A 443,378-nucleotide genomic window follows, 5' to 3' on the forward strand; every position below is an offset into this window, starting at 1 on the left:
GACTTCAGCTCCAAAAGCAGGATTAAGGAGCAGGACGCCAGAGATCATGCTAACAGGCTTGGTGGGGCGAGAGCACTGCCTAACCCTTTCTGGGTCGCTCTCCGGACAGGCACATTCTGATTTTTCATCCTCTCTGCTCTGCTTCCCTGCCCACAACCTCCATCGGGGCCATTTGGTGATGGACGGGCACAGGGACAGGACTGCGGGGCTTTGGGGAACGGCCGGAAAACCTCCAGAGGCTCAGAGGAGATGGGGAGAGGGGAAGGGTCCCGCATGAGCCATCCCACCCCTGTGCACAGGGAGTGGTGTCCATCCCTGGCGCACGGCTCCATGCCATCATTGATGGTCTCTCGGAGTCCCTCCCGCTGTAAGGGCCGGCAGCGGGGTGTTTCCCCAGGAAGATGAGGTGTCCCAGGCAGCGTGCGGCGCCACGACGTCCTTCCGTCAGGAGCCCCGCTGCCCGCAGGGCTTCCCTTTGAAGGGTAACGCTGGCGAGGTGCCGGCAGGGTGAGTTCATCGCTGGGTGAGTGCCCTGCCAAGCAGCCCGGCCGGTTTGCCAGGCTGCCGGGAGCTAGCAGGCTGACACCAGCCAGGCTCCTGCCGAGGTTTTAGTTGGCATCACGGAAAGGTGACCTCCCCGTGCACACGCGCGTTTCGTTGGTGTGGGTGGGTTTCATAATCCAGAAAGTGCCGCGTCGGAGCCGGCGCCTCGCCCCGTGCCGGCAGCCAGGCCGGCTGCGTGTAGGTAAAGAGATACAGGAACGGGGCGAGGGATGGGCTCAGATGGACCTGGGGCTCAGCCAGGAAGGGATCACAGTAGATTTTGGATGAGCTGGTAGGACCAGCCATCACGGTGCTTGGAGGCGATGCTGGACCCAACACCCCGTGGTGCTGCACCAGAGCCCCTGGTCATCCCCACAGGAGCCGGCTGTGCAGGACTTCTCCCTCCCAGCCTCCAGCACCGAGCTCATTTACCTGTTCAACCGAAACGTCTGTAAGGCTGCAGGTGACTCAGGCACGAAGAGCATCATCCCCAAGCGGCCCTCCTCCTCTCTCAGAGGGGGCAGGAGTGGCGTTGCCTTGCGGCACCTGCGGGAAGTCCTCCCTGTGTGGCTTGGAGCAGGGATCGGGGTGCAACCCAGCTGAAGTCACCCCAAGCAAGCTTGGGAGCTGCCTTGCCCCGAATTGGGGGTGCCTGCTGGGACTCAGAGTCGTGCAGGAAAGGGGGGGGTCTGACAGCACTACCACAAAGGTGGATCTGATGCCGCTTTAATAAGCAGTGGTGTTAGGGCCAGGCTGGGCTGGTTATGTCCTGCTCTGAGCAGAAGGTTGGGCTGGGGCTGTCCCTGCCTGTCCCTTGGCAGTGGTGCTCAGGTGTGCCCAGCTGCAACCTCATACCCAATGCTGGAACAGCACCTGGGGTCAAAATTGAATCATTTAGCTTGGAAAAGACCTTCAAGATCATTAAGTCCAACTCGACCTACCCAGTCCCAGCACATACATGCCAGCTCACTGCGGAAATGACCCCTGTGCACCTCTCTCCTTTGGGGCACACAAAATCCTCGCTCCATCCTTGGACATCACTGAGGCTGAAGACATGGGGGAGCAGCTCCTAGCATCATCCAGGCCCAGCCTGGAGGTGGGAATTTGGTGCTTTGGGTTAAGGATGGCACCAGGGATGGCTCTGGACAGGGTGCAAGTGGTGCAGGCATCTGTGGCAGAGCAGCACCATGCCCATGTCAGATGCAGGAAGGCTTGTTCTCCCATGCCCCAGCATCTCCCACCGCTGTGTCCCTGCAGAGACCTGTTCTTTCCTTCCTACCTGGCTTTAAAAAAAAAAAAAAAAAAAAAAAAAAAAAAAAAAAAAAGGGAGGAGCTGATAAACTCAGTTTACCAACCCAGATAGCATCTGTTGCAAGCCACCGGCTGTGCCGGTGCCGGTGCGTGCCAGGGCTGCCCGGCGCCACGCGGTGACGTCGGGGCCGTGTTAGCCACGATAGCACTCGGCAAACATCCCCTCAACGTCATCTTGGCAGGGTGGCAGTGGTGGAGGCCACGCAGAAATGCTCCCACTGGGGCCAGGGGGTGCCTGTTGGCTCAGATTTTGGCTGAGCCCCATCCACAGGGCTCGGTGGCGGCTGGTGGCTAGGAGGGATGTTCCCCTGTGGTGGGTGAGCGGGGTCCCAAAGGGGGCTGCCGGGCAGGGGTCGAGCTCCGTGGGTCCATCTGGAAGCTGGGGGGACCCTGGGGTTCCTCCCGACCCTTTGGGGTCACTGGAAATGCCTTCCCTCGCCGTGCTGGGTCAGAGGATGCTGCCTGTTGGCACCAGGTGGCAGTCCAGCCCAGCTTATTTTCAGCAGGGAGCTGCCCGGAGCCGTGGGAGGAGAAGCTCGGAGCAAGGAGGGGCAGTGCCGAAAGGGGGAAAGGAGCCAGCACAGACGGCCACGGGGAGCGACGGGCTCTTCCCTGCCCTCCACGGGGAGCAGGGACACGCAGGGGGCTGTGACAGCGTTTTTACAAAGTCACGATGCGGTGGGGGTTCTCCTTTGGTATCAGGTCTCACCTCTCGGGGCTCACCGTATTCCCATGTGGAATAATTCACTGGATCTTCCTGGTGGTGCTTGGCCCAGCCTGCGATTTACCCATGTCCATGGGGCAACCAAAGCTGCTGCCTGTGCCCTTGCTGCTGGATTGATGCCATCCTGATGCGCTCCCTTCCCCTTCTTCCGTTTGCTCATCTCTAGCAGGGACACGTGAGAATGCTGGTGGTGTGTTAGTCCTTAACAGTGGCCTGCACCAACCACTATTTCCTTTGGATTTAAAAGCAGATCTCACGCTGAGCATGCTTACCCCTCATTCTGCTACAGTAATACGAGTTTTGACATCCTAAATCCAGGCATTGGGCAACCCTAACCCTTCCCATCATGGCAGGACCCTGTATTTCAGGCACTGTACCTTTGTCTTAAAACCAAATCTTTGGGGTAGGGACTGCTCCCAGTTTTTGGAGAAAAGCCTCACCGAACAGTTCATCTTATCCTCTCTGCATCTTAAGCACATCTGCATCTACAGAGCAAACAAGGTCGGGAGGAGCCCATGGAGCAGAGGAGCAGATTTGAAGGAGGGGATGTGCTAACTGCTGCCACTAATGGGTTCAGGTCTTGCTGAACATCACAACTTGAAAGTGCCCAGATGTGCAAACACACCCAGATGTGTGGGGATGCCCAAGAAGAAACCACTCTTGCTGAACCCCTTCGGCTCCCGGTGCCTGGCTCTGCCCCTCTCCTGCCAGCCCTTCATTTCAGTGAACACACCCAGTCCCTCATTGGGCTCTCAGGAGGACTGAGACTTAAACATCACAAAAATCCCCACCAGCTGCCTGTACAGGGCTCCTGGTTGAGTCTCACCAGCTTTGGAGCACCAGCAAAGGAGAGCAGTGCCATGGGGGAGGCAGGCCCCTCGCCTGCGGGCTTTGCATGGCACCGGTGGAGGATGCTGCAGCAATGCCTGGAAAGTGGTCTGGGGCTCCCCAGAGCAATTTCTGGCTTTGAGGGCTGCCTTTCACGTTTAGATCTGCATGACAAAGCCCTGTGAGCAGAGCTGGTTTGATTTCATTTCAGAGAGGAAAAAACGCATATTCCCCAAATGACCTAGTGCTGATAAACATCACCTGATGATGCAGCTTATGCTGTTGAGTCCCTTGGCCACCATACCCATGCTGTGGAGGCAAAAGGGCACTGTTGTTGGCACAGCCAGGGTAGGTTTAATCAGCAAAGCTCAGGGATGTGAAAGCCCAAGGGCTGGGTCAAGCAGAGACCATGACAATCTCGTCCTGGGTGCCAGTGGCTGCATGGCGGTGGGAGGCACTAGGCTGCTTTTCGGGTACCTGTCCCCAGGCTGTGCAGCCTAAACATGCTCCATAGGACTGAGCTACTTCCAGCAGCTGGCATCTAGCTCAACATGGCTGGCTCAGGAGCCACCACTTCACCTCCACCAGTGTATTGTGGCAAGGTTTTGGTACAGGGGGTTTGCAGGGGAGGCCTCTGTGAGAAGAGGCAGCAGCTGGAATAAGCACACAGGGAGCACGGGGGTCCCTGTACCTCTAATATACGTGCTGCTCCGCAGCCAGGCATCTACTCTGCTGCTAAGTGGGTGAGGGAAGGAAAGAGGATAACATTCATGAATTAAAGTTGCAGCCCTTTCCTCCTCCACTACTAATCCCCGTTCAGATTTAATCAGGCAAAGAGCGTATTTCAGCCATTGCAGACTGAGTTACTGCAGCAGCTCCACGCTCCCCAGAGGCTGTGTTCCAGCGGCTGCTGTGCAGGCTCACAGCAAAAAGGCAAATCCAGCAGCCTGAGGCCTGGCAGCAGGTAGAGACAATGCCAAAGGAAATGAAATGCCGGGGGAAAATGAAAAGAAGTCGTCCAGCACCATGAGGATCTCAGTGTGCTGGCTGAGCTAAGGAGGCAGCTCAGATTTGGGGATCGTTGCAAGATGGGTGTGGAGGGATGGTGGAGGCTGTGGAGATAAAGAGAAGCAGAGGATGAAGAGCAGGGAGAGCTGGAAGACAAATGCAGCAGCTTTGTGTGCTTTTTCATTAGGACCGTGTCAGCCTGGTTCAGGCATTCAGCTGGGAAAAGGGCCTTTGTAAGGACCCCAGGCTCCCTTTACAGTCAGTGGAGAGAAGTAGGTACTTTCTGGGCACCTAACTTAGTTTGAAAACGTTTTGGATGGTGAAGGCAACTGTTCCTGAGAGGTGTTTGCACTGATTTTGTAGAAGAAGATTAGAAAGAGCCCAGAGACAGACACCCATGCTGCCGACACCTGCATTTGCCCTGCTGAATCCTGACCCAGAGGGGATCTCACAGAAAGCTGAGGGGGTGCCTGCTGTGAAGGACACCGAGGGAACAAACTGGGAGGACACAGAACTGAAGGAAAACATGGTCATTGTCCCTGTGGTGACAAGTGAGGGAGAAAAAAATACCTGCTCGCCCTCTAACTGTGCATTGGGACAGCAAGAGGACCAAGAAGGGGATAGAAAATGTCCTCAGGAGCTTCACAGGAAAGTGGGGCAGTTGTACAGGTTTACACAAATGCAATGTCAAGAAAAAGCGCCTCCTGATTCACTTCACGGTCAAGGCACTGGTACATCCCACCTCTGCAAACAGCTAGGTGGCCATATAAGCATACAAAAATGTAGAAGGGATGAGGCTGAGAGCATTCAGCACTGATGGCAAGGAAGAAGGTGCACGGATGAGTTTTGAGCAAACCCTGAGTGCAAAGAGAAAGTTTCTTTGGCTCAGTTTGCTTCTGCGAGACTGCTGCCTGCTCCCAGCTGTGCTCTCTGCTCTGCTTTTGGCCAGAGACTCCAGTGTGCATCACAACCCAATTTTCCTGCTATTGGGAAAGTCAAAAACATTGACATAAGCACCAGAAAATCTCTGCTCTTTCTTCTTGGAAGCTGAGGTAGGGTAGAGATCCTGGCTCCTCCATCCCTACATGCAGACATAATTAGCACTAAAACTTACTACCTAAGGAGCAGTTAGAGACTTTGAACCACAAATTCACCCTGTCAGCATTAAACTGATGAGGCCACAGGGAGAAACTCTCCCTAAATAGCACCCAAACTGGGCAGCCTTGTGATAAACCCTCAGATTGCAAGCAACCCCCAAGAAACACATTAGGTTAGAGCTTTGGCTCTGGGGCTTTCAACACCAACGCACATCCTGCAGGGAAAGGATGTGCTTTATTGCTGCTGGATGCTGATGGAGCAGATGCTTGCACACAGAAGCAGCACTTAGGCTGCTTGGTAGTATCATGGGAGACTTCTACAGAAACTTGGCTGCCTTAAAGGAAGGTGGATTCAGATAGGGATGGTTTCTTCTGTGTTGTTTCTGCTTTACACATGGGGCCATGGTGCCAGAAAATCTGGCTTTTTGTTGCCAGTCAGGCTTGCTGTGGATGCTGCAGGCTGTAACCAGCCTGTGGATGTGTCAGCCAAGGCTCGTTTTTCAAGTGGCTTCTGAATGTGGAAGACGGCACCGGTGCCACCAGTTGGGAACAGGAGGTGATAGCTGAAAGAGAGCTGCTGGCCAGAGAGGAATTGCTGGGTAGGGTGACAGGCAGATGATGAATGAAACATCCTGGGATGGAAGGAAAACACTGGGTATCTTTGCAAGCAATCAGCAGCTTTGTTTGTGTGTACGCAAATATTGCTTGGAGTATAAACAGCCAGCAATTAAGGATCAAAACACAGGAAAAAAATTATGGCATCTACCTAAAATTTCCTGCATTTCGGATGCTGACTTTTTCTAAACTTGTGCAGTTGCCAGTACTCAGCATTTTTCCAGGCAGAATTTTCCATGTAAATGCATGTAACTCTGAACATGAAAGCAAACAGCATCTGGAAACAAACAAGTTGTAATGAGTGTCGTTAAGAATTTCAATCTGTAAACCACAAAATGATCCCCAGCATGTCTAAGTGGCTCTGCCAATCTGTTTCTTCCCCACCCACTAAGCATAGCAATGACATTGGGTTCATCTTCCCACTTTGGGGTCCTACTGCTCACACCTCAGCTTTATGAGCAGGCTTGCAAAATGAGCATCCTTGCCCAAATGTCAGGAGGATCACTGATTACCATGGGCAATACCCATCCTACCCATGGCAGCCCATGCTCAGTGGAGCCATTCCCCAAGCTCCACCAGCATTTGGTCTCCCATGGGCAAGGGAAACAGCTTTGCTAATGACTAGAAGTCCTGAAAGCATCAAATAATTTAGAGCCAGGCTCCCCAGGGAAGAGGAATGGCATATGCAAACAATTACCTAATCATGATCTAATTACCCAACTGGAATTTGGCCAGGATACTGGGACCCTAAGAAAAAGCTTGTAGGGTCTCTGTTGAGTGCATGCACTTGGGATCTTGACTTTATCGCTTAGCAGGAAGTATAAAGGGCTGGAAAGCAAAGCTGGTACTGTACAAAAATGCTTTGGGCTAAGCAAATGTCGTTTCATGTAGGTTGTTTCCTGGTGGCTTCTTATTTATACACATTGGAGACACACCTCTGCCTCCTGGCAAGCCTTAGACCCCCAGCTGTTAATTTGGCAAGGGCAGGGTTTGGTTCAGATGGGTGGACCATGGCTTCACCTTCTGCTGAGCATCTCTGTCATGACCCTTTCAGCTTGTACTGGTGGATGTCACTCCAGGCTGTGTGGTTTCTCTGCTCAGGTGTGAGAAACTACACAAATGAGGACAGTCATCTCAGCATACTGGGAAAGATACTTCCCTGTAGGTGAAGGAAGACTAGACCTGAGGTGCTCTCCATCCGCTCCTACATCACCCTGCTTTCTGCTGCTCCTCTTGACCTGATCCCAGTGGTGTTACCCTGCTGCTGTCTTTTTCTCTGGGATTATTTTTCTTTTGTGGCCATTTCCGCAGTGAGAATTTCCTCAGTGGTCTGGTAGGCTCTGGGAGATGCTTCAGCTGAGCACCCCTCAGGCAGATGGGCAACAGGCTCTGGGTGTCCCTGCTTGAGCAGGGTTTGGATCAGATGGGCCCAGAGGTCCCTTCCAACCTCAGCCACTTCGGGATTCTGGGATTCTCTGAGATGAGAAGGAAGGGAAGCGAGGGGGGAATGATAGCCCCTGGGTAATGTGGACACTGTTCAGGGTGGAGGTGCGGGGGCTGGAGATATTGGTGGCCTCTGCTCCTTCCCTTTGTGTAGTTTTGGACAAGTCTCCCAGGGGAGCTGTGGGATGGCTTCAAATCATGGTATATCGCAAAGGGCTCGAGGCATTATGGTGAGGTTTGGGGCTGCCCTATGCAGTACCCCACAGAAGGAATCTCTGTGGGGCTGGCAGCTGCAACCCAGCACCCAGGGACTCCTCCGCTTCCACAGCTTGCTGCCAAGGCAAACCTTGACGGTGGCAGGATCCTTGCAGACCCCTTATCTCAGCTCTAATGTTTAAACAACCATATCTGTGCCAGGTTATTTCTCTCCACCTTTTGCTGATTTCCATAAACAATTTTATGTAACCAGCTGGGTTGGACTTCCATTAGCATGGAGCAAGGTCTTTTTAGTCATTTTATAATAGAAAATTAAGTTGAAAGAGCAGTATTTTCCACTTTTAATTTTTATTTATTTTTTTATTATTTTTTTTAATCCTCAGCTATTGGGAGGCTTAAAGAGCTCTTGAAAGGCGGCTGTTCTGGTTGCAATATATCATATGCATATGTGATGTATCACATGGTCTGAATTTTTGGGTAGACTTGTGTGGTGCCAGGAGCTGCACTTGATGATCCTTATGGGTCCCTTCCAGCTCAGGATATTCTATTATTCTATGATATAATATAATATGATGTAATATATCATATAATTATCACATAATGATAATACCCAGACCAAGAAACAGAAAATTTCAGGTTGTTAGTTACAGTTTGAATTCTGCTTTTGCATTTGCTGTTTATCACTATATTTCATTCGAAGATGCAGCCAACAGTATAGAGAAATAGTCCCTAAGTGAAACTCATCTTGTTCAAACAGATGTTATTCAAGTAGCTCCTGGGGAAGATTTTGAGAAGATTTTCTATTTTTATTATTCTTTCAAAACCCATCCTCTTGCACCTACCACCAGGGATACACAGTGAAGTCCAGCAACCTCTGTAATAAAGTGTTACGATCCACAAAAACAGCAGCTTTCAGGCTGTCGTGCTACATCTTCTGTGACTTATCTTCACCTGCAGCTGGCTCTGTTATGAAGGAAAGTGCCCCACAGTTGCCAGCCAGGCAGCATTGTGGACACAGATATGTTAAATCTTGTGTTAACCTGCAACAGTCAGCAGCAGAGTGCTAGGTGGTGCATGGACGTTTAATGAAATAGAAGGGCTTCTCTTATCTTCGCATTTTACTTTATTTGGATATTTTATTTTTTTTTTTAATTTCAAATCCTTTGGAAAAAGGGACAAAAGGAGGAGTCAAAATGTGGTAGTAGTGAGACTCATGGGCAAACCTGGGAGGACAGCGCTGCAAAATGCTTGCTCTCTGCACACCCCTGCAAGGAGACTGGTGGCAGAAGGTGTTCACAAAGGGGCTTTTTTATTATTATTATTTATTTATTTATTCATTTATTTATTTTTATTCTGCTATCGCAGCTCTGAAAGCTGGATGTGTGTGTGCAGGAAGGAGGAGGGTGAGCCTGCCTGCATGGCTGCCTGCACGACTGCTTTCCCCTGTTCTTCGTGTAGCTGGTGGCACACGTGCACGCCGCTTGTACTGCAGCACCTATGGACACCTGCGTGGAGGGTTCACCAGCCTGTTAGCAGAAGAAATGTCAGTCAGCCAGCTACTTCTAGAAGGCTGCTGGTTCTGTTAAGCTGTGGGAGCTTGGCCCTTCCCTGCTATGTACTTTATTGTTCTAGGAAATAATTTTACAAGAGCACCATAAAAATCCTCTGACAAAACCCATATTGTTCATAAATGCAGTCCCATGTGTCTTACAGAGGCATCTTTTGTTTTAGTATGGAAGCCCCTTTCTCTCCCTGCTGCTCTCAGACAACATATATGCTGTGGTATGAAATCACACCAAAGGGAAGAAATTCCAGCTGGTTGACCCCAGCAAAGCAAGAGGGACCCAGTAACCCCAAGGGGTAGCATGGTCTCCTTTACACCTGTGACACTCTGTGCTAGAAGGTGAGCAACTCCACAGCTTTTCACTCTGCTCTTGGGATGGTGAAGCAGGGCAAGCAGACAGAGGAATCCTCTGCAGTCTCGTGGTGCTTCTTCCTCAGAGCCCATCGCTTGGGCTGTATTTGCCAACAATTTTTCCTTTAGCTTTGACAAATAGCTCATCTTTTCTCTCTGCAAATATTCCTCTTCAATGAATAAAAACTACAAAAGCAAGAGGAAAGCTTTCCCTCTAGGCTTTTCTATTGAAGAATAATCTTCTGTATTCCTCAAACTTCTCCTGTTAACATGAACAGAACAAAAACTGAAGGCACAGCTGTAAGGCAGGAAACAAGCCTGTCTGGGGTGAGGGCTTGTGCACCTTTCCAAGATAAAAGCACCTCCTCTTGGAAAAGCAAAATGTGTGATTTCTTTAAAGTGAAATAGTTGTTCTCTCTCCCTTTCTCTCTTTCTCTTTCGTCCTTTATAACAGGGAAGCCACAGCTCCATTTAAATGTGAATCAGATCAAAGAGGAGTGTGAAATAGCACAAAGAGTGTTGCATGTTCCTATTAAATCAAAAGGTGACCATCTCACAAACCACACATTGAATGTGAGACACCAACCTCAGGAAACACTGGTCTGATATCCATGTGGCCTGCTGTGTACAACACATGCCATCCGTATTTGAAAAGAGTTAACTTAGAAAGAAAGAGCTACAAAGCAGAGATCATACAGTCGGAGCCAGTGGAAAAGATGTCTTTTTTTGTCTGGCAAAGGAAAATGGGGAGAGGAGATGGGCTAGTTGCCTACAAATGCACCTAGTAGGTAAATACTAGGAAGGGAGAAACCCTGCTTAAGCTGAAAGGTGAAGTTGGACGGAGGATAAAGAAGAGCATGAATATGTACAGGCTGGAGATGGTAGCTGCTGACTCATTCCTGTATATCACTGGAGCAGACCACCAAAGAGTTTGTGAAAAGGTTGCTCTGTGGCCACAGGGACAGTGCTTCGGACTCCAGAGGTTCCCAGCTCCCCACCACAGATGGCAGATCTGTGCCAAGGAGAGCTACTTAAGGATAAAACTTAGCCAAGAATAAATATGGCTTAAATGGGAGTATTTCTGCTGGTCAGAAAGATCATCTGAGTTTAAGGCAAGGCTTTCAGAGCACCTGAACATCCTTCAGCTCATGGATACGTTAAGGCACCTGTTTTTGGAGGAACAGCAATAGTGGCAGTGTCCGTGTTGGCCAAATGAAGGTTCACTGTCAGAGAGCACCAATCCTAGCACGTATCAAGACCTAAGATGACCAGATAGTGGGAAAATATCCCCTGTCAGGGTTTTTATTTTACAGAAACCCTGTGTTGCTGGCTTAGCTGCTCGCTGCTTGGTCAGATAGAGACATCACGCTGCGCATGACAGCCCACGTGTGCTCAAGGACGAAGAGCCCCAATATGAACAAGAAATGTTGTCTTTGGGATGCTTGGGATCGTTGCCTGAGAAATGAGTTCATTTCTGTTGACTCCTGCATGAGTGTTTGAAAGACTTTTCTGTGAGCAGCTGTAATTGAGAGGTCAGTTCCCATGGAAGCTGCCCTGTTACACAGAGGGTTTTTTCCCTGAGATAAAAGGATGCTTCTTGCTTCTCCAGCCTTTTGAACAGGGATTTGTAATCTAAAAGCTGGCAGATCTCTTTGTGCTATCTGTCTGATATGGTTATGTGGTGAGAGTGTCTGAGCTTCCCATCTTTGCTAATGTATTTATCTTCAGGAAACCCCTCATCTTTAATACCTCCTCCGTTAATAATTGTCACAATCTCCATTTTGTGGATGGAAGATTGAGGCACAAAGACTAAACCCTACCCAAGTGCCCATGCTATGTGGGGAAATGGCTGCAGAGAGTGTTTTGAAGGGCCAAAGTGGGACATTAGGGAGCATGCCAAAAGGAAAGACTCAGGCATGGTGACAGGTTGAACAGTGCGGGGGGAGCCTCTGGTTAAAATTAAGCCAGTGGTTAATGCCTTAAATTGACAGATCACTGTCACTTCCAGATTTATCAAGTCATCTTTAGGAAAAGCCAAGCTGGGGACAAAGGAAAGAAGATACGTGAAGATGCAGCCCAAAGCTTGGCTGGTTGTTTGATGGGGATTGCTGTCTCTCACTGCCCTGTTCACCTCTCTGCCCTGCAGCATGACATGAAGGTGCACTCCTTTGGGTAGAACATGAGGCAGAAGTCCTATCCACTTCCAGGCCTTTAAAATTTCACAGTTATCTTCCAGGTTGAGCATTTCAGAATGTTAAAGGTAACATCTTGGTTTAAATATAATGGAGGTAATTACAGGCTACTTCCAGTGCAAGTATGCGTTGTTCTACTGCTACTGCACTGACTGTCTGCTGTGATCCACTCTATGGAAAGCTGCACTCCAAGATACTATTGAAATGTTTCCCCCCCACAGGTAGGATGCCATGGAGTGTTGTGAAAAAGATCCTGCAATCACTTAGGTGTTCTGCAAATGTTACATTTTATTAGTGAATAAACGGAACAGAAATACCAGTGAAAGCCAGCTTAGTAGCTTGTTGCTTTTACAGCGAAATCTGAGTGGTGCTCCCCAATACTGGAATATCAATCCACTGCTTAGTCTATATTCAGCACTCAGTTCCTGCCAAACGTCATGGGGTAAATTAAAAGCATTTTTATTTCCTTATCTTTAGAGCTTAGCCCCAAAAACCTGGTCTGAGATGATTTTTTTTTTGTCAGTTGCATAACAGAAAAATCGTTTAACAGATCTAAAGCTTTTGATTTAAAATAAAGCCCCTGTGGGTTTGCTACACACCAGGTTTCAGTTTGATCCATTCTAAAGCAGTAGAAATACAAAATTCAAAATAGGCATAAGAGCAAGAAAAGCAGAGGAAAACACAGTTTACTTAGCGTGCAAATATATCTATGGGATTGCTCTTTCAACAGAGAAACTATAACAAATTGGCACGTATAAAACAGCTGGCAAGCTGCAGTAAGTCAGGGACCACCCATTTATAACCTTCCTATCGAACAGCAGGTGATCCTGAACCAATGACTGGAGCTTGAGTAGCCAGAGAAAATTAACTCTTGTTCTGCAGAGAATGAAAATTAGGCATCCTGGGGTACAGTTGCCTGAATTTTCTGACTCGTTTCTGAATTTGCAGAGTACCTCAGTCTTAGTTCAGAAAGATGAATAGTTTCAGGGTGTCAGTGTGCTTGCTGCACCGTATTTCCCCTCTTTATATCAGTAAAATTCTCCATTAAAATAAAATCGCAGTGCTGACAAAGTGTACTGCCTGTGCTAGTCGAGCACACTGTGAGCTGCAGAATTTAGATGTAGTCTGCAATAGGATTTAGGGCTTTGCTTATAATTATTTGTGAACTTTTTATTCCCTTTTGTGGATTTATAGAAACAGACCTGGAAAGATCTTCCATGTCTAAGAGGCTGAGGACAGTACAGGAAGTTTTGTTTTGTTTTTTTTTTCCCTCCTTATATTGCATGTGAATTGTAATACTAAACTATTTCTGTACTAATGACAACAATGTCCAGAGGAAGAGCTAGAAAAAATAACAGAAAAAGATGCATTTGGAGACTATCACTTCATCTGGTAAAACATAGAGAATTTGATTTCACAGAACAACTTTAATTTAGAGGGAGGTAATTTTACCTTGCAAAAGTTTCTCTGCAGTAGCACGGTCCCTCTTCCAGCCTATCTGAAGTGGAAATGAGGGAGGGGATGGACAGGCACAAAAGGAACCACTGTATTTGGGAGTTAGGATCTGGCTGAAGTACTTACACAAGCAATCTATTTGGATCTGACAAAGATCGTTAAAACACTTCCATCAGAACTGCAGGGAATTCATAACACCTGTGATAATGCCAGTGTTCATAGTCCTTGCTGGTAATGACATCTCTCCCAGCAAAGCTCCTAGCTACAAGATGCTTACTTGATTGCCGTGCTTACTAATAACGTTACTATGATTTTAAAAAGTGTGACATCATCTGCTTTCGATGAGGTAATTTCTGTATTATGGTAGCATTTGCAAGCTGTAAGGAAGATGGGGATTTGCTGTACCAGGTTCTGTGTGATGCTGTAGGTGACAATCATACTCCAAAGATTTCAGTCTTTAAATTAGGACAGGCAGAGGAATGGGGAGCAGCAAAAGGAGAACAGTCATGATGGATTTAGAATGATAGAATCACAGAGCAATCTAGGTTGAAAAAGAACTTCAAGATCATCAAGTCCAGCCATCAGCCTGACCCACCGAGTACCACGACTAAAACACATCCCTTGGTGCCATGCCCACATGTCTCTTAAATACCTCCAGGGAGGGGGACTCCAGCACTTCCCTGGGCAGCTCGTTCCAATGCTTGACCACCCTATCTGTGAAGAAATTCTCACATGGCTAGCGCACAGATTAGCTCCTGTGCAGCTAAAGGGTTTTCTTTTGCAACAAGGCTGCAAAGGAAGAAGGACAAGGAGAGGTGTGCGAACAGCTTGGAGACCCCCAAGCTGATCTTTCACTGCCAAAAAGTTCTGAGACTCCACTGAAAGCTGAGGAGTACTGGAGATATGGAAAGGCTGAGGATCTGGCATCCTACCCTCAGGCATGCAGGAACTCAGACGTCCCCTGGAGTTAACTGGGAAGCCAGTGTTGTGCTCCGCTTGCAGCTAGGCAGGCTTTGAGGGTATGCAGCCAAAACACAGATGCCGGTACTACCAGACTTAAATAACATGTAAATAAGCAAACCAGAGCTTCTGTGGAGCATCTCAGCAGCACTGAAGCCAGTTTGGGGCAGCAGGAGGAGATCCCTTCGCTACCTGCCTTGGTGCTGGTCCTTAGAGCTTCCTTGCTGACGATGGCTGCTTGCACTGCTGGGGGAGGAAAGTGTTCCCAGTCCTCTGAGACCGTCTCTGGCAGCAGCTCACAGTCTTCCCGCTTGTCTGCAAGAACAAAATTCAAGGGACCCCCCTTGCTATTTCAGAGAAGCTGTACATGTTTTTGCCACATCTCCACAACTGATACACTTCCGTGCAGCAAATGCAAAGGCAGTAGAACACAGTGCTGCGCAGGACAGAACTCATTGTCTCCTGTCTAGGTCTGAATTTTGGGAAGGCTTCTTTGAAAGACCCAGCCAAGAGACTTGCCCCGTGCCCGTTGCAGGCTTTTGGGATATTCTAAGCATTAATGGCATAGAAATCACATTATATGACACTTTGCTTTCAAGTATCAACTTCAGAAATTATTTGTTACTCGTTGGATCATCTGTAACCAAAAGCACACTGCAGTGTGAGGCTTATTAACAGCTTGGGATGAAGAAGTGTGAGGGTTCTGGGATGAAGCAACGCTAAAAGAATTAGAGGCCACCAGATAAAACTACGAGGACCAGGCTCAAAGGAGCGCAGGAGTGAAACAGTCAGAAAAAAGGAAAAAAGACGAGCAAAGCACCGCGGAGCGGAGGCCCGGCCCGCCCTGCCCTGAGGTGTTTCCCGAGGCGGCGCCCCCTGTCAGCCATGTCGGGATGGCTTCGGGGAGCTCCCGCCCTGCCCTCCCCGCCCCGGCCGCTGCCTCCCCTCGGCGGAGCTCGGCGGCCCGGCTCCTCCTGCGCTCCTCCCCCGTTTCTCCTCCTCCTCGTCCTCCTCCTCCTCGTCGCCCGGCCGACCTGCGGCTGCGGGGCGGCATGAGGAGAGCCGGGGGCGGCTGGTGGGGCCGCAGCTGAGGCGCGGCGGCGGAGGGGGGCCGCCGCCATGTCGCTGCTGTGCGTGCGAGGTGAGTGGGGCAGCGGCGGGCGGGTGCCCGCGGTGGCGGAGCCGGGCTCCCGGTGGGTGCTACCCGTAGGTGGTGGCCACCCCGCACACCCCTCGGGGTGTCCTGCCTCAAACGGGAGGAGGGGAGTGGGGCGAAGCCGTGGGGATCCCCAAAGGGATCCCCAAAGGGACAGGTAAGTCCGCCAGCACCTGCCTCCAAAGTTGGTTTCCACTCTGAGATGCTGCTCACGGTGGGAGCGCAGCTGGAAGGTTTCAAGTCTGTGTGGGGCTTTTATCGTTTTATTTTTAATTGACGGTTTCCATCCCTCTTGGCATCCCAGTTGCCTCTCAGTTGAGCCCATGTTGGGTCGAGAAGCCGTGAAGGTGGCGCTGAGCCTCGCACCTTCAGGTGGAGCCTTCGGCAGGTGGCCGAGTCCCCCCAGGTCTGGCCGAGGGCAAGGACAACTTTTGGGGCGAGGAGAGGCCCCGAGGAAGGCAAGGAAGCAGCAGGTGCGATGCCGAAGAGCGGCAGTCCAGCCTGGTGCCAAAACCTCGGAGCGGGGAGGAGCTGTGTTTGAGTTTCGTAGCTCATTTGTACACCAGTCAAGACGCTGCCGCTGAATGAAACTGCGCTGCTGGCAGAGAGCAGGCTGCTGTCACTAGCTTTAACGTTGTTATTCTCAGTGTCTGTGCTTCTAACGTGCAACATTATTTCAGATACATTACCAATTATCTTCTCCTCCTGCTATCGAGCCTCGTTCGCTTGCTGAACAGGTTACTGAAAAGTTGTGCTTTCTCATGCAGGATGGGTTGCAGTGCTAGTCGCTTGCTCTTTATCTCCAGTTCTCAATTTCTTGCTCTCTTGTGCCAGAAAAAAAAAATAAAATAATTAAATCCCTGAAGGGAACCATCTGCCAGGACTCGTGCTTCTGGGACGTGTCTCCTGTCAGTGTTCTGCGCTGAACGCCGGTCGCAGGGTGTCCCCACAGCTGTGCCCTTCGGCTTAGAAGTATTGTTTTAATGTTCTCAGCTCCTTTGCCAGATATGATAAAAAACTGACACTGGTGTGCTGCTGCCAGTTCAGCTTTTCTTTTGCTCGTCTCTCTTGGTTTGGTAACAGCTCTTCACCCAGCTGTTCATCACCTTTTTGAATCAAAATCAATGTTTTGATGATAGTGTTAGTAAAACGATGCCAGCAGAATAATACCAAAGTGTATTGAGTGTGCAGTGTTTTGGGGAGGGCACTATCCCTGTATGAGAGGGCTTCTTAATTAAGTTTCAACCCTTTTATTTAAAAAAAAAAAAAAAAAAAAAGATCCTGTTTTAAGAGGTAGGAGAGTTTAAAAATGTTCTCTGTAATCTCTAAAGCACTCTGAGCATCTCTGGTGGACTTATAAATTTGGAAAGTTTTGCCAAAATGTCTTAACTGAAACTGATTCTTATTAGCTCAGGGATGCTTACATGTTACGTTTTTTCCCCCCATTCTTTTTAGTGGTTGATCTTCAAGATGCTCTCAGGCTGTCTTATGAAAAAAAATCTGCTTTTGATGCCACATGGCACTTGGCCACTTGTGTTAAAGGTGTATTTATACCCCTTCTACTAGGAGTAGTGAAAGACCATGAACTGGATGTTGCAGTTACGGGGACAGTCTTGCTTTGCCAGGGTGTTCCTTCATGATCCATTGAGCCTTTGGGACAAAAGCATTTCAGTGGTCCAGAATGATGCACTTTTGTGTTTGTCTTATTTTGTCTGGGTGCAAAGATCTAAAGAAGAAACTTGAAGTGATTGGTGACTGTGTGGTGGAAAACAGCTGTGAAAAATATCTTTCATATCCACCTGCTGTGCTACGATGGTAGATAATACTGGCAGTGATTTAGATGATACAGAGCACCTTTATTATAAGAATGCAGAATATAGTCAATTTACTAAATGTGTTTTTTAAAATGGTCATGACTGAAAGAGTGAGCTCGTGAGAACTCACAAGTATGAACCATTAAACATAAAATGGTGTTATACTGGTATAGAGCAGTCTGAAAAACAAAATAGGTACCAGAAGGTGAGGTAAAACAATCACTTTTGGAGCAAGCAGGAGTAAGTTCTGTTGGCTTATGTATTTATTTATAACAAGCTGCTTTTTTCATTAAAAATGATACACATGTAAATTCGCACAGTGACTTGGGGTTGGATGCTGTAGACCTGAGATTAAAAACAGAAAGACAACCAAAAACCTGTGAAAGAGAAATAGGTGGTTAGGACGCTGTTAATCGCCTCTGAATTGCAGTTTAACAGATAAAAGCGAAACATGGAAAAAAAAATCTAAATGGCAGAGTAACATGAGACCTAGCAGCCAGAAAGTGTTGTAATTCACAATTTTTTTTCCACTTGAATTATGTGCATTAATGATATTTTAATGAATGGATAATCTAAAACAGTACACACAAAACAGATCCGAGCTCTGCCTTTGTTCCCCAAAGGGCAGCTGACATTTGTGGCTTGATCTCATTTTTTAGTGGTACGTTTCTTTTTCTTCTCAGAGATCAAATCAGGTATTTTTTTCAGAAGCTTTGTGCCATGTCTGTTGTAGAAGTACCTGGCAGGAAATCTAAACTCAGCAGAAGTCTGAGTCTGGCCTCACCTGCAAGTGTTTGGAGGATGTGGGAAGTGGTTGTAGGAGTGATCTAAGGGACTCTTGGGGAGGAGGAGTCTTGAAAGATGCAGAGGGTGTAAGAGAAGGAGAAAACAAATTCTGAATTTTACACAACCGAGGCCTTTAGAAGAGACTTCTTCATATTTTGATTCTACCGCTTAAGTGCTAAAGAGATTGCATATACTCCAGTTCAGAGCAGCTGTGTCTGGATTATGTCTCATAATCTTCTCTTGGCACAGTTCGCTTTATTAGTTTGCATTTAGGGTTGTGTTTGTGAAAATAGCATGTATTAAATAAAAGTAGTCCCAGGGAAGCAGTCTAGTTTTTCACATCAGTCTTGCATTGTTAATTTTTTTTTTCTTTTTTTTCTTTTGGAAGTCTTGATTTTTACCTTGGATCTTAACTTCATTAAATTTCTTCTGATCTTTCCTGTCTACCAGCTTACAGGCAGAAGTAGCTGCTGTCTCAGAGCAGCTTGCAAGGGTCATACCAAGCGAGGACCACCCCGAGGTTGGATCACCTGGTCACCAGTGTGTTGTCATCGGTTCCTTTGCTCTGTTTGCATTGTTGTCCGAAGATGCACTTCAGACCCTTTCACTTGCTCACATTTATTACATTTTACTTTGCCACCAGCTCTTGGTATCTCAAGATGATGGCATAGCTACTTGCCAAACCCAGTGATGGCTCTATTCTAGTCTTCCTTCTTTATAACAGCTTATGCTGTGTCTTCAGTTCCTTTGTCTCCCTAGCTTCTGGACCTACCTTCTCCATCTGATAATAGTAATAAAAATTGTGTTGCTTTGTCTCATACATCACCTGTCCCGTTCACTGTATCAGTATCTGAAATGCTTTACTTTGCCGTTCCAGGGATATTGGCAGTGGGCATCTTGTGTCATCCCTGCATGTGGTGTGTGGCTTAGTCCCGTGAGGGCATGGTGCTTTTTGTCTTTGGGTCTGGTCTGCAGCGTCTTTGTGAGACTTAGCTGCCTGAGGTATGTGGGACATGGAGTTAGGAGATTTGTTCTGGTTTTGCTCTCTGAAATTTTAAGTTTTTGACTGCTGTGGGAAATGATAACACCTAGAGGCTAGGGACTTTCTTTTCATTGCATGCTGCTTATGTTGCTGCTGCTTTGAAAAGCTGCAAAGCTTGCTTATCTGGTGACTTTTTTTTGGTTTGTCAGAATAGGTGGAGTGGAGCTCAGGGAACTTAACAGCGCTTTCTTGTGTTGGCAGCAAAACTGGGGTTCCTGCCCACCTGGTTAAACTCTGTCATTCAAGAGAAAGAAGCAAGTGGGGAAAATGGAAATGGGTGTTACTAACACTAGAAATAAAACCATGTCCACCTTGTTGAATGTTTAGAAATATCCATAACTAGAAGGCTAGTAATCAATCACAAGGGCTTTTTCTTTGTGTTTAAAGGGTTTTTTTTTTCCTCAATACAATAGCCTCAGCTCACCTCTGTGTTCTTTGTGAGGCTGAATGCAGTGCCTCCAGCTCTTGCTTCTCAGTGGTGAAGGACTCTCTCTTGTAAATAGTACTCTTAGCAATAGGGTGATTGTACTTCTGTGTTGCGACTGCTTTCTGAAATGGTTGCAGAATTGAAAAAAACAAGACGGCAACAAAACCCTACCTGCTTTTGTGTAGATTAAAATGGAAAAGAGCAGAATTAGATTCTGAAGACAGTAGCAGAAGTGCAGGTATTAAGACAAATACATTGATTCATGAAGAAGTTGCTGTATACTATAACAGACTCCTTTTCTCTAGCTGCAATTAATCAGGAAACTACCAGTGTATGTAGCGTTGGAACAAAATAAAATGGGTTACAATTTTGGGTAGTAATGCTAAGATAAAGTGTCTTAGCTTTTAAAGGAGCCTCATTGCATTGAGTTTCAAGATTGGGGTTTGGAAGGTTGACGTTTAATTGGTGGCTTAATCAGCGAGGGAACTGTAAAGCTTTCAAGCTTCTGTCGTTAAGTAGTACGAATGCTTAAAACCTACAGACTGCATTTGTCTTGTGATGCACAGATGTTCGTTCACTTTTCTGTTTCAAACCCTCCTTCAGCTTTGGACACCAGTACTGCAGCGTTTCAACAGTGTGGATTCCTTGTTTTAAGAGCTCGGTCACTAAGAACTGCTGGAAAATCCTCTCTGGTTTTCAGTGGGGTAAAGGAAATGTACGGAGGTGCTTCCTGAATTCGAGCAGCATCTGCTTTTTTTTTTTTTGCTCAGTTGGTGTCCTCTCAGCTGACTCCTTCAGTTTGGGATCTGCCAGGTCAAATGTGTTAAAGTTGTTTTTAACGTAATGTTTTAATATGGAACATACTGATGGATTTAATCCAAGTGCTGTAAGTTCCTCGTTTTGAACTGTAACAGTCTGAGGGCGAGTTACAATTTACATAGTGTCATATAAAGTCCAAGTAATATAACTGCCTTTTTTTTTTTTTTTTTAAATCCTGGACCTTCCCTTAAATATTTGGCTTGGACGCTTGTGAAATGCATACGTCTGGTGGCAAATGATCCTTTTATTACTTTGCCTTGAAACTTTCCTCCCTTGTTTTTTTCCCTCTACCTTGCTAACAATTTTTACACAGTATTTTGGAAACTACTTTAGTCACTCAGTGAAAGCTGTTCTTACTGCTGTTCCTAGAGAGCAGAACCGGAGTGCTATGTCTAACAACACTTCTCTTTTCATACAGGGATTTCATTGTGTGGTCTTGCAAATAGATCAGGAGCTGCTGTGAGGATGTGGTTGGACTTCCCTCAGTCTCTCTTTGGCATTAAAACCTGCTAGTACCTGGCATTTTCTTTGTATTAAAGTGCGTGGAAGCAACTTGCTTTCACTGCTTTATCAGTCATCATTTCTTCAGAACTTTACCTCCTTAAACACTGATTGCTGTATTAGTTTTTACAGACATTTGCCTGGTGTGCTCAGTGATCTGTAAGCACCTGTCCTCCTGTGAGCATGCTGAGTGTCGCCTGGAGTGTGGCACTCTGGTCTCCTTAGGGACTCTTCTATTCTTTCAGCATGTATTTAAAGCAAATGTCACTGGGCTCCAGGCTTCTTCAGATGTCTAGGCTTTCTGATTTTTATTATTTGCATCTTGGATTTTGTCTTCTCTTACTGGTAGACTGCAAAGTACCTGGTCACACAGGTGCCTTGCCTCTCCCCGGGCATGGAGCAAATGTTTATTGTGTGCTTGTCATTTCTTTGCCATTGGCAAATTAATCAGTGACTAAGTTAGGATGGCAATGTACTTGTTAGTGTTTCTTTTTATCCTCTAGGTTAAGATTTTTTTTGTTGTGTTTATTTCATCTCCCCCTACACCTAGGGCCAATTAACATGTATTGATAACTGTTTATTTCTTGTATGTTGTGTAGTGGCTTGTATCTCTTTGCTGCTTTTGGAGTGGGGTGGACTAAAACTGTACTTGCTCGAGGAGTAGTGGCTTTCTGGTTCCCTAGAAAACTCTTCATAAATGGTTTCTGCATCTGATATCACAGTTTCTGTTCAATTTTATTTTTTCTCAATGAAATAACTAATAACTATCCTCAGCTTTGTGAAGTTCTGAACTGTCTCTTGTGTATTGCTAGGTATTTGATTTGATCACAACTACTCTAGGCAATTTTGAAATCATTGTTCTGCAAAAGTAAATTGTGATAGGGATCCAAAGTAGTTCTCCTGCTTAGTGCTGTTAGTTGGAATGCTATCTACAAGTTTTAAAAGAACTGTGGAATTGCCAGTAGGCCTAAGGACTCCCCAGTATTTCTCAACTTGACCAGCTTTATTTGACTAATACTGTCTTCTGTGAGTTCACATTTCAGTTAACTACTACCATACCAAGCACCTTGCTTGTAACATGTTTTCCTGAGTGTCTGTGTTTCTAGTTGAGACAGAAAGAAAGCTTCAATTTTAATCCAGAATAAAAAAAAAAAGTTTGAACACCCCCTAAACTATGATTGGTTGTTCAATGAAAAGATAAAGTGAGGTTTACAGAGTGTATCACAAAAAGCTGAGATGCCCACCTCCTTCACCAGGCTTTCAATATAGACTCCTTAAGTTATTTTTCCAATTATTAGCTTTGAGCTTCAATTGAATTATCACACTTTCACGTAATACAGTGAGTACCTGTTGATGTTAGTGATCTTTCCCTTCTTAAGCAGTGTGGAGTGCAAGAGACCTGCAATGGATATGGGGTCAGGTTAGAGGAAGAGAAGTCCTCAGCTGAAGAATTCTTTTGACTGGTGTTGGTTGAACTCCGTAAGCACCACGTTACTACATGAAATCATACCCTGCTGTTATGGAAGGTGATGAGGAAATGGAGGATGGTGCTGGCAGGTTTGCTGTATCTTTCACAAGTAGGTGAGGGTATCTTAAAAATGAAAATAAATGCTACCAGCTGATGGTTGTGACTCAGCTCAAGTTCTCTCTAGCATGCTGCTCTTGAGTGTTCGTAGGTTCATCCTTTTGTCAGGTGAGTTGGAGGAAGATTTGGAAAGAACCGTGAGGGAGTTGGGTACCTGCATTCAATGGGAAGCCTACGTTCAAAGACCTTCAGCTTAGTGAAATTCTATACTGAGGGTGTTTAAGTACCAGGTCCAACCTTTCCTTAGAGACAGGGTTTAGTGGATGACTTTAGTAGTAGGGTGATGGTTGGACCAGATGATATTGGAGGTCTTTTCCAATCTTTATGATTTTATGATTCTATATTAAACTGGGATGTTGTCAGGTAGATACTACTCCCCCCCACTTTGTTTGCAGGATATACTTTCAATGTCCAGACTTAAAATTTGTAGAGGTTTTATCATTTCTGGGCGTGGTTCCATGGGTTAAAAGCTGTGTTAAGCATTAAAAAAACACCCCTGATTTTGTTCCCTTTTTGCCTGCCTGTAATCTAGGAAAAGGGTCATTTAGAAACAGAAACGTGGCATGATCTTCAAACAACTTTATGCAGGCTTCAGGCCCCTCATCTTTTTCCTTGCACCCAAACATCACTTATGAATGGAAAGTGAATTGAACTAGAAGGGAATGTCTGATGCGGGATAAGAGAAGGTGTCTTCTTTGAGATAATCTCTAGCCTAAAACTGTTGCTGAGTTTTAAAAGAAGTTTGGCTTCCAGCCCTGGCTGTGTCCCTTTAAGGAATACTGGTTTTAACCTTATTACTTAAAGCTCCTGTGACTTAACCCTCTTAATTCTTTACAGCCAAATGCTCTTCTAAGGAAACTCCAGCATTTCCACCATGGAGATGTAATTTATTGATACAAAATAATTGCGGAATTACTCTTCTGAGCATTGGCTCACTCCGTGCTTATTTTCTCAGCCAAGGTCAGTGTAATAATATTCAGCTTAAGGTGCATAATTAAAAAAAAATAATTAAAAGGAGGAGTTTTACAGTAAAGGCTGTATTGGGTCACTCCTCTGTCCATACGAAGTCTGCAACATACAGCCAACCTGGTGCCATCTTTCTTGGCCTCTGCTGAGGAAGGGAGTTTGGGTGTGGAGCTAAACCCATTAAACCCTTCATTCCTTTAAAGCTTTGTGCCAGCACAATGGTAGCTTTTCACTGTGGGTATTTTTCGTATCTTTTTGTACCACTGGGTACCTGATTGAGGCCAGACAGCATTGTAAACTTCAGCGATGGAGAGCTGCGTGCTTTATTCTGCTCTGCACTGAATGTTGGCATCTTGAGTGTTCCAAGAAGGTTTCTTTAAGGCAATTTTTTTCAGCAAATGCTTGACCAAATTATTCAAAGACTGCTATGCAAACTCATCTCTTTCAGATGATTTTTTTTTTTTAATTGCTGAAAAATATTTTTTGAAAGATATTTCAGAACAGTTCTGTATGGTCAGGTAGTGATGGAAAGGCTATATCTGAAGAAACTGTGGGACAAATTTCATTTAAGCCATAATATAGACTGAAATTTTCTGCTTGGCCAACTTCCAGTTTCCAAGGAATTAAAATGTAAATGAATATGGAGTCGTTTACATTTCTGGAAGGAAATCCTTTATGAACACCTGCTTTTCCTGAGGGATTTCACAAACCCCAGAACTTGTTTTCAGGAAATACCCAGGGCCTTCTGACTTCCAGTGCTTGTGATAATTCACATTTAGCCATCACATGGTCTTCTGCAGCAACAGCCACGGTCCTTTGCAACTGGAGTCCCTGTGGGGTGTTACGACTGCAGGTGCACTGGGGATCTGCAAGGTGTTATGCTGGAAACCTTTAATAACTGTTTTTTTCCATCATGCCAGGAGTACCGTGCACTAATTGAGGTGATGCCAAGGTAGCTTATCAGCTTTGGGTGAGGAGGGAATTTGACTGCTGCATTAAGAGCTATGCACATTTTAGAAAATTGTGTGTCATTCTGATTCTGTTCAGCCTCCCAATCTTTTGAGTTCTTCTTCATCATGCTTTCTTTATAAGCAAGTGGGTGGCGTTCTTGAGGAGGTTGCTTGGCCTCTTTGAAAGGTGCATTTCATGTGACTTTTCTTAAGAGCCGGAGGGCCATAAATTACTAAAAAGCTCAGGCTGCCTTCATTTTCGGAGGTGGGAGTTCAAACAGCACCAAAATTATAACGATGTTTCGTAGACTAATAAGTTCTTGTTATTTATGAAATAAATTCTTTCTATTTTTTTAGCTCACACACGCCCCAGACTTGAAATCCTGATTTGAGCTGAAACTTGCAGTATGGAAACTTGGACGTGGCACGTAACATGAATAGGAGTTGGTGGGGAGGCGGAAGTGGATGTGAGACAGTAATTTTGTTTCAGCCTTTCCTGCCTGGTATAACTTGCTGCGTGTGCAAAATTTTATTAGATTTTCACATATCAAATTAAGTAAGTGGAGTCTGCGTATGCTCCATTTTAATAGCAGATTTTTTGAGGAGATTAACTGCTTAGAAACTGTATAGTTATAAGGCCAAAATGGATTGTTGTAGTAATCTAATATGACCCTCTGTAGGACACTGTATTTTTTTTAGTATAACAAGTATTTTTTTAGTATAAGATCTTTTTTAGAAAAAGATCAGGTTCTGAATTAAAATTGATGAAGGATTTGCGGCAGTTCTAGGCAGCAAAGTTGATTATCATCATACACGACAAATTTATGCTTTTCAATCTGAACTGGTTGTGCAGCTTAGCGTCGCAGCAGCAGGTGTGCCTTTACTTAGGTTGGAGAAACTGTTAGTAAATTCTGATCCGCCGCCCTTCCAGTGCTTAAGGACTGGGGAAAAAGGGAATTTGGTAATGCCTGTTACTTAAGTGGAGGTTCTTGGATGTTTTATGGATGATCTGACTGTAATGAGAAACACTTACATATATTTTTTTGGTGGTTGAAAGGAGATCAAGACATGCCGCAACCTGCCAGGCTGGCATGTTAAATCAGTGTTTTGTTACTCTTTGGCTAGGTGGAAAGAGCATGGTTTAGCAGTAGGCTAGCAACAAACCTGTTGTGAATTTGAGTTTGTAGTTACCGTTCTGTAAGTGTCGGACACTTCAGTCAAAGATCTAGAAATGTGTTCAGGCTCTATTGGAGCAGCGCTGCACGTGACTGGAGTGTGAATACACCGGAGTTAACCCTGTGCACGCTTGCTGGGGCTTGCATTCCAGTTTTTCTCTGCAGCAGGAAAGAGCTGGCGATGGAGATGAATTAGGGATTGCATGACTCTAAAAATAACAAGTGAAATATAAAGTTATAGGACGTAAACAGAGTAAAAAGTGAAATGCATTTTATTAGTAGTTTTTCTGAGTCCACTTCCTAAACAGCACGGTGGGAAGCTTGTGACCGAAGTGGTGGTGCTGGGGCTGTTGGTGTAGGACTCGAAGCAGCTATGGCAGGGGTTATGATGGGAATGGAGGTGTTGAAGGAGATGCCCTGCTCTGGCAAGAGAGCAACAAAGGTGACTGGCAATATTCTGCTGCGTTAGGGATGCAGAATTGTAAAGCAGCATTAGGGTGGATAAAAGAGAACCAGCTGGGCTGAAATTACTTTGGGAAGAGCTGATAAGAGATTCTGCTGTGGTAACACTAAGAGATCTGCGTAGTCCAGGATTTAAATGTGGGTAGAAATCTTGTAATGCGGTTAGAGAGAAGTGTTTCTGGGCATTGTCAGTGTGGCAGGCTAACTCCCCGCAGCAGAGGAGTGCTGTTGGTCACGGCTGGGTACAGAGCTGTGTTACCTGGCAGTTTCATCATCACATGGCGCCTGCAACCCTAAGAACAATGCAGATAACTGTAGTTGTGGCTTTAAGCAGTACAGAGGATGCGGAAGAGATGCTGGATGTGGAAGTGAACTTGGTTTGAGTGACCACAACTTAACCTAGGGGAAATTGAAGAGCTAAACCTGTAGACCAGCACCTGCAAAAAGTATATAGAAGTTTTTTGGTGAAGTCAGGAGCTTGGGTATGGAGGGAGACATGGAAGTCTGTGAAGCTACAGGGGCAAATATTAACATCTCACATAACAAGGAAAGGCTCCTCCTAGGAAATAACCCCAGAGCTGATGATTGACCTGAACACTGTGTCAGGATAACGGTGAGCAAACACAGAACCTCTGTGAGGTTTGGGCAGAAAAATCTGTTTGAAAGGAAGGTGTGTCTTGAGGATCGGGAAGTGCAGGGCTAAGGCAGGGGTTTCCAACGCAGCAGAAGAGGTGAGCTCTTGCAAAGGGTGTTAAAACAGATAACGGCAGGTGCTTTGGTCACACGAAAAGGAGAAACAACCCATCTCACAGAGGAAGGAATTGGGCCACAGTGCGTAGGGACAGTGTGTAGAGTAAAGATGAGCTGGGTGTGATCCCTGAGCTGCAGTTGTTGCTTCTTTTGAAGGCTGAAAATGATACACAGATGTAAGGGGTTGGAGCAAATCTTCTACACCTTAATGAACAGAAGTCAGGTAAACTCTAGCCCAGAGTGCTAACATGTACAACACTTGAAATTTGAAGTCTGGTAACTGCTGTAAGCCAGCAGTGGCATCACCTAATTGGAGAAGGAGATTGGTGGTTTCTGTGGGGTGGCAGAAAGATAAGGAGATAAGGGAGAAATGTGGGCAATACGTGCATCTTGACCTCAAAAACAGGGGAGACTGTGATAGCTTGAGGTTTAAAGTGAGAGTAATAAAAGCTTTATAGACAGATGGAAGCTGTGTGGAAGGTAACTGTGTATGAAGGTGGTGTAGGCTTGCGAGAGGCAGACTGTGCCGGGCTAACCTCTTGGCTCTGTATGACAACATGCATCTTGCCAATCGCCACAGCAGATGTTTCTCTTTGAAGGAAGTTGGAACAGGCAGAAGAAACGTAAGGTGGGTAAGGAACTGGCTGTAGCAGAGGCTACTAACATTGAAAAACTGATGGGAAAAGCGGGTAGATGTCTTCCGCTTGTGGTATGGCGAGAAAAGTAGGAATGTGTGTGTCAAACTTGTTTTTAAGCCAAGTCCTAATGGCATAATCGATTTGGAAGTAGAGAAATGTAATGCATGAAGAATTAAGTGACCCTGAGAGCATCCGTAAGGAAAATGAGCTGGTATTAAGTGGAAGAGTTACACGTGTAAAGGCAAATTACAGGAATTTCTGAAAAACAAGGAGCTTCACGAAAGAAGAGAAGAAGAGCCCTTCTGACTCTGCACCGTGTTGTCAAACAGTATGGGAAATTGTGGAAAGAGGAAAAGGTGTAGCAGTGTGTGCTGGGGAGAGTATTCCTGGCACAGGGGGAAGGACAAAGGCATGGGTAAGTTGTCCATGAATGCAGCAGCCTGCACAGGATGAGCCTGTTTGGGGTGGACAAGCTCAGGTAGGACTTAATAGAGAATGTGGAAGTAAATCTGTCTGTCTCTCCCTTCCTTTCAGTCCGTCCAGTGAGAGCACCAGGAGGCTGTGGCTTCTTCCACCTGATAAACAGGCATTGATGGGATCTATGACTTCTGTCCAGAAATAACTTCAGGAAATTAAACACAGGATGGGAAAAGCCACTTAAGTTGGAGGATAACCTTGGCATAAGATGTAGTAGATATAAGTGTATCATGTGTTAAAGCCTGGTCTGGAAATTAGGGTACAGGTCTTTGTGAGAATGGAAGCTAGAGGTGGTGACCACAAAGAGCCCTTCCAGTCTTGTGATGCTCACAGCACTAACTTCATCGGGGTCTGAATTCCTACTCTGACACCTGTTTGTTATAAACAATATGTATTAAGGTAAAGTTTTGATGTAGCGTTTTGCTTAGTTATACATCTTAATAAGAAGAAACCAAACAGCAAGTGGGGAAACTTGCTTATACTAAATTGTTACGGAAGGCTGTTTATTTTAGTTAATGATTTTGATACTAATGGTATTTACCCTGATGGAATTTCAGTGTAATTTTTATGGAGGCTGAAATACAAGCAAACACATGGGTTACAGGAGAACCGTCTTGGGTGTAATCCTTCTCAATAGTAACACCTGGTTGTGATTCAGTTCTGTGTATCTGCTGTGTCAAAACAAAAATATTGGCAGGTGAGTGCTAATGTGTTCAGGAGACACAGCTCCTTCAGATACCAGTACTGCCATGGGGAGCAGTCAGCTGCTGTTCCTAAATGATGCTTGGGTATCAGTCTGTAGCTGGGTTTTGGAAAACACATTCTGTCTTTACAACCTTAACTTAGAAGATCCTTTTCAGCTTCATTCTAGGGAATATCGTAAGTGATCAGTGTCCAAAGACCTTAAGCAAAACAAAAGAAATCCTGAAAGTTGCTGCCAGTCTCACTGTCCTACTTCTAGAATTTGTCTTTGTCCTCCAGGAACCGGTGTTGTCTGAGCAGTTTGTGAATGCCAAGGGTAAAGTCAGGCTTCCAAAGAATTCATTTGCAAGCAATATTCTGTTAGATTCCCAGTTCTTGTGTGGGAATCTCATTCAGTTATACCATAGCTGATATACCGAGTATTTCTTGTACTGTTCCTTAGTGCTTGCAGTCAGCTTAGTTCTGTCTCCTAGATGTTATGCTTGCCTCTGGTTTGTGAACCAAAGCAATTAAATATTTAAGTAACGTAATGTTAACATTTTCACTAAAACTATTTTTGAAATTTAGACCAATTCTGCTTCATTATTTGGTGCAGGAAAATGCAGGTGCTGTCTTTCCTGGGAGCTTCTCTCTTGCTGTAGTATGGTGGGATATATATATATTTAAATATTCCTGAATCCACCACAAATACGCTGTTGCTTTATTTTTGAGTTTCTCTTTTGGCAAGTACGTTAACCTTCTGAAGTTGAACAATGAGATTTGTTTAGCTCAATCCCTCTCAGGGCAAACTTGTGCTCAGTTGAGCTTGACGAGTGGCCATGTTCATTCAGTTGGCTGCTTGCTTGCCATCCTATAACTTCAGTGAAACTACCTGAAGATACCGAGGCTGTGATTAGATGGCGATCACTTCTGGTGTGGTTAGCCAGCAGCTTTTGCTCCAGGGTGCTTCGTGTTGAACCTAAATCTGTCTTGGGAGCATAGAAGCCTTAGTCATTCAAGGGGCTAGACTGATGAGTTCAGTGCTTTTGTTGACTAAAGAGAGAGAAATACATTAAAGTTGTTTTATTTCTATCTGTAATTTCTGCTTTTTATTCCTTGTTTGGTACCAGAGACAGCTTACTATGCCTGAGCAGCTGCTGCATGTGCTTCGTGTGCTGTAAGAAGTTAATTGTGAAGAGGTGGATTTCATTTTCAAATAAAATAAAAATGCTGAGGGAACTCACTTCTGAATTAGGTGTAAGTTTTTCTCTTCTCTTTGGCTTTTTTTACATGCAAGCTTTTCTTGTAAACTAGTTGAACTATCGGTTTGTCAGCCAAGTCAGTTCACCAGCTCAGAGTGTCTTCCAGCAGACAATATGTTGTCTGTCTTCCTGCCTTCTGGTGTTAGGGTACAGCTTACATTATACATACTTCATTAGTCATTGACAGCTATGAGCATATATGAATTTAAGTCTGTCTTCTGTGAAATTAAATGGTGCAGGTTTTGTTCGTGGTATCAATTAAGGCATTTCCACTTACTTAAAGTAATGCATTTCTCATCCTCACAGAGCTTGAAAGAAGGGTAATTTGTGTCACTGAAATTAGAAGCCTCCTTTCTTCTCTGCCCAATAGTATTTATCTTCTGTATCTGCAAATTCTGAAAGATTTTATATTTTTTTTCTCCTAATCAGGCACAGATTCAGGAGTAGGGATGCTGTCTCTTTTGATCATTAAACTGTGAAAAGTTAAGAGAAACCTGTAACCTGCAGGGGACTCCTTTAAGAAAAGGGACTGACGCACAATGTAACAGAATAAATCTGAGAGACAGACACACACACAATAACTCACTCCAGTATTTTATATCCAAGCTGTTTTTGTTTTTTTTTAATATATGTACCAATAAAGTGAAGGCTACAAAGTGAAGGAATATTGGAGAGAAGAGGCAGCTTGGATTGCTGTTTAGTTCACCTCCTGGTTGGGGAACCAGGTCACCTGACAGAGCTGTCTGTGTTGCCAGCGTCAGGAGGATTAACCTCTCCGTAATCTCCGTGATTTGAATAAGAGATTTTGTTCCTGTCCTCACTGCTCAGTACAAAGCAGCTGCTGAGCAAAAACTTCAGGGAATCTTTAGCAACATATCTGTGTTGGTCAGCCAAGAAAGGAAGAAATAGATGTTAGAGGATTTCTCCAAGCTGTGCTATTTATCAGCTGGTTTCCGTGTTTGTATGTTAAGTGTGTATAGGTGGAGCTCTCCTCCAGAATCAGGGAGGTTGGCTACATCCTCCATTGCCTTCTTGTTTAGAAGGAGTTTTCCTTCTTGTTTAAAAGGAGTTTTGTTACACAAATAGGATCAAATACGTTTCTCCATCACCATCCTCTGCTTCCCCCTCCTCTTCCCCTAGTAAACTTTGGACAGAGGCATCACCTCTCGGTTTGTTAATCGCAGCATAACTGAATTTCAGCGTGTGTTTTCCCACCTCTCAAGAAAAATTAAAATGATCCAAATGGTTTGAGATGGGTCCGAATGGTCTGAGGTGATGCTCGCCTGCCTGTGCTGGGTCTGGCCGAAGCTAGGAGGGATTAGATGGCTTGTGTCTGCATCTACCCCAGAGAAACCGTGGTGGTAGTAATAAGGGACTTCACTCCTGAGATTTTGTGGGGCTGTTAGCGGTAGTAAAGCATAATTCTAAATAAGCATCTCAGTATGCTGGCTCCTGTCTTGCCAGAATTAACTTGTCAGCTTGCATTGAGATCATGATTATTGTCAGAGAAGTTGAAGAGGTGAGTAATGAGGTAAAGGGCTCTCTGGAGCGTTTTGACTTGGCGTGTCTTTGAGGCACCGTGTCTGTCACAGGCTGTGGGGCTCCTGAGGGTTGGAGCTAATAGTTTCTGCACAGCCTTTAAGGACGGGTAATTAGATGCCTTGCTAGAGGGAAGATTTTTGTCTGGGCGCTGGGAAGCTGTCATTGCAGCACGTCCCAAAGCTGGCAGAAGATGGCTTCTGATTTCTGCTCCTTACCTGAAAGGTGACGTGAGGCTCAGGTGGTTGATCTGCTTTGTGTTGGCTGGGGAAGTCTCCTGAGACTGACGGTCTGCCAGCTGGACTGTGGGACCACAGGAGAAAGAGGGATAGATAACCCTATGCCTGGGAAGAGCTTCTGCAGTGCTGCATCTGGCTTTGGGAACTCCAACACAATGTGACCACTCCTCCCATTAAGCTTCCACCTCCTTCTTTCTCCTGCACGCCATTTAGCCACACAAGCTGCCTAGGATTGGAGGCTTCTGCATTTTTTTTTGTTTCCAACTGTATTTTATGTAAAAACTGGAAAATACTTTATGGGCTGTTGGTGCTTTGGATTTGCTAGCAGTGCTAATCTGTTACAGGGTGTTGTAAAGTTCAAGGATTGCATGTTCCTACTTTCTTTACTGCTTCCCAGCATCTGTTTCCAGCTTTTCTGGCTGTATGGTTCATGAATATTCTCTTTTTACCTGGACAGAAGGAACAATGTTGTCAAGCTTATTTCAGCTGCTGCTTATCTGAAATCAGTTGAATGCTTCCTACTGACTTTCAGGAAGCTCTTTCTGGGATCAGCTGTAAGTGAACTTAATAAAGCTCCTGCTTTGCAGTAAGAAAGCTTCAAGTGCTAATGCTCAGTGTATAAATGATGTGAGCTGTGGCTTACAAAATAGCTTGTCAATATTTTAAGCATTTTATTGATAAGATCCTGAAGGTTTTGGGGTAAAATGGCGAGCACATTATTAAAATGTGATTCTTTTCACAGTACAACCTTTGTCCTTAGTGGTCATGTTGGTATACTGGTCGTGTTTTGCCATTGTGGATCCTGTTCTGCGCCAGCTTTTTAGTAAAATCACCATTTACTAAAATCACCATATCCCTCTGCAAGTTCAGAGATGAGGGGAGTTCCGGGTCTTGGGATCTGCAGTTTTATGAGTCTCCTCCCTTCCTCTCTGTGAACCTATCCAGTACTAACTGCTCTATTTAAAATTTTGTTTTCAAAACAACAAATAACAGCAAGACCTTGCTGCTCAATACAGATTTTCTGAGAGGTGCTGGTGTCAGGATCCTGGAAGTCTGATGTTTTGCTGTCCCTTCAGGGAAAGAACCAGTTGCAAACCTTTTACTTTTCCTGTTTCGTTTTGTTCCCTGTCACAGTTGCTTTCTCCAAGCTGCATACCTAGTTTCTTTTATTCTTCCTGTCCCTTATCCTTCTAGTAAGATGATTTTGATTTATTTTTTTTTATGAGACACAGGTTTGATTTTTGTTCTAAAAAACTCTTCATCCCCAATTCCCTCAGCACATATTCTGTAGCACTATTTATAATTTTCCGTTTAATTGCTGCTCTTTGAGAAGTTTCTAGACCTGCCTTCAATGTTTCTGCACGGGTGTGCTAACTACCTGATAGCATTTCCTTGACCTGTGAATTTCTGCTGTTGAAGTAGTTCAAGGAATGTTTCAGGCGGGTGAGTTCTTGAGCTAAGCAACAAGCACGAATGCCTATGACACTCTTCAGTTCAGGAGCATGCAAACCTGTGTGATGCTAAGTCAGTGTGTCAAATCAAATCTGGTAACAGATTAACCTGTAAATGAGATCCAGGTGTCTCTCCAACTGTCTGAATCAATTTTGTCATTGAAAGTGTTTAGAGGCCTACATACATTAACTGTCTTCTGCATTTAAACTATTGTAGAAAGTAAATTGAATTGCCACCCCTTCTATTGCGTGACATCTTTTAGAGATGTAGGACCTTTTAAATGAAGGCTTCTTTTGCTAATGAGGGTTGAGTTTTATTTAAAAAAAAAAAAAACCAACCAACCAAAAAAAAACACACAAGAAAAAAAGGAAAAATTGTAAAGCACCCTGTGTTGAAAGTGTCTGCAAAGCTGGACCTTTGTTTCAGGTATACCTTGATAATGGGGTTTTGTCTGGCATGTTTGCAACTCTCAGGGTTTTCTAGCAAGTTTTAAATTTGTTCTGTTTAAGTTTCTAGGTAACTTTTGTGTAAGGATGGAAGAAGTGGAGCACTGTAAAACTCCGGTGCAGGTAGAGCTGTGCTGTGTGTACTTTGCAAGCTTTGTGCAGAAGCTGAGATAAAAAGTGTCAGAATCTGTAGGAGGTGTGAAATTACCTGGTTCACCAAAGCGATCAGACTGTGTGTTGGACAGAATAGGTGCATCTTTGTTCTGATCATCATGCCATCATGCTGTCCTGCCAGCTTTTTTGTTCCTGTGTAGGCTGGCCGTCACGATGCCCTGCCAGCTCTCCACGTTCGTGTGAATGAGACAGAGCAGGGAACGCTCCAGACAGCCTGCCGCTGTGCTGTCGCTCTGATGCCTGTGGGCTATGGCAGTAATAGAGGAGATTTAGGCAAGACGGCGACATATAGCTTCTATATATATAAAAAGCTTGCCTTTTCCTGGATAGATTTCAGTACCTGGCTCGCCAAAGTTCAGCCTGTACAGGCGATGGGATGCCGAGCCCGAGGCTGTGAAACTTCTGGCAAGAAGCAAATGCTGGGGTGAGGTTTAGCGAGCAAAACCAGGCAAGAGGAGGCAGCTGCAGTGTCCCTTCAGGACTGGAAATGTCCCTCGGGTCCTGTGTATGGGGGTGTCTGAGCTGTGGAGGGAGGCAACCAGGGTGCTTTCTACCTGTGGGTTGGGACATTTGTTTGCACGCAAGCTCTAAATACTACACTGCCAGAGGATTTACCAATAAAACAAAGGAATTACTAGTGAAGTTTGGCTGCTGCCAGGTTTACTGGGATGTGCACTTTGGATTTGCTGCCTACGGTGGTCCTGAAGTTAAATGGGGTTAATATTTTCTGTGCACAGGAATCTGGAAAACCCTTCCAAGGAGTCAAATGTTTCCCAGCTGCGGTAAGTCACAGTGCTGTAGGCAGAAGGGATGGAGTGACTTTGAGGAAGCTTCGTTGAAAATTGTGTTGTAAATCAAATAAATTTAGTAGCATTGTGTGTCTCTGGACAGGGTAATGAATTTGCAGATCGTCTGAGCAGGAAGATGCTAATTCACATGAATTAAGAGGGATTGTAATTCATTCTCAAGACATCTGGCAAAAGGGAAATCCCTTGGGTAGATCAATTTGCTACTGCAGGCAACAGAATAGAAGCTCTTCTTTTCTTTTTTCCCCAGGAGAATCTGAGAGTGGTAGTAGATGATTTTTATATGTGGTTGGTTGCTGAAATGAGCACACCTTGCTTTTATTTGGCATTGCTTTGGTTCCCAAGGCCTTGAGAAAGGTGAGACAAGTTGTCCTGTGGGCATTTAGAATGGTCAGATTGAGGAAAGCTCTCTGCTACATGAACACGAAATGCAGTGTGAAAGTGTTTCTTCCTTGATTAACTATTAAAAATTAATAAACCACTATGGTGTCCGTTCCATTTATCCTGGACTACTTACTGAAGCAGCTAGATCTCTCAGTTCAGTTGAGGTAAACATCATGGTACGGGTGCCTTGCTGCTGAGGCCGTCCAGATTCCTCCACAGCTGTTGCAGTCCAACAGGTGATGGATTTTTGGAGGACTATTTCAGGTATTAAGTCAGAAAAATTCTGCCTTTAGAAGCAACCTTATTTCTTCCAGGACTGATGGAAGTCTGTGCTGGGTTCCTTCTCTTCTTTCTGCTGCTGCCAGAGCAGTTTGCTGGTCAGCCCAGCCCTCCGTTCACACCAGGCCATAACAAAACATTATCCTCTGTTTATTGCCAACACAGTCTCAGCTTTTACGTCTGTTGGTCCGTGAAGGTACCCACTGTGTTTCCAACACGTCATTCCTGCAGGGAGCACACAAAGCTCTCCTCACCGGTTCAGCGGAACAATGGCTGTGTGCAAACCCGCGGTTTGTTTTCCCTGGCAGAAAGACAAAGCATAGTGTAAGAGATGTGGCTTAAGTCTCTTACCTGGCCCTGAGGCTGAAGGAATGTCTCGCTGCAATAACTGCCTTAACTCAGCTGTGTGCTGCTGCCAGGGTCGGAGTCCAAGCAGGTGCCGTGCTCGGCTCCTGCAGGGGCTGTCACGGTGCTGCTGAGCCCCATTAGGTTGCAGGGGGGCCTCCTGCACAATTATTCTTGTTCTGTGCTCGTTCAGGAGAGTCCTTTCCGACTGTACCTAGCATAGATCTGAATGGGTGAGAATGCAGTGGAGCATTTCTTTTTAAATCTGTCTTGGGCTGGAAATGCCCAGGTGGCTGCACGATGCCGAATTGCCATAACAGGCTTGGGAAACCATTAAGCTGCTGTTTCACCAAGACCTTCCTTTCTTCCTTTCTTAGAGTTACAGAGGGATGAGAAGATTTTCATGGCACAGTCGGTGTTGCTGTTCTGCTGTTGCATGTGCAGTTCCATTTAATAGCATAGCTCTGATGCTGCTAGGCTTTTATAGGGACCGTATGAAACAGGACTGGGGTCAGGGTCCCTGCACAGCCTCTGCTTCCTCTGGCTTGGAGCACCCTTTTTGGATTCAGGTAGTGGGAAAGGCAAGGATTTCTTGCCCGCAAATGTGAGGTGAGGATGTGGACAGGCTGTGCGTGTAGGATGTTCCTTGTGGGGGAGAGGTACTTGTGGGAGCCCTTGGTGGATGCTCCAGTCTTGCACCACTTGCCAGTCTCGTGGATTTTATGAGTAGCTTTCAAGAAGTGAGTAGGAGGTGCTGACTTTCTGCCTCTGTGATGAGTACGTGTGCTAGAGCAGTTGCTCCAGGGTTCAGACAGCGAAGCAGCTACTGAAGACTCAGTAGCTTGTGGAAGATGTAACAGACCTGAAGGGCTAGAGCACCGCACGCCAGCCTCTCCCTTCCCAAAGGGGTCCCCTCCGTTCCGTGTGCGTGCTGCAAGGGCGCGCGGGCAGCAAGTTTGGTGCGCTGCCTTAGTCTTGGCTAGTACCTTTTGCTCTTTGACTAGAGCCTTTTGCTGTGGGCTCTCGTTCCTGCTGCTTGAGCAACCTTTGCACTTCGTGCTGTGTATCTGTGCGCTGAGGCCTGAGCACCTGCGGGAGGGGAGGAAAGCGCAGAGCGAAATGGAAATAGGAATCGATTCTGCTGTCTGACTGTAGAAGTTAGATTACGTGGCCTGCGCTCAGAAACACATTAAGGCTGCATTCATGTTTCACAGGGAAGAGGAAACTATTTGTCAATTTGCTGATCACGAAAACGCACTTTGAATGCTCTGCTTTCTGCATTGATTTTCTTTTTAAGAGCACTAGTCAAGCTTCATCCTCTCCTCCTTCCCTCTTCTCCCACAGCCCATCCACAGTGCTTGGCTGGCCTCTGGAAGGATGTAGATTTTGTCGTAGTGTGGTGAGTGACCAGCTCGGAAGTCATGTGCTGGGTTTAGTGAGGATGTAATCTTTTGGCCATCTGCTCAGGCACTCCCCATGTCCACATCCCCCTGAAGTGCAAGCAAATGTTAAAGGTGAGATTGAATCTACGGGTGCTCAGAGCAGCCGTGCTCCCTTTAACTGAGTACAAGTCTGTTCCTGATCAGGTTGTCGTCTAAACCTCCTAATAATTTGGCATGCTTGATTTTAATCCACTGGCTGGTGTATGGTGCACCTAGTCAGAAAAATGTCCATCGGATGGAAAAGTGAGAATATTTGTGTAAAATTGAGATTATCTCTGACATTTGTCCTGCTGTTGGTTTTCCACCTTCCCACAATGATTGTAGACTTCCGTTGTGACGTCTGGCTTGTATTTTATCGTTCCTAGTCTTTAAGGGTCTGTTTCATTCTGCAGATCTTTGTAACTGATAACCATAGAGCCTCTGAAAAGCTAGTTTGTTTACTTATTTATTTATTTTTTTAGTTTTAATACAGCATCACAGGCAGGACTTCAACCTAAACGTTTTCTTGTGTATTTATAATGTTAAGGGTTCCCCAAGGAAAATTGTCTGGATGAATTGAATGCTTGCATCAATTTTCATCACTTTTTTTTTTCTGTCTAGTTTGCATCCAGTTATTTCAGTGCAGTCTGTCTGCTTTATAATAGCTGTTACCAGTGGTCCTTGAATTGAAGTGCAGTACGTGTCTCTCTGATATGCCAGTCTTTTTCTTTTCCCCTTGCAATTAAATCATTCTTTGCTTGCACAGCGGGAGCAGGTGCACCTCTGCGTCTGTGTAAAGCAGTGCTTGCACATGGCAGTGCAAAGCTATAGGCCTCCTTCCTCTCTGATTTTCTAACATTTTCTTTCCTCCTCTGCCATCCTTCCTCTACAGCGTTGCAGCGGTGTTGGAGGATTATGGCTCAGCCCAATTTTATGTTGGCCTCTGGATGCCTGGGCTTTCTGCACTGCCCTCTTTGCTGAGAGCAGCCATTGAAACCAAACAGGATTTAATGTTTCCAGTTTGCTTAGAAATGCAGCTTCCCCGGAGCTCAGAAGTGCCCATGGGATAAGTGGGTGTAAGTCAGGAAACCTCTCATCTGGATCTTTGCTTCTTGTCTTCAGCTTTTTACGTTGTGGCAGTACAGAAACAACTGTATCTGTAAAACTTGGCGTTGCTAGTGCTCTGGAGGATGGTTTTCTTTTTTATGTTTTCTTTTATACAAGGCAGTATTTCACATAGCTTGATTTCAGTCTGCCCTCCTCCTACTGTGAGCCACCAGCAGCAATTTTTCGGTCTTTGTTGCAACACTGAGTAAATAAGTTTTAGTGCTTTGGGTTTCTTCACATCTTCATTGCTGCTCTGCGTCGTTTCTTGGGCACTTGGCATATTGGAGCTCAATAAGAGCTGTAAGACAGAATTAGCAGGTGAGGGTACACAATGTGCCCTCAGGGAAGTGACCCTATTGTATTTTGGGAGCTGCACCTTTGCCGTGGCTTTTGCACACCTGTAGGAAGTGCTTTCAATAGGGCTAACAAAATAAAAACGTGTCCAAATCGCTCTTCCTGAGAACCTTTTGGATGTGCTATGTAAACTGGCAGAAAGCAAAAGTTACCCATGCAGATGAGACTGCCAGGCGTGTGATCCAGCTCTTCTTTATAAGCCCTGCTGCTGAGCTGAAGGTGCAGCGTGTTATGTGCAGGTTGCAGCAGACTTGTGGTCTTCGTTTGCCCTTGCCTTGGGACATCCCTGCTGCCGTGAGCCCTGAGGCAGCGCAGGGCTTTGCTGTGTTTCACCAAGGGAACCTCTTAAATATTAAGAGCTGAGGCCGTTGTGTGCACACAGCATCTGCCTCTCAGCTTGTGTATTGCTTGCTGCAGAGGCTGTGTCCATCTCTGTGTCTAGGGAGATTTACCCACTCTGGCTGTTTGTTTTTTTTTTTTTTGACAAATAATATGGGATTTCTGTGCTGGGAGTGCCTCCGCTTCTCTGTGAACAGCACTGGAGCTTGTTGCAGCCAGGTAGAGACCAGCTGAAGATTAATGCACATCCCCTGCCCTCTCTTTCTCCCTTTTCCTTTCCCTTGAGCAGATGCACTTGTTTCTGTGTCCCCTTCATTTTGTAAAGGGGAAGGAGAGGGGAGGACCTGAGGTGAGCTGGTGTATGCCCCCTTCAGGGCAGCGTTTGCTCATTAAATGTCTGTTTTTGTGGTATCCAGAGGCACCTAGAAAGTGGGTAAATTGCCCTCCCCATTGCTCAGCGGTTAAATAGGTTTATTTGGAGATTAAAAAGGAATCTGTGTCTTCAGTCAGCCCCAACCATTGTGTCTTTTCCTTGCACCATTAGGTTTAGCATAAGGAATGCTTCAGCCTCTGAAACTGGAAGAGAGTGAGCCTCCTTATTTTGGACCTAGGGCTTGCAGGCCATGGCAGTCTAGCAAAAAGCTACAGCTCTTTACACTTTAATGTAAAATATCTGTCTTGTACTGTAACTGGTACAGCATTCCCTTCATGCAAGCACCTACCCGAACGGCAGACGTTTGCAAAGCAGAATTTATCAAATAGCAAGGGTGTTCTTCAGCATCAGACCCCACTGCAGCTCTGTGCGTGTAACCACGTAAGGGCCTTTTTCTTTTTCTTTCTACTGTTACTATCTAGAATTTTTATCTTGGAAGTTAGACCCTGCAAGCATTTAGTAAGTATCGGGTGCTTTGTTTATTGAAAGGAAATTTACTACATCGGTTCTTAAGCCTTTCTTTTGCTCTCAGGTGTATCTTGCTTCCTCGCTTGTTAAATATGTTTTCTTCTGAGCGTTTGTTTTCTGCTGGGAAAACTACCTGGAGCCTGGAGATGTCTCATCTTAGTGCTTACACTTAGCAATACCAGTGAGGATGTGAGCTTGCAAAAGAGAACTGTAAACAAAATCTCCCCTAGGTGGACAGAGCCCTTCTCCATCCAGTGAGATAAGAGCCAGTGCTGTTTTATGTTCTAACCGTTGTTTTCGATAAATACTGTCCTGGAATTGAATTAACAGAGGAGAGCTCTGAAAAGTGACATTTGAATGCAGACTACTCTTTGTTTGGCGTATTGGGTTAATTTGGTTTACAGATGTCATACCAGGGCTACTATTCAGGCTTGGTTGTTTTTGAGTTGTGGTTGAGAGTCTGCTCAGCGCTGCTGAGGAGAGATCCTTGGCTTATAAAGAAATCTCAATTTCTTCTGGGTGTCTGTAACCATGTAAGTGAGGGGGGTATGAAACGACATCTTGCTAAGACCAGAAATAACCTGGTTTGCAGAGGACTGATTTTGCAATTGCTTTGCATTAGTCATATCATATTGCTTTCCAAACTGTAATCCTGCGATTCCCTTTTAATTGCATCATTTCAGAGAGGTGAAATGGGGTATAGAAGAGCCTCTGTCACCAGAACTGTTAAACTGTGAAAATAAGTACAGATTTCCAGCTTCCAGGCTTCTACTGGGGGATGTTCTCCAATTAATATGACGTCCTGTGACACTGTCACTTGAATGAAACTTTAGCAGGACAAAATCACTAACAGCCTCTTTTTTTTCTTCTCTTTACAGTAAAAAAAGCTAAACTCCAAGGACCACCAGGTAAGCGGTGCTCTGCTGGTTGTTCTAGTCAGTCCTGTTTGTAGTGATGGAGACTTTTGAAGGCTCCCTCTAGGTTTCCTATACTCCTCTCTGCTCCTTCATGTTGTCTTTATGAGGGACAAAAGCCACCCCAAGAGTCCAGGCAGCCTGAGGGTGTGACCTGGTGTCGTGGTACTGAGAAATGTCTACCTGTTCACCTCATCTGCACAGGTGATGGCTGAGGAAATACTTCCTCTACTGTCACCACTTCCCATCCCACCCTGCCCTTCCCTCTCATCCTTCCATCATTCCTGTTTAAAACAAGATCTGAAGATGTCCACCAGGCAGAACTGCCGTGTGCCTGCTTGGATCAGTGCCTCTTCGATCCCGATTGGGACTGCTGGATGGTACCACAGAATTGGTTCATTCACTTAGGTGGCAGTCTGCAGTGACTGTGATTGGGAATGAAATCCCATCTGCAAGGTTTTGTATTCACGTAGTAAAAGAAAAACAGCTGGTGGCACCAAGGGCTTACAGTCTAAGCAAATATTTTACTGTGCTAGACAAGGAATCCCGCAGCTGGTGAATACGCTTATTGAATGAAATTCTATTTATTTGTTTATTTTACAAAAAGAATAAGCAGTCTGCTTTTTTTTTTTCCCCCCTCCTTGGAGCTTGGTTTCAGGAGGTCTGTAAATAAAATACTTGTTTGAAATATTGTTACTGGAACTTTTTAAGGAAAGAATGAAGTGTGGCCTCTGGGACAACACCTAGTAAGGTGTTTAGATCCAAAACAACAGCACAGCTTTATTCATGATGTATTTGTTCAGCTCTGTTCTCTTTGTATGGTGGTCCTCGGGTTATATAGCTGAAAGCTTCCCAGGTCTCTTGTTTGTGCATTTTTTGCCGTCATCTTTTCCATACTCCACTCGAGGTCAGGAGCTGTGCGTGCACCAACCTTGCTTTTTTTCCAGGGTAAGAAAACTGAATGCACAGACTAGAAGGGGGCAGTGTGTACTTCATCCTTTTTCCATGTAAGAACCCTTCTCAGGGCTGCATTTGTCCTGTAGTCTAGATATAGCTCAACTGAAGTGTGTGGCTTCACCAGCAAGCCCAGGATTCCAGGACAACGCAAATCAATGTAGCTATACATGAGGGAATCCAACTTTACACTGCAGAAAACATTTTGATGCCATTACATACATGGCAGTGCCATAGGTCTTCCGTCAAACTGTGCTCATTTCATTTCATTTGTTTTGTGAATAGAGCAACTGCATGTGGAGGTGACAAGAATAATTACAGTCTCCATAAAATCCTAGTCTATGGAGAGAGTGGAAAGGCTAGAGCATATTAATTCACAGAAAAGAAAAATACAAGGAAACAGGGAAAATATATACAAAATAAAAGACAAACGAAAGTGGATAGGAAGGGATTTTTTTCCTGTAGAAAAAGAAACTTGTGATGGTAAAAGGTGGTAAATAAAAAGAGAAAACATTTCCACAAAAATAATTATCCCTTGAGGCGTATTGTCAAAAATAGACTTGTAGCCATGATTTTAGAAACACTTAAGAACAGGCAAAGAAAAATCGTAAGACAGAAACTGCTTTAAAATAAGTGAGAGAGATGTAAAGTGAGATGTAAAGTGGGAGATGTCACTCCTACTTGAGTTTCTGGATCATGAAGTTCCCCTTTCCTGCATGTCCATTTAGGATACTTGAAGCTGGATGCTGGGACATGCTAAAGTAGCTCACAGCAATGTGAATTTTGGCAGTATTAAAATGGACTGTGATCTGACGTAAACTGAGAATAGGTACAGCAGAACATCAAAGTATTAAAATTTGTACACTGCTTTCTAGCTACTTAGTAGATGTCTTGTTCTGAGTTTGATGAAACTGATAGGTCTGAGTTGGTAACTCATCTTAAAAGGGAGTTTTTGTTCTTAGATGCTGATATTCAGACTTCATGTATGTCTATGCTTGACTGCTTTTGGTTTTATTAGCAAAGAGTTAGTAGCAACTAGGAAAAAAAGTTGTTCTGGGCTTTTTCTTCAGATTTAAGAGGAAAAGCAAAACGTGAACAAACCCTGTCTTGTCAAAATGTGAGCATAACACAATTTGTCTAGGTCAGCTGGTTTAACCAATACAGATCAGTTTTAGCACACTCAGCATAAATCACTTTTTTCTTTCTGCCTGAGTAAAGTGTTTTTTTTTTTTTCTTTTTTGTGGACTCATAGATAGAAAATCAGATGGGAACTAGAAAAGTAGTTAGGTCAGAAGGGAAGAGATAGTATGATCAGCCCAACAGCTTCTGGCTTTTGTCTTTTGCAAGTTTTATTTTTAGCTGTGCACAGTCCATGTGATGGGCCCTGTTCCTTTGGAGTGTCTCTTACTTTCATCTGCATTTCAGGAAGCAGTCACTCAAAGCGGCAATGTTCTTCAGGATTTTATACTTTTTCCTTTGTCCCTGACTTACTGCAAGAGCTTAGCTATCTATTTTTATTATTATTATTTTTAAAAAAGTGGTTGAAACTTTGTTAGAAGATGAAAGGCATCTTGAACTTTTGGGTCTTTAACCCACTGATGTCCTTCCACCTGGGCTTTTGGTTTTGGTCCCCCTGGGATGCAGTGTACAGACTGAAAACCTTGAAATGTTGTGCTTATGTGATGAAATGGTATACTGAAGAAGAAAACTTTTTGTCTCTTATTCCCCAGATAAATTCAATACATATGTGACCCTGAAAGTGCAAAACGTGAAGAGCACGACGGTAGCAGTGCGAGGCGACCAACCATGCTGGGAACAGGACTTCATGTTGTAAGTGTGGTGCTGTGCAGTGGTGAGGTGCTTGTGGGATTTGCATTGCTATTTACATGAAGTTGCTGAGAGACTGGTCATCAGACAAGCCCGTAGTAATGACACAGCTCCGAGGTCAAGCAGGGAGTTGAATTTAGCTGGCCAGGCTCAGGATTATGTCTAGTAATGGTCGAGGTAGCCCTGCAATTGCCAGTCAGGTCCTTAGTGGCAAGGCTGAGGTGGAGCTGGAAAGTCTGAGGGTTGGGTCTGGGGTCCATGGGCAGATGCGGGTGCAGCTGTGGCTCAGCTGGAGATGAGCACATCTGCAAGACAGCTGAGGTGAGGACTGAAGGGCTGTAGCTGGGCTTAACTGGAGATCCTGGGCCATGGGAAGAAGGTGTGGGTGGAGGCCCCCGAAGAGGCTGGTCAGGGTAATTAAGACCTGTTAGTGCACTCAGGGCTTCAGTGCTGTGATCCTGGTTACCTGTGTGCAGGAGCTATTCTTGATCAGACTTCAGACTTTCCAAGGCTTGCATGTTTTCTGCCATTGGCCTGGTGCCCATGAATGTGTTTTCCAGCTCCCCTACTGCAGCTGAGGGGGCTGTCAGTCCCTGCCACGAGCAGCAGAACTAGTTCCAGCTCTCCCAGGACTTCAGGTGCAGCTGGCACCTGTGATTTGCTCTGGTTCTCATAGTCCTGACACACAGCCAGAGATTTCCCATTATCTTTTAGAATGGTGGCTTTTTTTTTTGTTTGACTCGAGTGAATGAATGGATCATTGATAGTGCATCTGGTTTTGTTTCTGTAGCTTTGTAAGGCAAAGTGAACGAAGTTTACTAAATCCTCGACACCCAAGTTCTTTTATCTGAACTTGACTTGGACACTGCTGTTAGGTGGGGGAATCATGTTGGTCTTGTGGAATGCAAAGCTGGTGCTGCTGTTTTTGAGTGGAACTAAGGTGTTCATACAGTGTCTGTAGCAAGAGATGCACATGGGGCCTAGTGAGCACGTTATCCAATCCAGCAGCAGTTGGTTCACCTCTGCCAGAAGTGGGAAACTTTTGCCTCTGAGCAAGGAGTTCACCTGGGTCAGTACAGCGTTAACATCAGAGCAGTGCTCCCGTCTCTCTTCTTTTATGGCCGTTGTTTGTTTTTGGAACAGCACCTGAGGTGTGTGCTTCAGGAGGGAGAGTTTGGAGCCTGTCCTTCAGTGTCTGGTGAAACACATGCTCCTGAACTCCATCTGCTCAGCTTTGCAGTTTCTTTTTGCACAGAGGCTGTGACTGCCGCTAACATAAAGCATGCAGGACTGGGGAAAGGTCGGGGCAGGGAATTATACCTGTCTGCCAAGTCCTATACCAGTACCGGAGTTACTAACTCATTCTTCTGTGATTTGTGCCTGAACCATGGGCAGAAAATAGCTTTAAACATGGCCTGGTACCGAGGAGGCTAGTCAGCAGTGATTTAAGCATGGCACTTGTTTGTGTTGGGTGACTGCTCTAGGCTGCTCCTCCTTCTCCCTCTGACAGCTCTTGGAACTGCTCTCTGATTGCAGATAGGAGTTCAGCTAGCATGCTGTCAGGTCACTCTGCTACTCCGTAATTAGTTGCTAGGGGATAGGAAAGCAGAATATTAGCTGAACCACCTCAACATTATCTCCTCTGCTTTAGCCAGGCAACAGTGCAGTTGGGAGGCTTCTTTATAACAAAACCATTTTTTTTCTCCAAACACAGGAGTTTTTCCCTGAAGGAAGGGTGCTTTTACTGTCTGTTTACCATTTTATAAGGTGTAGTAGAACACAGTGTATCCGAGGAAAGACTTTCTATCCCTGTATGTAGTTTTTGCTTCCTCTTTGTGAGAAATGCTCTTTGTGAGAAGTAACAGTTCAGTGTTTGACACTCTGGGAATGTTTGAGATTTGCTTTTTACCAGATCAGCAAAGCACTTCAGTGTTGTCTTTGGGGACATCTTCTAATTTTGAAGCAGCTTTAAACGGGCTGCATACTTGCAACAAGCACCTCTGAAGTGAAAGTGCAAACTGTGATGTTAGAACATGATGATTTAATGAGTGTTAAAGTTGTTAGAAATGTCTTTCCTTTAAATTCTGTGTGCGTGTGAGAAGGGAGGGACACCAAGTTAAAATCTCTTTTGTTCTTTGAAGCTATTCTGCGTCTAACCAGAAGGTGGAGAAATGGAGACAGTCAAAGGCAAACAAAGCCGTTGCACTGAAAATCCTTTTATTTTTTTAAATCTGGTGACCTGTCCTGTGGAATTCTGTACAGGAACCTGTCAGATGTCTTAAGGTCTTATTATGTCAGTGTATATTGAATCAAAGAATGTAGTTTTACAGTATATCTTTCCTTCTATTCCATTTGTGGCCTCCCACTTGTCCAGCCAACAGAAAATCAGACATTTTTGTTATTTCAGGTTTGTCTGTTCAATCAGATAAAAGTCAGGCTCTCAAGAGGCAAGCAGTGGGAAGGCAGAGCAGTGACAGCACAGGTGGACAGTTCTTAGCTTGGCTGTATGGAGTAGCAACATCCAAAAATAGAGTCACAGAATCATTTAGGTTGGAAAAAACCTTCAAGATCATCAAGTCCAACCATCAGGCTGACCTACTGAGTCCCACCACTAAACCACATCCCTTAGTGCCATGTCCACACATCTCTTAAGTATCTCCAGGGACAGGGACTCCAGCAGTTCCATGGGCAGCCCATTCCAATGCTTGACCGTTTTCTCTGTGAAGAAATTCTGCCTGATATCCAATCTAAACCCCCCTGAAGCAACTTGAGGCCATTTTCTCACCTCCTATTACTTGTCACCTGAGAAAAGGGACCTCCTTGCTGCAGCCTCCTTTCAGGTAGTTGTAGAGTGATGCGGTCTCCCCTCAGCCTCCTCTTATCCAGCCTAAAAAATTTGATGTCAGTGTGCTTTGCTCTGGCTGTAGGATTTGTTTTGAGCCTTATAGACAAAACATTCTCTTATGAAGTTGTAAGGAATCTCTGGGACAAAGCTTAAATATATGCTGGGATTTGCAGTGGTTCTTTTTTGGCCAAGATGACATTCTACAGAAATTAGTGATTAGCTAATTTCTTTTTTAAACTTAGCATGGATGCATTTGACTGCACAGAAGGACAGCAAACAGCAGCACTCTGTGCCCAAGATACTTTTGGGGATTAGCAGTTGCACAAGGAAAAGTCCTGAGCTCAAAAAAGTGGGAGCTACAGCCTTTGCCTATAGATGGGACAACGTTGTATCAATGGACAGATCAGGATTCTTCTGTACTCCATTGCTTTTACCAACATTCAGGCTGTGCACCTGTTTATGCTGTTCTTATGCTGAATTTGTGATGTATTCTTCACTCACTGAGAGGGAAAACAATTATTATGTCCAAGAATTTTGCACTCAGTGGTCATGTGGCCAGAGCGGTCGTGCTGCCAGAGACTTGCGTGGCTCAAGGCCTTGCAGTGCCCTGCAGAGGAACAAGCCAGCACTGGAACAGAAGCAGCGAAGTGTGGCCCTGTGCAATAGGTAGTGCTGCTACTGCAGCATAGCTGTGTTTGGGACTTACTCTTGGCATGTGGCAGCTCTGGAATATGTATTAGCATGTTTGGACCTGACAGAATATGCTTGTGTTGCTGAGGGTGAGGATACACCTGCTTTGTTAGAAATGGGGTAGCTGATGACAAAGAATTGCTCACCCCTATATTTCAGCCCAAGATATATTTCATCTTCCTGTGCACATAGCCATTGAGATAATTTTCCAACAGGCAGTCCATGCATGAGATAGTTCACGGTTTTATTTTATAGTCTTTTTGTAGTTGGTGTTAAATTATAAGAAAATGCTCATTAGGAATTTCCTATGAGCACAAGCTGCCTTGGCCACACACTTCTGGAAGCTGTCTGCAGCTTGACATAGCTGTGTGGAAAGAGTTCACTGGGATAATCATGTTGGTAGTGCAGAATGTAAAGTGGAATGGTTTTGTGTTCTTCTTTTTCCTCACCTGTGCTGCCTTTTCCTTTCTTGCAGTGAGATCAGTCGGCTGGACCTGGGCCTAATTGTTGAAGTATGGAACAAAGGACTTATCTGGGACACCCTGGTTGGGACCGTGTGGATTGCTTTGAAAGCCATTCGTCAATCTGATGAGGTTAAGCTGACACAAACTTTATTTTTACAACTCCAATGTTGATAGTTAGTGTTACAAATCTAGTCTGGTGCAGCTCAGGACTGTGCTTCTCAGCAGAACTTCCACTTGCAAAGTCAAGAAGGTTGTCTGAGGGAAGAGGGCTGTGTGAGCATGACTGTGTGTGGGGTATGTTTTTTTTTTTTTTTTTTTGGACAAGGTTCCCAACAGTGAGATCAAAACTGAACTTAAGTAGTTGTCTCTGGTCTTATATGTTAACTCAGAAAATAGGGCTTAATCTGTTAAGGAACATGTATATTTGACATGTGTCTGAGGTTTTGAGGACCCTTTAGTCTGATGCTCAAATTTCTGTAAGTTCCTGCTGAAGGGGGTGTTATAATTATTATGATAACAGACAAGCTGACTCTCAAGGCAGGCCCAGAACGTTGTCCTTTTTTTTTTTTTTAAATTAAGGGTGCAGTGTTAAGATGTTTTCTAGTGGTGCTGATATGTACTGAAAAAAAAGTAGGAAATAAGATGCACTGATATCTATAACTCCTCTATCTACCAAAATTGGTAGTTCTGTGTTTCTTGCAGCTAAGTGGGATGGTTTTTTTTAAACCTCAAATTTCAGGTCATTTAATTAAAAAATTACTGAATTTGAGCAGGGAGAGGGAGTTTATATTGTCCATAAAAAGAAAAGGGTGTGGATGCCCACTAGTGTGGCCAAAAGGCATAGCTGATGCTCGATTCCTCTGGCTGCCCAGGTACTCCCTGCTGACTGCCTTTGAGTACTTCTTACCTTTGCAGTTCTACTTAAAACATTAGTAGGTCTGTTGTGAGGTGTTTGCTTCTCATCTTTATAAAGGCCTTTAGGACTTGGAAGCCAAAACTGCCAGCACATGCTGTATGGATGTCATTAGGTGTTAAAAGCAGGTACTATGTCTTGATAATACTGTGCGGAGGCTCTTCCTGGAGTTTTTTATCTTAACAAATGTGTGACAGGTTGCTCCAAAAGGACCTGTCAGACTTTAAACTTCATCTGTGGCTTGTGATTCACAGGAAGGTCCTGGGGAGTGGTCTACGCTAGAGGCAGAAGTTGTAATGAAACACGATGAAATCTGTGGAACCAAAAATCCGACTCCTCACAGAATTTTGCTGGACACGAGATTTGAATTACCTTTTGGTGAGTGCATTTCAGTAACTTACCTAGGGCACTGACAGCGGAGATAAAGTGTCTGGGAGCAACCTGAGTCATAAAATCAAGTTGTATGTATTTGCAGTTCTGTCAAAATAGTTCAGTACAGATCAAATTGCTGCTGTTCATTTCATGTTTGGCTACTTTCTAACTTACAAGATAAGAATCAAGAGGGAAGATTTGAAGGTCTCAGAGTGCTGGAATGTTTAGACTAGCAGCAGTTTAAGAAACCACTAGTAATATTTCAGGATTGTGCAGTCAGACATTTTGTTCCTGAGTGGGGAACATTCGCTTCTTTGAATCTAGACACATGTGGCTCTGGAAGAGGTCAAGTTTGTTGTTAGAGCTGTTTAGAATGAGCTGTATGTGCTAGCTGCACTTATACCCTGCTAAAAGCATGCAGTTTAGTTAGTGGAACATTAATGTTTAGAGCCCCTGAACGTTATCATTAACAGGGTATGTAAATAACTTGGTGTCATAAGAATTACTGCCTTTTGGGAAGTTACTTGTTGTTGAAAAGTACAGAATGTGGAAAAACAGCTATCTGGAGCAAACCCATCTTAAGTAAAGGTGTGTGGGTTTTTTTGTTGTTTGTTTTTTATTTTATTTTTTCTGAATGAGGAGGTGGGAGAACCAAAAGGAAGGGCTTAGCCTAGACTGCATCCAAGGCATTTATAGAGCTCTTCCCAGCTCTTCCCAGACCATTAGAACAGAGATGATGTTCTGGGGGCTTGTGTGTGTGCGTTTTATTTGTTTTTCCCTTTCCTTTCCTGCTTTAGGCCCTTTAGTGTTTTTTAAATGCCTGTCATTGCTGGCCTCATCTCTTTTTTTTTTTTTTTAACTAAGCCCTTGGCAGAGTTGAACAATTTGATTTGCTCTAAGGACTGGTGGAGCATTTGTACACCCCTTGGCATTTGGCCAGCAACTGCCAGGATCGGCCATCTGTTGTGGAAAGAAGTTAGGTCATCTACTAGTCTCATAAACCTCCCTTCCTGGTGCAAGGGAGGATGTGGGCTTTGGTCCTGTGGCACTAAAATCGATATAAATTGCATCTTGTGCTCTGAGAGCTATGCTGAGTGTACTGTTTCAAGTGCACAACTGGCTGGATGGTGCAATTAAGGTGAGTGTAGTGTACTGTAAAGGTAGCAGGCACTGCTCTTTACAGCCCAGTGTGTAAAGGGGAGAAGGTGTCTGACATCCTAAGCTGTCTGATGCTGGTGTGGAGACATCCCTATTCCTCATAAAAACTCTGCTGGTGATTCACTGCTGTCACACTGTCAGTAGGAAGTTCATTGACTAGGGGGATTGGACCTTCTTTTGGAACAATCCCTTAATGCATTAACTTGGAGAAGGACAAGTGCAGGCTTGTACAGATAAGTTTTTGTTACTGGGCTGAACAAACATAAAATTACGTATAAGGAAAAATTCCCTAGGGAAGAACTCTGATATGTTGTCAGCGTGTTCTCTTTGACAGCACACTTTAACTTTTTGTTGCTAACTTTTCAAGATGCAGTAAGTCTTGATATCCTCAAACAGGAAAGTTTCATTTCTGCTGAGGTCAGCTCTAAAATGGTACCTGAGGATGTTGCCGTGGATCCCCATGGATTAGTGCTTTCTAGTGATCCATACTGGACCTTGCAGTCAGGAACTGTGCTGTGGTTTTCTTTGTTGGTGGTTTGTTTGGATTTTGGTGTTTTTTGTTTTAATTTTTTTGTTTTTAAAGAGGCAAAATTAACTTTTTTTTTCTAAAAATATCAGAATTATGGAGCTTTTTTCCCCAATTTACTTCAGCAGCATGTAAGCTTTATTCTGAGTGTGGCCAGGTGACACTGAATGAAGCACCGTCTGTCACTCTGCCACTTTTAGCTGCAGTGCAGGGTAGATCCTGGGTAGGTTTTCTACGCAGAGCTTACAGATATAGCTCAAAACTGTTGCATTCAGCACAATTTCACAGTGTCCCCAGCTAACCCTGATTCATTGCTTATGCTGACGCCCACTGCTCTGTCCTACGCATTAAACTCCTGTGGATATTTGCATAACCCTACGCAGGTTGAAGAACTACTCTCTCCGTGAGATTTCCATTTGTAAAGTTTTGACAGATGTAGGCATTGTCACTGTTGTGCTTTACATGGTACAACAAGGTACAACAGTTGCTGCTGTCCCACCATGTCCACATCAGGGATTTATTTTTTGAGATGCTGTAAATCAGAGACTAAGTTCTTTTTTGTTTGTTTGCTTGTTTTTTCATTCAGTTGGGGATTTAATGACATATAAAATCCATTCTCTGAAAACAATAGGCAATGGTGATCTCTTACAAGTGCTGGAAAAATGTGCTTAAAAGGTGGGCGTGTGTATGATTGTGTGTAAAATTTCTATGGATTTCACTCATGCTTTTTGAATTCTTCTTCACTTTGATTCTTATTTAAAAAGGGAAGGGGCAGAATGCAAAAGAAGGAGCTGGAAAGATTTTAGCATCTCCTGACCGCACATTCCCTTTCTCAGGAGGTGATGTGGTAGTGTCAGGAACTTTCTCAGAGCTGAGTGTTACTGTAGTTCAGTGACCTTCCTATACTAGGAAGCGTCTCTCATTGTAAACATGGTCAGTTGTGGGCCACAGGCTATGACTTTAATGCAAAATAATGGCAAACTGATTTCCAACTGCAGAGGGACTTTTGTGGATAGCTGCTGTAGCTAGTCCTCATAGTGGATTGCTTGGGATTGGCTGTGATGCTCAAATTTAGGGGTCTTGGCTTCTCCAGCTGTATTTGCAAAAGTACTGGCTCATCAAGAAGGTAATGCCAGGTCTGCTTCCTCCTCAACCCTTATTTTATTCACCATCCCACTTTGCTTTATCTATCTAACTCTAATCTCTGTATCCATTATATACCTAAGAATAGGGGAGCACAGCTGAAAAATAACAGGAATGTGAGGTTAAATTTAAACTTTCATAATTTTCCTGTGTTATGACAAGAGGAACAATGGCATTAACTTGTGCTGTGGGAGGTTTAGGTTGGCTATTAGGAAAAAATTCTTCACTGAAAGGGTTGTGAAGCATTGGAACAGGCTGCCTGCTCAACTGTAGTTGAGTCACCATCCCTGGAGGTCTTCAGAAAACGTGTAGATGTGGTGTCTGGGGACATGGTTTAATGGTGGACTTGGCAGTGCTAGGTTAAAGGTTGGACTAGACGATCTTAGAGGTCTTTTCCAACCTAAAAGATTCTGTGATACCATGATTTATTTTATTTTATTTTTATTTTTTAATGTGAGGAGAGGAGCAATTGACCATTTTGATGTGGGGTGAAATATTGGTTCTTTGGGGCAAATGTTTAGCCTTCTGACAGGGAGAGAACACAGCAAGGGTAGCTAAAGGCAAGGCTGGCAGCTGCTACCTTCTCATCTAAGTTCATTCTGATGGTACTTGTAAATGATCTCTGTTTTAAAAGAATGTGAATTTCTGATGGCTTTTTATGTTCAGACGGTATCAAAAAGTGAACTTTACTCTGCAATTCGTGTTTTGGAATGTGTTACATTTTGTGATTTTTTTCAAGTATAGGAAAAACAGACTTCCTGTAAACTGTTATGTGGTACAGAACCTGGATTTAACAAATGATGAATATTAAATGTAATAGAGTGTTTTCTCCCTGCTAATCCACTCAACACAGGACTCTTGTTTTTGCTGTTTTGTTTTTGTTTTTAAACAGTATTTTAAAATTATGTTCTACAGAACCAAAAAATCTAATTCTGAAAAGTGGGATTTCATGAAGAAAATTAAGAATGTTAAATAAGTAACAAGAATTTAGTGACTTTTCTCTTTCTGATATAAGACAAGTGATCATTTGTAATGCATCTATTATTTGTTCCCTTGCTTTCTACGCCAAATGCTGAAATAACAGGAACTTGACACAGCTATATTGAAAGGCTTTTATTATGGAGTGTGAAAAGTTGTCAGCTTGTGCCGTGTTTTGTAATGTCCAGCAAAGGATGGGAGCATCAGCTAGCTGTGTGAAGGCTTCTGCTGCTCTTCCCTGGAAGAATGCCGCTGCCTTTCTTAGAACTTCGTTTTCAGTTTGTCCTTCGAGACAAGGGCAGAGGCTGGTTGAACAGCTGGAGGTACTGAGCGTGTGGGATCTTCCTCTTGGGAAGACAGTGTCTGCCTGTATCATCTCCTCCAGCAGTGCTTCCCTTCTCACGCTGACTGCACGTCTGCTGCCATTGCCTGTGGGGTAGAGAAAGAAGAACTATGAGGTGGTTTAGGCTCTTTTTTCCTGCCCTCTGAGACTTGGAATCGTGAAGGGAGGTAGCTCAGCTCACAGCCTCTGCATCGCTCCTGGTGGATTTGCTGAGGAGCCCTCCTGTAGCTGGGGGGCTAGCAGGGGGGACTCTTCATGCCTGCATGTTTATACTGTCTTGTTTTTATCAGCTGGAAACTGCTGCTTTAAGTCCACACGGGGAACTAAATAGATCGTTGATCTGCCGTGAAAGTTCTTAAGTCAGCAGCTCTGTCACTGTAGAGGTAATGTTTTAATAAGTGTGTTTGCAGTGACACTTGGGAACATTGTGTATCACATTTTGTTTCCCGGGTGAAGTCCTTCTGGCTGTTACAGATGCAGGAGAACCTGAGCAACGTGTGTGCACACGTGCAGCTTGTGCTGCTTTCCAGGCCTGCTAAAATGCAGCTGTAACAAAACGGTGTTCTTCCCTTTGGCTGTGCTTTTGTACTTTTTCCATCACTTCTGGCTACTCTGTTTCATTTAGGTTAGGTGATGCACAGAAATAACGTACCCCAGGCTACTCATATCTACTTATTTAAAGTATTTCAATATGTTTAGCTGGAGCTTGAAAAGTTTGCAAGGGATTATAAGAGAGGAAAAAGAAAAAGAACAAATACAAAACACCAAAAAGGTAAAGTCCTTGGTGTAAAACATGATTGCATATACAGTGAGGTTAGTACAAAAAAGCCAGTCTTTCTATTTCCTGGATTAAATTGCTCTTTTTGGTTCCACCTGGTATGTTTGGGATTCTTCCCTGGTGTATTTTCTCCTGGTACTCTGGAGATGGGTGACAGCTAAAAGCAGAAAGGAGTGCAAGAGTGTGCTGATGCTGCTAGTGGTAGTACCTGATGCAGACAGCCAAGAGATTTTTTTTCCCGTTTTCAAGTGAACATATTTTTAAGTGTTTACCAGGCTTGGGGTTGGGAAGCAATCATCTCCTAAAAAGGGCTGGTGAGACTTGTTGTAGTCTCTGTTGCTCCTGGTGATATAAAATGACCTTTCTTTGGGTCATCCAGAAATTAAACTTTGTTAATGCCCAGTTCTGTAGTGGAACAACAATATAACTTGTTAGAACTTCCACATAACCCATTGCAGGTTCCAGATGCAGCTCTTGCCGTATGTTTGGTAGTGTTATTATGGTGCTAGCTTGTGGTGTATGGGGGAAGGAGCAGACCTGAAGCCCTGTCTGCAGTGAGCATCTGTGTGTGGTGGGCTGCGGTGCCGGGCACTGGACTGTCAACTAAATGTCCCCTGCCAGCCTTATGTTATGAAATGTTTGATCTTGGAGAAACAGGATGACTGAAAGTCATCTTCTGTAAGAACGCACCAAAGTGTGAGTATTTGAAATACCAACTCAGTAATGATTCACGTTAATCCCTATAGTACAAAGCATTTTTGTGCTCTTTTAAAAATAACAAACTGCCTTCTTGATGGGAGGAAACAGTTGTACACTAAGACAGGTTGGAGCAGCTTTCTCCACTGATCAAATCTGATCCTTCTCAGGAATGAGATAGACATATCAAGGTAAGGAGGCAGCTTTTTTTTTTTTTTAGAAACTTTGCTGGTGTGGAGAAGTCTCCTCAGATGTAGTGAGTGTGTGCTGCCACAGACTTTTCGAGATGCTGCTTTTCAAGTGTGAAATTGTGCTGTTTAGAGGCAATTTTACCCTGTTCCCCTATTTAGAAGCTCAGTGGCTATGTGTGAGTTGCACAGGATAGAGTACTTAAAATGCATTTGGCTCCTGAACTATAGCAGTTTGGGTCTGTGCCAGGCTGTTTCTAGTAAGATAATTGGAGTAAAAATGCTTTTAGTATTCACATCACTCCCAGCATGGGAGCATGCTGATCTGCATCTACCCATCAGGTGGAGTAGATATTCTTTGTTGCTTTATTGGGAACTGTACAGAAAGAGAAATGCTTAGGTCTACAAAGGCTTTTTAGTGAGAGCTTGTGAAGACTCTCATTCCTCCGGAAAGGTGAGGAACTGGGGCTGGGAAGAGAGGAAGCCAGGCGAAGGCTTGTATGAAATGTGTCGGGGGGGAGATGTGTTTATTTTACTTACAGCACTTATTCTCCTGGCACATGCCCCAGCCCTGGGCTTGCTACTTGAGGAAGAGCTCAGTTGGCACAAGGTGATGTTCAAGGAGCAGAGCAAGGAGCTCTGGACCAAGGCCTCCCAGAGTAGAAAGAAGCTTTTGTGCTGAAACTCCTGGTTATTGCAAGTTAGAGATCTCTAAGCAGGAATCTTCCTGGCTTGACCTCAGATACACCTCGTCAGCACCATGTATGTGCCTGGTGAATGAATTCTCGCTTGAACCTGGCCATGGTCTCCGAACCTGCCTGGCTCACATTGCTTGGGAGCTGTAGGACAGGGCCCTGGCTGGCAAGTCCCTGCCCTGCTGGCCGTGGGATCCCCCTCGCCTCCCCTCCCGTAGGGAGCATCCAGCCCTTGGTGCTCCCTGACACCAGGAGCCCAGAGAGACAGGGATTTCAGCTTTCAGCAAATGATGGCAGTAGGAGCAAGGGCAATAAAGCTTGCGACCTTTCTGTGTTGATGTCACAGTAAGAGGCCTCAGGACGCTAGGGTACAGGTCTTCCCATCCCCTCTTTGTTCTTGTTCAGCAGTTTTGTTTCTCTGCCGTATGGCCTTGCTCCTCCTGTTTACTGAGCACGTTGTCAGTGGAGTGCTTGGCTGGCATCAGATGGCCTCTTTTTGGACTAGTTCAGCTTCTTATCTTGTAAGCTAAAGTTAATGTAGCAGAGTAACTTGGGCTTGTAGTCGAAGCTGGGTAGTGATGTAGGAGCTGGCTAGTGGATGTAGGCTTGTAAGCATCATCGTCTGTGAGCTCTGCATTAGGGATCTCCATTCTCTGCATTCCAAAGAACCAGCTTCAACAAAACAGGTGATTAAGGCCAGACACAAATGGATGGGGAAACTAAAAATAGCAATAAACTTACTTCTCAACTTTTTTTTATTTAAAAAAATCAGTAATTCTGTCTCATTGAGTGTTTATTCTTCTGAGCAGGTAACTTGACTGAAATTTATTGTTTCATGTTTAAAATTTGCTGTGAAGTAGCTGTATGGCCATTAGTATTAATGACAAGAGGGTCCCTAAGGTCAAAAAGACATCCTTAAAACAGCCATTAGCTAGACCATGGCAGACGTTATTGCTGACTTGTGTAAGAAGCTGTTTTGCTAGAACAGCAGCAAACCTGTGCTAAAAATCTGTTAGCTCTGTTTGTAAAACAGGCATCTTGGATACAAGATAGGAACAACAAATACAAGAGGCATACGGTGCTCCTTGTTGCCTGGGTGTGCAGCTAAACTGATGTCTATAAGAAAGCATAGAAGCCTACCCTGAGACCAATGCAGTTTCTGCTGTGTTGATATTAATCCATTGCTTCGTTCCTCCTATGTCTCCTTGGTCTAGATTTCACGTTTCTGGATTTCTAGATTTTATTTTAATTGTTTTGGCTGTAATCTTTAGTCCTCAGTTTGAGGTTTTTCTTCATCTTTTACAGATGTGATGACTTTTGAGTACAAAACTCCATATTTTTTTGTAACATTTGGATTGCTTCAAGTCCTTGTTGGAGTTTCTTGTCTTCCTAAATCTCTTTGGGTCCAATGCTCAGTGCAGTTAATTGATGTCCTCATTCTAGATGTATTCTGTTCAGATAACCTTTGAATGTCATCCCTAATTTGCGTGGAGCTCAAGGTTTTTGTGCAACTGTGATCCACAGCTCTGAGGATCAAAAGCATCTATGTTTTTCTATAATTCCCATAATTATTGAAGACCCTCTCATGTTTCTCCTACTTTGTTTTCTAAGAGCATATAACAACAAAGCAATGTAGTATGCATCAGAAAGAGCAACTGACTCTGTGTATTATAATTAAAATAAATTACTTTGATCTCCCTGCAAGAAAAGAGAAACAAATTTTCTCTTTTCTGCTTAATGCAGGTTTTCTTGACTCAGGTACTGGGTTTCTAGTGCCCTAAAACTTTCTCAGGTGGGGACTCTTTTTATTCTTCTTGCCTGGGTGAGACTCATTTCATAAAAACAGTTGTGTTTTTTTTTTTTTAAAGTGTAGGCGTTTGTTCATAGTCCAAGGAAATACCTACTTCTGAAACTTTAAATTCTGTGAAATCTGGAAATGTTCTTTTTTCTTGTTGAAAGATGTTTATGTTTCAGTACAGTGGCTGCTATTTTCTCCAGATATTTTGGGGTCATCCTCTTTATAAGAGGGTAGTTTGTGTGGTGGAGGGGACACATCTAACCCTTTGAGTCTAAGAAGCAATAGATACCTGGTCCTTTCTGAAATCATTGTTTTTGTTGCCTTTTTTCTTTTTAATTTCCCATCCCAGTGAAATGTTCATCTGCCAATAAAACTTTTTCTTGTTTCTCTGAGGAGCAAGAGTGGATGTAACTCCCAGAACTACCTTTTTATCAGGAGACCCTCCCAGCCTACCTCTCTATGGGTTCTTGTCTATGCATATTGTTGAGGCCATATTCATGGGGTACAGTTTGTTTCAGGAAAGTGAACTTGTTTTGCAGCTAAGATGTTTACACCTAACTAGGTACAAGAAAGTGTGAAGGTTACAAGAGACTGGAAAACTAGCCTAAATGGTATTATGCTCCTCTTCACTTGTCAGTGTTTGGGATGGTGAGGCTTATACAGTTGGTGGTGTCTAGCTGGAGCCATCCCTACCTCTGCCACGACCATCCCATATGAGCTCTGAAGTTTTCTACATTTGTGCAGTATTGTCCTGAATAACCACGTTTCAGAAATCATTGAACTCTCATGGAGGTATGGTCAACTGACCACTCTACATGCGGGGTGATGCTGAGCGTGGTTTAAAAAAAGTTGTGGTTTCTTTCCTTCTCTTTTTCCAGTGATTTTACACCCTTCTTCCCCTATCCCTAAATAATTTATCTAATTCTCCTGGATGGGGAGCCTGACTGATGCTTTTCTTTCAGTGGGTTATTTCCCTTGGTGCAGTGCCCTTCTTGCTCTATTCCTTAGTCACAGTTTGTACCTGACTTGCCTTGGGTTAAGCTCTCCTCAGCACTTCGTCTGCATCTCCAGGGGTGCCCTCTGAGAGATGAAGTCTTGAGTGGCAGAATTTTGTGTTCTCTTCAAACCGTTAGGACGCTGCATTACTTCAAAGTGTGAAATGAAAAATAGTTCCCAAAACAAAGGTGGTAATGCCTGCTACGTTCTGTCAGTCATTAACTTGGTAAACCTCCTGGAAGGTAAAAGGGTTGTTGCGGTTCATTTCCCAATGAAGTTGCATTGTGCTGTAGAAACAGGAGTGTGCTTCCATATGAATATAACTGTCTGTAGCACTGTTCATTTCCTCACAAGATCTGGCTTACTACCTGCAAAGAAAAACAAGAGATTGTTTCCTTTTTTTTTTTGCTACATTTGTGTCATACCAAGTTTTTGTGTAAGATGTGCTATCCAAAAGGACGTCTTGTTCTTTTGAGGTTATAAAAGCCTCCAGAAGAGGCTCTTGATCTTGCTATGTATTATTAAGTATCTAGCAAGTGCATTATTATGAAGTGGCTCTTCATACAACTAATACTTGAATTAAATATCATATGAACCAGTCTTATTCTTTCTGACCTTTGTGCAGTGTACATTTGGTTAATTGGCTTTAAACAAGAAAGTAATGTAAGTGCTGAACTGTGTATTTAGAACATTTATTTTCTGAGTGCTAGTACAGGCCAATCTTGTTGCTTCAAAATTGTGTGGTATGTTTTTTTTTCTCTTGTGGTATGCTCTTGGAATACCCTCCCTGTTTTATTGCTTCTGGTGGTAAATGCAGACTTGACTGGCTAATAAGATGGTGTGGCTTGTTCTTCTGTTACAGATATCCCAGAGGAAGAAGCCAGATACTGGACCAGAAAATTAGAACAAATAAATTCTCTGGGAGATGATGAGGTAAATATCTGAATTAAAAGATGAAGGTAGTCCTGAATCCCTTATATCTTACTTTCAGTCTTTGTATTAGATCTCTGTGATTGCTAAGGTAACTACTAAGTGTTCATTGTTTACAAGTTTTCTGTGGACTACTTGCAGAATGGTTTTCCCAAGTGTACTGTTATTGTTAAGCAGAGAAATGTTTTTCCCTGCATTGGGGAAATGCTCACATAGTGAGAACTGCTCAGTTGTTGCACATACACTCAAAAGAAAGTTAACATCATGCTTTAACTCACAAGTGAGTGAAACATTTTTGACAGGCTATGATAGGTTCTCTTCATTTGTGAAATCAAATCAAAAAGGATTTTTTATTGCAGTTAGCTTCTTCTGGGAAGAAGACAAAACAAGATACTGAATCTTTCTTGGATCAGAGAGTGCTGGAGGGAAAACTTTTGTCCAAATCCAGTTGTTTGTGGCTCAGTTTATGAATCTTGTACTGTAATACCTGCTAGCTATGATTTTGATTTTCTGGGTTTTCTTAGTATGTACTTGGCTAAGCCACTACAAAATGAAAAGTTGTGATTTTTATTAGAGAACCTGGAACGTTTATATTAATAAAACCTTTATTTACACTTCATACTATGGTACTGTCTGCAAAGCAGGACTTGACATAATTATGTCTGTACCAGAAGTTTAGCGTTTCTTACCTCTCATGTGTTGATGCCAACACCAGTGAGTAGAAGTGTGGGGCTTGCTTAAACTCTTAGTAAGTCTCATTCCTTAGCAAGATATCTTGCAAAATGTTCTGTCAGTGACTTTAGGAAATTTTTGTTCTTGGATTTTTCATCTCCTCTTCTCCACTCCATGTTTGAGTCATTGGGTTTACTGTGTAGATGGAGAAAAACAAGGTGGGTTTTCTTTTTGACTGAGAACAGACCAGTATTTGGGTCAATAAAAACATAATTGCTTGAAGGCAACCTCTCCTGCCTTCCTATAAGTTTGAGAACCTCTTGGAGCTGATGAGAAACTAAATGTATGATTTTGTGTGTCAGTGATACTGCTGTGGTGCCTCCCTGCTCCTGTGGACTGTAAGCAGAAGCCTGTGCCAGGTACTTCAGTGAAGCATAGATGCCCTCTAGTGTTTCACTGAACCTGAATTTGCTGAACGATGTCCCGAGCTTTGTGAGACTCTCCTTCCCTTGGAGTGCTGCCCATCTGCATGTGAAGTGCATGCTTTCACCACATATTAGTAACAAAATCATGCCTCTGTATTTGTGACATAACAATCACAAATTTATTATGAATGTTTCCTTTCACCAGTGAGAACGTGAAAAATGTAAGAACGCTTCTCCCATGTCTGAAGGTGACCCAGAACTGGGATACCTTCCTTGTGGATTCCCCTAATTTGCAGTGACTTGTAGCTCTGGAACTTCCAAGGCCAGAGGCAGTATCGTTGTGTTTAAAAATGCTTGATTGATTTTTTTTCTGTAGATGCCAGTTGCTATTTGAACTCACCGAGGTCAGTTACACAGCAAGGAATTCAGTAACTTAATTGTGCATAGCCTGAAGAAATACCTTGTTTGCTCTGAGCAAATAAACCCTTTGTTGTGAAACCAGGTGGGAGCAGGTTTTTTTTGGAGAAGCTGAATGACTGATCCTCATTCATTCACCCTGTGCCACTCAGCTCCACAAACCTCTCCTTCTGCATGGCTTTTGGGCTGCAGAGTCCCAGTTCTACAGTGGTATTTCATGCAGGAATGTGTCTTTATCTTTTCTGTGCATTAAGGTTAGCTATCTTTGCTTGAGACAATGGATGAGCAGACTAAAGTCACACAAAAATATTTGAGATGCAGGTTCATTTGTAGTTTGCACTTGGTGTTATGAAGTGCTTTCTGGTTGCTACTCCTGCAAACACTTAATGTTCAGTTTGCATTTTGGGTCTGCTGATAGCCGTTGGGTTAATGCCTTAGAAAGGACAAACTACTGCTATTTTTGGATCCAAGTACGATCATTCAGGACCGTTGCTGTCCTGTGCCACTGAAATTGCTCATTGTCAGACTTCCTTTCATCATTTTGTCAAACAGTCAGCGCTATGAGATCCAGTAGTTCTTGTTTTCACAATCCTGGATAACTCATTGAGGTGGCAGTTTATTGATGATAGGACTAACTGCCTCTTGGGATCACTTGCGCATTTTAAATAACACAGATTTGAAGATAACCACAGCAAAAATCTACAGATTGCTGCCCTCCATGTAATGGACTGGTCATTAATCCCTACCAAATCCATGGAGAGGCTGTCTGGCAGTTCTGTTTTGCTCAGATTGCAGCACCAGGTCACTGAGGTTGCCACTTCCTTTGTCTTTAGACCCTTTATACTTAACAAAGACTGTTATTGTTTTGCCCAATTGTCCTAATTTTCCTTGTATCTCTGTATAATGCAACACAGAGGAAAATAACAAAATATGACCACTGGCATTCCCTTAGGGAACACTTTGATGCTGTACCAAACAGCTTTGTAAAAAGTCAGAGTTGGTTAACTGAAATATGTTACTGTTTCTAATTTAGAATTAAATGAGACGTTAAAATTCTTCGCTTTGGACATACAAACTCTTCAGTGATCCACTGTATGCGTTGGATAGGAAAACATTGTGTTACTGCCCTGCTGGGCACACTAATTATCCAGCCACTTCAGTCTCCTGGTGTAATGTTGCTGTGAGCCCACACTTTGTTTTTGAACTGTTGAAATCGTACTAGAGTGTATAAAACATAATGGACTCGTGCTTGGTTTTGAGCTCCTCATAATAGTAACATTATGAGAATCAAATCTTTTATATGTCTAATTTGAGCTCTCCGAACTCAGAATAGGCCCAGTGCTTGCAGTAAAGCAAACATTACCTTAACCAGATGTGCAGTTTTTAACACCTGGTTTTGGCATGAAAAGGGAGAAGGCATCTGGGAGTATATTTGAATATGGATATTAAGGTAAATACTTAGCACTTTGATGCCACCACAGCTGTTTTCTCTGAAGTGTGGCATGTCATACTCCAAAATCTGTTTCATGAAGTTACCATGTGCTTCCTTAATGGGGTTTCTTCTTTTTTTTTTTTCTTCAGTATTCCTTTCAGGAGGAAGTCCAGAAGAAACCATTGCCCAGTGCTGCCTCCCAGTGTTGTAAGTTAGGCTTTATTTTTTTCCCTCATTCTGAGTGCTCAATTTCCTTCTCTGTTTAGTTATAAAATGATGGTACATCTGAACAATAATTTCTTGTTTGAAATGCTTAAATGTCTCTGTAGCAAATAAATTTTGTTGGCTATGAAAAGATCTGCCCCCAGAAATTGTTGGTGTAAAGCTTCTGATGCTAGAAAGTGAAAACAGGCATTGAGTCACTAATATGTTTGTATGTCCTCGTGTTAGGAACACAACGTGTTCAAAGTCACCTAGATTGTCAGACTCCTTCAATACCAATGCAAATAAGAAAATTGATTGCTGAATTTCCTTTATATAGCCGAGTCAGGTTGTGTTCTGTTTAAACATCATGTGTTGAAAATTATTTTTGACTTTGAAGTCTTAAGAGGAGAAGAATAGATGGAGTTGGAAGCCCTGCCAGTAGCCTGTTAAAATGCATCTGAGGTTTGTGTACTTGATATTACTTCTAAATGCAGTGATGATGAATGATAAATATTTTACTAATTTCTGCTTATCTCATCTTGCATTTTTTATGCTTCTGAAAACATGGATGGGAAAATAGCATAGTACAAACTGTATCTGATGGTCCGCAAAATTAGATTTCTGAAGCACTGCTTTTAACATATAGTAGATGAAAGCTCAGTGATGTCTCTTATGAATGTCTTATCTACTTTTGATAGCAACATTAATAAAATTCAAGGTTCATAATTTAAACAAATCTTTTATCCTCTACTTAAAATCTTATAAGACTTGCATATTATACTTTGCAGGCTGTTTGTCCATTAGGCTGATGGTAGGATATCTACGAAGCTGTTAACATTAGGAAATGTTAATTACTTTTTTTTTCATGAGTAAAACTAATTTATCTGTGTGCTTTTATTATGTTACCTAAAAAATATCTTGAAGAAAACATGGATGTTATCAATTGCCTAGGAATTCTGAAGGTGTTCTGTAGCTGGAAAATGTACAAGGCTATATGAAAGTATTCCAGCGTTGATAGGCTAGGTAACACCAAATGTATTTTTTTTTAAAGAGTGTAAATACAGAATAAAACACTTGTTAGATAAATTCATATGTGGGAGGGTACAATTGTTTTGTAAGGCCTACAAATAAGAAATATTGGAGAAAGTGTAATACTTGACAAAATCATATTAGCATAGTATACAGAACTCTTAAGTGTCAGAAGGTCAAAGAAAAACAGTCTGATATGAAGTGTCCAAGTAATGAATGTATTATTTGCTGAAATGACTTTCCTGGCTGTGTGCCTTGGACTTTGTTTTTGTTTGAGAGAGGCTGGTCTGATTGACTGTTCTAAATATTGTGAAGCCTAGGTAAATTGGGAGGAATGCTTCCGTGTAGGGAAAGTAGCTGCACCTATTCCCACAGCATGGTGCTTTTACATCCTTAAGCTCTCAAAGCTGGTGTCTTCCCCGGAGGACCAGCTCTCCTCTTGCAAACAGACATAATAGTGAAGAACTACAGATGACCTTTCTGTGTTGCCTGTTAACAGCCTGTGTCTTGCTAAAAAGTGACCTTTTACAACAATTAATTGATTAGAACAATGAATTTCACATAAGAATTAATTTAATCATTCATGGGATTAAAACAGTCATTAGAATTCCAATATTAAATATTTAATAGCAGCATGTGGCTAATGTATTAAAGAATTTTCTAGTAATTCAATAAAGCCTGTGGCACTGCATGTACTTCTGCTTATCTACTGCCTCTGTGAATCCGGCATCTCTGAGTATCTAATTGTTTACATGGCCAAATATGAAATAGTCATCTTGATGTAGAGGTACTTTGGGAAAATGAACTTTCCATTAATTATTCTCTGCATAAGAACTGTAAGCTTGCCTGAATGTTGCACAGTCCTTTGGAACTCAAGAATTCAACCAAGAAGATGCATTGACTATGCCTCTGTATTGAAAACTGACCCGACCTTTGCATATGACGCAGGCGCTCAACCCCCTTTTACATAGGAACAGAGTGGGTGTCCTTCCTGAACCTAAAACACATTGAGCACAGAATGTTCTTTCTTAACATGTGGGTAAATAATTGATAGATATATTTTTAGATATAATAAAAATATGCTCAGGAACATTTGTAAGACTCATCTGATTTTCCATCATGAGGTGCTAGCTGAGATCAGATTGCTGCTGGGAACAGGACACGATCATCTGGACAACAGAACTAGGTATCTAGAAGGTGCAAAAAGCTGAGTATAAGTAATTTTTGCCGTGTGAGACTTTGCCTCATCTTTCCAAATACTGAAACAAATAAACAAAACAACCAAACAAAAAACCAACACAACAAAAACCACGACCACAACCCCACTTACGCACCAGAGAGCGATAGCATAGCTTGCATTTCAAGAGGTAACTTTATATCTGGTCTAATTTGGCAGAAGTGTGGGTCAGTCTTGGCCTGACTTGTTGGAAATGGGACCTAGAATGCTCTTCTCTATCCCAGTTAACCTGTATTCCTTGGTGGAACTGCATTATTGTTCAGGGAGAGCACCTGCATGTGCCACAGGTGTTATTTGCCTTCCTGTAGTTGTCAGAAGGCTCTTCTGGCTTCTTTGTTCTGGCTAGAGAAAATCCTACTCTAGCAGGAAGGGTTATCAGGTTCATTAGATGTGGAAATACTTGCCCCTACATGTTAGGTATTAGATTACAGTTCTGCCCTGTTCTGTGCCTGTGCTCTCCATACATATCTGTCCACTTCTCAAACCACCTTCTCTCATGGTTATTTCCTTATCTTCTGCCTTGGCACAACATCTTGTGTTGCATCGGCAGTACAGAGGGGGAGACGGACGGGGCAGTTTGAGAGAGAAAATAGGGAGGCCATGTCTAAAACCCAACTACTGATCTGTGGCGATGGGTTCTCACTTCTGCTCATTCATGGGCTGCTGCCTTGGCGTCGTGCCATAGGAAATCTCAGTCCAGATTAAGTGCTCTAATTTTTCCAGAGATAATGGAGCTGCCAGTTTCATTCTTGAATGCTGCTTTGTCCCTGGAAAAGTCAAACTCATCATTACTGTTGTAAGAAGCCCAATCCTGCATTACCTATTCTTAAAAGAAGCAGGCAGCTCTGTTGTTGTACACGTCTCTCTAACTGGTCCAGGCACTTCCTGCCTCTTTCTTCATTATACTTGGCCATTTTCTTTTTACTTCTCAACTTCTGTGCTCCTCTATATATTTATTCTGACCCAGCAAGATCACATGCAACCAATTGATTTAAATTTAGTGCTCTCAAGCAATAAGCAAGGCACTATAGTGCCAGTGGATTTTGTAATTCCAGAACCATAATTCTTAATTTCCTGATACCTCCTTGCTGGATAACTGCAGCATCCTCATATTGGATTTTACCCACAAGCTGAAATTGAATGTGAATTAAAAAGAAAGCAAATTTTTACTGTCTGGAATTTCACTGTAAATAAAGCATTGAAAAAAATGTTATTTGATTACTTAGAGCTTATTGACTCAAGTTATTTACTGTTGTAGGTATAGATCTATTTTCCTTGAATGCTCAAGATCATTTCTGGCAATGTAAAAGGCTATTATAATTCATAAGTGAGTTACTCTGTCAGTATTTTAAGTGCATCTCTGATTTGGAGCAGACGGCAGTGCAAATGAGGATGAGAAAGGTACTCAATAATATTGGGGAGAATATCTGACTGTCTTGGTTAATATCAGTTATTGGAAATACTGCCCTTTACCTTTTTTTGGGGGAGTTTAGAAGTCTGGTGGAGAGCTGGTTTGTTCAGTATGATTCTGAGAGAAGATAATCTAACTGCTCCTGAATGAACCAGTTATGCCTGTCCTGTTATCTTCGTCTGATAATCTTTCTGAGAATGCAGAGAAGGGAGGATAAAGCGTATACTTTTCTTCTGTTTCCTGGAGCCTGTGCTGTTGCTCTTTTCACAGTTAGGCCCTGATAGACCATAGCACATTGTAGTTCTGTCTTGTGTGTCTTTTGCTCTGTAAAATGCCCATCTACCATGGCTGTGGTTTTTATTTTCTCTTTTTTTTTTTTCAGAAGAGGTAAATTTGTTCTCTGTCTCTGGATTGTGAGTTGATGCAACAAGGAAAGAAGTAACTGCTCTGATTCACAGTCATGTCAGCAAAAACAGCCAGACCTAGCCTGTCCTTGATCTGCCAGCAGATCAGAGAGAAAGGAACAACACAGCATCTAGTCCAGGAGAATAAAAAGGAACCCTAAATACAATCTGGAATGAGTGTGTGCATGCAAAATCCTACAGCTTTGTTGTTGATGCATAAGCAGCTTTTTAACGACTAAATAGCTGACAAAATGTTTTATACACAGTATAGGGTGTCGTTTGAGACCAAATCAATGTGCTGTTGACTCTTCTTTCCCACTAATTTTAAAAGAAGTCTACTGCAAAATGTGTGAGGCAAATTTCTGTTAGTGTCTTCATAATTAATTCTGTTTTAAAGGCACTGAAGGTTCACTTTGAGAGTTTTTGTAGCTGATGTCCACTAGTTCTCTTTTTAGGAGCTCAGATTCCACTGATGCATCAGGAAGGCTTATATATTCCTCCGCATGAACCGGCTCCAATGCTGAGATTACAGTGCTTTCCATAGCACTGATGAGGATCTCTTGTCTGCTAAAAAATGTTTTAATACAAACAAACAAACAAACTCTTCTCTCTTCTCTCTGCCTTGCCCCTGCTCCTCAGCCAGCCTGATACACCTGCACTGATTTTTTACCTTGTGTTTAGGGTGCTGTACTGTGGTTGCTAACATCTTTTGCCATCAGTAGCAATTAAAGTGCCATTGAGTTAGAGCTATCAAAACCTCCTGCTAGGATTTCAGCAGCACTGGTGGTACAGTTATGGCAGAGGTGGTGGCACTGAGTTCACAGACTGGGGCAGGCTGTGGATCCAAGACAGCTGGGTAGAGCTCTTGCTTAAAGAGCTGTGTTGGCAGGATATGCGTTGCAGCTTGTTTTCACAGAGTGAAATCAATAGCCATCCAAGCTTACATGTGCACTCATTCAAGCATATCGTCTTGAGCTGGCGTTGAATGCTATGGTTTATTCTAATCAGAGCATACATTGGCTGCTATCCACCAGTGTTCAACTGGTCAAACTGACCCTGTGGCAGTGAATGTGATGAATTGACGTTCTGGTAAGAGATTTTTTCCTAACAAGTAACAATATAATTTAAAAAAAAAAAATCTATACCAGGCTATCAAGGCTAGGCAGTATCAAAATGCTTTTAAACAAGGCATGCCTTAACCATTTAAGTTCACAGAGGTGCATGATCTGTAGTGTTATAGTGGCAGGCAGCATAGTGTGCTGCAGTTGCTGGGAAATACTGCTCTCCTTGTTGTAGATATATATGCTGCACATCTATATTTTTGCAAGGTTGTTTTTTTTTTTTTTTTTTTCTGAAGTTACTAGCCTGCTTCTGCATTTAAAAACAACGGAGGTCTGCAGCTACCCATGGCGTCTCTAGACAAGGCTCGTTTGGGAAGAGTACTGAAGAGGTCAGCGACCATTTTAGTCTTCTCAAGGGCGGGTGACACTGAAGATCCTGCTGCAGTCATTGAAAAGGTGTTATGGATAGCTAGTAAAACCACTGGCTGCAGTGCAAACAGTAAGCCTTATAACAATCCTCAAAAAATGGTCAGTAAAATTCAAAACAGGACACATCAATGACTTTTCAAATTAAGCTAGGCAAAGAAAAACTTCTCTAGTCTGTACAAGTGAAACCATTGTATGAGCTGTGGTGTGATTTAGCTGATGGGCTGGGAAAACAGCATTCCTTGGGCTCTCTGCTTCTGGGTGACTGACAACTCCTGTTTCTCATTGTTTAGGATAAATCCCATCTGGGAGACTAATTTTCTTGTGGCTTTGCAGTTCTCAGTGCCTGTTCTGGCTGCGGAACGGTGATAGGTGTGCTGAAGGAAAGCAGATTCGAGGTCTTGCTCTAAAATGTCTGCCTGCATATTTAGGCTAAAGCTGCTACTTCAGGATTGAATGTGTCTAAGGAAAAGTATTCAGCAAATGAAGGTTAAAAATACTGGCTGTATTAGAAGACTGTACAGTAACAAAGTTTGACCTACTTCTGAACTCTGGAGGAGAGCAGCTCTGTGGCTTTGCTGCTGATCCTGCAGATATACTTAGGTAGTTGTTTTCCTAGAGTACGTGCTGTGTTCTGAAAGGTTTTGACAAGGAAATGAAGCTTTGACTTTTAAATAAGCCCCAACTCTTCCTGAAATGCTGGAACATTTAAATAAGCCTCAAACCTCTTCCTGAAATGGTGAACACTAACAGTGACATGTTTCTGTATAAGCAGTGATCAAAAAAGTAAATGCTCAGTTAATCACATAGGTTTCATAATTTGTTTAGTGCTTTTCATGGATGCTTCTTTTTTTTCCTGCTGGGATTTTTTAATGGATTCTGAAATGTCGTTAGTCATCCTTTAGTGTCATAGCAATAACAGAAAATTAATCTGAAATTTATAACCACTTGTTTTCTAAATTTAATAATACTAAACTGATACAAAATTATTGCTCTGCTTTATACGGAAGCCATAAATGTGTCCTTGAATGTGTCCTTGAGCAATGAGTCTTGAGATTGAAAATCATAAGGAAAAAGGCACCAAATCTTCTATCTCTGCTGCTGTGTAACATTCTATTAGTCTTTGCTTTATGTACGTAGGTATTGCTAGATAATCAACTGTAGTCTAAACTTGTATCTCAAGGAGGATACAAACCCTTTGTTGGTTCTTTTGCTTACTACATCTCAGCCAAATAACCTGTGTGACTCGGTAGCCCAGAAACTTGAAAGACATGGCAGGTCTGTTAGGTATTTGTGCAGTGGCAGAAATGTTACAGGTTTTCCACTGTAGCTGAAATTGACGGTCACTCTTTGTGATTCTTTTGTCTGTATTTCTTAATGAGTTGCACAAGCTTGTAATAACTTCGTGGATACCCTTGATGATGTGATCGTTATCTAAGCCCTGCTTAAATTCTCATCTCTGTCTGATTTTGTTTAGCTATGGTAAAGCCGGCCATAAGGGCCATTTAATTTAGTGAAATTAAAGTACTCCAAAATTTCAGCATAAACTTGAGTGCTGAACTGCAGTAAAGTGTGGTCGAAAGCATGGAGTACTGAGCAGGGAGGAGAAGCTGTAGTACTGTAGTGCTTGTCCTTGTCCCTGTCAACTGCTAGCTCATCTTCCTCCTGTGCTTTTTCATCTCCTGTTGTGCAAAGGTCTTCTCCCTCATTTGTGGTGTTCCAAAACTGAACTGGAAAAGGTGATGATTGGTATGAAACCCTCTCAGTTATTCTGCTTACTGAAAACCTGACCTGGCTCTAACATGCTGTTTAATGGTTACTTTCTATTTTAGACCCTTATTCATTAAAATGGTATGTGTGTAACTTGGGATGTGTATCAAATACTGGAATTAAGTACATTTCTATAGACTCTGAAATCTGCGTATATTGTGTGGAGGGCCTTAGTGAAGGGGAAGGGGATATATTAAATCTAGAAGAAAGATCTGCCCAGTACCTGCCCAGCTCTGTTTGTATTCTATAAACAGTGTTTTATCAGCACCAAGGATATTGTAATTTCCTGAGCTCATTTTGCTTTTATGAACATGTTTAGATGCTCTCTTTTCTTCACTCAGCATGGAATAAAAGAGGAGAATTAAGTAATTTATCAGCGTGTAAGAAGTGGACAGCAGTAAACAATAATGTTCTGATGGGTGTAGTACAGCCCAGCCACTCTTGGAGACTTGTAAACAGCAGTGAAACAAAATGGCATGCAGGAAATCAAATTAGACTGCATTAAAAACTTGGAATATTCTGCTTTTCTACAGTGTCCCTGCTGATCCAGGCTTGACAGTGTGAAGTAGGGAGGAGGAGTTCCTCCTTGAATAGTTGCATAATTGAGGCACAGAGTGAGCATATGTTATGTTCAGCTAACTGTGGGAACTTAAATGTATTTTATAAAATGTGTTAATGACAGGAATGTTGTAGCATCCAAGGCACCAGGCTGCTGGCATCGCTTAGTCCTTAATTGGAGGTTTATATGAAACCTCATCTTTGAATACTGAAGCTTGTGAATGCAAAATAATGTGATAACTGAGACATGCAGTGTTGGTGTTTAAGAGCACACAAAGTAACTAGTCTGCTTTGTCTGTATTGTGTATACCAGTGTTAATATATTTTGTTGCTGTATGTTTTTAGAATTGCAGCTTTCCATTTTCTATCTGTCTAGACTTCTTGGTGTTTTCAATTCAGATTTGGACAGGCTTAAATTTGTTCCCAAAGGTGATCTGGAAGGTCCTTTTTTCTTCACAAAATGAGGTTATTCATATATTTTTTCTACGAAGCATGAAAACAACTTGAAAAGGCTAAAAAGAAATTCTGTTTTCATTAACCTTCAAAATATCAAGACTGTCAACCCAGGTCTTCTGTGATTATACTGAGGGACTGAGATATATACTGTTAGCTCCTGAATCTTAAATGAAGCGGCATATGTGTTGAATCTTTAATAAACTCATCTTTTATCCAAAATGTTAGATGCTGAAGTGAAGTGGGTGTTAGTAAAAACAAACAAAAGTGGAGTTTTGAGATTCTGGCTGGGAAAATCCCCTGGCCTCTCTTGGTGCATCTCTTTTTCCTTGCTCCTGCAGCGTTGTCTTTCTAGGTAGTTTCTAGCTGTAGCATGACCCAGCTTCTCAACATGAGAACACTTGGGAGGTAAGGAGCTGGTTTCTAAACGAAGCTGCTCTTCCCTCTCTGCTACCCCACTTGCCATCAGCTGCTATGTCTTGCACATTGAAATAATAGTCTCTAATCTGCTTTTGTCTGGGGGATGTTTGTATTGTACGGGAGGAACTTGGTAAGGTAGAGAGGTAAGTAGCTGACTCAGGGACGTCACTGTCAGTTTGAGGACTTTCTTCTATGGCAGATGGTAATATTTCTCCTCCAAGGACAGACCTCATCTCTGGGGCATGTTTTCAGTTCTTAGTGGTTTTCTCCTTGCTGCATTTTGAAACTGTGAATAGTGTTGTGCCAGCCACCTAGACAGTAGCTGTTAATGAAACAAGGACAAGGAATGGTCGGAGCTGGTTTCAGGAATCAGTATTTGTGTTACCAGAAACTTGTTCATTCTGTGCAGGTTAGTATTTTGTCCTGAGGGAGTGAGGCTGTCAGTCTAGGATTTTTATCTTTGGGAAAAGCTGCAGGACAGGTAAGCTCCACTTCTGCTGTAGTATTCCAGTCTGCATAACTGGTTTTGGAAATGTTTAGTATCTTCTTTTTTTTTTTTTTTTCCTCCAGTTGCTTTGGGATGTTTCATGTGCATTTATTTGTGCATTATGAAATGGTTTTTGGTAGCGTGTAGTCTGAGTGCAATAATGTTGTGCTTCTGCAGAGTTTTGCTGGATCTTTTAAAGTAATCTAGGCTGCAAATGTTTGAACACTGGCTTCCTTTGACTCCTGCTGTTTACCTGAGATAGGAACTTTTTGATGGCAGAAGATGCTGAGGTTGTTCTCCTGTGTGCTAGTGGCTTCAGCTAGCTGTTCAGGAATGAGAAAGAGATACACCATTATCTGACTTACATATTAATACGAAGTCATCGTCCTTTACATGAACTATTTGTGACAGCAAATTAAAGCTCAGTGCAGAGCTCTATCTACTACTTGTTCTTTCTCATCAGCCCTCTCCCCATGCCTTCTCTGATGCTTCTGCCCTTGCTGCCTCTTGCTTCTGTACCCTTTCTTCTGGTTGCCTCCCCATCCCATCTCTTCTTGCTTCATGTGCTTTGGAATCACAGAAACACAAGGTTGGAAAGGACCTACAAGATCATCTAGGCCAACAGTCCTCCTATCACCAATACTACCCACTAAGCTACTAAATTATATCTCTTTACTTCTTTTCTTTGCCAGCTTGGCTGTGTGTTCTTTCTCCTCTTATTTTTCCCCTGGAAAAGACTCAGGCCTCTGTCAAAACTGATCATTAGGCAATCTGTGGATTTCTGTTGCTGTAAAAACCAGTCTGAGATGATAGCTGTGTGGTCAGGGTCATGTAAACACTGTCTGGTGGATCCTGGCAGGCTTTTGATGTGTCTGGGTACATCTCCATGTTGTCAGCGTGTGACAGGCTCAGAAGAGTTGTCCGAGTGGTGGCTTGTTGCACTTGTTGCTTCTCTGGTCCACAGCAGCATTTGTGATGCCTCAGATTATAGTCTGCTAGTGCTCTGCTCTATAGACTTTGTTTTTTCTCCCTTGTTTAGAGAGCTTCATTTAGAGAGCAATTTCAGCAAAAAGCAAGAAATAACCCACTCGAACTTTGTGCTGCCTGCATGTGAAGGATTTGTATTTATTTATTACTGTACTTACATATCAACACTCCTGCAAACATTCCTTTTTACACTCTATCTCCCAGAAATGTTTGTTCTGAGACTTTTCTTTAGAGTTGCAAGTTGCATGCATACTGCCAAATTGCTTTGAGGGGTCAGTATACATAATAGTTTGTTGGATTACCACCATCGTTCTGAGGTGTCACCCTGCGATGACCACATGGATATTGAAAAGCTATAACTTGGTTGTCTTACCAACTTATGTTAAGCTTTAGCGTGAATTTGTTGTCACCTTTGATTTTAACGTGGAGAGATCTGCTGACTGTTGTAAAATTTGTGTGATTTTTTGCATCCATAAGGTGCTGTGAGGGCTGTAAGTTCTGCAAGGTCGTTCATGCTAGTATTACTGGTGTGGTGCTTTCAGTGCTATGTTACCTTTGTTCTGGAAAAGGGACACAAGCTGAAACATGAAACAACTTTTGCCACTTGACTTGCACTGTTAAAACTAGAATTCAGGTATGGCTCTTACCTGGACTCTGCTTTCTGGGACGTTCTGTCTGTAATCATGATAATTTGTGTACTAGGAAAGACAGTGTTTAACTGCTTATGCTGAATAGTGTGTTGATAAATGTTTTGTCTATTTGTGTTACTAAATGCATGTTTTCTTAGTAAGCCATACGGTTTACAGTGGTCTTAATTTTTACTTACTTTTTACTCAGTTTTTAGTCTTAAACACACTGGACAGTGAACAGTAAATCCCAGAATGAACTTCATGTTGTATTTATAAATAAAAAAATATTGGTTTCAAGCTCACAATCTATAAAGCATTTTAAATACTTGAAAAGTATGCTTGTGGTTTGCTTTTCTAAGCTTTCTTTTTCCATTCCTATTCTTTGCTGCCATTTGTGTTACATGCAGGCAACTGGAGTTATTTCGGATGGGGAGAGCAGCTGAGTACGTAACGGTTTAACTTATTGCAAGTTTCCTGATCCTATAATGATGCAGCATGCTCCAGTATGAGGAAACTGGGAATATTCATGCATATAGAAAATCTATTCCGTTGTATTTTCTTTCACTGAATCATCATGTTTGTGTGGATGGCTGTCCATTCTTTTTTTTCCCCCCACTGTTTAGTTTTGTTTTGGCTGAACTGCTTGTGCTTTTACTGGGATTTGAGGAGAAGACAGCAGAATTGGAATATTCCCCTTTTCCTGTGAAAATGATTCTGGTTTCTGCTTGTACACATTCTTGTGTTGGTCTTCATACTCGTGGAGCCTAAGTCCATGTTTGAAGTAACTGAAAAACACAAGGGAATCAGAAGTGACTGTTTTAGTAAAATGTGAAGAAACGTTGGAAGTGATCACAGAAATTCCAAAGACTGCAGATAGGAGCAAATCTGAAAGTGGAAACGGCTGGCAGGCACTAGTGAGGCAGGAGGGCAGCACCTACTGTAGCATGTTCGAGCTCAGTGAGACAATGTCATGGCAAAAGTGGTATGGGTTTTCTTTAACAAGTGCTCACCAGCCTTGGAAAGGTAAAACTTAGATACCGCAGCTGTCAGTGATCTGTAAAACTGATTCATCACACCAGTGAGTCTTCAGGTGCAGAAGTTTTGCAGAGGCCCCACAACCCAAGGTTTTTGTTAATTTGCCCAGAAAACATGTATGAAGCATGTTTACTTTCTGGAATTCCCACAGGTTGCAACAGGCAAAGCTTCTGCTTAAGCTACAGTGCATGGCTTCTGCTGCCTGTAGGACCTGCAAGGATTGGTATTTCAATCTTAAAATGAAGGTGTCTGCTCCCGGTGTCAAAACAAAGAGTGAGTCTGTTGCTGAGGGGAGCATGCAAAGAGCGATGACTGCAGCTGCTGCCAGCCGGGAGGTGATTCTGCCTGATGCTTTTCTGCTTTAGACATAATGGAATTTGGAAAGGGCAATCTAATACAGGCAAATAATTTAAATAAGGTGTCCAGCTAATGTTACAGTGTATTTCACTAATTATTTTTTTCGCTTTAACCTGTAAACAGCTAAATAAGGTAAAATCATGGATCTGTTCTGAATTTTAAAGTCTTCCTTCCACCAGTGACTTTCCTCTTTCCTCTCCCACACGTCTTGTCCTCCTTGTTCTCTTGTCTGTGATCAAACCAGAAATTCTTTAGGCATCAACAATGTTGAATGACTTCCTAATGCTGTCAGTGTTGGATGTCTCAATTGTGTGGGGTTATTCTCAGAAGTGTGATAAGTGAGCATTAGCTAAACTTCTGTCACCAATTTTGTGCTTGGGGGAAATGAGGATGCTTAGATGCTGGTCTTTCAGAGATTTAGGGGAGTTGTGTACAGAGTATGTCACCTGTTTCTCTGGGGTGCTGGTGTGTGTTTTATTATTATATTTTTTCTTTTAAAGAGCCTTGTACTTCTTCCATCTCTGTTCCTTCTTCCCCCTCATCCTTGCTGTGCTGTCCTCCTTGAAATCATGTTAGCATCCTTTTAGGGAGGCTTGGGTGAGCATTGATGATGCTTCCAAGCCAAATCCATTAGCTTGGCACTGTCATGAAAAATACAGCTGTCAATTTGCAACAGCAACTGGAAAGGAACTGGCAGAAACAGCATGATGGTACCAGGAAGACTTTCTCCTATCAGGAACTTCTTGCAAGAAAAGTGCTGCAGTCCAGAGCCAGGCTGGTTGGACAGAGGGCATTTTGGCAAAGGGACGTCTTGTGCTGCTGACCTGGTTTAATTTTAAGAAAAGCATAGACATAAAGAAGTAGGGTAAATATTCAAGACATGCTTTGCACTTCAAACTGTCAGTCCAGTTCTTGACTATTGACTGTTTCAGCAGCAGAAACTGTTTTTAAGTGGGAAAAACAAGGTTATGAAAGCCCTCAGTGTGAAGTCTGAATATAGCAAACTAGCTGTCTTAAAATTATCTAGATTTGAAATTTATTTTAAGTGTTGAAGGCAATAGGATGAACTAATAACCTGTAAAGTTGCACTGAAATCATTACTGAAAATCTGTTTGTGTTTTCAGTATGGAGAGCTATAGACGAGTCTCAGAAAAATGCCTTAGTGTCCTTTTGTTACAACCCCCTCACTCTCCCTATTTACTTCAGCAGTCCTCTTTAACCTTCCATGCATTTTAATTATAAGATTTCAGAAAGGCTGCACGGTTGTCAGAAGTGACTGATGGTTCAGTAGACAATGGAGTATCAGGTTCTGAGACTTGATTAAGGAAAGAAGTTGTAAGAAGCTTTTATAAAACCAATTTAAATGGATGCAGAGTGGGGAAGGTGAGTTGCAAATGCCCTGGTGTGGAGCTGACAGATCTGTTCTGGACTTGGAACAAGTCATGTATTCAGTTAGTATGCTGTCTTCTCTTTTACCTTGTTCTTATAAAAATACACAAAAGTTGGGAGAAGCTTAGTGGCTTATTTTGGAGAAAAAGTGGGGTTTTGGGATACAGAACCTGGCATGAACATCCTTCTTCCTGAGTACCTGAGCGTGGTGCATTTACTGCTTTTATTCAAGTTTTTACTCAAGCTTGTGAAGCATTTCTAAGTTTGGGAATTGGACCCCTGCTCTCAGTGGCTGTTGACACATAATTGCTAGAAATTTCAGCTGAATGCAGCCCTTTGAGAGGAACTTGGGCTGCACATTGGGACCTTAAGAAACTGTGAAAGTGCATCCCTCCAGCCACCTGTGATAATTTTACTGTTAACTTTCTTTCCTGTCTTGAAGCTTGATGTAAAGAAAGTTGTGAGGTTAAATGTGACTAGTAGACCTGGCATGACACGACTGCTCAAAGTGGTTTTGATATCAATATATTAAAGCTATACGCATTCCGCCCTGCACCAGTGGAATAATAACTTCTGGAGGCAGGAGAGGAATAAGAAGGTTTCCAGGAAGCAGCTTGTGTTGGAGAAGAGGATTCCCTGAACACATCTCCTTTCCGTGTTTTCCCCAATCTTTGTAAAATCCTACTTTGTGATGTGACTGTGCAATAGGTTTTCTTATGCTGCCTATATGCATGAATATTCAGTTACTTACCATAAACAGCATGCTCCTTGCCCTGCCATTCAGCCTTACTCCCCACTCTCTAGACAGTGGGTCCAGTGATGAAGAATCTGTTTTCATCCCTTGGAAGCTTTTCCATATGTGTGAAATTTCTCAAAGTGGGACAAAACAATTACTAACTTTGTGGTGTTTGTTGTTATGTGTCTTGTTATGAATTAACTGATCTTCAGAGACTGAGGTCAAGTTACAACTGTCCTTTTGGCTTGGTGTACCATCTATGTGAAGAAGACAGTATCACACCATGTGTGTTGTGATGGATATTTTGCTGAAGTGTGGGTTGTAAGGCCCAATTTTCCTTCCCTCGCCTCCTCCTTTTGAAGGGATATGGTATACACAAAGCTGCTTCTGCAAGTTCTTGTCAGGCTCTTGTTTAATAAAATTGAAGTGTCAAGTATGTTAATGAATGGGATTGGCACCGTATACAGACACTTTGCAACACACTTTCTTGCAGGGATAATGTGTGTTGTACGCCACATATGGGCCAGGTTTTGGTGCTCTTAATCAGGCTAAGCAATGCCTTCATTTGTGAACATTTCCGTTAAATAAAGTGAGATTGCTCATAAGGTAGGTGCAGTTCAGTGTGACTAAGTTTCTGGTGTTGGCCCTTATTTATGAATCAGTTCCTGCTGAGGATTTCTGCCTGGTACTAACAGCTATAGATACTGCAGGTGCATGGGACGTACATAGGAGAAACCATGTGTTCCTGCCTCATTGATGGTATGGTAGCTGGAGCCTTTCATCCTTTAAACTTGTCTTCAGGGAGACATTTTGTGTGATGACCTGAATGAGACTTCCTTGTGCTATACACCAGTAAGAAATTCTGGTGCCAACTTTAATAATCATACATGCTGCAAATGTTTGATTAACATTCGACATCTATTTTTAGATGTTGCTTAGAGATACTGTAGTTGATAGGGAAAATCTTCTGAGACACGATGTATATTACCTTTCCTATAAAAAAGAGCAGAAAGAAGATCAGCCAGAGACAGTGTCCCAGTGGAGTGGAGAATTTTACCTGCCGTGACGTTCTTGTCGTGTTTAGGTGGGTAGTAGAAGGTTAGCTGGTGCTCAGCTGGTTGTTGGCAGCCACTGAAGTGCATTAAGCAGGTCTGAAACTGTGGCCTTACAGTCACTTCAAAGTGTTGTAAGCATTGGCTCCTGCAGAAAGTGGTCATCCAGCTGCCAAATGGTCATCCGATGGGATACCCTGCCACTTTCCTTGTGCTGTCCCTGTGAGAACTGGGTCAAGAACCTATCTTAGGCTGGAAAAAAAAAACCCTTCCACAATCCAGAAGGGTTTTGGTGTAGGGTGCTGCTCACTGCTTAGGGACAAGATGCTAGAGCCAGCACAAAACAGGCAGGAACGTGAGGCCATGGGTTAGGGTTAGGGGATTGCCTCCTGCAGCAGCTGTCTACATTTATTGGAGCTGTGGGCTTCTACTGACTGTTTCCAAGCTCCGTGGAGAAAACTGGTGAGACAATTGGTTAATGGGGCCCAGTAGTACGGAGGTGGGATGTGATGACTGGATAATAAGTCCAGATAGTGCTTCTGCTACTGTCTGGTCGGGGAATTTGGAAATCCTTGAGCCAACAGCTGGTCTGAGTTACTCATCCAGAGAAGCTGTGCTTTGCTTCCTGCTGGTCTGCATGACGACCGTGATCATGCAAGTCTTACCACATCTTGGTAGTAAGTTTGGCCCAGTAGTAGTGAATTTCTGGATTTACTACTGTTTTGATGCAGATAATAGTACTGTGGATTTGTATTTGCTACAAGAATAATTATTTTTTGTATAATTTGTAATTACTTTACAAAAGTAATTATTGTACATTAGACAGTGATGGCTCAAGTGTTCAACAACGAGACTGCTCATCTAAGTAATAGCTCATTATCCTTCAGAGGGTGGTGTGTGCCTTGTGGTCTACCAGTACATCACTTCTTGCTCCACAAAGTGGACATGTTATGCTTTACAAAGGGGTCTGGCATTTCAAATCCTTTTTGCGCACCATTTCTTCAACATTTTTTCTAAACACTGAACTGTATTAAAATTGATGGACGTTGCACTTTTAATAAAGCTGAATAAAGCAGTATATGATTGCTCTTCATTTTTATTCAATTGACTAGAGACTGACAAGAACTACGCAGAATTTAGGCTACTAAAAAGCAGGAGGCTTATCTCTGTTTTTAGTGTGGACAATCAAATTGAATTGACTGTAGTTAAGAGGGTACAGCCAGGCTTATTCAAGCAGCTCGTAGATTGCAGGCATGTTTTCTATTGGGGTTGTTTTCTACTTTTCCATCCACTTTAGGACATTGAAGTAACCTGTGGGTGGGAAGGAACAGAAAATTTAGCTAAGAATGCACTTTACCTCAGATGAAACAAAATGGGAATTGAATTAGCGGGGTGGAAATCACCGCTGGAAGAAAAAAGGCATTCCCTGACTGTGCATCCTATTTGCAGCAGTGTAAACTTTTTTAGAGGATCTGGCATGAAAACAGCACTCTCACTCCATTGCTTAGCCTCAGGGTGAATGGCTGTGTAGGCCACAGACCGTTGAGTAACTTACCACAGGGGGGCATGAATTTGATTGTCCTTTTTAAACAGGCTGGTGGTGGCGGATAGAGTGAATAATGGCTATTTTTTGTTTTCCTTTGTTTCAAGCATGTTAATGGTGCACTCCACTGATGTACAGGGATGTGTGTGCGAATTTCATTTTGAGCTTGCAAAGATAACCTTGCATTCTGCACAGCCAAACACAGCTGTAGACCAGTGTCGCGTTTTTGAAACCTTTCCTCTGTTCTCTTTTTCTGAAGGGTTAGCAAGCAAAGTGCCTCTCCAGAGAGAGGGATCCATGGGAAGGGAGCTTTTTCCTTTGTGAAGGTTATCATTAGTGTTCGCTACTAAATTTAACAGGCTAATGTACCTGGGTGTGTTAAATGCAGCATTTTTCCCCTGTAAGAGCTAGTAATTGTATATAGGCAGGGCTGCTCTCCCAGTCCTGATTTCCATGCTGACTGCCTTGAATTTCTTAGTTTTTCATTAGTTTCTCTTAACTTAAGCTATGACCTTTACCAAAAAAACATGTTTTAAATGAAAAATCCAAAGTTCTAGAACAGTGGTTAAGGCTGCTGAGAGGAGAGAAAGCATTACAGCTAAAAGGAATAAAAGTTTCCAAGAAAGAGCTCCTTTCCATAAGGAAATATTTTTCCCCAGCATCTAAAAGTTCATTTTGGCAGTAGCAAAGAACCTGTAAGTTTTGATGTTGAGTTGTTTTTGATTTGTTTATTTTGTTCTGCTCTGTTTTTTATAAAAAATGTTTTAATCTGCCTGTTAGCAAAGACTAAAGAGAAAAATCCTATGATAGGAAGAGTGAAAGGAAGGTGAGGAGGCAATTGCTGGAGTTCCTTGGTGCATACTGAGGGAACCAGAGTTTATAACCAGCTACCAGGTGGATGACCATCCTTTGCAGACATAGCCTTTTGTTGTAGGTTTTTAAAAACTAAATCAGCTTCACTGTCCCAGCGAAGCAACTTTAAAGAGCCATGCCCTTAACTACTTCTGTTTCTTAGCCTTTGAAGATGCTGACAGTGCTGTGGATGATCGAGACAGTGACTATCGCAGCGAGACCAGTAACAGCATTCCTCCTCCGTACCACACCACTGCGCAGCCCAATGCCTCTGTGCACCAGTTCACTGTACCATCACGCCTGCAGCAACAAGGAGTCTTGCGGGAATCCTGTGCTGACTCCCTACAAAATTATGACCTGGATTATCGTGAGCATGTGGCCATCAGGTGAGTGAGGCCTTCTGGGCAGCTTTTCTTTTCCCATTACTCTTCCACAGCAGAACCTGAAGGTGCTGTGCTAGCAGAGGAGGGCAGCAGAATGGCTCTGAAAGGCTTTTGCTGGGAAGGTATGATATGTTTTGCTAACACTGGGACTTAATGTTAACCAGCAAAAACCTGTAAGACTCCTTAAGATTCCTTAACTTTTGAAGGCCAGGACACTTACTAATAGGTTGTTCTGGTGCCAGCGCTTGAGTGTGCTCACAAAGCCCTGTCTGGCACAGTTTATCCTATTAGGATATGCCCCTCTTTCTTGGGGCAGATGTGTTTTCTGTTTCAGATTAGCTCCCCTTCTTCTATTAGCTCTGCCAAAGCAGCATATTTAAGGAGAAAGTCTTAAACAGATTATTTTCCGTTATCATGCAACACTGTTGAATAGCGTGTTTTCCTTTGGGCTGCCTGAAAGATAAGTTTACTGGCTCTAAATTAGCTTTTTGACCCTAAATCAGTAGTTTCACAATTGTTCCAAAGTATTAAGCATAACAGAGTTAACTTACTAGGATCAACGGTTGTGAACTAAAGCTGGGAGCTATAAAAATGTAACAAAAACACTGTTTCAAAGAAAAGATGAGTTAAACGTAAGGGGAAAGCAGAAGAACTTGGATAGGGCTAGTAAACTCGATAAGAGTGGGGTTATGGAACAGGGCATGTTGCTGCCTCTGCCTCAGGTGTGGAAGAAAGGCAGCTTCTTAAATACTGCCAGAGCTGGAGGTGTAGGGCTTTATATGCATTGTAACTGATTTGTTCTAACTCATCACTCTTGGTAAGAATGTTCTTGTTTCCTCAAGCCTGAACCTGAACTCAGTTGCCTGAATATGGCTGAGGCTAAATTTAGACTTTTTTTTTCTTTAATGGTAAAAGCTGAAGTTTAATGGTAACACTTAAAGTTGTCACTGTTACTGGGATTTCATGCAAGTGAGCCAACAAAATGCATTTACTGCAGTATGACCTCATTCTTGGTGCTTTTTTCCTAGTCTGTTAAATACCTAATGTAAGCAAGGTAGTCCTTTTTCCATGCTATTGTATACCATTAGTTTATAGTAATAAAATTGTTGAAGATCTTGCTGACAGTCTGTGAAGATGAATTGAAGCTATTTTTTGTGGAAGAGCCAAGCGGAACAGTGGGTTGTGAACTTCTAGCCATATCTAGTGAATAAATGTGTTTGTAACATGACATTCCACGGAAAAGACTTCTGGTTTGAACTGTTGAAGAATACTAAGATGGAGTATGATTTTTTAATTTTTATTTCTTTAACGTATGGATATGAAAGAATCTAGACTGATAAAGTTTACTTAAAAACTAAGGGCTTTGTAGCCTGCTCCCTTTGAGGATTCCTGTTCCCCTGTGCATTTCCTACATGACTAGCAAGACTTTACTACATATTTAATCTTAAAAATAGGAAATGCAAATAAGCTTTCCAAAGAAGCTACATGGGATTCTCTTTTCTTATCAGAGAGGTGTTTCTAAGTAGAACTGGCTGGAAAAAAAAACACACACATTGGGCAATCTTAAATATTTTCAAAACTCAGTTGTATAGAGTATTGCAAAAACAAAATGTATTTATCTTTTGCTCTTAGCAACTTTGTGTGCCATGGACCAGGCAGATGCTTGAAGTTCCTGGCAGACTGCAGTTCATAATTGCTGAGGAAATGACAGCTTGTAGGAGGCTGTATAGGGCAGACCCAGAGGAACCAGACAAAGTTCAGCTAGAACCTGTCTTGAATTAGGTGAAATGCCAAAATGCTTCAACTGGAACTGGCTGTACTATCATCTGGTTTTTTTTTTTCCTAACAGCATTTGGGTTTGGCTGGAAGAATTTTGATCCTCTTTATCGGCTGTTAAGCATAATTGCATTCCCTTAATAGAAGGACGTGTTTCATTCCCCTCTCTCCAAAGGATAACAAATACTATTCTTTGCTCTGGGAGAGTGTTTTGCTCCCAACAGCCAGTCTGACTTCAAAATAGCAGTTTTCTTCTGCACAGATTTATTTATTTTTTAATTCAAGCACTAATTTTTCCTTGCAATGTTCATTTTGTGTAACCATGTGTCCTCCATGTCTCCCTGCTCTCGCCCTGTTTACTCCCAAGGCGATATGATAGCATAGATTCCACTGTGAGTGGCCGAACTGACCTAGAGTCCACATCTGAGTCTAGTCAAATGACAAGCCGCCAGTGCTCGCTAGAGAGCAGGCACTCTCTAGATCTGTCTGATAGGTGGGTTAACCTCTGTGCAGCCTGTGTGCTTGTCTCCTTGCTCTTGCTGCTGTGAAGTCGTCTTGTGGCACAGTTCAGCTGATTTTTGCTGTTTGCCTTGGCTGTGTTTCAGATCTGTGGTGGTCTAGTGCCGGGCTGATCTTGACATCCTTTTCCTCTCCTGGGTGTTGGACTTCTTGTCATTGGTCTCTTTCTAATAAAACAAATGTTTTGTAGAGTAGTAGAGGAACCTCTCCTGGGGGAAGGAGCTCATTTAGAAACAAAAATCATTTCTTGCCTAAATTAGTCAATTGTTGGTTCAGCATTTACAGGTAATGGCTCTTCATGCATTCACGTAGCTTCCGTTGCTTTCAGCTCAGACTTGGAAGGGCTTGATCCAGTAACTGTGGTGGCCCTGTGAGTCTTTTCAATTTCATTAGTTTTTTTAAGATAGTCATTCCCATTGTGAACTTAAAATTGCAAGCAAGAAGTGTAGGAAGTGTTCTAAACCGTGTGCAACAGGACTCATTTGAGGTAATGAGTATCTTTCCAATTAGTGCAAGTTAGCTAATACTGATGGAAATGAAGCAGTAAACCAGCAATAGTGAAAATGCAATGACCTGTTTTTCTTTCAGTGCTATCCCACCAGCATCCTACATTGGGGTGCCCAGGCAGCTCAGCCTGTGAAGGTGAAGACTTGGTGTATTAGCAGTATCCATACAAAGCCCATGTACCCTTTGCCCTTTCTCTTCTCTTGATCTGCTCTTAGAGTATCAGGTTGGGTGCACCTCCATGCTGCCTAGTTCCTGACAACTAATGACATGAGACAAAGTTGCTGTGCACCTTTTAGATGAGCATTTTGATTTTTTTGTACAGGAACTCTAGGAAGATTTAGACAAACACGAAGCTTTCTTGCTACTAGGTTTTGGGTTGGTGATCAACTGATATTTAATCCTTTTGATCCTGGGCTAGGAATTAATCCTGAAATCCCAAAGATCATGTATTTGGGTTTCTGGGAAGCTTCAGCTGGTTTGACAGCAAAACTAGATCCTTAAATCTGTTCTCTCACAATGAACAAAGTGGGTTGCTGGATCTGTTCAGATGCATTGCAAATGGGGCAGTACAGATCCTGAAAAGCTTCTCAGGCTGGCAGTGGGCTAGTATCGATCACCAATGGGTTGTTTTGCCTTCTGACTCAGTGGCATCCCCAGAGATCTTCATTTTGCTTTCGGAGGAGCCCCTTGAGGGGAGAAGATTGCTGTCAGTGCACATGTAGGCAGCAGGCTTGAGGGTAAGTTTCCTTGGTGGAGGACAGAAGATAATCAGCCTGTCTTCTACTTGTCCCAGGTTTCAGGGCTCAGATACCCAAAGAAATGGTCCATCCTTGCTCTGCACAGACTTCTGTCCACTTCTCCACCAGACCTCATGGCATCACAACCAGAGTAACTACAGCCGTGAGCTCAGTTGTCCCTAGCTGAGGTCAGGGGTCTGGTGCTGCGTCTGCCCACGCTGCAGGGCATCTGCAGAGGGAGTGCGTTACCTGCGGTGAGAGCACTCACAGCAAACAGGAGCGGTGGCATAACTTGAGCTCCTCATGTTGATGGTGTGTACAGTTCGTATTTTGTTCTGTCTCTTCTTCCTTGGAGTCCAGTCATTGCTGAGTCCCTGCACACATTCACTGCCCTTTAGCCACCCTTGGGAGAAACAAAGTGTCCTGTGGGCTTTATGAATACTGCTAATACTGCTAAATTGAAGTCTGCTGCCTAGAGTAACCGAAATGCATGCATAGCATAGTGGAATGGTGTGCGTGGGTGCAGTATCTTAAAGTAGTCCTGTTACTGTAATAACTGACTTTTTTAAAGCATGCCTAAAAAAGTAGCAGCAGAGTATTGGTACAGCTAAGGCCGCGTGCCCTCACTTGATCACAAAAAGCTGTTCTCTCTCAAACAGGCATTTCCAAATTCTGTGCAACTGTAACCGGTGGAATATCATAACCCATACTGCTTTTTTTTGACGGTTTGATTGAAGTTTAATGGTGGTAGATTGACAGGTTTTCAGTTTTGTAATGTCTGGATGTTTCTCATTTTAATTTTCTTTTATTTAATGCATGTTTTTCATTACTGTTTTTTTTCTGTCCTTTCTAAAGCTTTTTTTAAAAAAACTGTTGTTTTCCCCTTTCCTTTTTTTTTCTGTCTCTTGTCTTTTCCCTCCCACCCCTTTTATTTTTCATCTTAGACAAGGATCTCTAGCTAGGAATGACAGAGTCAGGATTATTCCATTTAATTCTGAAGATGGAGAAGAAGAACAAGAGAGTAACTATGAAGAGCTAGGAAAACTGCTAATAGAGGAGTTCTTAGAAAAGAGCCATAAGAATAGAAGTTGGCAGGAAGCAAACATAAAAAATATGCAAACTCTCTCAAAAAGGGAAAATTTCAATCACTGTGAAAGGTCAAGATGCTGCCAAAATGTGTGTGTGGAGTCAGGATCTGTAGATGTCCCTAGGTATCCTCAGGAGTATGATACAATAGATAGGAGAAGGAAAAAGAAACTGCGATACAGCAGTCTTGAAGAGAGTGAACAAATGAGCCTGCAAAGTAACGGAGGTCTGCACTTTCCAAGGGAGAAAAAAAATTATTTCAATGGTGTGGCAACTATTTCTGAACCTAATGATGATTTCCCAGTATATGGTAGGACTGGAAAATATACCAGCAGATCTGAAGATAAGGAAGGTTTGTCTGCTTATCCCATCCTGCGTCCATACAAAAATGGCTTAATGGTTAAAAGTGGTAAGTTGCCCAACAAACAGACAGTGAACCATGAGGGTTCACTTCACCTCAGTAATGGTGAAGAAATGAAACACATAGGGCTGCCAGATAATACTTTTGTGCCCCTGGATATCCTAGAGGAATTTGACAGCAGTGCTTCTGATGAGTTTCAGTACTCGCCCGTTTCAGATGAGGAAATGGAGGAACTCGCAATGCTTTCACAAACATGGTGTGATTCTGACATCAGCCATTTGAGAGACTTCACTGTTAATTACCCTGCAAATTCAGGGTCCCAGTTAAAGGCTAGCTGTAATAAAAAACACAGGACTAAAGGGAGCAAGCATGGTCATCCTATGCAAGACTTGACACTGTCTCCTGTTGAAGAACCCAGCGAGGAGTATGTAGACACGATGGATGAACTTCAGTGTCTGGTAGAAACAGTTTCAGAATACTTGGCTGAAAAGGAGGAAGAAATCAGCAAATTTGCTACATTGCCAGAGACAAGAAAAAATGCTGAGCGCATGTTACTGAAGCAGGATAATGCTGATAATTCAGTAGAAGCCAGGAAGTCTGCACAGACCAAACATCCTGCTGCGGAGGAGAGTACCAAGGGCAAATCTGAATCTCTTCCAGACTTGTCAGGTGTGAAGAATACTGTGAATTCCCTGTTCAGCTCTTTGACTGAAAAGGTGGGGTCAAGCACAAAGCAGCTCACAGCCTCTGTTGAAAAGCTTGTTTCTTCCACTCCAGAGAAGACAGAAACCAGAACCTCATCAGAAGGTGGAGTCTCAAATGTACTTCCTAGCAAGCCCAAAAGCGAGAGTTCATCTTCTGGAATGGCGGCAGATAGTAAAGCTGACACAAAGTTCTCCATTCACTCTTTGCTACCATCCCAGGTGAGTGGTGATAAAAGAGCCCCGAATGTAAACTCCAGCAAGCAAGAAACCACTCAGGTGGACAGTAAGTCTTCCACACCGCATCATCTCCAGCAATCACAGGAAACCACCACCAGCAGCCAGCAGAACCAGCATTCAGTTATGAATTCTGTTCTAGGCATGTTTAATCCTTTAAAGATCTTCTCTGAGAAGGAAGTGCCAAAACAAGAAGTCGTAAAAGAGGAGCACACTGAGGAGAAGAGCCATGCTGTGAAAGCCGATGAGGCAAACAGAAGTGAGAGATCGTCTGGACAGACGGCAGACAAGATCAGCGGTATGGTTCCCGAGGCACAGCTGAGTAAGACTAAAAGTGAGGCAGAGGTAAACACAAATAGCACTTCTGTGTCTTCAATCTTTGGCAGGCTCACAAACTCTGTCAGTTCCTTCAGTCTGAAAGCCAATTTAGATGGTCTCTTGGCTCCAAAGCAGCAGGATGTGCCACAGAAGCAGTCAGATTTGCATCATGTTACAGATCAGCCAGATGCCACCATAAAAGAGGGCACACATGCTGCCAGGGAGCAGCCTCCTGCAAATCACTTACGGGATCAGCATACTGCAGGTCATGGACTGGGAAAGAAGCAAAATAGAGCTAATGGGGAATTTCATTCAGAGCCTCAGGATCAGGGTACAGCACCTGAAAGCTTTTTCAGTCCACTCAAAAAGTCTTTCAGTCAGTTGTTACTTCCTTCTGCTGAACCAGGGCAGAAAGAAAATATGCCTGGGCTTTTTAAAGGCCATAAGTCTGAGGAAGATGTAAGACAAAACAGTTCATCAAGTGAAGAACGCTCATTTCCTTTTACCAGGAAACTTCCTTTTTTCAGTGCATTGGGTTTTTCAGACAAGGAAGAAAATACAAAGGAGAAAGGTGGCTTTATTCCTTCATTATTTAAATTTTCCTCTGCAGAAAATCTAGCAAATTCTAAGGACCAAACAAGTCATCAGAGTTCTAGTGACATTTCTTTGCCTGAAAACAGAAGCAGGAATTTAGAAAATGCCATTTCATTAAAATCTAGCTCTGTTCCAGATTTATCAGACCACAAGGAAGAACTTAAACAAACCAAAAACATGAATGAAGAAAAGTTATCTACTGCCCAGGAAAGCAGAAACAAACACCAGGAGAGCACCTCTATTACCTTTATGGTTGCAGGAGAGCAGCAGAGAACTAAGAATGCTCAGGAAGAACCTAGAAATTTAAAAGGAGGATTACCAAAAGGACTAAATGCGAACTTAAATGACAGTGTAGTTGAATCCATCCCTTCAGACAGAGGGCCAGAAGCTGCAAGTGCAGATGATACGCAGAAGAAGCACATGCCAGGTTTTCTTTCTGGATTTCTTCACATTTCTTCCAACGAAAACACTGCCAATAACCGTGAGTTGACTGTTAAGAATGAGAGTGATAGCCAGAAAAGCAGTTCTTCTGGTTTATTTTCTGGTTTATTTAAATTTGCTTCAAATGAAAATGTGGCTGAATGTAAGCAGGAGAAGGTGAAATCAAACTCTCTTGGCTTCATGAAGCTTTTTGATAGAAGTGAGGATTCTAACTTGGAGAGAAAATCCAGTGACTCAGGAATGACTTCTGATACCCAAAGCAGCACTGCAGAGAAGCAGGAAACTTCCAGCTTCTTTAAAAATCTGCTGCCCAAACCAAAGGAGAAACTGGATAATGTGAAAATGGTGGAATCTTCCAAAACTACTGACCACCTGCCCAGCACAAGAGTAAATAAGCCAGCTGAGCATTCTGTGCCCCCTGATGCTCTAAATCCTCAAGCCAAGGTACACGACTTATCTGGAAAGTCTGTAAAGAGTAGGCAAGTTGCTTATCAGGATGCAGAATCTAGAAGTTTTCCAACCTTTTTAAAGAAAGAGTCAAATGAATTTCTTAATTTGACTAATAAAAACCATAACCTTACAGAGCAATACTCAGCTTATCAGGAAACAAGAAGTCATTCTAGCTTTGAATGGGAATATGAAGTGGGGGAACTTGTTGACGCTCGAGAAATAGCCCTGCCAGTTTACTACGTATTAAACCAGAACTCTGTTCTGCCGCCTCAGTTAATGGACTGGCCTGAAAATGACATGGTAGTGAATCTCTGTAAAAAGGATGGAAATGCAAATGTGATGGATTGGCAGACTAATGCCAATTTTGATGGACAAAGTTTGGATTTAAGTGTGATGTCATATGAGTCATTTGACCAATTAACGTTTCAAGATTTTTGTTCAGAAGAAAATGACGCGTGGACTGCTAATTCTCTCAATGAAAGTTACAGTAACTTTCCGCCTTTTGAGAGAGATGGCAGTTACTCGTTAGAAGAGCTGCCAATGGATTTAAGCTACTCCTCTGGCTGTGATGGAACTATGTGGACCCTAATTGACCAAGAGACTTTAAGTATGGATGAGAACTTTATGTACTCATCCTATAGCCAGGACTATCAGGAGTGGCTGATGCTGCTTGAGCAGGGTGTATGGTGGCCATCAGAAGATGGAGATTGTGGATACTACATGTACAGTGACAGCCAGTATGTGTATTCATTGCTCACTGATCCCACTGGGCAGTACGTTTATGTGTGTGCTCCGGAGACTTATTCCTACCCAGAGTGCTGGGATTATAATGTTCAGATGGGTTCCATTCCAAGAGCTGTGCTGGAAGACAACACAATTGCTGTTTGTGGTTTTAAGGTCCCTCTTGGCAATGAAGATGAGCTATTTTGGTTTGCTGAAGAGGAGTGTTTAGATGATTATTCAACAAATAAACCTCTGGATTTGTCAGTAGCTTTGCAGAGGAGTGATCAGTTAATGAACATGAATTTGGAGACATTTTCACAGATGTTTGAAGAGTCCATTTATTATCAGAGAGAGCAGCCACTAGACTTCTCGGGTTATAAACTTCAAAAACTCAAAGTCGATTTTAGACCTGAAAAGGAAACCCAGAACTATTCCGAGGAATCTTCGGTAACCCTTGATCTTAGAATACATTCCAGAGGGGCTCATGATAAATCGCTGAGTAAGGAAGCCCACACCAAGGAACTGGATAAGGCTGTCCCTGTGACAACTGCTGGGGGCGGATCATCAGGATTCTTTGGTTTCCATCTGTTTCAATCTACTCCTAAAGCTGAAGAAACTGTGGCAACTACTGAACGAGTAACAGAAGTAAAAAAGACTGAAGAAGATAAGAAAATGCCAGTGAACAAAGTTACCTCTCTATTTTCTGCGTTGGGTGGATTGATTGGAAAGTCTTCAGGTCCTGACTCGGAGACATCAGAAGATTCTTCCTTGAAGAGAGCAGACAAGTGGTCAAAATCATCGGAAGATAAAACTGATGTTTTATCACTTGTACCAAATAAAAAATTAGATGAGGCACAGGCAGGGCAAAAGTTTCCTGTTACATCACAACTGAGAAGAAATACTTCGTCAGATCTTAGTTTGGAGGCTGCTAGAAATGAAAAGCTGGAATTAAACCAGAATGAAAACATCCGTGTTAAAAAAGCAGGATTAACAAAATCTCCTCCTCAACTGAGCCAAACTGCTCCAGATGGCAGGCCCGTAAGAGCAGAGGGACCTGCTAAAGCAATGCCAGCTTCCAGGCATCTCGAACGACATGTGAGTATTAATGAACCCAGTCAGCCACAGCCAAATCAGAGCCACCCAGCCCCTGAGCCCGAGGAAACATTATTTAAAAGTGCTCTGAAACTGTTCAGCCTTGGGGAAGATTCTTCTGGAAGTTCAAATGCTAACAAAACCCAAACTTCTGGATTTTTTGACTTCTTCAAAACACAAGTAAGTAAAGCACCACAGCCATCACCAGATCTGGAAAAATGTCAAAATGATAAACCAGAAAAGGTGATACATCCAGAACACAAGGAAGCCTCCAGCATCTCATCCTTGTTTGGATCCATTGGAGATCTCTTCAAAGTGGAAGCTGTGTCTTCTCAGCCAACACCAAGCGCTGCAACTCTGCCAAAAACCAGTAGTAGAACTGTGGCTGAATCAAGACAAAAAACTGGAAAGTCTGGTGGTCCTCAGAGTGTTAGTATGCCATGTCTGTCCTCCACTCCTAAGGAAGGGGTGAGAACGGAAGGCACAGACAGGCAGATCTCTCCTAGCCCTGGGGTGCAAAAGGAACATCTGAGCAGAAAAGCTGAGGAGGAGTCTTCTGAGGGTAAGAAAGTGCCTTCTGGAATTGCTTCACAGAAGCCACTGCTTGTAGGTCCCAATATAAGCCAGTCGAATCAGTCAGCTGTGCAACAGAGCAGTGTACCCACAGACAGACCAAAGCAACAAGGAGGAAATCGTTCAGGTGGCACAACTAATCAGACAAAACCAAGGCCAGATCAAATCCCTAAAGAATCAGGTTTCAGTTTCCCATTCAGCTTTTCTGATATCACTGCTCCAAAGCCACAGCCAGCCGGTAGGAGCATATTCTCCTTCTTCACTGGATCAGACGAACCAAAGCCTTCAGCACCCGCTCCTGCTCCTGCTAGCGCAAAGCAGCAAGAAACAGAGGGGCTGTTTCATCTGCCCTCCTTCTTTTCCAGCGGTCCAACTGCTGACAAGAACGTACCTCAAAAAAGTACTAGCTTTAGCTTCTTCAATTTGACATCCTTTTTGGATGAAAAGCCACAAACTACTCCAGGACAGGAGGTTAATACAAAACCAGCTAAACCAGTGAACTCTAAGCCATATATGACCCAAAGTATTTCCAATGATTCTGGTATCAAAGTTTCCAGTTGTGCCAGCCAGCAAGATGCAGACAATAAAAAAGAAGTTGATGATATTATTGCAGTAGTGACTGGCAAACAAACGTTTAATAAAGTCACCATGAGAGAAAACAAGTCAGAAATGCTGGCAGTGAAAAATGCAGAAAGTGTTGCCGAGGTAGTTGAAGAGAGTGACTTAAAAAAGCCTCCTCAGACTGATGACACCACTGGAATCAGTTTGGATGCTTCTGGTCCTTGCCCTCAGACTCCCAATGTGCAGGAGCATTTTCAGGATGAGCAGACTGTTTCCTTAGGGGCAGAAGATGATGCTCTGGGTAGCACAGGGAAGACGGACAGTGAATTTCCTATTGATAAAGAAGAGCCATATTCTTCAAAAGAACAAGCTTCTGAAAATAAAGATTATAGTACAGACTTAGATGGTAAAATGGATTCAATGATTACAAATGACTCAAATATTGCAAGTGACATAAAAAATGAAGTAGCCTCTGAAGAAGTATGTGCACAACATGAGTTGCCGGAACATAAATTACCCAGACAAACTCCTGGTGACAGGTTACAACAGGCACAAGAGTTACACTTTATTTCTAAAACGCCCGAGCCATCTAATTTGCAAAACAAACCTAAAGAATCTGAGGGTGATAAATCGGTACTGGATTCTTCAGTTGAAATGTTTTCAAGCTTCATGACAAAAATGAAACCTCCTAAAACGTTGTCTGGTTTCTTTTCTCAACCGCAAGCTCCTGCACCTCCTACTGCACAGAAGAAAAGCTCCTCTTTCTTTGGTTTCTCATCCCTCCCAAGTGGCCCAGCACCAGCTTTCACAAACGATCTCTTTGGCATCTTCAAAGGTCCAAAAGAATCTCCAAAAGAGATGCCTCCACAATCCACCCCTAAACCTCAAAGCAGCAAAATGAAAGATGTCATTGGGTCTGTTCCAGCAAAAGACTCTAGGAAGACAGAAGATAGTGTTGCAACCAGGGAGTCTGAAATAGATATGTCAAGCTCTCTGAAGCAGGACATATTGCCTGTCTCAGTAGAAGAGAACTTCACAAAAGAATCTCCCACGAAAACAGAAAATGATGAAAACAGGAACTCAGAAACCTGTAAAGAGGAACCTCTGAAGATCACTCCAGAAGCAGTGGTCTCTGGTGAAAGTCAAGTCCCGGAGGCTCTGCAGCTGGTTAGTGATGCACAGCCCTCTGAGATGATAGATGTTAAACCATGCCAGTCTGATTTCAGTAGTGCAGTCAGTACAGAGCAGGCTGAGGCCACTGACCAGACCAAGGTAAGTCCATGCCAGCTAGACATGTCTTCACATGTAACAGAGGAACAAGATGCTTCTACAGACAAAGCAGCTGTTGACTCCCTTCAGACTGGCTCTAGTGGTGGGCTTGAACTGGAAATTGAAGCCCCAGTTAATGGGACAGACACAGACCTTTCCCAATCAAATAAGAGTGCTGCACTTGAATCAGAGCCTGCTGTTCCAGGGGATCAGGCTAATGCTGGCATTGACCAGCCAGACATGATCAGTAGTGATGGCAGAGAACCCATGGCTCCTGTTGATGAGCCCAGTGTTCAACACCTTCAGCTGGATGAACAAGAAAAAGGTGAGGTAGAACTGCAAATTGCTGGACAAGAAAAGAATCTGTCAATTAATGAGATACCTGAGGAAGGGATTTCTTCTGAATGTGAGTTGAAGAAACAGGGTAAGCCTAATAACGCTCCTACAGATGCAAACAGCAGTAAAACGGTCTTCGAAATACCAAGCATGCCCAGTTTGCCAAAATTCAGCTTTATGTCATCTGCTGATACTGGAAGGCCATTTGGGTCTTTCTTCTCTCAGCAGCCGCCTTCTGTTAATAAAGCAGGGACAGATCAGGGCCTCATGTCCAGCTTTAAGAAACTTTCTTCAAGTCTCTTTGAAGGAGGCAGTGAAGAAAAGGTGAGTAAACCAGAGAGTGCCCAAGGAGCAGTGTTTGGGAAAAAGCTAGATTTCTCCTTTCCCTGGCAAAAAGATAACAAGGAGACCTTTGCCAAAAGGGAACCACATGTACCACCGCAGGCTTTGTCAAAACCAGATGACAAGGTGTTAAGAACAGTCAGTTCAGATGAAAACTCAAAATCTGCAGTCTCAGATCAACTGACTGATGCAAATATAGAAGTAAACTTGTCTTCAAAGCAGCCTGACATTGTAGACAATGAACTTTCTGAAGAACCATCTGGTGCAAGCACTGTTGATGATGCATCCAACAAAGAGCTGGGAGAGAAGTTTGATAAAGAGCCCGAAGATCAGCAGAACGTGATTTCCAGTGAATTGCAGAAAGATCAGGCAGATGAGTATGCACCAGAGCAGCCTGAACTGAAAGAAACTGAGCTTGATTCAGCTCCTAATGGAGCCGTGCTTCTTCCTAGCACGCAGCCTGCAGATCTGAATAGCGTGGAACAACTGAAGGAGAAAAGGCTAGTTACAAATCAGGCATAATAAATGGTTTCAACTGATTGACCATTTATAATGCAATACTGCAGCAGTAGATGTTAGCCTTGGTGTCTGATGTTAGTAGCTCAGTCCCCTCTGTATTTGTTAAGTGTTTTTGGTATCACTGATAGCTGTCACAGGGGATGTGGTAAACCGCGATCACTAGTAATGCACAAACCCTTATACTATTTTCTTGACTTTCTCCTCTCTTTTTTCTGTAAGTGTTGATTGGATTTCCCATGCTCTTGCACTGTGTCCTGCTGAATGAAATGCTTTTAGTGCTAATTTCATTAGCCTTTCAGAAATTTAGTTCTTTGTGTGTTAATTCTGCTGCATACAATTCACTTTGCTTTCTTGTTTAGTGATAATTATGTTGTGTGTGTTAAGAAAAATCAACAGTAGATAAGGTACTGAAAGGAATAACCCTGTTGTTTTCAAACTGCAAAGTAAAAACTTAATTTTAGAGAAAAACTTTACTTACTGCTAACATATTGTAGAACTAAATAGGTTCATTTCACGTTACTGATGCTTGTAAAACATTTTCAGAGATATCAGTGAAGGTATTCTAAGGCTTGCTCTTCCTAAAATCTCTGCAAAAGGTATTTCATGCAGTTAGGGAAGCTACTAAAGGAAAGTATCAGTATTTCATGAGGCTGTATTCAGACCTGTGCATGTGTCAAGTTAAAATTGCCATCAAAATTTGAACTGGAGACTTGAATCACCCACAGATATGCATTTAGTAAGTGGAAGCGGTTCTGTCTCTGATCTGACAGTTGCTGCACTGCACTCCCCAAACTTCCTGTCTGGCTTCAAATTCTCCTTACTGTACAAGTGAGAGAAACATTAGTGCTGCTTAATTCTTGGATTGAAATATTTACCGTGGCTGAGCCACAGTTTTCCTGACTGCATGAGAAATTTAGAAATTTCCATTCACTGTAATTTGTGTGAGGATTCTGGGGATTCAGTTCTGGAAGTGGTGTCTTGAATCATAGAGATCACGCCCTTGGAGTGGTGGTATGTTTTTTTGTTTTGTTTTGTTTTTTGCATAAATGAAATTGTTGAGAGGGCTTTATTGGAGTGAGATATGCAGCATCGCTTTGTGAACAATTGCTCTGCTTTTGTAACAGGTTTTAAGTTTGGTGGTCTTAACCTTGATCTTGATTTCAGGATATTTTATTATAATCATATTATATAAATATAAACAAACTTAACTTCTTATTAACAGCCTAAATGGTCATGGTTAAGCTGCAGTGAAACTGTAGAAGTCAAACACTTCCACTCTGAATTCCCATGTTTCCATTTTTATTCCTCTCTGGCTATTAGAATATCTTCACTGGCAGTGTCTAGATGATGTAGGGTGGGGAAGTGAACAATTGGTGCCCGGCAGATTTTTGTGACTCCGTATCATACATAATCTATGTAGTGGTAGGCTGTGTATTTCTATTGCCTACCCAAGTTTTGAAGTTCAGAAGTCTAGACCTAGTTCAGGAGGCATAATTGCTAGGTATGACTTCATAACATATCTTTTTAGTATATTTAGTGTCCCATGCAGGGTTTTAGATGTGTAAATTGCTTTTCATTTTTCAAAGTGATTGCTTTATCTGACGGACTTTCTTATTCTCTCATAGTCCTGCTGGCAGTAGTAGATATGGCTCCTCTTGTAATGTCAGCCAGGGAAGCTCTCACCTGAGTGAGCTGGACCATTCCCATGAAAGTGCCCATGGCTCTGAGCAAGATGACGATCACCAGGAAAGGGAGTCAAATCATTCCTACCGCAGTTCGGGCAGCTACCAGAAGGATGGCCAGACATGGCTCAGGGAGCAAGAGGAGCCTCGCAGCAAAGGAGGGGAGGAGAAGGTCTGCGAGACAGAGGAGAAGCATACAGATCACTCTGCAGCTAAGTTACCCCTGGCACTTGACAAGCCCAAGGATGTTGATGCAAGAGCCCAAGTGAGGTAGGTGAAGTGCCCTATTCCTGAGATCTTTTCAACTCATTCAAAGAGGATTCGTCCCTGTTGTTTCCTGGTGGAAATTTATGTATATTGTTTTTGCAGTTGTCTTTTACAACAAGCTTGGTGTTGCTGATCTGTGAAACATTTTTATGTGTAGAAACAGTTATTTATGAGACTTTGACTAAACTTAAACTGTATTTTCTATGTACCTGTTAATCCCTTAAAATTTAACTGCTGCATTTTCTGTTTCTTGTTTGATAAATGTAGTTTAGTCCAAAGATAGCTGCTTTTATTGCTCATGTGTGATCAGGCTTATGCATGAGCAGCCATCTAGTGATGGTTGGAGCTGCATTCGTTCTTTTCTTGTATAGTAAGCTACCACAGCTAGAGTTACTGTTTATGTAGTTGCAGGTTGTAGACTTACCATGTGAATTGATGTGTTGCTCTAACTCATGATGGCAGCTTTTCTTATCCTTGCACTTGGGCTTTACAAGCTGTTGACAGTATTGAAGACAGTCCTCAAAAGTTTGCAAGCAAAGTTTGGAGGAGTAATGCTCTGGATTATGTATAGGTTTTACAGGAATTTCAAATTCCACCACTTAGGTTTGAGAGTATCTATCTTTTCCTGAGGTAGTTAAATCATTGCAGCCCTTAGTGTGGACACGGTTATATTTTCATAAGCATGAGGGATTATTTTCTTCTGGTTAAGATGGATGGATCAGTTAGATTCATGGAAAGATGTCTGCCTGTCTGTAGTCTTTGGGGGTTACAGTATGGATTGTACAGTTACACTGGTGTCATTGTGCTTATGTGAAAGAATTAACGACAGCAGTTCATGTGTAGGCAACTCTTACACTAAAGATATAAAAAAGGAAAACAAGACTAGCAAGAGTGTTAATCTGTTCTTAAACTCTGACTCACTTTCCTCTTCTCATTACAGAGTCTTGTCCCAGAATGGCTGGCCTATATTTGCTTACATGGAGGGTTATTCACGTAGTCTATTCCAAGCTAATTTAGGCATCTAGTTTATTACTGCATCACTGGCTCCCATTCTCTCCACTGTGGTAACACTTGCCAGTCTCCATAGAATACACAGGGAACTTAGCTCTGAACTTTGGTCTCTGGATTTGCACCTGAGCTAGATGTGTAGCATGGATGCTTGTTGCTATCAGCTATTTTAAATACTGTGCCTTCTGCATCTCAGGGTGATTGACACCTCAACAGCATACAAAGGAAGGGATACAATCAAAGGCCCAATGTATCATGAGGACGGAGTATAAAATGTGTTGTGGGGTGCAGAGGTGAAGCTTTGCTGCCAAATACTTGTGCCCTCTTGAAAAGCTGTAGGAAAAAGTAGAGTGAGACAGGTGCAGGGATTAGGAAAAACATACCTGAGCCCTGTTGCCAGCCTTTCCACTGAAAAGAGGCTGTAAATTCTTAGCAGTAGGAGTGGAAAGAGGCAGTGGTTAGAAGAGACCTGCAACAGGTATGAGGATGGAAAGTCTTCTGTCTGCTTCTTTGTATGCAATTATGATACCACTGTGCTGAATTGGCTTGATCAGGAATCTTGGACAGCGTTTCTGATGATCTGACTGATGACTTCTTTCTCCTGGAGCTATTTTTAATAATGAAAATATTTTGAACTAAGCTTTTATCTATGTGGATTTTCCACCAAAAGACTAGGATTGTACCCTAGTTTATATTTTTCAGCTCATCAGTTTCCAAGATAGTTCTTGTACATGAGAAAATCTCTACTTCAGTTTCTCACTTAACATAATGTGTGCATGGCTATGTTTGCGAGGAGTTTGTTGGTTGCTTCAGCTTCCAGAGCTGAAGCTGTGATTGCACTATGTAATGCTGAATCTTTATGTTACATATGAACATTTGCCATATAGGGATTTTCTGTTTCTTGTTCTTAAGCTACCACGGTGACAACGAACCACCACCATTTTCTCCAGCAAGAGCCCATTGGATTCGAGCCATTAGCAAAGTTCGACTGCAGCTTCAAGAGGTAGGATGGAGAATTGCTTCCCTCCTTCTCTGTGTTTCCTGAGTTTTAGATCTGTGGCTGAAGGTTTAATTTCTTTTTCCTGTTACAGTTTTGATGTTTTGCAGACAAAAAACCATCTAAAATACTGTGTAGGACTGCAGCATGTTTTGATGGTCTTAGAGCTATCTAATTCTACCAAACATTTTGGACACTGTTTTTTGGAACTAGAGATGAATTATGAGAAAAGATGCAGAAGCAGGAACTTAGCTAAAAATTTGTATATGGTAATCAAAAAAGGTTTGGTACTAAACGGTTTGTGTTGAACTGTTAAAAATGAAGACTTCAAGAGAATGAAGACCTCAAGGCAACTTGAGGATAGCTTGTTAGCTTAGTAGGAGTTATCTGTATTATTTGTCGTGTGAAAATGTTCCTTGGGAAGTTTTACATCAAATATTTTTATATATACTAATTGAAAGTGGGTGTATAATAAGTCTCTTGGTATTTCCAGCTCATGAAAGTAAGATTTAAAAATAAATAATCTTGATTTGGGAAGTCAAAAGGAAAAGGTTGCGACATTTTCTTCAACAGTATAAACAGTGTTGTTTTTAGAAAACAGCAATTAATCCCCCCCAAAGGTTTTTTTTTAATTACAAATCTTTTGCTTTTATGTGTCTGTAGGCCCACAGAAAGAAACCATATGTTGTGTTCATGTTCTATAGATGATAAAATATTGCCTATTACCAATATAGGTACAAAGTGCAGAGTTAATATATTTCATTTAGAAGTAAGTACTTTCTTATATAGCTTTTTTTTCTTAATAAGAAATAATTTTACAGGATCTATTGATCATCAGCAGAACTTTTCTTTCTCTGCTGGATCTGTTGCAAATATTTGTGAAGACAAGGCTTTTGTCTGGGAAGGCATCCGAAGTGCCATAGGAGAAATGGCTTTTCCCTTGGCTTATCTGGATTGTAAATTATTTCCCAGCTAACAAATACTGTGTTACTTCACTTTTGAGCAGAATGAATTTAGGTCAAAACTATCAGTGTGACATGGAAATTGAAGGCTACCATTAGCATCCAATAAGATAGGGAACTTCCATTGTTGTTTTGTAGCATGTGCAAGCAAAAGAGTTTAGTTCTGTGCATACGGAAAACGTGTGCACAAGCATACTAGAAAGGACAAGAGGTTCACTGATGCCTCTCCCTAGATATCTTTCAGTCTAAGAGAGTACAAGGTCCATGTGGTGATTCAGTGTTAATCAAAACTTCTGATTAATGTATTCTGATTTAGTATTTCTGCTGAATTTTTAAAGTAAGACATGCTTTGAAATGATTGTTAGCAGAAACACCCCTTTAGTGTTTCTAAACTGGTGGTTTTGTGACACCAAAATGTCACAATTCACTTTGTGTTAACCACTGCTAGCTTTTGATTCAAACTTTCCTTAAAACAAAAATCTTAAGTGTTGGAGTATTCCAGCAGGCTGTTAAGGCTTTAGCTGTCTTTATCGTGCTTTTCCTAACCTTTGCTGTAGATCTCTCTTGCTCCATATAAATCCATTTCTCTTGTGTAGGACAAGCAGTAAAGGTGCAGAACTGATTCCCTTCCTCCACTGGAGGGCTGCTGCTAAGAGAGAACCAAGCCCCGCTCACTCTTCTCATATTTGCGAATGGACCCTTTTAGCCTTTTCTTTGTCAATTTTTATACGCACTCTTTAATCAGCCCTTGTCTTTTTTCATTCTTTTTTTCTTTCTGAAGTACAGTGTCCAAAGCTGAATGTGGAAACCCAGCCGAGAGCCTGCTCATGTGCACTACAGAGCACACACGACTTTGTTCTCCGAGGCTGTGATCCTGATATCCCAAGATATCAGGTGTCTTGCTGTGGTGATACCTTTTTGTCTCAGGCTAGCAATCCTGATGCATGGTTATCCTTTTATTCTTTCCAGAGCTGAGATCCCTTCTGATGAAGGGTTTTGTCAATCATTCCCTGGCCTATATTTGTGTTGGATTAGATCTGTATATGGATTTGCACTTGTTCTTACAGAATTGTTTTTTTTCACTCATTAAACACATTTCTGTCTGTCTCTTTGTAATCTGTTATGCCTACAAATCCTTCAAGTCATATGTGAGAAGTTATGTAGTACTCAAGCTGCCAGGCTGTGCGCTACTAGAACTGCCGGAGAGTCCCTACTTGATGCATTCTTTGAGTTTGCCTACCCTGAATATAATTTTTCCAGTGTGTTTCAATCTATTTTAGCAGTTTCATTAAGACCTCAGGGTATAAAACTTTCTCTTCTGTTCTCATACCCCTAAGACTAATTTACCTTGTTGTAGAAGGAAGTTAAATGCATTTGACACAGTTCTACTTTTGATGAAACCATGCTCCCTGTTATTTCTCTCCTTTTTATGTTATAGATGATTTGCAGATAATTTGATTATTTGTTCCAGTCTTTAATTCCCAGGAGGAAAAGAAGAAGTTATGTAATTATAATTTCTTCATAATTACGTAGGTCACCCTCTTCCTATTTCTTAAGCATAAATGCTTGGTGTGCCCTTTTCCCATCTTTAGGTGCACTGCCTGTTTTTCAAGTTCTTAGTGCTGTATGGATTGGCAGTGTTGCACCTTAGTATCTGAGGATGAAGATTTATCAGGGCCAGCTGACTCAGAAATAATTACCTGCATTTGTTTTTCTTTACAGCAGCATCTTTCCTAACTTGCTAAACTAACTAAACTTATTTTAAAAACACAAACAAAAGCCAACAACATTTAATTTTGTTAGCTACCTGACTGCAGTTGTCCCTGTCAGTGAAAACCAGAAGCAATTAAGGCATCAAATGTTCCAGGCATCTTAATGCCACCTGATGATAGCTCTCCTTTCCTGTGAGTAGTAGGCATTGTTTTTTTGGTCATACTGTGTGTTCACTGCTAGGTTTTTAATTTTGTGCTTTGGGCTTCTGATTTCTTCCCTCTGTATTCATGCTCATCCTTAAAAACTCCATCAGGAAGATATCTGTAGTTCAAGGTCCAAGCCCTCTGAAGAGCTTGCGATGTGTTTGAACTGGTTTCTCAATGCACCTCCTTTTCTGCTTCTTCACTTGAGACGGCTGGTGATTTATGCTTGTTAATGCTGTTTTGTTAACTGCTAAAACAGCTTCCTGATCTCATTGCCCTTCAAGCCTGTTTCTCATGAGTTCTAGCTACTGATTTTCTGAATTTTTTTAGTTTGTGGTTTTGAGCTACATAGTGGTTATCTAGTGTGCCTCACTCCTTTCTTTCCACAGCATCAGGAAAACTGTCACAGTTTTCTCAGATACATTTGCATCCTCAACTCCTTTCTCTGTCATTTCTCTCAAACCTAGAAGAGCTTCTCTGCTAGTTGCTTTCTGCACTTTCTGCATCATCAGCTTATTTCTATACCTTGTTTGAAAGTCAGTGTTACCAATACAGACTATCCAGATGGGTATCAGGATTTTAAAGGTCCCAGAGATAGTAGTCTAATGTCTCAGGTGATTCTGTTGGTTGTTTGGAAAGGTCTTGCCTCATTTATCTGAGCACCATATTAACATTTTTCAATCTTTTGTCATTACCTAGAAGCTTTCAAGAGGACTATCTTCCTCTTTTGTTTCAGCCCTTACAGCTGCTGCTTAAGTCCTTCATGCTCAAAGCAGTGCCTCCAGCTCTTTTCCATGTTCTCTTTCCTCAGTCTGTGATATTATTTCATATTAGTACTTGTGGAGCTCCAGGTCACTGATCTGAGCTGTTGGATTCCTCTAGCACAGGCTACTGAAACGGTTCTTAATGCTCTTAATTGTTAATTATCTGGCTGAAATTTGAAAAAAAGACACCCAATAAGTTTCCATATGTGATGTGATTATAAATCTCCTGAGCAATTGAGCCTCCTACCTGAGAAGAGATTAATATTCATGTGAATAATATGCATACATCCCACAGCACCATGAGTCAGAGAAATGTAGTATTTTAATTAAGACTTGACAGCTAAAAAGTGGCTCAGAAATTTGTAACTATGCTTATTAAAAAAGCTTTGTGGTAGCATGCATAGTTTCTTTTTCTTATTTTCTGCTGCTCTTTCTGTGTTTGTGAAGAGGAAAATTAATTATGCCAAAATCAACCTAGAATATTCAGCCCTGAGAGGAATGACTCAATAATTCTCACCTTCACACTTAGAACTTTGTCTACAAAGAGGGATTAATTGATAGCTCGTCTGCTGCAGTCCTTCTGTGGGAGCTTTTTTTCCAGAAGAACAACAAACACATGGCTATTGCATTTTCAATTTGCAGCTCTCCTTAACTGAAATAGCCCTCAGCTAGGGATGTGGCTGTGTGACTTTTAAACAAATTTGACTCTGAGTTTTGTATAATACTGAAGAATTGGCTCACTGTAGAAGAGGAGAAATTCAGAGAAATTATCATATTGCATCTTAAGAAAATCTTTCAGCATTTAAAGGTATTACAAGAGTGTGTGGGGCCTGGAATTTTATGCACTTAAACAGATTCTATGTATTGGGGGAAAAAGTATTCTGTATCACTTTTCTCTTTTATGTCTGAAGATTAAATACCTCAATATACTGTTTTTTTTTTTGTTGTTTCAAAACCAATGTCATTGTAGCAGTGTTCACTCTTCGGCTTTTCTTCTTATAGATGCCATTTTATACCAATTATTTTGATTTTAATCTCAGATGTTGACTGTTAAATGTCAATAGTCTGTTCTTGATGATGGCTGTGTAACTAGATCACGTACCGAGGTGGCAGATGTAGTTCATGACATCGTTCTGGAATATGATAAGCACCCAGAGCATGGGATTAAATGACTGTTCTCTAGTCTTACAGGTACCCAGTCTTATCCCCAGTCTTATTTTCCCATGCCCTACATTTATACAGTCAGCACTTCTGATCAAGCACCTGTAACTACGTTAACAACCATCAGGCTCTCACTTTTAAAAGCCCTGGTCCAGGGGCGATGTTGTATCGCTGATTTTGGAGTGTGAAGCTCTATTTTTATTTTGACAAAGAAAAGTTTTGTTGCAAACTACTGTCATCTTATGTGAGGTGCCTTGAAGAGTCCCTTCTAGACTACACTGCCTACATATGAATGCGAGCCCTCTGAGCAGTACAACTGGTACTGCGTGGTGGCTAATGGAGGATGTACTTGCCTTGAGCCAGAAACCCTTTGTGCCTCTCAGGAACGGTGCAGTCCATGCAATAGTTTACTTTCGACATTTCACTTCCCTTAAGCTTTGTTGCCAAGGTGTCTTTTCATCAGTCCCGTGAAGATGAGTAAGCTCTGCATTTTGAAAGCCTCCCACACAGTGACAAAGAAGCAAACCGAAGCACTATGTACTCTTTCAGAAAGTTACCAGAAACTTCTCTTTATGCAGAGAAACGACATCTCCACTTAGACGTCTTCCTTTTTTACCTGTGGTATTTATAAAGGTTATCTTTAGCTTTCAGCTATATCAACGTTGCTGATCAAATGTCTCAGGGATCAGAGCTGGTGGGGGTCTGGAGAGCACCCTCGTGCTTAGGAAATCTCTGTTCCTGCTCCAGAGAGCAGGTGGTAAGGCATGAGTGCAAGGGTCGCTGCCAGCTGTAGTGCAGGCTGATGTTGGGTGGCAGTGCTTGCAGTGACAAATGCTTTCTGCGTACTTCATCTATAAAATGCATATGTGGCTTTCGTGCTTCTTAGGGAACGTGCAACAATAATTATTTATAAAGCAGTTAAATACAAAAGTAGTGGAGACCTCCTAGCATCTTCCCTTGTCATGATTTTACTTCCCTGCGTGGCTTCTGACTTTGCGGATTGGCAAGTCTTGTGGGATTCGCCAAAGCCCCCCATTGGCGTTTCCGAGGCAGGTTTTAGTGTGAGGCAATTCCCTGGTACTTGAACAACCTGTGTCTGCTGTCTCTTGATGCATCTCTTTGAGGGAAGGTTTGGCTGACATGCTCTGCTCGGAGGAGGGAAGCGTTCTTTCATCTCCAAGCATCTCAAATAAGATATCTGCATATCCATCTGTTTGGAATAAAATGTTTGTTTATCATTACCAAGATTCTCTGAAACCTACTAGCATTTTTACATGCTTTACATCAAATGTTACGTTATAGCAAACGTAATTATTTGTGTACACACACAAGGAAATAGTCTTGTACCATCGTTAATGCAGCTGTTGTGATTTTCAGCAGATTTTCAATAACCTTATCTCCAGTGGGAAAAATCAGAAGGCTTTCCCCTTTTTACAGTACCTACGCTAAAACTAAGAGGAATGCATGTCTTGTGCAGCAGCATGCTGGTCAGAAATGCTTTTCATGATGACCAGAGCAGCTAGAAGCCTATTTGATGGCTAACCAGATTTTCTGTGAGTTTCTTTAAGCATATCGGTGCAGTAATACTCCAATTCCATTCACTTCTGCTAAAAAAACAATTTCAGTGTTGAAGGCCTGAATTCCCTGGCACACAGGATATCTTTCCCCTTTGGTGAAAACCAAGTTCCCATTTGCTGACTAGAGGGAGAAAAAAACCACAAACTTGGGAAGACTTGGGAAGCTTTCTTAAAGCTATAACAGACGTTTGCAGAGTGGATAGGAGTGCACAGTTAACTTTTCCTGGCACTATTTTACTTTTTCCGTTGCAAGGCTCCTGTGGGCTTGTGAGACCTGGGGATAGCCTCCATGAGAAGGACAAAAAACAAACAAACAAAAACCAAAAAATTCAGACATTATTTCTTTTCCTAATCTGTAGTACTATTCAGGACTACAGCTTCACTTTTCTAGTTTTATATTGTAAACTCTACACATCTACAGCTCAAAATAATTATGAAGCCTTTAAATGAGAATCGAAGTGCATTTTACTTCCTTTCCAATGTTTATTCCATTGATTTCCTTAACAAGAAAGGGAAGGCTGTCTGTGCAGCATCTAGGATATAGATTACAAGCACAGGATGTTCCACAGCCAGGCACATCCTGCTTTGTTCCAGCACTGCACGTTGAGCTTGAGTAACCAGGTGTGGTTGAACTGTGTGGTCCTGTTCTGTGACTTGTAAGGTCACACTGACACATGCCAGTACTGGGATGTGTATGAATAGTTTGCTGTTAGATCTCATTTTTTGATTTGAAATACTTCATGAGTGACTGACTTCTGGAGTGAAGCTGGAGGGAAGTGGCTGGGTCTTTTGTATGGTATAGTTCTGTGTTGTTTTTTTTGTTTGTTTGTTTTGTTTTTTCATTTTTAGGAGCTAGATTTTTTGATTCTGGCTTTTTTGAGATTGACTGGGATGTGATCTGGGAAGGGAAACCCCTCTGCAGAGGAGCCATCAGCTTAAGTTAGAATATATCTGGAATAAAGGGATGGGGGGAACAACTGGTTGCTGGCCTAAACTGGGCAGTACAGAGACTTTAACATAGATTTTCTCCATTTTACAAAGTGCACTGACTGCTAAGCTGCAGCTCTTGTCTAGGTAATGCCTCTTCCCTGCAATCCCTTCCCTGTTTAGATATCTCAGACCTGAGAGATATGCCCTTTGACATTCATCACGATCCTGTGAAACAGGGCTGGATTCTGACAAGCTGGTGTTTTCTGAAGGAAAAGATTCCGTATTCACCTTCCTTCCCACTGGAATTGTGCTGCTGCTGATCAGAGAGCGAGATGTGGGTGGCAGCAGTGAGATGGCAATGTGGGTATATGACCTTATGTCTCACACTGTTCCTAGGTTCCCAATTAACACTGTGCGCAGAAATGCTGCCTTTTTGTCTTTATCGTTTCTCTCAATCTGGTCACAGCAATTTCTGTGTTTGTCTGCAGAAGTGGCTTGTGCGTTGTAGACTGAAGAAACTATCCAATATGCACAAAGCACCTCAGAACTGGGATGAAGTACAGTAAATGTTTTTCCCCTCCCTGCTGCTGTCCAGCTTTCGTTCATGCTTGTATCAATACTTCTTCAAATACTTTGTCCATATACTTTCCCAGGACTTGCTGAAGAAGTTGTTTGAAGCTGTTAAGAATAAATGGAACCCCAATCTTTTTGGAGAACAGACCAAGTCCTATTAACAGTATATCATCATCAATAGAAGAGTACTAAAAGTGTTAGAGCTGAGGCAGCCATTGCCATTTTATGCAAAATCCCCCTTTGTGCTTTGGTTTGAACATGTAATGGCAGAAGGAATTGAACCAGCATGCTGTTGACAAAGGTTTGTATCTGATGTGGAGTGTGGCACAGAAACCTACTGTGTCCTGGCCACCTCCATGTGCACTTGCACGTGGTGCTAAGTGGAAATTGAGATTGATCTAGCACTGGAGTAAGTCAGTTCCTCCTGCTCAGAATAGGGGTGCAATGGGAGAGGTGGGTGGGGAGACTCCTACCTGCCACATACGCAGCTCTTAAAAATAGCATTGGCTGTTGGGAGAGCCAGACTTCACACACTTATTTTTAAGGCTCTGCGTGGGCAGAGGGGATATTTCCCTGTGTTGCGTATTACTGAGACAATCTGTACAAGAAATGCTGCTCTGGAGAAATAGCAGTGTGCTTTGGCTTACAAAGCACAGGGCTTGGGGAGGGGATGAGCTGAACAGCACTGGCTGAGCACATCATAAGTGAAACAATATCAGTGCAATATTAGCAAATGTTTTGAATAGTATCATAACTCCATAGAAAAAGGAAGTAAATGATTGCGTTCCATTGGAAAGTAGTTCTCCAGATGATACGAGAACTTTCTTTGTGTCCAGGACTCTTAGCATGCAAAAAGGAGTTTTAGGCTGTGTCACGGCCACCAGCAAAGTGTCTACTGTCTGCTTATTGTTCAGAGTCTGAACAAATTATGACACTGTGGAGGATGGGACTTCCACATCCCTGGCAGTGCTCAAGGCCAGGCTGGATGGGTTTTGGGCAACCTGGTCTGGTGGGAGGTGTCCATGCCCATGGCAGGGGGTTGGAATTAAGTGGTCTTTTTGGTCCCTTCCAACCCAAACCATTCTGTGATTCTATTTCCATGCTATTTCTAAGATGATGCCACACAGGAAACCAGCAAATGATTTGGATAAGCTGTGAGAGAGGGGACACTGGGGCAGTCCTGGGAGGGGAGATGCTGAAGGTGTGAGCTGAGGCCAGGCAAGTATGGCTCAGTTAGCTGAGCAGACTGGAAGCTTAGAGCAGATGTTGCTGCCATGTACTAATAGAGCAGGGGAGTAAATATTGGCAAGTTTTGCAGCTATTTAAGCTAAAGGTTAATGTTAGTGCAAGAACAGAAGGGTATAAGCTGGTTATGAACAAACCCAGGCTAGAAATCAGAAAGTGATATTTCTAATTGTTAGTGAACAGCTTCCAAATGGGTTTCTTTGCCCTTTCTGTTTCTAATTAATCTAAAATTGGGTCTGTTTATGAAAGCTATTATATGACAGTCGCCTGTGGGAGCGAAGAACGGGACTTCATCATCTAGGAAGCCTCTAAGTAGGCTGTGAGAAATGTCCGTGGAACCACAGCCTCCGTAACTGTTTTTTGTAGCGTAACCTCCCCATGTTCACACTGCCCACCTGCCTGCCTTTACTGCCGAGCTCTGCTGTTTTGCAGGACCCTGTGGGCTTCAGAGCACAACCAGAGGTGTGTGGGAGAGGTATTTGCCACGTAGATACTGAAATAAAATTGTCAAAATCATATCGCAGTCCCTCTTGGATGATGACTTCTCGATACACTTGTGCAGAAAATACTAAGGATCCAAGACAGTCTGAGGGGTTTCTTGAAGAACGGTGTGTATCAGTGATTCATGCTTGGTAATGAACCTGTCAGAGCTATAATTTTGTTTTCTGACAAATGATCAAGTTGTAACAGTTTCAGAAAATATGGTGTAGGATATAAACAGTTTTGTTCTTAAAGAGATTTTAAAAATTTCCCATGAGATTTCTGTTGCTTATTTAGAGGGTAAATTGCAATTGAACACATACTCATTAAAAGTTTCTGAAAGCTAGCACTAGGAAATTATCTTTTTAGGAGAGCCTGAAAAGCAGCAGAGAATATTAAAGGAACATTAAATCGGTGATATGTACTAAAAAGGAAATAATAGAGCTATCCAGCTAGAAGGAAATTTAGATTTAACCTTGAACTGATTTGTGTATTTAGCCCCACCTTGGCTGTTGCTCTAAGTATAATTCACTTATTCTTGTGTGTAACCAAAATAGAGATTACTTTATGTAAAAGATCAGTTTTATTTTAGCCATGTTTCCATCTGTTTTTTTTATTTTTGTTAATGAGTCAATATTCACCTTGTCTTTTAAGATAGCACACACATTTTTGAGAAACTGTTGTTGAGAAACTGAGAATGCTAAATTTTGCTGCAAATTATTTAAATTTTTTCTATTTTTATTCAGCATATCGTGTTAGTACAGCAGGTTGAAATGCATGCATGTGTTTTCATGATATCTCAAAAACAGGGTACTTGAAGGATCCAGTTTTGTCTACACACATCTATAGATTGTCTGGCGTATTCACTCTGAATTTTGTTACGCCTTGTTTTAGGAAACTTAATTTAAAGCAAGTACAGCGTCTTTATATTTGTGTGACATGGATACATGTTACTCATTCTAATCAAGTCTCTCTATTTTTAGCTGACAGTAGTAATAGCTAGTTAACGTACAACTATGTGCAGCTGCTGGAATCATCCTTTTCTCATCCTGTATTTGAATCTGCTCCTCTTCAGCTCCAGTGGAGGTGGCGTGGCTTCGGTGATCTGAGACAGAGCAGAATCAGCTACAGGAATGCTCCCCCTGACCCCTCTGCTCAGGATTTGGGTGTGTTTTGGTCAAAATGTGGTTGTCCTTCCCATCACAGGCTTGACAAAGGGGTTAATTGGTCACTCAGTTGTTTAACTTTGCTTTACATAGCTGAGCTGAGCCTGGCTTGTGGTGCAGTTTTTATCCCCTTGCAGAGGCTTGCTAAATCCAGTTATTTTCACTTTTTTGCATTGAATTTCCTCCCCTTTCTCATGACTGGGTTCCTAGACCAACATTCAGGCCCGTTTTGTAGAACCTGTCAAATGCCTTTACTGGAGGTGTGAAAGCTGTGTCAGGGCTTATTAATACCGGTGTGATTGCTGGGGTCAGCTTTTTCAGAGCTAGTGTGACAGTGTCCCTTTTTCTTGTTCACTGCACACGCTAACAGTGTCCTTAGAGACTGACTGAGGCATATATGTGGTTCATAACAAGTATTTATGGAACATTTTGGTTCATTAATCAAGTGCTGTCTTCTGCGGGGAATATAAATGTACAAAATTATTCCTACCTACAGAGAAAGGAATATTATTTTAGCCAGCAGTCATTAAGGCGAAGGTGGTGTAGTGCAAAGCTTTTTTCCATGCTCACTGAAAGTTGGTACATCTGTAGCAAATGAGGGAGAAAGTGCAGGTAGAGAAAGCAATCTGTGTCAGCAGAGGTAGCTGGTTATTTCTCCACGTTGTTACTAGTTATTATTTGTCTTCCACACCGTTGTTATGTGATGCTGGACAAGCCATGTTATGGTGGCCTTGGAGGAGTGTTTTTCCATTGCTTCTCCCAGTGACCCACTGCTTGATTTCTGATTATTTGACTTAAGATGCTGGAAATGAGCCATCACAGCAATAACTGAAGCTGTAAGCCAGGCTTCGTAGTATTTGAGGTGCTCCAAATTTAAGTAATCTGAAAAATCTGGCTTTGCTTATCTTGAGATGGCTGTCCAAATGGCACAGGTCTTGACCTGATTATGCCCTCATTCTTCACTGCAATGGGGACTTGTAAACTTTACAGAAATTATATGAAAACACCAGATGTTTAAATTACTTGAATAATATGGTGATGTGTGCAGTGAACACTCCTTAACCCACTGCATATAACAGTGATTGTTATTGTAGGGTATGGCTACAATGCAACAAATAATACATATGGTCATGCACTGAGCAATGCAAAGGAAACAAAGAGGTTCCTGCTCAGAGAGCAGTAGGACTCCCTCTCTTCTTGCTGAGAAAGGGGTTTACCTCCAACCGGAGAAGGAATAAACTAAATTCACAGAAAGTGCTACCCTGTAGGGTAAAGTTGTGTATAGCAAAATAAAATAATAATAAAAATCTGGATCCTGAAATAATGTGGGAAGAAAAAAAAAGTGCTTTTTTCAGCCCTTTTTAACAATGGAACCTTTATCCAGAGCAAGAAAATCAGCCCTGAGAAATCTGAGGGATACACAGCTACTTTGTGCTGAAGGCATGCAGGAGGAGATGAGCAGAGTATCATGTCCTGACAGTGCTGATTTAGGCTGGACGAAAAGAGGATGGGTGGATCCTGAAACAGAAATGGGTGCTGGAGATGTCTTCAATGTTTGCTGCAGAATTAGGATCAGAATTCCAGTAGCCAAATCCTTATGTTTTGGACCTACATTTTGCAGAATGCACAAGCGGTTTTATCAGAGGCCATTTCCCTATTCTCACTGTCAAGCTCAGGTAGGGTTTTGCAGGGCTCTTCAGTGTTTGAACTGAGCTGCAATGCGGTGGACAGCTGGGCTGTAACACAGACCATCTGTGGGGAATAACACAGCTTTGTCTTCTATCACTAGTGCAATGGTCCCAAAAGGGTGACAGTGCTCAGCTGACACCGGAGTCTTTAAATAGCCTGCCAAGGTGACACGCAAAGTTAGGACGCAGGTGCCTGTTAGCTGGTATGTGTATTACCATGTAATTTTCTACCTGAGACAAGTTGTGGAATGATATAAGTAAGGAGCAATAAACATCAGACCTGGTCAGTACGTGAGGAGATTAATTAGACCATCCATTTTCCGCCAAAGCATCCTTGAAAAGTGCATGTGCTCCTGCTTATTAAAAACTTCTGGGTTGGAGATTTTGTAGCTTCCCTAGACGACCTCTGCTTGCTTATGATTAAAAGCTTTTCCAGATGTCTAACCTAGCTTTCCGCTGTTGCACGTTAAACCTGTTATGTCTTTATCTGCATTTACGATATAAATGTTGACTGGTTTACGTCTCTTGTGTGTGCCCCAGCTGGTTCATGTCTGAAGGCTGTTACGTTTACCTGAGGTCTGTATTTCAAATCATCTGCAACTTTTGCTTCCCAGGTTTGTTGATCAAAAAAGCAATTACAGCTCAGAGTATAATTCCAGGTTTTTCCACCTCCAGCATGTCTGTGCTCAGATGCCTGTGCGTTTTAGTGATGTTGATTATTTAATTAGGTGTGCAATTAAGGCATTGATTGTAATTTTCCAATTTCATGAATATCAAGTCCTTATGTTATGGATGCCATTAGGAGGGAGAGAGATGTAATTTGAAGGAGGAAGCAGCAGAGGGAGAGTTTTCTCTGCTATAAATGCGTCCTCACTGCCTGTTGACCTGAGATACTCAGGCTGACTCTGATTTAAAAGCCAGTTTAATAGCTGCTTCTGGAATGGGAGCAGCCAGTTGGTGAAATTTTTGAGTTAGCTGAGTTGTAGAGGGCAATGTGGAAGATTTGCTGAAAATCCATCTTCTGCTTCTACATTTTGATTAAAAATGGAGAGTGACAATTCAGCTCGAGAAAAGCTTCATCACTTATGGGTGGGCAGCCAAAACCCGGAACAAGAGCCCTGGAGGCATTTGCTTGTTTTCAGGAGAACATTTAAGAAAGGTTTTGGTATCTGTCATTGCTGGGGCATGAGGAGACAGGATGTTAACCTGAGCCTGCCACCTGAATCAGCTCTGCTTTTATAATGTGACTCTGAAGGCTGGTGTGGGCTGTGATGAGTGGGGTGCTAGTGTCTGAGCAGCAGCTTCTGCAAGGAGCGTGGTGTCTGGGAAATAAGGCTGGCTTGTGTCCTGGGGTGACTGGAACCTATTGGATGAGAATAAAGCAGCCTTTTTTTTTTTTTTTTTTTGTGAAGCACTGGGTTTCAGAGCTGATAGCTTTTGGCTTTGTCTCCCAAAAGCCAAGTGTGTGTAAACTCTCAGAGGAGTTTTTGGTGTGGCAGCAGCAGCCTCAGAGGAAGGAGGTGGGAGGACTCCTTGCAGACAGCTCTGAGGTCTCCCCTCAATCCCTGCCTGGTAAAAATTGGCCTAGAGAAGCATGAGGATTCATCACCCTGCAAAAGCATTAGTGCTATTTTAACTCCAGGTTTTTCATTTACCTAACAGAAGTCTCACTCCTTGAATCTTGCTCTGTGCTTAGCCTTGGAAATATCCTTCATTCCCAGGGTTCAGCAGACATCCTTACATTCAAATAAATGTTAACGCATGGAGTGTTATCTTCTCTAGTACAAAGATAACAAGTCAGTTGGTGGTTTGGGCTCACCTGTTTACAGCAGATGGACTTGCGTTGCCTGTCCTTGGAAGGTAGACAGTCCCGGTACATCTGATCTTCAGCAGTTTTTTAATGTACCAGTGCTAATTGTTTTGTCTTTCTGTAAACCAAATAATTCAACGTTTCTTATGTAAAGAAAAACCCTTTTTAAAGAAGGGGGATTCTGGGGGCTTTGAGGAAGATTACATGCCCTTCCTTTTCCTTCAGGTGTTTGAAGGCTAATCTCTGGCCAGTAACAGTTTCTGGGGTGTTCTGGGTGCTATAGGAGGGACCTGTGCCTTTGTTTCCTCCCAAGCTTGAAGATTGCTTTTGCACCTTGCCTCCCACCTATCCTAAGGGGAAAAGAAAGAATCTGTGCTTTGTGTGACACCTTACTTGAAGAAACTTGTTCTTTTGTCTGAAGGCAACGTCCTAAATGTAGTGTTTGATGAATGTGGTCTAGAGCCGTTGGGTGGCTGTAATGAGAGAAATGGCATTGACACGATAGCTTTAAATGCCTTGGAATATACCATCTCCAGCTTACTGTCTGAGCAGCACTGCTTATGTTGTGGTGATGCACAGCTCCTCAAAGCACGGTATTCACTGGGGATGGCTGTCAAACAGCAGAAAGTCGCTGCTTTTTCATTAGCACTTCAGTCTTTAGACTGTAGATTGATTTTGATCTTTGTGTGGCTTTGAAGAAGATAATAAATAGCATGTTTTCATTGCAGAATCAATTGATGATAGATATTACGCTGTGTATTTGAACTTCTAAGGGCCAGTGCAGCTCTGAACCCAAACTACCTTACTGAAAACTCTGTCTTCAGGGAGATGCAAGAGGCAGTTTCATTTGGGACAGATGGTTCTTTTTGTTTGCTTCAATGGGAGGAAAATAATTTATTTTAGAGAGCTCTTGGGTCAGAGATGTCTGAGTCCATTTGTGAGATGAATTAAACCTGAGTATGAGTTGGGCAGAATTTATCCCCGCTGTTCCATTCAGGTTGTCTCCATTGATTTTTCATTCTTCTCTGTTTCTTCTCTTTATGTAATATCGGTTAATTTACTTTTTCCCCCCAGTTTTGTATTTCCTTAGGAGCCAGGGCACTCCAAGTGTTCTTGCTTGTTTTCCTACAGGGAGAAAGGAGTGTGAGTGTGTAGGAGAGGGAGGAGCAGGACCTGTGCTTGAAGTGTCCTCTTTTTTCTTTGGTTAATCCACTCGTGCTCGTGGAGGAATTGCTTACTTACACAATTTTATCGGTAATTCAGTACTTTACAGGAAGTTAGAATCAAATAGGAAGATAATGAGGATTAAAAAAGAAGAAAGGGTAATGTATACCTCGCAGACATCAAAGCGTTTGGCCTATATAGCTGAGCCTGGTTTTATCAGTTTTAATAACTCCCTGCTGGCTCAACCTAAAATTAAAATCTGTTGGCAAATTAAAAAAAAATTACAGTACAAAGTATTTAAATTTTTAAGTGGAAGTTTATTTCTCTCGTAGAAGGCAAATAACTCAGTGCTCTGAGCCTTAAGGTAAAGCACACTTTCTCATAGGCTTTTCATTAGACGTGAATTGTGTCCTAATTTCAGATTATCTTCACTATTTCCATAAATGAAGCATTCCTGAAAAACAGCGCCTGTGTCAATCTCCTTTGTGTTAGCTAAGAGATTTTAAGTGTTTGAAAGGTGCAATCTGCCTAGCTGCTGAGAGCTCACCTGTATTTTCTCTGTTCATAACCATATTTTCCTCCTCTCTAGCTCCTTGTGAGCCATGGAGAGGACCATGACGCTTTCCAGCACTTCTTTGCTCTTGACCTCTATTAATGATGTTTCCTGTCTCTTTGTCTACTGAATCTTGCTCACTCTTTTCATGTTACTTTTCTGTTCCTGTTCTTACAAGGCATTCATGGGAGTATTGGGGTTTTATGTGGTAGTGCTTGGAAATCTGCACAGGCTGTCAGGGTCTCGAGCCGTGGGTGGAGGTTTGTGTTTGTCCCCAGTGCATTTTTGACTTGGCTGTGCTAGTACATTGATGACTGCGGGGACAGGCAAAGACCATGGAAAGAAGAGATGTGAAGAGCGACGGCAATATGACAATGGCTCTGCTTGTACTCAGATCATTGGAAAAAGTAGGGCAAACAAAAGCCTACAATGCTGTGCAATGGGTAATCCAAGTGCTAAAGACAGTTAACACTAACGTTAAATGAGTATTGTCTGGCTGGTGCTTTTTCTTTTTTAAACTATTACTGCAAATGATACCCCGACAAAGTCTTCTTTTGTCTTATATGCAGCGGTTTGGATTGCATTTTTATTTTCTCACTTGGGCAGTCTTCATCATTATGTGGATGCATTTGATATGGGGCTTCAGCTCTGAGCTGAAGTGCTGTAATTGGTGTGTTTAGTAGCAATCATTTCTTTTGCAGTGGAACTTGGTGCCCTTGGTTGGGTATGAGCCTTCTCCTAGAGAGGTGCAAACATATAATGAGAACCTCGGGGTCAGGCTCCTAAAGGCATTTAAAGCTAAAGCACCTCTGAAAGTCCAACCTATGGTCCCTGGCCTTGCAGCAAGGGAAAGAGCAAAAAAAAGGAGGGTTCTCTGGGGGATGGAGGGTGTCACTGAACTCCAGCCTCACACAGGGTCTGGAACGAGGTCGGTGGCTTGGTGTCTGTGCAAGGGGCAGTGCTGTGTCTGCACCTGCGTTCACTGCTGTTGCTGTTCAGACCAAGTATTGTGCACCGTGGCATTAGTCTGCCTGTGTGCAAAACTTGTGCTTGTGTCCATCAGATAAATAAGCAGATGGAGACACCAGCCTGGCTGTTGTCAGCTGATGCTTCCAGATGCCACGGGAATATCCCATGCAGTGAGGGCAAGCCTAGGAACACAGCGATGCTTGTAAGAGGAAATGGTGAATGAAAGTTGGTATTGGCATAGGTAAGAGATTTGATGCATGATGGAGGGGAACAAATCTCATTTTAAGCACGGCTGGCTCACAAGGAGGTGGGAGGTATTTGAGCAGATGGGAGGATAGTGGCATTTCCACAGCTAAGTCATAGAGGCCTCTTCAGAATCCTACCCCACACTGCAAAAAGACTTTGTTTTGAAAGATGCAGTGATTTGTCCTTGAGCAAAGCAGGAAACACACGCAGCTCCCTTATAGTGCCTTCGGTGTGAAAGGCACAGGAGAGAAACAGCATTTGGGAAGGAGGTGCTTGTGTTGGGTACACGAGGGGGGACCTACCGACAGGATGCAGGGAGCATTTGTGGAAAGGGGGATGTGATGTGAGTGTGGACCAACTGGCCAAAAAGATTTTTTTAGCAGCGGTGTGTTGGATGTCTTTGGGACAGCTTGTGGGGCAAATAAGAAGCACTTCTTAATTAAGCACTTCCTATGGGATCACTGCCTGCTGCTGCTCACTTCCTAGGGAAGAAGTGTCAGTACAACGTGAGTGGATCCGATTCTGTGCACAGCATTTCGGCAGTCATTCTTTATGTAACAATGTGACTTACATTTTTGGGAAATGCAAGATCACCGGGTGTTCAATCCCCCACGCTGGTGGCAGAGCTGGCACTAGTCTTCCTTGGAAACGAGATAGGATCCGTCTGAGTGAGGGCATTGCTGAACCTTGTGAGTTAGTCTGGGATGAACAGGAGATACAAATATAGACATACATATCTGCATCGGGCAAAGAATCTTCTTGGAACTGGTTAATTATGTTGTCCTGGGCTTTTCTGCCAGCCCCCTGCTCCGCAGTCCTGCAGGATGCCAGGATTCAGACAGAGCGCTTTTCCAGCACAGATCGCCTCGCTGTGCTCTGTTGCCTGCTCTCGTAATGCCAAAGGAGCGCGCTTTGTCTTTAGTCAGATTGGCTCTATCAGTTCGTGTTTCCTTCTGAATGGATAATAAAGTGGAGAATCATTTCAAGGCGAGGAGTGTTGGTGTGTGAGCGAAGCGGGGAGGCTGCGTGTGAGGAGCTAGGCAGTAAGCAGCTGACGAGGAGGAGTAAAGTAGCAATAGCTGCACAGCTTTCTCTCTGCCTCTGAAGTACAATATTTTCTGTTGAGTCACAACTGAAGACAGAGATGAAGTTTTTACTGTACTTGGTACTGCCTGGGAAAGGGAAAAGATGCATTGTGTTGGTGAATTAAAGAATTTCTGTTGAGGGATACTCCTTGAAGCTGACAGGATTTCTGCATTTTTGGCTTTTATATTCACTGGCTTCTACTGGTTTTTGCTTTTTGGATTTTTAGAAACTGTTTGCTTTTTTTTCCTTTTTTTTTTTTTCTTCGAAACATGCCTTCTACTTTGCATGGTTTCTCATCGTAGTGCTTCTGTGGAACAGGATACTCTCGGTGCCTTTTTACGTTGCTTTCCCCGATACCTGAGATGGGACACAAACAATGTGTTGATAATCTCCACAGTGAAAGTTCATTATCGGGTGAACCTTTAACAAGATTAGGAATCCTTCGGGACTTGTCTTTTCTATGAGACCAACCTATTGTATTCTGTAGTTTCTATTCTATATATTTCCTTTACATTTAAACCTTTTATTTTGAAGCAGAAAGGTAAGTGGATGACTGGAACAAATGAAGTGGCTGGGTATAAACTGCAAGTAGGCAGTAAACAAGCAGAATTGTTCTTTATTTTGAGTGGGCTGTGTGCGTGTGTTTACTTTGGTAATACAATAGCTCCATTTGAAGCTTACTGGATTTAAACACATGCCTTGAAAAGACAATCAACTCTTAGTAAGTTCATTTGTGTGCTCTATTTCTTAGTTTTTGTATTCACCCATTAGACAGTAATTGTAGATGTCCTATTGCTGGTACAATTGAGGTTGTCTGTTTACTTCTCACACTTCTCTGTTAGGAGGGTTTGTATCTCAGCTGGAATTTGACATCAAAATCACTGTGTGAAGAGGAGTTAAAGGGAAGGGAATTTTGGGATAATATAAGTATGATCACTTGGAGAGCAAATAGCTTCAGAGTAATTAAATTACTGGTTTGATTCTGCCTTAAATGTCACTTAAAACAGGCTTGTTTTTAACCCAGAGTATTTGTCATTGGCTTGATTTCCTGTGCTGAGAAGGTTGCGAGCTGATGAGACGAAATGACTGGCATGAAGGAGCAATGAGGATGCTGTACAAGCTCATGAATCAGAGCAGATGGCGTGGCTGTTTCAGATATCTTTTCAGTTTTCATTCCTTTTATGCAGGCAGCTTTCTTTTGCTAATGGAGAGAGCCTTTGGGGGATAAACATCAAGACCTAATACAGAATGCTAAGGTCTTCTGCCCTCAAGATGAAAAGGAGAAAGCTTGTAGAAGTAAAGCTTCAGTTTTAGCCCAGGAGAATTTTAGTTGAAGAGCACTGCAGTTTAGCAGCATGAGCTGGAAAAGCCTAATTGTTCTATCAGCTGCCTGTGTTACCTCTTCCCAGCCTGTCTGGAAGCTGCCGAGTGTCTGCTCTAAAGAAGTGCAGGAAAGGTCAGAAACAGTGAGCAAGATCACATAGCACCAGTCTGTACTACAGCTATGTTAGCTCTGCCCTAACAAGAGAAGTTGCATCTCTTAATTCATCACCTTGGGTTGGTGAGTGCTGCCTGTCACTCCCCTACCTGGCTGGCCCTGTTGACTGAGGCACCATTCCCTGGAAAACCAGCTCCAGACCTCTGCAGTGAGTAACCAGAGTTTTGAGAAAAATCCAAGGGACAAGTGTTTCCCGGTTGCTCTTGTCAGAAATGGCAGCACTTGGGGAGTTCAAACTATTGCTTCAGCACTGGGTTGTAAATTGGATTATAAGTAGAGGAAAGGTACAGCATGTTCTGTTTCTGCTGGTCTAGGCAGAGCTCTTAGCATCCTTCAGTGCTTTCATAATGGTGCACACAAAACTCATTTAAAGCAGAAGTACTGGGTTTGGACTGACAGTGCTCTGTCTCTCTCTGTTCTCGTAGGGGTAGCTGAACATTCAGCAACTTTGCTCCAAAACCTAGCAGACGCTTGTACAGTCCTGATCCCAAGGCCAGCCAACTTGTCCGCACGCTGCAGTACTTGTGTTTGTTCGCAGTGCTGTTTCCTTTAAACAAAAAGTTGCTTCTTGCTCGTGGCTCATCTGTTCAATATAGTACTTGGTCCTTAGGATCCTGACTTGGAAGAAATTTGTTTTAAGGAACAGCTGTCAGAGCTGGTTATATCACAGTGCTTTAGGTTGTCATGGGTAAATCATTTACTGGAGATACCTGATTGATTCAGCTGTGTACAAACCCCCCCTGCCCTTATCACCTGAGCAGTGCTCTGGAAACTGAGGCTACTGAACTTAATTCCTTCTCGGTTTGCTCTTAAATTGCTGCTGATAGCTGGCTGCTTAGCTTTTATATTTGCTGCCAGGCAGCAAAATAACTTTACTTAATAACAACAGAAGAAGCTGTGATTTCTTCTCTCTCTCTATTATTCTTTTTTAGCTGTGCGTTATCCTTTTTGCCTTTTTCTCAGCACAGGATGGTTTCAGGACATTGGGTAGGTGCCTTAGACGTAGCTTTCTGCTGGCTGTGCGTGAGATATGAGTTCCTGTGGTCGGCAGCCTCCAGCCTGTGCCTCTCTCAGCACTTGGAGACAACCCCTCTTTCTTTGACTCTGTCTCTGGATGCCTTCCTTTCTTGGCCACCAAGTAATGATAGACCCCTTTTGTTACTGCAACTGCCACTGTTAGCTTGCAGAAAAAGCTGTGCTAAAAGGATGTGGCTGCACAGGGAATGAGCACGTCTCGAGGAAAGGCAGGACTGCCTGGTGCCTAGGAGCTCTCCGGGGGGCTCCAAAGGCAGCTTCACTTAAAAGGCTCGAACATCTCAATCCCTCTCCATCCGCGCTCACAGAAGTGATGCCAGTGGAGGGAGACCAACATTAGCCCCATTTTACAGAAAGCTGAGGCCCTTAACTGTTTTTTTTTGGTGTCTCCTGTGTTTGTCGCGGTTATTAAGGAGTTAAGGCAGGGCGTGCAATCTATTTACTCCCCTACACAGCGACACTCTTTAATTACATGAATTTAATTTCATGCTGTTTCTCAACAAAATTTTTTATGCTGGTGAACATGCTCGCAACACTTTAGTGAGTTTTTACCCTCATACTTAGTGATTTGTACAGTTCCTTCACTTTGTAGCTACATCAATAACATGCTGGTACAGCAAAATATTATTCAGAGGTGTTTTTGCCACAGTTTAATGGCTTTGCATAAAAAGTAAGGAATAACTGATGGGAGAGGTGCAGACCTGTGTAATTCATTCAGCCAATATGCTGTGTTCCCCAGATCATTTTTTCCACCATGAGGGTTACTGACTTGCCAAATCTGACCTTTTGTCCGCTTCCCTTTTCTCATCTATCAAGCTGTTCTGGAAATGATTCAAGTGTGTTTTTCTAAAATGTGATAGACAGGAAGGCTGGCTCTCATGGATGTCTGCATTGAAGTGTTTTGACACAATTTTTGCTCAGTTTTATTGAAACAAATCTGTTTGGAGGTACAGATGAAACCTGGAACACGTCAGTGGAAGTGCTTGAACGTTTCAGAAAGTCCTACGGGCAGGGCTGGGATGCAGTTAGGCAGTTCTGCAGCTTGTGCTGTAGCATCTGAACAAGAACGCAGACTGAGATTTGGCAGGCAATGGGGCTCTGAAGGGACTGTGAAAGGATTGCTAAGGGAGTGTGAAGTAGTTTTTTTGCTCACATTGTTTTGTTTAAAAAAAAAAAATCACCCTTTTATAACTACAATCTTTTCAATAGTATGGATATATTTCCTCCATAGTCCACTGTGAAGTGCCATGTGTGCCTTGTGCACCTTCCATTTACAGAAATGCCCTGAGGTGAGCACATTTTTCGGAGTACATTTTGTTCTCCAATCCTGCTGTTCCTTGCACAGGATTGCTCAGCCCTGTAACTTCTTATTCCAATAATCAATGCCAGGACTCAAAAGTTAGTTTCTTTTAATTATCAAAAGGTTTGAAAAGAGATGCTTTCTCAGAAGCAAGCAATGAATTTCATGTTTAGCTATGATCTATCCCAAAATTAAATCGTGTTAATTAGGAAATTGCATGCTCACCTCCAGAAGTCATAATGTCAGCAAAGTTGGCTGTAACCGTTCGTGTCTCTGTCAAGCCTTGCTGTTAGGATTCTTTCAGCAATTAAAGTGTTTAAAAATGCTGTAATATTCCCAGGAAGAGTTGATGTTTCAGCATGCGGAGTGCTGGGGCGATGTTGCTATGGCAGCCTTAGCCATGAATTTTTTCTTGCTGATGCCAAAACCTCTTTTCCCAGAACGTCCTGCATTTTGGTTCGTGTTATTCTACATGTTTAAATGGTTCTTTATAAAGTAACAAGACCATTTATCAGTCACTTTATTGCTTTTTCTATAGTAATTGCTTGCACAGGTAACACGATACCACTGTGTGTGGAAGATACTCTAAATATAATCTAGTCCAAAAGATTTCACTCAGTGCTGTGGTGGTGTGAGTTGATGGCCACAGAAGGTGCTGTGAAATACTTTTTGGTCATGGTTAATTGTTTTTATACCTCTTTGAGTATGAACATCGTATCTACCCTTTTGTACCAGCGCTTTCTAACATGATAGTCTGGGGTAAAGGTGTCTCACTATTTCCCTTACTGTGATGAAGACCAGAGAGCTGATAGAGAGATTTTAGCAGAGCTTCGGTGGACACAAAGAAGCTGTGATCTCACACCCTGTTCTTCCACTTAACTGCCAGCTTTTTGCTGCTTGGGGCAGTGCTACAGGCACTGCAAAGCTGCCTTTGCTTTGAACCACGTTTGCCCAGTGTGTTATGGAAGCAAGTGTGCTGTTCAGAGTGGCTTGCAGCTTCTGGTGGAGACTGACCTTCTGGAGAGTGCTGTAAGTGTGAAGTGTGACTGATCCCCAGTTGTCGAGCAGAGATCTCCTAGCTGCAGTTTGTTCCTTCATGGGATTTCTCATGTTCTTGTTTCTCACTCACTGATGATGACGTGCCATGCTTTTGCTCCTGTTGTGATCACAAACCAATATATCAGGAGGAGATGTAATTATTGTTCCTGTGTTACAAAGATACTCCAGAAATGCCACCTGTGGCCAGGTCATAAGTTGTGCAGCGTTTGGTTCATCGTTCCTCCCCGCAGATTTTAAAATCTTAAGATGCCAATTTTGTCCTTGTGGAAATTACAAGACAACACAAACATCCCCAAAGAAAGCCAGTGATATCTTACTCCTACTTAGCTTGGGCTTGGCTTCCATTTGGGTAGTTGTAGGCTGGAGAAATGGTGGAACCTGTGCATGCTGCTCTTCAGTCTGCACACCCAGAGACAACTGGGCGAAGCTGTAAGTTCTGGAGAGAAATGGCTGCTAAAAATGCAATCAGAACAAAGTTTGTGTGAGGGTTTCCAGTATCTGGCAGGATATCAGGATGCAAATATTCTTTATTTAAACATGTGATTTCTTGTTATATGTTAGTATGACTTCTGAAGTGATTGTGGAAGAGAAAAAGACTTCAGTGAGGATTTGCATCAAAATTAGATATTTTTTTGGCTGAACCTTTATTAAGGTTTCAGTGTCACTTTACTGTCTGTGCTACAAGGGAGCATGACCCTAACACAACCAACATTAAAGAAATAAGGAACATTTATAGGAAACAGGTAACTGCACAATGCCTGCTTTGGGTCAGCAGGAAGGGAACAGGGAAAGGCACCCAAGGTGGGGAGGAAGAGGGAAGCAGGCGATTCTGTTACCTGCTTGTTGGCTTGTTTCTTATAAGTGGCAGAGTTTTGCTCTTTGATGGAAGCAGAGAGATTTCTGTTCACTTCCACCCAGTGTACGCAGAGGTGGAGAGGCCTTGCCAGCGTCCTCATGCTCTGTTCTGGTCTTGTTCCCAGACTTGAGGGGAGCAGTTTCTGTCCCTCTTGGGACAAGCTGGAAAGGTATTGCTGGTATTTGTAATCAAAGTTGTTGTTTTTTGGAAGTCTCTAGTGAAATAGGTGTGTGTGCATATGTGTATATGTGTGTTTGTGCACAAATGAAAGCTTTGTAGTGTTTGCATTGAGCTGCCTGCTTTGCAAAGGCTGCAGTCCTGAGTGTGTTCAACAGGAAAAAACATCCTCTGTAACAAACTGCTGCTATCAAGCATTTGAGCAGACAAAAGAACCGAGAGTGAACTTTAGCTTTGTTTCTTTTTTTGAACTAAAATAATCACTAAGCCCCTCTGGTGCATTGAAAGCTGCATGCAGAAGGAAGCGTGACAAACGCTGAGCTTTCCAAGGGAGTCCTTGCACAAGCATGTGTAGGCTTTTCTCCTCGCACTGAGGGTTTTATATGCTGGAAAATGTTTGCAATGAGCATCTCTGCTAGCTACCCTCAAGCAACACATGCAGGGAGCCACCGCTGTAGATCTCTTCTTCCAGGGTGCCACTGAATTCAGGTGCTTGCTCTCTGAGGGCTCACTTCTTAATATTGACACAGAACTGTTTTTCTGGCATTAATTACCAGTTAGCCTATCAAGTGCAAAAGTAAATTGTTTAAGTAGTGGAAGAAGATAGCCTGAGCAAATATGTCTTAGGTCAACCCTGTTCTGTGGGGGATTAGTTAGATAGGAGATACTAAAAATGAAGCAAAACCAAACCAAAGCAACAAAAAAAATCGTGGATCTTTACAGACTAATGACCTGAAAATTTGTATAAAATCAAAACTTGATTTATTTAAGAAGCTTACAAATTTAATGGGGAATTTGTTTAACTTAGATAAGGACAGGTATGGAAGTTCATTTGAGATGCTGGATTACGGGGCTTAAGCCTGAAGCACAGATGCAGCCTCTGTTATAGCGTGTTAATTAGCTCTGATTATAGAGATTGGTATTTGCAAGTCCTGTCTCCTCCAGATCAAAAACCTTTCTCTTCTTCCCAGCCCTCAAAGAGAAACAACAACTTTGAAAACAAAATTTTCACTGGGATGAAAATGCTCACTAGCAGCAAAATGCTGGTGATACTGCAAATGGCTGTCAGGCAGAACTGGAAGTATTAGAGAAAGGGCTTCTGTTCTTCAGCAGCTTGCGGTCAGTGCAGGTGTACAAGCTTTGAATTAATTTTCTGAAATGGGGATTGCTGTTTCACCTTTGAAAGAGGCACCTGGTGAATGCTTCTGTGAACTCTGGAGCTGGTCCTTGGGCAGTGAAAAGGCTCGGAGGGAGCTTGTTGGTCTTTAGGCAAAGGCATAATTCAGTGCAGACAGACTTTTGGTGGTGTTCAGTCCTCTGCTTAGCATGAGAATGTGAAACACTTGGGCTCAGCACCTGGTCCAGCCCTTGCCAGAGGGTGCTGCTGGGACAACACAGGACCATCTCTGCAGAAGATTTTGGGGTTGCAAAGACCACGCTGTGGAAACCAAAGTTACCAGGCCTCAAAGGAGGGTGAGAATGGAGCAGGAGGAAAGCATGTCGACATGAACCTTATTCTTGGTCTAGCTGTTTTAAGACTAGAAACCGTGTTTCTGTTCCTTTCAACGTGGCAGTAAGCCTTCCTCCATAAAGCTGCACTCAGCGAAATTTAACTTAGGCTGAACATTGCGTGTGATGTTGTTTGTAATTGTGAATTTAAAAGAAAGTCATTTTTAAGAACTGGATAATTACAAAAATGAAAAATTAAACACATCTACTGTGGATCTTCCATGAAACAAGAACATGAGAAAGAATGTGTGCTTCGGCAGCGAGTCCAAACTGGCATGTCAACGGCACTGGCGTCCTCCAGTCACCTTGACTCAAGGAGGATGTGTGTCTGGGTCTCTGCCTGACATTTGGGACAAAAAAGATGTTTGTGTGTTTCTTAGTATGTACAGCAGTGAAGACACACAAAAAGTTTTAATTAGGTAGCATAGTATTTTTTTTCTTTGCTCTTTGCAGAGGCGATTTAAATTGGGAAAATGATCCACTGCAAAATCTCGAGGGTTGGAGTAGAAGTGACGTGCAGAATCTTCATGCTGTCAGCTCAGCCTGTTCGTACATATGCTGAGTGTGGCATATTTAACTGCAGGTTAGCTTGGGAGCCAGTAAGCTTTGAGATTTTATTTTTATTTTTTTAGTGTTTAATAGCAAAATATTAAGATTAAAATATTAAAATAGCAAAAAGGTTTTACACTCAAAATCTGTCATCCAGTCTTCCTGTCACTTTGCATGGCTTTGTACAGTTCTTGTGGGATACCTGGTACTGAGCCAAGTAAAATTTGATTTCTGCTTTGGTTTGAATCAAGAAAGGATGAAGACTGTGGATGGACTGAAAGGAAATGTGCAGGGATAAAAACCCTTAATAATTGTCAGAATCCTGTATTCGGGGGGTAATTCCATCACAAAGCACACCATCATGGGGATCTCAGTTTAGAGGAACTTGCAAACATGGTTCTGTAAGGGAATGGCCACAGAATTGCTCTTTGTTCTCTTTAAATTTCCTGGGAAGGAGGAGGAGTGAGAAACAGTTCTTTCTGCAAAGAAGGGTCTGATCTGGGGAGGTGGCCAAAACCAAGGTGATGGCTGTACGCTTTAAATAGTACATCCTCTTTCTGCCTGCTTTGATGTGGATGCTTTTTTTTAAAAAAAAAAAAAATCTGCTTAAGTTACTTTGGCTATTTCTATCTGAACCAAACTGTAATCTTTCTTCCCCTCTTTTGGTAGCTGCTTCGTGACAGAATAAAAACTGCATGTGAGTAGTGCATTGGGAAGTGATTGATGTGTGCTTGTGCAGCTTGTAGCACTATGAAAAACTCAGGTGCAGCTGCTGATGATGTTTGCTAGAAGTAGATTGAAAAAGCAAGAAAATGAAATTGCGCTTCTGCACAGAAAACCTGTTGTAAAATTGTGGGCCAGGAAGCAATTCCGGAAGCAAAGACTCCATCTGTTCCTGCGGGACAAAATGAAGAGGCTTCTTCAAGGCCAGGTAGATGAGAATCCGAACCACGCTCATCACTGCCAGCTCTCCCCAGTAGAGATCGAAACGGACATGTTTGTTTGCGGAATTAAAAGGAGCTCCGCCAGCACCGAATTTTCCACTGCTGGAGGGGACTTCCATCAGGATGGTGAACACGATTCCAAGGGCACGAGTGAAGTTTGTGTTGGTGAGGTGGAACTGAACTGGGATGGCTATGTGAAAATACCGTGCTCGGTTCAACAGAGCAAGAAGGACTCGGAAGGAAATGCTTCTGATGGTACGATGCAGACCTCTTCTGAACGAAAGGGTAGAGTATCTGAGGGGCAGGACCTTTCTTCCCTCAGCATCACAATGAGCTGGAGGGAGATAGCTGAAAGGCAAGGGTGCTTGCCTCAGGAAAAGCCTGCTGCATACAAGAGTCGTAGACGGCAATCAAGAGATCGCTCAGCTGATGTGGTTGATTACATTGTTAAAGAGCTTCAGGGGATAAGTCGCATCCAGACAGAGATTGCAGAGCTCCGGCAGCACCTCACCTTGATAAAAGGCTCTGTGGATGAAGTCTCTAGCTGTGTGGATACGGTCTTGAGTGAGATAGAAGGCCTGCAAAGTGGTTCCACTGCCAAAACCTCGAGTGCACACACTCAGGAGCCAAATAGGGAGGTACGCAAGGAAGAACCAGTATTATATTTTTATGGCATTCCAGAAAAAGATGGTGAAAACACAGTAGAGCTTATCTGCAGCTTCTTGTCTGAATATCACTGTTTCAATGGTATCCAATGCAGTAAGTATATAAAAGATGCTTATAGGTCAGATATTGGTACAGGCAAGCCTTTAACACCAAGACCGGCGGTTGTGAAACTCGTCAATTGTGAACAGAGAGACTTTATTTTACAGAAATCTGTTCTTCTGCAAAGCTCAGGGGTCCGGATTGCTACCAGCGACGAGCAAAAGCGGCAAAATGGCCAGAGGGCCCGCAAAGCAGAGTCCGTCTCTTCTCAATCTGGCTTGAAGAAAAATCATCGCAACTCGTTGAATCTTGATGCATCTCAGAGAACTGATGGAGCTGGGCACCTTCGAACTGACTCGTGCCAGGTTAAGTATAAAAGCACGAGCAGAAAAACACAGAGCACAGAGGAGAGATGTGATTCTGTGCAGAAGTCAACCTTGACTAAGAAAAGCAACTTGGTGCCTGAAACTGGGAAGGAAGCACAAACAGTAAGTTGCAGTGGGCAGCCTTCACGTGAGAGTGACTTTCACAAGGCACTTTGTGAGCCTCCACAAAATCCACAGGTGACTGGTTTGGCCAAACCAAGTGATGAAAATGATTGCCATTCATCAGAGTCTTTGGGTCGTGCAAGCCAGATGTGTGTTTCAGGCACTGAAAGTGAACACAGGCATGGTACTGAGAGTGGCACTGAGAATGGCTCTTCTCTTCTAGATAAAGATGAGAGGATAACTGCAGAAGGAATTGAAAGAGACTGTGATACCCCATGCAAATTCACCAATGTGGAGAAAGCTGATAATCAAAGGGAAGATGTTTCTAGTGGGGTGACAACCATTAGCTATGATCACACAACAGATGAAATGGCTGATAGTAGCGACAGCTTGAAAGATATGATCCAAATGGACCTGAATGATCAAGATCCAACTGATCAGGTCTTTAGGGATGTCCTGGAAAATTCCCAGTATTTCCTTGACCATTCCCGGGATAACATTGATCTTGTAGACATGAAGTTTTACACTAATAAGCTTGGGAAAGCCATTCATCACTTCAGGTCTGCTCTGCAAGTGGTGTTCAACAAACTGGAGACAAGCGATTCTGAAATGCTTTTGGAAAATGACAGTGGCTTACAGATGGATGATGACAACACACTCATGCTGACCAGTTCAGGTATGTGTGGCAGCTCCGACAACTTTGCAGAAACCCCTCCTAGTCAGTCCTCTGAGAGCCAGGCCAACACAACTGCAAATAGTGACGCGTCTGCTCAAATGCAGTTCATTCCTTCCAGTCTTTCCTCAGTTCCGTGTGAGTCTCCTGTTTCATGTTTGATGCCGTCATCGGACTGTGAAATTCCTGCTGGGCAGCACTCACCTCCTGATGAGATTGGAGTAGATGCGAGCTCTCTGCCTGAGCAAGGAAAGGAGTGCAGACCCATGAGCCTTGAAAAGGTGTGCGCTGAGACCATCTACCTGAACAAATGCATCAACAATTTCAAAAATGTGCTAAGAGAAAAGAGACAAATGCGTAGGAGACTCTTAAAAGAATTAGCACAGGAAGGAAACTGGATTTCTGCTGAGGAGACAAATTCAGGTAAACAAAAATAAATGTTTTTAAAGAGATATCAAAATCAGGTATTTTGTGCAGCCAGTAGCCAACATCTCATTCTGTGGGTGAACAGTTTATTAGAACTATCTTAGAAATTCAGAGATGATTATGAGAGCAATTGCATGCACCGTACAACAGTACTGACCAAAAAAAAGCCCTAAAATTTGTTGTCCAACACACTGGAATGCAAATTAGTAAGTTTCACTTTTTGAGAGAGAGGGGGAGGGAGGGAGATTTGCAATGCATCTTCAAAATAGCAGGTGTTAGGGTTTTTCATCATAATTCGTGACTTGGTTCCTTGTTAAATATAATAGTTAAGATGTGATAACTAAGTGTGCATTTGAGCTATAAGTAGCTGGATTTGCAGTTTTAGGAGTTGAGTGGTTCCAGACTTCAAGTGGCTCCATCACAAAGTGGGAGTTCTTGGTGTTAATCGCTGCTAGATGTTATCCTAGTAGAGACCTTAAAAACAAAAATAAAAAATAATTATATAAAAAAAAGAGTTGAGACCTGTGTTTTCATATTATTTCTGTAACTTGTCCATGAGATAATATTCCATTTCTGTGGAGCTACATTCCTCATTACCAGTACAGATAAAGAGGTGTTTGACCACAACAGATGAGAGCTGATGCAGCGGTGGAGCAGTGCTGATTAACCCCTTCCTGAGGACGTGGAAGATGAAAATGACCAACCTGCTTTGAGGGGCAGTGTTTTGGTAGGCCTTGATTTGGTAAAACCAAATCTAGCATTGAAATCTAGGTCCATCTGCCTGCTCCCTCTCCAGGCAGTAAGAGGACTCTCAGTGGCATCTCTGTCCAAATCACTACAGAGTTAAGGGAAGAGGCTTGATGGTTTCAGGAGCGGTGGAAGCTGGAACTACAGTTTGCAATCTTCATTTCCTTATTTCAAGCCTCAAATATTTGCATCAAATCTTTTGTTCACTTTTCTCATTGCAATTATGAAAGTTAGAATAACCAGTGCTCTTTTTCCTATTGTAAAAGTTGTCTTGCTCTGAGTGTTTTTTCTAGTGACTGTGCTTTTACTGAGGAAACAATCCATATTTGACTTCTGTACTAGTGACCTCAGTTATGCAGATCATAAAGCGTGTCATCATCTCTTCACTTTCTCATTTTATGTGAGGTCCTTATTGCAGAGTTAATTGGAACAATAGGTTTTTAATGAGTCGAGCATTAGGATATCTTTCAGGCTTGGCACAGGTATATACCTATTTTTATTTTTCAAGGGAATGTTCAAATCACTCAGTTATGGATAGTAAAGATCAAACTGACCTATTTTTTTGTTCAGAAATCTTAGTCTTGTCCTGCCCTAATTTTAGGACCTAGGGAGGAGGCAGTGGCTTTTCCCACAGAGCAACAAAATAGCGAAATAACCTTATTTCTGAGGCTTCACCAACTGTGAGAGGAGGCTGCTTGTGTCAGTGGATTTTGAGCAGTACAGGCATGTTCACAGGGCAAGAAGTAGCCAAAACAGTGAGGAAGATAATGATTACAGCTGGACTTGGGTGTCTTAAATATGGTTCCGGTGTGGATTGGCATCCTGAGCCTTCCTTGTTCAGTTTTCCTATGTGAAGAGCTGATGTTTGTGTGATTCTCATGTAAAGGCATATCTATATGATTGATGTGACAACTGAGGTTACACCAATAAGCACGGGATGAAATCACGGTGTAGGAAGTGTGCTTTGAGAGACTGGGGGAGTCCAAAAGAGTCAAAGGTATTGGAAAAAAATGACTGAGGGATGAAAAAAGGGGGAGAGCTTGGGGAAAAAAAAATGGAAGAGAGGTTAGGTAGCAAAGCAGCCAGACCATCGGGGCAAGGCAGGGAAGCTGGGAAGGAAGAGCAGCCCCGTCTGGAGCAGGAGGTATAGGCGCATCACCAAAACAGCAGTGCTAACAGAGGATGGAGCAAGCAGGCAGAGAAAGGCAGTGGGTAAGTAACCTCTTGGCAGTAGCTAGAACAAGAGGAGGGGATGGCAGCCTTGGCAAGGGCTGTAGAGCAGGACAAAATTAATCATACAATCATTCCGTTTGAAATAGGGTTGTTTTGGCATGCGTTTTCTGAGAAAGTGAAGCAACAATTTTGTTTGAATTGTGCCCAACCTAAAATAAGTTTGGGCCAAGCTCTTGTTTTCTTCCTTTGGAAAAAGCATCAAACTGTGAGTGCAACAAAAGGATGGTGGAAGTATTGTTTTTCCCAGCTGCAGATGCCTGCATATGTCCTACTTTAAAGATATTAATTTGTTCTTAATGTGCTTTTAAGTCCTGGGGTCAGGTCCACTGAAAACTCTGAAAAAAATCTGCCTGCGGGCTTTTTGGTTCTGAGCCTGAACCACTGTCTTACTTATGCCTGATTGAAAGTTCAAGTTCAGGGTATTTTATTAAATGTGCTTGGCAGCAGGCTGTGGCAAAGGAATAGATGATAACTTTGAAGGTGTTAGTAAGTCTGTGTGTTTTGGTGAATCAGAGATGATGCACTGGCATAAAGGTTTAAATTATTTATAGTTGTACACAGATGCAAATTACCAGAACAATTTAGAAGTTAGCAGATGTATGTAAATAGTTGTGTTTAATTTGAACTCAAAAAAGAAACTAAAATATCCCCTGAAAATATGAGCAAGCTTTTAAAGTTTTAATTTGGAAGAGGAAAAAAAGCAAATTAGGTAAAGATGGTTTGATTATCTGTGTTCTTAAAAAAAAAAACAAAACACATCAACAACAAAACCCACCATCCTGAAATGACAGATTTTTTGTAGATGTAAATTAAATGTTCAGAAGTGGAATGGTGAAAGAATTCTATTATTGGGGGTTAACCAGGTTAGTCACAGTTGATGATGCTGTGAGCACACCTCCTGTAAGGGAGTGTTATCGGAAGATTTTCAATCTTTGCCTGAAGAGGCTCTGAGCTTTGCCAAATGTTATTTAGCATGAAACCATTCCTATTAGCTTTAAACCGAAGGGGCTCAGAAGTCAAAGATATATAGGGAATTTAAGCCATGCTAATCCAGTATTTCCCAAAACGAGTCTAATGCAAGTTTCATTGCTCTGCTTGTATCAAAATTAGCTTGACTTGTATTTAAGAAGCTCTAGTGCCCTCTGACCTTAAAATTTGGCAGTGGTAGATCTTTGTCAAGGGTTTATTTGTGGAAGACCATCCCCAAATAAATGAAGTGAATAAGCCTTTGAAAAATGTGTAGTTTGCGTATGCTTGCTGGTAACTTGCTGCAGTTAAGCTGTTGCACTCCATCTGTCCCCAGTGTTTTCCAGCCAGGGACTAAAATTGGGTTTTCCCTGCTCAGCACGACGGAGCCATGGCAGACCTGAGAGTGGCAGTTAGTCCAGGTCTTCTCCATCCTCTGCACTCAGAGACTTCACAGGCTCAGGAGGTACCGGGAAGGAATCTGGTTCAAAAGGAGATGAAACCCAAGGATGAGGGAAGCCTGGATCTGCCTGGGATACATGGAGACAACCAAAGGGACCAAGTCAGGAGAGGATGGGCTTGGGATTGTTGAAGAGAGGGACAAAAAGGACTTGAAGTGGAATGGGGCTGCCTAGCTGAGAAGGTTTTGCTTAATAGAAAGACACAGGCAAGAGGATGGTGTAGAAAGTTATTTTAGAGGGGAACACTCAGAGATGTCTGTGTCCAAAAACGCACGTTCCTGGCTGAGTCTGGGATGGACCCCAAGTTTCCTCAGCTTCTCCAGGCCTGCAGGTTTGCGTGGAGCTGACTGGCAAAACGTGGCTGTTACACAGAAGACAGCAGCATGCTGCTGCTTGTGTTTTCACCTCCATTGGCTCACAAACAAGAGGCCAGCAGGGTGGTCCAGGGGCTTTCATAGAATCACAGAATAGCTGAGGTTAGCAGGAGCTCTCGGTCCATCTGGTCCAACCCCTGCCCAAGCAGGGACACCCAGAGCAGGTTGCCCAGGCCCAGTCCAGGTGGCTTTTGAAGATCTCCAAGGAGGGAGGCCCCACAGCCTCTCTGGGCCACCTCTGCCAGTGCGTTGTTACCCACACAGCACAGAAGTGCTTCCTGATGCTCAGAGGGAAACCTCCTGTGCTCCAGTTTGTGCCCATGGCCTCTTGTTCTGTCACCGGGCACCACTGAGAGGTGGTGCTCCTGCTGAGGATCCATGCAGGCATGTCTTAAGGTGGAAAGTAGGACTTTTATTTTAGCTACAATCCCCCACTTCATTTGCTGATGTAATTTGACTTCTCCTTAGTGATTGAGTTAAAATAGCTTCTCTGTTTTCCTGTCTTAGTGATTGCATGTGTGTAATTACACCCGTACAGGGAGCAACTTTGAAAACTTATTTTAGCTTTTAAACCCGTCTGAGTGGCCCCCGTTGCCATGAAGACATTCCTTCTCCTCCATCTTTCATTAGCAAATGAGTAATATGACTCTTCTGTGCGAATACAGAATTATCTGATTGGAAGTCTTACAAGATACCACGTCTCTACCGGAAGTTTTAGTATGACTCCCATATAACTTTACTAGCCTTGAAATTGCCTATCCATAAACATGAGATTTAGTGTAGGAGGCTTCTGGATTTTTTCTCAGAGGAGAATTGCCTAGATTTATAAAGCCAGAAAATATCTCCTTGCATTATGGTACTTGCAAAAGCAAAATGTGTTCCGTGGGAGCTACCAGTTTCCTCGTCACGGGCAAAATGTACGGGGGGCGAGGAGGGAAGGAAGGGGGATGCTTCAAATGGAAATAGTAGATGTACTCTGGGGGGAAAGGGGGAACAAATCTGTTCCTCTTTGTATTAAATACAGGTTCTCTCTCAAGCGTGATAAATCCTCCTCTAATGCTGTATTAAGATTACTTAAAATTCTTGAGTAAATAAAAAAAAAAAACCTCTGTAAAAATCAGCTTTCAAAACCATATGTTCTAATGCATGTGCAGTTATGGGTGAAATTTGATCAGAGTTTAACTTGAGATTAATTCATAGAGATTAACTGGTGTATGTCCCAGGAAGCACATGGAGAACTTGGTGCTGCACAAATGTTTTATCAACTCGCAGCAAATGTTTACCCCACTTTCTGAAATCACTTTACAGAGCTCATGGCAGAAATCCGGTCTATTAACTTTTGTTCCTCTCCTTCTTCTCTCTTTTTTCTTCACAGAAGGAGGTAGAGGAGAGCTCCAGGTTGTACATGTTGTCCCTTCTAACCAGCATCTCTTTCTGAAACTGCTGTGTGTGCATGCCTTGTCTTCATGTAACCAATTGCTCCAGCTGCGGCACTGAGATTCAGTTTAGCATGTTATGGTTGTCAGAGGAAATGTTAACACTGTATGAGTTAAGAGTCTGTTCAGTGCGTAGTACCTCGTACAAAGAGAAAACATGAATGCTTTGGGTGGTCTCCGCTCTTCAATGCTCTGTGGCGTGCACATAGTGTGCAGAGGCACCATGTGCAGAGTACAAATGGTTTGTTTTGTCTTTTCCAGTCTTCCTCTTTATGAATCTTGCCTAAACCAAGCATTTCCTCGTTTTGCATTATTCCTAAGTTGCGTTATTTCATTCCATCACTAATTGTTCTGTATGCTTACAGTAATCAAAGTCAAAAGTACCATTATGTGCTGTAATACTGAGATTAAGTGAGACTATGGGTGCTGGGAGGTGTCTGCTGCAGCTGCCATGCCATTCTAGCTCCGGGCTGCACTTTGCTTTGAGCAGGGCAGTGCTGGAAGGTAGGTATTAGCTGTATTATCAGCTAATATCAGATAATTAGCTAACTAGCTAATAGATACTTAGCTAACTAGCTAATTATCAGCTGTAGGTATTAATTGCCTCTCCAGTATTGGACCTGTTGCCTCACTGCTTGTGGTGCTCAGTTGTGTGGGCAGCCTGAGGGCAACATATAACTCTTTCCTTCTAAGAGGATCCACATAATTTTTTTGTTGGCTGCTGTGTAACATCTTAATTTGTGTTTGTGACTGTGTCTCATGTAGAGAAAGTTCTGGCTGTTAAATTCTGAGTTTACTTTTTTTATTTTCTTGAACTTATGCTGCATGGATTAGGTGCCCGCTGCGCGTCTGTCTCTCCCTTAGCTGTATGGATCCGACTAAATTACCTTCCTGGAGCAGACTGAACACTGTGTGGCTTTTTGGCTTCCATGTAGATCCTATCCATTGAGTTTGATGATTTCTCATTTCTAAGCTTTATTGGTCTGTGTATCAAGAGGTTTGTATCATTCTTACTGGCAAATGTCCATCCATTAGCACTTTATTGGAAGTGCAGACATATCTGGGACTGGTGACAAATTCTGTCCTCTTCTGGCTTTGGTGCAGAAACACTGCAGTCCCCTGAGGCAACTCATCTGTCAGGTGGAAAACTAGTACTGGAAGATTCATCAGGTGGAAGGAGCTTCCTGTGTAGCTTTTCAGTTGTTTTTTAAATTGATGCTGTTGCTGAACGCACTGTTGTTGAAATAATCCTTCTGCTTGTTGCAGCTTTGGATCCATGTAAAATGCATCAAGCTTGAATCAATGAAGATACTGAACCACAAGACCAACTAGTTTAATTGGGATGATTTAGCTTAGTCTGATTCTGCTAATACCCTCGAAGAAAGGATCTAATTAGGCGTGACTAGAAGTTTAATTTAGGTGGTGAAACAGTTGCTTTTGCCTGATTCAGATTCATCTATAGCTAATTTAGGTATCAGAGGTTTAATAACCAAGCATGGTATTTGAAAACAAGTTACAGTGATTTTCAAAACAAATAAAAAGTCACTGATTTGTTTTCCTTATCTGTTGAAATAATGCAGCTTTCCATGCTTTCCATCTCTTTTTCTGGAAGAGGACAACATGCTAGACACAATACTTAAATGTGATGGAAAGTTAGGTGTTTAGACTTTTATGCGGTCCTGAAGTTGGCTAACAGATCTGGGGATGTTCTTCCAAAAGAAAGACTTGGTGATTATTTTTTGGCTGCGCCTCTGTTTTATGGACTTTCTTTTCTACATAAATATTTGTTTATTCTCTCAATTGAAACATCTTCCTGTGTATGAGATAAATTGCAAAATTTGCAAATTGGAGCTTTAAATAACTTCTCAAATTACTTGTAATCTTGGCTGCTGCTTTTCCTGAATAAGCAAAACTCCTACTAGATGCCTTCTTAGGCTTCAGTAAACATTGTCTTCCCTATGACTGAATACTGTGCCTTAGATGCTCTTTTTAATCCATTTCAATTTATGCTGCTGTCACTGACATGATTTGGCTAAGCAGCTCTTGGTTGGTAAGGAACTGTAATTACTTGGAGACAACTTTTCAGCATCCTTTCCTGCGAGTTAACGTGCTGCATTACTAGGGGTGACAGGCACTTCCCTGGCCGAAGACATTTGTTGAAAGTGGGTGTCAAACTGTCATCCATCAACATCAGAAATACAAAAACTGAATAGAGAGGTGATGGTCAGTTTTGTTTATGTTTGCTGCTCCATCTCTTTAGTGCTTACTGGAGATCAGGGGAAAAAAAAATCCTGATTCAGACTGGTCTGGCTGCTTACAAAGAGAGATCCAGTGACACAACAGTTCAGAGAAGTGAAGTAGAAGCCAGACATAAAATTACTTTCTCTGTAGCATGTGCATGTCTAGGTGTTAAATGTGTCAACATTGCCATTCCATTTGTTTTGGGAAGAACAGTGTTAAAAAAGCAAATCAACAAACTCATAGATGTTCCAGATCTTCTTTGCATCCAAATGTTCTTTGCATCTTTCCCAACATTTTCTCTGCTTGCCCAGGCTCAAAGTGAGCCTGGCTGTTGTCTTGGGCTAGACTTGGGCAGATCTGTGGCTGGTGACAAGACCCAGAGCAGCTCCTGGAGCCCTCCTGTGTCCTGCAGCAACTGCTGTCTTCAGATGTGGGAAACTCCCCAGCTACAGCAATTCCACCTAAAACATTGCCATTGCCATTTGCCTTCAAGCAAAGAGGAATGTCTACAGTGTTCCTGCATATAACAGGGATGTAAACTATGGATTGATTTGTTTAACTGGCACTCCTGGAAGTGCCCTGTTAATCTCTGGCAACACTTGTAGGTAACATGGCCTCTGGTTCTTTAACTGTATGCATCAGTGCCACAAGGGACTACAGAGGGCTTCTTGGTGCCCGGTAGCCCTTTGGCAATGTGTCATATCGTCATTATCTCCTATACAAACTGCCCGTCTTCCTTCTTCGAAACTGGTTAGATTTGGTGTCTGTGTTTCCTTTTGAAAGGTTACTGCATGACTGTCATGGTTAGACACCTAATTTTCATCCCCCATTTTTATTTAGCCTAATTTCTTCTATGCTGTATGTTCTCTCCTCCACTGAATAAACACAGAAAAAGGTTGATTTTGTAAGTGGTTTGTCTCATTCTCTTCTTACAGTATTGTCTTTGTATCCTCACACTGGTTTTGCCATTTTTGTGTAAATTCTTTTTACTTTGACGTAGAATAAGATTGTACATGCCTTTATGAAGGAGTCTTGCCAGCACTGTACAGTGTTACTTATGCTTTTATTTCTATGAAGATGCTTCAGCGGATATCCTCTATAGATGATATTCTCTCCTTACATGACTGTATCATAGTGGCTCATGGCCACAGTGCGATGACTAGAACTCATCTGCTTTCACCTGCTGTTCTTCCACCGAGGAACCCCTTGTGTGCAGCAGAACTCACGTCAGGTTTTGGTGTTCTGACCTTTCTATTTCTACTATATTTAATCTGTTGTTGCAATCTTCAGTGTCATCAATTTTTTCCATCAAGGTCTGAGTTCTGTTCTGTATTGATGATTCTCCCATATTTGTCATCAGCAGATTTTATCAGCAGGTCCTTACTCCCACTAGCTTCCTTATTGCGTTGTCCATGGCTCAGCTAGTAATTTGTTTACCTGCCATAAAGCTCCCCTACTCCTTCTTAGCTTATCCAGCCTGATTAATGTCACATGGCGTTTCATCAAAGCTTTTTTTGTTGAAATGAAAATTCAGTTGATAAGTCTTCTTATGCTCTAAAGAAAAACGGTTGCTTTGTCAAACCCAAATTGATGCGTTCAAAAACTCGTGTTCCATATATGGTAATTTTTTTTCTATTTTCCTTATTTCCTATTTTCCTTACCTCCATGTTAATTCTTTTCTTTGTGTTTGCTATGAAGTATTTCAAGCTGTTGAAGCCAATAATGGGCCTGTGCCAGGCTGGATCACATTTCCTTCCTCCTCTCCCAGTGCCTTAGCTCTGGGTACTGCATTGGCTCTTCCCCAGTCTTAAGGCATCAGCCCTTGTTTGATGGATGTCAGACACTGGTTCCCTCAGCGTTTCCCCAGGGAGAAGGCTGCCTGGAGCAAATTAACCTCTTTTACTTTTGTTCGTCTGGTCATAACTCCTGTTTCCACACAGCCATCACCTGCTTTGGCCCCACATCAATATTGTCACTTACGGAAAGCTCTTTCTGTTGTTTTTTTTGCTGTTTTACCTTGATGATTTTTAATCTCGTCACTACAGAAGTTCTTCCTCTTCTCTTGTTTTCTCTTTATTTACATGTCTGAAATGCCTGGCAAAAGTAATGAAGATAAATGAGCAGAAGTGCAGTTTATCTGGACTCCCAGCATTTTAACTTTGCATTTGTCAAAATCTGAGTGATGGAAGTTCATTTCCCAATCGCACCTTCCCCACATCAGTGTTCTCTACCATTCTCTGTTGACTCTCAGTTGCCTTAGGAGATGGTTATTGCTCAAATAACAGAGCTCAATCTTTTTTCCTCGAAAATAGTTCTTGATAACCTAGTGAGCTCAGAGCTGCAGTATTGCCCTTGCTATTTGTGATCTGTCGAGCTCAGGCCAGTGTAAAGCGTTGCTCCATTTGATGATCACTTTCTTGTTGCAGCTCTTCCAAGTGTTCAAAGGCAAAGTTAGGGATGTCCTTCCTTCTGTGCTCTGAAGGATCTGGTTGCATTTGCTTCACAAAATCTGCTCTGTTGACCTGCAGTTGAGCCAAGTCCCTGTGGAGGAAATTCAGGTTTCAGGCTGAGGGGTTTGGGGAGTGCAGCTTGGAATGAAGGTGTGTGTACATCGATCATCTAGGTAAAAGAGCTTGGAACCTGGCGTGCAGCTCTGGGTACACAGCAAACGTGCACAAGTGCTGGACCGTGGGTCCAGGCTGCAGCTACCTGGTCTGCAGGCCTTTGAGGTCCCATAGAAAACCTGGGGAGCACATTCAGTTATGGATAGGTCATGTTTCTCACACCTATTTAAAATAAATAAAAATAATGTAGTTTTCAGATCTGTCTGGCTATGGAGTTCTAGAAATAATGAATAGGAAGTTTGGGCTTTTGATTTTGAGACCTCAAACAGAAACTTGTTCTTGTTTTTTTCTGCTTTTCTTGGGAGACCTTGTCTGACACATGTGAACAACCTGAGGTTGCACAGCTCATCCAAAGCACAGGACCAAAAAAATGAACCTTTTGGGGCTGTCTGCTCTTATCTTGCATATAAATTGAGCTTAATTCCTGATATTCCTTTACATTGTGATGATTCTCGGGTTGTATGTCCCATGGCTGGAACTACTTAGTTTTCCACTGTGTGCAAGTTACAGCCTCTTGGCAGATGTGATTATCTGAGGTTGGAATATTAGATATTAGCCATGTGTCTTCCTTAATCATATTTTACTGCTGGAAACCAGCTTTTCTGTCAAGGTGTGCAGGAGAATATATGAGCTGTAAACTGGAACAAAGATGCTTCCAGCTACAGATAGACCATTTTCCCCTTATGCAGTAAACTCTCTTTCCTCCGGTTGTAAATGTTGGAACACTTCTCATCTCTAATTGATCTACTGAAGATTTTCAAAGAAACAAAATCTCTCCATAAATACACTCCTATGAGAACATCAGAACATGGTTTGAATTCATGAAAACGAATCCTCATATTGCTGCCTGTGGTGGCTTCCATCCTTCTTGCAAGTGATGGCCCTTACCTCTTGGAAGTTAAATAGTTGCATTTGAATGGATGGAGCTGCACTGGGACTGTCCAGCTTTTGGAGGGCTGGAGGGTCTTTACATTTGAGAGTGAACAAAGTTCATAAGTGCTTGTACAAAGTATCATGCTGATCAATCATTTGTGCATTTCACACAGGTGCTTTTAATTTATAGTGTCCTCGTTGTGACCATGTTCATGTCAGTGGTGACCTGTAGTAACAGGAGTGCTACCATACCTCATGCTTTTGTTGGGCTGAAAAAAAACAAAAAACAAAAAACAAGAAGGAAGAGGTCATAGAGTGATCTTTAAGACTTCCTTTTGAAAGAGGAGGTGCACTGAACAGGCTCTTCTGGTCCCGGTTCTAGGTGTTCAGTGACATCACATAGCCTGTGTGTCCATAAGACCTGTCCTCATATGCTGGCCTTTGGAGGTGCTTGAGTGACTGTCTGTATGCATTTGCCTGCATGCAGTGTGGTCTGTTATCCTTTACTCAGCATATAAGCTAAATATTTTTTTCTGGTGTTTTCAGAAGCTAATTTCATATTCTTCTTTTGCCTTCCCCCATTTAAGGGTCAAGATGAGGCTGATCCATCAAAACCACCCTGGCTCAAAGGAGGGTAAGTACTATCCTGAGACCTCATTTTGCTGTGTTTATAGTTAGAATATAGTTTGAGGTCTCCAGTTCAACTTAAGTAGAAGTGGCACTACTGATGCTCTTAATGTCTGGTTTCGGGAATAATCAGGTAGCCATGCCTCGCTTAGAGCCAGGCTGCTGCTACATTTTATGGTCTCCTTTTAAACAGCTAGAGGTGGGCTGTGCAGCTCTTCTGGAGATCTGTGGTTAAGGACAAGGGTTTAGTTGCAATGTATAATCTCTAATATAATACCTCTTAGAAATAAAGGTGGCTTTGGGGAAGCCTTCTGTCTTTGTAATGATGCCTGTGGTTAATGTAGAAGGCAAACCTGGAGTAGCTCTGGAAATCATTGCAGTTTTTCACTCAAACAGTGGTCATCATACCTCTTTTATGCAGGTGAGAATGACAGACTGTTCTTTCCGTAACACACTAGTTTCAGCAAATGAAGCAGACAAGTTCTGATTGTGTGTAATTTCAGCATGCTACTCAGCATAATAGGTGCCAGCATGGTAGCTTCCCTAGAATCCTCTATGGAAAAAAAGAAACGACGCATTTTCCAAGCTGCTAGGTTATGTGCCTCATTCGTGATTAGAGCGATACGGTTTGGTAGTGGTGCACTCATTAGGAGCTGATGTAGCAGCAGATTTGTCCTGGTATCTCAGCAAGAGGTTGGCTTGCTGCACGTACAAGTTAATTCTCATAGTACTGAAGTAAGCTTTCCTAATAAAATGCAAAGTTAAATCAGAGGCTTCATTATACGATTTTCTGCTTTGGGAGTCATTGTTCTGTAATGCTGGTATTCCCACAAAGCTTCCTCCACACCTGCAGATGCCTGGAGCTGCCTAGCAACCCCGTGCTTTCTTAAGGAGTCTAAGACTTTTCTGGAAAAGTGGCAATTAGCAGGAGCAGAAGACAGTGATTTATTCGAACTATAAACAGCACCTTCTCCTGCTTTAACAAGGAGTCGATGCACTGAGTTTACTGGTGCAGACTCACGAAATGATTTCCTAGCCTGAAAGATGAATACAACTGCAGTCCTGAAATAGTTAAAATTTATTTTGTCCATTCAAGGCCATGTTTGCTCTAGTCTGTAAGTTCTTCCTCTTATATGGGAGATAAAACAAATTAAGTAATGCAGTTTTGATGAAAGTTTGACTTATTTACTATATCCCTGGATGCAAGAGATTTCCAGAAAAAGTGGTGGTGGATTGTGAACCTTTAATTCCACTATTAGCCACATTGTGGCTTAATTAGCCACAACATATATTAAAGCACTTAGGTTTGGAGTTCTTTCATGTGAAGATTAGAGAAGTGGTGTCCTTTGAGGGCACTAATCATCTTCTGTCATCACAAACGATCTTTGCTTCCTTAAATTTTCAAGATTTAATGTAAGATTCTTTGTGATAAATGTCATATTAAAACACGAATTGAATAGCTTCAAGCTATTTGCACTTTTAGCATAATGCCATAGTATCTTCCTGTCCGTAACCACAGGTTTTGGAAAGCTAGCATAGAAAAAAAAAAAACAACAATTGTTATTACGGATCAGTTTCTGGGTGTAATATCTCATATCTGTGTATTTTATTTATTAGTGCAAATCATATTCTCACACAGAGATGCTATTCACTTCCCAATATAGCACTCCATAATAATGCTATAAATATTGCAGGCATTGCAGAGGAGAGTTACCCTATTGTATATGAAGTCATGGTGTACATAATTTGAAGCAGCGTTAGTACTTCTGTCTGTACAAACTCCATGTAAAGCAAAGTAGAGATTGTGCTAGAATAGAGATTGAGGTAGCTGAAAGCACAGGCTAAATAATTTTGAAAATTAAGAATCACTTTTATTATTAATAAGCTAATAGCAGGTTATCTGAGTATATAGCTATGTAAGTATTAAGACACCTCTCTTAGAGGAAAATGCAAGCACCTTTCAAATATTGCTATTCTCTGTCAGTCTGGCTTAGAAGCAGTTCTCTTATTTTACAGGTGCAAAAACCTTAGTCTAACATAAATATTTTGCAAGAAACCAGGCTGTAACTAGACATGTTTCTCAAGTACAATATCTTGTTTAGGCTTGGCTTGAATTATAAAACGTACAATTCTAGTATGTTGTGTTGTTTTTTTTTTCCCTTGGAAACATCAGTGTCACAGTTTCCTTTCAGATGAATTAGAGAAAAAAAAAAAAAAAACACTTTGAAAATTCTGTAGAAAAGAAGTGTTATTTCCCAGCTGTGCTGTTAACTTTAACAGGGGCATTGACTCTAGATTTTTACTTGTGACTATTTTATTGAATCTTTTCTTCTTATAGATGCTCCCTTTATATTTTGCATATGCTTTCATAATGATTTGACCCAAATTTTTGACCCAAAACTTAGCAATAAATTAAACTCTATTGTGATTTAAATAATACTGGAATTCTTGACATCATCTAAATAGTATTCTGTGAAACCTATTTTACCCCAAAATAGTATTGCTAATATCAGGCAGCATTTTGTAGCTTTAGGACAGCAGAAAAAAATCCTGTTTGATCCCAGCAAGACTGTGCTGAGTTCTTATGCTTATATTTATTATTTGCTGATTTGGGCCAGATCTTTCTGTTACAAGCAAGAAGGGATTATTGCAGTGTAACTCAGGCAAAAATATTTTCTGGAGCTGTGTTGGAAATGAGGATAGCCTTTAGTAGAAATACCACGTAGACTTGCTGTAAGGATTTCCTGTACTAGAAAACACTTACTCTTTGCCAGAGACTCCAGCAGTTTAAACTAACTGAACTGCTGTAAAGTAAACCTGCATCTTTTTCATGCCTGAGTTGGTCTCCTGTTCCCAGCTGCAGGATCTAGTGCTCACTTTTTGCTGGCAGAGCAGTGTAGCAGACTGTGAATGGGGTTTGTTCATTATGTAGGAGCACAAAGAACTGTGCACAGCTCTGTAATGCAAATATGCCTAATGCTGCATGTGGAGGCAAGGGTAGTTCATGTGGTCACACTTGGCTGCTCACCTTCCCACCAGACTTGTTCAGCCAGCAGCATCTGTCAATTCAGGCACGGATTGGATGTGTCACCCTCCTATGCCCAGTCAAAAAAGTCAATTTTACCATTGCAGCACTATGGCATGTTTATATATATAATAGACACCTGCCCTTTTTTGACACAGCCTTGTGCTAGGTTGTGCAGTGACATCTTTCTCCATCCTAGCGTGGTCTGCTGTAGTGCAGGTGGTTGGTCATGATTTGTTTTTTTCCTAGAGTTACTCATTTTTTTTTTGACTTTTGGCTATATTAAGTGTAAATTTGAGTAGGCCCTGCTTGCCAAGGAAAGCAGGCTGCCTGTAGTCGCTTACCAGCCTACCAATTTCCATGGCATGTGTGAATTTGGTTCTCTAGATCATTTAAAAGTGTAGCTCCATGTGCATCTTTTATATGTAGAATATTAGTAAGAGTGGTTTGTCCCATGCTACCTATTCTAGTAGCTGTAGTGTCTTAAATCATTTTGTCTGTCCATATATATATATACATATTATATATATGTGTATATATATATTATATATATGCATTATACATATATATATATATATATATATGTATATGTATACCAAATCAGCAAAATATACAGGTTACCAGTGCCTACCCTCTTACCTTTACGGAAACTGCTGCAGATCTCTGGTTCTACTCTTAGGTGAGGATTTTTGCCAAATCCATGCCACAAGGAAGCTGTGGGGATAAGCCCACCTTCACTTGCCAGTGGCAGTGACTGGATGCTCTGCAGGCATGTGCACAGTCTGCTCTGAGGTAGCTCAGATGCTCAGCCTTGAGATGGGGAAAATGCCTTTTTTTTAAAGTGGTTAAACAAGTTCGGTTTATCATTAAGTTGCGTTTGCAGTGTACTGATTCTTCATGTTCTTACTGAATGTGATAACAGCAAAGAGAATGGTGTTCTAAGGAGGCTTTCTGTTCCTGTTTACTTTCTGTCATTGCTGGTGAGATTTTTTAATCCTTTTTCCTCTTGATTTTCCAGGCCAGCAGGTGGTCTCTATGGTATTGATAGCATGCCTGATCTCCGCAAAAAAAAGCCAATTCCACTTGTCAGTGATCTGGTAAGAGATTTTTCTTCTGCTACACAGTCACTGGTGCAAGTGGCTTTATTTTTTGACATATGGTAATGTTCATTGTCACTTCAAAGAGTTGTAAGTTTCCTACTTAGTTAAATTAAGTCTTACAAAAAAGGTTTAAGGAGCTGTGCTTGGAAAAATCACTGAGAACAAGGTATGGTTTCATACAGTGTTGCATTCATTTGGCAGAATTAAGATATTCTTCATGTTCATCTTCCTTCTTTTTCTACACAGAATATTTGATTATTTTGGGGCCTGCATTATTTTTAAATATTTTCCTAAAAATCACATACTTTGTGGAAAGTTATGATGTCCATGTGAGACTTGGCAACTTTACAGAAGGTTGGAATTTGAGAGGATAGATAAACGAACATATGTGCTTGGATTTTTTTAAAGTAATTTGAAATATTGCCAGTGGGCTCCTGTGCTGGGGAAGCAAAAGAACCAAGAAAGTAACGAAGACAAGTTTCTTATGGTTGTGTGATATGGTGAAATAAGTCTTCTCTGGGACAAATGGTTTTCTGTTGTCTGTGTGATCAGTACACGGAGCACACTCATAGTTGGGAGAGATGCTGTAACATCTGAAAGACCAAAGTTTCTGTATCCTGCAATTCCTGTGAAAAGATGCATACAATTCTCTCTGCCAGCTTATGCATGGGAGGCCTAATGTGTCTTATCTGCTTGTGTCTTCTAAACCTGTGCAATGATGGCATTAACTTGTGTTGCTTCCTTTGTATGCTTTCATTCTCTCTCTCCACAGGCCATGGTAAGTGGTGCTAAAGACAATCTAACAAGCCTTTACCAAAACCAAAAATTGTTATACCTTATTTTCCCTCTGCTCTTATGCTTTTTATTTTGAACCTGCAGTATTGCAGTGCATGCATATTCAACACTCTGTCCTGGTACATCACTGATGGAATGAACGTTTTGGTCTGTCTTCAAATAGCATAAATCAGCATAACTGAGTCTCTGATGGGATTTGATGATTTCAAAATAGATATTGCTGGCTTTAATTTCTTTCTCAGCCTTCATCTTTGTATAGCAGTGTTAGGTGATGCAAAGGCAGGTCCTGTGCTGCTCAATGGTGCAGAACGGCGTGGGTGTGATGTGAAAGGGTCAGTTTTCAGGGAAATATGCTGTTCATTGCATTCAGTGATGGCCAATGAATGTGACTTACCAGCACATTCAAACCTGCTCCCAACCCACCCTTTGTCCTGTTTGTATCCTTTCACTGTCGCATTTGGGAGTGTTGTGTATGTTTTTAAACTGACAAAATAATCTCCTTTTGTTTATGAATAAAGTTAAATATAGAAGATTGAGTCCCACGTAATTATCTTAGGCAATACCAGTGTTACCATTGCTACCAGAACACAGAAGTGAACCCAGTTATCATTATTACCAGAGAAACAAATAAAAATTTGAGACTGCCTGTGGGCAGATGAAAACTAGTTGGAGACCTCCCAGAGTATGCATTCGACTCTTTTGAGATGTGAGCTATCATTTAAGAAAGTAACTTCAGTGTAGTAGGCTTGGTATCTGGCATGACAGAGTGCCTTTGCTCACATCTTTGGGGATGTAGTACCAGTGCATTTCTGAACGTTGGTAGTGAATAACAAATTTTCTTCCTTTTAGTCACTGGTTCAGTCCCGGAAAGCTGGAATTACCTCAGCAATGGCCACTAGAACATCTCTCAAAGATGAAGAGCTGGTAAGTGGGAGGGTTGCTTGGCTCATGTTAACTTTCAGTAAGCAAATTAGGGGAGTTTGGCTCTCTGGGATGCAGAGCCAGCTTCACAGATGTCTAGAAATAAAGATGCAAAGCTGCTTGTATCATTTGTTTACAGAAACTAAACATGTAAAAAGTAACATTTTATATGTTAGATATGAACCTAAAAAATACAAACTTACTTCCTTCTGTGTTATCTACTATGGGAGACAGTGTGCAAAACTTGCTTTATGTAAAGTATTCCTCATCCACAAACTTTAATTTCTTCCATCTCTTCCACTTTCTTTTAAATGTCTGGAAAAACATTTTTGAAAGTATGTTCTCTACTGTCACTAGTAGAATTTGGATAAATTTGGCTGCTTCAAATGTGTAGATAAACTGCACTGTTCATGCCTTTTCCCTAAAAGCCATGTGTTAACTAGCAAAAACAGGTTCAGTCACCTTCCTGGATGTTGGTTTATGTGTGTTCTTGTATTTCAGAAATCTCATGTCTATAAGAAGACCTTGCAAGCCTTAATTTACCCTATCTCTTGTACAACCCCACACAACTTTGAGGTGTGGACAGCCACAACTCCTACCTACTGCTATGAATGTGAGGGGCTGTTATGGGGTATTGCACGGCAGGGAATGCGCTGCGCTGAATGTGGAGTCAAATGCCATGAGAAGTGCCAAGACTTGCTCAACGCTGACTGCTTACAGAGTGAGTAGCAGTTTTGCTGCTTTCTGTCCCAAGAGGTACAGCGGAGCGTGGCTGTTCAAGAAGTGTTACAAGAGCTTTCCTAAATATAAAGGTGATACCTGAGTGATTAGTGAAGATGTATTTGTTAAAATGACTGTTTTTTCAGAAAAGGTACCATTAGTCTAAACCTGCGCCCATCACTCTGTGGATGCAGCTCCAGTGATGCAGGAGAACTTCTTTGCAATGTTGTACTTTGTGTGCTTTAAAGGAAGGCTTAGTTATTGACTCTTTCACATATATATATTTTTTTGTTTTATCCTGTGTAATGTGTTTAATCTCTCTCTGTGTCAGCTCAGGTGGTGTGTTTGCTAGCATTTCCTGCACAGAAGAGAGGCAGGAGGTCTGGTGAATAGGCTACTAAGCTGGATATTCTGACTTTTGTTCTGTCCATCGCGCCCTGGTATCCTAGTCAAGTTTTATTTAAATGTTCAGTCTGTGTTACTGGATTTTAAGCAGTGGGTTCCTGCTTAACGGATACTGCCCATGGACTTAGCCAGGATTCTCTATGCCAAGTGTGGATTGTCAAGGCATGTTGCCATTTGAATAGGAGAGCCCTGTGGTCGAGTCGCTATAGAGACCTGAATCTGAATGAGTACGGATGATGGGTCAGATAGGAAGGTATTATTTAAGCGTATGGGCAGTATCTCATCTTACTACTAGTAGTTCTGTTTATTTTGTTTTTCTGCACGTTTATTTTGTTTTTCTGCAGCGTTCAAAACCTGAGCCCTCTCTTCAAAGAAAGCAAAGAGCTAATAATTTGCATAGTAAAAGAGACCTTGCACATACAATGGAGAAGTTTAAAAGGATTTGATTTTTCTCTTTTTTTTTTTTTCTAAAAAAGAGAGAAAAAGTATGATTTTAGGCATCTGGTTTAGTCAGATTATTTTTATTTGCTCCTAAAACAGTTTCTTGATTTGGTCTCAAATTTATATTCCTGCTTGAGAGCAAAATATCTTAGCCTAAATGGAATAGAAGTTTCCACTGTGTAAGTGTTAAATCTTGAGTAGGAAGGTGGGGCTGCTTCTGTTCACTCTTGATTTTTTTGGTGTTCCAGCTTGAAGTCAGAAAGAATCAGAAGTTTGCGATGTAAAAAACAGCTTATTGAAAATCCGTGTCAGCAACTATAGGAGTATAGGGAGTCAAATCCCGTACCTATCTCAGACTCTAGTTATTTGGAAAATCCAGAATGGATGATCCAGCAAGGGATACTAAAGAATCATAGGTCACTCGTTTTTCTTAAAGCTTATCGTGACACCTTACATAGACATTGTTGCTGCTTGTATTTTTGATGTGTGCAGAGTTTTAAATAAGTCATAGTTAGGACTGATGATCTATGATAAGTTTGTAGAGCTCACCAGAACCATATGCTAACTTGTGATTTTCAGTATTTGAGATGAAAAGCTGTTGATATGTGTATCCGGGCTTAATTCAGATGCACACCCAAGATGTTGCAGTGTCATGATGGAGTCATGATATCTCAGTATGGGAAAATGCTATTGACAGCAGAGGAAAATTAGTCTTGCATGAGCAGCAGTGATGAAACAGGCACAAAGCTGTATGGAGGAGAAGCAATGAAGTCAAAAACAATAGAAGGAAAACTAAGTTTAACTAATGACAAAGAGGAAAAAAGTATTCCTGCAGAGGGCAGCTGTGGCAATACATGTGCAAGAAGGAGGACTTCAGACTGGGATGGGTACTGGGCAGAGGTCAATTGTAATGGAGAAATTGTGTGAGATATGAGTTTGCTTGTTCATCTTTCAAAAGCGAGGCTTGGCAGTGTGGAACACGAGGACAGGAATGATGCTGTTTCAGGAACCTAAGAATAGCCAAACTGGGACTGTCCCGATATCATCTTTCTAAAGGGATGTGACGGAGCACAAGGCAGAGGTGTAAGACATGCAGTGAAGAGCTGCTGTGATGCTATGTTTAATAGCAGACAGTGATGGCTTTGTAAATTTGTCTAATCCTTCTTTGAACCTTTTTATACCTGGAGTATGGTGGGGAAGAGGGAGATGTACAGCAGTGAGGAAAATGGTCTGTTTAAGCTTACCATTTACAAAATTAAACATGGAATAAATTCGCTTCAAGAAAATTAAAGGTGGAAGCTACAAGACAACTTCAGTGATGAGAACAGGGAGTCTCTGGAACAGCCTCTGAAAAATAACGGTGGGGGCAGCTTATCTAATCTCTGGTTGGAGTTAAATAAGTTTGTGCAATGGGCTGTGGGATGTGATGATGGCAAAAGACTGCACTTCTGTGTAGAACAGAGGTAGCAACTGGAACCAACTCTGCTTTTCAGATACAGTGAAGTATCAGATAATATCTTGTTGTTTTATTCACTGGATTGCAGATGTTTGCTTTTCACATTTTCTTTCAAATTGTAAAGACAAGATACTCCAGCATGGAGAGTTAAAAAAACAAACAAAAAAAAACAGGGGAAGAAAATGAGAGTGTGCTGGGCTCAAAACAGGTGAAGAACACATAGAAAGGTAAAAGCAATAACAAACCAAACGAATGCAGCCCCACGAAACTTCACAGACTCACTTATTTGAAAACTGCCCAGCATCAGAACAGGGGAGTTGCAGAGACCATGAGCTGGAGCTATGAAGCTACCAATGTGAGAGTAATAGGTATCATTGTCTGGGGTGGAGACAGAAGGGAAATTGAAGACGTCAATTGTATAATTAAAAAGCAGAGAAGACAGAGGAAAGACGGTGCTGGGAAATTAAGATAATACTACAGCCAATATGTGGATGTGCTGCTGGGCTGGGAAAGCAAATGTTATTGATACTAGAAATCTAGTATAAGGCTTTTTCAGGAAACTGTGTTCTTTCTTTTGGCATGTTCATGCTAAAATTCTTCTAACTGGAACCCACAAGGCCAGAAGAAGATGGGAAAAAAATGAATTATTTTTTTTATATGCTTGACAGAGCATAGACTGTGCTTGAGGAATGAGAAATGGGTGCTTCTGGAGCCCAAGCAATAGTGTAGAGATCCAATAAGTCTGAATCTGAAGTTTCTCATATAGTGAACTTGAGGGGTTTCTTCCTAAAAGAAGTTTTACTATTGCTGGTGGGGATTTTTTTTTCTTTTTTTTTTTTTTCAATAAAAAAAATCCATGTTTTCAAAATGTATCATCACCTGAGCATCTAATAAAGGCTTCCAGGAAACGTTGCATTGGAAGAGTAAAATGAGTTTTCAGGCTGGTAACAAGTACAGTTCTATTGATTGGGTCTTAATGCCTCAGGATGTATCTTCATTCAAGTCTGTGCAAGTCTTCCTGAAAATGTTGCATTGGAGTAAATTGAATTTTCAGGCTGCTCACAAATTCTGTTGTCTATATTTTGAATTTTGGTGTAGATGCTTTGGGACCTTAGAATCAGGATGTGATGTTTATCCATCTGCTATGCTTCAGTGCTTTTCTGTGGGAAATAAATGGCTCTCTCTCCCCAAGTCTATGAGAATTCAGTTTGGTTACTTCTTCTAAGGGCTTTTTACTTACCGTCTATATTTTAAGAAACTGAGTATCTGATACAGTGAACAAATGTGTGAGACTGTAGTGATAAGATACTCAAATTCAGCAGTGCTTTGTTGGAGTTTGAAACAAAATCCACTTGTGTAAAATTGGGTGCTGCTTCTCTATTGAAGCTAATTTGCTCATCATGTCTATGGAAATGCCTCAATACCTTTGTCTGGGAGGCAAATGAGAATGTGTTTAGAATGTATTTCCAGGAAACATTGCATCCAAGGAATGACACCCAACAGAGATGAAAGGTATCAATCTTTTATCTGAATTTTCTTTAAGAACAAAAAAGCAAAAGCTGCAACTTTCAGCCTCCCAGCTCTTAGGGTTCAGCATTTTTGTTTTGTTTTGTTTCAAGTATTGTGTGATGGGACATGCCTTGCAGATCAGTTCAACAAGGCTGTTCCATGGATTGGCAGTGTTTGAAATGCAGTAAGGATAGAATTATCTGTGGCATGTGTACTGCAGCCATCTGGTTAATGGCTCTGTTGGCACCAAGCTGTTATTCTGAGAGCATTAAAATACTAAGTTTCTGTATTCTAGGTACTTTCAGGATACTATTCTGATGATCGAGAACTTTACCTTTTCTTTATAAGATCGTAAATACTTGCTCTAGGGAAGATGCTCTCTCTTTATCTTTCACCTGGTCTTGGAGTTACTGGAGGTCTCCGCTGTTTGGGTACAATTCCTTTCTTGCTTGGCTGGAAATGGATGGAGAGGTTTCTTTGGTTGGTTGGTTTTTATCTATCCTCATAGCATATAAAGCTTTTGAAAAACGGGGGCTTTGTCTCTTGCCCTGGGCACCAGTGTAGTACTAACTGAAATACAGACAGTTGGGAATTGTTGATATCAAAGGAAGCCTTATGATGGCTGAGGATGGATGTGTAGGATGCAGATAAGTAGGCAGAATAAGGAAGAGGATGGAAGGGAAGGACATTACACTAGTGAGATACTGACAAAAGGGAGTTGGACGGTTCTGGACTAGCATTTGGAAAGCCTTAGTATTCTGCTTCTGCAAGTATATGTCTTGTTTCCCAGCAGTGATGCTAATCTAAGTCCTCAATAGACTACAGTTAAACCTAAGGAAAGAACTTACCCTGGGATATCAAAATCCGGTTCTCTGGAGATCTGAAAAATGAGGAATTGAGATCTCAAGCTTCAAACTTCTGTTGAACATGAGATCTGTGTTGTATGATTAGTTATATTAGTGCTGGTTTATGGTGTACTGGAGCAACAAACCTGGTGAACCTTCCATGAGCTATGAGGACTGCGGTGCTGAATGCCCCGCTTGGTACTGTTTTGTCTCCTGGGGCTTTGGTTCACCGCTGGAACTGTTCAGCACTTTTTTACTCAGAACTGGAAGTCTGGCATGTTTGTTGGGTTTTGGATGAGAAAGCTCTGTATTGCACTCTGAACAGATTGCATTCCAGAGACTGGCTCTGTGAGTGGACTGTTAGGGAGACCAATAAGTCACTCTTGTGATAATCATCTTGGCTTCGGCGTTGAATGATGATTAGGCACCATGGTGATGAATGCTTGTTTGCTTCCAGAATCCTGTGCAGGAAAATATTTGCACAGAAGGAAGAAGGATACCTTTATTTGAAACCCGAATATCTATTTTAAGTTTCATGAATATATAATTTCTAAGCATTATCCGCCTACTGAACAGCTGTCTTCTATCCTGCTAGTGTTGCTTTCTTGACTTTTTCCTCTTAAAGCATGAGATAACAGCACTGGCAGTTTACTAATAGCTGTATCAATACCATTCCCATTATAGTCGTACTTGCTTTCTGTTTCCAGTTATAAATTGACTCGTGATTCATTCCTAGGGAGGAAGAGATAAGGAAAGCCCAGTACCATTTATACAGTACTATACATGTCTATACACAGTACTTGTATAGTCCCTTGCCTTTTTATTGCCATTTACAGAACTACTTGAAAAGCTGCACCACTGGCCTGCACTTTTTTTGCAGCTGAATGAATATGATCCAAGTTCAGCTGCAGGAGAAGCACCTGTGACCTTCCAGTGCAGTGACATACATTGGGTTTATATGACATATGTTTTGTGTAATTAATCCTCTGATAGTTATTGTGGAAACCATGGTGGTTTTGTACCAACAAGCAGATGTCAAAATTAAGAACAGGTATGTTGTTGTGACAGAGGGTTTGTCTGTTCTTTACTCTGGTAGTCTGTGTAGTTAAACACAGTGTCTGATCCTGGTTTTTGCACTGCAGTTCATGTGTAACTCCTGCAGGGAGACAAATATCTCTCCTGTGAAGGAGTAGTGGAACCTTTTTTCCTGATAAATCATCTGGGCAGAGTGGGGGAGCAGCATGGATGGAGATGGGCAGTTACCTCTGAAAGTCATGAAACAGAGCCAAGCCTTAGAGGTGATGAAAGAGGGATGTCTAGAGGTCTGTGCGGCATGGCTTGCATCTCTTGTAATTCAGGATGCCACGGGCAACTGCTAGACCTGAAGCAAGTCATGGTGAATGGCTCCACTATGCAAGGTCTCTGGAGGTAGTGGAGATGTGAAATATGTTTTTAGATTATAAACAATTATTCCATTTATCTATGTTTGCTGTCAAAAGCCTATTTGATGCTTCTGGAGTGCTTGCCATTAAGGCAATGATGCAGACCACAACGCTCCAAAATTGTGTTACCTCTGGTCCCATCTGTGTGACCAGCAGTGAAACATTTATGTTTGCAAGCTGCCTGGCTAATAATTTCTTTAGAAAATGTTTCTGAAATAAGAGTACTCACTCATTTATGACACTAGCCCTTAATGTTTGAGTTTGGTTCTTCATTACCGTAAGGTCGGGTCAGAAACAAACCCTGTCCTGCCCTTTCTTGGTATTGTTACAGATTTCAGAATTCCTCATAGGAAAAGCTACTTTTTCAACTTGGCCTCTTACAGTTTCTGTAGCTCTGTGTATACTGTACAGAGTCCACCTCCATCCCTGAAAGACCTAGTTCTGTTAACGCTGAATAGCATTTCTTATCTGAAGTTCAAAGTATAGCCCCTGGTATCATTTCAATTTCATATTCCTTTAATAAGTGTTGGGTCTACAGCTGGATGATTGTCTGATACAAGCATCACTTTGGGTAGTGGTAGTTCTTCATCAACGGTGAGTGAAGACAGCAGGGACTATATAATTAATTCCAGTATTTTGATTTCATTTCATCTTAAGCCAACAATAGGAAACTCTGGGGCCTTTTCTCAGATAAATTTTATTGTACTAAATGGAATACTGAACATCAAGCCTCTAGCAAATAGAATAAAAAAAATAATTATCAGGTAATGCAAAGTTATGGCTTGTTTTATACCCAGGTCTTTAATAGCTTACCTTCGTATGCAGTGTTCTTAATGAACTTCTGAAACTTCAGTGGTCACAGTCTGTTCCAAACTGTGTTTTTATTCTTTTCAGTTTGGATGGTGGAAGTTATAATTGAGTTTTGTTTCTTTATTGAAGTGAATTTAGTAACGGTGAAAGGTATTAGATTGAAGGTCCTAGAAATAGATGTCTTTAGGCAATGTTAGTCACTGGGCACGCTGTTGAGCCTGCTAATGAGGTTCCCTGTTATGATGTACTGCTGGGGGTCCTTTATGAGGGTGCATTCACAGAAGTTTGTCCCTGTTTGGTCACTAACTGCTGAAACTCTCTTTGTGTGCAAAATAGTAAAGACTTGTGTTAAGGTGCTCCAAATATCATATTTGTGCACTTATTCTAGAGGAAAACAATTTTTGGGTGTCTTTGTGACTGATGGCTGCCTTTACACAGACTTGCTCCTGCTTTAACACATTTTTAAAGTAATTCATTCAGTATTTGGTGAACAGCTGGTGAAGGTCATTTTTCTAGGACAAGGCTTAATATAAGGTATCTGAGAAAAAACAAGCATGCAAAAGCATATTAAACTAAACTGAAATAATGTCTGAATGTGTTCACAGGACTTTTGTCTTGGTTTAACCGTATCTGATTTAAGGTCATAACTTGAAATCCCTTAAATGCAGACTGCGTGTAGAAAGATGGTGTGTAGTCTGAGTCCTGTATTTCATTTCACACCCTTTCATTTCTGCCCTGTTAGCTCACATCAGTGGTTTTATTAACTCATTCCTCACATCTGACACAACAGTCTGTGGTTGAGTTCTGACAGCAAACACGGCTGTCAGAATTGAATAGGGAATAGTTGATTGTGGGAGCATTCTTATCTTGTAATCAACTTTTAAAATTTGTAAGAGGTATGCAAGTGATCAGAGGCCTCTGTTAAAGCAAAATGATGAGAAGAGGGGGCATGCTGATGTCTGCTGTTACAGTGAACTTCATTTCTGGATCTTTCTCAACTGCAATGGTGTTTGACTTGAGCCTGTTTTCAGGAGAGCGATCTCATCCTAGATTGTAGAAGAATATGGACATTCCCCTTCCATTATCTCCTCCCAGCTGTATGTGGTCCAAGTTTTCTTTCATGTATGTTGAAATGGAGGGTCTGACTGTAAACGTCGATAGTAAGAGGCATCATGTGGAGGGTAACTCATGGCTTTGATCCTGCCATCTATTCAGTGAAGCATGACTTGGTGTGTTTGCCTGTTTCTGATGAGCGTTGTTTACTTCCTGATGCACAGGAGCAGCAGAGAAGAGCTCAAAGCATGGAGCTGAAGACAGAACCCAGAATTTCATCATGGCCATGAAAGATCGTATGAAAATCCGTGAGCGAAACAAGCCAGAGATCTTTGACTTGATTAGAGATGTGTTCTGTGAGAGCAAATTGACACATGCCCAGCAGATGAAGACGGTGAAGCAGAGCGTTCTTGATGGCACCTCAAAATGGTCAGCAAAGATCACGATCACAGGTGAGTGAAGGGAGGCACAGGTTCCATCATTCTTGCTTGGGGCCATAAGGTAAGGAAGAGTTGGTGTGAAGCTAGAAAGAGCAGACTTCCCCTTCTCTTCTTGGAGTACAGGTAGCAAGTGGAGATGCTCCTGCCCCAGGTGTTGTAATGTACCGTGAGATGAGGCTCATCAGAAAAACTCTGAGTGATATTCCTCTTTCTTTGGCCAGGCTGATTTGCCAGGCTGATTTGCTGCTTCATGTGGTGTGTGGACACAGTATTATTGGCAAATGGTGATAACCCTTCTTTTTTGTTTCCAGTGATGTGTGCTCAGGGTCTGCAAGCCAAAGACAAGACTGGTTCCAGCGATCCATATGTAACTGTTCAAGTTGGTAAAACAAAGAAGAGGACAAAAACAATTTTTGGGAATCTTAACCCTGTTTGGGAAGAGAAGTTTTATTTGTAAGTACTCTTACAAGGACTCTAACCCCTGTTTTGCCTGTTTATATGATCTTTACTTTGACAGTTATGCCGTCTTTGTCACTATGCATTCCCACACTGCCTGTAATGTATGAAGGTTTCATTTCTGCTTGGCGTTGTGTTCTGGAGGGTTGATGTCTGTAATAATGTACATAGTGCACACTTGTCCGCTTCATCTTTCTTGCTTTTGTATAGATAAATTGTCTGCTCTGTGAGCATTCTTACATTAATGTTTCTAGAGAAAGATAAAGAAAGGAACATCTTTAATTTGGTGACTTTTGTTCCTGTATAATAGAAGTAGTTTCAAAATTCTTTGGAATATAAAAGAGTGAAGTTTGTATAAAAGGCTGAGCAAACTTTCTGTGACCTGCTGCTGTGACTTACTATTGGTGTTTGACCAACAAAGGTTAAAGGTAGCTATTTGTTTGTCACTTGTCTGCAACACTACCATCTCTCCCTTTAGTTCAGGAAAATCAGTGTAACAATAACTTGAGGGATTATCTGCTTTCAAGATGAGCGATGTATCCATGTCTGAATTGAAAAGAAAGGCTGGAGGCACATTTTTTTTTAAAGTATCAAATATGCTCAAAAGACTGAAGAATGTATTATTCCATCCTGCTTTTATTGAATAAGTAAACACTATCCTCAGTTTATCATTGAACACAATACAACAGAAAAGGGAGATGTGAAATCTACTGGGTAAGTAGTTTCTGAAGATTCTGGATGATCTCTTTCAACCCCAGACATCTTTATTTCTTCTCTTTTTTTCCCCCTCCTTGTTTTTCCCTAAACTGCTTGAAGTGAGCTCTCTGCAAGCTGAAATTATATATTAAAATCAAGCTTATATCAATCTAACTTTGTCTTTAAAATGCACAGTCCAAACAAAATTATTTTAAAGTAGTTTTGAGATCCTCATTAACATCAGAAATATCTCAGTGCTATTTTGAGAGAGTAAGCTCTTGGGCTTTTATTTATTTATTAAGTTTATTCTTACTTTAATGCAAAGTAATGGAACTTCTTGGTAAGTAGTAAGTATGGTTAGATGCCATTTGGTTAACTCTAGTCACAATAGCAGCAAGTCTGTGGGAGCCTTAAGGACCTTGATTTACCATGCCAAGTAGTTACCATGGTATTTGCAGTGTGTTCCCTTCTAATTTTAGGAGCTTCAACAAATACTATGTTTAAAGATAGATAGCACAACGTGATAAATGTCACAGTTTTAACAGCGCTGCTGTTTAGATTTTATCTGTGTCTATGATTCAGCAGATAATATGCTGCTGGGCATTCGAGTTGATGCTACTTTGAATCTTATCTGTGTCTAGGTGGTTGCTTTAATTGCCTTGGAATAGCAGGAAGAGGTAAATGAAATGAGGACTGTATCCAGATCAAATGCGGGAGATCACTCAGTACTGGCATCCATGTGTTGTTTTATTGGTTGATGTCAAAGCTCAACATATGCTGGATGAGGAGAGTCATTTAGAAGTGTGTGCAGTGCCAGTCTTTTTACGTGCCTTTTTTTTGTTTTTTCTCCCCGTGTATGGGTCATTTTCTTAGAGCTTATTACTCTTAAAATTGCTGAAATCTTCTACCCTCCATAATCCAATGGAAAGTTAAATCCACATATGCGTGACAGCAATACCCATTACTTACCAAGCTTTTTTACAAGAGATTGCCAGGACAACTGAGGTGCTCAGTTTTGAGGGTTGAGGGTGCATGTGTTTATTATTTAAAGTTAACTTGTTACAGTGGGAGAAGGATGTGCTGGTAGTTATTAAAAGCCTACCTAACAGCAGACACATGAAAAATCTGATGTTCAGAACACTAAAATATTTCAGTGGGTGTAAGATACACAAGTAGAGAGAGGTCAGGTCAGTAATGTATAGGTTAGTAATTGCTGTTCCTCTACTGCTTGTCTTGTTGGACAGATTTGTTTGCAGCTGGTGTTCATTAGGTCCCCAGTGTCTTTTATGGGATCACAATTCCACCATCTTTTCAAAAGTTGGTTATGGAATCAAAAACCTGTGTGTATCAGTTGTCGTAGTGCTATTGTAATCCATGACATAAGCTGAGGCAGATTGCATACAGCTGAGCAATACAATAATTTCCACAGACTCAGTAAAGTTTATTAAAAGCAGCTTAAACAAGTTTTAAAAATTTTAAGGCTGCAATAACTATTTGAAATAGCTTCTTTGTGCTTATTTACAGTGGTGGAAGGAAAAGTACATTAACTTAAAGCCATATTTAAGGAGATGTTGTGGTAGTTTTGACCCCATTTGGAAGTCTAAATTTAGAACTGTATTTTAGAAAAGACAAGGTTGAAAAGACTTTGGGTTTTCATTATAAGCACTATTTAGGTCATTAGTAGGCTATGTCCCTTGGGCTTCTGCTTAGATTAATGACCAGTTCTTGGAGCATGTTTATCACCAAGCAGGTGTCTTGTTTCTTTCTGAAAATCATCTTTTTGTATATTTTCATCCTTACCTTTAGGAAATATGTTACAGAGAATTTGTCTTTCGTTGAAGTTTGAAGACCTATGAAAATACAAGGAGCTGATCTTTCTGCTCAGTTCGAAGTGTTGCAGGCTTGATGCAAAGACTCCCCATATATGGTGCCTGGCAGGATGAAGCTTGATAGGGGACTCCAGACATTGCTGAAATAAAAAATAAAAATAAAAACAAATGTGTCAGCAAGCACTAATGAATTGTGCTTCCCTTGGCTTTACATTCCATTCCTGTTTTGTTATAATCCCAGATCCCTTTCCTTATAGCTATATTGAGCAGGCTAATAGGTATCCTTCTTCATTTGCCCTGTAGACTTATCTTCTGTGCCCTCAGCCTCTCTTGCCCTCAGCTCTGGACAGAAAGCAATGTGTGTCCTATCTTCAATTGGTTCTGCGTTGTCTGGGTCAATGGGTACATAAGAGACAGGTGGCTGCCGACTTTCCAAGGATGGTAGCTAGTTTGGAGATCTCTTCTCCATCTAGCTGGTAATTTTTCACAAAGTGCGTTGAAATGCAGAACCTTTGAAAAGAAATTTCCTATGCACTCATTTCCCTAGGAAACAGCCCAGTAATGTGAGAGGGAAGATATTTTTGCAATCTTCAGTGCAATTAAGACAAGGTTTTAATTCTCCATTTAGACATAATTTAGACAATAGGTAGAAAATAGTGGCTTTCTAGTAATCTCTCTTTTTTTGTAAAGGCTGAAGCTGAGCATCCATTTGAACAAGTTACAATGGTAGACAGGTTTTAAGAGTTCCATTTTAATAGAAGAATTCTGGGCTCAGCTAGAGATTTGTTGTCCATACCAGCTTTTTTTTAGGAAGGACTGCAGTCTTAAATGACGAGCACTAGAAGCTACTGGATGCAAACAGGGTTTTGCTAGGTTTCTTGGCTTAGGCACAAAATGACTCCCTCATTTTAAAGTAAAATCCCCTTAAAGTTGTATTGTCTGAATAATCTGTGCACATTAATGGTGGGTGTGAAATCATTGCCTGGAACAGATTGCACTGTCAGTGGGCAGTTTGCAAGAGGCACGTTTGTTCTCTTACTACAGAAGACTAACTCAGTTAAAGTAATGCGGTGCCTCCTGCTAGCAGATAACCAATATTTTACTAGGACGTGCAGAGCCACAGATGATATACATTCCTGTTAATCCATTGGGAATGGTGCAATTGCATAGCTAACCACTGCGTTGTCACCCAAAAGGTTCCATTTGGTTGCTCAATTTTCCTTTCACCTGCTGAGCTTGTTATCAAGCTCAGCATCTTTCAGTAATCTCTGTGGTTATATGAGATTGTTTCAGTGTTGTTTTTTAGTCTTTACCTTTGGAGACCACCATGTTTATAAATGTTACTGGAACTCTGAAACCTCAGCCTCCTCTGTTCATTGCATGGCAGGGACCATTTGCTTGTCTTGCTTTCTTTATTCTCTAGGTACTGCAGATGCTCAAAATGGCACTCTGATGAAATCCTGCTTGTTTCCCTGCTCAGTGACCAGTGTGGAATTTATATTTGAATTAAAGTTGATGCCTCGTGGCAAGCATCTTTTGGGAAGCTGAGTTAATACAGCTAAGGATGTAACGCTCAGAATCACTTTATCTGCTCTTTGTAGTTAGGAGAGCCGCATGATTAATTTGTGCAGTCAGTGTTGTAGCATTGGGTAACGGCAAAATGATTGTACTTGTTCCCCTAAGAAACGAGCTTCATGCAACTAAGAACAGAAAATTCATTTCTTTGTTCTTAGACAGCAACAGCTGGATCTCAAGGCATATTCTTGTGCTGTTGCGCTTAACTTATAAACTGCTAAGGATTTTAGCCTTGTTCTCTTACCACTCTGACTTTGCTTTCAGTGTATTTTTTTGCTGTCTTTTTTTTTTTATTCCCTAACTGAAGAGCCTTGGTATCGTTTAAAAATTCATCTGTCCTGCAAAGTTTTGTCATCTATTCCCATTGAGGCTGGCCACAGCAGACCTCCCAGTTGGATGCTGCCATTTCTAGACACTTTCATTTGAACCACACCCAAATCTTCCTGCTTTTTCAGCCAGACCATTTCCTGAAGTGTATTTCCTGAAGTGTATATAGTTACAACTATTTGTTGGGCTTCTCATACTCGTTACTGTAACTACTCTTTCTGATTTTCCAGAAAACCATTTTTTTTTTTTTTGGCACTTTGCTCCTCAGAAGCTAAAATGTTCTCAGGTCCTGAAGTCCTGCTGATCTGTTCTTCTGTCCTGTGCATTTTCCCACCTCCTGCACTCTCATCCCCTACTTCTGCAAGCTGCTCTGCCCTTTTAGTCTGTCCTCTACCACTGTATAAAATATTCTCTGCACAAGACTGTGAAACTTTACAGGCCCTTCTTGAGGGCTGCATCTGCAATTGTGCAGAAGGGAAACTGCTCATAGAACATGGCTATATAAATATTCACTAGACTCTTTGAACCATAAATATTTTTTTAATATCAAAGCACAACGAAACTACTTAAATCTGGGCTTGACTTGACCTACTTTTAAATCTGCAAAATGTTGTTGATACCTCTGCTCCCTCACTTAAGTCGTTTGTTCTTGCTATGTCTGCTTCTTGCTTTTTGTCTTTATTAACCTGTCAGCTCTACAAAGCAGGGGCTGTCTTCCTCTCTGTAAGTTGCCAAGCACACAGTAGAGTCATGATTGCACTGGGGCCTCTGGGCTCTCCTGTTCTTCAGGCAGAAGATATGAGAAAACAACATAGTTTAAGAAAACATCCTCATGTGAAATGGGCGTGTTGGATGATAGGGTTGTGTTGGCTTCTTACCTCTCTAATCTATGCAGTGCATTTTAGAGATGGACAATCTAAGTCTGAAGGTAGTATTAACGGAGTGAAACTGAGGTCTGGGTGTATCCTGCAGGGTTAACGTGCTGATAACACCTTTCTTGAGATGAGAAGTTGATTGGAAAGAAATATCCATGCGGATGTGTGTGGTGGTTTTACTGAGATGGGCAGCCAAGCTCCACCACAACGGCTCTCTCACTCCCCCTCCTCACAGGAAAAGGGGGAAGAAAATATGATGGAAAGGGCTCAGGGGTTGAGATAAGGGCAGGGAGATCACTCACCAATTATCCTGATGGGCAAAACAGACTCAGTGTAAGGAGATTAGTAAAATTTATTGTCTGTTACTAACAAGCTAGAGAAGTGAGAAACAAAAGAAACTAAAAACACCTTCCCCCCTTCCACCCTCTTCCACCTCCTCCCCCCAAGCAATGCAGGGGGCAATGGGGGCTGTGGTCTCCGCCGCTCCTTCCCGGTCCCTCTCTGCCCCTGCTCCCTGTGGGGTCCCTCCCACGGGATGCCGTCCTTCCCGAACTGAGCCTGCGGGGGCTGCCCACAGGCAGCAGCTCTTCCAGAACTGCTCCCACACGGCTCCGTACCACGGGGTCCATCCCCCAGGAGCAAACTGCTCCAGCACGGGTCCCCCACAGGCGGCAGCTCCCCCCAGACCCCCTGCTCCTGCGTGGGCTCCTCTCCACGGGCTGCAGCTCCGGCCCGGGGCCTGCTCCTGCGGGGGCTCTCCATGGGCCGCAGCCTCCTCCAGGCCACATCCACCTGCTCCACCGGGGGCTCCTCCACGGGCTGCAGCGTGGAGATCTGCTCCGTGTGGGACCCGTGGGCTGCAGGGGGACAGCCTGCTGCACCAGGGGCCTCTCCACAGGCCGCAGGGGAACTGCTGCTGCCTGCCTGGAGCACCTCCTGCCCTCCTGCTGCACTCACCTGGGGGGCTGCAGGGCTGGTTCTCGCTCCTCACTTTCCCAGCTGCTGTTGCACAGCAGGTTTTTTTTTTTCTCTTTCTTAAATCTGCTCACCCAGAGGCACAAAAAAACATTGCTTATTGGCTTGGCTCTGGGCAGCGGCCAGGTCTCTTTGGAGCCTGCTGAAACAGGCCCTTATCTGACATGGATAAGAAGAATCATCTGGATTCTTCTCACAGAAGCCACCTCTGCAGCCCCCTGCTACCAAACCCTTGCCACATAAATCCACTATGATGTGACACAAATGGGCATTAAAAAACCCTTATGGGTATTTACCAGACTCTCTCTCTTCATGACTGTAGATTCTCCAATACGAACTAGTGGTGTCAGAAGGATACAGCTTTTTATTTTGGCACTCACTGTGCTCTAAACTTATTATCCTTATTTTTTTATTTTTTGTTTGTTTGTTTTGTAAACTGCTGGACAGAGTTTTATGGGTGTAAACTTTGCATGTCTTCTGATAGAACCTTGCAAACCTTCGAGGTTGCTGTACCCTCATGAGGGTTGCCATGTCCCTTTAGCATTCCAGCAGTGGGAGGTTAAGTAAGAATCCTGCAACAACTGATTAACCAATTCAGCACAAATGTCTGGTTTTTTTTCTCCACATCAGAGTACAATTCACTGACTTGAAAATATTAGGATCATTTTTAGATGTTTCTTTTACTTTCTGCCTGCTTTTTTGGAGGACAGGATGCACATGCCTTACTCTGTCCCAGACCTCTGACAGCTTCTTAGCGAGTTTGGGCCAACATTCATAGACAGGCAGAGGTCTCAAAGCTGTTAAAAAACATAGAAAGTGATTGTTAGAAGTTTCAGCTAGATTAGAGGGATACAAATTATTAACTTCATTGTGGTAGACTATAATGTACATTCTGGAGTTGCCTTTTATGTTTAGCCACCAATATACTGATTAGTGTGCATGTATCAGCATGGCACTGTGCACAGGCATCAGAAGTAACAGCAACTTTGTGTTGTTTCCCCTCAGCCTAGTTGATAGCTGGGCATGGGAAGATGTCAGAGCACTGACAGCACAGGGGGGATATGTTTGAGGCTGGGGAAGGCCAAGGGGGAATGTGGTAGAAGAGCTGGAGATAGAGTGTGGGATAGGGAGCAAGTCAGTAGAACCAGACTCTGCTGGTTCCACTGCTCCTGCAACCACTGGCTTTAGGTAGGAAAACTTAATGGAAATAAATTCACAATTTTAATTTTTTCTTGCAGATTTAGTGTGCTGTTTCCTGAAAATGTTTCTTTGATACCATGAAGTATCAAAGTAACTTTTTTTAACATAAAATGGCACGACTGCAAACATCAGAAGAACGTAGATACAAAAGAAAAAGTCATTTTCTGAGTCATGCAACAAAGAGAACCTGGTTTCCAGCTCCTCACACTATGAAATGGGCATGAACACGTTTGATAGTTTCTTCCCTATGACAAGGTCTCAAAGAGTTTCTTCTTTGCGTCCTCTTGGGAAAGCTGTGGGAGCTCAGCTGTGTGGCAGACTGGGCAGACACATGTATGCACACATTGTTAGGAAACCACTCTTCACAAAAATGTAGCAAGAAGTAGGGCAGGCATCTTTAGAAACTTGCCAGCTCCTATAGTAATGAAGGGGAAAGTTTCTAGCAGCAGAATGTGTAGCCACAGTCTTATGGAGCCAGGATGCTGTCACTAATCAGATGCTATTTTTATTAGCTAGAAAGCCTGTTAGCAGTTAAGCTCAAGTAGGCCAATATTTGTGGTTCTGTTTTGAGGTGTGCTCTAGAAGGTGAACTGTTGTTGACTCAACTGTCTTCTTTCACTGAAAGCAAGGACTGTGGTTCCCACAGACTTAGATGGAGATGTTTTATAGGTAAGCCACCAGCCCAAGTCTTTCAGTTGCTGTAAGCGAGTGATAAGGCGCTCTCTCTGGCATGGGAGCAGCATGAGGAATACGAATTGACTGGTCTCTTAAAAACAACAGAGAGAAATGTGGTAAAGTAGAAGTTCCAGTAGCTCAGCAAATGCTACTGCAAAGTTTTCTGTGGCACATAGCAGTGAGTTATGCTGCTGCAGCCCAAGTGAAGGATGATAGCCACTTGGGGAGTGTGGGACAATGCATGTGGAACCTAAAGTAGATTTAGGTCTAAACAGTAAATGTTTTCCTAAAGGAAAGAGCAAGTTTTTGAACATTGGTAGCAAAGAAAAGTAAGATCAAAGCTGTCTTAACAAAGAACTGCAGTGCCAGAAGGTGAGGTCTGAAGAAGTCAGGGGTTAACTTGTTGGTGCTTTGTAAATGCCACTGTGTACTGATCTGTGTTTTTAGGCACATGTGTCCTTCTGAACCTCTATGGTACTGCCAGGATGTACATTAGTGTACTGTGTCAGGAACAGAGGATTTCTTTCATGTGCTTATGCTGTGTTGCCGGTATGCACTCAGATAAACTAGAGAGCTACAGAAAGCAGAAATCCAAGCATTCCCTGCTTGTGAACACTTGCTGCATTTTTTTTTTTTTTCAAAGGAGAACATCCTTGAAGTTGAGGAGGAAGAAAGGGAGAAACATTGAACCTTCTTTCTTCTGATCTCTAAATACAGCTTTGATTGCACAGAGAAGGAAGGAAACAAGGATGCTTTCTGTCAGTGATCAAAACTGCCAAAATTGATCAAAACTGATCAAAATTACTCCTAGCTTTCACAATAGTAATTCCCAGATATCCCTCTTCGCTAGAAAAATCACTAGAAGCTGCAGGGTTGTCTGTTAGGCAGTCCTGGATCACAATAGTGGCAATAAGACCTCAAATGATTTCTTGGTAAGGAGCATGCAAATACCAGTCACTGCCATATCCTATTGACCGGGCTTAACAGATCTCTTCTGACCCATTTCTTCCTTCTCCCTGTTGCTTAGCAACAGATGCAGCATGTTAATGTTTAAAAGGCTGGAAAACAGGCCTTCAGCAGAAGTTGCCTGTTTTCATAGGTTTTATTTCCTTGAGGGCAGACATTTGTAGTGGTTGTGGTGAGTAAATCACCCTTGTCATGGTCTCATGTGAGCATTCAAATTGCTTTATTGTATTGCATGCCCTGTAAATGAGCAGAGTTTTTATTATAAGGTCTTTTTACCCACTTCTGATGTCCAGGAGCCTGTTTGTGTCCACAAAAGGTGTATGAGCACCTACAAAGAGAGGGGGCTGCAAATTCTGCCTGTGCATTAGGCTGAATGGTGCAGGTTCAGCAAACTGTAAAATGCTTGTTTTAATGGAAATGTCTTTACTGATCTGCCTAAGACATGGGGAAAGTATCAGTCTCAGCTGTGAATAATAGGCAAAATCAATTCCAGTAATTAAATACCAACTTTGCAACTAATGTATCCCACCCGTTCATCCCACGCACAGGTAATGTTTGTATCATCTGAATATAGTGTAGTGTACATTAACACACTACTGCTTTGTGACTGTTCTGAAGTAAGAGAACTACCTTCACCTGGGCTATTTATCTTTTTTATTAAAAAAGAGCATGAAAAGTATTTGTCATCGGTGTTGACCATGCTGTCCTAGATACTGCACGTGTAAAGAGAAGTAGCCTTCAACACATACAGCCCAATGTGAGATCATGTATGGGGAGGGCTATCAGAAAACAATGTGATGCTTATCAGTGTTTCTTTGGGGGTGTGCAGGCTGAGTTTACCAGCCTAGCTATCATCCAGCTTTTGCAAGCTTCACAGGAAAAACAGCAACAGTGAAAAAAATCCCCCAGTTCGGGGAGCTGCTCCTGAGAGTGAGGAAGAGCAGAGGAGTCACAGCCACGTAGCAAGTCTGAAGTTGGCGGCTGCGGTCAGCGCGCTCTCCTTCAGTGTGCATCTGAAGTGCAGTATCTAACACGTCACAGGAGCATTTAGAGTTCACCAAAAAAATGTTGTATGGTTCCTATCAGATTCTATGCTTTTAAATAAAATAATTGTTTGTTTATATCTTGTTTATGCATTGCTCTGTTGTTAGGCAGGCAGGTCAAAGGGAATGTAAAGCGTTTAGTGTAGAAATGTCAGCTACATTATGAGCTCTTCAGTATTATATTTGTCTTGTTCTCAGTGAGTGCCATAATTCCTCTGACCGGATCAAGGTGCGAGTGTGGGATGAAGACGACGACATCAAGTCTCGTGTCAAACAGAGGCTGAAGCGTGAGTCGGATGATTTCCTGGGACAGACAATCATTGAAGTCCGTACGCTGAGTGGTGAAATGGATGTGTGGTACAACCTTGGTGAGTGGTGCTTTGGGACTGAAAACATGTCATGTATTAGTTTGGGAACATGTGAGAACTATCTGGGCAGTTTGCAAGAAAGGACAAAAAAAAAAGCCTGCTTGACTAGGTGATTTTAAGGGGCATGATGATGCTGCAGAGCAGCTGCAAGGCTTTTGTCCCAGTTAAAATGAAGTTCAGTAGTATAGCCTGTCAGAACAGTGATGTTTTTTTCTGTTGTTAGGCACTGGAAAGTAGAATGGGTAAATGCTTGGAGCAGGGCTGGAAGTAAGGAACAAATTTCACATCAGTCAGCTGTATCGCTAGAAAACGGATCTGAGCAACATCTTCCTGACATACTGGCATTTTCTAAGTGGCCTTGGTAAAACCTTGTCTTGGCTGTGCGTGTGATATACTGAACTCCCTCGCTTGCTGTCATTTGAGTCTTTGTCTAGAGAGGTTTGCAGTACATTCCTTGGTGGTTCTAGTTCAGCTGACTGGATCGAAGCTCAGGGACCCTGTAGCACGTGCTCTCAGAAGGGCTGGCTTATTTGTAAAGAAGTGTATGTAGTTCTAGCTAGATGTGTCATATCTAGAGTGTATGTCAGTGATTTGCTGATATCTACTTAGTTTTTAATGTTTTGAAAGAAAAAAGTTAGAAAGTTTTCTCCACAGTAATATTAACCATAAATTCAGCCTGAGCTTCCAGCAGTTTCTGTTATAGAGTTGCCACACCAAAGATGACTGTGCTCTGAATGTGAAAAATGCATGTAATTGTTGATGGTTTTTCCTTCTAGAGAAAAGAACAGATAAGTCTGCGGTGTCTGGAGCTATCCGTCTGCAAATTAATGTGGAGATCAAAGGCGAGGAGAAAGTGGCTCCATATCACATTCAGTACACTTGCCTTCATGAGGTAAGGAGCAGTTCAGCTCATTCATTGTGATGTTCCTCATTTCTGTCAAAGCAGCAATTTTCTGACCTCTGTTTCCTTAGAATGTTCCTTCTTGCCTTAGGTGAGCCTTCTTTTCCCTGCTCCACAGGCCTGGAAAGTCACTGAATCATCAGACCTGCGTTTGTACAGAAGGCCAGGAAGGCTTTAGGCACCCCGCTATGCTGAATGCTGGCTGGCTCAGTCTGTCCCACTGCCACAGCTGTGCTGCTGTCAGGCAGTGATCAGACAGTGGTCCAACTCATAGCCCCCACTAGTATAACATGAAGAAACTTCGGAATTTCCTTAGCTGATGTGTTCAGTATGTACTATACCTGTGTCTTTCTTTAGGGAAAGCCTTTTAAATGTCAAACTCCAGCCCAGATCTGGTTCAGAATTAAACATTGCACATTCCTTTTGGGATCCCAGATATGCAGCATTTCCATGGGAGATGCTGTATTTTTTCCTGCTACTTGTCTTTGAACATTGTGAACAGAACTGCTTGTGTATTGCTTGCAGGAAGAGGCAGTTATATCATTGCAGTTTCCACCTGGACAGTTGGTCTGTGATGCATGGTGGGCTATAATATGAAAAGTTACATTTTCTACCTTAGCTGCTTTTTGAGTAAATTCTGTTTGGGATAGGGTTTTGAATCTGGCCTTTGAGCAGTGCAGATATTGTTGGTATAAATTCCTAGTACCACTGGTGTGTAACTATGAACAATTATTAGGGAACGGAAGATAAGCTGTGGTTGCTGGGTACTGATCTATCTCAAGATGGACTAAGATGGGCAGGCAGAACTGTAGAAGTTGGGAGAAATTCAGAGAAGACTTATGAAAATGTCTGAGTGATTCGTGGTGCCCAGTCTATTTTATCAAGCAGAAGGCATGTGACAGGATTAGTCTCTAAGTGCCTGAATAAGGAAGAGTAGCAATAGCCTCTTTCACCTTATAAATAAGAATATCACAAGGTCCAGTGAAGTTTAAGCAAATTCAGATTAGAAAAGGACAGATGTGTCACAGGGACGAATGTTCAGCTACAGGAACAACATTTTTTTCCAGACAATGGGTTTGATGATCCCTGCAGTGTCTTTTGGCCTTACCAGGAAAGAGACAGACTAAGCTTAAGTGATCAGTTTCTTTTAGTAGGCTGTGTTGTGTTCTTCAATATATAGTTTTTGCTGTTTTTCAATTCAGTGACTGCTTCTGCTTGGTAATCCATTTCATTTTTATCCTTCTGATGCGTGATCACTTGCTTCCCCTCATTTTTGCAAGTATGTCTCTTATAAAGTATCACCTTCTTTCATTTGTACATCGTAAAATGAAGATGATTTACAGCTAGAATAATTTAATGAGGAAAAATAGTAGTGTAAAGCAGTGTCTCCTAGCTCCTAATTAGATCATTAGACTTTTGCATCCCTTACTACCAGGAGCCAGCTGTCTGAAAAGCTGATGAAATCTGTAAGTGACATAAATTTGAGGACTACTGAGAAACCCACTGAACTGAATTGCAATTTCTGCACAGCAATAATAGCTTGAAAGGCTTTCCAGTGTTAGATAAAGCAAAAGGTTATGATGAACAATAATGCAAGTGTCCAGTTGTTAATGGTGATTTTAAGGATGTCCTTTAAAAAAAAAAAAAAAAAGATTTGGACTGTTCCACTGTATAATAATAATTACAAAGCTGATACAGGGCTGTTACCTCAGCTGGCTTAAATAGCTTGTCCATGTTAAGTCAATCCTTTGAGGACAGAAGTGTGTAGGTTTCAGGAAACTAATTAGTCTGACTTCACTGCATTGAAGCACTCCTCTGCATCATTCACAATGTTGGGTGGTTAAAATTGTAGGTATGTGTGTGGAAAAATTCAGCTGGGAGCATGCGAGAAGAAAAGCAAGTCAAAGCACAAAAATACATACTGGGTAGGGAGAAGGCAAGAGGGAGGAGAGCAAAGAAATGTGTGTTAGTGCCGCCTCCTTGGCAATTCCAAGCTGGTCATGAAACTCACTTGGCAGCTTCAGCAGCTTTGCATATAATTTCTTTCCTGTTTTGTATTTCAGAACCTCTTTCACCATCTCACAGATGTGCAAGGGAGTGGAGTGGTGAAGATCCCTGATGCCAAAGGAGATGATGCCTGGAAGGTGTATTTTGATGAGACAGCTCAAGAGATTGTGGATGAATTTGCAATGCGTTACGGCATTGAATCAATATACCAGGCCATGACGTAAGATGCATTTGGTGTTGTCTTTAGTGCAGATATTCATTGTATCTAATTGATGTGACTGTTAAGATGAAATGTCTTGGTAATGGAATACTATTGACATGAACAGCTACTCCTTAAGGGGCTTACTGTGAGCAGAAAGTGACTGCATGTCTCAGTCACTGATTCCTCAAAGTCAAGAAGTTATTGTCTGACAAAGTGCCGGACTTTAGGCTCCATCTGGGCAGTTTGCCTTTACCTTTAAAACTAATTCTAAAGAATTACACCAACTTTGTGAGTGTAAATGACCGTACTTTATTGTTGATAGCTTATTCTTGTTTTAAGAGTCTAAAATCTCTATTTGAAAAATCTGTTATTAAAAAGGATCCCACTGAAGTTTTTTGATGACGTGAGAAGGGAAGAGATTTTGTGAAACTGTTTGTCCTACAGGTTTGTTGTGGCAATTGATACAGTCCTGAGAAATCACTGTTTTCCCAGGTACTGATGGAGGGATTTACAGGAAGCTTGAGTAACGGAGCACTAATTTGTCCTGTTTGGATCTAGGCTCATGCATTTCTTGATCGTCAAGAGCATTTTTCTTGTCACTGTACTTTTAGTTGGATTTGGGATTAGCCATTCTGCTTAAGGACTAGTAATGCTGTGCTTAGCTCATTTCTTATTTTAAACACAGTATTAAATACAGCAAACTAACATGAAAAAGTTCACTACTGAATCTGAAAGCTTTGGGTGTTTGGGTCCTCGGATGAGTTATGATGTGTAATTATGGCATCTTGCAAACACTTTTTTCTGCCTGCTAATTTAAGCCGAGATGGAAAGCAATTGGAAAGTACTTCTGGAGGTATAGTCCTGGCTCACAGCAAGGCTAATTTGGAAGTTGGACGAGACTGCTAAGAGCCTCTTTCAGTTCCTTGAAATTCTCTGAGGAGGGAGATCCACCATTACTCTGGGCTCCTCCTCTTGGCTTGTATTATTTTGGAGGAGAAATTCCAAGTTGAAAACCAAGTTAGAAAATCTTGTGTGGAATTTCCTATACCGTAACTGCTACATATTGTTGCTTCTTTTTTTCATCCCTCTGAAAGGATTTTTGCCTGGCTCAATCCTCTTGCTGACCCCCCCCTATTTAAGTAGTACAGACATTGATTAGATCCTCACACCTTACACTTTCTCTTCTTCAAGCTAGACAAACCCATTTTATGTGTCTTTCATTTACAGTGAGTGCCTAAAAGAGCAATTGGTATCATGTAGCCAGCAAGTTAACATTGTGGCATAGTTATCATGTTTATCTGAAATACTGATTTGTGTGTTTCTCTGAAATTGTCTCACTGTGGCTTTTTTGGTTATGATTATTTGTAGGTTAATGAACACAGAAGCTAATGTCTGATGAGTCCCTTGGGGAGAAAACTACATTTAGAAGATAGTTCCCAAGTTTAGTTTGGGAGTTCAGTGAGGGTTCTTGCATGAAAGAACTGCTTAAAAATTGCCAAATTCTCCTCTCTGTTGGAATGAACTTGACTTGCCAGGTCTTGTAATATCAGACCTCTCAAGCTCTGATTATTTTTTCCCCTTATGTCTAACAGATTTTCTTTGATTGTTTAATCATTTCACAAGTCTGAATGCTTCTGGCATAATTTTGAGATTTCCTGCAGGATGGTTTCTTGCACTTTAATGAGAGCAGTTAAATGGGAAAAAGCAAATGAGCATGCATGCTTCCTGCAGGCTGGAAGGGTTAGCCCTAAGGAGTCACTTATCAGTGCAGCACAGAAATAATAGTGTGTGATCTCGCTGTGCTTGAATGCTTTGCAATCCCTGCTGCCTTATGTCACCTCAGAACCTGTGGCTGCCTCAAGTAGCAGTAAATTATATAGATTTCTGTGTGCCAGGCTTGGCTCTTGGAATTGGCATCAGGACCCGGAGTATTACCTAAGTCACAAGCTATTGGCAACAGATTGTTGGGTTGACAAGCTCTTTTATGCCGTGGAAAGAAATGTAGAAAAAGGTTTTTTCTTTCTTTCTTTTTTTTTTCCCTATCATATGTATTGTTTAGATGTCATCTTTTGTGAAAAGCTGGAAGCAAAATGCTGGAGATTTACTAAAAGGGAGAAGACAAAACTTGCACCTGTTGAGGGTGCTACCTAGAGCAGGATGGCTATTAAAGGGGTAGGAAACTTGGCTGCGTTGTGTTGTGGAAACCATAGGCATGTCAGGAAACACTACATGGAAGAGTCCAAAATGACTTACTGTACTGTCCTTTTGCAGGCATTTCGCATGTCTCTCCTCCAAATACATGTGCCCAGGTGTGCCAGCTGTGATGAGCACCTTACTTGCTAATATCAATGCTTACTATGCGCACACAACTGCCTCCACAAATGTGTCTGCTTCAGACCGCTTTGCAGCCTCCAATTTTGGGGTATGTTTGGTGATACAACTGGATTTCTCTATTTTGCCTATGGTATTTCTGCCTGTGAATAAATAAGTTGTTCTGTTTAAGGAACATTATATCCATGAGAAGTTGGAAGCCATCAAGCCCTTTTAGACTAGACAAAGCAGAGCATGGTTTATTGTCATCATCACACATTTTAGATATTAATCAGTGTGATGCATTGTGATGTTTAGTCTTCATGTTCAAATTGCACTGGAGCACAGATGGTATGGAAATGAGCGAATTGTATTACATTCTGCGTGGTGATGCTGTTGATAAAATATACCGTGTAATCTGATGGTTTCAGAACTTTGTTTTTAAAAACAGCAACTGCTTAAAGGGAAATAAAAAGTCTGTCCCACAAATGGTTCAATTGTTTTCCATAAAATGTGTTGGAGTTGAGCATTCTGGAAAAGTATCTAGAATAGCTCAAGCTCCTTTGCTAGACTGAGAAATATGTACATTGAGGGAGGAGTCTTTTCACAAAGTCAAGCCAGAATCTAGCTGAGAGACCTGACCTCAAGAAAATGGCAACAAGAACCCTACAATGCTTGTTATTGAATTGATACATAAGATCTTTGAGCTGTATCATTGCTCCAAATTCAACTCTTTTCTGACTGTTCCCTTACTCATTTCTGAATAAATATTTTCTCTTAAACATACGGCTGGTACAAACTGTTAGCAGAAATCAGAGGGGTTTTGTTCTACCTCTGCTTCAAAGTGATAAAGGAATGTTTTTCTTCTAATGTTACACAAACTTCAGAAGTAATTACAGTATAAGAATAAATACACAAAACAATGCATCAGTATTGCTTCCTCCCACTCTCCTGAGATCTGTCACTAGTTCTCTGATATTCTGCATCTTACTGTGAACACGGATGGGACAGTGATGATATGTGGTATGTTTTTTGCTCAATAGAAAGAACGATTTGTGAAGCTTCTGGACCAGCTTCATAATTCACTTCGGATTGATCTCTCAATGTACAGGGTGAGTGGGAATAAACAAAATCTTTTCAGGCATTGTGATAGGCAGAGGGGAAACACTGGTTGGATTTTCATTATGTCTCTGAGCATTTGGTTAGTTTGTCTCTTATGGAACTATATTTTGGTTTTCCTCATGGGTGGAATTTAAACCCTGTTCTTTCTTCCAATATAACTTCCTCAAGGCTTCTAAAATAATCTGAGGATTGTGAACTATGCTTATCTCAGATATTCTCCCAGGAATGCAAGCTGATTGGATTAATTTATTTGAATTATTATCTGCTACTTCAGGTATCATCTACAAAGGGGAAACAGACTTGTTCTTCTCTGTGAGAGAAATCTTTGAGAGGACCCCCAGCCATGTTGTCATTTATTTTAGGTCTGACAGACTCGAATCCCTGTCCCTGACTTTGTATCTGTACTTTGTATCTGTAGGATGTGCTTTCAGGTTGAAGACCCCCCCCCGCCCCAGGCACACACAGACACACACACACACATACACACACACACTTCACCACATTGGGGAAGGGATAGGTTTCAGATGTTGGCATTAGTCCTCCAGGCTTCTTAGGCCCTCTAGTTCCTTTCTTTGCTACTCCAGAGTCAACATAATCTTAATAACAAGTCTGTTACTGGGCTTTTTTTTTTTTCAGTTCCTTCATTTTAAGTAGTGACTAATTCATTGAAAAATTGAAATATGGTGGCAAAATGTGAGCTTTGATTTTTATTTATATATTAAAAAGTAGATCCTATCCTGGGTGGTACATTTATCTGAAAGACAGTAAAGCATACAGAAAAGGGGAATGTGAGTAGACTAATAAGAGAAGTGCATTAGGAAGACAAGCAAAAGGACATAAAGTGCAAGGTGCAGAAGATAAAAGGAATGTTGTGTAATGAGCGATCCTAAAAGAGAAGGTGCAAAGAGAGCACTGAGTAGCAGAGGGAAAATTATCAGGGCATGGCAACAGGAAGCTATACTGGTGATGCCTTTTATTTGTTTGGTCTTCAATAAAAGCTGCTTTCAGGTGGCTAATGCAAGTAAGCCTTGGACAAACAAGTAAGATCTTTGGTAGAAGACCAGGAAAGTTTTGTACACTTTCAATAATTTTGATGTTTTCTAATTGACAGTGTAGTTAGACAGCAACTGTCTGGAGCGGTCTGAGTCCTCTTAGTGATTATTTTAAGACCCTGGGAGGACAGGTTAAGTTCTGGAAGGAAAAGGTATTTCAGTTTCCAACTTTCAAGAGAGGATATGACAATTTGCAGTTTAAATTATCCAGATTAAGTCCCTCACCCCTGTGTTGATTCAAGCTATTTGGAAGCACTTAAAAGAAAACAATGAATAAACAATGAAAATCCACACCATATTTGTAAAAAAGATAGTGTCGAACCAGTGTTTTCTCCCCAGGGCAGGGTGATGGGCCTTTGGGAGAAGAGGTAGAAACATCTCAAGAGTAGCTTGAAGTCACACTCTGCATAATTATTTTGAAAAGTGTTTTGTGAACAAGTGAAGTTATTCTGTATGCACGTCAGTAGTTCTTTTCTGTTGGTTCATTCCTGGCTGACATAAACATAGATAGATAATATTATAGGTATTCAATATAGATAATATTATATTTTCCTGATTATTATCGGGATTATTCAGTATTATGATTATTATCATCAGGGTTATATAAGGATAATAATCTTGATTATTGTCCTTATCAAGAACATGCATTCATTCCCCAACATTCATCTAACATTTTGTGTTTAAATCTTGATTTTTGGTAAATACCCTCAGTGCCAGAAGGAGACAGAGGCAAAGACACTCACTCACTCACTTGCTCACACTTTTGTATCACCATCTGGAAAGAACAATCAGACTTTAATTTCAGTGGAACCCAGAGAGTGGAAGGGGAAACAATGGTTACAGACAGCAAAGTGCTGGGGATGGTATGTAAAATAAGTGCATTAGAGTGAAAGAGGCACTGGAGGATAAATGCTTATCTTGGTGGATTGAATCTGAGAGGGGACTGAGTGGTTATGATGAATTCTGACAGTGAAAAAGTGTTCATTTTCTCTTCTTAATGCAGTTTGTTTCTCTGCAGAGGTTTCAAGTACAGCACACCTTTTGGTGTCTCAGAAAAGACAAAAAGCAAGCAGTGAGTGCAGAAAGGGAAGGACCTGTGCACACAACCTCAGGCAGCAGTTCAGGGCTGATGATGGTGAGGCTGTTGCTCATTGCCAGCTCCTTCTACAGCCAAGGAGAGATCTCCTGCTGCTGGGGGTTGTCCGTGGCCTGGCATCCACAGACTTCATGTTCATATGAGAAACTATTTAATTAAGCAAACATATGAGCTTCTTCAGCAAAAAGGCCATATTTACTGAGCATTGTTTTGACTGGTATAAGCTTCTCGAGCAGGAAATGTTTCCAAGACACTTTCCTTATTTAGAACGTGCTTGAAGCTTTGCATGGATCTGACTGTGCTTTCCAACAGGATTTCCATTTTTTGTCAACAGAATAACTTCCCAGCCAGCAGTCGTGAACGGCTGCAGGACCTGAAGTCTACAGTGGATTTGCTGACCAGCATTACTTTTTTCAGGATGAAGGTAGTGTAATGGATGGGGATGGCAATGGGACGTCTTCAGTTCCTGCTCCAGGATTTTTTTTTTTCCAATTTTTAAACTACTTTATGCCAGCGTGCTTTAGATATGTAAGGAAAATGAAGGTTGTCTGCTGACCATGCATGATACTTCACTGTATTTTGTTTCATGAATACGAAAGCAGTTTTTCCCCTGGGGTTCTTCAGTCATAAATACGGCATGCATGCGCGCGCACGCACACAAAAATTGGAAGGGGGCAGGAAGAAGTTTTTCCTATAAAACTGTCTACAGCATTTATCAGTCATGACCATCTCTTCACCATCTTTTATCTAGTAAATATTTTAAAATGTCTTTCTTGCAGGGTAAGATACAGAAATTGGATATTATCTATAAGTAGAGATCCAGGAGAGTTGTTCTGCCTGTTGTTATGCCAGTTCTATCATTACATTTATTGTTCTGGCAACATGTAATGAGATTATTTTTAACGCTTGATTTTTAACCCTTTGTTTTAACTAGTGTTGTAGGTTAGCACATGTCACTTAGCAATTTTTAATCTTACCAAAAACAAAGAAAGATTTTCATTAAAGCTATTTGAGGAAGAGCTTAAAATTCCAATCGTAAGCCCTTTAGTAAATAATGTTTTAGAACATTCAAAATGCAGTCTTCATTCAGACGGTATGCCTGCATTAAAAGTTTGGTTTATAGAAATACTCTGAAAATTCTAGAGTAGTGATAATATCAAAATTGTCTCAGAGTATGGTTTCATGGAGTGATGTCTGGTTATCTGTTGTGGTAACCTGTGGTATTTTTCTAAACCAATGTAACAATGAAATAATTAAAAGAACTGTTTTTACAAGAGGGGAAGGCCTATCAACTGGCATGTTGCTATGAATTCTGATGTGATTTATATTCAGTAATGCTGGTGAAGAAAGATGTCCTTAAACTTCCTGTATTTAAAAGCACACAAGTGTCTGGTCTTCAGCAAGACTGCAGATTAGATATAATGTCCTCTGATAGCCTGTTGCGTGTTCTTCCAGTGATTAAAAAGATTATTCAGTGGCTTTATAGCAAAGTCCTATAAATTTAGCAGAAATTGCATGGGCTTGGCTCAGATTATGCACATTAATCTGTGTGATTTATTTATTTGGAAGAATCTTCCTTGACATGTCAAGATCTCTCTTATGTTCTAAGTGATCCTGCAGGGACATGAGTGTTGTCACTCCTGTTTTATACCTGGAGAGGCAAGCCACAGAGACTGAGCGGAGATGTTCATGTTTCGGGTCACAGACAGCACAAGTTGCTGAAAACAGATTTGCTTGTTCCTGGGTGGTTCCAGACAGGTGACTTGTTCTTTCCTGGTTTGGTTTATGAACAGTACTTGAACAATTCTTCCTGTCTCTGTGCAGGTTCAAGAGCTGCAGAGTCCACCTCGAGCCAGCCAGGTAGTGAAGGACTGTGTAAAAGCTTGCCTCAACTCCACCTATGAGTACATTTTCAACAACTGTCATGAGCTGTACAGTCGCGAGTACCAGACAGATCCCGTGAGTAGCTAATAAGTAGGCAAAAATGAAAGTTTATGATTTTCCTAAGATAATCACGCCAATACTAATTGACGTAAAAAGCCAACATAAATAAAATTTTGACTTGTTCTCTTCTGAACACACAAAACTTGTAATCAATTAATGAGCACTAATGAGTAAGTAGGAGATGATAATTGTTTTACAGTAATCACACTACAGTTTGTTTTCCCAGTCTCAGCTGCTTTATTTCCTGAGCAGATATTTCTGAATGGAAACTTTGATGCAACTTTGAGCAAGCAAAAACTAAGTAGGCTGATCAAGGAGACTATCTTTAGCTTTGATAAACCTCAAGCAGTGAGTTTTTGTCTTCAGTTCTGGCACCTGGTATACTGCACTGGGCTGAGGATCTATCTTCAGACACAAACTGTTTTCAAATCCATGAGAGCTCCCACTCTGTGGTAATGCATACAGAATGTGTCAACATGGATATAGTCATCAACTCAAGTGCCTAAAGTGCAAGTATTTGGAACAAGCTTAGAGCAAATGATGTCTCAGCAGGTCTCCTGAAGCCTGACCTCCTATTGGCATGGTAACTGCCAATAAAGGGGGATTAGCCGCCAGTAAACAGCATGGTTTGGCATGTTACCATGGTTCATATTAGATGAAGCAAGTTGCCAGCAGACATAATATAAATGCTTCAGAAGAAAGTGCTCTCAGGTAATTACTGTTTGGAGTTTGTAAGGAGCATCATGATCTCCGTTTGTCGGCTTCTTCTTTGCCCTTTAAATTTACACTGGTTTTCCAATGGCTTCTTTCACAGAACAAAAACCAGGATCTTCCTCCTGAGGAACAGGGTCCCAGTATCAGAAACTTGGATTTTTGGCCCAAACTCATCACTTTAATAGTTTCCATCATAGAAGAGGACAAGAATTCTTATTCCCCAGTACTGAATCAGTAAGAGTCTTCCATGTCCTTTATGGCTAATGCTTGTCTCTCTGTGTGCCTCTGCTTTATTTGTTAAACTGCTTTCTATCTCTTCTGTCATTTGTGTATTTATAGAAGTACTTATCTTGTCTGTCTGTCTTTGTCTTATTTGTCTCTGTCTATATAAATAACTCTTTTTGATTGGGATGGAAGAGTTTCAAAAGGTTCAGTTACGATGGCGTTCGAGCACAAACACCCTGATTATTACAATCCTGAACTCAGGGAGGCACCTGAAAATGGGGTGAGAGTTCTTCTGTTATTTTTTTTTTTTTGGATGCACAGTAATGCACACAATGGTGCCATGGTGATAGTACCTTACTTTGTTATTTAGGAACATGGTGTTCTGTGCTGCACTGGGAAATTGCATTGGGTGGGGTTGGCTCAACACTGCAAAGAAAGCTGAAACTGGGCTGTTTAACTTCCAACACTCTTCCAACAATCCAACAGGGCAGGAGAGAGGGAGGTAGCTGTGAAGGTATTTATACCCAAAGGGTTAGATTATGCCCTAGAGATCACTGATCTAACATGACATTAACACCTGATTACTGTTCACCCAGCAGCCTAGTAATTGTAGAGAAAAAAAAAAAGCTGAAATAGAATAACAAAGTGAAAAAGATACAAGGTGCATTGAGATCACATTCCTAAAACTACTGTATATGCCTGTACTATGGGAGATATCCAGGGCGGACTTGAGTTAAAATGAATCTCAACAGCAATGCTGTTTTCAGGCTGCTTAATCTTTGCCACACATTTGAGGCCATGATCTCCAAAATCTAGCTGGTCATTTCTCTGTGTGAAGGAAGTATCTGTAATGTTGAGATTTTCAGCTTGTAGTTTAGCTGAGTACTGGGTATAGAGGGACCCTTTGCTTGGATACATGCCAAAGCCTCTCCCAAATGTCCCCTCAGGTTTCCTCAGGAGCTTGCTGTTGGTAAGATCAGCGCAGAGGTGATGTGGAGTCTTTTTGCCCAGGATATGAAATATGCCATGGAAGGTAAGAGAATTTCTTGCTGCTGCCAGCTGACTTGCCGCTGACCTCTAGGTCTCGATCCATTCGGGGTAGCTGAGGCTTAAGCACATTAGTAGAACCACTGTTTGGAGCAGGGATTTCTAATGTTTTGTTCGTGGACAGATGCTTTGTGGGTGAGAATTGAGACTGAAAACTGCATGACATGGTCTCTAGACCTTTTGTCAGGCTGCGTTGCAAGCTATTTATTGTTGTCCCAGCTGCTTTGAAATCAGAATTTCACTTTGGTCTGAGGCTATGATGGCTAAGATCAGCAGCATCTTCGTTCTGCAGTGTACAATGGTGGAAAAGCCTAGAGAAGCAGGTGGACTCTCATGTCTCTGGATGATACAGTGTAAACTGTTTATGCTGTTAGTGGAAATGTGGTGCTAGAACAAATCCTGCTGCAGACATTTTCATTTTAAGTGAGTCCTGGCATAATTCCACCAGACTCACAGTAAAAGAGGAATTTTACTGTTTCTGAACACGGGTTAGGCATGTGTAGAGCCCAACAAACTCCCAGAAGGAAATTCTGCCACTCTTCTAATAGTATATTACAACTTCTGAATTTGTTTTTTGACCTATAAATTTATTTGCAGAGTGCAGACTGCTTCTTAGAAGGTTCAGAAAGTATCCAGTTCCCACTCTCTCTGCAACTGTGGTAGCAGTTTTTTTCTCAATATTTTGACCGACTGTTTATAATCATCTGTAAGGTGACAGTCTAAGAAAACAAAAGTGCTTGGTGATGCTTACAGCATGCTAGCTGTAGTTCGTATTCCAAAACCTGGTCAAGTTAGACTCTTATTTCAGACTGCTAAAAAAACCCACAAACAACAACAAAAAACCTCTGCCAGCTAAGAGATTTTCTTTAATTTTGTTCTTCAGGAACAGTCTGTGGAGTTTCTCTGTAGGTAAAGGAGATTGACTCCATCTATTTCTTAGTCTCTGTCAACGCAGCGGGGTAGATGCTGTGCTGTGAGGACACCCTTTGCAAGCTCTAGGCTTGAATTTAGCAGATCTAGATGAAAAGTACTCTTTTCGGTGTTAGGAACTTCTGATATATGCTTGTACCCCCACAGTGTCTTCCTTTTGTGAGATCATGTTGACGTAAGAACAAGACATTAGAAAGAAAGGGGCCAAGACCTACTGCATTAAAGTGTCTCTTTTGTAGTGTCTGGCACTGCTGGCTCGTGTTAAAGAGAAGGCAACTGTGCTTACTTCATGTTTACTTTCTCTAGAAACCGTTTGTTCCTGCAAGCCCTTTAGGCTCCCCTTTCCATTTTGTTCTTATTTAGCCCTGTACACTCACCCGCAGGAATTCATTTTGCACTTCTACATGTTGAAAGTGCCCTACTTAACTCCTTTCCTACTAGCCACAAGAACTCCAGTTCTCCAGATCTAGTTGCTGGCTTCTTTGCCTAAGACTCCCTTACCCCATTGCATCTAAAATGCATCTGCAAAAGAATACTGGTTGTGTGAACCTGACAGATTTTTTCCCCTTTTGAATGGCTTTATTTGATTGCCAGTGCCAAGGTTAACTCTGCCTCCCAGGTTTTCTCTGCTCACATCTTGCACCTTATGCCCTTTTGACCTTCCCAGTGATTTTGTCCTCCCTTGTACATCTGGGCTTATTTTATCTTTTTCTGATATCTTCTGGTCAGTTGTGAGCTTCTTAAGCCAAGGATTGACATAATGTTTCCACCTGTGAGTTCATTGGTGCATAGCAAATAGTTGTTAAAAGAGCGTCCCTCTTCAGAGTATTTTTGGTGAAAAGGGTGGACACAAAGACATCTGATTGGATGGGAAAGGGTTTCCATTTTGAACAAAAGCTGAGAAACTGTGTGGGGTGCATGTGTATGTTTCTACTGTAGCAGTGCAAGTCCTGCAGGAGAATTGAACAATGATAGAGTCTGCTGAGGTGTGCGTCTCTTCCAGATATATATTCAAGAAAATCCTCAGGGTGCAGAATTCCATTTGAGTTGAGCATATTTTCTCACTGCTTTGCTCTCCAGAAACTTATGAACATAACCTTTAGAACAAGCTCTACAATAATTCAGTTATGGACCTTACCACATGTATTTTAAATACATGATTGGATTAGCTCACTGCTTTTTTTTTTAAAAAAAAAGGAGAAAAAGGGATTAAAGGAAACAGATTAAGTGATGTGAAGGATGATGATTAGATTTGCTGTCATCAACTCTTGTCTCTGTCATTTTTCAGTCTGAGTCACTAATTTCTCTACCAGTTTAACTGCGTCAAGAGTTTTAAATTTCTGTCTTTGCCAGTTTGTGGAGTAGTCCCTGGGCACACTTCTGGTGTGTTCTGACATCTGCATGCATCAGGTGCTTTCTGCAACAAAAACTGATCTGTTTTGTGGAGATACATGCACATGAACCCAGAGTATAATACCTGCTCCTAACTTTATTCATGGTGTTTTCCCTTGTGTTCTGTTCCTAAGTTCTGGATAACATGAGCTCATTCACCTCACCAAGTGGTAAGTTTGTGCTTTTTAGTAGAGTATATAGTTTTGAGTAGGCAAAGACTTTCAGCACCTGTAGTTTTAGTATTTTGGATGTAGTTGCTAACGTTAGCGTTAGTGTCCTGTAGTTTTATGCCAGTGATGAGCAGGTCAGCAAAGAAGACTCAGAAGACTGTACTACTGCTGCAGAAATGGAGGGTATGTGCTGCTTAGGAGACTCCTGTTCTGACTAGCCAATCTAATTGTTTTTTGATGGTACCCAATATGCTGAGCAGCTCTGGGTGAGAGCCCCTTTGTTGGGTCCCAGGCATTAAGCTGCAGATAACATCCAAGAGACTAACTGCCAAGGTCAAAACCCCAAGTTCCTGTGTGGCATTATTCTGTCCCTCCTGGCTGGGGTGACACTGAGGATCTGTGGCCCTTTTATTCTGCAGTGTCAGTAAATTTGCTTCCACATTACTACACATTATATACATTCCATTTTTCCATCGATAGATTCCACATTTGCTACACATTACTAATGTGTAAAATGTCATAAGTCACAACAACGAAATACCTATTTTCTTTTTAAAATATATTCTGGAATCAGTAGCACTGGTCGTGACAGCAATGTTTGACTATTGGAAGGCAAGTGCACTGCAGACCTATCTTTTGCCTTCATCTCCCCTAAGGAGACTCACATGCTGAGACACAGCAGCTCTAACATCTACCAGGTTTGTTTTGTTTTTCCTCTCCCCAAAAGTAGTGACAGCTCAGGGCACTGTGAACAGCAGACCTGGCCCTTCCATCCTCACTGGAGAAGGCAGTACAGAGGGAGGCATTCATGAGTATCCCTTGTTCCCCATCAGCCCAAGGGTAAAACAGATCAGACAGAGATGTTGTGTGGCCCAGATTTGGCTGTAGTAGGGTAGAGTATGTTTTTTCCAAGCCTTGCAGTTAGCTCCACATCTGGGATGCTGACTTGTGCTCAACAGCTGGATAGCCTCCATGTGAACCCACTTCGGGCTGGCAGATGAAACTAAACTGGAGTTAACTAGTTTTCTCACCATCCTCTGTGAAGCCTCTGTGACCCAGAAAGCACCAATTTCCCAAGCAAAGAGGGATTCTGCTCTTCCTCTATGAGGAAGCCATTAAATGACAGTAATAGAAAATTGATATCATCCCTACCAACACCATTTCATCTTATTTTGAACACATTGGTGTTAATAAGGTTGTAAATTGAAAGCATCTCTGATAGGAAGAGAGACTGAGTAGCCTTGGCAGGCAGGATTGAAATAAATCATGCTGCCACAATCTCACTTATAATGAGGGGAGGGGGATTAAACGCACACACAGATGCCAGCTGTCTAAAAGTATTAACACTTCAACAGACTCAGTACCTATTAGAGTTTCTTTGCAGGAATTCATCATTATTTGCTAGAAATTATCACAGGGAAAGTAGGTTGATGATCAGGAAGAAAAATCCACAGAGGGCAGTCTGCTGGCCTGTGGGTTAAGGATGTGGTGGAAGTCCTGTTCTCTGATTCAAAAATAGAACTGGCCATGACACTGAAAAGCATGCTGCTAGGAAGCAGTTCCCTATTAATACCTTAATAATATGGCCTCAGTGACCCTAAAAGCCCTTCTCCAGAGAAGAGTGTTTGGAGATGAAATCTGCTGAGGAAATGTGAGAGAATTATAGAACTCTGTGGTCTTTAGAGGGTAAAACACCAGCAGGTCCTGCAAAATATCTGTGCACTCTTTCACTGTTGCTGCCACTTAGCTCTTTAAAAGCTAGCAGAAATGTGTTAAGAGTGATGGCTCCTATGCTCCTCACTTTATTTTTTTCTAAAATGTGTTTCAATCTGAGCATCTGAAACGCAGGTTGCACTGGGTGAAAGGTGTAAGTGTAATTTTACAAAGTATATCTCTGGCTGACATGTTTCCATGTTGTCTTCAAGTGCTCTTAAACTTTCCCTTAACAGAGAGAGAGGTGATCAAAACCATACAGGGTCCATAGAAGAGGGGAAGACATATATTGTAAGCTGTTGGGGTTGAGTGGGTTTTGGGATTTGTCAGCTTTCTTTGTGCTCCAGCATGTTTGAGATGTTATAGTTCACTTTTGTCTTTTCTGTCACAAGCCCCACCGTTCTTTCGCATACGTAAAGTTCTCTTTTATGGTGGTAAGAGCTCCCTTTTCTTTTACTTTTTTTCTGTAGTTTTGGCCCCTTGGTGTCAAGCCTCTCCGTTACTGCATAGGTGGCTAGGTAGCAGCAGTTCATGGGCTTTTGCTTCTGTGGTTGCTTTGCATCTTCCTTCTCTGCACCTTAGTAGTGTTTTGAATGTCCTACCTCAGAAAAAAGGTTGAATTGTTTCTAGTGCACTGCTTAATTTTGTTGAAATAACTGTGAGTTTTAACTTCTTTTTAACTTCTTTTTTACCTACAACCTTTATACTTTGCTGCTGTTACATCCACCACGGTTACATACGCATGGTCATGTTTTGACAGCTAACATCATGGCTAGGAGAATTTCAGAAAAGAATTACTGATGGCCAACTTCACTTGTTGTGTGCATGATGTTAAAAAAAAAAAAAAAAAAGAAAACAGGGCTCAAAGACTCCCTACGAGATTCTGACCTAAGTGCACATCACAGTGAATCTATTATTTTGGCTTGAGTGGTTAAAGGTATGTATCCACCTTTTCATGCAGTGGTGATGTAATTTATACTTCAATCACAGGAGCTGCTGGCTTCAGCGTAAGTGGCACGTAGGAAGGTGGTAGTTCCCTTGTTTTTGGGGGAGACTGACTTTTGGATGAAGCCACGCCTTCGTCATGGTGTGCAGCCAGCCTCTGCGTCAGACCTTCCCTCTGCAGGAGCAGTTCTTCCCCCATGCAGGAACAGACCTTGCACATATCAAAGTTAATGAAGTTTTAATTGTGCATTGATTTCCTCACCCTTGCAGAGGGAGTTAAGCGTGGGTATGGTTATTGCTTTGCTTGTTTCCAGTTTTACATCTGCAGAGAGGACTTAGCATTTTCTATTGCAGTTGCTCTACAGGGAGATCAGCAGTTCAGACACCAAATTAGGGGCATACTTCCTTAGTGCTCAAAAAGAATGTTAGATTTTTTGAGGAGAAACATGAATGTACTTTCCTCAGCTTCCAATAAAAGCAAATTCACTGTGGAGAGTAATAGATCACAGTATGTGTGAAGTAGTAGCACATGTAAAACACTTTGTCAATTGAATCATCTTCCCTGGGGTTTATGCATCTCAGATATTGCATGTTTTAATTTCTTTTGAACAAAGGGTAGATATATTTTTTCCCTTTTTCTTGGAGATTTTATCTGTATGGATCTGCTAAAAGTGAATCAGAAGAATTAGAAAGAAATCTGTGTTATGCTGTTAAAGGGGTTTGCAGTCGACTCACTGGAGTGTTCCATTGCTTCGGGAGTTGACAAGGCTCATAGAGTAATTATGCATGAGAAGTTCATTTTTTTTTTGTATTTTCAGTTGGATAATTCATAATTTATTTGGCCTTTCTTCTTGTGCGTATTACTGAAGCTTCAAAAGAAATGTGAAAGTTTTTTTTAATGTTTTGAAATAGCTGCAAGAATTCACATTTACATGAAAATCTTGTAAGGTAAGTTTGTCTGTCAGGTAGCTGTTTAGGAAGCTGTGACCACGATATATCATTAAAGCATGTGTTCTGATGATAAATGTCTTTAGCATGTATTGTTCACATATTCTTACCCACTTACTGGATACTTGCACCAAGGTACTAGATTAAAGCCATTAGAAGTTGAGAGACTTACACTTTTTAACATAGTTAGATCCTGTTTGCACATATTAGCAGTGATGTCCTTGAAGAGTTTTATTGGGTACCCACACAAAAAGCTGCCTGTAAGTACATTAGGGATGACATGGAGGAAGCCTGGGGGTGCTTTTGGGAAACTTAACAAGTAGGTTAAAAATGGGAATTGTGGGCTGATCAGGGGTGGGAGTCAACAGCTGAAAGATGGTAGTGTGGATATAGGCTGTGAAGGTCCTTGAGAGCAAAGATGCGGAGCATATGTTCTTTCCTGTGAGAGAGAAAGGAGAGTGGTAGTCCAAGCAGATGATTTCTGCAAAATGTAGGTCTGAATATGGCAAGTGCTTTAGCAGTGAAGGTATGAGCAAAAAAGGTTGCTTTGTGGAGGTATGTGCATTACCCAGTGAAGAACTGCATTGTCCAGACATAACCTGGGTACAAAGACAGCATGAACTGGCGAGAGGAAGAGGCTCAGCTCACCTAGGTATATATGGGTTGCTTCAGTGGACTGCATACAGGAAGACAGTAAGTATTAGCAAGGCACTTCTCTTTCAGAAGGGAACTGATGTAATTTCTCCAAACTGGGGTCAGAGAAGGCTCCAGCTTGTGTAGTTTCTCGTGTGCTAAAGGCCTTAGCAGATGACTTGCTAACCCGCCATACACATAGTGATGATGTTTTTCATGCACAGTAATGTGCACGTGCAGGCAGTCCATGTGCTGCTTAAGAGTAAATAAAGTCTTCTGGGTCATGTAGACAGGATTCAAATGCGTTTGTTGCGGGAAGGTAACCTGTATGTGAAGTGTAAGGTAAAATTATGGTAACTACTTGAGACCAAGCTGGTGGTGAGAAGCTGTCTGTACAAGCTCTCAGTGGGATGTATGGAAATGAAATAACAAGCTATGGCCATACTGGGAGCTTTTTATGATACCAGAGAACAATTTGTTGCCCTATTTGGGATGTGAAATGGAATATATCTGGCTACGTGTTTCCTTTTTTGTGGCACCGGAAAGGAAAAGGCTATTCCTACAACTCTACTTGCATCATTGAGAATTTGGTTATAGGTAAAGCTGATATCGAAGTTGTTCCAGTGACCACTGATGTCAAATCTACTGTTTCTCAGTCTTCACATTGCAGGTTAAAGTTGGGCAGGGTGGGTGTTTCAGTGCTTTAGTGAAAATACTTGGAGAGAGGACTTGTGTAAAACTTCACAACTGGTCTAAACTTGCTTGTGATTGACATGTTCAAACTATAAAGAACTTGATTTTTTCTACTATTGTCTCTTAGGGAATGTGGTGTAATATATTTGTATTGCCTTTGTTTATATCCAAGAATGAACGGTTTCACTTTTCTGGATTTATTTACTGCAGTAGATGAAATCTGGACTGTCATATGTTAAATGGAAGGGCTGTAAAAGACTGCTCTTTTTATTTCCTTGACAACCAAAAAGTATTCAACAATTGGAAGTAAGATTTGGAACCACAAAAATGGACTCCAGAGCCCCACCTGTCAACCACTGAGAACCTCTGCTTACTGCCAAAATCCCGTGTTAATGCTGCTGACGTGCTTTATAAGGCTTTCCTCTGCCTGATGCATTGGTGGTTGGTAAATTCAGACCTAACTGATTTTTTCCTTCCTTGCAGAGCATGAGAAACACAGACTGTGTAAAAGTGCAGACTATATGAATTTACACTTCAAAGTGAAGTGGCTGTACAACGAATATGTTCGTGATCTGCCTGCCTTCAAGGGAAAAGTGCCTGAATATCCAGCGTGAGTGTGTTGTGTCTCCTGTAGTAAATCCTCACTATCCATCTCCTTTGGGTTGTTTTGAGGGTATTCAGTTGGTTCTCCTGTGGCTGCCTTTATATAAATACAACATTTCTTTGCTGCTTATTCTCTACGTTTATGTGCATCTTTGTTCCCTGTGGTGTTCTGTGCCCCTGTACCTGACACAATTCAATCCCTTATTGTACAGTGTCATCCAAAGATCTCAAAATTTAGCAGTGGCATAGGCAGTCTTTTAAACCATGTGTTTTTTGTGCTTGCAGTGTGGGCTTTGGTAGATTCTTGAACAGCAGAATTCTAGATGGGTGCTTATGTTCTTGTGTTAGTAAATATAACTGTATCTGTATGAATGTCTATGTATCTGTGTATGAACATGTCGTGCGTGCACACACACACCAGAGTTTGTAAGTAAAGATAATGTTTTTGGTTTCTGACAGGACCAGGTGAGTTAGTTAGAAATGTCAAATAAGCTCTTGCTCTTAAGCTCTAAGCAATTGTTTGCAAATTTGCAAAAAAAAACCAAAAACAGTAGGTTTCAGACCTAAAGAAAATTTGAGCCTGAAAAGTTGTCTGATCAACCTGGTGAGAATACTGTCCTGGTGAGAATACAAAGTCCTTCCCTGGCCTAAGGCAGAAGCAGATAGGTTGTTTCTGACCGGTGTTTGTCTAACTGGTTTTCAGAAGCTTGGTCGCTCCACATCACTGTTACGCCTCCACTGGGATTTGGGGGTTTAACACACTCGACCTTCTTCCCTTCTATATCTTCCTTGCTTCAGTTGGAGCTTATTATATCCTGTCCTACTAGCCTGGGCACGGAGAAGAAATTGTTCCTGTTTTACAAGAGGCTTCTGTTCTTCTCATGTCGCTTCCCAGTCTGTTGCCTGTTCCCATTTGTTCCTACCTTTCCTTCTAAGTAAGGTTTACTCACATCTCTCCAGCTGGTCTGTGTCTGGACATAAAACACCTAGACTTAGACATTGATATTTCATCTAGGCCTTGCCTTGCAGACAGTGCTCTGCTCTAGCACACTGGGATGATAGCAGCTTCTTTCTTTCTTCAGTGATATTGTCAACCAGTGATGTTTCCAGTGGGTCACAAGCCAGCCCCCAGGCACCCTTGACAGTGTCCTACCTACCTGTTCTTGCCATCTAGCATATGTCTGTTTATTGCTGTCCAAATACAGCACTTTGCATTTGCCCCTCTTGGAAAAATATCTTGCTTGGACTGTGTTTCCAGTCTGACATTTTGAATACTCTTCCCGTCCTCCACTGCGCACAAGCCTTGTGTTATCTGCATGCTAATAAGAATTGAGACAGTTGGTGTAATTGCTCAGCTTGGACCATGGGCCTTGCTTAACAAATCAGGTCAGTGAGAGGCATTCATTCAGTGAATAGGGTGCAGGAGCGACAATCTCAGAAGCCTGGTTCTCTTTGTGCCTCTGAATCAGTGCAGTGTTAGGCAAACCATTACATACTCTTAATCCCTTTTTGCTCCTGTGTAATCAGAATAATGATGTTCAGTTTCATTTTGCTGTCTTTTGCAAACTGTTCTGCTCTGCTGGCTTTTGTGTGTATGAGCACTGGAGCTCATGTACAGCCACTGGCTTTCCTTGTTACTTCACACTTACATCTTAGTACATCTCACTACATCTTAGTAAAATAGACATGTTATCAGGCACAAATGATGTTTATTTCAACCATGGCCTTCACCTATTTCTACATACGCCCTTCATATCAATTACAGCAACACTTTAATTTGCTTCGTCCAAATATTTTTGGTCTTCACAGACTCACAGAATGGCTGAGGTGGGAAGGGACCTCTGGGTCCATCTGGTCCAACCCCTGCTCAAGCAGGGACACCCAGAGCAGGTTGCCCAGGACCAGTCCAGGTGGCTTTTGAAGATCACCAAGGAAGGAGACTCCACAGCCTCTCTGGGCAAAATGTGCCAGTGCTCCATCACCTGCGCAACAAAAAAGGGCTTCCTTAAGCTTACTTAAACAGTCTTGAAACTTCCTTAAACAAAGGAGTCCGTGCATCAAGTTTGCCCATCAGTAAACTCAGATGAAAATAAATTGCCTCTGTCCAGAAAATAGGAGAGATGTTTATCTTATAAACAGGCAAGAGGCTATCCACAAACTTGCATTTCTTGTTGGAACTACACAAAACCATATTTCTCATAGTCTTGGGATACGATTGAATAAGGTGAAGGCTCCAAAGTATTGAAGCTTTTATGTTCCCTTTATTTTCTGAAATTCAGCAGCAGTTTCTGAAAATGAAGTAGCAACACAGCTGAGAGTGGATCTTCAAAACTTCCTGTTTTTAGCTGCCAGATAAAAGCTGTAAAGCGTCAGTTTCTGTAAAAATTAAAAATAAAATCACTAGCCTTTTAGGTATGTAAAGAAGTGGGGAAAGCATTCTTGCCTTTGAAATTCTGTTTTACTCTTCTGGCTCACTTTATTAAACAGTATTTTCTTCTCCAACTCTGCATGCCTGCCTACCTTCTTGCCTCTGTGCTTGCCAAAGCCCACTGAATTTTCATTGGGTACCCACATACATTAGCACAACAAATGAACAAGATTAATTCACCTGTGAAGCCTAATACCACAGGAGCCAGGCTCAAGGCCAAGCTGAAATTGGAGCCTTTTGTATTATGTTTCTATCGTGCAACCTACAGGCAAACTTTCATTTAGTCGCAAAGCACCTCTGCCTTTCCCTGCAGGCAGCAGTGAGGGGTTTTCTGTGCTAACATCGTTTGGAGATGTTGGCTGTGCCAACGCAAGCCATGCTGTGCTGACCCCTGCAAGCACAGAATGTCTCTGAAACAGCACCACAAGCCTCTGCCTTGTGTGCTGGTGTGTGACTCATTACAACGTTTGCTTCTAGATCAATAATTGAAGCAGACAAGAGGAAGATATGTGCCGTGTGACAACATTTTGAAGCTATTTCTGCATGAAATCAAATTACTTTTATTAGTTTCTGTGGTAGATTATTTTGAATATCATTTTGGATATGTTGTCCTCATAGTCCCCAAAGTCCCTCACTTGCTTAACAGCCTAAGAACAGTAAATAGTTTTTAATAGTAAAACACTGTAAGGGATGTTTGACCTAAGATAACTCTAGGTTTGTGTTACAGCTCAGAGCACATTTTTGTCCTGAATGTGCCCAGAGACTAGAAGTATTTATTAGTTGATGTATATCTTTTTGTGCTTTACTGCTAGCCAACAAATGACAAAGTTGAGGCTGGCTAGTTACAGATTTCCTAACCTGAGCTGAGTGATTCACTTTGCAGTTTAACATTCATATTAAACCTCTTTCTGGAGTTAATGATTTTTTTTTTTAAGTGTAAAAAACCACCCCAATGAACAGTACCTTTTTCCTTACCATCTTTGTCTAGACAATTTGGTGAGACAGTAAAATACCTATGCAATTCATGCAATTATATATCAACATATGGTAGCCATAAAAATGTGCAATGACTGTTTTCAACACTGAATGGCCATTTCTTATAGATTTGGTGCAATAACCAAGGATGAATGATAGGAAGTAGTTCTGCTTCTCAGAGCCAAAATTGTGGCTTCTGGCACAAACAAGTAATTTTCTGTACGTTGATCGACGATGTGTGAAGCAGCGACTTGCAGTCTCAGAGCTCTGAAAGAGGTGGAAGATGGGTTGTTGCTTCCTTGTAAACTGCCCGAGTTCTTTTTTAAGGATTAATCTGTAGTTTCAAAATATACTGTTGTAATTAAAAGTGAAATGTAGAAAGTGCAAGAAAATTGCAGCAAAATTCCAAATATACTGATTTTTAGAAGCTTGAACTTCCATTTAAATGGAAGTTTTCAAGAACATGGGAAGTGCATATGTCAATGACAGTGTTCCACTTTCACTGTCTACAATAAATAAGTCTGCACGGACAGGTTGCTGTTGGCATTTAACACTGTCTGTTACAGTTTCCAATATTAGCATTGATGTGCTTTATATTTCAAAGTGTAGAGAGCATTTAAGGCTATCTAGTATGCTCTGTCTGTGAATTTGCTCTTGATCTCCCTCTCATGTCTGGCACATGCTTTCATGTTCTTTGGAAACTCAGCCCATAATTATCACAATCTGCATGAACACAGCTGCTTGTTAAGAGGAGGTTATTTTCTGTGAAGCTCATATAAAAACCGTTTGTGTGGACTGAAATCACGCATGGGCATTTTTTCCCTTATTTGTGAATGCTGTTTAGTAATATTTGAAATTAAGATTTGCTTCAGCTGTAGTTGCACACATCGAATCCTAGACAGACATTTAAATAAAGTCATAGGTGTTATGTTGTTGCTTAAACATGGACAGGAAAATAACATCTCACTTGTGCTACGTGGTTATGTCCCACAGAGCAGAGAACAGAGGCGTGACCAGCTCTAAGATCCCATTGCTGAAGCTACTTCTCACCTTGCCTGTTTATTTTAGCCAAGGTGGAATTGCATAGAAGCCTTTTGTTCAGTGTACATTGTACTTCCAGATGCCATTTCATTTAAGGCATCTCCCTAAGACACAGCAGTGGCTGTTTCTTGAAATGTGGTCTACCATTTAGCTTATCCTCCCAAGTAAGGAGAGGGAGGAGAGACAAACTTTGCTGTCCTACTTCCAGAACTTGCATGCTTTGAGGACTCTACGCTGCTCCAAGGCTGTTGGTCTAGCACTTTTAGCATGAACTAAGTTTGTACTTCTTTAAAATAAAAACAGCAAAAAGCTGCTTACAGGGCTGGCTGGCTTCCTGCAAAAGACCTGGAGGATGTGATGTGCTATCACCTGAAGATAATCTTAAACATTCTCACAGTGCAGTCAGCAGGCCAAGGAAATGGGAGGGTGCTCTAGAGAAGGAGTGGGGAGGGGGAGAGCAGCACTAAGGTGGAGAAAACTTCTCCCTTGTGGCAGCCCAGAAGTATGTCTGTATCTAGGGATAAAATAGCTGAAGGGCCCTGGAAGACAGACTCTTTTCCTCTCTTTATAGTCCTTCACATATCTCCTGTGAAAGATGGCAGACCTGAATGGGCAGCAGGACAGTGTGCTGTCTCTTTTGGCACACACAGACAGGGGCATAGAGATCTCCCTTGTCCTGTCTGGCACCTGGGTGAAAGGGAAAAAATACAATAGAAGTACTATGAGGTGATGAAATGTTAAAGGAGGAACTAAGGGGGAAGATGAAGGGAAGGTAGCAAGAAAGAAGGAAGGGGAGAAAGGCAAAAACAGCACAGGACAAGTATTCTGCAGAGGCTGGGTTATCTTTCTGCTGGTCCAGCCCAAGTGATGGTACAGGCCCTGCTCATGGGTAGTTTGTGTGCAGATCTGTGGGGGAACTTTGGCTGTACACATAGATAACAGTATTCAGACAACTAGCAGCAGCAAGCTTTCACAAGGGTTGCTGAAACAGCACTGCTGTGTGACAGTAACATTGGAGGATGAGGAAGGGCAAATGTTATTCTGAGGGCATTTAGTTTACCTAAACATCTGCTGGGTGCTGCAGGGATGGGCCTGTCGCTGGGGTGAGGTCTGTTTGGAAAGCTGTGTTTCTTGCTGTAACTTTCTGTCTTTCCTGTTCCTCATACAGGTGGTTTGAGCAGTTTGTGATGCAGTGGCTGGATGAAAATGAAGATGTTTCTTTAGAATTCCTGCATGGTGCTCTGGAGAGAGATAAAAAAGATGGGGTATGTAGGTGTCTCTGAGTGGAGGACTTCGTGCTGCGTGCTTCAGTGCCCAGAACCAAATAGCAACACAGTAAATTCAGCTGTCACACAAATGGATGACACAGCCCTTTTTGCATGCTGAACATTTGGGAACACTTGTTTATTTTAGAACGTTCCTATATGGGTTAGAGTGTTGTTGTGTAAGGTGCATATCATTTATGTATGTCTGTTCTGTTCTGCTGCTGTTAATTTGTCAACCATTGGCTTGGTGTTCTCTCTTCTCCATGTGTTTGTGAGATATGCAATGGAAATGTAAGGCACTTTGCATGTACTTAGCCATGCAGTGAGAATGTGACCTTAATCCTTAGATAGAGTAATCTTATTCTTAGTTTGCTGAGTGTTCCCAATGGAAAGTAAGAGCCTTCCAGTTTTAGTGACTGTTGGCACTGTAGACTGTGATGTTAATAATATAAGCATTCTCTTTAATGTCTCAATTTTAAGACAGTCTTAAAAAGTTCTTCACTCCCCTTTCCTTGTTAACTGACAGGCAAGCCAGGTATCTCAATAATGTTTCCAGCATCATGCTACATTTCCTTAATGCTTGTCATGTTGTAGTTGGTGAAGGATGGTGAACTGTAGCCACAACAGAGTTGGCTATTTAGTTCCTTCGGAGAGCTTTTGCCTAATTCTGAGGAAGGAGTGGGTTTTGGTATAGTTGTCCCGTCTCCAGCTCTAAAGATGACTGAGACCTGCATGAAAGGTGTGCATTTCAGATCTTCCCATTTGAGAATGACTCTGTACTTCTGTTTTAGTTCCAGCAAACATCCGAGCACGCTCTGTTCTCTTGCTCAGTGGTGGATGTCTTCACCCAACTCAATCAGAGCTTTGAGATCATTAAGAAGCTGGAGTGCCCAGATCCTGTCATTGTTGCTCATTATAACAGGAGGTTTGCCAAGGTAATACCCTCATCATCCAGCTGTTTGTCTGCATGTAGTGGAATGCAAAACAGTATGATGTTTAGAAGAACTGTGGTCTTTGGCTTTGGTGTTATTTCCTGGAGATTTTCTGTTTTGCTAGAGGACAAGTAACAGTACTCACATGTTGTCTTTGCAGACTATTGGGAAAGTGCTGATGCAGTATGCTGACATCCTGTCCAAGAGCTTCCAGTCCTATTGTTCCAAGGAGAAACTGGTGAGTCCAGCTGAATTTCACTTTCATTCTGGGGATTCACATAATTATCACAATTAAAAAAATAAAAGAAAAAAAGGTTACTTTTCTTGCATCGTACCTGACTGTGTTTACAGTGTAAATATTTTCAGTATTGATTTTTATCATCATTTCTAGGCATTTGTGGATTGAGTTCTGGCTTGGCCATAAAATAAAACTAGGTTGTGAAGGTGATTTGCAGGGCTTGGAGGCTGTCAGGTCCAAATGAAATTAACTTCTTGTCTGTCTGTCTGGGTCATACATCACAGAGGTGATTTAGGAAGAAAAGGGGGGGGAGAAAAAGGCACAAGGACACGGGTTGCCCTCTAGGTCTGTTACACAGCAGCACTCTTGGTTTACTGATGTATCCATGAAATTATCTTACTGTTTAATCCTAAAATAAGTAAAATTCAGGATATTAAGTTTTAAAATGGTCTGAATTTTTGGGTAGACCTGTGTGGTACCAGGAGTTGGACTCAATGATCCTTATGGGTCCCTTCCAACTTGGGATATTCTATGATTCTACGAAAAAAAGTTTGTGGTAAAACTGTGGAGAAGGGTACAATTGTGAAGAGCTCCCTGATCTGGTGGTTTTTTTTGTTTCTTTTTTTTTTTTTTTTCTGGAACTGGCCATCTGATTTCAAGCTGGAAAAAGGAGGGCTTAATTTTTTTTAGGTTTGAGTGCTGAAATTTTTGCTTGCCCTACCTCCTGTTTGACTCTGAGAATCTGTGAGATCTGGTGGTACTTGAGGGAGGGTGTTGAGACACAGACTGTACCACCCATGAAAATGTGTTGCCATCCTGAGCAGTAACAGGCACCTGCTTTTGTCCCGTCAGCCCTGCATCCTGATGAATAACATCCAGCAACTGAGAGTGCAGCTAGAGAAGATGTTTGAAGCTATGGGTGGTAAAGAGGTAAGAGCGCTCAGAGACCGAGCATTACTCATTCCTACTGCACTGTTAGTAGCTAATTTGCGTCATACCCGTACTTGCAGGCTGTAGTCACAGGGAGAGCCCTGTGACACTTGGCACTTACACAGGCGTGAGGGGGCAGCCATGTCTGAAGACTTTTCAACTAAATTTATCACAAGATGCAGGAGCATGTGTTTCGAAGTAAGGAATAGTATAGAGGAGGGAAAAAAAAAGGATATGTACTGTGCTCATGTGGGCTGGATGTAGGCACGGCTGGTGGTTTCTCAATTCTGAAGGAAGACGCACAGGTCTGAGAACTGTTGACATTAAGACCTTTTACATGGCATATAAAAGTGGGACAGTGCCTTTTGCATTAAATGTCCAATATCTAATATATTGCAGACATGCAAATATATGAGCTCTACTCACGCTTTGCTGGATACTTGGATGTGTCCATGAATACAGATACAGTTCTTAGTTTTTGTTCTTTGTTCTGAGATAGCCATTTTTACAGAAATAAGGATTTTCTCCCCCAAGTCACTGTTTCTGTTTTGATATAATCTGTGTATTTTTTTTTCTTTTTCATTGCTTTTCAAGACTCAGGAAGATGAAGAAAAGGCTGCTGATACTGATGTTAGGAAAAATTAGTTTTCTAAGACTAAGTGCATTTTCTTTTGTTGTGTTGTGGTAGAACCTGTGCTATGATCTGTATGCCAGGAGAAAAATCCACTTTGATGGGCAGTTTAGTTTTTGTTTGTACAGCTGTTACAAATCTTTCTTGTGCTTAGTGGCAGAATTCTATGAAGTGGCAAAATAAAGATCTACCCCATGATGCAAAGGAAACTGCAAGGTTCTCAACAATCCTAATTTCTTAGCATTACATCAAGAAATAAAATGTTATGCTCCCAACTGTAATAGCAGTGGTAGATAAAGGCTTTTTTCTTTGTCCCAGGAAAAAATAAATTTGTGATTTCATGTTTATGAAGTGGTTTATAAAGTGCACTTAATTTCCCTTAAGAAATCAATTTGCTACTTTTTTCTATAGTGCTGGCTATTAAGTAGGGTTTCCTTATAATTCAGATTGAAAATACCACCCGATACTCTGTCAAATAGTATCTGTGTGGGGGAGAGGGCAGTATTTAATGAGACTGTTGGCTTCTGTTCCTAGCCTAAACCTCTTCTCTGCATTCTGCCGTTTAAAAACTTCCTCGTGAGGTAGGTAAGGTGAAACAGAGGAATCAGAGCGGAAAAAAAAAAAGGTGTGTAAGGGGGAGAGGAATACAGACTGTGAGCAGTAAAACACGTAGGAAGAAACTTGGCAAATGTGCTAGGAAGCTGTTTTTTGGAAAGAATTTTTCTTTTCAAATGCTGCTTGTCCACTTCATTAGGCTGCCACTGATCACCAGAAATAAATTGTGTTGTGTTAGATGCCTGAATTGTTTGCTCTTCCCAGGGGTTTTACTCTTGGAGACTAAGTAGTACTTTGCTTCTTGACTTAAAATCTGCCAGATCCTTTGTTTTGCTAGAGTAAACAAGGTCTCCCTAGTTTGAGTAGTCCTTTTGCTGATGCAGATTGATCCTGTCCTAGTGAGTGTCAACTGGTGAGACAACTGCTTCGAAAATGGAATGCTTAAAAAATGCACTGCTGGAAATGCATCTGAGTTATATCTTTTCCTTCAAGAGGGGCAGTTTACTTTCTGTGACAGATTTGATATTTATCTATATATCACACAGCTTGTGCAAATATAAACATTGTCCTCGACTGCTCGAACCAAAAAGGAACTGCTTCCTTGGGGGATTAAGAAAATAGCGTAATGTTATGCCCTGGTTGTCTTGAATTGTTCACCTTTTTGTGTTCTCAGAGGTGTTGTTGAGAAGTAGGTACCAAATATTCTGTTGTTCCTACAAACGGGTATGTGAGATGTAGTGTGGGAAGCCAAAACTTGGGGATTGCTGTCAGTTATTGCTGCTTGTGGCTTCATCTGCTTCTGATTCACAGATACATCTTCTACAGGACGCTAGCACTGCACACCTTTGGAAAGCTTTTAAATACCTCTGCTACCTAGGAGCTTTTGGCCAGTGAATCCAAAATACTCTCATTTTCTTGCTTCTACAGCGAGGGCTCACCCACAGTCACCCTGCAGTGTAATGTTGTAACACGAAACAGAAGTGCTTGCCCAATACTATTTTCAGGTAGTTTGGCTCCTAGATATAGTGATATAGTGCCTTCCTTCTGCGCCCCAAATGAGGAGCGTTACTTCTGCCCCACTCCCCTCATTCTTTTTTAAGCTGTAGTATGCACAAGGTAAAAAAAAAAAAAATAAAAAATTATACAGTATATCTGGGTTTAATGTGTGACGTCTTGTGGTCCATGAACATTACTAGTCAGAAAGGTCAGGACATCAGGGCCCTAGCGCTCTGCAGAGTGATTCTCTTGGCTCTGTACTTGAGATCCCAAGGAGTATATACCTTTATTTTTAGTTCATAGGAAGAAACAGATGACTTTTAGGATTTATAATTAATACTTTCATTTCCTATCTGACATATGTTGATCTCACAGGATCAAAACAGCTTCAGTGTGGCTCAGAAGCATTCTCATATGTTCCTGAAGCTGGTTTTGGAAAGGCAGAATCTATGGAGCGATAATTGGCTTTAAAAGCATAACGGGCAGCGGAGTCGGGGATGAGTGCTGGACAGAATCTGGGTTGGTTTTTGCTAAAATGGGCTATATAGATTAATCGCTATTATTTGCTTGACCGTGGTCCCATTTATTTATTCATATATTACTTACTGAAATCTAATGTCGCCTGCATTTTCTACCCACCTTTGCAGTTTTCCTGCGGACTTGTATGCTCTGTGTGCTGTCCCTGACACCAGAATAAGCCTTTCTCATTTTGCTTGTGAGAAACTGCTTGCTGTAGCCCATTATTTTGCTCAGTTTTTTTGAGAGTTATGAACTCATAACAGTGAAATTAAAAGCAGTTGTGCGGTGGAAGCCTAGTTTAAAAACATTTCTGCACTTTTTTGCCTTGAAGTCAAGGGTACAGGGTGAATATTGGAGAGAAGCGCTGCCTAGGGAACCCAGAGAATTAGCTACTGAGTAGTGGCAGATTGTCATCATACAATTTTCGTGCCTTCAGTTACAAGCTAAGCTGTACAATTAATGCTTTGGGAAACTCTCTTCTTAATGCTTAGCCAGGGTTAGCCCACATTTTAAATCCAAAGTTAGCTAACTGAATAATAAATTACAGGAGAACTTAAAAACAGCCAAGACTTGATAAGAATGTTCTCAAAGGATTTGTGGCATCTGCTGATTGCTCCTCATTAGCCTCACATATGCCATAGCTAAGGCCACTCTAGTGTTTGAAAAGCTTGCCTGGATTCAGCTCTCCAGGTTTCTTACTCTTGAGCACTGCAGGAAGGTGGAAAGATACATGAAAATTTGGTGCAGCAAGTCCCCTTAGTATAGTCTGAGCTCACTGCCCTACAGTTACCTCTGCAGAAAGGAGCTCCCACTTGCTGGTTAGAGAGGCAGAACAAGAAACAGCAACCTCAAACAGAAGCCAGATGAACCCAATAACTTGCATAAAGCTTCTCTGTTTTATACAAGAGCATGGGGCAAGGTTCTCTGGTTGTTGATATCAGCAACCTGATGATTCACAGGTTCTCTGACTTTAAGATGTGAATTAATTAACTTCTTGAACCTTCTGGAATGAGAGAGATGTGTTTCTTCAGCTACTTAAGAGCCTTCCAATTCAGGTTGCTCATGTTTCATCACTGTGTAGAAACCAAGAAAGAACAAATGACGTCTCTTGGAGAACCTGGAAACCCATCACAGCAAATTCTGAGGCTCATGGGTTCCATTTCATCCATGAGATGAGGATCAGCCTAAAATGAAGTTCATAACAGTGTAAATGCCGCATTTCAAACTAGCAGAGAACATGATGTTCCAGCTTTGAATGTGCTTGGATGAGACTTTGAGGCCCAGTTTCTGTGAAGTACCAAGTCCCAAATTGTCACAGGAAACCAAAAGGCCCTGCTTTGTTCCTTGAAAAGTAGATATAATTACTGCTTCCCTGTTTTATGTGCACCTCAGTCTTCTGTACCATACATTTAGTCTCAAACACAGAATTATGTAAGTGTCAGCCTTTATTTCCACTGGAATTGGAACATTTACTCAAATATCAGAAGCCACCTCACTGTCGGTGTTGTCCCGTGCTTCGCACAGGGAACTTTTCATTAGCTTTCTTCCCCTGAATCATCTCCAATACACCCACGGAACGGAGATCATAAGCCTGCTGAGCTCTAGCACCCAATGAGAATGGTCTGGCCATGACGCATGTCAGTGACCCAGCTGCATAATACTGCTTTATGCTACCTGTCAGCTTTATCATGCAGTCCAAGTAGCATTTCCTGCTATCAGTGGTAGCTGATAGACTAGGAATTCATTGGCTAAGCAGCAAAATAGACACTGTTTCATTTAAGCGCTGTTATCAGTGCTTCACCATATTGGCAAAGAACAGCTTGAAGTCATACAGGGTGTTACAGGGACTCTGTAATTTATGTATGTGAGATAGTGATACACACCTACTTGCCCCTTCGTAGTGGACTTAAATCATGCTCAGTTAATTCTCTGCGGTTTGCTTTCATGTCAAAGCATGTTAATACCTAAGCATTAGCAATCAGGAGCATACTTTGCAGTTCCTTTCTCGTTTTGTGGTAGCAGTTGCTCAGAAGAAAACAACCATTCTAGAATGGCAGAGAACTTGGTGATTACTGAACCAGAATGTTTACCAGCAGGACTTTGCTTCATGAGGGTAAGGCTGGGCACGTTGAAGTTAAACCTGTGCGACTGTCTTGCCAGTTGCACTCAGAGAGCTATGGGTTGATGTGCTGGAGGAGGGACAGCTCCTAGCCACAGATGATGGGGCTCATCCTCTTGGCAAAGCATTGCTCCAGCTGTCCCTTCTTGCAGTCCCAGCCCTGGCAATCAGCCTTTCTTCTGTTCCCAAGAAGATGAGATTGCAATCAACAAGTATAATAGCAAGGAGAAGCTATGGTTGATGAGCTGTCCACATCACCTCGTGGTAGAACAAGTCATTAATTGCATGGTTCATGAACCAGAGCGATCAGCTGTTGCTTCTGACCTCAGACATCCAAACCTTGTTACACATGCCTCTGGTAGCTTATAAAGAAGCAAACAGAGAGGAATAGGTGTCTCATGCCAGTTTCTTTTTGTTGTTGTTGTTTTGTTCCATTTTGTTCTGTTTTCTCTTCAACTGGAAAAGCAGTTCCTTGAAATGTTTGGATGGATCCTGAACTGGTTCTGTCTCAAACCTACCAGAAATGACCAAAACCAGAAGACTGTTCAACACTTTTAATTACAGATAGCGAACCAGGCAACTTGTGACTCATACTTTCACATAGTACGAGAAGGGAAGGAAAATGTAAGGGCAAGACAAACCACCACCAACAGATGCTGTTTTTGTTTTTTGTTACCTACAAGTTTGGCTAGAAAGACTGCTGATTGGCATTATGTTAGCTTTACTCTGTTTTTGTAGTGAGTTCTAAAGGTAATAGGAATATGAATTCACTTTAATAAAGGAAAAATAGCTGCAGCTAGCAATGCCCAAAGTTATAAGGCTTAACTAATAATTGTTTGCTTATTTTCCCCCTATTCTTTAAATGATCCAGGAGTTTCATTAGCACAGTTTCATGTGCCTAATAGCAAGTCAGTTTTCCACACTAGCTTCCAAAGGAAAGTGAACAGATCAAATTCCAAATCCCTTTAAGTCTCAGCTTTCTCTAACAGATGGTGAGGAATGTAAAGAGGTCTTCAGCGCTGAGTACAGTAGTGGGTGCTCCTGTCATGGTTAAATCCTGTATAGGTGTATGTGTAGACAAAATGTAAAAATCTGAACTGTTTGTTAACCATCTAGCCCATTACATTGGTAAATAGGTACTCTGCCTTAGAGGTAAGGCTGAAATTCTGAATGCCAAATGCAAACATTTCTGGAATGCAAACATTGTCTTCTTTACAAGAAGCTTGCCTACAAAGAAACATGTCTTCCAAGTTACTTTTTCAAAGAAAACGATCCCTAAGCATTCAACATGTGGTGTTATGTGTACACAGAGGTGGGTTCCTCACAATTGACTCCTTTGAGGCTGGAATGATGGCTACAATGGGAACGAAGGGCACTGCTGAATGCAAAAACAGATGGCTTTGGGCTGCTAATACTGGAGCAAGCACTTTTCTTACAGCATATACCAACATGTCAGCTGCATCCATTTAGTGCTTGGGGCACTTTTTAATTTTTTCTTGTCAAGTCTTCTCTGAATAGGTGCATTGAAAAAGCTGTGCAGATCAGTGTGAGAATAGAGCTGTTTGTGCTCAATACTCAAAGCTGAGACGATGCTTTCCAAAAGTGATCAGTGCACAACAGTTCTTGCTGTTATATTGTGTACACGTTTTCAGAATAGCTGGGGTCCAGTCTTCTGAGAGCAGTGGCTGGGTCAATCATACTTTTGAATACTGACAGCAGGGTAAAAGGTGAAATAGCATCTTTCAAGACCATGCACAGAGAAGTGCAAAAGTAAATAACATCCAGTCTAAAAAGTCAGTCATATCTCCTTCTAGACTTAGCAATGAAATGACCCATGAGCCCAAGGTAACACACAGTATTTGCTAATTTCTCAGCCTGCTTATGCTGTTGGCCATGGGGAGTTCACATTCACTTTCCTTCTTAACTCTGCAAATATCAGTAAGAGGACTGTGAGGGTATTGGAGCCTGGGGCAACCCCTTGGTGCTGTTTGGGCAAATATCTTTTGATGATTTCACAGCTTCTGTAACAGCAGGAGACAGTGGTGGAGAGGATTCCAGCTGACAAAGTCCATTGTTGATGGTTCACCTGCTCTTTTTAAGAGTGGCCTCAACAGTGAACAAGAGCAGTGTGAAGGAGACCAGACTGCCCTCTGGGTTCAAGCTAAGTGCTCTTCTTTCATCCACAGTTGGATGCAGAAGCAAGTGACCATCTCAAAGAGCTGCAGGTGAAGTTGAACAATGTTTTGGATGAGCTGAGCGCAGTGTTTGGTAACAGGTGAGTATAATGAGGTCCCTGTTTTTGAAGCATTCCTTTCTTTTGTCTAGTCTCATTCAGTCAGATCAAAAAGAGAAAAGAAACTTGTAACAACTGCATTGCATTTTTCTTTTTGTCCTAAATTCATGGTCTTTCAAATACTGAGACCATATAAAGAAGTGAGGAATGTTTTTAGAAGTCTCTCTTTTCTGTATTGCTCTGCTTAGAAATGTAACAAGGAGATCCCTCAACTGTAAAATGTATTTGAATTACATGGAATTATTTTTTTTCCTGTAAGTAGCGCTTGTCAGTAACAGAATTGCCTGCTCCTTTATTGCTTGGAAAGCAGTTTCCAGCTTAGCGTTTATGAAGTAACGTTTGTGTTTAAATGTTCTACTCTAAATGTATGAAACAGTTGACTGATTTCTGATTGTTAAATGAGTATTGGAATACAAAGGAAATGGGTTTAGAATTTGAGATTGACTTGTTCTGATGTTGCAGTGGATCGCGTTTTCTAGTGTTGTGAGGGAGGAGCTCTTTAAACAATTGCCAGGCACAGATGGCAATTAAATTTTATTTTCAATCATGATAAAATTTACCTGAGTATAAAAATGTGCTTGACTTTATGGTTCACTACAAAATTATTATAAAAGATGTTAATTAAACAAAATCTAGAAATACAGGGTTCCAAACTGATCTCCAAAACCAACCACTTCTCATGATAAACCCCATTCATTTCATGTTGTGCTTTATAACAAGATTAATGCAGGCATGTAGTTGAAGCATGGGTGAGGAGAATAAAGCAAATTGTACCAACTTGGCCTCTTACAGTGCACAGATTTGCAGTACTTAAGACCAAAAATCCTGGTGGGATTTGTCATCATTTATCTGGATTTCAGCACACAGAGCTAGTGGGGAGTTCCCATTGCCAGTGGATGGTATAGCAAGAAATGGAGAAATTCCAACTGTAACTGAGCTGAATTGATAAAATTCATAATTAGATGGGGAATAAGTGAGAAATCATAATTAGGGAGTGAGTTTTATCTGAAACCTGTCTCCGTGGTGTCACTGCTACAAGACAATTAGGATACAATCTTGACATTTGCAAGTATGATTTAAAGAGATTATTCAGTATTGGCATACATACCAGGGAGCATTTCAGAGAAATGCGCCAGTGAGAGATCTAACCAGTCAGACAGCTCAGATGCTTTGCTTATTCCTTAACAGTAATAGGGGATGGAAAGCAGAGCTGCAGTTTACTGTATAAGCTGTATATATGATCTTCTGAAGGATGTAAATGTGGGAGGTAAGACAGATATCCACAATATTCCGTACAGAGTCTGTAAACAGTGCTCCTACAACACTGTGCACACCTGACACTGCAGATCTTACTCTGTTTCATCTGTGAGATAATTGCATCAGCTGGGAAAAAACAGCGCGTATCTGGAGAGCCTTACAACCTTTGTGCTGAGAGGCTTGTGTTTGGACACAGAAGCATTTTCTTCTTTAAAGGATTTCAGCAGAGACAGGGAAACTTGAATGGCTTTATGCTTCATGCAAGGCTAGCTGGTGTTTTGTTCTTGGAGGCTGTAGGAGTGAAGGAAGGAATTTCCTGCAGGAGTTGTGGAGCAAGGTGCCCTGTTCGTCAGCATAAGCGAGGCTGTCTTTTAACTTGCTGCTGCCAAGAGCACCTGTCAAGCTGTACGTCTACATTAGCCTCGCTTTTAGGTGAACCTGTTGCCACAGTAACTGATTTACCATTTTTCATAATTGGTGACAATTTTATCTTGCATTAATTTTAACCTTTGAAGATAATATTATCTTTTATCCCCTGGCTGGGTGTTTACAGCGTCTTGAAGCAGGGTCCCAAAACTGATGCAGTATTTGGAAGAACTGTGGGGTGAGATTAGCCTGTAGCAGAATAGGGACTGTCAGCAGTACAGGAGATTGCTGGTACTATTTTCCTTGTGGCTTATGTCTTTGGTTAAGCTGCTGTTGTTGTAGCCACAACTGATTGTTGCAAACTCCTCTCTGCTAGAAATGGGGAAAGTGGAAACGGAGGCTGCATGCAGAGAACCCTCCATTGTCTGTCTGGAATTGCTCTGGTGAGATGCAGGTTAGAAGTGAACCAGAGAGACTATGAGGCTAGAGGTGGCACTGCAGGAAAGGGAAGATGTGATGGGGTGGGAAAGGAAGGTGGGAGCCATAGGAGAGGAGGAGCTGTGTGCTGGGACCCAGTACGTGGATGTCCTAGTGACTCAAGCAAAAGTCTATGCCTGTTACACAGATACAAAGCTGGTTTCCAAACCTGTGTCCCTGCTCTTAAATCTTTACCTGAGCTACTAGCACTGGTTTCTCTTCCTGGTTTCAAACTTATGTGCTGTTAGTGGATAGCTAAATGTCACTTGTAAAGCCTATTTTTAGTAATTGTTCTTTTAAATGTCAAAGCATTTCCATTTATTCGCTGAATTTGATATGTTGACAATTCCGCTGTGCTATTCATCATATTTAACCATTGTATTATTTCATTTTGAACCTCTTCTTAGCAGTAAAAGATGGAAAGGTAACTGTGCGTTAATGGCTTGCATGCCACTTGCATGTCAATGAGCACAGTGTGCTCATTGCATAGCTGAGCCCCACATCCGTATTTGGCATTTCAGTATAGCATGGAGTGTATGGCAGTGGACTGGTTTCAGTCAGTTCCTGCTTTCACACCGTTTCTGTGATCTTCAAGACTTGGCTTATGATGGGTCATAACCAGATTGTTGCCGATTGACTCTTAGGTGCTCAGAGTTGTGTGCGTGCTGGGCCATCACTCCATACTATATCCCAATCTTTGTGGTGTAACACCCTATACGGAAAGCAAAACCACATCAGAGTGGCTTCAGCTAAGAATAATGGAATTTCTCAAAATCTGGAAAGGATCATTTCTTTTTGCAAGCTGAATGAACAAATTACTCTCAAGTGTGATGTATCTTTTGTTCAGAGGTGGTAGGCTGTCTGTGAATGATGTGCATAAGGAACCGGACAGCATGCCTCTTGGTAGCAAATACGGTAAGTAAGCAGAAAACTTCAGGGAGGAAGAGTGTGTAATTGAGTGCATAGTTTATGGACTTGCAGTATTCTTACCTTATGTAAGAGAGCTGATAGCTCTGCCACTGATAATCTTGTTTTTGCTTCTCTTACCTGCCCAGCTTTCAGACTCGTATTGATGAATGTGTCAAGCAGATGTCTGATATCCTCTGCCAAGTGAAAGGGACAGGAAATGTTGCCGCTAATGCCAGAAACACAGTTGCACAAGATGCAGATAATGTCCTGAGGCCGTTGATGGATTTCCTGGATGGAAAGTAAGCAAGTACTCAGATACACATTACACATACAGCACGTCAGATTGGGAATGGTGGGAAAGGAAAAATAGCTCTATGTTCTTGGGTAGTTCTTGAGATGTCCAGCCTGTGAATTCTCATGGCTTTTCTTCCAATATCTGCATTTTTCTCAAGGCATGTATCTCTTCATGCAGTGCCAGAACTCACTCTGTTCCCTTTCTCCCTCTGGCAGCTATAGCAATCAGCAAACACACTGCTGATCAGGTAGTGGAAAAGGCTGAGGCATACGGTAAACTCTAAATATTCAATTTGTGGTTTTCTCCTATACATATTGTACTGTAGCCAGTTAGCAAACATACTGCAAAACATACTTGCAAACTTGATACATACAGTGCTCAGTATCACAGTCATATCAAGAGTGTGTGTTCTAGCCATACCTAGTGTTATTCTGACTAGAAAACGAACATCTGAATTAGGTGATGTACATGAGTTTTCTGCAAGTCGAGCATGGCTTAGGTGAACTGCAGATCCATTGCTTTAATTAACTGTTGCCATTAACACATGATTCAGCTGTTCAGGGACTTTCTGTTGCTAATTGCACATAATTCTTTTCAGCTAAGCCTTGGCCTGCTAAGAGAAATAGTTTTTAATCTCTGTAGGAGTTAAAATTCTCATTGATGGACAGCAGTTCTTTATTTTGAAAGGTGTGGCCAAAGATTTTCTTAATAAAAAAATGCTGTGAGAGATGTGAAGGCTTAAAAGCTTAAAAATAAATTTCTTCTGTTGTTTTTTATTGATCATCCCATCTTTCTCTTCAGTCACTATGTAGTAAGTGACTCTTTGCAGCAATCATTACATCTAGGAGCCCTCTCATTTGAGCATTTTCCATGCATGCCTTCACTAATCCTCAGAAGCCACCTTCCTTTGTATCAGTAGGAACCTGGGACGCTACAGGCTTTTCATACAACCATGGAGCAAGTCATTTTGATAATAATCCAAGCCTGGGGTATTTTCTTTCCTCCTCTACAGAAGGAAATTCATTTTTGTTGCCTCCTGCATCCTAGCCATATCAGTCTTGCCCCTGTTGAATTTTGCTCATTTACTAACTGTAGGAAATCTAGGAGAAGATGTTACACAGCGTAGAAAAGCTGGCTATCATCTGTGCACTGCTACTGGCTGCCGAGTTCCTGTTTTATAGCTCTCCCAGTGTGGTTAGTAAATGCCATTGGAAACACTTGTTGGGATTTGAAGAAGAATCTTATGTTTCTTGGCCTTTTTGGTAGCCTGCACAATAATAAAGGAGGAACAAATAGGGAGATAAAGTATTTTGCTTTATGTAAGAGGGAATAAACATGTGGCACATGATGGGTGGTGAATGCCATTGCAACAAGATATAGATGAGTCCAAGAAATGCTTTGAGGTGGTTCTGTAGGTGGAGCATGTAGGGACTTCTGCAGCTATCGGAGGCTGTGCATTTGCAGGAACTTCTGCATAATAGTCTGGGAAGTATTCATTTAGGTATTCAACAAAGGTTATTATAATGAACCCTTAAAGGTATGAAACCATTATTCTGTATTTGTAATTTTTCCTATATATTGTGTAAGCCCCGTACAGTGGGAAGTATCTTAAATGGAACCAGCTGAGTGGTATCTGTTCTTATCTGAAATATTCCCAACCACCATAACCTAGTGATATCTTCCGTAATCCCCAGGTCAGTAGAACTAACTGAGATCAGAAATGTCAATAATCCAAAGGTCTTCAGCACTAGAACTCCAAGGAGGTAGGGAGACTGTACTATATGAAAAAGGAAGATTTCTTTTTACCCTTAAAGCAATCATTATGAGAAACTGCTTTGGGTGGGGCATTGATTCTGCCATACACATCTCCTTTTTCCTTGCAAATTGCATTCTTTGAATTTGCTCAGTTCTTATTCCTCTCTCCCTACAGCCTGACACTGTTTGCGACTGTGTGTGAAAAGACAGTGTTGAAACGGGTGCTGAAAGAGCTCTGGAGGGTGGTAATGAATACCATGGAGAAGCTGATTGTGCTGCCTCCTCTAACAGACCATACGGTAAAGCATTTTCTCCTTCCTGACTCATAGCAGAAAGTGTTGCCATTCCCTGTGTAACTCAGCTCTTTGGCCTAATGAGTCATCTGTCCAGGTAAATTTGTCTGCATGTAGCCTGCTCTAGGATGGAAAAATATATCCAGTAAAGTAAGACAGCAGCTCTATTTATAGTGGGGTTGCAAGACACAAAGCACACTCTTTTTAGAAAAAAGAAAAAAAGAGAAAAAAAAAAAAAAGAGAACGAAAATCCATGATCTAAAAGGAGCTGTCATCAGGTATATCAAATCACATTGATTAGGGATTTGCAGTCCCTTAGAGAAAGCTGTATTTAAGGGCTTATTTGGTAGTTAGTGATGGCTTCTTGGCATTAGATCAATGCCTGTAAATACTTTTGCCTAATTATTGTCATGTGTTGGTCAGGTGTTCCTCTGTATAGATGTGGTTAATTTGGACTTCCTTTTTAATGACATCTTCCATGAGGTTTTAACATCAATATGGGTTGGCATGCTTTCTGTGTGTCTGGTGTTGGGGAGTTGGAAGCATGTCCAGATAGTTTGCCTTCAAAGGCAGTCTTTTATATAATTGTTCAGCTGTGTGGATGTGCTGGATGAATGTGTGTCATGAATGTAGTGACATTTTTAACAATGAAAGATTAACCTCTTTCCTACTTTTGAGAAACCACAGAAACTGATTAAATGTCAGTCATGCACGCCCAGCTGCTCTGGGGGATGACACTCAGTTGTAGGCAGCGTGAAGTTTGGACTACAACCTCATTATTTGGAGATGATCCAGAACTTCTTTTCATCTATGTTGGAGTGAACCTGTGGTCTGTGGTTAATTTATGCTGATTTATTTCATCCCAGTTGTGGGTAGGACAATAGTAGTTTTCACTATTCAGCACTTGCCTACGTAATTTGAGTGGACTTCTTGGGTTGCAGCATATAGAGAAGTGATGCTAACCTGCAATTTGCACTAGGTATTTCTTGCTCTGAGAGAGGGAAGGCCTTTGCCTCTGGCCTTGATGATGACAAACTAAACAGAACCACTGAGACAGTGTGCAGTCATGCCTCGTAAGCACCAAATTAGCATGAGGTTTAAATTTGCTAAAGACTGCTTGCTCTGAGCTCAGATTTTCAGTGATCATTTCTATTTCCCCTTTTAATTCAGAAGGGAGGAAAAAAATTGAATTGATTTCCCTTTGTTGAACTGCTGTAAAAAGTAATTTTTGATGGGGTCAGGTGCTAAAATGCATCATGTAAGAGCAGCATTATTATGACCCTTCAGAAACAGAAGCATTTAGATCAAGGGCCTCAGAGAACCAGGGGGGAGCTGCTTGAGCATTATTCTGGCTAGTTTTGAGTTTTAAAGGCAGAGTGTGATTCAGTGTTTGTGTCATGAAGAAGGCAATAACTGTGATCAGGCAATTCTTCCAACCTGTAGGATGTTGCTATAAGCAACTTTTTTTTTTTTTTAACAAATAGTTTCTTGTTGCCAGCACTTCAGCTTCAAATTGAGAAGCTCTTTTTATGTAATGATGCGCACCCTCAGTTTTCTGAGATAATATAAAATGTTCATGGCCAGATTTTTAGCTGTATGATCAATTATATCATAGTGAGAAGGCTTTCCTCCCTGTTCTCAGCAAGAGAAAGCCAGTGCTACCTCTGAGTGTTCAATGGACCACAGTGGGACAGTGTCCCTCTTAAAAATTCTCTGCAGTCTTTAAGATGCAGGGGATATTGATGGTAGAAAAGAGTCTCTTTTCTGGAATGTTTAATTTCTCTCCTTTGTGTAAACTTGCTGGAGATGTGGAAGTGTTTCTGATGGTGTTCATGGAATGCGTACTCTGGTAGAATCATAGAATGATAGAATCAGTAGGGTTGGAAAAGACTTCCAAGATCATCTGGCCCAACCATCCCCCTACCCCCAATACCACCCACTAAGCCCTGTCCCTAAGCACCACATCCACCCTTTCCTTGAACAGCCCCAGGGACAGTAACTCCACCACCGCCCAGGGCAACCCGTTCCAGTGCCTGACCACTCTTTCTGAGAAGAAATGCCTCCTCATTTCCAACCTGACCCTCCCCTGGTGCAACTTGAGGCCATTCCCTCTAGTCCTATCGCTAGTTACCTGCGAGAAGAGGCCAACCCCCAGCTCCCCACACCTTCCTTTCAGGCAGTTGCAGAGAGCAATAAGGTCTCCCCTGAGCCTTCTCTTCTTCAGACTAAACAACCCCAGTTCTCTCAGTCGCTCCTCATAGGACTTGTGTTCCAGGCCCTTCACCAGCTTCGTAGCCATCATCGCCTTTGTAGAATGCTCTCTACACACTGCACTAAGTCTAACTTTGCTTGACTCAGTCATTGCACAGTGCTTTAATGTCAGATTTTCTCCAGTACAGTCAATTCCACATGAATTAGTTCAGCCAGCATTACACAAGGAAGAAAAACCTGAGCTTTCCCCTTCCGTTCTCTGCTGCTTCTGGAAGATTTTGTGTAGGGTGGGGCTCAGATGAGACAGCAGTTAGGTACTTCCAGTGAACGATGCATTGGGGTTTGGGCAGTTTTATGGCCTGACACTGATGACATGAGACACAGGTGCCTTAATAACTTTCAGATGACTGGCTGCTACCTGTCTGAGTATTGACTGGCTGTGTGTTGTGAGATTAGTAGCAACATGATCTCCAGTAATTCACAGAGCAGTTCATGCTTCACTTGTTTTAAGTAAAGATCAACATTTAATTGAACACACTCTGCCTTGGATGAGTGGATATGCAAACATAGCTGTCTGAGAATCCATATTTTGGGGTTCAGTGCACAGCACTCGGGGATATTAATGGGTTAGATATATATTTCTTTCTCCCTCCCTGCTTAACATGGGACTATAACATTTCATCAGTGGCTGCTCAGGTCAGTGAAGAGTTGATTAATTCTCACACAGCTGGTTCTTCCACAGCCTCTCCTTTATTTACTTCACACGGCACACTGCAGCCATTCATGTGAGGCTCCATTTGTGCTAGCTCCTGCTGTGCTTTTTTCTCCTCATCAGACTTTTCTTCACTAAATGAGAACATGGTCCAGAATAAGAACAAATTTGGTTTAAGCTGCAGACAGATTTTACACATGACTTCCAAACTGGCTGTTCATTAGGCTTTTCTCCGAGCAACGCTAATCCGGAGCAATACTCCAGTGGAGAGTGTATCTGTGAGAGGTTTTCTGAAACCTTTCTTAACTTGTGTTAGTTTAAATCTCTCCCTTTTGCTAGCTGGGGGCAAAAAGAAGTCCAAGACTACCTCTGTGATGAGTAGAGAGTTTTCTTAGTCTTCACTGAAACAATGGTTTGTGAACTGTACATATGCCCAGATCTCTGTACCTAGAGGAAATTATTGTCCCTTTTTCATTCCCACTTTTAAACCTATTTTCTCAGTGTTTAATATACCATGACACGTTAAAAAGTCTGATTTTTAATGGATAGTAGCAAATGATGGTGACGTTTTTTAAAATTAACGTAAATGCTGCTAATAAAGGATCAGATTTCATTGTTGTTGAATGTATGAATTCAAAAGATTTGAGAAAGGAATGTACAATACCACATAAAACTTCCTTGCACTTTTATGTCTCAGAAAATAAGTCTGAGTAATAATACGTTTTCCAAAATAGGACTGGAATTCAAAAGATCTGCAGTAGGCTTTTGTTTCTTAACTTTGTCAACTAAGCAGTAGAACAGTTAAACTGTAAGAGTTTGAGTCTCTTGGAATATCAGTCAGTACATTTCTGGCTTCTAGCAATTATACTTGAGTCAGCCGATGGTCCTTCTCCAAATGCTTTTGCTGGGGAAAAACAAATTCATACCCTTAATACAGAATTTAAAATCTCCATATTGCAGACTACAGATGTTTTCCAGGTTTCCAGAAAGTTTAGGAAGGTGTAGTTAAAGTCATGGAAAGAACCAGGCAAACCAGCACTGTCCAATGTCTGTCCCCTTTTCAGCTGTGTTTGCCACAGACCTTGGTAGAAACAGTTCATAGGAAGGTCTTAGTTTTCCTTCATCTTCAATCCTTGAAATTTTAATTCTGTTCTGGGCAGTTTTTCTCAAAATGACACAATAAGTGAGTGTAGTTGTTTTAATTCCCCAGAGCTGCCCTGGAATAAATGCTGTCTGTAAATCTTTGTAATGTTTTCCATGAATAAATAACTTTTTGAGAATCTTGTTTACAAGGATGCTGCTTGGCAGAGAAAGGAGCTGTCCAGATTTTCATTAGGCGTTACCAACATCGATGACAAACTCCATATAACAGTAAAAGAACTTCTCCTTGCAGACACAGTGACAGAGATTGGCACTGATTGATGAGGATTAGAAAAATGGGCAAGAAGAACTGAAGAGCAGTTATCAGCTTTGTTCCTTGAAGCGTATCACATCACTGGGTATTGCTCAGTGTTACTGACCTGCCCTCCTTTGAAGCCTGCAGCAGGGAGACTACGTGCATAGGCTAGTTAATGTTGTTCAAATGTGTGTATGTATATATAGGGAAAAAAAAAGTCCAATGAAGGCTGAAGATCCTGGATCAAGAAATGTTAATGTTACTGTGTTTTGAGGATGCTCACTTGATTTTTTCAAAGTCCAGTTTGTAAAAAAAAAAAAAAAAAAAAAAAAAGAAAGAAAGAAAAAAAAAAAAGGTATTTTTTTTCTGCTTGGTCAACAGGCTTGAAAACCATGTTTTAAGACCTGTAAGTTGAACAAGCTGTATGATCAATCGCACAGAACATCAGGCGCATCTGACAGCATTCACTGTTGGGTACCAAAACATTGGCTGAATCCATGTCCCTTGGATTATTTGGTGTGGCCCACAGTGAAATCTCTCTTCATTGCTCCTAGAATGCAATCATTGTCCTACCTTGCTTGCTGGAAATACAGAAGATTTTATACACTTTCAGTTTTTAGGGAGTTGTACTATTTTATATTGTCCACTAGGTACTGGCAGCAAGTGAAGCACCCAGTCTAATTTTAAAAGCTCCTGTTTTTGAGTGCATTATCCTTACCTGCATTTTTTTTCATTAAGAGTTGTGAATTTAATCAGTTATCAAGAGCTTTTGCTTATCTATGAAGTCAATAATGTTCATTCTGTATTGATTTCTATTCAGACACAGAAGGTTGAGGAACAATGAGGGCTAGGTAATGGTTATAGATAGAGCAAATCAAGATGTTGTCTGATTTCAGGTCACAGAGTCTTTCAGTTTGAGCAATTTCAGAAGCTAAAGTATCTCATCTAGGAATTCACTTCTGGATTGCTGTTGTAATGGGAAGAGGGTGTCCAGTGTCCCTAGGGCAGCTCAGTCTTCCCAGTGTTACTGTAACAAGCTGTAAACTGTCTTTGCTTTTCTTCTGTACAATGATAGATGCAACTTCTAGTGACAGGTATAAAGATGCTTTTCTGCTCGGGGAAGTGCATCAGTGGGGCTGATCTTAACTTTTAATCCAACAAAAAAATATAAAAATACTCTTAACAATGATTTCTGCAGTAGAACCTAGTTCACGGGCTTCTCTCTGCAAATACATTGTTCCTTCTCCACAGAGTGCTGAGTTAAAAGGCAACAAATGAGTAAATATTGAAGAATGCAGCAAAGAAAACAAGCTAAGTGGCATAGGCAGGGGCAAAAGACAATATAATAATTCTGGTCTTGCATCTTACCATGTTACCATTTCAGGGATTTGGGGATGAGCAATGTTGATAGGCAGTTGTGGTTAAGTAGGAGGATGAAAGAGTATTGAGATAAGGAAGGATAGTAGAGGAAAGCGAAGGAAGACTGTAGAAACTGCATTTATTGGAGACCTTTGGGGAAATGTGGTCCTTATGGAGCCAGCAAGCAGTCCCTAAAGATGACGATCTGTATCTTCTCCCAGGTGTTTTCCTGAGCAGAAAGACCCTGCTGGGTGGAAAGTGCCACCCACCAGTGTGTCTGATTGTCCCTGAAATCTTTTTTCAGGCGTTCAGCTGGGACATCCCCCAGGCCTTTTGTAAGTGATACCTGTGGTGACATTTACACCTACTTCTACTGCTAGCCCCTAATGACTGGTTGCAAGTGAGGAGAGCCAAAGATCATCTTTGAGAGAACATCTCTCCTGACATACCTAAAGCTTTCCTGAGACAGATAATGGAAGTGACATTTAAGTAGGGAAGAGCCCATAGCTTTTTGTATAGAGGGCTGAAGCAGAGAGCAAAGTTTCATGATATGATGGATGAACGATTCGTAGCCAGAATTACAGTAGACTGGGGTTTTATTCCGAGTGGAGTAATAGGCAGTTGTGACTTTTTGAAGAAAAAGTCAAGTGTAGATCAATGAAAGAGAGCAAAGTGGAGGAAAATAAATTCCAGTGCGCCCCATAAAATGTCTCTGGGAGGAGAGGCAAGAGAATTAGATTGGTTGCTTTTTTCTTCTCACTTAATTTTGGGCTTAAGTCCCCAGGCAAAAGGAGTATTACACGAGAGAGAAATGCTGTGCTGGGAAAAAGGAAAAATATTTTTGCTGTAACCATTGCAGGGAAATTATTTTTAAAAATATGTTGTAGTAAGAAGAATCCCTTTTTCTAGTGTGTAAGTGGCTTGAAGCAAAATTTTCTGTCATTGGGATTTATTGTCCCTTTTTGTTTCTTCATTGGTCATACAGCATCAATAAGCCACAGTGGGGGAAGAAGAGCCATGGCCAAGCTCTTGATGTGTAAAAGAGATGCTGTAATATATACTGGATTTCATTTGCCATTGTCTCACCTGAAAACTGCTCAGATCCAATTGTTTATGACCTGGGTTGTGCTTACCCCTACCCTATTGATTGTTCTTTACTTCCTCAGAGAGATTGTCATCAGTTGTGTGTTCTTTGCGTTGGACAGTCTTACCCAGTATTTATTCATGTGTATTTAGACTTGAAATCTAGAGGAGCACCTGGCGATGAAGCCAGTACGCTGCCTTCACCCCCAGCCTGTGCAAGCTGTTTGAGGGTGCATCCTCTCTGGAGGATAGGTGGCCACTGCAAGCAAGAGTAAGAAAGCTAGCAGGATATTGTGCTCTGAAATAGCTCTGGATTTGGCATATACAGAAATGTCACGTTTTACACTAGGTAATAATTTGGCGAGGAGACAAGTTGTTGTGACTGGCCTTGCAGTGGTTATGTAAAGTTCTGTCTGTGAACTGACTTGACTTGCTGAAAGGAAAAATATGCAAAGGTTGTGTATAATGTTTTTTCCCTCCATTCTTCTCTAACTTTTTACAATCATAGGGCACACAGTTGATTTTCAGTGCTGCTAAGGAACTGGGACACTTGTCAAAGTTGAAGGTATTGTTGTGCATGGCTTGTGTTTGTGTCCTTGTGTTTAACCGTAGAAGTGTAGTAGTGCATAGCATGGCTTGTGCTTCCTGTGGTCTGTGGCTGAATGCAGTTATAAAGAATAGCTTTTAAATGCATTAAATGTGCTTTTAAATGCATCCTGCTAATGTTAGTATTGTGTTGAAATGAAGTGCTAAATTTTATTGTGGGTTTAATCATCAAAGTAGTTTATTTCTTCCATAGATAAAGTGATCAGTTTGGTATATCTATTAAAAATGAAAAAAGTACAGATACTGATATCTGGCCAGTTCCTCTGTATCCCCTTTTATAAAAGGGAGTCCCTTATGTGATCCTGGTAACGAGATATCGGTAGCAAAGATGCTTGTGCTAGCTATTGATGAATTATAAGAACTGTTACAAAAATAACTGTTGCTTATGGAACAGAGCCTGTGTCTGTAAATTCCTTCTGCGTGGGCTCTCTTTACAGGCAAGCTGGCATTTAGCATGAAGGCTATGTTGATGTGTTTTGACACTGCATGACGTGACAGTGCATGACACGAGCATTACTAAGTGCACGCCACCTCATCATAAGTCAATCAAGCATTAATTCACTGGTCACGACAGGAATGGTATGAAAATAGTGATGCTTTACAACATTCAAATTGCAAACCGTGGTTTGACTTGTGCTGCAAAGGAGATGTTGTGCAAGAAAAGGTCTAAATCTGAAGCGTCACAGTGCACAAATTGTGCAGCAAGGAAGATGGCGACAGATGTGAACTCTGTCTTGGAGGATGATCAGGGAAAACTTCTCATGTCCAAGGGTGTTCTTCTAAGTGATCAGTGCAATTTCAGAAGACGTTCATCTCTTCCCATGATATTTTCTGTCTTGTGCACTTATTGCAGTTGTCCTTACATAGCTATCTATTTCCCTTGCCCAGCAGACACGTTTTACATACAAAGTTATGATTCAGGGCAGTACACGATTCATTTAAGGTAGTGCTTATTAGAAGTCCTTGTAGGGATCTGGACATGTCTCGTTAGATGCACGTGCTTTTTTCCAGCTACATTTTGAGGCTGCAACACAACAGTTAACAGTGGCATAACGTAAACCGTTCAAGTGGGGCTCCCAAGGGGAATAGCTGTCATCTGTCACCAGTGCTGGTGATGGCCCTGTGCACTCCCACAGCCAGGTTGTCCTCCCTGGTGACATGGTGACTCTTGAGGATTGCACCACTTCCTCTGTTTCCTGTGCTTACAATGCTTCTTGTCACTTCCATGGTAGAAAAGGGGAGAGAGGAACTTTGTAACCAGACTGGAAGAGTTGGAGCTGGACCACAGACTCCAACTATGACTCTCTCTTTCTGTGAGTGTCCCCTTCCCTTGGAAAAACAGCAGAGGGTACCTGACATTTGGAGGAGAAGCCATCCCTGCCCTCTTTGTGCACATCTGTATTCAAAGGATGAGCTCTGAATTTTCCCTGTTACCCCTCCCAGGTCATGAGGTCAAGTTTATGCAGACAACTAAGAGTTCCTGTGAATTTCTTGTGTTCTCGGACTTACTCAGTGACATTCACTGTTATCTTTTACTTCCTCCTTATTCTCTCTTTACTGGAATTTCTTAAAATATACAATTCCTGGCCTTTTGCCAGGAATGAGTTGGAAGCTTTGCCTTTTTCCATTTGCAGTGGTCAGATCAAGGCCAACCCCAGCAGCAGCTTGTCTTCAGTTCAGTTACTGTAAAGCTTAACCTTGCTAACTCTGGACTGCATTTTTAGAAGTGCATGTACACATGGAACTCAGGCAAGCCTTGGTGTATTTTCAAACTTTATTTGCATATCCACATATAGGACTAAAGCAGCACAGGTGCACAAGATTTTATATGTGGCAACAAAGCTCTATCCAAGTGTGAAAGTACTCTACTACCTGAATTCTGGGGACCGTTAGTTCAAACAGATGGTGTGAACTGACACTGTCCAAAAATTTCCAGGAGAGTAAGGGTGTTACAAGAGTGTAAATTGTTTGGGTTTGTGTAAGCATCAAGAGTGGGTTTTTTTGGTCCTTTTGTTTTTACAGGCATGTACGAGCTAATGGGGAAAGCATGAATAAGTAGCTCTTCAGAGCCCCTCTCCTGTGCATTTCAATAAAAGCCTGGGAAAATTACAACATGGATTTGAAGCCTTTATTTGTCTTAAATAGAACGGTAGGAAAAGAGCACTAGTGAATCAGATAACTCAGCTGAAAACTGAACCTGACAGACCTGATGAGCACAGGCTCTTGTCCTGATGACAAATCAATTTCCCAGTGCATTTTAAAACGCTTGGAAAACCAACCATAAAACTAGCACCTTGGTGCCAGATATCTGCCTCCCATTTATTATCAAGCTCCTTCTGCTTGGTTTGCTTTAGTGCAAACAGTCTGCTCCTGCTGCCTGCCCTGCAGAGCCAGAAGCTGGAGCAGGGAGCAGCAGCCTCTTCTCCTTTGCGCTGCCCCGAGGGTAACCAGCCGAGCTCCAACTGTGCAGGTTTTTCTGAGAGTACCTGTGTAGAATACAAAGATGGATGTGAGAGACCAGGAAAAGATTTTGACGACTTCCACTTACAGTTACGTAATGATTTGATGTAAATATTTGAGGCTTGCAATCTGGAAAGTGCAGGGTAGCACACTGTACAGTCCTTTATAGGAACAGTGTGGGATGAGCAGAGGGCACGTACACAGGGGAATGACAGTCGTGGGCTCCTCTATGTGTAGGTGCAAGTATTACCAGTCCAATCTCGGGGGTATTTTTACATAATGTGTTGAAGTAAATGGCACTGGGAAACTCTCTGGAAAGCAATGGTATCTTGCTGTGCAGCAACAGCATGGACACAGTCTGAGTGACCACTCAGAGCAGGAGTGAGTGAGCTCTTTAGATTTTTAAGAGAAATATGCTGACCACCTGGTTTCTGTTGCAGAATGGGTAATCTGGCATGCAGACCTAGAAACTTACTGCAACAGACATGAAAGTCTCTCTGCATTGGGGGCACAGCTACCCTGACAAAATAGGCCTCTCCCATGAAGTGGCCTTGGGCGCTGGCTGATTATGTGCTTAATCTGACTGTCAGACAGACAAAGAATGTTTTACCCTCTGTGTACTGAAGTGTGAAGCCACATCATCTCCAATTGAATTACTCCCAGTTCATGATGAAGAGGGAGGAGAGCTATTGCTCCCCGAAGGACGGCTTGTTGCAACAGAAGATGCTTTGTAGCTTACTGAATGTGCTGCTGCTGTATGTAGCTTCCCAGGCCAGGATCAGCCTGAGAGGGAGAAAGAGGCGTGTTGAGGCATCTCTGCTTCTCAAGAAAGCAAACTTGTCTGAAGTACTGCTGACTTGAGCAGCATCTTCTGTTTAGTTTAATGCAGCCCCGTGCAAAAGTGCTAGATTGATATCTGAAAAGCACTGCGCATGCCTATCACTGCTCCTAGACTGCAGTAAGCCCCATCTCCGTCAGGCTACAGGGGACAGAGCATGGTGGGAATGAATGGGAACACCACCATGCGATGTGAGGAATCACTAGGCTGCAAGATGGCCAGCAGGCTTATCAGTGTGAAACACACGATACCTCACACTGGGCTTGCTGTGCTCAAAGACTATTCAGTGGACATATCTCCTGGGAAGTATCTCATATCAAAGCAGGGATAAGAAGCCTTTGCCTGATTTGCCTGTGCATTTTTCAAGAATGCCTCAGCATCCAGGCTGCAGCCAGCTGATCTGATCCTCCAGCAGGTCAAATAGTTAGAATTTGGGCTTGTGCAAAGCTTTCATTTCCTAAAATGTGCAGGATTTCTCTCAGGCTAAGTGTCAAAGAAGATCTTAGTGAAATACCAAACTATGACAGCCAGGTAGGAACCTAACAGGGATATACTACTGCAGGGAATGGAATTCCTTCCCAAAGAGACAACTTTTTCTTTTAGCAAAGGTATTTTCTAGAACATATTGCTTGTTTGTTTTTCTTCCTTTACACTAGTGATATGATAAGGTAGTGACCTTTGTAGATGGAAGAAATAAAATCCACAGAAAGCATCTAACAACTTTGCCTAATATCCAGTTCTCAAAATTACTTAATTCGGGTGGTGTTTTGAGAGTTTTATTGTGGGTGCTGTAAAACGGCAGGGGTAGCAAGCAGACTGCTGTTTGGATTTTCTTGGAGACAAACTGAATTTTAAATCATCTCTTATCTTTATCCATTCCTTTCCTTATTTTTCTCTGCCTACAAGAAACAGAGGAAGTGTGTTTATTTTCAAGTTAAGCTGTAATGAATGATTCTGAGACTCCATTAAGTAGCCACAGCATGAATCCAGAGAAAGAGGTGATACTGGGAACTCCTTTTCCTTTAGTGTCTGATGGAATATTAATACCAATTATAATGATTGTTTGCAGGATCATATGGTGAGAGAAGAAACTAGGAGTCTCACTCCAAAGCAGTGTGCAGTTTTGGATCTAGCACTGGATACTATCAAAGTAAGTGATCCCACTTCTTTCTCTGTCATTCCCTTGCTCCATCCCCAGTGCTATTTGGGAGGATAGTGCCTGTCCCAGTTGAGGAGATAGCAGGAGTCTGCTGCTGTTGTTACAGATAGTAAGACACTGAGTGCTACTTCTACATTCCTGTGAATCTGAATAAGCTTGGGCGATTGGCATGTGCTGGTAGTCAGCATACTTAAACTTAAGAGTTTTGGAATAGAAAAGCCACAAGCAGTTGGGATTAGCTGGGCTTCCAGTGTGAATTTTACCCTTCCCAGTCCATGCATACAGTAGATTGTAAATACTGGTTGCTCATTACGATTCTTCCTCGTTATTTTTCCTGTTTCTTTTACTTTTAGCAATATTTCCATGCTGGTGGGAATGGTCTGAAGAAAACTTTCTTGGAGAAGAGTCCGGACCTGCAATCACTTCGTTATGCTCTCTCTCTCTACACTCAGACCACAGACACTCTAATCAAAACCTTTGTCCAGACTCAGACAGCTCAGGGTGAGACTTCTGTGTTGTTGACAAAGTTAAATGAAGCTATCTGCTCTGTTTGCCTGTGCTCTGTCTTGTGCTGCCAGTTTGTAGAGTGCTTTTGGCAGTAAGATTTCTGGAAATGTGACAGCTCAGAGCTTTTGAAACTGGTAAGGAGGGAAAATGGGTTATTTCCTCCTCAACATCTACATTTTGAGAGAACAGAAATATGTGAAACAAGTCCTGAGGGGGTTTGTGGTCTTTTTTTCTGCAGTTCTCATGTTAACAGTCACGTTTTGTGAATTAATGTGAGTGGGTGGCTTAGACAAAGTGAAATGTGAAGTTACTGTACTGAGACTTAGGCGGTGGTGTGAGAGACCATCTCAGCAAGACATCACTGCAGAAACTATTTGGTGCCTATGTCACAAGCCAGTTGCCAGTGGCACATGTGGTTTTGACTAATGCTGATTGACAGCAATGTGATGAGTCAGAGCTACATGCTGCCTGTAAAGGGAAAAGTCTCTTACAGAAGTAAGGACAGCACTGGCTTTTTGTTTGCAGACAGTACAGGATGTATACTAGCTGGTTGATTGCAAGTCACCACAACATTTTAGTAAGCTGCTGGGATGGGTCACTGGAGTTCTTTGTTTTTCTCTGAGAAGTCACAATAATGGTGCTATTTCATTGATTGAGAAGTGGTAAATAGTTAATTGCCTCCATCTTCCATTGCTTTCACAGAAGTGTCTCCAGACCATTGTATAGAATAATTTAACCTATAGTCAGGGTCCTTCACTGGCTGACTGTGAATCTTGTTAATTTCGGGGAGAAGGGGACAGATACTAATATAGGTTAGGTCAAAACTGAAACTGATGTTCTAAGTTTTCAGGCTGTTTAGATAGAAGCGTTGGGCTATTACATCTCAGCAACAAAAATAAAACTCCATGGAGGGTGTCTTTCTGTAATCTTTTTGCTTGGGGGATAGTGTTTCCTTCAATCCTCCCAAGCCTATGCGAGCTGATGACCCCGCAGACCATATGAACTCTGCCAGGGTACTGATGCACTAAGCCCTGAAATCAAGGGGAAAGCACTCCCTAGCCAACACATGCTTCCCTGGTGCGTGAATGAGACTGCTTGGTATTGCTATTCCTCAACCAGTGGAGAAAGTACTGTGAATTCTTAGATACAACAAGGCTTGTTTTAAAGTGAAAAGTTGTTGAGTGTAGTCTTTGGGAACTGAGTCATCCTTGCCTTCATCAGCACAAATATATACTTGCTTAGGTTGAAGCATACTGCATTAAACTGCCGAAGTTAACTTACAAGTCAGTATTGCATTTGAAAGAAATGTCCTATAACCGCGTCCCAGCAGAGCAATGATGACATCCAGTGGCCAAATAGGTCAAAGACTACTTACTACACCAACAAGGGACTCCAGGATCTTCCTGTTGCTGTTAGAGTTATACAAAATACTTCTTAACTGGGAGCTTGTGTACACAACACATTTTCAATCTTTTCTATTATACGTCAAACACTTCCCATAATATGCCCAGACCACGAATTGAAGCTAGTTTTTTAACTAGGTCATATTACGTTGTCATGATGAGATGGAATGTAAGGATATGTGCATCACTGCTGTTCTATGCTCCATGCTAGAGTTATGGGTGTTTAAAGTTAGAGGAAGAAGATGCTCTGTTGAAGTCAGAAAGTGGCAAATTTAAAACTAGTATGAGGAAGCAGTTTCATGTAGTACATGACTTGACGGTAAAACTGCAGTAAGGGCAAGTGTTTAGCAGCTATACGAAGAGAAATGAGTGTAATCTGAGAGCAGTAGGAGTGTACAGAGTTGCTACAGAAGAGTATGTATTTGTTTTATTTTTTTAAAGAATCTTAGAAAGAATAAACTCTTGTTTTGGTATATAAGATGCATGCATTACAAAGCTACCAGTTATGTCACACAGCTGACTGATGACCTTTGTGGCTTGTCTGATCTATTTTGAGGGACAGGTAGTGGGCATGGTGAGCCAGTGAGCTGGTCCAAATCAGCATCATGTACATTACTATGCTTGAGAGTTTGGGGCCCTGTTTGGGGAACAAAAGACTGGAGCTATACTACCTAATATCTGTAATATCAGTGATGAGGTATCTCTGAGAAAAACGTGATTTGCTCCTGAGATTGGGGCTAGAAAAGGATGTTGCTTGCATACACTTCTGAGTAACCACGGTTGGTAGAGCAGTTTGGAGATCTGCATATGCATTGGAGGGACGGAATAGACAGCACGAGTATTTTCAGCTGACATTTGCTTTATAGAGCTCTTTCTGACTGATGTTTTCCCTTTGCCTAAGTCAAGCTTCCCGCAAGCCTACGGGAGGAAATAGCTGCATGCAAAGCTGTTTAAATGCTGAATGTTTGCTTCTCCTACTTCATCGCTCAATAGTCGCACCTTCCAGTTTTTGAGTTATCTATTGCCCTCATTTTCTTACTGAGCAGGCATCTGTGGCACAATGCTGTTAAACATTTGTTCTGCAAAGTTGGATCAGAGCTTGCAGTTGAGTTACTCCAGCACAGATTCTGTTATTGTTTTATCCCAGACAATCCCGTACTTGCAGACTTGGGGCTGGTACAGGAGATCTAAGAGGATATTTTGTCTGTTAAGAGCTAGAATATTTGTCTTGCATTTGTTTAAGTGACGCCACTAATTGCATTGTAATTCACACTCTTCTCTCTCTGTCCTGCTTGCTTCTTGCCTTTTGAATTCATGTCTTAGTGCATGATGGGAAAGGTATTAGGTTTACCGCTAATGAGGACGTTCTTCCTGATAAGGGTATGTTCGAGACTAATGTTGTTACCATAACAACATTAGCCAACTGCCTTGCTTTTGAAGTCATCTTGCCCGTGCTCAGAAACCTTTTCCAGAGACCCATTCCCTGTATCTCCCTGTAGAAGTGAACTTTCACAGAATGCTTGCATCCCACAGACAGAGCCATGGGTTGCACGGTGTGGGAGTCTGTACCCTGCCTGAGAGCCTGTCCTGAAGCTTGAGATTTATTTATGGGATGTGAAAGCTGTCTTGAAAATGGATTGTATTTTGAGAGATGCTATGGACTTGTTTCCCTACCCTTTATTGCTGTGAATTGCTATTTCAAGTCTTAGACTTGCATGCTTATAGTCTGCAGAGCTGGGCTACTGTAATACATGGTAATATACGATATGCATTCAAACCTGGGGCCGAGCTTGAACCATCTGTCTTGAAGAGTAGCCAAAAGTCTGGGTGTTTAGAAGAACCCTAAATTAAGTCTTGTTGCGTTTCATCTCTCAATTTATTTTCTGCTGTCTGAAGTCTTTTTGTTGTCTTAGGTGAAATATGTTTGTAAGACATTGCACGAGCTCAGTTCTGCAGTTTCACCTTCCAGTATCACAACACCAACGAAGCTTTCACGTCTAGATTTAAATCTGCTTGCCACTAAATGTGCAAGCATGTGTATGTATACAGTTGTACGTGATCAGAATATTTTCACTGGCTGTTTACAGATATTTATTAAGTAGCTTTTTTGTCTCTGTAAACATATCAGTTAATAGAACAAGTTCGTGGTGTAAAAAAATGAGAGTGAAGGTAGAAGAAAAAAAAAACAATCTAAATTTTGTCTCCCTCAAGGGTAATGGGATGGTTCTGCTGAGACTCCTCTGAAGCATCAGTCTCATTCATAACCCATTCATTCCACTAAAGATCAGTAAAATGAAAACCTATGTGTTTGGCAGCTGATGTTTATTAGATTGTTCAACCTGATAAAGTTGTTATGCATATATATACTATCGGTAACCTTGTCTGTTCCCACAGAAGATGCTGACAGCAGGAGTGATAGGCCTGCACCATCAGATGGGTCAGGTCAATAATTAAACCTACCGATTTTAAAGCTCTATACTTACATACAGAAAAGAGGGAACACATCCCTACTGAGTGAGGATAAAACAGTACATTCAAGATGATGTACAAATGTTGCAGCCTACAGGCTGTCTATTGTGCTCAGGTCAGGAATGAAAACCTACCCCTAAGATGATGAATTGAGATTGTTATGTTTGCACAGATACTTTTACTCCTATTTTAATGTGACTTTCACTGCCTACAGTTCTTCTGTGCCAAGTAATTCTCCTCAGAGAATTGCACAGATTAGCTCTCAACCTCCTGTTTTCTTAAATGAATGTTTTTGCTGCCTGCAGACTGTTCTTGTAAAAGTTGACATGTTAGATCTATCTAATCAAAATGTTTGTTTAATGATATCCTTCAAGCTCCTTATCTTGAATTTCAATCAACACACCCATTCTTTCACTTCATAATGCATCTTAGCCTCAAAATTAACAAAATAACACTGCTCTTCTTAGGTATCCAATTACCCTGTAGGTATCCCAATTACAACCGCATTGCTAATTGTCAACCTCAGATCAGACAGTTATCAAAGAGAAAGTAAAATCAATCTCACTATCTTATCAAAGAACTTAATTTTCATTTTGCAAAGCAGTCTTCTTCTGTAATTTACATGACATCTTGATTTTGCTACCCAGATAAATGTCATTTCCCCACATTGCATGATAATTATGATTAAAAGTGAAAATGTTGAAAACATCATCATACAAGAATTGTAAGGTTCATGTGGTGTTCTCCTGCTGTTATAATGTTACATTTTCCTCTGTGAAAACTACATTTTGTTTTCTCCCTGCCTATCTGATGAAGAGAAATGAGTATGCTAGTTGACTGCTTCTTTCTTATCCTCTTTGGAGTACAACAGTTAAGGGATTCTCGTTATATTCTGAAGGGAAACAGGTGGGGGCAGTCAGGATGACAGCTTTGATATGATGTACAGCATGGAGACATTATTGGACGGTGAGACTGCACTATGGCTCAGTGCAAATCACTAACATCTCTTTTTTTTTTTTCCCTAAACTACTTCTGTGTTGTTTTTTTTTGTTGTTGTTGTTGTGGTTTATATTTTTTAATTTGTGACCTTACTTCCATGAGCTGGTGGGAATGCTGATGCACACCACTGGAATGCCTGCATGCATTTATAATTGCTTGGAAGGAACCTCTGGAAAAATCCTTTTTCTCTGAGGGTCCATTGTCGAGTTTTAGGTAGCTTAAATTCTTTTAAAATTCTTACTGGTATTCTCAATAGGATGTCATTCTCACGGTGGAGTGCAAAAAAAAAAAGTGTTTATGCTTGTTGGGCATGCAAGCCTGTTGTTAATTACATTAATGTTATATTATCAGTGCTGACTGAAAAGCCAGCTATGGAAGGTGTCCTGTGAAAATGCTATTGTCTGCTGAGGCCATATGGCAAAGATGGATGCCAATAAGCAATAATCTGTGTGTGCACGGGGGGGTGTCAATTTTCTTCCAACAGGCTCTGGTGTAGATGATCCTGTGGGAGAAGTGTCCATACAGATTGACTTGTACACCCATCCAGGAACTGGTGAACACAAGGTCACAGTGAAAGGTAGGACAAAGCATGTGTAGTGCTCAGGCTTTGTGATTGGACCAAGGCAAATTTCCAGTTGGAAGTCATTATATTTCTGTGCGAATTTGCGGGATGTGAATCCAAAATTGTTTTTCTGTTTCACATCAGGAACATGTAGAGGAACAGTAAATGAGCTTGTCCAGGCCAGTGAATGACATGGCAATGTACAGTCCTGTTGTTTATTGGCAACAATATATGAAGTAAACAAAAATCAGATGATGGCTCTCACCAGACCCCACAGTTTAGCTTGTGCTGCAGAGAACACAGCAGCATGACAGAGTGATGTTGCAAAATTGCTCAGTGTAAACCAAGAAATCTCAGAGCCAGGAAGAGTTCAGTGTCTCCTCTCCTCCATCCTGAAGGCCAAATTGATCCCCAAAGAGCTGCTCTGAAAATAACCAAAGCAATGATTCATCCCAGGCTTCCTCTTCCTCCTTTGTCTCCTTTGCTTGAATACAGCATATTTAACTACTTTAATTTCCTCTAAAGATATATATAAACAGCTCTTCAGGCCTCTCTTCTCATGGATAAATCTATACTGCAATGCAAAAGCTGACTTTTACAGCTATTTTCTATGCTTCAGTCTGTTTTCCTGCAATGACCTGAGAGAGGATGAGAATTAAAGAGCTAATAATTGTGGTTTCTGAAACCACCCACAGCTCATATGCTTTGTTTGTCTTACCTGCAGTCTCATTTTTCTTTTCAACAGACTTCAAAATCAGCATCCAAAATGCCTTTTTTTTCTCACTTCGCAGCTGATCTAGAATTAAGCACTAAACTGGCAGAGCTGCATGAATACTGTTTTTCTAGACTCTGCATATGGCAAGAGCAAAGTGATGTCCTAAGCATTAGATTCCCTTTACAGAACTTAAACAGGAGCAAAAAACAAACGAGAAAAATAACAGAAAAAAAAAAAAAACAACAACAAAAAAACTCATGTTTGTACTACAAAATAATCCCGCCCATAATGTGTCGGGAGGCTTGCGTGTTTTGGGTTGGACTTGGTCCTCTGAAACAAAGAACTGAAAGGACATCAGCGCGGAAAGGTGTCCAGAGCAATGGGAACAAATGAGCTTGTATTGTAAAGCAGGTTGTAACTCTCTTTTCCAGTTGTGGCAGCCAACGAACTGAAGTGGCAAACATCTGGCATGTTCCGTCCGTTCGTGGAAATCACCATGATTGGGCCCCATCAAAGTGACAAGAAGAGGAAGTTCACAACAAAGTCAAAGAGCAACAACTGGGCTCCCAAATACAATGAAACATTTCACTTGTAAGTGTGAAAAATAGCCTGAGGATCTGATCTGGCAAGTTTAGATGCAGAGGACGGTTATTTTTTTCCAGTGTCCACAAACAGTCTGCTCAGGACCCAAAGGAGTATTTGAACCAGCAGCTTGGCCCAGTGTTTGGTGTCTTGGCAGGAAAAGATAGATTATGGGAGTTTTTGCTGTGGGTGGGATGCTGATATTTGTTCTTTACAAGCAGTCTTCTGGCCACTTTCAGAAAAGCGTTGTGTGCTGTCAGCATATTTTACCATGCTACATTATTTTAATGAGCTTTGTATCTGTTGTTGATAAGAGTTAAGCTAAAAGTTCATTATGCATTTGGTTTTTTTTTCCTCTGTATGTGTTTCTTATCCCAACTTGACTTGTGGGACATGCTCTGTGAACTTGTGCATCTTTGTTTCCAAGGTTGCAGCCCTTGGATCTGGTAGCAGTTGCAGTCTTTCTCAATACTGAGTATTGATCTCTTATTTGGCTTTCATTATTACAAAGACATCTTCCTTCTTGGAAGGCTCAACAAAAGGAGCTACAAACTAGTCTTCACCCAGCTGTACAGTAAAAGTGAGTAAGTCTAGGGGGCCCTGCTTGAGCAGGGGAATTGGACCAGCTGATCTCCAGAGGTCCCTTCAACCCTCAACCATTCTGTGAGTCTCTGAGTAAGAGAAGAGGTGACCAGCAAAAAGACTAAATTTCTCAGGGGAGGGGGACCGGCCACATCATTTTTCTTTGATGTGGAAAAAGGCAGACTTCCTCTAAATGAAGAGATCTTTGTGCCTTTTTTCTTTGTCTTTTAGCTTTAGAAACATCAAAAAGGTTGGGGATGTATTTTCATTAGCTGCTGCTTTAATGGAAGGTTTTGAATCTTTAACAAAGACTTCATATAATTAAAATATTAATTACTGAAATGAAGCAATACTTAGCAGAAGCAGGAATGTTTAAAGTTGTCATAGTTGAAAATCTATTAGCATGGCTTTAATGTTCTCTGCTCTGTTCATTTCACAGTTTAGCACACACACGCATGCAAAGGCAAGTTGGAAAGGGTCGTTTCTTTTCTCTTTTTAAATAGCCAGCTTGTCTTTATCAACTGTGAAACAGCAAAAATGTGCATACACCGTATGTTTTACTTCTCCGTCTGGAGTTTTGTAGAACTCATCTAACACTCTACTCAGCTGCTGACACTTCTTGTTTGTTTGTTTGTTTTAAAGGTATTGATATATTCTGAGAAGCTATAAGTAAACTCATGTATGTTTTTCAGCATACTGGGGAATGAAGATGGCCCTGACGCTTACGAGCTCCAAGTTTGTGTGAAGGACTACTGCTTTGCTCGAGAGGATCGGGTACTGGGGATAGCAGTGATGCAGCTCAGAGACATAGTGGACAAAGGAAGCTGTGCTTGCTGGTGCCCTCTTGGGCGCAGGATTCACATGGATGAGACTGGACTTACTGTCCTGAGGATTCTCTCTCAAAGAACCAATGATGAGGTTGCAAGGGAATTTGTGAAGTTGAAATCTGAGTCCCGTTCCACAGAGGAAGGCACCTGAGCTCAGCTGTGTAATGTTCCCTTTTCTCTTCTGCCTTGTGCCAATATGTGCAAGTGTTCAACAATTCTCTTTTACTAATTACAAAAGGTTTTTCCATGTTGTCTTTGTCAGCTCTGATAGCGCACGTGTGCTGTACAGGAAACAATCCATCAATCTGATGTGAATTATTTATTTTTTAGTAGCTGGGTAAAACACCATAGAGAATGAGACAATCTCTTCTTATTTAAGATGCAAGTTTTGCTTTGTGTATATAAATTATTTTATATTGCAGGCTGGGTATGCTGGGTTTTGTTGATATGCAGCACTGTGATTTTATCCTCTGAAGCTGGCAGATGTTAAAAAGGCTCTACATAATCACACTATGAAACAAACCAACTGTATGGAAATTGGGAGAAGAAGAATGATTTGGGGTTTTGGCAAAGCATTGAATTTATGCACTGTGGAGCTGCCAAAAGATGTTCTTGTACAGAGATTACACCAGTGTCTCAATGTGACACCTCAGTGTCTGCTTAAAACAGCAGCAGCAAATTGCTCTGAAGATGTACCCCAAATAAATGTATGACCACAGATGTGCTGCTGTGAGCACAGGCATCACCAGTGAAACAAGTGCAGAGAGGCTTAAGATCTTACAGCAAAAAGCTGCTAAGACAACACACGAGGAGCAGACTGCAGCTGCCCTGCCATTGAATCTAGATGGTGTGTCTCGGAGAATATAAATCCCTGTGTGCTGCTGGGAATCCTGCATCACCATGGGGGTGCTGTAAGCTGCTGAACTCCACAAGTCACACTTTGACTACTGTGACCGACGTGGTAAGGAAGGGAACAACACCAGAGCCATGACAAATAATATGGCTGCTGTATTCTTTTTCCACTTCAATATTCTTTTGTTAGTTGTGTGTGTGTGGTTTTTTTTTAATAATTTAATACTTGCAATTTTCCTGTAGCATTTTGTTACCTTAAGTAGCTGAGACCATTCCTCACTATGAAACCAGACATGATGGCTTGTTTGGGAGAGAACAATACATTCTCCCTCTGCAAGCACTCACTCTCGAGTGCTGGTGAAGGGGCAGCAGGTCCATTTGGTTCTGATCTTGAAGCTGCTGTTGGCCATGCCACGGTTGATCCACATTGATTGTCATTAATCTGTGACCTAATGATACCATTGAAAATATTTTTGCACTATCTTGAAGAAGCATCCTGGTTTTGTTTTCTTGAAAAATGAAACACTTCTGATTATGGGGATGTCAGAATTTCTGACCAAAATTTCATAAACAGGAAGGTTCAGAGTAGTGATTGTAACTGAAGTATGTTTTTTTATTATTTTTTTCCTTGTTATGGGGCTTTTTGCTATTTCCAGCTGCCCTTGTTCTCTGGAAAGTGCAGCTGGAATGAGCCAGTCCTTGCCCGTAAAGTACTGTAAACTCTCAATAAATTCAAGGACTGCGTATTGAATGACTTTTTTTGTATTTTATTTTCTATTTTCTCTGACACTTGTACAGCTGTATGATATGACTACTGTATTTCATGGGCCTGCTCATAGAGTTCAGAGACTGCACATCTGCTTTGTTCTTGTCCATGGTGTATTTATAATAATGCTCTTCAAAACTTCACGCTATTTGTCATGATTTTGAATCGCTGTACGTGCCATTGTTACAAGAACTGTTAGTACAGTCTTTAATAAACTCTTTTAGCAGCATTTGGAGTTGTCTATTGAAGTGTAAATGTAATTGGATTTGCTAAATCATGTAGGTTAGAATCGCTACTGCATCTTTGCAAATTACTCTCATTTAGTGTGTAGTTTTTTCTTTAGTACTGCAGATGCCCAGCATGGGGTATGAGTCAGACAATTCCCTCTTTCTCCATGGTGGAGTGCCTCTGTCTTTGACATCTTTTCCTCAAGTTCTTGGCTTCTGATAGAGCACTGAGAAATCGCAGGAAAGCATAGAGAATAACTTACTTCCTTTTGTTTTCCTTTCTTGCCTTTAAGTCAAGTTTCCTTTGTACTCAGGTAGCCTCCTGACGGTGCTAAATGGAAAGACTCAGGCAGGCAGTACGGTATTTTACAGATAACACGTGAAGAAAAACAATGTATACCGAATTTGCTTCGTAGCTTTCAGTCTGATATGAGCATTAATACTGTGTAGATGATGTTGATGAGATGAAAGAATAAACCTTCTTGTTGTCAAGTAAATTACTCCCTCTCATTTTTTGGGGATGCTGCCTGTTTCAAGCAGACAAGCTCAGATAACTCAGAGATTCATATTTCAGATGATGCAGGCCTCAATTTTTGTGTTCTGAGGTATTTTCCTTGGGTAACACGCTTAGCAATGTGACTACATGTAACTCAGCTACCTAATGGTCCAGCATGTAGCTGTGTTTCTGTTTCTAGCTTCATCATGGGGGGAAGTTATTGAGTTTGATGGTATAGCACGTGACATGCTGTTTAAAGCACAGCTTCAAAGCCCTACTTCAATACAGTTAGATGGACACAAATTTCCAACTCATTGGTATGTTCACCAGTCACTGCTTCAGGGAGCACTGCCGTGGAGAGAAATCAATAGAGTTATTCAAAGGAAAAGCGCTACCTGTATCCAGGGGGAAGAGGCCTGAGCAGGGCAAGAGGTTTGGCTGGTTTTAGCAGAGCTGGGAATCAAGGCTCCTGAATATATCGCTTATCCACCAGTCCGGCACTTGTCCTGCAAACCAAGTTTGTGAACTTCTTAATCGCAGAGTCAGGTTCCGTAAGTCTTGCTTTTGTAACATGTTTGTCTGAGACTGCCCATCTTGGATCGTTTCTTGGATCTACGTTCATTCCTGACACTTTCAGACTTTGTTTCCTGCCTGAAAAATCATGCAGATTTGAGCTGCAACCACTCAGGCTTTTCTCTTGTACTCGTGGCAATAATAGGGTGTTGTGAACATGACTCTCTTGACTCTGTCTGAATTCTCCCCAAAATGACAGTTGGATGTAGACTATACATTGTGTGTAAAAAAATTACATATAATAAAAATATTAAATGGATACATGTAATGTATATAAATATACAGGATAATTATATTTACATAATATTCATATAACATTATGTAAATGTGTATATAAATTAAACAGTATGTTTATATAAAAAAAAAAAATTGCGGGTGTACCTGGGTTGGAAACATCGTGACAAAGATGATAAGCACGAGTAGTGGTAACTTGCCACAGATTGCAGCAGGAGTCCCTGGAGTGTCGCAATACTAACTTCAAAAGGCACAGGAGAGAGGTGAGAGATGAGCTGGATGCTGAGGGCACGTGGGTGAATTCTGCTGCTGGTCTGACTGTGCTTACCCTCGGGCTTTCTGCTGAATCTATAGAAACAGCAGTTTGATTTCAGACCAAGTCCATCTCGTGCAAATTGTGCCTCCAAGAGGGGTTACAAGCAGCTAGCCAGAGAAGAGTAAGAACAAGGGAAACCAATTATGCACTTTAAGGTGCTGGCAGCGTTTAGCTTGTGATGTTTCTGAGTCTGTGACTCCTCTTTAGTAAGTCCTAAGCTATCCTTTTCCTGTTCCCATCTTTTAAGTCCTGAAAAGGAGTTCCATGGATTTACAAGTTGTTTTGTGAAGACCTACCTTTTGTTTTGAAATGGTTCCAACTAATTTAATCTGATGCCCGCTATTCTTTTGTCCAAAAAGATGCTTCAGTGTTGGTCCTACCCACCTATACTGGGGCAACCTTACTGTGGATGTGTATCACACCCCACCCCCCTAGTCATTGCTTTTGGAGGCTGCAGTGTCCCAGTTTATTCATCTATCCCAAACCTCTGATAATCCTTGCTGCCCTTCTTTGAATCTTTTTCTGTTTACATGGGCCATTTCTGAGCTGTGAGGCTCAGGAACGTGAGGACCAGAACAGCATCCAGCATTCAAAATGCAGACCAGGTGCTCCAGAAGGAAGCATTTTGAAGGTAGCAGTTTGCTCCTAATCTTAAGCGCTATAAAGTCAGTAGTCCAAAAAAGCCTCCAGGCTGCCAGCAGAGGATCCTGGCAGGCTGCTGGGAGGAGCAGGGAGCAGACACACAGCCAGACATCCCAGGTGACAGGGACACATTTCATAGGAACCTGAATGGAAAGTTCAAGAGGTTGCTGCAGCTCGGTAAGTCAGAGCTAGAACAAACCTGAGAGAAAGGAGCCACCCTGCAGAGTTTCAGTGGATGGCAGAGAACTATTAAAAATGTTTTTATTCCCAGCCATTATTTGAAAAGATGAGATCATTTTCCATGAATAGAAAGAAAGCAAGCCTGGCTTTTGGATTTAACAGACTTTTTGATCTTCAGGGAAGTGCCTTGTAAAGCTGTGACCAATTCAGGACTGTGACACGCAGTCATAAAAATAGTTGGAGGTGTAACGTAGTAGGACTCAAAGGGATTGGTGCATGCTTGTGACACATGATGGGGATAGAATGGCCTTACAGGAAAGGACATTGTGTTTCTGGGTGAGTGATGTGAGAGTGGAGACCTACGGGCAGAGGTGGGGAAGGCATTTTATCAGTCTTCCTGGAAGAGATTAGCAAGTTGATGGATGAAGGCAAGGAGGTGGGAGGAGAATGGGAGGCTCTGGAGAGAAACTAGGACATACCAAGCACACTGTGGGCATTTCAGGGACAGCATTCGGTTTTCCAGTTCTGGGTAGCAGCAGGGAGGGAAGAGGCAACATAGTGGCACTGGAGGAAGTTAAGACTCTGGTTCCATACAAGTAACACCTGTGAACGTGTTCAGTACAGCTAATGAGGCTGGTGGTAGTCCCTAGTATTTGGTTGAACATACACTGAGGGCCTGAGCCCTTCCCCGGTGGTTGTGGCATAACCCCACAAAATCCTTTTTCAAACCAGGAATGGGGACAAGGATTCAGCTATGTCTGGAGGATCCTTCAGAACCTCAGTTCTCTGATATCTGGAAATCTTCACAGTTGCTGTCTTAGTGATTTAGGGGCGATCCAGAAATACTTGTTCTTGCACCACAGCGTGGTTTAGTGTAAGTTTCTTTCCTAGCTCCCGATGCTTTGATAACATAGCTTTTGTCTAGCTTAGCAGAGATGGCAAAGTTTCTGCTCATAAGAAGTGCTCTCCATTTTGCAGTCATCTGTGCATAATTTGTTTGCATCTGCTGTAATATACAGCCTTTCTAAGCATCACTTTTTTTCCCTAGCTTTAAAAACAACTCATTATCCCTCCCTGCCTTCATGGGCTTCTCATATTGCTCAGCCTGTTTCCTTTATGTCACATATGAGTTCTTTCACTAACTCCAGCCTCTCTGGAGTAAGACCTGCAAACAGGTCCCAAGACATTTCAGAATCAATGAAGCCAGCTTACAGAAATGCACACCTTTGGCAGGTTAGAGCTAGGAAATCATATATCAGAGAAAAGGTCAAGTCAGATCTGCGTGTTCTACTTTTGTCAAACCCACGTTGCCTTTTGTCTCACTTCCCGTATTGCCTTTTTTATTCTTTCCTTCAAGACTTTTCCTAAAGCACTGTGCATTTGTTCAGATCAACTTACGAAGCTGGAAGTCGCTTGAACTGTTTCCCCACTAAGATGCACTATACACTTTACGTGTTATTCTCCCACACAGAACCTCCACCTTCACTGATGAAAAGACCCTGGAGGCTGTCAGACCTCCAGTTCCACATTTTGGTGTTCTCAGAAGAATCTCCTGGAAATGATGCATCCAGAAGAACTGGAGGTGCTTAAACCCTCTTGAGCTTTTGACTACCATAACGCAGTATTTTCTATTTCCTTGCTCTGTTTCAGGCAGTTTCTTTCTGATGGGCAGTCCCTCTGAGGCCAAGTTCTTCTTTTGTGGGATTTTTTTTTCATCTGACTGTTCTTGACCTTCCCCTTCCTGAAAAAGAGCATGTGACAGAAGGGACTACAGGGTTCATTTGCAGCCTGTCCCTCAGTCAACCAAGACCACGAAACAGGCCTTTAGACTCAGAAGAGGAACAGGAACATCCACGCTGCTCCCCCTTGGACCAGAACAACACAGGGATCCTCCATCAACCTCAAAATCTCAAGGAACCAAAGTGAAGCTACAAGGAGAGAGCAAGACAGAGCCACAGCACCACAACCACCTTAGCAAGTTCCTCACTCCTAAATGTGTCCAAGTCAGATATGAGCAGTGCCTAATCCCAGGCCGTGGTATCAGTCTGACCTGGGGAAGTCCATGCCATCCATCCTGCCTGTCACTGAGCAAAGGCAAGGTCGTGAGACACTGGAGATGACTCCTTAGCACCCTTTGTGCATTGCAGAATACACTGAATGAAAAGGAAAAACCAGAGGACTTTTGCATCCAGAAGGAAGAATGATTGTTTCTGGCAGCCTATAGATGACAAGCAGAAGTCTGGAAGCATAGCATTATTTATTTTAGTACAATACAACACAATGTGATAATTAATGTAAACATATTGACATTTCAAGGGCTATCAGATAAGATTCAGAATACTCAGAGACCCAAGCTTTTATCTGGAGATGCTCATCTCACCCTCGAGCACTCGGGGTGATGGCAGCCCTGCAGCGCTCCGTACAAACTGTCAAAGACTTCTTCCAGCCCAGTAATGATTTCCCTTTGAGACCAAAGCTCCAGCTTCAATTTCTGCCATGAAAAAGTACATAGCACCTCTTCCTTCCTCTGTTATCTCAATCTCCGTGCCTCAAAGAACCTTTATAGTTTCTCTGCTCCCTTGGCAAGATTAGTTCAGATGGAATTTAACCAGTTCTTATTGATAATCTACTCGATTTTAAATACCTGTGTAGTGTTTTTTTTTCTTTTTTCTTTTTTTTTTTCCATAAATTTAAACCCTTACAAACCATTATTTTTCCCTGCATTTATGGTTTAAATAACTATTCTGTGGGCTTATAGTGCTTCCTTGATTTGCTCTTTTTAGCGTTTTCACTGCTTATTGGAAGCAAACCCAGAATAACACCTCCTTTTATCATCATCGTGATTTTGTGGTGACAAAAATCTCTCAGTTGTTGCATCTGGTAATGTCATTATTAATAGCAGCTGTTCATCAGTCGCTGAGCTGCTGGTCTCCTGTAATGACAACTGTCAGCCAAAAAGATTTCCATCTATTGGCTGTAATTCAGATAAGTGAGAATATCAACCCTGTGCACCAACCTAAGGGGATGTACATTTGAATAAATTTTGTAAACAAAGCAGCAGTCGCAGTGGCCACTGTGCATCCTTCTTTTTCCTGAGATGCTCTTGCCTAAGACCCATTTTGTTATACTGTGGTGTTTATCAAGCCTACCAAAGTAAGCCTTTTCTGTCTGCATCTTCAGAAGCAGAAGAAATTTGTTTGCTAAGATTTACCTCCCTCCTAGTCACTGCTAGAGACTCGCAGAGGCGTATCACAGTGGTAGCTGCAAGAGGTGATGAAGTCAGAAAGCTGCCTTTAATTTAAGTTGCTGCTAAACATGGTCAGTTTATCCTGCTCTCAAGCACGGCATTTTGTCAGGCTGCAGAGCCTTATTTGGAATTATTTTCATGTTCCTGCCTGGAGTCAAGCCTAGGTCAGGTCATCTGTTTCATTAGAGGAGGAAGTTTCAGAGGATGACCATCATGGATGCAATAAACACGCACAATGGTGACCGAGGTTTTTTCAAAGCTTGGCAGCAACAGCAGCATATTCCCTTGTGGCGTGGGGGGAGCAAGATTGAAGAAAGAAACTGTTTCAGGAACATTAGGTTTTTAAACCTAAAACAGTTTTAAACTTATTTTTTTAACCTAAAACAATTTAAAAACAAACAAAAAAACAAAAACAAAAAAACACCACACCCTCACACATAGATGCCCTCACACCACCTCCCTCACATGAGCATTTTTTTTCTTACCCCTTTTCACCCCCATTGGAAGAAGCAAAACCTTCATCTGCAGAAGCCTGAGACCACAGTTGGTGCTGGATGTGAAACTATTGTACAAGAGCTGTAGAAGCCACTCCATGTGCTTCCTCCAAACTACTTTTTTTTTCTTCTTCTTCTTCTTTTTTTCTTTTTGAGCTGACCATAACACTGCATGAGCAATCCCTCTGTGTTTTTCTGCAGGGGGAGCTTGTAGTTCAGTCTAGAAACTGGAATGAGGAAAAACAGCTGGAGAATGTCTAGTTCATTTAGCTGGAGTCCAGACTAACAAAACCCTTGCCATTACTCCCTGAATGAACCGAGTACAAAGGCTTCAGTCACCTGGTTAGTGCTGCAACCTATGAAATTAATTCTCCAAAAATGACAAGTTTAGTAGGAAAAGAAAGTAAAAGCTCTGTTGGGGGAAGTTTTGCTTTACAGATCTGTAGGACATTGACTTTGACAGTGACATTCCTTTCCTTGCCTTGCCTTGCCTTGCCTTGCCTTGCCTTCCCTTACTTCCTTTCCCTTCCCTTCCCTTCCCTTCCCTTCCCTTCCTGTTTTTTTTTTTTTTTCTTTTTCTTTTCTTATCTGGGAGCAGTCCTGAAAAATGAGAAATGTAAAAAATCTTTCACACCCCCGGGATGATCTAGCAAACCTCTTTCACTTATAAGCTCAAGTGTTAAACACCTTTTCAATGTTTCTGTGATGTCACATCAGCAGAAACACAGATCTCCATGCTCGTAAGGCATGCTTCCCAAAAGTCTCCTGATAACTGTCATTGTGGCACTCAGTGACCACCCCTTCCTCTTAATCCATTTCCAGCCTTTCCACAATAAAAAAGACACCTCAATAGCCAATAAACCACCCTTAAAATCCTTAGTTGTAGTGATGCCAGCAAATGCCCTTTTTCACTAAAAATAGCATCAAACAAGATGAAGGCTGAGGAACTTTGGGTGGGAGGAATCTTTCTTCTTCTCTGTCCTTGAAAAGTCATTTACTGTTTTTCTCTTGCATTTCATAACTTACCACTCCTTGTCCGGGCAGTCAAGGCGAGTTGCGCCTCTGTTCATGTTGAATCTTTCATTTCTGCTTTTGAGAAAGTCTTTAGGCTTTGCCTGTGCTACCTGGAGTAGCTGTAGCAGTCGGAGAAAAAGAGTAGGGGGATGAGAGGAATGTGGCTTGAGAATATCCCACTTGAAATTTTCTCTGAGTGATGTGGGCTGGTGAGATGGGAGAGAAAGAAACGTGTTTTGCTTCTTGACAGTTCTCGTGTTCAGTCTCTAGTGCCTGTCTGGGGCCATGCCCAAACCAGTGTAGCTCTCATCTGTTCTGGAAAACACCATTCTCCCAATATGATGTAAACTAAGTGCCAATGCTGTAGCCAATTTTGTACATACTGCAGGTTTCATCTGAGTCACGCAATTTGGTTTCAAAAGATTGACAGAAGAACATGATTCAGCGGAAAACATCACGAGCATCTGTTTAAAAAGCAATTCTCTCAAGCAATGAAATGCCATCTACTTCAGTGGCAGAGGATTCATAGTTTGCAAGCCCACCATCTGCCCTATTTGCTACAGACTGTTACAGATTTTCCTGTACTTCACCAAAGCAATAATGACTGCAATATGCTTAACATCTCTAGCGTTAGAGCCAGGGAAGAGCCAGTAGGTCGGTCACTTGGTCTCACCTACTGCATTGCACAGGCCATAGTGCATCACCCAGTAAACTCTGCTTTGGGTTCAATAGCATTGGAGATGTCTGTTGCCTCCCCCAGAGAAATATGCCCTTTCTTTCTGGTAAAACACTAAAAAAAAGGAGAGCAACCTTTTTTTTTTTTGCTCTATTGGTTAACAGTTTGGACATTTTCAGCTTTCTGATGTCAGCTTGGTGGGTTTGAGGCTTCCAGCCCCTGGTTCTTACTTAAATGCAGACTAATGACAGGAGGTACAGTGGTCACAGCAGAAGCTGAGAGATTTGACTGGGTTGTCTAGCTCTAGATTTACCAGAAAAATATTAGTTGCTGCAATGAACCCACACGGACCCAGACAGTCATCTTGGAATTGGGTCCAAAACCAAAGAAGGAAGAAATGCCAGATTCACAAACCATCACCAATTCCTGTGCTTCCTTGTTTCAGGACTCTCCTGGAAGGACCAGGCAGAGTTCTCCCCTCTCCATCCCACTGAACAGCTGCTTAGAGATAAGCTAAACCAAAATGTATCTGTTTCCTTCTCCCACCTTTCCTGTGAAGAACCAGAGATGGATTAACAATTAATAGTCCACCCTCCATGGGCTGTGGGTAGCACAAAGTTTCCCTTTTAAATGTCTGTTTGCTACAGCTTTCTCAAATACACAAGATTATTCTTTTTGCTGAAACAGCCTTGCCTGTTGGAGTCTCAATCAATCCTGTTACCTGTTTGTGGTAAGTAATGGGCCATCCCTCTGAAGACAGAGATATTTTCATCTCTTAAAGGTAAGGGACCTTACCACCTTCTCTTTCATACCCAGCTAGTTCCTCATATCATCTAATTGGAGTATAGCACAATCCTATAAATATATTTCCCCCTACTAAACATAGTACCTCTGAATCTTCAGGGATTTCTTTCCCTGTTACTAACGTAGTAAATAATGAAGAAAATGCATTATCTAGTTCCAGAACATTAAAAAAAAAAAAAAAAAAAAAACAAGTTTACCTCTGCAGCAGAAACAATGCTGGAGGACTTGTGTAGCATTTTTGGTGAGCTTGCTTAGCCAGAATACAGGGTCTGGTTCTGCAGCCCCCTCGTGCTTTTCACATGAGTGAAGCAGGAGTGAAGCAACTCTGTAATGGACTGTTTAGCAGAACTGAATGTTGTAAAATTCTGACATAAAGTATTTAGTGAGGACAAAATTTTCTTGTCAAACAGCGTGGGAGCAATCCTCCTTTTATCTACAACGCAGCAGCATGAGCAGATTTCCCACGTGCTTGCTATACCAACACGCCTGGGTTCTGGTCTGCGTGTGGGACCTTAGCCAGGAGAAATGCGTTCTTTGCCACTTGTGTAAGTGCTTACCTCTGTTACGGGCCCTACTTTGGGCAGAGTGATGCTGTGCAATTGGCTGCCGTGCAGAAATACAAGGATGAGATTCTGCAAGCGTAGCTCTGCTGGCCCAGAGCCACCCCAGCCAACCGCAGGGCTCTCTGTGCCAGGTTAATCGTATTATTTTTGTTAGGAGCTGGGTCTGGCACAGCTACTGCTCAAATACAGCACAAAGAATTCTTTATAGAGGCCTTGGAACAAAGGCTCGTGAGACATGACAAAAATCAGGAGAAATGATCATCTGGGAAAAAAGCCTCCGGTCCCTTTTCAGCTCGAGGACAACTGGCAGGTGAGCCACAGAGCTGTACCAGTCAGGTATTATCCATGCTGAATGCTGTTTCCTGTTAAGTTCCAAACTAAATGTATTTTACAGAGAAGATTTTAATGGAAAATATCTTAAACAGGATGGTGGAGCCTTACCGCATATAGCAGGTTATTGTTAAAACAGCATTAACATTGGAAAGCAACCCAGACTGGTTAATTTTCATGCTATGGGGCAAGCTGACTTTCCTGCCTCTTCAGGAAAGCAGCGGTGGTGTGGGCTGTGCAGGCACAGCACGTATCCCCGTGTTGATTCTTAGGCATTAAATCAACCACTCGGACTGAAGGCATAACTGGAAGCACAGCTCTGTCCATGTGGCAGTCCGGCTGTCCTGGGTGCGTGGTGGCACCCACAAAGGGCTTCGTCATCCTCCTGTTGCCCAGACCGTGCCTTGGTCTAAGTGGACACCTGGAGCATCCCCACGGAGAAACAGCGTTTAGTCAAGTTTCCTCCCAGTAGGAGTCACGGCATGACACCTGGTGGGGAGAGATTATGTATTAGGCAAGACCCAGCAGGGCAGGGATTGGAGCGCAGCCGTGGTTTATGCTGGAGATTTGGAAACGCTCCCAAGTGCCCAGTTTTGGTGTCTGTCACCTTGTGAAGTGGACACGGCAGTTACATGTGGATGGTGTGTGTGGGGGAAGTACAAACCCTCAAAATATTGTGTATGGCCAAGGGCTGGTGACAGCAAGCAAAGTCCCTCCGTTAGGGCACGGTGGGCACAAACCGTCCCCTGCGTCACACCAGCCTGCTCCTGCTGCGGGGGGGCTGCAGGTGGGGCTGGGACAGGAGGAGGCTGCTGCCCTGGCTTGTCTTTGGCGCTGCAAAGAAAACCAAAGCCTTTTCTGAGTGTATTTCCCTCCCTGGATATGGTTCAGAGAAGTTCAGTGTGGGGCCTGTCCTGAGAAACATCGCAGGTGCCACGGCTGACGGCGTCCAGAGGCAGCGGAGAGGGAAAATGGAGTGGTACAGGGAAAACGGCTCCCCTCTTTCCTTTGAAGTGACGCAGTGCTAAAGCCAGCCCTCTTGGAAAGCGAAGTAACTCTCTGGGTTGTGAATTCACACGTGCTGAGGCTCTTTCAGAAATCATTTCCAACTTCTGTTAGCGGAGAGTTGCAAGAGATCAAAGCCTTAGGTAAGTAGGGCACCTATTAAGTCGAGCCTTTATCTTTTATTGAGAGGAGATGGGAGAGAGCAGGAAGCTTGATTTTGCAAAACTAAACCAAAGGTTTATTTTGGTAGCTAGGGGATATCACAGGAGTCGTCACATTGGTTTTGAATTTGCATCTTTCAACAGCGTCCCCGGCGTGCAAGGAACATACTCAGGAACACCAAAAACCTGTAGGGAAATGAGGAAACAATGCTAACAAAATATTCTTTTAAATTTTTTTAACTCACTCTACTGTGTATTTAAACTGTCCTTGGGTGTGTCATTGTTAAAATTATTCCTCCTTTTCTTATTTGTCAGATGCCTCTTTTCAAAAACCTAAATATTGTTGCTGAGGAGAACAGAGGCTTTCAGGTATGTCTGTGACATTGGCTTAACTCATAGTGTCCCCAGAGAAGAGGGGAAACTATTCAGCTGCTCAGAAAAACAAGGGAATGTGTGAAAAATCCCAAAAAAACATAATTCCTGCTTAATTTGCCCTCTCAAAACCTCTTTCAGAATCTCGGCAGCCTCAGTACAAAGGCCCCTGTAGTATCACTGGCAGTAACCAAGAGCCTAAACCTTTATGAAACAACCAGCAACCAGTAGGTTTCTGGAAGTCCTTTGCCAAAATTTCTCCTCTGCTAGCATGGATGTCACTGTGTGTGAGCCTGTTCTCATCAGCAAAACCCCTTCAAGGTGGAGCTGACCCCTTGAGAGCGAGGGAGTCAGATCTGTGCACCTCTTACCCTTCCTGAGCAGCCTCCATGCTCTCACATTCCTGCCATCCCCAGAATTACACCAGAGCTGTACATTTTGGGGGATAAGAATTTTCATCGCTTATGCACTACGTTGCTTTTAATTAACCCTATTGTAATTGATGTGACATTAGAGTATTTTTTAACATTTTAAAGCTCTAATTCAGGATGGACAATGCTAGACAGAAGTCAGCGATCACTTATAATAATGTTTTAAATGTTTCTAGTTGTAGGAGTGCCTGTGTATTTAAGTTTAATGCACATTTTGTGATCTTTTACTTGCTTCCACAAAGCTAGGTGCTTGGGGTGAAAGTCCAATTTATTATCCTGTTGTAAGTTCAAAGTCCTGTAACGTTAGTGATTTTAAGTATCGATCGTGTTAATGATGGCAATTTCAGTCACAGGAAAAGTGAAGGTGAACCTGATCATAAAGCTTGCACAAGCCTTGGCACACCTCTAATGATATGACCTGAGCTTCACCCCTATTGAGAACAGGGCTTTTTTCTGTTACTATTCCTTAGCTGATATTTTATAAATATGTCTCTCTTGCCTTTTAATGTTCTTTTCTTGTAATGTTCTCTACTTTTTACTGCTAATAGGATAGTTCAGAGCACTGGAAGGTTTCTCTGTGGGTACTTAGCCATGATCGAAACTTCCCATTTCTCCAGAAGGCTCAGGAATTATCACTTTGAAGGTCTCGTCATTGGTATTCTAACAAATTGCTGGGAAACTGAGATTTTTCGCAACAGCCAAAGGGAAGTAGGCGCATAAATCTTCCTGAAATTCACTGGAAGGTGACAACCACACTATTGCAAAAGTGAAAATGGAAGCTATGGTCAGAAGCTCTCATGACAGCAGTGGGCTGTAACGATTACATGGACATGTGCTTCTTTTAGACTCAGATTGTGACACTTTCTTTAATTGCGTGTCTTATTCTTATTTTTGATCGTGGTGCAAGCACCAGGGAGTCTGTTTGTACAACAAACATCTGACACATGCCTTAGAACAAATCAAGCCGGAATTAACAATGCCGGAGAGGCCTCCCTGAATCCTAATCAGGAACAATAGCTGCATTTCTACAGAGCTCTCCCTCCCTGGGGTCTTGTGCTACTCCTTCATATGTTTTGGAGTGAAGGGCTGTTTATAGCCTCATTAGAGAGTGTTTAGCATTAAATGTCAGGAAGCATCTGCTGGCACATTTCTTTGTAGGAGACTTTCAAATTCTGCGAGTGAGTTTGGGTAGCTGTCTTGAATATACATGGGAGTTCCCTCCAGAGACTTGGATCATGTCTTTGAAGACAAGTTAAAGCTGCCTTGTTGCAACTACACTTCACAAAATTGGGTTTCCAGTAAACAGTCAAGCTGAATATTCAACAGCAAAAGTTCCCATCTTCCCTCATTTCTGTAACATCCACCCTCTGGCCCATATTTTAGGCACTCACGGGTGACTTTTTAGCTGATATTATTGCCATATGGCTTCAAACATGGCCTCTACATGCTTCCAAGAGACACAGGCTGCAGCCATAAAAGTGGCTAACTAAGAAGTTGACCTCACCTAGACCCTTGCATTCACTATCCCATGGGTTGTGCCAACACAAGTCTTTGTGCGACCAAGTTTTGAACTCAGCTGCTGAAAAGCTCTGTTGTCACTGTTTGTATTGTGCTGACATTGTCTTAATGCCTGCGGCAGGGAGGCAGATAAGGCAAACAACCCGACTGAAAATGCAAACATGTACTTTTTTTTCCTTTTTTTTTTTTTTCTTTCCTCTAAATCAGCTCCCAGTCTGAGGATGTGGACAAACGGGAGCTTCTGGAGGTGGTTTTCGTGTCAAAGGCAACGTCTCATGAAACTGCGCTAGTGGTTTGTGGCATAACCACATTGTTAGCAGGGAGATTTGTACCCAACAGCTCTGAACTAAGGCGTCCTTAACTCAAAGTGCCCATTTCTCTTCACACTCAACCGGTACATGTTCTTAGGCATTCAGTTATATATTACTGACAAACTGCACTGTCTTTGCGGCCTGCATGGCAGGCCCTAGAGAATGAAGGGCTGGCCCTTGTCCAAAATGTTGGGTGAAATCACACGGCTGATGGATGCATCTGTGTTTTAGGACAGTCATCAGTTAGAGTGGTTTTGTCCTTCTTGCTTGGATCTGCAGGAGCACCAAACCTCGTTTTCTTCTGCTTCATCTACCAGTGCTACGCTGAACTTTCTCATTCCGGGAAGGTTGGTGCCCCCACTGCTGGAACCGCCGTGAGAAATCACTAGAGGTCTGTCCTTTGCCACATCCCTTTCCCAGCACACTACAGCCATAGGAGGAAGCCACAACACAGCAGGAGGTTTCTAAAGCAGAACTTCAGCATGGAGAAATACTTTCAGTAGGTCTCTACAAACAGACTGTATTCACAAAGGACAAGGGAGATAGGTTAGCAATCTCACCTATGGTTTAGAACCTGGAAGGAGACAGGCAGAAGATGGGGAACGCTCCCTGCTATGTTGTATTTTGTGAAGGGAAAAAACAACTTTTGGAAGCATTTCTCTGCAAGAAAGCTTTGGGGAAGAGTGAGGGAAGTTAAGGGAGGAGCAAATTGTGTATGTGCTTCTTGCAAAATGATTTTCCATTAGGCAGCAGCACGTCTTTCTTTCCCCCTGAAATATTGCATCATTCTTAAACAGTAGCTCTTTAACTCCAAACAAAAGGAGTTCTCATGCAGTGAAAGCTTTAATCTCAAGCTGTACTTTTAGTTCTAAATTATTAGCCATTGTTAATTTGAAGTTATTTTTACTTTAGTGACCAAAACAGCACAGACAGGAAAGAATTGTAATTTTGCGTATCCTCCAAGACTGACTGTGAACGCTGTGTAAAAGTCTTCCTACCAGCATGCAGACTCAGAGGCACACTGCTTGGTGGCAAAATGCTAGCAGGAGAGGATGGCATGTTAGTATTGATATTAACTGAATCCTGCTGTATTGTGGCATCTCTCTCTCTCTCTCTCTTTTTTTATTCCCTTTAGAAACCATTTTTCTGTTTTAAAAATAGTGTGATGTACCAGTGCTAGAACCTGAAAGTGAGCAGAGAAAAGCTTATTCACTTCTACCTCCTAGAGAGGGTGAAGAGTCCCTTTTTTAAAACTGTTCTTACCAGGACTTTGAGATAACTTATGCTCTTTTTACCTCTGAGAGGATTAACACTTCTCACGCACTGAGATGTCATCAATGTGTTTCTAAATGCCTCGTAGTCCTCGATGCCTCCTACTTGATCTCTTGAGGAAGTAAAGAATTATTATTCCCTTTTATGAATAAGAAAACAGAAGTTAAAGCAGTAACAAGTGACTTGCCCAGAATCTGTCACAGGTGCGAGGATGGATTTGAGCCTCATTTCACTGTTTGCTCAGTTTGCTGTCCTTCCTTCTTTCAATGCTTGCATGAACCTATTAGTCATAACCACGGCCCATTATCTGCTGGGAGAACGTTAAATAAAGCAGTAAGCTTTCACTGCCATGTTTGTAATCCTATCTGCTGCACTGAAAACCAAAGAATTTAATTTGAAAAAAGCTACAAAGAGTAGTGGTACAGACAAGTCTCTTCATTAGCTGGGAACAAACCACATACAAAAAAATCCCAACCAAACAGACAAGATGGTTAAGGAGATGTGAAGTACCTTTTAAAAAGCCTTCTATGTTAATAATTTAGCATGTTGCAAGGTACGTAAACATTAAATATATATGTATTTTTTAATGTATTTAAACCTGACACTAATTCTGAATTTTTCAGACAGAAGATGTCATCAGCCCTAAAAGTAGGTGGAAAAACAGCCCACAGGAGCAAATCAAAGCTTGTGAGTTAGCAACGGGGGTTTGTATTGCAGGAAATTGCAGGAAAATCTGCAATGCTGGTATGGTTTGATAAATGTCACTTAGATATTTTTTTTTTTAAATCTTAAGTGTTCATATTACATACTACCCCATTTGTGCTTAAGTGATTTTTTTAGACCAGCTCTGTCTCTTCTCTACTTCAGAATTATTTTTGTTGCTTTTTTTTTTTTTTTAAAGAATAAATAGGGCACTGAAGTAAATAATTGTGTGTCAGAAGTTGAACCTCTGTGCTTTGTTAGCATAAGCATGGCAGCCAGAAGCCTGCATCAGGATCCTGTCATACTCAGGGCTATAAACCCCTCAAATACTTGATTATGCCACTGAAGTTGCATACATTTTGTAAGTCCGTATGGGAGGTAGTGAAATGTCTAGTCTTTGAGAAAAAACATGTTTTATGTTTGAAATACTCAACCTGTGAAAAGAAAATAGGTCTGCTGGCTGCACAAAGTTGAGCACAATGTCTTGTTTGCGTCTCTGGCTACTGCTTTGGCTGCAGCAATGAGCACAAGCAGGGTTTTAAGGTCGCATTACTCTCAGATGAAATATAGAGTCCTGCCTATGGTATAAACCTTTTTTAATACCTGATGTCATACCCAAGTCCAAGGATCAATTGCTTTTTATTTACTCAGTGCAACGCAGTGCCATGTTCCACCCACGGCTTCGGGAACTTTGCCTTTTCTCTTGCAGCCATTCCTGAGTACACGAAGCACACCGAGACATCCTGCAGCTCCTGGATCACATTCAGCCTGTCCCTGCGCGGGTTTACCTCCAGATCCTGGAAAGCGTGGTGCTCCCTAGCGAGCTTCGCAGCTCCGCTGGGGAGAAGCCTGGCATGCTCTGCTGAATAATCCTCTAGGGTTTTTAAAAGAAGCCGCAGCTTTTTGTGTGGTGCTGAAAACAATCCTTCTGCTTGTCTTGGCAAACAGCTTCAGATAGAAAAGACGACAGAGAACAGCCAGGTAGGCCAATTTCTTCTTCTGGAAGAGAAGTAAAGCCTTGAATAGGTGTCTGTATTTCAGGTATTTTTGCTGTGTGTTTGTTTTTTTCTTCTTTTGCATACTGGATTTTTCTGCACCTGTAAATGCTGGGTCTGGAGAAGAACAGGTCGTGTGCCTAAGTTTTCTTTATGCAGTGCCAGCTTTACTGTGTGAGTGACAAACAGAAGTAGAGGGAGTTTGGACCACAGAAGCGAGACTTTAACAAAGTTTTCCAATGGCGGTGGGAAAGCACATGTTCGTTTCGCTGGCTTTGGATCTAGGCCCCTCTTCTGCCTCCCTGAAGGGAGATCCAGACCTCTTCTCCTCTGTGTGCCTACACCTAAAATGTTCTCAGTGTTGTCGTTGCTGATGGCAACTGCATTCTAGTTTAACAGCGAAGACATGAAAAATGGGAACATCTTACCTCCATCAGGAGAGGTTTTGCATTGTAACTGGCTCCAGAGAAGACGTGCTCTAGCTCAGAGTGGGAGATGAGTCAATTAATGAGTGTTGTTTGCTGGCCTGTTGTACAGTAAGTGATAAATGGTCTCCTGACTTTAAAACTGGAGGGTGTAAGCCTAGAAGGCCAACTGGTGGACACCCAAAGACTATGAATGTGAAGAACTGGTTAGATGAAACACATCCAAAGTTTCTTCTGCACTACAGAGAAAAATGGCCACTTCTCCCCCAGAATCCTGTCTTATCTGACATAGGATATCTTCTGCCTTTCCCTCGTATTTAATACTATTTTGACTTTTAGCCCAGAAGTAAGACACTCTACACATGACAATTTGGGTATCCTGACACAAGCAAAAGTCCAACAGAAGCCTGCATGAGATTTGCTAAATGAGTTCACAAGGGAGAGGACTTTTTATATGCTAAAATTAACTTTCTGCACTAACCTTTATGTATATCTCTGCAAATTATAATTTATTTCAAAAATAGTATTAAAAGGAAAGGTTAAGGCCATACTATCAGTGATAGAGGTACTCTTTATATCTTTGTTACTCAGCTGCAAACCATCAGAGCAAAATATCCTGTGGTTCACGTTACAGGAGAGGCTGTTTACTTCCTTTTGAGTGAATTCCTTGTTTTTCTTAGTGATAAAAGCTCTCTGCGGCTCTCTCTTTAGTCAAATGTGTGACTTGCTGCACTTTAGCTTTGGTTCTAATTCTTAGGATATTCACAACCTACTATGTTTTAGCGTTACTGAAAGTCACTATTCCAGGCTTAAGCAAAAAAGTTACTGAAAGGAAAGGAGCACGCTAATTTGCTGATATCAAAGTAGAGCATTTTTGCTGGGAGAGTAACTCACTTCAAGTCAGGCTGGAAATCTGCTTCCAGCATCATTGGAAGGTCCATCACTGCATTGGAGAGACTGCTGTGTGCTTGTTGGAGGCACACTTGCCATGCACTTGGTGTAACAGTGCTTAATCTGGAGATCTGTCTGATCCTTTACACTTGTGGGTCCAGCCTAGGACCCCTTAATGTTTGCATGTGCTCAGCGTTGGCTCCAGGAGGAGCAGGACTAGATTCTTCTATGTGTGTAGGGTGATATGATGGTGATATTTTTAGATATGAAAATGATTTTTCCATCTCAAAAGTTGAATTGTGTAGTTTGCCAGTGCTTCCAAAGCTGTATCCCAAGCAGGACCATTGTTAGGAGGAAATGCAAGGAGATCACGGTCTTTGCTTTTCCTTGTATGGAGAACAGCAGTGTGAGAGTCTTCCACCAAGGCTGGGAAACACAACAGTGAATCCAAGGTCAAGACCGGGCACATGCCCTATGGACAAAGCCAATTACTGCAGCCTGTAGATGAACAAGGCTCCTTTTCACTTTCCCTGATACAACCCAGGGGCCTCTGTGCCCTGCCCCCATCTGTAGGTAATTCAGCGTTATGCTTTCATCCATTGCTTCCTACCTGCTCCATTGTTCATTATCCTGAGTTTACTGGGACTTGTAGCTACTACAGGTTGTGGTTTCAGTGACCACCTGGATTACCCACTAGTTAAACATCGAGACCGTCACTTTCTTTTCCCTGCCCTTTGATAAGAGTTGTTGTTTTGTGCAATTTATACTGCTGTTGTTGTAAGGAATGTTGCCAACACTTTCTCCACTGGCCATTTCACTTCTTGGACAAATAAGATTCAGTTTACTTTTCCATCTTAAATCTGTACTGGTGGCTTTATAACAGTACAAAAGATATGGATACAGCCATGAGGGGAGTGAGAACAATTATTTTGCTTAACTTATGGTTTGTTTCAACAGACTGCTGTGTTGTAGCCTGATTAGGATTGCTCTCCCTGCTATTATCTTCTAGACCCTTCTGTCAGTGGTGCAGTGCCCTTGTAGACGTGGAGGCACTCTCTGTCTCTGAGTGTTTCTTCCCAAAGGCTCCAGCTCCGCACCGGGGTGGGATGGCTGATGTGCTTCCTACTTCCCACATCTCCTGAAGGCTGCTCTCCCATAACCAAGTCATCCAGACAGGCGTGCATCTCCTCCTGAGTAGTTGTAACTTCTAGGAGCTGTCATCCAAACAGAAATTGATGATTCATGTTTATTTGCAAGTCTGTAAGCCATGGCCACCCTGATTAACACCCTCTTAAGTTGTATCCTCTTACTTTTGCTAGCTTGCCTTCACTGCTCCCTTTGGTTAGCCCTGAAGTGGTTGGGCAGTTGGACTTGGCCTTTTTAGGTCCCTTCCAATGGAACTGTTCTGTTCTGTTCTGTTCTGTTCTGTTCTGTTCTGTTCTGTTCTGTTCTGTTCTGTTCTCTTCTCTTCTCTTCTCTTCTCTTCTCTTCTCTTCTCTTCTCTTCTCTTCTCTTTTCTTCTACTCTACTCTACTCTACTCTACTCTACTCTACTCTACTCTACTCTACTCTACTCTACGCTACTCTACTCTACTCTACCCTACTCTCCCTAAGTGCCTTCCTTAATTTTATTTTTATTTTTTTGTATTTGTATTTGTATTTGTATTTGTATTTTTCCTTTGGATGCTTGTAAGAGGCTCTAGGGAGGCCCCTTCTTGTTTCAGTAACAAACAAGACTAGAAACATGTACCAAAAATGGACAGACCTGATCATAGTTGTAGGACACTTATAAGATGAGCTGCAGACTGAAGCCAGCCTCCAAGAAACTGCTCATTCAAATCTTTCCACCACTAATGAATGGTAAATGCTGGAGGCAGCCTGTGGATTTTGAAATGCAGCAGCAGCAACCACAACTATAAAGGGGTCAGTAGACATCACACAGATCCAACGCAGAATATCTTTCTTCTGTGCCTGCTTTCCAGCCTTTGAACACTGGGGTCTGTTGTGGAGCTGTTCTGAGCAACAGATGCATTGTGTAAATATTTCAGACTTATAAAACTTTTGAAATAATATTTAATATATAATTGGGATCAACGCTAGAGTGCCATTCCAGATGTTGATTAATGAAGCAATATACACCTTGGTGTATTTAAATTTCATGCCTCCCTGGCACGGTTGCCTCACATCACACACATTTTTGGCAGTCTCAACATATAGACAACCTACCCACTACTTTGCCACATAACAGAGAGGTTTCCCAGGTACAGCTGGCGGCCAGACACTACTTCTGACTCTGTCTGTTTGCCAGAGATCGTCATTCTCTGGAACCTTTCTGGTTAGCCCTAGCTGTAAAGCTGTGCTACAAGAGGGCTGGGCAGGCTAATATGTGCTGCTTTTTTTTTTTTTTTTTTTTGCTTTACAGAGTTCCTTTTTTTTTCCTGGAGTGGTGTAACTCTTTTCCCAGATATGATCCAAAAATTTGTTTGGGAAACTGCTTTTGTCTGGCCTCTTTGTGTTTTATGCTACATTTCCTCCCATGGCCAAAATAGCAGACTGACTGTAGGAGAAAATTAATGTCAGTGCCTTTCTGGGCAGACACTCCCTGATCAGCAGATGACATCCAAAGAAACACTCAGACCTTTGTCTGAGCTATTTGCATCTCTGTACCGCTCTCTCCCCCAAAGCTAATCCAATCTTGATATTTCTAAGAGAAATTACAACCCGCGCTTACCCACACAGGGCATTAATTCTGTTCTGATTACACCATTGTTACAAAGGTCTTTAGGGATTACATGTGTTTTCTAGCACTTTGCTTCATGCCAGGGAATGTGTCCAGATATTACCAGTCCTTAGAAGATGCTTCTTCACACAAGCCTTGCAATAGCAGATGTCGAACCAGCCTAAGCAGTATGCTGAGGGTACCGGTACCCTTATCCGGAGCTGGGCGATGGGCAGGGCACCGCAGTGCTCAGCTCTTGGGATCTGCCACGTCCCGCATGGATGAGGAGTGCTTTGTCGCTTGCCAGAAGTCAAGGTTGTGAGGAAGTTAAAAAACAAAACAAAAAAAAACCTGAATTGGAAATGTTGGAGCATGGCACAAAAAGAGGCTAAAATAACAAAACACACCCTGAAGATTGTGCATAGGAGTACTGCTTCTCATCAGCTGCACTGACCTAAACACAGCTTCCACCCCTATTATTTTAAGTTGGGATGTCCTGTCAGGGTAATCCGAAGATTATCCCCCTCCCTGGGGAGAGGAGGCACAGAGCAAAGGCTGAGCTTTTCTTTCTGTGTCACACCAAGCCAGAGGACTGTGTTTTTTTCTGTTCTTCTTGTTTTTTGTTGTTGTTGTTTTTGTTGTTTTGTTTTGTTTTGTTTTGGGTTTGTTTTTTGTTGTTGCTGTTTATTTCTGTGTTAAGAAAACTCCTTTTATTTCCCCTGACTAGACATTCATTTCTGCACCGTACTGCTGATACCTTACTTAATTCCCTTTCGTCTCTCCGAGTCTTTGATTAAGTTTTCTGCTGTATGCCTTCATTAGCACATTCCTAGCTTCAGGCTGCACATTGTTTGCCTTCTGGAGACATACTGGTACAGCCTTGATCACTATCAGAAGCAGCAAATGCCCCTCTTCTTATGGGGTCCACAACTAGTTTTATTCTGTGAGCAGCATGTGAAAAAAAAACATGGTGTGAAAAATCATAACCCTGGCAATAAGGGGGTTAATTTAAATACCTGCCTCTCTTAATAATAAATACCTCTCTTAAATACCTCCTTTTCCATATATCCCCTTTAAAATAACGGTCTTCTGTGATGCTGCATCACACCCCAACAGGAGCAATGGACACAATTAACCTTAAGCAAGAGCTGTACCCCAGCACCCATGGGTGTGCACCCCAGTCCCTGAATTGTTTTGCTGTGTTGTCCCCATCCAAGGTTTTGTAAATTGCTGTAGAGTTTTTGGGAGAATAATTAACTCTGCAATCACACCCTGAAGGCCCTGCGCACCCATCAGATTATTCCTCTCTTTCTTTCATATGGCTGCAGAGGGATTTACATGCATAACTTCCATTCAAGTTAGCGGGAATTCACTGCTTAAACACGGAGGTGAGAATAATGCAGGCCTTTGTTCTCAGCCGTCTGAGTGCCGAGGAACATGTGTTTCTATTAAACACCTGGAGAGCACAGGAGGGAACAATATAACATGAAAAAAGCTGCACTGAATAAAAGCAAAGGCTGCCTGTGCCAGGCCCTGGCATGCCTGTGCAGTGGCCATGCTGGCAGAGCCATGGTTGTGTGCTGCTTATTTACTGCAAAGGTGGTGTTGCATTTTATCAAGCTGTTGATAAAAATACCGTACAGTTTCCTTGGGGAAATCTCCAGGGAAATCAATGTGGTGGTTTATTTATTCATTTATTTAATTTATGCTAGCATAATATATGAGAGCAGCCATTTTAGATCTTTGGATAATTAGCTAAAATTTGATGTTTCAGAGGGGCGCCAATTCTTGTTTAATAAGATTTTTATTTTTTTTCTGACATGGTCCTGACCACAAGGCAGGGGTTTCCTTGTTCTTCTCAGAGCTCACAGAATTTGAGGTAGGATAGGACAAGAAGTCACCCAGTCTCAGTTTTCAGTGCTAGCATAACAAAGATGTAATGTTGAAAATGATAATATAAAATATATAAAAGATCGTTGATGCTAGGGAGAATTTCATGCAAGGCAGCAGGTTGCCTCAGTGTTTTTCTTGGCAAGATGTATGTGATTGTAACCTGGAAAAGAGACAGTGCAGATGTACATACACATGGTACATTTAATTGGGAACTATTGATAGTGCTTATGAACATAGTGAATGCAACATGATATTTAAAGGAATCCTCCCGCAGTGCCACCTGAGTTTTCCATGTGAAGGATGATTGGTTGTCAGAGCAATACACAAAAATAACCGTGAGGGGTTAAGCAAATAACTCCCAGGTCCCTGGGTGATGCTGTAGGGCATACAGAAGCTATCTGTCCCCTGAAGATCCAGGAACCTCCCATCCCCTTCACGCACACTTAGTACAGAAACCCAGCGAGGTGGCAGTGGGGGATGGAGCTGCCCTGCAGCACGGAACAGCCTGAGCAGAGCAGTGGATGTGTCCCCTGTGATTACCGGCTGGAAAACCGAAGTGCAGAGCCACTGCAGCCCTTGCCTCCCTCTTGCCGATCCCTCTTAGCACATTTTAGGCACCAGTGCTCACTGTCCCACTGCAGCAGAGGTTATAGACAGTACCTGGTATGAGTTCAACGAGGGCTAGAGCATCTCTGGGAGACCAGAGGAGATTAAATGTTTCACAGCCGTTATGTAGCCCTTGGGGTCATGTCACACCGTACCAAAAGTGCTGCTTCTCCCCAGAGTGCAACCCATTTTTCCCCTAAGCACAGCTCATGGGAAGACTCCAAAATACCCAGGCTTTTTGCTCGCCCTGCATGAGTTGGATTCCCTCTGTGTGATCAAGCACAGAGTCCCATCGGGGGGTATCCTAATTCCTCAGTGGTATGAGCTGTGTTTTTTTTTGATGTGTCTGAGGAGCGTGCATGTGACAGTCTTTGAAGTGCCACCAGATACAGGATGTGTGTTTGTGGCATCTACTGCCTTGCAAGTAACAGCGGGAGGTCTTGTGTAATACCCATGTTACAAAGGGCACTTTAATCTGAGGCTCTAACAGGCTGGGCTGTTGCTTTGCCCTCAGCTATTGATTTTTCTATTCATGTAGGCATGATTAGCTTTTAACAAGACCTCCCAATCTCCCCCCTCCTCCCCCTTCCCCCGGGATTCCACTTAGTTCACTGAAGGTGATTAGGAAATATGTGCTAAAAGCAGCGTGGACACATCTGGGGCTGCTGCTAATTAATCCCCGTGCTCTCCCCATGCAATTGGGCATGTGCTGTGTCACCAGCAAATAAAGAGACGCAGATTTATAGCCCAAGAATACAATCCTGTGCCAGGTGTATCTCCGTCAGCTCCTACTGATTTCAGTGTGCTTCGAATCCCTTAACAGGATCACTGCAGGTGTTTCAGGTCCCTGCAAGACTTCCACTCTTGCAACAGCCCCTTCCCAACCAGGGCAATGAAACTGTTGGCCAGGAGGAGTTTGTAAGTGCAAGATACCAAATCTGGTAGGAACTGGACCTCAGGGACAGGTTGATCTTGGGCCTCATTCCCTGAATGCAAATTTTATCTCCTCTTCAATGCAATATGAACAGCTGAACCCATATAAACACTCTTTGGCTAGAAGTTTTTCACCTCTGCTCTGTCTCTTTTAGGCTGTGAAAGGGAAGAAAGACAGAAACTATTTTAATTTCAGTTTTAAAATATCAAGAAGGTATCATGTTAGCTGGTGTTAGTGCCAGGAAGATGAGATCAATAGTCATCAGAGCAAGCTGCTGCTCTCCCTTCATATGCAAGAGGCTCCACCTTTGTGGATTTCTCATGAATTTCCCCAGAGGATCGTTGTTTGTTAAAGGCGAAGAGTACTGGGACAGGGGTCTGATGGAGAAGGGGAATTTCTACCTGCTGCAGATAAGTGGCCCTCCACTGCATCCTGACCAGTACGAGTCATGTTATCCTGCACACACCCACTGAAACTATTTTTTGACCATTTCCATTGGGCATGTACCTTACAACACCCAAGTGCTGGAATAATCAGTGAGGTATGGGAATATTGCTGCGTGAACCTGCTGTACTGAGGCTGCGCCCCAGATTTCAGATCCCACCCAAGGACTGTGTGTGTGCATAGGAATCCAGAGGATCCCTTCAAACAGAGTTATGCTGAATTTCTGCCAGTTTATCAGAACTTTCATCAGTTCATTGGCAGAGCAGTTAAATGAATGTGGTTGGGTAGGTCCCAACAGGCAAGGAGAGTTGTGCAGTAATTGGTCACTTTGTGAGATTGCCTTCCTGAGCCCATTTCATTTTCCTCCCACAGTCTGGTCATGAAAGCAGGAACATTTAGGATTTTATGCTGTCCAATCTGGACAGTTTTAACCTGCTACTTCCTCTGTAGGGACCAAGGACATTGTCACTACACTACACCTTTCCTTACCTGTGACAACATATTTTGGGTGCTTTGGTCTTTCATTCTTCACTTTATCATTGCCTTGGTGTTTTCTGTCCTCTAGCAATTTGCAAATTGCATGTTACAGGTTCTTTCTACACTGTATTTTTAATTCAAGGGGTGGACATTAATGTCCCAAAATGTTCCTATCAGTACTATGTTTCTTAAGTATCCTACACCCAACTTTCAATAGGAACAAGATGGTAAGTCTTTCAGTGAGGCTGTCTGGGACAAGATGCCCATCTTAACGCTTGCAGCCTTTGTAGGTGCTCATGACAACAAATAGGACAGTGGGCCCCAAAGTGAGGTTTACTCCTTATTCCTCCACTACACAAGGACCTCCTTGTTGGCCAGGATTGGTCAGGAATGGGAAGGAAAGCACAAGCTGTGGGAGGACAGTCAGTCATCCAGGGCTGACCCTTGGGGGTTTGTGAGGAAACCCTTTGGCACCACGTAGAAAGGCTTTTCTGGAGTTGTGACTCCCACACTTAGTATGGGCAAAGCTTGTGTTGTTTTGGGAGCTGGAGATGATAGGGCTGGGTGGAAATGGTCCCTGGACATTTCCGTGGTTTGGGGTGTGGGGGGAGCCCAGCTTGGCTCTGCGGCAAGAGATACCAACCATGGTAGAGCAGGTCAAGCTTCACACCTTGCAGTTTGGGCAAGACTGGAGTTACAAGACAGTAACAGAAAAAAAAGCTCATCAGTGCCCATTTTGAACTATATTGGATGGTCGGAAATGTAGACAGGTTGAAAGTAGTCTTAAATATTGCATTGCATAGGGAGGGCTTCTCCCAGGGCCTAGCATTTAGTTTGTCTGCTCTGTAAGGTGTTCCAGGGTGTGTTTCCCTCCTGGTTCTCTCTCCTCCAGTTATCCTCTCTGGTTGCTCAGGGGCATAGATAGCCATTCAAAACCTTTCCAACTCAACAGGCATGTCTGAGTCCAGTGTTTTCCAGGTAAGGTCAACTGCTCTCTCAGCTTTGCTTTTTGGTGGAACATAGGATCTGGCCAAGAAGGAGGCATGCCTTAAATGCCAATGTCACTAAGTCCTGAGCTTTGCCCCTTGATTGTAGCTGAAATCCAGAACAGGCTGAGTGACTGGAAATCTTTCTCCCTGCTGTGGTGCCGAAATAAGTTCTTCATGGCATGAATGTAAATCCATCCTGCTCTACGCCAGCCATCTGTGACTAGTGGCCAGCTTGGAAAGTGGAGGACTCAAAGATGAAGAACCATGGTTTGGAGCCACTTGCTCTCCTTTCCTGGAAAGGCAGCAGAGTGAGCTCCTCCTTCCCACGTCAGTGGCTCACAGCAAACTTGCTGCTGCCTTGCTGCAGCTGGCCAGCTGAACTTCTGCCCAAACCACACTGACTGCAATGGGAGCTCAAACACCTGGAGTGCGTATACATAGGCACTGAAATCCAGACAACTTACTTTGCAGGCTGCATCCCTCCGTGATGAGTTCAGAAATTGGCAAAGGAGGAAGTGATGTGGTTGTTGGGAAGATGTTTCCCAGGGACCAAAGTGTAGGGCAAGGACAAGGTATCTCAGAGATGGGTCAGTACAGAGTGACTCCTGTTTTTCTGAGTGCTTATGCATGTGCTGAACTTGCCTTACATGAGTAGGCCCATTGAAACGCATGGGGAGCATATAGCAGAGGGGAAAAAGTCATTGCCGATGTGAATGGAGTGGATTTCAGTGCCAAGAAAAATCATGAAGAACAAAACATCCTACCTAATTTTTTAGCTATTCTAAAGTCTAAACAACAAGCCTGAAGGCCAGCTGGTTTTATGGTTGAGTCCACCCTCATGTTAAAGGAAGGAGATGAACCTATCTCTAGAAAGGATGCAACGACTGTGTCCAAGGTCAATGTGGTAACAAGATCCTATAAAGAGAGCAGCAAAGAAATAAGTTCTGAATCTAGGCAGGAAGAAAACTACAGAATGAAGCAAGAACAAGGGGTTCTCCAAATATATAGGAAAGCCAAATTAATCTAGATCCTTGTTCTTTTCATTGCAGGAAAAAACGTGATACTTGTGTCTGTTGCTGTTGAAATGGGTTGTGGGTGGTGAGAACATGAGAAATGGCTAGTGTAAGGGAAATTCCTCTTTGAGTTAGATGATTTTCAATTCAAAATCATCTGAAAATGTCCTGAGTCTAGAGGAGATCAGTCCTGTACACCACATCCCACACTGGCTCTTTGTGTAGATCCTTTTTGTTGGAATTAGGAATTTCATTAAATGAACATTGTCTGAAATAGGTGTAACTTGGAAGAATAACCCTGGAGTCAATGCCGGAGGAGATGGGATAACCCCCCAGTGCAGAGGGGTACAGGCTCTTGCTTTTCCTTCAGAAATTGCTAATTCTGTTCATTGCCACTCTGCGCTTATCATTCTGTGACCACTGAAGTACTGCTGGTGCAGCATCCCGGGCCTTCCAATGCTTTTCTTCATGGCAGGACTTCAGAAAATTTCACCTTCCAGAAAATACTGTTTGTCAAACCTTTGACTATCATGTTATTATAATTAATTGGCTGATCAATGTATTCAAGTATTTGTGGGTAGGCTTGAAATTAATTCTAGCAGTATTTACATAAATCCAGTGGGAAAACACATTAGATGAAGGAAGAAATTGAGAGAGAGAGACATGTAGAAATCTTTTAAGTTAAACTTTCTCTTGCTGTCTGCAGTGAACTGGCATGTTTCTGGCAGACACTACTGTTGACATATCTTAGGGTGATCGCAGAATAATTACAGTCCACAGTTGTAGAGAAGCATGAAGACGGATTAACGTTGCTGTTGGCCTGGTTTTGGTCTTTGCAGTGAACCTGGTTGGTACTGGCATCTAGGGGGGCACTCTCTTGTGAGCGGCCCTATAACTGGGGGAAAAACACTGAGGTTTTTCATGGTGAGAGGGGAACAAGCAGGAAGGTCTGAAGGCTGCTGAGGGCAAGGAGGGTCCCCAGACAGTGATGAGGCCATGCACGTGTCCCAGCAGCCACGGGGAGGTCACACTGCCAGGGATGAGCAAACCCTGATGTTTCGGCGCCAAGGCGATCCTCCGACGGGCTGGAGGAAGCCCTGTGGTTGAGTTATGCAATCGTGCTTTATGAGGTTTTCTCCCTGCAGAGTTTTTGCTGCTCACAGCTGTTGGAAAGTGGACGAGGTGGAGCCTTGGGATCGGCTTGTAGGACGGTTTCTCTGGGTGTAAGGAACCCTGACTGGCTTCGGTGTTACAGAGAGGGGCTGCTGCTGGGAGATGGATCCCTTACCAACCTCATCCTTTTTTAAGGCAATTTGATACGCTGGACCCTTTTACCCCCGTGGTTTGAAGGTTTCTGCGCTGACAGGAGGTAGGTGAGGAGATCAGCGGTCATCTCTGGTGTCACACAGGGAGCCCCATCCCTCTGTGCTCCGCACTTCTGCTGTGGTCTTTCACAGCACATTGTGCTGGGCATTTTATTTTAAAGGGAGCCGCTACACTCTGCCTATCTACAGGAAACAGAATTAAAAAAAAAAAAAAAAAAAAAAAAGGAAGGATTTGGCAAGGCGCCAAGCCCAGTGACTGAAGTAAGAAGTAGGGAACTTGGAGTAAGTTTTAGTTACCGGGACTTTGCATGGCAGAGCGGATCTGCTCCAGGTTGTGTGGGGCAGGAGGCGAGCCAGCAATGCCTGGCAGCGTCAGGACGCTTTTGCTTGCTTAGATGAACGTCCTCACCGCGACTATGAGCCGAGCTGCTGATCCCGGGAGGGGACAGAGCTGCGTGTGAATGAGACCAGAGGAGCGTGTGCGAGTGCTATGGAAGGCAGCAACTTTGTTGGTGTGACTTTTGCAAGCCTTCAAGGGTAAGGTCGAGCGCTTCCCTTCATCTCGCCCGTTCCCCCTGTCAGCTTTCAGGGCAGAAAGCTTGCGTTTTTGCCACCCGGGGAGCTTCGCAAAGCTTAATCGGAGTGCTTTGGGCTGAGGTTTTTCACCCAGATGATCAACTTCTGGGTGGAGCGAGCGGAGCCGTGTGGCAGCGGCTGTGCGGGGAAGCTGCTTTGTTCGGGCGGCTGCGGGGGGAGAAGGGCTGCCTCTGCCCCCAGCCCTCCGCTCGGCTGCCCACCGTAACCCGAGCGCTGCACCCGGAGGACCAGAAAGCAGGTTTTGGCTGCTCGGGTGTCAGTGTAAGGAGTGTTTTAATGAAGACAGATGGAGGATATTGGATCGTCGCTTTAAAACGTGGCAGATAACAGACCGAGCCTGCTTCCTGGCAATTACAGCTAATTGCGTTGGCGCATTTGAGCAGAGGGGGTAGTAGCATTCTGGTCTGTGCACAGTTTTGTGGGTTTCTGTATGTATGGCTGGGAACAGAACCCAAATATAGCCAGCTCACCTCATCCCAGACACCCCTTCAGGTGTTTAATGAGCCGATGAGTTTTCAGGGGTCCTTTCAAAGTCCTTGCAGTAAGTGAGTAGATTTAAACCCTAGCCACTGTTTCTGTTGTCAACCCTGAGGGCAAGAGTGACCATTTTTAGTTTCTTAAACTTATTCATGGTTGAATTCAGGCCAGTCCCATTTCAGCCCTAAAAGAGCGCTATTCTGGGATTAAAAACAAACATTTCAGTTGCCTGCTCTCCAACTCGCCCTCGGCATTTCCCACCGGCAGAGCCAGGAGCAGTATGAGACAGGGTGCTCCCTGTTTTGTTTTTGTGATGGTCAAACACGAGGGGATGTAAGGAGAGGTATAGAAATATAAATGCTAACGTGCATTGATGTTAAAGAGGATTAGTGCTGATGATTTCTAAAAGCTGAAATTTAATGTTCCTTTTAGAAACGGGAAAGCGAACGCTCTTTGGAACTCTTTGGAACCAAAATTTGAGCAATTTGGCTGAAAGGGTTAACACAGCAAGCCTTTAAAGGAGGCCCTTTACAAACATGGCTTTACGTGGCACATTACGAGGCCGGTCCATGCCAAGCGTGCCAGGCCTCTGCGTTGCTCTTGCCAGAGCATTAGCAAGCGTTGCACCAACCCTGTGTCCCTCTCTGTGATACCCGGCAGCGAAGGTGACCTCCTGGTTTACTGCCTGATGCTGTGCATCCCCTTAGCAGGTACACAACTCGGGCATGGAAAAAAAAAATACAGGGGGTTTGGGGACCTAATGTATTTTAAACCTTTTGTATTTTCCCAGTTGTGCCTCCAAATCCGGTTTACAGTGATGTGTATTCAAAACCTGGCGACTTGGATTTGGTTCATCTTGTGGCATTTAACAGCACTGCTCCACCAAGAGCACTTTGCAGCATGGGTGGTCTTGAACCCTGCCTGTCACAAAGCCCTGTGCTTGGGATGTACCCTCTCATATACTGAGCTATTGGATTTTTTGTGTGATAGTCAATACTTTAGCATAAGGAAAAAAAAAAACTAAGAACTGTGGATATTTGTGGTTGTTAGATCAGCTAAATACAGATAAAAACAAACAACAAAAACAAAAACTTACAAACCATGCCCAAGTGCAAAACCTGACCTGACATGGAAAATTGGTGACTGAAGGCATGGCATGCATTCTAAATTTTTACCTGGATGGGGCTATTTCAGTTATTTAGATTGTATACATACCACACAATGCATAGTGGCAAAACTGATTGGAAAAATCTTGCTCTCCTGCCTACCTTCCCTGGACTCTGGGTACATTCTAGTACTAGTGCACAATTTATTGCCCCCTCAGATCTGCTAAAGCCACTGCTTGGGCAGGAATTTCAGCCCGTACTCAACCACACCCCCTGATCTGGATTAAAATAACCCTTCCAAAAATGATTGTATTTAGCGTGGATCATTTCACAGACTCTGGAAGCAAGGTGCTGGGAACACAAGCACCATGTATTTCATAGTTCATAATTATCATTGAATCTGATGTATTGTGTAGCCACACCCGGAGAAATGGAGCCAATAAACCAGCCATATTTTCCATCTGGAACATCTGTTCTCCATTCATCACAGTTGTGCCATGTCTTTCCTTATTTTTCCACTCCTTGCTGTGGATGCAGGAGGTGCCTCCTTCCACTCCCAGACTGCATGCACCGCCTTTGCTCTGCTGTTAAATCCCCTTCAGAGATCCATGGTTTACGATAAGGTTGTGGTCCCTTCAAATCCTACATGTCCACCTGCCTCTTATGCAGGAGGAGCACCACAGCTGCATTTGTGAGCCAAGTCTGGATTCTGGCTCTCGTATCCCAGGCGTAAAATAGGCTGAGCTTGGTTTGCGAGAGAGCGTCCCCTCCCTGCTCAAGCCCCATCCAAGTAGCTTCTCTCACCGTGGATGTTAAAGTGTTCAGAGCCCTGCAGCTGAGCTGTCAGCAGCCAAAAAGCAGGTGGATTGTCTTTGCAGAAGTGTAAGCCATAGCTAGTTGGTTTGCAGAGCACTGCAGGTACAAAAGCCTTCTGTAGTGAGAAGGGGTAATTTACTTGTAGCTTATGAATCTCTATAAATCAGGAAGTGGGAATCGGAGTTTTAAATGTCCTTTTACTTATTTTTTTTTTTTTTTTTTGCTATAAGGTTAGAGGTTCTAGGCTTTCTATAATAAAGCCTATTTCTATTTCTGTTAGAAGTTCTAGGCTTTTTATAGTTTGCTATAAACACAGGGAAGTAACACGTGTCCTGCTAGGCAGAGGAGCTGGAACTGCATGATTAATAAAGATCTCTCTCAAATAATGTGGGCCGCAGTTCATCACTGAGCATGGGGTACCTGGAGTAAACAGAAGTGAAAGAAAATAATCAAATAGAAAATGGAGCAGCAAAAAAGCCAGCCAGATCCGACACAGCCAGTGGAAGAAAACTTGAGGAGGTTTAAGGACTATTTCACTTTGCATCTGAAAACAGCTGGTGCCAGGCAAAATGAAGGCAAGCAGAAAATTGTCTTTCTTCTGACTAAAGAAGGTTTTCATATGCTTTATGGGTTTTTGGTTAACTCAGGAATAGGAGGCTGTGAAAGTGCCTCACCAAAATTTGAGAAGTACTTTGCGCCACATAAAAATGAAACATAAGAGAGACATCATTTTTCCAGAAAGCAAGAAGGGAAATTAAAACAAAGCAATTCACATGAGCGGTAAGAGTCTGAAGAGCCATTGTTACAATTTTGAAAGGGAAACTGAATGTCAAATTTGGAAAAAAAAAATAGAAACATAAAGAAAAGTGAACAGGGATGTGAATTACGATTACAATTAGAACCTGGCAAAAATATATATATATATTTAAAATATATATATATATTTATAGCCTGGGGGAGAATGTTGATAGATACAGGTAGGAAGTTATTGGAGCTTGAAGGTTGGATTGGGAGCCCCAAGAAAAAGACCTGGGACTAAAAGATACGCAGAGCTAGGGTCAGGCGAGATAATCCATCTTGCTGCACAAGTAGTGCCAACTAACACCACCAGGAGCAGGACCTGGAGCACTACCACAAGGGATAACACCACGGGCATTTGCTTAGGTTTGTTTTCACGCTCGCAGCAGAAGTCCAGTGACCTCTGGGACTGCCAACAGGCACCTGCAAGTGTTGAGGAGTGCCGGCACAAAGCAGGCTGTTAGCAGACAGGCACGCTACAGCCAGTGTGTGGTTTGCTACCTGAAGGAGCATGGGGATTAGATGTGTGAGTCAGTAACAAAGAAGCAAAGTAAGATTATTTGTAATAGAATGAAAATAAAGGGTGCACCTTCGCACAATAGGGGTGTGTCGTGCCCTCAGTGTCATTGCGTGTGTGCCCATTGTATACTGACACATTCTCAAGTGGCATTGTGGTTAGGGCAAGCCAGGAACTGAGTTTTGCCCAGAGGATCAGGTCAGCTTGAGTTCATAACTCCTGGGCTTTAGCTAAACAAGCAGTTGTAATAAATCTGTGTGATGGAAACAACACAAGGGAAATGTAATTGGTACAGATGGATAGAGCAAAATTACCACTGTGTTGGCCCTAAAAGATGAAATTTCATGGGAATGGTGAGCCTGTAGGGATATTTGTGCTGTATCAATCTGTCCATGATGGTAACTTAAATTTCCTGCTGAGCAAAGATGTTCTATGAATGCAATCGTAATCAAATGCACCGAGAAACTGAAGGAATTAAAGATGCACTCTGTGACAAATTAATGTATTGTTGCAGTCTTGTTGTCACACTGAGGTCATGCCTGAAACTGGTGACTTAAAAATCACAGTAATTAACAAAACCCATGTGTCAGAGCTGAAGGAAGCTTCAGGTGTTTGTTTATGAGATGCAGATCTGAACTCCATTAGCTGTTTCATGCTATTTCTGCTGCAAGAGGACTGATAGCCTCTTTCTCTTCTCTGCTCCCCATGTATATAAACATCCTTCTTTTTTTTTTTTTTTTTTCCTCTGCTGAAATTATATCCCTTGTCAATTGAGCACACAGGTGGGGTACTTGCGGATAGTCCTTCTGTCATGCTTGGCATGACAGATACAGTGAAGTCAGAGTTCAGCAGTGTACCTGTAGAGGTGGGGGTTGGCCTATTCTCCCATGTGCCTGGTGACAGGACGAGGGGGAATGGGCTAAAGTTGTGCCAGGGGAGGTTTAGGTTGGATGTTAGGAAGAACTTCTTTACCGAAAGGGTTGTTAGGCATTGGAATGGGCTGCCCAGGGAAGTGGTTGAGTCACCGTCCCTGGAGGTCTTTAAAAGACGTTTAGATGTAGCCCTTGGTGATATGGTTTAGTGGAGGGCTTGTTAGTGTTAGGTCAGAGGTTGGCCTAGGTGATCTTGGAGGTCTCTTCCAACCTAGATGATTCTGTGATTCTGTGAAATACTCACAGCCAGACAACCCTTTGCAGCCTCATGAGGAGGCCATTGACTATCAGCTCTGCAGCTCACGGTGCTCTAGGAAGCCCCGGTTTGTGGGGTAGCAAGGGAACTTCAAGATCACCCAGTTGCACCCCTCCCTGACCAGGGCAGGGACACCTCCCACTAGATCAGGTTGCCCAAAGCCCCCTCCACAGAATCATTGAATGGTTTTATCCACACAGAAATCAAAGGCTGGAATATCTGCTCAGAGCGGCAGGTGCAATGACTGTAGGGTTTTCCTTAACATCCTTTCTATCACAGTCCAATGATGTATCAGGAGTGCATTTAGGCAGTGGCATGGGCTGCGTTCACAACTGTGTGTTTCCAAAATATGGCATGTTATCTGTTATACTTGTCTCCTTGCTCTGGCACAGATAGGATAGGATTTTAAATAAGTGCTGCTTTAAAATTAGACAGGAGTAGTTAGCGTGTTTTGTCTCTGTTGGCGTGACGTGTTTGCAAGTCCTTGGGAACTCTTTTTTTTTTTCGGTGTTCTTTATCCAGAACTTTAATTTTTTCTTCATGAAACATGAGCAGTGTCAAAGTGGAAAAAAATCATTCTGTCACCTAGAAAACTTGCTTCAGATAAATCATGATTCCCTCAGATGTCTCACTGTGGCCCCACTGTGCTGTTGAGCAATGATACAGCGTTCATGTTGATTCAGGCATGCTGAGCAGTGCTGGCTTTTCCCATGCTCATGGGTCTTTTATGTTGTTAACACCAACATAACCATTAAACTCCTTCAAACAGTCTGATACTTGGAACACCAACAGTTTCATTACCAACAGACTTTGATGTAACTTTTTGAAGGCTCAATTCCTCTGCATGTGCCTTAAAAGCATTCCTGGTGCCTGTTTTGGGGGCCAGGAAGCTTGCAGCGAGCAGGGGAGAAGTTTTGTTCAGAGCCATACAGCCCGGTCCACCCCAAACACAAGGGTGACCAGCCACGGACAGCAGCGTGAGCCAGCACACGTTGAGCACCAGCAGATGTACAGGAAACCAGTGCTTCCCACTGCTTCCTCCTCCTCAGGGAGGCTGGTCTTGCTGGGTAGCCACCCAGTTCCTCTGTACCGAAGGTGCAAGCCCAGTGTGGGTATTTCTCCTTTTCATATGGGACCGAAGTAGCAGGAATGTTCCTTTTAGACTCTCCATCCCTGGCCCTTTCTCTGTGCCATGACAGGAGATGAACAGATCAAAATGCCCAAGGTAAGGTAGCACACTGATTCAGTGCAACTTGCAGACCTGAGATGGTTTATGATTTAAAACACACCAGAGTTACATGTATGAGTTGCATTGTGTTGTGCTGAAGGGCTAGAAATCCACATTGTGAACCGCCTTCTCTTTTGTCTTTCAGAAATTCCATGGAGTTGGACTAAAATAAAGCTTGGGGATGTCTCTATTTGGATTAAAATTTGGAAAGAAGAAATTGAAAGGTAAGTGAGGTCTGGTAATACCATTGGCACTGGTGGAAACATAAGGAATGTAAATTCAAAACAAGCGCAAGCCCTTGTGAGCATGCTTGGGAGCGTGTCCTACACCTACAGAGCAGGCAGAGGAAGACACACTTTGTTTGCTTTTCCTGCATTTCATACTGCCTTGGGGAAGTGCTGCAGACCTTGTGCCAGTGAACAGGAGGACATCTGAAACAGAACAAGCTGAAAATTTTGTATGCTCTGATGGTCTGGCTTTTGGTGTCCTTTCTAGGTGGATCTCCAACAGGGAGTGCGGAGGAACAATGCATAGCAAGCAGTTTATAAAATGCATCCCAAGCAGTTTATAAAATAAGCTAGAAGAAAGTTATGTGGTGGTCTGATGCAGTCTTTTGGTGATGAAATGTGTTAATTGCAATGGCCCAGGTATTCCCTTTAATGAGGGGTAGGAAGAAGGGCAAAGCACAGAGATGCAGGCTGAGAGCAGCCCAGGAGCCACAGGGGGAACACCAACCCTGGAATAGAAACCAGAGCCTGTGCAACTCCCTCCCTGTGAGCTCCACTTGGCGACCCCAAGACAGACCCTGAACCAAAGGGGTGTGGAGACAGGGAGCAGCTGCCCTGCACAGCACAGTCCTCACCAAGCTTTCCAGCAGAAAACTGTCTAGAGATGTGTGCTAGGAAGAAGGCCCAAAGGAGGGCTACTCATGCATCCCTGCAGTGGGCCAGGTCCCTGCAGCCCCTAAACATGCATCTCCATCAGCACCAGGGCTTTGCAGCAGGGGTAACTGAATCAAACCTTGTGATTTATCACTCCATCCCTGGGATGAGGATGTGATCTCTGGTCAGGGACCCATGTCAGCAGATGCTGTGAAGAGGGAAACTTTTTATCTTGCCTTTCCAGGGCATTCCTCCTTCTACCAGATGAATGCAGAGATTAGTGCCATACTCATATTTTGACATGAAAAATATTTTTTTCCCCAGCCTCTCTGAGCTCAGGAGACTCAATAGCATTTTCCCAGGGGTTTATTTTTGCAGCTGTGCTGCTGTTCTCCCTCCCTGGCACAGGGCTGTCTGTGAGCCCTGGGGTTAAGATAGGGCCAGCAACTTGCTGCTCTGATAGTCCTATAAGAGGAGGTGGTGACTACTCCCAGGGAGGGCTCTCTGCCTGGTCTCTGCCAGACTTGAGGTCTTTCTCCTTCTTGGCTTTGGAGATGAGGTAGCACAGGCTTGTCTGTTAGCCTCTGTCCACCCAGGGCATCTGCAGTTGTGGGGGGGTAATTCTGATTATCAAAAACATTATGTTGCTGTATCAGGAAAAATCTGTGATTTTCTTGGCCTTGTGTCTGGGTTTTAGCAGAGCAGTGTTTGGTCCATCTTCAACCAAGCGTCTAAGAGACTTATTTCTTCCTAGATATAAAGGAACATACTTTATAGGGAAAGATCATTTACACTCACATTTTATGTGCTTTAGATCACCAGTTCAAAACCAATGAAGTCAGACTGGAAGAAGTTCAGAGGAGGATAAGGGAGACTGGGGAGATCAGGAAACGAGGAGCTTCCATAACAGGGAACTAAAAGAGCTCTTTCCTCCCTTGTATTTTTTAATTCTTTTGCCTTGCAGCCTCAAAAATGAAGGGGCTATGATTACTATTTGAGAACGTGTCATTGTAGTTAATGCCAGAGTTGAAGTGCTATTTTAATGCAACCATTTAGTATTTGGAGACTTTGCATTTGGAGGAGTCCTTAGGACCATGCTGCCTGAAAGCAGGTGAGGCTCTCAGGACAGATTTGCTCACGGAGAGGCCTATTTTCCATCCCCAAACTAACGCCAGGTGACAACCAACCTTACACCCCTAGCGCAGGTCTCCGGTGACTTTCACAGGACGGAATGGATTACCTCAGGCGTCACCTGCTGAAATTCAGGGTTCCTCCCATGGGAAGCACTGATATCCTGCTGCTTCTCCTTGGCAAGACATGGCTGTTTCCATGTACAAATAAAATTAGGAGAGTGTTTTCAGGAGAAGTCCAGTTTAACTAGGCAAGTTACACGGTCTAAATTCCTTTTGTGGTGCACACCAAGCAGTGCTTCTCAATTTGAAGGCAAGAGCAGTCATTTCTGCAGCTTTGCCTCCATAAGCCCAGCCTAGGGGCACAGTGAGAGGAAGAGGAAGGGCATAAATCAAGGCAGGGCTTTTGGAAAGCTGCACTGGGCTTTCCTTCTTGCTGCTGGGGACAGCCTGCTCTTCAGCACGGGTTCACCAGGTTTTGAGCACCAGGCTCTGGGCAGAGCTCAGCAGGGGCAAGAAGCTCCCTACAGAGAAGGCAGCCCAAGACTGGCTCCATGGACCTGAAGCTTGGCTGGCCTTTGGGACTCCCATTCAGCTCCAGTAGGAAACACCTCACCGCAGCAGGCGCTGAGTATGGAAAATATATTTATTTTGACTTAATTTCCCATTAGGAAAATAACTGTGAATTGTAAAACTTCCCAAAGTTCGTTTCAGATCTGTATTTATTTTTATGAATTTACATCACTTCCTATCAACTGTGTGTCGCTGTTATTAACAGCATGTGCAATTGTATCAAGCTGTGGTGTTACCAGCACGTCTAGGAGATACTGTTTTCTAGTAAAGGATATAATATGTGCCAGCCAGTCACTGGTAGACTACTTTTTCAAAATAAAAATAAATGACTAATTCATCTGCTTTATTTGGTATGCTGATATTGGTCAAATTATTTTGAACTAGTATTACAAAAAAAAATCTAAACCAAATTAAGAAATATATATATATACAAAATTAAAGCTTTTCAAAATGAAGAAGACAGAATTCCCACTGCAGAAATATTTTAAAATGGTTATTTATCCTTCTGAAGTAGGCTGAAAACAAATGTGAAATGATGCAGATGCTTCTTGAGAAATAACCTGTTGCAAGGCATTCCCGAGAGCTGGTGAGCCCCAGCCCTTGCCCAGAGCCAAGGCAAGTGGGTGAGACATTGCGGGGAGGAGGAAGGGAAGGATGAAACAGAGCTGGTATTCTCATGGGAGATGGAGGAAGGGAGAGGCGAGGCAGCCTCTGTCCCATCCCAGAAAAACCCAAGAAGGAGAACTTTCTGGTGTAAGGTTATCCAGCACCTCTTCCAGGCCTGTGTCCCACAAGTCCTGTTTGGCCACAAGTGTGGTACATGCTGGGCAAACCGAGGCATCTTTTTGGAGTCCTTTCTTCTTGTTTTCTCTCTCCTTATGGTGATAATATCAAATACTGTTTCTAAAAAAGGCCAGGATCTAATATTGAACTTTAGCATCATGTTAAACATTTACTGGACTTGAGGCGGAAATAATTCCAGTTCACCATCAAAATTTTTACTTTCAGACCTTGCATCTGCCATATGAAAATAGAGATATCTCAGCACAGCTCTTAAGTGGGCCCTATGTTAGCAAAGCCAGTAAAAATTTCATCTTGCATTAATACCTGGTCCAGGAGCATATGAAATATTTTACCTGTGCTGGCAAAACTGTATAGTGTTTGCTTAGTGCTGGCAGCAGGCTGAACTCAGTTCAGACCAGGCACAAAAACAGAGTCCATGAACACAAAAATGTGTTTCTTGCATTTAATTTCCTCAGGAGGAAGGAGGATTCTAGTTCTTCTGAGGCAAAAAAGATACGATAAAGAAGATCTTCATTTAATAATGGAGGAGCAGGCAGGAGGGAATAGGCTAAATCCGTTTATGGTGGTATATCTGAATGGTCTTGCCGCAGGATTTTTAAATTAAATCCCTCACATTCAGTACAAGCTAGCCCATTTCAGAGACGAAAATGCATGGGATTGCCAGCATATACCATCTCCAGCCACAGGGGCTCCGCAGGGGAAGGGACATCTGCACTTCAAAAACATGCATTTTTACAACACGGAGTCCTTGAGAGCCCCTCCTTTGAGTCAATAATAAAAAATACCTTTGTTTGCCGTGCAGCTGGGCTTGTGCCTGCTCTGGGCAGGGCTGGGCTGTAATCCTCACCTTTCCCACTTCCGTCCCACCTGGTTCTCACCTCTCCTCCAGCCACACGCATGCTGGCTGTGCCGTGGCTGACTCTGGCTGCATTTCCAGCCAGGGATGGGCTTTGGTTTTGTGCCACCAGGTAGCTCAGAGCATCAGACTGACTTTCAGGTAATGAGGGTTCAGTTTTTCCCTGTGTCCCAGGCCAGCTGAATGAGTTAGACATTGTAGGCTGTGAGGCTCAGACCCATCACCTTGCTCTTCCCCTCACCCATGTCCTCTCTGATCACTATTAAAGCACTGGGCTTGCTGAGTAAAGATTGCTGGCTTTGTTCTCGTGTAGAGCTCACTCGGTGCAGCTCTGATCCCAGCGAGGCACGTCTGTGTTATGAATTTGAAATTTTATTATGTATACTGTGCAAAATAAGCCTGCTGTCTTTAACCCAGCTGTGGGGACTGTGCCCTGGTACAGTGCCTGCAAATTAGGAACCTTCCTGTGTGCGTCCTTTCTCAAAAAGGAGCAATTATTGCTTCAAGGTGAAAGGAGTATTTGGCTAATAGCTTGCCTAGTAACCTCTCCAGAAGCAGCAATTTGAGTTGCTTAATACTAATGTAATGATTTGCCCTCTCCCATGGAGTTGTTTTTTAATGGCCACAGTACTTTTCTTTTTTTTTTTGAGGGGGAGGACAGAGGTGTCAACACAACATGGCAGGTTTCAGTTAATTGTGCACGTGGAGTAACAGTCCGGCAAAGACCAGAAATAAGGGCTAGGGATGCTCTGCCTGTAAGAGACAGGTCATCTCCTGGGTGCTGCATGCCAGGTGGCACTTGTGCCATCGCTGAGAGGTGACACTGAAAGCTGGATCACGCCAGGAAAAAAGAGGTGCCGCACAATAGAGCCCACAACAGTGTAGGGGAGAGGAGATATGGTGGAAGAAAGGCCGTCATGAGACCTGAAATAAAAAATGTGCTGCAGCTGGTGGAGGTATTCCGAGACTGCTTATACCCTGTTGTGGGGAGGCCTGAATTACTGCTGCCTGAAGGACCATCTCAGGAAGGTCAGATGTGTGCCTTAGGGCACAGCATAACAGTGCTAAAGCTTTTATAGCTTGGCACTGGTAAGGTTAACTGCTTTGCTAAAAGCCCTCTGCAAGGCAAGCCGAGGGCAAGAGCCCAGCTCCAGGATGCCAGTCTATGCAGCTGATCCAGCACAGTATTCATGCTTTTGAAGCCACTTGTTTAAAGGGTGGAGCAGAGATTTTTTATTTATTTTTTTTTTACAGAGTTTGTGTTGTTTCAGCTCTGTTGTCAGGCTCAGTTACCCCGGCACTCCCCTAGCTGGGCTGTGTTTTTTTCATGCATGAGATATCAGGCCCTAGTTTGTATATGACTTGGCAAAACCAGGCAGATCTTAACCTCCTGCTCCTCGGAGCCACAAGACCTGATCTCTACAAACCTTTTCCAATGGCCTGTTTAAAGCATTGCTTTTGGCACATGCTCCTTAGCATAAACCAGCAGAAAATTTCCAGGCTCTCTGACCAGATCTTGAATCTAACCTTTTGCAGGACTTTTCCGTGCAACAGGCTGAAATGGAGGAGGCTGGTGGGCTGGCCAGTTACATTTATAGATGATTTTTGGCATGGGTTTAATGTTATTAAATCCAGATGTTATTCTGTGGTTTAGATCCTAAATCTGTCTGCCTGAGAAAACAGCCACTTTCCCAGTGACTTGGGCTCAGTGGTTAGACCAAGAACTGGGCACGAAGCCATACTTATGTATACTGAGTTTCCACTGATGAATAATTTAAAATAGTTTTCAGTGGCAGTGAAATGATAACTTGGAGCACAAATCCCATTCCTTCTTTCCAGTGATTTGTGACTGCATTTTGCAGAAGCAGAAAGTTTAATACAAGTTGGTTAGAGATAAGATTTAAAAAAAAAAAGTTTCAAGAAATGAAAAACTTTTCTTCTGATAGCTTTTCAGTTTTCCCCTCCCTTTTTCCTCAATGCTTCTTGAATTAACAGCACATGATAAGACATGCATGCTTGCATCTAAAGCCAAAATACTCTGAGCTGCAGTTTCCAGGAATAGCTGGGGCAATTATAGAGTTTCTCTACCTTTTTATTTACAATGATCATCCAAGAGACTTCATTTCTGCCCAGACAGTTTCAGAAAAATAAGATAAATGGGTGGTTTAGGAGATAGCAGCAGGGCCCCTCTGTTGGCACAAAATAAAACCACAGAGGCAGCGTTGTCCTGTGCCTGTGGTCAGTGGTGGTTCTCCTTCAGGGCAGATACAGGGGAGAAAGTTCTGCTTCTGGTGTTGTTGGACGAGGCACCCTTTGCAACTTCTTCTTGCTTTAGCAAAAGTGTTGGCTGTTATCCAGAAACGAAGATAAACATCTTGCTGCTAGAAGCTGGCCTTCTATCTTAGCCTTTGGGGACACTGCCTTTGAGAGGGCTGGTGGCTGCTGAGAGCCATGGTCTCCAGAAAGTGAGGGGTCCTGGTATTCAAGGTGGATGTGCTATAGCCAGCCGGAGGCTTTCCAGTCACTTGAACTAGGCTTATGGCTATCTGAGGCCTTCGGAAATGGGTTGGTCCCAGAAAACCTGCCCTGAGGCACTGTCCTACCAGGAGAGCAGTGCCCTGAGCAAGTTTCATGTGCTGCTGTGTTTCCCAGTCCCACTGCTGTGCATTTCTGTGCCATCCCTAAGCTGTTGGCAGCTGTCTGTCTGGCATAGAAGCCATTCCTTTTGGGGAGGGCATCAATCAACTTGGTGAGAAGCCAGGCTTCTTTCTGGGAGTGCCCCAAATCCATCAGGTGCCTCTTCCCTGGCTGTACGGAGGGGACTGCCCTGCCTACGAAAAAGAGATGGTCATTGGGAACAGAAGAGCCTCTCAGAACCTTCTGGGGGACCCCAAGGCTCTGCCACGTGCCATCACTTTTGTTCTGGGATGGGAGTAAATACCCACAGGGCTCCAGCACAGAGGAGCAGTTCTGGATGTCTTTGTGCCTCTGTCCATCATGGGTTTCTGTAGATCTGTCTGGGGCAGCAGCTGGGCAGACCTGGTTTTAACAAGGACCTTTATCTGTCATCTATGTTGATAACAGCAGTTACTCTGAAGAAAATTCCTGAAAGGGGACGTAATAAGTGAAGCCATGCCAGCATGGACCACTGGAGTACTACTTCTGCTTTCCTCTGGGACTCTGGACAAGTTACTCTGATCTCTCTGCACATTGCTTTTCCTGTTGTAAAAGCAGAGGAATGGGTCCGAGGAAAGCAGTTGAAGATTAAGCATTTTCAGGATCTCAAATGAAGCCTCTGTGTTGATCTGAATCACACAGTCAGGGCAGATGGGAAATGTTTTGAAAATGTTTTACATAGCTAGATGCTCCTGAAGAAAATGAAAAGCACATTTACCTGCTAAAGTAGTAAAGAGGCCTTAAATTAGTAATTAGAGGGCTTGATGAAAACAGCCCACAGGCAGAGACAAACACTGGTGATCTGTAAAAGGGCTTAAAAATTAGGGAAACAGTGTTATTTATAGGGTTACTGGAGGGAAAGGAGGAAGGATAGCAGCAGTTCAATGCCCTGAATAGCTTAGGCACTTGTTAATGCAAGACTGAATAAACAGGAAGAACTAGATGTCTTAATACATCATTTAATAGGTATAATAGACACGTGCTGGAACTCATGAGGCTGGAATATTAATAGAAAAGAATAAAGCTTATTCTGGAAGGGTAACAGAGGTGGCAGGGGAAGAGATGTTTTCCATGTATGTTCATGTGCTCTGAGATCCAGTGTGGAGAAAGAGATGAGCAAATCGCAGATATCTGAGTAATGATATGCATGGGTAAGGAACACAGACGTAGCACACCAAGAAGGGCAGTCCTTTTGAGAAGTTAATCTAACTTCCTGAAAGATAGGACAATGTGGTAAATGAGGAATTACAATTATGCAGACTCAGAGCTGGGAAGGAGCAGAGGAAGGAGCAAGCCAAACACAACATATTTGGCTTGCTCTGGGAGTGAGCTGGCATGATATTTTGGTGCAGAGGTGGAAAACTTTTTGGAGGTAGAGAGAAGGTTGTTCCAGAAATGATTCCTTTCAACAGTGAGGAGCTGGCTGGGCATGTAAGAGCAGAAGACAGCGTAAATGGGAATGATGCTAAAATGATAGCGTGATGCTTGGGAAAAAGTGACAAGAGCAACTTATTTAAATGATCTTCAGGAATGGAGTCTTTGGTAAATATGAAGAACTAGTAACTCATATCTCATGGGAAGGAAATCTGGGATGGGGGAAAATTAAACAGAACTGTCATTTCCTTAAATATTTGATATTAAGGTCAGGAGTGTAAGCTATCATGTTTCAGAGAAGCTCAGAAGGGTGAATGAAGTGGAATCACAAGCTCTTCAATCACCTCGGACAGAAGCAGGATGCCTCTAGAAGGAGCACAACAGGTTGTTTTATCCAGCACAAACTCTGTGGCAAAGGCTCAAAGTGAGAAAGAGCTAGCAAGGATGTAAAGGACAATACAATTTGTTCTGTAAAGATTGGTTTCTCTGTGTTTCAGTAACCCTTCTAGTAGGTGGAAGATTAAAGAAGGTTTATGTCTGCTATACAGTAAAAAAGTTCAGCAAATCACACTAAGAAATCTGATATATATGTATATATATATTCTTTTATCAGGCATCTCACACATTAGTTGCCATCAACAGAGGAGAAAGGGAGAGGTTTGGGGCTGGAATAGAGAAGGTCAGTGGAGTAAGGTAGAAACTGGTCTGGAGCAATGCTGACTTTGGGAGTTTCTGGAGCACAGACGGGCAAAGTTCATAAGACTGGGAAAAGAGCAAGCATAGCACCTACCTTGAAACAAGGGAAGAAGAAAAGCTGTGTGATTTATAGATATATAGGCTTCACTTGTTGGGTAAAGGTTGAAAGAGTCAAACAAACCACTTCAAAGTAACAAGAAGTGTGTGGGGGAAGAGATAATTAACAGCCAGCAGTCCAGAAAAACTACATCAAGCCCAAATTAATTCTGTGTTAGTGGTAGCCCGAGGGCTAGTGAAAAAGCTTTAGATAGCTGTTATGTGTCCTGGCTGTCACTTTAGTGCTTTTACAAGTAAACTGGAGAGAAATGCTCAAGATAAAATCACTGTAGGGTGAGTGCCAAACGTTTTTTTTTTTTCAGAACAAAATACACTGAGAGTAGTTATCAATGACTGGTAATCAAACTCGAGAGAGTCATCATGGATGTATCCTGGATCTCGTATTCAGTGTTGTATTTTCCATCTTGTCTGGCAGAATAAAGCACACACTTAGTAAATCTGCATATGGCACCACCCTGGCAGGAGCTACAAGCACACCAAAAGATAGGATTAGAATTGACTAGCTGGAGACATAGTCTGAAAAAAATTGGATGCAGTTCAATAAGGACAAATGAAAGATTTGTATTGCCTGATGATGCATCAGCTCTGCCAGAAAGGATCTGCCAAAATGGATTTTATTCTGGCACACTGTCATCCAAGTGCTGGTGGTGCAAAAGGATATTATTTTAAATTACTTCTAGGAGATTTTCCATTTAAATATTTGTTGTCACTAAGATAGCTGGATTGTTCCTTGTACTCCTGTCAGCTTTGGTAAGCCCCAGCTGCACACTAAGGCTCTTTTTGGGTGCTGTGCTTCCACAATGAGGTGAACGAGCTGGGAAGCCCATCGGACAGCATCAAGAATGAAGCCACTTCTGAGAGATCAACATGTTAAGAAGTGACTAAAGAAATGAGTTGCCTTTTCTTCCCAAAAGTAAACTACAGCAAGGCTTAGCAGCCTGCACTACGTAATGAAGTCATCTGGGCTCTGTGTCCTTGGCAAGTAGCACAAGGAAATGACGGGAAGCAGAAAGAGCACCTTTGATCATCCCAGGACAAGATACAATTTGTTTAAATTGAAATAATGAGTTTTATGTTAGTGGGAAAAAACTTTCCCCCCTGGGAAGGACACTGCAGTCCTGGAAGAGGCAGTCAAAACAACAGCCATCACTTCAGCGTTTCAGTGCACCTATTAAAAGTGACAGCCATGACCATCTCTTGAGGTAGAGGGTAGATTTGGTGACCTCTTGAAACCCCTTCCAGTATTTTTTTATTTCAGGATAGCTGTGGTGGGATGATGCTAGGATGTGCATTTGTACTGGGGGAAGGGTGCTAATGGTAGGTTCATGGCAACAGCTCCAGAGGCTTCAAGGGGAGGAGATGAAGCAGGGCAGGGATATTGATCAGCACTAGTTGAACGGTGATTCCTGCCCAAGAGAAGGTGAACAACCTGTTAAACCACTGCTTTATCAGTGCCACCAGCATCTTCAATTCCCTGACATGGGACATTCATCACAGAGAACAGATTCCCAGTGACATTACCTTTCAGCAGCTCTGCTTGCTTTTTCTGTTGCTTCCTTCATGCCTGTATTGATTCTGCCTACCTTCAAACATGTCTGATGTGTTTCTTCTTCTTTGCAGAGGAAGAGAGACACCTTCAAGCAAACAAACGGGATTTTAACCTGCAGTTTGAATATGCTGTAAGTAACCAGCATATGTTGCTCCGTGCAGATGCAGCGACAGATGCTGCTGCATTTGTTTCATGTCTTCACACTACAAGGCGCTCTCCCTTTGTGTTCATTCTGATGTTTCAAGGGCATGACATGAGCGAATTCTAGCTGTGACTCTGCAAGCAATGGGTTTGAGCCTACACTTAGGGAAGAGGATTAATTCCCTCGGCTTTCCAGAAAGACTTGGGCAATGATTTTTGCTGTGCCTTGTGGTTAGATGGGGGGACAGATGTGCCAGGGAGCACGTCAGAAAGATGGTTCGTTGCTGAGTCACCCACAGGCAGCTCTGTCTTTGGAGTCAGCCCTTAGAATGGGCAATCAAAGGAGGTCTAATACTGGAGGAGCACAATGCAGTGGCTTTTTACACTTCCAGAAAGTTATTTGTGAGCCAAGTGTTTGCAGGATCAGGCTCCAAGGTCTATCAATAACGGAACCTGGGGGGAGATTTCTGTTGGAAATGTGGCTTCATTTAAAGTAAAACATGAAAGGAAATGTGTCAGTTCCTCAGCTCTCACAGCGAAATCCTCTCTGTCAGGAAGGTTTTGAGTCTGGCCTTCGTGGCTTCCTGCCAGCTTTTATTTCCAGCTCCTTAGCAGTCTTGTTGGGCTAACATTGTGCCATGAAATCTGTGCCTCCAAGGAGCACCATGGCGTGGGCTGGCTGTCACCCAGGTCTGACAGGCTCTGGTTTTCTCAGCTTGATTTCCAGAGACGGGGGCCATTTGCTGTCCCTTTGTGCAGAGGAGGGCTGGCCCAGCCAGTAGATCTGTACTGCCTGGCTGCAGGGTCACCTCGTTCTTTGGGCAATCAACACATTTGCAGCTGCCAACTGATACTGAAATGAATTTTGTGAATTTTTGTCCTCTGCGTATCTGAATTCCAGAGGTGAAATTCATCCTTCAGTTTTACTCAGGAGCTCCTTTGAATCGTGTTTTGTTTTAGGAACATTCCGGATATTTGCTTGGTAATTTCGTAACTGGAAAAACTCAACATTTCAGAATAGTGTGATTCCTTGTGAGATAGAAATTTTGACTTGCCACAGGTTTGACTTAAGATCTCTAATGTAGCTGATCTGTTGCAACAAGAGCTGGATGGTCTTCATCACCTCTCATCCATGAACTACACAGGTTAGAGACTTCCAGGGCACAGAGCTGCTGCATGTATCCTGAATATGAAATGTGTTGTAGTTAGTTTATGTAAAGCAGAAATGCTTTATGAAGCCTGGTGATTTAGGACTGGGAAAGTGCATTTGATTTGCACAGAACCTGCTGTTACAGTGCTGGGGTGGGCATTGCCTCAATGTGTGGATTTCGGATCTTTCATGGGATGATTGCAACGTGGATTATGGGCAGCAGTGGGGCAGGGAGGTGAGAGGGAGATGAACAATGGTGTCAGGGCAGAGAGAGCAAGCAACTCTTCTGGTGCTGAGTCAATTTTTGTGAAAGGCCATTCATAATGCTAACTGCATGTCACTGCTTCCCAGCTGATTGCTTACATGCCCAAGGATTTGCAAATAACCAAAATCAAGGTGAGGACTGTGAAAGCTCTGGAGAGTTTCCATAAGAGTCTATTAATTAGGTGTGAAAGCACAGGCAGCCAAAAAGCCAGCTCAATATAATCTGTTAAACCTTGGCTGTAAATTTCAGTAATCCTACCCCTCATTTTAGTCAGCTATGGCTCATGATTTCTGGAGTCCAGTGTAGACTGAAGCTTAGAAATTTTAGAAAACTGTCCAGAAAGAGCCAAATCCTGAGTAGGTAGGTGGGTGGGTGGTGAGGTGATGAAGCTTTGTGATGATGCAAGCGCTGCCGATACTGCACAAGGCTGAACATCATGTCCTGGGCTGCTTATTTCCAATAAGTCTTGACAAAAGTTCCATTTATTAAAGTCACATTGCCACGGTGCATGACAGTTACTAACCGTGCTCAGAAGTTCCTTTAGGTCCCATGCTGAAAATTGCTGGTTACATCTGGAAATGCCAAAAAGAGAGAGAAGCTCCCCTTGCTTTGGCATATGCATGGTGCTCTACCAGTGCTGTAGTCCATCGGAAGGGTCAAATCCGGGCTCCTTCCAGATTCAGATTGCAGTGGGGTCGCACTGCTGAGCACTAGGTTGTGGTCCAGCAGGAAGGACCAAGATCATCTGGACTCCAGACCCTGCACTGGGGTGCTCAGGTCCAGCAGATGTTAGTCTCAATTGGCTCTCAGCGTTCTGGCATTTCGTGGATGGAGTAATTTCCATCTCCTGCAGCTCAGATCCTCCCTCCTCAAGATGTGTTCGCACTTGTATGTGTTTAGTCTGACCTGTGTACACACGAACCACAGAAGTGTTTGCGCTCTCCTTGTTTCGTGGTGGTGCTCAGCTCTTTAGGCCAGGAGAATCCGCACACATGGGCAGGATGATCAGAGAGGCCAGGAGGGGAAGAGCAGCCTGCCCGCTCTCAGTCCCACAGTGAGGACCCTTGTCCTTGTGCCCAGGAGCCTTGTCTTCTCTCAAGACAGAAGGAAGGCTGTGCTGAGTTATTGCACTTGAATATAAGGGATATTGGGCAGAAACTAGAAGGAAACAGAAATACAACAAGGTTTAGAAAGTGTTTTATACAGCGAAAGCCACAGGGATGGGGTTTATTTTACTTGGTAACATAAAGCCATGTAAGCCATAAAAGCTATAGAACAGGTTCTTGTAACAAAGCTAGGTGAGGCAGTAAATGTTTCTTCAGGGTGAGGCAGCTGCTGAGAAAGGTCAGTGAGGAGAAGAAAGGGAAATGCAAACAGAGGTGTAGTGTATTGCCGTGCTGCTGCAGCCAGGCTGTATGTCACAGCTGGCACACAGGTTTGGGCCTTTCACTAAAAAGAGAGTTTCTTTTGTGTAGGCATGGATCAAAGCTACAGAGCTGCTTTGTCTCCTCGGTGAGAACAGGGAAGTGGTCATGTGCAGCTGGAGGTGGTGTGCTGGCCCCGAGTCGGTTGTGGTTATCTTACCTGCACGGTGCAAAGTCTATGGGATATCTGTGAAGGAAGAAATGGGTAGAAAAAAAAATAGGAAAAAAAATAATCTACTGTGTATGGAGGGTGACATCAGCTCTGGAGGCTGGGCCTCCTGATGTGAAGCAAGACTCCTGAATACTCTCAAACCAGCTCTGCAGGAATGCGATGCTGCACTGCAGAAAGCAGCGCTTGCCAATTCATGCAAGGGCATGTCCAGATCACACATGGACCTGCAGGAGGATCCAGAGGGCAAGCTTCGCTCCCTCAGCTCATCAGAAAACAACATGAGGGGTTGGGCAGTGCGGGAAGCTGATGGCTAAAGAAGAGGATAGGAGCTACATGTGGTAGAGATCCCATTAACACAGAGGCAGAGGGACAGTTTCAGAGGAGGACATGAAGGCCTGTCCCTGCAGAGTGCTATGAAGCATGTTCTACAGTGGGATGGAAGACTGGTGGAGTCTCATTGATCTGTGTGAATGGAGACTGAGAGAGGGGTGAGGGAAGTGTCTCTTATCTGGTGATGCCTCTTATGTGCCTTCTGATGAGTTTTGCTGTGATTAAGGGCAGCAGCTTCTAGCAGTGGCTCTGGTAGTACTTGGGTAGTTCAGGATTTATTTGCACTTAGTGTGAAGACCTGAAGCTGAAACTCGAGCTCTCAGACTGACGCAGCCCCATCCTTGGCCTTATCCTGCACAGCAAGAACACAGTCGCTTAAAAAAATAAACCAAACTTTAGAACAAAGTGCGGTGCAGTTAACTGGAAGGGCTGAGTGTGAAGGTACGTACTGCCCACCAGTTCACAAAATTAGTTTGGAATGAGTCAGAAACGAAGCGTGAACAAGTGACATGCAAAGGCACTTAGTGCGGCACAGAAATGGACTCAATATGGGTCTGCAAAATCGAAAAGTCAAGTCTTAATCCTGTGTTTATTCACACCTTAGACAGACAGATCCTTCCTGGCTTCTGTAGGAGATTTGCCTGTGTAATGACCAAAATGAAGTGAAAAGCAGGGTGCCAGGTGTGTTCCAGTGAGGTTTAAGTGGATTTATCACGATTCCTGTCTGAGGTGATTCAGCCTGGCTGCACTGTCCCCAGCATCACCACTGTGGGGAACGCATCAGCGTAGACCCACCACAGTGGGCCAGCCCTGCACCTCTCTGTCCATGGAAACTCTGGAGAGCAAAATCTCTTCTGAAGGATTTTAATGTTTGCTTTGATTCCAACTCCCTTTTATTTCTTCGCTTTCACATTGGAATTCAGCACAGCTGCACTGGGACGTCATGAAGGGCTGCGAAAACAACTTTGAAATTGGCTTGCAGACAATAGGAGAGGAAATGCGAGGCCCATGAGTCAATGACAAGTTTCATCTTGGTTCACGATCTAGGGTCAAACCAGCATCCTTTCTGCAGGGCCAGCAGCGAGGGGGAGCCTTGCACTCTTTTTGTTTTCCCTGGTCACCTAATGAATTCTCCAGTGAAATAGGGGGGATGTATATAACTTCCTATGGCCAATACACATTACCCAGGGCTGGAGTGGCAGCTGGGTTATTTCTTTGAAATTTCATGGGAGAGGAAGGAGCTGGGGCAGTGGGCTCAGACTGCTCCAACTCCTGCACTTGCATGCTTCAGTCTGAGAAGGATGCCCAGAAGGTTATCTGCAGGGACCTGGTATGTGGTCAGGAAGGCAGCAACGTCTGCCTCTGATCCCATCCCGAACCTGCAAACGTTTCCCACCTTCGTCATGCCTGAGGTCGAAGGGAGTGTTTTCTGATCATGTGCAAAGCGGTCTCAGCAGCTCCTGAAGGAGCAGCAGTAACCAGCTCTTTTTGCATTTAGGAAGGCATTGGCTGGATCCATCCAAAGAGCCTCTGAGGCACTGTCCTAGAGCAGCCCCATAAGAGGGGACGAGCTGGGAGCTGGGGTGACCCCAGTGCAGGCAGTGTCCTCCCTGACCAGGGCACAGACCTGCAGCACCTGCTAGTGAGGTCCATAATGCAGTCCCAATCAAGGTGAAGTAATGATCCAGGTCCGTTTTAGGAAGCCCAGTCATGAGCAGTGGGAGACGATACAGAGACAGGGTTGACAACAAGACCACACCATAAGTCCAAGGTCCATCTGGGAGGCAGGGATCAATAGGTCTGGCAAGCCTTGCCACCTCCACCTGCCCCCATGCATACTCACCGCAGCGATGCGACTGACTAACAGCTCTGTAATGGGGTGGCTGCAGGCAGAAGGAAGGAAAACACAGCCCAGTGAGTGCATTTTCCTAGAGATTTTCCTGAAATATTGAATGCGTGATTGGATACTGGAACTCTATTATTAGCTGCAAGGGGCAAAGGGGGTCAAGGGGTTGCATATGTAAGAAATTTCCAAAGCTGTTAAAAAGAATAATAATTAAAAAAAAAAAAAAGGAGGAGTAGAAGGGGTGTGGGTTGGATATGGATCTTTCCATTTCTGATGTTAGGCCAATGTTTTTCTTCTGAGAGTCAAGATGAGATCTTTTCAGGCACCAGGTAAACCCCATCACCTTCCAGTGGGCCTTTCTCAGTCATGTTGAGCTGTGGCTGCTGCCCACTTTTGGGAATGAGGCAGTGAACTTTCTAGGCTTGAAACAGATCTCATATGGCTATCCTGTACTGCCTGTGAAAACAAAGCCTCAGTGGCACCACGTGCCCTCTTCCACGGGTTTATTAAACAAGTCCTTGAGCACATTCACAGTACTATGGGCATGTCTCTGCATATGACAGTTGCATGCTTCCAAACTGCAGGTTTGGAAGCTTCCAAACTGCAGGTTTCTGCAGGTATTACTGCAGGTGGACAAAATGCCGCTGAATTGCCCCCCTGCCACCTCCTTGCAAGGCTTTATCAGAGCACCTGGGAAGGCTGTTTGTGTTTCTCAGCTGCTTTGCCAGTCTGTACCCTGTGCTACACGGGTGCCAGCGAATTACCAGGTGTTGTGGCACACATTCCTGATGGACAGCCAAGTTTTCTGTAAGATTTGCCTTGGGCCGTGTTGTCCAGCTGCTAGAAACTCATGTAGGACTGAGTTAGGGGTACAAATTCAGATGGACAATGCCCTGTCATACCCTGTGTTTTCTGGGCATCCCCCTTTAGCGGCTGCAATACGACCACAAATCCGCAGTGTCTCTTATTTCAAGGAGACGACTTTGTGTTTGCTCTGCGAACACAGGTAGGAGCCATCTGCCAAGCGTTTGCCCGTGGCCTGACGTCAGAGGCAGGCTTCTGAAAACACCCCCGAAGTAACAGCTCATCCGCCAGATCTGGACTCATGTAACCGTGATGCTGTGAGCACTATTCTTAGGGAAAACGTTGCTGTGGAGTCGCACCTCCAGGAGGTGCAAATGTAGCCCCTGAAAAGAGCAGATGAGACTAATCCCTCACCCACAGGTCAATGCTGCTGTCATGTCAAGCTTCACATCCTGAGAGCCTGGGGCTGGGTAACCAGGGGCGTGCTGGTCCTTGGGGACACAGGTCCATGGCTGTCGGAGGTAAACCACGAAGTCTAGGGCAGAATGGGGGACTTTGTGCTGGGCCCATGGAGCTGCTTGTCTTGGATGTTCAAATTTTGTGATTCTGCTGTGGAACGAGGAGTTCCTGAAAGGCCTCTTCACACTTAATTGTCGCTTCAAAGGTTTTCCCTCTCCATCGCTTGTCCCACATGGGAGTCTCCCTCACTGAGGGCAAAGCATGGGGGGGTACGGAGGATGATGTGCTAGTGGCATTTCTCTTAAAATGATGGCAGTGTATGGACTGTTTAACTCAGTGTGGTGCCCCTGGTGCCTGTAGCTCCCATCCCAGAGTCAGGAACAGCTGTGAGTGAGTGGTATTATGCATCATGGAACAGGATAAGATGTGGAGTCGAGCCCAGCCAAGGCTTCCCTGTAACAGAGACCCCAAGCTGTCAAAGCACACAGCCCTGGAGTACTGTATGAAAACGTGAACGATCTCTCACATGGAACTTCAGCTCTATCCTTGGATGGGAATGCAGAGCCTTCAGCTGGAAAGGCTGACGTTTCTCCTAGTTTGTTTCTACCATTTAATAGTTACATTCCCTTAGCCCCCGAAGGCCATGAACAAGTTAATTGTTAAATTAGAAATCTTTATAATGATTATGGAGAATTCTTCCAGTCTTGGGTTTTATTTATAGATTTTGAAGTAGTGAGCAACTCCACTGCGATATTACCTGTCCTCATCCTGAGGTCTGCAGTGTCCCAAAGTCCCCAAAACAGCACACAACAAACATTATCCCTATCTTCAACTGCTGTGAAGAAAACACTGGATGTTCAGATCCGTGTAGTTAAGCATGTGGAAGCTGTTATGTTCGGGGATTTTAACATGCCTAATGGCAATAGGAAACAAACTGAATGTCTCTGGTTCATTTGGTGGTTTTCTTGACGTAATTAATGGACAGAAATAGAAGGCAGGAATTGAAATAAACCACTCCCATTCTTTTCCTACCCACCTCTGCGATTTTTGCAGGCAAAGTCCTTTAAACTTTGTGTTTACAGATTAGTTTTTCCCATGTATACGACCCTCTGAAATCTGGTGACGCATGAAGGTCAAGTCCTCTGTCCGTACTTTTTCCTGTAGCTACTGTCTTCTCTTTTTTAAGTAAGTAGCAGTGATTTTTATATTTTTTATAGGGTTTTTGGACATCTTTAGATCCAGATTTTGGTAAATATAATCTGCCAGACTCTGCTGGACGCAGACTTGTCAACAGAGTCATTTAATTCTCTGAATTTTGTGTTTGCAGAGGATGCTGCTATTCTGTTGCTTCTGTTTTAGCAGCGTCCATAGAGCCTGCATGCTCAGTACATATCCTATGCTGAGGAATTCTGAAATTAAATGAATTTAACAAGGTGTCATGATATTTAGATCACAGGCAAAGTTAGCCACACCCAGCGATGGCTACACGGTGCCAGGAGACAGGCAATATTTTTTCATATGATGATCACTGATAATCATCTCTTCTTGCCACCAACTGGAGGATTTGGCTAGCTCTTCCATGAAGGGCGTTTCCACCTCTGGTCTTTTAGAGAATTATTCATTGGCTTGTACAAAAGGATTAAAACATGAAGTTGGCACCAAAGAGTGTTGCTGTACTTTGTGTCTTGATGTAGCCAGAAATCTAATAACTGCGTAAAATCGAATTGCTTCCCCCTTACACACTTGATGCTGCTGATGATAAATAGCTGGTTTAATAGTGGAAACATGCTGATGTGAGTCAGTTTAGAAGTAGAGGTCCTAGATTAATGTACGTATTAATGTCACCATTATAGCTGCCAGTATGGTTGCCATTTGCTCTTCAACTGAACCAACAAATCTACCCTTGGATGAACATGCACTGTGCAATATAAACCTCCTTGTGTGCTGTCACACTAGGTTTCCTTGGAGGGGGTTAATAGGCTTTTTTCTAGAGAGCTTCTCTGAGAGAAATTTTAGATATGCTGGCAACAGATGGCATACATGCTTCCAGGACTAACCTTGGATGAATGAGTAATAAATTTCATATAAAAGGAAAGCACAGCACACCTCAATACCAAGGGGAGGAAAGTGTCTGCCATTTCCCTACAGTGCTGGGAAAAATAGTTGTCAAAATTCTTGTCAAGCCAAAGAACAAACCTGTGGGTCACACTTACCTGCCCAGATGTGCATAGCTCTTTCTGTCCTTGGTGTTGAGACCCTGGGCTCATGCTGTGCCTCCTTCTATGCTCAGTGTGACCCTTTGTACTTTGTTGTGCCCTCGGGAGCTTGCATTTGGCCTGTTGATACTCCAACAGAGCGTTAGGCTTGAAAAGAGTAAACCTCTGGGTTGATGCTGGGCACTCAGCCCAGGATCTCACATTGCTACCACAGCCCTGAGCACCGCATACTGTGCACTCCATCAGGATAGGGGTGTGTAAATAGCTGAGAGGCATGGAAAGGTGTTGCTCTGGAAGCTGGTGTGTTGGGCAGCTCCAAAGAGCACTATAAAGCACAGGCAGACCTGAGCTAAAAGCTCTAGGAATTTGGGACAGCCCTAGCTGGTGAGCTCAATACAATGGATAGAGCCATGGTGGCAAGAAAGAGACCAGAGAGGAGAGCTCTGATCTTCAGGGAAGAAAATACCCCATGCTGTAATACTGGGCTGGTGTCTTTCTCTGTTTTGAAGAAGACAGATGGGGGACCAGCCATTGCTTGTGGCTGGAGGGGCTGTCTGTAATTAGAAAAAGAAACTGGAAATAGGGAACAAAGCTGCAGCTTGCTTAGTGAAATGGTGATTTCCTGCATTAGTGGCTGTTTGCACAAAGCCACATTCAAGTGATCCCTATGGAATAGAAACCAGTCACCTCTCCAGGCTGCTGAATCAGCTACAGGCCATAATGCCAGGCTCTCCCCCTGGGCAGACCTATAGCTCCAGCAACTGCTGCTGTGAAGTCTCAGGTCAAGTTATAGATAAGTGGCGTTGCATGTGTTTACTAACTATTTTGTAGATTCTACCAACAAAATGTCTGGCTTGTGCTCCAGTTTTTTTTTTTTTTTTTCAATTCTGTTTGTGCATCTTGTAAGTGGAAAGAATAATAAAAGGACAATGTGTCTCTGAGTGACTACACCTACCTGCATCCACCTGCGACTGCACTGGCATAAGCTGAGCATCATGTTTTCATCGATTCCGTGAGGAATTCTCTGTTTACCCAGACTCGACATGACTGTATGGGGAAAAGGAAATGATTTTTGAGCTGCTGCTGAAAACAATGCTATTGCTAAATATAAGCAAGTAAAAACACAGTTGAAATGGGTTGTGCTGTAATTTCGTTTCCTGTTTTACCAATCCTATTTATTTGCCTTTTTTTTTTCCCTACAGAACAATTCAATTAAAACATCGAAATACAACTTCTTCACTTTCCTGCCTCTCAACCTGTTTGAACAGTTCCAGCGAATAGCCAACGCTTACTTTCTTTTCTTGCTGATTTTGCAGGTATGAACTCACTGTGCTGTGCTCTTTCTAACAGATTGCGTTGTCTGTTATCAAAGCCTGGCTATGTGTTGATAGTTGTAATAAAGTGCAAGCTATTTCCCTGTTACGAATTATCGTCTTAGTAAAACCTTAAAGTAGATAGAAAGTAGAGGAGAAAAAAAGCAATTTCCTCTCTTACCTTTGGGTGAGGGTTTGAAATAAATGAAGAAAAATATTAATTGAACTTTTCAGCAAATTGTATAAATTTTTCATGCCCTGCCCTCTTACTCCTTTGTGTCTAAATCTGAGTGCTCCTGCCTGTCCTTGGATTTACATTGCTTATTCCTTTGGTAGTATAAAAGGTTTAAAGGCAAATTTTATACTGCGTTGACTGCTTCAAAGGAAACAGCATGAAAAAGGACAAATTTGTAAACAGTACAGTTTCCCTGGGAAAGAAGGAGTTAACATCAGGAAGGCTGAGGGTTGTAGCTCGTTTGCATAAAGCTGAATATTGCTGCTCCCTGCCCAGCAGGGTGAGGAAGGAGCCTAACATGGATCATGCCAGACAGTGGCAACACCACCGAACCCTGTGGCTCCTAGTGGCATCAAGCTGCACTTTGCTCATAGCCGATGATGAAGCTGTTACCATATCTGAAAGCTGGACACGCCAGAGAAATCGGTTATCAGGAGTTCTGCCCCTTTGCCCTTTGCTAGAATATGGAAAAAAAGCTGTGTAGTCTGTCATTACTGAGTCATACTGGAATACGTATTATCCAAAATAAATAAATTAATAAATACAAAAACAACTGGTACAATTTTGATTGTGCCAGTAATTATATTTTAAATCTAATCATTTCAGTGCACACGAGTTTTCAAAATTGCCTTTTTCAAATGATCTTTTACAGTCTCTCAACTCAAGACTTCCTAGGCATAATTTTGCTCAGCCTGCACCAAATTATATATAATCTTCTGTGCTTATTTACAGGGAATGAATTTGGGAAATTTCAGTTCACATATATTTTCCAAGAAACTAGCTTATAGTAAAAGTGCCTTTTCAGCTAAGCTGACAGCACTGTTCCTGTGTTGTTGTACTGCACTCTAGCTGTTTGCCTATCATATTTACAGTATTTCAAGCTATTTGCCTTAAATTATTCAGCTGTGTCTTTTGCTGAGCCACCTAGGAGTGACTGTTTATAAAAGCATAGTGCTTTTTCTGCTGCTTTCATCCAATTAGGCTAAAGAAGGCAATGATTAGTCTTTTATATCTCCCTATGCCCCCATTTTTTATTTTTTTTTTTTGCCTCTTCTGCTGGCTCACTCCATCCCTGTAGCACTAGAAGGAGAGGCTGTGATGGGCAGGCTGTGGGGACTCTGCCTCCCCGTGCCATGGGCACAGCCCAGTGCATCTTCCCAGTTAGGTGAGAAGGAAACAGTTAACGTGGCTCTGCAGCCTCCACAGATGTGCGGGGCTCTGCTGGTCCCTAAACATCATTCCTTCTGGCTGGATTTGGTGATGCATGTAGGATCTGGGTTGTGACAGTGCAGTGGAAGGAGCAATCCCAAAGAGCACCTCTCCATAAGCACTGGTTTGGTGGCATAAATGTCAATTTAACCATGCCCGTGGAGTTAACACTGCCCAGATCCACTCTGATGGATGCAGTGAGAGGGATGTGGTTCAGTGGTAGACTTTGCATTGCTAGGTTAATGGTTGGACTTGGTGATCTTAGAGGTCTTTTCCAACCTAAATGATCCTATGATTCTTTTGAAGCATTTGAAACTTCGAAGGCTCTGCACAGCAGGCCTTGATCAGATAACTCTGGGTCCCTCACATCAGGCTTGCCTATGTCAGTGCCTCCAGAAAAATCCACTGGGGACTTTGCGATCCCAAAGTTACAAATAAAGAGCAACCCATTGCATTTCCTGATAACACCAGTTTATATCCTAAATTATAGCTTGGTTTGTGAGCAAAGCTTGGCTTCCCTGGCTCTCCTATATTTGTGTGGTCACATGTAAGTGACAGAGCTGCATTTCTGTCTTTATTCTGTATTCAGATATTGTAGAAAAATGTTGTCTGCAGCTTCCACAGAAAACAGTGTTTTGTTTCCAGCTGATGAAAAGACAAAAAAAAAAATCTCATCTGAGATCTCTTCTTCCTACAGCTGATTCCTCAAATTTCCTCACTGGCCTGGTTTACAACAGTGGTGCCCCTCGTGCTGGTGCTGGCCGTATCAGGAGTCAAGGATGCCATCGATGATTTTGTAAGATCTGTATTGCTGTTGTGTACTTTGGAGCTTGCTCATCATTCTTCAGCACAGTGACTAAAGCTAACCGTTTCAAATAAATACAGTCAGCGGAGGGCAGTTGGAGAACTGATCTCCGGCCAAGATGAGGTCTGAGATTAGATCCCCAAATTTATAGCTCATTATCTAAAAGGGAGACAGGATTTCCTAATTGCTGAACAGCTCAGCAGCTCCATCGACTTTATCTGGAACTGTTCAGCATGTTGGAAAATGTGGTAACCAATGGATATGCCTGGATGCATGCACAGAGGTCTGATTTTAGGCTTTCGCTTCAGACAACTCATCCTCTGACATATAGCCCCAACGTAGGAGGGTCTTCTAGGAAAGTAAGCATACAACCTGTGTGTTATTTTTCATGCTTGCCCAACTTTGCCCCAAATCTGCTCCCATCAGAGCTAATAGCCAAAGCTCCATCAACTTCACGGAGAGAGACTAGGCCAGAGCTGAGTTTAACATCTGATTTTCTTCCTTCAGTAAAATAAGTCTGGAGCTCAGTGGAGACACAGTACAGCTTTGCATGTGGACAGGCCAGAGACGGTGAGGTGCTTCCCCAGGCAGCATCTCTGTTCATCTAGAACATCTCTGGCCAGTTCCCATACCAGAGCAGAAGGTTGGGTTTCTCTGGGTGCCTAGTTTATGAAACTGCAATGGGCAGGACCAATGGCACTTGAATCAGGACTGTGCTAAGAGCACATAAGGCCCTGCCCTCTCTTTTCCCTCTGAGAGCAAGCCCTGTGTTGCCTGCTGCTCTCTGCAGTCCTGTCTTACTAGCTGAACATGAGCTCAACTATGACTCAGTTGTGAGTCTAATCTGCCATACCCATTCAGCCAGCTGGGTGAAAACCTAAAATGTTAATGAACTGCCTACAGCTATTGTATGCTTGGTTTCCTGGAAATGCCCTTTAACGTGATGATCAAATTTTCAGAATCGACACAAAAGCGACAAACACGTCAACAACCGCCCAGTCCAGGTCCTGATCAATGGCATGTAAGTCCTTTTTCTTTTGCTGTAATTTTGACTGAACATACTGAACCACTGGGAAGAGCATTTAGTTTTTTCCCCTTTGTGATTCCCAAAGATCACTAAACAATTTAAAATGGAATTGTCTTTCAACATGTTAAATCGCAGTGTGGTTCTGGATTATGTGGCTGCTTAAAGAACCCAATATACAATCAGTGCAGACATTATGTCTGTGACCCTGCACAGGCAGAAAGTAAACTATTTCTTTTCCTGGATGGATATATACATATGTTTAAATAAGTGCTACTTTGGGAGTATTATAATATTTTACTCCTTAGCCTGGAAACGACAGTCAAGGATATCTCCCTGTCTATACTTGTAACATGTATTTCTACATTAGGCAACACTAGACATTAGCAACAAGTGATTTTAAATCAAGAAGTACAGCTAGCTTCCTCATCCATGTTGTAATACTTCGAGTGTGTTTACTTATGTGCATAATGCCTCAGACTTAAATGTGCTCAAAACATTTCAAATGTGTCTTGGATATTGTACTGCTTAGCACTGTTCTTTGTCTTCAGAAGTAATAGCAGGGGCTTTGGCTGTTGTAGCAGACAGATGTGCTGTTTGCTTGCAGCTCCATGGAGTCCAGCAGCCTTAGGACACAGCTGTAGACAGCTGTGAAGTTTCTGGTGATTTTTTTTTGTTTCTGTACTATAGATAGTAGTATATTGTGTAAACTCCAGCAGATGATTGAACAGTTAAAAATATAACTGGAAACTGAAGAATAGGAACATACTTTTTGTGCTTTCTCCTAAGTAAACCAGTTTCTTAGTTTACTGTCTATTAGTTACTGTGTCTAGTAAACACGTATTAAAATAGAAATGTGTTAACGTTCTGCATTAAATAAAAAAAAAAAAAAAGGAAAACACAGGTCCTGCCCCAACTCTGACTGACGTTGATGGCTGAGGTGAACTCCAGCTTGAATATGCAGTCCTGTTTTTATATATCATGATAGTTTTACCCTCTAGGATTTTCATGCACACCTATCATGACTTATGCTGGTGCTTGCAGTTTAGCTGGGTGCCTGTACATCTTCGTGCTGTGAAGGCCATTGAAGATGGGGAGAGTTTCTTTCTGAGACACCGTGGCTGTTTAGGAGAAGGAAGGAAGAACCTGGACAGGACAGTGCTTTTTGTGTTGTCCCTTAGCCTTCCACAGACCAGGCCACACAGTGGCAGCCGCTGCTCCGTTTTACCATCAGCCCAAGTCCTGATGAGACATACAGCCTGGAGTAGAGCAGAGTACCCTACGTTCATAAGTGGTGTTTGCTCTATGTGCCTACTTACTGGGGGTTCTCTTGCAGGTTGAAGGATGAAAAATGGATGAATGTCCAAGTTGGGGATATAATAAAACTAGAAAACAACAACTTTGTGACGGTGAGTACAGTTTCTCTCCATTCTGCTCCCAGTTATTCTCCGTAATTGCTCTTATTGCCTGTCACTCACAAGCAGACTAGTCAGCAGGGGTGACAACAACCCCAGAGAGCTGCAGTGCTCAGAAACCACAGGCAGCATAGCGGTGCCACTGCCCATAACTCATGCCCAGTCTGTTTGTTTGTGTTCAGGCCGATCTGCTGTTACTGTCGAGCAGCGAGCCGCACAGCCTGACCTACATCGAAACGGCCGAACTGGACGGGTAAGCAAGCCATCCTGCTCCTGGGGGACAGTCACTGCTGCCAGAGCAAGGCCAAATCTTGTAGGGTGGCCCTGGATGCCGCAATGGTCTATTCGGTCCAAATTTTGCTTACTCCAGGGCACAACTAGCCACAAGTCAGAGGGTTACAGCTTATTTGTATTAGTTAGCATAAACTGGAGCTGGTCTCATCGTTATGACCCAATTTGCATTGCTACATTGCCCAGAGTTAGCGTCAGCTGTGGACTTTGGTGTTGTTCTGGTGACCAAGTAAGACCAGAGAGGTTAGGTGACCTGGTCTGCTCAGACCCTACATGCAGTCCTTTGGATTTTCTCCTTCTGCTTCCTCCTGAAAATGAGCCCACAGTTCTGGTACATGCAAGTGCCAGGGAAAACTTTTAGGAGGCCTAGGACAAATGAAATGCTTCTTGATGTTGCATTTCAACTCGCCTCCCCAGCTAGCTAGTCCCAGGACTTCAGTGCACTTCAGGACAGGAATACTATGGGAGAAGATCCAAAGCTCTCCTATATGCTCAAGTACCTGGGGATTCTGTGGTATGAGTGGCAGGATAGACAGCAAGCTGCTCAGGGAGATGGGATGCTTGGTCCTACACTTTGTGGTGACAGTGGCAGAGCCACCTTGCCCTCTTTGGTCCCATGTCCTGAATTCCTCTGGACTGCATGTCTTTGCAGCTGAAAAAGACAACTACATTCCTTTGGCGAGGTAGAAAAGGCCCATGATAGCACGGTCCATCAGGTGTCTAGGGAAGAATACAGTTCTCAAGAATAGAAGGAAGGTTTTCAGGGAGTGCTGGACTCAGTTTTTTATGCCTTATAAAATTTATTACAGTGAAACAAACCTCAAGGTGAAGCAGGCACTGACAGTCACTGCTGAGCTTGGAGAAGACCTTCAGAAACTGACAGATTTCAATGGTGAGTCTACATAGAAAATTCACTTATATCAATTTCTCTCCTCTATTAGTGCCCCCAAAAGACTGCATTTTAAGATATTTATGGACCAGCAGCTCAGATGTGGTTAACAGTCAAGGCGTCCTTTCTTCACACTGTCTTGCATCTCAAATATGTAACAGCACATATATAGGAAAAAGGAGCCAGACCTACTGCAAACAGAATACCCCATGCTCACACGTCATCCCTCTGCAGAGAGAGGATGGGGGAACAGACCAAGGGGTGTCTGTCAAGCTTCACAGAGCCCTGTTGGCTTCGACAGGAGGGCAGGGTTGTGGGAAGAGTCAGTATGGAAGGGGGTGGAGTGAGTGCTGCTGTCCTTGGAACTTCTCAAGGACTGCAGGCTCTCAGGAAGTGCTTTTAAATAAAGAGGAATAATAATAATAAGAAGAAGAAGAATAAAACACTCTTTGAAATAATGATTCCAGGAAAAATGGTGGTGATGTGGCAGAGAGTTAGTGTAGCTTAAACAGTCTCTGGTGGTACCATCCAAGGGCATGGGCTTTTCTTTTGCTTTCAACATTGAGGTTTTGTGAAATATTGTGTATGGTCTCAGCTCAGCAGTGGCTCAGTACGTTGGGACTTCTCCAAAGTGAAGGCTGTGGTTCTGAGTGCTTTAGGTCTTGAGAAATATGCTTTTGCGGCTGCAGCTAGGTGTTCTAAGTTAATAGTCAAGGTTGCATGTCTTAACTGTCTTCCTGAGGAGGCTGCAGTGTGTATCAATTTGTAAGCAAAACCTTAATCTTAAAACATATTTCAAGCATTTTCTGTATAATGCTTATTTAAAGATACTGCATTCTTGATACTGCATAATCAAAAACACAATGTTTCAAAATCATTTGGAAATTAAATTTCCTCTATCAAATATTTATTTGTCCTTTATATCTCTATTTTGGTTATACTGCAAATAAAAGTGGCCTCCTTGCAATACTAAATAAAATGTTTCCCAGGACGATTTATATTTGGAAGAATACTGGGAAGAGTGCCTGGAATCAGACCCAACCTTGCATTTCCCTAGCTTATCTCTGTGAAAGTATTTAAATATTTATGTAATTCTTTATCTAATTATTTCTTAGGAGAGGAAGAGAGGGAAGGGTTGAGCAGCTAATACAGGCACTCAGTGGAATGCTTACAGTGAGTTATGATGTTTGTTGTTGTTGCGATGGTTCAGATAAGGAAGATGCTTGCAAAATGATGAACTTGATTTGATGTGAGGGACTGGGAGACAAGTAAGGAAACAATATTTTTCTCTTACATACTACTTATCACATGTAGGCTTTGCAGTATTTAACTCTTTCAGGTGAAATGCATTCAGATTAACCTGCTGTTAACGGAAGAAGGAGACAGTAGGCACAGCTTCTTTCAGAGTCATTGGGGCAGGTGCACTGGGTGAATTTCTCAAGCTTCTCACTTTTTTGTGGTCAGACTAATTTGAGTGGATACGTTCTGATGTCAAAATCTCAGACCCACCCACCTACTAGAAAGCAGATTCAGATGCTAACGCACGAGGTACTCAAGGCATGTCCCAACGGTAGCGTGAGAGGCACAGTCTTCCTAGTGATAGATCGTGTGCCCTGGTTTTGGTTCACCAGTCTCACTGTGCTGTGTTTCAGCTTACACTGCAAAGCCTCTCTTTTCATTATGCTTTTTGGGGGTTGCAAGGGCTGTCATGAGACAGGTGTGGTTACTGTAGCCTTTTACAAATTAAAGAGGACAGGTCTGATTGTTCTTGGATCAACTAGATGATAAAACACAAGAACAGCATCATCAGCTATGATGTCACATGTATCATTGAATTTCCTAATTGCTTCATCTTTCAAATTTGATGATTTATCTGCACTACAGTAGAGCTACTTTTCTCTGAAAAGAACATCCATTCCTGAATTTAAATTTTCAGTGGTGGAGATTACCATGATACTTAAAGCTGTACTTTTTTTCTGCACTTCTCTGGATTTTGCTTCCAACCTCTTGAGCTGAGTGTGTTTGTGTCTGAGAACAGCTGGGAGAGTTGTATTCTCTGCAAATGTTGGTCCTTATGTAGATATTTGCAGATTGTGATCAAAATAACTTTAATGTTCCTACTGATTAACTGAACAGACTGAAATCTTGGAATCCCTTTCAGTAAGGTGTATTTGTATTTTCCAGTTCTTTCCATTACACCCACAGGACTCTGCTTTGAATCTTCAGATGTTGGGTGCAAATGTTGACTTAAATAATTTTTATACTGATGTATGTGTATTTACAGTTTTATGTGAACGTGTTTTGTTATAAGAAATAAATAAGTGTGGAAATGGAAACAGGTTCTCCAATCACTTAGAGTGTCAGCTACATGGACAAAGACAGTAGCATCTTTTTTCAAGTGCCAGTGGGACTTTAAGGTATAATGTAGATGAAATTAAAAACAGTGAACAAAGACACTCCAATTAATTACTCTCTTGCAGCCTTCAGGCACTGATTTTCTCACTTGGGTTCATGCAGTTTTAAAGCAAATGGAATAGGAATTATGTGAGGTCAGCACTGCTATCCAAAATTATCCAGTGACATCCTACCATGACGAACTTGCTGTAAAAGGATTAAAAGTATGTTGCTTGTTCAGTATTTCTTCTCATGCACATAAAAGGAGTGGAAACTTTATTTTGGACTCTACTAGTAAAAAATTGCCATTTCCAAAAATCTAAGATAAATCCAAATTTGTTGTGGCCCATTGGATTATGACAAGATATGGGGTAAGAGCAATACCTCAAAACATCAGTAAATGTAGGATAAAGGATGGGCATGACAGGGTCAGCAGGGAACTGCAGTTACAATGTATTATTACTATATAGTATTCCCTGTCTGGGGATAACATGAGAATGCAGTATTAATCGACATATTTCTAGGTTACAAAGATTTTTACCAGCTTTTTTTTTTTTTTTTTCTTTTCTTAAACAGGTGAAGTCAGATGTGAGGCACCAAATAACAAGCTGGATAAGTTCACAGGAACTCTTACTCTTCGAGGAGAGAAGTATGCCCTGGACAATGAGAAGATGTTGCTGAGGGGCTGTACTATTAGGAACACAGAGTGGTGCTTTGGTCTCGTTATTTATGCTGGTGGGTAGAAAAACTGACGTGAATTGCAGAGCACAAAAGCTTTAGCACAGGAGCACATCACACTAGTAAGGGCAAATGAACCAAATATTTTCCTCTTTGGAAAATATGTTTCTAACTGCTAAAACCAAAAAAAAAAAAAAAAGGCAAAACAATGCATGCAATCCCTTAATTTAAATCTAGGCTAGGAATTTTGCATACTGTAGGGGATTTTAACCTGAAATTTTTAACATTAGGCTATAAGAGAAAACTGGGTTGCAAATGATATATTATAACATCCCATTCGATCTTACTTAAATGTTTTTGTTAGCAGAAGTAGGCTCTTATTTCTGAAAAACATGCAGCAAAGTATATGAGAAAAGTCTTGGTCACTCAATATGAAAGCACTTAAGAATTAAATCTGAATTAAATCTGCCATCAGTGATCCATGCTGGGTCAATAGGAGTGTCTCTCCCCAGACTTGTTCAAAATTTCCCACTCTTAAGTATATCCAGTTAAAAATTCCACAGCATTTCTATATGACTTCAATCCATATTGGAATATCAGGGTCATCAATGATATTATTGTAGACTATTACTATATTGCTTTTTACAAGCATAGACCTTCTATTGTTTCTATAGTGCTGTAGACATATGAGACAATGTATAACATGTCACTAATAACAGAGCAGTATCAGGTATTCTGTGAAAAGTAATTCAACCTGAAAGGGAGGATTGACTGCTGAAAAAAGAGAATGGATCAAAATACAGAATTAATGGCTTTATGTGACCCTTTCCATATAATCTAAGGGAAGAGACTTAACCTTTTTCTGCCTAAATTTCCTACTAGCACTGTATACTGTATGTACCTACCTTCAAGAAAGCTGTGATGGGTATTTATGCTGTATAGCACAGTGAGGCTTCAGAGGGAACTGGTTTTAGAACTGATAAACTTTATTTCTAAAATTCATGAACTCGTTTCATCCCCAGGGCCAGACACCAAACTCATGCAGAACAGTGGAAAAACAACTTTTAAGAGGACAAGCATTGATCGGCTCATGAACGTCCTTGTGTTGATGGTAAGTCTGATTAGTTTAGCTTAATTTCTTCAGCTGTGTTCGTTTCCAGATGCTCCACCTCTTTGTCCACACAAATGAGGGAGTATCAGAAGTGACTCATGATAAAAAGAAAAATTCTGTAGAAATGTATTAGCAGACTGAGTCCTGTAGTGCCTCTGCGAACCCATCTTGCAAAGCAAGGCCATTACATTGACAATGTTAAGTACCTTTCTTATGAGCTTTTCATTTGCTGTGCTCTTGCTTGCTTTACTTTTTTTTTTTTTTTGTGAGAATCACTTTGAAGCCCACAAATGCCTTTTTCCCTAGTAATTTTGTCATTCTCTATTTATATAAACATTAGCAGTTCTCCCTCTTCTTCCTGATTTCTTGGCAGCTTTGATATCTGCATAGGACTTGGTAATTGAGTTTGTTAATTTACATGATGCGAACTTTTGTCTTGTCACATTAGGGTAAAAAGTTAGACATGGTCCTGTTAATACCCAGAAAGTGATGTTTTTAGCAGCTGGCAGATTTGAGAACACTAATCTTATATTGCAGGCACTCTCCACAGATGATAAAGTAGACCTAAGCTGAGGTTTACACTAGCCAGTGGTTGTAACAAATGGCAAACACTTCCAGGCAGAGGTAGTGATTCTTTTGCAGACTCCCCGCAGATTTTACCTCTTGAGTTCAAAGCTGCTCAGGGAAGGGACCGTTCTGGTTGTTACTGCTGTTCTTCAGAGACATGCATTCTGATGGTGCTTTACTCAATGCTGTTTGAAGAAAAGCTATTTAGTTTCAAGGTTATATTTTCCTTCAGATTCAATCATGTTGAGCTTTTTCATGCATACTGCACTGCCTTCAGTTTGTGACACTGGGAAGGTCTGGCTGTTCCTGTGGTCACACATCAGTGCCATCTGTTTCCTTGTCTTCTCTCCTGCCCTTGCTCTCCATCCCACCCGTCAGCCAGGCTGGGGGCCGGATCCATCCCGTGGTACTGCAGCATGCCATGGGGAAGACAGAGCTTGAGGTGTCCAACAGCATCCTGCCTACCACAGCCCAGGGCAAAGCCTGTGCAGGGCTGTTCTGAGCTCTCCCTGCCCTCTGTGACTGTATGTCTCATAGCACAGACATCTCTAATCTCCGTCCTGGCCAATTTGTCCCAGACCCTGTCCTTTTGTTTTTCTCTCAGAATCCCAAAAGCTCTTTAGTTGAGTCCCGGGATGGGAGATGTTGTTCGGCAGAGCAGGTTGTGCCTATGAGACTGAAATTGCACCAGAGGAATGGTGGTTAGACTGCCAGAGCTGTGAAGTAGTGTCCTGCACATGTGCACGTGCATATTTGCTGTAAAGCAATGCCACAGCACAGACAGCCACTCCAGGGTCGTCTTCAGGCCCTCTGGAGTCCTTGCTCAGTGTACAGTGAGGATACTCCCTTTAGTAACACCAATCTCTGCCAAGTGAAATTCTTGCCTGTTATCATCAGCTTGTTTTCTTCCCTTGAACTTAAGGGGACAGCAACACCAAGCAAGATTTGGGCATCTAACATTCAGAATTTTGCAGGTTTCTGAAAAACTTCATGTTTTTAAAGGTGCTCTGCTACATCTGGAAAGCAGCAGGGAACAGAGGTGTAGGGGATCCAAAGAGCAAAGATATGGAGCAGAGAAAAACTGTGCAGCGAACTCAGAATTTAGCTTTCAGTGAAGGTTTGCCAAAAGTTCTTTCACAAGTCAAGGGTCCCACCCAGAGCTTTCAGTCTGTTTGGCCTCTCTTCATCAATGCGAGCAAGATGGATTTACTTCTTGGCTCCATTTAAAAAAAAAAAAAAAAGAGAGAGAGAGAAAGTTGCAGTGGATTGCATCAGCCTCTGCCTGGGTTCTTGGGCACTGTTGGAGCCAAACATGTGTTTTTCTCCTTTATGCATTTTTAAGGCACCTAACATTTTGGTGTCTAAGTACAGCTCTGCCCTAACGCAAGCAACAGGCTCTTGGCACACCGAAGGGGATGTGGCATCGGGTCCTTCCAACAATTTGGGTGGTCAATGGTTGCGAAGCGCAGTAATGAAAGGAGGCACTATATTGCTCTCTTGAGTTTGGAAATACAAGCAGCCACAGCTTGCTATAAATAGCTTATTTTAGCTTAATGAAACTTGTTCAATGTTAACACTGGCAAAGCTATTTTGTGTTTAATTGCCCATAAAACTTCAGGAACAAATCAGTTTTTGGCAGGGCATGCCAAGGGAGACCTGGTTCAGCATTGATCCTGGTCTGTCCCTACAGGGGTTAACTGGGAATAAACCTTTCCAGATGGAAACCATCACTGTTTGTTCATGTTAGGGAGCATTTCTCACTGCAAGGCCCTTTGGCAGCACAGGGCAGAAAACAGCAGGAGAGGAACACAGCTTTTCTTGGGGAAAAAAGTGAATATTCCTCAGCCAGGGCCACTACTGCTAGAGCCAGGAATGTTTTTTCCTCCAATACCTACTTTTTTTGCAGGTTTGAGGGGGGCGCATTTTCAGATAATATAGCTGTCTCCTTCATCACTAAATGCCTTATTGCTTAAAATCCTGGAACAGAACTCAAAGTGCCAGCAAAGAAACCGAGACTGTTTTAATTGTCAATCTGAAAGGAAATGTCTATCTGAAGTCAGCTCCTCCTTCCAAAAGTCTGACTCAGTCCTGCAGAGGATCCATCTCTGCACAGGCAGGTCCCTGAGAGGGAGGCTGCTGATGGTGGGAAGTGTCACCGGTCTGTGATCAGGTTTATTCACATCCTTCTCTTGCAGAGCTGCGGCAATGATTACAACATCCTGCACGCAGTTGTTTCTCTGTAGAGAAATTAATCTCCGGGGCCACTGTTAACGGCTCAGTCTTTCACATTTGTCTGAAAGTAAAGAGCATGTTAGTGGTCTTTGTGTAAGTGTGAGGACTGCACGCCAATCGAGCTGTTAGGGACAAGAGCATTGTCATGCAAAATGGACATAAAGCAAAATAAAGCCATAAAGCATATGCAGTAGTAAGTAGACACAAGCTGCAGTATTAGAGTTCAGCTGTCTTGCCCCACATGTATGGTTGTTGCTAAATCGTCCACTGAATTTCCTAGATAGATTTATGTTGACAAACTGACAAATTTTAACCTCTGAGGCAATGAGGAATCATTTAGGGTACAGTGATAGGATAAAAGAGCCAGGTGCCTTTTCTAATTAATTTCTTTTATAACAGACAAGGTCTGCAGAGAGAAGTCAAATCTTTTTCTTGACCAACTGAAATACCTCTAAAAATGGATGGGCTCATCTGTTTTCTCCATCTATTGGTTTAATAAAGGACATAACCTGTTCCTGGGTCATGCCTCTCACATATCCTTAGATCATCCTGATTACAACAGCTCAAAAAGAAGTCTGTTTTTAGTGCTGGCCACAGAGGTTTATAAACACCACACCACATTCCTTACTAGCAAGCAATATTGTCTGCATTTCACCAGTGGGGTAATTTATTGGGCTTCCCACAATTGCTCAGAAAAACTACTATGGTTGTGGGAAATAAACGTGCCTCCTGAAACTCAGCCCAATACGTCTATTTACGGAAGTCCCCATTTACCATCTTCTAGGTGTTAAAACTCAAGTTGGTTGGACATGAACTTTTAACCAAGTGATTCAAATCATACCATAAAGTATCACTCTCCCCCTCATAGGTTACTTCAGCAATGCAAACATCTGCTATACCAGCAATGTTTCTACATTTGTACCACACTTATTTTTTCAAAAATAGTTGGTTACTGTTGTATCGTGGTTATTGCTGAGTGGCCTTATACATAATGGCCCAGTGCACTGATATTTCCTCTAATGACTAATTATTATAATTTCTAATAATGAACTAATGACCATAGTTGAGATTTTTAATTGTGCTGTTGCGCAGCCTGTTGATTCCATATCTTCACATTTCTATTAGGATGGTAGATTTTTAAGGCAAATATTTGGAGAAGTTGATATCAACAGAATTTTTTTTTATTATCATTTGTCCAGGAATGATGTCATGCTAGCTTCTGTTTATCTTTCCCACAGTCACCATTTCAACCTTTGAAATATTGCAATTATGTTAACAGATTTTCAGTATGGTGGAGCTTCACAGTTTTAAAGCATTGTTAAAAATTAACTTGATTTGTTAAGAAAATTTCTCAGTCCCTTAAAGCTTTCAGCTTTAAATTACCTGGACCCACTGTTTTGAAAATGCTTATTATTAGCAGACAGAGACACATATTGTTCCTTGTCACAGTAGGTGTACTGTCTTTTCCACCTGCTACATCATATGGGATAGATACATCCTTCTGCTTCATTCCTCCACCATTCATGGAGGAACGTCTGTCGAATGTCTGCGTTTTCCACAACTCTATTAGTGAGTTTACTGTTTTCTTGGTATTTGCATCACCATTAGATAGTCACAAGGTCTGTAATTCATTGCGGTTCATATTAATTTCTACTAGCTTTCCTTCTTCCCCTTCTCTTTTTATCCTTTCCCAAGTACTTGTATTGCTGTTATTATCTTGTTTAACAACAATAACAACAACAAAAAACTTTTATGACCTATGTAATGCTTTTGTGTCTATGAAATTGTGTTCCTGAGCAAGTCCCCATTTTCATTAAGGTGTTCTGCTTTGGAATTTTCTTCCCAGTTGCTGTTCCCCTGGTTGCTTTAGGCTTCGTGAAATAGGCCTCCCTAAAGTCCAAGGATACACCTCACTGGCTTCTGTTGCTTTCTGTTTGCTCAAATGAAATGTAATCAGATTGTGATGGTAGGTACCAAGGCAACCATTAGTTCTAAGTCAGTGATTAACTCTCCTTTAACCATCAGAAGGGTATCCAGTGCTGAATTCCAACCTGCACAGTGCTGGATTTCCTGCATTACAAATTATCTTTACTAATTTTTCGGAAATGGTGAGGAAACTATGGCACATCAGGCTAACAGTCAGAAGAAGTCCTCCACAGAGTTTCTATTCCCAAACATGCAGCCAGATATTTGAAGAGCAGCAGCTCAACTCACCTCTAATGAGATCTGATGTTCTGCAGCCAGCTGCCCATGAGCACCCGATTTTAGATCTCTACTTAAAATTAGTCTACTCTCTACTTAAAGCCCCAAATCACTAAAGACTGCACAGTGTAGTGGCATCTTTGAGACAAAGTGTCATATTTTTGCCTGTTTTCCTCCTTCACTCCTAGGAGCCTTCCTCAGTGATTCAAGCTGTTCAACCCCTTTTGGTTAGGGTCATCCAATTAACCTGTAAATAACAATTTCAGTTTCTAATATGCAGTTTCTTTTTTTTTCTTTTTTTTTTTCTTTTTTTTTTTTCCAGATCTTTGGATTTTTAGCACTGATGTGTCTTATCCTAGCCATTGGCAATGGCATCTGGGAGTCTGATAAGGGCTACAACTTCCAAGTCTATCTGCCGTGGGCAGAGGGTGTCAACTCTGCCTCCTACTCCGGCTTCCTCATGTTCTGGTCATATGTGATCATTCTAAACACAGTGGTGCCAATTTCACTCTACGTCAGGTACGTGCCAGAACCTCCTTTCATGTTTCACCTAGGAGAGTTTTAGCTTTTGCTTTATCTGGGAGCAGAATTTTTCCTGGATGTGAATGCAACCCCATTGTGGATGATCCCACACAGCCAAGGCCAGCTCTATGCTGTTGACATCTAGTGAAGACACCTCATAGCCACCGTTTTTTTTTTTCATGGGTCTTAACAAGACCCGTGTCATTTTAAAAGGACAGGGGGGTAAAAACATGTCTTTTTCAGTGAGACCCTTTCTTCTCCACCCCATGACCATACATTATTTGACAAGGCCTAAAAACATTTGAAGTGTAACTCTAAAACACAGTGGTGCTTTGCTTTTCTGCTTTCTGCTGGCTTCAGAGGTCTTTGTCAGGGCTGGAGCTGAGACAGCAGTGAGCCCTGGAGCAGGAGAGGATGACTTTACATTTGAAGGAGAGGTGTAAGGGCAGGATGCTTTGGGAGTGAGACTGGAAGCCTGCTATCGGTAAGCTTCTTGCTCTCTCACATTTGCACTGCCCACCAAACAAAGCGAATAGCCCATTCTTCGAGGTGGCTTCAAGGCTCAGGTGAGGTGTGGATTGCCAGGTAAGTAGGTGTAATCAGGCTGAGGATCTCTCGTACTTGTTGCTTCATGAACACAGTCAGCTCCATCACTTCCCAGAGAACACAGTGCTGTGTTGGTTGTTGCAGATAGTCAAGCAGGGTTAAAGGGTAGGAATCATGGATGAATTGCCTCCAAAACCTTGAGGTTGCAGTGTAGACTGACTAGGTTGGTGTAATTTATCACTGAACCCAGATCTTCAGGGAGAATTGCTACTGCCTGCAGAGCAAACCCTTGCTGTTTCATTCACAGAGAATGTTTGTGAAAAGTTTGCGATGTCAAACCGCAAAGGACAGCCCTTAGCTGCTGCTGCTGCCCTTTTCCTGGAGCTGCTGAGAGGGTGAGGAGTTACACTCAGAGCTGCAGGGTCGGAAGTTACATTCTAAGACTCTTTTGTGTTGGTAAATACGAGGAACTCATCCCGTTCCTCCCCAGTGTGTTAAACCAGCAGCAAAGTGGAAATTCATGCTGTCTGTGAGCTGATACTGCTCCATGATTGTATTGAGTTACACAGTGACTCACCTGTTCTGATGGTCTGGGTTGCTTGCACTCACCCCCAGGCACCACAGAGCAGATCAGCCCCGAATCTCATTGAAAACATTCCCTAAACTGCACAAAATGAAACACCCTGCTGCTGCCGCCTCACTTTTCAGTCCAGTAATATTTGTCTGACCTGCGTGAATGACTGTCACTTGTTCACAGCAGGGTTAATGTCGCACTCGGGTAGTCTGGGTGAAAGTGATGTATTGGTGGTGTTCTTAATTCATTGCCCAGCCTAAGAACTTCTGTCACAAAAAGATAGCCTCAACTGAAGCAAGTGCAGGCTGAAAGAAAGCATCAGATTTGTGAAATTTCCTGTGTACTGTTGAAAATTCTCAAATATATTTATGAGAAGTTGTTCCATAAATAAAGGAGATGAATTTACTAAATTACTAACATATATATATTATATATACTAATATTATTATAGTATTAAATACTAATATTACTATATTACTAATATGAATTTACTATCAGATCATTTCAGTGACGCTTGCTTCAGCTTTGCTTACAACAAGCCACTTAAGGACAACCTGATGAGTATGCCCTGTCATTGCCTTCAAAGTTGTCTTCTAGCTGCAGTTGCTAATGGTAGCAGAAGATAAAGATCTTGTCCTTTAAACTAATAAATATTCCATTGCCTTCTCTTTTGGGTTTACCAGCGTAGAGATTATACGCTTGGGTAACAGTTTCTACATTGACTGGGACCGCAAAATGTATTACCCACTGAACGACACGCCAGCCCAGGCCCGTACCACTACACTCAATGAAGAGCTGGGGCAGATCAAGTACATCTTCTCGGACAAAACAGGAACCCTCACTCAGAACATCATGTGTTTCAACAAGTGCTCCATCAACGGCAAATCCTACGGTATTTTATCCATTTGTCTTATTCTCTGGGTTTTACACCTCTCAGTCAAGAGAAAACAAGTACGATATACAGAAGAGAGTGTTTTATAAGAAGCCGCGGCATCAGATACAGGGCTATCTGTCAAATATACCTGGACAGCTCAGATATTATGTTATTTAAATATCTTAATATTGTTTTCCTGTCCTTTGCTTCCCCTTTTTGCTACCCCTTTATCTCCCTTTTCCTGCCCCAGTATCCACACAACTAAAGAACCTGCACCTTATTACTTTTTCCCTCATTGATCCCAGTTTTACTACATCTGTACCCAAATATGTTATTTTTTCTGATATCACTACCTAGGTGATTTCAGTCTTTCATATTATTATTGATAGGGTTACCCAGCTATTACTAACCCTGCAAAACTCTACTCCCCCAAACATCCCCAGTCCTCCCTTCCAGCTATATGCAGGGTTCAGGTGTTTCTCACAATTCCCTCTTATCTGCTTGTGAAATCAGCCACTCCTCACAGTGCTGTCTGTAACTTTTGTCAGCTACTTACACTGCTACCTCTTGCATTCAGTCATTTCTCCCATCATGAGCAGTGGCTTTCCACACCTTTCCAGGCTGCTTAACCTTCAGTCAGTGTCTAGTCAGTGGTGCGGTCATTCATCTGCAGTCCTAGCTTACTTGACCTACTAGAAGAAAGAAAAGTTTGTAGGGAGTTGGAAAAAGTGTTAAGCAGAAGTTGGTAGCTTTGTTAGATCCTAATAGCCATTGATGTAACAGGCTCCTTCATTGTACAGCCCCTGGCAATTTTCTTCACCCTCCTCAAGAGGTGCTAACCATTCACAAACTGACTAATTGATTAACATCATTACATTCCCCCAGAGAAATTAGTCACATCCTATTTGGAGATGGATGTTGTTTTGCCTGTATCAGACCTGCTGATGGACTGATGTGCCAGAAAGCTTGTCTTTTTTTCTCAGTGCAGCCTTTTGGTCCAATTAAAGGAGTTACTTCTTCCTATAAATCTTGCTTTGTCTGTATTTGGGCAACACAGCGTGTGTAACATTACTTTTATGCTGACCAGAGCTGGTGCTGCTAAACCGTTTGAAAAATTTCAGTCTGTTTATTCATATATCCTCTAGTTTATTTTTCTAAAGTGGATGTCACCAATGTTAACATAGACATTGGATGTGTGTTCAAGAATGGAACGGGAAATAAGTGGAAAGAATGCAGACAGTCTACTACCTATTTTTTTTCTAAATGCTTAGCTGATACTCCAGAACACTTTGGATTTTACACTCGCAGCATTTTTGAAAGTCATGCCAGAAGAAAGAATGAATTGGTTCTGCTGCCAGGAAGGAGGCTATGGAGGCTTAGGCACCGACTTGAGGAGGTGTCTAATAGCCATTTGGTTACAGTTCCCAGCGGGATCGACTGATGTGCAGTTCTCAGGAAAGATTGCTTCTGAGTTTCTTTCTACAACTTCAGGGCTTTTATGAGGGAGTACTAGTAATTAGACCTGACTGTACTCGTCACAGTTGAGGTTGCTGGTACAGGTATGGATTGGTCATTCATGTAACTTGCAGTATTTCAATCTTATTTCAATGAAGTATTGATTCTGGCTGGCCTGGGCACAGTCAAGGGCTTCCTAGTGAAATTTTTGTCCAGGCTTCAGTAGTGAAACTCCATTCACTGGGGACGAGACGTCATTCATTTCTGTGACTAGATTATCAGTTCAGGGAAAATGAATGCAGCAGCCTTGCTACCTAAGCATGGGAAGAAGGTGCTTCGACAGCTTCTCTTTGGTTGTCCAGGAACTGCTACAAACTCAATATAATCCTGGAGCTGGATTTTGTCTCCCATTCTGAAAGAAAGGCGCAAGAGAAGTCATACCCTGAAAACACTCTCCTAGCACTATGTCCCTTCTGGGCAGAAGCCAATTCTTTACCCAAATGCCAGTCATCTTTATGGCAACTGCCTTTTGTTTTCAGCATCTGTCAGTCCTTGGATTTTATCATAGATTGGCATAGGATCTGATTGATATGAATCATCAGTTCCCAGTCCCCATGTCAAGATGTTTGTATTACTCACACTTTTTAATTTAATACTAGCTTCAAAACACTTTATTTCTTCATCCATTCATTCATTCATTCGTGTTTTTTTTTTTGGTAGAGAAGCTCAGAGAACTCTTATCTGAAGCTTATGGCTATAACTTCAGTCTTTCTTGCTTGCAGGTGATGTGTATGACATGTCTGGGCAAAGGATAGAAATAACTGAGGTAAGTGCTCAAGTGCTAGCAGAATCTCTGCTTTCTGTGAACCTGCCTGCATAGGTGCCAGTAGACAAATCCCACCCAGACATACTCACGTTCATGTTCCTCTTGATCCTGACAGCAGGGAGGTGTTCTCTTGTGGGCATCAGAGGCTTGTCAGAGTTGCATTCCCTTCCAGTAAGGCTGCTTTGAATTTGCAGGTTGGGCAGCCTGAGTATCTACTGCTCCTTCAGCTTCAAATGACATCCTACTGCATGCACAATTCCTCTGAACACTTGGCCATTGATATTGGTTGGAAACTTGGACACTGATGAATTTTATTATCCTTGGCAGTGAATTAAAGTTCTGGCTGGGAATCAGTGAGTTCAGTTCATATGCATAACAAGGTCACTGTCAAATTCCTCTATGTCTGGACACTGGAAAGTGTGAAAATGAGTGACTTCTCCATTTCTATCCAGCCTCTGCTTGTTGGCACAAACCCACATCTTGGATTTCACTGCTTAAAATGTCTGAAAACTGCAAGCAGTGATCCAAATAACAAATGGCAAAATGATGACGAAAATCCCACTCCTCATTACAGTGATTCTCTTCGAGGCACTTTAAAGCTACGCACTGAAACTGGCTGCTTGTACTGAGCACTGTCCCACCAGGCTGCCCTTGCGCAAGCAGCAAAATGCAAAGGGCTGGCTTGCCGGGGGAGAGATGCTGGTCTCCTGCCAATTCACCGCCCAGCAGCTCCTCCTGCCCCTGATACAAGATAGAGCAGAGTCCTGCAGGTTAAAAGGATGCTGCCCACATATTCAAGGAGTTGGAGTGTCCAGGCCTTGTTGCGCAAATCAGTGTAGGTGGGGGGGCTGTGCTCTTGTGGCAAGTGCTGAATGTCAGCTGGAGCAGGTCAGAAGGATGGATGACTCCCATCCTGGAAACTCTGAGCTCACTGGGATGGGGCGGGAGTCAGGATCATCCCGGGCAGGCTCTGCAGTGCATTCTTCCGTGACACTTCATGCTTTGAGCTTCTGGCTGTTTCTCCGCTATGTTCCCCTCTGCTTGGGACTCCTTGTTTTCGGACAATAAGGGCGGTGCCTGTGGAGCTGAACCTTTACATCACTTGTCTGTCATCTTTTTCCATATCAGGGCTTTTTCTTGCTTTGGGAGAATAGGGTGGGGAACACAGCCTTTTGAATTCGGCCTCCACACACCCCTGTCCTGGACAACCATTGAAATCAGGAGGATGATGCCCCCAAGCAGCCGTGTTTTGAAGGCAGGCATTTCTTTCGTAGGGATCCTGTAGGAACATTTGCTTTGGTACAGCGAGGCATCTTTTTGGATAATCAGACTATCAGCCTGAGTGCTGCTCTGAAAGGCGCCTCAAGTGCCTGCCCTCTGCTTTGACTCAGTAGCTTTTGAGACTTCCCACTTACTCAGATTGATCAGTCTCTGTCATGAACAGCCCTGCGGGAGAGGGACCTCTGCAAACGTAAGGAAGAGAGGGGGGCTGTCGTGGGCAGGCATCAGTGAGAGCTCTACAAATAACACAAAGCCATGTTTTTGCAGAACACAGAGAAGGTTGATTTCTCATACAACCCGTTAGCTGACCCAAAGTTCGCCTTCTATGACCACAGCCTGGTCGAAGCTGTGAAGCTGAGTGATGTCCCAACCCACAGGTTCTTCCGACTGCTCTCACTTTGTCACACAGTGATGCCAGAAGAGAAGAAAGAAGGTGAGGACTGTTAAAGGTACCAGACTGAGTGCTTCTGTTCACCTTGCACCACCACAGTGTGTCTGCTCTTCGCAGAAGCTGTTACTGGTCCTTTCGGTTCCCTGGTGATTTTCTGTAGTATGGCAACACGTAAATTAGCGTTTTTGGAGTTGCCACATGGGAGCAGAAAGGATCAGAGCCTCTACTCCCCGTGTGTTTCAGTGGTGGAGATGACATTACTGCCACCACTGCAGCTCATGTGCAGAAACTGCAAGTGCCACAGATTTCCTGTGGTGGCAGACGGCTTGTCCAGCTCCTTCTCTATTCCACACATAGATAACTGCTACCAAAAATATTTGATTTTATATTTGTTAATCTCAGAAACAAAGTAGAAGCCACATAACTTCTTTTTCTTGCACGTCAGGTAACTTGGTGTATCAGGCCCAATCTCCTGATGAGGGAGCTCTTGTCACTGCTGCCAGAAACTTCGGATTTGTGTTCCGGGCTCGCACACCAGAGACCATCACTGTTGTGGAAATGGGAGAAACGAAAATCTACAAACTGCTGGCTATTCTCGATTTCAACAATGTCCGCAAGCGAATGTCAGTTATCGGTATGTTCCTTTTCCTCCCTTCTTCATGGCTTTTCAGGCTTTTAAGCGCCTTTACTGGCAGCAGGACCAGTACCCTAAGAACAAATTGTTCTTGACTTTTTGAATACAGATGTCCTGCCTGAAGATCTGCTTGTAGGAACCACAGAGTCTAACAGAGCATCTTCTCAGACCAATGCAATCTGGGTGTAGTTGCCTGTGGTGCTACCACTAAGGCTGACGGGAGTTGCACTACCTTCTGTTCTAAGCAAAGCTCATCTTGATTCCTGGGAGTCTGCCGTTACTTGTTAGAGTTTGGATATGTCTGAAAACCTTTGTTTTGATGCAATCCTGAGTTCTTCATTCTGGTATCTGTAGAATTTCTCTCTTCTTCCTTATAGTGCGGAGTCCAGAAGGGGACTTGACTTTATACTGCAAGGGGGCTGACACCATTCTTTATGAACTGCTTCATCCATCCTGTGATTCTCTCAAGGAGGAGACCACTGAACATCTGAATGTAAGTGTTTTCTTCTCCACTGCAAATCTGCCTTTTCTCCAGGCATGGAAACATAATTGAGACAAAAAACAGATTTCAGAAGCTGCACCCAAACATCAAATATACGTTTATGTATATGTATATGTATATTTCATGGGGGATTAAGAGGGAAATTAATTTCAAAAGCTTTAGGTATCAAATCAGCTATCACCAGTACCATTTGAACTGCACTAGGTTACCCAGAACATCTGGATGTGAATGTCAAATACAATGCAGGACATTCAGAAGAGCTGCATTACTATGGAGTAGGAAGTGGAAGCCAGGCAGGACAGGGAAAACACCTGAAACAGCACTATATATGTGTTTTGGCAGCTAAATTCCATCCAATTCTGCTGTTATTGTACAAAGCAAGTGCCCAGCATATTCAGGCATGCCTTGATTGGAATAATTCAAGTTATCAGTAAAAGGGCCCCAGAGCTTTTTACCTCCTTGATACAATCCAAATCTGCAGTGACTGTGGTCTGAGAGGCCTCAGTCAGAAGAGACTGAGCAAGGCTGGGGCATAGTTGTGGAATCCCCATCCCTGGAAGTGTTCAAGGCCAGGTTGGATGGGACTTTGAACAACCTGACCTGGTAGGAGGTGTCCCTGCCCATGGCAGAGGGTTGGAACTGGATGGTCTTTAAGGCCCTTTCCAACGCAAACCATTCTGTGATTCTATGAGAGTCTCACTTCCCTTCCCTTCCTCTAGATCATATATGGGCTTATTGCCTGGGCAGCATGGAAAATGCACTCAAACCTCGTGGCTGTCTATATTGTTGGTGTAGAGTAAAATGTGGTGAGAGGTGGATGTCCTGGCCAACATTTACTCCCTCTTTTGTTGCCAGCTCCTGCTGGTACGGAGCAGAGCATGAGATAACAGAAAGATTTGCCAGGGAGGTTGAGCAATAGTACAAACATCCCTGCTCACTGCCTGGGGGAGCTGGAGAACATTTTGAGTGAAGAAGAGGTCAGAGCATAGGGAGATGAGCTGTGGATGTGGCCTGTCCCTGATGCACCTTTACTTCAGATCTGTTCTTTTGGAATCCCAAAGGAGAAAGAAAGTGGATGTCCTATTATGGGGGGAAGCCTCAGTTTGCAGAGAGCGGTCTCAGTTATTCCACCAAACACAGAATTGTACTGTCAAACACTGAGAAATGTACTGTCAGTTGCACATCTACAGAAAGCACACTTACAAGGACTTGGAGAGATGTCATGAGTGATTGTGCTCATCCTGAGCATTTAGGTCAGCCCCTCAGCAAGTTGAGTGCAGCTCTGAAACTCAAGGCAGAGTTCGGTGTGTTTTATTTAGGTCTTACTATTCTGAACCTCATGTTGAGAAATGTGAACCTGGCAAACAACTGACTGATTGATGTAAAGTTTTAGACCCAGAATGTAAGAGAGGCCTTTTGAATTTGTTCTTTGTAAGGAAGTAAAAGTGACCTGGAACTAGTATTTTAAAAGTGCCCTGAGGTTTGTGGTCTAAGGTGTGTTTTTTTTCACCTTTCCTCTGCAGACATTAGGTAACAAGTTTTCACAAATAGCTGTCTGCTTTCAGAGAGTCTTTTGAAAACCAGAGCAAGGAGTCTGTTCTCCTTTGACTTATACTGCCTCACCACTGTCTCGCAGGAATTTGCTGGGGAAGGTTTGAGGACACTGGTCGTGGCCTATAAAAACTTGGACGAAGAATACTTTCAGGACTGGATCGGGCGTCACCATGAAGCGAGCACTGCCTTGGAAGGACGGGAAGATAAATTGTCTGAGATATATGAAGAGATCGAAAAAGATCTAATGGTTGGTATTTCACAGAATCTGGGCCAAGCTCTGAGGGAGGCAGCCAGGATAGTGCTTTGTGAACAAACAGCTCAGTGTGACTTCAGTAAACACTGTGCTGCAAACAGCTTGGTGGGTTGTGTGACGGGAGCGGTTTGAAATATGGCAGTGCTGGGCTTTCGCTGGCACCCCCGTGAGGAGCCAGTAACTGGGGTGTCAGCCACCAGCGCCTGGGAATGGTGTTATTTTAACTCACGTGGGTGTCAGAGTAGCTTTCTCATGATGAAGTGACACAGCAGAGCTTAAGGGAGATGACAGGGACACAAATATTTCATAGCCATCCTTTGTGTGTGCAAATGGCTGATCTATTTATTTTCCTCCCTTTGAAATGGCAGGCAGTGAATAATCCCCAGGTCCCCCTCCATTTCAGAGAGCATCGTTTTTGTTCTTGCAGCCCTGGGCAGGATGGGGGGATGATGTCCATGAAGATGTTTGTGTCACTCTGAAATAGAGCTAAACTTGTGATCTGCAAGTCATTCTTTTCTCCATGAGTGTTACAGCCCTGGGGTTTGCCTGTGTTTTACAGCCATGAATAATGAATGAAAAGGATGTGTGGGATCTGAGAGGAAGCAATTCAGCTTTTGCACTCACAGCAATGCTTTCCTGAGATCTTGGAAAGCTGGGGAGCTGCACTGTTGCTCCTTCCATTAGCTGTATGCTCAGGATGCCAGCAGGGCCTGGGAAGAACTATGTGTGAGCCTAGAAGCAGCTGACCTCTGGAAGTTGCATAGTCCATGGAGCTGCCCTCCCGGTCTCAACAGTGGGAAATGCTAGTCCTGCAGTCCAGAGATTACATCGTGCAAACGCTGTGTGGGTCATGTCCAAAGCAGGAAAGACATGGAGGTCACGGAGACAGCTGCTTTACACGTAAGGGTTATGAAGCTCATGGCCTGAGTGGAGACAAGGTCACTGGCTTACAGGAGGAAGAAGCATGGTTTGGAAGGAAACACAGTTTACACCAGACCCTTCTCTGCACCCTGTATGGGAATGATTTTACTTCCAGAAGGTGCTGCAGGGAAGGACAGAGAGTGGGTGTAGGAGTCCCCGGCTTGTGACAGAGAATGGATGCAAGGGCCAGAGTCAGCACAGGAGTCTTGTGTAGGCATAGAAGGCTGCCAAGGATCACAGTCTGGTTGATGTCAAGAGTAGAAGTCCCTGTGTGTAGTAGACCCCTGCCAAGGGTCCTTAGAGTGAGTAAGGATATAAGGACAGCAAGGGGGAATAGGGAGGGAACATGGTTATATTCAGGGAATAGTAGTAAAAATACTATTTAGCGTTGATCAACCTAAAAATTAAGGACAATAGTTGTGGGAATGCAAGCTCTTAGTCTGTGTTCCTGGGTACATCTGACATCAGTGTTCATCTCTGGGCTTCTAAGTCAGACTCGGGCTGCCAAGGATGAGCAGGTACTCCAGGAGGTGGCCTAGTATACTTACAAGCATTTAAGCTCTCACTAGGAGGACCAAGGACTACTGCTGCAAAACATGGATCGTACAGTTTTCAAAAGCCTATGGAAAATTTACTTAGAGTTGTTTTGTGCATTAATAACACTCATAGCTGAGGATGATGAACATTCCAGGAAACCAAAATGGATCTTGTTCTTAAAGCCAGCCCTTGAATTTAGTCTCCCAACAGCAGGAGGTACGTAGTAGCAGATGCTGCCTAAACCTGACCTAGCAGTGAAACCTTCATGTGTCTTTGACAACAGGTTAAAGCCACCAAGTATCTCCAAAATGCAGAGAAAGCAGTAACTTTGAAATTACAAAGGTTTGTGTCCTGAGCAGCCTGTGGTTTAGTGTTGTGTGGTGATGTGGAGTAGGGGTGGGTATGGGTGTATTGTGGGCTCGAGAAAATGCAGCCAGTTGCAGTATATGGCTGGGAGCAAGCTCCATGTTAGAGGATGCATATGGAGGTTTGGGGACAGGAATCCCCATCTGTCTTCATCCCTGTGTTAAATCTCCATCTGCTGTGAAGGTGACATGTGGAAGAACGTGGACTTGTAGGTGTGCAAACATGTGGCAATTAATTTCAGGCATGTTCATGATCCAGCTGAGTGTGGGGGATTACAAAATAAAACATTTGCAGGATCAGGGCTCTACTCCGTACAGCAAATTTCCTGAGGAATAATGAAAGTCAATGCAACCTTATTCCTGGATTTCATTTGTGCTTGCTTGAGTAACTACTTAGAGGTCTAATTCATTCTCCTTTACTCACAATGGAAATACTTAGCAGTTCCTTGTTGTTTTCTGTTAAGCTGCTAGGTGCCACAGCAATTGAGGACAAGTTACAAGATGGGGTCCCGCAGACAATCGAGACTCTTGCCAAAGCCCACATTAAGATATGGGTTCTCACTGGAGACAAGCAAGGTAAAGGGGCTACGGTTCTGGATGTTTCCCTTCTCTTTCACTGGTGGGATGATTCTGCTAGGACCTGTGTTCTCATTGTCTCTCCTTTGAAAAACTGCACAGATGATAAACTTACAGGGCTTTGCTTCATTGCCAGCTAGACAAAACTCCAGCTAACTGGAATTAGACCAGATAACTGTAGCTGGTGCCTGTTCCTAATTCCTGTCCTGAGGCTGGAAGCAGTATGACAATAGCATCCTTTGCCATTGGAGAGGTGACAATGAGGATCCTGTAGTCTCTGTCTTATGCTGTGAAAAGACGTCACTTTAGTACAGTCAACCGTCCTGGTGAAGAAGGCTTGAAAAAATTTGGCCCCAGTTTCCAGGAACTTTAGGGCTAATGTTGATCTTATATCTGTTTCAATGTGGTCCTGGCATTCATATTCCAGAATGGAAATGGAGAAAACATAAGCTTCTGGAAAAGGCATTAAGTTGGTAAGAACTGTGAATAGAATCCAGTGATAGTTTTTTTTCTTTCAGAAATAGCAACCTTCCTGAAACAATGGTGCTTCCAGGAGACCAAAAGTAATTGTAAATCATTTCATCCAAAAAACAAGCAGACAACTTTTGAGAAAAATGAAGTGTCTCATTATTTCATGTTCAGAATGAAATAGTTTTGCTTATAAAATACCAAAATACTTCCCCCCTCTTCCCCCCCCCCCCCCCCCCCCAGAATATTCTAAACAAAATGTCTTGATATTCTTCTTCAGAGCTATGGTTTGAGGATTTTTTGGGGGAGGGGAGGGGAAGGAAAGCTAAGTATCCTGAAATTTTTTTTTTGGAATCAACATGAAACATCTTGGTAGCTCCAAGTATGCAGACTGAAGGGTCTTTTGAGCTTTTTTATTTTAGTAGAATTATTTTTTTCTGTGGCCTTGTGAAGCCTGATTAGGGGAGATTTGCTGCTACGTCCATCAGGGTGACTTGTCTGGCTGTCTTAAAATGTTGGCTCTGAAAGACTGCAAGCCCTTTTGAGTGAGAATGTGAGCTCTTGTCATGGGTGTAAAAAGTCCGCAGAGACTGTTGGTGGATTTGGGGTACTAAGATGTGTCATCTTCCTGGTTTATCTTTCTCAGAGACGGCAATGAATATTGGTTACTCCTGCAACTTGCTGAATGATGACATGGCAGATGTTTTTGTTATTGAAGGCAGCACATCTGATGATGTACTTAATGAACTCAGGTAAATGGCTGAAATATACAGCTTCATTACTCTGCACTTACAGTGGAATGGGGCAGTATGTTGTGTTATTTTAAATTATTTTATTTTATTTTATTTTATTTATTTGTTTATTTATTGTATGTTTACGTTGTATAGCTCATTTCAGGGACTCTAGATAAGGGCTGACCGACTTGGTCAAAGACCTAGCAGCTAAACATAGTGTAGAAATCTCCTGTGAAGATAAACTCCGAAACTTCTTGTTCCAAGAGGCCAAATCTATATAAATGAATAAGACAGCAGACTCAGGCAGGCAATGTCAATTGGCAATGGACAAATGATCTTGATCCACAAAACCTTTGGATCCAGGCTTGACCTATGCTGTTGCTCTACTGTTCATCCACGTTACAATTCTTTGCCTGGATATGTTCCTTTTCTAGCATTATCTGGGAACCTGATTTCTTCCATAGCCTCCTCAGAAGACACAAGTTCTTAGGTATAGGTGGAAAAATGGGAAGTTTTTCAGTCCTTTTCTGTTGAAGGAGGTGGTTGTCTGACAACATGCATGGAAAATCGGGATCCCTTTGGGATACTGTCCTTTGTGACATTCTGATGAGTTGTTTGACCTGTGGCAGCACAAGTTTAGCAAACACTTGTTAGAGTTTCAGAAGCATGTGGCTGATATGCACAAACAGCTGCAGCTAAACCATTCATGTTGTGGGGGATACAGGGAAAATGGAACTAATTTAACAAAGGGATGCAAAAAATTTCTATTTTTATAAAGTTGATTTAGTAAAGCATACATTTTTACAAGATTTTAATTATTATCTGGATACTTTTATTATTTTTTTAGGAATGCAAGGAAAAAGATGAAGCCAGACTCCTTTCTGGACAGCGATGAAATCAACATTCAGTTTGAAAAATCTTCCAAAAAAACAAAGCTCCTACCTGATGAGCAAGCAAATGGGGTGTATGGTCTGGTCATCAACGGTCACAGCCTGGTAAGGAAGGTTCAGAGTCATGATGGGACTGAGTTTTCTTAGAAACTTAATATGTTAGAATATGTTGGAAGTCTGAAAATGCTTTAAAAATTTAGCCAGAGAGGGCTGCTCCCCCCTCCCTCCCACCCACACTCCACTTGAAGGTTAGCTCTAGTTGTTATCTGAGACATCAAAGATGATGGGCAAGGTTTCAGAAGACTGGAACAGGGAAAAGCTAGTCCTGATGTTCAGTGAACAGAAGCAATAAAGATTATCCTTTCCAGAAATGTACTGGAAGAATAATCAGACACTCTGTGAATGCCCCAAGAAGATAACATCAAACATGGATTTTGAGTATGCCAAGAACATATTCTACTAAATATATCTGATAACAGATAGAGTGTACATCATATAACTTGACTAATAAATTGTTTGATGCTCTGTCCCATGATGTTGTTCCAAGCAAACTGAAGTAATATGGCCCAGATGAAATTTTTATGTGACAAATGCAAGACTGTTTGGCAGTATGGCTCATAAGGGTCTACTGTGGATCTGAAACAACAGCTAAGTGGTGTCTACAGGGGGCAATCTCACATCTATTCAATATTTAGTGTTTTAATTAACTGCCTACAAAGACAGCAAGCTTCTTAAATCTGTAGATAACACCAGGCTGGGAGGAACTGCAGGGGTGAGAAAGAGTTTAAAATTAGATTTGAAAACAATTATGAAATATTGGAGAAATACTTTGAAAAAATGGAAAATGTAGTTCCAGAGAGAACAAATGCATTGTCCTCCAATTTAACATAACCAACTGAACACAGAGAAATGTATGTATGTATGATCCTAAGACTTGTAAGACTTGTGAAGAAATCCTCCTGCTCCATTTGGCATCAGTAAAATCTTAGCTGAAATAATTCAAATTACTTGGGCCCTTTATTTTGAGAAAAATGTAGGCCAGCTAGAGAGAGTACAAAAAAACCTGTAAGATCATGTATGATCTGGAAAACATGGGGGAAAACAGAGCATTAAGTTTCTGAGCCTAGAGAATACTGGAACTGTGTACACGTGGTCTTGCTGAAACAGAGAGAAAGAGCAGAGCACAGCAGCGTCTGCAATGGCATCATCGTACAGCTAGTTGATCTGCATGCCATATCATTAATACGGTTTCTATGTGGTGATATTTTGCTGGTGCCGTGCAGTCAGGATGCTGTGTCCCTAGCTGCAGTGACTGGCATGTGCCCTAAAACCAAGTTGAGAAAGGTCTCTTGTTCCCTGCCCACCACTAATGGGAGGGAAGCAGAGGCACTGGTGACTCATAGCTTTTGGCTTTAAGAAAAAAAGACATCAGGCCAAAAGATGGTCTGCCTTACACTGAAAGGGCAGTGGGCCTGCTGTGATGGCTCTGAGGAAGAGAAAGTTGTGTAGATTCCTTCCATGAATGTCTACTGAGAAGAGACATAAACAAAGAATGGAGCCAAAAGCCACAATTTGAAAGAACTACAAAAAAATAAGACTGCTCCTTCTCATGAAGAGCCGGAGGGGTGACCAGACATCCAATTAGCTGTATGTTTCCTGAATAGATATAATGTGGCTGACTGATTTAAAAGGTCAGCACTCAGAGCAAAGTTGCATTTGCTCTGGTATTTTGTTTTGCTTTCTTATGCTCACCTGAGCTAAAGCTGCTCTGTGTGCGTTTTTCTTTCCTTTAAGTAATCCCAAATTGAAATCTGTTCCATTTATATAACAGATGTGGCAGAGCTTAAAAAATAAACCAAGAAGGATGAGCAAAGGCATGGAGATGGGCAGGGCTAGCTCAGGCCCTGTAGCAGCCGCATGAATAAAGTGCTCCCTCTTCTGCTGTACTGCCAGGATTTCAGCCAGAATGGCTGTTGTGCTGTTGTGTGATGGTTCCAAGGTCCACGCTCATAGGTGTATCAGGATTACTTACAGCAGTGAGATGCAATGGGCATTTTGATGAGAAAAACACCTACTGCATCAGCCTGACCTGGAAGAACTTTCAGGTGTCTCATACCTTCCTTGTGCTGAAAGCAAAACCAACTTCAGCTCTCATTTTCCTCCCACTGCATCCTCTTTGCCAGGCCACAGGCTGCTGCCAGTGTGTCACAACCTGCTAGGCACCGTCTTTGTCCTTTCTTCTCAGGCCTACGCGCTGGAAGGGAACCTGGAGCTGGAACTGGTGCGAACCGCCTGCATGTGCAAAGTGGTGATCTGCTGCCGGGTGACTCCGCTGCAGAAGGCCCAGGTGGTGGAACTGGTGAAGAAGTACAAGAAAGCGGTGACCCTGGCCATCGGAGATGGTGCCAACGACGTTAGCATGATCAAAAGTGAGTAATGGCTGACCGATAGCATGCCCCAGCAAACTGACTCAATGTCGTATTTGCTAACTGGCTTGGCACCAGCAGTGCATCTCTGAGGGGCCTCTGTATGATCCTGTCGTGGCATCAAGAGGTCATGTCCCAGGTTTCTTGTTTTTTGCCTTCAGAATAGACAAAAGCCCACTGGGGTGCAACAAGCCCACCCATAGGTCTGTATGGCCATCATCACAGTGGTAATAAAAAGAACGAACAAGCTTGTTTTAGACGGGGCCTAACTGCCAGGCAGAAAGAAAATTGTCATGCCTGTAAATGGTCTGTATAAAGATCCAGGATTTTTTTAACATTTCCATGTGGCAAGGAAAGAAAATCATCATACTTGTAAATAGTCTGTATAATGATCCAGGATTTTTTTAACATTTCCATGTGGTGAGGCCCTTTGTCAGTTATCTCCCTTGTGCTGTAAAACACAGGCCCCTAGGCCCCTTCACGTCTGATCATCATTTGATGCTGCATTACCTCAGTGATTTTATGAAAGAGATCCCCTAACTATGTATAATTAAATTAAGATTATTCAGAAGGGCCTATTGCTAATCTTCCTTGTGTTAATTTGCAAGAATTGATTAACTGGAGCCATTTAATTAAGAAAGAAAAGGCTAAGTAGGGAGCTTCAAGGGAGATAAGTCAGGCAGACAGTGAAGAAAGGATAAGAAAAGCAAGTTAAAATGTACGGGATAATTAGAAACTAACCCTACCACTACAAGAGGGTTGGGACTTTGGGATTTTATCAACTCACTGTTCCATGGAAAACTCTGAATCTCACCAACCTTCAGCCATCAAGATTGTCCTCATTAGTTAAAGCTGTATAATTAGCTGTCACATTAAACTTATGTCCGTGTTTAATAAACCCAAGTTGCTATTAAAAGAGACATGACTTTTCTATCTAATTATTTGATTGAACTAATAAAGCCCAAGAAATGTAAAAAGGCTACAGTCTGCCTTGTTCCACTGTGTCTGAGAAATCTATAAGGGGTTTGACAACTTAAAGGTTTTGCTTGTCTGGAATGATGTTTTAAGGTTGTTGGAAGGATATGCTTGCATGTAAATACAATTCATATGACAATATGAAAAAACACTCTTAACTTCTAACAGCAGCAATGATTCGTGCTGTTGGAAAACATGAATTGCCATTGAGCGTGTCATTCCATTCAGATACTACAAGCCAGTTATGGAAAATGTATCAACACAGATAAAATCATAATGCGGCTGAAAAAATTAGTGCCCCCCAATTATTTTTTTCTTGAATATCTTTACATATGATTTTTTTCTTTTATGCAGGCTGGGAGGGAATTAACACAGTGTCTCAATGAGGGGAATTCTTTTAAGTAGTGGGATTACCCAAACCTTCACTGTACTGACATGACCAATAACCTTCTTGTTGCAGCTGCCCACATTGGGGTTGGTATCAGTGGCCAGGAGGGGATGCAGGCGGTCTTGTCCAGTGACTTCTCGTTCGCACAGTTCCGCTACCTGCAGCGCCTGCTCTTAGTCCACGGCCGCTGGTCCTACATCCGCATGTGCAAGTTCCTCAAATACTTCTTCTATAAGAATTTTGCCTTCACGTTAGTGCATTTCTGGTATGGATTCTTCTCTGGCTTCTCAGCACAGGTAGGTTAGCTTCTGTTTTCTTATGGTTATGTCTAGCATTTTTAAGCAAAGTATCTGAAAATACTTTAAATGGAAATAAAACTTTTTGGATGTGTTCAAACTGACCACAGACATCAAACAATGATGCAGATTACTCAGAGCCTGACCAGTTTGGTGCAGATCTGTGTAAGACCCATGATTGCCTTATTATCACATTTAAAGTAATCAGTTTAACCCCAGATCACCTGCATGCTTCAGTAGCTTATAAGAAAAGCAAATCTCATGCAGAGAAAAATCTTGTGTCAGTTCAAGACAAACCTATTTCCAACACAAAGAAGTACCGAGGAAGCACAGACATGAAAATACCAGTCTTGGGGCTGAGTGTATACCAGCAGGGATGCCCTGCTGCTGCCTGTCTGCAGCCCACAGCCCAACACTGCTCCACCAGGTGGATGCTGCTGTGCAGGCATTTTGGCTCCTTTTTTAAAGTGAGCAGTGACTTCTGCAAATGCAGGCATGCAGGAATGCCTTTCCATGAGCACACAAGAAGAGCCTTACTGGGCCAGGTCAAGGGGCACTTTGGCCCAGTATCCTGTCTGTGGCCAGTAGTGGATACTTAGCAAACAGGACTAGCATAAAGTTATTTGTCCTGTGTGTATTCCCCCATCTTCTGGTAATGAGCAGTTTAGGGCTGCTGAGCTGAAGTCATTTTATACTTTGGGTCTTGATAGTATCTTCAGTCAAGATGTTCCAGAATGGCTGAGCTTGGCAGGACCTCTGGAGGGCATCTGGTCCAATCCCCCTGGTCAAGCAGGACAACCTACAGCAGGTTGTCCAGGACCATGTCCAGGCAGTTTTTGAAGATCTCATAGGAGGGAGATTCCTTTTATAATTGTGTATTCTTTTGAAGAGAAGGAAAAGGCAGCCTTCTGCTAACCCCACGCTCTGTATCTTCTCTTTAGACTGTCTATGATGAGTGGTTCATTACGCTTTACAATTTGGTTTACACCTCCCTCCCGGTGCTAGGAATGAGCCTCTTCGATCAGGTACTGTTTTAATCACTGCTTGTCTCTGGGTACTTTGAGTTGGTTCCATGAAGCAAAAGCAGCTGACTTTTTGGCTAGTTATTGTGATAGCCCCTCAAATAGTTTATTGCCAGTGAGAACTGAGAGCACATAAAAGGATACATAAGGGAGGAGACTGTATATTATCCTGATCTGGCCCGAGGGTTTCAGTGCATGGTGACATTTTTGGGTTAGGCTGTTGACTACAATAAAAGCTGGCATTGCAACACTCCCCTGGAGTAGTCATATCTTACCAGGTCTTTTCCTGAAGCCAGACAAGTGGCTTTTTAATCACCACACAGAATAACAAATGATGCAAAACTCTGTAGATCTCCTCAGCCAGGTGTTCCAGGCTCAGCCTTTCTAGTGGAGGTCTTCCTGCAGTAATTTCACATACATATTGTTACCTCAATAGAAATACAGCAATAAAGGAATTTTCTAGCCCTTAGCTTCCAGAAAACTCTTAGGAGAACAGGTCATGCAGTCTGATTAAGGTGAAACGTACCTTCAATTTTTCAAATGCTTACACTAGTCAAATTTCTCAGCACAAGAAAGGTGAAATTCAGTATGGAAAATGTGTCCAGGTGACCTTGGGATGCAGCATGCTAGTCAGCACAACTGAATGAATTGTGTGCAAAGCCTTTTCTCATGGAAATGCACATCACAAGGACATGACAGCCTTAAGTGGTCTTGTGTGGTCTGTCGGGTGGGTGCCAGCAAATCTGATCGTCTCCTCTCTACTTTCAGGATGTGGATGATCGTTGGAGTTTGCTGTTTCCTCAGCTATATGTGCCTGGCCAGCAGAACCTCTATTTTAACAAAATAGTGTTTGTCAAGTGCATGTTGCAAGGGATCTACAGTTCCCTCATTCTGTTCTTTATCCCCTATGGGGCCATGTACAATACAATGAGAAGTGATGGGAAAGCCATTGCTGACTACCAGTCCTTTGCACTGATGGCCCAGACTTGCTTACTGATCGTGGTGTCTGTACAGGTAAGGCATCCTTGGTGAAGTTTTTAGGAATCAGTTACTATTTTATGAAGGCAGCATCTGGAGAGACACTTGGGATTCTGACAGCATAGTGCTTGCTGCTGCATCTTGAATTTCTGCAAAAATAAGTCTTGACACTTGATTATTCTCCTTGGTTCAACAGAACAGCAGCTTTGTCTGTTATGAAAGATCACCGTCACAGGAAGACAGTCCTTGCCTTGGGAAGCTTCATGTCACAGCAGACAAAACAGTTAAGGCTAGGAGTAGAAAAGGACTTATTCCATTTTTTGGGATCGGTTTGAAGTATAGGAGTGTCTGTCTGCTATCAGGCATGTACTTGTAGGGCCTTCATCATGGTGAGACCCCATGCATGGTGCAGATGCTAGAACTACACCTGCTGGAAGAAATAAGTAAGACTTGGAAGGAGGTACAAATTTCAGATGGTACTGACAGGATGAGTGAAATTTCTCAAAACAAAAGCAGATTTATCACACTTCCCTAGCTAATAGTTTCTGCTGTCTGAGGTCATGTAGGCTCCTTCTGCCAACTTTCAGTGCAAGGTCACAGCTTGGGGTGGGAACATAAGCATGGCTCCATTGATGAGAGTATCCTGTCTCCAGTACTGGTCACCAGTCAGTCCTTGAGAAGAGGGCAAGAACAGGGCAAATGTAGTAATTCTTGCCTGGAATGCTCTTCCAGCATCCTGTGATCTGTGGTTTGGTATTTCTTGAGTCTTGAATGAATAACACTCTTGGGGGCAGCAGTACAAAGTGAAGGACAAGATCTCTGGTGGTGTTCAAAATAAATCTGCTAAATAATTAAGGCACTGAAAACTTCTGTGTTGCTCTCTTTCAGATTGGCTTGGACACCTCGTACTGGACAGTTGTGAACCAGTTCTTCATCTGGGGCAGCCTTTCTGTTTACTTTGCTATCACCTTCACTATGTATAGTGACGGCATGTACCTGATCTTCACAGCCTCGTTTCCTTTTGTTGGTAAGCTCTTGGACAAAACTGGATTGCACTCGGCTTAACTCTGTCAAGTATTTCTAGTACGTTTTACTGCCTCTCTGAAGGCAATAACATGCTACAGAATATATCGATTTCCTTTCCTACAAGAAATGCCAGGCTATTTCCAAAGGCTGATGGGAATGCTTATTTTGAATCCCATCCATCCATGTGAACATGTGCCATGTTCACTTCCTCGCATAAGAATGCACATTCACACATAGCCAGAGGCCTGATACTTTAAATAAATTTGCTGAGCTGGCTGGAGTATTTTCGGCTACACTTTTACAGTGTTTCCAGATGTCCAATTCTTATGGATATCTGGAAGCATTTTGTTTGCAGAAGGATGTGTGTTCTTCTGTAAATAAGTTGACATGTTGGTATAGTACAGGAGGGCATAGAAATACAACATTCATTTAAACATGAGAAAAATACATGTGGCTGTAGTGAGCCTTCATCCAAGTTGAATGACAAATGTCCAAGAAAAAGGAAATAAGAGGGATGACCAGCCCTTTGGAGTACTGCGTATGAGGTTTCTAAACGTGTGCAAAAAGTGAAAGATACCATAAAAAAATCTTGGATTGGTGTAGTAATCAATACTTTTATTTCTGGATGAGTTGTAAGCCAAAACCTGTTCTGCCCATCCTTACTGCAATATCAAGGTGCTTGTTCATTTTAGAAATATCTGAGGTTGCAATGTTGCATCAGTTGTTGCAATGTATTTTCCAAGCAGATGGTCATATCCACTGTAAGATGGCTTTTAGTATCAAAAGTGCTGAGTGAGAGAAGGCAGAGTGGCTGTTCAGTTTCCAAAGACAGCTGGTAACTCACTTGCTAGGGATATCTCTACCTGCTGCTCTGTTGGCACTACCGAGGTCAAATTAGCCATAATGCTGAGTGCTACTTAATAAGGTCTCAGTCTGAAGCCGTGTCTAAGGAAACTGTTTCTAGTCTAGACTCAGTCAACTTGTTTACTTTAATTTCAGTGGAGTTGTAATACAGCAGAGTTTGGCCAAGTGAAAAGAAAACACTCAGCAACTTTACTGCCAACAGCATCATTAAACCTGGTAATGAGGGTTTTGCAGACTGTTTGCTCTATCCTACGTTCCTTCAGTTTTTGGAGAAGCCAGAAGCCAGCACTCTGGTTTCAAAGAACATGGCAGTATCACGCCACCACATGGCAGATGCTCTGCACACAGAGCCTTTAGGCCACGCTGCCTGTGCACACCCAGAGCAATGCACACTGCTCTCATAAAGGGCTGTGACCCCATCAGCTACTGGGAAGAGTCCATGGGCTTTAGGAAATGCTGCTGGAAAGTAAAAAAAGAGTATTCTTCCTTTGGCACTGGCATCCTAGCAAAAGGTGAGAGGGCTGGACTGCTGCTGAAGGTCTCTTGAATGTTTACATCGGACTTTTGCAGTGATTCGACTCTTTGTAAAGTGATAAAGCACACATTCTGATATCTTGTCTCTCTGAGTAGCTGCCGCAGTTGAGTCTGAACATTGCATTCCTGTTTCAGACAGTGATAATGGTATTGCTGTCCTCTCTGCAGCAAGTTGATATCACTGTTGGAGAAGATGTCTACTTTATATTTTGGTCCGTTTGCCAAGTACTTTGGAGTCATAGTGATTGAATTATGATGTTAAAAAGAATGATGGTGAGAGGCACTACTCCTACGTTTTTAATCGTGTGTTTGTTTTTCAGGTACAGCTCGAAACACCCTCAGCCAACCCAACGTGTGGCTAGCAATCTTCCTCAGCATCGCCCTCTGTGTGCTGCCTGTGGTTGGCTTTCGATTCCTGAAAGCTCAGCTAAAGCCAACTGCCAGTGACAAAGTAAGGAGATGTTTCAGTAAACCAGAAGCCCTCTTACTACCAGCTAGGCTTACTGCGGAGCCATACTGCAGGGGCCTTGCATTGCTCAGAGTGTATGTTCCTGCAGGTGCAAGTGCTGCCGTCCGTCTGGCTTCTAGTCCCTTGAGAAGGAGGACTGAATTTGGGTTTTGGCATAGCTGAAACCATCTGCAGCTGGTACTGAAGCAGAGATTATTTAGATGTGGATTGGGTTGCACTGGAGCAAGGAAGCAGCACTATTTTTAGGTGCAGGGTTTAAGTGGTGGGGCTTGGTGGCAAAGGAGCAGTGTATTTCAGTCCTGCCGCACAATTTTTAGCCTGGCAGACCGCAGCCTTTGCCCTCCACCCAGGCATTCATGTTTGCTGTTTATTTTTATTTTTATTTTTTGACTTCAGAATTTACTTCATTTGTAGCCAGTGGTTATTTGCCCCCTCTGAATCCAGCTGCCCTCCCATGCCCCAGAATTTAACGGTGAGGCCAACAGGGCAAGGAGAGGCTGGGAGAGATGGACAGGGCAGAGAGCGCCGCTCACTACAGCGAATGACCCCCTGCACAAGACTAGCATCACCACAGCTCCCCAGGCTTCCCCTCAAACACGAGCATCTCCTAAATGCTGCTGCCACCTCGTGCTTCCTTCCTCTTCCTGCACTTAGCTGCGAGGCATGAGTGTCTCTGAGCAGAGCCTCAAAGGCGTGCTCCTCAGAGGTCGCCTTGGTCATCCCTGGGATGTCTGCACAACTCCCCAGGTGCTCCAGGGCTCTTGGAGAAGGAGTGAAGGGGAATGTTTGGCCCTTGCAGAGGGGTAGGGGGTTGCTAGAGAAGATCGCTAGGTAGGAAAGTCCTCAGGGCACAGAGGAAGTTCAGATGTGCAAAAATGGGCTGAATTTACTCTTCAGCTGAGTAGAAGCTTGACGTAGCTATGGCCCAGATTGCCATCTTTCATGCATTGGGTGAGCACCTCTAGTGCAAAATCACTTTTTTTTTTTTTTTCCTCCAGGAAATGAACTGTCACAGGAGAGGGTTTTTTTGGGTTTCCTACTGTATAGAGATCCCCAGCTGGCAGCATAAGAGGAACTTAAATAGAGGCTTGACAATTAGAGAGCCAAGTGCCTACAGCATTGTCCCAGGCACGATGGACAGAGGCTGGGCAGCTGGGGATTATCCTGAGCCACTGGCACTTAGCGTTGTCCTTCTGCCTCTGACAGCCCAGTTCTGAATAGATGCCTGTCAGCAGAAGATCTTGGTGGCCATGTGGGAACAGAGAGCCTTCTACCTGCAAATAAAGTGCATCATATTTCTCCCTTCTGCCAAGGGATAAGAGAGTCCATCGATCATCATTCTCATCATAAAAAGATTTTATTTATTAGAGTTCCCCTGTAGTAGTCTATTTTCTGGATTAAGTAAGCCAATGTTTTGACATTTTCTTATAAATCATGTTTTCTGGACTTTTGGCTATCATTGTGATGACTTTCACATTTTGGATTACTTGACTGAAGCGTTTAAAAGAGCTGCAGCAAAACCCCAGCTGAGGCCTCACAGGGCTGTAAGGAACAATATGCTGAAATCATCTCCACCCATGTCTTACAGATGACACTCCCAGCAACGCTTTTCAGAATAAGATTTGTTTTTCCTTTTACCAGGCTGCCACCCTGTGCTGCAAGTTCGGTTTCTGCTCTGCAACCCATCCTGCCATCCTCCTGCTTTGTCAATCATTTTTTGGCTTTGAACCCCTGCATTTTTCCCCCTTTCTTTGCTCCTCTTTTGCTGTGCTTCTGAACAATGATGCATTTGTTCCATCTTATTTTCTGATTTCAGGTCCTACTCAAGATCAAAGAAGCCAAAAAGAGGCCGCCTCCACCCTCACCCAAGAGACGCCTGCGTCGGACCAGCACGCGCCGCTCCGGCTATGCCTTCTCTCACCAGCACGGCTTCGGGGCGCTCATTATGTCGGGGAGAAACATGCGGCCAAAATCACCTTTTGCTACAACGGGAACATTTTCACCCAATAGTGACAAACATAAACACAAGGGACTGTAAGAACCCAAACCAACCAAACCGAACCAAAAAGGGCTGTTGGGAGAGGAGGCTGTGCTCCCTGCAAAGCACCGAGCCCGTGGCTGCCCAGAGCTCTGTCCTCTGAGCTACCAAAGCAAGGGCCTGGGCCTTTCCTTTCTCCCACATGCACTCTCTGGACTCAGCTCCTCTTCCAAAGACGTGTCCTGCTCCTGGGGAAGGAGGGGCAGGGGGAAGCAAAGACACCGTGTGGTATCTCAGAGGGCCTCCCTGGTGTGAGATTATGCTGTGGGAGGCTCCCTGAGTTTGTTTGTAACGCTACTTTTTTCTCCCCTTACATACCTCAGAGCAAAGTGAAGTCCAGGCTGCGGAAAAGGCTGAATTGGCAATGTCCTTCTCAATCATGTGCCTTTGGGTCTATCATGAATCCACTGTGGGCCTTATTACTGGGGTGACAGCATTGACCCCAGGTGTGCCTTAGGTCCAGCCACACAACCCCCAAATCAACAGTCTCTGTAATACGTGCAATTCTGTAGCCTTTTAACTATTTTGTACAGAAGCACTTTGGAAGGGATGAGTTTGAAGTAACCTCCTTCCAATCCAACAGTTAATTCTGTTTCTCAAAAGGAGGCCAGTGCCCCAAACCATCCTCTTCCTGCATATGCAGCCAAGAGTGCAAGCTCAGAGACATTCCTAGTTGGTTGAGGGACAAGGACTCGGCATTCATCAGTTTGCCCTGTCTTGTCTGCAATGCAAATCCGCTCTTGTTGCAAAAGACCTTTGTCCTCACAGCCATCTCAGGTTTTGTAGCTGGGCACTAGCCATTTCATTTAGACTTAAAATAGAAGGGCAAAAGGAGTTCAGGCACCCACATAGATCAAGCCATAAAATCCAGCACGGAGAAGCCCGTATCATGGCTAGGGCTCATGTGAGCCTCCAGCACCAGGTGAACTTCCCACCATAACAGACTGAGGCACATGCAGTGTTTGACTGGATGGAAATCATGCAAGAAATATCAGAGGCTAAGATGCTATTTCACTGCTGGCATGGGTTGTCCTGCCCTTTATTCTGCTGGTGCTGTGAGTAACAGATGAAGCGTGACCTGGTTGTCCTCTCACCCACCCTGCTGCCTGATGTGGTCAAGTTTCAGAGGATCTTAGTGAGGGCTCAGGGGCCTCTGCTGAGTTTCTCTGTGCTGGCTGGTATTTTGTTTGGGAAAGGTTCATCCGTCAATCACAAGTTCTAGAGAGCAGAAGGCTCCACCAAATCCTATCAACCTGACTGCCAGCAGAGGGACCTGGTGAATTGGTGGTGATCTCTAGATGCTGGGATTTTCTCATGGGTTTGTAACACCAGTACCATAACCAGCAGGGTTACTGGGTGGAAGGCCAGTGTGGCAGCATGAGGATCCGTCCCTCAGTGCTGCTGAGCTGTCTAAATGGGGATTTTTTTTTTTGTGCAGAGGACTAAGCAGCTTTGGCTGTTACATTTTCTCATCTCCTTTATACAAATTTAGACTCTTCCCTAGTATGGAATTAGAATTTTTGCACACTAACCATCTGGTATTTAGTGGGAGCACTCTGCCTTGAGTCTCTGAGCTATCAGTGGAGGCAATCTATGATGGCAAGAGGCCAGCAATGTCCCCACTTCATCAGGTCTGCATACAACACCTTGCTGCCTGTGGTCCCAGTTTCAGCAGTTACAGTACAACAGTATGAAATTGTTTCAGCGCTAATAGAAGGTTTCATCTCCCTGTGTTTAACTCAGCACAGATAAAAAAAACAGTCTGTTGCACCTGCTGCTCTGGGAGGCTCCTTGCAAACTGCGGTATTGAATTTCAGCATAGGCAGTGCAAACTAGAGCTGGGACTGGATCCAGACTTCATCAGGCAGGAGCTGCTTGCGAGGGAAGGAGCAAATTCTAATCCAGTTATCTCCCCTGCAAGGGGATATCTAAATAAAGTGAGAGCCTGAGGAAACTGCTGTGATAGTTGGTGCTTCACCTTTCCCTTTGCAGAAGCAATCATGGCTTTCTGGTTAGGATGATGTCTTTCACAGTCAGCATCTCCAGTGTGAGAGGAAAAAGGAGAGTGAGGAGAGTGTGTGCAGGTAAGCAGACATCCCTGCAACACCCAGCCTGGCGTGTGGACTGAGAGCCCTATCAAAGCTGTTCCCAGCATGTCATGCAGCAGCTTTTAATGCTGATCAGCAGAGGCAGAGCTTTTGTTGAGAGCGAGGAAACTCTGAGACTGTGTCACTCTTGTCACAAGGTTTACATACAAAGCACCTTCTGGCTAAAGGGGATTTGCAAAGGCTGCAGAGGACGTGCAGGGGCTGATGGATCTGTTGGGGAACTTGTTCCAGCTACAACTATTTCAGTGGCTTTGACCAGATCGACATTTGAGACATATCAGCTGGCAGTGATGTTTGTCCTACATCACTCCTGATTTTGTAAAATATTTTTTTTTAAATAAAAAGAGAATATTGGGATGATTGATTTGTTGCCAGCCTGCTAATTGATCAGAAGTGTTTATAACCATCCAGTTAGGTTGTTCCTGGGTCTGCTAAGTGGCGGGATGGGCTCTGGGAGGACGGATCTGAGATAACAGTGCTTTTAATGTGGTGTCCTGACTCGGGGAACAATCGGGAAAGCAAGGAAGCTGCAGGGGACTACTAAGAGCAGCAAGACGCTAGGAAAAGCCCTGCGGGCGGTGGTCGTGCTGGAGCTGCTCTTCCCGAACTTCTCTGCTATCCTGCAAGGGTGCTCTTATCAGAGGTCTTATCGTAGATGTTTTTCTGAGCTTCTGCTGCCACTGCGGCCGCACAGGCCAGATTCGATCTCCTTCTGCAGCCGGATTTTCTCCGAGCAGGACGCTCTCGCAATTTTGCACTCTTACAAATAACCAAAGCAGCTGAACGCGATCGCAGGGGAGGGGGGGAGGGGGGTCTCTTTCTGCCGCTTGCTTCACCCTGCGGCAGCCCCAACCTTTCGGGCAAGGATCCCCGGGACGGAGCCTCCCCCCGGAGCTGCCCCGGGGGCGGTCACGGCTGGGGGGGCCGAGGGGGGCGGACAGCAGCGAGGCCCCGCCTCGGCGCCCGGCTGCAAACAGCGGAGCGGCACCGGCTGGGTGAGCGGGGCTGGGGCCGGGGGGGAGGTCGTGGGGGGGCCCCGGGGGGCTGGGGATGCTCGCAGGGGATGCGAGCTGTTGTGTAATGGTTAAAGGAGAGCTTGAGGACGGCCGTTTGGTCTTTTTTGGAGGTCTTCTGTTTGAGAGAGAGATCCTCCCCCCACCCCTTCCAAAAAAAAAAATCCCCGTTTCATTTATTTATTTATTTGTTTGTTTGTTTATTTTTTCTATGCATTATTCTGTAACACAGAGGTTTGTGCACAGCTTCTGCTGTAGCACCTACATTCTCACTGCCCCACGGTTTTGGGGTCAGGAAAGACAATGCTTTAATGCTGACCAGTGAGTGATACGGTTACTTCTTGTATACAGCAGCAGAGAGGGGGAGGGCACAGCAGAGCATCTCCTCCCCCCTCTGCTCCCCCAGAATGTGACAGTGGAATATCACAGTGAAATATCGGTGAAACACCTAGAGGGTTCTCTAGGTAGCTCCTGCTGGGCTCCTGGCAGCTCTCACCTCGTCCGTGTGCATCCACACAAGGCTCTTGCACTGACCTGTAGCCTGGAAGTCACTAATCATAAGCAGCTCCTATGGCACGGGAGGGTGAGGGAGTGCCACGTGCTGGCCCCAAGATCTCTAGGGGGTGTGATTCTCAGCAAGGACTGTCGCAAGAAGGGAGCCCTCTGAATAGTGACCCCTGCTAATTCCCAGCTGGGACCAAGGGTGGGCACTTAATGGACCTCGTGGGTACCTTTGGGCAGAGGTGCTGTGTGCTGTAACCCCTTCAGAGCACTGACAAAACTCATCCTAAAACCAGCTGTGCCAGCTGGAAGCTGGAAGGCTTCCTCTTCAGATGCTTGATTTTTTTTCCCCTCTCATTTTCAGCCTAAATGTGTTCACAGCACATTCACTCTCTCGTTGTGCCAGCATTATCCTTTTGCTTCAGCAGTTTTGTTTGTCTCCTGTGATATATTTAGAGAGCAATCCTATACGCTCTCTGCCTACATTTGGCTAGGCTAAACAAGCCAGGCTCTTAAGTTTCTTCTTGTTTGATAGGTTTTCTGTTTCCCTGAGGCCCTTTATGCACCTGTTCATTTGAGTTTATCATTTTTAAATGCAGATGACCAGATTTGTTTTGTATGGTGCTCCTGTCACCAGTGCCTGTACAATTGTGCTGATGGTTCGCTGCCTTGTCTAGCCTAGATTTGCTTTTCTTATGTCCACATCATCTCTGCAATCCCCCGGGCAGTTCGTGGTTATTATTCTGAGCTTTGCTGTCAATACGCACAGTTGTCCAGCTCTGTACTTGCAGCAAAGCTCTCACTCAGGCAAACTAATACCACAGGACATGGGGAGAATGAAGCTTGAAAATGCACCTTTCCTTCAACACATACTTTTTGAGTAGATATAAATCTTCTTGTTCTGACTTTGTAAGCATGTTGTTTATTGCAATGGGAAGAACGCTGGCGCCAGTCCATGCTGGTGCCTCTCTGGGGAGACTTAACCCGGAATTTAGTGGCAGAGGGTTGCCCATTTCAGACAGCCTCAGGACTGGGTGCTTTGGACAGAGGCCCCCGGTCAGGCCACGTTCCTGTGCATCCATCCATCTAGGGTACCCAGCACCCAGAGTTCCTGTGTGCCTGGATGAAGTCGAGGTATTAGGTAAATAAATACTTCTTGTCTCTTGCTGCCTCATGTCTGATGATGTGGGAAGGAGCTGCAGTCATCATAGCATAAGTCTGTGCATGCTTTAAACTGATGCCCTCAGGGGCTTCTCCATGAGCCTGGTAAGGGCTTTATCTGCACCTGCTGATATTTTGGCCACTGTGAATGTGCTGGGGTGAGGGAGCTGTCATTTCTCCCAGCGAAGGCGAGTTTCTAGCCTCAGCCCCCTGCCCAGGAGCAGGTTTCGGTGCTCTGGACTGGGTTCCTGAAGTGGCTATGCTACCAGGCTCAGAAGAAGTGCACGGAGCCGTTCTGACCAGGCTTGATCGAAGAACACCGTTGGCCATAGCTGCAGCTCAGCTGCAGTTTGGTTTTCCCAAAACTAGCCTGCTGCTGTCCTACTTTTTATAATTCACCCAGAAGTAGATTTTTTTTTTCTCCTGCTGGTGCTGTGAAGGAGCATCCTCTCTCCTGTGGCTCCCAGCGTGAAGGGGAGTGGGTCTCGTCCCCCCCATCTCCCTGCTCGTGCTGGATGGAGCTGCTGCGCCGAGCCTTTCTGCGCAGAGCCAAGCCCTCTGCCAGACCCCAGGGCTATAAATGGACCTGGCCTCTTCCACGCCCTCCCAGCAGCACGAGATGCTGCGGGAAATCGGAGCGAGGCCAGGATTCCTCTGAATTAGGAAAACAAACCTTCCTACCGCTGCCTCATGGCAGGACCTCTGTCAGTTTTGGCTTCGGGGGCAGCTATCTGTGCCCCCAGGAAGGCAGTGCTGCAGAGCTGGAGGTCTGCACTATGAGGGCAGGTGGTCCCCGACCTGCATGCCACGCTGGGGCAGACCTGGAGGTGCTGTCACCCCTGGCCACCCCACGCACGGCACCGCAGATGTCTGTCTGATCCCAGTGCTGTGTCCCGAGGGAAGACCAATGGTACTGCTGCTGGCTGCATCCTGCTTCCACATCGTATTAGGTACTTAATAAAAGAAGCCTGGCTTCTTGCACAAACCCCTATTTGCCTCCCTTAGCTTTGGGATTTATGACAGAGATCCTGGGATCTTTGAGCCTTACGTCTCTCCTGCGAGGCGGGGAGGATCAGCGCCGTCTTGTTCCGCAAGCGCTGGGACCAGGAGCGTGCAGAGCAAGGTGACTCAGGGAGACAGTAGCTGCCCTGAATCTTAAACTGAAGTCTTTGTGTCAGCTTGAGCAGAGTGCTACCCCCCATCAGGCCATTCATTCCATGCACAGTGCAGGTCTGTATTTAGAAAACTAATTTGTACTCTCCTGTTTAAGAAACAGAGTCTGACAGTCTCCTGGTTGATGTGCTTCAGAGATGCTGCTGGGCCAGGTCCCTGCCTGCTGGCCTTTCACTGAGTGGTGGTTTTGCATCCTTGGGGCTTGGCAGCACCTAGAGGCCTCGTTACCTGCTGGCTAATGAGCCCTCAACAACCTGCAGGCTGTGGTTAAGGGAACATTTAATATTCAGAAGGTGTGAGCCTGGTTTGTTGCTGCCAGCGCCTGCAGTTCTGCTTCTGGTTCAGTTTTTGCTGGGGCAGCAGATGCTGTCTGACACCTTTGGCTGCGCAGGGTGCCTGGCTCCTTGTGTTTTTTTGCTCTGCAGTGGCTGGGTTGTGCTGCAGATCGAGTGGGCTGGCAGAGCAGGTGTGCAGCGAGCAGTACGTCTGCTCTCTTTTCAAGTGAGCTGCACAGTGTCATACCCCAGCCCGCTCACAGGGCTTATGGTTTGCTAAAACCTCCTTTCTGTCTCTCTGCTGGGACTGCAGACAAAATTTTGCAGGGATGGGGGGTAGATGAGGTGCTTCCTCCAGCTTTTCCCCACTCCGTCAAGCTGCTGTGGCAAGGGTATCTCTGTGGAATTAATGAAATTAAGTTATCATGTGTAGATGTAGCTGCCTGATGTTGTTTCCTGCGGTTAGCTCTGCTGAAGCCAGGCCAGGCATCAGATCCTGTGGGTTTGCCAGCTCGACTTGGAGCACTTCAGGGGAAGCTTGTCTGGGAGGAGTTTTAATGCTTGCTCTGTCCCTGCCAGATGTTCAGGGAGGCTGCTTCCCCCAGCTCTGCTTGGCCTCATGCAACCTGCCTTCTGCTGAACACTTAATTCGCAGTTCTTCACCGAAGGATACGTGCAAGGGTGTTTCCTGAGCGTAGGTCTGTGATGCGGAGTGTGACCATCCTGCTGCTGTCACGGTTGTGCTCCCACACCCACGGCTTTGAGACTCTGCCTGGCAAAGCCTGTGGTGTGTCCGTCAGGTGTCTGCGACGGGGTGAGGGACTGGGAGGGCCGGAGCAGAGCATGAAGCAGCAGTTACCATCAGGGCTGTCCCATGCAAAGCTGCACAGCTCCCCGCATCAGGCCACAGTGGGGGATCCCACTGAGATGGGGCAGCACAGGCTGTTAGAAACGCCTTCCTGGTGATGTGCCACCTGCTGCAGTCCTCTGCTGTCTCCCTCTGTCAGGCTGGGAGCCAGTCTGCCCCACTCCACCATGGTCTCCAGTTTATCAGAGGAAGGGCAAGGCCTGTCTGTGCCTTTTCCTGTCACTCCTTTCCTCCGTCACTGCTCTGCAGGGAAGGCAGAGGCGGAGGAGCAATTTCTGGCTGGGGTGGTGGGAGTCCTGGTGCCTTTGGCTGGAGGGAGTGATGGCAGCAACACCCGCAGCCTTTTGCGTGGGGGGGCCACATAGGTCTCAGTTCGCCCTGCAGCACAGCAGTGCTTTTGCTACGGAAGGGGCTGGGATGGATGTGGTAATGCTTGCGTCTCAGCCAAGCCGAGCTGATGTCCCCGGAGCGATGCTTCTCCCAGAGGATGCCACAATGAGTTATGTCCAAGCACGGGGTTTGATACTCCATCATTGCACTGTGCCTGCTGAGTCCCAGCCTTGGTTCCTTCCCTCCTCCTGGAGGAGGGACCTCACACTGCAAATTTTCTAACTTTTTTTTTTTTTGATAGCAAATCTGAAAGCACTTGCAGGTGGAAGAGACTGGTGCAGGCACAGCAGTGTGCCAGGCATGGCAGTGGCTGTTGCAGAGAGCACACCAGCTCAGCCAGCCACTGCTGCCCAGCCAGGAGAGGAGCGAGGTGTTGGCTCCTATCTCTGCTCCTCTGGGCTTCTGGTTAGGATCCAATTTATGTCCTGATGGAACAAAATCTGGATTCTTTGAGCTTCTTCATATAGTGCTGGGTGTTTGTTCTAACCATCCAAATGTCTAGCTCTACAGAAAGGGCAAGGAGCAGGCTTGCTCCATCTTTTCCAAGTTCCGTGTTGTAATTTCCTCCACAATCTCAGTAGTAAATATCTCCAGCCTCCCTCCACTGAGAACTGGGAAGGGCTGGAAATGCACTGCCTTGCTGATGGCAGAATGCCTGAGATGCTCCTTTTAGGAGCAGTAGCAGGAGCTGCTGTTACTTGCTGCTCACCCCACTGAAATTTTACCAAACCAGTGTTTTGTTTCTGTGGAAGCTGGCTGAGGCTGTAACAAAAGCAACCAGACAGTAATGGTCATGCAATTTTTGTCTGCCATTCAGCTTGTTGCAGGTGGATTCTTAACTGCTGGGGCCTGAGTCTGGCATCACAGCAAGACGGAGATTTGGGGAATGCTGGACGTGGAACTGAGTAATAATTTTACTTCTGCCTTATTCTTGTAAAGAGCTGAATGCAAATCTGTGCACTCCAACATTTGTGCCTCTTTCAGTGGGCCAGATAAAGAGTTTAAAGTCCCTGTAGCGTTGCCCAGCTCCCTGCTCCCTGCAGAGAGAGAAAAAAAAAAAAAAAAGCCTCTTGGCAGCCTCAAGCTGTTTTTAAACGAGACAAATGCCTGAGGTGCCTGTCTGCCAGAGCCTCCAGCCTGTACATCGAGTCCCTTTTTAGCATGCTTCTCCCTGCCTCTATATCTGGCTCTCGTTCCTTGCTCGGGGAACGTGACCTCATCATTGTTTTGGTATTTCCAGTGATTCAGCCTGGTCTGGGGCAGGGAGGAGTCGTTCCTGGGGCGGACGGGCGGGTGTTTGTGCGTTGCTGGAATTCCAGCATGGTGCAGCCCCAGCCCTTCCGCTGCCTTGACAGCTCTCCTCCAGCCCTCAGCTGATGCGCTGCATTCCTGCCTGGCAGATGGCCTGGGCACAGCTGGGAGAGGCACCCCAGCTCCTGCTTTCGGGGCCGATGGGGATCTTTGCTGCCTACATGCCTTGGTGAGGGCGAAGGAAGCTGAGAGCAGTGGTGTGCGTGCCTGGGACAGCCACAAGGAGCCTGCTTTAGGGGTGGAAAATGAGCTTTGCAGAATGCTTGTAACTATTTCCAGGCTGCAAGCGTCCCGTAATGAACTTAACTTCACAACAGCTGCAGAAGCTTGGTAAGTGTTATGGTGCTTGTTTCACAGGTGGGGAAACTGAGGTATGGGACAGGGTAGTGGTCTGCTTGAGGTCTTACGCAGCTGGAGCTGGGAAAGTAAACTCCCACGGAGCGATGCTGACCGTGCCTGTCCTCTCCAGTACTGTCTGGATTCCTCCAGCGACTGCGGGCAGCGGGTCAGACCAAGGTGGAGCAGTGCTCGTAGGGAGGAGCAGCTTCTAAAGCAAGATGAGGCCAGGCTGTGCAGATGCCTAAACCACATCTTCCATGGGTATCACTTCCCTGAAGGCAAAGGGGAGAGCTTGCTGCCAGCGTTCCCCAGCCAAGGTCAGTGCTCGTGGCAGGCTGTGGATGCCGCAGGGCTCTCACTTGTGCCTCAGCAGGACTGTAGTTGCTGCCGATGCCGTAAGCCTTATTCCAGCTTTGATCTAAACACTCTCAGCTGCTTTATTTGAGCTTGGGTTGTTGTGAATGGTTTTAAAACTGTTTGGGACTATCCAGAGGTTAGCCATTCCCTGGCTGAGACCAATTTGGCTGCAGATGCTGCTTGGTTGAAGACATGGCTTCAGTGTTGTCTTGCTTAGCAGTGAACCAGTCTGTCACTGTGCAGGAATAAATCATGAAGGCTCATCATGTTTGGAGAGGCAGCCTCTCTGTGGAGCCCCTGTTGATGAACAGGTCCTTGGAAACGCGGTCCTGTCTTCATTTTGTTTCAGACAGACTTGGGGATTGGCACCTGGCACCAGATTTACTGTTGTTACACTGTGAAGTTTTCCCTTTATTTTTGTGCAAGAGCATCCCAGAGCTAGGAGAGCATCCCATCCCAAGCATAGCTGGGCTGTGCCGTGGTGGAGACTGCACCATGGAGGGGAAAAGCACAAAGCACCTTGCTCACTGTAGCCTGGAGAAGGGATATCAGCAGGTGCAGAGCAAGGAGTTTTAACCCCAACAACTGTCCTTCCCTTGTTTTCTGGGGACAGGAGACAACAGGTGATGCAGCCATGCTGCTCTCATCAATAGGGAGCATTTCGGGCTGGCTTAATGCCTGGCTAGCTGCGCCATGCTTGTAGGCATCACCAGGACATAGACCTGTTACACTGGGGTCCCTGTGCCCTCCTTAAAGCTAGGTTAACAGTATTCACCGATGTGATTGACCTAAGTCAGCCGTTTTCAATCTTTCTCTTTTGAGGCTAGATGGTATTTTTTCAGAGGAGATCTCCCCAGCTTCTACAGTATACACATCAGTTGCTACCAAACTCTATGGGCTCCCTGTTCTTTGTCACTGGTGGCTCCCAGAGGTCGCTGATGGGAGCTGTATGCCTGTCTGGCATCAGGCATAGTGAAAATAGGCTGTGCCCGCTGTGGTATGCACCCTGAAACAGTTCCTTCTCAGCCTCTTGCGGAGGTCTTTTAGTGGGTGGTAGCTGAAACCTGCTAAACCTCTCTACTGCTGGTTCCAGCTGTGGGGGCAAAAAGCAAAGCCCCCAAACCCCTTGACACACTGCTTCTTTGCTGAGCTGGTCCCTATCCTCCCCATCTTCCTTATCTGGTCCAAGCTGCAATCCAGTTGATAAATTACCCTGAAGTGGGAGAGAAAAGAAGAATCCTAACAGGAGGTGCCAGAGGCAGTGAACTGGGGAGAGATGGTAAATCCCAGTGACCTGATGGTAAATCCCTGTGCATGGGGAGATGGACGGTGAGGGCGGACTGCTGCCCCACGAGCTGGTCTCACACACACACGGATGGAGCAATGTTTTTCTTCCCAGCCGTGATGAGACGCAGGAGCAGCGTGTGCCAGAGGAGGTGTGGGGCTGGAGTATCTCCTGTTGGGTGTAGGGTGGAAAACTGCACGGGTCTGCATTACTGCTAGTGGTTGCTGTGCCTGGATTTGTAGGAGCATGGAGCTGGGCGTCCCCACGTCCAACAGCTGCCCTCCCACCCCGCTGCAGGAGCAGGCAGGCGGTGGAGTCGGCGGCACAGTCCCATCACACCGCCTTCTTTCTGAGCTTGCTCTAAATGGCTCTCTGTAACACGAGCCGCATTGCAGCCATAGTCCTCTCCAGAGGGCATCTGTATTTACACTGGGGCTTTCATTAGCAATCCGGCTCTTGCATGGCCAGCAGCCCGCAGCCCTCACTCATCTCTCCTGCCCACACGCTCAGGGAGCGAGACGAGCACCCTGGCACCGCTGTCCCCTAGGAGAGGCAGGTGACTGGGGGCTGGAGGAATCCCTGAGCCTGCTCCCCTCTGGAAGAAGCGCCCTGTCATCTTTCCCCGCCATCCTGCAGCAACAGGGGGGGCTGCCTGCGGAGTTTCCCCCCAGCCAGGCTCACTGATCCCCAAGACAGCGCGGGGACAAGCTGGGTTCGCTTTGGATGATCGCTGGCTCTGCGGGCTGTGTTCCTCCTGCTGCTCTCATGCAGTTGCTGCTGTGCCCGACTCCCAGCCACAGCAAGCTGAGCCCGCCATCTGGGGAGATTGTATCTGGCAAGGTAGGAGCTGATCCCTTCCAGTTGTTCTGCTAAAAGGGGTGTGATCAGTCCTGTCCCACCTGGAGAGAGTGCTTCAAGGAGTAGTGCGTATCTGGTTTGATGCTGCATTCTGCTGTGGCTCCGATGACCAGGCAGTATGCTGCTTCACGGGAACAAAATGCATACATCCATCTTGTTTTTACCTATACACTGGAAAATCAAACCCTGTCTCCCTTTCTGCTCCATCATAGTGCTCTGATACCCCAGAGCCTGTCTCTCTTCCCTGTTCATGTGCAGCACCCTGTGCATTTTCTACAAGTCGTGTCACCTGCTTCTCCGGGTGACAGTAGGGTCTCTTTGGAAGCAGGGAGCAGTCTGGATGTGTCCTGGCAGAAGGGCAGAGGGAGAAGAGACTCACGGAAGGCAAAAAACAAGGAATTTCAGTAGGCATGGAAATGGCATGAGAGAAGTTATTCTTCTAGAATAACCCCATCAAATTAGACAAGGGAAGAGACTCCTTTCTCTGAATAGTCTCAAAAGAGTATCTTCTTTTTCCTTCAGTCCCCAAGGGTGACATGCTTTGCTATGGAAAGGCCTGAGGCTGCTGTTGTCCCTGGGGGCCTTCTGCAGGTGATGCTTCCCTTCTGAGGACTGACCCAAGTAACAAAACCTGTTTTAGGGCCCCCTGCATCCCCAGTTCCTAAGCATTGAGGAGGGAAGTGTGTGTGTGTGGGGGGGTCTTCCAGCCTTCCCTCCTTAGCGCACCCTGCTGTGCTGCCAGTGGGTGTATAAATAGTGCCCACAGCATACTATTTTGGTGACAAGCTTTTCCCAGGATTCATCCAAAGAGGTATGTGCACAAGTGTTAAAAATAACGCTAAGCCCTGCCCAAACACTGGCGTCGGTTCAGGGATGGTGTTTTGGGGCTCTTCATAGAGAGCCCTGGCTCCTGGGTGGGTGCAGCAGAGGGGGTCTTGCTGCTTCCCTGACCTCACTGCCCCACTGACCAGAGAGGATGCTGACCTTCAGCAGATCTGCTGTTCCCCAAGAGGATGTGAGACTTGCACTTCTAATTAGGCTATTTGCTACTGGGCTTTCCCTGCATGTCCTGTGCATTATCTCTGGGTCTAATGGGAGGGACAATGCCAGGAAATGCCAGGAGGGGTTAACCTGGGCTTTAACCTGCTGCCAGCTCCCTGCCACTGGCCAGATCTAGCTGCTCCTCCAATGTCTTGTGCCACAGCAATGGCATATGTAGACGTTCTGGACCTACGTTAGGTTTATCCTGAGCTGGAGATTGGTATAGTTGTGGAAGGCATATTAAATTATGTTGAATTATGTCTGTATGTTGAATTAACGTCTATAGCTCTGGACATCCTTGTTATCCATATAACCACAAAAAATAATTGCAAAATTTTGCCCTTTTGATGGGCTGGTTGGTGCCTGTAACTGGAAACCAGACCCCCCTGCAGAGACTGCAGGGATGCTGGGGAGCTGTGCTCCTGGGGCTGTGTAACCTGTGCAGGCTGCCTTGTCCCACTGGGGAGATGAGAGCTGCAGTTTGTTACCCTCGGGCTGGGTTTTGCCTGTTGATGCTCAAATCCTGTGCTAGGTATGTAATTCTCCCACTCTCAGGCTGCTGGAGCATCAGTTCCTTTCTTGTTTTCAGGCCACGTGGGCCAGAGCAGCAGACCCCACTGCATCCTTGTGTATGGAGTCTGGAGCTCATAGAAATGCATCTTGGAGGGCTCGTGCTCCAGGGAGCCCCATCAGAAGACAGAGATGCTCGGTCTTGTAGACAGGTGTTGTAGCTCTGCTGGTCTAATAATAATGATGTGATGTGGCTTAATATGTGGAGCCTTCTGCATGGGAGAAGAGGAAAAGAGCTGAAACATCGCCTGGCTGCAGGCCTGGGGCAGTGCTTGGTCTCACCTATCTGCTCTGATTTGAAGGCAGTGGTGTCATGGGCAGGGAGACCACACTTCTGTTTCGGTGTCTGAAACAGAACTATGGCATTAATCCCTCCCGATAGCTCTTTGGCCTCCGTATTTGTATCTCCAGATACATCTGTGCTAGTTTTGACTTTGAAGAGGAAGAGCCAGATACTTCTGCAATCTCTAAATACATTACTTTCTGAAGGACTGGATTTATTTTAAGCCAATATGGAAAATTGCTGTGAAAGCAGCGGGCGTGCAAAAACTGCTGAAAAGGTCACAACTGCTGCTTGTCACTCCATGCTTCACCTCTTCTGATGTGGGAATACTAATCCTGGCAGGTGTCCCCAGGGATGGAGGAAGGGTCCTGCCAGAACATGGTGGCCAGGAGTTTTCTCCAGCCGTTGCACTGAGAATTAGTGAGAGCACAGCAGCTGCTTGTGGTTTGGCTTTGGCTGTCTTATCTACTGTGCCCAGCTCTCACCTGCTCTCCTCCCCTTCTGGCTATTTAGCTGGGCTTCTCTTTTCCTTGCTATGTGTTGAAAGGCTCTTGATGAAGTTGTGCACTGGTTGGAATGCTTTCTTAAGTGTTGCATTCAATGGAGTGCACTGAAAGTACAGACTTCAGAATTGTCCAGAGGTGGAAAAATATTACAGAGATGAAAAGCATCTGCCTCTTTTTTTTCTTTCTGTTTTTTTTTTTTCCAGGTATTGTGAGGCAGAATAACCTGCTCACCTTCAATCTGCAAACCTTCAATCAGGGGCATCCTTCTCTTCTATTCCTCTGCTCCTTCCTGCTCCTCTCCCATGTCCAGCCAACATATGAGGTCTCTGAGTCATCATCATTGCTGTTTATTATTAGGTCTGAGCCAAGGCACCGTGTATTATCATTATGGAGCTCCTGAGGGCACTTTCAGCGCTCTTTCCACCCTGGTATGCTATTGTTCCCATGGCTGGAATGTGTCTGGGGACACAAGACCTTGTTTGCCATCTTGAAGCACCTCTTTGCTGGCTGTTTGCTGATGTGTTTCTGTGCGGTGCCAGAGCACCACACGACAGTTTCCAGCAGTTCCTGAAGCGCTTAGATATCTCCGCAGGGAGCATCACAGAGCATCATGCGCCGTCTCTTTAGTCTACCTCACCTGAGGGTAGAGCCCTATTTCAGTCTGTCCACTGCAGTCTAAACTCGATGAGTTTGTCAGGAGTCTCCTGTGACCTGCTTTGTCACTGGCACCAGGTTACGGGCACTGTGTGAGCCCAGGCTTTGCCCCTACCAGCTTTTGCTTTCTATTTTAAAGAGCACGTCAGGATTTCCTCCCACGCATGAATCCCCTTTATCTCTATAGCATTTCCTTCACCGTGGGTCTTTTTCCATCCTGAGCAAAACTGCTGCGCACAGTGCATGGACACATACTTCCCAGGTCTGGCTCTGTGCGCTCGTGTGCCTGTCTGCACAAGGATGGCTGCCTGCTGGGTGGAGCGTGCCTGCAGAGGAGGCAGACCTTGCACAACTGGCCACACTGCAGCTAGATGCTGCAGATTAGACTTTGTCCTGATTAAGCATACACCTGTAAGCACTTAAAGCCAAAGGGTTGTTTAATCATGGTCTGACCTGACACGGAGACCTACAGTGCAGCTGAGTGACAGTCCGGTACAGCCTGCCCTATTAGATGGGAAGAAGTCATAATCACCAAAGAGAAAGTTAGGAGGGTTATCAGCTGTGGCCAAGGGTCACCTTCAACAAGACCAAATTTATGAGCAATGTCTCTTCACTGTGGTGGGTGAAACAAGGATGAATCCACTGGCTGAAAGCTGTTATTGAACATATTCCATTTAGAAAAAACAAACTCGAGTATGTTTTTAATAGATATTGGATCAGCTGGCATGGGATGCTTCTCCACTCTCAGTCTTCACCTGTAGGCTTGCTGTATCTTTCCTGAAGCATATTTCTCTTTCTCCAAGTATTCTACCTGAATAAACCGCTCTAGGCTTTTAATCCTGCATTAGAGGCTGCCTGGTCCTCTGAGTCAAACAGAAATCATATGAGAATAAGACCTCCAGAAGTCATGCAATTACATCTTTCTAACCCAGGCATAGTTTACTCAGACTATGCCATTCCTCATGTTTCTTCATTTCATCTCTCTCGAGAAACTCCCAGGGACTGGGACATCATTGCTGCATCCCATGTCTTTACAGTCCAGCCCCTTCCCTTCTTCAGTTTCCCCTGATGCTGTGGCACACAAAGTTGGCCAGGATCCTGAGCTGGGCATTTCTTTGTCAGCAAACCCAGACCAAAAAAAACCCTTTGCAATTTCTCACACTAAGGGCTTCTGAAAACCAACATGAATGCCTACCTCTAAATAAGTAAAGCAAAGATCTTCTGAGACAGACAGAACCATGCATAGTATGAAGAAAACCAGTCTTATCTCCTGAGTGCTGTGTTTTTTTGGTGGAATAATGAATGTTTTATGTGTCATACCTGATGCTTAACCTAAACTTCCCTTGCTGCCTGTCAGGCAGCCTATTCCTGTTGCCCTGGGATGTGGAGAATGGCTTATTAACTTGTTTTTGGCAGCAGCCTTTTATGCATTTCAGAACTGCTTTAATGTACCCCCTGGTTTTCTACAGACAGCTAACCCAATTGCTTTGTAATTTATTCCTTTCTGTTTTTTGTTGCTGTCTTTGAACTGTCACCAGTTTGTCTATATTTTTGCCAGGCTGGTGGAAAGCTGGGGCACGTACCAATGTTGGGTAGAGAGGAAGAATTACTCCATGTCTTGCGTATGGCATGCCTGTTCACACAGCCGGACTTATTGTTTGTCTGCTTCAAAGAAAAATGCCACTATTACTCAAGTTTAGCCTGTGATCTATGGTAACCACAAATCCCTTCTGAATGAGCAGGTCATGCATGATGATCATGGGTGAGGATGTGCAGTCTGTGCAATGTGAGGTGTCATAGTAATGATTATAATTTATGTCCATTTGCTGTTTATGTACAGACCTTTTCCCTTCAGCTAACAGATGGTACAGATGAAGATTAAGAGACGACCACTCCATTTCAGAGCCAGCAGGTTAAATGCCCAAGAGGTGGACTGAGTCTCCAGGATTTAGATACAAGCCTGCAACACATGGGCTTTTTAGCAGACGTTTTCAATGGCTCTTCCTTAACTGTTTTGTTTCCTCTCCTCTTTGCAGCTTTTCTAAGCGCCTACTGGGATGCGGGTGTCCATGAACACATGCAGTCTTCTGTGTGGCACTGGTGTCTTATTATCTGCCACTCATGTGCTGCTGTGTTGCTGCTGAGGGATGGTTTTTGAGTGTACCTTCAATGGTCTCTTCTAATCAGAGCGCTTTGCAGAAGTACCAGTTATCTAAGGATTGCTTTACTTGGCACTAAAACGTAGCAAGCTGGGGCAAGTATCACTTCAGAGCTTGTTCAGTTTGGGTGATAAATGTACAACCTTGGGAAAAAAAGCAGTATAAACAAAATTAATAGCATGCATCTCTAATAAATCAGCTGGTAGCTGTGTGCTGCCTGGGTTTCATGGTGAAGGTGGGAGTGTTTGAGAGCGGGGAGGTCTGCTGGAACACTTCGTGGTGAGCTGACAGCTCTCTGTGCTTGGCTTTTGTTGTTGTTCTGAGCAGCGATGGCAGAGAAGTGCGCAGGCATGCGCAGAGGGAGGCGAGTGTGGGTTTTCTGCGTGAAATCCAGAGCAATCTTCATACTTGCTGTTGCCTTGGAAAACTGGAATATTTATGACTCAGTACTAAAACAGGAGGCTTTTTCCATTCTTGGATGTGGCCTCTCTTGTGTCCAAGAGTGACGTTTTTCTCCTTTCCTGTTTGACCCTTTCCTGTTTGCTGTGCTATGTCCCACCCATTTACAGCCTCTGAGCAGAGGCTTGTTTGCAGCACAGCCACCCTCACTTGGAGTCAGCCGGGTGATTCCCCTGCAGAGGGAAGGAAATGTCACTTCGGTGTACACCATGGGAACCAGAAGCAGCCACCTTTCTTGAGCAACGCTTGCTGCGTACCCAGCGGTCTCTGGTTGTGCTTAGTGTGCAGACAGTGAACCATCTCAGGGCTGCACAGATTCAGCTCAGCCCTGCAGTTTCTCAGCTGCTTAGCTGGAAGTACACAGTTTTTATTTGCGGTCAGAATATGAAGCAATGAATACAGCAGAACTGTGGCTGCCAACCAGCTTCAACATATAACATGGGAAATTAGGACTTTCTTCATGGCAGTGGGGAACTCATAGTTTATGGTGAAAATGTATTAGTTTAAATGCTTTAGGTAAACTGTGCTGTAGGGACAGGATTGTTCCCATTTTTGAAAATTGATTTTAACAGAAGTGAAACCAGTAACACCTTCATATCTGTTGTTAACATGGGCTGCTCAGATCAAGTGGTTGATTGCCAGATTAGGTGCATCTTTTTTTGGTAACAATACCCCTTCTATTTTTCTTTTGCCAATGTTTTGATTGGTGAAAGAGTTTTTATTCCCAGTCAGTGTATCATCAATATTTGAGTGAGTGCTTGAAGAAACAGGGTTGCTGTTACAGCTCAGCTCCTGCTTCAGGCACTTTGAAATCTCAGGCTGCATCAGTTACATCCAGGTTTTGCTTTAATTTAAAGTATACTGTACAGCTTTTTGAGCTTTGTTTATCAGATTGAAGCTGAGACTACAGACAGCAATTCAGGAATTGTTCTGCTGTTTCTGTCCTGATTTCCCTCTGTCTAAAAATGTTCAGCTATTTCTTTGTGCTTCTGCATGGGGAGAGCTGAGTATTAGGGCTGAAAGATGGGCACTGGCATTCTTGGATCAATTCTTCCTTTCCCACAGCTTTCCAAGGATTCATATCTCCTTCTTGCCCCAGTCTCCCGCACGTAAAATGTTGATAGTATCTTTTTCCTGGACGAGCATACTGGGATCCTGGGCTGCAAGGGACTGGAGACAGACAAGCTGGTTGTGGGCTGGATTTGGATATCCCGTAGCCATCTCAGTATTGTTGAGATATGTGGAACTCAGCCCAGCCCAGTGGGAGCCATGCCAGAGCTAGTCCTATCTGTTAGTTGTGACTTTTTATGGAGCTTGTAACTGTCTCCGTTCCTGGGCAGTAAGGCAGCAGCCACTAACATTAAGAAGAATTTGACCTTAGTACAAGGAAGAAGGAAATCACTATAGTGATTCGGATGAAGAATCCACCTAGCCCAGTATTTATTTCCCAAAAGAGGTTGCAGGTGGTCAGCTAGGGATGAGTGAGAGCAAGGCAAGCAGATAACGGTATCTCAATATTTTTTTTTTCAGGGATTTGCCAAGTCTGTTGTATTTTATTTGTTTAGTAACCTGAAATGGATCTCTCAAGTGCTTGTCCTGATTCCCATTGAACCCATGTGGACTTCTGACTTTTTTAGTCCATAATGCCCTTTGCTGAGAGGTAACAAGCAGCAAACAGGCTAAAGGAAGAGTAACCAGAATGTTGAAAGAGGAACTACTGGTCTGAAGGGAAGTTGTTGATACAGAATAGCCTTGAAATGAAAGCTATTTAATGTGTGAGTTAATGCTCTGAGCAGTGAAAAGTAATATTGCTGATTATGTTTCCTAAACACAGAGTCAAGAAACCTCATCAATTCAGAGGCAGTTCATGGTTATTCAGCAGGAAGAGCTGGGTTGTCCTTAAGGAATAATACAAATGGGAACTGGATAGTTCAAAATTGCATTGTTGTGTGCATGAGAAATGAGCAAAAAGTTCAGCTCCAGCTAGGAGCTCATGGGGAAAGTGAGAGAGATGGAGAAAAACCCAGGGTCTATCAGTGACCTTCAGGATAACTGTGAGCAGCCATGAAAAGATAAATGTCATCCACTGTGACATATTAGAAAATTATTTGTACCAGAGAATAGGGACATTTTTGTATTTTAAGGCATGGTGAGATCTGGCTTGGAAGATTGTCAGCATTTCCCATCACACTCTGAAGGCTGTATTTAAACTAGGTCATGTCCAGAGAAGGGTTACTTATGATCAAAGCATGGAGAGCCTATCTAATGCAAAGTGATTAAAAAAATGGGATGATGTAACTTTAAACACAGTCTGGATAAATGCTGACATTAAAGATCATTTTTGGAACAGGAGTGAATAGGGGTGAGCGACACATGCGTAAAGATAAGCCAGAAATTTAGAGAAGGTTCTTAAACATCAGAGGAATGAATTTGGGAATTAATTCTGTTAGACAATGGTTAGCAAACAACAAGAAATGTTCATCTGGGGGGGAGGGGGATGGAAGGAGGTAAAAAGCAGCAACAATCTTCTCATTTCAAGCCAATTTTTTATTTGGAGGTGTGACTCTGCCTGGGGTTGCTAGCCCTGAAGAAATCACTACTGCTGTTCTGGGCCATAGGCAGGTCTTGCTGGGGCAAGACCACCATGGGGTGGGTGCCTGGTGAATACTGCTGTTACAGATGTGACTGCAACCTGCACAGCCCCACAAGCTCCTGTGCCTCTGTCCTGAGACCTGTTCCGAAAGGGATACCCCATTGCTCTCTACAACGACCTGAGAGGAGGTTGTGGGGAGATGGGGGTCGGCCTCTTCTCTCAGATAACCAGTGATAGGACTAGAGGGAAAGGCCTCAAGTTGCGCCAGAGGAGGTTCAGGTTGGAAATGAGGAGACATTTCTTCTCAGAAAGAGCGGCCAGGCACTGAAACGGGTTGCCTGTGGAGGTGGTGGTGTCACCATCCCTGGGGGTGTTCAAGGAAAGGTTGGACGTGATGCTTAGGGACAGGGCTTAGCGGGTGACATTGGTGGTAGGGGGATGGTTGGACCAGATGTCTTGGAGGTCTTTTCCAATCTTAATGATTCTATGATTCTATGATTCTGTGATTCTATGAAGGCAGGCTCAGCACGGATCTATAGGTGACCCTCTGGGGAGTGGGGACTGAGAGGTCAGGCATTGGCATGATACTACCGTGTGCTTTCCTCAGTCTGGTTGGATTTTTGACCTGTCGTTCAAGAACTCCCGTATTTGTTCCCACTTCACAACGAACAGAAAAATTGTCAAGTGCACATTGGTAACAATTAGCCTGTATTGATCTCTGTGTTTGAGAGAGAAATGTTCTTTGACCTCAAAGAGGAGGGATTGCAAGGGTGAGGAATGGGGAATGATTTTTTTTTTCTTTTTGAGGATTTTTATAAAGTTTGCAGCACCCCCTGCTTTCCTGATGGCCTGTGTGCTCTGTTGCTCCTTGCTCCAGGTGAGAAGGACCATACTGTTGGTTCAGCTGTGACCAGCATCCCTCTCTCTGGCATTCCTGAAACGTCTGGGATGGTGGTGGATGGGGTTGCATTGTCTCAGGGATTCAAATTTCTGCCACAAACGTTGAGCAAGGTGGAAAGGCAGTGAGCTGCTCATGGATGCTCATGGATGGTCCAACACCTGGGAAAGAGCAGTAATGTCTTTCCCTTCTGTGGCTGTGCTACACATGAGGTCACGATGAGCCAAAAGCTGTGACCTGGGCATGTCCTTGCAGCTTTTGCTGTGAAATTGCAATGAAAGTGGGAATGCTTCTTCCTGTTAGTACATGGGGGTGTGCCGACCTTAGTGGCTGATTGCTGCGTGGTACTTGAAGGCAGAAGAAGGTACTCCTGCCAAGGCAGAATTTAGTTGGGCTTTATTTTTCCCATAGCGCTCTGTTCATTTCCTGGTTGCTGTCAGGAGCACAAAGTGCTGCAGGTACATGTGGGTCATACCTAGCATGAGTGCAGCACACGGGGCTCCCCTTGAAAGGCGCTCTGCCGCAGCACAGCACTGGGAAGGGAATGTGTCTCCTCATTTGGAGTTTGTGGGTGGGAGGAGGCGTCGTGCATTCACTTCTCATCCCTTTGGAGCAAGGGGGAATGAGGTGAGATGGCAAAACCACTGCCCCACACCTGGGGTGTGTATAGGTAATAAGACTAATGTTTCTTGATAAGCCAGAAGCCTATCTGAGGCCACACGAGCATGGGGAAAGTGCTGAACTGAATAACCGTGATGGGGAGGAAGGCACACTTGTTTACGTTCGGGAACAGTTGAAAAGTTATTTTTCCGAGGGAGCCCCTTGCTTGCTGCATTACTGCCTCTGTTTTTTTAACAAAACGGCCCCAAACTCCATCAGCCTTGGCGTGCAGATCTGCCCCTCAAGGGAGGCATTCGCGCTGGTCAGTCGGTCAATGCTGGTGTCCGTGGTGGGGACAGGGAGGCGGGCAAGTGCTCAGCCTGCCAGCATTTCTTCTGCCTCCCTCAGTGCTGGCAAGGCCCGCGGAGGACTGGGGAGGGCACCAACATAGTTTCCATTCTCCTCTCTGCTGTGGGAATGAGTCTCCTGGGTAACAAACGTGCCTTGTTTTGCTCCGAGCTCGCGGCTGGGCCTGGCCACCTCCTTCCTCCCTGTCCCAGCCGAGCGGGCCCGCGGCGCCTGCTGGAGCCTGCCTTGGTTGGCGCTGACAGCACAGCAGGACGGGTCTCAATGGGTCTTTCTGGCGTAGCTTTTTACATACACCTCTCCAGGGGCAGAAGCTTCTGCGAAGTACTGTGTTGCCTTGTTTTATTTGGTTGTCATTTTGAGTGCATCATGGCATAGAGCGAAAAGTACTCAGGCCCGTGACGGTTCTTCCTTTCTTTGTCCTGTGCATCTGTGTGACATTTTTACCTGTTCTCTGACTTGTCTGTCCCCTCTGTTTTGGAGGTGGGTTTTGGCTTGTGGACGTGGAGCTTCTTCCTCCACAGATGCTCAGCTTTGCGAGCTCTGCGGAGCACAGGGCAGCGGCTCTGGGAGCGGCGATGGTGGTGGTGATGTCCCTCCAGGATGGCTCCCTCAGGGGAGCTGCTCCAGTGCTGGGATTACCTCCCCTGAAACAGCCTAGAGCACATCTGGGTTTGTGGTTACGCACAGATGAGACCAAAAAAAAAATAAAAATACTGCACTGGGGAGGAAGGAGAGGGCTTCAGGTTCTATCCAAAAGAGAAACCCTAAAGGAGCCATGTGTGTCCCTCCTGTGCCTCATAAGGAGCTGCACTGACTTGAATATGGAGCAGGTTGTGGCTGCCTTTGGTGAAAGGAAGGGGGTGAAAAAATCCTTTCATGTAGTCCTGTGATAACAGGAGAGCCTAGCCTCTTGCTGGTGGAAATGCTTTGTTTCAGGAAGGAGGGTCTTACGTGGATTGCTTTGTGTACATGCCAGGATTTAGCCCAGGTTGTGGGCAGCACTGTAATCACAAGCTCTGCTTAATAGTTGCTGGGATCTTGGCTTGATATTCCTTGTGACAGCTTGGACTTCAGAGATCCTGTCACTGCGAGGTATTTGACACTGGTCAAGGTGCTTGTGGCTGCATCTCACTCTGGGGGTGACTGCGTTTCAGGGACACTGTGTAGGTGCTGTTGATGAAGCTCTCTAAGACAATGCACTACAGAAATGTAAAAGAAGCTTCAAGAAGCTTCTTGTAGTTTTTCTGATCCTTCAGTTTTAAGTCCTCCCATCCTCCTCCTCCTGTGCGTTACTTTGCAGACGAGCATTTTATCGCCAAGGGCTCTGGCTGCCATTATCAATTGTAGAAACACAGCAGTCTGGTTCCTTTTGCTTTCATTTACAAAGCCAGAAGAGATAAGACAGCTTACAGTCACGCAGCATCTGAAACCCAAGCTCATCACCTAATAAGATGCTTCAGCTCTGTCCTATGGCATAGGCTTTGATTTTATTCTTCTCCTCATGCTACCTTCTTTATTTCCCAGTTCCTGTAAGAATCAATCCTCCATCTTCCAGCCTGATTTGTTCTCTCCCTTCCTCTCTTTCTCTGCTCCCTCCCATGCCCTCCCTTGTCTGAGGTCCCACAGGGACTAATTGCAAGCCGGAGTGGCAGTGCTGTGGGCATGCTTGCTCCTTCACACGCAGCAACGTCACAGCAGCAGCAGCAGGAGCATTGGAGATGTGATTGCGCAGACCCTCTGCATTGCCAGGGATGCAGCTGTAACAAAAAAAAATAATTGACTCTGTGTTTCCCACAGCATCCTGGTGAGAGAGCACGGAGCCCACTGGAATCAGAGTGCTCAGCACTGCCAGAGCGGAGCGTGTGCAGGGAGAGGAGACGGGAAGCAGAGGATCTGTGGAAAGGTGAGATGGAGAAATGAGCGGGGTGGGAGTTTGCCTTACTGATGGTTTTCAGACCGTTCATTGTCCTGTGAAGCGGCTGGCTTGCTTGTTTCTGCAGAGATTGCCAGCTACCCAATGAAGCTTAAAGATTTTAGGATCGCTTTGTCTGTTCGGAGGCTGTGTTGCTTTGGAGCTGTCGTGATTATAATTATGCAAGGGAGTGAAGAGGCTGGTATTGCTGTGCAGAATGTGTGTTTGTCCATTGTGGCTATGAAATAGCGGTTGTCACGTCCGGGGCTGGTTGTGCAGAGGCGATCCGCATTTCTCCCCAACAGTGCGCTCTTGGTGCAGTCGCACAGCTCTCCATTGTGTCTGCCATGACAGCCGAGCCCACACGGATTGTTGTGGTCCCACGAGCTGTCACGCTCTCTGTGCATCCCCGGCGGTGATGCTGCTGTGCAGCTCAAAAGCTGTTTTGACAGACAGCACTTCCATGAAAAGACAGAAACAAAGGACGCGAGCGCAGGAAGGGCTGCTGTCATTATGGCTTTTGGCTTTAAAAAAAAAATTCTTTCTTTCTTTCTTTTTTTCAACTGGTAAATCAATTGCTCAAGGGGTATTAGGGTAAAATAGTGTGGCAGGTTAAACCTTGCTCTTCTAAAAAATGATACACTGGGATCTGTGCAGGCTGGAATCCTTTGTGTTGCCCAGGGTGTGTCTGTGCCGGCTGTGTAAATGAATGCTTTCTCCCTGCCTCTTTTCGCCGATCAGATGAGAAAGGTTATCTCAGAATGGAGGAATTGCTATTTTTAATTACTGAGATAAGTGGTCTGGGCTGGGTACCAGTTACTAGAGCTTAATTACATGGACCTTTTATAACCAAATCCATCTTTACCCTCCTCCCTGCCTTCCTCCTTCTTTTCCCTCCCCCACCCCCTGCACAAATCCTTCCATCAAATTGCTGCTACACATTCAAAAGGAGAAGATCTTGAACAAAGAGAAGGATCTATGTGGGAAAGGGATATGGATTGATCAGGATGACAGTTAGTGAGAACAATAAGGCAAAGGTACGGAGGAATGATTTGGTATCTGTGATGCAGTGACATGGCTGTAGGGGAATGTATACACGGGAATGTAGTAATGTCAGTAAATAAGCAAACAGAAGATGCAATCTTTTGGGGTTATAGAAAATGCTGAACACGTGGGGTTGCAATTGTAGGTGTTTGGGAGGAATGTGATGTTAATGGAAGTTACATTAACATTGGCTATTGAGAAACAGATGAAACAGAGACTGGATTGAGGGGTGTTGTAAGGGTGTGTGGAGTATGGGGGAGTATAGAGATCTTCTGCATTTATTTTTTTTTAACCTCCAAACACCTAGAGCCTTGTCTACCTAATCAGTGCTGCTAATGAGGGAGCTTGGCAGGTCTAACCTCTTCACAAAACCCTTCTGTAGTGTGCCAGCTTGGCAGAGTGCTTGGAGCAGCTTAGCATTGAAATGACCCGAGAATAGTTCAGATAAAGCATCTTTAGGCCTGTCAAGAGCCACGGGATGGTAGGGATCATATAGATAAAGTGGTGAGTGTTTGGCAGAGCTATAGAGGAACGTTGAAGCAGAAAAGGCAGGTGTGAGGAGCATTGCAGAGCTAGAGGAACAGAAAGTTGTGGGTCAGAGACACACAGGGCACAGGGGAGGAAATATGGGTTCACGGTCAGGGAATGTAAATATGTTGCTTGTAGTATCATTCTCCAGCCTCTCTCACTGCGTTCCCTGTGTGCATCCCCACCTGGTTTGTCTATATAGGCACAGCCTTTTCTGCAGCAGTTGTCTGAAGGAACCATTTCGCTGCTGCGGATTCTCAGACAGTCGCTCCCTCTCCGTCCCCCTCCGTCCCCCTCTCTTTGTCCCCAGGCCTCCATCCCCTTCAGCCTGATGGGAGTGGGTAATGGGATGTGCTCCTGGTGCTGTGAGAAGAGGGAGACATGCTCCTGAACCGTGTTTGTGCTAAGGAGAGGTGGTGCTGCAGAGCAGCCTCTTGCAGGAGGGTGCTGGGGGCGAGAACAGCACATGTGCATCCATAGGTGCATCGTGGGTCAGAGGATAGATCACTGCAGGTACACACACGCATCGTGCTGTGAAAGAAAATTTGTGTACGGTCTGTTTACCACATTTGCGTAACAGAATAAAAAGAAGGTGGTGCAGCCTGCTTTGCTGCATGGGAGGGAACACTCCTCAGGACGTGCAGGCAGTGCCTAGCTGGTAGGTGCCACTCTTACAGGAACATCTGTTAAGCCGTGAGAGTGCACAGATAATCTCTGCCCTGAGATGCTTGAGCCTAAAAGATGGACAAGAGCTTCTGATGACTGGAGCTGGCTGAACTGATTCATAGCAGGGAGATAAAATCACAGCTGTGTGTCTTCTTCACTGCCTTGATGAAAAATGGAGGGATGAAGTGCAGCTGGCTCCCGGGGTCCAAGGGCCTGCACCTGCATTGCACAGAGTGCAGATGCCTAGGAGAGTATGCAGTGCACTCAGAAATGGCCTGCCCATGGCTCCATTGCTGCCTGTCAGGGTGTCTGATGCTCTGATAGCAAGCAAGGAACAATTTCTCTGTCCCAGAGGTGTTAATTTTCTTGCAGTCTGATGCTCCTGGTGAGACAAGGTCTCACTCTGGTGTTATTCCTGGTAGCCAGACAGTAACCCACCTTTAGCAACCCCATGTTGCGTTTTGCCCCATTTTTCATTTATTTCCCAGTCTCATTATTCTTTGCCAATGTTTTCTGAAAGCCTTATGTAGTGTTAAGGCCAGGTTGATAGATCTAACGTGGGTCACTTCCCTTCCTGTTTCAGAGCAGGTACAGGCTTTGCCTTTATTATTTGCCAGCCACCTGGCTTCAGCTCCTTTCTCTCTTTCTTTTTCCTCATGGGTGTTTTTATTGAAAGCTCTGTTGTTAGCTGTGATCATGCAATGGTTTTTTCATTGTTCTGGGATCAAAAATATCTTGTCCTTTCTGACTGGAGTGCATTAATCTCCTTGGATTTGTTTCCACTTCAAATGCTCATTTCCTTCTCTGCACCCTCTTTTCCCTGTATTGTCTAACCTGTCATTGACGCAGCTTCCATGTTCTTCTTCATGCCAAAACAGTATCAAAGATGAAGTCTCTGCTTGACTGTAATATCCTTCTCGGTGTGGTTATTCATTCAGTTTGGTCAGGAGCCCTGTTCTTCTAATTTCCTCACCTTGCTCAGTGATTCCAGATGTTTTTTTGCATATGATGTACATTCAAAGTCTTTTCTGAAGTTATTCCCTGAGCTCTTTGTTCTTGTTGGCTTTATAACTGTTTTGCCTGGTATGCCAAAGATCTGCTCTTTAAAAACTAAAAAGGTTTCATTATAGAGCTGCTTGCTTTTTACTGTTCTGTTTAATGTAAACTGGATCAGCTTGAGATACTCAGTCCAAAGTCATTTCTATATCATAGACTCTGGGCAATAACTCATCTCAATAGGCAAGGTCCTCATGCACCTGAGTACTGATTAAACACAAGAAATGCAAAGAAAAAGTGAGAGAGGTAGAGATCTGTGCGTGTGGGTAAGACACTGAGGATCTGAGATGCAGATGCCTCTCTGTCAGCTCTGGAATCACATTTGAACGAGAAAAAATTGTCCCCGTATTTGTGGTAGCTATTAAAATCCCATCGGAGGTGGGAAAGCTCACTTGTCTGCTACCTTTGCTGCTTTGTGCAAAGAATCCTGATGTGGATAAAGTGCTTCTGGCAGTCTGGTTTGTAGGTCCAAAAGAGCCAGAAGGCTACCTGGTCCCAGAACCATGCAAAAGGCTGCAGGATAAGGCTTGGAGGAGCTGAGGGAGCTTGGCTGGCAGGGGGTGGAATCCATAGCAATGATCAATGACAGCTGTGTCGGTAACCAGCCTTAGCAGGGATTTGTTGTGTTATCTGCTGAGCAGGCTCCCTGCATGCCGCAGCATTCATCTGGAAGTTGGTTAGTCTCCAAAGAGAAAGTAATGGGCTGTCAAAATGGCTCTAGTCCCTGATTCTGCTCCAGTTTTCTCTCTTGACGAAAATTATTTTAGCATTCATTTTCTGAAAGAAGTGGGTCAAAGCAGGGACACACCTGTTAAGATGAGAGCAAGAGCAGGCTTGTCCGCGAACTCTCCCTCTCCCCACCACAGTTGTGTTGTAACCTCAGGAATGTGCAGATAATGTTTTTTCTCTATCCATCAGGCACATGCAAGTATTTCTCACTGGGCAAGGCTGCTGGTGGTTTGGTGGCAGTGGTTTTCGTGCCATGGGCAGTTTTGTTCACGATGTATCCCCATCAAGAATTTGCAGTGTGGAGGTCAGGGCTCAGTGCTCCAGGTGCCACACAGAGAGCAGCGTAAGAAAGAGCCTTTGTTCCCAAAAGCTCTTTAAATTGATAAACAGACCAATAGGTAGAGCTGCCAGGTGGGGGGAGCTTAAAGAAACACAGAGATGAAGATTGAGATGATGATGATTCAGAAGAAGAGAAGAGATGATTCAGGTGGTCATCTAGATAGGAAAAGAAAAAAGAACTGCAGTTGTTAACTCTTGGAAAAAAGCTTCTCTGAGCTGCAGTGTGGGTAGGAGACCCAGACTAGAGTATGCTGTGTTCTTGGGAAGGGGTGGGACATGTGGACAAGGGATGGGTACTGGACTGGGAAAGTCTGCCTTCCCGCTGGTTCCCAGATGCACAAGAGACTCACCTGTGCATCTGTGGCTCTCTTTGCTCAGGAACATTCCTGCATCCTAGTGCAAGGAAATTAAAAAGCATACTTTTTTCAGGATTTTTGTTTTGGGGGTGTGAGAACTCAAGTTATCTGTGTGATGTTTGAACCAAGGAGTTGCTTAACCATGATACAGTCAACTCTGGGAAAATCTTGTGCTCCTGAGCGTTGCCTAACACAGACTTGATGTGACGCCAATTAGATCATCGCTCAGCTCCTTCTGGCCCCCAGGGAATGGGCTCTTCAGGTGCTGCCCTTGAAGGGAGCAGGGAGTCCATGTTCCCTACATCGTTAGGCTAATCTCACTGGTTTGTTTTAATTCCAGAGCCACACCTGATTAGGGGTGAGCTGGCACCAACTGCAATTACTTCTGGAGAAGTGTGACCTAAATGCTTTCAGTGGGCAGGTTTTTCTCCATCCTGCTCTGTACACATTGGTGAAGGAGCAACCACATGCCTACTTAGCCTCCTTTTACCTGGTACTTCCAATTCACTTAAATTGCTTATTAAGGCACCTTCTTTTGGTCCCACTCTAAGGCTCCCATGGCAAAGAGCAGGAACACAGGCATTGTGCTGTCTTGCCTCGTGTGTTCTCTGTAGCTCAGATAGCATAGCTGTCCTCACAGATGTCCTTCTCGGCAGGGAAAATGACCCATCTGGACCATTGTGCTAGGGAAATTTGTTATTCTTTGTAGTGAGGCTATTTCCAGTGCCTGCTTGCACTGTATTTTTCCCCCTGTGGACCAGCATTCAGACCTTTCCCAGTAACTCAGCTGATAAAGTCATAAACCCACGTACAGGAAGATCCAGTGGAGGTGTAAATAATCCGTATTTCTGGTCCCAAGATATTGCTGGCCCACACTGAGTATCTTCCCTGGCTTTGCCTCGTTCCTTGTGATCCATGGCAGGAGCGACACATCTGCCCTGAGGTCTGGCTTGCTGTGGCTGCCCTCTCCATCTCCACTTGTTAGCACGTGAACCGTTGTAGTCACTCTTAAGGGATTTCTTGCCTGAATATGGCTTATCATGAGCAGTGATTGTAGCTCGACCCTTCAGAAGAACAGCAAGTGGATTTCAGCAGGCATCTGCACTTAGTCATTTTCTATTGCCAACAAAATGTTCTCTTTAATCCATATTCAGTGGCATCTTACTTAATCTACTGGTAAGAGTTATCCTCCAACCGCAGGTCATAGTGCTTGAAATGGCCATTGAGGGGAGCATCTTCCTTACTCAGATGTCCTGCCTCAGCTCCATGTCATATGCCTCATTTTCATTTCTGCAGACACTTGCTATTTATAATTATTGGATGTATAACGCACTCTGAAGGTGGTGACTACTCCTCATGTCTGTAAGCCTGACAGCCTTCTTGTTCCCACTTGCTTTCCTTCTCTGTTTCCTCTTTTCCCTGCCTTTCAGGGGGAACTTGGGAGAGGGAAGGTGAGGCTGCAGCAAGCACAGAGAGACCTCAGACATTCCTAGAGGTCTCTATCCCCCAGGTCAGTAGGGTTGGTCTGTTCATGGCACAATCAAAAGGGAGGAGAGAAGAAACTGTCAGAAACAGGTATGTCCCAGCACTGACAAGCAGTGGGCATGATGGTGGTTATCACACAAATGTGGCAACACTCCTATCGCAGGTCGTTCAACATACTTTTGACCATATCTTGCTGAGACACCGATAGCAGTCATTGATCTATTCTATTCCCTGTGCTTCTGCTGGTGACTGCACAAGCTTTACAGACCCCCAGAAAAGCCTCCATCTCTGTAACTGACCCCTCCCAGGCTTTGTGCTGCTGACATGGTTTGGTTTTGCAGGGTGTAGAAATACTTTTAACTGAAGCAACTTGTTTGTATTTGTCCTGGAGGTGCAGAGGGGTGATTCCTCTCTTTAACAGAGGATGTTCCACAGGCAGTATTTTGGTCTCCTATCTTGTTGCCTGCTTTCCCCTTGGCACAAGTTGAGGTTAAAAGACAAAAACCACAAAAACCTCTTGGCCTGCTGATAAAAGCAAAAGGAGAATCTTCTTTCATGGAGGCAGGCCACCAGACCTCACTGATTAAATAAGCAAATTTCACCAGACAAAATTTCTTTCAGTCCAGACCTTAGTCAGCCATTGAGGACCCTGTTATCTCTTGAGGGCCCAGAAAGAGAATTTGCATGAAAACAGGTAAAACTCCCCACATACCTACCCTAAGTATTTGTGGAAGTTGAAGGTGCAAAACCCCCACAAATCACACTCCAGAGGCAGTGAAAACAAACTCCTTTCCTCAGAGAATGTGTATTTGTAAAAAAAAAATCCCTTGGTTTCTTCTATGCTAGTCTTTTTGTAAGCATGGAGTTTCTGAGCGTGATGCTGACTTAAGTAAATGGTAGAAGAGTTTAACAAGGAAATCTACAACAGTATACTTTGCAAGGTTCCAAATTATCTGGCTTTGAACTACCAAAAGCCATGCTTTTGATGTCATGCTGGCCATGAGGAACTTTACTAATGAACATCTATATTTAAATGTTAAGGTACATAAGAAAAGGAATGGAAAATTATCGTCTTTTAATGTTGATACATAAAGCAGAGGGCATCCCACCACTGATTGGGAAAGTGTGTGCAATGAATTAGTCACCCCAGCTCAGAAGGATGACTACAGACTTGGTGGGAACTGAGAAAAAGTCCTGAATCTGAACAAAGTCCTGGAAAACTTTCAGAAGTGGAGAGACTGAAGAAACTAGAACTATTTGTGTGAGATGGGAAACTGTAGGGTTCATAATATGAAATAATGAATGGTTTAGAGAAAGAAGATAGTGATTGATGTGCTGCCCAGCTTGTAATGTCAAAGTATTCCAGAGAATTAAGGAGGATTATTTGAAACTAATAATAGGAATAGTTTTCACATACTGTGATTAATTAGTCCATGAATCTTGCTGTTAAACTCAAAGCCCAGCAATATTCCCAAACAGCTTGGCATTTGTGTGAATAACAAAGACTACCCAGTGTATTTATAGCACATGTTCAGAACAGAAGTTGTAGAGTTTTGAAACCTCCTGGTTGAGCTGAGCCCTATCTCAGTGTAAGGGCTTAGGAGGGACAAATTCTTCCTCACCACGTGATGTAGATACGTGATGTAGTCTTCTTTGAGACTTCTGGTACAGAGAAGACACAGCAGCTTCAAGAAAGAAGATTTCCAAATGTGGGCATGTCCTATAATGGAAGGCCTGGGAGCCTCCTGTCTTGAGGGGTCTCCTCTACCCTCTTGAACGTGCTTGAAGTGAGTTAAAGCAGAGTGGTCATCCCTCTGGTGCATCCCCAGGAACGTTGACCTGCTCATCCAGTACAGAGCCAAGGATCATCTCTGTTTGCTCTCCCTTTTTCTCCAGTACTATAGGTCTGTGCATCCTCTGCAGCCCAGCAAGACTTTCCTTAGCAGAAGACCTTGGTTAATCCAGGGTTATCAGATTTAGTTAGTTAGACCCTTAATGCTCTGTTGAGCCCAGTCATTCCGAGCCTAATTAGCACATGAGCTGTCTTCTGGAGCATTATCCTAAAATAAATGTCTCACTCAGGGCAGCTGATCACTGTCCCAGCCGGAGCTTTACAAGCTGAGTTTGGTTTGAGTCGCCAGCCCCTGCTGAGGGATAAGTTTCTCCTCTCAGAAGAAAAGTATTTGTAATCATTAGTAGAGCCTGGTCTGCTTCATAAGTATTTTATTAAGGTTCTGGCTTGCCTTTTGTTAGTTCTGTTGCATGGAAAATATTCTGTAATGTAAATTAATGCTGCAGTTTCATCCAGATCCTCTGAGCTCTGCCTCGCCGCCGTGCAAACACATACACAAGTGGAGAGAGACGGGTGTCGGGATGGGGACAGCTCTTGTATGTGAGCAGGATAAAAAGCTTGGGACTGCTCAGAGGGGTGGTAAACGCAGTAGGAGATAAAATGCTCTCCCTGCCCTAACACAAGGACAAGTAATGAAGGTAAATGTTGGTACATTCAAAAGGACTGACTGACAGCTACTACTGTGGCATGTAATTACCTATGGAGCTCAATGATTCAGGATGTTACAGGGTCCAAAGAATCAGAAAAAAACCTGGGCACTACCAGGGATGTCAAGAATATGTAGCACTATGATTTTAAGGGCACCTAGCTGTTTATGGAGGGGTTATGAAACCTGCTTCTGGCATAAAGCATTCTCAAGTAGAGGCTGCCTGTGTTGAGAGGGGGAAAATGGAATAGCCAGTCTCTTGTTTGTACACTTTGGGGTTATTACACCTCATGCTGAGCCTCTGAACTCCGCTGCCAAAGGCGAAGGACTGGGCTGTACTGGCCATCTGATTCAGTCCACAGACTTCTGTGCTCCCATGCTGAAATTAAAAATTCCCTGAGGCTGTTGATCCATGAAGGCTAAATATGTTCATCTGTCCATGGCTTCTTTCTCCTCCCTCTGTTTCTGAGCTAGTGGCAACAGTCGCCCTAGATTTTTTAATTCTTGGAAAAAAACAGCATTCTTGGTAGACTTGTTTTGGGCAGGGAGGTCACATCAAGACCTGCTGTGTAGGGCAAAGAGCAGTTTCTAATCTTGCACGGTCTCAATATGTGCTGAGAGCTGGGAAGGGTTAAAGTTTTCTGCAGTCTTGGCAGGAGTCAGCTGTTGGACATAGCTGCTGTTTGAAAAACCATTTAGATTTGCAGTGCGTGGAGGACCATCTAATAAAACCAGCCTGCTGCTGGGATGTTTTTCTGTTTGTGTTTGCTTTTGGGGCTTCTGATCCAGTTGCACACAGTATGTACTAAATTCCTTGTACAATTGCATAATTTAAAAATAATAAAGCTCTGCAAATGTAGGTATTCTGGATAGCTGGCAGAACTGATGCCCATCACTGCGAGGTAACGCCATACCTGCATTGCTTCTATTCACACAGCTGCTGTAACAAACCATTATACCACCACTGTGTTCAAGTCTGAAAATTATCCTGTAAGGGCTTTTTGACACCTCTAGCAGTTTTATTTGTGGTGGATTGGGGGGTGGGTAATAATGTAGTTGTTTCAAGAACTTTTTCCTCATTTTTTTTTCTTCAATTTCAACTGAATACCATATCCACGTTTGCTCCCCATTCTGCTTTTGCTATGTTGTTAGATCTATAACTTAATGTTATACATCTAGGTTGTACACCTATAATCTGCTGTCCCAGAAATGGTTGTTTTTCACTTGATACTGAGTGCTTTGTATATACGTGGAGCTCTGGGCTAAGCAGACAGTGAACATAATTTCACAGCCTCTTTACCTGAGCTGTCTTACGACTGAGCTCCTTATTTCTCGCATTTTCATCTGTGGTCGCTGATACTTTTGCCTTGCAGTAAGGGTTCGGGCTTGCTTTGCAGCTGTGATTCCTGCCAGGCATGGTCTTGATAGAAAAACGTTGCCATCTCAATCTGGATAGAGAGCAAGTAATAATGAAGTCATGCAGCCATGGAGTGGCTTGTGAGCATGTATGTGCCGACCTGCGCTGCAGTAAGATCTTATTTCCTGTGAAGACAGGCCTTCTTTGTCCCTTTTTGGGCTTAGCTCATCTCTTTTCCCCACGTCACGAAGGTGACAGGGGATCTAGAGATCCATCCTGAGATGGAACTGTACTCATTTGCTTTCTTTGTGCAGACGAAACTTCTGAAATTATCCTCCCATAACCTTTGGATAAGCAGGACCTCTCTTTTGTCACAGTCTGAGCAAAGCCGAGCTGTCTGAAGCCATCTTCCAGGAAATGTTAGGAAAGTCCTGAGGGCCCAGTGGGAGAGATTTGTGACCTATTAATTCTAGGGATGCTTCACATCCCCAGCAACCCCTGAAATTTCCAATGCTGAGAACATTCCCACCCATATGAAGCATCTGTGCCCTCTCTGCCTCTTGCTGTGATCTCAGCAGCCTTCACCCCTGCAACACACACCTGAGCAAGGACGGCTGCTTGCTCACAGTTGCATGTAGCCATATAACAGAGAGGCTGGGAACAGCCTTGCCGTCTTGTGTGCCTCCAGGCACAAGTCAGGGAACCAGCTTTGATCCGTGAAGCCACAGACATGGTCCTCAGTTGGTCATGTCTGTAGAAAGAGCATATTCATGAAGTAGCCACCTGATAGTCACTGCCCTGCTTCGTGGCTAAGCCCTGGAGAAACTGCAGCCAAGGAGGAGTTCAGCCTGACATCTGAGCTACTGAGTCTGCCCAGTAATTTCATTTGCTTGTAGGATTCTTTTTCTTTTCAGCATGGGTTCTCAAGGACTTTGGGAATCTCGTAGCAGCCAGGCGCCAGAACCCAGCTGGATCCGTGGTTCAGGAAGGAACTGTGTAATTTCTGCTCTTGCACAATCTTAGATGTGCTTTCAGAGTGCTCAGGCTGAAAGATGCTATGGAAATGTGGTCCCTCCTCCTGCTGCTGCCACTACAGTGTCTGCGATAAGAAAGGATTTACTGTGCTTGGAGTTTAATTCAGCAGCAATTTCAGAGAGATATTAACATCAGAGTCTCTTTCTCCTCTGCAGATTTGCATATGGTAATTAGGAGCATATGTGGTGGGGGCTGGGTCAGAGGACGGCTGGAGGAGGAGGAGGAGCAGATTCCAGCCCAGATCACCCAGGCCACGTCCCTGAGTCACGGCCTGCAAGCGGCTCCTGCTGAGTGCCACATGCCAGCTGGTGAGTCAGGGAGCAAGGGAGCACAGACACGGGAGAAACTGGTTCGGTCACTGTCCAGTGGTGGCTGGTATGGAGGTGCTGCTTGAGCTATTGTTAACGCCTTCTGTAACTCAAAATGCCCCAAACAGCTGGGACTTCTTTTCCTCTGACTAGGAGGCAGTACCTGCTCATCCTAGTTGTGTCATCGTTAGGCACGCACGCACTACCTATTATTACTTTCATCTCACTCGCCCTGTCATCTCTGCTGGCAAGCTTCTCTTCCCTGACCTGAGCAGCTCCTTGCTGTCACGTGCACAAGGCTGTGATTGACCGGCACATGCTGCAGTTTCCATTTTGAACACATCATAATCCTATGTAGCGCTGGGATGTAATGATACATTAATAATGGACTTAGTCAGGCTGTCCTGGAAACCTCTGCAAAAATCTCTGGCCCAGGCAGCACCTTGCTGTGGAAAAGAAAGTGGTCTTTTCAGGAACTTGCTCAAGACCACAAGAGGAACCAGCCTGACCTGAGGCAGAAATTTAAGAAGCATCTAGTCCTTCGATCTTGCGGCAGTCCCCTGTAAACACTGGGTGCTGGAATATTCACCCTGGAACCAGGCAGACCACCCTCACTCTGCTCCCTGTTCCCTGAGGGAGGGAAGGGCAGCAGAAAGCTTAGGATGAGTCGAACAACTGCTATTTCCTCTTGCACCTTTTCTTTCATTAAACAAGCTGGATGATTTATTAAATCATTTAATGAAGGCGTGAGTTTGTAGTATTAACTGGCAATAAATGAGCAGATGTCCAAACACATACCATTAGCTAGTCCCACCCTACTACAGCTTACGGGCTTCCCGAGTCCTCAAATCCCTTCTCTTTTTACTCACTTGGATAGTTCAGTTCTGTCCCCAGGCCATTCACCCTGTGCCCCTTGCTCCATCTTCATCATGCTGTTCTCTGAATGCCCTCCAGCTCGCTGGAATTTTCCTATTGAGTTGTTTTGTTTTGTTTTTTAACCATTCAGTGCTTTCAAACAGTGTTTTCTGGCAGCTTTTGGCTTGACAAAGCTGGGACAGGGGTGAGCAGCATTACTGGAATCCTGGAGGCACAGCCAGTGAGCCACTGCCCCAAGCCCTGAGAACCTCCACGGTGCCTGTCCTGCGGAGTGGCTGGAGGGTGACTTTTGGTTTGAGCTCTTCTCCCAGCCCTTTCACCCAGAGGTAAACCTACAGGGAGTGAACTGGAGCCCTCTTTCTGCATGGAGCAACGAGCAGATGTCTGTATTGTGCCCATGGCTGCAAGCTTACACAAAGTGCTGCTTTTTGCAGCATTTCTGCTCATGCTTGTTGTGTAGAACAGTATGGCTTCTTCAGCTGTGTTAGTGCAAATGTTCTGCAGGAGTCAGGGATTCACATGGAACGATGCCTAAATAACAAGCAGCTCCAATACAAAAGGATTTTTGCCAGTTCATCTATGGAACTATATGCCCAGCTTTTAACCCCGTTTTTCCATCTTTCACCCTTGAGTCACTTGCTTGATCTTGGTTCATGTGAGGAAGATGATGATGACTGAAACCATCAGCCTCAGAAAGAGGCACCAAGAACTATCACAGGTAAAAGGTTTATATAGGGCATTTGATTTCGTAGATGAAGTGGCTGAGATTTGTAGAAACAGTAATCTGTTCAGAAAAGCCAGCCTCCAAAAAGCCAGCACCTCCTCCAGCTGACAGGTCTGATGATCTTGCTCCTGCCTCTTCTTCCTCCATTCTCTATGCACAGTCTTTTTGCATTTAAATCACATTTATTTCTTAAATCTCTGCATGCCTCCCTTGCTATTGCTTTATATTTTGTGAGAAAAGCTGGGTCACTGTCTTCTGGACCCAGCCACGCTTTGCGTGCAGCTGCCAGCGTTGAGCAGAGCAGGCTATCAAGCAATCGGTGGTGGAACCCCTGAAGTGTTGGGTAGACAAGTGGTAACGGATAGCAGGATAAGCCTGGAGGTCTGTGACCACCACACCTCACCGTCAGCACTTGGAGGCAAGGCCCGGATGGCTCCTGCACCTTCCCAGCAGTGATACAGTGAAGCTGTGCTTCAGAGGCCAAGGAGCTGCACTGACAACCCTCAAATTAGCGCAGCATCCTCAGCCTTTGAGGGTGGAGGAGAGGAGAGAGGTGGAGGCCTCTGTGTAGTGCTCAGACCTTGACTGGCCCAAAGCATCCCCAGGTAATGAGGTGTCTGGCCCTCGCCTTCCCCAGGTAACCAGTAAGCACCTCAAGAGAGAGCTGACTGTATAAACCAACCCATCTTTCCCCCTTTAGCAGCAGATGGTGTCAGTATGGAGCAGGTAAAGAATTTTGATGTTTGCAATCAAAATGGCTGTTGCGCTGATGCGTCTAGAGTCACGGTGCTCCTTGCTTGCCTCCCAGACTTGTGCTGCTGTGACACACTTTTCCATTTTCCATTGCTGGGTGATGCTGTGTTTGCTGTTGTGTGTATAGGACTGAGAAAGCTTCATCACTCTGTGGGCTTGTGCTATTGCAAGTGATAAATAAGAAGAACTAACCTATTTGGCTAAAAGTGTCTGGGTACAGACTGCCTATCCCTACTTCTGGAAATCTCTCCTTGCAAAGGGGTGTGATGGCTTTACAGAGAGCTGGTCAAAGCCAGCAGAATCTGAAATTGCTCTTCTTGCTGGATTTTACACCCTAGTGTAGATCTCAACCTACCATACCCTAAACAGAAGAGGGAGGATCCTTCTGCAGTCTTCCAGAATCAGGGAGGAAGAGCCAAGAGATGGTACGGCCAGGGAGAATGGGTTGGGAAATGAGCAATCCTTGAGCTGGCAGTGCCACTGCCTAACCTCCCTGCATCCCTGGGACAGGAGGATGCACAGACAAAAATCACGCGTATCCCTAGGGAAGGTGTCAGAAGAATGGCTCCTGGCAGGAGCTGGCAGCATGCCCCCTTTGATACTGGACCTCAGAGCCTCGTGCTGGGAGCAGGCTGTAGGTGCAGGCAGAGATGCTGCAGCATCTGTGACAGTGGATCACAGCTGCCGCCGACACCAAATAGCCGGGCAGCGCTGCGTGCTGCAGCCAGAGCTGCAGAGGGACAGCCGGGAGTGCGCGAGCTCCCTTGACATTTTGCTGTGAAATGTCAAAGTGTGCCTCTGCAATCCCTGTCCTCCCACAGCAGCATCTGCGCTTGGCAGGGCTTGTCAGCAGATGGGTGCCGGTGCTCCAGGCAGCCATCTCCCAGAAGCAGCAGAGGTCCCGTGCTTCGGCAGTGAGGCAGTTTGGTTGTCACGGTCTGGATCCTCAAAACGATGCCTTTCAAGCTGTCACATAGTGGCAACACCCAAAATACAGCAAAGCCTTACGGAGAGATGCCATCTAAGTGTTAAAACCAGCTACAAGGGTAGTTAATGAGGGAAGGGGAGGTCTGAATGAGCAAGAGGGCACTGGGAGAGCAGGGCTGGCTTTTTCCCACAGTGCTGGGGGAAAGACAGGACAAACAGGGACTCCTGCTGCTACAAGTACCATCAACAGTGCACAAGGATCAAAACAGGGCGCGAACACTGCCCAAGCTGTTGAACACCACTTTCAGCGTGTGTGTGCCAGGCACAGAGCCAGGAGCTGCTGTGGCTGATGGTGGTTCTTGAACAATGTGGTCGTGGGAATCCGCGAGGTACACGATCTCCTCCCAGGAACCGGACTGAGAAGGGACTCATGCCTTTCAGCTACTGCAGGGCCGTGGGAAAGGAGCCAGAGGAGTGGCTGAAAGGGCAGTGAAGGGTGGTATAAGCACGAGGAGACTACAGGTGCGGGGAATTTAGGGTCTCACGACAAGCCACTGGATGTGGTCCAGGTGACCTCTCTACTTCAGAACCTAATCCTGGCTGAAACATACCAGCAGAAGCAGGTGTGAGGGTGTGTGTGTCCCTCTTCTGGGTCTCTGGTAGAGTCTAGCCTGATCCACAAGGCTTGTCAGCTTGCTAACACTAGTGTTAGTATTAGCTTTTACATCATTGGGTTTTTACTGTAAACACCAGGTCTGTTTCCATCTTTCTATTTTTTTTTTCTGCCAACACTTCCTGTCTCTGTAAGAATCTGTACTATGCGTGGGAGGAAAGTACTTCTTTTGATCAGCTTTATTTTAGCATTTTTTAATTGCTATTCTTATGCTGTGCAGCTGGAAGAACTGAAGCTCCTGATCTTCCTGTAAAGCTGTCTCATTGCTTACACTGTTGCTCTGACTTCACTTATCCTACATTTCTCAATTTCTTTTCTAGGCTCCCATGTGCCTTTGAGGCTCTAGTCCAAATCCATTATCAGCTCATAGTCACACACACTGGGTTGATGTAGATAAAGACTTAGATACTGTAAAAGTCACTTTTTTAGTGTCTGAAGATCACTGGTGGCAGCAGACCCAGGGTCCTGGTGTCCAGAGATCACAGTATGTGGTGACAGGGTGCTGTGAGCACTGGGGATGCCTGGATGGGATGTGGGATGTGGATTGCTGATCGACGGTGTTTGGGCTGGGGATTTCAGAACTGATATTTGAGAGCCCTAATTCCCCTCAGCATCACCCTGGCTCAACGTTTTTTTCTGGTTTCTCCACCTCCTTGGTGCCCCAGCTGCTCCCCCCCCACCCCCCCCCCCCCAGCTTCTCTGCATTGGTTTCCCTGAAATGCAGAAGGAAATGCCAAAGGGCTGTTGAAGCAGTACTGTTGTAAAATACAGTAAATACTCAGATAAGCAGGTAAGCGTCACACATAGAGTGACAGAGCAGTAGGGGACTGTGAACCAAGCACCCAGGACCATAAGAGGAACCAGCCTGAGGTGAGGCTTAGCCATCAGCAAAAGGTTTGCAGAAGGCAGCGTGCTGCATGGCACCTATTTAACCATCAGCAGCTGCTCCCCATGGCCTCTCTGACAGAATCATCTACTCCTTTTCACAGGAGAGGCCCTCGTGTGCTTAAGTAGTTGCATACTTTGGCTCTCTCCCTGGGCACCATTAAAAGAGTTCAGGACCTCATGGGGCCTCCTGGGTTTTGGAGAAGAATGGTTGTTGCTGCTTTCCCGTTCCAGTCTGTTCCTGCTTTCCAGTTTGTGCCCTGACCTCTGTCTCTGTAGTGCTGCAGTGCAGCGAGGGGTCTTGCTTGTAAAGGAAAGTTGAGGATACCTAAAGGCAGGTAAAGACATTGAATCCAATGTGAGAAGATGGATTGCCCTCATCAGAGTGCAGCTCCTCATTTCAGACCCTGTGCTCTCTGCCTGCTTTCCTGTGAGTCTGCAATGCTGTCAGCAGTGAGGTTTTCATTTGACACAAAGCCTGTGATCTCCTTTGATCACTTGAGTGAAATCAGTTACCCCGGGTAAGTTTGAGAGGGGTCATCTAGAAGCACAAGCATTGTCCCTGGAGTCCAGAGAGAGAGGGACATGTTTGTCTTCCGTTGTAATGCTTTCCCTGAAGAAGATTGCTCAGGTACTTGTGCTGACAAGGACCACTCTGTTTAGGTCGTGAAGTCTTCAGTCAAACCAACGATGCTTTAAATATGCACTGCCTTTCCTGAGAAGTGACTTTCTCTGTGTTTTTGTCTCTCTCTAGGTATCTGAATTCCCCCATGAGAAGTGTCCTACCAGCCTCTCATGCACAGCCCTACCTGCCCATGGGTAGCACCAACTTAACTGATGTCCTGAAGAGCATTCCTCACCATGGATAGTCCACCAAAGCTGACTGGCGAGACGCTGATTGTCCATCACATTCCCCTGGTGCATTGCCAGGTCCCAGATAGACAGTGCTGCTCCGTGAACAAAAGGACCAACCCCTTCTGTCAGCCAGATCTGAGCGTTACACGGACCTCTGCCCTTCCAGAGAGAGACCTCTCACAGACCGACTCCTTGGTGTACAGCAGCTTTCTCCAGGCCTCCGAAAGCTCAGCAGAGGCCTCAGAAAACAGAGAAGGCAAAGCGAGGGACTTGATTGTCCCTAGTGCCAGCAAGCGACACAACCCTTTCTTACTGAACGAGGGAGAAGACCTCAGCATCTTTGGGGATGACTTGGGTCAGAAATCTTTCCACCTTCACAACTCCCTTGTGGCTGGCAAACCTCCTTTTCACCTGCATGAGCTAGCTTTGCCTCCTTTCCACCTCCACGACTCCAACCAAATTGTGAAATCCTGGAACATGGCCAGCCGGTCCGGTGTGGTAGATGGGCAGGAGGACAAAATCAGCAGTGACGACATCCAGAAGAGGAACAATGCGAACCGCTGCCACCAGGCCACCGAACGCATGGATCTGGATGAATGCAGCTGCCATCGTGGCAGCTCCTCCAGCTTCTCCTTTGACGGTGGCGACCAGGAGTGGAACCAAAACACGGGCGAATCACTGAGGAATCAGGATGCCCTGCACAGCCGGACGTGCAGCTGTTCCAGCTCCGAGCTCCATCGCTGTCGCTGCTACAGTTCGTCAAGTCAGTCTGAAGTGATTGACCAGCAGATGGGCTACATCAGCGACTCTTCCTGCAACAGCTCCGATGGGGTGCTGGTGAACTTCAGTGCTCTCTACAACAAAATGAACGGCCATTCTCGATCTAACCTGAATTCAGCCAACCTGTCCTGTGACTCTTCTTTCTGCAGCCACTCAGACACGGGAGCTTTTTACCTGGATTTGCATTCATCACCCACAGACTCCAAGATGTCATGTGAGTCGCATCACCCAGAGAGTTCAGGGAAGGCGTGTGAGTGTCACCACTCCTCCTCACCTGTCCTTGATGCTAACTGCAACTCCTACCACCTCCACTGTGAGCCTTGCACTTCAGAGAGCTCAGACCTCACTGCCTGCTTCCAGAGCCAAGCACGGCTTGTTGTGGCTACTCAGAATTATTATAAGTTAGTCACGTGTGACTTGTCTTCCCAATCATCCCCCAGCCCGGCAGGATCGTCCATAACTAGCTGCTCGGAAGACCACACCAAAGGTAGCCCAGCCCAGCCCACTGAATACTATCTTTTTAGAAGGCCTGACCTGAGACAAGAAGAAAGCAACGTGGAGTGCAGTGAAGAGGAGACAAAGGGAGAAACCACGCAGAACATGATTGAGGGCCAGGTCTATGTGAACGTGTCGCCACCTAACCTCAACACAAGCCGGCAGCGCTCCAGGAGCTATGATCAGAACCTCGACAGGAGCCCTAGCAGCAGGCTGGGCTCTCTGGAGCGCATGGTGAGCTGTCCGGTCAAGCTGAGTGAAAGCCCAGCGATACCCATCCAGAGTTCTCCCCCGAAGCGAGTGACATCTTTTGCCGAACTTGCTAAAGGCAGGAAAAAGAACGGCACCTCCCCACCGCTCCGGTCCAGTGGCGATTCCTCCTTGGAGTTCTCCCCTATCCCTGAGACACAGCGGGATTGCCCAACCTTTCTTGAAGAAAGAGCTCGCCGCAGCCAGAGTCTTCCACCCATGCCCTTCGTCCACGGCCTGAACCGGAGCTGCGAGGGCTTCTGTTTGAATCACCCTTTTGGGGACAGACAGGCTTTGTGCTCCACCAAAGACTCGGGCTCCACTGAGACCGTCCCCAGTGGGCACGGGGCAGGTGAGCAAGCCTCTCTCTCCCTGCTGACGGAGGCAGATGCCAGCTTCTCAGGTAGCTCTGCCAGTGGCCACGGACAAAGAGATGTTAGAGCCCGAGCAGACGGTAAGGAGCCAAACTAGGCAGAGCGGAGAAGTAACAAGAAAAGCTTTTTGGGATTAGAGGGGAGCAGCAGAGGAATGTGCATGGCAATGAGACCGCAGCCTGTACAGTTGCCTGGTCTACTGGTCTCTGGGACAAAGCCCTGCTGTGCTTATTGCAGACCCAGATCAGTGCAAGTGGCTTGTCCTTCTATTTCTTTAGAGAACTGAGGTTTTGTGCAAACCTCCCATATCGTGTAAGGGAGGATAAGCACTCAGGGTCTATGCAGCTTGGAGGACTGTCTCATTCTGACTCCCTTTCAGGGTGCTGTACTCCCCCAGCCCATGACCTGCCCTTAGCTCCCAAGACAGATTTACAGATGCTCCATAGAGCCATGTTCCCAGCAGACAAAGGGAAGGGAACTGCTGGGCAGTTTTTAGCCTTTCTGTTTTGGATCCATATGGGGCAGAGGCAGGGAGGGAAGCGGCATAGCCAACAGTCCCCTCTTGATGCAGGGCTCACGGAGATCTGTCTCTGCCAGCACTTACACTATGAGCCCTACAGAGGTTAGAGGAGCCCTGTGTGTTTGCTGTAGCATCCTGGCCATTTCTTCTACAGTGCATAGGCCTGCAGCAGAGGCCCCTCTGGAGGAGCACATGGCCATTACCAGGGTAATTGTCCCAGCTGCCTCGGTGGGAAAGCCTGTAGCACCTGAATTGCTTTCCACACTGACATTGGCATTGCATGTCTCCAACCGAGAGCAACATGCAAGCGTAGAGGGTCTGATAAGAGACCAGAGGGAAAGCAACCCCTGCTAAAGGCAAGCTATAGGGAAAGAGGGCTGGCATACCCCTTGGGGAGCAGGTAACATTGAGGGTCTGCTTGTGAGAGGTCCTACAGGCCCTCAGCATCTTTGTCCCAGGATTTGCTGTGGGCTGGAGGAGTGGCAGGGATCTAAGCCAGGACCTGCCCGGCCATGCTGGGGTGCGGTGTGGATGGTGATCAAGGAACCTGGTCAGCCTGGTCAGGCGTGTTGTGCGCTGTGCACACAGTGGATCACCTTTAATTTGTGTCCTTGGGATGTGGCCCCATCAGGAACAGCAGCCATTCATGCATAGGAGATCAGCCTGGTGCACACCCTTAGGAAATCCTTGTCCATCATTTGCTGGGGCAGACTAACTTTTCCCAGGGTTGGAAGCTTCTAACTCTGCTGTGGGCCTGATTTCACTGAGAACGGTAGGGGCTGGTACAGGGAGAGGGAGGAAGGGAGCTGTGTCCTTGGGGGAGAACAGGTACAGGAGTTACATGTCCTTACCCTGCCAGCTCATGTGTGTAACTGGTTCAGACTTGAACCACTCTGCTTTTGTCACTGGTGTCTAGCTCATCCTCTTCCTCCCACAGCTGAGAGCATGTTCCCTTTTGCCTGTGACCCACCGAGCTCACGATGATTGTCCCTTTGCCCATCCTCACGTGCTGTCCCCCTTTCTCTCCCCGAAGGTGGCGGCACAGACAGCAAGCCTGTGGTGCGCTACAGCAAGGACCAGCGTCCCACGACTCTGCCCATCCAGCCCTTTGTTTTCCAGCACCACTTCAGCAAGCCGCCCAAGGCCCGTGCTCTGCACAGCCACTTTGCCTCCAGCCTTTCACAACTCTACAGCTTGTCCAGCAACCGGCCTGCCAGCCAGCAGATCTCCTCCAATTCCCAGGCCTCTGCCACCTTGGCGGAGCAGGCAGCGGGGAGCCAAGCCCACAGCACGCTGCTGACCCAGCGCTCAGCGGATGGAGCTGCCTCCCTCAACGACGGCTGCATCAAGAAGCCAGCCCCGGAGACAACCCGGCCGTCCCCCCTGGGCAGTTATTCTCCCGTGCGATGCAACGTGCCTTTCTTTCAGAGCGTGGACTCCTCTTCCTCACCCACCGCGGAGAGAGCTGGAGAGAGCCAGCCTCCCAGGAGCAGGTCCTGCCCCATCTCTGCCAACCTGCTTCCTACCAGGTCTTCCCCTGCTGTCAGTGCCATGCAACCCTCCCAAGTCACCAAAGCCGATGCCCTGAGGCAAAAGGAGAACCCCAGGCTCGTTCCCAAGAAGGAGGCACCGCTGGAGCCAAGCCCACCGCTCTCTGAGTACCGACTCCACAGTGGGTCCTTCCTGCCCCTTTCCCTGGGCGGTGTGCCCGTGAGCCGAGGTGGAGCCCGTGCAGATCCCCACTGGAGGAGTGGCAGTGAGACCAGCAGCTCTGGTCCCCTGAGCAGCATGGGAGTGCGGCCCCTCAATGGTAGGTACCCATCCACCAGGACGTGCTGGTGGGGAACATCTCCAGCTCCCTGGCTGTGGCTGCCCTCTATAGCACCTCCCTTCCCACAGCAGCAACCTGAGCCAAAATGGCACCTGGGTGCTGCAGCATCCAGCAGCTCTTGTGATCACTGCCTGCAAAAGAAAGTCGTGTGCTAAGAGCATGTCCCTTCAGTCCTGGCTCCTACACAGTGTCTCCTGGGAGGGATGCTGATCCTACAGCTCCCCATGCTGGGTGCTGGCACCCTGAACCCGCTCCCCCTGTGCCTGCAGCCACCAGGCCATTGGGCTCCTGCCCTGCTGTGCCATGCTGTGGCCTCCACCTCCCCCTGTGTATATGTGCTAATGGCCTGAAATGCTGCCGGACTTCAACTAACTTGCTGTCTCTCTTTCTCTGTTCTTCCCCCTTCTCATCCTTCTCTCCCCGTCTGCCCTCCACGTCCTCCTGTCTGCTCGCGTCCTCTCATCGGGTGCACGCTGCCTGCGGCGTTGCAGCGAACCACCTCTCCCCTCAAGCGCTGAAGTGGCGAGAGTACAGGCGGAGGAACCCCCTGGGCCTGGACCGCGTTTCGGGGCTGCCCGGCTTAGCCAGCAGCCTCGACAGGAGGCAGCAGGAGCCCCGGCTGAACCGGGGGAACCCCATCTTTGAGTTCCCCGGCACCCTCAACACCAACAATTTCCACTGCAAGCTGAACGGTGCGCACCGCCCTTCTGCTGGGGGTCTGGGGGTGGCCTCGGGGCTCAGGTACAATGTCCCAGCTATGCCTGGCCTCATCACTGCTCTGCCAGCTCTGAGCAGGAGGGTCGAGGCATCTGCTCACAGTGGGGCTGAGGGGTGCAAGAGGAAGGTGAAAGTTGCCTTACTGGTCGGTACAACACGTGGAGCCTCTTTGCTTCCCCATGAGCTGAGAACAGTCAGGTCTGGCTCTGGGCCAGATTGAAAGGCCAGCTCAGACCTCAGCAAGTGCTCCAGGCCTGTGTCCAGTTTGTAGTTCATGTCTTATATGGGGGTTATACCCCTTGGAGATCTCACGTCTGTGTCCCAGTGGCTGCCCATCTGCCCCAGCATCTCTCCCATGCTAGATGTTGGGCTGTAGCTCAGGACTCCTGCAGAGGTCTCCCCTTGGAAACAGAGCCCATCCCAGGGGCCAGGCAGAAGGCATGTTGCTTATTGCCTGTCCATGCCTGTGAGTGACAAATAGGGATTCTCAGTCTGCTCTTCTTCTGACCCACTTGCATCCCTGCTGGGGCTACCTGCACAGCAGCCCTGAGAATCCGCTGCAGTGAGTTTTTCTTTAGCACCAGCCCATGCAGGTGAGCCTCCCACAGCATCTTCCAGTGCCCGTGGGTACCCAGCCAAGCTGGAGCTGGGTGTTGGGTGAGCTGCAGGGTAGAACATGTTGCAAAACATTTCTGGGAGGGTAGCAAGCCTTTAGCCTTGCTGTCCCAGTCTTGGACAGAGAGACGGGAAGAATCCTGCTGGTGCAGCCTGCTTCTGGGAAAAACAATGTGGGAAAGGCTTTGGGGCTGAGCCATCTCTCTCCTGTCTTGACCCTGCAGGACAGTCCATGAGGCAACTCCAGCTTACCTACACTGACTTCTTCCCTGACTACTTCTCACTAGCTGAGAAGCCCCCAGCTGAATTCTGCCTCTCCCCGGATGGCAACACGGAGTCCATCTCTATCGACTTGCTGCAGAAGAAGGGTGAGTCCATGTGTCTCTTGTGGCAGTGGAGGAGAATGCGGCATAGCACAGCATAAGGCAAACGGTGCTTCTCTGTCTCACCTCATCTCTGTAGACATAATGGTTTCTTTGCCTGCTCTTCTCTGCTGTAACATCATAACTAGATGTCCCCCCTGGACTGCCAGCTGTTTCCATGACATGCTCATGTGTTCTCTGCAGCTTGCCACATGCTACAGAGTATATACGAGCTGCTTGTCCCAGGAAGTGTGATGAGAAAATGCCTTAAGTCCACAAGAATGTGCGAAGAGAGCAGGCAGGCGTGGGAACATGACCCTAAGACAGGGCATGCAGCCACCCCGTCTCAATATAAAGGGTAGACCTTGGAATCTGTGTGGTGCTGCAGGTGTTAGCCTGAGTGTGTGATGTAGTTAAAAGGTCTGTTGGGTCCTGTGTGGTGAAGCCTTTATATCAAAGGGTGGGAGAAAGGATTCCCTCACCCTTTATATCAAAGGGTTAGAGAAAGTGATTGGATCCATACTGGATGCAGACTTGGGGACAGGGTTGTGGCAGCTGCCTCTGTGTCATGTCGGAAGCGAGTGATGTGCAGAAAGGTCCCCATGCCCTTACCAGTTGTGTGATGGTGATTCCCAGAGGGCAGCCTTCCCCTCTGTTCCACTTGTGTTCTTGCATTGTGCTGGAGCAGATGTCAGATTACCCACCACTGGACTGTTAGCCCCTGCCAAATGCATGGTTTCTGCCCTGTCATTGCCTCAGGCCCCATTTCTGCTCCCACAGGGGATGGTGCAATGGAGGTGATATTCCATGTCCCTTGGGAATATTTGACAGGATGTCTAATCAGCCACTTATGTCTTCAGCCACTTCTAGAGCTTGTCTTACTGCCAGGCTGATGTGTGAGTGCTGGAACCAGGAGGGATAGATTTGCTGAGGAGTTAGGACAGACTTTACATGCTTGTGGCAGAGATGAGGCATGAGCTGATCATGTCCCCAGAGAGACTACGTGTGCTGACACGGCCTGGAAATACCCCTGCCTGATTTCTTCATGAAGCATTTGGTCTGGGTTTGTCCTAGAAGCCCCTCGGGCAGCTCTGATTCTCTTTCCCTCTAGCTCTGGTGAAGGCAATCAACACTGCTGTCGACCTGATTGTGGCTCACTTTGGAACCAGCAGGGATCCAGGGGTGAAGGTAAGTCTTGCTTTCAGTTCAGTATGGCTGCTCAACATCATGAGAAACATAGAGAGGATGGAGAAATATTGCCTTTCCATTATTTCCAGTTCAAAAACTAAGAGGCATCAAGTGAAGCTAGTAGTACCAAGAGCAAAACAAAGAGACATGATTGTTCCTCGTGCAGCAGACAGTAAATGTGTGACAGTTCTTGCTGCATGATATTGGGGATGCCAAAAGGTTACGTGGGTTTAAGGGAAGATTGGAAAAATACAGGGAAGGGAAATTCATTGATGTCTACTACACACAAAGGAATTGTGTCCACCTTAGGTAGTCCTAGTTGTAGGCTGGGACAGCATTGTTAAATTGAAGTATTATATGTTTTTGCTCCGGTTTCTTATGTACTTTCATGATATACTCTACCAGGTAGAGAATACCAGGCCAGCTGGACCTCTGGTCTGATGTGGTACAATGGCTCTTTTTTCTCATATAGTGGAGAGTTATGTCTCCTTTCTCCATCTGTCTCATGATTGTCTTCTGGCACTGGTGGCAGAGCACAGTGCAGTTCCTTGATGTATGACAGGACTCCATAATGATAAAAAAATGTGTTAGTCATTGCCCATCTTGGGCGGGTGGTCTTTCCCTATGGCCCTTACCATGTACCCACAGGCTTCAGAGTGCATCTTGATTGCCAATGGCCGTGTTTGGCTTGTGTTCCCCTCATTGCTCATTTCTGGACTAACACAAGCAGAGCAAGCTCGCTTGTTTAACCCAGACAGTGTTTTCAGTCCTGTGATGCTCAGCATGCTTGTGGTGCCTCCTCTCAAACCAGAACAGCATCCTTCAGCTGCAGAGACTCTGTGGCAGCACTGTAACACTGTTTGAAGATGACAACTTCCCCTGGAGTGCCATCCCTAAGGAGAAACTTGACTAGGACAGATTCCAAGCCAATTCAGTCTTACCTCACAGCCCAGAGTAATTTGCCACTGATTACAATTGTTGCTGAGGCAGAGATTGCTGTGCAGTGTAACTTGAGCTGTTTGGATTTCCACAGCTTTTTGAAAAGTTCACTGTGAATTTCCTGTGCTTGTTGTCTTGGTTTGGGGAATAATTGCAACATTCGCCCATTACTTTACTTGCCAGACAATGCTATGGTTTTGATCTGGGGTTTCTTTATGTGTCAGAGTGCTAAGGGCTGAGCATTCACCTGTCAAAAGGCAGCACCTGTACATGATGCTCCCACGCTTGATGGATCTGGCAGGATTATTCCTGACCCAGAAGTTCAGTCTGAGTTCAGGACTTTGTGGACCCATGCCAACTGGCCAGTGTAATTCCAGCTCAGCTGGTAAAATCTGTGCCCCAAATGCAGCTGCCTTGGACTACCAACATGATGTGTAAGGTCCAGGGCTGACCCCTCTGGATTGACCCTTGGCATCTCAAGGACTGCATGCAGCAGGATGTGTCCCTCCCTGCTTGATGCTGGGCTCTTACATGCCTCCTCACTTCAGCCTGGGCTCTGTCCAGCCATTTTCCCCTCATCCTGTTTATTTATAGTAATCCCCAGGAATTATAGCTCAGCTCGTCACTGAGTTAAGTGTTCTTTAACCCCTCTGTGCTGGAAGTTCCTAGGTCATTTGCTGCTTCCTGCTTCTAAAATAGCAACATGAAAATCTTCTATGGCAGCAGAGGAAGTCCCATCTCTTTTCTTCCTCCAGCAAGACAGCCTTGGTATACCCGTGAGGAGAACTGGGTATCCCTTCTAACTGGAATATCCTCTTTCCAAGCTGGGATATTCTCTTCACAAGCTGTTGCCTTATCTCAGCCTGGGCCAGACCTTGCACGAAGCAACCCAGAATTGTTTTGTGAGGCAGCAGGGGTGAAGAGGAAGAGTCTGCCTGTTCCAGGAGCTGCTGAGCTTCATCATAGCCCGAGTATTGCCAGCTAGGTGACTGTAGTAGGCAAGTGGGCCTGGGATGTTTGCATGTGTTTGTACCATGTAGAGCAATTACCAACCCTCTCCCTGTTCCCTCTTCTCCCTTAGGCCAAACTTGGGAACAGCTCCGTGAGCCCCAATGTGGGACATCTCATCCTGAAATACCTGTGCCCAGCTGTCCGGGACGTCCTGAGTGATGGGCTCAAGGCCTACGTCCTAGACATGATCATTGGCCAGAGGAGAAACATCCCCTGGAGCGTGGTGGAGGCATCCACCCAACTAGGTATGGAGGATGTGTGGTGATGCCTGGCACTCTGTGGTACTGCTGTGCTGTGGCTGGGAGGTGCTGGGGAAGGTCCAAATTCTGCTATAACAGGCCCTAGCAATGAAAAAAAGCCCAGACAAAAAAAAAAAAAATCTCTTCCCCTGCCACCCCGAGTTTCTGGGTTGTCTCTAAACCTTCATCTTTAGCCTTGCACAGCTGCAGTGTAAGGCAGAGCTGTGCTCCAGCCTGATCTATAAGAAAATTTGCACAGAAAGCTTGCTGCTTTCAAGCATGCCCATGTCACCTGCACCCTCTGCTAGTACCAGTCTGCACCCCGGGTCATGGCAGTGGCTACCATCCAGCAGAACTCCTTTCTGAGGTTACAGATGGCAGGCCCACACTGATTTCTGCATCATGAAGAGCTTACAGCCAGGGCTGGGAAGCCTTCTAGCCTGTTTGTGGCACATCTCCAGCTCTGGGGTTCTCTCTGTGATTACAAACACCTCAAATTATAACCAACAACTGCAATGTTATTTTTGCCTGGTGATTCTGAGCCGAGGGCCATGACTGTCTCTGAACTGGGGGAAGCAGGTCCCTGGGGCACCTTCATGCATTGAAACTCTCCCAAAGTTTTGGACTGACAGCCTGAGAAAGACTGCAACCCATCTCCTCTGTGGAATCTCACTGTTGGAATGGAGTGAACTCATCTTGGTGACCGGTGGAGGGTCATGTAGGCATGGGAGCTGGGCACATTGTAGGCATGGGAGCTCAGACACCTTCTGGCTATGCCTGAAGGCTGCTTCCTGCGGTGCTGTTTTGACTTTGCTGACCACAACTAATCCCAGCATTTTGATTCTCTCGACAGGCCCCTCTACCAAGCTGCTGCACAGCCTCTATAGCAAGATCAGCCAGTACACGGAGCTCACCAACCACAACATGAGGTTCAACGCATTCATCTTCGGCCTCCTCAAGTAAGCAGGCTCCCTGGGCTGACTGCATGCCATTGTCCGGGGCTGGCAGAAGGTGCTGCTCCTTGAACAGAAGCAGGCACAGTGGCCAATGAAAAGATTTAAGAAAGCTGGGAAGCAGCTTCCCAGCTGTAGGTGAGGGAAGGAAGAAGCTGTGAGTTTCAGGGAACACCAGAGGGATCAAAACCTACTCCTACCCGGCCAGGACTGAGAAGGGCTGGCTGTAGCCCACTGAAGAACTTTTTCTGGCCCCAAAATGCTAGGTGGGAAGAGTCTGTCTGTCAGGACTCATATAGGGATTGACATAACATATGCATATATTACTCCTGAAAATCCCTGTGACACTGCTTCCTATGACTGCAGTAAATGCAATGGAGTCCCCAAGACCTCCAAATATTGTGGGACCCCTAGGAGCAAGCTATGCCCTGCTCTCCCGACCCAGGCTGGCCCAGCGCTCTTCTGCTGGCACAGGATGCCAGCATATTTTGGGCCAAGCTTGATGCAGTGATTTCATGTTTGTAGTTGATTTGCCACTTCCATGTAAGCACTTCTCAGCAAAGCTAAGCTCTTTATATAGGAGCTAAGCGGTGTGGAAACTTGCTGGGAGCATGGCTGTTGGGGGTTACAGTTGCACAATGCCACATTGCAAAGCAAACAGGTTTGCTCCTTCACAGGCTGGGTGGCTGTGCTCAGTGCGTGCTGATGGGAGTGATGAAGGGGACAAATTGATTTTTGCTTTTTCTCTTCTTCCCTGCCCGTAATCCCTTCCTATAGTATCCGGTCCTTGGAGTTCTGGTTCAACCACCTCTACAACCATGAAGGTAAGAGGCTGTGGGCTGCAGAGAGGACCAAATTCTGCACATTGTGCAGCACAGGTCTAAGCTCTGGGCCCTGTTTGTCTCTTGGCGGTCTCTCACTGCTGCTCCTCTCTGCTAGACTTTATTGCATTCCTGGTGTAAATGTTGCTGGATGGCTGCTCAGCTAAAGGAAGGGAGGTGGAAGTCAAAGCTCCATGCCGCTCCCTCCACCTGACCTGTATAGGGCCTGCCCACCTGTGTCCTTCCCAGCTGCAGCTGGTAGCCAAGGCTATATCCTACAGTACAAATACCTCAGTCTACCCTCAGGAGACCAGATCTAACCCTCTCCAAATGTCTGTGTCCCCTGCCCAGTGCCTGAGAACTTTGTAGAACTGGAAGTGTGAACACTTACATGAAATCCTTGAGGCATGTGAAATAGAAAGGAAAGCCTTAAGGCAAACAAACAGCAGATTTTCCTGGATGTATCTGTTGTTTTTCTTTTCAGCCAGAAGTGTTTCTGGAGTGTGTAGATAACCTAGCAGCAACAACCAAGCTGCCTGATGCCTGGAAGCAGCATGACTAAGTGCTAAGTGCACCGTGAGGCAGACACCCTCGACCTACTGGGTTCCCTGAGAGTGCTGCTGGCTCAGTGCATGCTCAGCCCAGGGCCCCATGCACTGCAAGAAGTCCAGCCCGGTATCTTCTAGCAGGTTTGGGGGCTGACAGCAGACATTGCTTTGGTCCATATGTTCTGTCAGCACTTTGGAGCAGATTGCCTTTGTAGTGACCGGTGTAACGAGAGGAAGCACCCTGTTTTTCTGGAGCAGAAGACAACCGTTGCGAATCTTCTGTTTCAAGCCATCATTAAGAACTGAAAGTCTGAGGTGGGGCTGCCAAGTGGCTGAAGGCTAGGCATAGGGTTTGCAGATGAAGTGCAAATCCTCTCTGTGGTGTAAGTTGGTTAACTCACTGCAAACAGGCACAAAGCCTATGCCAAACTCTGTCCTGTTAGTGACACCTGACAGCAAAGCTAGTGGTGGGGCAGTCCAGAAGTGTCCAAAGGAAGTGTAGGATGAATGCTGCAGGTAGAAATACTGTTTTATTTTCTGTTAGGATCCGTGGTCCAGCCCAGCCAGATCCCTGGAAAGGCTGCGTTCAGCTGTCCCTGACACCTCTCCCTGTAGGGCACTGGTACTGGCCCAGATCTGCAGATCCTTGTTCATATCCAGGGTGCTGGAAAAGAGAATCTTAATGTGTGACAACCACCTCTGATGCTTTTCGTTTGCACCCTGCTCCTCTGGCATTTGTGACAGAGGTTGCTTGCTCCAGTGGGTAATCTGACAGGCAGGTGGTGGCTGCAGGAAGCAGGATCTGCGCCAGTTTGCCCAGTGCTCCCTGCCCCAGTGTTGAGCCTCACACTGCAGCCACAGCTGTGACCAGAAACCAGTGCTCAGTTCCTTTCCCCAGTAGCTTCTTGGTGGCTTGGCAAAGGTGGCAGGAGCCTCTCATCTAACCACTGCCTCTTGCCCTACAGATATCATCCTGGCACACTACCAGCCGGTGGGCTTCTTGTGCCTGTCTCATAGCGTGTGCCAGCCTCTGTTCGAGGAGCTCCTGCTCCTTCTCCAGCCTCTCTCCCTGCTGCCCTTCAACCTAGACCTCCTTTTTGAGCACCACCTGATGCAGATGGGCAAAGAGCAGCAGCAGCAGAAGGAGCTGCTGCGTGTGAAGCAGGACCTGCTGCTTTCCGCACACTCCACACTGCAGCTGATGCGGACGCGGGGCAGCAGCGAGGATCCCGATGGCTGCAGCACTGCCCCTGAAGCATGCAAAGTGGGTGGCAGAGACGGTGGCGTGTCACCAGGCCACAGCCCTGAACAAGCTGCAAGTGAGAGGGTCAAAGGAGTGGGGGCCTCCTCCGGAGATGGGGACAGGGAGGAAGAGCAGAGGAAGGTGCAAGAGAGCACGTGGGAAGGGAAGAAAGACAAGCAGGCGGGCTGGTGGTACCAGCTCATGCAGAGCTCTCAGATTTACATCGAGGGCTCGACTGAAGGCTCGAAGCTCATCCGTTATGAAAAGAAGAAGAAGGCATCGAGTGGTGTCCCCAGGCCAGCTGAGAACCACAGGGCACCACCTCCACGTGAAGGCGTGGTGGAGGGTGCAGAAGCCTGCCCCATCGCTGAAGGAATCTTGGAGGAGAAGCCCAAGGCCACCAGCAGGCCAAGTCCTGGAGCTGTGGAAGAGCCCCTGGAAAAGCCCCAGCAGGTACCAGCCGGTGAAGAGGTCAAGGAGCGGAGCTGGCCCTTCTGGATGGGCAGCCCCCCAGACTCAGTGGTTACAGAGCTGAAGCGCAGCAAGGAGAAGGAGACTGGGACTCAGCAAAGTTTGGGAGCAGCAGCAGCCCCCCAAGAGGAGAGCAGCAGCAGTGCGTCAGAGAGCAGCCAGCCCGTCAAGTGGGGACACTTGTTTGGGTCCAGGAAGGTGCAGAAAGAGCCCAGGCAACCTAACAGGTAGGGACATGGGTGGCTTAGGGCTGGAGGGGCTGGTTAAGCTGGGCTCTGGGCTACACTGTGGTGGTACATCAGAGGTGAATAGGAAGGTCTTCCACACCTGGTGTGTCTGGGGGATGCTGGGTCTCTTGGGAAGGAAACAGTCTGGGGGCTGCAGTGCATGTTGTGCATGATCCAGACCTCTAAGGCATGACCTTGCCATGAGAGGTTGCCTTCCCCACCACGACCTACTTCTGTCTCCTTCTTGCAGGTTGCCCTCCGGCTGGCTGAGCCTGGACAAGTCTGTGTTCCAGCTGGTGGCCCAGACGGTTGGGGCAAGCATGTGGCGAGAAGCAGCCCCTGAGCCAGAGCCCCCCCGGACAGAGCCACCTGAAGTGTCACCCGTGCCACGGCCAGCCCGGGGGCTGTGTCCCAACCCTCCCTGGTGAGCAGTGGCATGTGGCTGTCCCACAGGGACTGGGGACACGGTGGGATGGAGTTCACATGGGTCTGGATGTAGCAGCAGGAGGGAGTTCTGCCCCCCTGTTGGTCCCTGGGCTTCAGCGGCGTGAGCATCCTGCGGTGATCTAACCCTTTCTCCCCTCTTTCTGCCCGCAGCGAGGTGAAAGCTCTTTGCCATCACATCGCCACCGAGGCAGGACAGCTGAGCTTCAACAAAGGGGACATCCTGCAGGTCATCTCCAAGGTGGATGGTGACTGGCTGCAGTGCAGCCTCGGCTCCGAGAAGGGACTGGTGCCCATCATGTACGTCACCCACCCGGAGGACGAGGATTACTGACGTGGCTGGGAGGCCAAGCACAGTACCGTGGGCTGCTGAGGATCCTCTGGGGATGCCCACCCTGCCAGAGGAACAGACACAGCTTCTTGCTAGTTTCTTACCTTTCTTGCCATTACAGAATACAGTAACCGTAGGTGGTTCCTTCTTGCTCCTCCTCGTGCAGCTGCCAAAGGCCAAACCGGCCACGGGGCCTTCCGCAAGCTGCACCTCGTATTGCCAGGCATCGCCGTGCATGCAGCCACACCGGGCACCGTCTGAGCCCCCTCCACCCCACGCCACCTCCAGCACCCGCAGGTGGTGGGTTTGTACGTAGCAGGGATCCGAGCAGTCCCTGCCAGCGTGGCACTGGCTCAGTTTCACTCTGGAGGGTGCAGGATGCTGGCAGTGCGTCATCGCCACGGGGTGGGAGCACCGTGCACTGCCACGCTGCCCGGCCACGGCCACGGGAGGGGAAATGAGGTGTGTGTGTGTGCAGAGCGAGGGTGTTTGGGTCGTGAGGAAGGCGCGTGGATGTTCGGTGTGATGTAGGTCCGGGTTGGGTAGTGCCACCCTGTGCGGAGCCGGGTGCCGCGGGGTGCCCCCGCGCCCTCCACGCTGAGCAGGGAGCCAGTGCCTCGGATGCCCTGGGATGCTCGGTGGAGGGGGGCGGGAGGGGAAGGGGTGAGGGCAGGGTCCCCGACAGGGCTGGGGGTGGGATGCTGTTTGGAAACGGGGGCCGTGCTCCTGGCAGGGAGAGCAGGGGATGCTCCCAGAGGGAGCAGGGAGATGGGGATGGAGGGTTGGGCTGGGAGGGGATGCTCCCCATGGCGTGCGGTCAGGGGCAAGTGTCATGCACAAGGGGCTGCTGGGGGTCCTGGGCTCCCCGGCAGAGGCAATGCCAGCCCAGCCCTGCCTTGCCATGTTCTTGGGGTGGGGTGGGCGTCCTTGCCTGCCCAGTGGGTGGGGGACAGTGTTAATGAAAGGCCGTGCCAGTATTTGGTGCCTTGGCCGGGTGGGTGCTGCTCACGGCGTTGTGCCTGAGCTGGCTTCCCCGTGGCGAGGGGCCCTGGTCTTGCAAGGTTACCTCCTGCTTGTACATCGCTTAGCGGACGTCGCACCGTATTTAATTTGTATTTCCCCATTAGAACGAGGTGTCTCGCCTTTATTTATTTCTTTATTTATGATGCATATTAATAAAAAAGGTGCTGATTGAGGTCCCTTGCTCTGCAGCCTTTTGATTTCAGCCTGTCCCTGAGAAGGGCCTGGGAGATACCTGGGCTTTTTCCTGCCTCCAGCAGCAGACCTTCAGAGCAAGATAGGTTGTCCCCTGCTGTCCTTGGCTCATGGCAGACCATGGGAGAGGGAAGAGATGGTTGCCACCTGCCCAAGAGTGCTAGATCCAGTCCCTGTATCACCCAGAGGTCCTTTCTGCACCCCTCCAGAGAATCCCCAGACCCAGGCTGGATGTGGCTGCCCCTGCCTGGTGTTTCCTTTCCCCGCTGTCCTGGCTGAGCCCATGTTCTTTCGTCCCTTTCCAGCTGTGGCAGTGCCAGAGTGCCCCGTCTTTATTCCCCGTGCGTGCTTGCAGGGACCAAGCAGGTTTCGGACAGCAGTTCACACCAGTTCAGTCTGGGATCTTCTTCTCCAGGGTGCTCAGGCCCAGGGCGTTGTGAGTCAGGTGTCCGTAGGTACGGCCAAACTGGAACTTGTAACCTGCGGGCAGCGGGAGGAGGTCCTGAGCAGCGCAGGGAGGAGGCGGTGAGGGATGGGTTGTGGGGCTGGGACCCAGGGCCTGGCACAACCTGTCCGCAAGGCTCAGTGGCTGTGGGTCACCTCACAGGGAACGGCCCTGGGGCACTGGCACTTAGGCTGGCATGAGCATTGGAGCCAAACCCTGCGGGAGCAAGCCCCCAGAGCCCATCCCTTCCCCTTACACCTTGGCAGCTCCTGGGAGAAGGGAAAAGCTATGCCTGGAGCACCTTTGCAGCACCTTTTTGCACCCCAAAACTAGGTTTAGTGGAGCACACTGACTCGTGCACGAGGGAGGTGTGTGTTGGGGTGCTCACCTGGGACGTAGCCCGTGTAACGAGGCAGCAGACCCCCGTCCGCAGGGTAGGTCTTTCCCAGGGATGAGAGAACAGCGCCGCCCTTCTCGGTCCCGCTTCTGCCGCCTTTCCTCAGGGTCATTTGGCTGAACTCGAGCAGGGCCCGGTTGGTGGTGATCGGGTAGCCTGTCCCGATCAGGAACCGGGCACGGGGCACAAAGCCCGTGAAGCCTGCGTGGGTCAGAGCTGTCTGTAACAAGGGCTGCAAGCAGCCTGTAGTAGTCCTGGCACCCCCCAACTCCCCCAGGGGACACCCCATGCCCACCACCCCCTCCAAACCTCCTGCCTCAAAGGGCGTGCAGAGAAACCATCAGGACAGTGCCCCCAAACAGGGCAAGGGGCAAATGTGTGCGTGTGTGGGTCTATCCTTGCCCTTGAAGGATGACCCTAAATGTTGCTGAAGCTGCCAGGAAGATCCTTGTTTGGGGATACAGGCAGACCCCAGTGGAGCTCTGCAAGATGTGGCTATTAATGGAGTGCTTAGGGACCATGCTTGTCCCCTCTCATCCCAGCCCTATCCCCCTCCTTGCATCCTCACCTGAGATGAAATATTTTCGGGGATCATCATCCTCCATGGAGTAGGGGGATCCTTGTGCCCAGAATGCACACGGCAATGCACACGGGGCAGTGGCGGCTGCTGCTGCTCCTGTGGCTGGGTGGCCCTGGTGGTTACCTGGCTCAGGAGGGTCCTGGTGAGGATATTTGAGGTGTGAGTACTGCCGGGGGCAGGCTGAGCAGGGAGAGGAGCCTCTGGTGCTGCTGTGCCCTGGAGCTGGTCCCTGTCTGGGGAGGGAGACTCAGCCAGCCCTCAGCACAGGGGACGTGGTGGCAGAAAGGTGGAAGCGGTGGGGTGCTGGTGGTGATGGAGGGAGGGGTGGGTGCTGGCTGCTGGCCCACAGCCTTGTGAGCACCTCCAGAGAAGACAGGAGCCAAGACAGTAATGTCACATACATGGATGCCTTCCCGAGCCCAAACCCAGTAAGCCTCCACTGTAGCAAACAGTGCAGGACCCTTGCCACCAAACAAAGTCCTTCTCAACCTCCTGGTGACTGACTCCCCACAACAGCCAGCCCCATGTCCCCCTGCCCTCCATGGTGGGGGTGCCCCAAGTCCCCCTGCCCACCGGGGACAGCCCTGGTCCCACAACGCGATGCACACTGGGTCCTGCCCATCTCACGTCACGGTCCTGCGCGGGGTCCTGGCACAGCAGCCGCGTCCTCCGCTCCTGCTCCTCGTGGGCAGATCCCAGCCGCTGCTGGGCGAAGCTGCTCCTGGCCTCCTTGCAGATCTCGGAGTAAGTCTTGGCAAAGAAGTGCTGGGCTCTGGGGATGAACCCTGGGAGCAGAGCATCCACCAGGTGGGAAGCAAGGGGGAGCCCAGCTTCACGGCACGGTTCTGCTCTGAAGCAGTGATGGGGCTCTGAGGCCCAGCTTTAGGAGAGGTAAAGGCATGGGGGGGTGGGGGAATGGGAGGTGCAGTGGGAGCAGAGATGCTTTGTAAGGGCTAAGAGCAGGGAGGGGGCAGCAGCACTGGGTGCTGGCACAGGCAGGTCACCACGCCAGGCGGGATGGCCTCCTCCTACCTGTATACCCAGGGATGGCCACGCAGCTCGGGGGCTGAGCGCCTGCCCCCCTGCAAGCTCCCAGCCGTGGGGGCGCAGCTCCCCAGCAGGACCCGTGGGTCGGCTGCAGCACCGTCCGGTGGGAGCTTTGGACCTTGGGGCTGTGCAGGGGTGGGGACTTCAGCTCCACGTACGGTTTCCTCCCGCTCAACCCGCAGTGTGCACGGTGACCGGCGTAGCTGCAAGAGCAAAGCGAGGGCAGGTGGGGGACGGCCCGTGGCCACCAGCGTGTCCCAGCCCTGTGGCACCGCCATGCCTGCCTTGGCTGCTAACAGAAACACGCATGCTGGCTCCCCAGCCCCAGAGCCTGCCTCCCTCAGGCTGTTTGGGGTCCCTCAGTGCTCGGGACTGGGGGGGGCCCCGTGGCTGTGCCACCTTGCTCCAGGCTGCTGCTGCCTCCCTGGCACGGCCGTGGCCATACAGGGTTGCTATGGATGCCCTGTACACAGCGTCCTGAGAGCTGTTGGCTCCCTCCCTCCCCAACACGGGGGGAAAAATACACCCTGGGTGGTGGGGCAGGGACTGGAAGTGCCCAGGGAGCTGGGGACCAGCAGCAGTGCCCGGTGGGGCTGGGGGAGCCTGGAGGGGGGGAGAAAAGGGGCACAGCCTGCACAGGGAGCAGTGCACAAGGACGCTGCTGCTCCTGGAGACTGGTCCCCTGCAGCTGGTGCTTACCCAGGGATGGAGCTGGGGTCTGGAGGAGTCAGGACCTGGCTCATCTGTGGGGCAGAGGCTGTGGCCGTGGATGGGTCCTCGGCTGGATCCTCGGCTGCCTGGCAGGGCTGGAGCAGCGCAGACACCTCTCTGTGATGGCTGCAGGAGGCTGGGAAGGGAGGAGCCACCTGAGCACCAGGAACCTGCCCTGGGGACAGGCACGGAGAGGTGGGAAGGGATGCTCACAGGGCAGGACAGGCAGCCCAGTGTTAAGCACAAGGCCTGGGGACACGCTGAGACCCACACAGTGGCTGGCCCAGCCCAGGCTCACAGGATCCAGTTCCTGGGCCCCTGCTGGTGTGACCCCGCTGGTGGCAGCACCCTGGGGTGCTGAAGCAGGAGCCTGCAGCCCGGCACAGGATCCAGGGAGGAAGATCCAGATCCAGGGGAAACTGAGCTCTGTGCAGGGCTGGGCTGAGCCTGGTGTCAGCCAAGAGCTGCCCACCATGGTTTTCTTTCCATGACCCTAAATAACCACCAGAAAAAAAGCTTGGAAAGTCCAGTGGCATCTTGCTCAGCTTCAGAAAGGGGAAATGCATGAAAAGCGGAAACTTGAGTAAGATGTACCCAAAGGAAGCAGCACTGTCCAGTAGCCTGTGACAGGATTTAAGGCAGCCTTTCAGAGCTCCTGGTATCAAAAGGCAGCGGGGAATCAGCAGGGCTAAATACTAGGGCCAGAGGTTATTTGGAACAGAGAGGTGCTCTTCAAAGAGCTGAAGTCATGGCAAGATGACACAAAACAGCATCAGGCAGGTGAGATGTAAAGATTTTATCAGTAAGATAAAAATAAAGAGCAAAGAGCCTGTAGAAGCAGACAACAGTCCTTTTTTTTTTTTTTTTTTTTTTTTTTGCAAAAACACTTCATGAACTGCACATCTGCCCCCGAAAATCTGTGGTGTTGGTAGGTCGGAGCATGAAGAACTGAGAGGAGACAGATCCTTCTCACAAAGCTAGGGGGGTGTTTGGGTTCGCCTCACCTGGCAGAGCTCTGGTGCCAGGCCGCGAGTGCTGAGCTGCTTACTGTCACCTCTGAGGGTGGCCCCGCGGCAGGATGTGGTCCTCACCGCGGGAAGGTGACGAGACGCACGCTGCTCACCCTCCCAGCTGTGCCACGGATGCCACGCGGTGACAGCGGGGTGGCCGTGACACTTGCCAACCCGACAAGCCCAGGGTCACCTGTGGTGTCCTAGGCGCTGAAACGAGGCCAGATGCTGCCTCTGCAGTTTTGGCTTGGCCTTGCGTAACCGGAGCACGCCTGGCGTGCCGCGGGAGGCAGCGGCGGCTTGCGACACCCCCTTGTCCTCTGCGCGGAGCCCAGTTGTGCTCAAGTCCGGATTTTTCCGACGCGGAGCAAGGGGAAGTGTGAAGAGCGAGAGAATGAGCAAGTACACAGGGCTTCCTGGCAGCACGGGGGCCACGCTTCCCCTTCGGGCACTTGAGGTTTTTATATGGGGTAATGTAGGACTCTTGGAGAGGTCAGGCTGTTAGCACTGGGAGCACTGCAACGGAGGCCCCGGAGATGTGGGTTTTTTTTTAGGGGATTTTTTTTTTTTTTTTGACATATGGAATTTTCCTAGTTATTTTCCAAAGATTCCCCCAAAAGGGGAACTTAATTCCTACTGATGTGGTTTGCTTTCGCAGCTCCATAAATATTTTTTGAGCCTCTACACTGGAAGACTCCGAAGTCTCCATTAGAGAAAACAAAACACCTCAAGGCTCCTACCACCGGACAGGCTCTCAGGGCCTGGGATCACTGCCATGGCACCCACGCTGCGGGTCCCCGTGGTTGTCACCAGCGTGTCACCCAGCATCTGCTCTCAGCCTATGCTCAAGCACCCAGCCAGCACCTTGGCTTTCCTGCCCAAGCGTGCACCACCAGGTCGCAAAGACCATTTATGCCCTTCTGGTGGCCTTTTTCCACAATTCTTTCTATCAGACATTAACGGGGGAGAGAGCTGTGCTGACGTAGTCTCTGCATGACTTTACTGAGTGTGGAAGCTCCATCTTCCTGCAGAAACGCGGTCCCGGAGAGCCAGGCTGCTCACACATCCTTCTGGGAACGCTGCTGCCCATCCCGAGGGGGCAGCTCAGGCATTGTGTCGAGTGGCTGCTCCCATCGAAGAGCCCAAAAACGGCCTCCCAGACCAGAACTCAGAGAGCTGCGAGGTTGTGAAACGGGTGTGAAGCTGCCCCGGTGCTCCGAAGAACGAAAGCAGTGCTGACACCCGCAGAGGTTCCCTCTCCAATGAGGAAGCCTCTCGTACCGCATGCAGCTGCTCTGCCTGCCTGCTTCCTTTCGGTGCTTGCACATCTCGCAGTCGGGCGGGCGCTCTGAGCGGCGGCCAGCGGGACGAGCCCTTGGTCCTGCCAGGGGAGAGAAGGGAGCATGGCCCTGAGATGGAGCCTTCTCCTGGCCCTCATGCCTCTGCTGGCAGCAGAAGAGATGGAAAAGTATGTGACCGGTGACGAAGAAAATCTCCAAGAGACAGGTAAGAGGTGGTCGCTCTTCTCCCTGCAAGTGAAAGTGTTGCTGCTCCCTTGCTGCACGTTCGCTGTGTACCGTCACCGCCGGCAGCACACAGCAGCTCTGTCAGAGGCTGGAGGCGATGTCCGTGCCAGGGACCGAGACATGAGGGCATCGGTTGGGGAGTGGTGGGGTGAGGCCCCCCAGCACCAGGCAACCCCCAGCTCCCCCTGTACAGCAGCAGGCTCTGCAGCCCAGGACGGGGTGAGACGACGGAGTGCGAAGCCCACAGGGGTACCTCGCAGCAAGGCTTGCTTTCTAAGAGCGGATCGAGGTTGTTTTGCTATTTCCAGCATCCGTCAGCAAAACTGAGAAGTGGGACTGACATTTTAATCTCAGCAGAGCCGTTTAATTGCATGTCTGGAGGGCCAGATGCTATCTGAGCTTCCAGGAGATGGTGAACCCATCCGGGGCAGCACCGCCTGGGGCCTGAGTCCAGGTCTGGGGACCATCACCCTGCCTTGTTCTGCATCCATCTGACCGGGAGTCTGTCTCTAAACTAACCTTGCTGCATCTGGGTGGCAACAAACGTTCAATTAGCACGTGCTCACGTTGTACGGACCTGCTGTATGTATGTCCCTGGGCTGGCACAGGCTGGAGGAGCCCGCGAGTCGAGGACCCTGGCTGTCACCAGGGCCCAAAAATGGGACTGGGTTTTTCAGGTGCTGATTTGAACTCAAGCCAATTGGGGGACGGCAGGGTCTGTGCTGCATGGCACAGGCCAGGGGAGCTGTGCCCCTGTAGGTACAGGGAGTGTGAGCACAGCACGCCGTCACTGGAAAACCAAGGGCAAAGCCTGCAGCAGAAGACATCCTGCCCCTTTCCCAAATCCTCCACCAAAGCTGTCCGGCTGGGCCAGTGCGTGCAGCCGTGGCTCTCCAGCTTGTTTGCACGATGCACAAGAGCAGATGAAGGCCAGGACTCAGCTGCAGGATACAGCGAGCACACGGTGGCTGGCAAGCCCTCTGTATACTCTGCACGTCTCGGTCACCTGTCCATCCTAGGAGAACTCCGGGGTTGCCTGCAGCGGAGACGGTATTGCTGAGTTTGCACCTTGGTGTTTGTGAAAAAGAGGAATCGAAACACAAACACTTGTTGGCCACACCCAGAGGCACGGGCAGCCCTGCCAGCATGTGGGCACATGCAGGGTACAATCAGGGAGAGGGGAACATGCCAGGGGAGAGTGGATGAGCTGCGGCACACTGCTGTGCCTGTCTGAATGCCAAAAAAAGTCCCCTCAAGCCATGGCACAGGCAGCATGGGGCTGTCCCCGTTCAGCAGGGCTCCCGCGTGCCAAATCCTCCGGGCCAGCCTCACCCGTGCCCCAGCTCTGAGCACCGCTACCTGAAAAGCTGCAGGCAAGGCGATGTGCCTGGGAGCGAAGGAGTGGGGGTGGCGGGCAGGGTTCTGGGGACGCGCTGAGGAAACAAGATGACAAATCTGCGTCCCAGCACTGGGGAGGAGGCAGCGCTGCGTGCGTGGTGCCAACGCTGCCGGCAGAGGATGTGGTCGGGGCGTGTGGCGCAGCGCTGCTCTGTGCGCTGAGCAGGCTGCATTGTCCCTTTGTCCTATTGTCCCCTGGCCGTCTTTCTGCACGGCTCTCTCAGAGCTTTCCTCAACACCTGGACAAAAGCCTCGTGCCCTTACAGTCCCCTTGCGCCCAGGAAGGAGGCGGAGAAGCTTGCAGGGGATGTTTTCCTGCAGGGCTGGCTCTGTTTGGCAGGCTGGCCCTGGCCCCTTCCCGTCACCCCAGCCTGCCACTGCACAGTGATTTATTAGCAGACGCCCAGGAGCCGTAGCAGAAATGCCCAGCACTAGGTAAAATGAGGCTCTGTTCAAACTGAAAGTCCTTGTGTTAGTGGAATTGAACTGCCAGCAGCTCTTGTCCTCGTGGGGGACTCCAACTTCCCAGACATATCCTGGAAATGCAATACAGCTCAGAGGAAGCAGTCTAGGAGGTTTCTGGAGAGCGTGGAAGATAGTTCCCTGATGCAGCTGGTTAGTGAGCCTACCAGGGGAGGTGCCCCACTAGACCTTCTGCTCACAAACAGAGAAAGACAGGTGGGAGATGTGGTGGTTGGGAGCTGTCTTGGGCAGATTGACCACGAAACGGTACAGTTCTCTATTCTTGGCACAGTCAGGAGGGGGACCAGTAAAACTGCTGTCTTGGACTTCTGGAGGGCAGCCTTTGAGCCGTTCAGGACACTGGTTGGCAGAGTCCCTTGGGAGGCAGTTCTGAAGGGCAGAGGAGTCCAGGAAGGCTGGGCACTCCTCAGGAAGGAAATCTTAATGGCTCAGGAGCAGTCTGTCCCCACGTGCCCAAAGACGAGCCGGCATGGAAGAAGACCAGCCTGTCTGAACAGAGAGGTGTGGCTAGAGCTTAAGGAAAAAAAGAGGGTTTATGATCTTTGGAAAAGAGGGTGGGCCACTCAGAAGGATTATAAGGATGTTGTAAGGATGTGCAGGGGCAAAATTAGAAAGGCCAAAGCTCATCCGGAGCTCAATCTGGCTACTGCTGTTAAAGATAACAGAAAATGTTTTTAGAAGTACATTAACACAAAAAGGAGGACTAAGGAGAATCTCCATCCCTTACTGCATGCGGGGGGAAATTTAGTGGCGAGAGATGAGGAAAAGGCTGAGGTGTTTAATGCCTTCTTTGCCTCAGCCTTTAGCGGCAAGACCAGTTGTTCTCTAGATACCCGGTACCCTGAGCTGGAGGAAGGGGACGGGGAGCAGAACGTGGCCCTCACAACCCACGAGGAAATGGTTGGCGACCTGCTACAGCACTTAGATGTACGCAAGTCAATGGGGCCAGATGGGATCCACCCGAGGGTACTGAGAGAACTGGCTCAAGAGCTGGCCAAGTCGCTTTGCATCATTTATCAGCAGCCCTGGCTATCAGGGGAGGTCCCAGTCAACTGGCGGCTAGCAAACATGACACCCATCTACAAGAAGGGCTGGAGGGTAGACCTGGGAAACTATAGGCCTGTTAGTTTGACCTCAGTGCCAGGGAAGCTCATGGAGCAGATTATTTCGAGTGCCATCACGCGGCACTTGCAGGGCAAGCAGGCGATCAGGCCCAGTCAGCATGGGTTTATGAAAGACAGGTCCTGCTTGACGAACCTGATCTCCTTCTATGACAGAGTGACGCGCTTAGTGGATGAGGAAAAGGCTGTGGATGTGGTCTACCTTGACTTCAGTAAGGCTTTTGACACCGTTTCCCACAGCATTCTCCTCAAGAAACTGGCTGCTCTTGGCTTGGACTGGCGTACGCTTTGTTGGGTTAGAAACTGCCGGGGTAGCCGGGCCCGAAGAGTCGTGGTGAAAGGAGTTAAATCCAGTTGGAGGCCGGTCACTAGTGGAGTCCCCCAGGGCTCAGTACTAGGGCCAGTTCTCTTTAATATCTTTACCGATGATCTGGACGAGGGGATCGAGTGCACCCTCAGTAAGTTTGCAGACGACACCAAGTTAGGTGCGTGTGTCGATCTGCTCGAGGGCAGGAAGGCTCTGCAGGAGGATCTGGACAGGCTGGACCGATGGGCTGAGGCCAACTGTATGAAGTTCAACAAGGCCAAGTGCCGGGTCCTGCACCTGGGGCGCAACAACCCCAAGCAGCGCTACAGGCTGGGAGACGAGTGGTTAGAAAGATGCCTGGCTGAGAAGGACCTGGGAGTACTGGTTGATAGTCGGCTGAATATGAGCCAGCAGTGTGCCCAGGTGGCCAAGAAGGCCAACAGCATCCTGGCCTGTATAAGAAGCAGTGTGGCCAGCAGGGCTAGGGAAGTGATTGTCCCCCTGTACTCGGCTCTGGTGAGGCCGCACCTTGAGTACTGTGTCCAGTTTTGGGCCCCTCGCTACAAGAAGGACATGGAGGTGCTCGAGCGAGTCCAGAGAAGGGCAACGAAGCTGGTGAGGGGTCTGGAGAACAAGTCTTATGAGGAGCAGCTGAGGGAGCTGGGGTTGTTTAGCCTCGAGAAGAGGAGGCTCAGGGGAGACCTCATTGCTCTCTATAGGTACCTTAAAGGAGGCTGTAGCGAGGTGGGGGTTGGTCTATTCTCCCACGTGCCTGGTGACAGGACGAGGGGAATGGGCTAAACTTGTGCCAGGGGAGGTTTAGGTTGGATGTTAGGAAGAACTTCTTTACTGAAAGGGTTGTTAGGCATTGGAATGGGCTGCCCAGGGAGGTGGTTGAGTCACCATCCCTGGAGGTCTTTAAAAGACGTTTAGATGTAGCCCTTAGTGATATGGTTTAGTGGAGGACTTGTTAGTGTTAGGTCAGAGGTTGGACTAGGTGATCTTGGAGGTCTCTTCCAACCTAGATGATTCTGTGATTCTGTGAAATCCTGAGGGCAGCGAAAGCCCAATGGAGGCTGCGGAGGAGCTCCCTGTGGCTGCACACCCCGGCTGTGCATGAGGCTCTGTTCAAACAAAAGGCGTTGTGTTAATGGAAATGAGCTGCCAGCACGGGCTCGAGGAAATCCTGGGGGCAGCGAAAGCCCAAGGGAGGCTGCGGAGGAAAGCCAAAGGAGGCCCTGGGGCCGCACACCCCGGCTGTGAGCTGCATGCTGCCCCGTGCTGCCACTTCCCGCTCCACAGCAGAGCTTCCCAAAACATGAATCTCACCTCCTGCTGTTCAAAGCCTGCCAGCTGCCCTTCTGCACCGTGTTGGCCTCGCTGAAGCTTCACCCGACCCCTTTCCTGTGTTTGGGGCCTGTGGGCGGCCGTCTGCACAGCTCCAGTGTGAAGAGCAACGTGGGCTGAGTGTCTCCCTGCTCACGGGATGCCGCGAATCCCTACAGGGCTGGAAGCCCCGTGCTCCTTTCCCTGCTCTCTCTGAGCGCTCCCGGAGCTCCAGACTGGTGGAAGGAGCCAGCCCCATGCGCTGTGCAGCGTTACCCCTGCCTCTGCCGGGATGTGCCCTGCGAGGTGAGGCAGAAACCCCTGGAGATGTCCGTCAGAGGCCGCAGCAGCAGCATGCGCCGCAGCGCACGGAGGCACTGGGAGTCCTGCCCACGTTTGGCTCTTCCCATCCCACCGACGCGCTCTCCGTCTTCTCTGTGCAGGATGCCCCAAGCCCCGGTGGGACCCAAGCCTCCGCTTTGTCCCAGAGAGGATGATTTATGGGGACAAGGAGGAGCTGACACTGAGCTGCCTCACTGGGGAAGATCCTCCTCTTGCTGTGATCAGATGTGCTGCATGGACAGGCTGGGAATATGTTTGGGAGGTGAAGGACATGCAGGGAATGTGGCATCGCATGGAAATGCGCCTGACCTGCACAGGTAAGTCGGGGGGCAGCAGCTCTCCCCTGCTGCGGGCTCGTCTCCATCAGCAGGGCTTCTCACAGGGATGTCTTGGCCTCGGCTCTGGGATGGCCCCGGCCGGGAGCAGCCTCCGAGCTGGGCCAGGACAGAAGCCCCCAGCGGGCCCCGGCCTTGCCTCTGTCCTGCCTCTGCGGCCTGTCTGCCTGAGCCACGGGGACGCTGGCGGCGGCCAGATCCTGCCCTCAGCCCTGCTCGCTCTGAGCACCTCACAGCCCCGCTGGGCTCCTGTCCCGCACCCAGGGGCCGCAGCGTCTCCTCGCCGTGCCGACGGCCGACCCCACCAACCCCGCAGTCCGTCACGGACCAGCCTCGTCCCCCTCCTGCCCGAGCACTCCCGTCCCCAAGGAGGACTGTCACGCATTCTCCCCAACAGGAACATGCCAGAAACCCCTGTGGGACAAAAGGGTCACGCTTGTCCCAAGGAAAGGCAACTACACACTGAACGAGGAACTGAGGCTGTCTTGCCCTGGAGCTGTCAAGCCCTCCTTCACCAAGGCCAAATGCGCGAGGGAATTCCTAGGAGTAACTTCTGGAAAACCTGTCTTTGGGGTCGGCTGGTGGGGGAGGAACGGCACAGGCACCTGGACCCGCATTGAGGAGCCCGTAGCGTGCGTGGGTAAGTGGGGCAGCTCTCCCCATCCCCTCTCTGCCCTCACGCTCCCGAACCAGCCACGACACTGCCTGCCCCAGCCCTTGCTTGGCGCTGCGGTGACCTGCCAGATGCTGAGGGGCTGCGGGGCCAGGAGAGCAGCACGCCGCGGGCAGGGCGCGAGCCTGGGTATGTCCGCGGTGCGCAGGGCTCGTGGGGAGGGCGCAGGGCACGAGGCAGTAGCCCGGAGGCCAAATTCTGCCCTGTCCTCCCCCCTCGGAGCGCCCTCCCCCGCCACTGTGCCCAGGCAGACGCTGCTGTCCTGTGCTCAGCACCCCTCGAGTTTCCTCACGGCCTTGGTTCTGGCCTCCTTGTCCCCTGCTCTCACACAAATTTGCCTTTGACAGTGAAATGCTCGAGGCCCCAGTGGGACCCTGACCTTCGTCTGATACCAGAGCAGGACGTCTATGAGGAGGAAGAAGAAGTGAAGCTGAGCTGTCCTGAGGGTTCCCAGCTCCCCTTCCAGCAGGCTAAATGTGTATGGAGAGCTCAGCCTGTGGCTACAGGGGAACACAAGGGTACCTGGACACAGAGAAACAACTTGGGACGCTGGGTCCGCATTGCGCGCCCCATAAAGTGCATCAGTAAGTGTGGCGACAGGAGGTGCCTCGCCTGGAGCCCCGTGGCTCGGTGGCTCCTCTGGGGCCATGGCACGGCGAGGTGAAGGGCAGCCTGAGCTGGGCTTGGGGTCAGGTCCAAAGAGCGGCTGGAGGGGTCTCCTGCTGCAGGGGGGATTGTCCTGGGAAGCTGCCAGCCGTGGGATGTGGTGGGGGGCAAAGAGTGAGCATGGAAAGGAGGGTGGAGAAGGGATTTCATGGGCAAGTGACAAGGGGAGCCCTCTCCCTCCCAACAAGGCTTCCTGGGGGGCACGTCATGGCAGCTGGACGGCTCGCCTTCCATCTCCCTTGGGTGGCTGGAGGGATTGCTGGTGGTTGCCAACAGCTGGCGGTACCCTGCCCCACCTCATCACCCACACCCCAACTAAACCCTGCCTCACCTCATCACCCACACCCCAAGTAAACCCACTTTTGCCTTGGACAGAAACATGCCAAAGGCCCTTGTGGGACTCAGCACTCCGTCTAGCACCACACCAGGAGGTGTACACGGAGAACGAAGAAGTGATGCTGAGCTGCCCTGAGGGTTTCAAGCTGTCCTTCACCCACGTCAGATGTGCAGGGGGAGTGCAGGCATTAGGATATTCTGGATTTGCAGACAGAACTACATGGCTGGGGAAGAACAGCACAGGTGCCTGGATCCACATTGAGGAGCCTGTGCTGTGCCTTGGTACGTGGGGTGGCAGGAATTACCTTCTCTGCAGCCCTGTCCTCCAGTCCTACCCCTCCATGCCTCTCTGCATTTCCCACATCCCCACTGTGTCCTGGCCCATGCTCCCCATGCCTGAGCGCATCCCTCGGTCTCCCTGGGTTTGATGCCTGAGACCACTGCCCAAGCAAACGGTGGCCCAGCCTCACCCACCCCTCCCTGGGCAGCCCCAGCCCCAGCTGCTGCTCACCTGCTTTTGCCTCTGCCAGAAATGTGCCAAAAGCCCTCGTGGGACACAAGGCTCCGTCTGGCACCAGACCAGGAGGAGTACAGCAGGAACGAAGAAGTGATGCTGAGCTGCCCCAAGGGTTTCGAGCCATCTTTCACCCACATCAAATGTTCAAGAGAAGTCCAGTCCATCAGCACTGGGAAACCTGTGTACAGAGGAGTTTGGATGGGAAAGGGCACAGGAGGTGCCTGGACCCGCATTCATTCCATGGTGGAGTGCGTGGGTAAGGGAGGTGCCAGGAGCTCTCCTGGGGCCCCTGTGTGCCGGGGGATGTAGGGGGTGATGCCAAAGGCAGTGGGAGGCAGCTCCTGCACCTGCCCAGGGCTCGCCCGGGGTCCCCAGGGGTGCCTGGGCAGGGAGGGGTCTGGTGGCAGCCTCTGTGCCCGAGGGTCCCGGCAGGAGGGGGCTGCGGCAGCCGGCTGGGGGCGGCAGCTGGAGCTGCGCCCAGGGGCCAGGTTGGAGCGCCCGGCATGTGGGACGAGGGCGCCCAGAGCCCCTGGAGCTCCTGCTCCTCCTGGGCCTTCTCGGGAGGGCTGGGGAAGCAGCGTGGGGCCCTTCCTGCTCCCATCCCCTTCCTGGGGCCATGGTGCAGGAAGGTGCTCCACATCGTGTCCCACAGCTCCATCCCTCACCGTAGTGTGCCAGGACAGGGATCTCCTGCCACGTCCCCTGCCTTGCCCTGCATGGCCAGCCTCTGCCCTGCTAGCACCTTCCCTTCTTGTTGGTGCAGGAAAATGCCAGAAGCCCCAGTGGGACCCCAGATTAATCTTTGACCCAGAACGGGCATCCTACATCCTCAATGACATGGTGACGGTGAGGTGCCCTGAAGGGTACTGGCCTCCTCCCACGAAGATCACCTGTGTACAACCTACCCCAAGCCAAGGCTCCCCAACTCCTCAGAGGTTCTGGTATGTGAGGAGAAGCACTGGCCACTGGGAGCCTCTGGATCAGTGGCAGACCCTGACGTGTGTGGGTGAGTGAGGGACTTGAGAGGGAAGGGTGGGCCCGATGGCGGTGTCCTGCCTTCGCGCTGGCCCTGTTCCAGAGGCACGCACGGATGTTCCCGGCCGGGTGCAGGTGCGCTCTGTGGCGAGAGGGCCAGCGCCTGCGGGAGCATTTCCCTCCCGAGGGGCTGCGCCCGCTGCCAGGGAGCAAGGGGAGGGAGCCAGGGGTCTGCTCCCAATAGAAGTTGCCTCAAGCAGTGAGAAGTGATGCAAAGCTCACGTCCAGCTTCCGAGCACACCGTGATCCAGACACCTCCAGCTCTGCAGCTGGAGACCTGGTGTGGGCAGTGTCACCTCCGGCTTCCTCTCCCTGCAGCTGGGGGGGAGCAGGGCTGTCAGACCGCAGCACCCTTGCAAGGGTGCCAGGGGGAGGGAAGGCAAGGCAGTGACTCTTGTGCAATGCTTCCTTCACAGAGGCCTTCCAGGTTGTGCCTGGGACCTTGGAGGTTTCCACCACCAGCATCAAACTGAACTGGACCTGCAGTCTGCCTGATGCCTGCCAGCGCATGCAGGCCACGTGCAGGCTGGCAGGGCCTTCCTCCCCTCCCTGTGAGGCTGAGGAGGTCACAGGACAGGAGATTCTGCACGGCCAAAATGGAACATTTACCTGCAACCACCTGCAGCCCTTCACTGACTACAGTGTCACCATCTCAGTGCCCCCCAGCACAATCCTGTTCACACGGCTCCTGAGGACAAAGGCAACAGGTAAGTGTCCCCTGCCTGTAATGTCAAGGTACCCTTTGCTTTTCTCCCAAAAATTTCAGCCCCTGGTGGGTGTCCCCGTGTGTGACCCCGTCTCGCTGTGCTTCCAGTGCCCGAGAAGCCGGAGCGGCTGTGGCTGGATGCCAGCACGGGGACGCTGCGGTGGCAGGCGCTGCCCTCCTGCAAAGGGGAGATCCTTGGATACCAGGTACCAGGGGAGCGGGGGCTGCCCGTGGGCCCCGTGCCTCGCCGGGTGCCTCGGGCTGGGTGCTGGGCACAGGCAGGTGGGCAGACCGTGGGAAATCCTTGAGGACCTTGAGATCCACCCTCCTGGCTGATTTTCTAGCTGCTGTGATACGTTTGAGCATTTCTGCCTCCCTCTCATGTTTCCCCTGCTGCCGTGCTGCCTGCAGGGGTTGCGGGTGCTCTGTGCCTGGGGGTTTCCTCCCCAGCACTGCACAGCCTGTGGTTTGGCACATGCTGGGGCTCTGTGCGCAGCACTTTGTGACGTGTTTGGCGGCACAGCCTCACGGGCTTTCCTGTGCTTCCTGGGGCCTTATTTCTGGTTTCTGGAACAGGAAAGGCTGTGGTTTGCAGTGCTGGGGGCAGGAGTAAGGGCGCCAGTGCAGCACCCAACTTGTAGCCCTGTGGAGATTAGATGTGACTCATGCCTCACTGAGGATGCCTTGGAAATCCAACCAGCCTGGAGAGCAGAAGTGTGCTCTGAGCAGCTCCATCTGCTGCTGCTGCTGCGGTGGTATCTTTGGTGCAGCAGATTGCTCTTGTTTTGAGTGCTGGCTCCAAATTCCCTCCTCTCCTCCTCTGGTGTGTGTTGAGGTCCACGCGTGGGGCCCAGGCTCCCGCTGGCGTCCCTCCGGGAGTTTCCCAGCACTGCGATGGGTGCAGACGTGGGGAGCACCGCAGCGCTGCTGGGCTCTGTCTGGCTGTGCGGTGGGCACGTTTCCCTCCAGCTCCGTGTCCTGTCCCCAGCTGAACGTCACCACCAGGGGCCCGCAGGACGGCGGCTTCCTCCAGGTCGAGCGGCTGATGCTGAGCAGCTCCGTCACGGAGCAGCCGCTGCCTGCGCACGGCCCTGGCACCAGCTACACGGTGGCCGTGCGGGGCCTGACGGCTGCCGGGGCAGGGGCAGCACTGCTGGAGGAGTTTCAGACCAACAGCTCGGGTAAGGGTCTGTGTGCGCTGCCCCTGCTCCTGCCCTGCCTCGCCGTGCCTCCTGCTGATGCTCGTCCCCTGGGTCTTCCTCCACAGAGACCCCGGACCCCCCTGATGTCAGCTCCCGCCTTGTGCGCGACATCTCCCCATCCCGAGGCACGGCCGTGCTTCCCCTCCGCCCCATCACCTGGGTCCCCGAGGCGGGCAGGTGAGTGCAGCCCCGGCTGCTCTGCTCTGCACAGCCCCGAGCAGCGCTGTCACCTGCAGCTGCCTCCGTCCAGCTCTTCCCTTCCCCATCCCCGTCCCCATTCCCATCCCCGTCCCCATCCCCATCCCCATCCCATCCCCGTCCCATCCCCATCCCCGTCCCCGTCTCACAGCCCTGCCTTGCAGCGAGCACCAGCTCCTCGTGGCTGCGACGCAAAATGGCACGGCGCTGGAAGGCGCCTGCTCGGGGGAGCTGCAGCCCTTCAACGCCAGCCGCCCGCCCGACGCCTACGTGGCCGCCGTGCTCAACCTCACCGCCCCCACGGCCTTCGTGCTGGGCGACGGGACCCACGGGCACGGCTTCCACAACGCTCCCCTGCGCCCGGGCTGGGACTACACCGCCCTCCTCCGCCTCGTGCGGCGCTCCCAGCAGGTAGCCGTGGCGGGAGGCTGCAGCTCCCTGGGGACGCTGCCAGCCAGGGATGGGGCAGGGCAGCGTCCCCCGCATCCTCGGTCACGGCCGGGGTGTTTGGTGGCCTGGGTGGCCGCCCTCTGCTCTGAACTCTCCTTCCTGTTTCTCCCAAAAGGAGGAGACGTTCACCTGCGTGTGCTACAGCTTCTCTGTGGGTAAGTGGGGTCCTCTGCTGAGGGGCTGGCTCACCCCGCTCCCTGTGCCCAAGGCTCTCTCCCACGTCCTCCCTTTTCCCAGCCTGGCAACTTGCTGTGGAGAGGAGCTGGCGAGTGCAGGAACTCCTTGTGGGGGCACAGCAAACCTCTCATTTCCCATACCCTGGGGTAATGCTATAGCCAGATGCTACCTTCATCCTCTTGGATGTTCCCTGGATCTTGAGGCCACTTGGGCACTCGTGGCACAGCTGGAGCCTGCACAGCTTCCATGTCATCATCTCATATTGCATCTCAGTCCTAATGCTGCCCTAGTACAAGTGCAAACCCCAAAAAACTCAAACCATTCACCTGGCTCTGGCCATGCCTGGGGACAGTCATAGAGGCACGCTGACACGCTATGAGCCCATCCTGAAGGGCTTCACACCAAGCAAACACCCACTCCCGCACAACCCTAACTTTTCCACAGCACAGAGCCTGCGGTGGGTGATGAGGGAAGCTGCTTTTCTCCCCACAACCCTGTGAGGTCTCTGGATTTGGTCTCTGCAGAGGCCTGATCTTGAGCTGTGCTGTTTGCAGGGCAGGAGCCGGCGCCTCTGCTGAAGACGTCTGTGCTGACGGCACTTGTGGTGACAATGGTAGTTCTGGCACTGGGGATTCTGCTGCTCTTCCTGCTCTTCAGGTTAGTATGTGCCTCTTCTCTTCTGCTCTCTGTGCTGCCATGGGACATTCAGGGCCTCGGGCAAGCCAGGGTGAACCCTGATATAAAGCAGGGCTGCCACACTGGCAACCTCCTCTCCTCTCCATCTTCTGCGTGTCCAAGGGCCTCTCTTGGTGTTTTGCAGGCGAAAGCACAACGGTTCAAAAGCGTCTGAAGGCAACAGCACTATCCCCCTGAGAAAATGTCGAGGAGGTGCAGTATCAGCAGAGGCCCCATCTGCACAGGCTGCCTATTAAAAGTGCAGGCAGGGTGCTTCCAGTCACTGTGAGGTCCTTACAGGGCCAAGGGAGGTCAGAATTGGCTGGTATGGGGAAAGGAACACATCCCCAAATAGGGGGACCTGGATGGGGAGGGACAGCCTGGGCTTTGGTGGGGTCCTACTCCCAGCTGTCAGGTCACCTTCTCTCCTGGTGGTCCCCATAGGTGTGAACAAGCTGACCACACAGATCCCAGTGGAGGAACTGCTGGAGGCTCTGAAGAAGCTTAAGAGGGCAGAAATAGAGGCAGAGCGAACAGAGGATGAATCAGCCAGCAGTCACGGTGCCGGGCGGATGGCAGAGTATCAGGTCTGGTTTAGCTTTGCTTTCCCATCTGGCTGCACTGCCTGTGCAGTCCCGGCTCCCCGTGGGGCACGCGATGCAGGCAGCCTCAGCCAGCCCCAGAACTTGGGCTAATCCGGAGCTCGTCTTCCTCCTCCGCAGCAACTGACCTCCACGTTGTTGCATCCCTGCGATGCTGGGAAGGAGCCATGTAACCAGGGCAAGAACCGCTACAAGTGCATCATTCCCTGTAAGCTCTCTGGGGGCTGGCACAGGCATTTGGAGGTGGCTGGGCAGTGCAGGTCCTGAGGCCTGGAAATCTGCTGAGAAAGGAGCAGGGAGCCCTGGGTCTTCCTGAATTACACCTTCTTCCTGAAACAGTCATTTCACTGCTGCCCCAAAGTAACAGCCCACTGACTCCCACCTCCCTTCTCTTCCAGATGACCACTGCCGTGTGGTGCTGCAACCCTCTGCAGACACGGGGAACGACTACATCAACGCCAGCTACGTGGATGTAGGTAGCGAGGACTCGCTACCCTGGGCAGGGTAGGAGAGGTGCCAGCTTTCTAGAGGGCAGCCCTGCTTACACGGGTGTCCCCAAGGACTGGCACTTGCTGTCCTCACATGCTGGCGGATCTGGGGGTGTTGCTCTCCCTGGTCCCCTCTGAGCTGCCTGCAGCACTCTGGGTTTGTGCACCATCCTCATCCCCAATAAAAAGTGACCTGCTCACAGTAGGAAAGGGACAGGGATGGAGAGGCAGCCCCTGGGCACCTGCTCTCCATGCTGGCCAGGACTGGTGCTGTGGGACATATTGTGCTGAGGGCTCTGGTACCTGTGGGGATGGACCTTGTGTTTCTTGTATTTCTTGTTAAATGTTTAACCTGGGTGATTGGAGCTGTTTGAACCTCTCCCTCACAGAGCTACCGGAGTCCACGCTTCTTCATTGCAGCTCAAGGTGAGTGCTTCCAGCCCTGGAAACTCCCCAGAGCTGGCACAGGGCCCTGCTCATGCCCAGGAGATGGCAGTCCGTGCTCTGAACCCCCTGGGGTGTGGGGAGCTGGGACAGCTGCCCAGGAGCTGCTAAGGACTCCGTCCAGGGCCCTCTATCTCTTGTGCTTTTGTTATCTATGGTGGTCACAGCTGCTGCAGGGCATGCGTGGTCTTAGTCTGACCACAGGAGGAGGCTGTGAGCCAGCTCCTGCGCTGCCCAAGCTAAGGACACGGGCCCCACAAGCCTGGTTTGTTCCCCTTTGGAGGCTGGCGTGGCAGGGACAAACCTGCAAATGTCTGACAGTGCTGTCCTCAGTGTCAGGCTCCTTCCAACGGCACAGAGCTGCAGCGGGTCGGTCTGCTCCATGCAGCATGCAGTGAGGGGGTCTCAGGCTCCTTGCAAAGCTGCTGAAATGCTCTTCAGGAAATAGGACCCTAAACGTGGGAGGAACTCTTGGTCATCTTCAGGCTCTGGGTAGGGAAACTCCTGCAGCAGCTGTGAATCCCTGGCATACCCCAGGCTTGTTTGCCCTCCCTCTTTCCTGTCCCGCTTTCTAACAGAGGTGCTGAAGCTGGGGTGCCCAGTACTCTGTAATGCCCAGGCTGCACAGCATCAGTCCTGAGCAGAGGGAAACACGAGTCTACCCCTAGCCCAGGAGCCTGGGAGCATCTCCACGGCTTGGGCTCTGACACCAGGCTCTCCTCTTTCTCTTCTAGGCCCCTTGCCCGGGACGGTGGTGGATTTCTGGCAGATGGTCTGGCAGGAGAAGACCTCGGTCATTGTGATGCTGACGGGCTTAGTGGAGCAGAACAAGGTACAGAAACCATCTCCACCTCTGCTCACCTTAGGTCTCCCCGGTGCCCAGGTTTCCTTGCCTGCTTTGCTTTGCTCTCAGTGCAGCCCTCGATGAGGGCAGGGAGCAGCTCCGCACCAGTGCTGGCTTGTAACGCTCCCCGAATGAGCTTCCTGGTGCTCAGCAGTCTCGCTGCTGTTGACAGACCAAGTGTGAGCAGTACTGGCCAGAGCAGGAGCAAGTCTACGGGGACTTCACCGTGACGCTCAACAACACTAGGACCACCACGGGCCTTGTCACACGCATCTTCTGCCTGCAGAAGGTAAGACTGGCATGTAGCTGTGATGGAGATGCAGGGTGCTTCTGGGGTTCAGCAGCTGGTGGTCAGCCCTGCCTGGTCTCCAGCAGTAGCAGGTCAGCTTTGCTGTCGCTGGTCTCTGTCCCAGGGCACCAGCCCCAGGCTTTTTGGGATGATGAGACAGGTACCTGTCACCTGGGGCAGTCTGCAGACAGTCCCCATTGAAGCACCATGGTGCCTTGCAGCTCCTAAACCTGAACAGAGAGATTATGGTTTAAGGTAACTTACATGAGAACACTTCTCAAGACGGGTATTTCTGCTGAAGTTATACCTAAGATAATAAACAGGAACAAAAGAAGATGCAAGGAGGGGAAAACATACAAAATAGAGATGTTGCAGCTGGACATATTCTTGCCTTACCTAGAACAAAGTCCAGCTGAAAGCTAAAGCTCCAAGAGCACCTGATGGGGGACATAACAGTTTATTAGCTCTGGCCAAGTGAATGTGATGCTCAGGAAAAAAAAATCAGGATGGGCTGGTACAAATGTGACTATATTCATATCAGTGCAGTATCAGCCTTAGGAAGTGTCTGATCTGGGGAAGCAGGGGCTTTTCAATGACTCTGGAAAGACTCCACATTGTAATTTTTTTTTTCTCTGGGACACACACTGCATTTACTCCTCTGAGTTCACTGCTCTCAGCAGGGGGAAGCAGAGAATAAAGCAAATCTTGTGGCTTGGTGAATTTGCTCAAAGTCTTCAGCATACCCTTTGCTGTCTGATGAGCTCTGGTGAAGCAGTCATTGTGGTGGGGTGCTGGGGGGAGGCTGGGTGTTGGTGCAACCCTGCCGTGCCTTCTCTCTGTTTGTCAACATGCAGTTGCTTCACACAACTTTCCAGGCTGGCTCCTGCTCCCAGCCATGTCTCCCTCTTTTCAGGCAGGCTGTCCTCTCCCACGAGTGGTGGAACAATTTCACTACCAGCAGTGGCCAGACCACGGGGTGCCCAGAAACCCTGCCCAGCTCCTCTACCTAGTGGAGAAAGTGAACAACAGGGAGTCAGAAGCCCCTGCTGGCCCTGTGCTGGTGCACTGCAGGTACTGGGACTGGAATGCTTGGGTATTGGAGCAAAGCTGGCCAGGGCAGCACCAACCTCTCTTTTTCTGTGTCCTCAGCGCAGGGATCGGGCGGACAGGTACCTTCATCGCCATGGACTTCCTCCTGAAGATGGCGAAGGCCGAGGGGAAGGTGGATGTTTTTCACTGTGTGCAGAAGCTGCGGGAGCAGCGGGTCAGCATGGTGCAGACCAAGGTGAGGAGAGTCGCCTGCTCCCTGCACGCTGCCAGGCTGCAGACGTGCTTCCCACCCTTCCCAGGGATGTGGTGAACCAAGCCACAGTGGACACGCTCTGCATGGTTCAGCCACAGGCACTGGAGCTGCCAGGTGATGGACACTGTGTGTTCTTGTATTCAGCATGGTGTCCAAACCTAGGCAGGAGCCACATTCCTCTGAGACTCTCTGAAGTGGCAGCAGCAGCAGCATTCACATGCACCAGTAGTCTGGCATGGAAGGGCTGTCTTATAGGCAAGGAGCATGCATCTGTGGCTTTCAGGATGTGTTGTTCAGGCTTTTGGGATATTTGCCTGGCATCTTCTGGGCAGCAATGTCTTGGGCAAGGGGCTATGTCCTCACAATCTGTTCAGTGCTGTGACCCTATGGTGGAACCTGTAAGTTGGGCAGGACCATCCAGCTACTTGCAGGAGGACTAGTGCAATGGTTTTCTGAGCTTTCTTCCTCTGAGCAGGAGTCTGGTGTCTGAGAGAAAGCACTAAACCACAGAAAGATGCTCCTGTCTGGGTTTTTGCATTTGCTGGTTGCTCCTTAGAGCAGGGCTGCATGCACTGAGAGGTGTCCAGCAGGGAGGCGAAGGATGGAGCTGGCACATTCCAGGTGCAGGTCGATGTCAGTGCAGAGCAGTCTCAGTGCCTGTGTTCTGGAGTCCCAGGGCTGTCCGTGGAGCTGCTCCAGACGGTGCACTGACCCGTGTCCCCACGCAGGAGCAGTATGCCTTCCTGTACGAGGTGCTGCTCGAAGGCCTGCTCTGCGGCAGCACTGGGGTCCCAGTGGAGAGCGTCGCCAGCCACATCCGCTGCCTCCAAGGAGCTGAGACCCAGAGCCAGAGCAACGTCCTTGAGAAGGAGTTCAAGGTACCACCAAGACCTGGCGCGCTGGGTCTGGGGCCTCCTGCCACAGCCCTCACCCAGCTGCGGTCTGGAGATGTTGGTAGTACTTCTCTGGGGTGGCTGAGGGTGGAAAGGGAGATGAGAGGCCGGACTTGCTAAGCTGAATCTTCCCTTACAGGCAGTGCAGAACTTCTCCGAGTTGTTCCAGCTCCTGCCATGCAGAGAAGCAGAGAAACCCAGCAACCAGCCCAAGAACCGCAAACCAGGGATCCTGCCAGGTACTGCAGGGCTGGGCAGCCCCTCTCTCCAAGACCCAGCTCCTGAGAGCAGCAAGGGGGATGATGCTGCTTGCCTCCCCAGCACCATGCTACCACCAGGGGATGGAGCGTTCTGCCCAGGGTACCAAGCATCACTTTTTGTTGGCGATACTTAGTACCATCGAATCATCTAGGCTGCAAAAGATCTTCAGGGTCATCAAGTCCAACCATCACCGTGGCCTACTGAGTCGGGAGGGTGGATTTACTGCTGCTTCAGGACTTTCCCCACCTAGATCCCCCTCTGTGCGGGCAGAGGATGGCTCATCTCTTCTCTCTCTGCCCCTTGCCTCCGCAGCGGATTCCTGCCGGCCCATCCTGATGTCCTCGCTGAATGCTGACGGCTCTCCGGGCTACATCAACGCGGTGTTTGCCAACGTAAGGCTCCAGCTTCAGCAGGGCTTGGAGCTGCTGGGGGCAGCAGAGGCTCCACGGGCACCACTTCTTCACAGTGGCTGTCTCGCAGCGGCTGGGGCCCTGCTGCCAGGAGATGGCTCCCATGATCAGCCTAAAAATCCACTGCCTTTCACCTGCTGGGTGCTCTGCATCTCCTCGGGCTCTGCCCCTGGGTCTGCAGAGCCGCCCAGCCCAGCCCTCGGCATCGTGGAGGCTGCCTAATGTGGTTATTGCAGGCACTGCTGTGTCTGTGGATTGCATGACCTCTAAATCGACACGCACACCCCAACCGGTGTGTTTTGCAGACGTACACCAAGGAGGACAGACTGATCATCACCCAGCTGCCCTTCTCCAGCACGCTGGTGGATTTCTGGGCTCTGGTCTGGGATTACACCTGCACAGCGGTGGTTGTGCTGAACCAGCTCCAGGAGCTGGACAAGGTCAGCTGCCCTCCCCTCTCCCAGCAGCACGCTTTCTGCCTTCGCCCCCCCATGCAGCTTTCCTTGCCGGGGTCCTGCTTGCCATGGGGACCAGCTGCAAGCCTGTGGGCTCCACGTGGCTGCGCCCTGAGAACGGTCCCAGCCCAGTGGTATAACTGGTATAACAGTGGTGGGGCGTCCCCATGGGCACAGGAAGAAGTAACAGGGGCAGCCCTTTGGTTTTGCTTCCCCTGACGAGGTATCATCTCTGCAGGGGTGTTATTTTTCTGGCTGCAACCTCACAGATTTGTCCCAAGCACAAAGCAGGCAGAGCACCCACGTGTAGGCAAGGGGCTGGCCCAAGTGCACCCACACGAGCTGCTGAACTCCGTGTGTGGGTCAGTTGGGGCATTGTGTGACCATGCATATATCTCCCCCAAGACGTACGTGGAGGTCTGGCCCACCCAGGGCGAAGCCATCTACGGCCGTTTCCATGTCCAGCTGCTGTCAGAGGAGCCTGGAGCTGGTTTCACAGTCTGGACACTTGCCCTCACCAACAGGCAGCAGGTAGGCTCTTTGCGCAGAGATGGCCCTGTGTTCAAGGCTGAATGAGGCCCACGCTGTCCTGCCTCTCCTCAGTGAAGCCAGTGGGCTTCTTCTCTACCCGACTCACTGTCTTTTTTCCCTACTAGCCCAAGAAGGCTGCGGTGGAAGTCCGGTTCTGGCAACTGGAGGACTGGCCCATGAAGCAGCGTCTTCCCCCGCACCCTGCCACCATCATCAGCCTGCTGGGGAAGGTGGAGACGCACCAGCGGCAGAGCCAGGATGGGCACATCCTCGTCACTTGCTGGTGAGCAATGTCTTTTGGAGCAGCAGTCATGGCACAGAGTGCAGGCTGTATCCTTCAAAGCAAGTCACATCTTTCTCAGCTCAGGTGAAGGGTGGACATGTGGACATGAGTTCAGCTGTGTTCAGGAAGGAAGGCTTCCCCATGGAGGCCTCCTTGGTGCAGGACCATCCCGAGAGCCTCAGGCCTGCATGGCTAGTGGGACAGCAGGAAATCTAGGGGAAGTGACTTCCCTTGCTCTCCCCTGCAGGGATGGTGCCAGCCGGAGCGGGATCTTCTGTGCTGCCAGTTTCCTGTGTGAGCAGATCCAAAGCGAGGGGCTGGTTGATGTATCCCAGGCTGTGAGGATGCTGAAGAGGCACCGCAGACAGCTGATTAAAGACGTGGTAGGTGCTGACCAAACTCAGATGGGGACGGCAACACCAGAGCAAGAACTGGTCTGTGCCTAGGTGCCTGTCCTGCACCCACCACACCATCCAGGTCCTCAAGGACCATCATGGTCTACATGGACCATTGAGGTCCTCGAGGCCATCACGGTATACACACCCTGGATGGGAGTGAGCAGCAGACACCTGGTGGTGCTGGTTCTTCTAAGATCAGCTGGCTACAGCCCAGTCCTCATCCACAGAAGCCTACATTTGTGATTCCTCACTGGGGGAAGGTGGGCTGTGACTGGGAGGAGGAGAGGGGGCTGTACCTCTGCCTGGCTTGCTCGGGGGGCTGTTGGCAGCTAGGCTGGCCTTCCATGACAGGCACTTGGGCACCACATACTCATGCGCATCCTTCTGTCCACAGGAGCAGTACAGGCTCTGCTATGAACTAGCCCTCAGTTACTTGAACTCATTTGAAACGTACGGCAATTTCAAGTAGAGTCATGGTCACAGCCCATCTCTGGCCAGGACTTCAGCTTTCTTGAGGAAACAGTGGAAACCAGAGGAGACAAGGAGGGTGTGCACAGCCCCAAGATGCTTTACTCTTCCGATGAGCCACTCCAAGAGTTCTCTGCAGCTGCACAGCACAGGCTGGACCATCTCCAAATTGTGGTCAGACTTTGAAGCAGGAACCAGAGTTTGGGCAGGAATTTACTTAGCACCACAGCCCGAGCAGGCAGGTCAGAGGAAAGGCACCAGTACTTGACACGTCCACGCTAGGGATGAAGAGAACCAGCTGCCCCACCCAGGCTCCCCTATCCCTTCAGGGTAGCTCCACCAACACCCCAACCGTGTTCAGCCAGGTGAGCCCCAAACCACTGTGAGATCCACAGGGCTGAGGAGCACAGGCCACCTGTCCTGCTTTGGGAGAAGCATGATGCCCAAGGCTATGAAGAGCCAGGAGAGCGACAATCCACCACCCCAGAAGGCTATCCTTGTCCTTTACACCCCCCCACAGCCCCCTTTCTGAAGCTCAGTCTTCCTGACGTTGATCCAGGTGCCACAGCCCTACCAGCTCCAGAGAGGCTCCCTCACCAGCCTGTCTGGCTCCACCGTGGCAGTCCCAGATTGCAGCACCAACCCAGATCCCTGGACGTTGTTCCTGCAGGTTACTGCCCAGGAGAGGCTGCTGCACAACAGAGACTGCCTCTCCCTTTGCTGCTCAAGAGCCAAGGTTGACTCCATACTCTATTCCGTGTCTCACCAATAAAGGCTCTGTGCTGGCCATGGTGGTGATGAGCTCTGATCTTCACTTTTCTTCCAGGTTCGATCTGACATGGGGGCTGCAAAGGAGCTAAGAGCACATGGGTCCCCCAGCTCTGGCCAAGGCATGGGCACAGGACCATGCCTGTGTGGTAGGGGGCTTCTCAACGAGGCGCAGTTAGTTCAGCACCCTACAGGGAGCATGACTCTAAGGGCAAGGAGACAACAAGGCAGGAGCTGTAGTGGGGCAGGCAGTCCCCTCCAAACCACATTTATTGGTTGTCTGGACAGAGCAGGCAGAGTGGCAAAGGCAGTGCAGTCACACCAAGCTCGAGCAGAGCCCTGGGTTTGGCTGGATTTCAGCATACGGAGGCGGAGAGGGGTGGGGAACCCAGGACATGGCAGGAGCTCAGCCTCAGTTTCTCTCTGAGTCAAAGAACGTGTCCAGTTCCTGCTTCCAGGAAAGCAAAATCAAAGCCTAGAAAAAGGAACTACAGAAAGCCTCATTAAAGAGTGCCGGGCCTTTCAACAGTAAGCAAAAGCTGGGGAGTGGAGGGGGTCAGGGAAGAAAAAGCTGGTGACCCTCCTTGGCTTCCTGCTTTCCTCCTGCTTTGCTGAACCGGATGGGACCCCCGGTGCTGGTGATGGTCACAGGAGAGCCGGGTGCCCAGCTGCTGACAGCACTGATCCAGGGACGACCACCCCATCTTCGTGACCATCGCCGAGTACTCTGGGACAGGCAGGGGCTGGGACGACGGCTCTCCAGCCTGGCCACGGTGGGGCTGGGGCAAATGGGGTAGGTGTCAGAGAACGGGATGAGCACGTGTTCCTCCTGAAGGTCAGCCCCCCCAGGAGAGCTCTGCTTTGTGACGATGTGATGACAGCCCAGGGAACGGCATTTTTCTACCTTTTTAATTGTTCTCCTTAGCTTTGATGGGTACAGCCTTCCTTCTCCTGCAAAGACAAAGGGCAGTCCTGAGTGACAGGCTGGTGTCACCCAGGGTCCTACTAAACCAAAGTCCCCAAGCTACTCACCTGGACAGCACGAACCACACAATGCCTGCAAACAGGAGAAGCAGCAATAACAGCACAACCACACCGGTCACAATCCCGGTCCAGGAGCCAGGGGGCTGCCCTGCAACTAACACACAGCCAGCAGTCGGTGCCACAGCCCAGGCCACGCGTCTGTAGTGGTCCCAACCATGGCAACGAGTCTGTGCAATTCTATAGAGACCCCACAAGGAGCTCCTGCACTCGCCAGCTCCTGTCCACAGCAAGTTGCCAGGCTGGGAAAAGGGAGGACGTGGGAGAGAGCTTCGGGCACAGGGCGCGGGGTGAGCCAGCCCCTCAGCAGAGGAGCCCACTTACCCACAGAGAAGCGGTAGCACACGCAGGTGAACGTCTCCTCCTGTTGGGAGAAACAGGAAGGAGAGTTCAGATGGTGGCCACCCAGGCCACCAAACACCCCGGCCGTGACCGAGGACGCGGGGGACGCTGCCCTGCCCCGTCCCTGGCCGGCAGCGTCCCCAGGGAGCTGCAGCCTCCCGCCACGGCTACCTGCTGGGAGCGCCGCACGAGGCGGAGGAGGGCGGTGTAGTCCCAGCCCGGGCGCAGGGGAGCGTTGTGGAAGCCGTGCCCGTGGGTCCCGTCGCCCAGCACGAAGGCCGTGGGGGCGGTGAGGTTGAGCACGGCGGCCACGTAGGTGTCGGGCGGGCGGCTGGCGTTGAAGGGCTGCAGCTCCCCCGAGCAGGCGCCTTCCAGCGCCGTGCCGTTGTGCGTCGCAGCCATGAGGAGCTGGTGCTCGCTGCAAGGCAGGGCTGTGAGACGGGGACGGGGACGGGGACGGGAATGGGGACGGGGATGGGGAAGGGAAGAGCTGGACGGAGGCAGCTGCAGGTGACAGCGCTGCTCGGGGCTGTGCAGAGCAGAGCAGCCGGGGCTGCACTCACCTGCCCGCCTCGGGGACCCAGGTGATGGGGCGGAGGGGAAGCACGGCCGTGCCTCGGGATGGGGAGATGTCGCGCACAAGGCGGGAGCTGACATCAGGGGGGTCCGGGGTCTCTGTGGAGGAAGACCCAGGGGACGAGCATCAGCAGGAGGCACGGCGAGGCAGGGCAGGAGCAGGGGCAGCGCACACAGACCCTTACCCGAGCTGTTGGTCTGAAACTCCTCCAGCAGTGCTGCCCCGGCCCCGGCAGCCGTCAGGCCCCGCACGGCCACCGTGTAGCTGGTGCCAGGGCTGTGCACAGGCAGCGGGTGCTCCGTGACGGAGCTGCTCAGCATCAGCCGCTCGACCTGGAGGAAGCCGCCGTCCTGCGGGCCCCTGGTGGTGACGTTCAGCTGGGGACAGGACACGGAGCTGGAGGGGAACGTGCCCACCGCACAGCCAGACAGAGCCCAGCAGCGCTGCGGTGCTCCCCACGTCTGCACCCATCGCAGTGTTGGGAAACTCCCGGAGGGACGCCAGCGGGAGCCTGGGCCCCACGCGTGGACCTCAACGCACACCAGAGGAGGAGAGGAGGGAATTTGGAGCCAGCACTCAAAACAAGAGCAATCTGCTGCACCAAAGATACCACCGCAGCAGCAGCAGCAGATGGAGCTGCTCAGAGCACACTTCTGCTCTCCAGGCTGGTTGGATTTCCAAGGCATCCTCAGTGAGGCATGAGTCACATCTAATCTCCACAGGGCTACAAGTTGGGTGCTGCACTGGCCCCCTTACTCCTGCCCCCAGCACTGCAAACCACAGCCTTTCCTGTTCCAGAAACCAGAAATAAGGCCCCAGGAAGCACAGGAAAGCCCGTGAGGCTGTGCCGCCAAACACGTCACAAAGTGCTGCGCACAGAGCCCCAGCATGTGCCAAACCACAGGCTGTGAAGTGCTGGGGAGGAAACCCCCAGGCACAGAGCACCCGCAACCCCTGCAGGCAGCACGGCAGCAGGGGAAACATGAGAGGGAGGCAGAAATGCTCAAACGTATCACAGCAGCTAGAAAATCAGCCAGGAGGGTGGATCTCAAGGTCCTCAAGGATTTCCCACGGTCTGCCCACCTGCCTGTGCCCAGCACCCAGCCCGAGGCACCCGGCGAGGCGCGGGGCCCACGGGCAGCCCCCGCTCCCCTGGTACCTGGTATCCAAGGATCTCCCCTTTGCAGGAGGGCAGCGCCTGCCACCGCAGCGTCCCCGTGCTGGCATCCAGCCACAGCCGCTCCGGCTTCTCGGGCACTGGAAGCACAGCGAGATGGGGTCACGCATGGGGACACCCACCTGGGGGCTGAGCCTTCAGCTGGGTGCCTGCGGCTCCTGGTGCCAGTGGGGAGAGGGTGCTCAGGATCAGCTGCTGGGTGAAGAAGACATTTATCTGCCTCCTCCACCTGTGAAACAGTCCAGAAATGTCCTTTCTCTCTTGTACTCCCCTGTGGACACCTACCTGTTTCTTCTGTCCTGATCACCCATGTGAATAGGATCGTGCTGGGGGGCACTGAGATGGTGACACTGTAGTCAGTGAAGGGCTGCAGGTGGTTGCAGGTAAATGTTCCATTTTGGCCGTGCAGCATCTCCTGTCCTGTGACCTCCTCAGCCTCACAGGGAGGGGAGGAAGGCCCTGCCAGCCTGCACGTGGCCTGCATGCGCTCACAAGCATCAGGCAGACTGCAGGTCCAGTTCAGTTTGATGCTGGTGGTGGAAGCATCCAAGGTCCCAGGCACAACCTGGAAGGCTTCTGTGAAGGAAGCATTGCACAAGAGTCACTGCCTTGCCTTCCCTCCCCTGGCACTCCTGCAAGGGTGCAGTGGTCTGACAGCCCTGCTCCCCCCCAGCTGCAGGGAGAGGAAGCCGGAGGTGACACTGCCCACACCAGGTCTCCAGCTGCAGAGCTGGAGGTGTTCGAACAGGAACAAATGCGGTTGAGTGTGTGGGCTACCATTGCTCAAGGCAATTTTCCCCATTGTGTCATAACCCAGTGGTGTCAGTGCCTCCCAGCAACGCTGTGTTCAAACAGACTCCGCTCCTAGACCCAGCCCTTCCTGGCTGTGCCCAGGCCTCAGAAGAAAGGTTCCCTGGCACACTAAGGTGAGGGATGGAGCTGCAGGACACGATCTGGAGCACCTTCCTGCACCACAGCCCCAGGAAGGGGATGAGGGCAGGAAGGGTCAGCTCCAGCTGCCGCCCCCAGCCGGCTGCCGCAGCCCCCTCCTGCCGGGACCCTCGGGCACAGAGGCTGCCACCAGACCCCTCCCTGCCCAGGCACCCCTGGGGACCCCGGGCGAGCCTTGGGCAGGTGCAGGGGCTGCCTCCCACTGCTTTTGGCATCACCCCCTAAATCCCCCGGCACGCAGGGGCCCCAGGAGAGCTTCTGGCACGTCCCTTACCCACGCACTCCACCATGGAGCGAATGCGGGTCCAGGCACCTCCCGTGCCCTTTCCCATCCAAACTTCTCTGTACACAGGTTTCCCAGTGCTGATGGACTGGACTTCTCTTGAACATTTGATGTTGATGAAAGATGGATGTAAACCCTCAGGGCAGCTCAGCATCACTTCTTCGTTCCTGCTGTACTCCTCCTGGTCTGGTGCCAGACGGAGCCTTGTGTCCCACGAGGGCTTTTGGCACATTTCTGGCAGAGGCAAAAGCAGGTGAGCCACCCCCAGCTCCCAGGGACACTGCCCCCTCCATGGAGCACGACAGCCCCGGTGCTCACAGAGGCTTTCCCAGCACACTGAGCCTTGCTGCCCTCCATCCCCAAACCCAGCTTCACCCCACCCTGCTACAGACATCGCCTCCAGCCCCCTGCGATACAGCTGCCGTGTGCTGCCTGTGGTAAAGATGCACATCGGACTTGCAGGTGAAAGAGCAGAAAAAGCTTCTCTTGCAGACAGAGGAGCGGGCACTTCTTACCTGTTTCCCGGGGTACTCCTTGGGTCTTGGGACCAGTATCTTCTTGTGCCTGTGCTCCCAGCAGAGGGACGAGGACCAGGAGAAAGTTCAGAGCCAGCAACTGCAGGGCCATGCTAGCATCCAGTCCCCGGGCACAACTCAGACCTCAGCCCCACTTGCTGCCTCCAAGCACTGGCATCCGTGTTTGCAAGAATTGCAACCAGAGGAAGGAAGCAGCCTCATGAGCAAGTCGTATGTGGTGAAAGAGCCTTCCTCTTTGAGGAGGGAACCTCCCATCAGTGTCAGCACTGCTGCCTTTTGCTGGTTTCTTTCCCCAGGGACATCCTGGCACTGGCACTCCCCAGAGCCCCTGGCACCAGGATCACAGAGCTTCATCCCACAGAGCTCCTTGCTACCAGAGCGCGTTCACCAAACACCGCTCACGTTTCTAAGACTTCTGCCACACACTTCCCAAAGCCTCTTCTTGCACACGTGGCTTCTGGAGATGTCACGGGTCACTGCACTTCCCCTCAGTAATCACAACAGTTTGACGTCTTCCAAGACACTATTAGGAGAGCTGGCAGGAGCCAGGGGTAGGAAAGAGAGGGGAACTGCAAGGAGTCCCTCAAAACTCTCATACCAAGGCCCTTCAAAAAGACATGGTCAACAAACACCGCATGTTGTCCTTCCCCTCAGCTCTGTTCCCAGCTTCCGCCTCCTCCTCCCCCTCAGCAGGGAGCAGGTCTGTCCTCAACGAACCAACCACCCTGCCCTCCAGTGCCAGCTGAATGCCTCAGGAAACCCTCAGAGCTGCTGAATCATCCCTCCCACTCCTAAGCAGCTACTGTTTTTCTCTTCCTCCAGAAACAGACAAGGGCCCACAGTCAAGTCCTGGGGATCACTTGGATGTTGTCTGTGGAAGATAGTCAGCTCTGCTGGTTCTTCAAACGGCCTGTGCACTGCAGGGGGCCTGCAGAAAGGCCCCACAGAACGGAGTGGCTGGCAGCTTCAGCAGGTAAATGCCAGTCAAGTATCTAAGTATCTAATTCCTCAGAATTGGCCCTTTCCTCTCAGCAAAGCAGTCTTTGAGCCAGTGACTTCAAAGGACCGGCACTGGAGACACCTTGAGCAGAACATGCCAGCCAGATGTCGCCCCATTCACCACGAAACTTTGAGCCCTGCTGTTCAGCCCGCTCATCACCCAGTGTGGTGTGAACCTGTTCGTCTCACAGCTGGACGTTTTGTCCAGAAGGATACTGTGTGGAAAGAGAGAGGGAGAGGAGTGGGTACCCCTCCCGAGCCTGGGGGTGGGAGGCACGATGGAGAGCTACAGATACCTCAAGATGGAAGGGTAGGTGTGGAAAAACTGTTCAACAGGCTCTGCAGGTCTAAAACTAAAAAGGTTCACCAAAGGAGGGAGAAGGCACAATGTTCACAGTGACAGGGTGCAAAAAGCACATCCCTCCATCAGCTTGTCATAGCCCTTTGCAAGGAGCTCAGGATAGCTCGTGTCCCCGAGGACAGGAGGAGATACAGACATCTCAGGCTGCTCACAGAGCTGAAGAAGACAATGGTGTCCCACCTTCCAGCAGTGTGCTGCTCAACGAGGAGAGCCTTTGGGCTGACCTTCAATGTGTGGGATGCACCAGGCACTGGTGTCCAGGGAGAGAACAGGGAGGACAGAAAGTAGCACCTCATAACACAGCCGGAGCACTGAAGATCCTCAGGCATGCTGTTGAGGGGTCTCAGAGGAGCTGGAGACCATGAAGGACAGCTCTGAGCTCATTTCCCGTGTCCTGATGGAGATGACTAGACCCAAAGGGGAAACGAGTTGGGCCTCCATCACCACGCAGGCAGACAGCCCGGGACTGCCCACTCACACAGACCCTCCAGCTGGACAAACGCTGCTTATTCCCTTCCAGCTCACCAGCCCAGCCACAACCTGCTGCTGGGCCCTTCCAGCTGCTACCTGCACGATCCATCTCACTTCCATCCTTGCAGGCTCCTTGCATGCACCAGCAGCAGGACAAGGCTGCCAGGTGCAAGGACCCCTTGCTGGTCTGCCAGACAGACCAGGCTTGGGGACAGCCACGCAAAAGGGCATCTCTGTGCAGAGCCAGCAGCACAGACTGGTGAGTAAGAGTGCAGGGAGCAGGAATAGGGCTGGGTGATCAGTCATGGGGGCTGTGGAGGAGCAAAGAACATTCCTGGCCTTCCACTTGGCCCAGTTAGCTCAGCACCCACAGGGCACATGAGCCCATAAGGGCAAGGAGGGGACCAGGTTGGAGATGTAACAGAGTGGCAGCCTTCTCCAAACCACAGGCCTTTATTGGTTGTCCGAACAGAGCAGGCAGAGTGGTGAAGGCAGGGGAGTGGAAAGAAGGTAGGAACCCAGGAGGTGGAAGGAGCACAAACCGACCCTCAGTTTCCCCATCTCACAAACCCCCTCATTCCCCTTTCTCAGCCGTCACTGGCTTGAGCCCACCCTTTCCCTCTCTGCCCGATATCCACTGGGAGCAGCTCCATCAGAGCAAGCAGGTCACACCAACAGGTGTGCTCCTGTTTGATCCCAGAGGCCGGACACAGGCCCTAGGATGAGGGGCAGATGGCTTATCCAGAGCACTGGACAGCCAAAACTTGCCTTCGCTGGCACAGGCAGGTCGGACCAGGCATTGGGCAGCTCCTGCTCTGTAGCAGAGTGTGCTGGTGACAGATGAGAGATGGGAGGGGAAACAATAACCCAGCACAAGCTGTAAGAGGTCCTTGCTTACAGCTGTGGAGCACCAAAACTCGAGAAAGGGCCATGAGGAGGCCTCCAAAGACGCCAGGCCCCATAGGGTAGAAGGCCCAGGGGCACCCAGTGCCTCTTCCCACAGTCAGACTGGGAAGCCTCTCACCACTGTCTCTGCCTGCAAGGCCAGGAGGGCTGAAGAGGACAGTGGCTTTGTGCCCTGAAAGAAACAGCTGCAGTCCTCATGTTTTTGTTGCCTGGACGAGACCCCCAGTGCTGGTCACAGTCACATGAGAGACGGGGTCCTGGTAGCCATCAGTACTAAGCTGGGGTCGTCCTCCCCGCGATCTCTGCTCTCTTACACCCACAGTGGTCTCTCAAGGTCTGGTTCCCGAGGACTCCAGGACGGGCAGGGGCAGCGGCAGGGACAGGGACGGTCGCTCTCCAGCCCAGCCACCTCTACCTGCGGAGACCAACAGCACGCAGGGCAGAGGCTGCTGCGAGCCCTCAGCAGCGCGGGGAGCTCACGCTGCCACAGCCGCCTGCACACGCGAGGGGCTCAGACAGGCCGGAGCACTGGGCACTGCCTGACACTGCCACGGCCCTTTCCTCGGGTCCCCGGCACGTGGGGGAGCCATCTCCTACCTGCATCTTCTTCAGCCAGAAATCTCTCCTTGATCACACAGTAATGGTCCGAGTTCTCATAGGGCTGGAGCTCTGCAGGGGACAGACACAGCCTGAGGGACCCAGGTCTGCAGGAGAAGGAGCAGCGCAGACCCAGGCAGGCAGCGGCACAGGGGGCCACAGGGCTCTCCTGGCAATGACCTGCTCTCCTTACCCCCCGGTCCCACTGCCGTGGCCCTACCTGTGTAATGGTCCTCCTCGGCTTTCCTGGGCAAGGCCTTCCTCCTCCTGGGAAGGCAAAGGGGTGCCCTGAGGCTGGGGAGAGGCTGATGTGGCCCAGGGCCCTGCTGGCCTGGAGACCCGGCCAGGAGCCCACCAGCCAAGCCACGGTAGGACCAGCTGCCGCCCCCATGGCACCCAGAAAAGGGTGAGAGCAGTGCAGAAAGCCCCTTCTGTCACCTGCCGCCCCCATAGCACCCAGAAAAGGGTGAGAGCAGTGCAGAAAGCCCCCTCTGTCACCAGCCACCCCATTAGCCCAGCATGGCCTGAGGCAGAGCAGCGACTCCCAGTTCCCTGCCTACTTACCTAGACAGTGCAAACCACAGGATCCCAGCAGACAGCATGACCATCGCTGACAGCACAGCCACCACAGTGACCGCAGTCCATGGCCAGGGGCATGAAAACAGCCCTGAAACTAAGCACACAGCCAGCAGTGGGTGCCACAGCTTGGGCCCTGCACCCAAACCCTGGCATCAGGTGTCAGTCTGGAAGAACATCCAAGCCAGTCTGGACTGTAAGACTGGGCTCCACAGCCAAGATCAACAGCCTTAGTGTTCAGTTGTGAGCCCCAAGGGTACCTTTAGGCAGGGTAGGGCACCATCTTCTGTAGTGACAGAGACAGGCCATCTCTGCTCGTGCAGACCTGAGCAGGGGCTGAAGCAATGCCACAATTCTGGGGCCAAGCCACTATCTTGTATGGCACAGGGTGCACAGACACACACCAGCCTAACAGGCCCTTGATACAGAAACCTTTACCCGAGACGTAGGCTTGAAATTCCAGGTGGGATGCATCCCCGGCACCAGCGGCCGTCAGGCCCTGGACTGTCACCGTGTATTTGCTCCCCGGCATCTGACGAGGTGGCGTGTACTGGGTGACAGAGCTGTTCACTGTCACCTGCTGGAATTCAAGGAAGCTGCCGTCCTGCGCGCTCCTGGCCATGACGTTCAGCTGCAGGAAGGACAGGAGCTGCTGGGGACAAGCACCCGGCTCCCACCAGTCCCGAGCGGCCGCTGCTGCTGCCCGGGGACAGCAGGGTCCTGCCCTCACCACAAACACCCCGCGGCCACCTGGAGCTGCTGGGCCCGGGCAGAGGAGGGCTCACCCCTCTCCCTGCTGCCTGTGCCCAGCCCGAGGCACCCGGCGAGGCGCGGGGCCCACGGGCAGCCCCCGCTCCCCTGGTACCTGGTATCCAAGGATCTCCCCTTTGCAGGAGGGCAGCGCCTGCCACCGCAGCGTCCCCGTGCTGGCATCCAGCCACAGCCGCTCCGGCTTCTCGGGCACTGGAGGCACAGTGAGACGGGGTCACATACAGAGCACATAAATCTTCCTTTCTAATCTCTTCAAAAACTTTGTTGCTCTTCTCTGAACATGTTCCAGCAGCTCAATATCCTTCTTACAGTGATGTGCCCAAAAATGAACACGGTATTCAAGGTGCTTTCTCACCAGTGCCGTGTACAAGGAGACAATAACTCCATAGTCACAGAATCACAGAATCATCTAGGTTGGAAGAGACCTCCAAGATCACCTAGTCCAACCTCTGACCTAACACTAACAAGCCCTCCACTAAACCATATCACCAAGCTCTACATCTAAACGTCTTTTAAAGACCTCCAGGGATGGCGACTCAACCACTTCCCTGGGCAGCCCATTCCAATGCCTAACAACCCTTTCAGTAAAGAAGTTCTTCCTAATATCCAACCTAATATAATATCAAACCTAAACCTCCCCTCGTCCTGTCACCAGGCACGTGGGAGAATAGACCAACCCCCACCTCTCTACAGCCTCCTTTAAGGTACCTGTAGAGAGCGATGAGGTCTCCCCTGAGCCTCCTCTTCTCGAGGCTGAACAACCTCAGCTCCCTCAGCCGCTCCTCGTAAGACTTGTTCTCCAGACCCCTCACCAGCTTCGTTGCCCTTCTCTGGACTCGCTGGAGCACCTCCATGTCCTTCCTATAGCAAGGGGCCCAAAACTGAACACAGTACTCGAGGTGCGGCCTCACCAAAGCCGAGTACAGGGGGACAATCACTTCCCTAGCCCTGCTGGCCACACTCTTTCTTATGCAGGCCAGGATGCTGTTGGCCTTCTTGGCCACCTGAGCACACTGCTGGCTCATATTCAGCCGACTATCAACCAATACTCCCAGGTCCTTCTCAGCCAGGCAGCTTTCCAACCACTCATCTCCCAGCCTGTAGCGCTGCTTGGGGTTGTTGCGCCCCAGGTGCAGGACCCGGCACTTGGCCTTGCTGAACTTCATACAGTTGGCCTCAGCCCATCGCTCCAGCCTATCCAGATCCTCCTGCAGAGCCTTCCTGCCCTCGAGCAGATCGATACACGCACCTAACTTGGTGTCGTCTGCAAACTTACTGAGGGTGCACTCGATCCCCTCGTCCAGATCATCGGTAAAGATATTAAAGAGAACTGGCCCTAGTACTGAGCCCTGGGGGACTCCACTAGTGACCGGCCTCCAACTGGATTTAACTCCTTTCACCACGACTCTTCGGGCCCGGCTACCCCGGCAGTTTCTAACCCAACAAAGCGTACGCCAGTCCAAGCCAAGAGCAGCCAGTTTCTTGAGGAGAATGCTGTGGGAAACGGTGTCAAAAGCCTTACTGAAGTCAAGGTAGACCACATCCACAGCCTTTTCCTCATCCACCAAGTGCATCACTCTGTCATAGAAGGAGATCAGGTTCGTCAAGCAGGACCTGCCTTTCATAAACCCATGCTGACTGGGCCTGATCGCCTGCTTGCCCTGCAAGTGTCGTGTGATGGCACTCGAAATAATCTGCTGCATGAGCTTCCCTGGCACTGAGGTCAAACTAACAGGCCTATAGTTTCCTGGGTCTACCCTCTGGCCCTTCTTGTAGATGGGCGTCACGTTTGCTAGCCACCAGTCAACTGGGACCTCTCCTGACAGCCAGGACTGCTGATAAATGATGGAAGGCGGCTTGGCCAGATCCTCTGCCAGCTCTCTCTGTACCCTTGGGTGGATCCCATCTAGCCCCATTGATTTGTGCACATCTAAGTGCTGTAGCAGGTCACCAATCATTTCCTCGTGGGTTGCGAGGGCCACGTTCTGCTCCCCATCCCCTTCCACCAGCTCAGGGTACCGGGTATCTAGAGAACAACTGGTCTTGCCGCTAAAGGCTGAGGCAAAGAAGGCGTTAAGCACCTCAGCCTTTTCCCCATCTCTCGCCACTAAGTTTCCCCCCGCATCCAGTAAAGGATGGAGATTCTCCTTAGTCCTCCTTTTCGTGTTAATGTATTTATAAAAACATTTCCTGTTATCTTTAACATCAGTAGCCACATTGAGCTCCTGATGAGCCCTGCTGGCCACTCCATTTCTGGTGCAGGCCAGGATGCCGTTGGCCTTCTTGGCCATCTGGGCACACTGCTGGCTCATGTTCAGCCAGCTGTCAACCAGCACCTCCTGGTCCTTCTGTGCTGGGCAGATTTCCAGCCACTCTTCTCCAAGCATAGACCACTGCAAGGGGTTGTTGGGACCCAAGTGCAGCACCCAGCACTTAGCCATGTGGAATACCAGACGACTGGACTCAGCCCATCGGCCTAGCCTATCCAGATCCACCTGTAGAGCCCTCCTACCCTCAAGCAGATCAACACTCCCACGCAACTTGGTGTTGCCTGAAAAATGTCTGAGGGTGCACTCGAACCCTAAAACTGGGTCATTGACAAAAGCATTAAACAAAACCAGCCCCAGCTCTGAGCCCTGGGGAACACCACTTGTGACCAGCTGCCAGCGGAGCTGAACTCCATTCACACTGACTATAGGAGCCCAGACATCCCGCCAGTTCTTCACCCAGCAAACAGTACATCCATCCAAGCCACGAGCAGACAGTTTCTCGAGGAGGATATTGTGGGAGATGGTGTCAAACACTTCAGTAAAACACAAGTAAACTACATCCACAAGCTTTCCTGTATCTACTGAATGGGTCATCTTTTCTACACAGATGATTCTTATCTCCGTACAAGGCTCCCATCTTGCCTCCACAGAGGATCAGGTTAGTCAGGCAGGCCTTGCCCTTCATAAAGCCATGCTGGTTGCTTCTGATCACTCGATTGTCCCGTATGTGCTGTGTGATGGTACTCAAGATGACCTGCTTCATGACCTTCCCTGGGACTGAGGTCTGACTGACAGTCCTGCAATTCCCTACATCCTCCTTCCTGCCCTTCTTGTAGAATGGGGTCACATATGCTGACCTGCAGTCAACCTCCAGATCTCCCTGGTTAGCCAGAGCTGATGGTATATGATTGGAAGTGGCTCGGTGAGCACTTCTGACAGCTTCTTCAGTACCCTTGGATGAATCCTGCACAGCCCCATACACTTAGGAACATTCAAAACATGGAGGAGGTCACCAACAGTTGCCCATTGTATTACAGGGGTTTCATCTTGCTCCCTGTTACCACCTTCCAACTCAGGGGGGCTGGGTACCCTGAGAACGATTGGCCTTGCTGATAAGGAGTGATGAAAAAAAGGCATTAAGTACCTCAGTCTTATCCTCATCTTTTCTCACTAGGATGGAGATTCCACTTAGTCTTCCATTTGCCATTTTCCTGCTGAGGTATTTATGAAAGTATTAATTCTCGTCTTTTACTGCACTAGCCAAATCGAGTCCAAGGCTTTGGCCCTTCTCATTTTCTCCCTGAAGAGCTTGACAACAGCTCTGTGTCCTCCTGAGCTGCCTGCCCCTGCTTCCAGAGTTCATAAACTCATTTTCCCTTCCTGAGTTCCCGAAAAAAGCTCTCTGATCAGACGGGCAGGTCTTCTCTCGCACTGGCTCAACTTTGGGCACGTTGGGACAGCCTGCTCCTGTGCCGTTAAGATTACTCCCTCTAAGAAAGTCCTGCCTTCCTGGAGTCCCTCACCATACGGAACTGCCTCGCAGGGGACTGTGCCAACAACGTCTCTAGACAGGCCAAAGTCTGCCCTCTGGAATCCCAAGGTATCGGTTCTGTTAAGTGCCTTCCTTAACTCACCAAAGACTGAATGTTCTATTGTTTTGTGATTGCTGTGCCCAAGACAGTCGCTAACTCTCACAGTATGTGTCGGGGGACACTTACCTGTTGCCTTTGTCCTCAGGAGCCGTGTGAACAGGATTGAGTTGGGGGGCAGTGAGATGGTGACACTGTAGACAGTGAAGGGCTGCAGAGGGGGACAGGTAAATGTTCCCTTCTGGCCGTGCAACATCTCCTTTGCCGTGACCTCCTCAGCCTCACAGGGAGGGGAGGAAGGCCCTGCCAGCCTGCACGTGGCCTGCATGCGCTGGCAGGCATCAGGCAGACTGCAGGTCCAGTTCAGTTTGATGCTGGTGGTGGAAACCTCCAAGGTCCCAGGCACAACCTGGAAGGCCTCTGTGAAGGAAGCATTGCACAAGAGTCACTGCCTTGCTTTCCCTCCTCCTGGCACCCTTGCAAGGGCGCTGCGGTCTGACAGCCCTGCTCCCCTCCAGCTGCAGGGAGAGGCAGCCGGAGGTGACACTGCCCATGCCAGGTCTCCAGCTGCAGAGCTGGAGGTGTCTGGATCACGGTGTGCTCGGAAGCTGGACGTGAGCTTCGCATCACTTCTCACTGCTTGAGGCAACTTCTATTGGGAGCAGACCCCTGGCTCCGTCCCCTTGCTCCCTGGCAGCGGGCGCAGCCCCTCGGGAGGGAAATGCTCCCGCAGGCGCTGGCCCTCTCGCCACAGAGCGCACCTGCACCCGGCCGGGAACATCCGTGCATGCCTCTGGAACAGGGCCAGCGCGAAGGCAGGACACCGCCATCGGGCCCACCCTTCCCTCTCAAGTCCCTCACTCACCCACACACGTCAGGGTCTGCCACTGATCCAGAGGCTCCCAGTGGCCAGTGCTGTTCCTCATAAACCAGAACCTCTGAGGAGTTGGGGAGCCTTGGCTTGGGGTAGGTTGTACACAGGTGATCTTCGTGGGAGGAGGCCAGTACCCTTCAGGGCACCTCACCGTCACCACGTCACTGAGGATGTAGGATGCCCGTTCTGGGTCAAAGATTAATCTGGGGTCCCACTGGGGCTTCTGGCATTTTCCTGCACCAACAAGAAGGGAAGGTGCTAGCAGGGCAGAGGCTGGCCATGCAGGGCAAGGCAGGGGACGTGGCAGGAGATCCCTGTCCTGGCACACTACGGTGAGGGATGGAGCTGTGGGACACGATGTGGAGCACCTTCCTGCACCATGGCCCCACGAAGGGGATGGGAGCAGGAAGGGCCCCACGCTGCTTCCCCAGCCCTCCCGAGAAGGCCCAGGAGGAGCAGGAGCTCCAGGGGCTCTGGGTGCCCTTGTCCCACATGCCGGGCGCTCCAACCTGGCCCCTGGGGGCAGCTCCAGCTGCTGTCCTGGCCGGCTGCTACAGCCCCCTCCTGCCGGGACCCTCGGGCACAGAGGCTGCCACCAGACCCCTCCCTGCCCAGGCACCCCTGGGGACCCCGGGCGAGCCCTGGGCAGGTGCAGGGGCTGCCTCCCACTGCTTTTGGGATCACCCCCTACATCCCCCGGCACACAGGGGCCCCAGGAGAGCTCCTGGCACCTCCCTTACCCACGCACTCCACCATGGAATGAATGTGGGTCCAGGCACCTCCTGTGCCCTTTCCCATCCAAACTCCTCTGTACACAGGTTTCCCAGTGCTGATGGACTGGACTTCTCTTGAACATTTGATGTGGGTGAAAGATGGCTCGAAACCCTTGGGGCAGCTCAGCATCACTTCTTCGTTCCTGCTGTACTCCTCCTGGTCTGGTGCCAGACGGAGCCTTGTGTCCCACGAGGGCTTTTGGCACATTTCTGGCAGAGGTAAAAGCAGGTGAGGAGCAGCTGGGGCTGGGGCTGCCCAGGGAGGGGTGGGTGAGGCTGGGCCACCGTTTGCTTGGGCAGTGGTCTCAGGCATCAAACCCAGGGAGACCGAGGGATGCGCTCAGGCATGGGGAGCATGGGCCAGGACACAGTGGGGATGTGGGAAATGCAGAGAGGCATGGAGGGGTAGGACTGGAGGACAGGGCTGCAGAGAAGGTAATTCCTGCCACCCCACGTACCAAGGCACAGCACAGGCTCCTCAATGTGGATCCAGGCACCTGTGCTGTTCTTCCCCAGCCATGTAGTTCTGTCTGCAAATCCAGAATATCCTAATGCCTGCACTCCCCCTGCACATCTGACGTGGGTGAAGGACAGCTTGAAACCCTCAGGGCAGCTCAGCATCACTTCTTCGTTCTCCTTGTACACCTCCTGGTGTGGTGCTAGACGGAGTGCTGAGTCCCACAAGGGCCTTTGGCATGTTTCTGTCCAAGGCAAAAGTGGGTTTACTTGGGGTGTGGGTGATGAGGTGGGGCAGGGTTTAGTTGGGGTGTGGGTGATGAGGTGAGGCAGGGTTTAGTTGGGGTGTGGGTGATGAGGTGGGGCAGGGTACCGCCAGCTGTTGGCAACCACCAGCAATCCCTCCAGCCACCAAAGGGAGATGGAAGGCGAGCCGTCCAGCTGCCATGACGTGCCCCCCAGAAAGCCTTGTTGGGAGGGAGGGGGCTCCCCTTGTCATTTGCCCATGAAATCCCTTCTCCACCCTCCTTTCCATGCTCACTCTTTGCCCCCCACCACATCCCACGGCCGGCAGCTTCCCAGGACAATCCCCCCTGCAGCAGGAGACCCCTCCAGCCGCTCTTTGGACCTGACCCCAAGCCCAGCTCAGGCTGCCCTTCACCTCGCCGTGCCATGGCACCAGAGGAGCCGCCGAGCCACGGGGCTCCAGGCGAGGCACCTCCTGTCGCCACACTTACTGATGCACTTTATGGGGCGCGCAATGCGGACCCAGCGTCCCAAGTTGTTTCTGTGTATCCAGGTACCCTTGTGTTCCCCTGTAGCCACAGCCTGAGCTCTCCATACACATTTAGCCTGCTGGAAGGGGAGCTGGGAACCCTCAGGACAGCTCAGCTTCACTTCTTCTTCCTCCTCATAGACGTCCTGCTCTGGTATCAGACGAAGGTCAGGGTCCCACTGGGGCCTCGAGCATTTCACTGTCAAAGGCAAATTTGTGTGAGAGCGGGGGACAAGGAGGCCAGAACCAAGGCCGTGAGGAAACTCGAGGGGTGCTGAGCACAGGACAGCAGCGTCTGCCTGGGCACAGTGGCGGGGGAGGGCGCTCCGAGGGGGGAGGACAGGGCAGAATTTGGCCTCCGGGCTACTGCCTCGTGCCCTGCGCCCTCCCCACGAGCCCTGAGCACCGCGGACATACGCGGGCTCGCGCCCTGCCCGCGGCGTGCTGCTCTCCTGGCCCCGCAGCCCCTCAGCATCTGGCAGGTCACCGCAGCGCCAAGCAAGGGCTGGGGCAGGCAGTGTCGTGGCTGGTTCGGGAGCGTGAGGGCAGAGAGGGGACGGGGAGAGCTGCCTCGCTTACCCACGCACGCTACGGGCTCCTCAATGCGGGTCCAGGCGCCTGTGCCGTTCCTCCCCCACCAGCTGACCCCAAAGACAGGTTTTCCAGAAGTTACTCCTAGGAATTCCCTCGCGCATTTGGCCTTGGTGAAGGAGGGCTTGACAGCTTCAGGGCAAGACAGCCTCAGTTCCTCGTTCAGTGTGTAGTTGCCTTTCCTTGGGACAAGCGTGACCCTTTTGTCCCACAGGGGTTTCTGGCATGTTCCTGTTGGGGAGAATGCGTGACAGTCCTCCTTGGGGACGGGAGTGCTCGGGCAGGAGGGGGCCGAGGCTGGGCCGTGACGGACTGCGGGGTCGGCCGTCGGCACGGCGAGGAGACGCTGCGGCCCCTGGGTGCGGGACAGGAGCCCAGCGGGGCTGTGAGGTGCTCAGAGCGAGCAGGGCTGAGGGCAGGATCTGGCCGCCGCCAGCGTCCCCGTGGCTCAGGCAGACAGGCCGCAGAGGCAGGACAGAGGCAAGGCCGGGGCCCGCTGGGGGCTTCTGTCCTGGCCCAGCTCGGAGGCTGCTCCCGGCCGGGGCCATCCCAGAGCCGAGGCCAAGACATCCCCGTGACAAGCCCTGCTGATGGAGACGAGCCCGCAGCAGGGGAGAGCTGCTGCCCCCCGACTTACCTGTGCAGGTCAGGCGCATTTCCATGGGGTGCCACGTTCCCTGCATGTCCTTCACCTCCCAAGCATATTGATAGGCTGTCAACGCACATCTGATCACAGCAAGAGGAGGATCTTCCGCAGTGAGGCAGCTCAGTGTCAGCTCCTCCTTGTCCCCATAAATCATCCTCTCTGGGACAAAGCGGAGGCTTGGGTCCCACTGGGGCTTGGGGCATCCTGCACAGAGAAGACGGAGAGCGCGTCGGTGGGATGGGAAGAGCCAAACGTGGGCAGGACTCCCAGTGCCTCCGTGCGCTGCGGCGCATGCTGCTGCTGCGGCCGCTGATGGACCTCTCCAGGGGTTTCTGCCTCACCTCGCAGGGCACATCCCGGCAGAGGCAGGGGTAACGCTGCACAGCACGTGGGGCTGGCTCCTTCCACCAGTCTGGAGCTCCGGGAGCGCTCAGAGAGAGCAAGGAAAGGAGCACGGGGCTTCCAGCCCTGTAGGGATTCGCGGCATCCCGCGAGCAGGGAGACACTCAGCGCATGTTGCTCTTTACACTGGGGCTGTGCAGACGGCCGCCCACAGGCCCCAAACACAGGAAAGGGGTCGGGTGAAGCTTCAGCGAGGCCAACACGGTGCAGAAGGGCAGCTCGCAGGCTTTGAACAGCAGGAGGTGAGATTCATGTTTTGGGAAGCTGTGCTGTGGAGCGGGAAGTGGCAGCACAGGGCAGCATGCAGCTCACAGCCGGGGTGTGCGGCCCCAGAGCCTCCTTTGGCTTTCCTCCGCAGCCTCCCTTGGGCTTTCGCTGCCCCCAGGATTTCCTCGAGCCCGTGCTGGCAGCTCATTTCCATTAACACAACACCTTTTGTTTGAACAGAGCCTCATTTTACCTAGTGCTGGGCATTTCTGCTACGGCTCCTGGGCGTCTGCTAATAAATCACAGTGCAGTGGCAGGCTGGGGTGACGGGAAGGGGCCAGGGCCAGCCTGCCAAACAGAGCCAGCCCTGCAGGAAAACATCCCCTGCAAGCTTCTCCGCCTCCTTCCTGGGCGCAACGGGACTGAAAGGGCACGAGGCTTTTGTCCAGGTGTTGAGGAAAGCTCTGAGAGAGCCGTGCAGAAAGACGGCCAGGGGACAATAGGACAAAGGGACAATGCAGCCTGCTCAGCGCACAGAGCAGCGCTGCGCCACACGCCCCGACCACATCCTCTGCCGGCAGCGTTGGCACCGCGCACGCAGCGCTGCCTCCTCCCCAGTGCTGGGACGCAGATTTGTCATCTTGTTTCCTCAGCGCGTCCCCAGAACCCTGCCCGCCACCCCCACTCCTTCGCTCCCAGGCGCATCGCCTTGCCTGCAGCTTTTCAGGTAGCGGTGCTCAGAGCTGGGGCACGGGTGAGGCTGGCCCGGAGGATTTGGCACGCGGGAGCCCTGCTGAACGGGGACAGCCCCAGAATAGGAATGTAGCTGGAAATGTCTGTGATTCCTGCAGTCACCAGCCTACACTTCTGGCTTGTAGCAAAGGAGCACTTCCACATTCGAGCCTATGTCAACACCTTCAGATACTAGAGAATTTATGCAATGAACTTCCCTAACATGACGTGGGAGAATGATCACGTCTCATGAGTTTCACATCATCTTCTGAACAGAAAAGAACGGATGTAAATATGGCAGAGAAAGATTTTGCTCTCAAAAAAAAAAAAATTATATATATCCAGTTAGAGAAGGCAAGGGTTGGCCCAGCTGCAAAGTTCAGTCTCGTTCAACAGCCTTCTGGTACTTGCCTGGCCTCCCCGAGGCCCAGATTCGCACAGAAAAGTCACAGCCCTGCCCCCTGAAGACCTTTTCCCGTCTTGACTCACTCCTGCACCCTTGAGGAAAAAAACAGTAAACCGGCTGGGGACGCAGAGCACGACCCGTTCCTTCATGCCCAATCTTTCCCACAGCTTCCACACCGCACCGCAGCTCCTGCCCCCAGGGTCTCCAGGAGGCAGCAGGTGTCCCAGCTGGCAAAGCTCCTCAGGTGTCCCCCTGGGCTCCAGCCCACGGCTCCGCTAAGCACCAGCACCCAACTCCCCAGCGGTGGGGACGTTGCCCTTATCGCCCCAGGAAGGCCACGTGCTCAGGCTTTGTCTGCACATTGTGCAGTGAGAACCAGCCACCCCCAGCTCCCAGGGACACTGCCCCCTCCATGGAGCACGACAGCCCCGGTGCTCACAGAGGCTTTCCCAGCACACTGAGCCTTGCTGCCCTCCATCCCCAAACCCAGCTTCACCCCACCCTGCTACAGACATCGCCTCCAGCCCCCTGCGATACAGCTGCCGTGTGCTGCCTGTGGTAAAGATGCACATCGGACTTGCAGGTGAAAGAGCAGAAAAAGCTTCTCTTGCAGACAGAGGAGCGGGCACTTCTTACCTGTTTCCCGGGGTACTCCTTGGGTCTTGGGACCAGTATCTTCTTGTGCCTGTGCTCCCAGCAGAGGGACGAGGACCAGGAGAAAGGTCAAAGCCAGCAACTGCAGGGCCATGCTAGCATCCAGTCCCCGGGCACAACTCAGACCTCAGCCCCACTTGCTGCCTCCAAGCACTGGAACTGTATCTGATGGTTGCAAGAGAACCAAGAAGAAGAAGGAAACATCTCGACGGGAAATCACTTTGAACACAAGAGCCTTCCTCTTTGAGGAGGGAACCTCCCATCAGTGTCAGCACTGCTGCCTTTTGCTGGTTTCTTTCCCCAGGGACATCCTGGCACTGGCACTCCCCAGAGCCCCGGGCACCAGGATCACAGAGCTTCGCTCCACAGAGCTCCTTGCTACCAGAGCGCGTCCACCAAACATCACTCACATTTCTAAGACTTCTGCCACACACTTCCCAAAGCCTCTTCTTGCACACGTGGCTTCTGGAGATGTCACGGGTCACTGCACTTCCCCTCAGTAATCACAGCATTTTGATGTCTTCCCAGACAGTATTAGGAGAGCTGCCAAGAGTCAGGGCTATGAGGGAGAGGGGAACTGCATGGAGTCCTGCAGAGCGTAAGAGATAACAGATCCTGAGTGCTCTGAGTGCTGCACAGCTGATAACACAAAAAACTCCTTTGTGTCATTGGAGAATACTGAGAAAAAGAAAGAAAAAGACGTCATTATCCCAAAGCCATAAAGCCTGGATGCAACTACACCATGATTGCCATGTGCTGTTCTGGGGCCCGCAGCTCCAGGAGGTCAGGCAGAGGAGGGCAAGAGTCATGGCAATGATGGAGGGAAGGAACTGGCCTCCAGATTCACTGTTCAGAATCAGGTACTCGTCTCCGAGCTGGGAGGGGGGTCTGTGATGGGAGGTTACAATATCCTGAAGGCTGGGGTGAAGATGGATGTGGAAGCGCTGTTCCCCCAAACCTGCTACACCAGAAGCAGGAGAGTCTCCCCCATACGGGTGGGAGACCAGCTCACAGCTACAGAAGAGAAGTCTTTACTCAGAGGAGATGAAGCTGTGCATCTCCCTGCCACAGCAGAAGCTGCCAGGTTCAGCTGGTTCAAAGAGGGACTCGAGAAATTCATGGACAACAGGTCCAAAAAGGGATAAGGAGCGTACCCCTCTAACATCCCAACTCCTACCACCCTGGGCATGGGGGCTGGATCATGGAGGGTGGCCAGACTCATATGTGCTTTCTTAAGCACATCTCCTGTTGCCACTGGTGAACACCGGACAGTGGGGTAGTGGGGCCACCATCCCGCCCGGGGTGACAGCTCTTACCCTCCTCTAGTCACCAAGCACATCTCTGGGGTGGGACAAGAGGATAGTTCTCACCTGAGGAAGCAACTGGTTCCAAAATGAAACAGGCCTGCTCTTCTCAGGGAGCAGAGTCTCAGACTCAGAGGGGGCAAGGAGTCACGCTTGTTGACAAAGCCTGGTGTTAAAAACAGAAGCCAGCTGTGACAAAATGCTGCAGAATGACAGCAGACTCCAATGACTGGCAAACAGAACCGCAGATAAAATGCAGCTTAGATAAACATGAAACAATTGCACGTTCACAGCAAGATGTTCTCCTCAGAGCCATGAGAGCACAAGACCTCAAGTACTAGAAAGTCTGTCAGAGGCAGCTCGGGACCCGCTGCCTATTACAACATGTATGCATACCGGGACAAATGAGAATACAATACAAGAAAAATCCGCGGTTCACCTCTTTTTAGTTCACCTGCTTCTTGAACACCATGTGCAACCTTGCACCCCCATTTCCTAAAGGCTGTGGGAAAATAGGGATGTTCAGAGAAAGGCGACTGAGCAGACACCAGGAATGCCTTCCAGATGGGGAGCAACCAGTCAGCCACAGCTCTTCCTGCAGGAAAAAGTAAAATGGAGGCAGGATATGGCAGCTGGATAAAATGAGGGACTCAGAGAGGAGGGAAAGGGAATGGCTGCCATTTGATTTTCTCCGTAATAGTGGGAGGGAGGAGCATTCAAAAGGTGGCAGTTTAGAAATAAAGAAAGGAAAGGGGATCTTTACGCAGTGTCAGGCTAAACTGGATAACGCCCTGCCAGTGTACACAGTGCATCCTAAGGTAGTTGTATTTTCCAGAAGAGATTAGACAAGCTCATGGAAGAACACACCATCGAGAGCCATTGCTTGCAAAGACAGCCCCTCTGACTAAGGAAGTGCTTGACCTGCAAATTGCTGGAAGCTGAAAAAATGTCCCTGAGACCTCAATTTTTTTTAAACTCATCCCTTGGCTCCCATGACCTGTCCCTTCTGGGAAGATGTGCCAGCGCCACATGCCCTGGGAATGACCAGCCTCCCCATGCCTCACGTCCTTGGCTAACTTTTGGGATGAGCTGCGTGGCTGTCAGGTTGCTTTTGTAGCCTGCAGCATGTTGCAAGCGGTAGGTAAGGCTCTTGTGCAGAATTGTTAGGCGAGGATGATGTGCTGATGATATCTGTAAGGTTTCCTGCTTGCAGTGCCTGGAGCCACCCTGTTGCCTGCCGGTCCTACTCCAAGCAGGGATTTTCCTATCGCTCCAAGTCTCTCTCAAATGTCAGCATTCCCCAATACTGGCACAACAAATACTGAACCCTCCCACCATAACTTGTGCCACTTTATTCTCAGACATACCTCTGCAACTAGAGAACAAGTCAGACCAAGAGACCACAAGAGTCACTCACTTGTGCAGATCTGAGTCAGCAGATGGTGGTAGATGCTAACAGGACAAAACCCCCAGGTGAGGGACTTCCCAGGGGATGACTTCAATAAAAGTACAGCACAGCAACCTGGCACTTGGCTGTTCATTTTGGCTGTCAGGAAGGGGAGTGCTCTATGAGTTGGAAGGCATGCAAGAGACGCATCCTACCATTTGGGACGGCAAATGCAGACAGGCACATCTTGCAGGCCTGGGAGGTGCCACATCAATCCAGGAGACTTGTGGCATTCCCAAGGAGAAAAGATCACAACCCAGATCCAGTCACCAAGACAGCTGGCAGCTTTCTCTCCTTGCGCAACCAGCAGAGGTGCAAGGACAGCCTCAGCCCTACAATCACAGGGCTGTGCTGCATTAGCTGCCAGGGCAGGACTCGAGTCTCAGCACCACTCACCACCACTCAGCATGCACACCTGGGCAACTGCCTGCAAAGAGACACAAGCATCGGGATGAAACCATGGCATCTGTCTCAAGAGGCTTCTTCGCAGCAAAGGGAAAAACTGCTGCACAACAGCAGCTGGGAGAGAAGAGTGAGAACACGGGAGAGAAACAATCCCACTAAGGCCATTGACCAAGGGGCAGTGCAGAAGGAGGGCAGGAGGTGCTCCTCCTGCATGTCCCTCCCTCCCACAATGGCTGCATTCCGGGGTACACAAAGCACATCCCACAGTTTGTCACAGCCCATTCACGACAGACCGTGTCCCCAAGGACAGGAGGAGGAGATACAGACATCTCAGCCTACCCACAGAGCTGGAGAGGACGGTGGCGATCGTCCCTGCAAAAGCCTAGGCCAAGCTTCTCTGTGAAGATTCACACAGACAGAGCTTTCATACACACAAAAGGGAGGACTCATGACCAGGTGGATGCCGTAGTGGGGCAGGCAGCCCCCTGCAGACCAGACCACTTTATTGGTTGTTTGGATACAACAGCACAGTTGAGAGGGCAGTATGCTTGGGCAAAACTCAGGCAGAGTCCTGGAGCTAGATGGGGATGGGGCTGCAAAGCAAAGAAGGCTGAGAACCCAGTGGGCTGCTTTGGTCTCAAAAGACAGTTGCAGGCCCCAGGTCAGGACAGAATTGCTGAGCCAAAATACTCGAGGACACAACTTTGTGGGCACAAGCGTTTCATCCCAGGCCTTGGGCTGCTCCTGGTCTGTTACAAAGCGTGCAGGAGCTTAATGAGGGAGGAAATCGGATGGGGAGCAATAACACAGCATGAGCTGTGAGGCCCTACTTCCAGCTGTGGAGGACCAAGAGGCAATGAAAGTGCCATCAGCACTGATCCGGGAACATTCACCCCATCTTCTCGTCTCCCTCACTGCTTTGTCTGGTTCCCGAGGACTCCAGGACGGGCAGGGGCAGCGGCAGGGACAGGGACGGTCGCTCTCCAGCCCAGCCACCTCTACCTGCGGAGACCAACAGCACGCAGGGCAGAGGCTGCTGCGAGCCCTCAGCAGCGCGGGGAGCTCACGCTGCCACAGCCGCCTGCACACGTGAGGGGCTGAGACAGGCCGGAGCACTGGGCACTGCCTGACACCGCCGCGGCCCTTTCCTCGGGTCCCCGGCACGTGGGGGAGCCATCTCCTACCTGCGTCTTCTTCAGCCAGAAATCTCTCCTTGATCACACAGTAATGGTCCGAGTTCTCGTAGGGCTGGAGCTCTGCAGGGGACAGACACAGCCTGAGGGACCCAGGTCTGCAGGAGAAGGAGCAGCGCAGACCCAGGCAGGCAGCGGCACAGGGGGCCACAGGGCTCTCCTGGCAATGACCTGCTCTCCTTACCCCCCGGTCCCACTGCTGTGGCCCTACCTGTGTAATGGTCCTCCTCGGCTTTCCTGGGCAAGGCCTTCCTCCTCCTGGGAAGGCAAAGGGGTGCCCTGAGGCTGGGGAGAGGCTGATGTGGCCCAGGGCCCTGCTGGCCTGGAGACCCGGCCAGGAGCCCACCAGCCAAGCCACGGTAGGACCAGCTGCCGCCCCCATGGCACCCAGAAAAGGGTGAGAGCAGTGCAGAAAGCCCCCTCTGTCACCAGCCACCCCATTAGCCCAGCATGGCCTGAGGCAGAGCAGCGACTCCCAGTTCCCTGCCTACTTACCTAGACAGTGCAAACCACAGGATCCCAGCAGACAGCATGACCATCGCTGACAGCACAGCCACCACAGTGACCGCAGTCCATGGCCAGGGGCCTGGAGGCTGCCCTGAAACTAAGCACACAGCCAGCAGTGGGTGCCACAGCCTGGGGTGGCTGTCCAAACTTTGCCTTGGGGTGTGCGAATGTGTGTATGCGTGTGTCCAGGCTCTGCAGTCCTGGCTACATGCAGGGACAGGCAGTGAGGCACAGCCGTGTCCTGCCTTCAGGTCTGACAGGCAGGGAGGCTCTGGAGCACAGGGAAGTGTCCCATCTCCAGCAAACACCCACAGGGACCAGAAGCCCATCCAACACAGTCTGCATAGACTGAGGGCATGCAGTCCCAGGGTCTTAGTGCTCTGTGGCTGTGTGCCCCAAGTGATGTGCAGCCCTGCCTAAGGATCCATCTTCTGTAGTGGCAGACAGGGGCCAGCTCTGCTCGTGCAGACCTGAGCAGGGGCTGAAGCAATGCCACAATTCTGGGGCCAAGCCACTATCTTGTATGGCACAGGGTGCACAGACACACACCAGCCTAACAGGCCCTTGATACAGAAACCTTTACCCGAGACATAGGCTTGAAATTCCAGGTGGGATGCATCCCCGGCACCAGCGGCCGTCAGGCCCTGGACTGTCACCGTGTATTTGCTCCCCGGCATCTGACGAGGTGGCGTGTACTGGGTGACAGAGCTGTTCACTGTCACCTGCTGGAATTCAAGGAAGCTGCCGTCCTGCGCGCTCCTGGCCGTGACGTTCAGCTGCAGGAAGGACAGGAGCTGCTGGGGACAAGCACCCGGCTCCTGTCCAGCCCCGAGCGGCCGCTGCTGCTGCCCGGGGACAGCAGGGTCCTGCCCTCACCACAAACACCCCGCGGCCACCTGGAGCTGCTGGGCCCGGGCAGAGGAGGGCTCACCCCTCTCCCTGCTGCCTGTGCCCAGCCCGAGGCACCCGGCGAGGCACGGGGCCCATGGGCAGCCCCCGCTCCCCTGGTACCTGGTATCCAAGGATCTCCCCTTTGCAGGAGGGCAGCGCCTGCCACCGCAGCGTCCCCGTGCTGGCATCCAGCCACAGCCGCTCCGGCTTCTCGGGCACTGGAAGCACAGCGAGACGGGGTCACACACGGGGACACCCACCAGGGGCTGAAATTTTTGGGAGAAAAGCAAAGGGTACCTTGACATTACAGGCAGGGGACACTTACCTGTTGCCTTTGTCCTCAGGAGCCGTGTGAACAGGATCGTGCTGGGGGGCACTGAGATGGTGACACTGTAGACAGTGAAGGGCTGCAGAGGGGGACAGGTAAATGTTCCTTTATGGCCGTGCAGCATCTCCTGTGCTGTGACCTCCTCAGCCTCACAGGGAGGGGAGGAAGGCCCTGCCAGCCTGCACATGGCCTGCATGCGCTGGCAGGCATCAGGCAGACTGCAGGTCCAGTTCAGTTTGATGCTGGTGGTGGAAACCTCCAAGGTCCCAGGCACAACCTGGAAGGCCTCTGCGAAGGAAGCATTGAAGAGGGTCACTGCCTTGCCTTCCTTCCCAGTCCTGCAGCAGACCTCCCTCACTGCCATGTCCACAGCTACAAGAGGCCGAGCCCATCCTGCCTTCTCCCACATGACATTCGGGCACTGCCTGCGCTTTCCTCTGGGCCTCTGGCGCTCCGAGCTGTGCTGGCAGAGGGCAAGGCCAAGTGCTTGTGGTCCCTCTAAGTCACCACCACGGGCCTAGCAACTGATCTGGTGACTACTTCCTTTCACTCTGACAGGGACAGACACAAACCCTGCTGCATTAGTAGCTCTTTTCTCCACAGCGAACACCCACGCCATTCCTGGAACACCCCAGCACAGGGCCTTGGTGCCCTACGGCTGTAGGCAGTATCTGGCACCACTTTCCCTGCCTGGGGAGAACAGAGTGGCTGCTTCACTCACTCACCCACACAGGTCATATTCCCCTCTACAGGCTTCCAGTGTCCCATGCTGTTCTTCACAAACCAGCCGATATGAGGCATCAGGAAGCGTTGCCTTGGGTTGAGTTTCATGCAGGCAACCTCAGGACTGGATGACCAGTACCCTTCAGGGCACGTCAACGTCAGCGTCTCGTTGAGGTCGTAGGAACCCCGGTCTGGGGCAAAGAGAATCCTGGTGTCCCACTGGGGCTTCTGGCATTTCACTGCACCGACGAGATGGGAAAGCATTATCAGGACATAGGCTGGACCCACAGAGCATAACAGGGGACAGGGCAGGACATGGGGCAGGAGATCCTGGCCTTGTCCCACTCTGGTGAGGAATGGAGCTCCAGGACACGGTATGGGTGAGCCCCAGACATGCACAGGAGCTGCCTCCCACTGCCTACGGCAGCTCCCCCAACTTCCCCCACCACGTAGGGGCCCCAGAAGAGCTCCTGGTACCTCCCTTACCCATGCACTCCACCTTGGAGCGAATGTGGATCCAGGCACCTCCCGGGTCCTTTCCCAGCCACTCCTCGATGTACACAGGTTTCCCGTGAATGTTGGGCTGGACTTCCCCAGCACATCTGACGTGGGTGAAGGGCGGCTGGAAACCCTCAGGGCAGCTCAGCATCACTTCTTCGTTCCTGTTATACTCTTCCTGGTCTGGTGCCAGACGGAGTCTTGTGTCCCACCAGGGCTTCTGGCATGTGCCTGGCCAAGGCCAAAGAGGGTTTAGTTGGGGTGTTGGTGACACGATGTGGCAGGGTACCGCCAGCTATCGGCAACCACCAGCAATCCCTCCAGCCACCAAAGGGAGATGGAAGGCGAGCCGTCCAGCTGCCATGACTCGCCCCCTCAGCAAGCCTTGTTGGGAGGGAGGGGGCTCCCCTTGTCACTTGCCCATGAAATCCCTTCTCCACCCTCCTTTCCATGCTCACTCTTTGCCCCCCACCACATCCCACGGCCGGCAGCTTCCCAGGACAATCCCCCCTGCAGCAGGAGACCCCTCCAGCCGCTCTTTGGACCTGACCCCAAGCCCAGCTCAGGCTGCCCTTCACCTCGCCGTGCCATGGCACCAGAGGAGCCGCTGAGCCACGGGGCTCCAGGCGAGGCACCTCCTGTCACCCCACTTACTGATGCATTTTATGGGGCCCTTAATTGCAAATTCAGGTACCTAAACTGTTTTTCCTTGTCCAGGTGCCTATGCAAGGCAATCACACCCTGCACGATGAAAAGGTGGGCAGTGTTAGTGTTGCCCAGGCATAAGATCCAAGTGTACACTCACAGAAGGATAGATACTATACTGCAATTACTTTGTTCAGGGAAAGTAAGAAAACCCTCTGCCTCCTGCAGAAGCTACAGAATAGCATGATAACCAAGCCCTACATGCATGCCTTGCTGGCTCTGGTGCCACAGCTCACAGATAAAAAGAACAGATATTCATTTTCTGACCTGTCTTCCTAAAGCAGCCTGTGATTCCTGCAGACTCCTTATATGCTCCCTGCTATTGCCTGAATTAGGTGGCAGAGAGGGGCCAGCTCTGCTCGTGCAGACCTGAGCAGGGGCTGAAGCAATGCCACAGGGGCATCCTCTGAGGCCAGGACACTATCTTGTATGGCACAGGGTGCACAGACACACACCAGCCTAACAGGCCCTTGATACAGAAACCTTTACCCGAGACATAGGCTTGAAATTCCAGGTGGGATGCATCCCCGGCACCAGCGGCCGTCAGGCCCTGGACTGTCACCGTGTATTTGCTCCCCGGCATCTGACGAGGTGGCGTGTACTGGGTGACAGAGCTGTTCACTGTCACCTGCTGGAATTCAAGGAAGCTGCCGTCCTGCGCGCTCCTGGCCGTGACGTTCAGCTGCAGGAAGGACAGGAGCTGCTGGGGACCGGCACCCGGCTCCTGTCCAGCCCCGAGCGGCCGCTGCTGCTGCCCGGGGACAGCAGGGTCCTGCCCTCATCACAAACACCCCGCGGCCACCTGGAGCTGCTGGGCCCGGGCAGAGGAGGGCTCACCCCTCTCCCTGCTGCCTGTGCCCAGCCCGAGGCACCCAGCGAGGCACGGGGCCCACGGGCAGCCCCCGCTCCCCTGGTACCTGGTATCCAAGGATCTCCCCTTTGCAGGAGGGCAGCGCCTGCCACCGCAGCGTCCCCGTGCTGGCATCCAGCCACAGCCGCTCCGGCTTCTCGGGCACTGGAAGCACAGCGAGATGGGGTAACGCATGGGGACACCCACCAGGGGCTGAGTTTTCTGGGAGAAAAGCAAAGAGTACCTTGACATTACAGGCAGGGGACACTTACCTGTTGCCTTTGTCCTCAGGAGCCGTGTGAACAGGATTGTGCTGGGGGGCACTGAGATGGTGACACTGTAGACAGTGAAGGGCTGCAGAGGGGGACAGGTAAATGTTCCATTTTGGCTGTGCAGGATCTCCTTTGCCATGACCTCCTCAGCCTCACAGGAAGAGGAGGAAGGCCCTGCCAGCCTGCACGTGGCCTGCATGCGCTGGCAGGCATCAGGCAGACTGCAGGTCCAGTTCAGTTTGATGCTGGTGGTGGAAACCTCCAAGGTCCCAGGCACAACCTGGAAGGCCTCTGCGAAGGAAGCATTGCAAGAAGGTCACTGCCTTGCCTTCCCTTCCCAGCCCTGTGCAGACCTCCCTCACCCCCACCCTTCTCTCACTGCCATGTCCCCCCACACCTAGTGTCCAAGCCCATCCTGCCTTCTCCCATACAACATTCGAGCACTGCCTACAGTTTCCTCTGGCTCTGGACCACTCCTTGGCATGCTCCACGTGCTGCTGTGTCTGGAGAAGATTTGGGTTGGAAGGGACAGTTTTAGGCCTTCTAGTCCACCCCGCTGCCACTGGCAGGGACATCTTTCACTAGCTCAAAGCCCCATCCAACCCACCTTCAAACACATCCATTGATGAGGCATCCACAACTTCTCTGGGCTATCTTGCCAGTTTCCAGTGTCTTGCTACCCTCATTGTAGATTTGTGTGTGTGTGTGTGTGTCTCTGGACACACACAAGGGGCATTTAAGATGCACAAAGCTAGCACAGGGACTGATGGATCAGCATTTGATCCCAGGGTCCTGTGGAATCCTTTAAGAGGCCGAGGCTATTTCATGCCTTGGGAACCTGCCCCACAGAGGCAGCAAGGCAAAGCACTCAAGGGACATGCATCAGGACGCCTGGAAAGCTTGGGCCATGCATGGAGCTGCCCCCGGAGCCTGCTGGCTGACTGCAGAGTGGCAGAAGAGAAGTATCCCCTTCCCCTCCCACCTCGTCCCCACACTCTCCTGGCACCCAGAAGAGCTCCTGGTGCCTCCCTTACCCACGCACTCCACCTTGGAGCGAATGCGGGTCCAGGCACCTCCCGTGCCCTTTCCCAGCCACCCCTCGATGTACACAGGTTTCCCGTGAATGTTGGGCTGCACTTCCCCTGCACATCTGACGTGGGTGAAGGGTGGCTGGAAAACCTTGGGGCAGCTCAGTGTCACTTCTTCGTTCTTGCTGTATTCCTCCTGGTCTGGTGTCAGACGGAGTCTGGGGTCCCACAAGGGCCTTTGACATGTTTCTGGCAGAGGGAAAAGTGGGTTTAGTTGGTGTGGGAGGTGACGAGGTGCAGCAGAGGCTGAGGAATCACTAGAGATGTCTTTTGGGTCCCAAACAGAGAGGGGAACGTCTTGCAGCTGTCACGATGTAACACCTCAGCCAGGACAAAAGACAGAAGCCTGGCCTTCTGCTGACAAGGCACAACTGACCACAAAGCCTCAAGCTGAACCCATCCAGCTCCTCTGCCTGCCAGCAGACGCTGTCCATGGGGACAAAAGCATCCAGGTCCTCCTTCCCTGCTCTGTCACACAGGCAGGGCAGAGGGACAGCCGTGTCACGGAGCTGCCAGCCCAGGACAGTGGGATCAGGGTGCTGCAGGACTGTGCTTACCCCTGCAGGTGGCCTTCTCATTCCACAAGCTCTGGGTGCCCCTGGGAATGCATCTGATCTGGGGGACCGGTGGCCTATAGTCCCCAGTGCAGCTCAGCTGTATCAGCTTGCCCAAGGCATAGCTGGTCTGGCTAGGGGTAAACTGCAGCCTGGGGTCACAGTCAGAGGGAGCTTTGCATCCTCCTGAATGAGGGAGTGCCCTGAGGATCACAAAGTGATGACAGTGCCCTCTTGTGTGAGCAGGTCCCATCCAGAGGGCTGCTGGTCCTCCTTATTCAGAGCTGAGCACCTCCCAGGATGAGGCCCCTAGGCCCCACTCACATCCTCAGGCCTCACGGCCCACTCAGCGCACCCACTCTTTTCCATATGTTTCACCCAAAACGAGCCTGTCTTGTCCTACCTCACTCAGTTTCCCTTCCCTTGTAGCGGATTCTCACACCCTGCGCCCTGCTCCTTTGTATGTGTTGTCCAGGTGGGAAACTTCATCCCCCTCAGCTGGATCCCAGTGCCCTCACACCAGACTTCACCCTGACAGCCGAAAACCGTGACAGACCTTAAACCTGTGACTCGTCCATCTGCCTCAACCTTGTCCATCGCTGCAAGAGCAGCATCACTCCAGCCCCCAGAGATGGTTAACATGATTCACGCCCCATAGGATAACTTGTCAGGCCACTTCTGCTCCCATTTCCCTGCAGAGATAATGACTCACGCCGCAGGCTCCCCAGCCCCTGCTGCAAAGAGCATCTGTCCCTGCCGTGCCACAGGGGGAGCTCGGCAGGTACCCCCAGCCCCGGGGTACAGCGCAGGGCATGGCGTAGTCTCCACACGAGAGCCCAGCAGAGTCCCAAGGGATGCCCCTAGCCCTCCTGCCGTGGAGAAAGAATAGAAAAATACAGTTGAAGGACAATCCCACCAAACGACAGCTCGGCCAGCCACAGGGACTAGAGAGAGAACGAGTGTCCCAGCCGGCACAGGGCTGGGTCTCGCATCTCCCCAGGTCTTTGCTGGGCACCAGCACCCAGGTCCACAGCAATGGGTGATTTTTTGCTCTGATTGCCCCAGGAAAGCCAAGTGCTCAGGCTTCCCCTGCCCGCCACGCAGTGAGAACCAGCCACCTCCTGCTCCCAGGCGCGCTGCCCACCCCACGGAGGCACGAACACAGGGGCTGTAGTGTCGAGGCATTCCCAGCACACCGAGGATTGCTGCCCTACATCCCCAAAGCACAGCTTCGCCCCACCACAGCCTGACTGATGCCTGAGTGCCTCAGGACCAGTGCAGATGCTGGATTTAGTCCTCTCCAACACAGCCACCATGGGCCGAGCCAGGGAGAGCCACAAAGACAACTTGCAGGAAGAAGAGCAGCAAAAGCTTCTCTTGAAGAGAGAGGAGCAGCCAGCCCTTACCTGCATCCCTGGCTCCTTGTCGGGCTTGGGCAGCAGGATCTCTCTGTTCCTGTGTCCCCAGCAGAGGGGTAAGGACCAACAGAAACACCAGAGCCAGCCCTGGCAGGGCCATAATGCTGCCCAGCACGGGGCAGGACCACAGCCAGAGCCCCACTGATGGGGAAAGGTGTCTGCGTGACCGAGCGCTGGAGGGAGAGATGCAGACAGAGAAACGAAACAGACACCAAGGGAAATCGTGCCTGGCATGAGGAGCTTCCCCTTTGGGCAGCCAGCACCCGCAGACCCGCTCCTCGCCCGCACGCACTGGTGTCTCAGGGGTACCTCGGTCCATCCGCTCCCATGGCACCTCCAAAGCCTCTCCGGAGCCACTCCGCTGCCCCAGGGCAGCACACGAAGGGTGTGCAGTACTGGGGGAAAGAGGGTCTTCCTGGAGCCAGATGGAGAAGATTGTCCTTGGCTAGTTCAGGCAGGGCCTTTGGGCATGTTAGGAAATTCCCTGAGTGCTCCTAATCTTGGCCCAGAAACCCAAAGCTGGATAACCCAGACTCCCCAGGACTCCTGTCCCTGAAGACATCACCAAGCTCTTCCCTGAGCCCCCTTCCAGACCACTCGCTGCTGCCAGGCTTCCCCTGATGCTGCAGCTCTCCTGAGCAGCCCCTTCCCAGCCCTGCAGAGCTCTTCACCGCCCCACTGATGTATTTCTTTTCCTTTTCCCTGCCCTGAGATGCAGTCTGCACTGGTCCTCCTTCTCCTTAGAAACTCACCTTTTTTTAATTATTATTTTTTAATTTTTTCTCTCAGTGCACAACGGGCAGTAGAAAAATGCTGAAGACCTGCTGAAAGCCACAGCACTCAGCCACATGTCTGGCCCCTACACAGTGTAACGTTAGAGCTGCTAAACCGACTGATGATGCCTTATTTCGCTGGGATCCCTACGGGGTTCAAACAGGAGATGGTTTCCAAGGGACTGTTGAGTCACCCAGCAATTCACAAGTGCATGATTTATGGGAGATGATGAGCTCCAGATCCATGAGACCACCCTCTGGGCCTGTGATGTCTGGGCTGCTAGTCCTCCACATGCACTGCCCTAGCCCTTGCAATGGGAGTAAATCTCACTGAGTCATCTCAATACCTCTCGGATGCTTTCTATTACAGATTTCCTGCTGTAACATTCAGAGGATGTGTATATTTTTGCCAATAGTAGAGCCACCCAGCCACATAACTTCCCTTCCATTGGGGTGAGGCCTCAGGAGTTTTTATTTGACCATCATAAACATGATTTATGGGCCGTTTCCGGAAGGTTCAGTTCAATTATCAATGAACTAACAGCACTCAGACCTTCGGATTGAAAAGAGGAAAAACCCAGACCACCTGCAATTTACAACCAGTTTTACTTCTGACAGGGAAGAGCATTTAGGTCTCAAAATCATCCACGGAACCACAAAGAAAAGAGAAGTAGCTGTGGCTTTTGGAGATCCGGCTTTGTGGAAAGCGCTGCTAAGACATCCACCACATTCTCCTACAGTAAACTCTGTTTCCCGTGTCATGCTCATCCTCATGGCATCCTCTGGACCCGCTCCAACAGCCCCACATCCTTTTTGTGCTGGGGGCTCCAGACCTGAACACGGCACTGCAGGTGGGGTCTCACAAGGGTGGAGTAGAGAAGGAAAATCTCCTCCCTCCTCCTGTGGCCTTCTGGGCTGCAGGCACACACTGCTGGCTCGTGTCGAGCTTTTTGTCCACCAGAGCCCCCAAGTCTTTCTCTGCAGGGCTGCTCTCAAGGGGTTCTTCTCCCAGTCTGTGCTCGTGTCTGGGATTGCCCTGACCCAGGTGCAGCACCTTGCACTTGGACTTGTTGAGCCTTATTAGGTTCACGTGGGCCCAATTCTCAAGCTAGTCCAGGTCCCTTTGGATGGCATCCCTTCCTTCTGTTGTGTCAACTGCACCACTCGGCTTGGTGTCATCTGCAAGCTTGCTGAGGGTGCACTCAATCCCATTGTCTATGTCACTGATAAAGACATTATAAACAGCATCGGTCCCAAGACAGGCCCCTAAGGTACATCACCGGTCTCCACCTGGACATAGAGCCATTGACCAGCAGGACTTTTCAAATATGAGGGAGAGAGGCTTGGCAAGTCCATCAGCCAGTTCCCTCAGGGCACTGGGCTCCATGCCATCAGGCCCCATAAACTTGTACCTGTTCAGTTCCATCAGGTGGTCTTGAACTTGATCTTCGCTTCCAGCGGGAGGGACTTTGCTCCCCCAGCCCTCACCTACAGATCAGGGACTGGAGAGGTGTGGGAAGCCTGACTGGCAGTGAAGGCTGAGGCAAAGAATTTGCTGAGTACCTCAGCCGTCTCCATGCCTGTTGTTACCAGCTCTCCCTTCTCGTCCATCAGAGGGGCACGCTCTCCTTGGCCTTCCTTTTCTGACCAGTGTACCTACAGAATCCCTTCTTGTTGTTCTTTGCATCCCTTGCCAAGCTCAGTTCCATCCTGTGCCTTGGCTTTCCTGACATATCCGCATATATCCTTTCCTTGCATATAACAGCATCACAGTGGTGTCTGGATATGCCTTCCACTGCCTGTGCATTTCCTTTTTACACCTCCGGACTTTGTTGGAAGGAGGGTGGAGGATCCCCACAAGTGCTGGGGTGCAGCGGGATCCCTCCAGGGTGACAGCGTGGTCACCACGGGCTATCACAGTCTGCAGGAGGCCATCCTTGCCGTCACCCACCCGGCAGCAGCCTGGGCAGGGACTCCCTCTTGTGGCACTGGCTACCCAAGGCTGTTATCTCCGCTCCCGAGGTGGCTTCTGGAGCCACCAGCTCTGCCTGTGGCCTGGCCTGGTCCAGGAGGTGCGTGGCCCCAGCAGGGCACTGCTGGGTGCCAGGCAGAGCTGCGCCCCTGGGGGCTGGCTGCCCATCCCTCCAGCACCCTCTGTCCAGGGGAGGAAGCTGGACCTTCTGCCATCTCTGCACCTTTCTCAGTCCCTCTCTGCATGACTCCCCTGCCATGCCCCCCTCTCCAGGAGCACGGACCCAAGCTGAGAAAGATTCTTCCCTGTCACTGCCACCTTGGCACGTGTCCCCCTGCAGTGCCTGCCCGCACCTGCCTGGCCCTGTGTTGCAACCCATGCCACCCCAAAATCCCCCCCACTCCCCTTCCCTTCACACTGCAACCCACTCCCATCTGGCTGTGCACTTGCTGACCACCCTGAAAGATATTTTTAGCCCCAAAATTGGACGTAAGCAGTTTGCAGCTGTGAGCAGGGTGAGGTAAGGCTGGAGGGGTGTGGGATGCTGCGCTCTGCTTTGACGGAGATGTGCTCAGAAATGGGGTTTCCAGCTCTGAGCTCTGAGCAGCTCCACGTCTGGCCCAGCCCTTCCTGCTCCCCTCCCTGGGGCCACCCACAGCTCGTCCCACCCTGGTTCTTGGACAGGCAACACGGATAAGCCCTAGAGGTGGGAAATGTGAGATGGCCTCTCTTGCCACTGGAGCAGAGCAGCTCTCTGTCTCCTCTGCAGATCCTGCCCTCTGCGCCTCCTTCGTTCCTCAAGCCTCTGGGCTGCTGCCCCCAAGTGCTCCACCCATCGCCCCACACATCACAGCTCGCCTTCCTCGGCAGCTGATGGAGTGCATGTGTTTGGTGGAGTCGCGAGTCTCTCCTTCCATACACGGGTCTTAAATAAAGGGCTTGGCATTTCCCCTTTTCAGTTCTCAGCCTGCACAGCTTCCAGAGGAAAGCCAGTCCCGAGGAACCGCCTGTGCCACCCAGGGTAGGTGGGAACAGAGAAGTGCCCAAAATATCCCGAGCCCGGAAGGAGACGGATGAATAGGGGGAGAAAAAGCCAAGCAGCTGTTTCCCCATGAACTGGAGCCAGTGGCCTGGCGGAGGGGGAAGGTGGCACAGCTACTGGTGCAAGCTGGGCTTCTGCGGGGTGCAGAACCCTTCGTCCTGCCTGGCCCTGCACCGATGGAGCCTTGGAGGTGGTGGTCACCTCGCCACCGGCAGCACCCTGAGCTGGCAGAGCCCTGCCTGACCCAGCTGTGTCCTGGCCGTGGGGTTGCCATCATCACGGGGTTGTCTGGGCCCCCCTGTCGCCCCCTTCTTCCATGCAAACAGCCGGGGAGCCTGCTAGCTTCCCCCTGCCTTCAGGACAGGTCTTGACGTCTGGCCACGGTGTGAGCTTGTTCCCCACAAAGGAGAAGTGGAGAGAAGGGCACCGTGTCCCGGTAGGTCGGTGCAAGTGGTGAGCATGGCACGGTGCCCAGGGAGCAGCTGCCCTTTGTTGTATAAATACGTGCACAAAGCCACGTGTGCTTCCAGCCCGGGATCCAGCCAAGGGGAAGATCCTGAGCAGATCTACGGCAGGGCCACAGATGACTCTGGGGCAAAAGGAAGATCCCCCTTCACGCAACAGCCTCCCGTGGGGAATCCCCGCTTAGCCCGGCTGGTTCCCCCCTGAAATGCCACAAAGCCCAGGGACATGAGGTGTGCTGGATGAGACACAGGATCCCTGGTGGGAGACTGGGGAGGCAAGGCTGGTGCTGGACACAGGGGAGGTGTCAAGTCTCTGGAGAAATTAAGAGGAGGGTATCAGTCATCCCCTGGCAGCTCAGCGGGATGTTGCCTGTGATGGTCCTTCGTGAGAGCCCAGGCTCCGGGGCACCCCCACAGGGAACGTCCCCACAAACAGGGACTCGCCGTGCGTCGCAGCGTGACTTACAGCCCATGTCAGGACTGGCGGTGACACACGGCTCACCCACAGCCTGCGGCACCAGCTCCCTCCTGGCTGCCGTCACCCCAGGAGACCAGTTCGCCCAGCGCTGGCGCAACCAGCCACCGCACAACCAGGGCTCAGAGGGGTGGGGTGACCGGCCACCCGTCACACGGCTGGACGGAAAGTAGGACACCGTAATCAAAGTGATTAATGGGTTGGGGTGGCGTGGGAACAGCTCAGCTCAGCTCCGCGCTGTGCCGGGGCCACCGGTTCAAGGTGGCACCGTCCCCACCTGCCCCAGCTCCTCGCCGCTGGCCTGGGAGCACCCTCATGTCTGCCGAGCAGCGGGAGCCTCCTGATTTTGGAGCCCCCGGTGGATACTGCATGCAGACAGCCCTGCTCCCTCCCCCTGTGGCAGGGATGTCCCCCCCCCCGTGGTGGAGATGTATCTCCAGCCTGACGGATTGCTTCCTTCCATTTCATTTTATTTCATTTTTTTCTCAGATCTGATGGGTGATGAAACCGGGGCACGGCTGAGGAGGCTGGCTTGTTACTGCCAGGTCTCCAGTCTGGTGCGTTTGTCCTGCAGGGCCGCTGGCAGGCTCTGTGCTGAGCTACGCACGCTCTCCCCGGCCTTTCCCTGCTCCCCGCAGCGACGCCAAGCCCAGCAGATCAAAGGGCGGCGACGAACCGCGGGCCAAGCCCCACGGAGCCTCCCAGCCCTGCTCCCTGCCCTGCTCCCCTGCAGCTGGCACCGCAGGTCAGCCGGGGCCAGGGCCGGGCAGCTCTGATGTGGTCCCACGCCGCCCAGCATCACCAGCCTCTCGGCGTCTCTGCTCCTGGCTCATGTCTGAAGAACCACAAGCACTTCGGGGATGCTGCGCTGGGGTTATTGCTAATAGCCTGGCAAGGGGCAGGAGAGGGCCAGGGTCAAGAGGGGAAGGAGCAGCTCTGTTGCACGCTGGGCAGCCTTGGAGGATGGGAGCGTGGCACATACGGGGAGATAAGCCTTTC

General features: G+C 45.9%; 8 protein-coding genes and 1 long non-coding RNA gene across 25 annotated transcripts; 4 read left to right on the forward strand and 5 right to left on the reverse strand.

The window, feature by feature from the left end:
* The first annotated feature begins 15,227 nt into the window (after positions 1–15,227).
* UNC13B (unc-13 homolog B) lies at positions 15,228–228,028 on the forward strand. Of its 6 annotated transcripts, XM_080573395.1 has the most exons (41): positions 15,228–15,448; positions 40,463–40,492; positions 43,183–43,282; positions 47,290–47,407; positions 48,446–48,569; positions 58,725–58,795; positions 61,888–61,945; positions 79,942–80,164; positions 82,305–82,430; positions 94,929–95,255; positions 97,173–97,263; positions 138,309–138,355; positions 142,392–142,470; positions 144,118–144,192; positions 144,691–144,910; positions 153,095–153,322; positions 153,622–153,763; positions 164,126–164,295; positions 165,072–165,187; positions 167,260–167,423; positions 169,677–169,827; positions 170,759–170,827; positions 173,320–173,409; positions 174,810–174,944; positions 175,744–175,877; positions 176,816–176,901; positions 184,823–184,949; positions 190,555–190,651; positions 191,443–191,586; positions 191,744–191,821; positions 192,674–192,751; positions 199,758–199,846; positions 203,020–203,172; positions 205,099–205,222; positions 212,486–212,542; positions 216,951–217,031; positions 217,394–217,541; positions 220,274–220,330; positions 222,903–222,995; positions 224,127–224,286; positions 225,552–228,028. In XM_080573395.1, the coding sequence occupies exons 1-41, from the start codon at positions 15,427–15,429 to the stop codon at positions 225,835–225,837; spliced, it is 4,968 nt and encodes a 1,655-aa protein (XP_080429521.1). In that variant the 5' UTR covers positions 15,228–15,426; the 3' UTR covers positions 225,838–228,028. The 6 variants fall into 6 exon arrangements, with proteins under 6 accessions (XP_080429521.1, XP_080429523.1, XP_080429522.1 ...); XM_080573397.1 differs by lacking the exon at positions 212,486–212,542; XM_080573396.1 differs by lacking the exon at positions 220,274–220,330 and having other exon boundaries at positions 15,230–15,448.
* LOC308185404 lies at positions 226,685–234,529 on the reverse strand. The gene is made up of 2 exons (XR_013943347.1): positions 233,705–234,529; positions 226,685–228,533 (listed from the first exon to the last, which is right to left on the reverse strand). It is a non-coding gene; the product is annotated as an uncharacterized lncRNA (long non-coding RNA).
* Positions 234,530–238,137: 3,608 nt separating this feature from the next.
* On the forward strand, positions 238,138–325,525 carry LOC308185398 (phospholipid-transporting ATPase ID-like). 4 transcript variants are annotated; one of them, XM_080573410.1, is made up of 29 exons: positions 238,138–238,248; positions 243,582–243,853; positions 262,456–262,534; positions 273,038–273,096; positions 282,976–283,089; positions 285,228–285,326; positions 286,295–286,356; positions 287,696–287,768; positions 287,957–288,027; positions 288,875–288,957; positions 291,925–292,083; positions 293,049–293,137; positions 298,461–298,657; positions 300,464–300,672; positions 302,892–302,935; positions 304,484–304,649; positions 305,053–305,241; positions 305,619–305,734; positions 307,380–307,544; positions 309,838–309,949; positions 311,064–311,169; positions 311,999–312,146; positions 314,287–314,470; positions 315,903–316,126; positions 317,068–317,151; positions 317,917–318,162; positions 319,015–319,153; positions 320,871–321,001; positions 322,836–325,525. In XM_080573410.1, exons 3-29 carry the CDS (start codon positions 262,492–262,494, stop codon positions 323,055–323,057), a joined length of 3,534 nt encoding a protein of 1,177 aa, XP_080429536.1. In that variant the 5' UTR covers positions 238,138–238,248; positions 243,582–243,853; positions 262,456–262,491; the 3' UTR covers positions 323,058–325,525. The 4 variants fall into 4 exon arrangements, with proteins under 4 accessions (XP_080429536.1, XP_080429535.1, XP_080429534.1 ...); XM_080573409.1 differs by lacking the exons at positions 238,138–238,248; positions 243,582–243,853 and adding an exon at positions 255,393–255,627; XM_080573408.1 differs by lacking the exons at positions 238,138–238,248; positions 243,582–243,853 and adding an exon at positions 255,756–256,120.
* Positions 325,526–326,041: 516 nt separating this feature from the next.
* Positions 326,042–379,388, forward strand: RUSC2 (RUN and SH3 domain containing 2). Of its 4 annotated transcripts, none has more exons than XM_080573403.1 (13): positions 326,042–326,160; positions 346,626–346,731; positions 363,734–365,812; positions 367,286–368,062; positions 368,575–368,775; positions 369,640–369,783; positions 370,889–370,965; positions 372,986–373,160; positions 374,008–374,113; positions 374,885–374,931; positions 376,442–377,417; positions 377,668–377,841; positions 378,015–379,388. In XM_080573403.1, exons 3-13 carry the CDS (start codon positions 363,841–363,843, stop codon positions 378,193–378,195), a joined length of 4,830 nt encoding a protein of 1,609 aa, XP_080429529.1. In that variant the 5' UTR covers positions 326,042–326,160; positions 346,626–346,731; positions 363,734–363,840; the 3' UTR covers positions 378,196–379,388. The 4 variants fall into 4 exon arrangements, with proteins under 4 accessions (XP_080429529.1, XP_080429528.1, XP_080429530.1 ...); XM_080573402.1 differs by lacking the exon at positions 326,042–326,160 and adding an exon at positions 331,793–332,187; XM_080573404.1 differs by lacking the exon at positions 326,042–326,160 and adding an exon at positions 331,800–332,187 and having other exon boundaries at positions 363,734–365,710.
* Positions 379,389–379,540: 152 nt separating this feature from the next.
* On the reverse strand, positions 379,541–384,664 carry CIMIP2B (ciliary microtubule inner protein 2B). 2 transcript variants are annotated; one of them, XM_080573420.1, is made up of 7 exons: positions 382,801–384,664; positions 382,576–382,723; positions 381,862–382,079; positions 381,457–381,614; positions 380,818–380,968; positions 380,241–380,450; positions 379,541–379,887 (listed from the first exon to the last, which is right to left on the reverse strand). In XM_080573420.1, the coding sequence occupies exons 1-7, from the start codon at positions 383,060–383,062 to the stop codon at positions 379,799–379,801; spliced, it is 1,236 nt and encodes a 411-aa protein (XP_080429546.1). In that variant the 5' UTR covers positions 383,063–384,664; the 3' UTR covers positions 379,541–379,798. The 2 variants fall into 2 exon arrangements, with proteins under 2 accessions (XP_080429546.1, XP_080429545.1); XM_080573419.1 differs by having other exon boundaries at positions 381,403–381,614.
* A 149-nt stretch (positions 384,665–384,813) lies between these two features.
* LOC308185397 (receptor-type tyrosine-protein phosphatase mu-like) lies at positions 384,814–405,526 on the forward strand. Of its 2 annotated transcripts, XM_080573406.1 has the most exons (31): positions 384,814–385,103; positions 390,202–390,417; positions 390,833–391,075; positions 391,456–391,692; positions 392,150–392,392; positions 392,641–392,883; positions 393,391–393,633; positions 394,079–394,369; positions 394,477–394,574; positions 395,357–395,549; positions 395,636–395,747; positions 395,933–396,179; positions 396,334–396,373; positions 396,950–397,052; positions 397,216–397,283; positions 397,515–397,657; positions 397,793–397,880; positions 398,071–398,144; positions 398,550–398,586; positions 399,339–399,436; positions 399,621–399,737; positions 400,651–400,808; positions 400,887–401,022; positions 401,769–401,918; positions 402,073–402,172; positions 402,507–402,586; positions 402,910–403,044; positions 403,465–403,590; positions 403,716–403,873; positions 404,121–404,256; positions 404,666–405,526. In XM_080573406.1, exons 1-31 carry the CDS (start codon positions 385,001–385,003, stop codon positions 404,738–404,740), a joined length of 4,491 nt encoding a protein of 1,496 aa, XP_080429532.1. In that variant the 5' UTR covers positions 384,814–385,000; the 3' UTR covers positions 404,741–405,526. The 2 variants fall into 2 exon arrangements, with proteins under 2 accessions (XP_080429532.1, XP_080429533.1); XM_080573407.1 differs by lacking the exon at positions 393,391–393,633.
* Positions 405,527–405,742: 216 nt separating this feature from the next.
* Positions 405,743–411,117, reverse strand: LOC308185402 (receptor-type tyrosine-protein phosphatase U-like). Of its 2 annotated transcripts, XM_080573417.1 has the most exons (11): positions 410,394–411,103; positions 409,870–410,112; positions 408,930–409,220; positions 408,627–408,724; positions 407,652–407,844; positions 407,454–407,565; positions 407,062–407,308; positions 406,873–406,912; positions 406,540–406,645; positions 406,412–406,458; positions 405,743–406,286 (listed from the first exon to the last, which is right to left on the reverse strand). In XM_080573417.1, the coding sequence occupies exons 1-10, from the start codon at positions 410,503–410,505 to the stop codon at positions 406,416–406,418; spliced, it is 1,485 nt and encodes a 494-aa protein (XP_080429543.1). In that variant the 5' UTR covers positions 410,506–411,103; the 3' UTR covers positions 405,743–406,286; positions 406,412–406,415. The 2 variants fall into 2 exon arrangements, with proteins under 2 accessions (XP_080429543.1, XP_080429544.1); XM_080573418.1 differs by lacking the exon at positions 406,873–406,912 and having other exon boundaries at positions 406,540–406,689; positions 407,056–407,308; positions 410,394–411,117.
* Positions 411,118–412,679: 1,562 nt separating this feature from the next.
* On the reverse strand, positions 412,680–425,966 carry LOC308185400 (uncharacterized protein). Of its 3 annotated transcripts, XM_080573413.1 has the most exons (14): positions 425,453–425,964; positions 423,061–423,273; positions 422,412–422,654; positions 421,795–422,031; positions 421,060–421,302; positions 420,569–420,811; positions 419,820–420,062; positions 419,084–419,374; positions 415,190–415,287; positions 414,763–414,955; positions 414,313–414,421; positions 413,969–414,015; positions 413,749–413,820; positions 412,680–413,566 (listed from the first exon to the last, which is right to left on the reverse strand). In XM_080573413.1, exons 1-14 carry the CDS (start codon positions 425,562–425,564, stop codon positions 413,481–413,483), a joined length of 2,430 nt encoding a protein of 809 aa, XP_080429539.1. In that variant the 5' UTR covers positions 425,565–425,964; the 3' UTR covers positions 412,680–413,480. The 3 variants fall into 3 exon arrangements, with proteins under 3 accessions (XP_080429539.1, XP_080429540.1, XP_080429541.1); XM_080573414.1 differs by lacking the exon at positions 423,061–423,273 and having other exon boundaries at positions 425,453–425,966; XM_080573415.1 differs by lacking the exon at positions 419,820–420,062 and having other exon boundaries at positions 425,453–425,961.
* Positions 425,967–429,087: 3,121 nt separating this feature from the next.
* LOC308185401 (uncharacterized protein) lies at positions 429,088–437,876 on the reverse strand. The gene is made up of 14 exons (XM_080573416.1): positions 437,642–437,876; positions 435,628–435,870; positions 434,594–434,884; positions 434,389–434,486; positions 433,961–434,153; positions 432,755–432,997; positions 432,271–432,507; positions 431,543–431,833; positions 431,338–431,435; positions 430,910–431,102; positions 430,315–430,423; positions 430,031–430,077; positions 429,811–429,882; positions 429,088–429,628 (listed from the first exon to the last, which is right to left on the reverse strand). The coding sequence occupies exons 1-14, from the start codon at positions 437,751–437,753 to the stop codon at positions 429,516–429,518; spliced, it is 2,340 nt and encodes a 779-aa protein (XP_080429542.1). The 5' UTR covers positions 437,754–437,876; the 3' UTR covers positions 429,088–429,515.
* Positions 437,877–443,378: the final 5,502 nt, after the last annotated feature.

Source organism: Anser brachyrhynchus (assembly GCF_964034855.1).
Source record: "Anser brachyrhynchus genome assembly, chromosome: Z".
NCBI lineage: Eukaryota > Metazoa > Chordata > Aves > Anseriformes > Anatidae > Anser > Anser brachyrhynchus.

Excerpts from the sequence above, each read along its gene's own strand:
- UNC13B (XM_080573400.1), top strand. The coding sequence starts at position 124,306 with ATGATGTTTGCTAGAAGTAGATTGAAAAAGCAAGAAAATGAAATTGCG. Across the intron at positions 167,424-169,676 it reads TCAATATACCAGGCCATGAC|GCATTTCGCATGTCTCTCCT; the intron begins GTAAGATGCATT and ends GTCCTTTTGCAG. Across the intron at positions 191,587-191,743 it reads ATAACAGGAGGTTTGCCAAG|ACTATTGGGAAAGTGCTGAT; the intron begins GTAATACCCTCA and ends TTGTCTTTGCAG.
- LOC308185398 (XM_080573410.1), top strand. The coding sequence starts at position 262,492 with ATGTCTCTATTTGGATTAAAATTTGGAAAGAAGAAATTGAAAG. Across the intron at positions 285,327-286,294 it reads AGGATGCCATCGATGATTTT|AATCGACACAAAAGCGACAA; the intron begins GTAAGATCTGTA and ends TCAAATTTTCAG. Across the intron at positions 288,028-288,874 it reads GAAACGGCCGAACTGGACGG|TGAAACAAACCTCAAGGTGA; the intron begins GTAAGCAAGCCA and ends AATTTATTACAG.
- RUSC2 (XM_080573403.1), top strand. The coding sequence starts at position 363,841 with ATGGATAGTCCACCAAAGCTGACTGGCGAGACGCTGATTGTCCATCAC. Across the intron at positions 374,114-374,884 it reads TTCATCTTCGGCCTCCTCAA|TATCCGGTCCTTGGAGTTCT; the intron begins GTAAGCAGGCTC and ends CCCTTCCTATAG. Across the intron at positions 377,418-377,667 it reads GAGCCCAGGCAACCTAACAG|GTTGCCCTCCGGCTGGCTGA; the intron begins GTAGGGACATGG and ends TCCTTCTTGCAG.
- CIMIP2B (XM_080573419.1), bottom strand. The coding sequence starts at position 383,062 with ATGGTGGGCAGCTCTTGGCTGACACCAGGCTCAGCCCAGCCCTGCACA. Across the intron at positions 382,080-382,575 it reads GACCCCAGCTCCATCCCTGG|CTACGCCGGTCACCGTGCAC; the intron begins GTAAGCACCAGC and ends TTGCTCTTGCAG. Across the intron at positions 381,615-381,861 it reads GGCCATCCCTGGGTATACAG|GGTTCATCCCCAGAGCCCAG; the intron begins GTAGGAGGAGGC and ends CTCTGCTCCCAG.
- LOC308185397 (XM_080573406.1), top strand. The coding sequence starts at position 385,001 with ATGGCCCTGAGATGGAGCCTTCTCCTGGCCCTCATGCCTCTGCTGGCA. Across the intron at positions 397,881-398,070 it reads CTACAAGTGCATCATTCCCT|ATGACCACTGCCGTGTGGTG; the intron begins GTAAGCTCTCTG and ends CTTCTCTTCCAG. Across the intron at positions 398,145-398,549 it reads TCAACGCCAGCTACGTGGAT|AGCTACCGGAGTCCACGCTT; the intron begins GTAGGTAGCGAG and ends TCTCCCTCACAG.
- LOC308185402 (XM_080573417.1), bottom strand. The coding sequence starts at position 410,505 with ATGGCCCTGCAGTTGCTGGCTCTGAACTTTCTCCTGGTCCTCGTCCCT. Across the intron at positions 410,113-410,393 it reads AGGAGTACCCCGGGAAACAG|AAATGTGCCAAAAGCCCTCG; the intron begins GTAAGAAGTGCC and ends TGCCTCTGCCAG. Across the intron at positions 406,646-406,872 it reads GTGCTACCGCTTCTCTGTGG|TTGCAGGGCAGCCCCCTGGC; the intron begins GTAAGTGGGCTC and ends GCTGTGTGTTAG.
- LOC308185400 (XM_080573413.1), bottom strand. The coding sequence starts at position 425,564 with ATGGCCCTGCAGTTGCTGGCTTTGACCTTTCTCCTGGTCCTCGTCCCT. Across the intron at positions 422,655-423,060 it reads AATGCGCCTGACCTGCACAG|GAACATGCCAGAAACCCCTG; the intron begins GTAAGTCGGGGG and ends TCTCCCCAACAG. Across the intron at positions 421,303-421,794 it reads GCGCCCCATAAAGTGCATCA|AAACATGCCAAAGGCCCTTG; the intron begins GTAAGTGTGGCG and ends TGCCTTGGACAG.
- LOC308185401 (XM_080573416.1), bottom strand. The coding sequence starts at position 437,753 with ATGGCCCTGCCAGGGCTGGCTCTGGTGTTTCTGTTGGTCCTTACCCCT. Across the intron at positions 434,487-434,593 it reads CCTGAGGACAAAGGCAACAG|TGCCCGAGAAGCCGGAGCGG; the intron begins GTAAGTGTCCCC and ends CTGTGCTTCCAG. Across the intron at positions 434,154-434,388 it reads GGGAGATCCTTGGATACCAG|CTGAACGTCACGGCCAGGAG; the intron begins GTACCAGGGGAG and ends TCCTTCCTGCAG.